At 32.9% G+C, this 576716-nt stretch overlaps 1 protein-coding gene across 1 annotated transcript; it reads left to right on the top strand.

Annotated features, from left to right (window-relative positions):
• The first annotated feature begins 141084 nt into the window (after window positions 1-141084).
• On the top strand, window positions 141085-432684 carry ZNF804A (zinc finger protein 804A). Its single transcript, XM_069469928.1, has 4 exons — window positions 141085-141620; window positions 375876-376019; window positions 426750-426880; window positions 428978-432684. The coding sequence occupies exons 1-4, from the start codon at window positions 141510-141512 to the stop codon at window positions 432216-432218; spliced, it is 3627 nt and encodes a 1208-aa protein (XP_069326029.1). The 5' UTR covers window positions 141085-141509; the 3' UTR covers window positions 432219-432684.
• Window positions 432685-576716: the final 144032 nt, after the last annotated feature.

Raw genomic sequence — 576716 nt, 5'->3', positions numbered from 1 at the left:
GTAAATTCAGCTTTAAGTCCATTTGTCTATCTCTTACAAAAGAGTGTACACCAAACCCCTACCATGTAGAAATTCTGGCAAAAGTTGGATTTTTGTGCAATGACTTTTTGACATCAATTGAGATGATCATGTGACATTCTTCTTCATTCTATTAACGTGGTGTATTACATTTATTTTTTTATGGTTAGCCACTCTTGCATTCCTGAGATAAATCTCATTTGGTCATGGTGCACAATCCTTCTAATATGCTGTTGGATTTGATTTGTTAACATTTCTTTGTGCCAAGGTTTTTGATTACAATTCAACCCCTAAAACAGCTTTATTTGTCTATAATTAGATATCTGTTGGGAATAGTAAGGGAATATTTAGTGTGACCTACTATTACCAGGTACTGTGATACAGTGTAAAATTGTGTGTGTGTGTTGGGAGGAAGATATGCTTCTCGTCATCTGTAGCTTACAGTATAGCAAATTGAGAGTCTACATGCATTTCTTCTTTGTTTCTTTTCTTTACTTTTTTGGGTTTTTTTTTTTTGTTTTTTTGGGGGTGGTTTTTTAGGGACTACGTATCATAGTGTGAAGCAAAACAGAATTAACAAGAAAAACAAAAAGATGCATCACTCAGTTGTGCAGTACGAATCATTTGTATGTTTTGAGTCTATTTTTTGAGTAACACATTCAAAGATGACATATATTTACATTACATGAAACTTGGTTCAATTTAAATTAAATTAAAAGTAACATAAGCTCACCAACTTTAATTTTGGTGTCTTCCTTCATTAACCAGGGACTATCAAGAATTAAGTGCAAATAAAAGCCAAGTAAAATTCCTACCCATTTGTTCAACATATTTCCTTGAAAGTAGATATTGTTTTTGTAATTTGTTCAGTTATTTGAGTGAATATTTTACTTTATATTTCAGTATTTATTTGTACCTTTTGCACATATTAGTAATTTCTATATGAAGTAGATTTTTAAATACAACATATTATTTAAGTTAAGCTATAGTAAATTTACATGTTTTATCAATATGAAAACTTCAGGTTCAAGAAATGAATATTTTTTTATCTCTAATATTAGATTATCCACTGCCTATGTGACTTTGCTGACACACACACACACACATTAATGCTAGACATATATATGCACTTTCTATAATTAGTAATTACACAATGCATATATCAATATTCTACATATGTTATATAAATATATTTACACATACATGTATACAGATGTACACATTTATTTTCCTGAATTATATTTAGGGCTTTTTGTTTTCACATTTGAGATATGGTAGAAATAATGTTACATTGATTTTACAGAATGGACTTGAGGTGAAATTACAGAAACTTATTGATACATTATTCCATATCACAGTACCTTTCATTTAAGAGTAATAAACCTTCATTGCTTTAATAATTTTAAGGCCAGTAAATTAACCAAACAAATAAATTAATTGATTACTAAAATATTAAAAAAACTACTTGGCAAAAAGGAGAGATTGTGGTAAACTCAGTGCATATTTAATTCATATCCTTTTCTATATGCTAGGGAAAGAAGAAAAGGCAAAACAGTAGCATAAGCCCACTGAAAATAAAAGACTAATAGTGAGATCACTTTAAAAAAAGAAAATGATCATTCTTCAAATTTCTGAATGAAGCAGTTATGATTTGCAGGAATACTAAAAGCATGGAAAATTCACTTGGATACTTTTCTTCCCCGATGGAATAAAATATAATGCATTAATGTGATAAAATGCACAGATGAGCTTAACAGGATGAAATTAAATCTTCACATGCAAAAAGTAAAACATTCAAAATCAAATCATATAAAACCAAAACAAGTTAAACCCAGGACAGTGCCATGGGTGTGATGTGGTAGAAGAATCAGACATATAGGTTCTCTGGTTTGAGATGTAGAATTTTAGTCTCTATATAGACATGTCAAATGCAGGACTTTGGCCTGCATGAAATATACAGCTGAAACAAGGCTCTGCATAAAACTGGTTTCTTGGAATATTTGGGTTCTCTGTTATAGGAATGAAGGAAGGAAGAAAAAAGGAAGGAAGAGAGTGAGGAAGGAAGAAAGGAAGGAAGGAAAGGAAAAAACCTATCTATTTGCCCAGGGAAACAGGATATTTTAGTAGTTTAAAACAGAATAGAAAATAATCTTTAAAATATAATACCTAATTGAGGAAAAAAATGAATTAAAATGAAAAATTTTCAATTATTTAATACATATAACTGTCTACATACGTGTAAAAACATATTTACACATTTTTTGATGTAATATAAATTACTGTGGAGAGGGACATGACCAAGATGGTGGAGTAAGATATACCAGCCTTGATAGCAAAATAAAAGGGCAAACAGTTTACATGTAAAAAATCATTGCCTATGTGTATCTAACGGAACATGAATCATGAAACATTGTCACTTGTCTTATTGGTTCCCATATCAGCCTCAAATTGAGGTTGAAATAACAATGTATAACATTGAAAGGTGTCAAAGTGATCATAACATGAGAATATGGAAGGTAGAAACAAGCTTAAAGGTCAGCTACATATATCTTCCTTCTAAAAGGGAACACATTCTATGATATCCATGACCAGAGTTCATCCAAGTTCAGCTGACCACTTCTCATGACAGGAGCTCACCACTGAGAGACCAACTTGTTGGAGCTCTAATACTTATGGCGACATACCACTTTGCATTGAACTGAGACCTGTCTCTGAATAATTGTCATCCATGGAAATTGCTTTTGTCATCTACAGCAACATAATTGAACTAGTCCCTATTTCCCATCACAATACATCAAATATCTGCAAGTATTTTTCCTGTATTCCTTAAGTCTGGCCTTACATAATTGAAATATCTCCATCTTTCCCAATGTTTCCTCATATGATACAGCTTCAAGACCTCAAGGCCAATCTTATTTTTATAGACTATAGCTTATAAATATCATTTTACAATATGATGGCGAGGAAGACTAAATAAGATATTTCACATTTAATTGTGTCATGATAGAGTGTTGTGGGGATAATAGCTATTTGGTTTTTTTTTTTTTTTTATTTTGGTGAACCTAAGGTTCCTGTCATCTGGCTTTGACATATATTCATTCTAGAAGGCTCATCTCTTTACCCTTTGCACAAGCCTTCTTGATTGTTATCTACAGTTCATCTTTCCCAGGGAGACGGTTCAATTAAGACACCTCAAAATGAGTCCATGATTCGAAAGTACAGCTGACTGCACTCTGATTAACTTCCTATTCATCAGTCATGGAGATATATAATGGTAATTACCAGGGCAGGCAGAAGGCAGGGCAGGCGGTCTAGTGAGGAAGAGAGAGAGCAGCTGGGAGATCAGGTTTTGGGGGTAAAGTAGGTGGGACAAGTGCCAGGAGAGGGATGTGGTCTCCCAAGGGGTGTTGGGGCCCCAGCAGGTGGCACGGGACAGCAGGCATTCTTCTCGGAACTGTATTTGTGATGCCTTAGCCCTGGAGCGTCTGTCTCCAAAGTTAAATTGAATTTCTTATGATACGAAAAGGGAAATAGCTATCAGGTGGGGGAGAAGGCTGGTGACTTGGAGGCTTAACTGAAGGAATTTTCGAGGCTCAGCCTCCTTTGGACATCCTGATCCCAGCATCAGCTCAAAGAGGCTGCTGTTCGTTCCTTGCATGGGTGTTCAGATGGTTGGAGAGACCTCATACCCTCTCATGCCTTCATTATTGTACTCGTTTCTGTTGCTCTTTTAGCTTTTAGTGGTTTTCTGGTCATCTCTGGTGCTCCTTGGCTTGTAAGTGGCGATGAGATTGGAGAGATATTAAGAGGGAAAAATTGTGGGATCTTGTGGACAACTGTGAGGAATGAGAGAGAGGAGGGGGCCACAGAGGCTGCCCACGTTTCTGGGTGTGGACCACGTGGGTAGTGGTGGCATTCCCTGGCCCAAGGGCCACGGGGGAGGAGCAGATGGGAGGTGAAGAGAGGAGAGCTCAGCTCTTCCACGTGCTGCCAGAGCTGCTCAGGAGCCATCGGACGGGGTGCTTGCTAACGTCGGGATGCAGGGCTCCAGCATCAGGTGAGGATCCCAGTCTCAGATGTGGAGCTGAGTATTGTCAGCAGACCCTTGGTGATTGTGAATGGGTTGAATTGTGTCCCCTCAAAAGATGTTAGAGTCCTAAGCCCAAGTACCTGTGAATGTGACTTTCAATGTGACCTGGAAATACAGTCTTTGCAGATGATCAAGATGTGGTCATTAGGGTGAGCCCTGATCCAAAATGACCGTGTCCTTTAAAAAAGGTAAATTTGGGCACAAAAACAGACACGGGAGAAAGCCATGTGGAGATTGGGATGAGGCATCCACAAGCTATTTGGATTTTAACATTATTTTTTTGCTACTCCTGTTTTTATTAAACTAGATTTGTTTTTCTACAAGTATATTGCATTTTCAAATTCATGATGAAATTAGTCATTTGATTTTTTTTTAGTGCTGTTTCCTATTAACAGTTTTTAAGCTTTCCACAACCTTTACCTGTGCATTTGTTTCTTTGAATATAACTAAAGGAACTTCACATTTATCATCATTAATCTCAAACAGATTTGGTACACGGATCTAGTTTATTAACAAGATTAACAGAGATGCATTCTTTAGAATCCTGCGTTTGCTATCTTACGCTTTCTAGCCACCTTATAATTGTGTATGATTCATCATTTAAGTAAAAATACCTTCTAAAAATTTGTTCCTGAGTTCATATGTAGCTCCTGTGATCTAGGACAGTCATCCCTGGTCTTTAAATTTTTTGTTTGCTCTAATTGATCAATGTTTGTGTCATGCTTATTATAAAATATTTTGCAGTATCACTTCTGTTCCATTTAAGCAATTGATTCAAAATTTTAATTTTTATTGGATGAAGCCAAGGAAAAAGTTTAGTAACACACTTCTAATGTCATTGTATAGAACTGACATTTTTTGACAGTCATCTTAACATTTTCCTAATTATACAGCATCTATGTAAAGTTTCTTATGCACACTGTCCATAATGAAATGTTCTTCAAACCCTCAGTGAAAGAAAGAACATCATTAACTCATTCTTCAGACTTTACGTTAAATTGATATTTATGTTAAATATTAAAAAGACAGAAATTTTTGGTTTAATAATTTCCATATCATCATTCTTTCTTAAATTCATACTTAATTCACTATGCAAATTCCATATAATCACGCCATTCTTTCTTAAGTTTCTAGAAAACACCTGTTTAATGTAATCTGGAATTTTGCCAAAATGTATACTTGTACATCTAAATACATACACAGAAGAAGAAAAAAATCAATAATAATAAATAGGAATTACTGCAGTATGGGGTTAGCATTAACAACTGATCTTTAATTACAAAGATGGTGGTGAAGTTCCAGCCAGAGAAATATACTAGGTGGCTATGCCAGAGTATTTAACTTCATCCTTGCTTTCTTTTTGTAATCTTGGTTGTTAAGTCCTTAAACAACAAAGGACATATTTATTCCTTTGTTTTCTTGCTGTGGATAAACAAGTGCCATGCCACATAACTCAAAAAAGTCCTTCATGAAACATTTTATGACAATTTAATACCCGTGATATTTACCTGCACAGCAGTTAACCACAGCAAACACTTTCTGTTAAGTACAATGCCTTACTAAACAGAAAAGAAAAAAAAGTAAATTCTCTCTAGAATACAATCTTATAGAAATGCTGTCCTCATTAAGAAATACAGATATTTATCTGGACTCCATAGGGTTTATGGGACGAGTTGAAACTAGGTTTGTACTATAGTTTCAGTTATGAGTGCTACAATCACAATTCAGTTCCTGGGCTATAAAATCTGTAAAATAATGAATCAATTTCATGTCCTCCAGAGATTCCAAATTGCTTAGGAAAAGATTCTTTCTGTTTTCATTTATGACAGAGACCTAGAATGCTCTTTCTTCCATGCTAAAATACAAAACAATTCTCTTGTTTTTTTCTGCATACATATGGCATTATGATATATGATATTTTCACACAAATATATGAATATCTTTTATATAAAAGATCTCTTTTTAAAATAGTTTTTAAACCCTGAGGTATAAAAATCAAGAAGCAGAGGCTGAGTATATTCAGTGGAGTTCAATTTTTCTCTTTAGACCTTCAGATTCTATTTACTGTTTGCTTACAGATTACATCACATGAAAAAAATAACTCAAATCTATTAGAGATCTAACTACAAAATCCTTAAAAAATTTTTTCTAGAAATTACAAAATTCTTAGAAAACACAGATGTATCTTTTTATGACTATGTATTTGGCAATGGATTTTTAGATATGACACCAAAGGCACAAGTGATAAGAGAAAAATTTAAAACTTTCAGGCTTCAAAGATGATTATCAAAAAAAGTAAAAAGACAATCCACAAAAAGGTAGAGAATATATATTATGTATATGATAGAGAGTTTGTATCCAGAATATATCAATAACAATAAAAATACAAACCAATTCAAAATCAGCGAAAGCTTTGGATAGACATTTCTCCAAAGAAGACATAGAAGTGGCTTATAAGCACATGGAAAGACACTCAGCATTATTAGTTATCAGGGAAGTTCAAATTAAAACCACAATGAGATACTAATTCAAATCTACCAGAATGTCTGTAATCAAAAAGATACGCAATAATAAGGATTATGCTGAGGAACTGGAAGCTTCACACATTTCTGAGAAACTGGTAAAATAGCGCCACCACTTTACATACAATTTGGCAACTTCTTAATGAGTTTATGTATAAATGTACAATATGATGCAAGAATTCTAATTCTTGGTCTCTACCCAAGAAAACGTTAAACATATCTCTGCACAAAGATTTGTACAACAAATGCCTATAGCAGCATTTATTCAAAATAGCCAAAAAGTGGGAGCAATTCAAAGGTCCATCCCCTTGTACATGGACAAACACAAACATACTCAAGATTACATATTGCATGATTTCACTTACGAGAAGGTCCTGAAAAGGCAAATATTTAGAGATAGAAAATAGGTTAAAGATGGTGATTGAGCAGGACTGGGAATGGAAATAGGGAATGGCTTTAAATAAGCATTAGAGATTTTTTTGAAATGATGGCAAAACTGGATTTTGGTGATTGTTGCATAACTATAAATTTACTAAAAATTTTGAATTGTACACTTAAAACAAGTGAATTTTATGGTATGTAAATTACACCCTAAGAAAGTTGTTTAAAGATTCGCATCTGCAACATACTGAGAGTTTTCTCCAACCCACAAGAAAGAATGAGTGCCTTACTGGAAAATATGGCAATCAGAGGGAAGACATATACAGCCAATATGCATATATAAACATATTCAATCTCAGTTGTTAAAAATTACAACTGTTGTAATTTATTCTATTTTACTTTTTATTTGTTGTTCTATTAATAAATATAGAATCAGATACTTATAAGACTATAGGGGAAAGCAGTAGCAAGGAGGCTGGCAAACTTTTTCTGTAAAGGAAAATACTAAGTTATACTATCTTAAACATAATACACATAACATACAGTCCTTGTCAGAACTACTGTGAACATGGTCAGAGACAGTATGTGAACATATGGGTGTTCCAGAAAGTCTTTGTTTACAAAAAATGGTAGGAGGCCAGAGAGGACCCATGGGCTGTAGTTTTTCCACTGTTACTCTTACAGAAGAGACTTACGGGGATTTAACTTGGTTTGTCCTTTCTGGAGACAAATTAGTCAAATATCAAAAGTTTTACTTACTTCTTTTTCGTACTTAAATTCTACATTTAGTTTTTGTTCCAAGGTAAAAATCAGAGCAATCATGTATATGATATGAAATATTATGTATATATCATATATATGATGTGTGTATACATATACAAACACACACATATGTACATAATCAAATGCCATTTTTAGTATCTAAAATTTAGAAGTGATAAAATAAATTTTGGTCTCACCATACAATGAGACTCCATACAGCCAAAACTATGTTTATGAAAATAGATATTTATTGGCCTGGGAATATATTAAAAATATATTAACAGGAAAAAAATATAGTTGTATGGATTGCAATGAATCTGTTTTGCAAAATAACATGTATACATATTTGTATATGATTTATATAGCTGTAGTTTTATAGGGGCAAGTCTAAAATACATGCTTCCAATTTTTAACAGTATTCTTACCTGTAGATATAATTTCTGTTAAATATTTAAAAAAAAATTTTTTTGGTGTTCTTATTTTTCTATAGTGAATATTTAGAGCAATACTTGACATGGTAAAGTAAAAATCAGTATTGGGACAGTTTCTTTAATAATTAAAAACATAAAAATCTGTTCTTAATATACTGATTTGAAGTTCCTAGTTAATTCAACTTTTATGAATACTCACTATATCACTACAACAGCCAACAACATAAAAACGAAGTGCATAACATGTTACTTCAAAAATAAGTTAATTAAATATTCAAATCCATATCTGAACTTGAGTGATTAAAAGCAATCAATTTTTAAAGACATTTCAAAAACACTACTGGTTGATTCTTTGTAAAAATTGACCTGAGTCACTTAGTTACACACTTTTAATTATAGCAACAAACGTATTTCTCTTACATATTATTTTGTACTATCACTTATTAATTTTCCCCACTATCTTTAAAATGTCAGCATAGTCTAAATCATTTAATTGCTAAATTTCTTGCTCAGGACTACTTAAAAATAAAAAGACAATTCAGGTAATTAGTCTGTCAGTGAGGGAAAAAAACATGGATAAAAGCCTGATTAGCTAGAAGTCCCTTATCAGAGACTTAACTGTAGTTTTGGGAACACAAATAGCTACTGGAAGAAAAAAAGAGCAAATTTTAGCTTTAGCAACAAAGCAAACAAAATCCGCCCCCCCCCCCTTGAAAAAAAAAAAAAAACTTTGGAAACTTTTTTTTTTTACTTAAAATCAAAGCTTAACATTTCAACCCTTTCTTACTTCCTTTTCCCACCACTCGGAGAATGACTTAACCTTAAACTCTTCCCCTGTTACTAGTCATGTTTAATGCCTCCACTTCTTAGCTTTGAACCTTTGTCATCCCATGACTGAGCTGCTCAACTCTACTAGGTATAGGACAGTATCATTTCTTTCGTTATTTTCTCCTTCTTCACTTAAGTCCTGTAGCCATATAAATATGCTCTCATCTCCTTCATCTTAAGAAAATATTCACTTCACAACCAAACTTTTCAAACTATTAAACGACATGTTTTCCCCACTTTATTAACCTATATTCTTACTATCCTTCTCCCTGAATTTGTCTTTTCTCAATCATTCTCCTAAAATCTTTCTCAGGTCCTAACTGACTCCTCAACAGTGATGTTCAATGCAGTAAGCACGTTTTAATAATAAGAAAATCCTGATTGCTCCAGTGATACTTAAATAAGCTCAGACAAGCTGTTTAAACTCTCTCTGTCTTAGTTTCACCGTCTTTAAGCTATTTTGTAGACAAGTTTTGAAATATTAAATGAGAAAATGAATGTGAAGTAACTACTCAAAAATTTGACATTTTTTAGAGAAGGTATGAATAAATAGTAAATATAATTTTAAATGTGCTAAATTGATTAACATCTGTGGATAACTTTATCACCTACTAAACACTTTAGTTGTTCAAAACTTGTCTACAAAGAGATACGAATGGCTAATAAGCACACGAAAATATACTCAATATCAGTCATCAAGGAAATGAAAATCAAAACCATTTCATGCTCATTAGGATGGCTATAATAAAAAATTAAAATAATAACAAGTGTTGATGAAGCTGTAGAGAAATCAGAATCCTCATATATTTCTGGAGAGAACATAAAATGTTGCATCTACCTTGAAAAATAGCCTAAGTAGTTTCTCAAAAGATTAAACATAGAGCTACCGTATGATGTATTCATGAAGTTACATCAATACTAGGTAAGGGAGAATTTTTCTGATATCCTTTGTCTCTCATTGTTCAACTTTCTTCTCTTCCAGTTCCCCATAGACCTGGAGAAGTCGTAAAGAATATGTTATTAGATGTGTGAAATTTTCATTTCATTCTCCTCTTTCTAGCTGTAGAAAGCCTTAGCTGGGAGGATGAGGGAGTCATGTAAAAATTTAAATCAAATTTATAGTTTTGATTATTACATAGGACTAAATATTATAATTTCTCAATTGAGACTGTTTTAGTGAAATTAAGTGACCATGAGAATTTTACTACCTAAGCATGATGAAAAAAAGTCTTCCAGGAGGAGGGAAAGAATTTCTTCCAATGGAAATATTTTAAAGTCTCAGTGGGACACAAAAATAAAGTTCTTTTAATGGTAAAAAATAACAGTGGGTATGAAATATGTCTGCAGAAAAATCATAGTCCATCATAAATTATAAAACACAAAAAAATTAATTTTTTAATAAAATTTAAATTTAATGTGGGATATGTCCATATTTATTTTGTTTATGCTGTGGAGTACTATCTTTAAAAGCCAGAGTGCCAATGGAGATTTTAAAGAAGCCTTGTTTCTCTGAGCTTAAGCTTGCTTGGACACATTCAGGAGACTTTTAGAAAAAAGAATTCAAAGAAAACATTTAGGAATAAAGGTTACAAGCTCTGGGTATTAGCACAGCTTTTAACTGATGTCTTAAGGAAAACTCGACTTTTACATTATTCCTGATGTAAAATCCTACACTGAATTCTAGTTGCTCTAACTGGAAATTTACTGTTCCTTTACTTATCAATGGTCTGGATAATATTCCAATTTCATAAAAATTGTGCCCCGTTTTTTCTTTTTGCTTATTTTTCCCTACTCAGGGCTAAGTATTGTTTCTAAAACCCTCTCCACACCAAATGATTTATGAGGCATTGAATAGTCACATACAAACTCTGCTTTTTTATTCAAAGACACATATCAGGCATTCAACCAGTAGTTACCTATGAATAAAGAATATATGTTGATATTAAATCCAGTCAACATTAATTTATATGATCTATTATTTTATACTGTTGTTGGAAAACGATGACATGCCTGCAATTACTACCTATCATCTGTGGTGTACTCTGAATATTATGTTCTGCCTGCCAATGCAGAATTCCCCCAAGAAAACATCTGTCGATGGGTCAGCCACCTTGGTGGTTGCCTTACACCACTAAATAGATTAGGTTCCAGATCTTTTCCACCTATGCTGAAATGGGTCATGCTTCACTGTGTCTCAAGATATGTCATATTCCATGGAACTACTTTCCTGAAGACATTTTAAAATTATCTTTTCAGATTCAACATAAGATAGCAGATGGATAATCTGCTTGAAGGCAGCTGAGGTCATATATCATTAGACATCTGAGAAATTCTATATGTAACAAACATCTGCATTTGAAAAATAGAGCTGAAAGCTTTCCAAAAAAGTTCTCAAACCCTAATTTCTTGCCAATTTAACATCTGAAAAAAAATGTAGAAAAGGTAACCATGAAAAGAGAGTCTGTGAATTTTTGAACTGAAAAGGCTCTTAGAGATCATGTTTTCCAACTCAGTAATTTCACAAATGGAAAACGGAGCCAAGAGAAGTTAAACATTTTACCTAAGTTCATATAACTAGTTACCGACAAATGTGAGACTGAAGTGCAAGTTTTTTCTCAGTGCTTTATTACCATAATGCCACCCTCAGCCTACTCAATTTATTAAATACTCTGTACATAAGGTAGACATTGAGACTGTACTCTAAATGTAATACCAAAGTCTCCAGTCATTTTTTAATGAGGTTTCTGTAATCATATTGGAAAAATGACAGTCAAAATTATCTTTCATATATGCCCAGAGAATGCTTTCTCCTGAAGGAAATACTCAATATTGGATTAGGATAATAAGATCTTTTTTAAACGAATGCTTCCATTTGCAAATTAAATATTTAGAGCATCCCAGAAATGTGTTGGCATGAGTTCACATTTGAATATTTCCTTTCCAGTTTATAAGAAATAGACTAAGAAATAAAGAAATATGAAAAGGGGGTTAAGTTGTATCATCCCTGGAAGCTAAGGTAGATCATTTTCTAAATGCCAGAAACTGTGAAGAACGTCTGACAGATAAAGGTTAGATGAGGCTCTGTACAGATTGATAAATAGTCTTCCTGTAACTGTATAGCTTAATGGGAAAGCAATGGAGATGATGGACCACTGGGGATTAGGTAAAATGGGGCAAGGACTGACAAGTGGATTGGTAATTTGATTAAAGTTCTTTGGTCCAGTGTTTTTTATCATGGATGTTCCAGTGTGGGGGCGTTATTGATTGAAAGGTGCTATAGATAATTATTGGATTTATGCCAGAGATGCTAAAAATCTGGCAATGCTCTCAATAGTCCTGCATAACAGAGATCTACCCCATGTCTTGCAGCCTCATAATTTGAATGTTTAATTGATTACTCATGTAGGTAAAAACTAGTTTATTAATAACTGAGGCTAGAACCTTAACTCCATTTTTCACATAAATACAAATTATTTCTGAACAATTTTAACATTCAATGAATTTTACAGGAATGAGATTACTGTGTATATCAAGAAAATACCATGCTTTTTCCAAGGACTGGAATAAGTCATTCCTTATTTTGGAAAATTGTTTCTTGTGTTATGTGAATGGGCTATCTCCTGTAGTGGCTTCACTCTGCACTTGTAGCCATTGCATTCACTGTGATTTTCTATATTGAGGTATAAGCATCTGGCTCCTTCAGTATTTCTACTGACATAGTCATTGCCAAGTTTTTGTGTATAAAAATGTATTATTTTTGGTCTAAATTATCTTACTTTTATTTCACCTTTATATTACATTAGGGAATTGTAGTGTGTGTGTGTGTGTGTGAGAGAGAGATGTATCTAGTCACAATTCTGAATTTCATTGCAGGATAGTTCAGGTGATTAATAAAATATTTGCTTAAAAATGAGGCATGGGTCTGACTGGGTCTCAAGCCACTGTTCTGATGAATGTAAAGGCATCTGTATTGGCAAAGCTCCTCGGAGTCCACAGGAGGCAGTGTCAGCAGCCGATAAAGCTGTAAATCAGCAGTCACTGGCTCAAATGCACACAGAAGACAAGAGAGAAGTAGGGAAGTGTGAATTGGGCAAGTAGAAAACATTCGAAATTCTGCCCTGTAACTTGGGGGAAGTTCCTCCTCATCTCTAGTTGATTGTTGCTTTGCAGTATCATAATTCATTGTATTGAATGTTGATGTGCCACCAAGATGACACCATTTCAAAGAATTAGTGCCTAGCTCTGTGGATACCCTTCAACAATCAGCTTCTTCAGGGATTACTTCCATTTTAAACAGCAGCTCCTCCTGTGTGATTTCATTCCAGACATCGCATAACCAATGTCCATTTGAGGTGGAGTATAAATGTGGTGTTTTGTGGCATTTTAACTTTAGAGTGCCTCCTGGGTCAGCTCAGTCTGCCACTGGTGTTGCCTCCCTCTGACCAACTTGCCTTCATTCTCCTTTCCACAGGTTTTGATCCTAAAGGCACTCCCTAATTAAAATTCTGCCCATTAAACTTAATCTCAGAGTCTGCTTCCCTGAGAACCAAAAATGCAACACTCAGTGGTATTAGGTTAAGAAGTATGAAATGTCCGATTTCCTTAAGTCCTAAGTTTGACATTTGATATTTCTGACATTGCACTTTAACAATTCTTGTTTTACTTTTATTGTGAAATTACATCCTCAGTCTTTCAAATGCATGTTTTAGTTTGTGATTATCTTTCAAAGTTTTTTTAGAGCAATTTTTGTGAAACCATAGATAAGTCAAAAATTCGTGTTGTTGTACGTGAGTTCTGTCGTGGAACAAATGTAACACAGCTTGAAATATCAATGAACTGTTTGGGAAGGATGTGGCTAATGAACTCACAGTACATGGATGGTTTGAGAAGTTCAGTTCTAGTGATTTTAATCTTGAAAATGAGCCACGTGGGTGACCTGAAACCAAGGTGGATAATGCTGAGCTGAAAGCTGTGGTGGAAGTGAATCCATCTCAACATACCCATGAATTAGCAGCAAGGTTTGATGTTGCTATTCCAACGTCGGACCATTTGAAACAAATGAGCAAGGTAAGGAAACTGGATAGATGAGTTCTATATGAATTAAATGAGCTTCAGATGAGAAATAGTCTCAACGGTTGCCTTTCTTTGCTGTCATAACATAAAGGCGAACTATTTCTACACTGTATTGTTACATATGATGAAAAATGGACTCTTGACAATTGCAAGCATTCGGCATAATGGTTGGATAAAGATGATGTGCAGAAACACAGTCCAAACTGACTATTCATCAAAAAAAGATAATGGTGTGTGTTTGGTGGTCCAGTGCTGGTATTATCCACTCCAGCACCATGAGACCTGGTCAATCAATTACAACTGATGTCTACTGCAACCAACTGGACAAAACAATGAGGATGCTTATGGTTAAGCAGCCAAGATTGGTCAATAGAGACAGCCCAATCCTCTAGGAAGAGAATGCTCAACCACAGATCACACAAAAAGTGCTGCTCAAACTACAGAAGCTGGACTTGGAAACTCTGTCATCCACCATATTCAACAGATCTTGCACTGAGTGACTACCACTTCTTCCAGGCTTTGGACAGCTTCTTGCAAGAAAAAATATTCAATTCTCAACAAGCTGTGGAAAACACCTTTTGCAATTTCATTGCCACTTGCTCTCCAGGCTTCTTTGCTGCTGGCACAAATAAGTTACCATTAAGATGGCAAAACTGTGTCAATAGTTTAGGTGCATACTTTGATTAATTATACTGCTCCTTGTTTGAGATATAATAAACTATACTTTTGATTTGAAATCAGACATTTCACATTTAATGTCCTAATACTAGTATTTCATGACATCTTTCAGGCAAAATGAAAATGTGAATTCTTATATAAACTCTTCTGACTTTTAACTGTTGCCAGCTAATTTAAATACTTTTGTCTGTAGGCTACATTTAGATCACAGTTAAGAAGACCATAATTCATGATTTCCCAAGACAGTTGTCCCAAAGTAAAGATCACTAGAACCCCTTTCACTATTGAATGTGTCCAGTTTAGACAACAAATGCATTTTATATTACCTTTTCTTGGACCATCAGTTTACCACTTCTGCCCAAGAAAGCAGAGTTCCTGAGGTGGCAGGTTTCTGCCAGCCTCAATTAGGCCAATTCGGTTAAATAAAGGAATGGGCCACTGATTGCCACAAGATATCTAGAGTATATTTGTTCCTACACTGTGTGTGGTTGGCAGTCTGGTGAAGTTGGATGAAAAGAAAAAGCCATTTTAGTGTCAGAAATGGCAGCCAATAAAACCAAGTTTGGCACAATGTTTTGACAAAACCACTTTCCCAACAAGAGAAAAATTCACATTTCCCTGCTGTGTTTATTCATGTTCTTGGCTTCTTTGCAAGTCTATTTAGTCAAGTAAATTCTTTAACCAAGCTGGTACAAAAAAATCTTCCACTTTAACATCTTAGATGAAGTGTTTAATGTCTTTATGTCTCCAGGAAACATACACAGAACTGATTATATAGGAGACCTCAAAATAAATATAAATAAATGCAAAATGTAAAGATCAAGATAACCATATCACTGAATGAAATTTAAATATTACAGAGATTTTCATAAACTATAAACAAATAAAAGCAAGTTAGTTGGTAATTGGTCAACTAATTAGTTGACTAATACAATTTGAAAAAACTGATTAATTTCTAAGCCAGAGAATAAGTAAAACTGTAGTGACATAATGCCTAGAAAATAATATTGAAAATATTCCATATCACAAAATATGGGATGCAGCCAAGTAGAAATCAAACCCAAATCCACATTAGGTGCCTTCATTTAATTTTTTTAAAAATAAAAATAATAGCGAAGATATGGAAACAGCCTAAGTGTCCTTCAATGGATTAATGGGTAAAGAAAATATGGTATATATACATAATTATAATACAATTCAGCCATAAAGAAAAAAAAATGAAATCTTGTTATTTGCAAAAACATAGATGGAATTGGAGGACATTATGTTAAGTGAAATAAGCCAGGCACAGAAAGACAAATACTGTGTGTTCTCACTCACATACGGGAGCTAAAAAGAAAAAATTGATCTTATGGAAATAGAGAGTAGAATGACGGTTATTACAGGCTGAGAAGGGTAGCAAGGAGGTGGGGATACGGAGGGGATGGTTAATGGGTATAAAAATACAGTTAGATAGAAGGAATAAGATCTAGTATTTGGTAGCACAATAGGGCTATTATAGTTAATAATAATTATATATTTTAAAATAACTAAAAGTGGAATCAGAATGTTCCCAACATAAAGAAATGATAAATGCTTGAGGTGATGTATACCCCAATTACTCTGATTTGGTCGTTACACATTGTACCTCTGTATAAAAACATATGTTTCACATAAATGTATAAACTATGTATCCATAATAGTTAAAAATTTAAAAAGTTTAAGAAATGAAAGATTTTAGAATAACTAAAAAGACAATAATAAGGCATTAATTTAAAAATATATAATTTATTTGTAAGCCCAAGTTGTTTTTTTGCATAAATCAAAATCTAAATGCTTCTTCAATACCCTGTATAGGAACTATATATATTATGTGTGCTTATATATGTATGTATGTGCATATATGATTGTATTTGTACACATATATACAGTGGGAAACCAAACTTAATCTAACTTTACTGAGAGACATGTTGAAGAATGTGACTAATCATATGTGCTAATTATGCTGTTAGGGACAACTGAGGTGCTTATGAAGATTTATGAAGAACATAATGTGAAAGTAAATCTGACATAAAATTATGAAAAACAGGATATCCTGTTTTTGATATCCTGTTTTTAAAGTATATAAGCTCAATATAACTGCTTGACCCAAATTATCTGCTATTTACTAAAACTAAGGTGATGCATCAGAGCTGTAGCTTTAGTATAAATAGAGCTGTAAACCCCCTACATTTTTTTAACCTCCTTTTCCTCCCAAACTCTCTACGTTTTTATAGCTACTTGCTGGCTACCTGCATACGTTCAGGCTACTATATGTATATTAGCTAAATCCTATATTAGCTAAAAATATACTATAATATATATATTTATGACAATCTTTTTTTTTTTATTTCATCTTATTATGGGGGATACAGAATTTCAGGTTATATACATTGCCCAAATACCGCCTGTCCCCCCAAGTCAAAGCTCCAGGCGAGTGTAAATGTTGTGGTTCAATATATATCTCAGAAATTATCATTTAAAAATTTTTTTTTCAGTTTAACATATTTTAGTAATTTGGTCTAAATAAAATCTATTTCAAAACAAGTTTATTAGAAAATTATACATATATGCCTCAATTTTCAATAATAACACTATTAATGATATTCTTTTTCTCTCTTTTTCTCTGTCATTAGAGAAAACATGAATTGAGACCAAAAGAAAAAAGCCCATTCATAAATATAGAATTATCTAGTTAGAACTTACTATTAGCTAACAAGCTAAGTTAGTAAGTACACAATAAGTGTTTGCATTACTAGGGAAAGAATTAACATGATTCATATTCATTAGTAATGGCTAACGCATACTGCATAAGAATGTCTGCCAGGCACCATTCATTTAGTCTGTAGGCTTTAAATATATTGTCCCACTTAATTCTCAAAACTCTATTTGGTTGATACTAAAGTTCTTTTTATAGAAAAGAAGACTAAGATCTAGAGACACAAATCAATTTGTCCATGGTCACATAATAAGTGATTTATTTTATGTGATAATAGTAAGTAGGAATAGAGCAGGAAGCACTGATTACGTTTTTATTATACACCTTTTTATCATTAGATATTTTAAATCAAGTTTATGAATTACATATGTGTGTATATTTATATATATGTTGAATATGCCTTATCTACAATGCTTGGTACCAGAAGTGTTTTGGATTTCAGATTTTTTTGGATTTTGGAATATTTACATATACATGATGAGATATCTTCAGGATAAAACCCAAATATAAAGACAAATTTTATTTATGGTTCATATACACCTTATAAACATAGCCATAAAGTGATTTTTATTATTTATTTATTTACTTTGAGGTGGAGTCTCTGTCACCCAGGCTAGAGTGCCGTGGCATCAGCCTAGCTCACAGCAACCTCAAACTCCTGGGCTCAAGCGATCCTTCTGCCTCAGCCTCCCGAGTAGCTGGGACTCCAGGTGTGACCCAACACGCCCTGCTAATATTTTTTGTTTCTATTTTTAGTTGCCCAGCTAATGTTTTTCTATTTTTAGTAGAGATGGGGTCTCGGTCTTGGTCAGGCTGGTCTTGAACTCCTGAGCTCAAGCAATCCACCTGCTTCAGCCTCCCAGAGTACATTTTTATAATATTTTTAATGTTTTTGTGAGTGAAACCAAGTGTGTGTATATTGAACCATCAGAAAGCAAAGGTGTCACTATGTCAGCCATCCATATGAACAATCTGTGATTATTTGACGTTATCATGATTCCTAAATATGAATTTATATACTTATAAGCAATCCTTTTCTTACACAAATCCACAAATAAGTGCTTAATGCTAAAAAATATTATTTACCATTTGTACATGGAAAACATAATACATCCAGGGTAACTAAGCAGCACAGTAGCATCAATAGAATACCTGTATCTCCTTTTAACAGCAACAACAAATGATGGCTGGCTTCCAGTCTCCTCTGACAATGCTTTATTTTGATTAAAAACTTACTCTACACTGTATTTTTTTAGGTAAGAAAGAACATCAGAAGCAGTTGAAGGACCAGGAGGTGGTCCTCTAGGGATGAAGAGACTTTCTGCTGGATGACTTTTTAAAATGTTTTCTCCAGTCGTCTGCCTCATTAACAATACTTCTTGTCTTAGACGTCTCTCTTTGATTTTAGAAGCTGGCATGATTTCTTTTTCCATTAATAATGTGTGCTGCTCTTGTCCTTCAATAATCCCATCACACCTTTACACCATGTGGTCTACAGGCACTTTATCTGCAGCATTGACAGTGTCATCTTCATCATCACTTTCATCAAGATCACCTTGATTCAGAACCATTTCTGCTATTTTACTAGCAATCAAGGAATGAACAATTGGAGCCTTATTATCGATGTTAAAAACTTTGATAATCATTTCTTCCAGCTTACTGACAGACTCTGAAGATATATTATTTGCATACATGAGAAAGTGAGACTTTTTTTTCTCACATGACATACAAAATACTTCAAAGTCACTACATTGTTCATCATCATGGAACATAGCTTCAAGCTAGAGGTTGTGCCAGGGATGAACAACTGTGTTTTTATTCATGTGTTCCAAGTGTTGGCAACAGCATATATGGTATCCTTCATGCTAAACTCCTCTTGAAAACCTTCCACACCCACAATTTTGTTCACTACTGATAGCTTACTGTTCATGTTTTTATATTTACTATTCATTGATTTCAGAATATCCTTATCACATGGCTGAATTAATGAAGTTACATTTGGGGAAAGTACATGTCATAAACTTTATTTTTGATGAGAATTTCAGCTGGAGAATAAGCAGAACAGTTGTCAAGAAACAAAAAAATCTTGCAGCTGTTTCTCAGTCCAGCTTTCCAGCAGTAAGCGTGAGCTGCTGGTACAAAATATTTGTGAAACCAATCAGAAAACATGTTTCTGGTAATCCATGTGGTTTCGTTAACATAACAATGGACTAATAAGAAATTCACTGTTTTAAAACAGCAAGAATCAAACTTTTGTCTATGTCAGCAAGTTTACCCTTATGCATGCCTGCTGTATTAGCACATACCAGCACAAGTTATTCTGTTCTTATCCTTAATTCCTGTAGAGGTTGTCTCATTAGCTGTAGTCAGTGTCTTTCTGGGGCAATAATGCCAAAAAAGTTATGTTTTATCAGCATTGCAGACTTTTTCTGGTGTCAGATTTTCATTGGTGATGCCTTTGGCAAACTCCTCAATGAATTTCTCTGCTGTTTCATTATCAGCAGATGCTTTATCTCCACAAATCTTCTAAAAAAAAGCTCATTTGTTTTCTTAAATTTCTGCAAACAGGCTGTTGAGTGTTCATAGTTACCTTTAATATTTAGTTCACCATGATAGATCTTTGCTTGTTTCATGATCAGCACGTTATGAAGTGGCATGTGCTCACTGTGATGCTGACAGATCTATTCTTTCAATACACACTCAAGATCTTCATTTTTAGCATTATGTAGTGTTTTCTTATTTTTCATTAACTTCTGTTCATCACTTTCAGTATAAAACTTCAACAATTTATCCTTCTGTTTCTTAAGGTCATACGTGGTGGTCATTCTAACAGCATACTTTTCTCCAGGATATTTCACACTTACACTGCTGTCCGGTTTCTCTCACAGCTTGACATTTTGTGCCATAGACAAACATAAATGTTTCATCTTTTTCTTATTACTGTTATGGATAGGGGTAACTGCAGGCCTTTTTAATATTTTCAATAATAATCTCACATCCCAGCCCAGAGCAGAGAATAAGCAAAAAAATAAATAAATAAATAAAAGAAACCAAACAAAAACCACAACGAGTAATGCAAAGAGGTCTTGGCATCATGGGGAATCTGTCATTGATGTATCCAGCCTGGCCACGTGTCATTTTTATTATCTTTTGGGGGTGTACTTGCATGGGAAAATCTGAGTTTGCACAGAAAAGATATATCACGGCTGAAGGGAGCTAGGAAGGTGTTTTCTCTCTTGGTTACACTGAATAAACTCTGTTGTGTACCTGTGTCCTGTGTTTTGACTGTGACTAGTTATAGGAGATCAAGTGTGGAATTTTCCACTATAGTGTCATTTTGGCACTCAAAAAGTTTTGCATTTTGGAGCATTTTGGATTTCAGATTTTTTGGATTAGGGATGCTCAAAGTATATACAACAGTAGGAGATACATATACTGATATAAAAACCTTTTTATGATCTAGTATTAAGTCAAAGAGAAAGGATATGTAAATTATAATACTACTTATGTAAAGAAAATACATTTAGAAAGAAGATTGTTACATATATCTCATTTAATATTATTTTCATAATGTTATATAACTCAATCATGTAGTGATAATCATGCTTAAGTAGTAAAATTTTATATAGCTGCTTTTATTTTCTGCCATGTTTTAATTGCATTTTATATTTTTCTTCCATAACTGTTAGCTCTATTAATGCAATAAAAATATTTAAATAAAATTATCTAGCTTACCTATCATTTTTATTGTAAGATATTTGAAATTTACTCTCAGTTATTTTGAAACATCAATATATCTCATTGTACCCCATAAATGTATGCAGTTATGATTTGTAAAAGATAATATTAGTGATAGATTTTTTAAAAATCTAATGTCCAAAACTAATGATTTTATGTAAACCTTAACATTTATCAGTGTTTCTTTTGATAATGTTATTGCAACTGCACATACAGATTTGGAACTGGATTTACAGTACAGAGTTCAGTGGAATAGTAATTTATATAACTAGATGTCAGCTCTGCCTGTTCTTTTTTTTTTTTTGGTATTGAAAGATAATTGGTTCAAACCCTGTTTCATGTATGGTTGGCAATCTTGTATCCATTCATATGCCTTCCAGGGGGTTTTAGGGGGCTTTTATTTCACCTGGTGACTTCTGAGGTAGATTTGTGGCTTCTCCTGCCTTCTAAAACTTTCTCATTTCTTGCTTCCTACAGTAACTTCCAGAGTTGCCACCAAAATGTGAGAGAAATATGGCCCTATTTTATACAATGACCCTGGTTTTAAAGAAGAGATAATAACAACTCTCCTTCATCATAGTCCAGCATAGAAAGCAAAATTAAATTTAGACATATTCTATATTTTTTTCTTAAAAGTATATCACTTTTCTTTTCTTCCCTGTCAGAGAATTTCCAGTTGTCATATCTTCTACTCTGGCTCAGGCCTCCTGTTATGTGGTTGAGCTCCCTATGTACCTCACCCCTAAATTATTATTTTTTTCCAAGAAGGTTATTCTTGGATTTGTTCAAACTCTAACCTAAGAACAGTCTTTCCACAATCAAAATAATTCCTAAAAGTATTTTGTCAATTGCTTTTTTTCCCTCCCATAGGGAATTATGAGGTCAACTCTTATAGTTTTCTTCTCACAGCATTTGTATTATAACAGCCTAATAAATAAATTACTATTTCTAACAACTTAATCACATTCTTGTCTCATAACATTAATATTATGCGGTCATTCCAAATTTTCAGTGCTATGTGTTTAAAGTTATCTGTTTATCTTTTCATTTAACTCATATTCTACACTTGAGAAGAGCATGAACAGAACAGAACAAGTCTGTTCCTACCAGACTTGTTATAATTTGCAAGTCATGGTCTCTAAAAGAATTTCACTCTACAGATTTATTAAATGAAACTGTTGAGCTATAGGCTTTCTAAAAATATTTTCAGCTTAAGTAACATAGATGTGTTTTACATCCATGTATTAAGGAAAGGAAAAAGAAATGATTTACCTAACTAGTACATTCATTTCATTTCATAGTACAAATTTATAATTTGAAATATGAATCCCTAAGCCCATAAAAGAGAAGTGCTAATTATATTTTAAGAAGTATCCATTACCTTATTTCCTCCTTGGGCTTTAATAAAAACAAGCTTTTAATTTTTGGTAACATCTTTATAAGACATTTTTATTTGTAGAAGTAACAATACTTCAAAAACAATTATTTTCTTGTACCAAGTCTTGTAAATATAAATCTAATCTACAGCTCTAAATTGAGATTTCTCCAGAGATATTTTCAATGGTGGTGTCATTTTACTAAATTCTGTGTCTCAGAGAACTCTTAGAGAAGAGCTACAGTTTTTTTGAACAAAAATGAGGTAGCAAGATTAAATAAAAAGTAAAGATAATTATTTGATATTATTAAAAGAAAGACTATTTATGGAACCTTTTATAAAAATGAATTAGGACTTTAAAAAATCACAGAGAGTAAACTGTGTGCTTCCAATATGTTGCCTTTGTTCAAGTATCAACATATGTGTAAAAGAAAATGAAAAAAAAAACATCGAAAGGAGAATTAAAACAAACAAGCCAATATATTAAGAAAATTGCACTGAGATAATAAAAGTTGGAAGGAGAGAAATGGAAAAATAACAAAAGAAAAGCAAAACATACAATATTTTATAATATTTTCTCTCCCACTTAACTTTTTTATATACCTATTTAATTAAAGAAGTCTAAAATCCTCTTCTCTGCAATATCACATTTTAGGAATTTAAATTTAATCTCACTCTATCTTTTTAAAAGAGAATCTCCTTTCTATCTTTCAAAATTATATTGCCTAAATAGGCTATGCATTTCACTGCCAATCTTAGACACATAGTGTTCTTGCCGTGGCATAGTCTTACCATTTGTCTTTTTCTAAGGAAATTCTTCTCCAAAGAATTTACTTCCAACTTATAATAAAGACTCTGATTTCTTTTCTTTTCTTTTCTTTTTTTTTTTTTTTTTTTTACAGACATATTTCACTCTGTCTGTACCCTTGAACTTCTGGGCTCAAGAGATCCTCCTGCCTCAGCCTCCTGACTAGCCAGGATTACAGGTACGTGCCACTATGCCCAGCTAATCTTTTAAAATTTTTTTTGTAGAGACAGGGGTCTCGCTCTGTTACCCAGGCTGGGCTCTAACTCCTGGACTCAAGTAATCCTCCATCTTCGGCATGCTGGGATTATAAGCATGAGCCGCTACATCTGTCCCTGATTTCATTTTTTGTGTTTAACTGATGACAGCTTTCAATTCCCACTACTTCCTGTTCCTCTTCTGTCCCATGTTTGGGCAAGCTGATAAGAAAACATAGGTACTCCCTGTTCTGGAATCCAGAAGTTCAAACCAACCAAACCCTAGCCTGCGTGTGGGAGCCCCCGCTCTAACTTACACATAATCACAATAAAATCCAAGCCAGGCGACTTTCCATGCTCTCTCCAGGCATCTTAGACCTGCTTGCTGCTTGTCCTGCTTTGCCAAGAAAGTCTCATGGTGTGAGACCATGAAATAAACTGTTTCATAACCTCTTGGTGTGTGTATGGTACCATCAGTCTTGACACCTAAGCCAAACATTGGGTGACGAATCTATCCTCATTCTGTGTGGTGATTACAATACACCTCCACTATTTAGAAATGTTCTCACTTTTCCCGTGGGGTGAAACAAGTAAAGGAACATCTTACCTAGCGATTTTTTCCAGATGTGTACCTATATTAGAAAAGGACCTAATTTTATAGTCGGGAACATAGGGAACAAGGAAGAATTCTTCGCTCCATGCAGTCCCCTCTATTTTGTTTTCTTAATCACTGGGCATAACAAAAAGCCAGTGGCTCCCCAGCATGTGGTCATAGTCTTTAGGAATGGTGCATATCAGCTTAGCATAGTTATGTTATTCTAATTTTCTGATTCAACATGTACATTTCTAGTGGCAGTGTTTAGTTGTTAAATTTTTGCCCCCAGAAATAACTGTAATGGGTTAGACAGATATACTAGTGACAGAAATCCAAAGCCATATTACTTCCTATACCCAAATCATACATTTCTCTGTTCTCATCTTAATTAACTTTCCCAGGAACAGGGTTAATTATGACTCACTGGAGGTTATATAATGATTCAAATGACCTTATAAAATTAATCTTAATAATGCAATGTCAAAAATATTATGCCCCATATTTGATGACTATAAAAAGTCTCACCTTTTTAAATCCCTAGTGAGAAATTAAAGTAAAAATAAGCAAAATTCCTTTAAAAATTAAAAATCTATGAAATTGTAGTGGTTTTATGTTAGAGACATCATCTTAACAAGATCACACCAAAACCAAAATTGAAGCCTTCTTTTCCTCTTCTGTTCATTTCAGATTACAAAACAGAAGTGCAGGAGCAGAAAAACAGTCAAGATAAAACTAGAGGTTAGAATTATAACAAGGCAACATGTCATGTGGATAAAGTGATTCTACAAAACTGAGAGCCCAGTGCTCATCCCCTAGGGTCACATTATGTCAGTGTGTCATGCGTTACTTTGACAGGGTAACCCAAGGGAGGTTGAGCAATGTCTGTGTCTTAGGTAATGTCTTGGTTCAGAGAGCTCAGAGGACCTATGCCCTACATGTTCATCTGAACACTAAATCCTTAGAAATTACAGATTTGCTTTTATTATAAATGCAGTTTTTGCTAAAACATTAGTTAGATTAAAATAAGACCCCACCCAGTGCTTCCAGTTTCCCTAGAATCATATTGATGCAGCTTTACAGATACTGGTACCATCTTAACCTTAATCAGATAATGAATCTAAAATACTAAAGCCTTGAAAACAGTTAACATGGCACCAGTTTAAATGATTGACATATTATTAGGAAATTCTTCAAGAAACTATCAGCTTTCTCCAAAATAAAATACTCCATTTTTCACTATGGAGGCAAATGAACAGTTTGGTCAATCTGAATTTCTTTTCAGAACCCTTTCATAGGTTACTCATAGATTTTATTTTCTCATAATTTCCAGAAGTCAGCAAACTATGTAGAGTTAGTTAACATAATTAAATAGCCCATTTTGGTCTACTGCTTAGATCACCAATACTACAAATTTAAAGAAGTGAGTGTTTTCTTCTAATCTTCCTTCTCTGAATTAGGCATATGATTCCAATGTTTCTTTAAATCCTTTGGGTTGGTACATGAACCATAGAAAGCTTGGGTTATGCAAATGCCAGTTTTAACCATGCAAATCTTTCTTATAGCATCCTTATTTTATTTCTAATCAGGATGTTCATGCTACAGTTCTTTCCCTTGTCATATTTCCCCTCGGTGCTTCAACAGCAGTATTTCAAGTGTTTCAAATTTTGCAGAAGACTCTCTTCCTCCATTATTGCATGACAACTGTGGCCATGGAGAGACACTAACTGTATCTATGAGAAGAGAATGTGATGTTGGAAGTCAGCATGCATTGTGCTGTGCAGTTATAATAAAAAACAACCTACATTTTGCTGAGAAAAATATGGTTTACTTCTATGACCTGCAAAAAAATAGCTTTTTAAAAAACTATCAGTTATAAGGAGTATTAGACTTTGTGTTGAATTTTTCCTTCTATTTTGATAGAATTGATTTGATTGCACTGATTTGACTAGTACAGTTTATATCTTGCAAGAAGTCTTTCACAATTGGACTAGAGCAAAATTGGTTAGGAAAAAAAATAACTGTGCCTTCATTACAGACTAATTTGACTTGTTGGATATTTATAACAGACATATTGAAGATTTTGTAAAGATTAAGACCTTGGAAAAACCAATGGTTTCAAAGGTATTCTGATTTCCTCAGGACTTTGAGATACCTCACTGTTACTTATACTTCATTTGAAGAATGGCCATGAAAATGGGCTATTTATAGGTAACACAAGTTACAGATACTTAGTTCTAGGTAGTTTTCTTATAGTTTCTCAGGCTCCTGGACTTTAGCTATCTGCTTAAAAGTTTCAGATAATTCAAAGATTCTATTTCTAAAGTCTAGCATAGACCATATTTAAAAGTTAAATATCACACACCTATAGTCCTAGCTACTGGGAAGACTGAGGCAGGAATATCCTTTGAGCCTAGGAGTTCAAATCTAGGCTACATAGCAAGACCCTGTCTCTAAACAAAAAAAGTTAAATATAAAAATATCCAATTAAAAATAGATTTTAATAATTTAATTTATTTTAAATGATACCCAATTGATGTAATAGTAAAATAAAGTAAAATCATTTTATCATTGTACAAGTACTTTTAATGTTTTAGAAAGAAGATGGTTAGGAAACATATGTCAAACATTTTAATCTTTGGATTCCATATTTTAATTTGCATAGGAATATCTGACCTCCATCAATAAATCTATCAATTTCCACTAATTCAACACTTACCAAGTTCAGGGTATTGTTTTTGTTGTGGAATCATGTAGGCATGGCCACAAGCAATTAATTTGCCACAGATAATAAGCACTCTTAGTAGCATGACTAAATTTATTTCTATGTGTATAGTTCTAACGCATATATAGGTGACTGTTAGTGTTTTTCTAGAGTAATGTGTCTTAAAATTAGCATCATCTATAACAAATAATAGCTTCAGGAAATCATTTTGGAAGGGCTGTTATAGATTTTAGTAATAAGTATTCTTTGTTTCTTTATGTGTGTGAGGTTTATATAACTTTACAGTTTCCCAGACTCAGACTTAGTAGATTGAGTTTACACTATGAAAATATTTCCAGGGATATAGAAAATTTGTACTTTGGGAAGAAATAAAATGATATATTTTTACAAGTTTGGCATATCAGCAGGTAGCTAAGAAACTCAAGGCTTCAAGAGGAATTATTTAAAATTAAATTAATTGGAGGTTTTATTTTAATTAGTATTCTGAGAAGATTGTTATAGGAAATTAAAATTCATTGTGTTTTTTTAATGGGAAAAGTCTTAAGGCGAAGAGCTTTCATTTTCACCCATTAAACCATAAGCAAATCATGGAAAAGTGGAACACATTTTTTCTATTAGTGACCTACCACCAAATACAGAACTTTCTTCAGGATGCTTTCAAAATTGATGTCTTTTTTTTCTTGCACATTTATTATTGTACAAATGGTGATTAAGATGTGTAGTTTTTCTGAGCCTAAACTCATTGTTGAAAAATCAGAAACATTTCTTTGAAAAGCTAATAAAGTATACAGATATTGATATACAGTTCTACAAAAATACTAATGATAGATATGTGTCTAACAAAAATTTAGAAAAGTGTACACACAATAGTTCATAAAACAATAATTATGAATTATAAACTAAAATGGTAATAAAACAATCATTAATCATATATTATTGAAAAGTTATGGAATATTTTTAGTAACTTTAATATATAAATATTAAAAATAGTGTTATAATTTCAATCAGAATTCCATAATAATTTATTTAAAATAATATACATATAAATAAATGATTAAAATTATTAAACTTAAGCATATATGAATAGTATTACTGTCATGATTCCAATATTAAGTCTGTAGTTTTGGCTCTCAGCTCCTTTTAGACAAATGTAATGAAAAATAAGAGTAAACAGACACTTGGTTCTTATTTCTAGTAGGAAGAAACATGAAATCATGAAGGAAAATAAGCCTTTATCTTAGTGTTTAAAAAAACTTTCAGGGACTTGATTCTGGGGTTCTGACACAGAGAAAATATCTTCAAATACCTATTTAATGGCATATTTTGGTAGTAATCATAACTTGAAACATTAGCACCAAAACAGTACTGTATATACAATTTTGTAAAGGGAGTCATGAATAACATCTAGAATAAAGCTGTATTGCATGTACTTCAAACTGCTCTGCAAAAATATTATTCTCGATGATAATTTTTAAAAAGATAGTAAAATATTTAAGATGACATTTTAAAAGCTTAATATTAAGTCATTAAAATTATCTCTATATATTATAAATACACATATGAAATGGTTGTTAACTTTTTTGAAATTAAGAACTTTATTGAAATATTTGGAGATATACACACACACACACACACACATATGTGTGTGTGTGTATATATATTTTATATATGTATAATCTCACCCAGAAAGTTATGAGGAACTTTATCATCAAAACTCAAGTAAGTCCATAAGTATTACATAGAACATTTACTATTGGGCTACTAAAATATCATCATTTGCCTTTTACATTTTAGTCTAAACAAAATTTAAGACATTTAATTTAATTAACACAGCATTAATTTAAATTGGATTCTTAAGTATTAGACCAGACTAACCTTTTCTGAGAGGACTAGGTAAACAATTTTACCCTCGAAAAATTAATATGGTATGGTAGCCAACAACTTTGATTCTAGCAAGCATGATATATATCGTTTACATTATCCTGTGAAAAGCATGACTCTCACTTTATGGCAATGTGTTAGGATTTGAAGATTTCATGGAGTACAAGTGAGGAAGATGCAAAGTCTAGGTGACCACTAAAGTTTGGGCTCTGAATATATACATGCACATACACATAAGCATATATGCTCACACATTTTTATGTATATATGTATGTTAATTAATTCTGCTGCCATTTTTTACCTTTATCAACTCATATTGAATACCAAGAATGCATTTCTTCTTTTATCATAAGAGCTCTCACGCACTGTATTTCTCAGTATTATCTTTATCATTTACTCTTTCCCTCACATATAGTAAATGTTTGACAAAATACTGCTAAAAAGAAGTGATATTAACCTTTGTGGAAACTTTTATACCGTGAGTACTGAGGCAGCATGTGTTAATTATTAGCATACTCTCTGATCCTAGACTAGATTTAGCAGATTTTTAAACAAATACTTAATGTTTTGTACTTCAGGGTTGCAGATATTTTCTTTTTTCATTCATTTTGAATATTTTATTAAAATGTTAATATCTTGTGAGGTTGAGAGAAGTGAAATAAAAAGGCATTTATCCTGACACTTTTTACTTGCATCTTATAATTATTTTGTAATTGGGCAATTTTATCTACATTAAAAATCAAATGCTTGTGTATGACAAATGACACCATAAACTAAATTAAAAGACAAATTTTAAACCAGGATAAAATATTTGTCATGTAAAGGGCAAAATGTTAAAATCCCCTATAGACAAAGAGAACATAGAATATAATTTTAGGAAAACACACAGGTGATTCATAGAATAGAAAATGCAAATGAACATTCATTCATTCATTCATTCAATTAACCAAAAATTCTCAAACGCTTATTCTGTAGCAGATATTATTGTAGGTGCTGTGAGAGCAGTGACTTAAAAAAAAAAAAAAAAAGAAAGCTCTTGGATTTATGGAATATTGATAGTCTAGTGGGGAAGGGGTGTGATCAGAGCAGACAATAAATTAATAATTGAATGCATAGTGTTTGAGATGTTGATAAGTGTCTTGAAATAAAATTAAATAGGATGGTAGAGATAGAGGGTTCAACGTTGGGAAATGGTGCTGTTTTATAGAGTAACCAGTTAAAGCCCTGTTTATAGGTTATGTTAATCAGAGAACTGAAACAAATAAGGGACTGAACTATGTGTATATCCTGCAGGAAGCAGAAGAAACAAGATGTACAAAGGCCCCTAGCTGTGACCGTGATTATTTGCCCAATGTGGCAGGAGTAGAATGAGCAAATCCTGGGTGATGTCAGAGAGCTAGCTGGGCTCAGGTCCTGTAGTGCTTTGTACACCACTGCAAGGCTTTGGTCTTGACTTCGAGTGAGATGAAAAGCCATTGGAAGGTTTTGAAGAAAGTCAGCATACAGTGGCATTAAAAGACATGAAATTACTTGAATAACCTGAAACGGTTCATATAGCAAAGAGATCTGAGCTCTGCCACACTCCAACTTTTAGAAGTCAGTGAATGAAGGTACTAGCAAGGGAGACTGTGAGACAGTAGGGGTAATGTGGGAGAAGCCGCAAAAGACAGACATACCAAAATGAGAAGCAAGCAATGTGCTTCAGAAATGGTTAAACTGTTTCCAATTATTTTGATGGTTTAACCAAGAAGTCTGCAAACGGAGTATGGGATCTGGCAGTGTGCAAGTTGTTGATGGGTTTCCCAAGAGTTGTTTGAATGGAGTGTGAAAAGAAGAGCCTTAAACTGGGGTGGGGTGTGTGTGTAGGGATTGGACAGCATATACAAGAGCACAATGAGTGAACAGTAATGACTGTTGTGGGGATTTTGCTGTAAAGGAAGCAGAGCAATGAGGTGATAGATAAAGGGAATGTGGATCTGGGGAAGGATTTTCTTAAGAAAGGAGTGATCATGGCTGTTCATAGATAAATGTTCCCATAGGTCCAATAAACATTAAATAGAAAGACAAACAATCATGATACAAGAGATAGAGGGGGCAATTGTTAGGTCAATATTCTTAAGAGAACAAAAGGGATGGGAGCTAATGTACAAACTATAAGGTTGGCCTTGTATAGGAGCAAAGGCAATTCATAGATTCTTTAGGGTACCTACAGAAAACAAGCACACTCAAAATACAATCATTCAAGAAGGGTTTATTCAGTTAGGTAGGAATATGGGGATATGATAACAAATAACTAAGCTGTTGCCAACTCTGAACCCAAAGTGACAAAAAGAGTTAGGAGAAGACAGGGAATGCTGTCAAGTGAGCTGCCTAATGGAGAGGTTATCTATTCATCAATGGATAAATCATAGTGAACACACATATGGCTCCTTTTGCTACTTTTAAAACTAGTGCATTTGCTCTATGTCAAGTTTTCTCAACTTTGTCTATGCATTAGAATCACCTGAAGAAAAATAAACATTAAAATCATTGATGCCTTAAATACTACCACAAAGATTCTGGTTTAATTGATAGTGATACAGCCAGGACATAGGAAATTTTTAAAGCTGCGATACATTTCTAACATGTGGTCAAGTTTGTAAACATCTGAAAAAAAGTTTTGACCTGAAAAAATACCTGTAATATTTTAGTCAAAAAGGCAAGTTGTGTATTAACTGGTGAGTATGGTTTAATTTAACATTTGCAAATTATAGAAAAATAGAAACCGTCTCTGTGTATCCATATCACATTTATATGTGATATATAGGTTTATATGGGTGGAATCATGATGAAATAGTGAAAGTGGAGAGTTTTGGATTTCACTTTTTTTTTAGTCATTAAAATTAATGTAATATTTTTATAATTTAGAAGACAATATTTAATAATATATAAATTTGCCATACCAGATAAAATTTAAAAGGAAATGAAATAATTGGCCTATAAAACCATCATTGTTTGCTGTCTTTTATTGGCTTTTTTTGTTTAAAACATGAAATAGTTTACTCAATAGCTATTGATCTGTTCAGCAGAGTAACATATCATTTTATAATCTTTGATCCTTCTTAATTCATTGTAAGTACAATCATTTCATTTTTTCTTTGCATTACTGTTTATACTTTTAACAGTATCCATTTTGCCTTTTGCCTACTTTAAAGCAAAATTACTTTAGCCCACAGCCTTTATTTCTTTTGACTTTCCATTTTATTTCTACTTGGTATTTCAATCTTATTTTTATCTTTTTTTCAAAGTGCATTCTATCAGGTTTTATTGAATTTTAATAAAACAGAAAATAGATTTATTCCATAATCACATTCTGTTTTTAGTATCACACATTTTCCTGTGCATGAGCATTATTTGCCCTGTTTTTTATATTATAATTTTGTACAGCTACATATTATATATGGGGATGTGCTTATATGTGTATATGTATTTGATTACTCTTATGTGATTGAGTCCTAGCTAATTGCTTCCTCAAAATTGTATAAATTCTCCTTGCTTCTCTTCACTATCCAACTTGTTTTTATGTCTCTCTTCTGAGAACCTAAGCCAAAGATCAGCTTGTGACACATTTCTACCTCCAGTTTAGCAGTTCCTAACCTGTGAAGAATTCCACACCTATAGCAATCCCAGCATACAAACTTCCTTTCCGTGCCATTTCTCATAGATGCCTGGCCTGTCACGGGACAATTTTTCAATATGACTTTCTATTTGGTCCAATTTCCATGTCACTGTCATAGCAGGTACTAATATCTCTTGCTTTTGCTGACCTTGATTTTTTCTTATTTTAGCATTGTCTTTATCCTGGAGTATTATAAATGCTAACACATTCAAGTGCTGCAAACCAGCTGTGGCAAAATTAAGTGGAAGTCATGTGGGTACAGGGTATCATCCAGGGTTTTTTTTTTTTTACTATATTTTCTATTATTTTTACGGCTTTTCTCTACTTTGTTGCTGCTAGCCTTAATTTGTCTCTTTGGGTCTTCTACTGACACTGATGATAGCCAGCATCCCACACTTGTTCCTTAAAAATAAAGGTCAAGTTCTGCAAGATATTGTACTTCCTTCCTATCAAGGACAAGCCCTTATCACCTAACAATTATATGCTTATTTAGCTATTGTAAAACTCCTCTCATATACAAATGCCACTTCATTAAAATTCTACTCATCAGTGGTGTAAAACAAAATCCAAGTGGTGTCCTTAATGCTTACTGCCACCTCCAGTATTCACTCCTGAGAGGTCAACTTTGGGATTCCCTAAAGTTCCTTACTGGTCACATGTTTCATAGAGCAATAGAAGTTATAATTTAGACTCCATTATCTTCTTTAGTGTGGTTCAATGACAAGATACATTCCACAATTTTCTCGAGGGTTCTGTAATTTCTAGTACAACTTCCTATTTTCCAAGAAACCCAAATTTTTTCAGAATTCTCTTCTATATCCCTGTGGCTACTCTGAAGGAAGAGACTGAGACAAGCACTATCCATATTTCATCATATAACTTGGAAGTCTGGAGTCATCTTCCCAAAATTAGGTTGTTATTTAAAAATTCCAAATACAGGTTATATTTTGAGACATTATTGAGGCTTAAATCCTTGCTATATTCTTAGTTGAACATCTGCATTAAGTTTTTATAACCGCTTGCTCTTTTCATAATTTGATTGCATAGGAATTAACAACTCTATTCAGGTCACAACCAGAAGTAAATAGTTTTATTTTGATTTAATCACACATACTTAAGTTGTGAAAGTGATTTGGATTTCCTTTTAACATTTAACAAAAATTCCTCCTAATGCTGATATCAACCAAGAGATATTGTCTATTTTAATACAGTACATGTATATATTGGCTGACTCATAATATAGTTATTAATAGGATAATTCCGCCACCGCTATTTGAGGAACTTGGTACATTAGAAGCATTTTCTCATTCAAGTAATGGACCAGCATAGTTTTTATGGTTGGTGGGTGACTTCCATTCATGTGATGTATTCCACCTGGTGTTTTTAATCATCCCTGAGTCCTCTTTATCATGTGTTTCCAACAGCAGAAGAGTAAAGAGAATGTGGTATGGGAAAGCTTACTTCTTAAAAGGCTTTGCCTGAAAATTGAATATTTCAATAGTTCTGCTCAGATTCCACTGGTGATAACAATTTCTTGAGACTATGAATTGTCTTCCTTGGCTACAAAGCAAAGTAAAAATCAAAGCAAACTGATAATGTGTCTGTATGTAAGTTATTAGATAACAGTTGGCAATAATGGACTGAATTGTTTCCTTCTGGGAGGGTGAAATTTAACCACATCAAATTTAACCCACAACTCTGCTACTGTCAGTGCAAATATAACTCACCACAAAGAGTGTAGGAAAAGTTGTCCTGACAATGAAGGGTCTTAATGGGACAATGTATACTTCATCAGACCTTTTCATCTTGCCCTTCTTAAATACTACTAAGGTTTACAAAGAGAGATTATTCATGTCAGTAAAGTAGTATCCATAATGATAACACACATGTACTTCAAAGGGCCACTTATGTTTCTCAAGAAGAAAGTGGCTTGGTTCCATTTACTTCTCTCTTCCACTTCACATTCTAAATGACTGAGGAAATGTCTTCTCATGTTCAATGTAACCCATGGAAAATAAGACTCAAATAATAATTGAATGAACTATTTTAGAAAAGTGGTCCTCAATTTGTTTCTGTAATATCAGCTATCAAAACATTTCCTTGATATTTCATACAATTATTCAGAGTATACAAAGCTAAGGCCTCTAAAAATTGGTACTAGAATGTACCACATGCTCAATATAGACTTGACAAAAAGGACCAAATAGGAAGCTCAGTATCTTTTGTTTTCACACAGTTTTTATGTACTCCCTTGTTTTCAAAGTGCAAATGTTTGTTGAGTAACTTAAAATATTTGCCATATATAATTTCCTTTTATGTTTTTTACTTATTATATTTTGTTACAGCTAGTAGACTGTAAGGATTAATGAGTTGTTAAGAAAACTAAGTTAAGCTACAGAAATTGTGAAATAAAGTACACTTTAACTATGTGCAATAAATAATGATCGTTACTTTCATTTGCAAGTATTTTCAAGATAACAAGCAATTTAATGATGTACTTCGTACAATATTCCTAGTGTGTCTATGTTTAAGAATTCCAAGTTTTAAAAGTGATTTTAAGCTATTTCATTTAACTTAAGATATAAACTAACTAAAGATAAATTGAGACATACAAATTCCTCTCACCCATTTTCTTTACCTAGAGATAACTGTTTTCTTATTCTGGAGATAATTTATACATATATAATAAACGTGTGTATTTTAAATGTGCCATTTAAAAAAACTGGCTTAATTTTTCAAATGATGCCATAATATTCCACTCTATGTAGATACCATTAAACATTGAATAAGTTCTTTAATGATGGGGTTCTGTGTTGCTATTTTCAGATTTTGTGATTACAAGGCAGATTAAATACTTATTTTTAAAAATGTGATTTTAAAAATATGCATGGATATCTGTAGGATAAATTTGCCATAGTACAGTTTTTGAAACAAAGGGTTTATGCATTTGGAAATTTTATAAATATTGTCATAATATTTTCTATCAATGTTGTCTCACAGATACGATGATAATAAGCTAGGCACAAAGGAACACATTTATGTAGTATTCAAAAGCAGAGAAACTTACTACACTGTCAGAGGACAGCAAAATAAATACCTTTGCCAAGGTTTGAGGCAGTTAGTTTGGGCAGGGCACAACCCGGATTGCCAGGAGACTGGCAATGTTCTGTCTCTTGGTTTGGGTGGAGTTAAATGGGGTGTTTTCTTGATGATAAATCAAAGGCACACTTAAAATTCATTTACTTTTTAAAGTATGCTATACTTCTTAACATTTATTATTATAACATGCACATCATATAATGTAATGAATTCCCATTAATTCAGTGAGAAAAATTATTTTTCTATGTTTCAGAGCCATTTTGTTTATTTGGTTTACTGAGAATAGTATGTCAATCTACTTGGCTAACATTAATATACCTGCTGTTTCCAACTTATCTAATAGTTTGTGATATTTATATTTTTAAAGTTTGTTGAAGTGTAATTTATATACAATACTGTACATGTTTAAAGTGTGAAATGTGGTAAGTGCTAACATGTGTATACACTCATTAACACTTAACCATAATGTAGGTGCTGAATATAGTCACCACTCACAAATGTTGTTTTGTGAGCCTTTGTCATCCTGTCCTCCCTTACCTCTCACAGTCCTCATCTCTGGCAATAGCCCATCTACATTCTGTCATTATAGATCAGTGTTCATTTTCTAGAATTTCATATAAATGAAATCATATGGTATGTACGTTTTTAGTCATTTTCAGCAAAATTATTTTGAGATTGATACATGTTGTTGCATGTATCAATTGTTTGTTACTTTGTATTGGTGAGTAGTCTTCCATGTTATGAATATGCTACAATCTTTTTACACCTTAAAAAAATCATCAATGTAGTTTCCAGTTATTGGTTATTAAATATAAAGCTTCTATGAAAATTAGTGTACAAGTATTGACATACAATGGGATTTCTTTTTTCTTGAGGGTAAAGTCCCAGAAGTGAAATGCTTCTATCAAGTGGTGTAACACAGCCAAACTGCCTTCCAAAGTGTCCATAATACCTCACATTCCCCACAGAAGTGATGTGAAATCCAATTGTTCCACATGCTTGCCAACCTGTTATATGTTTAAAGGTGTCAATAATTTTGAGTTCATGTTTGTAATAAGCATGAATTATAATTAAAGTTTCCTTTTTTGTATATTTATACACAATTGTTTCAACAATACTTGTTGAAAGCATCACATTGTCTTCATTTAATTGCCTTTGTATCTTGTTCAAATCACTCTCCATATATGTGAGGTTCTATTTCTGAACTCTTCTCTGTTACACTGATTTATGTGACCATCTTTTCATTTTTAAACCACACTGTTTTGATTACTGTAGTCTCAAACTACAGAATTGGGAGTCCTCCAATAATTTCTTAAAAGATACACTTATTATCAAAATTTACTCAAGAAGATATCAATAAGACTAGTCCTACACCTGTTAAAGAAATTGGATTTCTAATCAAAAGCATTCCAAAAAAGCATTTTTTAAAAAAGAATTGCTTATTTTGGTCCCTTTATCATTCTATATAAATTTTAAAATCTCCTGTTGATAGCTACAAAAAACTTGTCATTTTGACTGGGGTTAAATTATATTAACAGATAAAATTAGAGAGAATAGACATTCTAGACATATTGAGTCTTTCAATTCATAATCATAGCATATAGTTGCATTTATTTAGGGCTTCTTTGATGTATTTTATCATTGCTTTGTATTTTTCTACACACATTAAGTTAGATTTATACTTAAGAATCTCATATTTTTTGTACTATGGTGAATGCTATTTTTTTTTTAATTTTCAACTCTCAATATTTCATTTTTAGTATATAGGATTGTGATTGACTTGCATTTTAAGCTTAAATACTAAACTCACTTATCAGTTCTGCTAGCCTTTATGTAGATTCCTTAGAGTTTTTTTAAGTAGGTGATTATGTCATCTACAAAGACAGTTACCTTTCTTCTGTTCTAATATGTATGCTTTTTTATTTCTTTTTCTTATATTATTAAACTGGTTAGATTTCCAGTATGATGTAGAATAGGGTTGGTAAGGTTGGATATCATATCTTTTTATTGTTCCCAATCTTAAGGAAAAACAGTATTTAGTCAACAGTAGATATGATGTTAGTTATAGCTGTTGTTCATTTTGTTTTGCTTTATTTAGATGTACTTTGTCAAGTTAAGGTACTTCTATCTCTAGTTTCCTATCAGATTCTTTTCTTTTCTTTTTTTAATAATGAATAGATGTTGAATTTTGTCAAAGGTTTTTAATCAACTATTGAGATATTCAAAAAATTTTTATTCTCTAGTCTGTTAATATGATCACTTATATTGATCAATTTTTGAATATTGGGGGACAATTTTTCCATTCCTGAAATGAACTGCACTTGATCATGATGTGCTATCATTTATATACATATACATATATATTAGATGTTATTTAATAATAGTTTCCTAAGGATTCTTGTGTGATATATTGATATATGACAGAATTATCCTGTGAAATATATGGGCCTGGAAGTTATTTTTCTTTTTTTTTTGGAAGACCTTTGATTAAAAATCCAATTTCTTTAACAGGTATAGGACTAGTCTGATTATTTATGTCTTCTTGAGTTAAATTTTAGTAATAAGTATCTTTCAAGAAATTACTAGTCTATTGATTATAAGTTGTATATTTTATGGCCAGAGCTCTTTGCTGTAGTCTCTTATTGTCCTTTTAATGTTCTTGGCATCAGCATTGATATTTCCTCTTTCATCCCTAATAATGGTAATTTTCATCTTAATTTTTAAATATTTTTCAATGAATTAAATTTTGATTAACTTTCTCAGTTTTTTTGTTTTCAATATCATGGATTTCTGCTGTAATTAGTATGTCTTTCTCTGCATGCTTTGTGTCTCCCTTGCTTTCTCATTTTTTTCTGATAACATAGAAATTGTTACAATGTTGATATATTTCTTATTTGTTAATATAAACATTTTACAGCCGCAAATGTCCCTCTAATTTGTGCCTTAATTGCATCTGGTGAATTTTGGTATAATTTAAATTTTATTAATTTTGAAATATTATTTTTAATTTTCTTTAAAAGTTTAACTATGGTTGCTTAGATGTGCATTGTGCTATATCCAAATATTTTAGGATTTTCCATATTTCTCTACTTACTGATTTCTAATTTAACTTTGCTATGTTTCAAGAACATAGTCTGTATAATTTCTATTCTTTTAGATTCTTAAGATTTGCTGTATGGACTGGATCATGGTCTATCTTCATGTTCCTTGAAAGGAATGTGTATCTTGCTATTCTTTTGTGGAGAGTTCTACAAACGTCAATTAGTTTAATTAAATTCATACTCTTTGATTCCACTTATATACAGATCAGATGAGACAAATTGAATAGATTATGAAAGATACCAGTTCAATAACTACCTATTGGAGATGAGAATTTCCTGGAAGGCCCTATTAGGAAACTTTTGTGGGTGATGAAATTTTCTGTACTATAAATTGAATATTGTTTACATGAGTCTATACATTTTCAAAACTGAAATTGTACACTTAAGATCTTACATTTCACTATCTTGAAAATTTTGACAGAATTTAAAAAAAAGTAAAAGATGCATGTTCAGGAATTTTCTCATACTTCCTAAAGAGAATGTATAGTTTGCATAATTTGGGAAGGAATAACGAGGATTTTTAACCTCTGCATATTTATTAATAATTTAAATCTGTAGTAATGTAAATCTGCTAATAAATAAATTTCAATGTAACACATTCCAGTTATGAAACCAAAGGTACACTTATTTTTCAATTTCAACTTCAAAGTCCTGTCTATTAAATTCAATTACCTGAAAGAATATTGTAGCATTGCCAAACTCTGTTATGTGTCTGTTATCAACATCCCCATTGCCACTCTCAGTTTATCAAAATCTAATAACTTAACCATTTTAAATTAAAAGGAGAATATTCTGATAGTTATTTTTACCCTCAGAGATTTATTGATTTGTTTTCTCTCTGATTGTACATTGTACCTTCTTATGGTATGACAAAATGGCCAGACAAATATATGAAAATTATGTGGTACTATCCATTCTTATTTGTAGCTTTTAATCTATTATAAAAATTTGTCTAGTTTACTCTTAATAAGGGCCATTAAAAACCAAAATGTCCTCTAATGTTAAATGGTTTAGAGACTCGTATTTATTAGGCATCTATTTTGCTAACACTGGGCCTAAATTTTTTTAATTTCATTTAATTTTATCTTCACAACTTTATGGAAAGGTGCTGTTATTCCATATTATAAATCACAAAAGTTCCAGTTTTAACTTCTCTAAGCTTATACTGTAGGTAATTTGAAGAATTGCTGTTGAAAACTAATTATGTAAGACAACTTAGCGTGTCCATGTTTCCGTTACACTACAGTGCTACAAAATTTTTCCCTTTTTGTATTTTCACCAGTATTTATTAATGGTAATTTTAGTATATATTTACCTAATTAACAGAAATTATTTCTTAATAATTATCAGTCTCTTTTCTCAGCAACCTTGTTCACTTTTATATATTCTTTAATCCACATTTACATATATTCTATTTTAAATAGTTCATTAGTACATAAAATACTGTTGCTTACTTGCCTAGCTTTTATACTGCAGAAAGTCATGGTTTTATTGATTGAATAATGACTTTGCAGTTATAACTAAGGAATACTGTAGGCTCAGTGTTCCAGTTTAAAATTGCTTTTCTTCAAAGTAAATAGTCTCAGATCTTCAAATAATTCTATTAAGAGGTTATCACAAGGCTAATTTTAAAAACATCACAATTCTTATTAATGTTCCAAATATTATTAATGTGAATCCACAAAAATATATGATTATTCACATTTATCAAAGTCAAAAACCCACATGTCCTGGATAAATTTATCTGTTGCATCTTCACTCTTATCATAATTTAGATTAAATTAATTCCAACTTATTTTTTTGAGATGAGATTTAATTTTTTAGTATATGGTCACCTAAAATATATTAGTATATAATGAAAATTCTTATACCAATTAAATACCAGAATCAATAAGCTTCTCTTTTCATATTTTTATTTGATTTTTTAGAACTGGTGAATAGATTTAATCTATCAAGTTATGGAATTTACTCAAAACTAAACTAATTAATTTTCCAATGTCTGCCATTAAGTTTGCTATGATACTGGGAAGTTGTTTTAACCACTCACTTCCAAAATGACCTTGAATCACATACAACTGTAACTTTTAAGGACAGCTGCCAGTTTCAATTTTTTATTGGGTCTACTTGGCCAAGCACATAGTAGATGCTTATCATTTATGACATTTGTTGTATTCGAAATGTCTAAAAAGCCATGCTCACCTGTTTAGAAGCTTTAAATGTGTTTTTTAAGAGTACTATTCATTTTAAAATTGTTTTAAAAGAATTTTACTCACTGAAATTATAGTTTATTTCAAAATATCAAAAAGTTTGCTTATATTTACCTTTGCCAATGTTTCTCCAGTCATTAAGATTAAAAAATAATTTATAATTTGAAGAGACCTTTATTAATGGAGTAGTGTGGCTGGTAACATATTTCTATAGCAAGTTCAAAGAGCTGGTATGATTTCTAGGTATGATTTAAATAGAAAATATCTTATATATTTGATAGAATTATGATATTTAAGGACTTCTGGAGATTTTGACAGTACTCAATATATAGATAAAACACCTGACAAAAAGATAGGTTAAGAGTCCCAACTGCTAGTAGAATGAATTCATACTTCTTTGGATAAACAATTATATGCCAACATGTGGTGGCTCAAGACTAAGTCTCATGTGACCCACCTTGTTTATAAGTACTTAAAATATTAAGCAAAGACCATTACTTGATAAGGCAAAATTACTGAAAGTGCCATAGAAAGAAATAAAAAATCTTTTCCAGTGTCTTTGTCTACCTAGCTTCTATAGTAAAATAGCCTCTAATACATTTTCTACTCTTCAGTCATTAATTAAACATATTCATAATAAATAGAAAATATATTCTATGATTTCCTAACTAGTGATAACAGAACATTAGGTAAGTATAATTTTTGGTAGCTATATAAAAATGTATATTACCTCAATAAAGTAAATTTTATGAAATACAAGGGCCATGTAACAGTTCTTGTTATATTAATGGCTGGATACTTTCCAGATAGCCCCTGAATGGCCTTAAATCTATCTTTTTTGATGTTTAATATAGGATTCTTTGCACTATTTAGAGGAACAATTCATCTTTAATAATACTTTTAAGCAGTAGTTTCTATTTTTATGCATATATTGTTAATACTGATCTAATTTGAGTTTTTCAAACCATATGTTAAGATTGAAATAATTTTGATATTTTAGAGAATTTATATGAAGGGGCTAGAAGATTCATTCTTGAGTAAAATAAATGTAATTAAAATTTTATAAATATTCACTTAAATTAATTATGTATGTCAGTAAATATGGTAAGCATAGGTCAACCATACAACAAATAGCCTCTAAAAATATTTGAAGTATTGAGAAATCATATCCATTTCACAGAATGCATTAACCTGGAATTGTGACGTTAAGTAAGATGTGACAATAAGAGAGGAGTTAAGGCCTACAAGTGGTGGTGGTTGTGTTGGGTATGTATGCTAGGATACTTATGAAAGGACTGGGCAATAATTGTGTTTATTGTACATAAGATATGAATTAAGATAAAGTAATGTTTTGCCTGACACACTTGCAGAGCTAGTTTTTCCTTGAATTCAATCCAATTTTTATTGCAAATTTATTTTTCATTTAGTTGGAAAGTTTTCTTCCTTCCAATGTGGGGATATAATTTTTTTCTGTAACTTCCTGCACTCTACCCACACAGCTTCAGGATATAGATTATACTTAGGCCATTTATAAATAGATTTAATCAACAAGGTAAACATTCATATAGCAATTATTGCAAATTAACCACTTTGATGTTAATCATTTCTATTTGTGTTTTTTTAGACTTGATTTCTTATGTCTTTAAAAGAAGTAACTTCACTATCCTCATAAGATGCCAACTTTTTGAGTCATCATCAGTTAAAAATAAAGGGGGATCACCTTGAGCTTCAAAAATGCAAATCAACTGGAAAAACACCAGCTGGCCTTAATCTTTCAACATTGCAGTTTAGTCTGCCTCATGTCAGCAGGCTAGCAGGTATTCTTTTTATAGAAACAGAAACTTAGCAGATGTAGCTGCTGTTTCTTTCTTGTCAAAAGTGAATTTCTCCCTTCCCCAGCTGTATCCAAACACACAAACACACACACACACACACACACACACACGCGCACACAAACAAGTCTCCAATTGCATACAAATACACCTTTGAAAAATAGAATCATGTTGGTGAAAGTTGCTAACTGGTATCAGGGCAATTAGATTGAACTGAGGCTTTTCAAAACTTGTCAGTAAAAAAAAATAAAATAAAATATAAACACATGAATAGCAATCATTAATTATATACTCTTTAAGAGATATGAACCCCAGCAATGGTCATGAAAGTTAACCTGAGATTATGTTCCAGTTTTAAATACCCAACTACAATTCACTCTGTTAAGACCTCAGACTGTTCTGATTCAGTCTGTCTATCTATTCTTTTTTGTCCTTATTTTTACAGCAGATAATAAGTCACTGTCTCCTTTTCTATGTTACTGTGTCCCAAAAAAGATGAAGAGGTAATATATGCAACCCAAAATAACCATTTCTTTTAATAAGTAAAGGTTAAAACCATTTATATGATGACTCATAGCCATCAAGTGCTGCAAATGTATCAGGCATATGATGGCGTCCACGTACAGTCAAGGCAGATCACATGGAAGGGAGGTACCAGCATTTATACTTGGGAAATAACTCATTCAAATTTTTTTCCCAGGAAAATGGGATACCATATGAAACTCAATACTGCAAAAACATGAAACATAGCCTGTTATACCTGAGTAACTACCTCAATATTCTATTTATCCGTTATTTCTCTTTTCTTGATTTGATTTATCCTATTTTATATCATCAGAAGTTGTAAACCAGACAATAAATCAGATTACTACACAGTTCCTTCCTCTCTACCACTAAACTACACTTGACCCTTTTTACTTTGTGATAACTCACATGAACAATTTTTACTGTTGATCTCTGAAATTTTCTTTATAAAAGAGCAGTGATTCTTTTTGGCAATGAAGATCTGTCACTAACTATATGATTTTTATCAGTTCTGGGAAGATGTGAAAATATTAATTTATATAATTAAACCCCATTATATGCCAGGCACTGTTCTGAATACAGTAGAAACTACTAGGAATGCAGGCCAGCTGCCACAGGGTTTATTAATTTTACCACACTAAATTCCCATCGATTTATCTACTCAATATAAAAGAGTAAAATGTGTTTCCAAGCATTTAAATACAAATATAAAAAGAACCTGTGAAATCTGAGTTATTGTCCGTGTATATCCTATATTTGTTAATATTTCTTGTATAGTTTTATATCAAAAAAGGAAAATAAGAAATAAAAGATACCCTTATACCCACAGTAAATGTCATGTGATTATAATACACCATCTCGAAATAGACCACAAAGAAACATGACAAAGTATGAAATTTTGACATCATATAATTTCTTAATGTATTTTTAAATATACTGCAATGTCATTGCATTACTTTATTTATAAAGTTTAAATTTGAAATATACAAACAGGAAAATTAATTTAAAACAGAGAAATTCATAATACTTATTTGATCAATATAGATTAGCATTTTACTATGTTTCAGAAATCATTTTTTATGAACTAAAATATACAGAGTAACTATAACTCCTCAATTTTTTTCTCCAAACGTTTACTCCCAGATTAAGTTCTCACTTGAAGTAATTGTTAATTATTCCATTATTTTTTTAAACTTTTCTAAATGCTTATGTACTCATAGGTGTGTGTAAATATCATTGCATAATTACAGTTTCACAAATATTATAACAATAATAATGTCCTTTTTCAACAGCTCAATTTTCACTCAAATATTTTTATTTATGTCTTTGCATTTAGCCTTATTTTAGTAATTTTAAGTGCTTTGCATTAGTATTCCAGTATATAGATAAACCACAGTTTAGTCATTTATTTCTTACTAAGCAATAGTTTGTTTATTTCCTTTTAAATTACAAACAATACTGTAAGGAATATTTTATATATATGTATTTTATATATGTCTTCTTGCTTACATGTACAAGAATTCCAGGAAGTATGTTTAATGATAAACTCTGTGTCAAAAGTATAAACATCTTCAAATTGGCTGAATATGGCCAAATTTTCTCCAATTGTCCTTACCAGATTACATTCACAACAGAAATGTTTCAGTAAATTTTTCCCAGACCTTCAACCCTGTTGCTATATAATTTTATAAACATTAATTTTACTAATATGATTGGTGAGAGGCCATGTCTCATTTTGTTTTAATTGTATTTCTCTGATTTCTAGTGATCTTGAGTACATTTTCATGTTTACTGGCCTTCTATTATATCTTCTCCCATAATTTGTCTATTCATATAATTTGTCTGATTTTCTATTGAATACCTATTTTTCCTTTTTGCTTCATAGAAGTTATTTAATACTCCAAATACTTAGTTCTTCTTTTTAGGGGTCGCATGTAATATGCCTCCTACTGTGGCTTTTCCTTTTACTTTGTGTATCTTTTGACATAAAGAAGTTTTTCTTTAAATTTTCATATCATAAATCTTTCAATCTCAGATGGTATGACATGTAAGACTTGAGCAAGTAATTTTTCCTACCTTGATATCATAGATAAATTGCCTATGCATTTTTCTCAATTTTTTTCTCCTTTAGATCTTCAATTTATATTGTTTATATACATAACATGAAGTAAAGAACTAAATTTTATGTTTCAATAGCAATAGCAATTACTTTAGTAGCACGTTTTGAATGGGCCATTTTCTCATACATACCCACAATGCCACTGTATTAAATAAATGTATCTGTTCCTAGATTCTCTATTTTGTTCTGTTGATTATATATATACACACATATGTTCCAGTCTAACTCTTTGAATAGTTGGATTTTTCTTGGTCCTATATTTATCTTTGAGCATTTGTCTTTGCTTATCATTTCCATAGAACATATACATTTTGATGAAATGATAAATTTTACATTACTTTATAAATATGTACTTTTACCTAATATTAATATTTACTGTGATTGCTTTCCAAATTGATGAGATTTTATAAAAAATATTTTAGTTATTTGTATGCTATTCAATAGGTGTGCAAAAATTTATTTTACTATTTTATTATTTGGAATCTATGGCTTATTTGTAACTTTCTTGAATTTTTGTGTGTATATACAAATATGTACATAATGTATACATAATATATAAATTTGTATGTATATTATATAAAAAATCAAGAAAGCTAATATAATTATATATTCATATATAATTACTTATCCAATATAGAATCTCCAAGTTGGAATATTAAAGTGAATGATACAGATATTTTGATATATTATAAAATATTTCCTAAAGGCTCTTTATAATGCTAGTCCCAATGTATGGCAGTGCTAAATAAAATGTCTGCCTTAACACTGAATATTAACATATTAAAATATTTCAAATTTGATATATAATAGGTAAAATATTGGGTGCACATTAGCTCGCCCTGAAGGGGGACAATTAAAAGTCTCATTCATTAAGTGTATCTGGCTGAAAGCCAAGATTACCTGTGTGAAGTTGGGAAGAGTTGTGATGTGTCTTCTCAAGGTTGAAAGACCTAAAAAGAAAAACAGAACTATTTTGCTCGTGGGCTGTCCTCTTGCCTACACTCATATAAAACTGATAGAAATATAACAACACAAAAGTCCTATCTGTCCAGAAATTTTATAAGCATTCACTTTTACTTTTCCCTATTTTTTCTGTAAGTAGTTTAAAAATATTATTTAAATCACTGCATATACATTTTGGCATGTGATAAGAAAATAGAAATTTATGAATATAATATTTTTTTCAAAACTGACCAATTTATGGCAATATAATTGAATAATTTATTTTTCTTTCTATTTTGATTCTCCCTTTGTCTCCTTTGGCCTATCAGCCCTCTCTCCATTTCCGGGTACACCTTCAACTTCTCCACATTCTTCATAGTGATTTCCAAGTTTGCTGAAAATTCCCCTTTTAATATATTGTAATGGTTTCCATACTCCACTGACAATACTCTAATAGGTGTAATAATGTCTTCAATAATTATGGTGCATGCATATACAGATGTGCATATGTGTATATCAGCACTGAAAATAGCTGTGTCTCTGTTGTAACAGTCCCATCAACTTACAATTATGTACAAGGAAGTGTCTTCATGGTATTTCTATAAAACTGAAAAAGAAAAACTCTTTTTTATTTGTGAACTTAATTGACAGTTTTTGTCTCATCAGACTATAGGGTATTTTGATTCTCTTGACTCCTTTTTGAGGCTTTCTCATTTTTCAGAATTGGTAAAACTATTCCATCCTGATCCTCCTATTTCTCTGAGAGTCTACAGTTTATCATCATGGTATGTTCTTCTTTAAATATTAACCAATGGGTTTTCCATGATTTTGTTCTCATTTTTTCTTTTCTTCATACTTAAAGATTTTTCTGGCTGAACCTACAATCTATATGCTAATCATTCTTAAATCTGTAGCTTCAGGTCTCCTATATACAAGGTGTTATTGGACATAACTACTCGAAAATAGCAGTAGCAGCTCAAAATCAAGATTGAAATTTTAAAAATGCATCAGTGTCTTTGATCCTGCTGCTTACCCTGTTATTTCCTACAGCCAGCCCCAGCCCCAGTTACCATCCACTCTGCCTCTTTATACATCTATAGTCTCTATCTTGCAGTGACTTAACAGTTCACCTTGTCTCTCAAGTCAGAAACTTGGAAATCAATCTCAATGATAATTGTGTTGCTCCATCCAATCTGATATCCCCTCTGTTATTTCTATATCCCAAATATCTCTTGTTCTCCTCTGACCAGCACCAATAGCTAAAATTATGGTCTTAGATTTTCTCTTGCTTTATTTCTAAATTGTCTTTTTGTCTACAATTTTATGCTCTTTCCCATCCATCCTAATTCTATTATGCAAAGGCAATTCTCAAAAATCTCAACTTGTTCATGTTACTTTTTCTGTACCCAGAGTCTTTTAATAAGTTCAAGCACACAGCTCCTTTATTAATTACTTCACTCTGACTCTTTTACCCTATTCTCTAAATACACATTTATTCCACATTCATTGTTTAAAATGTCCAATTCCTTGGCCATTCAAAATCTTCATTCTGGATGTTTACACGTGGTTTACTCTGCTTAAAATGTCTAATCTGAGCCCACCCATACTAACAACCAGGAGCTTAGGTAACCATCATCGGCTATGTAATAGTCTACTGCTATTCTTAGGAAACGGGAACTTAGGAAATAGTAAACAGTGGATGGATAAAAGCCAATTAAAGAGAAGAAAATAAGAATAGCAGTGAAAATACTAGGGTCAAGTATATGGATATAAGTATAGGTAAGGGAGTTTAATTACCCTAAATCTTAATATTCTTTTCTTTTTTGCCTTCATACAATATCTAAAAGCACCATATAATTACATACTTAGATATATCGCAGGCACTATGTTTTATTTTGCTAATAAACTCTACTAATTAATCTGTATAGAAGTAATATTTCAATCCTTATTAAAACGTGATATGCATATGTGTCATTTTATTTTTTAAGATTTATAAACTTTAATATTAGAGGAATTTTAGGTATACAGAAACGTTTAGCATAAAGTACTGAGAATTCTCCTACAGGCAGAAAGTAGACTAGTAGTTTACAGGCATTCTGGGTATAGGGAAATCAGTAGTAAGTGCCAATGTGCATGGGATTTCTTTTTGAGGTGATGAAAATACTTAAAAATTAGATAGTTCCACAACTCTATGAATATAGTAAAAACCACTGACTACACTTCAAATGGATAAATATTATGGTATGTGAATTATATATAAATAAGGATATAAGTAAACAAAGTAAAAAGTATAGAATAAAAATAGCCTATAACTCACCAGCAATGAATAAATGTTATCAGTGTCTGATTCACTGCAAACTAAGTATCTGTGTGAGTATACATGTGTTAATTTACACATATTATCTCATATGACCTGTAACTTTTGGAAATTGTTTTCATGCAATACAACAGTATTGATAGATATATTTCTAATAAATGGATGTAATTTTAGATCATCTTTTTCAATGATTGAGGAATATTTTGTGAAAATATACTTAATTGTGCTCTGCACATTTTTAAACAAGTTGGTTTTAATTTTTAATTGTTATAAATTTTACTCCAACAAACAATTTTAGTCCATATCATTTTAGAACATATAGGCTTAAGTCTTCAAGGTAAATTTAGGAAAGCAAAATCACTAAATTCAAAATGTATAAATATTAATATTTAATAGAAAACTCATAATTGGTAACCTGAAAGATTATATTAATGTTCACTTCAACCAATAATGTCATTATTCCACACTCTGCAAAAATTATTGTGCCTTATCAATCTTCTGTTTTGTCCATCTGAATATGTACAAATCTATATAGCATTATACTTTTGATGATGAATACATACTAACATATACATAAGAAAAATAACGTATTTTATTAGCTTGCTTATATTTTGTATATATATTATTTGGATATTGTGACATTTATCTTAATGCAAAAATGACACAGATGTCTGTAGTGTACATACCTATTTTCAGGGCTTTTGTTTTAAATCTTTCAAAGTACCAGAATATTGTACTTAATAATGTTTAAGATATTCAAATGTATGTTAACATGACATACATACAGTTAGTTTTATAGTCACACAAAATAGCTATACTTGACTTCTTAACAGACATTAGTCTTAATTTTTATCCAAGTAAAACTGTTTTGTGCAAATAAATAACCTGTTTAATTGCTCCATATCTTTAGAGAAGCATAACAAACTCCTTTCTGTAGCTTTCAAATATTTAATACATACCACATGACATAGTTAAGTAGTAATTTGTGGATAGTGTAACTATGCTGACTCATCATTCACACATTTATATGCAAATATTCAAAGTATGTTTCTACAGTTTATATTAGAATTACATATGTCTAACTCCCTGGCAGTACATCTGTATTCAAAATTTATGCTTCAAATATATGTTTTCATCTCAACACTGAGATAAGCTCTTTGGAATATAATTAAATGTGTGAAGGCATACAATGCTTATCTTTCAGTGTCAAGGAAAACATTTTGTACTGCTAAATTAAAACTTTCTATTTATAGAAATAAGTATGATTTAAATTTTCTAAAGTAAAAAAAAGTACAAAGTAATTAATCAATGCTGTGTTCTCTTTCAGCATCCTGATTCACCTTTTTAATTCTCTGATTAGTCTCCTGTTCTTTGACCACCACTGTACTGTGGTTTTTATATATTTAATTTTTGACTACCTTCCACCAATTTTCTTTCTACAGTCATCCATTGAATACAGAATATTACTGCTCCTTTACCTAGTCATCCTTAAAAGAATCAAGTCTTCATAACTTGAGACTTTTGTACATCAAAACTTTGTGTCAAATGCATACATGCGTGTGTGTATGCATTTTCCCCCGTGAACAAAGAATCTTTCACTTTATTAAATTATCAAAAGGGTTAAAGTTCCCCAAAAAGAGGTCTACATTTTCATCTTTGAAATGTAAAGAGTTTGGGATTTATCACTTCCATATTAACAACAGGAAAAAAGCCATGAAAATCAATGTCTTTCCTAGGACTCATCAGAAAAATGAGATTGTAGGGCAAATTGGCTACAACCTAAAATCTGGAAAGGCAAGAAAATCCAGTCACAGCTAAAATCTGTTTACCTGAAGCAGAAGTCACTAGGGCTACAAACTGGTAGGAACACCGAAATGGTGACTTTGATGAATTGCTAGAGACTGAGTGTGGATCAGTGTGTACGAGAAAAGCTCCCCGAAGCTACAATCTTAGCAGGATCCTCAGACATTTTCATGGACTTTCCTCCCATCACTCGCACCAGGTTATTGTAGTGAGGATCTGAGAAAAATTCCCATGTGACTATAGAATAGGGAGGGTGAGATAAATTATAGTGATTTATGCCCAGAAACTTCTCATAAAAAAGGCGTACAGTCCATGAAAAGGGATTTTTACCAGAGCTAAACTTTGGTCCCTTGTCCCAACTGGGGAAAGGAAATTCATCCCAGTCCCCCTTTCTTTCTATCTTACATAAGGCGATTTGGCACAGTCGACAGGACCTGACATTAAAGGAAATATACATATTAGAATCTCTGTAACCAGGAAAAGAAGAAGGGGTCAGGAGAAAATAAACTGTACAACCAGAGAAACATTTGGGAAGGTCAGATCCCTGAGACACAGGCCCATTGAAAGACAAATTTAACCAAAGGTTTAGAATGCTGAATACCCCCCACCCTTTCCCACCATACATATAATAGCAGCAGAATATATTTGGCAGAGCTGCAAGACAGAATCTCTCTGAGGGGGAGTCCACAAGGGAATTCAAAGTCAAGAGTGGGGAGAAAAATAAGGATACTAATGAAAAAACTCTGTAACCTACAGCTACAATAAACATAGCCTGATTCCTAGCAGGATTAACATAATTCTTCACACTAAAGTCCTATTTAACTCAGTGTCTATTACTAAGTACAGCTGGCTTTCAACAACCACAAGAAAAATACAAGGCATGTCAAAAGGCAAGAAATAATACACTCAGAAAAGACAAAGCAATCGCTCAAACCAGACTCAGATATGACGTAAATTCTAGAATTATCAAACAGGTAATTGAAAATAAATATGATTAGTATGTTGAGAGGTCTAATGGAAAAAGCAAACAACAAATAACAACAGATGGGTATTGTAAGGAGTGAGATGAAAACTCTAAGAATAAAAATCAAAATGAGATTCTACAAATAAAAAACACAGTAACAGAGAAGAAGAATATCTTTGATGGCCTCATCAGTGGATTCAACACTGCTGAAAAATGAATGAGTGAACTAGAGGATAGGTCAATAAAAGCTTCCCAAACTGAAATGCAAAGAATAAAAAGAATGAAAAATGACAGAACAGAATAGTCTGTAAATGTGTGACAATATTCAAAGGGCTAACTGTGTAATTGGAATACCAGCAGGAGAAGAAAGTTTGAATGGTTCTATTATATCCTTTCTTATGTTCCTAGCTCTCCAGTGACTTTTTCATCTTTTTCATTGATTTCCTGGAATATGCTTTTGGCTTCTTTATTTTTGTTGGTTTTCAACTTTCTCTCCAAGTCCATTCACCTTATTTGCCATCCATATTATGAATTATATTTCTGTCATTTCAGCAATTGCCTTGTGGGTGGGATCCACTACAGTAGCTCTGCTGTGTTCCCTTAGAGGTGCCAAATTATTTTATTTTTTTCATGTTGTCAGGGTTCTTTTGCTGGTTTCTTCTTGTCTGGCTCCCCTTCTTTCAGCTCTGGATTAATGGAATTGCAGGGCACCTGTTCTTCTTTGCTGTGGACTCTCTTGAACCAAGTCCAGGAGTGATAGCTTCTCAGGGCTGGGGGGTCCTGAATGATGTGTTGGATCTCAGAGAAATTCTGCTGGCCCCATGGTAGAGGTGGAGGCTCAGTAGTAGGGACTTGAGGTTCAGGCACAATTCTGGAGTATCACGGGTGGGGCTGCAGGCCCGACAGGGGCCCTGGAGCTACAGGGGCAGAGCCTCAGCCTCAGGCACAGTGTGAGCTTCAGAGCTGGCTCTGGAGATTTCAGAGGCAGAGCCACCCTTATGGGGGGCTTTTCCACCAGTGTGGGGACTGCTGATTTCCTGTCATGCAGTCTCAACAGCCTAGAGTCTGCATAGGCAGGTCGGTGCTGCTGGTTGGCACAGATACTCCCCCGACACCTAGAACCCACTGATGCAGTTGCCTCAGGCTTCCCGAGTTGTGCCTGTAGTGTCTGGGGCTCCTGCTCTGCTTGCCTCCCATGCTGGGGTGGAGGCGTGCTCAGCCCCCAGTCACAGGGCACTACACAGGGGAGTGTCTGTTCCCTCTCTGGCTTGGCAGAGGTGATGCAAACGCAATTGCTAGGAGGTTGTGTCCCGTGCACAATGATCAGGATGGCATCAGTTGCAGAAACCGGGGATTGGCAGGCACCAGCTCTCTGCTGCACCTGTTCTCTAGTGGAATGTCTCTACACAGACTCCGAGCAACTCCCTGATGAACCTAGAGGTCTGCAGAGGAGGAGGGAGACCCCTCACAGATGGAGCTTCCTGTAACTTTTGTTTCTCTCCTAAAAAGCAGTGTCTCCTCGTGTTACTTCTATCCTGCAGTCTTCCCCTCTTCAAAGCAGTGTGAATTGTATTAGGACCTCCTAGCTTACTCTCTGAGATGGTGGTTGATGCTTTTAAGAATCAGCCATGCCCTATTGGATTGAGTTGGTAGATGCTATAGTGAGCCATAGAGTTGTTCTCCCTGTCAGTGGTTGATGCTTGCAGGAGACAGAGCCAAGGGCAGAGATGTTCTTTTGTGCCTATGATAAGCTCTAGTCCCTCGGATGGAGCACTTGAATGCCCCAGGCTTTGGGAGGGGCACTGTAGCTCCTAGGGGGTTGTTTGATCTCCCCCACAGTGGAGGGTCAAGGCTGGGTGTGGGTGGCTTGTGCCAGTGTGGAAGGCTGGGCAAAGGTTCAGCAAGGCTCAGAGGTTATCTTCCTGGCCACGAGGGGGAGCTGCTGGGAAGAGGGTCCAGGTCAGCTTTCCAAGCTGGAAAGGCTGCTTGTGAGGGAGGGGCCACACTTCCCAAACTGGTGTAGGAAGTATGCTCCAGCTCTCTTGCATTGCCCCTACGCTTAAGCCCTGAACGTGCTGCACGTGGTTGTTATGGTGACACCAGCTAGGATCCTTCCTACCTGAGATTATAACTGAATACGAGCTGAAAAATTATGTGACTACATTTATTCACCACAGCATTGAATATAATACTGCTAAAACTGCAAACTCTCTTAATATGGGAATATTTATTCAATCATGACAAGTACATACAACAGAGTACTGTGTAAACATTAGAAAATTACATATACCTCTTAACAGTTATAGAAAGAGAGCCATGATTTACAATTTACTGAATGAAAAGAAAAAAACTTTAACATGTACATCATGAGTTCATTTATCAAAATAGAAATATACTATAAATATATGCAATATTCATGCAATTTTTTGTGTAGGTATATATATAGATGTTTGCCAAATTGAGAGCAATTTTTGACTCAGGATCATGAAGTAGGGCATTTTTTAAACCTTTATTCTAATGCACTAAATGGTTAATATTATGTAAAAGTAGGTATTACCTATATATTCACAAAATAAATAACACCAATGAACATGTATTATTTGCATATTAAACATTATTAATATGGTTCTTTTTAATAAACAGTTTCTGCTCAAGTTTAGATTAATATTTTAGGCAGAATTATACTAAAATCAGTTTAAAAAGAAATCAAGGTAAGGTAGCTAGAAAATCTTTCTAGCCTGTAATGCCCTTTTATTCTTTGAATTTCCCCAAAATGGAATTTTAGCTACCTGTGAAATGCACTTAATTTATTTCATCATTTTTTATCTATTCTTCTATTGATTAATTCATCCTGAGGAGCACTAGAAATTAGTTTTCACTGACGATTTTTGTATAAAACAATTTAAAAATATAGGAACTATTGTCAAACTATACAACCATGTAAGTGATCAGCAAAGCAGCAAAAGCAAAGAGTAGTCATCAGTTATCTTTAAATTTTTCATAAACTTCAGTAGGGCCATTCGTTACGTTTTAATAGGTATCTCAGATAGTCATAGCATTAATAGAAAGGACTTATCCCCATTTTTTTCTATTTTTCTAAGAAAAATACATCAAAAAGAGCCTATTTATTTCATTGGTTATCTGAGAGGAAGAGTAGGAAACATGAAAAGCACCTGAGGATAAATTTCACTAAGTACATCAAGTAATACATAGGCAAACCAATCAGATGCATTTATAAGCATTGTGATTAAGAATCAAAAACTCTTTCAAAATTATTTCTCTGAATAGTTCAACGATTATATAGAATTGTTTTCAGTTTAGTTTTAAGGGTATACTTTAAAGATTTTTTTTTTTTTGGTCTGTTAAGAAATTGCCAGGCTACCAATGATGAAAACATCACAATCTAACTATATTTAATAAATTATATTTCAAATTAATATAATGTATAAGACATTTCCACCAAGAGGATATGAAAACAGAAACATAATTCTTGTTTATTTATTTCAGAACATTAATATATTTCCATAGTTCTTTATATTTTCAAAATATCATCGATGTTGAAATAATTTACCTGTTATTAAGGATGGAATACACATTCATCTTGGTATAGTGAATGAACTTCCATATTCTGTCTTTCTCTTAAACAGCCAAAAATGTGCATGAGTAACCGACAAGGCTTTCTGTACTCCGGCAAGCTACGAAAGGTAAATATCTTTTCAATATCCACTTTGCCCCTGACACTAAAAGAGTTCTTACCATTTAGCCTTTATATCCTTTGCATTCTTTGTAGCATTTGCCTACTAATTTATTTCAATTTATTTATTGTTAACTTTACATGGATTATGCTAACATGAGTGAAAAAACATAACTTATGAAATATAAATATATAAATATACTTGAAGGTAAATGAAAATAAGTTTCATATGGTATTTGATAACATGCCATAAAAATGGAGAAGCAAAGATACTTAAAATTTTCATTCTTTAAGATATTAGCAGTATAGGAATGAAAAGGTATGGCAAAACTCTCACATTAAAAAAAGAAAAATGAAAAGAAGGCAAATGTGATGAATATAACATTGGCCAAACAAGCCGTTATGTGGAAATGAAAAAATGCATATAAAAATGTAAGCATAAAAGAGGATAGTGGGAATAAAATCAAGTTTATTAATTGAAATGTGAATGGACTAAATTTTCTTATTAGGAAAATAGAGATTATTAAAGAAGATAAACAAAAACAAAACCAAGCTCTGACGTTGAATCTCAGAAGTCCCTGTTGCTTTTGATGAGTCCAAGTGATTATTATGAGAATGACTGTGAATGAATACTGGTAAATATTTTAAATCTTCTGAGAAAATGAAGCAGGAGTTTACAGAATGAAAAGAAGAGGAAAACCACAGATTCGTTAGAGTATGCTAAGAAATGTTTTTCTATTCCCAAACAGGGTATCTGGAAATATATTTGTGTAGAAGGTTAATTTTAAGGTCCCTTTTTTCTAACTATGATTTAAAAAATTACATTATTTCCTGGAGTGGGAAGGATAGTGATCTGAGGAGCTTTAGACACATGATGGATGGATCTGAATCATTCATAGCCGACTTTGGCGAGCTCTGCTTCAAGCTTAATCTAAATGAGTACAACACATGCAAACTTTTCCCAGTGACTAAGTAAAGGAAGGAACAGAATTGGGTTTATTTCCTAGCCCATTAACAAGAGGATCCAGGCATTAGATGGAGGTGTTTCAGCAGCACAGTCTGAGGCAGGCAGAGATTTGTTTCAGGAATTAAAGGTTCTGATCAATTCTTTGTAGATTGGGAAAACCACATGGCATCTTCTTTTTTGAGTACTTCAAGAATCAGCTATTAAGGTAAAGGAACTTTGTCAATATGACAAAATGAACATTCACTCCCCTGATGTATCTTCAGCATGTCCTCCTTGGGTCATATACAGAAATTGTCTCTTGGAAAATAGACAAACTTTATAGCAGCACTGCCGCCCAGCATCAGAGTGAAACATTGTTTTCCCACTAGGAATTTTGAAAATCACATGTTCTCTTCTTGTTGTGTTTCTATGAATAAAGAAAGTGTCATGATTAACTTCCTCCATGGGGAAATAATCTATAGTTTGTGATGCACAGATTAGAGCAGGTGTGAAGAGTCTTCTGGAATAGAAGAGCAATGTGGACTGACGTTCTTCTGGATCTACAGAGATCCATAGGTATCCGTTTCTTCTCACATGCCTGCTGCAGTCACAGCATTGAGTGTGAGGGCTGGTCACAGTCTAGTGACTACTAATCTATCATCTAAACTGGCACATTTGCTCAGGGGCCACTAACCCCTGAGCAATATAGGAACTGCAGGTATCAATATTGTGTATATTGGGGCTGGGACAATGAGGAGATAATCAAACCATGTTTTCTACAATAGTTAACTACATCTAGCTGCATTTAAATCAGACATCTGTTTCTTCCCAATTTAGGAGCAATTTGCTTTAGGCTTAATGTGCCTCAGTGACATTTCTGTCATACCCATGGCTAAGGTTCTGGGTATTAGAGGGTCAGTGCTGCAAGAGAGTCTCCAGGGGGTAGAAATTACTCACAAAGTGTAAGACACAAGGGTCACAAAAATAATTATGGATACCAAGTTGATTTTATTTCTTCCTTTTTGATGGCAGGTATAAGAAGGCTGATAATGTGTGTAAGACTTTTAGAGGTTAATAGTATCATGTCAGTTTTCTTTGCAGAAATACAAATATGGGCAATATGGTAATATGACATAACATGCTGAGGTGTTAATCTATGTATTTTATTCCTTGTTTGTTCTTATGCACCTCCATCCCCTGCTCAAGCAGATAGTCTACTTCTTCACCTGACAATCTCTACAATAATAATTGGGGCTACAAATCAAATTTTATGCATATATATGGACACTTGGATACGAATCCTGAAATACACAAATGCTACAGCCATTTTATTATATCCTAAATAATATAATCTATTGCTTCATTAGTGTATAAATTTGGAATTATTTCAGCTTTGTGAACGGAAACCAAAATGGTTAAACAAATCAGAGTTCATTTTCTCATGTAACAGGAAGTCCTGAGTTTGCTGGTCTAATCCTGGTATTCTCTTATTAAAAATTGCCATCATAGACCCAAATTCTTTCTCCTCCATCTTCCTTGGAATTTCAACTTCTGTCTCCATGCTTTTCACCCTGTGATTACAAAATGACTGCTGCCAAATTTAGACATCATATACGTATTCCAAGTAGGAGGAAGGAAGATGATGAAGGGAAGAATGGCTTTTTCATTATGACATGGTCCCACTTTGATTTGGAGCAAGGGACAATGCAAGAGCTGAGTAATCCATATAGGCAGTTGGGGTCCTGTGGACAGAATGTGGAGCTACACCGCCAGGGCTAAGTCCAACCAGCACACAGCAGGCACCAGTAGAGAAAGTTACAGCTGATGACTTGAGACTTGACAGAATACAGCGGAAGGGCATAGGAGCAGAAAAACAGTAGAGAACTCTTTGGGGGTGGGGGGTGGGGCAAATAGTCTCTCTTAGCTTATTTTTTATTTAAAATAGGAGTTTTCCAGGGACCTAAAGTAATGTTATGTGGACAAATTTTCATCTTCAGTTCTAAGTTTTTAACTTGAGTAAATTTGAAAATAACAACAAAATTAATTTAAGGGAATTTGAAGAAACATTGATTTTTAAAAAGCAAAACATATTGTAACAAATAAACACCAATATTTTAGGGTCATAAAAATGTGCCTCAGTGATCTGACAGCTTTGCCAGGAGTGTACTTGCCAATGGCCCCAGCAGCTGCATTTTGAAATCCATAACTGTTTTCCTGCTGAAGCCACATTTTGCAGGGACTTCTAACCAATGGGCGAATGTGGCTGGGACACTAAGGCAGGCCTAGTCCTGTGGGAGCTGGCACGCCCCTGAGAGGTGACTTTGGTTCAAGAACTCTCTGCTAGCCTTGCTGAAACGTCCTTAGAATTGCACTGAACTCTAAGACACCTCCACCCAACCTTCCTATTTCCTCTTTCTCCTTCACTTGGAATTAAAACTACATGGTAGTCTGATGGCTCTCCCAGACTCCTCACTTTCTCCCATCTCCCCTAACAGGCTTGGCTCTTAATAAATCTTTCGCACTGCTAACCCTGTTTTGGAGCCTGCTTTTCTGAGGATCCAAAACTAACATAAATCTCAACAAGTTTCCAGTTATATAAGGCAATAACAATAAAAAGTTTGAAAAGACCAATAAATATATAAACACATATTGGACAATTCTAGCCTAGAAGAAAAAGAGAAAAATAATAGTATTGACAAGATATGTAACACAAAAGACTCGCTGTAGATACCAAGGGAATTAAAAATAAGACTAGGAACAATTTCATAACAATGAGTTTGAAAATTCAAGTATTTGTTCAATTGTTAATGCATTCTTCATTCATTCATTTGTGCATTTATTAATCTAAGATATATATGTTCATGTGTGTGTGTGTGTGTGTGTGTGTGTATGCTACTAAGTGCAAAGACTACCCTAAGCTCAGGGTTGGCAGCAGGAAACAAAATAAACAAAATAGACAAAAAAAAAAAAAAAAATCCTGGCTTCCCGGGTTTTATATTCTAGTGGGGGAAACAATCAATAAACATGATGAATATGTATAATATTTTGCATAGTAGAAAGTGATAAGTACAAAGATATAAAATAAGGCAGAGAAAAGATAGAATGTGTTCATGAGTGGGGTAGAAGGCTGTGAAAATTTCAAATAAAGTGTCCTGGAAGGACTCATTGAAAACATGACAACTGAGTAAAGGACTCAAGGGAAGAAGAAATGGGCACTGTAAAAAATATTAATTTATCAGGGAAAGTGCACTGAAGGCAGAGAAAACTGTAAAATGTCAAAGTCTTGAGCAGAAGCATGTCATGTATTTGAGAAAAAGCAAGGAAGTCAGTGTCTTCACCAGAGAAAATTGGAAAAAGAGTGAGTGTTGCAGGAGCTCAGGCCAGAGAGTCAGATCATTTAGGTTTTCTAGGTCCTAGAAAACTTTTGGAAAAATATGTAATATGCAATGATCTATACTTAACAGGATTGCTCTGGCTTCTGTGTTGAAACTAAAATCCATAAGACCAGAGCTAAAGCAAGAAAACCAGTTAGGAAGATATTCCAATATTCTAGAAGAGATTAGTGTGGATCGTGGCAAGATGATAGCAGTGCAGATTTTGATAAATAGTTCTATCTTAATATATTTCGATTTAAATTTGACACAGTCTACCAAAACTTTAGCTGTGAGGTATACGGAAAAAAAGAAGAATCAAATTTGACTCTTTTTTTTTCCCCTAAGCAATTAGATGCTCAGAATTTTTTTGTGTGCGTGTGAATAACAGGTTTTTTGTTTGTTTGTCTGTTTGTTTGTTTTTATTTCAGCATACTGTGGGGGTACAAATGCTTAGGTTAAGTATATTTCCCTTGCCCCCCACTCTTCTCCAAGTCAGAGCTTCAAGCGTGTCCATCCCCCAGACGGTATTCATCGCACTCATTATGTATATTTACACCCATCCCTTCCACCCCCCTCCCATCTGCCCAATGCCCAATGAATGTTATTCCTATATGTGCACTTAGGTGTTGGTCAGTTAAAACCAATTTGATGGTGAGTACATGTGGTGCTTATTTTTCCATTCTTGGGATACTTCACTTAGTAGAATGGGTTCCAGCTCTATCCAGGAAAATACAAGAGGTGCTATATCACCATTATTTCTTATAGCTGAATGGTACTTCATGGTATACGTATACCACATTTTATTAATCCACTCATGTATTCATGGGCACTTGGGTTGTTTCCACATCTTTGCAATTGTGAATTGTGCTGCTATAAACATTCAAGTGGAGATGTCTTTTTTATAGAATGTCTTTTGTTCTTTTGGGTAGATGCCCAGTAATGGGATTACTGAATCAAATGATAGATCTACTTGTATCTCTTTGAGGTATCTCCATATTGCTTTCCATAATAGCCAGAGACTTCAACACCCCACTGACAGCACAGGACAGATCCTCCAAACAGAAAATTAACAAAGAAATAATGGACTTAAACAGAACTCTAGAAAAAATGAGCCTGACTGACATTTATAGGACATTCTGCCCCAAAACCACTGAATATACCTTTTTCTCATCAGCTCACGGGACATTCTCTAAGATTGACCATATCCTAGGACATAAAGCATGTCTCAAAAAATTTAAAAAAGTAAAAATTATACCATGCATCTTCTCAGATCACAGTGGAATACAATTAGAAATCAATCCTAACAGAAACTCTCATTTCTACACAAAGTCATTCTGCTGAACAATTATTTCATAAACGAGGAAATCAAGATGGAAATCAAAAGATTCTTTGAACTAAATGACAAAGGAGACACAAGTTATCACAATCTGTGGGACACAGCTAAAGCAGTCCTGAGAGGAAAGTTTATTTCCATAAGTGCCTATATCCAAAAGACAGAAAGATCACAAATAGACAACCTAATAAATGAACTCAAAGAACTGGAAAAAGATGAACAGACTGATCCCAAACCCAGCAGAAGGAGTGAAATTAATAAGATCAAATCAGAACTAAATGAAATTTACAACAATAAAACTATATGGAAGATTAATAAAACAAAAAGTTGATTCTTAGAAAAAATAAACAAAATTGACACGCCTTTGGCTAGATTAATGAAAAGCAGAAAAGAAAAAACTTTAATAAGCTCCATGAAGAACAAAAAAGGAGAAATTACAACTGATGCCACGGAGATACAAGATATCATCTATGAATACTACAAAAACCTTTGTGCACAAAAACTGGAGAATGTGGAGGAAATGGACAAATTTTTTCATAATTTTTATTTATTGATTTGAAGAGTAAGAGAGAGAGGATGTTTGGGAAGGGGGAGTTCTTCAGAAGTTTAATTTTGGCTAGGTGTAGTTTGAGAACCTTTTTAGATATCCAAGTTAAGTGGTCAAATAAGTATTTAAATAACCGTGTCTAGAGTGTAGAAGAGAGGCCAGGCTGAATATTTATCTTTGGGAGTCATTTGCATTTTGATGTCATGATAGTAAAAGTGAGGTAACTAAGAAAAGTGTGTATATTTAAAGAGGGAGAGAATGTGTCCAAGGACTGAGACCTTGTATGCAGAAAAAGTGATCTAAGGAAAGTAAGAAGGAGGACCAGGTAAGTGTGGTGTCTCCAGGTAAATAAAGAAAATGTTCTTTGAATGTGAGTAATCATGTGTGTTAAGCACTGCTGGTGAGTCAAGTAAGGTGAGCATAGAGAACTGATACTGGACGTGACTGATGATTTAGAACATTTTTAGTGAAACAGTAGGAGCAAAATCCTAGTTAGAAAAATTAGGAAGAAAGAAATTGGACACAGTAAATATATAAAACTGCTTCAGGGTGTTTTCCTTAAGATTGGGGAAAGGAATGGCCCAGTAGCTCAAGAGGGAAGTGAGGACAAGAAAAAAAAAATTAAGGGAGATTTAATAGCTTATTTTAAATTGATAAAAAAAATTATTCAATGGAGAAGGGGAAATTGATGGAGAAAGGGAATTTATAGAGCACCATATTTGAGTAGACAAGCAGGAATGTAGATGAAAAGTGGATGCTGGGTCAGAGACATTGACTGCCTGTCCTATATCCTTTCAACCACTGGGTTCATCCACAGCTGCAGTAGACCCTGCATGTGAGAGTTTCCTTCCTCAAACTCCTCTGGTGCTACAGAAGACACTCTGCTAAAACTAGTACACAACCTGGAGGTGTGGGAGTAGTGGGGGTGGGAGAAGGTACAGAGATACCACCCTGGGAAAACCTTGGGTAAGTGGAGTCCTAGATCAATGCACCAGCTTCCAATGCTCCAGTGAAACAATTCCAAGGCATCTCCACAAACTCTTCGAAGGATCCCCAGTGGATTGACCTCACATGCCCAGCATGGTAACCAGCTCCTTAAAACCTATTTTTTTTTTAATGTACTTTTTTCCCTGCCCCACTTTTCTCATTCCTCATTGGTTTCATTTCCTCATTCCTAGGATCACTTCCCAATTAAACTGCCTGGAGATGAGGCATTGTTTCAGAGTCCATTTTTTGGGAAAAAATACCTAACTAAGACAACTACTTTGACTCTCACTAAGGATATGGACAATTTGTACATAAAACTGGAGATGATGTGGAATGTGGACACAGATACAGGTAGGAGGTGGATGTGGAAGTGAAAGGCTGAGGTAGTTCTCATTTCTATTTTCCTACTGAAATAGGAAGCAAGTGACGTGCTGAATATGAGGATATGTTGGAGTTTAGAAGAAAGAGAATAATATATAAAATGGCCAACTGGAATAATGGTAGAAAAAAATAGATTGGTACAATGTGGTTTAATTTCTAGGCAGCATGAAATGCCATAAATATAATCTGAATTATATTTCCTTTATGTCTCCTAGCTGCTTACTCTGCCTGGAACACTATATCATTCAGTCCTTTCAAATATCTGCCTTTACATATCTTTTTAAAAAAATTATGTCAATTATGATGTTTATAACTGATATGATGTGATCTTTCACATCCACAAATCTCTGATTGAAATAAGAGACAGCATGAAACTGCTTAAAGACTTGTTTTGATCAACCTTCCTACTTCTTGTCATTGTATTATAACTGAATCAGAAGAAATAATAGTGATATGTGGAATTTTTAAAACAAATGGAAAAGCATAAATAATTACTATAGATATAATAAATGTTCATTCTTAGATTCAAAATTTGATAAAAATATCTTTTCATGTAGCAACACTTGTATGATGATCTGCTACATTTTCACATGTGTTTTAAACAAAAAGGGAATTGATTAGACTTTTTTTATAAAATATGCATAAAAAAGATTCTCTAGTGGTGTAAAATGATAAGCATTTGTTATCATGCTTATGAGTCTGTAGTTCTCTTGGAATGATTCAATTTTAGGTTCCCATAATGAAGTCAGATAAGAAATGTCTGCCAATTAAATCTCATTCCTCTTGACCAAGAGGCTAACAAGCCAAGTCCTTCTTGTGGCAGAAGCTGGGAAAAGGAATGAAGAGAATCATATCTTGCTTCTTAAAACATTAACTTGAAACTGACTCGCTTTCAGATTCCATTGGCTAAAGCAAGTCACATGACAAAAGCTATGGGTACAGCAAAAGGAGATAAATTGGTAATGGTAATTAATCCAGTCTACTCTACTTTACATAAATGCTCCTTCTATTACATAATTTAATTTAATTTAGTAACAATAGTGATGAATCCAGTATGCAATTTTTGGGTAATGATGTTTCTCTTGAGAGGCTGTCCAATCATACTTGGTGAAGAGACTAACATGTAGTTCAAATTCAGTAAATATTTGATTTACCACTAATAGGTAACAAGGTACAATACTGACTCTTAATCAAAAGATTACATACTAAGAAAATGGAAATGAGCTCTTGGAAGAGTAAAGAAGAAATAAGGACCCTAATCATCAGCAGATATAAAATTACAGATAAATAGTATTGATGCAAAAGAAGACAGATGGAAGAAGTTAGTTGTTATAGTATGAATAAATTTAAGAACATAAGCTAAGAAAACGTACAATATTTTGTAATACAGAAAGTTCTTAATAAGAAATTTGAGGATTTACTTCAAAGTATAAATTTAAAAAAATTAGAAAGAAATGAAGGAAAAGAGGAAGGAAGAAAAAGAAGAAGGAAGGGAAGGAAGGAAGGGGGAGATGGGAGGGAGGAGGGGAAAAGAGAATGTGATAAGTGTGTAATATTAATAATTGTGTTCTAAGGAATAAAGTTAATTTTGTTAAATGAACATTTCCAAGTTTCCTTGTTCTTTTAGTCCAACAAAAAAATATAATACTATACTTTAATACACTTAGGGAAATGTTAGATCTTCAGAGTTTTTCTACTCACATATTGTTGACTTAATTTAAAACAACTAGTAAAGATCTAAAACATTTTGTTAAAAGAATTAGGCAAAAGAAAATAAATGCTTCCAAAAAGTCTGTAAATAATAATGGAAAACAAGAAAAAGTGACCCTACTGTTTGTGGCTCAGTAGCATGTCCTCACATACGAAACCTCCGCACATTGTGTGTGTACTACATAAAAGACAGGGTGGACTTGTACAAAGCTTTCATTACTACAACCGACTAGCTCTTTACCCTTCCTTATCTTCTTTGCTACTGGCCTGTCGGAGGATGTAACATGAGTTGCTCTCTTCTTCAAATTTCTGTAACATACTCTGCACTCTGAAGATTTTCTCTTCCAAATTGTTTATGGTGTTAAAGGGTATCTGTTATGTTATTCCTTTGCTACTTCTATAAACAACATAGCTTGATCTCTCCTTCCTTTGATGTCTTTCTGGTAATTAACGTGGAAATGGCTTTATATAAAAAAAAATCTTAACAAGAAGCCAACAAAGTATATCTTTTATGGAAGTATAGCTCAACTTCAGCGCTAAAGCAAAGCCATCCGGTTTAGAAAAGGCCATCAGCACATGTTATGGTAGTATATGGCAACTGTAAGACTATAATATGTCAAAACAGTTAGAAATCAGTGGGTCTTTTGGCTTTCTATGCTAAGAAACAAAGCACATAACACATCAAACTAAATCAGTGGTCTTCAGGCAGGGATGTATTTTCCACCTGTCACAGGTGACATTTGGCAACATTTGCAGACAGTTTTGGTTGTCACAACTGATAGGAGGGTGGGTGCTACTCATGTTTGGTAAAATCAAATCTTGGGAGGCTACTACACATCCTAAAATGCACAGAGCAGAGCCTCATGACAAAGAATTATCCAGTCCCACATGTCAGTAGTGGTGAGTTTGATATACGTGGGCACTTAATATATGACAATTCAACATAAAGAGTTACAATGATGTGAAGGTTTTTAAGATTAAACTTTAACCAGATTGAATGCTTATCAAAAGAGAAACTATGTCCTTCAGAAAGAAGGGTGGTGACTCTCAGCCCCGTAAAAACGATAGATCTTCAAAAGGCAACTTGGGCAAAAACAAGGTCCACAAGGGGAGCAGACCTTAACTGGTAGATTTACCTGCTACTGCTAAGGCCAAACCTTTAGAAGTAGAAGTCTATGACTTCTACTTAGAAGTAGAAGTCCAGACTATGTTGTGCTGGAAACATTCAGTTTATCCAACAGACTTCCATTGTTCTGATTTCCTAGTCTGCAACTTGTTTTCAGAGTTCCGATTAGCTTCCCACAGGATATTGCTTACCATAGGAAAAAAATACATTCATCATGCATACACAGGTATCTTGGTTCTGGTAACAGTTAAATTTATTAATTTATTCTCATAAACTATTATTGTTATTATCTATTTTCCCACACAGGTTCATTGAGTTAAGCAGAAAATATTTTGGCCACGCTGCTAAAAGTATTGTTGTCCATATTTTTTGATTGTTTTGAAAATGTTATTCCAGTAATCCACATCTAGTATCTTGCAGTGATTAAGCAGAGTCCATCTTTGAAAATTGCAGCAACTCTTAAAAAGCTGAAACAATCATGCTTCTGAACCTTTAATGCTAACAGCCAAACTCTGGGCCACACAAAATTCACCTGGAAATTAGATGTCACTATATTGTGAGATAGTCTATTATTCTTTGATTTTGCTGTGTCTTAATTGATCATTTTCCTTAAATTCCCACAAGTAGTTCTTTAAAAAATCTATGCTTTATTCATGTTCCCTGCCTCTCTGTATGCTCTATCATGTGTATTCTATCATGAGTTCAGGAGAAAAATCAATAAGTTAGTACTTTTAAAATGCAAAAATATTAATGTGCACAGATTTTCTTTTCTGGACTTTTCCTCTCCTTATAAAAGGCATATAAGATCCCCTGACATTAATTAAGTTGTTAAATTTCTCAGAGGCATTTCTGTCAAAGCTGGTAATAATTTCACAGGTACATAATTATATTAAGCTCTCTCTCAATCTAGTGTCTACCAAGGAGTTGTTTTGGGAAAATAAAAATAAAAAGGTGATAGCTCAAATAAGTTTCATTTCCTGTTATTGCACAATTGTACCTTAATTTTATCCTCTGCTAGCAGAAAAATCCATCTACTTAATTTTATTATTAAATGATGTTGTGGTATCTGACCACATCTAAGACATCTAATAAAAAGAAGGTAGCATACACATTTCCAGGGAATTTCTAGTGTGAATAGCAAGTATTAATTCAAGATAATGTGAGAAGGAATTTATAATGATCCAGAAGCAGCTGAATCAACAAGCAATGTTTTTACCTATTATGTCAGCACCACGATAAGCAACATCTTTAAATATTCAGTAGCTAACATAAGTGCTTTCTCTAGCATTCATTTTTAAAACAAAATTCCAAAACTGTTAAAAGCTGAACCAACTATAAAATAGCAAAGAGTTTCCCTTATGACATTTTGATGAATATTGGAAATACACATACAAAGGTCATTTTAAGTGTGTGATGGCCAAGGCTTTCTTACTTTCTTTTAGAAATTAAAATAGTTTGAAAGCTCCATTATGTAAAATCATTATTGTAAAAAGCATATTGTAATATGGGCTGCTTGTTTTTGTGTTTGTTTCCAACATCAGCTGGAAAGCAAAGAAGAAAGAATTAAATTCAAATAAAAAATGTGAGCAGAATATGTTGCTAGGAATCCACTATTAGCAGGCTGTTGATTTCCAGGTAAGAAGGCTATCTCTTAGTAGGTAGACGTTAGCCTATATAACAGACATAGGTTAGAGCAAGGAGGACTCCTGCAAAAAAACTGAGGTGGCAACTGCCTCTACCCACCTCAGAGCCCCAGCCTCAGGGAGCATCTTCTCTCATCTTGTTCATGCCACCTCAGCACATTGGAGGGAGCTCTCTCAGTACTACTGAGAAACCACCTTGTGTGGCCCAAAGGGTAGCGGCCCAGAAGTCAACATACCATCAAATAAAGCATTCCAGACTATAATTTTATGACTCTGTTTTTCTAAAGAAACATAATAATTGATTCCATTGTTTCTCCCTGTTTACTTCAGTCATCAACAAAGTCATCATTTATCATTTTGTTTGTTATATATTACCTGAACTTAAACCCCATAGTTTTCCATAAATCTATTACTTCTCTCTTCTAGTGCTCCATCCTTTTCTTTCTCCCCCAACCCTTGCATTATGGACTCATCAACTTCTGCTCTTTCATCATGTTTGCGTTTATCCTCAACAGTGTCACAAAGCATCCCTAGGTAGCCGTCCCTTAACTAACCCTCTCGTGCTCTGCAAAAACTATTCCACCAGCCTTCTCAATACAGGTTTGGATTTTTTTCCTCCCAAGTTAAACATATAAGGAAAGAGTTTTCCTTTTTACTTTCATTGCCACTTCTTGACAATCAGACCTTCTCTTTTCTACAAAATTTTTGCTTCTTATGGAATTGCTAATTTCTTCACTGCTAATCTCATACCTCATTCACCTAAGGTGACCAACTGTTCTGTATGTGCACAGAGAGAAGTAAAACTCAGTGAAAATCAAGTGTGCAGGGAGGGCAGAGGAAGGGATGGATATAAATCTACCTAACAGGTGTGCAATGAACACTATTTGGGTGATGGGCACACATATTGCCACCACTCAAGCATTATAAAAGTGATCCATATAACCAAAAAGATTTATACCCCCTTAATATTTTGAAATAAAAAAAAATTAACTCTGTTATTCACAATAACTCTGTTATTGTTTACATATATATATAAACACACATATAAATTGAACTTTAATAATACATGTATTATTATAATTACTCTTATAGTAATTATAATTACTTTTCATACCATGTTGGCTGATTTTCTTTTAATTTCTTAAGTTTCCTAAGATTCCTTCAAAAATAAACATTCTATCCTATATTTTGCTTGACCTAATGGTAGATGCAAAAATCCTCCAATTGTTTACCAAATTACAAACTACTTGTGCATGACTTGTTATCCTTACTTCATGATTGGCAATCCTTAGAGAAATTATTCAAAACTCTAAAGGAAAAATAAATAAATAAGATATATTCCACCACATATATAAAAAAACTAATTTATTTAAATTCAGCAATAGTTTTTGATCAGATTACTCTGGAGAGAACTACCAATGTCCATAAGGGTCCAACAAGTGTCGAGGTAGACAGTCAGTAGGAAAAAAACATATGCCCCATCATTAGTGGAAGAAACAAGTCAAATGAGTAATATGGCCTCATTTAAGTTGATCCTAAGGTTTTTGTTAAAAGTCTTGCAATCTTGGACTGTAAGTAATTAATAGCAAAAGTCCTTCTGAGTTCCCTCCTACTGCTAATGTTAACAAGATGCTGGAGTCAGTTAGTAGGCAGCTCCAATTATTTTATTTTCTGAGTTCCTGAAACTTTATTTTAATCCTTCAGAAATTCCTCTATTGTTCCAATTAAAGCTATATAAATTTAAACTAATTTCTCGTTATCAATAGGATTATAAAAATACTAAATAAATTAATATGACTAGCCATCTTTGGGGGTTTCTCCTTGCTTAAAGTAATTAAAAAAACAACACTTCTGAAGTTCAACTTCATAGTACATGTCATTCTCAGTAATGATCACACTTTTTCAAAGTATATACTTTAAATATTTTCCTTTGCACTTTATCATTAATTACAGTTGTGCAATATTCAATTTCAGATTTATAAAAAAATATGATTACTACAAAGAATTTCTGTGTGCTCTTTGCCTAGATTTTCCAAATTTTATTATTTTTGTCATACTTACTCTCAATATAATTTTTTTAATCATTTGAAAGGAAACTATAAATAAGGTGCCTGTTTACTCCTAAATATTTTATTATTTGTTTTCTAAAATCAAGATGCTCTTTAACATAATTTAAGGTGAGTTATGATAATCAGAAATTTAACAATGATAAAATAATACATAGTCTTCAGCATTTAATCAGATTTGACAGTTGTGCCAATAATGTTCTTGACAATAAAAGAATATTCCAGGCTGGGCACGGTGGCTCACACCTGTGGATCACTCGAGGTCAGGAGTTCGAGACCAGCCTGAGCAAGAGCGAGACCCCATCTCTACTAAAAATACAAAGAAATTATCTGGCCAACTAAAAATATATATAGAAAAAATTAGCCGGGCATGGTGGCGCATGCCTATAGTCCCAGCTACTTGGGAGACTGAGGCAGTAGGATAGCTTAAGCCCAGGTTTGAGGTTGCTGTGAGCTAGGCTGACGCCATGGCACTCACTCTAGCTAGGGCAACAGAGTGAGACTCTGTCTCAAAAAAAAAATATTCCAGACTATGAATTAGTTAAATTGTCATGTCTCTTTAGTCTCCTTAATCTACAACAGTTTGTCTTTTTTGGTGTGCCATGAGATTCATATTTTTAAAGAGTAAGCCAGTTGTTTTGTAGAATTTTCCTAAAGTATGATTTAGTTGATGTTTCCTAATGATTAGATGGTGCTTCTATATGTTTCTGGAAAGTACCACATTCATGATGAATCATATCAGGATGTAAATTGTTTTGATTTGTCCATCCTGGTAACGGCCCAACTCTGATCACGAGGTTGTATCTGCCAGTCTTCTTCATTGTAATGCTACTGTTTATTCCCATTGCAATTAATAAGTATCTTGGGGTAAGATGCTTTTGGGGAGAGCTTTGAGACTATGTCAATATCTTGTAACTCCTCTAATTTTCACCACTGATTTCTGCATTCATTGATGACTTTTGCCTAAATCAATTATTATGAGAAACAGGTGACTCCCGAGCTGGACAGGAAAAATAAAAAAACCATGCCTGGAATATATTTGTAGTGTCAGAAAATAAGACAGCTCTGAGATTAATGAGGATATATCAAAAGATACAGAAGCCACTTAAAAAGGCTCTAAGGACAAATCTGGAATAATTTGAGCATCAAAATAAGTAAAACTAGTAAAAAATTATAATTTATTGAGTAAAATAAGCATCAATGATCCTCCCTGTGAAATTAATTAATTAAGAGAATGTTTTTCCTTACAGAATATATTCAAAAAATATACATAAAAGAATGATTGGATTCAAAAATTACCATATGAAATGAGTTTTATTAAGGAGCAGCATCAGTGATGGGGCTTCAGAGAAAGGGAAAGAATACCATCAAAGGATTTAACTTTTGCAAACCTTGGTTTATAGGGTCACTAAAGAAGAATTTTGCATACTTTAAAACTTTTTCTAAAATTAATTTTGTACTGAGTATGGATCTAACTTACAATGCTACTCCTGGTATGGTTTGAAATCACGTAAGATGTAAACTTAAAAGCATGCAGAGTCACAACCAGGAAAGCGGAGAATGGTCTTCAGCTGCAGGTCATCAAAGATGACGCAGTCACCTGTTTTCTAATTAGCAAGCTCTCATAAACTTACTAGAACTCAGAATTTGCCATATTACTCCAGCTGGTGAAGCTAATTATACAAGTGTAACACTATCCATCTCCCAATCTATCTCTATAATGAGGAAAAAAACAGTGCCTCTACAGATAGCAGGGATCTACAGGCCTTTGCTTAGAATTAGCTTATTTCAAGGACCTAATCAAATTTAATAAAAATGGCAATGTGTAGAACATAGGAGGGTTTCTCACGTTTGTGTAGACTGTGCCTACATGAAAGCAAAGCATACTCTTTGAACACCTGACGAAAGTATAGGCAAAAGTGTGCATTCTTTTCTTGGAGTGACAAGTTTGCCATCTTTCCCATTGGAAAGGCAGAAAGAGAAATCTTAATTGCATTTAAGAGATGAGTTTTATCTATCAAAAATTTACTCTTACTTGTATGATGTAGAACCAAGATATCCTAAACAGAGTATGTACACTAGGACTCCTAAATGGAGTATGTTCACTGGCATTGGATTTGGGGAGGAGAGGAGAGATTGTGAATAGACATTTGTTTTCCTTCTTGATCCAAAAGTTATGTAAGGCACCCATAATATTGGGTTGTAACTGGAATACAACATATATGGAACATGATTTAACCATTGTTCCAAGAAATGAAGTTAAGTGGCTGATGAAAAGTGAACTGGCAAAAACTGATGGTTTGGAATTAGAGGTATTGCTGAGTTGGAATAGTGTAAAGGACTCTAATAGAATAAAACATTTTCTTTTTGTACTGTTCTTCCTTTTGTTTGCCACACTCCAGTTACAATGATCTTCTTCAGGCCATCAAATGCAGTACAGCTTTCCCTGGCTCAGGAAGCTGCACATGCTGTTCTTTCTATTTGGAACACTCTCCTTCCTTTTTCCACCTACTTTTTTTCACCTATGTAATTGCTCTATAACCTTTAACTCTCAGCTCTAATATTCTAGCCTTAGGAATCCTTTCCTAACCTCACTAACCAGGTCAAATTGCATTAGAAATAAGATTTCATTTAATAGTTATTTCCATATATTTATTATGGTTGGAATTTAACATTTATTTGGGTGATTCTTTACTTAATGTTGTATCCTCACTGCTTTATGAGTTCCAGGAGATCAAGCATTATGTTTTTTGTTGAGCTTTTTTTCTGTTTGTTTCCCCCCCTCCCCTGCCCAACTTCCTTAATGTTCTCTGGGACCTAGGATATTTCCTGGCACACAATATATTCTAATTAATGATTAATTGAACAAAACTTCATGTGGGAATGCTGAATACGGACATAGAAATAAAAGTTGATGTTGCAGAACCAGAAAAAAAGCAGTTAAGAAATAGCTGCTAAAGCAATTCCATCCATTTTTCCAGATGATTCTTTTCGTGGCCAGAATATATTTTACGGTTCCAACTATGGCTCCACTCTCTGTAAACCATCACCCAGAAAGAGACACAAAATCTTTCTACCTGATAATAAAGCCATCTTTCATTACTAAAACACTTTCAAAGGTAATTTGTGTGTGAGTGATTTGTTTGAATGTAACCCTTTGGGGTATGTGTTTTATTTCCCTCTTAGAAGAGGAATTTCTGTTTCAGAAATATCAAGGCTTTCACCCAAAATCAAAATTAATATTGATTCCATGGAAACTCAAGCCCAAGTTTCTACCATAACAAATATCACAAGTACTAATTCACATATTATCATTAAAATCAAATTATTTGTTTGGATAATCAAGTTATGTTCTCTGACTTCAAAATAAAAAAATTATTAAAAATCAGATTCTAGAGACTAAACAATAAATTAAAATAAATTAAAGTTCTGATGTCTGCTACCTAAGATTTGGTGTCATGCTCACTTACAATACATGCATATCCTATTATAGTTCTGATTCCTTTGTATCTTTTATACAAAGATACACTCATATTGACCTAAATTACTTCAAATCTATTGTAATGAAAGTGCTTATTGAATGTTTATATATAATGTATAATGATTAAGTGTTAAAAGTAAATATTTACAGAAGCTTGATTGGTTTTTGGCAAGACGATTTTCTTTTTTCCTAGTTTTTTTTAAAGTTTTATCTTATTTCTAATTAACACAGTAATTGTACATATTTATGGGGTATAGTGTGATGTTTCAATGCATGTATACATTGTATAATAAATCAGGATAGTTAGCATATGCCTCACTTTAAACATTTATCATTTCTTTGTGGTGATAACATTAAAATCCTTTCTTCTAGCTATCTTTAAATATGTAATACTATTTTCTACTGAGGCAACTTGATATTTCAAAGAATCCAAGTGACTTTTAACAAATGAGCATTATACTTACGTTAGAGATCTATGTTTCCCACCAGCTGATGAGTGCCAAACATTGGAAGAGGTCTTTATAGTATTTTGAATAGCTTTTCTATCCAGAAATGCTTTTCTAATATTTATGCCAAGTAAGAATTCCACAAAACAACTTAAAAAACATTCATTTTACCTCCAATGTAATGCTTAGGAAAATTCCATTTTATCACTATGGAGTTAAAATGCATCTATTCTTTCTTATTTCATATATGGATTTATATTTTCCAGATGTTTTAAGGAGTCTGAGACACTAGGCCATTTTTTTTGTATGATACATTCTGGGTATACTAAATTTATATCTTTATAATTTATCAATATTCTATGTTTGTATAATTCTCTGCAGATTGCTCCATGACCCCAGCACATTCATCTCTTTTTATCACAATAATCCTAATGTAAGTAGGGAAGAAATCTTTTCCTTTCTACCATTTAGGAAATTAATACTCAGAGAGATTAAAAGATTGCCTAAGGTTAGGCAGGGAGTATTGTGGGAATCTTAACCTTGAATCCAATTTTTCTTCTTTTGAATGCAGGGATTTTGTCTGTTATCACAGGCTGGTTTTTTATTAAATTTTATAAGGTCAAATCTGCCTCCTATCATAATCTTGCAGAAATCCCCTTTATCCAAATAAGCATTCAATTTTAATTTCATGATTCATTTAGAATCCAATACAAGTTATTTTATTAGAAAGTTAGGGCTTTACACAGTCGAATAATTTCTTCTGTTTATTTTTAAATGTACATGAGATACTAGAGGGTACAAGGGGTAAAATATCCAATCGAGTGAGCTTCATGCACCAGTATTTAGATTTACCCTACAAGCAATAGAGATGTGTTCAGTGTGCAATAGGAGAGTGTGCAGGAAGACAGGAGGTCAAAAGAACAACAAGGGCAAAAGAGGCTAAACCATCAGAGACTGGAACCAGAGGATTTGAGATATATTTGAGATTTATAATATATGATTAAGTGGACATCAGTCTATATTTAAAGGTTGTTTAGTTGCAAGTTCAAGAAACCCCAAACCAGCTTATGAAATAAAGGGCATTTACTGGCTCTTCTAACAGGGAATTTCGAAGGCTGGATTTGGCTTTGGGCCTGAGTGGAATAGAATCCATGTCAGCATGACTTTCTTTCTGGATTCATCAGCTCTGTTTTCAAAGTCTAGGTTTTATTCTCAGGTATCATTCCAACTTTACTGTTGATGATTCCAGTGTAAAAATAATGATCCTGTACCCTATGGCATCTCTATTAAGTAGGGACATTTTCCTGCTCCTGGACTAACCACTGGGTCCATATGAGCCATGTTAGCTATTCTGGATCACATACTCTTCTCGTGATGGCAAGATGGGGTCTATTCATTCACAGGCCTTCCACAGTCACTTTTGAGCGTAGACATATGATTCCTTAAAAGAGGAGGTGCATGATAGACTAAAAAAAGGAAATAAAGCAAAAATCTAAAAGAATTCTAAAGTCCTGGATTAGGCAACTAAGTAGATGATAGTGCTCTGCACAAAGACAGGGATGCAAGAAGATGACATTTGGTGTGCCTATGGAGCACTGAGGTGAAATAGTCTATTTAGAAGCTTATTGTTGGATTTTGAATACAGAATAGAAACCTATGATCTGTGTAAGGCCTATACGTTATCATTGAAGTCATGGATACAGATGAGATTGCCAGGGATTTTATGTACAGTGAAAAGACTGTGTCATAAACAGTATCAATATTGTAATATCTTTACTTTTACCAAAATTTCTATTTTCTAAAATCTCCTCAGAAAGTCAAAGCTGAAGCTTTTCACCATATACGTATTTTAAACCACCAATCTTCACACCACGTTAAACTTGAATATTAGTACATATTAGAAAGCATTTGATGGCAAAATCAAGACTCCTTATACTTGGAAAATGAAGCACAGTATTTAAAAGCCTGTGTTCTTATTGATATGCTACCTGATATATTTGAGCAGTATTTAATTTGGGACAGACAAATTGAAAGACAAAATTAACCAAAATATTTAGGGGGAGTTAAATCATAAATTGGCTTCTACTTTGGGATTATTCTAATAAAAAAAAGAATGGTTGTGATAAAAGTATGCACTTGTCTCAGAAAATAAGTCTTGCTTATTAGGCACTGACATCAATGTTACAGTCATAGAGATGCAGCAGAGGAGAAAAGAAGGAAAGATGAGGCAGAAAGGGTGATCAGAGATTTGGAGTATGAAAGGGACTCCACCCGCCATTGCTGGCTTTGAAGTGGAGGGAGAGGAGCATGAGCCAAGGAATGTGAAAAGCCTCTAGACACTGAGAGCAACCCCCAACCAACAGGCATCAGGGAGCAGAGACCTCAGTCCCACAACCTCATGGAACTGAATTCTACCAACAACCAGAATGAGCCTGGAAATGGGTTCTCCTCCAGATTCTTCAATGAGGAATGCAGCCTTGCTGACATTATGATTTTAAGCCACTGAGACCCATATCGAAATTCCAACTTACAGAACTCCAAGTATCCATCAAAAGATTAATGACAAACAAGATGATATATACATGCAATGGAATGTTACTGAGGAATAAAGAAGAATGAAGTTCTGGTACATGCCACAACATGTATGAACCTTGAAAACTTTATGTTAAGTGAAATTAAGCACAAAAGGACAAATATTGTGTGATTCAATTGATATAAAATATCTAGATTAGGTAAATTCATAGAGACGAGAAAGTAGATTAGAAGGCTGAGGCTGGGGATTAGAGGAATAGGAGTCATTTTTTAGTGGGTACAGAGTTTCAGTTTGGAATAATTTAAAGATGGGAAATATGTAATGTTGATAGTTGTATAATATAGTAAATATAATTAATGTACACTTAAACATGATTAAAATGCAAATTTTATATCCTGTATATAGCCAAAATAAAAATAAATAGAAAAAAACAACAACAACACACTAAGGTCCTTACATGTCAACCTATATGTCTAGTTTAGATCCAAATAGGCAAAACAGTTACTCAGGTAAATAATGGACATGCCTTAGAAACCTTATCCAATACTCTTCTCAGTCAAGTACTTAGGATACATGTAAAAATGTTACACTGAATAGGGAGATAAGAATTTCTCAAAATTTAATAATAAGAGGAAGCTTTGGACATAAAACTATATGTATATATTAATGCTAATATGATCCATAGGCATAGAAGATCAAAGACCTCAATAAACAACAATGAAATGTTAATGTGATTGTTTTCTGATGGTGAAATTATGAGTAATAATATTCATTTGCATTTTTCATATTTTTCAAATCTGCTCAAATTTATTTACCAAAATATATTCACAATTATTTATTTTAAACAAATGGTACTATGATAGTTATAATTTAATGTATGTAAATAATGAGTGATCTATTTTACTTGACTCTGTAGTTTCAACATTTTTATACAGCCTGAGTTCCACTCAACTGAAACCAGACAACCACTGGTCTCTGTACCACATTAGATTTATTACTTTAAACAATTTTGATATAGTTCATTCTGCTTATTTTAAATAATACATATTTACTTATTTTAATTTTCTTTCTTTTTTCAAATTAGAAAGTACATTAAGGCTTAGGGCCATATATTATCAATCTCTGTAATTTTCATAACATCCGATGCATTAAATGCTTAATGAGTAAATGTTAACAGAAGCAGGTATTTAGGTTCTTATCAATACAGTAATGGTTTCCATTTTCTGAGCGTCTCTCCTCCAACCCTTCACTTATTTGAATTAACAAGTAAATGATGATTTTCATTTTCATGTTTGTTTTAGTGTACTATTCAAACTGACGTAAACTTATATAAAGTATCTATAACATGGTAAGTGTGTTGATAATTTTATTCCTTTCAATTTAAAGTAATCTAATAAATCTTTATTGAGTACCTAACAGAAGCAAGTGAATAAGGTTAGCTCCCAGTGACATACAAAGATGAGTAAATATATGGCAGCATTCTTGAAGAACTGTTTAATCTAAAAATCCTCAGAACTTCACATTAATTTTAATTAAGCATGTTTGAAAACTCAGTCAATACAAAATCATATACATGGATTTATCAATTTACTAACTCTTTCATATCAATATATTAAAAGATTTTTGAAAATTGTGGTAGAGACTAGGAAATTAGCACTGCATATTTAAGTATACTTTTACAGTAGGAAAAAAGAGAGAAACATTTCATTGTGGCCTTGCATTTTTATCAGTGGTTATGTATGATAGACATGGGAGCCCACAGGAAATCTTACTTTATTAGAATTTTTATATATATTTGTTTTTTCCAAGCACTTGATATCCTCTATATTTTACACACTTACAAAGTAAAATTGTACATTTAAAAAAAGGCTGTGGGTGTAATTGGTTTCATGAACTTACTTTCAATTTTAAATGCCAAACTATCCATTCAAGGTTACAATTAACCAATTGTAAAAGAGAAGAAAAATTCTATTAGGAGAACTCCTTTAAAATGTCACTTTAAAATTTTATTTTGCAAGATAATTGCTTACTTGAATTGCCCAAAGCAGTGTTTTGCCTTTCTCTGTATTGTTAAAATGTTTATTTCCATCATAGATATATTCAAAAATTACATCTTTAAGTTTGCTTGTTTTTAAGGTTTTTTTCATCTATAAGATTTGAGCCGAACTTTTCAAGACTGAGAACATGATAGTCAATATGGAGAGAATGATCAGGCCCTAGAAAAAGTGGATTGATTCAGGGACTGCTGTGACTATTATCCATCCCACCCTTTCACCTGGTATGACCAGTCAGATTTCTAACCTGTCCCACTGTGGAACAGACATAGTCCCACAACTTTACCCACCTTTTTTTGATGCAAATGATACAGATATAGAGATCGAGAAACATATAGTGTTAGAGATATTAGATATATACTCTCCATACATATATACATATATATATGTAGAGAGAGAGAGAGTTTTAAGAATCCTATGCATAACCTGTGTATTGCTCTCAGATACAGATATCAGTATCAGCACAGTTTTACAGCTTTTCTACTATGTTGTCTACTGAAAATTCATGGACCATATTTTTTTAGTATATTATCTAATAAAAAGTAAACCCTTAAAAGAAAGAAGAACTGTATTTGAAACAAAATAATGCTCATAACCATTTTTTAAAAGAAGATAAGTATGAGGTTTGCCCTAATCCTATAGTCATATGAGTTTATAACCATCTCATTGTAATTCATAAATCATACTTTCACATGCCTTTAGGTCTTGCTCTTTCATCTTTGCATGCTTAGTATCTGGCCCTTGGTGAGCATGTGTCAAAGCTTTCTGAATGAATGAGAAAAAAATATATCAAGTGAATCTTCTTTCATGAAATATTTTGCAATAGTACTTGACCTGAGTCACTGTCCTGGGACCTGGTAAAGAGGGTAATGAAGAAACAGTACAATTTCCAACTGTCTGCATTTCTTGATGAGTTATGCATTTCATGAGACTATTTGGAAAAATAGGTATAAAGCTTCAAAAAATAAATTTTATGCTCAATTTTGTAAAATTACATCCAAATTGTAGAGTAACTCAAGTTATTGAATTGGGATTGTTTACATGTAGCAGTATTTGATTTTACAAATATTCATCTCAGATGTGCAGCTTCATAGGTTAATAGGAATATAACTAGAATATTTCTGCATTATTAACATGGCTTTTTTTGCTTTTGATGTCACAGTAACCCTCATCCTTCACAGTCATTTTATTTTTGACTCATAAATTGTTTTCAATTAAGTTAGAGTCAAGCCTGGAAATTCATATAGCCCTTATATTCATTAGCTTTAATATTCACGACAGATGTTGCTACGAATAAAAATATTTTACCAAGTATATATAATATATATGTAAAGGTTTTTTTCACCTGAATAAGGAAAATGGGAAGTCATTTATTTATCAAAACACTAACATGCTACCACAGTATTTAAGCATGTTAGAGTTTAATGCAGTTACTTTTACATTTTTTAATGTTTATTTTTAATTGGTTTTCTTCAAGAAATTTCTACTGTGTATCAGTTCTTGGTTTCCTTCCTAAATTTTAAATAAAACTAAGACTCATCTAGAGGAAACATTATTAAAGTGGAAATATTTAGCTTTCCCCAGATAACCTAAACCTTTAAAAAATTAGCCATTAGACTTGGATTTTTTAACCACATTTCAAATGTCTTTTTTGATCACTTGTCTTATAAAACACTTTCTTAGACTGAAGTCTTATACCATTCTCTTGCAGTTAATATTGTTTTGCAATTGAGATGAACTCTCAAGCTAGAGATGGAGAATGATAAAAAAGCATTTCATCACACTATTCCTTCCTGGGTTTCTGCTTCTCCACCTGCCTCTAAATCTTGAGTCTTCAGTACTTCACTCTAAATGTCCTAACCACTAGAGTAGTTTTATTTATCCTTTCAACAAATATTTACTAAATATCATATGCTAGAGAACTTCTGTATGCAACATGTGAAGGATACAACTGAGAACAAAGCAAACATTGTACCTCTTACCAGAATATGTACGTTTGAATTGGAGACACGTATTATCCCAGGAATGCATGCATGTTGCAAATTTCATGATGTGAAGGTACATATAACCCTATAATAGATGACACTATCTAGTTTGGAGGACAAACAAAAATAAGCAATTAAATAGGAAGAGGATAGACAGTGGAAAGAGCAATCCAGAAAGTGGGAACTACATCGACTGAAAGTGAGTGACTGAGTGTCCTGCAATTTAAAGGACTAGAAGAGCAAGAAGTAATAGAACTGAAGATATGAGGTTGAAATAAAAAAACCTTTAATCTCATCATTACCCATTTTAACTAGACATCGTCACAGAAACTTAGACACTGTATGTTCTTTCTCAAAGTCCAGTCTTTTTATTTCTTTTGTTTTTACTAATGTTACCTCTTTTCAATTTCTTTCAATTAAATTTTAACTTAGTTATCACAGAACCTATTGATTTGAAGAATATACTTTACAAATGGTTACAACTTTTATATTCTTTCGGATCTATTGCCCTACTACTATTTTGTTTTCTTTTCTTTTACTTTTATTTTTTTAACATGCTCATCATCTCTTCAGAATGTTTTATAAAATGATTTACCCTACTTATCAGGGATAGTATAGAATACAATTATGTCTGTGGAGATCATGTTTGTGCTTATATATACATACACACACACATATACACACATGCATACATACACATATGATTTCTACATTCTATAGTGTAAGCTTAAATTTGCTCTCATACGAGGAACCATATTATGCATTTATGAACCATTTTAGCTTTGTAAATATAAAGCGAAACTCTACTCATTAACCTTTGGAAAGTCCTGAACCTGGAAAATAGTCCAAATATACATACATAGACCGTTTACAGTCTTAAATGTTAATTAAGATGTTTAATAATGTAAGAAGCTATCACCATTGAGGGAAGAACCCTGAACTCAAGGGAAGAAGAAAAAAAACATAGACTTGCAACTATGGAAAAAAATATTCTCTCAAACTGTGGTGGGAGATTGATTTCTAAGGAGACACACACAGGAAATTCCTGTGAATGGCAGTGGTGATGTTCATTGACAGACACAAAACTTTGTATCTGTAAATTATGCTAAACTTGAGAGGGGAGCTTTGATTATAGTGAGTGCCAGTGCTCGGTGGTACAACAGTCAACACTGACAGATTCTCAGGTGATTTTTCTGGGGATATTTTAAAAAAGATGACCAAAGAATTTGGAGACACTCATAGAAAAATTGTACCATTTTATTATTTTGTGCTCATTTTCTTTCCTCTCTCTATGCTAGCACTTATTTTTATCTTGATTCACCCTCTACTATCCTCACCTTCCAATCTCCTGCCTGGATCTCTTACAAAAAATTACTACTTTTGTAAAATTTCCCTATTTTATTAAAATATAAATCAAGTTTATTATTAAAAAATGCAAACAACACCATAATTCTATAGGTATCTTTTTCATAAAATCACGGCTAAATTTCAATTATATTCAATTATAATATTTCAGCTGTTTCTTAATAAGGCTACACTGCTTTTAATAAGTATTAACTTGTTAAAGGTCATGTTTAATACTAAAAAATGTTCCCATTCTCTTTGTCTTCTTAAGAGTAGCCCCAGTACAACTTCAGTGGCTCCACCTGAATCTGGCATTAATTCCCTTTTGTGATATATGCAAGTTTCTCAGGAGCAAAAGCATTTTCTACTTGGTTTCATATTTCTACATTGTCCTTTTTCTTCTGTTAATGAGAAAGGAAGAAAAAAGAGAAGAGGAAAGGAAAGAAGGAAGCAAGGAAGGAAGGAGAAAAAGAAGGAACAATCCCCATTGAGAGAAAATGCCTTAATAAGATATATAATGTTCCATTGAGAAATGTATTTTAAAAGGGCTTTGAAATTTAAGGCAAGAAGAAATGTCAGTACTAGTCTTTACAAGTAATCTCCATTCAATACATTTCCTGTTTCCTGGAGTCCATGATGCTTCCAGTTTATGATTTGATGAGCTAAGTGTTCAGAAAAGGATATCAGCTAGGTAGATCATAAGGTAGATTGCCTATATAAATAATAGTATTTAATCCTCAAATTATGTATATGTATATATATCTATTAGAAATAAGTTATAAAATCCTCAGATTTCTTTTATTTAATCTCTAATCATCCTGGGGTTAAGAACTTGTTGTTGTTAAAAACCACAGCTGTTGCAAACCTAAACCCAACTAAGTCCTGTAGGACTCAGCATTCTTACTTTTCTTGTTTTATTGTGATACCCTTTTTTAATAAGGGGGAATTTTGCCCCTTTTCTTTTCCCTGCAGTGCAAATTTAAAATTGCTAGTATTGAATTATCTCCACTGCAGTTAGGAAGGAAGGGAAATGAACTTCAGTATGTAAACACCTGACATGATGAAGCTCACTTACTTATGAATTATGCCAAAGGAATAGAAATAATTGACTGAGAACCAACATATCCAAAAAAGCCATGATTTCTTTTGCAAAATTACTACAGCAAAAATAATTGCTTTTCACCATTGAAAGAATAGAAAAATGGGTAAAGATATTTTACAAATATTTTTCATGTAAGAAAGATAAAAACTAAACAAAATAAATTGTATTTAATATCCTAAAATAACTATTTAAAATAGAAAGCTACATAGTTCCTATTTGGTTTAAATATTAAAAAGTACTGAAAAGAAGGAAATGTCATCTTAATCCGGTATGGAGAGCTCTATACCACATCAAGAGATCTGATTTTGAACCTACTAGATACCTACGTGTTCTTCTGCAAAACATATTACCTCCTCTGTGTTAGTTTTGCTATGTGTAATAATGATAAATATAGTATTGAATGATACTTGAGGTTCTATTCAACTGTTACATTTTATACTGAAGTTCATTTCCCTTACTCTCTAACTGCAGCAGAGATAATTCAATTTGTGGATTTTTTTGATGGTCTGTACATTTATATGCACCTTATATTTTTTAAAATTTTTAATTGTGGTAAAAATTACATAACAAAATTTACTATCAACCATTTTTAAGCCTACAGTTCAATAATATTAAGTATATTCACATTGTTGTATAACAGATTATTAGAACTTTTTCATCTAGCAAAACTAAAACTTTATAGGAATTAAACAATAATTCTTCCAGCGCCTGGTAACCACTACTCTACTTTCTGTTTCTGCAAATGTGACTAATTAGGTACTTCATATTAGTAGGATAATATCATATTTGGGATTTTTTTTTTGTGATTGGCTTATTTAACTTAGCATAATGTGCTCAAACTCCATTCAAGTTATAGCAACTGACAAGTTGCTGGGTTTTTTTGTTTGTTTGTTTTGTTTTTTAAGGCTGAATAGTATCACATTGTATGTGTATGCCACATTTAATTTATTTATTCATCTAGCAGTGGGCATTTGGTTCACTACCACCTTGTGGGTATTATGAGTAATGTTTCTATGAATGTGGGTATGCAAATATCTCTTCAAGACCCTGCTTTCATTTTTTTTTTTTGAAATATACCCAGAAGTAGGATTGCTGAAACATAATTTTTAATTTTTTTTTAGAAACCATTGTACTATTTTTCACAGAAGTCGTACCATTATATATATATATATTATATGTTTTATTTTTTGTTGGATATTTGCATTTATTTTAATGAATGCTATGGATCTTTAAGTTCCTTCTTTTTTTATTTCAGAATATTATAGGGTACAAATGCTTTGGTCACATAAATAGCCTTTGCACCACTGCAGTCAAAGCTACAAGCATGTCCACTCCCCAGACAGCGTGCACCATACCTATTAGGTGTGAATTTACTGATTCCCTTCTCCCTACTCCTACTTGCCCAATCTCTGATGAATGTTACTTCTGTATGTGCACACAAGTGTTTATCAATTAGTACCAATTTAATTGTGAGTGCATGTGGTGCTTGTTTTTCCATTCTTGTGATACTTCACTTAGAAGAATGGGCTCCAGCTCCATCCAGGATAATACAAGAAGTATTAGTTCACCATTTTCTATGGCAGGATAGTGCTCCATGATATACATTTACCACATTTTATAAATCCACTCATGTATTGATGGGCATTTGGGTTGCTTCCACATCTTGTGATTGTGAACTGTGCTGCTGTAAACATTCCAGTGCAGGTGTCTTTTTTACAGAATGTCTTTTTTTTCCTTTGGGTAACTACCCAGTAGTAGGATTGTTGGATGAAATGGTAGTTCTACTTTTAGTACTTTGAGGTATCTTCATACTGCTTTCCACAGAGGTTGTACTACTTTGCAGTCCCACCAGCAGTGTATGAGTGTTCCCATCTCTCCGTACCCACACCAATGCTTACTGTTTTGGGGACTTTTTGATCAAAGCCATTCTCATGGGAGTTAAGTAATAACTCATGGTGGTTTTTTGTTTGCATTTCCCTGATGATTAGAGATGTTGAGCATTTTTCCATATGCTTCTTGGCCATTAGTTTATCTTCTTTTGAAAAGTTTGTGTTCATGTCCTTTTCCCACTTTTTAATGGGGTTGTTTGATTTTTTCTTGCTGATTTGCCTGAGTTCTATATAGATTCTAGTTATCAGCCCTTTGTCGGATGTGTAGCATGTGAATATTTTCTCCCATTCTGTAGGTTGTCCATTTGCTCTCACGATAGTTTCCTTGGCTGTGCCAAAGCTTTTTAATTTGATCAGGTCCCATTTATTTATTTTTGTTGTTGCTGTGATTGCTTTTGGGGTCTTCTCCATAAATTCTTTGCCTAGGCTGATGTCTATAATAGTTTTTCCACATTTTCTTATAGAATACGTATGGTTTTATGCCTTAGGTTTAAGTCTGTTATCCATCTTGTGTTGATATTTGTGAGAGGTAAGAGCTGTGGGTCCTGTTTCAATCTTCTACATGTGGCTATCCAATTTTCCCTGCAGATCTTTGACAAAGCAAACAAAAACATACACTGGGGAAAAGAATTCCTATTCAATAAATGGTGCAATATATGTTTTAAATTAATATTTAATTTATTTCAATTATCTGTATTGTGATTTTACCCCTTAACACTTAAAAAAATTAAATGAAATTTGATAAGCATTCTAGATGATCATATCCAGAAACCACTAACACTCCCAGTAATGTAGCAAACCCTGTCATGAGACATTTGTCTTGTAAGTTATCTGGGAAAGTTATGAAAACTGTTAAAGTTGCTTATCTAAGATTTGCAGCAACTGACATAATTAGTGGAAATTGTTTATATATTTTTTTTAAATTTACTTATATCAAGCTAAATAACTAGGGATGTAACTAAGCAAAGGAGATTTAGGTATTCTTTATGTGATGGGGAGGTAGGAGATGTATATGGATCTGAGTGTGAACTTTTGCCTTTCAAACACTCAGCTTAAAATACTCAAGAACACTGATCTTAGAGGATGAAGACAGACCTATGCATACTACATTCTAAGCAAAACAGTTCACAAATGCTTTATTCCTTAATTATTTGGAAGTTGTAGTGTTATGAAAAGATCATGGGAAATGACTTTTTCTTATTTGGAGTTTCTACTGCAGTTCTGAAATTTTCTCCAGGGACAGAGTTGTAGTCCTTTTGGGATCCTTCAGCTAAGTTAATCCACTTACTAGAATCTGGGTAAAAGTCTTTAAAGACCATGTCCTGGGGCAGTATGGTTTAAAAGAAATGTTGCCACCATTTTTTTCCCCTGGTGCAAAGATTATGTATAGAATTAATAAGGCATATGTGTATAATTTAAAATTGTATGGAGGGAAATAGGCTATGAATAATTATTTGCAAAAGTAAATTTATAAAGTATTTGACCTTTTCATCTTCATTCAATTAATTTTATCATTTCATGAAAATGATTTTAAATAAATCATTTATTTTATTTTGCCATGTAGGCAATAATAAATATTCCTGCAGGCTTTTATGTATTCATCCAGCCAAGCCACCAGCAATCATGCATTGTTACCTGCCAGGCATTGCTTTGAACCATAAGCAGACAGAACTAAAGGCAGCCAACTAAAGAAGGTAGAAAAGACAAAAATGTACAGAAATTAAAAGAATTCAACAATGTTATAGCGGTAAGCTGCTTAGATTTCCATGATTCCATAAAGCAAGATGGGAATAAAGGGCATTTGTGTATTATTTTCTTGCCTTTTCGACTGTCAGTAGCAAAGAATTAAGCATTGTAGTTTTATATGTTCTAATGTAAGATTTCTTCTTTTTTCTTATTTTATTTTAAATAACTATATAAATATTAATAAATGTTCAGTGTCACAACTCAGGGATATAGAAGCACATAGTATGAAAAATTAAGGACTGTTGTATTTTGTTTTCTACAAGACTTTTCCTCATAGAATGCTTTCTGTCTCATATTCTATTTTAGCCAATAATCATATTGGTATACCAGTATGTATTACTTTTACTAGCTTTTTCATGATATATTTTTTATGATCTCCTTTATCTATCCTTTTGCACTATATTGAGTGGATTATTTACAAAGAGGATGAACTTTCATTTATTTTACTAATGAGAAGCTTTGTCTTTTAAAGAAATGGCATTTTCTAAATGATAAAAAAATCACATTTTAATAATTAATGCTTTAGTACTTTACCTTAACCTACATCACATTCTATAATTTAGGAAAAATCACCAAGTTTCCTTTATAAAGAATCATATCATCCCATCTCCCAGCCCTTCTCCTTCTCTTCCTAATATTTCCAAGAAAATTGACAGCTAATCAGAGATTTCATCTTTGATTTCTTTCTCAGCATTCTTGAATGGATGTCATCCAGGCCAAGAGATTTACATTTTTATAGAGCAATTAAATGCTCTCTAAATATATCCTTTCTTAAAATCTTCTCTCCTATCTTAGATGTCATATCACTTTTGCAAGTGTTGAGTCAAGCTTTTATTGTCTGGGTGGCCATCCATCTTGCCAGGAAAAGCTGAAAACTTGAATAATTATTTGCTGATTTGTTAGCAATAAATCATAAAGTAAACTGGGCATTATTTTCAATATTTTTGTCTTATAATAATAAATATAACTTAATAGACAATTTTATGGTTATTTAATACTTTTTCTACAAGAATCATATGTTAATTTTGCTTTATAAATCTATATTTATAGCTTTGTGCAATTTGTTATAATTACCTTTGATTAGCATGTTCTCTATTTCATCTTTTATATATTTTATTTTAATAACTATTTTTACTTACTATTTTCTTCTCTCTTAGGATGATTTAGGGCTGCATCTTCAGAATTTTATTTCTGAAAGCAATTAATTATCATTAATACCTTTCCTGCTAATGAATCTTATATTACTCTGTAAGTAATCTTCAATATGTGTTTTGTTATTATTTATCTTTTATAATTGAAATATAAAACTTTCCTTTTGAAGAGTGTATATTTGACTAGGCCCAAGGAGGCGATGTTGACAATAATAAATTTTAAGAGTTCAGATTGAATTTCTTTCAAACTTTTTGTCATTTCAACTTCCCTGCCAGTCAGTTACTTGTTGGTTGGAAATAAGTACAGAATGACAGTCCCTCTCATCTTTCTCTCTAGCTTCTAAGAGACTAAATTGATTCCAGGACAAGCTAAATATTTACCAGACTCAGCTTTTAATAGAATGAGTTTTGTGGAAAGTCTGGAAAGATTAAATCTTCCTTTTTTATTATATTGTCAGTTCCTTAAACTCTGTGAGTTTCTGTTTCCTTATCTACAATATAGAGGTAGTAATAATTTCACTTGCTTATCCATTTTACAATTTTTTCAAAGAATAAATGAACCAAAGATTGTTTAAATATTTTGAAAATCTTAAAAAATGCTTCACAATATGCTAAGGATTTTATTTTATATAAGCATTCTGAAATGGTTTTCTTATTTTAGCCGAAATTCACACAGGATCAGCACTCTCTTAATTTCTTTCACTATGTGGAACACACCTAAATTGGCAGGTTATCAAAAAAAATAATTTGTTCTAACATCTATCATATAACTATTTGTACATAAATAGACTGACAAGAAATAGTTAACTCATGTATACACTAAATTAATCTTAGTGACTCATTCAGAATTTAAGGGTTACTCTATGTGGTAGGAACAATAAAAGTCCCCAAAGATGGCCATTTCCTAATACCTAGAACCTTTGAATATGTTAGGTTACACAGCAGAGGAGAATTAAGGTTACAGATGAAATTAAGGTGGCTGAGCAGCTGATATTTATATAGGGAGATGGCCCTGAATTATCCAAGTGGACCCAATGTAATCACAAGTATTCTAGAAAAGGGAGGTAGATGTTGGAGTCAGAGTGAGGGGTGTGATGTGAAAACAACTTGACCTGCTGTTGCTGGCAAGAGTAAGCCAGTTAGCCGCTGGATGCAGTAAGAGGGCCATGAGTCAGGGAATCTGGGCAGCCTCAAGAAGCTGAAAGAAGCCAGGAGTTGAAGATTTCCCTAGAACTTCCAGTAGGAATGCAGGCCTGACACCATCTTTGTTTTGGCCCAATGAGAACCATTCAGATCTCCAATGACCAAGCTGTATGATAAGATGAAGCACTCCCTTGTTTACAGAAATTACTAAACATTCAACAGTTGAACATGGTGGCTGGGGTCAGTGGCTCACGCCTATAATCCCAGCGTTCTGGGAGGCCGAGGTGAGAGGCTCTCTAGAGTTTGGGAATTTGAGACCAGCTGAACAACATGGAGACCCTGTCCTTTACCAAAAACAAAAATAAAAAATAGCTGGGCAAGGTGGCCTGCAGCTATAGTCCGAGCTACTCCCATCTGCTCAGAAGGCTGAGGCAGGAGGAACACTTGAGCACGGGAGTTGGAGGCTGCAGTGAGTTATGATCACGCCGCTACACGCGAACCTGGCCCACAGAGTGAGGTGCTGTCTCAAAAAAAAAAAAAAAAGAAAAGAAAAGAAAGAAAGAGTTAGTATTAAATCTTGAAGGTAAGAAAATTCAAAGCAACCCTATGTTTTCATTAGGCGAATCTCTAAAGCATGTATGTCATAAATATACTAGCAAATTGGAAAAGATCAATTAGATGAAATAATAAAATGAAAATAACATACAAATATTGATATTACAAAATTACATGCCTAAGTACATCCACAAGCATACACACACCCCACATACACCTCAAAGATAACTTGAGTGGTTTCATGAAAAAGAATTTCCAAGAAGTATGAACTTGGGAAAATCAGATAGGCTTTCTCGGAAAAACAGAAAATACATATTTTTAGAAGAAATATTTTCATCATTTGATATGTCCTTAAGATAATCTCTTCAGCTATAGTGATGTTTTTAAAGTTACTCAATCTTTATAGGTCATTTATTTGACGCATTTTTGTCAATTGATTAATATTAATTTCCCTCAGTAAACCATAAGCTCAATGGGAACAGAGTTTATTAGTGTTCATCCTCCTTATTTTATCTCTAGAGCTCAGGATTGTGGTAGGGGAAGCATCAATGAATATTTGCTAAATGGAGATTTTAGTTATAGAATGAGTTTTTAATATTATTGAGGTCCTTCATTTTCTGAATGTTCTGGATAGACAAATTTCTTTCTTCCAAAAAACACCAGACTAAGCTTGCTCTATGCCAAATGACAAAGAAGCTGAAGACTAATATTCTGTAGCTTCTCCTGGCTGATGTCCAGGAAATACATGTCAATCATCAGAAGAAAAAAGATCCATATTTAAACTCCAAATTAGGACTTCAGAATAAATTACTGGATGTCCCAGGTTGTCATCTAAGGTGCAGACATCTAAGATTCCTGACACTCTTACAGCATTTGGAAAAAGCTCCACTTCTGGTGTCTTCTGTTAAAAATAAAGAAAGAAAGTAGGAAAGAAATTACTATTTTAGAGTTTGCACTAGGATTTGAAAAGGTCTACTACCTCTAGAATAAAATTATCATTTAAATTGATAAAAAATGTTTGAGGATATTAGATTATTAAGATATTCTCAAGGGTGTTATAAATAAATTAGAATTAAAAAATTATTATTTTTCAACTGGATTGTATATATGCTTATGTATTTACCCTAGAGACATGAAATAAATCCTTCAAAATGCCTATAGTCAAAAGATATTAGCCTATACATAGGAAATAAAAATGGTAAAAGGGCATGCCTACAGAGTGCAATTATATTGTTAACAATAGTTTTTCATTTTGAAGCATTACAAAAAACACTCTTCTCAGTTCAAGGCAATCTATTGAGAAGCAGAAGAAATCAGAAGAAAAAAATAGCCTAGGTATTTAAAAATGAAAGAAATTATAAATACCAACTTAATTCCTAAAGTATGTTCTCCTTTGATACAATATTTAAATATTAATATGTCACATCTTTCTAGGATCTAGGTAGTGTTTAATAATGTCAAAGTAACCAGGGGGAATAGTTCAAGAGAAATAAAAATCATAATTCTGCTTAGTAATACAACCACTTGGTTGTATTTTATACACCTCATCTCTTTGCCTAATGTCTTATAAATAAATATGCAATTTCTTTTTACTAAATTTAAATCCAATTATAATTGATGAACATACATAAAAATATATAGATATATACTAAAATAATAGCATAGGATACATATGAAAATCAAAAGAAGTACTGCACCAGTGTGTGTTTGTCAGATGAGAATAAAAAAAGTACAATTCAAAATGGAACAAAAATTCAAAATATGCATAGAAAATATGAGTACTTTATGATATATATGTGCTTATTTTTAAATTAAATGTAGCTTTTAATTTTGAAGAAATTTTGGAAGGTCTTACTATTCCAGACATGACCTGGAATCTTCAACTGAATCTTTAACTGAAATGTCAGGTAATGTGATGTTAATGTTTACTATCTTGTCACAATCACTCAGGACATGTTATAATACTTAGGTCTAATCTAAGTTTTACTGCTAAATAGTTTTGGATTGAGCATATTACCCCAGTGGCCTCATGGGTGAAATGAGGATAATTCTTACCCTATACATTTTTGGTGCAGCTTTGAGATATTTGTAAACTGCCTCAAACAGTATATGGTACATAACATAATTACAACATATGTAAAATAGAAAGACCCTTTATTGGTTAGATGTGACTCATTCAAAATTGAATAACATCAATTCCATAGCCAATAAAGATTTTATCATTAAATAATGAAGACATCTCTTTATTAAATAGAAGGAATGTTAAAACAAAACAAAAACACTCTGAACATGATTTCAAGCAGCAGAAGGCTTAGTAGCACTAGAGTAAAATTTATTCATATAAAATATTTTTATATCCACGAGCCATAAAGGTTGAAAGTTGATTTTTGGTAATTTTCTTGATAAAAACAAAATGAGCTATTCCTTTTGCTGATGTATAAAGTACTTTTAGGGGAAAAATAAAAATACTAAGGTTGTCCAATTCTAAAAGCCATACCAAATATTTCAATAGGAAACAGCCTTTCTATAAAAGTGAAATAAAATAATATTATATTTTTTATATCCCTAAAGCAATAGACATTACTCAAGTGCCGTTGGCCTAAACTCATTCTGAAAATTACTTCATTGTTCAAAACCAACATTTTGCTCTTTAACTGTCATGATTTTGAAGGTTTTTGTTATTCAAATATAAAACACTTTTTTTTAATATAAGGACTTTGGCAGTTGATTCATAATTTCACATTGTTTCATGCCAATTCCATTTTATTATGTGAAAATCATTACTCTTATCTCTAGTTCTCTTGGGATTTTAGAGTAAACTTGCTATGTCATACTATAGTCCATTTTTAGACAATATTATTCCCTTTTAGTTTATGGTTTATTGCAGTTTAGAAGGAAATAAAATAAAACTAGAGGTTACAAACAACACAAAATAAAAAGACTTTTGTTTTTGTTTTCCTTTATAGTCTGGGTCATTCTCTCAAGCATAGACTTCAAATAGCCATGGCACTTAGTAATTATTAGTGATTAGGAATATTTTGAGAACAGTTTAATGAGTATTCAATGTACTTTATATGGTACTTTTATTTGTATTAATTTTATATTAACATATGCAAGTTGTCTGTAAATTCTGGAGAGAGGTAAACATACCTAATAATTACATAGGTGAAATTTGTGTGTATATATATTTGTATATTTTTTTCTTGGTATCCTTAACCTTGTACATTAAGAATGATACAGTTTCTAAGAGGAAAAAATATATGTAAACAGTTGATGATGGCTGTATTGTCTACTAAGGCTGTCATAAAAGTACCACAATCTGGGTGGTATCAATAATCAACAACAGGACTTTATTTTCTCACAGTCCTGGAGGCTAAAAAATATAAGCTCAAGATCAGGACTGGTCTCTGGTGAGGTTTCTTCTTGACTTGTTGACGGCCACCATTTCACTCTGTCCTCACGAGACCTCTTTGTGTGCTCACCGAGAGAGAGAGAGAGAGAGAGAGAGAGAGAGAGAAATATCTCTGATGTCTCTTCTTCTTAGAAGGATACCAGCTCTATTGGATTAAGGCCCATCAGTATAACTTCATTTAACCATGATTTCCTTAGTAAAAGGCCTTATCTCCAAACACAGTAACATTGGGGATTAGGGCTGCAAAATACAAATTTTGGGGTAGGACACAATTCAGTCTGTAACAGTGGCATTTGTTTTCTTTTGTACATTTGTCCAACACATATTGACTAAAGATCTACTTTGAGCCAGGCACTTAGTTGAGTTCTGGGCTACTATGTTAACAGCACTGACATAGGTTCTCTCACAAGGAACTTATGATATATACAGGAAGACACATATTGAATGTCATGAGTGTTGTTAAAGGAGGCAAATGGTAAAAGATAAAAATGTAAATAAGGAGATCTAACTTAAAGTGAGTTAATGCTAATGACATCCCTGCTTTCATATCAATCTAGAAGAGCTAAAAATGCTTCTTGTGCATTATATCAAAATTTTCTAGCTTGCATATTATATTATGTTTTTCTCCTTGGTTATAATGATCACTTTAATGGAATGATGAAAGATGCAAATATGTACCAGGTTTTTAGTATATATGGGAATTAATATTTGCTTAAGTGTGCAAGGCATTTTAAATCACATTACACTATTTGATTGGCATAAAATATTATGAGGTAATTAATATAGATATTGTTCAAAAGAGGTAGGTTCACATAAATAAATGTTGGCTTAGCATAATTAAGTGATTTGCCAAAAATAAGTGGTAGTGATTTAAATCTTGATTGATTCATTCATTAAAAATTTAGTTATATGTTTGTTACATCATGCTGATTCTTTTAGTTCAATTTGTTTTCTCAGGGTGATGACAGAAAAATTGTTAATTTTTATAAATATTTTATCTTTTATATTTTCTGTAAAATTTTGGCATAATTTCTCATTTTGATTGAATTTCCTAGAGAAAACATATGTGTAAATAAGTAAATGTATAAATAAGGAAATTTGGACTTAACACTAATACTTCTTAATAGGAAAATAATTTCATCACAATCTCATTTGTTATTTCCAGGAGAATTGATCATCAAATTGCATTCTCATAAGATACATAAAATATACTAAAAATGACTTACAGGCACAAGTAATTAGTGCTTTATTTCTGAGGGATATTTATAACTGGTGGAGATTTCAAACAATTAAGCTAATTAAATAAACTGTGATAAATGAAATATATGAGCCTAAAGTGCTACCTAACAGAATTACCGCATATGTTCTTATCTTAGAAGATTTACCATGAAAAATTAAAGTTTACCTAGGGAAAGAGGAAGTTAAGAATAGAATCACATTTGCAAAGACCCAGGGGCAAGGAAAAGTATAAATACTAAAGGGACTGGATTAAGTGTGATATGGATTGAATATAAAAGGTGAGGTGGGACTCGCCAGAAATGACATAAAGGAGATGATAATAGCTAACATTTCTTGAGCACTAGGTGCCAAATCTTTCTGCTAAGTCTTTTATGTGGATTATCTCAGATATTCCTCAGAACCACCCTGGAGGTTATTACAACATATTGTAGTTAGTAAGACCATGGAAATTGAACCACCTTGCCATCATTTATTACCAAGTTTACTGTAGGGAAGTTATTTAATCTCTCCATGCCTTAGTTTCCTCATTTGTAAAAGGAGGTAAATACTAGCACATCTCTTATAGTTTGATTGTGACCATTACATGAATTAACAGATGGGAAGCACTTAGAATAGTGCCTAGAAAATGGTAGGTATGTTATATAGTAAGCCTATGTTTTAGTTATTTGTAATATTATTTTCCCCACTTTATATCTGCAGAAACTGTCAGATAGATTATTTTAAAATACAAGGCAAAAAATGTCAGTATTCTACTCAAAAGCCCAGATTGAGTTCCCAGGTCACACAGAGTGAGAACCAAATTCTGGGTTCTCAAAACATACCTTACCTTTTACTACCTTCCCGTTTCTTCTTCCACAAGAGCTTCATTGGCCACCTATTAATAGCTGTTTGTTAACATTCCACTTCAGAACACTTACTCTCACTATTACCTCTAACTAAAAACTCTTCCTACAGGTATGCTCATAACTTGCACCTTCATTTCTTTCAGGTTTCCTATGAAAGAAAGAAGTTCTTACTGACTACTTTAAATAAAACAACAAGGCCTCCCCAGGTGGGGAGATTTCAACTAGACATCAATAAAACTTTATGACTTACACCAGTGATTTTCAGTGTAAACCCTAAATCTCTAAGGGGCTTAGTCCTTCTACCTTTATCAACTGAGCATAACACAACATATATGAAATAGCTGTTTTCAGAACTAGAACAACAGGCAGCATGGAACTATGATTCCTAATGAAGGACAATAAGTAAATTCAGAAGTAAGATTATCATCACTGCCTGCCCAGAGAGGGAGAACTCAAACAGAATTGAGCAGACTTACTAAGTTGAGAAGTCAGAAGTCAGAGTTTGGGGGATGCTGGGGTGGCTGGAAATTGAGAGGAAAAGTAACAAAGAGGAGGGAACCATGTGGAGAGAGAAAAATTCAGCAATTTGCACAGGGGCACGCTTAAGTGTTTGCAGTGTGTGTCTAGGGGACAAACTCTACTTATTTGTGTAAAAGCAGACCACAGAATTATAAGCTTAATAGCTCCTGAAACAGAATAGGAGATATTTGAGTTCCAATCTGCCAGTGATCATGAAGGATAGCCAGTAGAATCCCTAGAAAGCATACACCTTAGTAATAAGACTGAACTCTCCATTAAGTGCAGGATGCCTTAGACCACATTTAATAGCTCTAGCAGGGCTATAAAGGATCAAGCTAATTTAAATACAACTTAACTGCCTGCCTTAATAGAAAACAGCATTCATTAAATGAAAACAAGATCCAAACCACCACCAACATTTATAGTATCTGTATTAGTCTTCTCAGACTGCCATAACAAAATATCACAAACTGGATGCTTTAAATAACATTTATATTCTTACAGTTATTGAGGCTAGAAGGTCACAATGGAGATACTCGCAAATTAGGTTTCTGAGAAGGGCTTTCTTCCTGGCTTGTAGATGGCTATCTTTATTACTATGTCCTCAAATGATCTGTCCTTGGTGATGCACAGGGAGCAAAAGGAATCATGTGTGTCTTTTCTTTTTCCTGTGATAATAATATTCCTATTAGATTAGGGCCTCACCCTCAATATCACTTTATTTAATCTTAATTACCTTCCTAAAGGCCTTATCTGCAAATAACATCATATTGGGGGTTAAGGCTTTGACATATAAATTTGGGGAAGACAAAATTCAGTACAGTCCAAACAATATTTAATATGCAATCAACTATGTCAAGATATGCCAAGATAGAGGGATATATAACCTATTAAGGCAAACATCAGTAAATGCAACTCATAGAGACAATATAAATGGCAATAAAAGTCTACTTACATGTATTTAAAGAAAAATACAAACAAAATGTAGAGTTAGAAGATAATAGAAAATTAAATGGGACTTCTAGAAATGAATAGTATACTATCTGAAATAATAATTTTATAAGGTGAGAGTATTAGACTAAACACTGCTGAAGAAATTTTAAATATAGCAGTATAAATTATCTAAAGGGAAGTATAGAGGGAAAACAACAGAAAGAAAAGAAGTAAGGAAGGAAAGAAGGGAGAGAGGGAGGAAGGAAGGAAAGAAGGAAGGCAGGAGGAAGGACAGTGAACTGTGGACAATAAAATTTTGTCTAATTTACATGTAATTAGAGCCCCAGTAAAAAAAAAAATAGAGGGTGGAGCAGAAAACATATTAAAAAAAGGATGATATTTTCTAAACTTGATTAAAATTATGAACTAATACATCCAAGAAGTTAAATCACTGAAAAGGAGTAAAACCAAAGAAATATAGACAAAAAACTAATCATTTTAAATGGCTAAAATTATATTGGTAAAGAAAAATATTAAAAGCAAGAAAAAAAAGACATTATATACAATGGAACAAAGATAGGCATCACTATAAACCTTTGTTTAGATGCTATGCAAGCAAGAAAAGAATGGAATTATATAAATAAAGCACTCAAAAGAGAAAAATGTCAAGAATTTTATATGCAATTAAATACTCTTCAAAAATTAAGGCAAAAAGAAATATTTTCAGACAAAAATTGTAGAAATTGTTAGTAGTAGGGCTGTACTATAAAAATAGCTGAAGGATATTCCTCAAGTATATAGAACATACTAATACTAGATGGAAATTTGCACTTATGCAAATTTTATAAAAATGTAAAAATGATATGGATTAATATAAACTTTATTATATTTAAACTCAATGATTTTCTTCTCTAAGAAGCTATAAAAACAAGAGAAAATTAAACTCAGAATAAGTATAAGAAAGAGAAAAATTGAAAAGTGGAAATCAATGAAAGAGAAAATGGACAAACAATAGAGAAAAAATAATAAAAACAAAAACTAATCCTCTGCTGAAAAATCAATAAAAATTATAACCTGTAGCTATACTGATTAGAACAAAATAAAAACGATAAGGAAACTCGCAAATAATATAAGGATTGAAAGAGGAAGCATAACTATAAATCCCACAATCACTCTAAATGAATAATAAGTAATTGTTATGAACAACTTTATGCCAATAAATTTGACAGCATAGATGAAATAGAAATAGCTCTTGAAAGACACGTGTCACCAAAATCAATTCTACAAGAAAGAGAAAATCTTATTCACCTTCTTTTTAAAGCAATTTCACTTTGTAATTAAAAATCTTCTCATATAGAAAACTCAGGTTAATTCCATCAAATAATTAAAGAACAAATAAATCAAAGTAGTTCAAACTATTTCACAAAATAAAGGGGAGATAACATGTCTCAACACAATTTATGAGGCGGATTTACACTGGCATCCAAATTAAACAGAGATAGGAAAACTAAAAGTAAAAACAGACAATAAACAGAGAAGCAAAATTCCTTTTAAAAATTAGCAAATTATATCTAGTAATATTTAAAAGGGATAATGCACCACAAAGAAGCTACCTTATCTCAGGATGGTAAAGTTCGTTTCATATTTTAAATTAATTAAATTAAATTAATTAAAATATTTTAAAAACTTGAAAGGTTAAATATTTATTCATTAAAAAAACTTTTATCAAACAAAGAAAAGAAGGGACCTATCTCAGTTGGATAGAGGACATCTCTAATGCTATAACTAATATTATATTTTATCTTGAAAAATCAAATATTTTCTGTGATTGGGAAAAGGCAAGAATATCACTTTTCATCACTTCTATTCAACACTTTATTGGAAATCCTAGTCAGAAATAAAAGACATATATTTTGGCATTGGAGAATTAAAACTGCCCTTATTCTTAGATAACGTGACCACAAACATAGAAAAAATCCTAAGAAATATGCAAAGTTGACTCTAGAACTAATAAGTGAATTAATTAAGGTAACAGAATATGGGTCATTTAGTACTTTTATATATTAACAATGAATAATTGGATAATGAAATGTAAAAAATGCCATTTACAATAGCATCAGGAAGCATGATATATTTGAAAAAATCTTTAAAAATGTATGTCCAAGGTCTGGACACAAAAAAACTATGAACCATGCATGAATAAAATTAGACCAAGCTCATGGATTGGAAGACTTTACTAAGTAGTCAATTCTCCCCATATTGATTTATATATTCAACATCCCAAATTCTCAGCATGTGCTTTTATAGAAAATAACAATGTAATTCTAAACATACAGGGAAATGCAAAAGACTTAGAAATGCCCAAAAGAGAGGCCAGTATTGGATGACTTCTATTACCCAATTGCAAAGCTTAATATAACATGATAATCCAAACATCATGTCATAAGAACAAATATATAGATCAATGTAACAAAATAGCTATATTTGTACATGCGTGGAATGTGTGTTTTCTTCTGCCTTTTTATAATTTCCTTCTAACTAATAAAAACTGGCAATGTTATGTACATGATTATATTACAAAATTATGACTATGATTATGACTTCTTTTGCTGGCTTTGATTCAGCATCCTTCTGTGTTGGAAAGGCCACATTACAAGAAACTGAGGTGAGCTTCTGACCAAGAGCCAAGGGCAGAATCTGGGTTCTCAGTCCAATAACACTCAAAAAACTGAATCCTGCCAAAAATGACATGTGTGAGCTTAGAACTGAATGTTTCACAGTTGAACCTGGAGGTGACAATTTCCCTAGACAACACCTTGATTTTAGTCTTGTAAAAAACGCTGAATCAGCAGACCCAACTAAGTTACACCTAGTTCCTGACCTACAGAAACTGCAAGAAAATAAATGGTTCTGATAAATTGCATTTTGGGAAAATATGAGAAAGAATTTCAAGAAATTACAAGGAAATCCACCTTCTCTTGTGATCACTTCTAGTCACTTCCATGCAAGGATAACTACTCTTATGATTTCAACCTGTACTGGTTAGCTGAGCAGTCTGTTTTTGGTTCTTGGTGTGCTCTGGCCAAAGAATGACCAGACACACTGAAACCAAGGTAAGTGCGAGGAGAAGTTTATTGAGCAAAGTAAGATACGTTCACCACAGATGGCAAACGGGCCCCCATCTTAACAGGAGGGCCCCAATTATGGTCTGGGGTCCTGTTTTATACTGCCTAGGCTATGCCCTCCTTGTGGTTCAAATGTCACCATTGAACAACTTTGGTGGACAGTTGGGAGTTATGTAACCTGAGTCTTATTGTGCATGCGGATCTCCCATGAGCCTCTCTGAAAGCCCATGGAGAGGAGAAACGGCAATGCAGATTTAAGCTAATGACATGATAATTAATTAGCCTGAGGTTGTACTATGTCACCTTCTAGACCCTATTATGTCTGCGCTGCTTGGCCTGCAGGCTGAGGAATCCTCTGCGTTCATTTGCAGTTGGAGTGCTAAGTTCTGATTGGGTGATTGACAGGGTGTGGCAGTTGCTTGGGCCACCTGCCTTTGTCCCTAGGAGAACCAGAAGTCCCTCACTATCTACCTAATATCTGCATAAAGAAATTTCACATACTTTTGCATTTTATATAAATGAATTATACAGTGTGTATATTTATTTTTTGCCTGACTTATTACATTCAAAATTATGTTTTGTAAATATGTCCTTAATGATTTATAATGAAGGCCATTCATCCTCATTGTTGTGTATTTCTCTCTTGTGCACATAGGGCATATTAATTATTGATTTTAATCTTAATGGGACTTTGATTAGTTTCAGTTTTTTCAGATCTAGAAAACAGTGCTGCTGTGAACATACTATTATAGAACATGTCACTTGATAAACAGATAAACTTATTTATTTTAGTTATATACTATGGATTCTTTAGGTATATTGTTTAGATGACAAGTCCATTGACCCCTCCTGGAGGTTAGCTGAAGATCACTGACATGAGGCACATTGATTAATAGGAGAAAGGGCATGCTAATTTATTTAACATGTATATGTTAGGTAGATAGTGAGGGATTCTGGGTCTCCTAGAAACGAAAGTGGGTGCTGTTGCCCCATCTTGGTCCTGTTCAACCCTGATTCTCCATACCTGGGGGAGGAGGGAATACCCTACGAATCTGCCAATCAGAACTTGGCACACCAGCTACAAAAGAATGCAGAGGACTCTCTAGCCCACAGACCAAGCTGCATGGATACCATAAAGTCTGGAAAGTAACCTAGAACCCACATGTATGGTTAAGGCTCAGGTCATGTGGCTCCCAACTGTCTAATCAAAGTGGTTCCATGGTATCTTCTGAACCATAAGGGAGGTCCCTATCTGGACACTATAAAATAGGACCCAGACCATAGCCATGCTCTCTCTCTTGGCCCTTCTTCTTGCTTGTCCTGCTGCGACCACGGGTCCAGTCATGTGTGGCATATGTCCCCAGTCTCTGTAAACCTTCATTTTGCTCTTGCCCTATAATCCTATCTTTCTCTCATGTATAAACCTCATTTTCCTGCTTGCCTAATTTTGGCATGTCTGGTCATTCTTCGGCCATGGGCCCACCAAGAGCAGACGATTTCAGACTAAAACCTGACATAGGGACCAAGGGCCTTGGCTCCGTAAATGCTTACTAAAAAATCACTGACATGACAAAGATTGATTAATAAGAGAAAAAGGAATACAAATTATATTTAATGTGTATAAAGGGGAAACTTCATAATGAAGGCTCAATTCCCCAATTAAAGAATGGGGACTTGCATTGTGGTAAAATAGTTTTCAGTGGCAAGACAGGCTATGGGAGGGAGAAAGAAACAGACTTGTCTAGCAAAGGGGTCTTGTTATGTAAGATAAACTTATAATCAGCATTATTAGTATGAAATCAAACAGACTTTAGTTTTAGGAGCCAGACTTGTCCCGCAGACCCAAAGTTACAATTTGCCTGCCCTTGTTTATGGGAGGGTGGTAAAGAATTTTCTTATGAGTGATCTAAGTGGTAAGTCCTTCATAGATGCCTGAGGCCTTTTACTTTTCCATAAGAATTAGGCTAATGAATAATATTAATAACAGCTATTCATTTGGATAGGAATGCAAACTCTTTTTTGCATAAGGAGTTGGGGGGTTGGTCCTGAGATTTTTTATTTTCCTTTATAAAAAGAATTCTTCAAACCAATTTTAGGTCTAAGAAAAGAACTGAAAGAACTCAGAAGCAAAATTATATTTAAAAGCAACAGATATTAGCAGTCCTCCAAGAACAAGAAAATCATCTGTCTTTGGAAAAATACAGTAAAATTTATTTTGTTTCAGGAGCCAACTCTCTCAAAAGACTTATTTTTATTAATTTCCATTCAATTCTTCCTCTTCACTATCCTCCCACCCCTAACACTTGGAAGAAGATCTATCTAACATCTCCATGATAATAAAATTGCTAAAAGTAAATTATGTAGTTTAGAATTTCAGAACACTCTAAATTTGCTTAAAAACATTAAAGAACTTTGGTATGTATTTGAGAAGTTATTTTACATTTACTATTTGTTAGAATATCAGCAATTTTTAAGAAATTTTTTTAGAGTACTTTTCAGTTTACAGCACAGTTGATAGAAAGGTACAGAGAGTTCCCATGTACCCCCCGTATATGTATAATCTCCCTCATTATCAGCAACTCCCACCAGAGTAGTACGTTTGTTATAATCAAAGTACCTGTATTGACACATCAGCATCACCCCAAGTCCATAGTTTATGTGAGTATTCACTCTTGTTGCTGTACATTTTATGGATTTAGAAAATATATAGTGACTTCTGTCCACTATTATAGTATAATACACATATCAGAAACAGCAAACTACAGATTGATTAAATGATGAAAATATTTCTTCTAAAAATATGTATTATCTGTTTTTTCCAAGAAAGCCTATCTGATTTTCCCGTGCTTCCCTTCCTTGTGGCTCTGCTTTAATCTACTTTATGTATAATGAGTGGTGGGTAACGTTGTTAGGAAAAAGGGACTCTAGTGCTTAAAATAATTAGAAAAAAATTTGTTTATTTGACCAAATGGCTTAGGCAAACAAGAAATATATTTGTTATTGTAACTGAGAAGAAACAATGTGGACAAAATGATCCAAAGACTTAGATATAATAACCAAGTCTCTATCTATCCATGTATCTATATCTGTCACTCTTTATCTCCTCACATGCTTTCTTCTGTGTGTGCCTTATTATCTCATACTGCAGGCAGACTTTCTCTGTATTAGAATACTATTAGTAAAAACATTTCCAATGTTTCATAATACCAGAAAATTATAAGCTATCTTTATCCCATATGTACCGAAGAACTTCTGTATCCTTGATTTTATGTATATATTCAAATAGGCTAAGGCACAGTTATGGGACTGTTAACCAGACTTGATTGATAAAACTACTCCTGAAAAAGCAAAGGGGGAAGGTGACCATATAATTTGATTATCATCCCCCAAAAGGCAGGAATAGTTTTATATAAGGAAAGTGTGAGATTAGATTGCTGTTTATAGAGGAGAGAAAGAGATACTGGATGACTAAAACAAGACACGTACACTACAACTAGACTAGATAATGTATAAGATATGCTTCATTTTTAAAATTACATGAGCATAAAGTTTTCTGTTCCTGAATGTCCCTATTGATTTAATGACAGCATGGAACCTATTTTAATACATTTATGTTATGTTTTACTGAATTCTATCTTTAGACTTTTTGAATCTCAAAATTCCTTGGAAATTTTTATACAACAGACACAATTCCATATAATTTAGTTTCACAGTTATTTGGTGAGAAAGTCAGATAGCAATCATTGCTCTTTAAATTATTAGCTTAATAGAATGAGGTAAAAATGCCTCAAATATGTTTCCTCCCTTGGAGGAAAAATAACAGGAAATTGTAATTAAATACATACAAACTTGTAGTTTAGTTGATTTTTACTTTTGTTCCTAAGCATAATGCCTAAGCTCTGTTCATTTATTTTTCTACATTGTGATATTTCTATGGGAGGTGTTAAATGAAGCTTACCCTTACCCTAAAGTAGAGTCACTGAGGGTAACAGAAGATATCACCATTAGGAGCAAAAAGTGAATTCAGAGATTATTTTAGCTATTTTTTTTAACCATTAGCAGATCCCTAAGCCTCAACTATGTTTTTCCTATTCATGTTGATTTTGTCACAGTTTTTTGAACTACCAAAATTGATATCCTACATGCACAGTAATGATAATTTCGTAAGTTTCATTTCATTCTAACACCAATCCAGGTTTTCTCATACTTGAAATGTGAGAATAAATGCAAAATTTTACAAATTTACAAAAAAATTCTGGAAAGATTTTCTCAGCACTTGCTAAAAATCACATAGGCAATAAGAAAATTTAAAATGTATTTAAAAGATTAAAAATATAAGTAAATAAGAGTACATAATTAATCCAAATATGTTTGGTTTGAAATTAAACTCCATGCTCCTGATAGCTATTGAAAAAAGTGATGCAATTTAGAAAGCTTACTTGAAAATAAAGAGTAAAATTCACAAATAAAGAAAAAAAATTCCTGAAACTACAATAGCGCCCCCATTCCTGGTTTTGCTTCCTGTGGTTTCAGTTACCCTTGGTCAACTAATCCAAAAATATTAAATAGAAAATTCCAGAAATAATTGGTAAATTTTAAGTTTCACTTAATTTTGAAATCTCACATCATCCTGCCCCATCTTGTCCAGACAGAAATCATCCCTTTTTCTGATGTATGCACGTTATATATCCTACCCACCCATCCGTCACTTCATAGCCTTCTTGGTTACCAGATCAAGACAAAACCCATAGTGCACATAAGATTCAGTGCTATCCGTGGTTTCAAGCATCCTCTGAGAGTCTTGGAACACATCCTCTGAAGGTAAGGGGGGGACTGTTGCACATTGTACAAATAATCACTGATTGGCTAATATATGAGAGATGTCAGGCAAAGTAAAAGACAGCCAGTCTTATAAAGAGACTAACATTCTCCTAGGACAATTTATTTAATTTACCTCCACTCCAAAAATAAAACAGAGAGAATAATATTGTTAAAATCCAGAAAAGTTATATCTTGTGGGAATTGAGGATATATAGTTATAAAGCAAGCTAAATTGATTTATTAGAGAAGTATAAATATGTCTAGTAGGATGGATATTTGGCTTCTCTCTGGGAAAGTCTCTCATTACTCTGTGTTGTTTGCATAGGCTTGTGAAGGCAGTTATTCTGTAGCCATTGATTTGAGGCTTAGCTTCAGGAATGTTAGTATTTTTTTGTCGTTTCACAATAAAGAGGACCTGACACAGTTATATTCTATATCCTTGAGTGTAGCTTTTATATTATTGTTTAGAAACCCACCTGGCACACAGTGATATTCGGTAATATTTTGAATTAAGAAATATTAAATAATAAGAGAATAATTAACATTTATAACAAGGTATAAGATAGACCCCAAATTACCAATAAGCAGAACTTAATTTATCTAAAGCAAAATTTTGAAGCACCTTAAATGTACAAACAAAAATGTATCTAGCTTATTCAAATTCAACAATATAAAATACTTTTTAAAAAGCAAAATACTTTTTAAAATTTTAAGAGGATCAACCCAATTAGAAGTTAAGAAAAACAGATATTTGAATAATGAGAACATTTTGCCACATATATAGCTGTTGCCAGTTTTGTGTGTGTGTGTGTCTGTGTATATGTATAAATATATAAAGTGTGTGTGTATATACATTCCCTTATAATCCTTTTCATTTCAGTAAGGTGACCAGTAGTATCCTCTATTACATTTTTTTATTTTAGTAATGTGAAGGTTCTTTATGTTTTTCTTAATCAGTCTGGCTAAATGTTTGTCAGTTTTACTGATTTTTGAAGAACCAACATATGTTATTGTTGATTTTCTCTATTGTATTTCTGTACTCTATTTCATTAATTTTCACACTAATTCTTATTATTTCCTTTCTTCTGCTTGCTTTGGGTTCAGTTTTCTCCTCTTTTTCAAGTGTCATAATTTGGCAATTTAAGTCATTGACTTGAGAGTGTGTTTGTTTTTCTTTTTTTTTCCCCTATGAATGTGAGTGTTAATAGCCATGAATTTCCCTCTAAACACTTTTAGTTGCATCTTATTTTTGGTGTGTTGTGTCTTCATAAACATTCATCTCCAAGTATTTTATAATTCCTCCTGTGATTTCTTCTTTGAGACTTTGATTACTTACAAATTTATTTTTTTGTTTCCACATATTTGTGAATTTCCCAAATTTCCTTCTATTCTAATATCTATCTAATTTCACTTCAGGTGATCAGAGTATTTACCTTGTATATAAAAAATGTTTAAATGTTTAAAATTCAATAAGTCTTGTTTTATAGTCTTACATATGGATTATCCAAAAGAATGTTTATGTATACTGGAAAAGTATATGCGTTCTGCTGTTGTTGGATGGAGTGTTCTGTAGATCTCTATTAAGTCCTACATTAGTTTCTTAGGACTACCATCACGAAGTACCACAAACTTGGTATCTTAAAACATCTGCAATTTATTTTTTCACAGTTCTGAAGGCTAAAAGTCCAAAATCAAGGTGTCAGAAGGGCCTTGCTCTCTTGAACTGTCTAGGGATGATCTATTTCAAGTCTCTCCCTCACCTTCTGGTGTTGGTGGTAATCCTTGATGTTTCTTGCCTTGCAGCTGTGTAACTACAACCCCTTCCTCCACTGTGACATTGCAGTCTCTTTGTGTGTACCTGTCTGTGTACAAATTTCCCTCTTCTTATATGAACACCAATCACATTGGATTAGGGCCCACCCTAATGACCTCACCTCAATTACCTCTGCGAAGACCCTATTCCCAAAATGATCACATTCACAGGCATTGGGGATTAGGTCATAAACGTTATTTTCTGGGGGAACACCATTCAGCCAATAACTCCAACTATTATATTTTACTTGTTTATCTTGTGTATTTTGTGTTCCCTATTAGAAATAAGCCCTTTAAATGTGAGAGATTGGTCTGTTTGATTAATTACTTTAATCTGTGTGTTTTATTGTGACCCATGTATCAATACCTAGGACAAAACTGGCATTCAGGTAATATATTTGAGTGGATGAATAAGTGGCTGCCTTCTCTTTTTATGCCAATGCCCATCTCAACCTAAGTATCTATAGTCAAAAACGTATACAACTGTGCTTTGCCAATGCTACAGCTGTGCCTTAATCAGTATTTGTTTCTTCATTGCTACTGAAATTATCTTATCTTTTTATATGTAAATACTGATTATTTAGTAACAATGTGAGTTATATAGTTTTAAGGACATTTTCAAACTCAGTAAATCTGACAGTCTGCATTTGAATAACTGAATTCACCTTCTATCTTCATTAATTATACTGTTATGTTAGCTCATTTTTAAAATTTTATATGTTGACTGAAATTCAGATAGCCTGAGTTCTGCATATGCAGCAGTTTAACAACTGGGACTGTCATCACAATTGAATATATATGATAGGGTGCCAAAAATTATTGAAATAAATTTTAGCTGCAAATTCTGGCAAATGTATTTAAGACTATATGTAGCTTTCTACTTGAAATATAGATAAATCTAAGCCAGAATTGCTACTATCTGATAACATTTTTGAAATAATTTTATAATTAATGATCATGAAAAAACAATCTTGCCTATCCTAATGTCCTCCAAAAATATATCTTGCTTTGACTTCAGTTTAGTATTGTATAACTTCTCATTCTCATAGGCTATCCAAGTTGATGTGACTGAAAAACCATTAATAATAATGAATGAAAACATTATTAAACTTCTAAATGCTAAAAACATTATGCTGAAAGTGATTATTTAAGTTTTAAAAATAATATTAAACTTTATATTATAATAGTAATGACACAAGGAATATAGCTGTTTGTATGTAAATTTCTAGATCTAAAAGAGGTTATTATTTTATCTTCATTTTTAGTTTATAATTAATTATACATTTATAATTATTTTATGTGGTCAATTTAAAATTTTATTTTTCTAAAAGAAACTTTTTATGTACATTATCAACTTTATTATGAAACCTGACTGCAGGAAAAAGAATAGATTGCTGAATATCTTTTTTCTATATATAATTATATAACTTTAGCTACCATAACTAAAAATTTTTTTGAGTATTTGTATATACAGAAATTGTATTTGTATATATGATAGTAAAGATATATTTCTTGCTATTCATTGCTATTATAATCATATGTATATTTGCTTTAGATTTTTTCAAAGATATGGAAACTAAAACAATCATATCAACAGTTCCATAACTTTGTCTGTTACAGTAAGATACTTTGCCTTTTTATAGTCCAAATATAAATATCAAACATTATATTTAGTTATATAAAAATTTAATATTTTGGTAAATTCAGGAAATATTTTAAAGTAAAATTCAATTAATTCCTATAATTAATTTATTAAACTTTTATTAAAATATAATTTTTGTATTTTTAAATATCTTTGCTGATATGTAATCATGAATCATAGATTAATATATTAAAAATGAGCCAAACAAATAGAATTTTTTAAAAATCTCTATTATTTTGGTAAACCTTTTAGGTAAACCTATATTAATATAGTATCTGTTATTTATAAATTATAAATATGAGTGTGTATACGTGAGTGTATGTGTGTAGTAATATATTTTATTCTATTTTTGGAATATTGTCTACAATTTTGGTGAGTATTTAAAGAAACTTAATGCCTTTTTTAGTAAATGATCAGGAGCAAATTAGCAGTAATGGTTTCAAAATGTTTAATATACTTGATTGCTAGCATGCATGTATTTTTTTCTTATCCAAATTTAATACAGATCATTAAAATTTTGATTATACTTATATAAGATTGCTTCATCTATATGTTTTGTTTGTTGGCAGTTTTGCTTTCTTGTATGAGTTACATTATATATTATATATGATTATGTAAGTTAAATTGGGTGATGTTTGCTTTGTTGATGCTTTTAAATCATACTATTGAGACTGATAAACAAGATTAATACTATAGTAAAATATCTGTCAAAAAACATAATGAGAAGAAATGATATGTGCAATGGATAAAACATTTTTCATAAATGATCCTTAAACAAAAATGTGATACATCAGTTTTTGTGTGTTTCTTCTTCAACATATTACAATGTTTCACAGCTCATTTGTTGTTCAATACACATAGGAGTGACGATGATGAATAATTTAAGAATTATCGTGTCTTGACAAGTTATTTTTGAGATTGTTTACAGATATGTCTCAGTTATGGCACCATTAGAAACATTTTTTCTAAGCCATTTCTGAATTTCTCAGTGGAAGCAATACCACTGCCCTGTACATGCATCTTATTTATATATTCACATTTACTTATGCTCTTAAACCTTGGGCCATGGGAGCTTCCTTCTCAATATGGGGGTTGTGGTAGAAAAATATCAATATCTAAATTGTCTCTATTCTAAAAATGTTCAATATAGCCATCATAGTAGGCTTTATTTTTTGTTATTCTTTGCACAAGATTATTTATTTTTTTATTACAATAGATTTGGGGAGTACAAGTGGTATTTTCATTATATGAATTAATTTTGTAGTGGTAAAATCAGGGCTTTTAATGTACCTGTCACCTGAATAGTGTACATTGTACCTGATAAATAATTTTTGATCCCTCATCCGTCTTCCAGATTCTCTGCTTCTGAGTCTCTTAAGTCCATTATACCGCTCTGTATGATCATGTGTACCCATTGTTGTATACAATAAATATATTACTTTTATTTGTCAATTTAAAAAAATAATTAAAAATATAATAATAGAAGCAGACAGAACATTTTCTATATCAGTCAATAACACCAGCATTAGCTCAATATTAAAACTAGAAAAATACATTACAATAAAGGATAGCAAGAGACCAATATCTCTTATTACCATCACTAAAATATCCTCAGCAAAATATTAGTAAATTGAATGCAACAATGTATAGTTATACACCACAACCAAAGAAGATTAATGCCAGGTGTGCAAAGCTAGTTCAAAATTCAGAAATTAATCAATGTAAATGATTAATAATATCAATTGGATAAATAGGAAAAACATTATTATGCCACATGATACAGGAAAAGCATTTGAAAAAATCAAACACAGATTTATTGTGGAAACTATCAGCAAACTAGGATTACAGGGGACTTCCTTAACTTAATAAAGAATATCTACAAAAAGCTACGGCTAGCATCATAAATGATGAAGAACTCAATGCTTTTTCCCTAAGATTAGGAAAAAAATCAAGAATGTCCTCTTTCACCACTTCTCTTTGTCATCACACTGGAAGTCCCACCTAGTGTAATAATGCAAGAAACAGCAATAAAAGTTATACCTCTTTAAAGAAAGAATTAAAACTGTCTTATTTCTAGATGACATCATTTGCAATGTAGAAAATTCCAAAAGAACCCCCTGAAACTAATAAGCAAGTCTTGTAGCAAGGTATAAGCTTAACATACAAAAGTTAATTGCTTTCTAATATTCCAACAGAAAACAAACTGAATTTGTAATTTAAATATTTCTATTTATAATATGATATACGTTAATATGCTGTATCAATGCACCATGATGTTTTGAAGAATGTACCTCTGTTTCTATTTTCTGGAAGATTTTGTGAATAATTCTATCATTTCTTCCTTAAATGTTTGATAGAATGCACAAGTGAAACCATTGGACTGTGTGTTTTGTTTTTGAAAGGTTATTAATTATTGATACAAATGCTCTAATAGGTATTAGCTAGTCAGATTATCTATTACTCTTTGTGTGAATTTTGGTAGTTTGCAATTTTCATTTTAACCTAAGTTATAAAATATATATATATATATTTATCTATCTGTGTATATACACACACATATATAACTTATAATAATATAAAAAATAGAATACATATGTGTGAATCTAGCATTATGTGTGCAGGATCTAAATGCATAAAATTATAAAGCTCTAATGAATAAAATTATTTTTAAAATGGAGAAATATTCCATATTCATGAATTGGAAGATTCAATATTGTTCAGATGTCAACTCCTGCCAACTTAGTAAGTAGATTCAACACAATTCCAGTCAAAATATCAGCAAATTATTTTGTATATAACACAAAACTAATTCTAAAGATTATATGGAAAGTCCAAAGACCCAGAATAGCCACAAAATATTCACAATCAACATTGAAGAACTGATATTACTGACATTAAAGCATTACTATAAAGCTATACTAGTAAAGTCAACATGATATTGAAAAGAATAGACACATAGACCAAAGGAACAGGATAGAGAGCCTGAAACAGATTCCCACAAATAGAGTCACCCGGTCTTGACATAGGAGCAAGGGCGATTCAACACTCAATCTCAGCTCAGGGTCAATGAATCTGAAATATCCATTACTATTTATTGCGATGGATTTCTATTTTCCAGCTATCAATAGTCCGATTTTGACTCCCCCCCTTCCAAATGTAGGCACAAATTAAAGAAGTTTAAGTCTACTGCATCTGGGAAGATACTGCTCAGCAAAAACATAGAAGGCAGTTTCCTCTCCTAGATTTTGAGTTTCACAAGATTATCCTTTTAGAGTGCTAAGAGAAACCAATGGATTAAAAATCTGGGAGAATACACATTGGTTATAAACAGGCTTCCTACCATATTCCATCACCTTTCATCATACATACTTTAGTAGAAAAAGATGTATGGGCTGAAGGAGATGGGGAAATTCCAAAAGAAGTCATTGTTAAATGCTGGTAAGTCCCTGTTATACCTTTTGGGCCCAGAGGTATTCAGAATGCAGCACACATTCAAGATAGGATTATGAGATATCTAACAGAATCCCTTTCCCAATTCCTCAGGTGAAATTCAATCAAAATTGCAACACACTAAAAGGAAATTGAGCACATTTGGAGGATGAGCAGCTGAGGTGCTTGTAGTCTTTTCTGTGCTCCAACATGGCGGGGAAACCAAGAAGGTCACAGTTTCCAAAGAGTGGGGGAAAGTATGAGATAGCATCATGAGACCTGAGGAAATTTTGTGGCTAGTAATAAAGGTAACTAAGCAGAAATTTGTAGAGCCCATCAGTAAAATGACGGAAATCTCTGTAGCTGTCTTCATAGTCATACGAAATTGAGAAAAATTAGCAATTTATCACTTTCATCACATATATCTTGTTACTAGAGAAGTTGCCCAGGTATCAATTTAATGAAGTTAGCATTCAAACCGAACAGACTTCAAAGTAAATCAAGTTGTAAAATATAAAGACAATTGTACTTCTTCAATGCTGAGCTTTTGGACTAAGATACACGCCCACTGTATAAGTAAAAGTTCAGGTTTCTTTCAATCTCAGTCCTGCTGATTAGTAACAGGAAACTAGTCTTTGATGAGAACAGTCCAAAAAATGGGAATATTTGCCTCCATTCCACCTATCATCCTGAGTCCTCTACAAGTAAATTGAGGTAATGTATGTGTGACTACCTGATAAATAGAAAAGTGGTTTTAATGTTTTTTTTTTAAGTTCATAAATTGTACTCTATTTTTCAATCACTTGCAATGTATCTGGGACTATTTAGAGGATGATATAAAAATAAATTATATGACTTCTGCCCTTAAGAAGCTTTAATCCACATGGAGGTATGACATATTCTTGATAACATTTAGTTGACACAGCAAGTTATTATAGGGGGCTGATTTCCAAAGTATGTTTTATCTGAGAGTGATAAATGAATTTCAGTGGATAAAGTAGGATAGGAGCTGGCTATGCAGCATTAGAATAATTTGAATATTTAAATTCTCTAGCATGGAAGAGGAAGAAAGCATAGGTAACTGAATCTGCATGAACAAAGACAGTAAAGTTGGAGGTATGGTTTATTTCTAGAGTAGTGGGGAACCTGGTGGATCTAGGTGAAATAAAGCCATTTTAAGGGAACATTTATGTATTATTCACATATAAACCAAAAGGTGAGTTTAAAGAATAAAGAAGCATTCAACCATAAAAAAGGCATAAAGTATGGATATATACTACAATGTGGATGAACCCCGAAAATATTATGCTAGGTGGAAAGATACAAAGGGTCACATATTATATTATTCCATTTATATGAAATATGCAGACGAGATAAATACATAAAGACAGAAGCAGAGGTTAGGAGAGGGTGAAATGGGGAGTAATTGCTTAATGTCTATGGGATTTTATTCTGGGTTGATGAAAAAGCTATGGAACTAGACAGAGGTGGTGGTTGCACAACATTGTGAATATACTAAATGCCACTGAATTGTTCACTTTAAATGGTTAATTTTATGTTATGTAAATTTCACCTTAACAAAAGGAAAATGAAAAAAAAATGAAGAAATAATTTCCGAAGTCAGTTAATGGGCACTCTTATAGCAAGGGACTAGATTCCCCCCAAATCCCTTTTCAAAAATGTTTGAGAAATGTTTTCATAAACTTATGTGTCATAGTAAGTTAGAGTATTCCTGTTGCACACATTCAATAGCTTTAACTTGCCATACCACCAATGCTGTAATTTCAATGTCTTTAAAAAGCTTCATATTTGCATAAAAAAGTGCACATCCTCAGAAGTCCCTATCACTGTAATCATTCTAGAAAAAAAGCAATATAAAAAAATGTGTCCCCATTTTGCAAAATTTAGTACATCACACTGTATTGTTGATCATTTCTTCATAATGCCCTTAGGGTTAGCACATCCTTCATTACTCTTATCTAGAACATCATTAGTTTACTACTTGCCAATTTAAATAATCCCTGACTTGTCACTTCTTCATGCTTCCCCTGTTACAGAATAGCTATTCACTGAAACCAGATTAATTTCACTAATAGGGATAAAAGTTTGTTTCTCGGGTAAAAGAATTATGAAAGTAGACTGACAGATTCTGGTAAAATGGCTCCAGGGTCATCAGGGACCCAGTGAATCTTTCTGATGCCCATTTTGACACATGGCTCCCATCCTTAAGGTCACTTCATAATTCAAGATATTCTGGGATGTCATGTCCAGATTTTAAGTAGCTCTAAAGAAAATGCACGTGGAAGACAACAGAAAAATAAGAACACTACCCAGTTGAGTCAATTCTTTTAAAGACACTTTTCAAGAAATCTAAGACAACACTTCTGCTGATACCTCATTGGTCACAATGAACTGCCATGGAGTCAAAGGAATAAAATCTTTTAATCAGTTAATTACTGCCTGAAACAAAATTATGGGTTTTGTTATGACATTGAATTACAAAATTTGTATCAGACAAGTAGTCAGCAAAGTCATCCTTCTGCACATTAAATAATATATACATATTAAATAATCAAACAAAAATATATATTTTACATTATGTGTCAATGATCTATATTATGCATTATGTGTGTGAACTATATCAGATACTACATTAAAAAGTATAAATTTATTCATTAAACAAATATTTGTTGACTACCTCCTGTGTTTTGGGCACTGAAGAGCAAATTCAAACTGGCTCCTGTTCTCAGGGGACTCATAGCTTAGTGAAGGAAGCATTCTTTAATCCAATAAATATACAAATCAATATTTAAATATAAATTAAGGAGCACCCTTCTCTGAGATCCTGTAAAAAATATGACTTACACTGGGCAAAGAATCATATTGAGTATTCACTGTGAAATTGGCACTTGAGCTGAGATCTGAAGGATCATAAGTGTTACATAAGTTGTGTGGATATTTCTAGATAAAAGGACACAATGGGCAAAAACTCGGTGGAGGGAAGACGGAACTGAATATACCTGATGAGACTGGAGTTAAAGGGCTAAGGGCTCAAGGTAAAGGAGGCTGGACAACTAAAGGCCTTTTCAGCATGTTAAGGAATTAGAGAATTACCCAGTAAATGCTGAGTGCCACCATGCCCTGCTTCACACTTTATCTTAATCGAGTGGTGCTTTTTTATAATTCCACACACAGAATACTTTTCTTGCGTCTGTGTCCATTGTACTCCTTGCCCCTGCTTCCTGGCCAGCTCAGGCACAGCCCACAATCTCTCTGCAAGCCCCAACTGTTTAAACTGTACACATCCTGGATGCGTCACAGGCAGCACCTTCTTCATGAGGCCAGCCTCAACCACCTACCCTCAGGCATATTAGGAAAATACTGTATCATAAACGGTACATACTTGTACTTTGGTTCTTTCCTTATCTTACATTTTCTCTTTTTACAGATGCCTCCTTCATTAGACTCTGTACCTCATAAAGCCAGGGGTATGATTGACCCATATTTATTTTCCTAGCTCCCAGAAAAAGGCTTGGCAGAGATAATGACTCAGTAAGTAGTTTCTGGGTGAATAAATGAATGAATGCTAGTCATTCATAAGGATTTATTTTAATCTATAAATCTGGGTCCAAGATTCACATTATATTACGGTACAAGTCTGTCCCAGACTAAAAAATATTAAAGGAGAAAAATACTATAAAATTTTATTTTTAAATGTAGTATCCTGGCCTAAGATCACCTTTGGGATAGTTTGACGAAATTTTTCTGACACTAATACAGAATCTCTTTAGCACTAATGAAAGCAAATTATTTTTACTTTGGAAATAGAATCGTTAGGAATTTCCACTGAAGATGCTTCAATTGCTTAATAATCACTTTTTTTATTACTCCTCTTATTTACTAATAGCTATCATGTCCTCAGACTATCTCAAGTGGAAGAATTATTCCTATCTGCACTTGCGTGTGTGTGTGTGTGTGTGTGTGTGAGTGTGTGTGCCTGCATAATATAAAACCATATTTATTGAGAATTGAGATGATGGCAACCAAAACACAATTATTATGGGTTATGGTCAATATGTTCACTTGGAATAAATTCAAATGTACACATTTTGCTATAATTTCCATCTGTTCACAATAGTATTGAAGTCTCACCCTAAAGAGGCTTCACCTAAAGAAGGAAAGATGAGTGTCTCTGAGAAAGATGGCAGTGATATGTGTCTTTGCTCCCTTCACTTTTGCAACTTAGAAAAGCTCCCTATCCTGAAATAAAAACAAACAAACAAAAAAGATAAAATAGGAAAGAACACAAAGGAAGTTTTTGGAATGATGGCTTAATATTTTGCTGTGATAGTCACACAATTGCAAGTTTGTCAAAATTCATCAAAATGTACATTAGAATGGGTGCATCTTTTTCTTTGTAAATTATACCTTATTAAAGATAATCAAAAAATAAAAAAAGAAAAGCTCCCTATCTTCCCTCTTCTCCTCTAGTGTTCAAGCTATTCTTTCCTCCATTTATTTCACTTTTTCTCAAGTTCCTAGAATGCTTTGTAAATTTTTGCTGCTGAGAGGCCTTGATCCTGCATTTTTTCTTTGAAAGATGAAGTTGTTTTGAAGGTTAAGCAGATAAATGTGTATGTCAATAAATTCATGAACATGACAGGTGTTCTAGAGCTGAGAACAAGGAAGGGCAGGAGGAGAAAGAACAATAACAACTTTTATTGTGTGATATGTCTTGGTCCTGAAAAGAAATTTTATTTGCATTAACTAAAATTACTTTCTCTGCAACCCTAAAGAATAACAGAGACAGGTATGATTAACTCCAGTTTGTTCATCTAGTAAACGGGGATTTAATCATGCCCATCTCATATAGTTATTGTGAGTTTAAATGATACAATACATGTAAATTTTTTAGAACATTTTCTAAAAGATAGCAAATAGCTAAAATATGTTAGATATTATTATTATATTCCCCATTTCAAATAAAAATCTTAAGGCTAGGAGATATTTATTTATTTGTCCAAAATAATAAAGGATAGAGCCTGGATTCAAATTAAATAATGCCTTCTGGCTTCAAATATATTGTCATTCCTGTTATGTGTCATGGGAGAGATTGTCTTTTCTTAAACAGGCTTCTGGAGGCACCTGCCTTTATAATCAAATTTACTAATGATTTTAATGGCAGAATTGCCAGTGATTTGGGGGGGATGGCTGGCAACATCTGAATATGATCAGGGCAATGCAGAAGAAATTGAATCTAAGAGGAATAGATTTCAGCAATCAAGGTTAATTAGAACAGAAATAATTTAGTTTGGACTGCATTTCCATGTGTAAATCTTGAAATTTGACTTTAATTAAAGCATCAATTCAACTATAAACTATAATATTATGTTTCACAAAACGAGACAGCCTCTTTGACAAAATATAGATCATGTGATTCATTAAATTCCAGTGATCAAGAGTTAGGATAAAATACAGTTATCTATGTTAGAGAGACAGTAGTAAAGCATGATGTTAACAGGATGTAATAAAAAGCAGATAAAGGCTTATAAAGCTCTGTCTTCAAGAGAACTTATTTTAGCTCATCAACCGTGACTGCATTGTTATACAAAAAATTGTGTGCTTATATAGATTTTAAAGTTTTTTTAAATGATCCCAATATGCTCATATTTTGTAATGTCCCTGGTGAGAAGCACTCATTTAAAAGCAAATTGACAATCCTATTATTTCTACAGCAAATATAAAAATGAGAGAAGTGAGTTTTGGCAATAGCTAAATGGGGAATTTTTCAGTTAGTTCTTATTATGATGTCTTAAATACTGAATATCAAAAAAGATGCAATTCTTAGACAAGGGATGACAGAGGATACAATGGGACCAATGAATCAGTACCTCCAATTCAGGTAAGGAATATATTAACCAGAAGTATTGCAGGGTTTGAAGTATCTCTCAGTGCAACATGTAAAAATGTGCTTTAGAAAAAATTCCTACCCTGATATTAGTATTATGATAATCAATTGCTATGCCAATTAGCTGCTAATAATATGAAAATATAGAGAACTTATAAAGAGATTTAAAAGAATAGTTTTACTCATCTGTTTAATGGATAAACCTTCAAGAAGTCACATACTTAAAGGAAATCACATACAACTCTATGTGTAATGCAGTCTAATGTATAATTTATTAAATATACATAAAATATAAATCAAACTTTAAGTTTCTTTACAAAAATAAACTTTGATTAAACATTTAATTAACTTGTCTTATACCATTTACAATGCAATCAATTGTTATATATGACTGATTATTTTGAATAAATAATACCTTAAATAGCAGATAAGACTTGCTGAAAGGCAATTCTTAGTATATTGCTACACTTCACTTACACTTCAATTTATTTTAAAATATTAGTACCACCTATTTAAGTCATTTTCAGTATTTCCACAGTCTCATTTATTCCCTTTAAGTTTATAAAAATATTTATTTTGATATCTTCCTTAGTTTGCTATAATATTCTAGGAAAAATAAGAAAAAAATAACCACCTCAGAACAGCCAGCTCTACAGGACACGAATTATCCAGTCATTGATTCTTGGTCCAGGCCTGCGATTTCATTGCTTCCCTCAAGGGAATTACAGGTATTTTTTTTTTTTTTTTTTAAAAAAAAAAGACATTTGTAATTAGATTAAGGCTTTGCTTAATCTAATTAAGCAAAATTATGCTTAGGTTATTAGGTATGAAATGTCCGATGTCCTTAAGTCAAAGTTTGACAGTTGATTATTCCTTGTGGTCAGATCTCTGTTTTAGAATATTTGGATAAATTACTGTTTAAAATGTACCCTGGAGTGCCCCTTCTATCTGTAGTTTTACAACACTACGAATGAGCCCTTTGACTAAAGTTCGGCTACTGGTGATAATTAGTTCTTTCTATTCTTGGTAGTGATCTTTACTTTTTTGTTTGTTTGTTTCATGAGGCCATTTGGTTAACTCAGGTTCCCTGTGTTTATTATTTTTCCTGCCTCAAAACATGGTTCATCTGAGTGAAGAACATAATGAAATTCAAAATACACGTGTTACCAGCGTATTTAAGATTGGTGATGGGCATCTATGCAACAGATTTCTTTTCCGTCAAGATTTCCAGGAAATGGATTTTTTTGAGATAGAGATTTAAGTTCAGGAATTCACTGTGAAGTCATCTAAATATCAATACAGGTGAGGAGTGATTACAAATAGGGTTGGGCAAAGAGAGAAGTTAGAGAGAAAAGTAGTCACAACAAAATCGTCAGCCAATCTCAAGGGGCGTTTTAAAGCTTTGATAGCCGTTGATACACTAGCCGTTGAAAGCACAGTGACCTTTGAGAAGTGGACCTGAGTGTAGGTAATGTGGCTTTCTTCAGCAAAAGTTAATTAACAGAAAAAATTACTGAGCACTACTGGCAGTCAGCAGTCCCAGGGAATGGGGGAATTCATGCTTCAATCCTGAAATTTTATTGTATTTTTAATAATCTAACAAAAAATATGCTCAGTAGTTGTGGAATGAACAAATTTAATTTTTCATCCTGTTTTGTGAAGCAACAATTTAAATTTATTTTAAAAATCATCAATATTGTTGAGGATTTCAGTAAATTTGATGACTTGGATATATTTTACTGAGACCTTTCAACTTTCAGCTGCAGCAGTTTAGCCACTAAAGATGACTGATGGTCTTGTAAAAGACTGTGGAGATTGGAAATGTAAATGATACTTTATTTTCTTTCAATTACATGATACAGATATCAGTTTTTTGGTGGAGAGGGGATGAGGAGGTAATACATACTAGAGAATTTAAAGAAGGAATTTCATGTCTTCAGTGACACTTGGAGATAGGCCCTCTGGTGGCACTGCTGCCTGGGAATCATCTTGGAGTGAGTGTGGTATTGTTTTCTTGACTTGTAAGTGTCCTTCATGCACAGGGAGGTAGATTGCTCCATCCTCCCTACTGTCTATAGCCATGATAGACTGGGAGAAAATTTAAAAAAAACTGGATAATGTTGATGGACAAGGAGTTAAAATCAATAATATATCAAGAACTCCAAGATAGCAATGAAGATAAAACAATTTAATGGAAAATTGCATTAAAAATATAAAAATGACATTCACAGAGAGCACAAACAAATAACCTTTCATAAAGAAATCTCAAAATACTAGAAATTAAGGAATCCATTCCCTTACCTAAAATCTAGAAAAAAATGCAAAATAAAGCACTAATGATATGTTATATATTCCCATAACAGATTATAAAAACATCAAAAACCTCTAATGTGGAGAAGCACAGCCATCAGGAATATGTAGCTTCCGTTTCTGCCTATGATAGTGTAAACATGGTCCCCTAATAGTGTCAAAATGTTACTTTATAAACACCATTACTTTATAAATTCCCTAATATTCAAAGTCCTGTATATGTACATACACATACATATATGATAACCTGACAAAATATCTGACATAATATTAAATCTATTGAATGTTTTAAATACTAGTTATTGAATTTATTCTATAGCATTGTTATTGATAAGCCTAGTGTGAAGCCCTTGTTTGACAAAAGAGGCTCAATTTCTTAGTATTTGAGATACTCAGTGACTGAAACATAAGAGTAAATCTTTTGTGAATTGTTATATTTATGTGTATCATAAAATAGATCATACGTTTGACCTAAAAATGCTCACCAAAATTAAGTTAATCTTATGTTTTATAACACATTTTAGTGAATAGGAATCAGTAAATTGATAAGCATATAGATTCTTTAACAATTTTTCTCACATTTATACATTGAGCCAATTAACAGAAGAATTTTATCATATATTTTGAAAAAGTTCTATTTTTATTTTTTATTAATACTGATGCTGTCAAGGTTATTCATTTTCCAAAAATAGATGCTTCAGCAATAGTTAGAGATTAGAAACATAAGTCAATAGCACTGGGTTTTTAAAATTACATTTAGAATATTTAATTTCCCCTCCATCTGATAATAATTTTGCATGTAAAAAATAACACAAAACTATGTCAATTTGGAATAACCACCCACATACCTTATGGAATTAAAATATTGTGTGGGCTTGAAATCATGAGCATGTTCTGTAAGCATGATCTCCAAAGGCATATTTTTCTAAAAAAAAATATAATAATGACAGTTGTTGAACCAAATGATTTGATATTTTAACGTCAGGAACTTGCTCAATAGTCTCTAGATCTTGGTTTATAGTATTAACCAGAACATTTGGATTTCAAGGACATAAAGTCTCATGATAGTAAAATATAGTAACACAAAATTTTAGAATCAAGAGGGAACAGAAAGTCCGTTAAAAGTTATCATTTTTTTTATCATTGCATTGAGTATTTTTTTAAGTGTATATTTTTGTGTAGATGGAAAGGTTATGTTCTCTACCAATTTAAACAGTACTTTGCTAGCATATAGACACAATCTAAGATGTAGGGTACACATTTTCAGGGAGCCTCTGAGAGCTATGTTTAATTCATAAACAGACTTGGCACTGTAAAAAATGGAATGCAAAGTGTGCTTTACAATTTCACACAACTCATTGATACTTAAAACAAAAGATAAATATGGGAATTTTCCCCCTTGCCAACCGCTAAATGAGTAAAATTGTTTACTGCATGTATATGGGCCAAATGGAGCAATTTTCAGGATAATCGTTCTATTCAAAAACCCTAGAGTACTGACTGTTCCTTTTATATCTGGTTTCAAATTAAAGTCCAGGGAGTAGTATTCTTATAAACATATCCCCTACTTTTCTCATTAGGGAAATTTTCATACATAAAACAATATTATAAGAAATAGGCAAAAAAAGATTTCATTAACATGAAATGTGTGAAATTTAAAAAATTGTGTAAGATAGTCTTGTAAACTTATTCAGCTGTATTGCTCTTCTAGTGTCCTCATTAAAATTTAACTCACCAGGTTTAGGCTCTAACACCTAAATAGGGATTTGTAGTCTTTTTTAATTTATTTACTTTTTAAATTTCGGAATATTACAGGCATACAAATATTTTGGTTACATGGATTGCTTTTGTATTCCTTGAGTGAAAGCTATAAGTGTGCCCATCACCCAGATAGTGTACACTGTACCCCTTAGGTATGATTTCACTGATCCCTTTCTCCCATTTACATGATTTCCATTGAGTTTTACTTCCATCTTTGCACACAAGTGCTGATTGGTTAGTTCCAATTTAATAGTACATGTGGAGTTAGTTTTTCCATTTTTGTGATACTTCACTTAGGAGGATGGTCTCCATTTCCATTCAGATAGTTGCAAAAGGTATTAACTATATTTTTTTAATGACTGAGTAGTACTTCAAGGTGTACATATACCAAATTTTATTAATCCACTGATGGGTACTTGGTTTAATTCCACATCTGTGTGATTGTGAATTGGGCTACAATAAACATTCTAGTGCAAAAGTCTTTTTGATAAAATGACTTTTTTTTCTTTGGGTAAAAATCCAGTAGTAGGCTTGCTGGATCAAATGGTAGGTTTACTTTCAGTTCTTTGAGGAATTATCATACTAATTCCCATTGAGGCTGTACTAGTTTTCTGTCCCACCAATAGTGTATAAGTGTTCCTTTCTCTCTATATCCAAGCGACCATCTATTGTTTTGGGACTTTTTGATAAAAAGCCTACTCACTGGGGTTAGGTGATATCTCATGGTGGTTTTGATTTGTATTTCTCTGATGATTAGTGACGCTGAATATTATCTTCTTTTGAAAAGCTTCTGTCCATGTATTTTATCCACTTGTTAATAGGGTTGTTTGAGTTTTTCCTTGCTAATTTGTTTGAGTTCTTTGTGGATTCTGGTTAGTAGCCCGTTATTAGATGTATAGCATGTGATTATTTCCTCCCATTCTGAAGCTTGTTTATTTGCTCTGTTGATTGTTTCCTTGGCTATGCAGAAGCTTTTTAGTTTAATCAAGTCCCATTTAATTATTTTTGTTGTTGCTGCGATTGCCCCCGGGTCTTCTTCATAAATTCTTTGCCTAGGCTGATATCTAGAAGAGATTTCACAACATTGTCTTCTAAAATTCTTATGGCTTCATGTCTTAGATTTAAGCATGTTATACATCTTAAATTAATTTTTGTGAGTGATGAGTGATGAGACATATGGATCCTGTTTCAGTCTTCTGCATGTGGCTATCTAATTTTCCTGCACATTTTATTGAATAGGGATTCTTTTCACCAGTGTATATTGATGTCCACTTTGTGAAAGATCAGATGATAATATGTGAGTGGTTTTATATCTGGTTCTCTGTTCTGTTCCATCAGTCTATGTCTCTATTCTTGTGCCAGTACCATACTGTTTAGGTTACTATGGCCTGTGGTATAGCTTAAAGTCTGGTAAAGTGATGCCTTCAGATTTGTTTCTTTTGTTTAAGGTTGCTATGGCTCTTTTGAGTCTTCTCTGGTTTCAAACAAAGCACAGAATTATTTTTCCTAGATTTGTGAAAAATGACATTGATATGTTGATGAGTATTGCATTGAATCTGTAAACCACTCTGGGGAATATGGATATTTTAACAGTGTTGATTCTGATGATCCATGAGCATGATATGTTTTTCCACTTTTCTAATCATCTGCTATTTCCTTTCTCAGTGATTTGTAGTCCTCTCTGTAGTGATCTTTCACCTCCTTGGTTAAATATGTTCCTGGGTTTTTTATTTTCTTTGTAACTATTGTGAAAGGTATTGAGTCTTTGATTTGATTCTCAGCTTGATTACTCTTGGTGTATAGGAATGCTACTGATTTTGTACCCTGAGCCTTTGCTGAATTTATTTATCAATTCCAGGAGTCAATTGGAAGAATCTTTTGAGTTTTCTAGATATAAGATCATATCACCAGCAAAGAGCAATAGTTTGACCTTCTCTTTCCCCATTTGGATCCCCTTAATTTCCTCCTCTTGCCAGATTGCTCTAGCTAGGTCTTCCAGAACTATATTGAATAGTAGTGGTGACAGTTGGCATCCTTGTCTTGTTCCAGTTCTCACTTGGAATGATTTTAACTTTTCCCCATTCAGTATAATGTTGGTTATGAGTTTGCCATATATGGCTTTTATAATTTTTAGGCATGTTCCATCTATGCCTATTTTGTTTCACAATCCCAAAGATCTGGAATCAACCCAAGTGCCCATCAATTCATGACTGAATTAATAAAATGTGATATATATATACATACACACACACACACACACACACACACAAAATGGAGTACTTTTCAGCCATAAAAAGTAAATTAATACCTTTTGCAACAATCTGAATGGAACTGGAGACCACTCTCCTATGTGAAGTATAGCAAGAATGGAAATACAAACACCACATGTACTCACTATTAAATTAGAACTAACTCATTAGCACTCATGTGCACAGATGGAAGCAAAACTCAGTGGAAATCAAGAATGTGGGAGCGGGGAGGAGGGGATGGGTGAAATCATACATAAGGCTTACAATGTACACTATCTGGGTAATGGGAACAATTATAATTTTGACTAAAGCAGTACAAAAACAATCCATATAACCCAAACATATCTACCTCTGTAATATTCTGAAAGAAAAAAAGAGAGAATAAAGACCTTGAATGCTTAGATTAAAAGGAATTCAAAAATTCCTTGATGAAACAATATATATTTCCTCTCTGTAAAATGCATTTTGTTTTTACATACTTGAGTTATTTTTAAAATAGAAATTATAACATACATTTTAAACATATAATAATTTTTAATTTCAAATTTATTATATCCAGAAACTGCAATCTATATCATTAATTTTAAAATTTTACACAGGCAATATATTTTTTTTTTTATTTTTATTTTTTGTTTGTTTTTCAGCTCATTAAGGGGGTACAAAAGATCAGGCTATATACATTGCCCATGCCTCCCCATCCCCCTGAGTCTGAGCTTCAATTGTGTCCATTCTCTAGACAGTGCACATCACACTCATCATGTAGGTGTGCACTCCTACCCTCCCCCCATCCCATCCCCCCCAGTCAGAACTTCAAGCGTGTCCATTCCCCAGGCAGTGCGCATCGCACTCATCAAGTAGGTGTACACCCATCCCTTCCACCCAGCCCCGACCTCTGTCCAATACCCAGTTGGTGTTATTCCCAAATGTGCACTCAGAGAAACCAGTTTGCTGGTGAGTACATGTGGTGTTTATTTTTCCATTCTTGGGATACTTCACTTAATAGAATGGGTTCCAGCTCTCTCCAGGAGAACCACAGAGATGCCATATCGCCATTATTTCTAATAGCTGAGTAATATTCCATTGTATACATATACCACATTTTGCTAATCCATTCATGAATCAATGGGCATTTGGGTTGTTTCCACATCTTTGTGATTGTGAATTGTGCTGCTATAAACATTCGGGTGCAGGCAATATTTTTAGTGGAATTGTGATAGATTAGGTCTATTAGGTAGGTCATTTGCATCTACCCTTCTAGGTACATTATGATGTACGTGTAGCTGGGAGCTTCTTTTGCCCTATCTAAAATTCTCCCCTTGAGGCCTGGCTTGAAAAGATTGTATCTGAATTTTTTGGCAAACTATTTTTGTCAGAGAGAGATGTCAGAAATAAAATTCATTTAGAAAGATGAAAATCACTAGACAAGAATTAATTGCTCCTGTAAATGTTTTATTTTCATCAGCTCCTATGTAATTTGAAGGCCATTCTAGAATTGCGTACATTAGCTTCTAGAGAATGCTCATTATACATTAACTTACAGCAAAGATGATATTTGAAAATATGATTCTCCTCTAACCATACCTCTGTACTTAATTTTTCTACTTCAAAATCTGGTTCAGAATGCATTTTAAGGTTTCTACTAAATTTTTTATTCCCTGGAAAGAAAATCCTAAAAGAAATCCCTAAATAGTTGTATACATGCACCTGTGGATCAAGTAGTATGTGAACTAACTCAGGTATCAGGGATTTAAATGTTGGTCTAAGTTCAAAGTTCTATAACAACATCCTAAAACTTGATTTTCTAATGTTTCTAGAATGTTAATAGCATTATTTTAAGGTTCTACAAAATTTACACTCTATTGTTCCTTGTTGACAGAAGTATTTTGGATTCAGAGTTTTTTAGTTTATTACCTATAAAGTAGATTATAAAATAGTATAAAAATTTAGTGCTATTAAAAAACTATAGAATTGATCTAATCCAAAGTTCTTTTACAGATGAGAAAACTGAGATCCAGTAAGTTCTTAAGACTTGGTAAAATGTTATCTGGCAGGGCCAAGGGTGAAATTATGGTTTCCTGATTTTAGGAAACTTGTTTGGATTTTTCAGGCACAAATTTAAAGCTTACATAATTTAGAAATAATTCCCAAATTGTTCTAAGTGCTACAGTTGTGTGAGCTGCATGTTCCTTGTGCATCCACCATTCTCAAGTCATTGCTTACTTGTCCATCTTTACTTCAAGTTTATTATCTTGTAGAGCAATGACTACCTTACACATCATTGCATCCCTAGTGCTATGAACCTACTCACAAAATAGGAACTCAGTAAATATTTTGTAAATGAATGAGCATATTCATCAGGAAATGTAAAAAAAGCCTATTTACAAGGGCTGATTTGTAATTACCAAAAAATAAAGCAACTCTAATTTCTTTCCACTGGGAATGTCTAAACATTCATGCAATGGAACACTATTCAGCACTAAAATGGGAAGAACTAATGTATGCAAAATATGAATGAACCACAAATACTGTATTCTAAATAAAATAATCCATTAACTATAAATTTTAAATTAAATTGATATCTAACAAAACTTTTCATATGTAAAATAAAGTTAAGGCAAGATTGACAGACAAGTAGAGAGTATTTTCATGTGTAACCATCAAAGAACTAAAATCTATAATATAATTACAAAATAAAACTAATTCCTAAAAATCAATAAGAAAAAGACAAATAGTCCAATAAAATAAAAGATGAAAAATATAAATGTGGCTTTCACAGAAGAAAAAATGCAAATAGCCTTAAACACAGGGAAAAATGCTCAATCTCAGTAGTAATAACAAAAATGTTAACTAAAGAGAATTTTTTTCTCACATAAAATTAGCAAAAATTTAACAGACTGACAGCGCTATTGTTGACAATATGAGACAATATACTCATACACTGTTATGGCTATGTAAATTGCTATGAAACTTTGAGATCTTAATTTGGCAAGTCTACTTTAAAAATAAAGATCCAGATACTATTAAAAAAAAAAAAAAGAAAACAAAGAACAAACGCAACAAAGGTAAAATACAAGTATGTTAGATACTAACACAAGTATATAAAAATAATTTTAAATATTAATGATCCCAAAAAAGATTGTGTCAAAGTGTGTATAAAAACAAGAACACACTATATATTGTTGTCTACAAGAAATATACTTTAAACATATAGAATCCAATAGATTAAAAGTAAAGGTATGGAGAATGACATGATACAAATCAAAAGAAAACTGCTATAGCTATATTAATTTCAGACAAAGCGGACTTCAGAGAAATGAAAAGTGTGAAGGGTAAAAATATACTTGCATACTAAAGGAATGTATTATTAAAGAGTACAAAACAACCCTAAACATATATGCAACAATATCAGTATGTCAAAATGCGTGAGGCTAAGTGATTGAAGTGAAAGTGGAAAAAAATCCACTTTTGTAGTTTTTGACTTCAAAACCCATGTTCTAGTAATTGATAGATCAAGAAGACAGAAAATCAGTAAAAATATAGCAAACTGGAATGGCACTATCAATCAACTTGAATTAATTGACATTTATAGAATAATCCTAGGTATTTACCCAGTGGAGTTGAAATCTTATATCCACACATACACTTGTATAACAATTTTATAAGAGCTTTATTCATAATTACCCCCCAAACTGGAAATAACCAAGATGTCCTTTGATGAGTAAATGGATAAATGTGATACATCCATACAATAGAACACACTATTCAGCGATAATAGAGAATGAACTATGAAGCCATACAAAGACATGGGTGAATCTTAGATGCATATTGCTAAATGAAAGAATCCAGTCTAAAAAGGCTATGTACTCTAGTCTTCCATTTATCTGACATTCTGGAAAAGGGAAAACCACTGCGAAAATGAACAAATCAGTGGTTTTCAGGTGTTTGGGTGGGAGGAGCGTTGAACAAGTGAAGCACAGGAGCTTCTTTATGATGATGAAATCATTCTGTATGTTACTGTGATGTCAGATATGTGGCAGTATTTGTCTTACAGAAACTTACAGCACAAAAAGTTAATGTATGAAATTTTAAAAATCATTTAGATTTGAGCTCCCAGGGTAGAATGCAGAATGTGACAAAGGAATATGTTTTTATTATAAATATATGAAGAAGCCTCACTAAATCATGTGGGGAAATAGGTGCTTACCTAAGTAACTTTGAAAATGAATTGATTCTGTCAGACTGAAGACAAAATTAACTGTATGTGTATGCTGTATTTTAGTTAATAAAGTTATTAACTAAAATTTCCCATTTGTGTAAAGATTAACAACTCCGAAATAACTATTCTCTTAGTCCGTTTTATGTTCCTATTAAGGAATACCTGAGGCTGGGTAATTTATAAAGAAAAGGAGTTTATTTAGCTCATGGTTCTTTAGGCTGTGCCAGAAGCATAGTATGACTTCTAGGCTTCCGGTGAGGGCCTTAGGTTGCTTCCACTCATGGTGGAAGGTGAAGAGGAGCCTGTATGTGCAAAGATCACATGGTGAGAAAGGAGGCAAAAGAGAGAGGTGGGAGGTGCCAGGCTCTTTTTAACAACTAGCTCTCATGGGAACTAATAAAGTGAGAACTCATCCCCCAGGAAGGTTATTAATCTATTCACGAGCTGCCCCCATGACATAAACACCTCTCATTAGCTCCCGTCTCTAACACTGGGGTCAAATATCAACATGAGGTTTTCAGGACAAACATCCAAACAATAGCAACCATATATGTATAATGGAATTGAAAAGTGAGTAAATGGATGGCAAATGTTGAAGGCTTTGTTTCTTACTGTTGGAGTGGGAGAGTACATATAAGCAAGGGGGTCCATGTGTCAGTGAATTAGAATTGGAGTCGTCAGTATGAACTCAAGTTTAGTTTAAAGATAGACAGTTAAATATAGATACTGAAGGCTACATCTAGGAGTATTCACATATGTGTATATATACATACATGGGTTAATATACACATGTACATTTTCTTGCTTTGTCAGCTGAGAGGACCTAGAAGCAATGACATCCCAGTAGCAAAGAGCATGACTGGTGTCCAGATCTTGCCTTCTAACATCATCATGCAATAAAAGTAAATAGTGTTTTTGGAGTTGTAAACTAAAGATAAAATCCTAAACCCCTTCCCTGACTCAAGAGACACCCTCTTGGCCAACGGGACCCCAGATAAACCTTAAAACTGAGTTTCAGGCCATAATGAGAAGGGAGGTCAGACAAGCCTCATCACATCCCCTGCCTTTTGGAGTTTAGACACAACAGACTGGCATTAATGTTAACATAGTGATCGTCAGTCTGACAAAACAGACTCACTGTGGCAATAAAATACCAAAGTACAAACGAGACCTAAGGCCATGCAAGGTGAGGGGGTGAGGGTTAAGTCATGCCTTACAATCCATAAAATCTAGTTAAATGAATCTTTTTTTTTTTTTTTTTTTTGCTGGCATGGTATCACTTGACAAATATTAATAACAGACCTTCTTATCCTAAGCATTCCTTCCTACTGACTTCAAATTTTTAGATAAAGCTTAACACTCTCAACCAATTTCCAATGAAAGAATCCCTAACTTCACCTATGACTTGTAAGCCATTGCTTTGAGATATTCCTCCTATTCAGGCCAAACCAATGTATACCTTCCATGTACTGATTTATGATTTTACCTGCAATTCATGTCTGTCTAAAATGTATGAAACCAAACTGTAATACAACCCCCTTTGGTACACTTTCTCAGGACCTCTGAGACTATGATTCCCTGGGCCATGGTCTCTCATGTTTGGTTCAGAGTAAACCTCTTTAAATTATTGTACAGTTTGTTTTTTTCCATTGACAGAGCAATGGCTGATTCTGGGGTTGCTGAGCCTGAAATTGTTTGAAGTGCTATAAAGAAAGGATGTGTTCCCAAAACAAATAAATAAATAAATAAAACCAAACCCAATATTTTGGATATATGTCAACGAGATAGAAAAGCCAACTAAAAGACCTCCCAAGGGCCAATGCTGAAACAATTTGCATTATATATATATATATATATATATACACACACACATATATATGTACATATATATAAATGTAGTATTGAATTAATAGCCAAAGTATAAAATAAATATCCGTGCTTACATAAATAAATGATTGAAAAAACAAGTAAATGGAAGGGAATACATAAATCTTCTATGCCAAAGAATTCTAAATATTATAATTTATGTAGATAATTCCTACTCAAGGAGATAGAGCATATTTCCTATTCCTTAAGTGTGAGCTGCTCATAGGACATCCTTCCTCAGACTACAGTATGGAAAGGGACAAGAAAAATGTAGTTTACAAATGGGAAATATGAGAAACATTACCTTGACCAGATGATCAAGGCTAATGTTAGTAGTCATAATTCATGTTGATAGCATGTACTATTAATAAAATGTTATGAGAATGGCACTTACCTCTGTGCTTTTCCTCCCCAAAATCCATATTCCCAGTCTGATCATCATGAACATATCAAACAAATTCTGACCAAAAATATTCTACCCAAACCTGACCAAAATGAGAAACTGGCACAGCCAAGAGGAGTGTAAGGAGACATGATAACTAAATGTAATATGGTATCCTGGATGGGATTTTGGAATAGTAAAAGGACATTAAAGTGTGGACATTATTTAATAATAAAATATCAATATTTGTTCATTAATTGAGTACCACATGATCTAAAATGTCAACATAAGATAAGCTGGATGTGTGATATATGGGAACCCTGAATATCTTCACAATTTTTTTATAAATTAATATCTACTCTAAAATTAGAAAGTTGGCTTAAAATTTATAAACAGTTTCCTATTTGCCTATGAAAGTTATTAGCTTTGTTCTCTTAGAATTACAGGTCAGCAGGCTTAAAGAAAACAGAAGCTGCAATATGAACATACTCATTTTGAATTGACAGTGTATATTTCTTATTCTTCAGCCAAATGTTTTATATATTACAGAGTAGCTCACAATTAGGTCCTGAACAAACAGCCATAAGTTGTCATTGTAATAGAGCATAGTAATTGATATTCATAGTGACAATTTTAAACTTATTAGCATACCAGATTTTATTAAAAGACTCTGTTTACTAAGTCAATGAAGTATGTAATATATTTAAAATTAATGAGTTTTTAAAATTTTAAGAGTATTGAAAATTCACTAACTAGAACACTTAAATCCCTAATGATGGCAGGTAAATTATTTCTTAACTGTATGGTAAATTGTATGTCCTGAATTTCATAACAGCAATTAGACTATATATAATTGATGTTTCCATTAGCAAATCTCCTACAGATGAAGTTGCATTATAGGAAAAATATATTCTCATTTGACCTTTTGATGCAATATATTGTTTGACTCCTAATATTAAAGTGTCTTGTATTTCTGGATTAATAAATGGCCTATTTTGCACTTGCATAAATTAAAATAGTTTTCTGTTGCCATTCTGTATGAATGGTACTTTGTGTTGATATGAAAATATTACATAAAAATGTTTTCTCCTTTAACAAAACAATAACTTTTGAAGAGTTTATGCAGCACTGCAAAAGAAAACTTGAGGACATTCCACCCCCACTTTCTCTGGAGAGTGATATTAGTTGTAAGATATTTGTAGATATTTTCTTTCTTTATCCTGGAAATTTCAAAATGGTAATTTGCCATTGTTTAATTGTAGGTTATTTTATTCATTTAGACTGTATCATAGGCAACATAACTATACATTTTTAACCCAAATCAAAGATATAAAATGGAAATAAATTGATTTTATATTCTTCTGGCCAGCATTGTGATTCAATATTTGGTTCATTTGCTAGTTTGATTCAATTTGTTCTTTAATGTTCTTTATTGTGTGTGTTTTAATGAGAAGTTGGAGGGGAATATTTAAGGACTTCTAGCATTCTTATGGCATTAATTTTGTACTGTCTTGAATATCCACATTCATCTACTACTTTCTTTGTTACTTTTGAATAGAATGTTGTAGGATATTGGCTGACTTTTGAAAGCACTATCTCTAGAGCCCGTGTTCTAGAATTTTAGCTGATTTAGAAACCATAATGCCTGGCGTGGATCTTCTGGCTAACATATGATTATTTTGCACAGCTTGTATATCTATTACATGTGCATTCCAAATGCAGGTTGGACTTCAGTGACCTCCCATGTCCTACCTTGAACCTTCCTCCTGCTCTTTATTCTGCTTACTCCTACTTTTTATTCTCTGTGTGTGTGTTATCTGACACATGCAAGATAATTTTAATTAGTTGTAAATTTTTACTTACATTCTGTTAGTTGACATCCTAGACTACTTATTTGTGCTTCTTTATCTTTTCAATAAATAGTTATGCCAACTCAGATATATGGTGTTACAACATTCTTCCTTATTAATAACAGCATCTCCCTACTACTTTATAATGGTATCAATCTAAGTAACTGTCACTTTATCATTGCAAGTGATTATTTTAGTACTTATTTATGTTGAACAACTGAACTTATTTTTATCAATGTATCTTAATACTCAATACTATACCTGATCATTTGGACCCTTTTCTTAGTCCTCTGGCAATATTTTTCTTCTAATTTTGAAAATGTTCAAAGGTCAAACATTTCTTTTTTAAAAACCTGGTTACCATGTCAGTATATTGCTGCTTTAGTTTAGAAAAAGTCTGGCTATCAATTTAAAAAATAAGTAAAGACAAACAAAACCACACAAAAACATAATTAGGCACTATGATAAATACTTTTTTGATTGAACATTTTATTTTGAATGTATGTGGGAATGTCCATATCTCTTAAGACATCGTATTTTTTGAGATGTTTCAATTAACAACAATTTCTTGATGATCCTTTTTGTTTCTTAGACCATTGGACATTAAAATGGACTTTTTAGAATGCTGAGCCTCTTCTTTGAGGAGTTCTGGGTCCTAATTCCAAACTTCAGCTGGATCATCTCATATAGTATAAGGCCTCAATTGAACAAAGTGTTTTGCAGCTAAAAGTGATGCCTAGCCTATCATCCTTAAATTGTCAAATAGCATAAACCAGATGCTTGAGAAATAACTCAAGTGTTTATTGGAAGTATAACAGATAAGCTGATTTAACCTATGATAATCCTAACAGTTTATTTGTAAATAGTATCTCTCTATACCTCACTATAACACAATCATACATGGGCAGATAATACCCATTACACCCCACTCTATAGGTATTATTCCATTAGAATGAACACACTAGTTATTTCTATACCAAATGAGCAAATCATGTTGTGTAGTTAATCACATTTTAATTGATAGCTTTGAAAATTTATACAAGCTGTCAAGGATCTAGCACTTTTATCTACTCATTGGTTATAAAGCTTTAAGGACTTTATTTCCTTTCCATTTGTATAACCAAGAAAAAATCTCAGCTTTACTCAAAAGAGCCAAATTCACGTTGTAGTATTCCCTGATATTGATCCACTTTTCCTTCTCTGTCCCTTCCATTCTTCCCTCATTTCCTTTTCACCTTTTGCCTCTCCACTTCCCTCACCATTATCATTATAAATGTCTATCTGCACTTGCCTAACTGGATACCTCAGGACCTATCTATTCTTTCATACTGATGAATTTTTAGTGCTTGGATCAAACCCCAAGCTATTACACCTTCCTAATTTGGGGGCTAATCAAATTTCCTAGATCTAGAACTTTGAACCTCAAATCCACTGACTACTTGTATTTGTGATACCTTATCAAATTCCTCTTGGCTAAATACCGTCCCAGCCATTATATGCTTCACCTGTATAATCTTGTTACTTATGTCTTGCCGTGAATAAACAATTTTATTTTTGTATTCCAACAGCACAACTAAGCATCTTATTTCCAATAATGCAATTACTAAGATATTCTCTATTAGAAGCAGCTGAAGAGAATTGATAACAGAGAAATTTGAACCTGAGACAATGCAGTAAACTTACTTTTCCATTTTTAATCATAGAAACCTTACCATACTGAAGATATCCAAATTTATGCTTACAATATAAAGTTTTTTGGCTTCAATTGAATCGGTTGATCTCTGTAGCCAGTATAATTTGCTTTTCATTGTCATTCTGTATTTTAATGGTATTTAAACTCACCAAAGAATAAAATACACTATTATAGTATAATTAATCTTTCTACAGGATGTCAAAGGACATAAAATTTATTGGATATTGACTATGATATTTTTAGTTGTTTAGTACTTAACTTGATCCTTCCTTTTAATTCAATCTTTTTCTACTTTAACATAAAAATTGTACATACATATTGTTGTCAATTAGTAGAGTAACTGTAAAACCATGTGAATTTTCTCATTTTTATGTGATTAAAAAAAATTGAAAGGCTCAATTGGAGTGAACTAACCGTTTGATTAAATATTAATTAAATGTTTTGTATTCATGTAAGTTTGTCTTAAATGTGATTTAATGTTCCTAGTATCAACTACTCCAAAATATACATGTTAGTTTCAAATAATATATTATTTTGTGTATGTGTATATGTGCTCTTCTATCATGTTAATTCATTGTAGTCAAGCACAGCTACATGTATTGGAGAAAGTACGCTATTAACCTAACAAGTCTACAGAGAGGAAAGTTGCCATTTGATAAAAATGCCTGTGTCTCTGTGAAATATAATTAATATATATCCCCTTATGCCTAACTGGTTCATTAGCACAAGGAAGTCACATTTACATTTCTGTCCAAACAGTGATACAAGCCACTTCCTACTTGTTAACAAGCATTCCAATATATTGCAGGTTTCATAATTCTACCTATTTCTAAGAATCCCCAAGTATGTTTACATATTTTTATGAATGACAATTTCATTTTAGTTCAACTACTGCTGCTTAAAGCAGCATGAGTAACTCCAATTCACCCCTTCAGACAACTCTACAACTACTGATCAATGGACAGCACTTCCCTTTTATCTCAATTGCCTCTCTACAGCCTGCTTATCTCAATAGACACTGATACCTCTGCTGCTGCCTGATAGAGCTGAAGGAGCTGGGTGCTTGAACAAATTACCATACTGAAAGTTGAGGAAAGAAGCAGTCTCAAGGAACCCCCTATTCTCACTGGCCCATTCCCTAGCTAGCCACCACTCCTATCTCTGTCAGCTGCCTGCTGGTATGAATGTATCTTCTTCTGGTTTCCTGTTATTCCTCTCAGTGTCATATGTCATGAACAGTGAATTACACTCCTAAATATTTCCATTTGAGTTTTATGAGGTATCCATTTCACATTACTTAAGCCCATAAAATATTTATTTATGCCATTGATTCTGACTTGGTTAACAAAAATTATTTATAAACTGCTATGGATGATTGAATATTAGTATCCCCCCAAAATTCATATGTTGAAACCCTAATCTCCAATGTGATGGTATTTGGAAGTGGGATCTTTGGAGGTAATTAGGTCATGAGAGCGGAGCCCTTATGAATGGGGATTAGAATCTTATTAGAAGAGAGGGGAGAGAGAAATCTCTTTGCCTTGTGAAGATACAGCAAGAAGGCATCTGTCTTCAAACCAGGGGGAGGACCCTCACCAGAATCTGAGTCATCTGGCACCATGATCTTGAACTTTCCAGCTTCAGAACTGTAGGGATAAATTTCTGTAGCTTCAGCCACCCCGTTTATGATATTATTACTATAGCAGTCTGAAATGACGAAGACATAAATCAATTTGATAAGTTAAAATCTATGTAACTTTCATTACATTTATTTGGTTCTAAATCAATATGATCATACATAAATTTGAAACCTCAGTGAAAGTATTCATATATTCTTCTTCTTATCAGAAAGGGATGAGATAGAGAAGAGGGAGTTTGAATATATACATAGGCTGTACTAGGGGATGGTACAGAGTCTTGAACTTCTTTGCTTTTCTTAAATCTGGCATGTCTATACCAAATATAGAAATATTTCTACAAAATTTCTCTCACATGAATAGCACAGATGCCCGGTTTCTTAGCTGTGCTGCAGAACTTAATTTTTGTAAATTGTATACAGTCCTTTTTCTTTATGCTAGAGTCTTTTTTTAATCAAAGTCACCAATGACCTTTATGATGATCAACTTGAGATCATTTCTCTGATCTTATTCTACATAGAAGCTACCAGCAGCATTCCTCACAGTTGAATTTCTGAAGCATCCCATTCTCTTGGCTTTATAACTTTCTTTGGCAGCTCATTTTCTGTCTTCTATTTTAGATGTCGTTCCTGAGGTAAATCTTGATCTGTCCTGGGGCTCTGTATCCACCTATCTGAGCTCTCATGTGTTCACATCCAGCCCCATGCCTATAAAAGGCATTGATATGCCCATGGCTCCCAAATGGGTATCCTCATCCTGACTCCAGACTATATCTGGCCATCTCAACTATCTCTACTTGTATGTATAAAAGTAATCCAAATCTTTTTAAAAAGTAATACAAATTTTAGCATTTTCCCCTGCTTACTTCTCTCCAGACTTCCCAACCCCAATAAACTACATCAGTAACCCCTCATTTACTAAGGTCAGAATTCTGTTATTCTTGATTGGTTTTTCTATCACACTACACTTAATCTATCAGTAAATCCCATAAATTCTAGCACAAAAGTGCTTCCCCAATCTGTTCCCTCCTCCCCATCTCAGTTTATAATCTTAGACCAATTGCTTTCATGTCAGTATCTTAACATTCTTCCTGCTTTTACATATCTCCTGTAATCAGTTCTTCACATATTGACTAGAGTGATATTTGCATTTTCCTCCCTCTTTCCCACTCACCCTTCCTTTCTTCCTTTTTTCCTTCCTTTGTTTTTACTCAGCTATGATACCTGTCTGTATGGGCCTGGACATCAGTCTTATCTTTCTTCTCTCCTGCCAGCTTTCTCCTTTTCTAGTTTTTTTTCCTGCTCCCCCATACTAGACACTAAGAAACCCAAGATAACAAACTACACGTATTCTTACCTATATGTATGTCTGTTTATTCTTTTACAAAATATACATTTGTCTTGTTTTTATACAAAATCAAATCCTGTTTTATGCTCCTCTAGTTTATATATTTCTTACACAATAATTAGATATTCCTACCAAATCAATGTGATATACTTTATTGTTTTAATTGATATGTGAAAGTCCATGATATATATCATAAGTTAAACAATTATCCTATTACTGGTGATCATTTCCTTTGTTTCCAGTTTTTTATAACTATAAACAATTGAACAATGCTTCATTAAATGTTCTTTTAAATATCCTTTTTGTACTGGTACTTGTATATTCTACGTGGCAATCCCAAAAATGCAATGGCTAGGTCAAAAGTTATATGCAATTTTAATTTTAATAGAATTACAAGATTTCTTTCAAAAAAGGCTATAAAACATAGAAGGATAATAACTGTTCATCCATTTTCTTTACTTTTTATAATATAGCTTTATGTTATTCCTTTTGGTAAATTAGTTATATGGCATCCAATTACATTAATTTCTTTGGCAACATATTAGAAATGTAACTTTGGCTCTTCAATTAGCATTGTTCTGGCATTTATCCTGAAGCTACTTACTAGAATTGGAAAGTAAGGGGTAAAAAAGATTGAAAATATCAATATCAGCTAAATATTTTATATAGGTTAACGGGTGATCTATCATTCTTTTATGATATATAAAAATATTGCATACCATAAATTATTTCATTTACTTCTTAAGGTTAAATCCAAGAAAATTGTAAAATTTCTCTCCAATCCATTTTACGCTTGCATTCGTTTCCACATTTGCACAGTTCCTACATTTCTACCAGCTCTTGAAGACACATATCCTCAAGTAGGGAGCTAAGTCGGTGTCCTGTTCTGCCAGGCCTGACCAATAACAGCTCTAGGCAAGTTGCCAGAGATCAGATAATTAAAGCCTGCAAACACATAAGATAGTATCTCGCTTATTCCTTTTCTTTTAAAGGTTAAATAACTGAAGTTAAGAGAGTTTGAGTCATTATTTATACATTATTCCAAGGTTGCTTTAGTTGGAGATGCCTTAAAGTGGTTTGTAGTAAGGTGTTAATTGCAATAGAGTCTAGACCCCAATATAGGTCCCAATACTTCATTGAGTCAAAGATGCCATTCTGTATGTAACATCTCTACATTTTATATGTGTATTATCATCAATATTTTTTTACATTAATTGGCAGTGTGTTTTCATTTATAGTGGATATAAAAAATACATCTTAAAATTGATGGGTTATCAGATTTATTAAAAAACAGATTTTGTTTTTAACATGCCCCACATTTCAACCCAGCAGACTTGAAATACAGAAACAAGTGTATGGTCTTGGAGCTACTTTTAGGTAATACTTACCTGATAATTACCTTAAAAAATTACCATCACCCATAAAGTCATACAATTACATTATCAGCTGCAGGTAATGTCAGTATTGGTTATTCAATATATATTCTATGACTAGGATAGATCAATGTTTCTCATACTTAAATATCATGTAGATTTTTTAAAAAATATTCCCCAGCATAGATTAAATTCACATGTGGCATAATTTTACTTAACTATGTTAACATCAAACTAATTATACAATCCCATATGCTTATAGCTCTTATGTAAACACAAAACAAAAAAACAGAAATCAAATGAAAATACAACACACAGAATATCCAAATTTACAATCTTAATTTAATACAACAGATGATGTTGTTTGATTGAAATCAAATCCTATCTCAAACATGAATTGGTTTATGAGTATTTGTGTGTCAATATTGATCTCAGTGTGCCTGAAGTTTGTGATGACTATTCAAGCTGTATGGTGATACCATTCCCCTACCACTTTTCCCTAATTTAGCCATGTAACACCTTCATGATATCTTTTGGGCTCATTTTAGAGCAAAAAAATCACATGTGTTAAATTTTGAGATTCTTCCTTCTTAGCCCAAAGTAATAAAAGCAGTAGTATATGTCACCAAAATGATCATCAACACCAGTGTAAACCAAAGAGATAAATAATGCATCACTTCATTACAAATTATCTAGTTGTATGGTTATACAGATGATCAAAAGAGCATAAGATTATTAGAGTAATGAAAAGAAAAATTTTGAATCCTAATAATATACTCAATGATGAGTAAGAATATGTCATAGACCCAATTAAAAAGCAGTGGCATATGCATTTTGTTTGTTTGTTTGTTTTTCCAGGATGGCATAAGACTAAAAGCTTGGTTCACAAAAGTTCAGGTGAATTTGACTTGCTGAAACCCAGAAGTCAATCTAATTTATGAATTATTCAATTGAGTGATGGGAAGTTATTCAAACAAAGGATCTAGAGATGATCATGATAGGAAGTAGGAAGTCCAGGCATGTGGAGGTGGTAAGATATGGCCTCAAATAACGGTAGGCAAACTCAGGAAAGATTTGTCTCCCTCTCGAAGAACTGGACGTAGAGAATGAGGGCAGGGAGTCAGAACCCAGGGGTCCAGCCACTGATATGGGAAAGGGAGCAAGACCTTGGTTTTACATAGCAAGGTAACAACATTGTCCTGAAATCTTGTGTGAGCCAGGAGCAAATCAGGAATCGTGCTCAGCTGCTGAGCAGAAACATAGTATCCATATTTGGGATAAGCAAAGACAGACAAGGAGTGGGGTAAATCAGTGTTAGAAAAAAGCATAGGGAATCTTGATTTGAATTGCATTTCTAGTAAAGGAAAAATAGAAGTTGTAGCAAAAATGAACTGCAAATTTTATAGACAATGACACTTTTATATTTATGTTTTTAATTTATATTGTTTTCAGCTGGAAAGTTGACAATTGAATACAAAGGATCTATAATTATTCCATAAAATATTTAAAATATTTTTTGATTAAGAAATTATGATTCTACCTATTTATATTAAACAGTATATATTTAATCTAATGCAGTTAGCTCAATGTCCAAATTGCTGAGAGAAAAACCTTTTATTTTATAAAATTAGAATGACGTTGTTCCACAGAAACTATTCATTTCAAAATGTTTACCAATAGTTTTGAGAAATCAGAATTGGTTTAAATAATAGGAAAAGACCAAGGATATCACATGAGCTTATAATACAATAGGAAATTAAAGATATACTGATACATATATATGTAAATATATTTACACAAACTTTATCACTAGAAGAACAGTATGACATTCTATATAGATGATAAATTTTCCACGGGAAAATTCATGTACCTTTGTTTCCTGTTTCCTAATCTGGAAATCAAGCCCTTTGTGCCGTCGATAAAGACCTGAAAATTTCATCAGTAGTATTTTGAGAAAAAAATATTGCCAAAAAAGCCTAATTTAGATTATTATGACTTACATATTTCCAAATACTACATCATTTGGTCCTTTCACATATGGTGCTTCTTCCATTTCCTTAGTACCTTCCTCTGTATGACTCATTAATACTGAAGATGTTATCTTCTTTCTAATAACTGCAAGTTTACAAACCTTCAAAAGACATAATATCATACAGGTCATTAGTTCTTTCCAAAGTGATATGTCTGGAGAATGCCTGCATCTTCAAAATATAAATAAAAAACAACTTTGTAATGATAGGAGCCAGAAATGAATTTAATTTCCATGCAATGTTTAATGTAGACCAATTAAATATTTTTTCTCTGAAAGAATTGTGTTCATATTGAATTCTAACAAATCACTGGGTGATCTGTTCTACAGAGTATTATAGAAGTTTTTAAATTCTCACTCTCTTTTTCTCCCAAGACTTCCAGACTCCCCCAAGTGGATATCTGAGAAATTTAGCCAAGTGCCTCTAAATAACTCTGACACTTCATAATGAGCTCTGATCAAGCCAAACCAACTTTTTTTTCTTTGTTTGAATTAAAGCATGATACATGGAGAATTTTTCTTTAGATGAATCTAGCACTCCTCCCTTCTACTACCTATAATTTATTCACACTACTATTGCCTCTCTTATGAAGACTCTTTTTTTTTTTCCTCATTCAGAAAGTGAAATCAAACTGTCAGATTTATTTAAGGACCTTATTATGGTTTGCAGGGTCACTGCTACATAAAATCCTATATATGGGACACAGAATGGATTGTATTGCAATCTGGATTCCCAAACAAACAAGATAAACATAGTTTATATCGAAGTGCAGCTTGCAGTGACATAGGGGCATCAGTATGTCTGGAACATGCTTTAACCAATTAAGACTTTCAAGGCGAAAGGAAAATAAAGCCTTCAGTAAATCTGCTGAAGACACCACCTCCCAGCCTCCCACTGCCTGTTATCGATCTTTTTAAGTGCCGACTAATGAGTCGTATATATACCTGATGGGATGCTCTCACTCCACCACCTCAGAGGAGCTAAACTTACACAAAGAGAGAATCAACCGCGGGTGGGGGAGGTGGGCAAGCAGGCTGATGGCTGCCTTGGCCCGGTAAAAACCAACCAGAAAGTCTGTCTCCAGGGAAGGCAGCAGACCCCATTCCCTACTTTCCGTGACAAACACATGAGTTCCTGTGCAGATTTTCCATTCAGGTCGTTTCTAGGGCGAATGCTTTTGTTCGCTTCCACACTCTGTAGTGAGAGAAGAACTAGAGAGAAATGCAAAGCAAGCTCGTGGCAGCGGCTTCTCTGCCGCAAAGCATCGCTTTCCTCTCAGCTTTGGCAATTTAGGAAGAACTGAGGCTCTCATGGGAGGTGGGTGAAGGGAATGCCAGGATGAGGAACACATAAATCAGGAGTCTCAGTTTTTACCTTCTATTCACTTGAACTCACACGGCCACAACTACCCTCCCCTAACACTATCACCAACACAAGCACTTACAATATCCACAAATGAGCTGGGGGAGGAGGCCGGGGGGGGTGGTCTTTTCTCGCCATTCTCTAAGATTCTGAATAGGATACGAGCCTTCACACCAAAAACATATTAGAAACAAATAAAATCAAACAAACCAAACCCGGTGGGTGGTAATTATCTTGAGAGAGAAACCGCTGATGGCCCCTGTCCGGATTCGCCGCAGTTGGAAACGGGCGGCTTTCGGTATTGAATTATTAATTTATTTATCTCCCCTCTCCCCAACCCCCACACAGACTGCCAGGCAAGAAATCACGGTCTCTTCATTTTCCCCTTCGCCTCCACCTTATAGGAGTCTCCCACTTCTTGGTGGCGGGCCGCGCTTCCGCCCGCCCGCGTGGCCCTGGGGTCTCCGGCCCTCTGCGGCCGCCGCGCCGCGCTGGGCGCCCCCACTCGCGGCCGGGCTGGCGCGGCCGTGGGTCCCGGCGGCGGGGTGGGCGGGGGGAGGCAGCGGGTGACAGATGTACTCTTCTGACAGCTCTCAGTATCAGCCCAGTGGCTCCCTGCCATTGGCTCAGTGCAATGGACCGGCAACGCCGCTCACTATAATAACACTCATGCCTGCCAGCAGCAGCAACTCCGGGTGCGGGCGCCGAGCGCGGGGGATGCTGCCGTCGCCGCCGCCGCCGCTACTGCTGCCGCGCAGGCGGCTCCCGCTGCCCCGCTCCACTCGGCCGCCGCGCTGGCACTGACTCCCGCTAGCCTCTTTCTTGCCTGCCCGGCCCCCTCCCACGGGGCTCATCGTCCCGACGCGAATTAGAAGAGAAGCAGAAAGAGGGAGAGACAGAGAGAGAGCGCTGCGAGCATGCGGAGGCGGGGGAGCCGCGGCGCGCACCACAGAGGGGTGTAGTGAGCCTGTCTCCGAGGGCGTGCGAGAGAGGCGGCAGCTCGCCCTCCTGGCGGGTCCCTAGCCCACCCTCGCGGGGCTCCGGCGCGCTGCGGCTGCCGGCGCGGGGTGCATGGAAGCAGCGGCTGTGGTGGAGGAGGCGGCGGCTGCCCCATGGAGTGTTACTACATTGTCATCAGCTCCACGCATCTCAGCAACGGACACTTTCGCAACATCAAGGGAGTTTTCCGGGGCCCTCTCAGCAAGAACGGGAACAAAACTCTGGTAAGCGCTTCTGTGTTTTCTCTCTCTGCCACCCCCTCCTCCCGCCGCCTTCCCACATGCACCCCAAGAGGGCATTTGGAGGATTGAGGTTACTGTGAGGTTTTGAGGGTTTTGCGATGCAATTTGGTTTATAATGTATCCATTTATTTATCTGGTGGGCGTAGGGTGAGAATTAGGTGTAGAAAAGGGAGGAATCTTCGGAAAGCTGTGATCCACGGCTTTGGCTGACACTTCCACAATGCTCTGAACTCTCTCTAGCTCACTCCATAATGCTGAAGATTACCACAGTCTCTCCTTATTTGAAGCAATTTGTGTCAACAAGACCTGTTTAAAAAGAAAAGAAAGGAAAAGAAAAGAACCCTAACCCCAAGTAACCCGGTAACATCTTTAGGTTTAGGGAGCTGAAGGTGAATGAGGATGTGGGTGTCTCTGATGGAGGCGGGGAGCCATGTGGCTGATGGCGAGGAGGAAGTGGCGGGATTAAGTGATGGCCTCAGAAATAGTTTGTATTCCGTCTTTTTCCTGAAAGACTGACTGGCAGCAAACTTCTCTAGTGAGAAGTTGTCGGTACTAAGCTTGAAAGAGGGACTCCAGAACCCTTGCTGTCAACTTTCAGCTATTCACTGTGAAGACTTTGTGGATAAGTGTGAAGGGCGATCACTATGTCACAATTAGAGCCACTAAGAAATATGTTAGACTAACAGAACCCATGCAGTTGCTGGAAGGTCCTCACTGGACCACAGAGCTTCATCTTTCAGCATCCTAGTAGGAAGAGCACTCCTGATTGGTGGGAAAAGATGTGCTGAGCATTGAGATAGTGCAGGGTGATAGCTCCCACTTTTCATCCAAATCCCATTTTAGCTATAAAACCTCCCTGCAGAACTGGCTCTCATATATTGATATTTCCGGAGAAGTGTACACCTCCATAATGGAAAAAAAGAAATAGAATGAAGGCTTATTAGGCTGAGTACTGCACAGAGTAGAGCCAAAATAAGGTAGTAATATACAAATGTGTGACTCACTAAAGTCTGGGTCCATTAGCAAACAGCCTCTCCTCCCCTTTTTACATAGTGGTTACTTAGCTCCAATAGGTAAAGTAGAAGTTTAAGGACAGACTCAAATAGTCCAAAAGTAAATACAATAGTCTTAAGCTAATTTTCTTTGTATATCTTAAGATATGTTTCAGCATGAATAAAAAAAAATTATGCTGTGATATAGTGAAAGTTCTTATCTGAAGTTTTAATTGCATTCTGACATTGATTAGAGGCATTTAATTTCTTTCTTTTTCCCTTGACTCTCTTGGCTACCTCCTTTCAGCTCATTTAGGACTCAGAAAAGCAGGGCTAGTTTGCTGCTTTTACTGTTGTTCTGCATGTGGTTGTTGCTTGTTTTGAACAAAAGAAAGTGAAAATACTCTCCTGCAGTCTCTTTAGTGGAGGGTCTTATAGAGTAGTAGCCAAGGACTAAAGGAATTTTTGAAATTGTTCTGGCTCTACTTAGAGAACTCAACTAGCTAAGAAGGTAAAATTTGTGGGAGCAGGGGAACATTCATTTTGAAGAGAGTAAACATTAGTTTATTTTTAAAATCTGGTTTTACTTACAGAAAAAGGCAAACTTATTGAAGAAGATTTCATTTTCATAGATACAATAATGGTTTAGGTGATAAACTACACAGTGAAATACATAGGAAAAAAGTTATTTGCCAAATCTCAACTTGTTAAAATTCTATTGATCTTGATTCTTAAGTCAATCTTGGATTTGTGACAATGGTTGAATATGCTTATGCTGACTTGTTTTTCAAGTTAATTAGTTCTTTAGCACTTATATGGGTTAAATCTAGATTTGCCTGTGTAACTTTGTGATTAAAATGGGTGATAAAAAGCAGCTATCTAAATGAGATGAATAAATCTAAATATAAGCAAATATCAGAAACAACAAACAGGAATAAAAAGCTTTGAAATAACTCCTGTCATAATTCTATTAGTTATCATGAAAAAGACTTATAAGGACTTCTGAGCTAGTACTTCCAGATTATTTATAAACTGCCTATGTTTGTATTTTCTGCGTATGAGACTTGTACTGACTGAAATTATGTAGATTTTCATATATGAGCCAACTATATTTGAAGTATTTCTTCATAAGATAATATATGATATATGTGTATTCTAGATGCCTTTTGATGAGTTTTGCTATTGAAGAGAATGATAATTATGCCTTTATAACAGAAAAGGTTCTAGATATTTTTAAAAATTAATGATTCTAATTTAAAAAAGAGCTATCTATACTTACCTAAAAATGATTCTTTATAGCACATAATATGCTATGAGGGCTTACTGTGTGCTAAAACTTACCTATCACCTAAAAATAGAAAACTGGACCTGAAACTTTTAAGAATTAGTAATTTTAGTAAGAAGCATAAATATTGTCTTAAAACATATATATGCCAAATTTTGAAAATTTTCAAGTAAGAGTTTATTCACATATTTCTTTACAGTTTTATTTTTATTTTTAAGTTGACAGATAAAATTGTATGTATTTGTCTTGTTCAATGATTTTAATACCAGTTTCATGGAGTAATAATTATGAGATCTTTCCTACCTTATTTTCTATTTTATTTTGACATATTTAAATTTTGCTTTTAAAAACATCATCACATTACTACATTTTGAAATGTGTACCAAGTTCAAAGGACTTTAATAATCTCTCAATTGCGTTTTTTCTCATTTTGGAAAAGCGCAACTTAAAACACAAAACTATTCCGGGAAAAGGTACTCTGATTTTTCCAAAGAAATTCTAATTATTTTCTATCACTAGATAATTGGGTATTTCAGAAACATTTTTTAAATTCAAATTTTAAGAGAATAAATGTATAATCTTCAAAAATCATAAGAGTAATTTAAGATAGCTTACAACTGCTTTTACAGTATTCTTTCATGAATTAGAAGTTACTTATAGACTACCCAGGATAACTCAGGTTTCAATGACAATGATACTTGCAGTATATTCTAAATCCAGAATGAAATTCTGCCACTCATATAGAGGAGGTCATCAAAATAGACATTTCTTTCCATAGGTCATATGATGTCACAAAAACATAAAATTTTGGGGAAAAAAAACCCCATACTTAAAGACTAAGTCTGTTAATCTTGACTCTATTTATGAGCTTTTAAATGTATTCCTCTTGACAATTTTAAATAAAAATATGAGTTTCCATTTCATAATGTCTTAAAAACCAAGATCAAGCTGATTGTCATGATTTTTGATATAAATTGCATCATATCTGTGATATAGCTTTAATTTCATGGAACAAGAAATAAACTTATATTTAATAGTGTTCCAAAATATTTCTGGATAAGTTATAGGGTGTAATGGCAATGAATAAAGTTTATCTTCTAGGTACTCTTATTTTGTATTTTAGCTTTCCCAATCCATTCTTGTGTAACCAATTGCTTATTGGATAAAGACAGTTACATTTTTTATTTTTGCAATTAATTCACAAAATTTCTTTGCCCTAATTATGTATTTTAAAACTTTAAATAGAGAATATTTAAAACTTTAAATATAGAAAATTTAAATATACATTTAATCACTTTTAATATGTAATTTGGGGTTTGCATTTGGAACCTTGGAAATTATTACTAATTTGGTCATTACATTCTGTTGGTTGGCCAGCATTTTAGCATATCCTAATAGCATTATGTCTATTCCCACTGGCTATGGAATTCAAAAAGATGAGTGTTGGTTTTAAGGTCATACAGTGAGTCAATACTATAATGCAGATTTCCTGACTTCAGACATATTTCCTTTACAGTTTACATGCTAAATTATGGAATCCATAGGGTCCTTATGCTAATATGATTAAGAAATAGTATTGTGTCATCTATTTGGTTGAAAACACTCTATTTTTCCGGTTGCCTCCAGATATGAAGGAATAGTAACAGTATTACATAAACATTTGACTTTAAATTTATTTTACTTCGTATCCTCCAATATGCAAACATCACTCATTTCTTCCTGGCCTAGGCCCTGTTTGTGTAGGCTTCCCTTCATTTCCAATATATGAAATACCAGGTTTGGCAAGACAAGAAATGTTAATTTGTTAATCAGTTCTCAACATATTTGTTATTTAGTCCATTCAGATTTACTGAGATGCCTCAATTACAAGACACTATTTTAGGCACCACAGTCTCTGTGTATTATGTACTAAATATTATGTGCTAAGATGTATTCTAGGTAGCTCCTGTTCATTTTGAATCTGTTGAAAAAATATTCAAAACTTTTGACAGGTTTGTAGGTTTCTTGTCACTCAGGATGTTTGCGCATATGTTAATTTTGAAAAGTATTAAAGACTTTTTTTTCCTTTGTGTACATACAAATTCACTAAAATTAGGTCTTTAAAATGTACTATATGATCTTTTGTTTTAATTATCATTATCAGATATAACCTCTTATTTATGTCATTCCCTTGCACATTTTCTATATCTCTCAGAGAATGTATCATAATTTAAAACGTTTCTCCACTTACTGAAACCCATTTAGGTGGCACTTTAAGATTGTGGCTAAGACTAGAGAGACCTATAGCTGAATTGGTGCTGTTGGAAAAGTTTTCATTGTTAGATTGCAAGGAGAATTCAGGGGTGAGGATGGATTAGGGTGATACCTTAATATACCACTAAACTTTCCCACTTATGACTTTGTGAATTCTTTTATATAATAAGTCCAGTTATTATTCTTCCAAGTTCTATTTTTGTTTTGTTGTATTTTTTTATGTTACCCAAGCTGGACTTGAAACCCTGAGCTCAAGTAATTCTCTAGTCTCAGCCTCCCGAGTAGCTGGGAGTATAGGAATATACCAAGTTTCTTAATAACTCTCGTATATTCACTATTAAAATGTATCTTGTGTTTCACTTTTCTGAACTTTAGTTGTCATGTATATTCTTTTCTCTATTGGTCTTTTATTCTAGTGAAACTACAATGTGTGCATTTTCAGAACACATTAACCCCTAATATTTGAATTATTGTTATGATTAAAAAATGTGAGCAGTATTTTAAAGCAAATGCTGTAAAGTAATACCTATGATTCCACACATCTTTGTTAGTTCATCAAATATCAATTGAGTTATTTTAGATAGCTATAATGCAAATAGTGACATAGTATCTTGTCTTTACTTCTCAGTTCTGCACTAATATTTTCTGTTCTTGAGGACTGCAATTACACTTTTACTGAAAATCTAGGTCAATAAGAACTTCAGGGACCCCCTAGTTGAGAGGTTTCAGAGGGCTGTATTCAGGGCCAAATTCAGGCTGCAGAAGTAGCTTGTTATATGTGCCCAGTGTTTTACAATATTTGGGTTTAAATGCAATTCAAAGAATAATGCACTTCCCCATTTGTCACTGTCTACACAGCTTTTTAATGCTATGTAGGTTTTTCACTTTTTTACATTACCTTTCTGACCAGTGAAGGCACTTGACTTTTTCACCTCTTGTTTAGTCTGGGAACCAAGTTTACCTATGGTGAGATAGAAATATTTCTATCATTCTGTGTGCCCTTCATTGTATCAATTTTTAGAAAGATAATGGCCTTCAAAATTTTTTCAGCATATTCATATTATTCTATAGTATCTGTTTATTATATATTGGTTAAACTTATTAGCAGTATTCTCCAGATCAAATATCTAGGAGCACTATCATAATAAGTAACATGTAGTGATTTGAGGATGATGCATTTTTCCATTTTAAAATTGTATACTTTCATTTAGGCAACTGAAATTTTACTATTTTCTTGTTGCTTTTGACCTTTTAAAAAATCAATTTAGAATGTAATTTTGTTCTTTAATGTATACTTAAGTAAACATGTTTAGTTTATTTAACATATTTTGAAAAATTATTTACTAAAAGCATTATGGATAGTGTAAATCATATTTTTATTAATCGTGCTAATGATACAATGTTGAAATAATTTCCTCCAGTGATCCTATTTAACTGAGATAGTACTATTGAAGGGAATTGCTATATATTAGGAATTTGAGTAATATTTCAAAAACAAAAAACCAGTTATAGTCTGTAGTATACTGCAGCAAAAATTTGTGAAGAATTTATATATATTTATTTATTTATTATATATATTTTTATATATTTATTTTTATATTACTAGCCACAAAAAATGAAAAATTTAATTTTGTTAGTTTTCTTTTCTAAAAATTTTAACCTAAAACCATTTGTTTTATCCATTTTATCACATTCTAAATTATCCATTGCAACCAAAAAAACTTTACAATATACGGTTCTGCTTCCATGGACTCAACCAACCATGGGTCAGGACTATTCAACAAAGAAAAATAAGGATAGGTGCGTCTGTACTGACCACCTACAGGCATTTTTTCTTTTTCATTATTCCCTAAACAATACAGTATTTAGCATTTACATTTTATCAGTTATTATAAGCAATATATCTAGACATAATTTCAAGTATATCAAAGCATTTACATTTTATCATGTATTATAAGCAATATAATCTAGACATAATTTCAAGTATATCAAAAATGTGCATAGGTTATATGCAAATATCACACCATTTTATATAAGAGACTTGAGCATATTCCATGGATTTTGGTATACTAGGGAGATCCTGGAACCAAAGCTCCATGGATACAGAGAGATAACTATATACTATATTGTGATGGCATTTTCAACTAGCAAGGTTTCATTAATTTTATAAATGTATTACACTGTACTTCTAGCACAGTATAAGTGGAATAATAAATAATTAAAACTCAGCGTTGTCAAAGTAAACAAAGTCCTTTACCTGATGTATTACTCTGAACTCTTTCATAATGGTTTGGCACCACTGGAAGAAATTTATACACTTTTCTAAATGTAAGTGCATATATATTAAATGTTTATGATGGCAGTACTGTGTTCAAATTATAAGAAAACATTTTTTTCTTAAATAGCTTTAGAAAAATAAGCTATACTGAGTGTGATGGCTAGTTTTATGTATCAACTAGAATAGTAGCCAGTTATTCAATCAAATATTAAACCACATATTGCTTTGAAGGTATTTTGTAGAGGCACTTAATGTCTAGAATCAGTTGACTTTAAGTAAAGGAGATTACCCTTGATAATGTGGGTTGGCTTCACACAACTGGTTGAAAGGACTTAGAAGCAAACAATGGAGGTGTCTTGGAGAAGAAAAAATTCTGCCTGAAAACTGCCTCACCAAATTTTACCTGGATTTCTATCCTGCCAGCTTTCCCTTCATATTTCAGATTTACCAGCCTCTACATTCACTGAGTCAGTTCCTCAAAATAAATCATATATGTGACTACACACACGTATACCCACACAAACACACACATATCCTATAGGTTCTGTATATCTGGAGAACCCTGACTTATACACTGAGGATCAGTTTATAACATCTTTTTTATAATAAGATAAATAAATGTTTGAAATATAAATCTTATTTGGATTTAATAGGAAATAGATGAGTTGATGCTGATAACTGTATAATTTAAAATTTATACAGTTTATTGTAGACTTTTTCTGCTGTTTTATACATAAGTTTATAATAACTTTATTTGAAATCTTTGCCTGGATTACAATCTAAATCTCAATGAACCAACCTCAAACCCCTAAAAATCCCCTGCTATAACTATGTAAAATAAAGTTATTCTTATCTGTTAACTTCCAATAGCTAATCACACATGTGTTTGTTGTACTTGAGGACAGTCAGAGTATCTCAAAATAAAATATTTTTAAACTTAATTTAAAAAGTATACACTTTGGTGGGTAGCCTACGTTGAAGAAAATAAGCTTTAAATAAAGTTATCTAAAATTAAGGACTTTCATTTTACAAAATAAAAATGTCTTCATGAAAAATATACAGAATTATTTCACCATCCACTAGCCCAAGCCACCAGGAATACAACTCTACTTGAACCAAGTTGGGCATATTGGTATTTGTTGGAACTAGGTAAACTGCACACCATAGGCAACCTTGATGCATCTCATTAGGAGGGTATAAGGAGTACTTTTATAAGATTTTGGATTGTGTGAGTTGATTTTGTGGAGTGTCTATTAAAGCATTGTTTTATTCTTGATTGGGTGCTATGATAAAGAAAGGTCAATTCTATGATTGAGTATCTTAGTACTTTTCACCTAGTAGGCAAGAGGAACAGAGTGGGGGTAGAACTGTAATTGGTGGAGAAGCAGCTTTGCTCATGTTGCTTGAAGATAGAGATTTAGGGTAACAAAACAGCATTTTTGATTTTGTCTGTTCTCAGATGTGATTGCAAATGGTCTTGTTTTTGTTTAGCTCCATCACAATATTAGAACGACCTTGTGTGGTGTTAGTGTACTGTGAAACTGTTCATATTTGATGGGAGAACCCCATGCCTGACTCTTGGACCCAGACAAGCTCCCAGCTGACTGTTTTCAAAAGTTGCTTTTTGCTTTCTCAGATATGACCATGAGAGTGGATGGCTGCAAAAGGGAAGGAAGGAGGGCAAGCTGATCAGAGAAAACTTCAGGGAAATGAGATCCAAAGCTGGGAACTTTTAGACTTAAGGGAGAGTAGGAGAATGGTTGAGAAGTATGAAAGTGGAACAAGAAGGAGGATTTGTGCCCTGTATCGTCACAATAATATGAGGACTTTGGGCTTTGGGAGATAAACATCCACCTGTTCCTTTTTTTTTTTTTTTGGAGACAGAGTCTCATTCTGGTGCCCGGGCTAGAGTGCCATGGCGTCAGCCTAGTTCACAGCAACCTCAAACTCCTGAGTTTAAGCAATCCTTCTGCTTTGGCGTCCTGAGTAGCTGGGACTACAGAAATGCACCACCATGCCTGGCTAATATTTTTCTATATATTTTTAGTTGTCCAGCTCATTTCTTTCTATTTTTAGTAGAGATGGGGTCTTGCTCTTGCTTACACTTGTCTTGAACTCCTGACCTCAAGCGATCCTCCTGCCTCAGTCTCCCAGAGTGCTAGCATTACAGGTGTGAGCTACCGTGTCGGACCACACCTCTTCTTGAGAGAGAGTGTGAACAATGTTTTCAAGAGAAACAAACTTGAGTTGGAGCAAAGAAATGAAGTTTAACTTCCGTGAAAAGTTTAAAGCTTCAGAGATTTTTTTGATAACAGACACTTAATAAATTTCAGAGGACACAGTCCATGGGTTTTAGAACTTAGGGTAAGGAAAGCAGGAGATTTTTGGACAAGTTACTAGAAGGGAAGTGAAACTAGTCACACAGAGGAAGGGGTTTAATGATGAGAGGTATGCCCTGAATTATTTTCCTTTCAACTGGTCAAGGACAGAAAGCTGGGATTGAATATAGCTTCTGTCTTTGTTTAATGAAAATGCCTCAAATAGCATAACCTAGTGTTCCCCAATCAGGGAAATATTATAAGTTACTTTTGTGGTATCACCTTCAAAACCTGATATTTATCAAACACTACTTCTTGATGAAGACACTCAATGTCTGGATAACAGACTTCTTGGCAGGGAAGAGAATGGCTGCTTTCCTCCAGAATTGTGTTCTTGAATCCAGTTTAGCATGTCTTCTTGAAAATACTTATTCTTAAACTTACATAATGGCTGAAAGCACAAACACTTTATAGCAAGGTGGATCTGAGTTCAAATCCTATATCTATCTCTGTGTCAGTAAATAGTGAATATAGCTAGCTGCCTGTAACTAAAACCCCAAAATCAACTATGTCCTAAGTGGTGTTTTATAGAAATTGTATTTTTCTCATATTAAAAGAAATCTGCAAGTAGGTATTTTCTAACATTAAGCGGCTTAAATGTCTATGCTAAGGACTTTCTGATTTTATTTGCATTGTTCTACAGTTGAAAGGTGGTTATTGCTGCAGCCATCACATACATTCTAAGCTTGTGAAAAGAGTAAGCAGGAAGGACAAAAAACTGAACATTCTTTGTTTAAGAAGTTCTTCCTAACAGTGTTGGTTTACGTTTCTTTGGCCAAAACTGTGTCACAGAACCACTCACAAGTCCAGGGAAGGGTGGAAAACATGGTACATTCTGCTGGGCATATTGTTAATCCCAATAAAATCAGTGTTAGGAAAAGAAAGCATTCATCAGACAAGAGAAGTCTACCAAGGTAACTTGGTAAAGTTCACCTCTCTCAATATCAGTTATATTATCTTTAAAAGGAGATGATAATACCTACCTATTAGACGATTGGTTTGTAGATCAAATGAAATAATGAATATATAGTAATTTGTACAAAGTTTGGCACATAATCCCTCAATAAGTGATGGTTGCTGCTGACAGCGTTTCATGCTGGAATGTTCATATCTGATTACAGTCTCATTCACTCCATTCAATATGTATGGCTTTACATAATTTGGATACTTTTGCTATTGAACCACATTGGTAGTATTTCCTTTTTTTCTCAGTGTCTTACTTAGTCTGTTTGGGCTACCATAACAAAATACCATTGACTGGTGGCTTTTATACAATAGAAATTTACTTCTCACAGTTCTGGAGGCTGGGAAGTCCAAGAATACAGTGCCAGTAGATTTGTTGTCTGGTGAGGGGCTTGCTTCCTCATAGACAGACTTCTTCCCACATGGAATAAGGGAGCAAAGGAACTCTCTGAAACCTCTTTTATAAGGGAACTATTCATCAGTGAGGAGGGGGTTCTTATGAACTAATTATTCCCAAAGGCCTCACACTTGATGTCATCACATTAGGGGTTAGAATCTCAACCTATGCATTTTGAATTGGACACAAATATTCAGACCATTGCACTCAGTTTATGTATGGCACCCCTAACATACTTATCCCTACCCTAAGAATGCATAAAATCTTCTCTTTTTACTATGTGCTGGCCCTGTCTTAGTCATTTGCGTTGCTATAAAGGAATACCTGAGGTTAGGTAATTTATTTTAAAAAGAGATATATTTGGCTCATAGTTTTGTAGACTGTACAAGAAGCATGGTGCTAGCATCTGCTTCTGGTGAGGGCCTCAGGAATTTTTGACTCGTGGTGGAATTGGAAGGGGAACGGGCATCACATGGCAAGAGGAAGGAAGAGAGGGGAAGAGGGCCAGGCTCTTTTCAACTATCAGTTTTTATGGCAACTAATAGAGGGAAAACTCATTCATTACCATGAAGAGAGCACCAGGCCATTTGTGAGTCTCCCAAGACTCAAAGACCTCCTACCAGGCCCACTTCCAACACTGGTGATCAAATTTCAACATTAGATTTGGATGGGACAAATATCCAAACCATAGCAGGACCCTAAATATTTTGGTAGATAAAAAAAGATGAAAATCCGAAGGAAACCTTCAGATATCAGTCTTTTCTTTGACTCATAAAGTTAATGGAACTATAGAAAGCTGGTTCTTTAGGAGAGCTTAGAATTTTTTTTAACCCTCTTCAATAATAACTTCCATGACTATGGAAATTCTTGATTCCTTTGCTCTGTCTTCTTGGATCATTGACATTCTGATGTTACAAAATTAATATTTACACTAGGGGGCGGCATAACATTTCCTCTTGTTCTCAAATATGCTGCATAATAATTAACCATAGATGAATAAATTTGTGAAATATAGTTATCACAGTTTTATTAGCTAAAAGTAACTCAAAAATTTCATTAGCTAGAAGTCAGTATGGAAACGTGACATAGATGTGGTATGTTTGCTCTATGTGTTATATATTTGTATACAACTTAATAATTATTTTTGGCCATTTTCTATTTCAAACATGTGATATGTGGAGTAAGATAGCGTGGACATAGTGCTGGTGATCAACCATACCTTCCTAAACTGTTACTCTTGGCCATAAAAATGTCAGTTTTCACTACTGAAGCTGATGTTTCTAGATTCTTCATGGTACCTTTAACTTTTTATGATTTTTAATGCCCAATTTACTTTAATGTCATAACTAATTAATCATTAAATTTGATTGAAATTTTCATGAACTACATTATTAAGCAAAATAAAGGTGGACTCTGATCATTACTATTTGTGGAAAGAAGAATATGTGAAATTTTGAAACCCATCCTTTATTTTCTTGACCACCGCAGTGATATTATAGAAAAGTAGCTGAAAAAAATATTGAGACCTAAATTTTTAAGTTTTATTAAAATTTAATAACATTTTCTTCATAACAACCAGGATTATATTTCTCAGAGAAAAGGTGCAGATAGTATAAAATAACATAAACTATTCTATTTGTATTACTAATCACTGTGAAATTATTGATTCAACATGAAAGATGTAATTTTTATGGATCAGGACTTAGAGGAGTTGATATTATGATAAATGCTGCTTCTCAAAAGTTTGCGAAGCTATTTTGCAGGTAGACTGATCTTAGCACAAGTTCAGATGTAGCCTATTACATATTGCTGTCCTGGAGAGTCACAATTAAGACTATCTATTGCCATGTTATTCCACAGTAAAGGCTTAGTGAAGTAAATAATAATAATAAATGAAAACAAATTGATCCTCTTTGTATAGTACCTAGCATAATTTGAGCATAATTTGATTATGTAAGAAAAAATTAGAGACTGAGGATGTTGTTTGCTTATAATGTTAAATTGCTTTAATTAAAATACTATGCCAATAATTTAATTCACATATGCTATTGTATGAATAATTATGTGGCTTTTAGGCATTAAAAATGCCAACTATTCTGACTCATTAATAAAGTGCCAATACAGTTCTATCAAGTGTAGAAACTATAGGTCATGTGAGAGACTTTCCTCTTTTCTTTCAGTGCTCTACATAAAATAAGGGCAATATCTATTCACAGGCGCAAGGCAAAATAGATATGCACACGCAGAGCAAAATCATTCATGTTCTCTCTCTCTCCCTTTCTGCCTATACCCCGTAGTTGTAGAGGATATTGTTACTTCCCTTCCAGCCTTTCTGAATGTTTGTTTCTCATGAAGTCCAGAGAATTCTACTAGCAGCTTTAGCTAGGGACAGAGATTGAAACAATTATTTATTTGAAGAGTAATTGGGAACTTAATCCTCTTCTGGCCACTTGATATAATATTAGAGGTCTAAAAATGATACTTGTAAGATTTTGGGAAATCTGAAGTAACTCAGTGGCCACAATTCCACTGGATGGCCATAATCCTAGGAATTAAAAGTAAATAAAAGGAGAGAGAGAGAGAGAGAGAGAAAATCATTAATTCCTCTTAGGCTATAAGAAGAATATAAGCCAATATAAATAAGAAGGAGTATCAACTTAAGTAATTGGGTAATAGTACATCCATGTTTGCCTGAGACAGTCACTATTTATGCTATTGTCTTGGCATGATTAATAATGATACTGCCATTAACTCTCAGAATTATTCTATTAAATAATTTGAATGGTGATTTATATAATCAACCTGCTAAATACCAAAATTACCACAGTGACAGAAACCTGCTTGAAATGCTTCCCCATTCTCTATCCGGGCTTGAATTATGCATTGTTTTAGGATTTGTAGACTCAGGCCAGAATGCTATCTACAGATGATGTCTTTAATTTGATACTTGGCTATTTTTCAACAACCCCAAGTCCCATAGTAGGCAGTGATATATATTCTTTTTCCCCAGCTTCTGACAGGTTCAGCTTAGCCACATGATGGAAGAAGGGACATTTAAAGGCAGGATGACACAGAGGCGTAGAGTCAATTTGAGATGATTTGGGGCAGGTGTGGCAGAATTGAGAGGAGAAGGGAGCCCAGCGAGCGTCCAGTTGCCACCATTAACACTGTCAGGGAAAAGTTGCTGGGGCTGAAGAGCCAGCTGTGTTCCTCCAAGCTGATGATTTCAGTGGCAGAATTTTGCCCAGGCATTACCAGTTTTGATTCCTCAACAAGCCTGTGGCAACAGGGTTTCCTTTGAATCTGTCAGCTACCTAATACATTTCCAAGTAAATGTATTTTATGCTTCATTTAATGAGTTAATTTTGGTTATTTTTAACTGAGAAACCTGAGAAAAATTAGGACAACTGTAGAATTTTTTTTTTGAACATTTTCTGGGTTTTGCATATATAGAGTTTTCACCATGTTTCACTACTTTATTTGCTTCCCATCATTGCCCTTTCTATTCCTCTGTAATAAAAGGTGTTACAGAAACCTATAGAACTAGAGAGACCTGAGTTTGAATTCTGGCTATGTAACCTGGGCCAGTTATTTAACCTCTGTTAGTTTCTGTTTATCTGTAAATAGCCAAAATTAAAATTGATTTTAGTCCTTGATTTTAAACATATAAATAATGTGCAGTTATAACTGAAATGCTCTAACATGAGTATGTGTGAACAGGACTTCTGTTAAAGATTAAATATTAATGATGTAAGGGAAGTGTCTACTTCAGTGTCTAGCACATAATCAAAGCTATTTTTATTTTTATAATTACTGACATCCTAAAGAAGAATTGCCCTTCTTCCTTTCCAAAGCTAATACATGAATGTGTGCTTTTCAGATAGAATATAAACAATATCAAATGAATAGAAAACAAGTCCCTTATGGAGTCCAATGAAATAAAGAGCAACAAATTGATCATAAAATTTGGTACTCATATACAGTTTATAAGTAGATTCCCTAGTTTATTCTGTGCAAGAAAACTAAAGTTTTATGAGCACAGATTCTAAAACTAGATGATCATAATTATCACCGGGAGGTTTAAAAAATGCAACATCTTGAACCTCACCTCATAGGTACTAAATCTTAATATCTGTTGGTAGGATCCAGGAATCTAGCTTTCCTAACAGCCTCCAGGTAACTCTTGCTGTTCTAGGATAAAATGCATCTAGTTTGGTTTCAATGGACATGTTCCAGGAGAATGTTTGGATGTCACACATTTATACTTAGTATGGGAGATGAGATTCTGTTCTCGTCGTTTATGAGGTTCTCTACCCACTGTTGCTTACCCCCCCATCACCCACAATAGATCTTTTAGAAATCTAGCAGCAATACATTGTTTCATTGTAAAAAGAAAAAAAAAAAAAAAGAAATGAAACTAGAAAATAGTTTAGTTAGAATATTTTTAAAGTACATAATTTTTATTTTATTTTATTTTATTTATTTCAGGATATTACGGGGGTACAAACATTTTGGTTACATGTTATGACTTTGCCTCACCCACGCCAGGATTTGAGGCGTGCCATTTCCCCTCTACAATGCTCACCGAGTCTGTTAGTTGTGAATTAACCCACTCCCATCCCCCCAACCCCCAGTGAATATTACTACCGTGTGAGCACCTTAGTGTTGATCAGTTATTATAGAGTTTAACATCTACAAAAGGGATGAAAATATGCGGCTGCACTTTGTAAGCAGAAAAATATCTAGCCTAGTTCTAGGTTCAGCTTTATGAGAAAATTTAGTTAACTTCACCAATTTCCTTTCAGCCATGCTTTAATATATTAGTTTATGTAGAAATTAGAGTTAATAATGCATTCATAGTATTTAATGTTTTTAAATGTATGCTTTTTTAATAAAAAAACTATTGTGTTGAATAACAAAGCAAATGATTGAGCCAATAAATTGAGTTAAACATTAGGCAACTTAAAAATATAAAGACATAAAAGTGAATAGCTTTATGAAATATAGAGTGATACTAGGTGTTTTTATAAAATGTATATCAAAGTTTTAACAAATTATAGCCTAGATTTAGAATATACATAACATATATAAATTATACTTTCATTAAATCAAATGATTTCTTATTTCAACTAAATTATTAAGATTCAAATTGAATTATTGTACTTTTAAATTTTGTATAAGTACTCTTAATTGTTTGAATATATGGGATTGTCTTTCATCATTGTTTAGAATTTTTACTTATATTGTAATTACAATGCTATTAGAAGCAATTCTACATTAATAATTGTGTGGTCGAATCAATTGTTTAATATAGTTTTGTAACTCTTCTAAATGCTTTTGATTAAGCTTCTCTGAAGTATATTTTCAAACTACACTTTCAAATCCTAGGAATAAATCAATTAATTTATTTAAAGTTTTCATATTTGAGCACTTATTCTTTCTCAGGATCAGCACCGAAAAATTACATAAAATATGTCATTTAAACATTGCAACAATTACTTAATTTGGTATTATAATTGCCGTAAGAAAACTTAGTTTTTAGAGGTTGTATCTTATCCAAGGTCTTCTATCTCATCTTTGGTTTGTAGTTGTCTTGTGAATGCTGTAAAGAATGGATAAGAATACTAAGACTTTAACATATCTATGTTCTTGTCTGTTTCATTTTGTTTAGCTTAGCTCATACGTAATGAATAATATGCATTCTTATATCCTAGAAAATATGGCTCTACCCAGTTACAGAGATTTAGAATTAGGAGTCATATGTGCAAATTATTAAATATTGCCCCCAAATATCATACTTTTATTTGCCATATATATATATATATATATATATATATATATATCTTTTGAGACAGAGTCTCACTCTGTTGCTCAGGCTTTAGAATGCCGTGGTGTCAGCCTAGCTCACAGAAACCTTAAACTTCTGGGTTCAAGCAATCCTCCTGCCTCAGCCTCCTGAGTAGCTGGGACTACAGGTGCTGGCCACCTTTTTTCTATTTTTGGTAAAGAAAAGGTCTCACTCTTGCTCAGGCTGGTCTTGAACTCCGGACCTCAAATGATCCTCCCCACTTGGCCTCCCAGAGTGGTAGGGTTACAGATGTGAGCCACTGCACCCAGGCTAATTTTTTTCTTTTGTTTTTCTATTTGTTTTCTTATTTTTGCTACCAAAGTCTGGGTACCTAATTAAAATAGGCATTTTTAACCTATTGGTTACCTTAACAAAAAAATATTTAACAGAGACATTTTCAGGTTTCTTTTTCTTCTGATTACATGTAATTGAACAGAAGCTAGTCAATTAAATTAAATAAGTTAACTATCAAGTGGCATGCTTCATGTACATTATATATTACACAGAGATAGGGAAAAAGATTATTTAATAAAAGATGATATGATTTTAGTAAAATTTAGGTGTTACAATATTTTTCTACTACAGTCAGCTATCCCTTGGATGTTGAGAGGCCATTGTGTTTTCAATTCACTTTGCAATTTTACTCCCAGTTTTTTTTATTCTTAGTGTTTGCAACCTTCTATTTACTGACTATTAAGAATAATAAAAGTTCTCACATTGAAGTAAATAAGGAATTATTTGCATGTGTTTTATAGCTGAAAGTACACCATAGTTTTCTTGAATTTATTATTTGTTCTTCCATTTATAGGAATAAGGCAAGCGAAGCTGCCCATTTTCTAATCCCTGGGCTTTGCAGTACATGTTTGTGGAGAGGTGGCATTCAACTTTAGAAAGTTTATAATGTGTTGGTTATCATTCCATTTTTTGCAGAAGATTATTTTCAGGGAGAGTACAGGAAGGTAAAAAAAAATCTGAAGCCTTTTAATACATATTTTTGGTAAGATGCTGGTGCATCTAAACTTATTTTTTACTGATTACTGGCTGTGCTACAGAGGAGAGGGACAGAGAATGGGAGCTGGGAGGAGAAAAGCACCTTGGAATGTGTGACCAGTGGGTAATCAGGTAGGAGCCTTTGAACAGACATTTGGTGTGATTTGTAGAGGTTTCTTATTCTCTCCATCCTCATTAATCTGGTGCAACACTAAATATATAAAAAATATGTGTGTGTGCATATATATATATGTATATATATGATCTGATCAAGATAAAAACTGTAAATGTAGTTATAAACTTTTAGTTTTTTTTTTTTAAATAAAACATGAATACTTTTATGGTTTTATTTAAGGTTATCACATGGTCTAAAATGTTCTGTTATTTGGGTGGAATAGGATCATCTTCAAGGGTTAAGGGTGTCTTTATGTTGAGAAAATATTGTAGAAACTTTTCAAGTGCAGAATAAAGGAAGTCAACATAGTTCATGCTAATACAAAAGCTAGAAACAATTACTGTATGGTTAACAATAAAATTAATGATAAATATCCTTAAAATGGAAGTTTACAAGGCAATATGTTCCACATCACATTTTTTCTGTCAATTTTTATATATAAATATGTGTTCATAATACAAAAATCATATGATCATGGTACAAAAATCATATGATTTTTAATCTGTTATGTGGAAAATAGAGCTAATGATAACCTAAGGAACTGAAGAGAATGTAAGTATCATGCCAGAGGTTACAAATGCTTATGAGCTTATGAGCCTAATTTTGTCTTAGGTTGTATTCTCATCATAAACACAGTAAGTGGTAGTTAGATATATTAATTCTTATAATAATAAGCCATGAGCATTTCTCTTTTATGAAGAATAATTATAGCAGAGAGGCCAGTTAATCACACAATGAAAATTTTTTATATTATTTTAAAAAATATATTCTACATCGTACCCTTAAAAACAAATTTATGATTAAATCTATGCATAATAACAAAAATATATCAAATTGTAAATTGAATATATATTTCTCAAAATAAGTGTACAAGAATTCCCAGGGAAGTATAGAGTGTAGCTTTTTTAAAGTCTTAACTTTTTATCACAAAATTATATAGGTTTGACAGAAAATGAATAATAAATACTTATTCCACTAAATTAAAAATTCAAGCCATTGAAAAGACAGTTTGTATGGAAACATTTGAAAAATGGAAAGTAATCACACTTAATGATAACTTGTTTAGTTTTTGCCTATAAATCTTTCCCATTTGTTTGGTGTGCCAAATTATAATTCATTGACTTTCCTTAATACAAGTTAAGTATTTTAATACTATTTTGAAACAAATAAAATGAAAATATGAATAAAATATATTGCTAATTTTCTGCTAAAAATTGCTAGTTCTGCAAATTGATTCACAAAAGGGAAAAAAGGTGTAAGCAATGATATTCAACAGTGGGAAGACTATCGGTGAAAATAAAGTTATGTTTTTGATGGTACATTGGAATCTATGTGATTTGATCTTTATTTTAGCAACTGTCATTAAAAATTGGCAAAATGGACTCATCTACTTATTCATTGGAATGAATTAAGCGGGGTAATAATATAACTGATGATTTTCTGTTTCTCAAAGCTCTGGATGTTGCTTAGTCATCAAGGTGTGGAATCACATATTCTCTTTGCTTGAGCCTGTTGAAAGTCATCCTCAAGGAGAGTATGCTATTACAGTAAGTGGAAAGACACAGGAAGAGAGAATTTCAAATGGAAGACAAAAAATAGTAAATGAAATAAGATATGTAATAAACATTCTGTAGAGAAGTGTTACAATTATTGGTAGGATAGTAAGAAATATAGTATTATTAATTACTTATATGATTTCATCAGTTTATAAACATGAGCATCCTACCAATATTTTTATGATTTTAATATCCAAAGAGAAGGGTAGACTAGTTTCTTCAATTGTAGTAAATGTTTAATAAGACAATACTGGCCATTTATTTACAAATGTTTGGATTTTTTTTTATTTCATCATATTATGGGGGTAAAAAGTTTAGGTTACATATATTGCCCTTGCCCTGCCCCCCAATTCAGAGCTTCAAGCGTGTCCATCCCCTAGACAGTGCGCATCGCACTCATTATGTATGTATACACCCATCCCCCCACATCTGCCTGACACCCGATTAATGTTATTCTTAAATGTGCTCTTAGGTGATGATTAGTGAAAGCAATTTGATGGTGAGTACATGTGGTGCCTATTTTTCTATTCTTGAGATACTTCACTTAGTAGAATGGGTTCCGGCTCTATCCAGGAAAATACAAGTGGTGCTATATCACCATTGTTTCTAATAGCTGAGTAGTACTCCATGGTATACATATGCCACGTTTTATCAATCCACTCATGTATTGATGGGCACTTGGGTTGTTTTCACATCTTTGCAATTGTGAGTTGTGCTGCTATAAACATTCGAGTGTAGATTTTTTTTTTTTATAGAATGTCTTTTGTTCTTTTGGGTAGATGCCCAATAATGGGATTGCTGGATCAAATGGTAGGTCTACTTGTATGTGTTTAAGGTATCTCCATATTGCTTTCCACAAAGGTTGCACTAGTTTGCAGTCCCACCAGCAGTGTATGAGTGTACCTATCTCTCCGCATCCATGCCAACATTTATTGTTGTGTGACTTTTTGATAAAGGCCATTCTCACTGTAGTTAAGTGATATCTCATTGTGGTTTTGATTTGCATTTCCCTGATGATTAGAGGTGTTGAGTATTTTTTCATATGTTTCTTGGCCATTTTTCTGTCTTCTTTTGAAAAATTTCTATTCATGTTCTTTGCCCACTTTTTGATAGGTTACCTCCACTCCACCATCTTTTGTTTCCTGTTTGGATTTTTAATGTACTTTATTTTTCTATATCTGTAATTTCCTATTATGAGGAACAATTAGTAGATGGGTAGGTAGATGAATAATGATAGAGGTAGACAAAAATAACAGACAAATATAAACAGATATTCATTTCTGTCAATTTTGTAACTTCAGAAAACTAGAAAGAAAAAATATATACTTACATAAAATACTTTTAAAATTTTGTCTTATTTCCCCATTTTTCCATGTCTATTTGTTTTATGAAATCATTTAGAAAAGTAACTTTCCAGATGAAATATATTTTCTTCCTACTTTTAGCAATACTGGGAGGTAATTTTTTAAATAATATTTAAGTACTTAGGATAAAAATTTAGAAACCATAACAATTTTCTAGTAAAATACCTTGTATGTTTATCATCAGCAAAGAGTCAGAGTTTGATCTCTTCTGCCCTCATTTGGATGCCCTTAATTCCACTCTCTTGTCTGATTGCTCTAGCAAGGACTTCCAGCACTATGTTGAATAGAAGTGGGGACAGTGGACAACCTTGTCTGGTTCCAGTTCGAAGTGGGAATGCTTTCAGTTTTTCCCCATTCAGTATAATGCTGGCTGTGGGTTTGTCATATATGGCTTGTATCATTTTTAGGTAAACTTCATCTATGCCTATTTTGTTAAGCTATTTATTCCAGTAACAAATTATTTCCCATTATTGGCATATATATTAACAATTATTTATGTACATATATTTATACATAATTATATATTTTTTATTTATATTTCTAGATAGACAAGTTGACATAATTGAAAGAATGGTCTTAGAATTTAAAGATTTAGTTTCTGTCTAATTATTCCTGGATAACTAAAAGGATGGTGCTACAGAAAGTTGATATCTGTATTGGGGTGTATATATATATATATATATATATTCATTTATTTTTGTATTTCTGTAACAAATATTTATTGATTACTTCTATATAGCAGATACTGCACTAGCTACTATTAATACAATGTAAGCAATAAAAGCTTGGTTCTTTCCTTAAAGACTGTAATGTCTAGTACAGTGGTCTCCAAAGTAGTATGCATGTACCCAAAAGTGTACAATGTAATTTACTGGGAGCTAGTAGAAATAAAAATAATCTTGAAATGTGTGATTCTCTTATTTAATATTTTTTTTCCAGACAGGTTCTCACTCTGTTGCCCAGGCTGGAGTGTAGTGGTGTTATCATAGCTCATTGCAATCTTAAACTCCTGGGCCCAAGTGTCCTCCTGGGACTACAGGAAAACACCATAACACCTGGCTAATTTTTGTATTTTTTGTAGAGATGGGGGTCTCACTATATTGCTCAGGCTGGTCTCAAACTCCTGCCTCAAGTAATCCTCCTGCATTGGCCTACCAAAGTGCTGGGATTACAGGCTTGAGCCACCATGCCTGGATCATTTGAAAATATTTCTATAACATTTTTATAACATATAGAAATGCATCTGTCTGTTGTATTAACTTGAAAGTCTTTTGTAAATAGGGTTGTGATATCAAGCACATTCAGAGATTAGACTTGCATATGAAAATACAGTTAAATGCAATAAAAAATTTTATCATGGCCAAAGATAACAATTTTTAAATACGGACTGAATTTTGTTTTTGGCATGAACATTTTGTTTTTTGTTTTTATTTTTGTTTTTTTTTTTTTTTTTGAGACAGAGTCTCTCTTTGTTGCCCAGGCTAGAGTGAGTGCCATGGCGTCAGCCTAGCTCACAGCAACCTCAAACTCCTGAGCTTAAGCAATCCTACCGCCTCAGCCTCCCAGAGTAGCTAGGACTACAGGCATGCGCCACCATGCCCGGCTATTTTTTCTATATATATTTTAGTTGGCCGGCATGAACATTTTGAAACATCACCATTAGATGTCAATTTTTATATAGTATGTTATAGACACATTCACAGGCATTTATTTGTACTAGTGTCTTTTATCATAACAGAAATCTATTTGGAAGGTACTCTGATTATATCATACCTGTGTTATTTAAATTCAGGTAATCTGTCTCTAGAACCAGAGCTCATATCCACTATGCTAGTCTGTCTCTCTCATGTCAAGTTCATTGAAAGAGTGCAATGAAAACCGCACATCAGGAAATAAGTATGGCATTAATAGCTTTAATCTATTTTTCATTATTTGCATCTTTATATTATGTCATGAAATAGGAAGTCTTTCTACTCCTGTAAAGTACACCTTTCCCAACAGTATTAATTTATAGTTTTCTAATTAAATTCTTTTAAAATGCTGCTTGAATTGTAATCAAAGATTGAGTAAAATTTGAACCTTACCATGTGCTGAGCACTGGACAAAGACCTGGAAAAATGGAGTCTGTTGAGATAAATTTTCTACACCAATAGGAATCTCAATTTGCATTGGATACTAATAAAAAATTTTATATTACACATAACACTGAATGAAAAACTTGACTACCACCTTCAATGGAATTTTACTCTCTTGAAACCGATTTATGTCATATATACTTTGTAATATATCAAACTAATATTTCAACTTTTTTATCAATTTCAATACTACATAAATTTTATTAGCCAGTTTTTAAGTTGCTCTCAGAAAACACTGTGATACTGTGTGTAATAACAATACAAAAACTGAAAAAAGAAGACTTAATTGATTTGTACAAGGTATGTATGTGTATGTGCATGTGCATGTAGATGTGTACTAAGATTTACTAGGAATGACTCCTACAGACGAATTTAAATAAATAAACATAAAAGCAAACTAAGGTAGGGAAAAAACTTTGAACTGGGAGACAGATTCTAAAGAAAATCTTCAGTGAGCAGAATGCCATTTGATTATTTCCTTTAAAGTAAACGGGAAAGTGGTATGTGAAGAAGAGGTGCCCACATGACAAAAATGTGATATAGTGCTGAGAAACCAAGACTTAGCACAATTTGTTCCTCCTATCAACAGTGGTACTGCACACAGAAGAAGCCATCTGCTATTAGGCAGACAAGAAAGTCATTCTCTTTATTTGCTGGAAAAGAGCAATGCGTATTTGAGGAGCAATTACTTTGTAGTGTAGTATTCTTTATTCTAGTCATGAAAGAGGTAACTAAAAATGTCTGAATATTATCAGCTGTTCCTTAATTGAAATCTACAGTAACAGTGAGTACATAGAGTTTCATCCTCAAAATTCAAAAGCAACTGAATAGTTAATATCTATAAGATATTACAGATGAAATTTTGGGAATGATGAGATATTAGAAATAAATATTCTAAGAATAAAAATTTGACATGAAATAAAAATAATCTTCATTTTAATGCTTGCATGAAATAAAAAACAAATTCTCAAATATAAAATAAACTGAGAAATAGTATCTATATATCTTTTGCTTTTAGGGAAAACTGTCATATTCAAAAGGATGGTTAGTAGGATTTGGAAAAAATCCAGAAATTATTGAAGACTTCTCAAGTATTTTGTACCAGTCTACTAAATTTATGTAAATTCTAAATAGGGGAAGATCACATTTATCATATCTCTTATTATGTTAATTGTTCCAAGAAACTTTTGTTTTGTTAACTTTTTTGTATTTCTTAGGATCAGATTAATTGTCATCAAAATCATGCCAAGTTTTTATAAATGACACATGATGAATATCACGAAAATATGCATTTGTTGAAGATGACATCCAAACCCAGCATTTAATACCGATGGAAGTTCACTACACTTAAAGCATGATTGTCATTACAATGTCCACAATCTTAAAAAAAAGAACTACATTCACAAACACACACTCATGGGCACACACACACGTACACACATATACCCTGACATGCAGTATATGGTAAATATAAATAGCAAGATTGTGAAGGAAGTTGTCATATAGATGGGTTAAACGCAAATCATCTTTACTCAGATTACAACATTCCACTAGGCCTCAGAATTTAAGTTAATAATCTCATTTTAAGGGGAAAGCATAATCAAAAGACACTAATCAAATAGTATCAAGAAATCAGTAAGTTTATTTAAACAATCAATCAAATGGACTAAGAATTCTCAGATTATGTCTAGGTGTTCCAAGAGTCTCACAAGCATGTTAGGATTTCCCATAATTCATTGACAAAGGTAGCTAAAATAATGTTGGCCCATTGATCCATTTGCAATGACCAGTAGATTAAAGCAGCATTGACCTCTTTTTATTCAGATGTTCTTTCATAGAATCTTGATTAAATATACTATAAGAATGATTGCACACTATGTGTATGTGCCAATGATTTGTGCACATAAAATGGTTAAAATGGTAAATTTTATGTTATGTATATTTAACCACAATAAAAAAGGCTTAAAAATACTATAAAAAATCTACAAACTAGCTATAAATATAATGCTTCTAGACTTCTGTGAAAGTCTTTCATCTTTTTTGGTGCAAATATAATTTTAAGCATCTAAATTTCAGTATTCCCATGATTATGCACGTGCATCTCTGCACGTGAGAAATGCAACTGTATCATATTTTTTTCAGAGCACCAGCAATGATTATATAAAAGACTGAGTTTATGTGCCAAGTTGGATTGCATTTACAATTGCATTTACAATTTTGAGAAGAAATATTTTCATAATTTTTCGAGTTATTCATAACATAGGTTCCATGTTGAAACAAAAAAAATGGGGCTCAATCCGTAGTGTTCTAACTTCTATGATGCTGTAGTAGATTTGCTTCCATCTGTGAGGGGCCACAATTCCTTTTTCTGCCTAAACTTCTAAGCACTTATTTTCCATTTGTTTTAATTTTGTAATGTTCTTTGTGACAAGCTGATTTTCATTTGGAATTGATCTCTCTATAGTTTTGACATTTATAAACAGGAAGCACAACAGCTGATTAATAATTAATACTGCATTACAGAGTAAATTTTGAAAATATACCAATTGGTGAATGAGGGTGGGTGAGTGGCTCACAAACTGCTTCTGCATGTTGAATTCCAGTATTATATTACTTAACAGCAGTAAATGATTTTTCCATTTGTGATGGGAACATTCTATTCTTCCTAATCATTAAAACAAGCAGATATTTTGATTATACCTAAAAGGCACTCATGGTATTACCAAAATGATTTAATATTTCAGAACTCTGTCTGAATTTTGTAATTCAAGAGCTCCTAAATGAAAGTATCAAGGATCTCGTTGGTAGGGTGGGAGGAGAAATAATAATAAACACATTTCCCTTCTAGTAAACATCAATTTTAGTAAAATAATGTGTGAAGGATGTAATTTTAAAAAGTACCTCAAAATGGAAGAAAATCATTAGTCATCAGGTTATACAGTATCATTAAGCACTGTATTTTTGCTTTCCTACCTATTTTTTCCTATAAAAAATCATGTGTTAAATTTATTGGAAAATTAGTCAACCTGAAACTTTAAAATTATTATATAATGTAACATTTTACTTTCAGATTGATAAAGAACAGGTATGATCTAGATCTGTGTTTTCTACGTAATCTAGAAAAAATGAATTAGTATTTATTTCATTACATAGAGATGCATATAGTACAAGTAATTATTCACAGTGAACAATAGAATATATGTAGATGGATGGAGAGGTAGATAAATTACTACATAAAATGCACAATTTTAAGTGGACCAAATTTTCATAAATCTTGTTTCAAACTCTTTTAGCTTTTATATTAATACTATAGAATTGAGTGGAATGAATTATTTTATATTATATTATTTCTATTACCAGTATATCAGTTAATAGTATTCTTTCATAAACTTATTTTGAGCAATATTGTTAGTATGTCCCCATTCAAATTCTTCCTATAGATGAATTTAAATAAAAGTTTTAAATATAATTTATTGTATTTGAGATTTTATACAGCTAAATATTAACCAATAGCCTAACATTGAGGATTTCTTAATATATGATACTTGGAGAACAAGGTAATTTTCCACTTTCTTCCTTATAATCTCTAGTGTCAATTTTTTTGATTAATGTGTATTTTGAATGCAGCTCGAGCTGTGTATTTTCAGCATTGTGGATGGAGTAAAAATGTTCATTTAATAAATTTCTACATGCCATCTTTCTGTTTAAAAATATATTAAAGATTGTGTAAAATTATTGAGAGAATTTATGTTTCTGGAATTTTTAAAACTATTATTAGATACTTACATCCTCATAGAAGTTAAAAATCCACATTATATCCTGAAGTCAATGAGGTTAGAAAATAAATTTTCTTTAACCATATAGATATATTAGATATATACATTTTACCATAAATAACTATTGCTGCATCTGAATTACATAGAAATAAAATTCCTCCAGTGTTCAGAATATGAGCTCAATAAGTAAGTGATTATGTTTATCTGTTCATGCTGCCCTCTTGGTAGATTTTGTAATGGTCACAAATTTAGAAATGATGTATCTTTATGACTGAAGAGAAGGGCATAGCCCCTAGCCTCTGTGTCTAATCATTAGAATGTTGCGGTTTTAAACAAGTTCATGACTGTATAATTAAACTAGTACACCTGAGAAATATTTTGATATAATCAAATTATAATGACAAGTTATTTTTCATTCCTTCAAAATAGTCATTTATAGGAATTAAGTGTTCATTATTGTAAAAATTAAGATAAATATTGCATAAAAGACATTCAAACGATGTTGACTGTCATATATGTGTATTATATAACATCAGAAATTGAGAATTAATACTCATTAATAATAATTGCATACTTCTTTATTCACAGATAACATTATAGTATCTCAGATGCATCTCTAAATGAAATTTCTCCCAATGTCTAATTTAGGTCCAAGTATAATTGATAAATGTACAGTTCTATTCTGAAACAAAACACATGTTTTAAGATGGTGCTTAATGCTAGCAACCTAGTCTGGAATAATGCCAATACCAGAGAAGGCTAAATAGGAAATTCATTAATTATGCTCTGTTTACCATTTTATTGTCACCTCCAATCATTAAGATGATCTATCTTGACTACTCTCATTAGTACATAAAGTGAATCATAATACAATTGAATTTAACCAGTATATCAAAATTTCTTATTTGTGTCAGAAAAAAATGTTGACTTATTGCTATCTAGAACAAAGATGAATTTATATTTAATTTTAATTATTTAGCTTTCTAATTTATATGCTTCTGAGATGCTCTATTGTTATACAGAAACATTTTGTTACTTAGACACTTTGCATTTTTACTGAAAAATTTCACATCTGTGTTCCATTTTTTTCCTAACTGGATTGTATTCTGAGAGATCTTGTCTTGAAATTAATCAAATCTATAATGTGTCTACATTGAACCAGTCTAATAATTAGTTTGAGATTGGCATTTGGTGTATATTGAGTGTACATGCAAATATATCGTGTAAATTATGCATATATAAGGTAAGCAGAAAATATGTATATAATTTTATCTTTAGCATTGTGATTTCAAAATTTTCCTTGATTAAATATCCTTTAAATTGCATAGGTAGCTAAGAAAGATTAAGAATGGATTTGTTCTAGGAAGCTCTTCAAATTAAAGTCTCAACTAGGTCAAGAACCTAACCTCAGTCTTGAGAACTACCAGTCTTAGGATTCTTAATTTATTGAACCAATGTGGTAGTGAGCTGAACTTCAACTTCCTAGGAGAGTTTAGAGGGAATTAAAACAGAAGGAGAACTAGTTCATTCAATTTTATTCAAAGGGCAGTTTCTTATGTCACAGGCTCTGGGATCAAAATAATGAACACAAATAGCCCCTATCCTACCCTGTGGAGCCTGGATCTGTTGAGTTGATAGGCATTAATGGAAACAGTTACAAAGAAAATCTAGCATTGCTGTGTTACAAGAGTTCCATAAGAGAAATATTTTGTGCTATGACAGCCTATAATAAGATGTACTATATAGACGGGAGATCATCAGATTCTGTTGAAGATGAACTTTAGATATTAATAATAACAGCAGGATAAGTAGGAGTTAAGTTAAGGAGGAGTGAAGGACTGTGGGTTGAGATATCAATGAAAGTCCCACATCAGGGGGAAGCAAAATTTATTGGAGAAACTGAAAGAAGTCTTATGTGGCTGAAGCAAATAAAGACACAGGCTTGTTCAATATGAATCTCTCCAGAATAGGTTAAGAGCCAGATATGCAACACCATTTTCATATAACTATATAGAATTTTGATTTTCCCCCAAAATAATGTGTTCAGTGAAGCCATTAAGTAATTGTGGGCATGTATATGGAACATTTTGTGTGTGTGTGTGTGTGTGTGTGTGTGTGTGTGTTTAAAGAGCATTCTGACTATAGAATGAAGAATAGAAAGTAGTCAAGGAGTATGTGGGTTTTCCATATTGAAGGTTATTACCGTAGTTCAGATGAACAATGAAGGCATTTGAACTTGGAGTAGAAATGTTCTAGATGGTTAAAATATCATGAATTCAAGGGGATTCTGAGAGTTACCACACCTTGTGGATAACTTGGACTGGAGAGTAAAGTTGGGAAAGGTGTCAAGGACAATTTTCAATAGTACTAACTTGGGGTAATTGATTACAAAATCTTTGACTTGTCACAAAGTGAAAGATTTTTTTTAAGCATAGAGTTTTAAAGTGGGAAAAGTAGTGGATTGTATGGCAGGATCCAGAAAAATTTGATGAATCCTTGATTTTATCCTATGTTTCCATGTACATCATTCTTTTAGGTTTCAATAAAGAATTTTTAATTCTAATAGAACGTGGAGAAAAAAGGACTCTAGATTGAAGGAGCAGAATGCAATAAAAGCTTTGATATTAATAAATAGAATAAGTGATTCATAACTTGATAAGTTTAATTAAATTTAACCTTCAAAATTATATTTCTTAAAAAAGAGGAAACAAACAGAACAACTATAATCAATGATAAGTTAGGGTATACTTTAAAATAACTAAAAGAGTGGAATTGGAATGTTCCTAACACAAGGAAATGATAAATGCTTGAGGTAATGAATACTCCAATTATCCTGATTTGATTAATATACATTGTATGCCTGTACCAAAGCATCACATGTACCCTATAAATATTAATATATGCAACAATTATGTACCCATAATAATTAAAAAAATCAATATCTCAAATAAACAACCTAATATTCAGGCCCATTGATAAAATCAAATTTCCCAAATTGAAGGTCTAGGGAGAGTTTCCTATATTTTTCCAAGTTATATGTCACAACTTTGTAATAAACTGGATAGATGACAAAAAGGAATGGATTCAGGATAATGAGAGTTGTTAGATGAGCAAAAAATAGAAAATAGTTGCATGCAAATATACAATAAATAAATTTCAATTTTATGTACCATTGAAATGGAAAGCCTAGGCAGGGCGCTGTGGCTCACACCTGTAATCCTAGCACTTTGAGAGGCCAAAGTGGGAAGATTGCTTGAGCTCAGGATTTCAAAACCAGCCTGAGCAAGAGGGAAACACCCCTGCCCCCACCCCTTGCCCATCCCCTCCTCATCTCTACTTAAAGTAGAAAAAATTAACTGGGCTTGATGGCTCGCACCTGTAGTTTCAGCTTCTGGAGAGGCTGAGGCAGGAGGATAGCTGGAGCCCAGGAGTTTGAGGTTGCTGTGAGCTAGGCTGACGCCACGGGCACTCTAGTCTGGGCGACAGAGCTAGACTCTGCCTCAATAAAAGCAAAAACAAAATAAAACAACAACAAAACAAGCCTATTGGTGTTAATCATAAATGCTAAATTCTAAAAATATTAGTCAAAACTGCAATATTAAAATTAAAAAGTTTAGGGCAATAATCTCTATTTATTGATAACATCTGCATTGAATGTTCTGAAGTTGCTTGTTGCAAGTGCCTTTATTGGACATGCATGTTCTCGTGGGCAAAGAAGGGAAGAATATAATAGAAGATGCAGTGTAACTTTTTTGTTCTGGTTTACTTATGCTATCCCTGGCATTAGGCTGGGTGCTGGGGTTATATGTATTAATTAGCCTTAGAGGGCTAGAGGTTTACTAGTTGAAAGCAGAGTCACAAAATAGGTATAAACCATACATTTGATCTGAAACCAACATATTAAAAATAGGTTTTCAAGCCATTCTTTGTTAAAATAATGTCTTAAAAGCAATATTGTTCTTCCAGGACTCCTTTTAGTCTTTTTTCCATCACTTCTTTACTAGCTAGTGGTTCTTTCTTTTAATTACCAGGTCTTCTGCATTATAGCAGTTTCTGGTAGACTCGTGATAAAATTAAGTGACTGAAAAAACTGGTATGTTACATTCCTACGTGGCATTTTTACTTCTCCTAGATTTACAGTCTTAGATAAGGCTTAGGTAAGATCCAAGAGATAATTTATTCAACCACTATTCAGAAATTTGAATACTGAGATCAAGTGAGAGGCTATGACCTGTTCAAGGTCATTAGCTATTAAGTACTAGAGTCAGGACACCTCCTGCTTCCCTTCAGGTCCGTTTACTCGTGGGTATGAAATCTAAGCTAAATGCCTCCTCTGATTTTTTACAAGAACCTCTTAGTGCCCCTTTCTTCTAACTTCCTACTTCCTCATAGGAATATTGTATATAAATTTAAGAAAATATAATGTGCTTTATGTGTTTTGTGCTTCCAGATTGAAAAAAAAAAAGATTTATGCCAAAATTAATTCATTTGCAAAAGGATTGCTTTTATATATAATCACACACAAAAGTAATATTTGGAAGAAAATTCTAAGGCTAAAAATTTAAGGTTTAGTCTACTCATCTATCGCTTATAACAGAAGCTATACAACTAATGACCCATTCATCATTTTGAAATTCTACTTCCAATCTATCGGGCTGCTAAATGCCTGGAGATGCAGAGGACTGGAGTGAGGCAATCATATTAAAATAAGTACTTTAAAGTTGAAAGTTACAAAAATAAACTCTTTATGCCAAGAGCTGTTGGGCAGCTTTGAAATTAATTTCTAAATATACAGAAATTAATTAATTTCATATAAATGAAATCATTCATTTTAAAAATACATTTTAAAAGTATTTCACCATTAATATTTATTAAAACTTGACAGATATGTATTTTATGGTATTCTGTAGAGAATAAATTTAATAAATATGTGGACAAAGTAAAGAAAATATATTTTTCATAGGGAAAACATTCTAATAATTATATCACTGTGGAACTAAAGCATATTGAAATTTCATACAACTGTGAATAATTTTAAAAATAGTTCTAGATTACATGGCATATACTGTTTATATATTATATGAAATATTAGCAGCCATTCAAGCATCTTCAAAAACCTATAAGCCTTGTACATTTCTAGGCTTTGAATTAAGCATGTCTCCAGACTGAAAACAGATTTTACCATTTACCTAAACAAAACATGGATAGGAAATCTGCACCTCCTTTCACTCCTAGCAAAAATAAAAGCAATAATGGAAAACAAGTGTCAGGAAGTCCATTCTAAAGCATAATTATAGGGGTTTTGGAGCTACCTGTTATTTCACTAAAATTTCCACATTGTAAAAGTTTTAGAGTGTAAATGTTATACCTGTTTCATTAATATATTAGTCTAGGTAATACTACTAAAATTCATTGGCACAGCATCTTTTTAATTGATTCTGCATTTTAATTAGGATATTTAATGCTGAATTTGGAAGCTTTTTGAATATGTTGGAAAAGAGCAATCAGGACAACACTGGCACTGATGAAATAAAATGAATATAGGTAGCTTCCAACCTGCATTTGGTATATAATTAATATCATGGTTGAAGGTAGAATTGTATCCACTTTTTCCAGATGAATAAAATGCAATTTGGAAAACAATTTCATTGTTAAGTTGGTGTTTAATTTTAACCTATAGATTTCTCTCTTTCCCTTCCAAAAGAATTATTTGATTTATGAAACAAAAAGCACCCAGGAAAGGTTATTGTCTACAATGAAATAAAGGAGGACCGTATATTAAACTAGAAAAATTTTAACTTTTATGAGCCTCTGACAAAGGACACTTGGATATGGCGAATGTGGATATAAAGTGATTTGGATCAAACAGAAGATTCCCATGAAAGAGAGAAAAGCATATGAAAAACTAACATATAGAAGTAGGCATATAAAGTAAAATAAAATATGAAGAAAACTCACTAGTCTCCTTTGAAACAATACTAAATAATAATGGGATATCAGACTTGACAAAAAATCTAATTTCCATACTGGCGTTGGGACCTGAATACTTTTACAAGTGGTTAGTAGAAGTATATAATGATACAAATAAATAAGAAGTGTCTATCAAAAATCTTAAATATTCATACAGGTTACCTCAGTAATTCTATTTGTAACAAAGTTTACATAGTGTTCTCCATCTTAAGTATAAATACTATGTAGTTTTACATTTTCAATCAGTGAGTTCAACTATATGATGTTAAATTATCTTTCATTCACCTTTAATGACTACTGTGGCATATTCCACTATATTTGGTAAATTTTAGCTATTACACTAGTACCATTTAAATTATAAATCTCATATTCAGATAAAATCATAAAACTATCTTATATCTTCTTTCTAAACTTCACCAGTTCTAGTTTTGGCAGAGTAGAAAAAAGAAAAGCTAAAGAAAAAGAGATAAGTATCCCTTTCCTTATCTAGCTAGCGATGTGGTATTTTAGTCACATATAGAAGGTCATCAGTTTAACATTGACTACCTATGGATGCCTTCCTGTAACAAATATATTAGTAATGGGACTGGCATTTTAGAAAGGTAATGCTTGGTAGTCTTAATATATGGTTCTCTGATATCCAGGCAAAATTTAATCTTTTCTACCCAACCTCAGCTTTGCTTACCGAATCATCTTGCATCTGGTAGCCCTTTTCTTTATTGACAGCTCTGTTGGGTGAGGTGTCAGAAAGGTATCCCAAGTCTCACTTCCACGGTGTTTCCTTGGCCAACAGGAAGCTTATTCAGCAGTGCCATTCCCAACAATGAGCTTATAAATTACATCAGTTCTGTTCCCTCTCTACCCTGCTATATCTCTTAATTATACTTTCTGTAGTCAGGGATAGATAAATGTGTCTATTGCATAAGCAGAATTCACAGCTGGAAATAAAATGTCAATTATTTTATCTAGCAAACATCCCCAATCTCTGTAAGTGATCCTTTTGGAATTTTTCCTCAAAAGAAGATAGCTGTAGCAGTGCTAATTAAAATCATGGTATTTCCTACCAGGCAAAAGAAACCACAAGACTTCTTCCCCAGTTTTCTGCTTAAATAAACTGGATGAAGGGAAAGAAGTAGAGGTCAGTATGGATAATGAAAGTAGTTTATGAAAATAGTGGCCTTGAATGGAGGTAAGTAGCCCCAATCATTGGTTATTCTTTAGATTATGAGGTTTTTATGTTACTTGCTTTGAGGACAAAAAGTCCCACTTAACATCCTGATGAAATTCTTGCAATCTAACATAAATATATAATCACAAATGCACACTAAGAAATTGGTACAAATCAATACATTTTAGTACTTTGTAAAAACAAAATGGTTGTATAAAGTAAAAGCAACCTAAATTTTTAATATAAAAGAAAGATTTGGAATTATTCTAAAGCTAAACTCAAGAATTGTCCCCAGTCCCCATTTAAATGAGCCCCTTCTAAGCTCTAAGATGGACCCTAGCAATGTGCTCATACGGCTGTAAGTTTTTTTAAAAAAACTTACAAAACTAAGATATCTAGCTGCAATTGGTTGGAATTTTTCCAACTTCTGTAAAATATGGGTAATGTTAGTGTATATGACACTTCTTGTGCTGTATGAAGTCTGATGGTTTCAGACAAAACAACATGGACAGTTATCACTGATAGTTAAATGGAGTGAAGAAGAAAGTATTGAAGTTATAAAACTCATATTCCCAGATATCCAAAGTCTTCAATAAGTCAGTTGTTAGATCCTAAGAATAAATTGCTTATAGAATTATGTAGCTTGATATAATGTAGCAATATGTCACAGATTCATTTAAATTACTCTTTGTATACTTTGTTTTTATTAATTTGTATATTTTATAGAATTATTGACCAACCACAATTCAGTTATGATAGAAAAGTTTTATCCTAGTGGAAAAAAAAGCAAATTGTGTAGTAGGGAGAATAATTGCCTCCCACAGATGTCCATGTATCAGTCTTTGAAACCTGTGAATATATTACTTTACATGGGAAAGGCAAATTTGGTTAAATTGAGGATATTTAGATAGGTGAGGTTAACCTGGAATATCTGAGTGGGTCAAATGTAATCATAATGATCCTTGTGGGAAAAAAGTGAGGCAGGAGAATCAGACGCAGACAAGGTGATATGATGGCCTAAGCAGAGGGGTGGAGTGGGGAAGGAGGGAAGGAGGTGTAAATGTGGAGGAGTGGGGAAATTTGAAGATGCTATACTGTTGGTTTTGACCAGGATAGGGACAAAGAATACAGGTTGCCTCTGGAATTAGAAAAAGACAAAGAAATGGATTCTACTTTAAAGCCTTTAGAAGGACCACCGCCCTATCAACTCATTGATTTAAGCTAAATAACACCTGTTTGGGAATTCTGGCCTCCAGAATTGTGAGGCCAGAAATAGATTTGTGGGGGTTTTTAAAATTATTATTTCAAAATATTACAAGAGCACAGATGTTTTTTGGTTACATGAATCACTTTCGTTATGCTTGAGTCAGGGTTATGTGTGCCCATCACCCAGATAGTGTTTATTGTATCTGCTACATAGGTTTTCTCCCATCTGCTCCTCCCCTGCACCCCCTGCTTGATATCCACTGAGTTTTACTTCCCTCTGTGCACATGTATGCTCATTGGTTAGTTCCAATTTAATAGCGAGTACAGGTGGTGTTTGTTTTTACATTCTTCAGATACTTCACTTAGGATAATGGTCTCTGGTTTCATCCAAATTGTTGCAAAAGGCCTTAATTCACCTTTCTTCATGGCTAAGTAGTTGTTTTAAGCAACTTTAAGTTAGTGGTCATTGTTACAACATTAGAAAACTAATACAAAGTGAAAAACTGAAAGAAAATGTGCTATTTGTCAGCCTTAAATTTTCATTTGCTGTTTATGTTCTTTATTGAAAATTAATATCCATTTGTTTAAAATTTTGTATTGGCAATTTTGTATTCTTTTTCTTAAAAAAGAAAAGCTACATAAAGCATGAGACTCACAGATTGTATCTTTCCTTGCATAGACAAGTGGTTAAATTTTGCAGCATTTTTTCTTCTTTTGAAATAATTATAGTATTCAGCTTATCAAAGAGACATTATTCTTTTGGTAAGTATTATTGCGAAGGCCTAAGCTATTGTGTAATTCATTCTCTTCTTTAATTGTACGTACCTGTTGGGCAAATGATATATATACATTGAACAAGACAGTTCTTCTTTCATGGTACAAGCACTTTCTCATCTAAAACGACTACATATTGTTTGTCTAACACCGTAAAGAATTTTCTATGGAAGTTTAGCAATAATTCAAACCAGATGCTCCGCTTCAAGAATAAACAGTAGCTTGGCAGTAACATTATAAACCTGTCTACTTGCTTTTATTTAGAAGTCATTAAGCACTACAGCAAAGTAACTAATTACTGCTGTTCAAGGTACTGAGGTACTATAATCACCTTGCATAGAGAGTTAGTACAGGAGATAACACAATAATAATGAATCATATATATATATGTGTATATGGAAAAAGTATTATTAAAGAAAGCAAATAAAATATATTCTCCACAATCTTAACCTTTGCATTTTAGTATATCTGAATTAGTTAATAATAAATTGAACTCAATGGGGATTGATTAACTTAACAATTCAATATCTCATCTTAGTTGCTGAAATATTATAAATGAGTTTAATATTTTATATGTCTAATTTTCTCCATTAAAATACCTTGTGTAAAAGCACACAAGGGTTTTCCTATTGGGAATTATGCCATTTCATTCTCCTACCCTGAATGTTTCATTTGTTTGTTTACTTGCTTGCTTGCTATTTTTTCTAAGACACCAAGCTTTATAATAAGTTACTTAAGATCACAGACAGTATACACTTATTGCATAGTTGACAAATAATGATATGTTAAGGAAATACCAAGAAAGATTAATAATTTTCAGTTATTATACCTGATCAGAAATGAAAGGAAAAAGAGAACATTTTTTTTTCTTAAATTCCACTGCATTAAAAAACATCAGAACTCTCAGGTTTGGATTTTGAGCTATTTTCTCTTCCTTGTCTATTTTTATAATTCTATTACAAATTTTGAAATATAGTTGAAGTGAAAATTATTCTTATAATTTTGAAATAGCTCTTAATCTTCGTATATGCATGGACACATACACCACTGCATAAATTATATAGAAAGTAAAAATTTATTTTCCTGATAGTTAAGACCAAACAGTTATAAATGTCTTTAATCAAATGTTCATTGACTCAATGGCTAAAATGAAAATATTTTAGTGTTTCTCCCACTAAAATAAAGCCAATATTATGCCAGTGAAATATTCAGTAATTTCAACTTTCTTGTTTTTTTCTTCTTCTGTGTGTGTATGTGTGTGTGTGTGTGTGAGAGAGAGAGAGAGAGAGAGAGAAAGATTTGAGTGTTCTCTATCCCTGAACTAGATGCTTGGGCTAAGACGGAGTATGCCAGATGGACTCTAAGGGTGTGTGTGTGTGTGTGTGTTTTTCCCCAATCATAATGAAAATTGTTCCAAAACAGTCTTTACACTTCACTTATTCTTTTTCTAAATTGTTTTTTCCAGGTCCCTTTCAATTCATTTAATGCCTCTAATTATGAAGGCAATTGATGAACCCACATTGACACATCATTATCACCCAGAGTCCATAGTTTACATTAGGATTCACTATTTATGTTGTACATTCTATGGATTTGGACCAATATATACTGATATGTATCCGTCATTATAATATCATGATATTATATTATCATAGAGTCTTTGCACTACCCTAAAAATCCTCTAGGTATTCATTCTGGGTATTACTTTTTATTTGTAATAAATTATAATACTTCAGATCACAATAACTTTCTACCTAGTATACATTATTGGCATTTGTGTATCGCCTGTTCATTCTGGGTATTACTTTCTTTTTAATAAATTATGATACTTCAGATCAGAATAACTTTTTCCCTGATGCACACTATTGCTATTTGAATTCAATGGCATCTTTAAATGATGTGTAGAATATTTTTTAAATTGCTTGATAATGATGTAACTATGTGATTTCCATAGTTTCTGAAATAATATCAGTTTCTTAACCTGTAAGTTATTCAAGTATGTCTCATTTTATTTTTAATTGCAATGGATGGAGTTTAAAATTAAACTCTACTTTTAGAACTAGGGACACTTTCATTTAAGAGACCAATTTTCATCTGCTGTAGATGGTTCTTTTAGAACTCATAATAATTACATAGTAAATGAGGAGCAGATGAGATTTGAATTATTACATGAAGTATTTTCCCCAAGCTTGGAAAAATTGTTTAGGCAGAAGGAAACTGACTACTATACTAAAAATGCATGTTTACATCGACAACTTGATATTCTCTGGGGAAAGACTCTTAGGAGAATATTTCCAATAAATTCTGAATGATTATATAAACATAATATTCCATATTTCTTAAAAAAGATGGTTTCTGCTTTAAAATGATTTAACATTTTATTAGTTTATTCCAAGTATAAAAAATGGAATAATATAGTGTTATCATCTGAAATGAATTATGGCCAGGTTCCTAATGTGTTAGAATTCTGTTCAAAACAGGAAAGAGAACAGTGCAGTAACTTAAAAGAGATTTATGTTGTCTGCATTTCTACACAAAATTAATATGTTATCAAATACTCTGCAGGCGTAATACCGTTTTCTCTCTATTTTTAGAAAATAACATTTTAAGGTATTTTAGAATTATTGTACTTAGTAATTAAGCTATTTAGTTTGAACTAACAATTTTAATACAACCTTATAAAAGTTGTAACCAATGTTTCCCTGGGCCACAGCAGCCTGAGGATGCAACTAAATCATGAAAGTGGGAATCAAACAAATAAATTAAGAAATCGCTACTCCTTCATACTATTCCACACCACTTCATTCTAGACCCCTGGGAAACTGCAAAACGGTGTCCTTTTTCTCTACAGATTCCAGCAATGATCATGTGTGTTCCCAGTGAATTAAGCTTGGGAGTATTGTAAAGAACCTTTTCCTTGTGTGGAATTGACTATATAGATGTCTTGTATCACACAAGACTTGCTGTTACCCCCTGTGGTTGTGTGCTAATTTTCATTCCCCCTGCTATAAGAGGTTCTGTGATCCTGCTTCTTGTGTAAATATGTAGGCATGTTATGTTTTCTCAGGTTTCACTGAGGTTTTGACAATCAACTCTTCCATTTCACTTATTATTTTATTACATTCTATCTAACCATGGATATAATCCCATTGATGTATGATTAGAGAACAATCTGAATGACTGTCTTGGAGATTCAAAAGGCACTTCTATTTGATGACAAGCAGATTTTGTGGATCAAGCTTGCATGAAGGTTCATTGGTCTACCCATGATCCAGCAGTCACAGACAAATATTCAATACTTGCAAAGTTAAGCCTCCTTTTCTGGGATCCCAGTTCACAGAGAAATCATAATGAGTGGTCTGCAAAATATGTTATATCTGTGGATGTGTTTTTCACTATTTTGTGGGTATCTGTAAAAGTCAATACAAACTTCAGAATTTGAAGTTAAAAATAATTTTCATCATATTTTAGTTACATTTCATAAATGCTGAGTATATAAATTAGGTTACAATGTATAACTTATTAGGTTTGTGGTGTGTGTGTGTGTGTGTGTGTGTGCGTGTGTGTGTGTGTATATATATGTATGAAACCTAAAGTAGCTGTCTATTATAAATTTCCACTGAATGTAGATTATGAAATTCACCATTTCCAATGTCTTGGCTCCATTTTGCTCATTGTTCATATTTTTGTGAAAAAAGTAGAACGAATGTTTTAATGGTAAAAACAGTGATATATTTACCTTCATCTCATCATTGATGCTCACCATCTACCATTCATATTCCCAAAGGGTACATGCTGACATTTACCTTCCTTTACTCTTCCTCATGAGTCCTTAATTCCAGCAAAGCTGATATAGGACAAGAAGATATAATCATAAACACTTAATTCTACTTTAAAGTTACAGTTTATACTGTTTGAATAAGGACCTTTTTAGAACAGAAATTTTAGTAATGATTTGAGTCATCTGCTACTAGAATTATTAGTTTTTTATGTTTCAAAATATATGTCTCTATAATAAATGCTCTTTATTGACAGGATATTTCTTCATTATAATCAAATGTTTAAATTTTACAAGTACTAATGAGCTGAAAAAAATCTCTCATGATGATGATTGAAAATATTATATTATATTAAGTGGACTTTAAGAAAAATCTTGTAGATGATGAATAATCATGTCACCTGCATTACTTAGATGATTGCACTTTAATATGCACATTTTTATGGTCAAGATCCTTAGAAGAGAAACTGCTTGAAGAGAAATAAATTGCATAAAATGGCAACTTATCTTCCATGTTTTTCAAACAGTAAGACATGGATATGTTCATAGATTTGAGTTTATATGTGAAAATTGAGCTGTTTGTCACTTTCTAGAGAAATGATGATCTTAAATGGCATCCCTAATCCTAGCCATCCCCAACTGAAAAAAAAAAAATCATTCAACTTAAAACTCAAATATAAAAGTCTTCAATTTTTCACTATCAGTATGAGAACAAAATATCTAATCATCAAAATCCAAGTTCTATAATGCAGCTTACAAAGTCTTTGATGATTTATAAACTGCTTATCTCATTGGCTCACTTCTTTCTTTCCCTTGCTTCATACCTCATCTTAGCAGGAAAGATTTCCTTTAGCCCATTTTTTCTTGTAAAATTTAAATGTATACCTTTTGTATAAATTTATAAAAGGTAATATTTAAATGTATACTTGGGAAAACAGCTGCTTACTACAATAAATGACTATCCAAGGGGCCTCAGCCATGCCAGATCCCCAAAGAACCCCCAAGGAGATTAAGTCATCTATTCTTTCAGTGTAACCTAACACCCAAATATTATGATGCTTCTCCAGGGGCTTCTTTAATGCTGTGTTGTGAAACACCTTTTGTCAAGGTATGAATTACAAGTGTATCAGTGCTTTTGGTAGTTTCTCATGTACTTCATGGAGATTTCTTTCTTCATGCACTTGTTTATGCTATTTTTTTCCTTCATTATAACTTACAAGCTTTATTTCACCTCTTTGTTAAGTATCTTCTGTGACTCACCATAAGCATCACCTTCTCAAGGAAGCCCTCTTTATAAAGATTCAGGAGATGAACCTGCTCAGTGTCACGCAAATATGCTTTGCAAAACTCTATGGCTGTTCTTAATGTATAGTTTTGATTCTTTAGTTTTCTTGCTCCATTGGATATTGATGTTTTTGAATACCGAGAATTTGTTTAATTTATTTTCAGATTTCTAGCAACTATTGCAGTTATCAATGAATTCCTTTTAATGAATGAGTGAAAAACAATAGGAGAGCAGATATTTTAAAATAACAAAAAGTTGTCAGGATTAAGACATTTTAAAATTCATCTGTATTTTGAGCACTGAAATTTCTAGAGTTTTATCTTGGGAGAAATAGAAAAGTATAGATCAAGATAACTGAGTACACATATAAATTTAGCCTTGGCAATTTTGTACATATGATCTCAAATATGTGTCAAAAGACAAATGAATTAACATGATTCTATGAAACGAACATTGTTAACACTTTTACCAAAAAGAAGAGATGGTAACCTTTACTTTACATGACATTCTAAAATGTTACACTTTTACATAAGGTGATTCAGTGTTTTCTTTTTTTTTAAGTTTTAAAAAGTCATTTATCAGATGACTTGATTGGTAATTGTATAAACATTTAACAGAGAAGTAGTACCAATCAATACCACACAATTGCTTTCAGAAAGTAAAAGAGGAGGAAACATTTCTCTACTTATTAATATATTGTGAAACCAATACTTTCTTGGTACCCAACTCCAGACAAAAACATTACAAGAAAAGTATAGAGCAATATCCACCATGAATATAGATACAAACATTATTAATAAATATAAGCAATTAAATAGATAAATAAATAAATAAATAAAGATAATGCGCAATGACCGATTGATGACTGAGGTTTATCCCATAAATGCAAGATTTGGGTAATATCCCCAAACCCTTTAATTCAACCTATTATAGTAAAAGAAAAAAGATAGATGATCATTGCAGTAGCTGTATAAATAGGTTTGCACAAAGTTCATTTATGATAATGGCTTTAAACAAACTAGAAATAGATGGGAAATTGTCTATCCTGAAAATGGACATCTATGGAAAATTCACAGTTTACATCATACGTACAGATGAAATATGACTTATTGTTCCCTAAGTTTGAGAATAAGACAAGAATGTTCACTCTTGCCACTTTTATTCAATATTGTGCTACTTGGTAAGTAAAATGTTAAAAAAACAAAAACTAATACACACAACAGCAGGCATGGATCTGAAAACATTATACTGAACCAAAGCATTTAGTAACAGAAGTATAATCTATAGTGACAGAAAGCAGATCGTGGTTGCTTAGGGCCAAGGATGGAATTGACTAGGAAGAGAAATGAACTTTGTAGGGTGAAGGAAATGTTTTATATCTTGACTGTGGTGGTGGTTGAGCAGGTGTACAAATTTGTCAAAACTCATAAAAGTGTATGCTTAAAATAAGTTCATTTAATCATATTTAAATTGTACCTCAAAATTTTTATTTAAAAAAAGTAAGTGCATTACTTTGTTCTAGTACAGAAATTATGTACACATGAATATCATTACATGAAATAGTAAACTATTTCTGAAAGAGTATATACAATTGTTTCTTAAATATTAAGAGTTTGTAAATCTGGCATGTGACTAATGATTTTACAGTGTTTTGAGTGAGGTTTTCTAGAATTTAATTGAAACCTATGCAGTGAGAATGTTTTCTTTATCACAGAGGTAAGCTATTTACAATAGGTTTCCTGCCTTTGTTGATTGCTTAGGATTAGAAATCAAATATTCCCATATTAATATAGAGCAGATCTTTTGTCCCAACAGCTTTGTCAAAACATTGACAGAAGAAATGGCAGTCACAATTTTCTCTGAATGATCTTAAAATCTGAGACATTATCTTCTTTAACTCCTATTAATATCTGCCTGTCTTCTCATCATGCACATGTGCACACACATGCATATGCACACACACATGCACTCTTCATTTCACATGGAAAAAGATTTTCTTCTAGTGTGAGTTTTCTAACTTTATTACTTACTAAGAGGAACATTGTTTCCTTTTATTTGTTCTTTGTCTGTTCTCACGTAGCCATCATCCAACATCCATGCCCTTCATTCCTGTCCTTTCCACTCCATTCTCTTTGCTTTCCATGGATACCATCTTCTTTATAGAATCTTTTTTTGTCATTTTATAGTCATTTTATTTTTTTTAATTTTAGAATATCATGGGATACAAATGTTTAGGTTACATATATTGGCTTTGCCCTGCCTGAGTCAGAGCTACAAGCTTGCCCATCCCCCAGACAGTAGGCACCACACCCAATAGGTGGGAATATACCCATGCTCTCCTCCCCACTCCCACCTGCCCAACACCTGATGAATGTTACTACCATATGTGCACAGAGTATTGATCAATTAGTACCAATTTGGTGATGAGTACATGTAGTGCTTGGTTTTCCATTCTTGTGATACTTCATTTAGTAGAATGGGCTCCTTACCATACTAGCTGAAGATATATTATTATTCTCTATAGCAAAAGGCTAGTGCTTTATATTTGCTTTCAAACATTGTTTCAACTTTAGAGTTTGCATGTCTGTTTGGGTCAATGTCTTCTTACAACAAGCTATAATATTGGGAGTTTTTAAAATTCATTACTTAACGATAAAAGAGGAAAAATATCTGTAGAAGTAAGACGGTATATTCACTTCTTTCTTCTTCCATTCTGTTTTGTTTTTTTCCTCTTTTGACGTTATCTTTTGTGGGTGTATGGCAACCAGTTGTTGGCCAAGCCAAGTTTTATTAGTGACTCTGGCAACATGCCCAACTCATTCCTCCTACTACCCCTGTTTTATACCCACATTTAAGCATAACAATTATAGAAATTCTTGTGTGCCAAGGATGGAAGGAGTCTGAAGAGCACAGACTTAAGACCATATTCTCTATTTGTATTCCTATATTCTAATAAAACTAGATTCATTACATGTTAAAACCAAGATCTTTTAGAATGATGACTGATAAATTTTCTTGATGTGGTGATGGATGATGGAGTGATATGTGTTTAAGAAAATAGACATACATATGAAATTAACATAAACCTAAAAACAAAAATAGTTCTATTTTATTGATCTACAACTTCCATAATAAATACCGTATTTATCTAGAATGGTGAAAACCTAGCTGAAAAATTGTAGACGCAAAACCTAACATTCAAAATACACATATGCTCCTTTTTTGACATGGCATAAAGGATGAGATCCTGATTGAAAGTGTTACATCAGGCCCTGTTGTTTATTTTTCTTTAAGTATTGAATACTTACTTATTACTTTTATTTCTGTGATAAAGGGTAGAAATTTATAATGCAAAGTAGAGTGCAGTAGAAGAAATAAAACTTTGGTTTTAGTTGTGTTTCATACATTATTAGTAATGTGATCTTGGTCAAGTCATTTAAACATTTTGAACCTCACATTTTCTTTCCCATAATTGAGAATAAAAATACTTTCTAGTAGCCTTTTTCTCATATTAATGTTATGAAGAATATAAAATATACTCTTGATAAATCCGCTTTGAAAAATTGAAGGGAGATATACACATTTTAGATGCTATTAATTTTCTGATTTTATTTTATAATATACTTATGATGAACTCAGGTGTAATAAACGTACTTTAGTATACATTTCCAATAAATAAATCAATATATTTTCTAGCTTTTCCTGTAATGAAGGATGTAGAATCAAGCAGAATAATTTTATTGCTGATTCTTCTAATCTTAATATTATATATTGAGAAAATTACTAATCTTGTAGAAAGTAAATACTCCCATAATTGTTGTACATTCAGGTTATACATGCATATAAACATATATAATATGCATATATATGTTTGTATATAAGTACATATAACATACACAGATTATATATGTATATAAACAAATGCAATATGCAAACATATGCATATATGTAGATATATGTGTATTTATGTTTATATGTTTTATATAACATAAGATCTAAATTTAAAAGAAAAAAAAAGCATTGAAAAACCAAGCACAACCCAACTGACAATATGGGTTCCCGGAGGTCAAAGAATAGCCCATGCAAATAATTTCTATTACTAGCATGATTCTAAAAATATTTTCCCATAAAATTCTCACACCACCTTAAAATGCCTTTAAAGTGAATAATGCTAATTCAATTATTTGCTTTTATTGGAGAGTATAGGGTATGGGATTGGGAATCCCTTGCTTGACCTTCTAAAAACAAATAGTTAAGTGAATATGCAGAAATTGAACTCTCAGTATCAGATGTATTAACATAATCATTGGCAGAAAGACAAGACTCAATGAGGGATACAAAGGTTGCAATAAAACTAAAAATAAATATAATGAACACCTGATCAATTGCCTGGTTTGAAGTACAGTTGAAAGTGAATAGCTCAATAGATTATGAATAATATCTATAATCTATACTAATGCACAGACAAAAATCTTTGTGTATATATTATTTTACCTTTTCATATTTTTGTGGTTTTGCAATTTTTTTCAAACCCTTTTTTGTTTCCTAAGTGTAGCTGAACTAATTATAAAATAACATATTAAAAGGCATAAAAATTCATCCTGGTGATTTATAAACTTATAAAATCTACACGTACATGTTTCACAAATAACTTCAAATCTTACGTCTTTCAAAAAAATCTGTATAGATGTTTTATGTCCTGTAATTAAGTCCTCATTAGATCTTTTGCTAATATTTGCATCTGAGGTAGGTAAAGCTATTTGTTCCTTTTTAACCTGTTTTGTTAAAACAGGTAAGACACTCTCACATTATATGAAAGCATTTTAATGGTGTGAAAAGATAAACAAGATGCAGATTGCTCAAAGAATTTTAAGACTCAATGTCTCAGCTTACTTTTGCATTTCTTAAACTATCAGAAGAGACCACGCCAAGGAAAGGTGTTAGATATTTTTCTTTTAATATTCAAGTCTCTGATGTTTAATATTGCACCACACTGGGGCAGCAGTCAGCAAGATTAGTTTTCTTAAATAAAAGTCTATTACAATTGCCCAGTGTTTGGCTTTTATTGAAAAGGCGAACAGTGAGTTTACATTTTCTTCTTTCATACATTTAGCTTCAAAACTATCACCTGTTTGTAGTTTATCTTAGAGAAGCTAATACATAGACACTTCTGATTCATCAAAGAAATATGTATATTAAATCAGCCTCTAAAATCATGTAAATGATGTAAGCACATTAATGTAAAATATTTCTTATATATTTATTTTAAAATTAATAATTAAAGACAACAAAATGGTTTCTATAGTTTTATATTTACTACTTTGTGCATTCTCTTTTCTGGTAAAACAATTCGTATTTCCCTATGATGTAATAGATATTCTTTCCCTTTAAATAAAATGTTAATTCTATTTTCAGTGTGTTCTATCAATAATTTGACAGTCCAAAGAAAAGAGACCCTAAGGCCATAATTATTATATTAACATAATTGTATTAACCATAGTTTTTATTCTGTCTTATATAAACATTTTGGCCTTTTATGTATTAAAGGAATATTATCCATATGGAAAAAAATAGATTCAAATATTTTTTTCTTTGACACCAATGAGACTTGTTGGCATAATTTTCTATTTTATATTGAAGACACATTGAATATATCTGCAGTACCGATATTAAAAGGGCAATAGGTTCTCTCTGGCATACTGCTAAGGATATGTTGACCAAAAGAGGCCAGTTTATTAGCAAAATAATTAAAGTGCATTTTTAATTTTCATAGGGTAAGAAAATTGTTTTTAAATATCATTTCTTAGATGTAGCTGTTTGTAATTTTTAAAAATAAAGTTCTAGTGAAAAAGTAGTTTAAAAAGTATTACACTGAATTAAAAATTTATTTGAGACATTAGAGGGGTACAAAGGTAGAGGATATTATAAGCCATGACAGCAAGACACTAACATAATTAAATATTTTAAAATTTTTAATTATTTAATTCATTGGAGTTTGAGAATGTGAGTTTTTGATGCAATCATGTGATTGGTTAATTTCTAGGGCAGTTAATACAAAGGATCTATGAAAGAGGGCTCTTTGTGTTCCTTTGTTAAATTGCATGCTTCTCCAGTATCTTTCCAAGCACTTTCTCCCCTGCCTTTGTTTAGCATGGATCTATCTTTTGATCTCCTTCTCTATCTACTTTATTCTTTCATGTTTCCTCATTATGTTGTGAATCGATACAATGGTGTTAAAATCATTTTGCTTGATTGGAGATTCAAACAGCAGCCAGGTGTTCTCATTTAATGGTCCTTAAAATAAATTAGAAATTAAATATTTATATAAACACATTTCCTGAACGCTTAAATTTCTACATTTTACATCCATAATACTAAACCATTTTTGATACCAATGAAGACTACCCAAATATCAACACATAAAAGCTGTTTCCTCAGCTTTTGTTATAGCTTTTGGTTCAGATTCCTTCATTTGTGTTTGACAGAGACAAAAAGGCAGGCAAAGAAAGGAGTGGGAAAACTTTATAGTGAAAAAAAGGCAAGAGTTCAGGTATGTTCTGGTTGGAGATAGTTGGCATGGGAAATTTGGAGGCAGATTAACTAGAAGCAGTGCATCATATGTGGTTTGTTTGGGGAAAATGTTTGCTTTTTCTGATTAGTCCTGAGTTGGAAATATGAGCAAAAAATAGGGAAACTGGCTGTCATTGACCATGTGCTGACCATTTTAGGTTGATTGCAGCAGAGGTTATGACTTGTTTACCTGGACTTTTTGCTGCAGAGGTTATGATCAGATTCTGTTGTCCACACATGGTTGGCTATTGTTTGTATATTCAATGTCTCAGTCCCCCCACTACCTTTTAGCCATTCTCTCACTTGTGATAGGTTGACCAATTTAAGGAAGTCTAGAGATCCAGATTATTCCTCCTAGGTGTTTAGTTGTCTCTATAGTCAAATGTATCATGACAACTTCTTGACCAACTTTTTGCATCCCCATCACAATGAGTTTACAAGACGGCAACTGCAAAGAAGCATATAAGATTCTGGATAGAATGCACTGGAGCAACAGCATGATCACTTTGTCAAAAACAAGAACAATTAATCATCCCTGTAATATGCTTTGGAATCAGGAACCCCAATTACCCAATGTAGGCTGAGAGAGCTAATCCAATAGGCTGTGAATTTCAACCCTAAAGTGCCAAGTAATTTTTTCGTTAAGATGATGTATCTTGTCTGTTTCATTTACCCACATGCAGCAAGCCTCAATAGCAATGGCACAAATGCCACCACAACTAGCCAACAAGAAATCTAGAGCAATGTGATTGTACATCTCTACTCATTCCAATGAGTTAAGAGTGAATTATTTTCCATATTGGGCAAAGATGGTATTGTTAATAACCTCTGCAAAAGTTAGTGATACATTTCTTACAGGTTTTTCTATTTGCCTGATTCTCACCATTGGGAGTAATACTCTGGATTGTTTGCATAAATGAGTCAATTCTTCTTCCAAGTAGAGCATAATTAAGAGTGGCCTTGTTTTGGGCACATTTCTGTGACACCAATTGCAGCCTTGCTGATTTGTAGAATTGGGGCTTCTGTGTGTAGTCGGGACTCAGAAAACTATTGCTAAAATGCAAGAGGTGTTATTCTCAGGCAAACACTATCTTGTTACAAACCACAGAGTATAGGGTAGGCAAACACAGAGACCCGGAAAAAAAGAAGTTGTTCACAGCATAAGGTTGCAACCAAATTGCTTATATTAGCTGGGTTACATGTTTAAATCTCTGTTAGTGTCTACCAGTTGGCAAGTATTTGTCCTAAGCCCTAGAAAGTTTGTCAGATTCAAATTTAAAATTAACTAGGATCTGATTAATAGATTATGAAATTAGTTCTTTTTTTACTGGGAGAAAGTGTCCTAACAAAGTCACATTTTGATTTTTTTCAATCTAATTTGTAGAGGTAGGTTCAGGGGGATATAGTTTCCTATGGTTTCATTTGATGAGAATGGGATTTTTCAGAGAGGTGTTTTGTTTGTTTGTTTTGTTTTGTTTTACCTGGAGGTCAAGTGATGGGTGACATATCAAGCAGTCAGCATGATTGAGGGTGGTTTCAACTATTTGTGGTAGTCTAAGAATAGCATTAGAATGAATATGTTCTGTCCTAACAATTGCTATAAAGAAGAAACAAAAAAGAAAAAGGGCCATTAGGGTGGATGGCAACCCTTGGTCTATGAAAAATAGGAAGATAAAATTTTTGCAGATGAAAATCAAAATAGGAATTAGATAATTCAATATTATACTATCTAATATATAAATAATTATTACTTAATTATTTATATATTTGAATTTTAGTGGGTTCTTCTACAATTATTTTCCCTATGTCAGTAGAATGTTTAACCCATAGAAAGTGGCAGTTATGTGTCAAAATCTGTATCTGGAGTACGCATCAAATATAATGGAAAAAGTAAAGATACATGCACAGCACACACAATTCAATTGTTCCTAGATATTTCCTCTGGAACCTCAAGAAATAGTCCTTACAGTATGCATTTAATATTACAATTGAATTTGCAAAGTAATGCTTTCCCTTTCAATCTATAAGAGTGATAACACATAGTAGGGAAGAATGTTTTTCTGTTATGGGTCTAAGGATTAAAGTTAAGGTAGAAATAAGGAAAACCTGTAAGTTATTTGTAATACTTATCCTCTGTATGGCAGCTTTATTTCTAGTTGAGCAAAGACAGCTGGTTTTAATATGGCTTTTAAAGAGTAGTGCCCATGTCTACCAGGAATCAAGGAGGTTGACCATATTAAGGTTAAGGTAGAATATTGCATATGCTTTCCTTCCTGAAAACATACTCATTGCCCTGAATTGAGTTTTTTTTTTAATCTTGGTTTTTCTTTTGTAATCTAGGAGAATTATTTTCTAGTGTTCATTCTGTTTACATTATCTACAGGTGTCCAAATTAATAGGTGGTATTTTGGAAGCAGGACCATAAATTTATTTTTGGTGTTGCCCTGGTTTTGTTCTAGAGTCCTTTTAAAGTATTTTACCAGGTGATGTAGCTGAGGTGAAGGGGCAATTTCCCATTTTAATTTCTGTTTTCCATTTAGGTCTCTGTTTTCAGGTTTAAATCCATTAATAAAGTGAGATAAAGAGCCGCTGTGATAATGGTGCCTTCTTAATCCTATATGCCCTTGGAAAACATTTTTAATTCTATCCTTTAAATCTCCAGTAATTTCCTATTTCTCTCTTTGTGAGATCAAATTTTAATCCACTTGCCTTTTGTTATAAAATTTTCAGGAATGGCTTTTAGTGGACTTTGCCTTACTTGTGGAGTCTTTTAAATGTTTTGACTCACAGGCTTATTAAGGAGAGCAGAATTCTGTAGGTCACTTTCCAGGTAAGTTCAATACAGGATCTACCATTTGGGATTTTTTAAAATGTGTACAATTTGGTGTAGGTCAGGAAACCCTGGGTCATATGTACCCAAACAAGTATTAATAATATTTTCTTTTATGAATAGCCACTGTTCTTGTCTGGGCTTAGGGAAATGCTTAATTATAGTACTTCCACTTTGGGTCCACAGTTTAAATTCTGAAGTTGCCTGAATACCTGGCTCATGGAAGGGTTGGATCTTTAGAAACAACTGGTTTCTTGGGGTCTTAGGAAAGCTGCTAGGAAAGGGTAGGAGATCTAGAAGAGAGAAAAGAAAAAAGGAGTTGACAGTTGTGGAAAGAAAGAGATTAGAAGCATAATGTGAGTGTGGAGAGCTATATATAGGAAAGCAATGGGAGAAGAGAGAGGGGGAGGATTTAAGAGAAATTATTATAGTTTGTTGTTGCTTAGGGTTGTCAAATTGTTCATTACCATTGGCCAAAGAACATCTTAGTGAGGAAAAATTTTTAATCAGCATTTCATGAAAGTTTTTGCATAACACTAAAAATATTTCTCATTTGACTTGATTTTTATTACCTTTCCTTTCTAAGGTGACTGTAAAATGAACATATTTGTTTAAGTCAAATATTTCCTCACAGTGGCCATTGAAGTCTTGAACTTATGATGTTTAGCCAGGTGTCACACAGATATGGATTATGATGACAGTACATATAAGACTGAGAAGTTTATTCTGGAGGAGAAGGATATTTAGACTTTTGTCAATGGAGTAGAAGAGGATTTAGATTTAGACTATGAAACTGGTGATGGTTGGTTGAAATTGATGCTTGTGCCCTTTGTGTTGTGGTCCACTAACCTTGACATTTGGCTGCTTTCAAGTGCAGACCCAACAATCTGTGCTCCCTAGCAGTTGGAAAATGAAAGTTATACTCTCCAAGTCTCAAAGCCTAGCTTTCAGGACAAAAAAAAATTTGAGACAGAGGAGAATTTCATTGGGTTATGGGTAACCCACAGCAAAGTTTACCTGAATGGACACTGGTCCAGTAAGAACCTCAGACTTACCAGTCAGCAAACCCAGTCAAAAAGCATGTATATGGGACTTCTGCTTGTATTCTACTTTGGAATTTCCCTGTGACAAACAACATTTTTAGCTTGCACAACAAAAAACCCAGAAAGAACACTGAAAGTAAGAAGGTAATGGCCTGATTTCACCAACAATGCCAAAAAATAGGAACCAATAAGAAAAACCTAGTGTAAAACTATGAGTAAATAGCCAAGAAACTGTGAATTCTTTGGGAAGAATATTTATTTTTTTTCTGATTAGTTCTGAGTTGGAAACGGGTGGGGGAGAATAGGGAAATTTGCAGCTATTGACCAAGTCCTGACCATTCTCAGCTGATTTCTACAGAGGTCGAGGTGTAGCTTTCTGGACTGATTGTTGCAGAGATTGTGGTCAGAATTCTGTTGTCATTTATGGTATGGCCATTGTTCATTTGTATTTTTAGTTTCCCAATACTAAAATATAGTAATAATTACAGTAATAATAATATTTGACATTTATCGAACTGCCACATTAGGCACTTGGCTGGATACTTTACATGCATACTTTTAAAATTATTTTTAAATTTTAGTTGATACCGTTATACAAAAACACATTGGGATAGAGATATATTATTATTCGCCGTTTAACAAGATGCAAAAACATCCACCAAGGATCATATAGATAAAAATTGCCCAAAGCAAAACTTTATTACTAGTCATGGGACTGGGAGCAAAACCCAAGAATGGCTGACTCCAAAATCCATGTACTTAAGTACATCACCCTATGAATAAATATTTCCCATAATACATAACTACAACTTAATATATTATCTCCTTTTGATGTTTAATTATTAGATAATTTAATATGAAATGCCTGAATTCAAATCAAAAGTGTAGTTTATTATATCTCAAACAAGAAGCAGTACAATTAATCAAAATATATGCCTAAATTATTGACACAGTTTTGTCATCTTATGGTAGCTTGTTTATGCCAGCAGCAAAGAAACCTGGAGAGCAAGTGGCCATGAAATCATGAAAGGCATTTTCCACAGCTTGTTGAGAAAAAAATATTTTTCCTTGCAAGAAGTGGTCCAAAGCCTGGAAGAAGTGGTAGTCAGTTGATGCAAGGTCTGGTGAATATGGTGGAGACAGAGTTTCCAAGTCCAGCTGCTGTAGTTTGAGAGCATTGTTTGTCCAACATGTGGTCAAGCATTGTCTTGCAAGAGGATCGGCCTGTTTCTATTGACCAATCACTGCTGCTTAATTGCAAGCATCCTCATCATTCCATCCAATTGGTTGCAGTAGACATCTGCTGTAATTGATTGATGAAGTTTCATGAAGCTGTAGTGGATAATACCAGAGCTGGACCACCAAACAGACACCAGTAGCTTTTTTTGATGAATATTTGGTTTTGGACTGTGTTTAGATACTTCATCTTTGTCCAACCATTGTGTCGAATGCTTGTGATTGCTTCACCTTTATGTCATAACAGAAAAGAAAGGCAAACTTCAAGATGATTTCTCTTCTGACGCTTGTTTAATTCATGTGGAACCCATCTATCCAGCTTCTTTACCTTGCTCATTTGTTTCAAATGGCCCTATATTGTTGGAATGGTAACGTCAAACCTTGCTGCTACCTGCTAATTCACGTGTAGGTTGAGATGGATTTGCTTCCACTACAGCTTTCAGGTCATCATTATCCACCTTGGTCTCAGGTGGCCCACGTGGCTTATTTTCAAGATTAAAATCACCAGAATGGAACTTCTCAAACCATTGACTTACTGTGTGTTCAACTGCCGCATCCTTCCCAGATACTTCATTGATATTTCAAGCTGTCTGCACTGCATTGGTTCATGATGGAACTCATATTCGAAAATAACACAAATTTTAGACTTATCCATGGTTTCACAAAAACTGCTGTAAAAAATTTGAAAGATAATCACAAGCCAAATCATGCATTTGAAAGACTGAGGATGTACCTTCACAATAAACATTAACAAGAAGTGTCAAGTCAAATGTCAGAGATATTAACCGTCAAACTTAACACTTAAGGATATTGGACATTTCATACTTAATAACCTAGTATTATTTTCTTTGCAAATATGATTAGAAATAACAATGAATAAGTAAAAAAGTGGAAGCTGAAAATGCATAAGTAGGAAACACAAGTTAATTAGGTATATGATATTAATAGATGATCTGCAGTTCTAAAATCAGTCCAGGCACAGACATGAAAAGGCGAAAATGTGTCCATTTCAGGAGCTTTAAAAATGAGTAGATCGATTTCTTTTCTAACTAGTAATTTTAATGTGCTTAGAAGTTCCTGGTTCAGTCCACGTGTGGCAAAATCTCATAACATTTACAAATTTGCATGAAAGCAGATTCTAAATTCCTCCGGATTATACTAGGATAGGACTTTTTTTTTTTTTTTTTTTTTTTTTGCCTAATCTGTTCTATGTTCTTCCTGACAACTACTTTTAAGATATTAAGTAATACTTTATAAGAAAAAGAGCTCTCTACCTATTAATCTGTTCCTAACCAAAGATTTTTCTTATTAAGACTCCCTAGAAATAAAATAGAAAAAAATATTCATAAATTCTTCCACAAAACAACTCTTTCAAATATTTGAAGAAAACTTTACATGCACCCCAACACTACATATTTTCTTCCTTCTGGTCTTCTGTCTCCATATCAATTAAGCTTAGTGAAAGGACTAGGTTCTAAGCACAATTCTTCTATTTAAAAATATTCATTTCTTCATCTTTGTAGCATGCCAAATATCTTTCTAGATACTATGAAAAATTAAAGAGAGATACATGTGTGCTTGCCTTATAGAAACATGAAGTCCACTGTGAACAAATAAGCACCAAAATTTCATAATACAGATTAATAATTGCTACATCTGGGATATCTAATGAAAGCCTCCTGAGACAACCTGAACTCCTGCCAGAAAGAGTTCTTAAATAAAGTCACCAAGCATGGTGCATTGCACCTAGCAAGTTCTCAATAAACATTAATTTATTTTACAGCTACTGTCTCACTTGACATGATTTTCAGAACTGTTGCTTTGATTATTCTCATTGTGTGGCTACCCAATAATATTGAGTATGTTAATACCCCTTCCAGATGAAGTCTGAACAGCATCTTGTTCAATGTGCCCTGTACATTTTTTAAAGAAGCAAAGCTTTCATTCAAATGTGTCATGAATAAGTAGACAACAAAACACTTAATGCTTTTATTTTTAAATCAAGGATAAGGTAGAATATCATTATTCTTTATTTATGAAATTGATTTATTACATGATATAATGTAAATTTCAACATATCATTTGAAACCGTTGTTCCACCATTATCTTTTAAGTCCAGTTTCTTCTGTTCAGCATATAATTTGGAATTAAATTAAGCATTTTACATATCTGAAAAATAAGTCTGCTGGATCTTTGTTTAAAACAAATGCTATTTTTTAAATGTAAAATAGTGAAATTTTTGAACAAAACAAATTCAATAATTGACTTTTAGGGCATGATCTTGGAGAACTTTCAGTTTGATGGTGACACTATAATTAGCACTTTTTAGGTTCATGAATTTTAATGACTATATTTGCCTAACTGCTTTAATAAGATACTTTTTTTAAACAACTCTATGAAAATCCAGGGACTCTATTTACATGGGTTGAGTGTTTTGTTCTGTTGCTATTTCGATGTTGTAATAGCCACATTGTCTGTTGTGTGCTCGATATGGACTTTATGGCTCCCTTCATTTTATATTTGACCCAGAGGCTGAGATTTTGAGATACCTTGCTTAGAAACCAGAGTTATTAATGATGCCACAATGGACTATACACTTAATTACTTGGAATTTCCAAGAAGTGTCAGAATTTTTATTTTCATTTGAAGACATAGTAAAGTTCCTTCATTGTGTGGCTACCCAAATTATCCAAAGATAACATTTTAAGTATCCATTGAGATTATTCAGTCTTCAAAGAGGTATTAATATACTTTTCTTTGCATCTAGATTTTATTGGGGAAAACATTAAAAATTCATTTTAAAAGACATACATTAAATATTATTATTTTGAGAACTAAAACATGACAATGAAATTATTCTTTGCTCATCCTTTTTTGATTTTTAGAATTTGCTTTACGCTGTATTGTTATGAAGTTCCAGTTGAGTGTTGCCAGTTTTCTGTACACCATGATTCCTTTTAATGCCCTATAAGATAAATTTGAGAAATACTGTTAAAGCTTACAATAGTAGATTCAATTATCCTATTGGTCTGTATTTTTATAGTAACATAAATATTTTCAAGCTCAAATATCCATGAGTTAGTAGTAGTGTGTAGTATTTTTGCAAAAAACTTGTTCCAAATCTGGAACAAATGTATCGTGACTTGGCATTTGAAATTAGGCACTATACTGACTACAAAATGTCAGAATTATTTTTTCTTTAAAAATAAATGTAGTGCCAATATTTCTCAAACTTAGCAAAGTTGACAGAGGGTGGTTGGACTGTGAATCACTGGTGCCTATGTTTTTTCTGGTTGTGTCTTAAACTTTTTTTTTTAATGACAGAATTTGTGTTTAAGAAGAGGGTCATGATCATACTAATTAGTTTTTAATTAAAGGTTAACTTAAATTATGAAATAAGTCATTGTGATAGTAGGGAAATGCTTCATTGAGCAAGGGAGAAATCATGAGTCACATTTCCATAGGGTGGAATGTTGCAATGGTTAATTCAAATATTAGGGTCTAAAAGTGGAGAGAGAGAGAAGGGATTGGAAAGAACAGATATACCAAACAGAAGAAATGTCAGTAAGAAAATAATCCAAAATTTGACTGTTAAAGTGAGAAAGATTGGAAGAGCTCATGGCCAACTGGATATATTATTTCTGTATCTCCTATGGCTGTTTAATTTTATTAATAAAACACAGTTTTTAAATTCAAAAGTAATAGTTTAGTTTGGAATTTCTTAAAAATACAAATTCTATTTTTAAAATGTATTAATAATCTCACCACACAAACACTAATGTTAATATGATAAAATATTACTTTTATTCTTTTTCTACACAACATATCTTTCTAAAGTTGAAATCATGTTGTACACAAAAATTGCATCTTCAATTAATATCACATTGTGAACATCTCCAATGACAGACAATACTTTTTGGAAATATGTTGTCAATGGCTTCATAATATCTCTTAGTAATTGTATCATGTTAGCCATCCTACACATTGTAAATTTAAGTCATTTTCCATTTTCTTTAAATAATACTGTAATAATTGTTTCAAAAAATTTTAGGAAGGTAGGCAGAGGTAGTGGTTATTATTGCTACCTTTGGGTTACTGAAATGTAGTTTCATGAATATTGTAATCTGTAAATTTTTTGTTTGGGAAAATATTTGTGTATATTTTAGAGGATAAAAAATTAATTAATTGCATTCTATAGATATTGAAAAGAAGGTGCATTTCTTATAGGGATTAGAGGTACACACACACACACACACACACACACAAAACACACAAAAACACACACGCATCATTCCATTATTCAAATTGTCCTTACTTATAGTTTTTTAATCAATTTATTAAATGCCTAATGGAAATGTTTTAAACATGTATTTGTTATTGACATTTTCTTATACAGTTGATGATGTTATTCAGTACATTAAAGTTTATTACCTACATGATTTTATAAGATTTTTTGCATTTTATCTATTATATAATTATAATTTTTCCATTTTAATTTATGTACTGAATTCAAATTGTCAAACATTTTTTAAACTGTGTTTTTTTCACTTATATTTGACTAATGAATTAAAATCTAAAGTTCTCTTTATTTTCAGTTGTAAGTTTTATGCAAATAAAACTCTTAAATTTATAAAACTGCTATTTTTGATCTTATTTTGCTGATCTTAATATTATCTTAATAGTTTCTTTTTGTTGACTGCTTTTATGCTATTTCACTTTCTATGCAATGTTTTCTTATTTATTTTACTTTATTCAGTATTTTTGAAAGTTAAAGCCTTTTAGATATTCCTGCTAATAATTGTCTTGCAACTTTGCAAAATATGTTATTTAACCCATATTTCCCAATTACTTAAATCATACAAAAATATCTTCAACTGCCTACCTAGGCAAAACGGTGAATTTAGTGTGGTTTTATCCTTTCCCCAAGGTTTTCCCCTCTTCCATCCAATATAATCTGGGATTAGGGAATCCAGTCACGTTTTCTAAATTACCTAATGGCAGAATTATTGATGACACTCCCAATTTGATGTATAGCTTTAAAAAATGTGTTTTTATACTTTTCTCTCTTTTTAATTGTTCAAATGCTTGCAGGAAGTTTTTTTTGTTTGTTTGTTTTTTTAGCTATTTTACTGGGAACACAGTATACTTTTACCATCTTCCCATATACATTTATTTTTTGATCTAGAACTTTCTTCAGTTATGTTTTTCAACTTTATTTCTGTTCCAGCTGGTGTGGTTTCTATAATTTTCTGTCATTATTTTCAATTCTTCTCAATTTTCTTCTACATTTCTGTAGTCCCTCTATTGCATCTAACTCCTTTTAATCCAAGTTTTGTTTTAAATGTCATCTGAGTTCTCATTTCTTTTGTCTTTTGATTCTTTCATCTAAGCATGTAGTCTTCTATGTCACTGAGGCCATGTCTTTTCCTTTCTATTAGAGTTTCAAAAAGTTTCCTAAAATGGTCTCTTTCTGTATTGGACACTGTCTCAAGACCTTGATTTCCTCTAAGCTAAACCTGTTTTTGACTTTTGATGCACACAAAATATGAAGCTTATTGGAGCCTCACATTTGACCTTCCTTTCAAGAGAAACATCAGCTGTTGGTTTTCAATAAAACAAGACCTACATGTTATAAGCTGGCTTTTTAAAATTTGTTCAAATCTTTATGCTTTATTACATTTACCATTATATACAAATAATTTAAGGACATAGAAAAACATTTTCACCCCAGTTAGAAAATATATTTACAAATAAATAAGATTTTACAAACTGTATTAAACTTGTAAGTGAATATTTTGGGGGAGAAAATTGATTATGGCTAGTAATGTTAAAATAAATAATACATTAATTTTTAAGATAATAAGATACTCCCACTCTAGTTATTAAAAATATATAAAAATAAATATTAAATTTTACAATAATTAACTTCACAGCACATAAAATTTCATACAATATTTATACAAACAATACAGATTTCTTAAAATGATGCATTTTTTTCATGCAAAAAAACCTTAGATATCTTGTCTTAAATAAGCAAAATTCCTTTTTTCTACAGAACTGGCCATTTTTTCTGTTTGCACTGAATTGAAAGCCAGCTTAATCAAATGAGGTTGATTTTTTAATTAGATTTTTCCTGGTGGGTTAACATCTGTGAGATGCAATTAAAGATGAAAGTATTGTTGTTTTGTAATTTTTAAATTAGTTTAACATATTTCAATCATAAAAAGGAATATATATCCAAATTACTGTACACTTTCCTAAAGGAGAAGTTCGGAAGACTTACTAAAATATTTTATGGCAATCATAAATTGTAATTTCAAACTATTTCTATTGTGAAATTTCTTTGAGCTTGTTATTTGATTTTAATAATTAAATACCTGTGTTAGATTTTCTTTAGTTGCCATTTGAATACAGAGTTTAAATGGTATTTTCATGCAGAGTTTTTTATGTGTTGCCTTCTCTTAAATTTATTTTCATGCTAAAATCCACAACTGGGTAAACAAAAGAAAACTAAAAAGGAAATAACAGAAAGAGTCCTATGAAAATTTCTTAGTGTGTTTCTCATCCTATCAAGAGTAGCATATGGTTATGATAAAAATGGAACTTTTGCTTATTAGTCACATTTTAGTGATCCAATTATAGTAAACCAAATCTAAAACAAGCTACATCTTGGATTATTTACATGTGTTTCACTCTAAATAGTCTTCATTTATTATACTTCAATATATTGTGTTATGCCTTTCTTTGTATCCCTTTCTACAGTGTTTATTTCTGGTGAACACATAAAAATCTAGGGAGTCTCTGGCTATCACCAGTCAAATGTCATAGAAATAATACTCTGTCAGTGCTCTCTAGCCCCAAAACATCAGGAACACATCTGCGCTTGAATAAGTATTGTTTATTGCTCATTGCAGTTCACTGAAGCATCCCACCGATGAGAACCATGGGGCATCTTGATAAGAGTGTGGTAGAAGGACTTCTTACAGGGTTTGGGCTTATGTTAGGAGATTTGGGGGAATGTTTAAGGAAGTGGGCTTTTTTTTTTTGAACTAAGAAGCAGGGGTACTTTTATGATTGGATCTCTTTAATCTTGTCAAGAATGGAGGAAAATTATAGCGAGGTTAAATCTGTAATTGTTAAAGAACAGTAGACACTCATATTAGACAGGATGGAGGATGTTGGTCATTTTTGTCTTTTGGATAATGTTTATGGTTGGAAGGGTAGAAAATATACTGATTATGTGGGTGCTCGTGTGTGTGTGTGTATGTGTGTGTGTGTATGCGTGTGTGCATGTGCAGGCATGTATATTTCCCAGAATTAAATTTCTTGATGCAAATTTGGATTGGGAGAGATAAAGAATAATTCAGAAAAGTAGTATTGAGATTTAAAGCTTAAAAGAGAAAGAAATGAGAAAATAAAATTAGTAAATGAAACCAATTCATAGCCTAAACTCAAGGAAATATGAAAAGGAGAAGAAATGAAAATCTAAATATTTCTATATATATGTATTCACACATGCACATCTAATATATATATATATAAAAATAATTGAACCCACCAACTTAGAAATTTATATATAATTTATTGAATAATTTTATTTGCCTAATCAGATAAATTTATTGAAATAAATCTTATTGATTCCCTTTAATATTTTGGTTATTTGAGAAATGCATCATCAACTGAACAGTATTGTTCAATATTTGCATGATATCTGGGTAAGAATTCATTAGAGTTAAGGACACTTACTGTTTATTTTACTGTTTTTGTTTTGTTTTGTTTTGTTTGAGACAGAGGTTTGCTCTGTTACCCGGGCTAGAGTGCCATGGCATCAGCCTAGCTCATAGCAACCTCAAACTCCTGGGCTCTAGCGATCCTCTCGCCTTGGCCTCCCAGAGTGTTAGAATTTCAGACATGAGCCACCATGCCTGGCCTACTGTATTTTTAATTAAAGAAAATACTCACTAGAAGTTTCTATCACTATTTTCTGTGTCGAGAATTGTTTCCTCTTACCTGATACTGATACCAAAACAATTTTAGTAGTTATGTAAACATATAGAATAGTAAAATAATAACTGTACCTATGAAAAATTATTTTAAAATTTCATCATAATTTGGGATTGCAATACACACAACCTTGGGAAAATTAAATAAGGGCTTTATGGTAGAAAGTCATGTTATATATGTTATGACTTCTGACCTTGAGACCACACTTAATTTAATCCAACAAGTCTTTTTGAACAATGCATTATCTTTTTCCTTTCAATCTATTTTCAATCTTATAGTATTTGAAAAGTTCAGAATTATTTACCATGCTATTGGTAGGGAATTTACCTAATATGCATTTGTTACTTTTCCCAACTTTTCATTTTGAAAAATTTTGAAATTAAAAAAAAGTGACATGAGTAATACAATGGGCACTCACATACCTTAACCTAGGTTCTCCAATCGGTAAAATTTTACCACATTTGCTCTATCTCTATATTTATGTATAATCTGTATGTGTGTCTAGGCAGGATCATTTGACAAGTACTTGAGACATTATGATATTTCACCCCTAAATTCTTCAACATCAAAGAACAAGGACATCTACCTAGGTAACCATAAATTATAATAACACTCAAGATATTTATGATTGTTATAGTTATTTCTAAAATACACTCCATATACATTTTTTTCCAATGGTCCCAAATTGTGTTTGGAATAAACGTTTTTATTTTGTTTTGCTGTGCTTTGTTTCCCTTTGTTTTGATTCAGATTCCAATTTCAGATTACACATTACATTTAGTTTTCAAGTATAATAGTATATATTTTTAAAATATTTTTCAGATGCTTAATAACATTGTGGATCTTTTTTGATTTAATGTATTTCCTTTCTTCTTTTGATGCCAACACTTGACAGTTTGTCCATCCCAAGAGTCCAAAATTCACCTGTAAGTAGCTTCTCGTAAAATGGTGAAGTATTACTGTAACATTTAAATACTAAAATATCTTATTAGATATGTGTTTATTAAAATAAACATTGAGGGATAATAGCCTGACAAAATGAGTTTTAAAACAGATGTATTTGGAAGGAAACAGAGCATTAATTAAATTATTGCCAGGAAGAAATACATGGACACTGGGTCTTTAGGGAAATACCCTGTCTTCATATGGGTGCCTCTACTTAATACCCACTTGTTTTTCCATATTAACCTATATTTTCCTTCTACATCTCTGTAGTATAACCTCCCAGCTATTTTCTCCTAAAACTGTAAGATAATGATTTCATAACTATAGACTACTTGTGACATGCTTTCAATTAAATATCAATTTGTTATTATTATACTCTAGTCATTGACTATAACATACTTTTTGCAATTGTGGGGAGGAAGGATAAACAAATAGCTGTCCAAATTCAATGTGTTTTGTGATGCTACAGTCTAGTTGGGATCACTTTTTTTCTTCCTTGAAAATATGTATTTAATATAGACCAGTGTTTAAAATTCGTTCATGGGATCACTTTTAATGTCAGGTAAAATCAGCATTTCTTATCTATATTGTATCCTATATTCTATTATGATGACTTCTATCATATGACAGTTAAACATCATGCAGTAATGGCATCCTGGTTCTTTTTATATCATAATTAAAATAGTAGAAAACAAAGCATTAGAATAGTGTTCTTGAAAAAAACTATGACTGAAACTCAGAGTCACTAAATACAGGAATATTACTATTTATCTTTCTTCTTGATTCTGTTTTTTAAAAGAATTTCAAAAGCCTAAAATCTTTCCTTGAAAGATTTCTATGAATCTTTTCCAAATTTTAGTAGAAAAAAATAAAGAGTATCTACCTAAACTTATCCTTACTGCCACATAAGCAATAGCCGGTATACATTTTATTTGGAAACAAGAAAATATGATGAATTTGAGTGAAGACCAATAATTAAAAAAAATCAACTCTAAGGGTAATTTGATGCATGTATTGCTTAGGATTGGGATGACAAATGCATGCATGTTGCCACTCCCTTGTTGTCTGCCCTAGGCAAACATCACATATAGATTATAGCACTAAAATGAAAGAATGCTTTTTCTCGGAGCCTAGTATTAATCTCAGTATCCTTCATAGCACACAGTTTAATTCAACATTTTTCAAAAAACAGAGAAAATGATTATGGAACTAAAAAGAACGATATAGAGGATGCTGACAAGGAAACATTTTCCAGGAGAATTAGAAGAATATGAAAGCCAATAGAAAATAGCTACAGAAGTCACAAAGTTGTAGGTCTATGAATTTGGCTTGAAGATATATTTTGTCTTTTTTTGCATAAACAAAAAAAATTAAAATCTTGTACAGAGCATGTTTCTCTTATGTTTTATCTCTGTTGCCTACCTGGTTTGTGAAGACGTCTGTTTAGTTTTTAAAGAATGAAAGTAAAACAAACCAGAAGTAAATCACACTATTTGTCTCAATACCAGTACTTTACTTTTAGAAGTGCTTGTATTTTATAAAGCTTAAATAAATGAATAGAAATAAGCATTGGAACAAAACTATGCATTTCAAAGAAATTTCTGTAGAAATATAAAGTACTGAATTAGATATTCATTCACTATATATATAAAATAAAGAGTATAAATTATAAATTATACAACATTAAGATAACAGTTTTTTAATAATCCACACAAATAAAATGGGTATATTTAAATAAAAAATAAATGTTATATTTCTACATATAACCTTAAATGTGAAGTACAAATATTTCCTTTTATAATTCTGATTGTAAACTATTTGTAAGATTGATAAACTTATTCCCAATCCTTTGCTCAAACTTTTCATCTTCTAATAATCTCCTATCATGGTTGATTAAAGAGAACTTTTAAAATAATATTTTCCTTTTTATTGTTTGTAGCTGTAACATCTATTTCTCAATTTATCTTCATGTTCTTTAGTTGTATCATGTAGAGAAGAATAATTTGATACAGTCACTTGTGTCATTTTTAATACTATCATCTTAACATTCTTCTTGTTCAGACAGTGTTTGAACCAGAGGAAGTATTGTTATGGCAATGGTTGCTTTATAATACAACAGTATTGCCTTTGCTGCACTCTTGTAGACATGATCTTTTGATTTATCTTATACTTTATTTATTTTATTTTTTTGAGACTCAATCTCTCTTTGTTGCTTGGGACAAAGTTCAGTAATGTCGTCATAGCTCACTGCAAGCTCAAACTTTTGTGCTCAAGCCATCCTCCTGCCTCAGCCTCTGGAGTAGCTGGGACTACAGGTGGGCACCACCACACTTCTTTAACTTTTTTATATTTTTTGTAGAGATGGGGTCTTGCTATATTGCCCAGACTGGTCTTGAACTTCTAGCCTCAAGCAATCCTCCTGCCTTGGCCTCCCAAAGTGTTAGGATTATAGGCATTACAGGATTACATGCCAGGCCTGGTCTTTATATTTTATAAACTGTTATTATGTGTGCTTTTGCATTAATTAAATAACCAAATAATTGATGTAGATATTTTTAATTGTAAGTACTTTAGAACCAAAACCAGCATGGTATATACCAGAATCCTGGAATATCTCTAAACCCTTTTATAACAGGTAATATTTTTTTAAAAGTATAGCCTAGTCTTCAATTAGTTTAACTTACTTTAAATCACAAATATAGAGAATTTCAAGCTGTATCATATATATTCAGAAAGTTACATAAATACACACACAGACACACGAACACAAATGCCTACTATTATAAAAATTATTTAACATACTAATGGAAAACATCTTCAGAGTTCTTAAAGATAATAATTCAAAAGTTTTCGAAAACTAATTAGTGAATAATAGATTTTAAGCAGTTACAAATGACAATTAAATAGTATTCAGTTATGGAGATTTAAATTTGCTACTTTGACGTGATATTTTATGATCATAAAGCCATAATCCACAGAAAGTTATCCTTTATGGCATATGATACTTCTGTGCACCTATCTCAAGATTCTTATGAGTTAAAAAAAAAATCCATTCTCTTCACTCAAGCAGACCTATAAAAAGAGCTCATAAAGATGGGGATTCTAATTTGGAGATAGTAAATGTGTTACTTTATTAGTCTTCTCTTGATGTGTAACAAGATGCTACATATTTAGCAGCTTAAAAAAAAACACACATTTATTATCTCACAGTTTTGTAGATCAGAAGTCTGGCACCACATGCCTGTGGCACCACACCACATTCTTTCTGCTCAGGGTCTCACAAAAACAGAGGCAAAGTATCAAAATGACTTAACTCTTATCCTCAGGATCTCAGGATTAATGCACTTTCAGTCTCATTCAGATTGTTGGCTGAACGCATTTCTTTGAGGTTGTAGGACTGAGGTCTCCATTTCCTTGTTGAATATCTTCTTGGGGCTACTCTGTGACCAGGAGTCTGCCAGATTTTTTTTTTTTTTTTTTTCTTGTGGTCATTCTCTGTTTTCAAACCAGAAAAGGCACCTAGCATAAGTATCACTTTTGCTTTGAATTTCATTGACTCCCTCTCACTATATCTCTCTGGCTTCCTTTCCTGCCTCCCTCTTCCAGATTTAAAGACCCATGTAGTTACATTGGCCTAACCAGATAATCCAGGATAATTTCCCTATTTTAAAATAAACTGGTTAGTAAATTTAGTTACATCTGCAAAATACTTTTGCCATGCACCATAACCATGTACCACACCAAGAATTGGAAATCATGAAGACCAAAATTCTGCCTACCACAGTTACTTTCCAAAGGAAATTTGGACATTTATTGCAATGTGCTTATGTTAAAATGTTTTCTTTACCCAATAACAAGCACATATCAAGCAATTTCAGTGCATAAGGAAACATAATTGAATTGAACACAAGTGCACATTATATTATAGGTTTTAATATTGTTTATTATAATTGATTTTCTCAAAATAGACTCTTTTAAATTAGTACCATATCATTCTTTGTTCAGAAACTAGGAAAATAGATTTATCTCAAAACTACCCAGAAATTCTAAGTATATTATATGTACAAGTACAGTATACATGTACTCTAAATTGTTAGCTAATCAAATTCAGGGAAACAACATGTACAAATAGAGAAATGAACAATTAATTACTATCTATGATATCTTTACATTCCCTATTTTAAATATGTATATGCTGTAATACTATTAAACATTGTGCAAAAATGATTTTGTGGTAATTTTATACTGCATCAGTTGTATGGTTATGTTTTCTCATGATCAGCAGAAATTTGAAATTTCCAAATTATATGCTATCACTTCAGGCAGATTAGCATAAAATTTAATTTTTGCTAATTAGCCAGAGGTGAGGGAGGAAATTAACTTGACACATTAATATTGCATTTATGATATTCTTATAATGTGCATGTGCATGGGGAATTTATTAGCTATTCTCTTTGCATCAATCTATCAGAATTTACTACTTAGGGTATCTTAACTGAAGTAAGTATTTATTTACAAAATACATTGCCGCAAAAATTGAATTGCTAAAGCTGGTCATCTAGAAATTAGTTCCACTAGATAATTTCATGGAACATAATTTTTGTTAACTACATATAAATTGTGGTTTTGGTTATAATGAAGGTGTATTTAACTTTCAAATGTTTATAACATTGAGAGTTATAGGAAGACCAATAATCCAAAGTAGCAGAGAATCTAAATTCTTTTATGAACTGTGTTTACCTTAAAATGCATGATATTGAGGTAGGAAGTGTAAAAGAGTTTGACTGTAATTTGAATTTTAGTGCTGTATACTTTATTTCAATAAGTCTTTCCTTTAAGACTATCTTACTTTTTTATTATTCATTGATTAAGATTGTTGTCAGTTGTTAAGACATATTCTAATATTTTCTTGACCTTTTAAGATTCAGATTTATTGTACAGACTTTCAGTAACTTTCAGTAACATTTTACTTTTTTTATTCGGATATTATGGGGGTAAAAACATTTTGGTTACATGAAATGCATTTGCCTTGCTCAAGCCAGGGCCACAAGGGTGTCCTTCCCCCATATAGTGCGCCCTATCTCCATTAGCTGTGGATTTACTCACCCCACCTGCTCTTGCCCCCATCCGCCCAGCCCCCCTACCTGACCAGCACCCAGTGAGTATTATGACCAAGTGAGCACCTTAGTGTTGACCATTTAGTACTAGTTTGATGGTGAGTACATGTCGTGCATGTTTTTCTTTAATTTCATAACTATTTCAGAAATATCAGTAATTAATGGTTTTTAAAAGTCTATTTTTCCTTTGGCCTAGTTAGTCAGAATATTGAATTTAGATTAGGTAAAGATTATCACACAAATATTGACATATATTGATACATTTCATCTGAAATTATGGATTTAGGATCTATTATGTCAAAGGACTTATCCTAGGAGCAATATGGATATAATAATGAGAAGAACAGGAACATTGCTCTCTAGGAGGATTACATAATAAAAAGAGCCTTCAACCATTCATATTAAGAAACACAGGAAAAACCACTAAACAATTAATATCAACAATTTATATGTGTTACTTATTTTTTTCTTAGGTTTTATCTCTAACTTGATCCAGTTAGGATATATATTTAAATCTCTGTTTATTTATCTTTAGTATGGGAGATACATATGTGAATTCACATATCAGAGAATTCTTGTGAGGATTAAATGAAATATTTATTGTGTGAAAATTCCTTAAAATTTCTAAATAGCTATTGTATAACTTATCCATCAGAAATAAAAACATATATATTTTTGAAAATATCTTCAAATTATTTTTGGAAATATTTTAAAATATGAAAAGATCAAATATTTAATAACAATACTCATTGCTTTCGGGCAATGTGATCATCTGGAATGAGAACTCATTTTTATTATCTCATTCAAATTTTTTTAAAACACTGACAAAATCAACTCTCTCCCCACAAAAAAGAAGGGGGAGCTCTAGTTATCCAGATATAAATTTTAAAAGGTTAATTAGAACCTCTATACCATCCTATAACAACTCAAAAAACTATTATTTTCTACTTGTTTATATTTATTTACTTATTTATACATTTTTGATGAACAAATCATAATTGTATACATTTATGGCATACAATGTGATGTTTTGGCATATGTATACAATGTGGCATGATTAAATGAAACTAACATACCTATCACTTCACTTACCTATTATTTTTTATAGTGAGACATTTGAAATTTACTTAGGGGGACATTATGCTAAGTGAAATAAACCAGGCACAGAAAGACAAATACCATTTGAGTTTATATTTATAATAAATTATAAATAAAAGAAAAAGGCCTGCTTATTATTTTTCACAATTGCATTTAAACAGAACAACAATTTACTTGATTGTGTAATTGAAATAATGTTATTTCTTTTCTCTACGCACCAATTATCAGAAGAAAACCTATGATTTTCTTTTTCTTCAAGTAAGACTTAGCAAGAAATTTAGTTGCTTGAAGCAACTGGAGTCACTTAGAAGGTTTGAAAACTTATGCCATGTGCTACCATGGGACACTGTAGAAAAAAAAAAAAGATAATTATTTCAAGAGCTGTTTGGAAAGTTATACTGCTTGACTGAAATGATCAAGACTACAGATTAACCAAAGGTCAGAGGATCTTCCTGAGTGAAGTGGTTTATTATAAACAGCTAGAGTGAGCAATGTGTTTACAAACTCAAAGTGGATATATTATATCAAGAGAAATAATAGATATAATTTGTGAATTTTAAGTAACTTCATAAATAATATTGCCATAGAATTTGTGGGCCTAGGGACTAGATTATGGGATTTGCCATTTAGAGTTCTTTCTTGGTCAGTGGAACATCTAACTGGTACCATTTTCCCATTTGGTACCAGTTCTGCTGAAGAAATACTGAGCTCCACACTGGGTCTTTGGCATATACTGTACTTCCCTGAGTGTTTTGAGGAAGCTTTGACTTTGGTTGCTGAGGGCAAAAAATACCACTATGCTACTCCCCTCTTCATTGTATGAAAAAGGGGATTATGAGACAAAACAAAGAACTATAGAATACATATCATGTAGTAACAATCATAGCAGTCTTCAAAGGATAAAAAAAAGTCCTATGCACTGGAAATAGTTTGTCTTGTTTTTCCTTTCTGGAAATGCAGCCACATGAGGTTTTGAGTATCAATGAAGTATCATATAAAATATTTCATGCAAATGAAATTCTACGTGATGTATAGTTATTTTTCATTCATGGATTTGTCTTTCTTTTCTTCATTGTGGGTTCTAAGAGAGCATAGTTTCAAATCACACTCTATCTCTTATTAGCTGTAGTTCCTTAGGCAAATTATTGAATTTTTTTCTGAGCTTCAGTTTTCTCTTTTATGGAATGCCATTAAATATTAATACATATTTCTGAAGTTAAAACTTGTAGAACAAGACTGGCAACAATAATTCTAATAATTATTATTTTCCTTCTTTGCCATATTTCTCCTTTATATATCTACTGTCCACACTAAAACATTGAAATGACTCATGAGTAGTCAAAAAATAACTGAATATATCCACAAACACATGAATAAGGAAATTATTTTCATATCTTTTATAACTGAAGATGTTAACATCACATTAACTGTCTTTAAATCATGTGACAGTGATCCTCCTAGATGATTTGGTTACTTGGAAACCAAATCTGGTTCCATATATCAGGAGATTTGAGAATGGAACTGGACATGATTTTTAAAGAACAGAGAGAAAATACAGTAAAGTAACTTTGAGTTAGGTAGGTTACGTGGTAATTCCATGCCATATTTCCAATAAAAATGAATGCTTCTGGAACAAGTAGAATATAAGGAATAGTTTTAAAAGTTATCATCGTGTGCTTATTTGATATCAGGAACTATTTTATTTTTTTCTTTTTTATCTCAGCGTATTATAGGGGTACAAATGTTTAGATTACGTATATTGCCCCTGCCCCACCCAAGTCCGAGCTTCAAGCGTGTCCATCCCCTAGACGGTGCACATTGCACTCATTATGTGTGTATACATCCATCACCTCCTCCCCCTCCCATCTGCCCGACACCCGAGGAATGATATTCCTGTATGTGCACTTAACTGTTGATCAGTTAAAATCAATTTGATGGTGAATACATGTGGTGCTTATTTTTCCATTCTTGGGATACTTCATATTATCCTGGATAGAGCAGGAACTATTTTAAATGCATACCTTATATTGTCCCATTTAATACTCACAACAATTATATAAAGAATGTTCTGTTAGTAACTGATAGAAAAAGTAATCTTCATATGTATACACACAAATTCAGAGACACACACTCAGAATATTTTTATTGTTTATCTAAATTCGTTTCAACTTAGGAAATATCAATTTGTTATTTTTAAACTTGAGTTAATTACATTTCTCTGACAAATATGACTGTTTAAGCCCAAAATTTCTTTGCTACCTTCTCCTATCTTCTTGCTAAATTGTATTCTTTGTTAATTATTTCAGTGATGGTGTGTGGATTTTAATTGACTTTTAAGCCATCTTTGAAGAACCACACTAATCTTCCTTGCTTGATTCTGAACCAGTAGTCCTACTTGTCTATATCTTCAGATCCATTTATCTCTTTATTGTTCTCCTTCATGTAAGTCCAATGAAATACTTAATTCAGATTGTGAGATTAAATATAGTGTACCATTGTTCTTTTTCTAAAGAAATGCATCTCTCATTGCAATGTGCTTTGAGCAAGAGTAGAGCGATTTAAGTTGCTCATAAGATGAACTTAAAATGCTATATTGACTGATGTCTTGGATCTCTTTATTTTTGCAATATTAAAGTTTCCAGAACAGGGAAGTATTAAGATAATGCACCTAGATAGATAGAGTACAATATCTTCAAGTTATCCAAGAAGCTTTTTATATAAATGAAAGTTAAACTAATGTCCCCAAATGCAGACTTAGTGATAGAATTAGAGCTCCTGAAAAAGCATGGAAAGAGCAGAGGAGGTATGAAGATAAATGTAGGCAACCTTTGTAATATCTTTGCTTGTTACATGTAATTCATGTTCTATGGGCTTAACAGATACAGAATTTTTAAAAATGAGAAACTGAGGATGAATTGGACCTTGAGTCCAGAATCAGGCAGAAGAAATTAGAAATGTCCTGCAGAGAGATGGCTCATTAGTTGACAATTGTTAGGCTATTTCTATAATATCCTTGCTTGCTGTGAGTCCCCTATGCCCTAAGTTCCTAACAGTTGCTCATTTAAAGTTAGGGTCACATGTATAAATATGCACTCATATGCACTCTAAAAACATCAATGACCTTTTATTTGAATAATTTGTTTTATGATAAAATCATAAAATACATTAGCATTCATAAAATCTTTGGATTCTGTATGATGACTAGAAATTTAGGCGTTAAAATTTATTAAATTTCTTTCTTAAATTTTAGTTGCTTGGTAGTTTTGTAAGGATAAGGATAACTTTATTTTTAATGACACAGAGGCACCTATGGCAACTTGCCAGATGGGCAAAGGATAAACTCACTTTCTGTAGATGTTTATAAATCTCATCATAGGAGAACGAGAAAAATACAGATAAAAAGAAAAAAGAAAGTAAAACAGAAAAAAAGATTAAAAAAGAAAAGAATTAGACTGACCAAAATATCCACTAAAGAGGCCCTTCTTCGAGCTGTAAGAAGAAAGAATCAAGTAACATACAAAGGAAAGACCATCCGAATCACGCCAGATTTCTCAACTGAAACCTTACAAGCAAGAAGAGATTGGGGCCCCATTCTCACTCTTCTGAAACAGAATAATGCCCAGCCTAGAATCCTGTATCCAGCTAAGCTCAGTTTTATATATGAAGGTGAAATTAAGACATTCTCAGATAAACAAAAACTTAGGGAATTCACCAAGACAAGACCAGCTCTCCAAGAAGTACTCAAAACAGAGTTACACATGGTCCAGCACAAGAAGGACCCTCGAATGTAACACTAATCAAGAGATAAATATAAAAACCCAATTATCATAATGGCTCAAGAGAGAAAACAGATCAATGAAATTCAACCCAACTTGAGGAAAAGCAATCTGTCTCACCTATCAGTTCTCTCATTAAATGTGAATGGATTGAATTCCCCACTCAAGAGACATAGACTGGCCCAATGGATAAAAAAATATAAGCCAAGTATCTGCTGTCTTCAGGAAACTCATCTAACCTGCAAGGATGCATTTAGGCTGAAGATAAAAGGATGGAAATCAATATTCCAAGCAAATGGAACCCAAAAGAAAGCTGGCGTGGCGGTTCTAATCTCCGATAACATAGTTTTTAAATCAACAAAAGTAAAGAAAGACAAAGATGGTTACTATATACTGGTGAAGGGTACAATTCAACAAGAAGACATAACTATACTTAATATATATGCACCCAACCTAGGTGCACCCAGATTCATAAAGCAAACCCTACTTGATCTCAACCAAATGATAGATAACAACACGTTAGTAGCCGGAGATTTTAACACGCCACTGACAGTTCAAGACAGATCTTCCAAACAAAAAATAAACAAAGAAATAGTGGACTTAAATACAACTCTCGATCAAATGGGCCTGACTGATATCTACAGGACATTCTACCCAAAAACCACTGAATATACTTTCTTCTCATCAGCTCATGGGACATTCTCCAAGATTGACCATATCTTAGGTCATAAAGCATGCCTTAAAAAATTTAAAAATATAGAAATTATACCATGCATCTTCTCAGATCACAGTGGAATAAAAGTAACAATGAACCCTAACAGAAATCCTCACTTCTACTCAAAGTCATGGAAGCTAAATAACCTTCTCCTGAACAATCATTTTATAAATGAAGAAATCAAGTCGGAAATCAAAAGATTTTTTGAATTAAATGACAAAGGAGATACAACCTATCAAAATCTGTGGGACACAGCTAAAGCAGTCCTGAGAGGAAAATTTATTTCCATAAATGCTTATACCAAAAAGACAGAAAACTTACAATTAGACAATCTAATGAATAGACTCAAAGTGCTGGAGAAGGAAGAACAGACCGATCCCAAACCCAGCAGAAGGAGAGAAATTATTAAGATTAAATCAGAACTAAATGAAAAGGACAACAATCAAACCATAAGGGAGATTAATAAAACCAAAAGTTGGTTCTTTGAAAAAATAAACAAAATTGACACACCTCTGGCTAGACTAACCAAGAACAGAAAAGAAAAATCTCTTATAACCTCCATCAGGAACACAAAAGGAGTAATCACGACTGATGCCACAGAGATACAGGATACCATATATGAATTCTACAAAAATCTTTATGCACACAAATTAGAAAATCTGGAGGAAATGGACAAATTCCTAGAAACACACAGCCTTCCCAGGCTCAACCAGGAAGAAGTAGAATTCCTAAATAGACCGATATCTAGATCTGAAATCGAAACAGCAATAAAAAACCTTCCCAAAAAGAAAAGCCCTGGACCAGATGGGTTCACACCTGAATTCTACCATACCTACAAAGAAGAACTGGTGCCCATCCTACATAAACTATTCTCCAATATAGAGAAGGATGGGATTCTCCCCAACACTTTTTACCAAGCCAACATAACCCTAATACCAAAACCAGGAAAAGATGCAACTAAAACAGAGAACTATAGACCAATTTCTCTTATGAATATAGATGCAAAAATTCTCAATAAAATTCTAGCAAATCGAATCCAAGTGCTTATCAAAAAAATAATCCATCACGACCAAGTGGGCTTCATCCCAGAGATGCAGGGATGGTTTAACATACGCAAATCTATAAATGTAATTCATCACATAAATAGAAGCAAAAATAAAGACCATATGATACTATCAATAGATGCAGAAAAAGCATTCGACAAAATTCAACACCCTTTTATGATAAGAACACTCAAAAAAATAGGCATAGACGGGGCCTATCTAAAAATGATACAAGCCATATATGACAAACCCACAGCCAACATCATACTGAATGGGGAAAAACTGAAAGCATTCCCACTTCGAACTGGAACCAGACAAGGCTGCCCACTGTCCCCATTACTTTTCAACATAGTATTGGAAGTCCTTGCAAGAGCTATCAGGCAAGAAAGCAGAATCAAGGGAGTCCAAATAGGGACAGAAGAGATCAAACTCTCACTCTTTGCTGATGATATGATGTTATATCTAGAAAACCCCAAGATTTCAACCAAGAGACTCCTGGAATTGATTAATGAATTCAGCAAAGTCTCAGGATACAAAATCAATACACACAAATCAGAGGCATTCATATACGCCAATAACAGTCAAACGGAGAACCAAATTAAGGACTCAATACCCTTCAAAATAGCAACAAAGAAAATAAAATATCTAGGAATATATCTAACTAAGGAAGTAAAGGACCTCTATAGGGAGAACTATGAAACTCTGAGGAAGGAAATCGCAGAACATGTAAATAGGTGGAAAACCATACCATGCTCATGGATCGGTAGAATCAACATTGTTAAAATGTCTATACTGCCCAAAGTTATCTACAGATTCAATGCAATCCCTATTAAACTACCAACATCTTTTTTCACAGACATAGAAAAAATAATTTTACGCTTTGTATGGAATCAGAGAAGACCCCGTTTAGCAAAAGCAATATTAAACAACAAAAACAAAATGGGAGGTATTAATTTGCCAGACTTCAAACTTTACTACAAGGCTGTGGTTCTAAAAACAGCCTGGTACTGGCACAAGTGCCGAGACACAGACCAGTGGAACAGAACAGAAAATCCAAATATAAAACCATCCTCATATAGCCATCTAATCTTTGACAAAGCAGAAAAAAACATACTCTGGGGAAAAGATTCCTTATTTAATAAATGGTGCTGGGAAAACTGGATATCCATATGTAGAAGACTAAAACAGGACACACAGCTCTCACCCCTCACAAAAATCAAATCACGGTGGTTAACAGACTTAAACCTTAGGTCAGAAACTATTAGAATTCTAGAAGAAAATGTAGGTAAGACTCTTACAGACATTGGCCTAGGCAAAGAATTTATGAGGAAGACCCCTAAGGCAATCACAGCAGCAACAAAAATAAATAAATGGGACCTGATCAAATTAAAAAGCTTCTGCACAGCCAAAGAAACAGTCACAAGAGTAAATAGACAACCTACAGAATGGGAAAAAATTTTCGCATACTACACATCAGATAAAGGACTGATAACAAGAATCTATTTAGAACTCAGGAAAATTAGTAAGAAAAAATCGAACAACCCTATCAAAAAGTGGGCAAAGGACATGAATAGAAATTTTTCAAAAGAAGATATAAAAATGGCTAACAAACATATGAAAAAGTGTTCAACATCTCTAATCATCAGGGAAATGCAAATCAAAACCACAATGAGATATCACTTAACTCCAGTGAGAACGGCCTTTATCAAAAAGTCCCAAAACTATACATGTTGGCGTGGGTGTGGAGAGACAGGTACTCTCATACACTGCTGGTGGGACTGTAAACTAGTGCAGCCCCTGTGGAAAGCAATGTGGAGATACCTTAAACAGATTCAAGTAGACCTACCATTCGATCCAGCAATCCCATTACTGGGCATCTACCCAGAAGAACAAAAGTCATTCTATAAAAAAGACACCTGCACCCGAATGTTTATAGCAGCACAATTCACAATCGCAAAAATGTGGAAACAACCCAAATGCCCATCGATTCATGAATGGATTAGCAAAATGTGGTATATGTATACCATGGAATATTACTCAGCTATTAGAAATGATGGCGATATGGCATCTCTTTGGTTCTCCTGGAGTGAGCTGGAACCCATTCTATTAAGTGAAGTATCCCAAGAATGGAAAAACAAGCACCACATGTACTCACCAGCAAACTGGTTTCCCTGAGAGCACATTTGGGATTCACACCAATAGGGTATTGGACAGAGGTCAGGGCTGGGTGGAAGGGATGGGTGTATACCTACTTGATGAGTGCGATGCGCACTGCCTGGGGAATGGACACGTTTGAAGTTCTCTCGGGGGGGGGGGGGGGGGGGGGATGGGGTGGGGGGAGGGGAGGAGTGCACACCTACATGATGAGAGTGATGTGCACTGTCTAGGAAATGGACACAACTAAAGCTCAGACTCGGGGGGATGGGGAGGCATGGGCAATGTATATAGCCTGATCTTTTGTACCCCCTTGATGAGCTGAAAAACAAACAAAATAAAAAGAAAAAAAAGAAAAAAAAAAAAAAAAAAAAAAAAAGAAAAAAAAAAAAAAAAAAAAAAAAATTAATTTGGAACCAATATTGTAGAGGTGCAAAAACCAATTAAAACCCTTTTTAGTTTTCTATTGCAAAAAAAAAAAAAAAAAAAAAAAAAAAAAAAAAAAAAAAAAAAAAAAAGAAAAGAAATGAGGGAATTAAAGGATGAGAAAGGAAGGAAGAGAGGAGGTAAGGAAGGAAAAGGAAAAGTCAGAGCCAACTTAATTCTCAAAAAAAGGGAAAGACATTGCTTGTGTGTAATACTAAATACATTTGATAGCCCATCTATTTGTATGCTTTGCAACTAATCTGTAGCTGTCCCTTCTCAATGTTTAGAATCTCCATAGTATCCATCTGGCTATTGTCTTTAACTCAGGTACCTTTGTCACAAATCTACTTACACATTTACCATGTCCTGATTCTTCAATCACCAAGAAAGCTTTATTTTGCTTAAATCAGATTCAGCTGTGATGAAATTTATGCAGAATATATATTGCTTGCTAAAGCAACTAGTTTTCTAAGACCTATGAGATGTGACACTATCCTTTTTACTGATAAATTGCAGTGTAACAGGAAAGATGCTACAATAAGTATTGATTTCTTTTGTGCATAGAACTCATTTTGCCACCGCTTGTGAATTGCCTTCATGAGCTGACAATCCATTAAGTATCACTTTGTGTGTCTCTTCCTTCATTATTGCTTCTTTTATTGCTTTATGCTTTACTACCTTTAAAATAGATTGCCAAAGAAAAATGGGAAACTAGTGGTAGCCCCACAATTTGGAGGGAAATAAATGACTTTATTAGGTAAAACTGTATTTCTGCCACTACTTCCAAGGACAGACTTTTAAAAAAGCAACTTAAAAGGATCGTGTTGAAATATCTTCTAGCAAAATGGATAATGGAATGAGGAATTCTATTCTCAAATCAATGTTTTCCTTTGACACTCTGTTACTCACAACTAACACAAAATATCTTTCCTACTCATGACATTATTGTAGTTTTATTCATTTTTTTTGTTGGATCTGATTTTTTGTGTGCAAATGCAAAGAAGACACTTTTACAGTTTAACTACCACCATTTTCAAGTGTCAGGTGATATTTTATTTTTTATAAACTGGAATATTTAATATAATTTGATATGTTTGTTAGGTGTCTGCTCCCTATTTATCTGTATTGTTTAATCTCAGAGTAACAGTTTAATGTTAAGAAATGTAATAAAATATGATATTGTCAAAATTTTAAATATTTATGTCACTATCACCCCTTTCATTTAATCGGTTAGCTTAGGTTTCATCTTGCCATAAAGTGGTAGAAACAATAATCTTGAAGCATAAGAGAAAGAACATAATTTTAAAATTGGTTAAAAGAATTAGAAGAAAATGTATCACTATGGTGTATGAAGGCTTGAAAATGAAGAAACAGAAGCAGAAAACCATAAATAAAAAAGGGAATGTGATTCTTTACAAAGTAACATAATGGCATGAGGAAGAGAGAGACTAAATTTGAAAGAGAAAATTAAAACTACATTTTCAATAATAATGAAAGTTGGGATTGTGTGAAATTAATTTTGGAATGCTGAGGGATATGAAAGGATTTTCCTATATAGCAGTGTAAGAGGATAAGGAAACGGAGGAAAGAGAGGAAGAGTAGAAGTTGGATTGTAGGATGGAAATAACTGGAGATAATAGAATAAATGTGAAGGAAAGAGAATGTTGACTCAACTTAAAAATTACATGCTTTTCTGAGTTAGAAACCAGAACATAGAAATGCAAACAATGATTTAAAGAAAAATTATAAAAACTTTTCCAAATCTGAAAACCTAGGAAAAAGAAAAGTACCTACTACACAGTTATAAAAAAGTAAAATTACCTGTCAGCAATTTTTTAATAAAATGAATTTTAAAAAGTCTTGTAAATGTCTACATAAAATTTATTGAGTCATCACGAACATAATAAATCAGTGGCCCATACCCACTCACCAGCTAAAGTCACACATTAATCTGTTAAATCTTATATATACCTTAATTATATGTGTGTATATATGTGTGTACATTGCTGTACGTGCATATATGTATGTGGTTATATATGTACATATTTATGTAAGTAGATATACATGCATGTATACACATACATATGTGTATACACATGAGAGGCTATGTGTTCATATACACATATGCATGATGAACATACACACATAATGAAAACCATATATTTAAATGGTACATTCATTTAAAATATATTTATAGCTATTTTATGATAAATTGTCATTGCTATTTTAATTAAATTTAATGAACTATAAATTTTATCACAACTCAAAAAATTAAACTGTAAGTCTAATTGCAATTCAAAAATAAAAATTTTAAGCTAAAATTTTAGCTAAGTTTAGCATATTAATATCTGAAAGATAATAGAGAATAGTGGTCTAGACTAGATGATTGACCCTGAAATTATAACAACTGAATTAAAATCTTGACTACTCTTCTAACTAGTTGTGTGGTAACTGACTTTGGCAAGCTACTCAGTTGCCATTACTTCAGTCTCCTCATCTCTAAATTAGGAATAATAATTATGCTTGTCTCATATAATTATCAGGAGAAAAATATAATAAAATATGCAAGATATATTTCATATTGAAAGCATGGAATATATATTTGTTGATATTATTACTATTATTATCACTGTTTTAAACTACTACTGTTTCTACTACTGTCTCCATTATCTTATAGAGACAGTATAAGACATATAAGGCAATAAATTTGACTTATTTTTTACAAACACATGCACATAGATATACAGCTTTTTTTGTACAAAATCACATACATCAAACCCTACTATTAAATATTTTCTTTACATAATGGTGCTTTTATTTTTAGAAAATATTTCTTTGCTAACAATTACAAATTTAACTAACAAATACAAATGGGTTCTTTCCAATATTCTCCATGAGAGCATGCTCCATATTTGTCTGGTACATTGCTCTTTTGCCCAAACAGAATACCGAATGCGGTATGTAGAAAGTTTGAGTCAAATATTTTTCACTTGTGCTAAACATACAACATTTTTTGTGGGATCCCTGAAATTAATGGTGGTCAATGTGTAAACTATGCCTGTGATAGATGTTTAGGGAAGACACCAGAGTCAGGGCTTACCTAGAAAATTTACAAATCCACCATTTACATCCAAGTTGGCCACTAATGGGCAGTTTAACTTCAATCTCCTTCCACTTCAGTTTTTTGTTTATTTATAAATTGATTAAGTGGCATGGTCCTCATGTTGCATAGACATGTCCCATTTTAATACACATTTTATTCCTATGAGGTATCTGACAGTAATGTAAGTCACTTTTAGCATTAAAGTGATATTATATTAAAGTTATATGCTATAAAAAGATGCCAATACTTTCATATTATTAAATATTAAAATAATGTATTTTTTCAATTTTCTTATGTTTGATAATCCTTTTTAAAATAAGTTAAATTACTGTTTATAGATCAAAATTAAGATTCTTATATTGTTTTTGTTATTATTTATAACATTTAAAAATGTTTGAAACTTTCAATGTGCCAGATAATATTGAGATTTATTCATATTGAGTCACTGAATTCAAACAATAGCTCTATTAGATAAGGTACTTTTTAAATCACCATTTTATGGAAGAATAAAGTAAGGCACAGGGATATATCACAATATTCTGATGGTCTCACATCTAGTAAGTAAAAAAATCCAGATTTCCAACCTAGTATTGTGTTTTCAGCATCTGTGTTCTGACTCTATTATTCACATCATTTATCTTCTCATTGGATGAGATTTGTTCCTCACTAAACAAGGTGAACAAAAAATAAAAATATAATTATTGAACTGCATAGGCCAGTTTTTACACATTTTAATGTATATGCTAACACTAATTGTTTATTATTTTATATTTTAATCATTAAAACATAAAGAGCATTTATAAAAAATATTCAATGACTTTTCAATAATGAAAAAATTATAGAGATAATATGTATATTTATGACTTAAGCTCATACTATATATACAATTATTTTCATATTTACATGAAAGGAAGTAAGTCCTATCTGCCATGGCCATTATAAAGATTCCTTACAAATAATTTAGTTTATTAGATTAAATCTGATATAATTATATTTCCTGGGATTGTTTGGGACTTTCTTTTTAATGAAAATATGGTGAGGAAAATATGTCAAGTAAAGTTTACTATTACATTAAAAATTCTGAAGTGACTATATGAATTATTTAGTAAGAATATGGATATATTGCTTCAATTTTTAAAGCTTAAAGGTCAAACATTAGAAATATTTTTGAGCATTTAAAAAACATTAATCTCTGTCTCACACACATATTCTATTCTAGATTCTTGTAAGAGTACTTAAAAAGAAAAGTTGAACATATTATCAAGTCTGAAAACTTTTGTTTTAATTTAGCATATCATATTCACTTTTACTGAATCTAAAAGTTAATACTTAACAAATTAGTGAAGAGACCATTAATAGAAAATAATTTTACTCTATGTTAACAATTTTAAAATATGCAATATCATATACAGTGAGTATTTTTGTGAGATTCCATATACAACGGTATAAATAGGATACTTTCTCTGAAAGCATTTTGTGACTTTTTATATACTTTAGTAAAGGAGATGATTCTGTAATCTACCAAATAAAAATGCCAGATATATTTTAATATGTCCATGTTACCAGTAAACCTGAAACCAAAAAGCTCTAGGAGATCAATGGTATCATGAAACTTCATTGGACCACACTTGATTAAATGTTTTACATACTTTTACAGTCCTGAAGTGGAGAGGTGACCCCTTTATGTTCAGTATATTAATATCTTATATAAAAAACAACCACTGTTAAGTAACTATCAACTTCTACTAAAAATATAACCTTAAATAGGCTCAGCAATATCCTAATTCATTAACAAACATATTCATTATCTTACTTTACTCTTCAATTGGTTTGAAGGTGTTATTCAGGATGGCATATATCTATATTTGCTATTAAAAAGCATTGAATTTTTCATGGTTTAAAACTGATCTTGCATGTTTACGGGCACAATTTACTAGGTGCAGAAATATGAGGTGATAAAAATTATTGGAATTTTCTAAAACATTGATTCTACTAAAGCAGTAGACATAAAAGGAAAAAAAAACCTAATTTTTTCTGTTATCACCGGATATAGCTGTTCTGATGAAACACAGAATCTATCTGCCCAAATTGTACAGGGTTTATCATTTCACATAACAGGAAGCTCAGAATTTAGAAGGTTTTCAGAAATGGTTGATTCAAGAGATATAATCAATGACAAATTTTTTCTCTAGATTTCTAGTTTTATCCTTCTTGATGTTCATTGTGGTAATCACATTCAGACCATATAAATAAGTCTAGAGAGTGAAGAAAAATTGTTTCTTTCTGTTCACAGCAGACTCACCTTCTCACTCTATTTCATTGGCCAGAATTGGGTCAAAGGACCATCTCTGGCAAAGGAAATGGGATTACCATGAGTGGTGTAGACAGTACAAAATCATCTAGAATAGAACAGATGTTATAAATTATATACAATGTCAGTAACATTGAGTCTACTCAAAACTAGACAGACAATAAAAAAATCCCAACTGGTTTTATTGAGACCTAATGGATCTTATATAATTTACAAAATCAAGGTATTAAAATTAAAAATATTACTCAAAATGTTTGTTTATAAATTTTTAGCAATATCTATTATAGTCTAAGGCAAATATTCACTATTATAATATTAAAGTTATATTACTAAAATAATGTTTAAAATGAGTTAGAACAAAGTAGTACATTGTGGTTGGAGAAAGGCCTTCCTCAATTTCATAGCTCTCTTTAAAATCTTCACTTATTGCTATTATACTGATATACTCAACTTAAAGATTTGTGATTTTTATCCTCTCTCTATCGGAATTCTATCCCACCACAGACTTACATGAATTTATGATCTGGTAAATTGATCCTGGTCTGTAATGTTGAAGAATTTACATTATATACCATAGCCTCTGGTTTTAAACATACTTTTGGAGTTCTGAAGTGGTGAGGTGACCCCTTTATGTTCGATACATCTTATATAAAAACGTATATTGCAATTTAACATCTCAGAAGGTCTCAAGATCTGGATATTTATTTTTTTAAAAAGTCAAGAGCCCAATAAGAATTAATTAATTAATTAAAACACAAAATTTTCCCCTTTTCATTGTTGTCATAATATAAATCCATGGACTGCGTACATATATATTTTATAACATTCTAGAATACTGTTTTCTTAAAACAATTTAAATTAAGTGGTTATATATTAAAATACTCAAAAAATGATTTTTATGTGGTTTAATATTATTTTAAGGTAATCAATTAAATTACGTGAGTGAATTTGATTGTAGGCATTCTGAAGCAGACAATGTACTACACTGTTATTTCCAGCATTAGTATTCAAAACAAAATTAAATTTAATATAAAAATAGTTTGCTGTATTATAGTGCACATTTGTATCTCAAATCCATTTCCTACTATACACTTTTTCTAATTAACTCAGAAATGCTTTCTACTGAAAAGTCACTGTAGCAACTTTGCAATATTTGAAAAGTACCTGAAAGATGAGAGAGAACAAGGAACACAGGCATGATTCCTTCAAGCTAAAGGTCCTGATACGAGAACAGATTAAAGGGACTTATTAGTCAACAAAGAGATACGTGGATGATACTGTAGTAAAACATTTGCATTGCTTTTCTTGACTGGAGCGTACAACTGCCAAATAATCATCTCCCACCAAGATATAAACACACCTTGCAAAGCCAGAGATCGATGTGTTGTCAGAAGACAAAATGAACAGTACAATATTAACTTGATCTAATGGGTAGGTAAATGCTACAGACCACCCAAAACATATGTATAATACTATATACTGAAAAGGGGTGGGATAGAAACAGCTGGGGAGGGTCTCAGTGATATTCAGAAGAAAGCACAGAGGAAGAATGTCATAATGTATTTCTATAGATTCAAATATCAATGTGCAGAGATGTAATAAGAAGACAATAAGCTTAAAATATGAAAATCAAACCATACACACAATTATAAATATATTGAACCTTGGTTACAAAGATTCTAACTGTAATATAATATAAAATTACACTTAATTAAAAGAGAAATGTCTAGTGGCAGTAGAATTCCGTGGTAGAAATTTGTACTGCCAATTGCCATAAGATGAATCTCATAATAGAATGTAGATTAAGATGTAGATGTGGATTAAGACCAAAAATAAATCAAATGAAATGTGTTTACTTGGAAGACTATGCTACAGATCACCTGGAATGTGTGTGTGATGTTTTCTTAACACAAAAGACAAAAATAATTCACAGTCAAGGTACATGGATCATGAGGAACTTCAAATACCTACTGTATGCCACAAAGAAAATGCAACTAAAAGCAGACTGTGGAAAAAATAATAAAATGTTCTCATGTTACTATACAGAAAAGAGAGCTCAAATGATGCTAGGACTCTGAACTGAATTTTGTCCAACAAGAAATAGCTCATATCGCAGTGGCATTATCCTTTTGCAGCAGTAGCATACTTTGGGTGGGTTTATGGGAATGCAGGGGTAAGAAAGTGCATGGTCTACAGTGAATTTAAAAATAATAATAAAAGCAATTAAAAACAGGTCTGAGTTTTAGCATCATCAAATGCTGGAAGTTCTGAACAATGTCAATGGTAAACTCCTCCCCTCCAGGGGTGGGGAACCTGTGGCTTTCTGATTTCAAGACCATTCTTTTTTAAGCACCAAAGGAGGCCAGAAAGCTTCATCTTTCTCTGCTACACTGCATTAAATAAAAGAATTTGTTCTATAAAATTTGGATTCAATCAAAATACCTCCCTTAAGGACCTAGAAGGCCACATATCGCCTTAAGGCCACAGGTTCCCCATTGTTATTTGAGTGGTAATAATATACATTTAAGCTTTAAAAAATTAATTACTTATCATTTAATAAACATTGTATTATATGTGTATGTGAATTTGGAGAACTCCCAGTTGTATAGTCAGCCTCTGACATGTGTAGAATTAACTATATTTTGTTTTTTTATTGTTACTTTGAGAATTAGTTCATGTGGATGGAAGTCATTCCAGACTCAAATGATGTCTCCGACCCCTGTGACATTGCATACTTCTTCATTAAAACAGTAGACTCTAAATAGACAATACTACTAAAATGATTTTAAAGATGGGGAAAAAAGCATAACATGAATTACTCAACTGTGTCATTCTATATGCAAATCAATCTTTAAACTTTGTGGAGTTCACTCTTTTAGGAACATTTTTTTCCGTGTTTCCCCCATAATTTAGACTACTGTAATTAAAAATATGAACTATTTTTTTCTTATTTGAACTGCAATGTGTACTTTAGTATCTATTTATTTTATTTCATTTTTCTTGGCATGATATTTTGTCTGTGTGTCACATGCATTGTCAGCCTGTGCATGTGTAATTCAATAAAATTAACAATTTAATATCTGTATTTTTATCCACATTATTTCTTTCATGATTACTACTAATTATTTATTAAAATAAATAATAATTTAGTTTTATGAGAGATGTTAAATTATTTTCTCTAGGTTTCAAATATGTCATATAAACTACTGTTGCCCTATATAACTTTAAAGGTGTTCACCAAAATTTCATATTTGGGATTTCTACACAATTCTTTTCCACCTAGACAATGTATATTTAATGTTGGAGGCCAAATGAATAATAAGCTCAAATTCAGGTATTTTGAACTTAACTTCCATGGTAATATCTTTCCACCATTTGTTGTACTTATTTCCCTGCATCACTGCCCCAGAGACTTTGATTTTTCAGAATGTCGCACTGCATCATTTTCCTCCCTTCAGCTTCGATGGCAAGAGTAGTTCCAAAAGCAGAGATGCTAAGTGGAAAATTGTATACAAGTAGAGGCAAGGTAGAGGTGAAAATAAAACGTAAAATTGTAGAATGCTAGATTCAAGAGCATTGTAAGTATAGGTATATCCAAGGATATGAGAATGTAGATAAGAATTGACATAATTATGATAGGTAAAATATACTATATTTTTCCTCCTTAATATAGCAAAAGTTTTAATTCATTTTGTTTGTGAGAACGTCAGTACTCTTATCAGTTGTTGTATGTAATGCCTCAACAATATCCACTTGGGGCTTCATCATTGTCCCTTGCTGTAGATAACATCCTGTACTCATCAGTTTCATTTGGGATATGTGTGATTCTTTTTCCTTGGTGACCTTTTATTGACTGCCAGAAATGACTACTAGCTTAAACTTCTCTTCCTTTTAGGGTTAGCTATTTCTTTAAAACATAAGTCTGGCCAGATGTAACTATAAGCAGGCAGATGGCTCTACAGTGAAGTGGCTTTCTCTGAAGCTGTGGCTCTACAACTATCCTGGCCTAAGGCATAATGAATGACTTGTGAGCTTTTACTGGATACTTTTTAGTTCCATGAAGATAGAAATAACTGAACATAAATACTTACATTTAAGAACAAAGTGCCTGAGTTTCTATGTGAATATTGTATTTGCTGGCATTGAGGATACACAAATAAACATACATAGGTAGAAAGTTGTATTTATGTGAAGGAGTAAGATATCTTTGCTAATAACTACCCAATTAGTATAGATATAAGAAAATTGAAATTATAAAGCAATTAATTTTGTTACAAAGTGAATGAAGCTCTATCTAATTTTATCAGGGACCTATAGTCATTGCATATAAACTCTACAGTCCATTGTATATATGAATTCTGGGTTTTTTTTAAAAGAGAATATTGTATATTTTGTGTATTTACAAGCTGAAGAATGTTAATGCATAAGTTACTGGACGTTTTCAAAGGTCAATACTGACTGATTTTTTATTTATCATTTGTGATCATTTTAAAAGTTTTATTGAGTCAAGTCAGTACAACATGTAAGGCAATAGTAAATACTAAAAGATGTCAATATGTTATGCTCTTTGAGGAAATGAAAATATAAACTGTGACTCATACTTATTTAAAGGATGTAATACAAGGACTAAAATTCATGCTTTGTTTAAAAGTAAAATTGTAAAATTCAGTAGATTAGAAGTTGCTGAGGGCTAGCAGGAGGGAGAAATGAAAAGTTATTGCTTAACAGTTGTAGAATTTCTGTTTGGGGTAGTGAAGAAGTTTTGGAAAAAGATTATTAGTGATGGTTGTAGAACATATTGAATGTAATCAATGACACTGAATTGGATAGTTAAAATGGTAAATTTTATATTCTGCATATTTTACTGCAATGAAAATATTAAAATAGGCATACCAAATGTGAATGTAAGTCATGGCATAAATCATACATATATGTGTTTATATATGATATATATATGTATTCAATATAATGGTAGAATGAATCATGCACCTCTTCCTCCTTCTTATTCTTCTCCACTGAGGGTGCTAGGCAGGATTTATAGGCAAAAATGTACTTACTAATGGAGAAAGCGTCTCTCTCTTTCTCTCTCCAAAGTGCAACAATATGCTTTAATACCTGGAATACATAATCCATTATATTTTAAAGAATAAACTCAGAAATTCTACAAAACAATGATTTAATATTGCTAAATCCCCTTTTTTTCAGTAATCCTAACTTTCAGCAATCCTTAAACTTTGTCATTCTTATTTATTTTAGCATTTTAACTATTTCCCACAATTTTATGCTTTAAATTTCTCTAAATGTATAATACTTCAAAATCATGTTAACATTTACTTGCCTAGGGATATAAAATTATATTTGCTGTTTGGGAAAACTTCTTTTAATGAATAAAGCATTATGAACAATTAAATGAAATAATGATGTCTCTTTGTGCAAAAGGAATATTTAAAAAAAAATTAAAATGTAAAATACAAGTAATGATACTGTGACACCTATTTTTAAAAATCTCAGCTTGAAACATGGTAAATATCTGACTGTTCTAAAAAAGTTAAAATATAAATGAATTATAAACTGCAACATATGTCTGATACCATTGAAATATTTCTGATTTGTTTGTAGCGAAGTACTAGACGTTTTATCTGTAGTAACAAATACATTTATAGAATTATACAGATGCAGATCTTAATCTACATTGTATGGAGTATAAACAAATAATAAGCTTTAAAAACATGTGCACTCACTGGTAGATTAGAAGGAATGTGACATCCATCAGGTTCTGTGTCATTCTATCCAGCTTTGAAATCATGACTTGTTTTCTATTGTTCATTCTTAAAGTCCAAACATCTTTTTTCTTCATCTCTGCCCCATCTGTCTCAAATATGAATATCTCAACTAAAAATATTCATATATTTAACAATGTCCAAATACAAGATTTCTGATACAATTGACTCCTAGATTATTTGCTTTCAAGTGACATTGACCTAAAATTTCTCACAATACAGGAAAAAAAAAACAAACTTAACCTTAACAATCTGATATTCAAGTTTTAAACTTATAGTTTAATAATTAGGTAACCATTGGAAAGGCATTACATCTTTAAACTATAGTTCAGTTTAAATATGTTCACTGATAACTATCTAGATTTGCATAAGGAATTTTATAATAAAATGCTTTTTGGAAGCTATTAATGAAAATAATACACTTTAAGAAGATAGAATAATTTAAGAAGTCTGTTCATAATGTTAGAACCATGCTTTAGGACAACAGGATAGCACTTAGGTGGGTGATTTAATCTTTACTATATCTGAATATGTGATATAATTAGATATGTTTAATGAGATTTTTATAAACATAAAATCATTAGCTCTTCATATAGCCTGTTTACACCTGAAATTATGCCCTTCAGCATGTCTGCCAGAATAGAAACTGGATATGTGGAAGAGGTTTCTTAGAATTTTGTTGATTCTGTTTCTTCTCCCATCTTCCACATAGCCTTGGAATGTAACTACTGTCAATGCCTTAGCTGTAAGTAAAACAGCATGTAATGTATTAATAGAATAATCAGGCAGTTAGCCATTAGATGGCATGATTTTCCCTTTTCTTGGAATTATATATAGAAATAAAATATCTTAGATTTTTATAGAACAATTTTAATAAAAATAATGCATATCAATCCATTTCTAAAACATCTTTCAAAAACTATTAAATATTGGGAAATGTATAGATATCCCCAATTAATAACACAAATTCTATGAGGTATAAAATTTCACAAGCAATATCCTGTGAGAGGACCTTGATTAAAAATTAGTGTCCCAATTGATGATATTGCAGCATTGGATCAAGAAAGCTTCAATGTAAAAAACGTTAAAGCTACCATGAATATGTGAGGGACAAATGGTGGGAAGACTATTGTATAGTTGACTATCATAGCACCATGCATTTTTACAAAGACATTAAGGAAAGCTTGACTAGGTGGTGTAATTACTATTACTCTTCTATTCATCTATCAGATTCGAGATGCCTTGTATTCTACGCATTCAATTATAAGTTCTGTATGGTATTATATGAATAATTTTATGAATAATTCTTTAATGAGTACAACTGAGTTGGCAACAACCTGTTGAGTTCAGATAAAGATTTAGAACTACTTTTTTGCTAAAATATTTTAACTGAGAAGAGAAATTTTAACGATGGAAATTTCTTATGACATTACAGGTCACTATATGAAATGTTATTCAAATTGTGCTAGGCAAACAGCTTTTAGCATGACTTTATTAAGCCATTCATTAAATCAACAAATATTTACTGAATGTCACCTTTGTAAAACAACAGGAATCCTCCCTCACCTAATCTTCAGCAAGGACATGCTGGTCAGGAATGTTTTCCCTGCAAGTGGCCATATCCTAAAAGAGAAAGAACATCTCTTTGGAAACATGACTAATTTTACTGTGGGTGGTTTATATTAATAAAAGTATCATTCCTGTATTTACTTATATAACCATACATGTTAAACCACATTTTGTAACCAATAATATAAACAGATTCTACCAAATCTTCCTTTGAAAAAATAATTTCTGGTAAAAATATACCGCCTATTTTGTATACCAAGAAAAAAACAGCCACAATAGTTTATTAAAGTAAGATATATAGTGAATAAAATCTTATAATTAAGGCATATATAGTGAGAATAATTTTTAAAATGAGATATATTTATTGAGGTCCACTCCATTTGTATGACACTTTAGTGCAAGCCACTTTTGTGTTGGCACTTTGAAGTCATGATCATGATTTTCCTTAGTGCAGTTTTAACAAGGTTAGTATCTACACATCTATGTCTAGTATTCTAGTATTGGTAGTTGTTTTTTTAATATATCATAAATAAAGGGATACTTCTGGAAATAGAGGCAAAGTTTTTGAAGGTTTTGTGCTGCTGAGCAAGTTGAACAATCAAGTTGGAGACTGTAATTCTGTTTGACTTCTGAAGACTCTAATCTTTCAACATACTCAGCATAAAACCTTCAAATAGTTTGCCTATACCTTTTTCCACAAGTACTCCTTTGATTATAATAAACAAGGAAAAACTACCAATACTAGAAGTTAGTCCTCTATAGGATTTATGTTCCTTTGGTTCTGAGTTAATGGTATGAAACATAAAATAACATATATTATATATATGTGTATTTTAAATGTTGATATTTAAGATACAGGATTAGATTATATTTACTTTTACATTTTTATTTGTGAAACATCTGCATTAAGACAAACTAGCTTACAAAAGAGAATCTACATACTAATACTTACATAAACACACATAACCATAAACTGACGTAAAATATGTAAAATATCTAATGTTTCTAAAAACCAATTCTAGTACTCTTATTTTGATAGAATATTAATATAAACTTTCATTTTTTAATATGATTAGAAATGATATTTATTTGCATTTCTTAATACAGGTAAGGGAAAGATGGAGTAATTAAAGTCTGCATATTTCTAATATGAATTAGTAGTTTTATTTTGTATTATATTTATTTATATTTTAGGTACACACTTTTTTTCTGTATATCTCTGCAAAGACTGTAAGTGAAAAGCACAGTGATCTCCGTAATCTTGGAAATAACAGTTGGAAGAATGAGAACAGAACACAGAGAAACAATTTGTACTTTCTGATAAGAGAAGTGATTAGAGGTATTTTACAATGTCCTTATTAGATAAGCTACAGGTAAACTGATTTAAAAGTGAGAGTTCCTAAGGGTGTATATTTGATGTTACCTTCTTGTAAAAGAGAATTGAACTATGTGGCATATTTAAAGCTTTATATTTAATTATGTCTTTGTCTAGAAAGAAAGGCATAGAATTTTATTTTAGGCGACAAAAGCAGACAAGTAACAGTACAACAGTGTGTGTTTTTGTAAACATTAATGTGTATGTGTGTGTGGTGTATATGCGCTGCACATGCATGTGCTTGTGCATCTGGGTGTTTTTTTAAATCCAGGGCGTAGCAGTTAATAGCAGGAACACTCATACACACTGATTCAGCACTTAATTTTTATTAGAAAAACCTAACTGTCTTATGTCATGGTGTGAATGTGTCTGCCCCTAGGACTAGCACCATGTGTTGAATTCATTACAGTCTTTCATAAGATCCCAGGGGAGTTTATTCACAGATGTAGATTTCCTGCCAACCACCCATAACTGTCTATTTGGCCTTCATTGTGAACACAAAGACATGAAATTATCCAGTGGAAATAATTCATAGCAGTGCATTAAAAATAATAAGCATTACTCCCAGTCAGTGATGCAGGAGGTTTATAGTTTTTGACACTTGACTCTGGTTTTGTGGCGGCCCTCAGGATTTATGTGTAATATCCTACCTATGTCCTTTCAGTGTCTCACAGCAGACCCTGAGGTTTTACAGCTTCAAAGAAAGCTGGAGGATGCTGGCACCAGAAATCTGTCTATTTTATTGATTTTCCCATAAGTGTATTTAATTATTCATTGAAGGATCCATTTAACAATCACATCTATTTTTAACCAATTAAATTCACATTAAAGATTTACCAATATCAGTGTAATAGTAAGTGCTGTTTCATGGCATTTTGCCAGTAAGTACCTAATACCAGGATTCTCTAGACTATCATGGATATAAAGATCCAAAGTAAGTATGCCTTCAGACAAATGAAAAATTATACATAGCTATCACTTTATATAGAATGAATGGTTTAATTATTGAGATAGTACCACTTAAAAAACTGTATGCCTTTTGACAGCCATATAATATTAATAAATGAAAATATTTTAGTCAGTGTTTTTTAGTAGGAGTAGAAACCTCAGCTGTAATACAAGTCTTAAAAGAAGAGTGATCATTTAAAATTAAAGGAGGAGGTGCAAATATAATCCACTGTGAAGTTAGAACACATGTATTATTTCTGATAATCTGCCAAACATGTTTACTAAAATGTAGAGTTTTTATTTCTTCATATTATTATATTCCTTTAATTGCTAAAGGAAAATCTGGGATTAAAATAATTTATTCAAATAAAGCATTCTCAATTATCTTTTTAAAAGGGTCATAGAATTTATGAGTTTGAGAGTCTTTAAAACCATATATTGCGTAACCTTATTTTATAAATTGATAAGTAAATGTTCATAATGGCTTGTCCAAAGCAAAGTCACCAAATGTTAATGAGCCAGATTTCACACCATTTGCTTTGGAGTCCCGAATTATTTCTACTTATATTGTATTTTATAACCCCCATCTCATAATTTATCTGTTTGTTAATATTGCACTTCATGTGCTAGTATCTCTGTTGCCCCATTTTAGACTAAATATTCATACACGCAGGATAGGTTACCCTTGGCTCCTGTTATTTATATTCCTAGGAGAAAAATTCAATGTTAATTACTTAATGTTGACTTCCAGTTATCTTAGATCTGTCATATATTTATATTTAAATCTACTTTAAAAAATAATAGTTCTCATCTATAGCTATGCATTATTTTTTGCTTTTTTTCTTTCTTTATAAAACATGCATGTAGCTAGTGTTTCTCTATTGATAAATTATTTTTCTGTATCTTTTTTTTTTTTTTTTTTTTTTTTTTGAGACAGAGTCTCACTCTGTTGCCCAGGCTAGAGTGAGTGCCGTGGCGTCAGCCTAGCTCACAGCAACCTCAAACTCCTGAGCTCAAGCGATCCTCCTGTCTCAGCCTCCCGAGTAGCTAGGACTACAGGCATGCGCCACCATGCCCGGCTAATTTTTTCTATATATATTTTTAGCTGTCCATATAATTTCTTTCCATTTTTTTTAGTAGAGGTGGGGTCTCGCTCTTGCTCAGGCTGGTCTCGAACTCCTGAGCTCAAACGATCCGCCCACCTCGGCCTCCCAGAGTGCTAGGATTACAGGCGTGAGCCACCGCGCCCGGCCTATTTTTCTGTATCTTTATCTTCTTGTACTCCTCATATAAGCTACACAAAATGTCAGCTTGTAGTCAATGGATATCAGCATAAAAAATAACGAAACAAAATAAGGAAAAGATAATGTCACTAATGCTCAACAACTATAAGGACAAAAATCAATGGTGCAACTAACTTGATCTTTATTGCAGTTCCAAAAGTAACACATTATGTTGTAAACTACAAATCCTATGAAAATTTCAATGTAAAATGGAGACCACCGCAAACATTTTTTTTCACAAATCCTATTCTCTTTGTCTATGGGTAACTTACTTTAGCAGCTTGGTTTTTACCATTCCAGAACTTATTTTTTTCATTATGCATGTATGCTTTCATATCCCTATACTTTTGGTGTGTAACCACAGATAGATATGTATTTTTAAAATAAATTGATCAGAATATGTGTGTGTTTATACAGTTATATAGTTTTGAAACATTTTAAATAACCCAATAATGACTTGCACTATCTAAGTTTGGGCTTCCTAGAAGCAAAACCTGAAACACAATTCAAGTATATATCATCTAAAGAACTGCTCTCAGAAATAGGGCCACTAGATTTAGCAAATAAAAATATGGTACACCTATTGAAATTTAAACTTCAGATAAACAGTGAAAACTTATTTGAAATATTTTGGGCATGCTTATCTTAAAATATGTATTCCTTTTCTGAAATTCAGATTAATCTTAGAGTCCTTTATTTTATTTGGCAACCTTATTCAAGAGAGAGAGAGCAAGTGAAGAAAAGACAAAGCAATAGGAGCTAAGCAAAAGTGTGGTATCAGTGGGAAGCTAACTTTGCTCTGCTTCTGTGGGGAGCTCTGTTTCTATGGGAATTAGGAATTGCACTATACGGTTGCTCCCACCTTGAAGCTGGTCTTTTGTACCACCATCACTCAATCATTGGCTGGAAGCTGTGAAGGGCAGTGTATGGTTGGCGGAAAAATAACCTTCTGGATGGGCAACTCCTATTCAGCAAAGGGCAATTCTCTAGAAAAGGTGGTAGCTTTGAAAGGTTCGTTGGCAATAGTCACATTAAACACAGACGTGTTATGTGTTCATTTATACAAACCTACTTTGTCTTCCTTGAAATAGAAATATCTTGGTTTGTATTTCCAAGTGTATAGAGATATAGATTATCAAGAAAACATAAGGAATGACTTCTTATAGCAGGCATCTAGGGCATCTCATGCTCAAAAGGCGGATTTAGACTTGTTCCTGATTTCTATATCATCTCTTTCTCTTTTGGGATTTTGTATTTATTTTTTACTAATAATTGTATCCTCTGCTTATTATTCTTGCAAAAATTAGACTGCATCATTTGTTCCAAAGCGTGAGATGACTATTTAATTATGTGTTCCCAATGTTTATATTTTCTATAAATCAGTTGTAGTTTTCATAAACATGGTATGAGTTCTAACCCAGATAACCAATTACATTATTATATCTATTGGGTTGTTATATTAACACTGACAGAGAAGTTTCATTTCCATACTTCTATAATAGTAGTAATTTCAGAGATAGTGCTACTCTTACCAGAATATGATACACATATGGGTATCTAATGCCAGATGACACCTTACTGGTCAGAGAACAAAATAATTGAGTTCTAAGGAGCTAAAAAACAGGTTGAAGAATATTTTCCAACAAAGGCAGGAGTGGATTAAGAGAACCAAAAAAGGAATACCAATTGAATTATGTGTAAGAAAAAGAATTTCAAATGCTGGGAAAAGTAGGTAACAACATCAAATCCTTGTTAGGATTGAAGTCTCATGTATGTAGAATAAATGTCTGAAACATGGTGAAGACAAGGTACTGGGGTTAGGGCAAGTTAGAAATAAATGAAAAAAGATTCTGGCTGATTATTGAGAAGTTCAAAATTGTCTGGGACTTGCTTATGGATTTATGGTGTCTGTAAGGTTGTTCTGAAGGGCCAGAGGTTCTGGGGATGCCACCATAGCCACATATAAATTGTTATAAAATGCTTACTATTTCAGGAAATGCAATATCACTCAGTGCACTTCTCAATGAAATATTTTTATATAATTAAAACAAATCAATTAATCAATCTTTTAAATAGTTTCACAATACAGTTTTATTATAAACTAACATATGATTCTTCATGGACATTTGAAATATGAAGATATGCAAGAAAAAAATTGACCCTTAGTTAATCACTACAAAACAAAAATTGTTAACCCTTTTCATTCCCTCTTCCTGTATTCTTGCTTTGCATATCATTTTTTACATAATTGTAATCAACTGGCTCATATAAAATAAAATATGCTGATTAAACTAATCTTTTCTTCCTGATTATAGATAAATATTTGCTTGTTGTAAGTAATTTTAAAAATGTAGAAACAAGTGTAACGAAAAAAAATCACCCAGAACCCCTCAACCTAAAAATCACAACTATTGCTATTTTGGTGTTTTAAATGGTTTCATTATTATTCACCATTTAAAAAATCAGTAATTCAATATAAACACTGTTGATACAAAATATTATTAATATTTACTATAAAAAAAAGCATGATAATCTTTGAATGTGTGAAGGAGGGACCATATTTTAAATGAAGTCTATCAAAAGAAGCCCCAACAGTTTTAAAATTCTAGCTAATGTTATTGCAAGATATATAATTAATAGCATTTAATATTGATTTAAGAGGTCATCAATAAATCAAGAGAGCCCATGAGATTTGTGAATGGAATAATGAATCTCAAGAAACCATTTTCTGTTACATGAAGAGATGAGTTAGAAAAGAAGCAGTTGAGTCAGGCTCTGCATTTCTAGCTTTTGTTTCTGGGTCATTAGAATCTGTATGAGACAATTACAAAATCCAAATGAATAGCTGAGTTTGATATCCCAGTTGATTAAGGAACAACCACCACTTATATTAAATGCTATAAAATCAGAATATATTGCTAATCCCAAAATTTTATTTAACCTGCTAATGTATAAATCTAATTATAGAGAATAATATATTAAATCATCCACAGGGATTACTCTCATGAATAGGCTAATGAGGGATGTTAGAAAGATTGAAAAAGCACTGAACTAAATACAGTAATTCACAGAACTAAAAGTTATCAAAACTGAATGTTTAGCTGTTCTTCCAAAATTAAATCATGTGAGAAATTACCATCATAAAAATGACTCAAACACACATAAAAAAATCAAGTATGCATTGCACTTTATAATATCTGAAAAGTTACTTTTCCATTTGATTTATAGAACTTTACCATTTAAAAGCTAGAAGAAGGCTTCAAGATCATTTAGTTCAGTGGCTTTAAACTATCCTTAGTGAAGCACAAAGGTTTCATCAAGGAGGCATCAGAATGTGATATTGATATTCACTGATGGTTGTGAATCTTCTGTTCCCACTTGAACCCAGCATATTTACTTTATATCTCATATATATTGGACTTTTCCATGGAATTTTATTTGAAAAAAATTGAAAACTTTCAGCTGTCTTAAAAAGAAGGTAAAAAATTCAAATATCAGTTGGCAATATATGGATAGTTTTATATCTGGGTTCTCTGTTCTGTTCCATTGGTATGTGTCTCTATTTTTGTGTCAATAATGTGCTGTTTTGGTTACTATGGCCTGTAGTATAGCCTAAATCTGATGAAGTGATGTTTCCACGTTTGTTCCTTTTGCTTAAGGTTGCTTTGGCTATTTGGGCTCTTTTCCAGTTCCAAACAAAGTGTAGATTTTTTTTTTTTTAATTTGTGCCTATTCAGTGTCATATCTGAGGAATTAGTGGCTTTTCTAGTTAACACAGTGTTTAGTTCAAAACCAAGACTAGAACCTAAGTCTTCTATAAGTGGTAGGACAACATTCTTCCCACTACACCATAATAATGTGTCTGATGTTTACAGTCTAGTTTGGTGTACAGAGAACATAAACATTTCAACCATTAAAAAGGTTGATATTTTTAAAGATTTTTAAGTTGAATGTTAATCCAAAAATTCATAGTTTTAGGTGGGAAAATTATAAAATTCTATAACTTCCATATAGCTAAAAAAAAGTTAATTATATTACTGAAAACCAAGTGTACCACTACTACCATTTAAAGCATATAATCTCAGCATTCTCAGAATTCTACAAGTAAAGATTCTTGTTGGCTGAGTTAATCTGCTTGAACCTTTGTACCTTCATCTTTTTCATAAAGGAATGCCTAAATGATCTTTAATATCCTTTTCATCCTTTGTCATTTCTGATGCTTTGAACTGAAAATAGCAGAGGACCTTCATTTAAACTGGCTAAATCAATGAGAAAATTTGTTACCATACAATAGAAACTGTAAAGATATGGTAGACTCTGGTTTGTTGACTTAACAGTTCAAATATGATCCAAATTCTCTGCATCATTCAATCTGGTACTTTCAGGGTTAACTATATTCTTGGCTAGTAATAAGGTGTCTGAAGAAATTCTATGTATTGAATCCAGATACAATAGTGTCCATAGATAAAGGGAAAAATACATTTCTTTATGATTTTTTTATAGAAGACAAAAAAAAATTTAAAGCAATCCAGATGACTTGCTGTCATCTTAGATGAGTTAGAGTTAGCTCACTTGTATATTCTTGTACTAACCAATGGTAAGGAGGATTAATTAACTGGACCAACCATTTCCACTCTTGAGACCTGGTATGGGCTCACTTTACCCTAAGACACATAGTACTAACTGGAATTCTGTAACTAAAGAGAAAGCAGTGATGGATGATGATTAGGCAAACACCCATGTTCACTACACAAAGGTAACAACATATGGCTATATTTTTAATCAGCAATTATGAATGATAATCCAATCAAAGTAATTAATCTGAATGTAAATGGAGTTCCCGAATATCATTGTAGGCATTTTTACTCAAGCCTTCTTCAACGATTTAAACTTTGTAAGAATCAGCTTCAAAGTAACAGAACAGATTTGCACAGATAGTACTAATCTGATAGCTTTCAAGGAGTTAAATATTTAGACATCATCATGCTTAATGATGCATTGATTAGAGAGGAAATTAAACACTGACTGAATCCAGGTAACCAGATGACCTCAGGAAATTTGGTACAGAAGATGACCAAAGCTTTTACCAAAATGCACACCTTCTTTGTCAATGTGGGCTTAAAGCCTTGAGCCAGCTCTGATATTCCCAGTATGTAAGTAGTTTCAGCAAGGAAAACATGTTACACTGAGTCACATGTAAAAATAACCAAAATTGTACTCCTGAAAATCAGGTTAATGTTGCCATGATTATCATATAAAATAATTGCAATGCAGAGATCATGTGAGCAACTAAAATATAAAATAGACAATTCTAAATAATGGTAGACAACATTTATTGACTCCTTATTGTGTGCTGCCGAGCAGTATTCTAAGTGAACTAAAGGTTTGCAAAAAACATAGAAGGTAGATGCTGTTATTATTATCATGAATTATAGATGAGAAAACTAGAGCATAGAATAGAAAACACCTAAAATCATGCAGTCAGCATGCAGTAAAGCTGGTAATCCCACCCAAGTAATATGGTAATCCCACCCAGAGTTCACATACTCTCAAAAACTAAGCTACCCTGGCTCTAAGAGCAGTACAAGAAAGAAGAAATACATAGTTTTAATGTTAAGAAATGGCTTCACTTCTTCTAACACAAAAAGACTTAAGCATCCACTTAAAAAATATCTTTCAAATTTTGAATCATTTTATTATTCAAGAAGATATAAAATGAGTTTATATGAATTATTTTTTATTTAAATGGTGATTTTTTTTTATCTATTTGTAGAAAAGTCTGTGTTTATTTCTACCATTATGTGAAATATCTTAAAATCATCCATTTCCAGACTACATAGTTCTTAGAGAATATGTTAAGGTATTTGGTGTAATTTCATAAGAATAACACCAATATTCCAAAATCAAATTGGTAAACTTAATTTAAATCTGGGCCATTTTTTTTCTCCTAAAAATATTGTCAATGATTTTTGTTGTATGTCCAACTGGCCTAATGAAAACACTCATATTTTTAGTGAATGTATGAATGACTGAATGAGTAAGTAAATTTAACTTAATAGATTGGTAGGACATACTTCTATTAGTCCTACAACTTTCTATGGTGTCTATTGAGAAATATTTTCTGTATAAAAATGGTTTTCAGGATACTTGAAGCTCACATAAGGCCTCTGTATTCCAAGACTTCAGTATTCCTGTTGTCAAAGTCAAATACTGAGAATCATATAATGCTCATTTGAAAGTGATGAAAGTTAAAAATAAATGATTGACAGTAGAATAATAAATACCATATATTTGATATAGGCTTAAATCATAAAAGAAAGATTTATGAATTGACATTGGGCCAACAATAAGTTTCATTCTGTAAATCCATTAGAATGCAACCTTCAGTGACAAAGAAAACTTGAAGACAACAATTTCTGGAAAACAAAATCAATAGAAGAAGGCAGCTTTCACTTGATATGGGGAATTGTAATCTAAATCAAAACTGCATTAGCAAGAACCTTTAAAAATTCTAAACAGTAGGTGGATTATCTATATATAATTTGGAAAGGACCCTCCTTCCCTGTTAAGATGAAAGAGTGAAAAAGAAATGGCATTTTTTGATGCATCCATACATTGTGTAATGATCAAATTGTCACAGGAAAGTGACTCCCAATGCTTGGAGCCACTTGAAGTATAAGTGGGTCCTTGGCTTCGGGAGTGAAAGAATTCAGGAGTGAGCCGACAGTATAAAGTGAAAGCAAGATTTATTGAGAAACTACAGAAATTCTATTCTACAGACAGAGCAGAGGCTAGTTCTCCCTGCAGAAGAGAACTGCCCCCTAGTTCCTATTGCCTTTCTGTGTAAGCAATGGAGTAATTATAGGCTAAACAAGGGAAGGAATATTCATTGAAGGGGTAGTGTTTTCCTGGAATCAGGGCGACATCCTCTATTACTCCATCATCTTGGTTCTAATCTGTTGGAATTTGCCTTGCCTTCATCTTGTTTTGATCAGGGTAATTTGAAACTTTGTTTTGAGACTTCCTGACTTAGGCAATGCTGCAGTAATGCCCAATGCATTGCCCAAGGCAGTGCCTGCAGCAATGTTTAAAGCAATGTCCAGAGCAGTACCTGCCAGTTCCCTGTCTCAAAATCAGGATAATAAGCATATTAATACTTCAGACGTTTGTTATTTCTTTGTGGTGAGAACATTCAAAATCATCTTTAATAGCTATTTTAAATATATAACACATCATTAACTATAGTCACCCTACTGTGCAAAAGGACACCACATTACATTGCACCCCATAAATATGTACAATTATTTTGTGTCAATTCAAATTTAAAATTTTTTAGTTAAAAGGGAAGTTTTTACAGTATTTGCCTTTTTGTAATTGCATATGTTTAATATAAAACACTGATTAAGAGTGAATTGAATACCAAAATCCACAAAAATAACATTATAACAGGATATAGCTGAAGACATCAAGTATTTCTAGGATATAATTTTAGCGACTAACTAGAAAGATATTGTATATAAGAAAACACAGAAAAGCAATGAAGCTTTTTCCATTCTGCTAAAATAAATTTTCTGTTTCTCTCACTAGCAAAACTTTTCCAAAATAGTTTGAATATATGTCTTTTTTCTTCAAATTATGTTTTAGTCATTTTATATTGTTGCCTGAAATCATTGCTAAGAGGGCAGATTTACATATAGTTTGATGCAAATGAGGTGTCTGCTTTGCCTGCCAGTTCTGTCAGTAATTTTATTATGCTTTAGGAACATTTTATATAAAGGGAAAAACAAAGACTTAGTGCCACTGGATTTCTAGAATAATCAAATGGCCATTAACAATTTTATTTGCTTAGAAATCAGGTTCATTTGTTTCTCCAACTTAATATCATAAAAATATAAAGGCAAATGAAATGTTATAAATTCATAGGACAGTCTCCCTGGGAAAATGCTATTAGTACAGAATTGCTAACAACGAACAAATTACTGCAATTAGAGTTACCTGAGTGGCATTGTAAGGCCACTCTACCTCACTAAAGTTATATGATCCCAGAATTTGTGTTCTTTGCATTAATATTAAGACTCTCTGAGTGCATAAGGGGAAATACTTAGTGATTATTCATCTGACAAAGCACTTCAGAGTTTAGATTCTTGTAAATGTGAAGTAATTATAGGTCCTTTGGGAGATTTAGCTGCATTTCTATCTTAAAATAAGAGCTGCAAGGAAAATTACTCTTTATAAGATAGTTGTAGAATAAAAATAAAAAACCTGTACTTATTTTTTTTTAAAGAACAGTGTCTGCTTCACTGCTATGTCTGTCTAAGATTAAAAGTCCACATGCACTAATTGTATACATTAATTGTATTAATAATTACATAGATATAACCTTTAATTCACAACAGTCCCCCTCAGGGGTCTTTGTCAAGATTTGATTTAATGAGATAATTGAAATGAAAGGTTTTAAAAACTATTACACACCATAGAATGGTATGCAAATTAATATTAATTTATATACAAGAAATTGACATTCTTTCAAAAGAACAAATCAAAATACTACAACTCAAGATAACTCAGGATCCAATGAGAATAAAAGGAGAGGCGGAGTCTTTAGGATTCATATAATATTCTCTCTCGCACACATGCACTCTCTCTCTCTTTCTGTCTCTTTCTTCATGTATACTTTATAAATATATATAAGAACTCATTTTAGCTAAACCCCCAAAAACAAAACTTGTCCTGAACTGAAGATTTAGAAATATCTGAGAGAAAAATGCTACTGTATTTTAAATTATAGTATTATTTTATAATTTTTTTTTTCTCTAATGTTACTTATTGATTTGGAACTGTCCTTTCAAATTTGAATTAACAACTTGGACAGAGGCCTAGAAATAACTTTCATCAAATTTTTCAGGAAGAATTTTAAAACAGGTGGTGTATTAGAATCACAGATTATCTTTAGAGGAAAAAAGTAGTTGAATACAATATGATAAATTTTAACAAGAATAAATATGATGTCCAGTGTTTTGCTTCAATTAATCAGTTTTATGACTATAGTTGTATCAATATAAAAAAGACCATAATGTATTGGATTTTTTTTCCACTGAGGAAACATTACCAAAATTTATAGGAGGTAAATTAAATAATTAATTCCATTAAACTTAATATTTTCTATATATGAAGTAGGCACATATATAATAAGGTACAGCCCTTGCCCTTAATTAGTTTATAGCCTGTTTGAGCATATAAACAGGTAATGATGACACAGTGTAGTACACCCATGACTGTGATATAAAGAGGGTTTCAAGTAGAGAAGGCACACTGAACCCCAACTGGCAGAAAATGCTTGCTGGGAGTGATGACACTTAAATCATATTTTAATGTTGCTTTAATAAAGTATATGGAAGAGACAAACAGGAGTTCAAATTGGGGAAGTAGACAGGCCGTTAATCATCAGAGTCCCAGGATGAAGTGCTAAAGATTTCAACCTTTGTCTTCTGAGTGATAAGAACAGCCATGGGGGGTATTTATGCTGAGGAGTACCAAGCAAACATTTTAGAAAGATGCTTTTGGAAATTGGGTGGAGTATAAAACAGAGTGTGGAGAGGCCCTGGGATTACTAAGGAAACCTGTGAATTAAGGGATTGAAAACAAACTTTTCAACTCTAAGGTATTCAAATATTGAATTCTATCATATATCCACGTCCTAAGATCACTTCTATTTATAGAAGAAAATGAAGGCTTTCATTTCCTCTTCAAATCTTAAGAACTAGACCAGTGCTTTTCAGACTACTTTTTTAGTGGTTCTAAGTGCTGCAGAGCCAACTTCAAGGACCAGGGAAGAGGCTGAGATATCAGCCCTTTGGAGTTCTACAAGTCTTACAAATTATTTTTAACCAGATTAAATATATTTGGGAGTCCATGTAGTACCACACTGTGTTTCAGTTCCAACACTGAAGGGAGTTTGAACAACACTGCACTGTGTTTATATACTTAAAAAATCTGTGTTGGTTCTAAAGTGTGCAGGCTCTCATTCTGGTATAAATTCGCAATCTGATAGTATTAATATAAAAATAAGAAAATTCAATAAAAATTTCCAATAGGTTTGTGTTTACCATTATTAGCATCATTATGATATATATGTATTACATATATGTACACATATAAATATGTTTATTTATATTATCTGTATATTTGTATGTATATGTATATTGATATATCCATATACATATTTATATGTGTGTGAAAGACAGAGAGATTTTTTTTTTAAATACCAAATCACTGGGCAACAGTAGGAGTTACACACCTCTGTATTACTCCCCTGCTCCAACAAAGGGATACTGCTATAAAAGGGGAAATACTGGATTAGCTAAACAACTTTTTATAAGAAGTGTCTTTTATTGGCAGTGGTTCTCAACTAGATTCTGTGCAGTCCCTTAGATAGTATCTGGAAATGTAATGTTTGGGATTTTTAATGATTGGGGGCTGCCACAAACATTTAGTGGAGAGAGCTGAATACCACAAAGAATTGTCCCACCCAAATTGTCAATAACATTAAGAAACACTGGTAGTTAGGCTCAGGCTGAAGAGGATATAACAATTGCAGATAGTATTTATGATGGAAGTATGTGCATTTCATATTTTAGCTCTTCAAGCACCCATATCTTGGCACTTGATTTCTCAAACTTAATTGTTCAGCTTCTTATTTTGAATATGAATATCCTTGTAGTTTCTCCAGTTCTGCGACTTTAAATCTCTAATTCTCACTACTGACTTCTCTATTCCCAACTCGCTTCTTTCCTTCTGTGTTTATGAAATCAGCCTGATAAAGCATAAACTGACCAAAACAGTAACTACTTCCTTGAAACTTTGATTTCAGAATTGATCCTGTTCATAATAAAGATATTATACTGATTAGCAATAAATTTAATGTTACTTTGCCTCCCAGTCATGTACATATGTCAAAAAATATCCAGTGTATCACACTGAATAGAGAAATTAAGAGAAGCAGGAATTTACAGGTAATATTTGAGTCAAAGTTATTTGGCAATTTTAATGGACTAATATTTACATATATTAATTAGTGTATGTATATGTATATCTATGTAGATGTATACTTTAAAAGTAATTTTATTAAGTCATGACAAGTTTGTCACTTCTCATTTTGGCAGCCAATTTTATAAGTAGATTATTACCAAATAGCTCAATAAATATTGTTTGAATATTTGGTGTTTTTTTATTTCTATGCATATCTCATAATATGCATATAAGAATATTCTGTCTGGTTTCTTTTCTTTTCATAGCTGGTCCCATTTCATTATAAGCAATTAGATTGCCACGTAACCATTACAACCTACCATGAGGGCTTCTTTTTCTTACAACTTCATGAAGACTTAGCTACATAAATACTTTTAATGGGAAAATTCTACTATTTACAGTTAAAACTCTGTTATACATACTTTCTCAGGATCATAAGTATATGTAAAAAGTAGTTTTATTGTTGGCTTCTTTATTGTGCAGAACCCACCTGATACCTGCTAAAGTCTGATTTAAAATAAACATACCACAAAAAAATATTATGAAACCCTGTTCATGCACACTCTAGTTATGGTTAAAAATCATTGGAATTATAACCTCATTACATGACACATTTGTTTGCAAAGAGGAGCTGTATATTTTAAACGAATGGTGCATTGCAGAGAAATATGGGGGTACATTTAGCTTATGGAAGAAAATTCTAAATTTAAAATAATGTATATATAAAATCCAGAATAATATAATTTGAAGATAAATCTGTTGAGTCTAAAATAAAGCTAGATGCTCAATAGTGTGTGTTTCTTTCAAAGCCACAAAATTTTCAGTATAAACTACTTTGTTTTATTTCAAAGATGTGAAAAGTATGAAGCATGATTGTCTCATTTTAAGGACCTTAAAGAGAGTTGTAGGTGTGACATCTGCCAAAATTTTAATATATTCAAGATAAGATTATAGATAATAAATGCCTCTATAATAATTATTGGGATTTAGAGGAGAGAGTTAACACTTCCAGACTGAGTTGCAGAAAAACTTCTTAAGAGAGATAAAAACGGGAATAGGTAAGGTTTCCCAAAGAGAAATAGAAAGTAAGGGCATTGAGAGAATGAATCAATATAAAGTGTGTTAAAAAGATACTCAAAATAATATTTTAGGTTAAGTTTGTGTAGAGGAGTAGTGAAAAGTAAATTAGAAAGGTAGAATCTTTAGTTTATGAAATCCCTTGAATTAAAGAGTTAAAGAGTTTAGACTTCCATAAATAAAAATTTTTGAAGAGAGAATGCAAAGCCCAAAGCAAATATCTTAGCCAGGGTTTCTAAGAACACAGAGCCTGAGGATAAGCTTATATGCTATTATTTTCCTAGGGAGTGAATCTCAAAGAACAGAAGTGAGGGACAAGGCATTGAAGCTGGGAAGGAGAGCAAGCTCCAATTAAGCTGTTTACTCCTAAATTCAATTGATTGCTCATACCTTGAGAGGGTGCTCTGAGAATCCATATAAACTCCATCAGGACTGTTTCACGGAAAGAAAGGAGAAAGTAAGAAAATTTAACCAATTCTCAAATCACATTGGTTAAACATTCACTCCATGAATTGTTAATACTCCCACTCTTCTGGACTGTAAATTGGGCAAGAACTGAGTCGGTGTCAGGTTGTAACTGCTTGAGGTAGATCAGAGCCTAAACAGAGCTAGAATTGGAAGAAGTGATGCCTAGATGGTAGGAAATGTATAGGAGAATTCTGATATGGTGACATTTTAGAAAAACGATTTTCATAGCGTGAGAAAAGTATATTAAAGACAGGAAACTGACAAAATTTTTGAAATAGCCCAGGTGAACAAGGCAAAGAATTTTATTGGCATAGTGGTATTTGGAATGGGAAGGAAAGAATGACTATGAAAGGTATAGGGGAAATAAATTGTCAGGGCCTAGCAAGAGACTGGATATGGGAAGATAAAATGGAATCAAATATGATATCACTTTATTTAAGCCTCGTTTGAATAGTGATGAATAGTGATACTGTTCCCATTGGAAATTATTTTTGTTGTTAATGATAATGTTTTTTTCTGAGTAAATGTTAAATGTTAAATATCTTTTAGATATTTTGAATTCACAATGCATTAATCTCAATAGTAATGACATTCTAACCATGCATATGGAAAGCATAGAATAGTATAGAATGTATTGTCATTTTCACAGTTAGTAAATATATTTTCTGCTTTTTTTCACAGAGTACAACTACAGTTATAACCATAGTCCTTTGTGCAAGGGTCAGGGGATAACTTTTCTCTGAAAGCATGGCATCTATTATTTCTCTTTCCTGGAAGGTTGAGATTGTGGTACATAATCAAAAGTTTTTTTCAGAGAGTTTATATAGAATATTTTATACAAAAACAACTCCTCCCCCCACACACAAATACACATATACACCCAGTTACTGTGCATTTTGGCACATCACTATTTCACGTGTTGAAGGGGTAGAAAATGTGGTTCAAGGCTTTAAAACCAAGAAAATAGTGGCTATCGTTACATGAAAGTTAACTGAGCAACAAACTGATAACTGATATAACCTCCACCTCTGCCACCCTGACCCCTTTTTTATGAGCTCATGGAGCAATGACAGTGGTGGCTTGGAAAAAGAGGCTGACCAGTATCCACAGAATAAATCATCCTTTCCAATTTGTTATTAAAGTCTTCCTATGCAGAGGTCATCCTTTGTTGAGTATTCACATGGGACACAAACATCTTCATGGTTTTTGCCCATGCAGAGAGGTCTATCCACATACTTCTTTCCAGACTTCCTTATCACCGATTTTTCAGCCATGTTACTTCCAAACCCCTGACCATACAACCAAACTATTGGATACAGCCAGATTAGGATATAATCACACATCTGGCCATTTGTCCTTCCAAGCAAAGTGAACAAGCACTGTTGTTCAGGGATGTCTCAGAGAGGGGCCGTAGTGCTGCAGTTGTACACTCTCAGGTGGTGCCTACATACTGTGCAGGGCCATCTCTAAACCAGCTCTACGTCTCATCTTCTTCTGTCAGCTTATTTTTGGTAACTCCCATGAAGCCATAGAGAATGTAGTATAGCAGAAGCACAGACTATGGATATTTGAGCCATTTCTTCATGAAACTTACTTGTTTGTTCAAGGCCTGCTTGAGACAATCATGTATATACCACTTTTATTCTATTACGGAGTAATGCTGTTCACTCTCAACTTTATATCCTAGTGGGTCAAATAATTGAGCAACTGGCTTTAATGACATGAAGGTGACTGTGAGTTGTCTGGCCTGACATTTGAGAGTCCACTTAATGTCCTATTGTCCAGTGGACAACTAGTATTCATAATATCCCATTCTCTGTGTGTCAATATATCACGTATCTAAACATTTGGAATTTCTGTAAGAAATGTGCCCCATACTGCTATACATTTACTACTTTCCTCCACAAAACAGAACTAAAACTACATGTATATATTGGCAGCAAACCTGGCAGATTTTATGTGTGTATTTCAATAGTTTTAGTAAACCATTTTAGTTTACCAAAAGCCATTGTATGTCAGCTCTTATATGAAAATTATTTACCTGAAGTGCCATGGTTGTTAACTTCATAGCAATAAACAGAGTCAGGGTTACTAATTATTTATTGCTTTAAAATCTGTATTGGCTCATTAGAGTTGACCTTAAAAATCCAAATATATTAATACTATGGAAACATTAAGTTGAAAATATTTTATCATTTCCTAGGAGAGAGGCTTTCTTGACTTGCCCCAAAGCCATCCATCTAAGTCTTTTAATATGTGTACATGGGAAATTTTTATACAATATCATGTCAATAAATAATCTCATGAACTATGGAAAGGAATGTATAGCTCCACAAATACATGGACCACATATAAATAACCTCTGTCCATTGACTAAAAAGCCTCATGGGATCTCAACATGTAACCACCTCAGGCTTACTTCCTGCTTTTTTTCTTATTTTTTTATTTTGGCTTATTGTGGGGGTACAAAAATTTAGGTTATGTATATTGCCCATGCCCCCCATCCCCTCGAGTCAGAGACTCAAGCATGTCCATTCCCCAGACAGTGCACATCGCACTCATTATGTAGATATACACCCATCCCCTCCCCCACCCCCCACATCTGTCTGACCCCCAATTGGTGTTATTTCCAAATGTACACTTAGGTGAATATCAGGGAAACCAATTTGCTGGTGAGTACATGTGGTGCTTATTTTTCCATTCTTGGGATACTTCACTTAATAGAATGGGTTCCAACTCTCTCCAGGAGAACAAAAGAGATTCTATATCACCATTATTTCTTATAGCTGAGTAATACTCCATGGTATACATATACCACATTTTACTAATCCACTCATGTATTGATGGGCATTTGGGTTGTTTCCACATCTTTGCAATTGTGAATTGTGCTGCTATAAACATTCGGATGCAGGTGTTTTTTTTATAGAATGACTTTTGTTATTTTGGGTAAATGCCCAATAATGGGATTGCTGGATCGAATGGTAGGTCTACTTGAATCTGTTTAAGGTATCTCCATATTGCTTTCCACAGGGGTTGCACTAGTTTGCAGTCCCACCAGCAGTGTATGAGTGTTCCTGTCTCTCTGCATCCATGCCAACATGTATTGTTTTGGGACTTTTTGATAAAGGCCATTCTCACTGAAGTTAAGTGATATCTCATTGTGGTTTTGATTTGCATTTCCCTGATGATTAGAGATGTTGAGCATATTTTCACATATGTGTTAGCCATTTTTATATCTTCTTTTGAAAAATTTCTATTCATGTCCTTTGCCCACTTTTTGATAGGGTTGTTTGATTTTTTTCTTTTTTTTTTTTTGGAGACAGAGTCTCACTCTGTTGCCCAGGCTAGAGTGAGTGCCGTGGCGTCAGTCTAGCTCACAGCAACCTCAAACTCCTGAGCTCAAGCGATCCTCCTGTCTCAGCCTCCCGAGTAGCTGGGACTACAGGCATGCGCCACCATGCCCGGCTAATTTTTTCTATATATATTTTTAGCTGTCCATATAATTTCTTTCTATTTTTAGTAGAGATGGGGTCTCGCTCTTGCTCAGGCTAGTCTCGAACTCCTGAGCTCAAACGATCCGCCCACCTCGGCCTCCCAGAGTGCTAGGATTACAGGCGTGAGCCACCGCGCCCGGCCTTGATTTTTTTCTTGCTGATCTTCCTGAGTTCTAAATAGATTCTTGTTATCAGTCCTTTATCAGATGCGTAGCATGCGAAAATTTTTCCCATTCTGTACGTTGTCTGTTTACTCTCGTGACTTCTTCTTTGGCTGTGCAGAAGGCTTTTAATTTAATCAGGTCCCATTTATTTATTTTTGTTGTTGCTGTGATTGCCTTACGGGTCTTATTCATAAATTCTTTGCCTAGGCCAATGTCTGTAAGAGTCTTTCCTACATTTTCTTCTAGAATTCTAATAGTTTCACATACTTCCTGCTTTAAACATCTCAAAGATCTCCCAAACTCCTTAAGTACTCACATGCTTACTACTCCCATCTGCTTACTACTCCAATTCTGCCCCACGACCTCACATCCTCTGATCACCAGGCTTACTACCTGTAAGCCTTCATATGGCAGCTCTCTTCCCATTACTCGGTTCTCCTCTCATATAGCATATGTCATCGTCCCCAGTTGGAACTTTCCTAGCCATCAAATCTAATTCCTTTGCACCCAGTTACTGTTACTTCATTCATTCTACTTTCTTGAGGAATGTATCACCACATGAAATTACCTTGTTAGTATTTTTTTCTGTGACGTGGAAGGGCTTTAAGAGGCTTTGTGCTGCCCTTTGGGGTACAGCCCAATCTTCCACTTGGACTGGAATTTGGCCTTAGAGTGTCAGTACCTGTTTTTACTCCCTGAAACTCAAGAATTTCACCTTAAGAGGCAAGTTCTCTTAGAATCTTCTTCTACCTTCACAAGTGAAACTAAGACATGTAAATATGAATTACATAGGAGATTATATTGCAAATGTATTTGAATTGCATTCATATTTTTTATTCAATATAGAAAAGTAGGTGAATTGAAAATATATGTGTTTGATAAGTCTAATTTCTCTGAATTTTTTTTATGTGTTTCTATTGTTATTCCGAAGACAGTCCTGAAAATGAAGGAAATTTTAGAAGGTTGATATCTTCTGAATATAAGAAATACTTTTGTATTTGAAATAACAAAGAATAGTACAGGTTGCACATGAGTGTAGAGTTCATTTTAACCTAAGGATTTTTAAAAAAAACAAGTAAGACTTTCTTTCAGAAAGTCTAAAAATAATTATTTTAATAGATGAGAAGTTAAAATAAATGTTTCTTAAAGGTGACTTCCAAAAAAGGAAAAGCTTATGTGATGTTGAAGTAAAATTTAAGAAAAAATTGGCTCTAAACATAAACTTCATTGTGTATAACTTTCTTTAGGCTTTCCTTTTGTTGTGATATTACATATTTTAATACCAGGAAGATATATTTTTACTATAAAAGCATACACAAAGACACCAAAATGTATATAAAAGCATAAATTACAGGAATTATTCTTCATCTCTTTTATATTAATATACTTAATTTCTTTAATGTCATTGCTTTGTGGGTGTCACACCAGGAGTTCAAATAGTATTTATTACAGGAAAAGACACATCTTTGTTTACTTTATATTTGCCATTCCATCGTCTTTTTCTTAATACAATGGAAGAATCCCTATATTATTACCTTCATAGTGTCTTTTTTTAAATTAATATTTTTGAGGTATAATTAACATACAGTAAACTGTACATATGTACTTATACAATTGCATAAGTTTTGCGATACATGCACATGAATGAAACCATCATCATAATCACAATAATGAACATATCCTTCACCCTCAAAGTTGCCTCATGATCGTTTAGAATCACTTTTTCCACTAATGTTTTCAGCCCCAAATTCTTAAGATACTACCGATTTACTTTCTTTCGTATTGAATTGTTTGCCTCTTCTAGAATTGTATTATTCTTTATAATTACAATCTTTGTAAATTTTACTCTTTCTTGTTTTTATTGTAGTTAAAACACTTAATATGATATCTAGCCCCTCAAATTTTTAAGTGCACATTATAGTATTGTGACCATAAGTACAATGTTGTATAGCAGATCTCTAAAATTTACTCATCTGGTAAAACTGAAACATTATATTCTTTGAAAAGGAGCTCCCCATTTCCCCCTCCTCACAGCCCTGACAACCACTATTCTATTCTCTGTTTCTATGAATTTGACTATTTTAGATTTATCATATAAATGAAATCAAGTAATATTTGTTTTTCTGTGACTTGCTAATTTCTCTTCGCATAATCTCCTACAGGTTCTCCATGTTGTTGCATATAAAAGGATTTCCTTTTTTGTTAAAGCTGAATAATATTCAATTTTATATATATATATATATATATACACACACACACAGTGTTTTCTTTATTTATCTATTGATGGACATTAAGGTTGCTTCTATATCTTGGCTATTATGAATAATGCTGCAATGAAAATAGGAGTGCAGATATTTCTTTGAGATCTTGATTTCAATATTTTTGGATATGTACCCAGAAATAGGATTATTGCATTGTATAGTTCTATATTTTATTAATATTTTGTAGAATCTCCATAATGTTTTTCATTCCTACCAACAGTGTACAAGAGTTCCAATTTATCTACATTATCACCAACATGTTTGTCTTCTATATAGGTTTTTTTTTATAATAGGCATCTTAAGAGGTGTGTTGTGATATCTCTTGTGGTTTTGATTTTCTTTTTCCTTATGATTTGTGATGTTGAGAATCTTTTCATATACCTATTGACCATTTGTATGTCTACTTTGGAGAATTGTTTATTCAAGTCCTATGTCCATTTTTGAACTGGGAATTTGTTTTTTGTTTTCAAGTTATAGGAGTTCCTTATATATTTTGTATATAAACCCTTTTTTCAGATACATAGTATGCAAATATTATCTGTCATTCTGTGCCTTTTCACTCTGTTGATTGTTTTCTTTGCTGTGCAGAAGTTTTTTAGTTTGGTGTGATGTCACTTGTCTATTTTTGCTTTTGTAGCTTGTGCTTTTTGTGCATATTTCAGAAGATCATTGCATAGACTAAGGCCATGAGCATTTTTCCCTATGTTTTATTTTAGGAGTTTTATGTATTTGAGTCATGTGTTTCAATCTTTAATTCATTTTGAGTTGATTTTGTGTGTGGTATAAGATAAGCATCCAGTTTCATCCTTTTTCATGTGAATATCCAGTTTTTCCAATACTATTTGTTGAATACATTGTTCTTTCCCCATTGTGTATTCTTGGCACCCTTGTCAAGAATCAGTTGACTGTCTATATGTGGGTCTATTTCTGGGCTTTCTATTATATTCCATTGGTCTGTATGTCTGTTTTTATGCCATTAACATACTGGTTGGGTTACTGTAGCTTTGTAAATTTTAAAATCAGGAATTATGTTGTCTCCAGATGTGTTCTTTTTCAGGATTGATTTGGCTTTTTGGGACTTTTGTGAATACATATGAATTTTAGGATTTTTAAAATCTGTTTTTGCAAAAAATGCATTGGGATTCTGATAGAGATTGCATTGAATTTGTAGGTCTCCTTGGGTAGGTAGTAAGGACATTTTAACATATTAAGTCATCCAGTCCATGAACATGGAATGTCTTTCCATTAGTTTCCTCTTAATTTCTTTTATCAGGGTTATGTAATTTTCAGTGTACAAGTCTTTCACTTCTTCGGTTAAGTTTATTCTTAAGTAATTACTTTTGATGCAGTTTTAAATGGAATTGCTTTCTTATTTTTTTTAGATATTGCATTATTAATATATGGCAATGCAACTAATTTTGCACGTTGATTTTTGTCCTACAACTTTACTGAATTTATTAGTTCTAATAGCATTTTTGTGGAGTCTTTAGAGTTATCTACAAATAATATTATGTCATCTGCAACAAGGTTAATTTTACTTCTTCCTTTCCAATGTGTATATCTTTTATTTTTCTTGCCTAAATTGTCTGGCTAGGACTTTCAGTAATATGTTGAATAGAAGTGGCTAGAGTGGGCATCCTTGTCATTTTACTGATTTAGAAACAGAGCTGGATTTTTATCATTTAGTTTGGTGTTAGCTATTGGTTTTCATATATAATGTTTATTTTATTCAGGTACATTCTGTCTATACCTAGTTTGTTGAGAGTATTTATGATGGAAGGATGTTGAATTTTGTCAGATGCTTTTTATGTATCTATTGAAGTGATCATGTGACTTTCATGCTTCATCCTTCTAATGCAGTAGATTACATTAATTGATTTGCATATGTTGAACCATCCTTGCATCCCAGAGATAACTCCTGCTTGTCCATGGTGTGTGATGTTGTGATGTGATGATGTTGAATTCCATTTGCCAGTGTTTCATGAAGATTTTTGCATCTATATTTATTAGGGGCATTGGCCTATGTTTTATTTCTTCTAGTGTATTTATTAGGCTTTGGAATCACAGTAATGCTGGCTTCATAAATTGAGTTTGGAACTATTCCGTCTTTATCAATTTTTTAGAAGAGTTTGAGAAGGATGATTTTAATTCTTCCTCCAATGTTTGGTAGAATTTACCAGCGAATCCATTTGGTCCTGTACTTTCCTTTGTTGAGAGATTTTTGGTTACAAAATCAATCTCCTTATTCATTATTGATCTGTTCAAATTTTCTATTTCTTCATGATTCAGTCTTGGTAGGTAGCATATTCCTGGAAATTTATGTATTTGTTGGCATATAATTGTTCATAGTGTTCTCTTATGATCTTCTTGATTTATGTGACATCATTTGTAATGTCTCCTCTTTCAATTCTGATTTTATTTGAATCTTCTCTCTTCTCTTTGTTATTCTTAGGCTAACGAAGGGTTTTTCAATTTTCATTAGTGGATGATGCTCTGCTCTCCCTTTTCCCCTGAGGGAGAAGTCATGGGACAAGACAATCTGTTTTGGTGCTGAACTATGCTGGCTTGGGGGAGGTCTGACATGAGTAAAGTGAAATAACTTTTTTGATATTTTAATGTGTCTGTTCACTCAGTTTTGTCCTCATCAATAACCAAGGGCTGACACCTCCCAATCCATCATTTTGATGATGTCACTCTGTTGAAAATGATCTTTTTAGGCTCTGATGTGGTATGGTTCTTTTCCTGAAGTTGGAGTACTGCTTCTTGATTTCCTGGTTTTTTTGATTGTGACAAATATGGCTGTTTTCTCCATGAGCCAGCTATGTTGTTTTCAAAGTCAATCCTGGGCAAGCCAGTTCTCCATACTTTCCATTGACTTTATGTGCACCTAGTTCTCTCTATTAAAAATCTTATTTCCTTAATATAGCTAGATTGAATTATTTTATGCAACTGAAGCTTAATAAAAGTATTCAATTCATCCTTCAAGTCCCATAATTATGTAGGAATTTAAATGAAACATCTGAACATGTCTCTCTTTCATGAGTGATAGTAGGTTGTGTATGGAATCTTGATGATACTTATCTACATAGTCATAATTATATTTCATTTTCCCCTCTAGATCATAAGCTCCTAGAAATAGTGACTATGTGCCATATACCAGTGGATACTCAACAATATTGAATTCTCATTTTTCAAAATATTTTGAGATGAAATAAGAGTACATGCTATGTTACAGGACTATTACTAAAAATCTTGGACAAAATAAAATGTTAATGATTCATTTGTTGCTAACCTATTTCATTATTAACTGTATAATTTAAGAATAAATTATTAAATACACTATTTTATAGTGTTATTCTTTTTCCATTTATGTAAAATACATACACAGTATAAGACAATAAAAATTGCCCTTACTGCACGAAAGGAAATGGTGTTTCTTTTCAGATGGAAATAAAATTATTATTTGAGTTATTGCATATTCAAGATAATACACATGTGGAATTAAATGAGGTCGTTTTGAGAAATTTTTAGTAATATGCATATGATTACTACACAATAGGCTAAGCAATAAGATTTTATTTAGAAACACTGGTGTAGAGATTAAATGGGTTAAATATTTAACAGTTATAGTAAATCACTCCACTATACTTTAATGTATTAACTTTAAATGCCTTTTTTATAATTATTTGTACACTATAGGGTGGTTAATTGTTAAATCATGTTGGAAAGTGGTTTATCTATTCTGAATGGTTGCTTAATCTGAATTAAAATATAAATTCATTCAGTAAAATTCAGATGCCTTCCTCCTACATCATTTACTTTTCATTTTACTCCCTCTGACAATCCCAAATCAGAGGAAACAAATTACGTGCATGTGCGTACACTATTCCCTTGATGCCTGCATTTAAATGTCTCCATTTTATTTTAATGTTTGTAAATTATTAAATAGGCATTACTATTTATATATCTAGAAGCCACAATACTAAGTTTTATAAGTGTTACCATATTTTGTTTTATTCTGTATGTTAGAATACATTTAAATTTGTTTAGTAAAAAATCTGACATTGCCTATATTTTTACAGATGACCTGTACAATTTATGAACTATTCCAAGTGACTGATATGGTACATTCAATTAACAACACCCTCCAAAATGATAAATCATTCATAGAAAAGTGAATGTGAAGATCAGGTTGATGGCTGTAGTGTTGAGAATGAGCACTAAAAGAAATCATAAGGCCCTTTCAAATTTTATAGTAAAAATCCCAGGTAAATATTTCTTTATTGAGAGGATAAACCAATGGATAAATGATATAGAGAAAGGAAATCTGGCATTACTTGCTTTCCTTTGTGCCTTTTTTGTTATTAAAAGTAGTAAATATTGAAGGATGAGTCTTGGAAAGGTTTAGAGTTAGTAAATGCTTTTTTCTGGCTATATAAGGCTGGCAGCCAGGCTAAGAACCTATTAAATACCCAATGTCCCCTGGGAGTAGGCCAAAGAAAATCTTGGACACCTTTCGGCAAAATTGCAAATGTCTTCAGAGTGCATTTTTCTAGTCTCCAAGATTCAAAATAGCTTGAGGCCTCTAATTCTAATTCTGCATGATTGACTGTTCTGGACCTATAGAATGAGTATAAACTGAAGAACATCTTATTATGGGATAATGGAGAGTAGGTGACACAGAATAAAGTGATGAATACCCATGATGTTTAAGTATAATTAAAGTGTTCACTTTTAAAAATATGCCCAAATTTGCAACTAAGTTTTGTAGTTCTTTACACTTACTATAAGATGAATAAATGATGTAAGCACAATGCATTTTAAAAGACAATGGTTCTGTCATGTCCTGAAATATTTCTATAACTTTATCAATATTTTATAGGTATTTTGATAAATTCTTAATTTTATTTATAAAAGAAACATTGGCTATATATTGGATTTGGGCTGACAAGTAATCAGAATATTTTTACATTCATAGTTCCTCACTAAATTTCCTTTACCTCACGCAGGTTTTGGCACATAATAGACAGTGAAAGGATACATGTTTAATGAATGACTAAATTCAAACAGATACTCAAACATTGTTTCATGCCAACAGAACTAATGCATATAAGAGTTAATATTTTGGTGAATGAGTCCATCAAAATTCCATGAATAGTATAAGTTTTGTAACTTGTAAATAGGTAGCTATGTTTAATTTAAATTAATGTACTTGGCAGAAATATCAGCAAGTATTATTTAACTTTTAATTTTAGTAAGCATAAATAGAACTGTTTAGAAAACCAAAGAAATATTATGACTCTGGAATCACTAAACGTTTAACTGAGGAATATAAACATAATCATATAGATTACCATTGTTCATGATTATTAATATTTGATAATACTTCTTTCATGTATTTCCCTGAGGCAGTACTTTTACACTTTTGTAATGCTTTTGCAAATATTATTTTATATTACGTTTTAACCAGCTAATATTTTAATATATGCATTTAAACTGTTTTATATTTTCTTTTAATAATGCAATAATATCTGTATAATCAATGTAATAGTTGCACAATTCTTCATGATTTATGGATCACTAAGATCATTAAAAATTAAAATGAGCAAAAAAAGGCTCATAAAAATTCTGCAATGTAGTATGGGTTAGAATAATTTATCTTCTAGTAACTCATGATGGCAGTGCTTTACTCATGACTTCTAGCTTGTGGGGTTGAATAAAACAGGCAGAATGAAGTAAGAATCTTAGTTGTGTGTAAGGATATAATACAATTTTAAAACAAATATGTTACTAAATATTTACATGGTGTGGAGACTGGAACCCTTACCTTTCAGTTATCTATATTTTAAGATTAGATGAGATAAATGGTAGTTTAGACAAGTTGTAGCTGGTCTTCTCTTGCAGGTATGTGTGTGTGTGAACATGGATGTAGAAATACTCAGGAATGTAACTTGTGTGAATAGAGAGAGGGAAATCATAATTCTGAGCTATTATTAAATATGAGATGTGGTCCTTTGTACTTTATATTTTTTATAAATTTTATACTCCGCCAACTGTCTGCTTCTGCCCCCAGTATGGATGCCCTATGTGGACACCTTTCAAAACTCCTCTAAAATCATAACATAATAAACCCCAAACACTGCAGGCATCCAGTCCCAGCAAGGTGCCAGTTGTAAAGACAAACCAATTATTCATCAAAAAATAATTTAAATAACTGTTTACTGAAATTTATTGAAAAACGGTAAAAGGGAATCTCATTCATATACTACTATAAATCTTAAAATGAGTTTTTTGCATGTTTCCCTCTCAAGATCTTTCTTGTTCAGCAGCTACTCTGAAATATTTTCATTTGTATCCAAACTTCCCAAATTTCTTTAAATTATTTGTAACATTCTTACCTTTTTCCATATCCTCTTTCTTTTAGAACTTTGCTGTTCTTATAGTTGTTTTACCAGTAACCCTGCCCTGCCTTTTCAAAATAAGTTAGTTAAGGTCTTTTCAGGGCACGTCAGTGCTTTACCTCACCCAGTTTTCAAATTCTTCACAGTAAGTGCTCAGGCCCCAATTTTGCAAAACTAGAATTCTTCTTAGTGAATATGAGATGGGGGAGAAGGGAGATGCTACCAATTTACACAATTCTCCTTTGCTGCCATACATCACAGGAACTGGTGAAAAGAAGCTTTCACATTACATGTAAGGTGACAAATGAACTCATGATCCCTTTCATTAGTATGCTCCTAATTATATAGCTTTTTATTATTTATTTTATCTTTTCTTTTCTTTTTTATTGATACACAATATTTATGTATATTTATGGGGTACACGTGATATTTAATCACATGCACAGAATGTGTAGTGACCAAGTCATTTTATTTAAGGTATCTATCACCTCAAGTATTTATCATTTCTCTATTAGGAACAAACATTTCAAGTCATCTCTTCTAGCTACTTTAAAGTATATATATATATATTTACATATATATAAATAAATCCACAGCTAATACCATACTGAATGGGAAGAGCTGAAAGCCTTTCCTCTTAGAACTATAACAAGACAAGTTTGCCTACTTTCACCACTCCTGTTCAACATAGTACTAGAATTCCTAGTGAAAGCAATCAAGCAAGACAAAGAAATAAAAGGCATCCAAATTGGCCAACAGGAAATCAAATTTTCCCTCTTTCCAGATGATATAGTCTTATATCTAGAAAAACTTAAACACTCTGCAAAAAAATAAAAAAAACCTCTTAGATATGCTAAATAAATTCAGTAAAGATGTAGGATAAAAAATTAACATACAGAAATTACTAGCATTTCTATACACCAGTAATGAACTAGCTGAGAAATAAATTAAGAAAGCAATCAATCCCATTTACAATAGCTACCAAAAATAAAATAAAATAAAATAAAATAAAATACGTGGGATTAAATTTAAGCAAGGATGTGAAAGATCTATTTAAAAAAAACCTATGAAACTCTGATAAAAGAAATTGAAGAGGACATGGACAAATGTAAGAACAATAAAAAAAATCCTAAAATTCATATGGAACCAAAAGAGAGCCAGAATAGCCAAAGCAATCACAAGCAAAATGGATAAAGCTGGAGGCTTCATACTACTTGACTTCAAAATATATTACAAGGCTATAGTAATCAAAACAGCACAATATTAGTATAAAAACAGACACATAGACCAATAAAACAGAATACAGAGCCCTAAAGTATTAACAGCCGACTGATTTTTTTTTTTTTTTTTTTTTGAGAGAAGGTCTTGCTCTGTTGCCTAGCACAATCACAGGTTATTGTAGCCTTGAATCCCTGGGCTTAAGCCATTCTCCTGCCTCAGCCCTACAAGTAGCTGGGACTACAAGTGTGCACCACCACACCTGGCTATTTTTTTGTTTGTTTTTTTGTTTGTTTTGAGGAGACAGGGTCTCACTATGTTGCTCAGGCTAGTCTCAAACTCCCGGCCTCAAGCAATACCCCTGCCTCAGCCTTCCAAGTGCTGGGATTACAGACATGAGCCACCATGCCCAACCCTAACTAATTATTGACAAAGGTGCCAAGAACATACATTGAGAAAACATACACCCTCTTCAATAAATGGTGCTAGGAAATTTGAATATCCATTATGCAGAAGAATTAAACTAGATCTCTCTTTCTCATCATATATAAAAATCAACTCAAGATGGATTAAAGACTTAAACATAAGTTTTTAAAATATAAAGCTCCTAGAAGAAAACATAGGGGAAATACTTCAGGACATGGATCTGGGCAGATTCTATGGCAAAGACCTCAAAAGCACAGGCAAAAAAACTCTAAAAATAGACAAATGGGACTATATTAAACTAAAAATCTTCTGCATAGCAAACAATCAACAGAGTGAAGAGACAACTTATTGAATGGGAGAAACTATTTTCAAATTATTCATCTGATTAGGGACCGATATCCAGAATACACAAGGAACTTAACTCAGCAGTAAAACAACAAATAATCCCATTAAAAAGTGAATAAAGGACATGAATAGACATGTCTAACAAGAGGACATATAAATGGCCATGGCCAATGGGTATATAAAAAAATGCTCAACATCACTGATCATCAGAGAAATGCAAATCAAAACCACAATAAGATATCATCTTACCTTAGTTAGAATGACTATTATTAAAAAAAGAAAAAAATAATAGATGATGACAAGGATGCAGAGAAAAGGGAACTGTTATATACTGTTGGTCAAAATGTAAATTTGTACAATCACTATGGAAAAGAGCATGAAAATGTCTCAAAAAAAACTAAAAATATTATAGAACTACCATACAATCCAGTAATCCCACTGCTGGGTATTTATCCAAAAGAAAAGATATCAGTGTATCTAAAAGATACCTGTACCCCCATATTTATTGCAGCACTATTCACAGTAGCCAAGATATGGAAGCAACCTAGGTGTCTATCAGTGGATGAAGAGAATGTGATAAATATACACAATGCAGTATTATTCAGCCATAAAAAGGAATGAAGCATGTCATTTGCAGCAACATGGATGGAAGTGGAAATCATTATGTCAAGTGAATAAGCCAGGAATAGAAAGACAAATATCACATATTCTTACTCTTATGTGGGAGCTAAAATTGTTGATCTCACGGAGGTGGAGAATAGAATGATAGACACTAGACGATGGAAAGGGTGTGTGTGTGTGTGTGTGTGTGTGTGTGTGTGTGTGTTGGGGGGGTATGAAGAGAGATTGATTAATGGGTACAAACATACAGTTAGATAGAATGAATAAGTTCTAATGTTCAATACAGAGTAGGGTAATTATAGTTAACAACAATGTATTAATATATATATTTTCTATATGTTTTGAGAAATCAGTGGGATTTTCACAGCAAAAGTGAAGATTTTTCTAGATATTAAAACATGTCTACTTTGGTCCATGACACTTAACTTGATGTTTCTGAGAAAAAAGTCAAATATTCAAAAATCAGTTTGAGTCCCAGCGCAGTGGCTCACGCCTGTAATCCTAGCACTCTGAGAGGCCGAGGCAGGTGGATGGTTTGAGCTCAGGAGTTCGAGACCACCCTGAGCAAGAGCGAGACCCCATCTATATTAAAAAAAATGGAAAGAAATTAGCTGGACATCTATAAATATATAGAAAAAATTAGCCGGGCATGGTGGCGCAGGCCTGTAGTCCCAGCTACTCGGGCGGCTGAGGCAGAAGGATTGCTTGAGCCCAGGAGTTTGAGGTTGCTGTGAGCTAGGCTGACACCACGGCACTGTAGCCCAGGCAACAGAGTGAGACTCTGTCTCAAAAAAAAAAAAAAAAAATCATATAAAATGATATAAAAAATACTTATGTAAAATAAATCCAGGTTCTCTACTGGTGCCCCAATCATTTTATGCTTAAGCAATCTGTTTTGTGCCTACATTTGCAGCAAATAATTTAAACAAGGGATAGTAACTAATACTTAGAACAATGTAAATGAAGCATTAAAGAATTTTAAATGTTGTTATGCTGTGCCTAAAATGGCTGAAAAAATAAATGATGCACATAGAAATTTTTCATCTGAAAATTTATGTTTTTAGAATTTTGAGTTAAATTTGTTTATTTAGAAAATATGAATGCATAATAAAATCTGCTGTGAATATTCCTGAAAAACTGAAATTTTATTCTGAAGTTTAACGTCTGTAATTAAACACAATGAATCTAATTTACAATTATATTTATAATTATTTCAGAAATGTTCTGGGTAACCTTTAGAGGACTTAAAGAGTGAAAATGCTGTGTTCAATATTGATGTATGAATTTTTTAAATGTATTATATGTTCTGAAAGTCAACACCACTGAAATATGTTCAACAATGAAAATGATCAGTTTTGGTTTGTATACTTATTAACTTTGATGTTATAAATAACTGTACACCAGAACTAAGGTGAAATTATCCTTTATGTTCTCTGGATGTGATCATTGATTTAACACTGAAATGATATTCTACAAAAAGCATTCTCTCTAAAATAATTCCATCGGAGTGTGAAACTTTGGCATTGATGAAGATCATAGAATAGTTTTTAAATTGCTTCATGTTAATAGTATTTACCCTACAGAAAAGTTTAGGCTTCATTTACAGTGTGCAACCATTCAAAACAATGTTACTTTGCCTAGACTATTAAAGTAATCATCCAATTTAAGAACATATTACTGTGAAGACACCATCTGGCATAATACAGTATATGGAGGGCAGGCTTAGTTTTATTACAGATTTCTAGAGAAAGTACAAAATAACTTGGATAATCTGTTAAATAACCCTGCACAATATTAAAAATTATCAAAAACTCAGGAGGTAAAGTGGGTACATAAGCACATTATAGAATATTTCTTCTTTATTTAATGAAAACTCATTTTAAAATCTATGTTTAAAGCAGTGATACATTTAAGTAGAAAAAGGTTTGCATCACAGGGATTTTAGAATACTGAAATCACTGGCACATACCACATGCTTAGCAACAGACTCATATTTCACTGTGATTGGCATATGAGGGTTTTTCTCTAAATGAAAGAAATAGTCATTTTATGGTTCAATATTAGCATAAGATGATTTGCAAGATGTTTAAATTTTAAAAATGAGAGAGGAAATTAAAACAGATACATTTGGGTTAAAAGCTTATTTCATTTTGCATATATCATAGAAATAATTATTTTAGGGCATAATATAGCTACAGATTTTGAGACTAATTATCTTTCATGGTATCAGTCTCATTATTTTATAGGCATATCTTTCAACCATTACATATTTGTATTTTTATCTCAAATCGTAAGGACACAGACCTACTATAATGAAAACATTTCTTTAAATAAGCTGTTTATTTCAAATATGTCTTGGCTTATTGCTTTCAGTCTACATATTGCTCTCTTAAATGCACATGTTAATCACTATGAAAACAGCAACTGCTTTCCATACGGTTAAGTAGAAATATTTTATAATGCCTAGCAAAACTGCAATGTTTCCAAGAATATTTTGGTCACTAGGTTGGTCTGCAATAATCTATATATTTTGGGATTTCTATGTTCAAGAAAGTGTTTATTTTGCTTCTGTTTAAATGCTTGTTAATGATGAATATGTTAGAAAGATAGATGATAGATAGATTTTAAAAATCGTGTTTATTCTTAGTTGACATACTGACTTTAAAATGAACATAAATCACTGTGTATTATTAGAAATTAATAAAGATCCTTACACAGTATGGGACCTTGAGGTTCAATATACTTTTGGCAGTTGCTATATATCTTTTATAGATTTTTATTTCTTTTTTTTTTTACTTTTACTTCTCCTCATTAAAATTTTTTAACACTTACATGATTTAAATTTTTGCTAAACTATATACCAGGAAAAGGCCATTATAATCTTGCCTCAAGTAGCTTGTAGTATTATAAAAGAAACACATTAATAAAATGATATGCATAATTTCCTAAAAGATGGAAGGAGAAATAGCTTTGAATTACATGTATTACCTTATGTAACTAAATGAAGTACTGTATATAGAATATATGTTTTTAATGCTCTATATGCATTTATTTGCATCTTAAGTGGAGAGGAAATGACAGTTGCTCCAATATTTAAAAAAATATGACTTTGAAATAATATTTCCCTTAGAAAGAAGAAAGGACATCATAAATGTGGTGAGACTACATGATAATGAAATCAGGCAAATAATCAAGAGTCTCTCAGTACAGGAATTCATGGAAGCATGAGAAAGCTTGGGAAGACGTGCATTATAGTAATATAAAATTGCCTGAGAAACAAGTCAGAAAAGATACTACCAATATTAATATATTTAATGAATAATAGTCACTCAGCAAACTCTTGCTAAACACATACCTTGTGCAGATTTCTGATTCTACAAATACAAATAGGAAGTAATCCACCCCTAAGAAAGTCTACCATCCAACTATAAAGAACATGTTATAATGTAATTTGTGCAACATTGGAAATGTGTGCCTAGTACAGGGACAACACAGATAAAGAAGGATAGATAGAGGTTTGTCAGACAAGAACTAGTTTTATGAGCAAGAATAAAAATATCTGAAAAGGCTCAAAGATAGGAAATAATGTGGTGGGTTTAGGGCACTAGGCTGAAGCCTAGATTATAAGATAAAAGTAATGTAAAACCGTCACATTTCTCTTTTATTCAGGGTATTTTTAAAAATTTTGAACACATAGAGTTATTCCCAGGGACATTTAGAATTTTTTTTTTAAGAATTAAAACCTTCACTCCTAAACAGAAATAGCACACAGTGATTATCTACTAGGACTAGTTCTGCATTTTGATTCTAGCTTTGCCTTTTAAAAATAGGATGACCTTTGGAAATTTCTTAGCTTGTCTAAGTTCATTTTTCTCTGTTATAAAATGAGAATGTGAATATTTACATGTAAGATTACTGTAAGTATACATAGAGAGTGCTATTGAAGTGTGTAAGAGTTGACAATTGTTACAATATAACTGTTATGGTTGTGAAGAACGTAATGAAATCATAATTCTATGTCTGCAAGCATCATTATCTTTTCTATTTAATAAAATTTAAAAATGGTGTGCGTATCATTATATGCATAACATTTTATTATATGAGTATAAATATAATGACTCATATTAATTTGAATAAACCTATATTTCAAAATAATCTTCCACTGCCCAACTTTTCAATTATATTTTTTAAACTTTTTATTTTGAAATATTTATAGATTCAAAGAAAACTTTCAAATATAGTACAGAGATGTCCTGTATACCTTTCTCACAGTTTTCCCTATTGATTTTATCTTCCACAACCATAATATAATATTAAAATTAGAAAATGACCAAGATATAGTGTATATGTGTACAGTTCTATGTCATTTTACCACATATGTAGATTTGTGTAACCACCACTGCAATCATGATACAGTATTATTCCATCACAAAAAAAGAGCTCCCTAATGCTACCCCTTTATAATCATGCCCACCCCTTTCCTAACTATCATTGCTAATCCCCAGTAACTACTAATTTGTTTTTGATGTCTATAATTTGTTATTTCAATAATATGTATAAATGAAATCATATAGTATGTGACCTTTTGAGTTAGGATTTTTCATTCAGCATAATGTTCTGAAATCTATCCAAGTTGTTTGCATTCATTAATAGATGATACCTTTCTATTGCTGAGTAATATCCCATGATATGGATGTATCACAGTTTGCTTAGCCATTCACCTATTTTGTTTGTTTCCAGTTTGGGGCTATTACAAATGAAACTTATATGAACAATAATGTGCATACTTTCATGTGGATGTAAGTTTTCTTTTCTTTTCTTTTTTGGATAAATGCCCAGAAGTGCAATTGCTGGGTTGTATGGTATGTGCATTTTTACAGTTTTAAGAATCTTCCTAATTTCCAGTGTCCACACAATTTTACAATCCCACCAGCAATATATGAGGGTATCTCCACATCCTTGTCAGTATTTGATATTGTCAACATTCTTTGTTTTATTTTAGCTGTTTGAATAGGTACCTAGTGATATATCTTATTGTGGTCTTAAGATGTTTCATGTCAAATTTATATGTTCATTTTCATAGAAATAGATTCCTGAATAGGTAAGAAAAAAACATTTTTATTTTTTAAATAGAGTATTGAGTTGAAATTTAGAAAAAGAGATAATTCTGCTATATTATCAGAGAACTAAAGAAATAAGGAGAAAAAAATATATTTCAAGTTATGTAGGGCTAAAACCAGACTTTTGGATTAGAATTAAGAAACATTCCACATTCCCATGAGAAAATAAATTAATTTCATCAACACATTTCTAGTATGTCAATGACAATTTTTTTTAAAAAGTTGAACTAGCCAGTAATGTTATCTATATTAAAATCATATCTTTTATCTATCATCCTGTCATACCACTCCCAGAATTTACACTCATTATTTAAATTTAGCTTTTAAAAATACTTTTGTAAAAATATGTATTTGTATCCCTCGGGTGAATCCATTAATTCTTAGGAAAGTATACAACTGGTAACAGTTTTGAATACTACAGATCCTAGCTCTACATATCCTAAACTTAAAAAAAAAAAAAAAAAGGTCTATGTGCAAAGCATTAAAAGAACAATTGTTTTTAGTATAAAATATGTTAATGTAACATAATAGCAGTAAAATTTAGAAGTTGAGTTCTCTAGCATTACTAACATTGAGGCAGTATGTGAAACTGGAAAATAGTTTCTTTGGTAATTTAACAAAGTAAATCTTATCTGTAACTGAAATAACACAAAAACATAACATTTCCTTTGCATTTTCTTAAAAGGAACTTTTCTTTCAGAACATATGTTAGCATTTCATTTAGGGTCTTATTAAAAATGCCCTGGCATTTCTGTTTGTCTGAATAGAATTTCACTCCTTCACACATCTTGAGCATTATAAAATATCGCATTAACCTTTCTAACAGAGTTTAGGACACAGATGTACTTTTCCAGGAGAATGTATTATTCATTAAGTAAATAGTAGAAGCAATATGAAAGAATTGTCTGAGTACTAAAATTTAATCAAAGCAATTAAAGTCAAAGGTGTTAATATATTGCTAGACATAGCAGAGTCATTAAATATTGTTGTTCTCCTTTTTTCAGGAATAAAATAGACTTCTACTTCAAGTATTCATCTGAACTTCTATTATGCCTCATTATTTTTGTACTAACTCATTATGCCTAATTTATTCCAAGTACTTATGTAGAAGATCCTTCTAATTTTATAGTTTTTCTATTTGTGCATATTTGATAAATAATTTAACTAGTTATTTTATTACTACTTTACAGATGTACAGGTGATAATATACCAGAGAAAGTACGTTAAACATAAATAGGGATAATTTTATATTCCATGAAATTATTAATTTTCAGAACAAAAGTATTGCATGAAATGCTTTGTGATTTAATAGTAGATATTTGAACATCAACTGCTATTTATATAATTATACTAAAGACTTTTACTTATAGTCAAATATAATGACAGAAGTTATCAGTTTATGAGCATCTACAATGAGTCAGCTCCCATTTTAAAGACCTTATATTCGGAATCTCATTTTGTATTATTATTGGTATTTTGCAAATGAAATTCAGAGAATAACTCCCCCATGAACATTCAACAGGTAAATGGCAAACACAATCTGTGAATTGAGAATATATTAAAAAGAACATTGAGTGGTCATCAACAGTTGACAATCTGATGCAGGGAAAGGAGGTAACCAATACATAGCAGTCAGAATATCCGTACCTAAAAATATGCTGGTTGAGTAAAGCTTATGAAGAGTTTGCAAATGAAATACTCAATGGTTTAAAAAAACGGAGAAAATTAAGAAAATACTTAAATATACCGCTTTTTATGGAAAGGAAAGGCATAAAATATATAAAATCACCAGAAATATAAGTAACTAACTCAAGAAACTTTGTTAATGCCTAGTATGAACAGGCATCTTAGAATACAAACATTAATAACATTTACAAAAATTAAAGCTGATTCCTCACTTTTAGCTATGCCATATTTCAATGCTTAATTTAACCACAATGAGTGGGAACACTGAGATCATGAAATAATAGAGTTTGGTCAGTGTTATTACTACTATGCTTTATCAAACTGGTTCTCAGTAACAGTTAGGAAATAAATATCCATATTGTTTCCAGCTTTATGTCTGTGATTTCAAAGTGAGTAACAAAGAAGGTGGTAGGACTTTGCACCTATAGATTCCTTCTGGTCTGAAAAATGGTTTAGTGAGGACGGGTGGTATTCAAATTCCTCAGTACAGAAATCTGAGCCATGCGGATACTGTTAGAATTTTCTTATTTCACTTGTGACACTGAGAGAGAAGTTTCTTTCTATTCTGAAATAGAAACATGAAAAATAAACCAGCATAGTTTCCAAAAAGATATCTTGATTTATTAATAGCTTGCTCAAGAAAAAAAGAATACCCAGGCATTGCGTGCCGTGCCTGTAGTCCCAGCTACTTGGGAGGTTGAGTCAGAAGGATCCCTGAGTCCAGCAGTTGGAGGTTGCAGTGAGCTATTATGACGCCACTGTACTCTACCCAGGTGAGAAAGTAAGACTCTGTCTTAAAAAAAAAAAAAAGAAAGAAAGAAAGAAAAAAAAAGAAAGAAAACAACAACGTGTAATTCTTTTGCCTCCCTTAAAATTAAAATGTTCTATATACCACATTTTCTTTATACACGATAGAATACATTCTGCCTTAAAAAAGAAGGGAATTCTGTCAATTACAACAACACGGATGAACCTGGAGGACAATATGTTAAGTGAAATAACCTAGGCAAAGAAAGGCATTTTCATGATTTCATTTATAGGTAGAATCTAAAAAAGTCCGATTCATAGAACCGGAAAATAGAATGGTGGTTACCAGAGGCTAGGGGAGGGGGGATTGGGGAGATGTTGCTAAAAGGTCACAAAATTTCAGTTAGACAGAAGGGATAAGTTCAAGATCCACTGTACATCATGGTGACTATAGTTAGTAACAATATATTGTATACATGAAAATTGCTAAGAGAGATTTTAAATGTTCTCAACACAAAAAAATGATAAGTATATAAGGTAACACACATTTTAAATAGCCTGATCTAGCTATTCCACAATGGATACATATATTGAAACATCAAGTTGTACACTATACATATATATAATTTTTACTTATCTGTTAAAATAATTTTTTTAAAAAAGTAAAATGCTTCTTCATGGAATTAGAAGGTCTTAGCCTAAGAAGGAATATCTCATGATCTCCCATAAAAACATGAGTATATGTCAACAATGCAACTATCTTTAAAAATAGTCCATTTGAAAAGGAATGCATGATTCCAAATCAGTTGGCTCAGTTCAGGCAACTTCTTATTTTCAAAATTAAGTATTTTAATATCCTCAGTATTATTTTTTGTAAGCCGATTTTTTTCATCCCAAGTAATCTGAAAATCATGTTGCTGTGGAAATCATTGAATGCAAAACCAAAAAATATAGACTCAATTTATTGAAATGAGATGTTTAATCAAATGTTGAATATAGACTGCAGAAATCATTTTGTTACTGACACATTTTTTCCTTCAACTCTATGTATTTATATAGCACTTATTACTATAGTGTCTAGATATCTTGACAAATATGTCATGCCAACACAAAACACTATATTCTCTGGCCAAGCCTATGGAAAACCATATGGCACACTGAGCTATTCAAAAGAAAATACAAAAATAAATCACCCTGTGTAAACAGACATTGGATATTATTATTAGATTGTAATGGTGTGACTTACTTTTTACATGTCTGCCCTCAGTCCTCATGTAGTTAAGATATGTCATGGTAATTACTAGCATTGGCCCCAACTCATAAGAAGTGATCAGTAAGTAGTAACTACTACTATTAATGTAACTGCCAATATGGTTACCATTACTAGGCAAACTCCTAAAGAGTTTAGTTTGATAACATCAAGATTCATCTAAATTTAAGGAATTTTTTCCTTATTCTTCAGTTTTAATAAGTTTGTAATTTCAGAATTCCCAAGGTATTTGACTATTAAGAAAATTTTATTTAACTTGGTTACTATTTTTTTAATAGATTTTAATTTGGGGGCAGTTTTAGGTTCACTGAAATATTGAACAAAAGGTACAAAAAATTTCCCATATACTCCCTGTCCCCGTACAAGTATAGTTCTACCCATTATTAACAATTCCCACGAGAGTGGTACATTTGTTATGATTGATGACTATACCTAGACATATCATTATCACTTGGAATCCATAGTTTGCATTGGGTTCACTCTATACATTCTAAGGGTTTCTAAGCAAATTTATGACGACAGGCATCCACCATTTTAGTATCATACAGAATAGTTTCACTACCATAAAAATCCTCTGGGCTGTGCCTATTCAGACTTCCCTTTCCATGAACCCCTGGCAGCTACTTATCTCTTTACTGTCTCCATAGTATTTATTGGCTTTTCCAGAATGTCATATTGCTGGAATTATACAGTATGTAGCCTTTTCCGATTGGTTTCTTTCACTTAGTGATATGCATTTAAGTTTCTTCCATGTCTTTTTGTGATTTGATATCTTACTTTTATAGAATTTAATAATATTCCATTATCTGGATGTGCTGATGTACCACAGTTTATTTATCCATTCATCTACTGAAGGACATCTTGGTTGCTTCCAAGTTTTGTCAAGCATGAATAAAGCTGCTGTAAACATCAATGTGTAGTTTTTATGTCGACGTAAGTTTTGAACTCTTTTGTTAAATACCAAGGAGCATGACTACTGGATGGTATGGTAAGATGATGTTTAGTTTGGCAAGAAGCTGCTAAACTGTCTTCCAAAGTGATTGCACCGTTTTGTATCCCCATGGGCAATAAATGAGAGTTCCTATTGATCAGCATTCTTGCCAACATTTGATATCAGGTTTCTGGATTTTGGCCATTCTATTAGATGTGTAGTGGTGTTACAGAGTTGTTATAATTTATATTTCCCTGATGACATATAATGTGGTATATTTTTTCATATCCTCATTTGCCATTTGTGTATCTTCTTCCATGAGGTATCTACTAAGGTTTTTAACCCATTTTTTCCCTACATTCTGTCCATGTGAATATTAAGTTCAAGTATAAACAAAAGAAAAACCCCTCTACCACCTCAATTAAAGAGACTCCGTGTTTTCAATCATGCCTACTGAGTGTTTTTGGCCTTGCAAACCACAAGAACAAAACTTACACTGTTAATATGCTGCATGTCTGTTATGCTTCCGGGAGAGAAGACAAGACTTAGGAGATCTAGAGTATATAACATTTCTCTCTAAAAATTAAATTTTTAACTCATGTTTTAATTAAGTTGTTTGCTTCCTTATTGATAAGTTTTAAAAATTCCTTATATATTTTTATGAGTCCTGTATCAGAGATATCATTTTTAAATATTTTCTTCTAGTCTATGAATTGAATTTTTATTTTCTTGACAGTTTCTTTTGTGGATTAGAAATTTTTAATTTTGAAGAAGTCTAGTTTATCAATCCTTTCTTTCATATATGGTGTCATTGGTGTTTATATCTAAAAATGTTTTGCTAAACTCAACATTATTTAGATTTCCTCCTATGTTATCTTCTAGAATTTTTATAGTTTTGTGTTTTACATTTAGGTCTGGAAATTATTAGAGTTATTTTTTGTGAAGAGTGTAAAGTCAGTGTTTAGGATTTTTTTTCACATGTAGATGCCTAGTTGTACTAGCACAATTTGTTGGAATGCGTGCTTTTTGCCATTGTACTGTTTTGTTCCTTTGTCAAAGGTCAGATGACTATATTTGTGTGAGTTTACTTGTGGACTCTCTATTTTGTTTCATTGATATATTTGTTTTTTCACCAATACCACACTGTCTTGATTACTGTAGTTTTTTAGTACCTCTTGAAATTTGCTAGTGTTGGCCTTCCAACTTTGTTCTCCATGATTGCGTTGGCTATGCTGAGTCTTTTGCCTCATGGTATGAAGTTTGGTTTGTCAATATCCTCAAATAACTTATAGGGATTTTTATTGGGTTTGCATTAAATCTATAGATAATGTTGGGAAGAAATGACATCTTGACAATATTGAGCCTTCCCATTCATAAACATGGAATATATCTTTGTTTATTTAGGTCTTTAAATTCTTTCATCAGAGTTTTGTAGTTTTCTTTATATAGATCTTATACATATTTTTTTAGTTGTTTACCTAAATATTTTATTTTTGAGGGTGCTAATGTAAATGATATTGTGTTTGTAATTTCAATCTCCACTTGTTCATTGCTGATGTATAGGAAAGCAATTGACTTTTTCATCTTAATCCAGTTTCCTGAAACCTTGCTGTACTTGCTTATTAGTTCTAGATTTTGTTGTTGTTGTTGTTGTTTTTGATTCTTGGTATTTTGTACATAGATGATTCTGTCATCTGTGAACAAAGATAGTTTTATTTCTTCCTTCCTAATCAATATACCTTTTATTTAGTTTTCTTGTTTCATTAGCTAGGACTTCCAGTATTATGTGAAAAATTAGGAGTGAGAGGGGACATCTTTGTGTTATTCCTGATGTTAGTAGGAAAACTTTGAGTTTCTCACCCTGAAGTATAATGCTGTAGGTTTATTGTAGATATTCTTTATCAAGTTGAGAAATGTCCTCTCTATTAGTTTATTGAGATGTTTTTTCATGAATGGGTGTTGAATTTTGTAAAATTCTTTTTTACGAATTTATTTATATGTGCATGTGATTTTTCTTTTTTAACCTTTGATGTGATGTATTACATTAATTGAGTTTTTGGTATTAAACCAGCCTTCCATACCTGGAATATGTCCCACTTAGTTGTAGTGTATAAATATTTTTATGCATTTTTAGATTTGATTCGGTATAACTTTGTTAAGAATTTTCACATCTATGTTCATGAGTGTTATTGGTCTGTGATTTCCTTGTCTTATAATATTTTTGACTGGTTTTGGTATTAGGGTAATGCTGTGTCAGTGGAATGAGATAAGGAGTATTCCTTCTGCTTCTATCATCTGAAGGAGATTAAAGAGAATTACTATAATCTCTTCCTTAAATGCTTGGTAGAATTCACCAGTAAACCCACTTGGGCCTGGTGCTTTCTGTTTTGGAATATTATGAATTATTGATTCAATTTCTTTAATATATGTATTTATATTGTCTATTTCTTCCTGTATGGTGTTTGGCAGGTATTTTAAGGAATTTATTGGTTTCATCTAGGTTATCAAATTTGTAGGCATAGAGTTGTTTATGGTATTCCTTTATTATCCTTCTAATGTCTATGGGATCTATAGTAATGTCTCTTTTATTTATAATTTTAGCAATTTGTGTGTTCTATCTTTTTTTTCCCTCAGCCTGAGTAGAGGCTTATCAATTTTATGGATATTTTTTAAAAAACAGATTTTGATTTCTCTATTTTAATTGTCTATTGATTTTCTATTTTCAATATGAATTTCAGCTTCATTTTATATTATTTCTTTACTTTTGCTTACTTTGGATTTAATTACTCTTATTTTTTTCTAAGATGGAAGCTTAATTTATTTTAGATTTTTCTATTAAAAGAAAATTTTCCTCTAATATGAATTTCATTGTATGAATTTCCCTCTATAGACTATTTCTGTTGCATTTGAAAGATCAGTTGGCTATATATGGATGGTATCATATCTGGGTTTTCTGTTGTTTCTGTTTTTTTTTTTCCCCCCATTGGTCTATATCTTTATTTTTGTGCCAATACCATGCCGTGTTAGTTACTATAGCCTTGTAATATAATTTGAAATCTGGTAATGTGATAACTGCAGATTTGTTCTTACATTTGATTAAGATTGCTTTGGCAATTCAGGCTCTTTTCTGGTTTCAAATGGAATAGAATTATTGTTTCTAGCCATGTGAAATATGTTGAGATGTGTTTTTTGGCCTAAGATATGATCAATATTCGAGAATGTTCCATATGCTGATGAAAAGAATGTAAATTTAGTAGTTTGGGGGTAAAATGTTCTGTAAATATCTGTCAGAATCACTTATTTGTTCTAGAGTTGCATTTAAGCCCAGTGTTTCTTTATTTATTTTCTGCTTAGATGATTCGTCCAGTTCTGTCAGTGGGATATTGAAGTCCCTGGCAATTAAAATGCTGCTGTTTTATGTTTTTGCTTATGTCTAGTAGGATTTACTTTATAAATCTAGGCACTCCAGTGTTAGGTGCATGTGTATTTAGGATTGTTATGTCTTCTTGTTGAATTGCTCCCATTACCATTATATAATGACCCCCTTTCTCATTCTTTACTATTGTTGATTTAAAGTCAATTTTTATCTGCTATGAGGATGGCTACACCTGCTGTCTTTTGGATTCCATTTGCATGGAATATATTTTTTTCCATCCCTTCCCCTTGAGTCAGTATGAGTCCCTGTAGGTTCAAAGTGTTCCCTGGAGGCAGCAGATTTTTGGGTTGTATTTTTTTATCCATTAATTGGGCCTATGTGCCTTGAGTGGAGCATTCCAAACATTCATGTTGATTGGTAGAATTGATATGTGGGATCCTGTTCTGTTCATCCTGTTGGGTTGTAACTTACTGCTTTGTTTTTACCCCTTGTGCTATTGTTTTAAGTGAGCTTTAGCTTTTCTGTTTTACACAAGTGGGTGTCTATCATGTTGATATATGTATAATATAGTTTTGAGTATTTCTTGTAGAGAAGATCTGGTCTTGACAAATTCCATCAGTATTTGCTTGTCTGGAAAAGTCTTTATCCTCACTTATATGTGAAAGTTTTGGAGGATTCAAAATTCTAGTTTGGAAGTTTTTCTGTTTAAGAAGACTGAAGATGGGGCCCCAATCCCTTCTGGCTTGTAAGGTTTTAGGTGAGAAGTCTGCAGTTAGCCTGATGAGTTTTCCTTTGTAAGTTACTTGATGTTTTCACTTCATGGCTTACAGCAGTTCCTCCTTCATGTTGACTTTGGCCAGCATGATGACTATGTGTCTTAGTAACTGCTTCTTTTTGATGAATCTCCTAGGTGCTTGTTGAGCTTCTTGCACCTTGCATCCTTGCAAGGATATCTAAATCCCTTGCAAGACCAGATAAGTTTTTCTCAATTATTCCCTCAAATAGGTTTTTCCAGTCCTTGTGCATTTTCTTCTTCACCCTCAAGGATGCCTATGATTCTTATGTTTGTCTGTTTTTCCCAATTGTGTATTTCCTATAGGCTTTGCTTTTCCTAATTCTATATTTCTCATAGTCTTTGATCATTCTTCCTAATTCTCTGTTCTTTATTTTTGTATGACTGCTTTAATTTGAAAAAGTTATTAAGCTGTAAGATTCTTTCTTCTACCTAGTCTATTCTTAAAACTTTACACTGTTTTGTATTTCCTTAAATACATTTTAATATCCTTAAGTTCTATTATTTTTTAATATGTGGAACTATTTAGTGAACTTTTCATTCATTTCCTGATTTGTTTTTCTGGTTTCTTTGAATTGATTTTCCATTTTCTCTTGGATTTCATTGAGCTTCCTTACAATACATACCTGGAATTCTTTATCTGTCATTTAAATATTTTCATTTTCATTGATATCCATTGCTACTAAAGTGCTGATGTTCCCTTTTTTTTAGGGGGGGGGATGTCCTTTCACTCTGATTCTTAATACTGCCAGAGTTTTTTCTCTGATTCCCTCTCATCTGTGGCAGCTGTTACTTCTTCTTTTTGGATTTCCTTTTTTTTTTTTTTTTTTTTTTTTTTTGCGTGGAGCTGTTTTTCTCCTTCTCACTTGCAAAGGAGTATCTGTAGCATATGTTGGGTAAGAACCTTTGGCTCTGCTTGTTGGTGCTTTGATGGTGATTTAGGTTCTGGATGGATGCCTTGGTTATTGATATCTATAGTGTGTTGGTTTTCTCAGTTGCCAGTTGTTTGTAGGCTATAGCAGTGGTGAACTATGTGTGTGGGCAGATTTCCTTTCTCTCTTTGATGAGGGAGGTTGGAGATGTTTGAATTCCTTTCTCTTTCCCCAGCCTTGTGGTCTTTTTAACAATGTGAATTGTATTGGCAGTGCTTAGGGGGAATAGTCAACCACACCCTGTATTATTGAGCCAGTAAATGCTGGAAAGGGCTGTGCAAATTAACCTCCCTGTCAGTAGGTGGTGCTTGCCAGAAGGAACATTGTGTAGTATTGTTTTGGGGATCTGTGAATGGCTCTAGCCGCTTAAGAGAAGCACTCAAATTTGCCAGGTAGTGGGTGGGCTCTGGAACTTCCAAATGAGTCCTTATTCTCCACCACAGCAGAGGCAGGTGGGGGTATGATGGTTGGCAGAGCTGGGTTTTGTGAGCTTGCCTTCAGACTCCACAAAAGTTGGTAAGGTAGCTGTTTTGGCAGGGTTCAAAGATCTGCTCCCAGCTTCTGGGGACAGCCATCAGGGAGGGGCTAAAATAGCCCCACCCAGTCAGAAAGTCTACTTGGGGAGGTGGGGCCATCTGAGATTCACCATCTGGAAGTCAGGAGTGGGTTTTGCTCTTTTTCCCCCTCCCCTGGTTCGCAGTCTCCCTCCAGTGTCTGCCAGTAGGCAGGAGCTCAAACTGGTTGAGCTTCCCCATGATGGTGCTGTGGGCTGGGAAATTTTCTATCCAGGATGCCCCCTAGGCTGAGAGCACAGCCTTCCTGTGAGGGGAGGGGTGTTCCACGAATGTGTTGCAGCTGGGACCCACACTATGCTCTCTTTTCAGTGCTGCCCATGTGGGCTCCCTTGCCTCCCAAGATTAGTTTATAAATCTCCCCTCCATTCTCTTGAGCAACATGATCGAGTCTTGGGGGCATGGGGTCTGGCCTGTGGGCCTGTCTCCAGGTCCCCAAAGATTAATCCCTGACTGTGCCAGGGAGAAGCATGCTGGTCCTAAGTTGCCTATGGGGTGCTCAAGTAGGTTTGATGTCCCTCCACTTCAGGGTGTGCTATTCTCTTATGGAGCAGCTGGGCAATCAGCACTGGGGATAGCTGGTGAGCAGGGAGTTCACAGTTTGAGCACCCTTTAGTCCTCTGCAGGTTTTTAAGAGGAAAGATTTGAGCTCCTCTTTGTGTGTAAGCCCCAGTGTGGTGTATACACGAACAGTGGGGAAGCAGCAGCTCCTGAGAGTCCTGGCTCAGTCCTCTCTCTCAGCAGCCATGGGTAAGGGAGGGAAAGAGTAGGAAAAGAGTCTGGATGGAGGAGAGCTAGCACTCTGGTTGTCTCTATCCCTCTCCCTGGAAGAAAGACCGCCTGGAATGTTCAGTCTCTGGGCTCATGCAGATCCCTGGGGACCCTCCAATCCCCTGTGGCTCCCTTGCTCCTTCCTGTTCTGCTCTGCAACTTCTTCTCATGGAATCTCTTAAAGGTTCTGGCACTTTTCCCTTGGAATTACACCCTATCTGTGATTGTTTTTTCTTTTTTTTTAATCTAAAGCTTTTCCTTCTTTCTGAGGTGATCTGGCAGCTGGTGTCTCTGGTCAGCCATCTTGTCTCTCTCCTCTTTTTCCTTGTATAGGTTCAGAGTTTAGCTATAAACATAACAAAAAGCTGATAAATAAAAGGAATATTTAAATTACCCACAAAAATAAACATTATGACTTACGTATTATAATTAATGAATTAATTTCTAGTACTTAATGTTGAAGGTAGGAAATAATGATAATTGAAGATTAGTGCTGGAGAAATTTCTCTTTACTATTACATTGTGGAGTAAACCAGTGATTCTCCAAAAACTGTCTTCAGATCAGCACTGATACATATTTTTTTTTCTGCAAGTCAAAATGAGGAAAGTAATAGAAATATGCATACAGTTTACTAGTGATAGAATCTAGCATATACAAGAAGTTTGTGGGAAATGATGAAGGAAAAGACTTAAAACTTTCTATAATACTTTCAGCCACCTTTACTACCCAGACCCAGAGACAAAATGTAGTGTGGATTATTTTATTCTTTTTTTAGTTTCATTGCAGTTAATCATAATCTGATATGAAATATAAATATCCTGAAAGATGGTGTATGTAACCAGATCCTGGTGAAAGCTTGGCTGACTGATTACATAGGACTTTCATAGTATGTCAATTTTTAATACTCAGTCTCCCCTCAGATTGATTTTAGCACATGTATATGACTCTAATGTCTAGGCAACAACTTCAGTTTTTTATTTAACTGCTTATCAAATTAGGAAAATTCCCTTTACCCCTAGTTAGCGTTTTTAAAAAAATCATGAAATAGTGTTTTTATATGAATTTTTCATAATTGATAAACTGTATACATTTTATTTTTTAATCTATAGTCTAATGAATTACAATGATAGTCTTTAGTGTAAGACCTTATACTTGTGATTTTAACAATATATTTATGTGATTATCATTAGTGACTCTCCAAACTAAAATAAATAAATGTATGATTTGATGATCTGGCTATTTACTTGATTTTAATTAATAAATTTGTTTACTCTTATCATATTTACTTGAAAATTTATTAGTCCATGCCATACATAGGGTGTAGGAAATATTCCCTCATTCAACTTAGGGTTTCCGAGTGGTAATATCCACTTGTCCAGCTTAGGTGAATGAACTATTAGACCTGAATATGTATTAACTGGGTCCAGAACAAGCTTTGCATTTGCAAAGAGAAAATACCAGATCCAAGGAGAAATGGAAGATAATTAAGTAAAAGTTATAATAGCAAAATAAGTAATAGAGATTAGTGACAAAAAAATTGAAAGAATGATAAAATCAGTTTCGAGAAGTTGATGGATGGGTATTGCTTAAAAAAAAAAAAAAAAAAAAAAAAAGACTTTAGATGTGTAAGCTTAGATTTATATTCTGAGAGTTCCCAGATTGGGAAGTAGTTATAGCAGCTTATAGAAACTTTAGAGAACTAAAAAATTATGGACTATGTTGACTAAATTATCTCTGATGTTCTTTTATATATAAATTACATTACCTAAGGATAATGAAATAGTTTCTGTACAAATGCGTTGTAGTAAATCAGACATACTTCATTTTGCATCTGTGATCAACTTAGCATTAATATATTCTTTTTAGTCTTATTATGCTTTATTTGCTGCATTCACGTTCCTTTGTGAATCTAAATGACCAGTTTCCAGTGATCGTACCTTTGGCAAGTGCCCCAAAAGATGATCAAAGTAACAAGTGTATTCCATGAAAAGATTCATTCTAAGACTCTGATGTGATGCAAAATGATTTGTCACGTGAAATTTGATAAACAACATGTGTAGAACTATGGGCTAAAAAAAAGAAAAATTGAAGCAACACTTTTTAAAGGCACTATAGGTAAAAGAGGGAGCTAAGCCTGTTATAATTCTATGTATGTTTTGCAGGTATAACATAAAAAGACTAATTTCCACAGAGAAAGAACAAAGAAAATAAGTATGAATTAAAATTCAATTAACACTTATCAAAGAATTTCATTTATTTGTAATATTTGGTTTGGAGGATCATTAATGATAGTTAGAAAATAAACATGAAGTTGAAATTTCACACATGACTCTGAAATTTGGTTGTAGTATAAACAATAAAAACTTTGACCCAATAAACCTTTTATTGTGCTGACTAAATTCAAAGCCTGAGATTATTATTTTAGCTAACATGATTATTTTGGAATATTGTTGAATAAACAGAAACTGAAAGTTTTATATTGATTTTATTAGGTTGCATTTGAGTCTTGATTGCATCCACTATATATAATTAATTATATCCTCAGAGAAAAAACATAGTCATTTACTCATTCTCCAAATGAAAGTCACATTAGGCAATAAAAATATTTGCCATTAATTCCTGCCATATGTTGTGTTATTACCAAAAAAGACAGACTATTTTATGACTATTCTTTTTAGAAGTATTGCCAAGTACAGAGATATAATAGTTTCCTACACACACACAACCACTCAATGTTCCAATACTTTAACCTCCCTTACTCTTCATACTTTGTATTTATAAGTTTTAGCCTTTTGTCTCTGCCTGTATGCTTTAGCTCTTTCTAAGTCCAACATAATCAAATAATTGAAATCTGACTATGATTAGTGTCAGTGAAGGCATTCTCTAACATCCTTTGCTAAATCATGCGTAGATTTTCTTTTAAAATTTAACTCAGTTGTTGAATTAATTGAAAAAGGATGAAACAATTCTCTTGTAAGATATGTAACTTGTTATTTTTCTGTATTTTAGTCAATGATCTGTAACAACTTTGTACATGACTTGGTAGATGAATCCTGTCACTCATTCAACACTTGTGTAAGTAAATATTTCAAGGGACTCATAGTCTCAAACTGCATTGCATTAGTGCTTCAGTCAAGTCATAAGTGGAATTTATATGTGTTATGTATTCTTAGGACTCCTCAGGTCACCTTCTTCTACAATAAGGCTCATGTACACTCTGTTAGAGATATCAAATGTGATTACCACCCGTTGAATGTTTTCTAGAAGTGCTCAAATTGATTTATGAGGTCACCATAAGCATGGCAAATGGGCGAGTTGTTTTAAGGGTCTTAACAAGCACCAGGGTCTGCATCTTGATGGTGCTTACATAACATGCTTATTGAACACTATCCTAGGACTGTACTCTGATTTTCTGATTACTGGAGAACATGTTTCAAAGCTCAGAATATTTCAGAAGCCAAATCTTTTATTTACCAAGAACAACCAAAGATCTAATTTTTTTCTCAAAATTCTCTTTCCCTCTGATTAAGGAAATTCTCGAGAAATTTTTTTTTCTTTTTTTTTCTTTTCTTTTATTTATTTATTTTTGTTTGTTTTTCAGCTCATTAAGAGGGTACAAAAGATCAGGCTATATACATTGCCCATGCCTCCCCATCCCCCCGAGTCTGAGCTTCAATTGTGTCCATTCCCTAGACAGTGCACATCACACTCATCATGTAGGTGTGCACTCCTCCCCTCCCCCACCCCATCCCCCCCAGTCAGAACTTCAAGCGTGTCCATTCCCCAGGCAGTGCGCATCGCACTCATCAAGTAGGTGTACACCCATCCCTTCCACCCAGCCCCAACCTCTGTCCAATACCCAATTGGTGTTAATCCCAAATGTGCACTCAGGGAAACCAGTTTGCTGGTGAGTACATGTGGTGCTTATTTTTCCATTCTTGGGATACTTCACTTAATAGAATGGGTTCCAGGTCTCTCCAGGAGAACCAAAGAGATGCCATATCGTCATTATTTCTAATAGCTGAGTAATATTCCATGGTATACATATACCACATTTTGCTAATCCATTCATGAATCGATGGGCATTTGGGTTGTTTCCACATCTTTGCAATTGTGAATTGTGCTGCTATAAACATTCGGGTGCAGGTGTCTTTTTTATAGAATGACTTTTGTTCTTCTGGGTAGATGCCCAGTAACGGTATTGCTGGATCGAATGGTAGGTCTACTTGAATCTGTTTAAGGTATCTCCACATTGCTTTAAAGATTATATTCTTCAGAAATAGAATTGGATGGCATCTTCATTTGTTTATTAGGCCAAGAGAAAGGAGTTCTCTATTCAAATATTTGCAATTTATCTTGTAAATTTAAAAATTCAGTAATATTCTACTTATTAATAATTTTAATATGTGCAAGATTAAATAACATCATTAAATTGGTATAAGGCATTTCAACTATTAAGTTAGAATATAAAAATTAATTAAGATTGCTAAACATTCACTTCTCTTCCCCAATGTGAGAGATAGCTTAAGGACCTAGAGGAAAGTACTCAACTATTTCAATGGCTTTATTTGTAAAATAGACTTAATAATACTTAATTTAGGAATGTGCTACAAGGATTAAATGATCAACAGGTATAGTTAATAGATTTAAGTTAAAAGATAATAAAAATTAGAATTAAAATAATTTTGCAAAGTTAGGGAATAATCTACAATACTACTCTCTCTTCTAGTGGGAAGTTCAGGAGTCCCCAAGACCACCACTTCTGACACAAAATGCACCTTTAGGTGTTCCTAAGACCACCCTCCGTTTCGATAATTTACCAGAAGAACTCACTGAAAGATTTGTACTCACAGCTATAGTTTATTTTATTGAAAGGATACAGATTAAAATCAGCCAAAAGAAGAGTTGTATAGGGCAGAGTCTAAGAAAGTAACACACACTTGAAGCTTCCAGTTGTCCTCTCCCAGTAGAGTCACAGACAGTACTGATTTTGCTAGCAATGATGTGTGACAATAATCACAGAATATTGCCAACCAGGGTAGCTCACTTGAGCCCTAGTGTCCATCTTCTTTATTGGGGCTCTGTCCCATAAGCATGGTTAGCTGCCCATATAGCCATCCTCAGTCTCTAGCCCCTCAGGAGGTGGAGCTGATGCTGTGTGACCAAAGCCCCCACCATAAATCACATTATTAGACTATCTGGTATAGCCTCTACTAAACAAAGATACTTTTTCATCAGGTGGAACATTTTAAAAGCTTAGAGATTACTTCCCAGGAGCTAAGGGAAAATGTCATATCTCTCTTTGGGCAAGGCTAATTTTGTACTCATATATGCATGGTTGAAGTCCTAAATGCTAACACTGGTATTTCAAAAAGGAAATTCAAATATATAGACATATATAAAGGTAACATTTGCTGCTGCCGTTTCCGTTAGTTAATAGTACGCAAGTTACCATAGATTTTGCATTCTGGTAAATAGGTCATTTTTTTAGAAGAAAAACATTAATTGTGCCTTAATAGTTTCTGTTTTGGTGTGCAACTAATAAAAGTTTTAATTTGCCCACTTGATAGCAAGTAACATTTTTTAAATTATACAGAAGCAATATAGTTGCCATTTTTACTTGTTTATAATAAATGTTTTTGCATTTTAATTACATGTTCAATCTAATCTTAATTTTTTTAAATTTTGTCTATGCTTACTTTTACATATCGATTTTTATAAATAAGATGTAAAGTATGCTCTTAAAAAGTAGCACTCTTGAAGTAAACACAGAGAACTAATTTACATATCATTTAGTCTCAGATATGGTGTGGAACTATATAGACGAGTATTTTTGCACATTCATTTCAATCATTATGGTAATAAGCTTAAAGAGATAAAAAAAAAACCGTTCTATTTCTTATTCTGCATTGTTAAACCTGTGCAAGTGTTCCAATTACCATAATTCTGAAAAAAAAATTTATGGCTTAAAATTCTAAGGTAATATATTCCCTTTCTTGTATTCAATTTCATTTTTTGTATTCAGACCAAAGTACCTGACAGCTGCCTTTGAATATGTTTTGTAGGTATTTGAAAAGAATAAAGTATAGGGGAGGAATGAAAAGAGGATAGAACAAAGTTGATTCTGACAACCTATCATATGATAGAAAGAATAAGATATTTTTGCATATTATATGGTACCTAGATAAAAATAGAATAAACCTGCAGTAACTACTTTATTTTTTAAGATTTTTTAAAAAAATTCAAAGTGAATTGAACTGCCTCTGAACATGCATGGTAGCTAATTGGTCGATAACCATTTATAATATTTATTGGTCACATACTAGGTTCTAGGATTCTAGTGGAAAACATATATATATATATATATATAGTTCCCAACTTCTAAGATATAAGAATCTAATAGAAGCAGATCTCAAATAACCTAGTGAAAGTGAGCCATGTTGTATACAAATAAAAAATATCCTGTAGTTTCCAATTCATGAGATTTTACTCTCTGCTGATCCGTCTAATATTGAGTCTATTTTTGAAGGCTTTTTTTTTTTTTTTTTTTTTTTGAGACAGAGTCTCACTGTGTTGCCCAGGCTAGAGTGAGTGCCGTGGCGTCAGCCTAGCTCACAGCAACCTCAAACTCCTGAGCTCAAGCGATTCTCCTGTCTCAGCCTCCCGAGTAGCTGGGACTACAGGCATGCACCACCATGCCCAGCTAATTTTTTCTATATATATTTTTAGCTGTCCATATAATTTCTTTCTATTTTTAGTAGAGATGGGGTCTCGCTCTTGCTCAGGCTGGTCTCGAACTCCTGAGCTCAAACGATCCGCCCACCTCGGCCTCCCAGAGTGCTAGGATTACAGGCGTGAGCCACCGCGCCTGGCCTGAAGGCTTTTTCTGTTTCAGTCACTGACAATTTCTAGTACATACCTTTGCCATCTTGTTTGCAGCTATGATTATGTATGTTTGACAAAAGATGTTTTTGGTCTCATTTGCTAATAATCACTTGACCTTAATATGGCCTAGGCAGAAGAACTCTGCCTGTCTTTGCCCTTGCATTATTTCCCAGTCTTCCCTAGCTCAGTAAGCAGCATCATAATCCATCTAATTTTTCAAACCTAACGTCTCTGAATGATTCTTGATACTTCTCATTCAACATATTCAATGAATCAGCAAGTTATATCAACTTTATTTATAGAACTTATCTGGAATCCATCTATTTGTCTCTAATAAAAATGGTGTTCTTGACTCTCTTCTTCGTATTGTTCATAAATGATGCCTTATTGAACTATGGTTGCATAAGCATTAATTTTGATCTCTGAATATAAATTACAACCTAGATTATTTCCATTCTTGAGGTTTTCAAAGTGACAAGTTTAATCATGAATAAATACTATTATTTTAATTTTTCTTGAAGTGAAATAATAGCCGAAATAGAGAAAATATAAAGAATGCTAAGAGAAAATCATAGAAACAAACTAAAATTCAAAATGAAATTTTATAACCCAATATTTAGTAGGCTCAATAAATATTAAATTTTAAAAAAGAATAAGGTTCACTATTTCTAATTTACACACATAATACTACAATATTAAGAATGGGAGAAATCAGGGACTTTCAAACCTTAACATGTTTAATGATGGCATAGTGTGTGTATATCTCTACTTAGTTTATTCTTATTTAGATTTCTTTAAATTTATAGCTGCAAATTGGATAAAAGTGTTTTGAGGAGCAATATAAATAACAGTCAATATAGGTATGAGTTATAAAAGCCTAGGGTGAAGGGAATTTAGTAGCATAAAAGGAAATTAGCTGTCTGGGGAATCCTGTAAGTAATGAATGGTCATCATCATATTGACATCTATATACCATTTATGGATTAACATGGTAATATATTATAAATTACCATTAAAATGAATCTATTTAATGTTACTCAAAATATTCACTTGTTAATGGGCATAAATAAGACAGGAAATGAAGAACTATTCTATTTCAGCTCTACCACCACCTAGCCATGTGAGCCTCTAAAGAAATGCCTTTACCTTTCTGGTCTTCATTTTCTTTATTCACTAATTAGGGCCATACATTTATACCCTTTGTAACTAAGAGATTATTATAAGTACTAAAACCAACACATTATAATTACTTTGTATTGAGAACAGTGTAATTGCAAATGCAAAAATATTATCATAGAATATACTGTGATCTGAATGTGTGTGTCCTTCCAAAATTCATATGTTGCAAGTCTACCCACTAAAGTGATGATGTTAGGGGTAAGACCTTTGAAAGGCAATTAGGCCATGAGGGTGGGACCCTGATAAATAAGATTAGTGCCCTTACAGAAGAGGTGCCATAGAGACCCTTGCCCTTTCCATTATGTGATGACACAGCAAGAAGAAACCACTATGAACTACAAAACAAGGCTCTGAATCTGTTGTTACCTTAATCTTGGACCTCCAAGTCTTTAGAACTGTAGGAAATAAATTTCTGTGTTTTATAAGCTACACAGTTTATGGTATTTTGTTATAGCAACCCAAATGGACTGAGACAGAATGTTTTCAGAAACAATAATATAGTTACCTCAGAAAAATATTAATAAGTCCAGTAATTGTTAGTTTACAAATGTGTAGAAAATGGAATTAAGTAACTCCCGAACAAAACTGTCACTTTATTATCTATCCACCAAGCAAATGTCCATATAAATATGCAGTTTATTTTTTTATAATTTACTCCCAATTATTATTTTTTAAGTAGATTTTCTTTCTATGATCCCAAGTCCAAATAATTATGTGGGAGGAAAAAAAAATTGTTAATATCAGGAAATATAGTGAGAATGACCTGGATTACAATATTGTGTCTGCTATTGAATTGGTTTTTGACTGTAGGCCAGTTCACAAATCTGTTTAATGAAAACCTGTTTTAAAAACATTGTTATTTTAGGGATTGAGTTTTACATAACACTTTATATTGCTTATCATTGTCCCTACTACATAGAAACATGGGTAGTGCATTATAGCTATTTTTACAGTGGTATACTACAAAATAAATAACATATATGATGTCCAGTATTGCTCAAAAATAACAGGTATGATATTATATTATTGTTGAATGTGAAATTATTGAATCTGAGATTATGCCTTAGATGTAAAGAAAAAGTAACCTTGATCCGAATCATAAGACTAAAACAATCATATGAATGGATTCTCAATAAACAGGAGCTTTGCTGTACTGTTTGCCATGTATACTAGCTAATGTATTCAGTATTAAAGATCAATTAGAAGATTCATAACTTTTTCAGAAACAATTATTTACTTGTTTTAGTATTCCTATTTAAGTCAATGTTCTACTAACATGTTTTATTCAAGAATGTAATTATCTCTGTCCCTTGGGGATCATATGTAAGCCAAGTTTATTTGTGTGAGATATCAACAACAAAAGCCTAAAGTCCTATTTATATGGAAAAAATGTCCTTCAACCAAGTGTACAAACAGAACATAAACTCATCCATATTTAATTTTTCTTCTCTTCTCTAGGCATTAACAAATATCCCATTTTTAGAAATTTTATTTACTTAGCACAGATGCAAATCCAATGTCAGAAACAGAAACAGATTACTTGGATTATAATTTCTCATGGGCAAAAATCATGTTTTAACAATGTTTTGCCCTTATGTCCTAGCATAATGCATGTGACAGAGTGAATAATGGAAAATGTTTATCAAATGAATAAATTATAACAAAGAATATAATCAACATATACCATATAAAATATCAAATGCATGAATTATTCAAATTATGTGTTGGTATTTTTTATGTCACAAACACAAGAAACTTTGACATTAATAAATAAAAGTTGTGTTCCCATACTTTCTTAATCAGGCTTTTCCCCAGTAAGGATCATGAATCATAAAGGATATATATTTTTAACTCTCTTTATGTTTAATTTTTATGGATGTATAATAGCTGTATATATTTATGGCATGCATGTGATATTTTGATACAAGCATATAAATTGTAATGGTCAAAGATGGATAATTATGATATCTGTCACCTCAAACATTCATCTTTTCTTTGTGTTGAGAACATTCCAAATCTACTTTTCTAGTTATTTTGAAATATACAATAAATTATTAACTGTAGTCAATTTATTGGTCCACTGAGCACTAGGTCTTCTTCCTTTTAACTAACCATTTTTTTGTACCCTTTAACCAACCCCTCTTTAACTTCTCTTTCCTCTACCCTTGCTAGCCTCTGGTAACTACCACCATGAGATCCTTATTTTTAGCTCTCACCTATGAATGAGAACATGTGACATTTCTCTTTATGTGCCTGGCTTATTTTACTTAATATAATGTTCTCCATTTCCATTCATGTTGTTACAAATGATAGAATTTCATTCTTTTTATGACAGAATAATAAAAAGATTTATTTATTTATTTATTATTTTAGAATATTACAGGGGTACAAATGTTTTGGTTACATGGATTGCTTTTGTACTGCTTGATTCAAAATTATAAGTGTGCCCACCACCCAGATGGTGTACACTGTACCCATTAGATAGGATTTTACCCATCCTCCCTCCACCCCGCCACTTGCATGATTTCCATTGAGTTTTACTTCCATCTACGCACATGAGTGCTGATCAGTTAGTTCTAATTTAATAATGAGTACATGTGGTGTTTGTTTTTCCATTCTTGAGATACTGCACTTAGTAGAGTGGTCTCCAGTTCCATCCAGATTATTGCAAAAAGTATTAATTCATTGCAGCACAATTCACAATCACAAAGATGTGGAATCAATCCATGTGCTCCTCAATTCATGAGTGGATTAATAAAATGTGGTATATGTATACCATAGAGTACTACTCAGCCATAAAAGATATATTTTTGATGAATCAACCTGTAAAGGTTTTCAGACAATCACCCAAAGGATTGCATGCTTTACTCAAAGCTTATCTGAAAAAGATCCGCCTCTTCCAGCATCACACAGAAATATATTTTCTTATAGCCTTCAAGATATTTTCAGTACCTTCCCTTTGTTAGTAAGCAACGATTTGATCCAGTTCAGCAATAATATTAGTAAAAACCTTTAGTTAGACTTTTCAAGGAGTAGAAAAGTTCCACTGTCCTGTCTTTTCTACTTGAGTCTGTGGAGAATTAAATGCATAGGAAAAAAAAAACATAAATGCATTTTAGGAAAGGTTCAAAATAGAAAAGCAAATTTTAAATACATTAATGTTTTCAAAATAGAATAAAGGTTTTTCTCACTTTTTGAAACATATGTTTAAACATGTATGTTTAGTTTTGCAATTTGATGTTTAGAGAAAGTTTTTACATATGAAATATATTGATTATACCTGTATATACTTAGTAAATAATTTAATGTTCTTTAATTTAATATAACTGAAAATTAAAAAGGGTATATATTTTTAAATAGATTTAAATTTATTATTATAATTTATCATTTATTTTAAGAACAAAATAATTCTACATCACACAATGTATGATACTAGGATTTTTTTCTTGTTATTAGTATCTATTAATACATTTACAATATTTGTATCTCTGTTATATTTTAACAGGATGATAAATAAGTATAGCTCACAATTTTAATGATTTATTATTAACTTTTGGAATAGATCAGCCACTTTTTGGAGGGAAGAAGTAAATTCTCTAATTTATGGTTTAATGACATTTCTTGTAATTCATTGGCTTCAGAGATTCTATTGAAATTAAATAGCATTGTTGTATGTAGCTTTCACTTGAGATTCTTACTCATTGATTAGCTTAATATTAAGTAACTCTTGCAAAAGATTTAAGATCCCATAAAACTATAAAATTGATAATTCTTATTATATTCAGAACTTTTTATTAAGATTTTGACAAAGATGATGAATACTTATATACTTATTTTTTTCTGAAATTATTTCTAATCCATGATGGTTTCTCAGAAAGTTCAAGTTTGGGGATTACTGAAATTAGGTCATCTCTATATAATGTGCTGTTCTTTACTGAGTGTATTCAGTTTTTATGTTGTTATACTTATTTGTGTTGGCTTTTTAAATTTTGTATTTCATATTTCTTGAGGACTGATAGCTTTATTATTGTCTTTGAATGATTGTGTTAACCAATGTGGATACATGGTAATGAAAATGAAAATGATCTTCACAACTCAGCATGGCAGAGCTGAGTAGTCAGACTCACATTAGCCTTGGCAATGATTTCTTGGATATGACACCAAGAAAATAGACAACAAAAGCAAAAATAAACAAGTGAGACTACATCAAACTAACACAATTCTGCACTCAAAGGAAGCAACATGAAAAGGCAATGCACAGAATTAGAGAAAATATTTGCAAACCATATCTAATAAAGGTTTAATATTCAAAATCTATCAGGGACTCCTCAACTCAACAGTAAAAAATTAAATTAAAAAACAGGCAAAAGAACAGAATAGACATTTCTCCAAAGCAGACATACAAATGGTCAATAGGCTTGTGAAAAGAGGTACCTTATTACTAATCACTAGGGAAATGCAGATCAAAACCACAATGAGATACCACCTCACACCTGTTAGGATGGCCAGTATCATCAACAACAACAACAAAGGTAAATACTGGTGAGGGTGTTGGGAGAAAGAAGCTCTTTTACATATTACGTGATGATTTTTCCTGTGGTAAAAACATGGATGGAAAGGAACATTACAGAAACATTCTGTGTTATGCTGATTAGGTAGAAATGATGACTCCATGATTCTGAATTCCTGGCACAGGAAATTAACTGATTGCTAACCTGATGATTTGGTTGAGGTTCTTGTAATTCCCTTTATAGTTTCACACTCGTTTGATATCAAATTTCCTATTTCTAAGAAAAATATTTTATAAATTTGATAATATTAATAATTATAAACTTGGGGAATGAGATGGAGAGAATTTGCTTCTCAAGGCAATAGACTGGAGGGTTCCTAATTCCATGGCTTCCTGGAATGACAGGAGGACTTCGACATAGCCATACATGTAATCTGGAAAGCAGTGCTACACAACATATCATGAATACACATATCATACCGCTCTCTTAGCTATATGCAAAACCAAGCCACTCATCAACTTACAAAAATGCAGCTCTAACATTTTTTTTTAAATGTGGTTAAAGCAGCTAAATAATATGACCTGGGTTTAGGATTGCCTGTTTTGCGTGGCATATGATACTCTGCTGCTGCTGTGTATTGTTTGGTTGGAATCTAACGTATGGCAAATAGGTGGTCTAACATTAATCGTAGGAGTAAAAACATGTTATGGTTTGTTCATGTGATAACTCAGCAATGATAACAACTTTTCTTTGAACACTCTCCTAAATCCAATTTAGTAATCTCCAACCTTATTAGACATACATTCAAAAAACTGAAAGATGCTTAGAGATGATGTTATCACAGAAACCTTTATGAAGCAAATAGGTTTTATCCTAACATATGAAGGAAGAATAAAATTGCTGAGACTAGAGTTGCCAGATTACTAATTTAAAGTATAAGATACCAAAATAATGAAAATAAAACAAAGTATAAGATATCCAGTTAAATTTGAATTGTAGATAAATGATGATTTTTAGGATTTCTCAAATATTGTATGGGCATATACTTTATATCTATATCGATCTACAAATCTATTTTTCTATTTCTGTCTCTAAAGCTACATTTATAATCTGAAAATTAAATTTAATTTAGCATCCTATATTTTATCTGGAAACTTCATTTAGGACATAAACTTGCTCAATTTAATAATATCCCCAGGACTTCTTATCTTATGTCCTGTCCTCAGAATGTGTCCATGGCTTACCTCAGCAAAGTTAGGGGCTCCTTCTACCCTAAACACTGGAAAAAAAACAACTTTGATGAATGTTGAACAGTTCAGTTGTAATGTTCCGACTTAGAACACTTATGCTCAGCAGTAAATTGTATTTACTTATAGACCGATACCAATCTGTGTAAACATGTGGGATCAATAAAAACCAATCTGTAAAAAGGTTAGAAAATAAATATAATTTCTGAGCTCATAGAGTCCTTTCATCATTGTTTTTTCTCCTTTATGTATCTAGTGCCTACCTCATGCTCATTGTTCCTGTTCATATATATGTTATTTATGGTCATTTATTTATTGGTTCAAGGCATTCCTTATTTCAGTTATTTATTTGTCTTTTTTTTAGTGTTGCTTGAATGAAATGCAGAAATAAATATTTTGCTTATTCTATACATGAAGGCAGATATCTTAGATTCAAACACACTAACGTGAATATTTTGGTGCTTTGATTTCACTTTGAATTATATATTTATTATTGTACTTGGCATGCAATATTATGTGTATTTATTTAAATGTTTGTCTCCCCTACTACAATATATGCTTCACTCCTTGGAATGTTTATTCCTCTATATTAACTTTTCAGTATTTTTAAGTCCTATTTCCCTTGGGGTAGTATCATATTCTTGGAAATGCCAATAGCAGCAATTCAGCAGAACAATTTCAGTGTTAAAAAGGACCTTAAATTTACATTAGGATAATTTTGGAAGATATATCAAACTTAGTCTTTGAGGTTGCCTTTAAACACACAAAATAGTCCATTACTTCCTGGAAAATATGAACTATGATATATGATGGATGAGCATGTTTGACAGTAATCTTATACTGGAAAATACTGTTGACATACTAAAAAATATCAAGGCTTCTCCTTCAGACTTAGAGTCAATTTTGGCCAACTTTCTATAATGTGATTCCTTCCTATGAACAGGAAGCTTGTCTCTGTCTGTTCCTCTCAATAACTCACATGAAACCCTCCCAACCCCGACAGGCACTTAACTCTGCCCTTAAGGCAATTATGTTCATATTTTATATTTCTCAGCACATTTTTTGCATATGTTGTGTTCTCCACATATTTATGAGTCTGTGGGATGAATGCTTATGCTTCGTATACTGGGACTTTTTTTTTTTTAATTGTGAGTTTTGGAAGGCAATAAAAATGGGTTCGTTACTCTCATTGTGTTCCTAAATTATACTGAGAGATATAGTGCAGAGGTAAGTGGATTTATTGATAGAGAGCAACAGATGTGTAAATAAAGTGAATCTTAATACACTGATTTTTAGCTATGGATATTTTATTAATAAAAGCCCATATTAATGTAAACTAACTAATTCTTAATGCATTTGCAAAAGATTTGTACTGCCTCTGACTTTATTCTTCTCAAATATATTCCTGATTAGTTGCTTTGTTCTAGAATAACCTAAAATGGTGTTAACAACCAGAATTTTTTCTGATTCTACCCCTATAAAAAGAGAATATATTTGAAATATCATGTTATAAGTCTCAAAATATTTACACTTTCTTCACACCATGCAAATAATTTACTTAGTGTTTGAACAAATATTGGTTTCACTGTATTTAACCCCTACAAAAATAGTATAAATATAAGCGTATATAAGCCCAGGAAATACCTTGGGCCTATAATAGCAATGAGCTTTTCTTTATAGAGTGTGTTGTTTATTTTTCTCAGTATTTATGAGTATTCATTTCTTACTCCTGCCCTCTAATTCAACGGGTTTCTTGCCATCTAATTCAACGGGTTTTCATGTTATAATTTTTTCTTCTTGGTTGAAGCTGTGTATGCATCATTTAATGAAAGACATTATTAAATTTGCTTAAATTTTATATAATGAGTATGTTTCTCTAACTACAATATTTTGAGCTTTCACTTATATCAGATTTATATACTTTAGAATACTTTAACATATGTTCTTATCTCTTAATATTTTATTTTTATTTTATATATCAATTTCCTAAATTTTTAGAGCAATGTTACTTTTATCAAATTATTTTTGGGAAATTCAATATGATTTTTTATGTCTAAAAATCTATCAAAGAATACATAAAGTATATAGCAAGACTAAAATCTCCATGGATTATTTCATGTATAATTTTAAGTAATACCCCAGAAAATAAATGATTTTATTGTATATACATGTACATTTAAATATATATGTGTGTTTATATGTATGTGCATGTATATACGTGTGTGTGTCTTTCTCTATATTTTTTTACTTGATATTTGTGCTAAACAAAATACTCTGAATTTTTTCTCTGCTTTTACAACTGATATATTGAACACTCTAGAGAAAACTAGGATATTGAACAGTTTAGTGCCATACAATTTATTATTTTAGAATTTAGCTTGATCTTCTGTCTTTCTAAACAGTCCCTTTTATGTAAGCTTAATCAACACCTTCTCCACTCTTCCTCAAAGTCTAGTATAAGTATTTCACAACCGTTAGGGTGTCTACTAAGTTCTTGTTCCCTTGTCCAGAGCTCTCATCTTAATTCCTCTTGCATTATAAACTTTTTCAATTTCCAAAGCTATAGAACACCACCATTTGAACACGTGACAACATCCTTAATATTATAAACACAACTTCCTACACTTATAATTAGGTGGAGAATCAAGAAAATGATCTTCAGAGGATAACTGAAATTCATGTCAATGTCAACTTCAGGTCTTGTTTCCTGGATCAAAAGTGAAACCAGATCCAAATCCTTGCATAAATTCTGTATTTTCCTTTTCTTATACTCTACAAATTCTAGTTACTAAGTATTACCTCTTAAATACATCCAGATTCTATGTTCTTCATCAACCCCAGTGTGAATAATTGCAACTACCTTCGTGTTGGTCTTTCTGGTTCCTTAAGAGATCTGTTTCTCTTAAATTGATATTCCATTTTACTGGTAATTTTTTACTGTGGCCTTTTATTTAAAGACCAGATAATCTTTACATTTTAGGTTTATTATTATTTCTCTCTCAGTTTTTCAAATAACATATGTATCTACACAAAATGATAACATTATGCAATCAAATGATTTGAAAGTTATTAATGGATTTTTTTGTTTTTTCTTTTTTTGGTTTTTGCTTTGTTTTGTTTTGAGACAAGATCTAGCTCTATTTCCCAGGCCGGAGTGCAGTGGTGTGATCATAGCTCACTGCAGCCTTGAACTCCTGGGCTCAAGTAATCCTCCTGCCTCAGTCTCCTGTACAGCTGGGATGGCAGGCCTGCATTACTGTGCCTGGCTGAAAATTGTTATCAAATAAGATGTTTGTCATCACAGTTGAGGAGTGGTACTTTAAACTTAAAAAAAAAAAAATTAGCCTGTTCTGAAATTATTATCTTTAATATGTATCTGAAAATATTCCCTAGAAGATACCATCCTTATTCTTTCATCCTTGCCATGAGCTTCAAAGTGATTATGTATGGGAGTGGGAAACAAAACAAAACAAAACAAAACATACAAAAAATCTAATGTCAGCAGAATGAATTTTCAGATCTCTCTTGAGCATAACTAAATACACATGCAAGTCTCTGTTTGTAGTTTCCCTGATTTTCTTGAAAAGAGTTAGAAAAACTTGGGAAATCTTTTGAAGATTTCCGCTACTGTGTAGCTTTCTTTTATTTTATTGATGTGTTCTTTCTATAATATTTCAAATATTGCAAAGCCTGACATGTATCATTGTTTATCATTGTACAGGAAAAGCTATTATAATTGAGAATTTTAAAAGAAGACATTGTCAGGAGTCCTTTTAGACACTACTATAGGGAAATTTGATATTTCTTTTGCATATTGCTCCATATGTCTTGGGATGCTTAAAGAATTTCATGGAGGTAAACATTAAGCTTCAGTTAAATATGTCAATCTTTTTTGCCATTAATTTTGTGACATAAGGAATGAAAAGTGGCATATGATTTGAGATAGAAAATGAGGTAATAGGAAAATATTCTGATGATACACTCATTACTGATAGCACTTATATATAAAATTAATATATAAAAATGATTACTAGTAGCACTTATTTACAAGTCACTATTTTAAGTGTTTCACACAAATTTACTAGTTTAATTCTTTCAACAATCCTATATAATAGAAATTATTATTAATTCAATTTAACAGGCAAGGAGACTAAGGCGTAATGTTCACACAGTTGCTCAATTTGATCAGGTCCCATTTATTTATTTTTGTTGTTGTTGCGATTGCCTTTGGGATCTTCTTCACAAATTCTTTACCTAGGCTGATGTCTATAAGAGTTTTTCCAACATTTTCTGCTAGAATTCTTATGGTTTCATGGCTTAGGTTTAAGTCTGTAATCCATTGTGAATTGATTTTTGTGAGAGGTGAGAGGTGAGATTTGCGGATCCTGTTTCGGTCTACTTTTACATGTAGCTATCCAATTTTCCCAGCACCATTTATTGAATAGGGATTCTTTTCCCCAGTGTATGTTTCTGTCTGCTTTGTCAAATATCACATGACAATATGAGGATGGTTTAATATCTGGGTTTTCACTCCTATTCCAAAGGTCTATATCTCCGTTCTTGTGCCAGTACGATGCTGTTTTGGTTACTATAGTCTTGTAGTATAGCTTGAAGTCTGGTAGATTGATGCCTCCCAATTTGATCTTTCTGCTTAAGATTGCTTTTGCTATACAGGGTCTTCTCTCTTTCCATACAAAGCATAGAATTATTTTTTCTAGATCTGCAAAAAATGATGTTGGTATTTTAATAGGGATTGCATTGAATCTGTAGATCACCTTGGGTATTAGAGACATTTTAAAAATATTGATTCTGCAGATCCTTGAGCGTGGTATGGTTTTCCATCTGTTTACATCCCCTGCATTCTTAGTGTTTTGTAGTTCTCCCTATATAGGTCTCTGACTTCCTTAATTAAGTACATTCCTAGGTATTTTATTTTCTTTTATGCTATTGTGAAAGGTATTACATCTTTGATTTGATTCTCAGTTGAACTGTTATTAGCATATATGAAAGCTACTGATTTATGCACATTGGTTTTACAGCCTGAGACTTTGCTGAATTCATTTATCAATTACAGAATTCTCCTGGTTAAATCTTTGAGGTTTTCTAGATATAAGATCATATCATCAGCAAAGAGTGATAGTTTGACCTCTTCTTTCCCCATTTGGATACCCTTGATTTCCTTCTATTGTCTGATTGCTCTGGCAAGGACTTCCAGCACTATGTTGAAAAGAAGTGGTGATAGTGGGCAACCTTCTCTGGTTCCAGTTCTAAGTAGGAATGCTTTCAATTTTTCCCCATTCAGTATGATGTTGGCTGTGGGTTTGTCGTATATGGCTTTATAATTTTTAGATATGTGCCATCTATGCCTATTTTGTTAAGCTTTCTTATTATAAAATGGTACTGAATTTTGTCAAATGCTTTTCTGCATCTATTGAGGTAATCGTATGTTCCTTGTTTTTGCTTTTATTTATATGGTGAATTACATTTATAAATTTGCATGATAGAATGCTGGGATTTTAAACAGACTGCCTTCCCTTGTATCCATATGCTCAACCATAAAGTTAAAAAGTTATAAATAATTATTTTAATTTATCAAGTCTTAATATTTTATAGAAGACATTATCAAATACTGCTCTCATTCACTTAAACTGATTTTGAACTTTTAAACAGTGGATTTTACACTCATTAATATGCCTCTATATTATGACATGAATAATGATATACTACAATATATTATTAAAATATTATATTGCCTCCCCATTGTGTTTGTGAACCACAGATCAATGGATATTTAGATTTATAATTCAAATAATATAATTTAAGCAAAATTAGGAATTATAAATTTCACAGAGTTAAAAATCCTTATATACTGTTCCAGTTTTCATCATTTATCTTTATGCATATTTACATTACATTTCTGTAAGCAGATACTATAGTATGCAATTTTCTCAAACTTATTTAACAGAGAATATATACCAAGACACATATATATGTGTTATTATATATTATAATATTATATATGTATATGGAAGTGCTATTGTTCTTGCAGCATATAATATTATATATAATATCTAATCTATATATTGCTAATATATATGAAGGTATTGTTTTCATACCAACCATTAGGAACTACTTAGTAAGAAAAATATTTGTTATTGAAAATAAAAAATATGGACACCTAACTTATGAAATAGTACATTATTAAAAAGCAAAGCATGCTAAATGCAATGTGTCCTGGATTGAATCCTTACACAAAGAAAGGACATGAGTGGAAAAACTGATAAAATTCAGATAAAGTCTGTAGTTGAATTAATCGCAATATACTAATATTAATTCCTTACTTTTCTCAATTGCATCATGATTATGAAAGTTGTTAACATTAGGGAAAACTTGTGACGGGTACCCAGGTACTCTACATACCACTTTTTCATCTTTTCTGTGAATCAAAAATTATTCCAAATTTTTAAAAAATGTTTTTAAAAGGAAATAGAATGGCAATACTAAATAGTGACTCTTTCCATGTTTAGGGCCAATAAAAGATACAAATTACCTGGTGCATTAGGGATATTAAGTGATTTTTTTTTTTTTACTAATACTTTATGAATGAAACTTTTTGTCTTATGCAAAATTGAAATTTAATAAATCAATACGAGTGATAACTTTACATACTACCAAAATGAGTCATATACATCATATATAAAAACACATGCATATATACATATATACAATTATTTTTCATTAAATTATGTAGAACTTTCTATTGGGATAATAGAACCAAGTTAAATCTCAGATAAATTCACTTAAAAATAATTTAATTTCTGAACTCTGTCTCTACTGTATTGGCAAGAGTTTTAGAAAAGCATAGTGTATGCTTAAAGCAGAGCATAAATGGGCATAATGTGTGACTTTTTAGGTGCTATATTATGTACTAGTCAAACGTATGGTAACATTTATTTAATAGTTCATTATACAAAGGTATCACAAAGCGCTGTCCTCTTTTCCTTCTTCAGTAAACAGAGGAACTCTGTCAAGTGTTGGCTGTATTCGGCTACAGGCTGTAAAGGGTTGAACCCACTGCCTGGCACATGGCATGTTTGACAAGTGTTAGCTACAATTTAACTTGCATTTAATTTACTTTTCTCTTTGTCATATAACTAAAACCAAATTTGTGTGTGTGTGTGTGTGTGTGTATGTGTGTGTGTGTGTATGTGTTAATATCATATGAATCAGTAGGCTTCAGAGAGCCAAATAATATTTTGCTTTTTGAGTTCTGATTGGAAATACTTTTCACAGAACTTAAATTAGGTTTACTACCTCAGCATATTTTACTTGAGGTATGTTTGAAAGTCAGGAGATAAAGTTATTTTGTGATTTCTGTAGAAATTTTGACAAACATAAAAGTGGCATAAAGCCATTATGCATACAAGCAAACATAGTTGGGATATTTTCGGTCTGTCAAGTTTGCATTCTTAAAAATGTAGTAAGGCTTTATGAAAAGAAAAATTGCTTTTCCCCCAGTTTTGTTATATCTTTCTTTGAATTTCAGGATAAATTTGTAAATCAAATTGTGTTCAGCCAGTTTTGCTCAAACTAGAAGCCTAAAGCTCTGAGCACTATTTTTAGGCACATGTGTAGTCTGATGTACAAAAAGTAATTAAAATAGCATTGTGAGTTTTTAATGCAATACTGAGAATACAGTATGGTACTAATAGTCTATTCCAATACATATTTCTAAATATAATGGGAAAATCAATCTAGCAATTATTAATTGAGTCTTTTATGTCTAGTTACTATGCAACAGACTTGGAAGGCTAGTAGGAAATAATCAAACATAACTAAAAAAAAACACCCCACAAAAACAAGTTCTCAACTCTGCAGATATCACCAGAAATGTGCAAATAAATTTGGGGCAATATTTTTAAATGCCACAATGAAAGTATGTGTTGCACACAGAAAGAATATGATAGAAGTATCTCAGATTGTTCAAGGGTGTTAAGGTTGTATCTATTAACTAGAACTTAGATGGACTTTTGGGATGTTGTAGGGATCTGACAGTATACTCGGCTGCCAGTTATTTCAGGTCCTTGATGAGATTTTGAGACTTAAATTATGAGACTAAGCTTTTGATATAACCTTCTCAAGGAGGCTGTATCCTCAATCTTTCCAACCCAGTGGAAGCATATTGTATAGTTTATTACTTCCCTCAAACTGCTGATATACAGCTTATTTGCTGAAAGGAGGATGAAGGAAGATACTTCTGTCACATTCCACAATGTCTCTTTTCCTTTTTTTTCACATTGTCTGCATTCTCTCTATCTTCTTACTACATGCCAACCCACGGCCTTTCTTGGTGCTGGTCTCTCTGCTTTGGATAGCAATGCCTAAATGACATTTTTGTCCATGATTATATTCATTCAGCAAATTTTTATTGAGCGCCTACTAGTTACTAAGCGTTGTTCTCAGTGCTAATAATACAGTGATATGCAAAAGAAACTCCTGGATCTAAACGAATACATCTTATAAGGTAATGCATGTTACAAAGAAAAATAAATGAAGGAATTGGTTTTGACTTTTTAAAAAACTGGATGATATTTTATTTCACAAGATGCCATCTACTCCTAGCATATCTAAAGAATAATATCTCCTAGAGAAATAATTTATTCAGTCACTTATTTCTTTATCTGTTTATGTATTTGTTATTGAACTGGATGTGAATATTTTAAGACATAGCTACTTAAAGACAGGACTAGTCTTTTGTGTTGGATGCCAAAGCTTCTTTGTATGAACTGTTTTGACAGTCCTGTCTAGACTACCTAAAACGTTAATACTCCATCTGGAGGACAATAGTTTATTGGAAGAGCCATATCTTTAAAACTACAAGAATATTAGCTGGAGCACAATTATTCCTCAATAGGAAATTACATAATTATAGGGGAGAAAGACTTAAGAATAACTGGAAGATGGATCCCTTAGCCCAGTGTCTCTGAGTGCTCCCTCAAAGTAAGAAATGCCGAAAGGTATATATAGCTATATCAAAGACAATGTATCTACTCAAGTGAAAGATCCCATTTATTTGACCAATGAATTGCTTTATAGCATAGGATCTTAAGTTAATTAAACACCACTGTGAATAACAGTTCTCAGACTACATATGAAACATTGTGTTTATCAAATGTCTGCAAAAGAGTATCCCTTTGTAAAATACTAGCACTAGGTGACAAGCGGAAAATTGAGATACAATTCTTCCCAAATTTTATCATCTGCTGGAAGAGGTAAATTTATGAAGAAACTATTCATATAATACATCTAAATGAAATGTGAATTAAAAGGAGCATAAAAGCAAATGAAGGAAAAGTTAATTTGATCTGAGGTGCAAAAAAAAAAAAAAGAAAGAAAGAAAGAAAGAAAAACCTTCTAAGGAATAAATATTTCAAGTTAGCCATAAAGAATGAATAGGATATCTATGGGCAGGAAAAAAAAATTGAGATTTTCATGATATTTCATTATAAGAATGCCAACAAATCATTGACATTTCAAATTGTGACGAGATAGTAAAAGTCTTAGAAAACATGTTCTGTGAGGACTAATTGGGGAGTCTGCGAATGTTAAGCAACAAAAGAAAACAATATTTAAAAGATTTCTATGCAGGGGAAGAAAGAGGCTGGTCTTTTAGAAAGTAGGAATTGAGTGGAGATTTAAAGGAAATAGATTAAAGTTCTAATATTGAACATTCTATCTGCACCAATCAGAGTTCTTATTTATAAGCAATAGAAACTCTAACATAAGAAGAAAAGGAAATTAAATACAGCTATTTTTTCTCAAATAGATATTACCATAATGACATAGCTCACTTTAGAGACAGATGATTGAAATATACATTAGAAACTTTATAACATGATTAAATAGCATTAAAACACAGTAATTAGATATACATATTTTAAATTATATTGCAGTTAAAATTTATATGTAAACATTTCACTAAGGGATGATATTTTTAAGACAGATTATACAATGCATGTTTTATAGTCATTTAGTTACTAATTTAGAAATTTATCTTTAATCATGAATTTATAATTATAAGCTATAAGTGAGACACAATCTGCTATATTAACATACTTACTTTCCTTAGCTGAAACTCAAAATTTCTGAAATTCTAGGGAATTCAATGTCTACACAAGATGAGAAGGAGAATAGAGGGTCAGTTTGTAGTAACTTAACAGTTATGCTTCCATGATAATCCAGAGTAGGGGGGAAAAGTCCAGGGATTAGCAAAGCTTTTTGTTAATCAAACTAAAAGAAACAAATATTAATGGCATGAATGCAATGGAGGTTATAAACTGAAGTTTGCTGAAGGTATTCTTCTAGCTATGTGTCAGACTTAGTGCACAGTTGATATTGAATTCACCGCTTGCACTGACCAGTAGAATCCATCCATAGTGAACTGCATATACAATTCTAATTCAGAACACACTCTAAACAACAGTGATATAAAATCATTATTTTTCACTTAATACTAAATAAAACATTTTTAAAAACATTCACTTATTTAGGGAAATGCAATTCAAAACTGCAATGAAATATCACTTCACATCCATTAGGATGGATACTATCAAAAAAAAAAAAAAAGAAAAGAAAGAAAAGGAAAAAAGAAAAAAAAACAAATGTTAGTGAAGATGTGGAGAAATTGGAGCCCTTATGGATTATTGGTACAAATGTAAAATGGTGCTACCTCTGTGCAAAACAGTATAGTGGTTCCTCAAAAAGTTAGAAAGACGACCCAGCAATTTCACTCCTGGGTATATATTCAAAAGAATTGAAAGCAGTATCTCAGAGATATTTGTATACCTTTATTACTCGCAGCATTATTCATAATAGCCAAAAGGTGGCAGCAACCTGCTATGAACTATATTGTATCCCCCCAAAATTTAGAGGTTGGAATCCTAACCCCCCACTGGGACTGTATTCAGAGATAGGGCCTTTAAGGTGGTAATTAAGGTTAAATGAGATCATAAGGATGGGGCCCTAATCCAATAAGACTGATATCATAGAAAGAGGAAGAGGCGCTAGAAGCATGCTCCCACAGAGAAAAAGCCATTGTGAGAAGGCAGCTGTCTGTAAAGCAAAGAGGGACGTCTAAGGAGAAAGAAACCCTGACAGCTCCTTGATCTTAGACTTTCAGCCTCCAAAACTGAGGAATAACTTTCTGTTGTTTAATCTATCCAGTTGGTAGTATTTTGTTACAGCCTCTCTAACTGACTAACACACAATCCAAATTTCCATGGATGGATGAATGGATAAACAAAATGAAGTATATGCACAGAATGAAATACTATTTATCCTTAAAAGGAAGGAAATTCTAACACATACTACAACATAATTCAATCTTATGGACATTGTGATAAGTGGTATAAGCCAGTAACAAAAACCAAGTACTATATGATTCCACTTAAATGAGACATCTCAAGTAGTCAAACTTCTAAAAACAGAAAGTAGAATGGTAATTGGCAGGGGTTGAGGGGAGAGGAAAATGGCGAGTTGTTGTTAATGGGTATAGAGTTTTAGTTTTGCACGATGAAAAAGTTCTAGAGAACACACAACAATATAAATGTACTGGATAATACTGAACACCTATTGATGGATAAGATGGAAAATTTTATTTATGTATATTTGCCATAAAACTCAAACAAAAAAACACCATTCATTTTATAAAAATGATCATGCTACTTAAAGATAAGTCTTTAAAATATTTTTCACTTTTGCTTTTGAAATTTAAAAGTAAAATGATAATTTAAGTGTTAGGAGTCAAAAACACCTTGAGTAAAATGTAAGGAACTCTAGGGAGTCCACCTTGTTTAAAAGTTCAAATCTTAAAGAAAATCAAAGGGGAAAAAATGCATGATAATTGTAAGGTAATATAAGATTGTGACAAATAAATAAAGCACTTGTCAGTGGTTCCAAATCTATTCATTACTAAAGCATCTTTTTTAACTCCTTATGCCATATTATGTAAAAATAAGCTGCTATATATCAAAAACAAAACTTTTAAAAAATTATTTCTAGTTATCATTGCCCCATAACTGGTAACCAAATATATAACTAGCACAATATCATTAATGTTACAGTTGGTCCTCCATATCCATAGAGTCCACATCAGCAGATTAAATTATCTGAGGATCAAAAATATTCTAAAAATAAATTAAAAAATAAAAAATAGGCCGGGCCTGGTCGCTCACGCCTGTAATCCTAGCACTCTGGGAGGCCGAGGCGGGAGGATCACTCGAGGTCAGGAGTTCGAGTTTGAAAAAATAAAAAATAACAATGCAACAATAAAATAATAGATAATATAATGTCTGACAACTATTTATGAAATATTTGTATTGTATTATATATTATAAGTAATCTAGAGCTGATTTAAAGCATACAGAAGAATTTGCATAAGTAGGTCATAGGCAAGTATTATGGCATTTTGTATAATGAACTTGAGTATATGTGGATTTTGGTATCTTCAGGGGTCTTGGAACCCATCTCCCATGATATCAAGGGATGACTGTACTACAATATGTTTTAATGACAGCTAATGTAAAACTCCTAGTAGACTTTATGAAACATCGAAAATTCATATTTTAAAGATATGTAGTTGAGAATTTGGGGCACATATAAAGGAAAGATTAATTTCAAACAATAGTGGTTCGTAAACATAAGGGTGCATTGGAATCACCTGGAAAACTTGTAAAAGTGCAGATTACTGGGCCAACCTCCTCCATTTCTATTTGAGTCGGTCTGAAGTGGAATCTGAAAGACCAGACATTTTCCAGTCATGTTTTGCTGCTGGTCTAGGGATCACATTTTGACAGCCATTGTATTAGAAAATAGGAAGGAATATTAAGGGGTAAGTTTTCAGTTAGGGAAATTAGAACATGTCTTATATAACTAAAATACTATAATTCTTGGGTCTTTGTTAATTCATCAAAATAATTACATTTATATTTATGCATAAATTTAGTAATTTAATAGTATTAAATTACTTTAATTTTAATGACATTTTATACAAATTAAATGATTCCCAAATGATGATAATAAAGCAGGGTTTTTAACATTATTTAAAAATGTATCATTTGGTCTGTATGATTTTAATCACCCTATTTTAACTGCATACATATAAATTCAAGAATCAAATCACCAGCATGATTTACAGAAAGAAGAATATCCTGTATCTAGATTTGATATATAAGCCCTCAACTATCATATTCTTAGTCAGATTATGCTATTACTCAAGTATTTTATAGTACTTCCTTATCTTCAAATTTCTCCATATTTTTGCTAACACTTGTTATTAGCTATCTTTTTTGTTATAGCCATGCTAATGAATGTGAAATGTTATCTCACTGTAGTTTTCATTTGCATTACTCTGATAGTTACTTTAAAAATAAAAATATAAGTGTGTTTAGTTGGTGAAAATGTATTGAGTTATACCCTTGTGATTTGACTACTTTTCTGTATATTATAATTCATTGGCTTATTTTAAAAACAGTGTCACTGATGACATACTATGTTGTTCAGGGAAATAGAAAAATATTACTACTCAGATCCATATCATATGCACTTTAAGCAGTTTTTCAAGTATTGTTTTTAACTACTTTGCCATCATTTATTTTTCCAGCTAAAAGCCCTACCTGTGTCACCTTTGCTGTGTCAATACACTATACAAATGGAAGTCTTGGAGAATCATTGTCCTGGTCTATATTGCAGTTGGTGCACCACTAGAACCATGAGAGAAAGAGAGAGAGAGAGAGAGAGAGAGAGAGAGAACAATAAACCTGCTAGTAATAATCAGGAAGGGAAACCAAGTAACCGAGTAAGACTAATAGCTCCAACAAACTAGCATCATATAGGAAAAGGGAAGAGTAAGCAGAAAACACTATATTAGAGTTTAATATTAAGCATTACCATTAATTCAGGAGAAAAGTGGCAGAATTTAGGGCACGATTGATCATGCAGTTCATCTACACACAGAAATCTGGATTGAGAGCTATTGATAAATGTTAAAAAATACTTAGTCTACTGTCCTCCAGAGATATTTAGTTAAAGCCCTCTGTTCTATCAACTATGCTGAAATTCTGCCTCTTTCAGGTATTTTGGGTATTAGGTAAATGTTAGGAAAGGAATCCTACTATTTTATAAAATACTATGGAGAATATATAAAATTTCATTCTGTGGTTTTGTTGGTGACAAGCAAACTGGTTTTTGGCTGTTGAATCTTAAATATAATAAAAATATACAAAATTAACATCTATCCACAAGCTCATTGGTAAACATATATAATAAAGTGATAACTTATGTCAAAGTTGGCAAATAAAATCCATGTATATAGCATATGCGTCTTGTTCCTGTCAACATAAAGGAAGAAGATAAAATGTTACAATATATTTCTTTATTACAGGAGAATATAGGATTGTATTTTGAAAAAAATTATTTCTTTGTGGATTATTCTCAGGGGTAAAATAAAAATCTGTCTGGGAAGAAGTGGAGAAAGTGGAACCTCTTACGTTTTTGTTTATTTTATTGGTTTGGTCACAGATTGTGAAAGAGGACCCTTCTCTCCTGAACACATGCTTTGAGTTCAGCTCTTCTCTTCTCCATTTGTAGCAGAACTGATTTTTCACGGCTTTAATACCTCTCTTAAGGTCCATGTCTGCAGTTTATTAAGGTAGATTTTTTGCATGTTAAGATGCAAAAAAAAAAAAAACAGCACATGTTCTTCCATCACTAACAAAGTTTTTGAAGAAAAATCAGTTCTATTTTTAACTTTCATTCAAAATAGTCGGTCTAAGTACATCTGGTCTCAGCAATACTTTTTTGCCTTAATCGAGATGGTGTTGATGGAAGACAAAGAGATGGGTGAATATGAAGATGTGTGGAGAAAATCAAAGTGTGCGTGTGCTTTCTGGATGCCAATAATATCATAGTGGTCAAAAACAAAGGAACTACACATTATGAAGGAAGAGATTGATTGCTCTCTTTTTCTCCTTAATGCTGGATTTTGTTTATTTGCATTTTATGTGAAAATGAAATTTGAAAAAGCAAAATAAAAATAGCTATATTTGTTCCATGACAAGATTACAGTAGTACCTGCATAAGAATAATTTTGTGATAGTTATATGATATGCATATCCTAATATTTCTTTCTCATCTATTGTAAATAATCATGCAAATATGCAATTATGAGCATGTTTAATATGTTCAATAGTGTCTAAAATTATTTTGAACTCTTATGAACTTTCAATATGTGCTTGGGCAAAGTTTTTAAAATGTCACCAAAATATATAAACAGCTCACTGAGAACGCATAGGTTCTTTTGAATATTCAATTGTTTATGACTATTTTAAAGAAGGCAGGTTATTTACCCAGTTTAGAAAGCCGTGACATGAAACCACAATATCAACTAAGAAAGCAGAGACTCCTCGTTTTCATAAAATAGGGTTAAGTATAGCTATAGTCGTTTCGAAGTAAAGTCTAAGCTTAGCAAGTGAGTACATGTTGTTCTCTACATGAATCTTAGCTGCCTGCTGTGAAGCTGTAGAATGGAAGCTGTCATTTCTGGATCCTAAATTCCTACTTTAGAGAACACAGTGATATCCTATATGAACGTCATATTATCACGAATTCATGAGCTGATTTTGGTAAATGCTTTTAGAAGACACTTTTCTTCTTCGGAGTTAGGAATATTGTTAGAAAAAAATTGTTTTTCTTTTCATATTCTCAGACAACTTCCCTCAAGCTATTTCCTGCAATTTAGTTCTCCATAGAAGCTTGAATACTTGGTATCTATAATGCCACGGTGAAGGATTTGTACTGCTAAAGCATTTCCTGGCCAGAAAGCAAGATAAAATCACGCTAATTCTCATTACCAGAAATGAAGATGGCTAAATGGGGTAAAGCAATAGATGTTTGGATATGAGGGTAAATCTGTGCTCAGTTAGATACTATCATTTCATGGATGTGTTACCATTTGCAAAAGTTGTAAACTCTAATAATCCTGCAAAAGAATTTTGCTTAGAAATATGATTACATTTCATCATAGTTATTAATGTTGTTTACAAAACTGATAGGACTAGGATCCTTTTTTTCTACAAGTATTTATTAAGCACCTTCTCTGTACCAGGCACCATTTTAAATGACACTGAATATACAGAGGGTGAATAAGATAGAGACAATGTTTATACTGTAATGTAGTTTACTTTTTCTTAGAAAAGGGAACAATTCAACAATAAGCAAATAAATATGCACATGAATGAGGAAATACACAGTAATATCTGTAAAAAATAAAGGGAAACAGGGTTTTCAATAGTAGATTTATAAAAGTTTAGGGAAGGCTTCTTTGAGGAAGAAACCAGCAATATGGCATTGAAACAAACAATAGAATGAAAAGAAGAACAAATATAAAAAGACATTATAGTGACTTGGACTAGAATGACAACAGTAAAGATAGAGAACAGGCTAAAAATTTTGTTCTTAATTTTGTTTTATTAAAAAGCTCTTGATGAGTGATTAGATAATGCTTTTGAGGTCCAGGTTTTGTTGGCTGTTTTATATAAGCCTCGTTATCTTTTGTGTAAACCTCTATGTAAAAGTTAGTACCTTAAAATGAGTAACTATTGCCTCTATTTGCCAGTATAATTATTCACAATTTTTGAAATAAGGCAAATTTGGATGAAACATCTTCCAATGTCATAAAAGGGGCAAAAACCACCTTAGAGTTATCTTGGGAAAGCTATTATAATTAGTTCACTTGTTATGTTGTATTTATTAAAAATCCAGGTGTTAGTAATGTTGTATGATAACCTGTATATTTCTCCAAATGGAACTAGTAACCTCAGGGATTAGAGTTGTTTGTCCTGTTGGACATTACTCAGTTATCCTAATATTGTCTAGCACTCTTTAGACTGGTTTGAACATCTGTTTCCCTCATTAATTAATGAGTAGGAACAATTCTTTCACATATGTTTATTTCATATTAATATGGTAATCATGATTTTATTTATTTATTCATTCATTCATTCATTTAGAGACAAGGTCTCACTCTGTGGCCCAAGCTAGAATGTAGTGGCGCAATCATAGTTCATTGTAACTTCAAATTCCTGTGCTCAAGCGATCTTCCCACCTCAGCCTCCCGGGTAGCTGGGACTATAGCCACTCCTGGCTAATTTTAATTTTTTAATTTTTTAGAGATGGTGTCTTGCTATTTTGCCCAGGCTGGTCTTGACCTCCTGGCCTTAAGTCATCCTCCTGCCTCAGCCTCCCAAAGTGCTGGGATTGCAGGCATAAGCCACTGTACCTGCCCCTATTTTTTTAAATTATATTTTAATATGCAAGAGACCTATCTGACATTTGTTGCTATGGTCAGCAGTGTCCATAGCTCTCTCCTTTTTGCTGATCTATATGTAAGCAACAACAGAGAGCTTCTCCAATGAAATGATTATTCTAGCATATTGACATAAAATTGTGATGCTTGGCTCTTAATTTTCATCCCAGTTTTTGACTGGTTTCATGGGTCATCTGCATTAACCTAAAAGACACTTTACAGATCTTTCACACCCAAAACTATTAAAAATTTCTTCTATTTTTTTCAGTCACTCACTTACATAATAACCAGCTGGACTCAAAGACATGCCATCTCAGAAATCTTAAAGTCATTTATCCTAATTTCTGGTAACAGATTCTTATCCTTCAGTATCTCAGTTTATACTGAAATTCTACCACCTTCTGACCCTCAGAAAGACATTCAGACCTTAAACTTTTTTTTTTTTTTCAGATCATTGACTCTTTTTTAGCTCTTTCTGCAGTTTTCCTTCTCTGTGTGGTTTAAATGACATAAAGTAACTGAACTACTCTCCCAGCAGCACCTGATTCCCTTCACTTCTGTTTTCACTCCATCCTAACCCTGCAGAAGTGCTATATTCATTATTTTACTGCTATCTTAAAAGAGGCTAAGCGCTATTTAACAACCAAAACACTCATGTAGCCATTCAAAATCTAAATAAGTTCATGTATCTGTTGACATGTTTTTAAAATATCTTTTAATCGATACTCTCACCTTCTATTTCTTTTAATTACTCTCTTTTTGTTGTTGAATGATTTTATAAAGTTTTTTTTTTTGTGTGTGTGTGGGTTAATTCTCCTATACAGTTTTCCATAGTCTTTTTGTCTTTTTTTTTTCCTCCTCACTGCATTCTTATGGTTTGATGAACCACAGTGTTGATCAACACCATAAGAGTGATTTTGATGAGTTGATTAAAATATTAGCTAAATTCAGTGTGTATTAAAATATAATAGACTAAACAGCATACTATAGTGTAAGAAATTAATAATTCACTTACCAAATTATAATTGAAATAATGTTTCTAAAAGGATAATATTAGCTTCTCTGGTATGACTTTTCCTCTATAGTTTAGAGGAATCTACATTATAATAAAAAGATACACCCTTTGCTTCAGCCTGATTCTAGCATTATGCTGCAAAGTAGCTATGTTAAAGCTCCTATGACTCCTGAATATTTTCTTCCTTTAGAAAGCTTCCTTCCAAAAGAAGCTTTTGACCTGCACAATTTAGTGGTAGATGATTTTTATAATGATTAATTCTCTCATATTCTATAATTTTATCATTCAATAAATATTCATTGAGAACATATCTCTCAGGAGGCACATAGATCCTGGGCAAAAAAGTAGTATGGAAACTAACAATATCCCATCTGTTATTGGACTTACATAGTAGTGATGAGTCTTAACAAAATGACACACACATGTCAAGCAGTTATGGGAAAATAAAGCAAGATGAGAGGACTGAGGGGGCAGTGGTATAGGTGTTGTAGATGGGATTGTCAGGGAATGCCTGCCATTTGTACCAACTTCATAATTCTGACACAATTAAAAATCTCAACATTGGCAGAATATTGTGCCAATTGCTAGAATCCCTGCATAGTTAATGAAAAACAGCATAATCAGAAATTATCTTTTAAGGTATAACGATTTTCCAATGCCACATTGGCACAGTCTGTAATAATGTGGTCATTACACTAACATTTACTGAGTACCTATAGTATGCCAGCACTGTGATTGATATTGGAAGCACAGAGAAAAATGATATAGACCTTGAACTTGAGAAGCTCGGGGACTAAATTGACAGAGCTTCACAAACTTGGCATTGTATATCTCAGCATCCCAGGCCCACTGGGTCATCTTCTTTGAGAAAGGAATTCAATATTCTATGTTTTTAAAATTCATAAAGATTATTTTGTTGTGGAATCAGAGTTAAGAATAAATGACCAGGGGAGGTATACAATAGCAAATTTCCATCTCAGCATCCACTAACACAATTTCACCAGTGTTTCTTATTTAGAATCTCTCTGGCTACCACATGACATCATTCTCCTTTCTCTTACTCTTCCAAAAATGCCTTGGTAGTTCTCAGGTCACTAGGATGTCATATTCTGAGGCTGCAAATGGAGGTTGTATAAGCAGGCTTTCCAGGTGTGGGCATGACAACTAGTGTGGCTTTGAAGTTGGGTTGACCTCTCATCCGTCATTGCTGAGCCACAAACCACCTCTACTTTCACTCTATTTTTTTTTTTGTTATATTTTGTTTTCTCTTTCTTCCAGGCAAAATGTTTAGTATTATAGCTATTGTATTTATTTTGTGTTGCTGTAGAGCTGTTTCTGCTAAGAATTCTTCCACAAGTATGAGGGAAAATGGTCCCCCGTGATGCCCACATCCTAATTCCCAGAAGCTGTGAATATGTTATGTTACATGGTAAAGGGAAAATAAGGGTGCAGATGGCATTAAGAATGCTAATCAGCTGACTTTACGATAGGGAAATTATACTGGATTATACAGGGGGGCCCAATGTAATCACAGGGGTCTTTAACTGCAAAAAAAGTTAGGAGGAGTCAGTGTCAGAGTGATGTGAAGTGTGAAATACTTGAATGGTGATTGCTGGATTAGAAGGTGGAAGGGAGCCACGGCCAAGGAATAGGGGAGCTTCTAAAAGCTGGAAAAGGCAGGAAAGCAGATTTTCCCCTAGAACCTTCAGAAAGTAACACAGCCCTGCAGGCACTGATTTTAGCTAAGTGAGACCCACTTTGGACTTCTGAACTCTAGAGATGTAAGATAATAAATTTAGGATGTCTTAAGCTGCTAAATTTATGATAATTTGTTATAGCAGCAAATAAGAAACCAATATACTCCCTAAGGCAGTCTTCAGTACAAATAAATTTTGTGATCATTTTTGCCATTAAATACAGCAGCTCCCCAGGCTCGTGAGCTTCACAGGCTCATGTCCATCTTAGAAATTTTCAAATGTGGATATGTTCACAGTGTGTACAGCTTAGACTGTGCCATCTTCATTATAAAGTCTCTTTTAATACTGATTAAGAACATGGCCAGTAAAGCATTCCCAGCACAGTATGCCAGGTTTTACATCTGGCCATGTTAGGTAGTATCTGAGCAGAATTTCATGCCAAAAGGCATGTGGATGCCATTAAAAATAAGAACTAAGTAAAGATGCTGACAAGACTAAGTCTAAATCACCACTGAAAGGACTTAATTTTTAGTGGAATTAGTAAGTAATAGTTTACATGCTGCATTTTTATTTAAGCTAAAATAGACTTGGAAGATGATGGGGTTGAAAATTATTCTCTCTCTTTTACAGGTAAGAAACCTAGGACATGAAGAATGATTCACAGGAGTGGTTTCTCGTGTTTTTTTATTGAGGGGGGCAGATTTTTTTGGGGGGGGTGCTTACTGCCTTTCAGAACAAACTTAAGTTTAATCGTATATAAGGGTAAATGGAATGAAAGGAAATGTGATAGATGACTCAAAATTCAGAGGTTCAAATTTGTACAAGTCAAGGCAAACTCTGGGGCAAGGGTTTTAACTCCAGAGCTTCTTGTACTGACTACAGTGGAATGAAGAAAAAGCCTTTTTATCTTGAAGAAAATATGCCTTCTTAGATATCCTGAGACCAGGAATGCTAAGTCTTAAAAGTCCTGGCTATGCTTTAAAAATTCTCTTCAACAGTGGATTAGGTGCGAAGCAAATGTAATGAGAAAATAAATGAAAGGCTAGGGACTTGCATTTCAATCACAGCTGTGTCTTTAACTTCAACATGAACTGTCAATTAATATTTTGCTCTCCTTGAATCTTGAAATTCTCTCTAGGAGAGGGCTGGTCTTCTGAAATTACAGTATCCTGTGTCCTTTTCAGATAATAGTCGCAGCTCAGAGACAAATTTCATAAAGTTTGGCTGGGGAGGTATTTTCTACGTCCTTGTCCTTCTCTTCAGGAAAATCTTGGAAATGTGCAATCATTCATTCTTGGAGATTAGCTGATGCCCTGCTCACTTATATTAGGTCTTGCCAATCAAAATATGCATTTTGTTCCTTCCAGAACCCTAGGTCTCTTGAGGAAACAGAGGCATCATTGCATGAAATGGCCCACACATATGATTGTGTACAAATTTATCTTAATAATATAATTGACATTTTCTGTTATATTTTGCCTTTGCAATGGGCCAAGTAAATGCTGCTTTATTTTCTCCTAGATACAATGCCTACATCATACGATGCCTTGTTTGGACAATAAGGGAAACCAAGCTACACTTTTCCCCGGGATAGAATAATTGTTAAGTAATGTTTAACAGATATTGAATTTATTTGTATCTTTCTACAAAATCACAACCTTTTAGAAAAACAAGATAAAGTACTATTTCATTAAATTTAAATTTTTAATGATTTCTTGGTAATACCACAATGATTTAAAAACTCATCCTGCCTTATGAAAATACTTTAAAATATTATTCTTTGGAGATCTGCATTTTCTAAATTCCTGTGGGTACCACAATATACCTTAGCTGCTTAGAGTCAGAAGTGCTGTGTGCACATGTTTTCTGTTATTGACGCTACTTGCCCTATTAAATTAAGCTCGTCTGTGAATAGATTTTGATAATTATACAAAGGGCTTTAGTTTACATAACTTATACTTACTTGCATCATCTTTGTGAAAGAGAGAACATCTTTCACAATTTTTCCCTTTTCATAATCACAGCAGAGAGACAAGAATGAGAAATAGTTTGTGTTAGTTTTCTAGACCTGCATAACAAGATACCACAGCCTGGTTGGCTTAAGCAACAGAAATTTATTTTGTCATAGTTCTGGAGGCTAGAAGTTTGAGATCAAGGTGTCATCAAGCTGGATTCCTCTGAGGCTTCTTTCCTTGGCATGTAAATGTCCATCTTCTTCCCGTGTCTTCTCATCATTTTCCTCTGTATACGTCTGTGTTCTAATTTCCTCTTCTTATAAGGACACCATTCACTGAATTAGAGCCTACCTCAATGACCTCATTTAATCTTAATTACTTCTTTAAAGACTATCTACAAATATGGTCACATTCCAAGGTACTGGGCATTTGGACTTCAATATAGGGATATTTTTTGTGAGGAGGCCACAATTGAGCTCAGAGCACAAGTCTTTTATGATAAGCATTTGATGGTTTTTCAATAAGAAGATTTTTTTCCCTAAACTCTTCTCATTCTCTAGATTCTTCATCCCTGAAGTTTAGAATAAGCATAGAAGTCTAACTTGTATTGACTGCCTTATAAACAACCTGGCATGCTCCCGAAACTACACCACTCTATTTTTTTGTTCATATTTGTTTTAGTAGTGCTTCTTTTTTTCCCCTGGAATGTGATTTTAAATTTGTTTTCAAAATCTTTAGAAAAAAATATATACATGTGATTTATTCAATGTTTTTTCAAAACATGAGTTGCACAACAAGAGTGATTTTTTTTCTTTTTTCTTTTAGGTAATACATTCTTTACACTTTAAGAGGAGATTAGAACACAGACAACCACATGAGCGATAGGATGTGGGAGGTGGACCACAGAATGTGGCAGAAAAATATCATTGCCCAAAATTTAGAGCGATCTGTATTTAAAAAAACAAATGAGATTAGTGATTGCCAAAAGCTTCCAAGTTTTTAATATAAAACAGGCAGATCTCTTTATTCTATGTGTTAAATTTGAAGTATCTTTTAAAATATAATAACCATGGAAATTAAAACTAATATATTTCTAGGGAATATTTTTGGAAAAGCAATAGAAACTTTATGTTATACTGAGTAATCATTATGAAATAAATTGTAAGTTTTTTAGTATTTATTTTTGTCCCTTTTAAAACAGACAGTAGTTCTACAGAACTACAGGCTCATGTTAGATAATGGATGGACATAAATATGGAAGCCAGTTTTGTCTCCATCTCCTTTGTCTTTCCCTTCTCATGAATTTTTTTTTTTTTATATATGGCTTTCTGGTTTATCCTTCAATGGGAACCTTTAAAGAATCAGCTTCTCTGGTTTCTCTTGTAAGCCTAAAATTTTAGCATCTTTTTAACTCTGGCAGAACCCCCTCTTCCATTTCCCTCACCACAGCAAGTTTAAGCTCAGGGAGACATTGTGTCTCATTGGTTGCTCCCTTTGTAGCTCATTAAGTGATGACATCCCTATTTCTCACCCCCCCACCCCCCGTTTACGCATGAAGATGTCATTGTTTGAATTACAGAAAGTGGTTTGTCAGTTTCTAAATAAATAGGCTGCTTCTCCAGCAGTATTGTATTGCCATAAGAATAATTTTAAGGTGATCAACACATTTAGATTGAATAAAATGTTAGATGTTTTATATTATGTCCAGAATTAGGACATCATTTTGTCTGGTTTTCTTTCTAAATATTGTTTACTAGTTAATCTCTTATCATGAAAACATCCAATTTGGTTATCAGAACATTACTGCTACACAGGTTCACAGAGAGAGACAAATGAAAAAGTTCTCATAGAAGTCACAGTGCTTCATGTTTTAGGTGTGGCTCAATGCAATTTTGTTAAGGTGAGCTACAATATCTTTTAAGCATTGAAAGTAGTTTTCTTTATTTTTGATTTCAAAATATTAAGGGGATACAAATGTTTTTGTTACATGGATAGCTTTTGTAATGCTTGAGTCAGGGCTATAAGTGTACGCATCACGCAGATAGTGTTCATTGTACCCTTTGAGTAGGTTTTTGCTCCTCCCCTCCTCCCCCCTTCCCTCTGCTTGATTTCCAATGCCTTTTTTAAATATTAATATATATTTCATTTTATTTTATTCAGTTTATTAATTTTTTTATTTCAGGAAATTATGGGGGTACAAATATTTTGGTTACATGTTATGACTTTGCCACATCCCAACCATGATTTGAGACATGCCCTTCCCCCCCTACAATGCTCACCACATCCATTAGTTGTGATTTCCAATGACTTTTACTTCCCTCTGTGCACATGTGTCCTGCTTGGTTAGTTCCAATTTATTAGAGAGTACATGTAGTGTTTGTTTTTTGATTCTTGAGATACTTCACTTAAGGTAATGGTCTCCAGTGCCATCCAAATTTCTTCAAAAGGCATTAATTCATCCTTTTTTATGGCTGAGTAGTACTCCATGGTATACATATACTGCATGTTGTTAATCCACTCATGAATTGATGGGCACTTGGGTTAACTCCACATCTTTGCAATTGTGAATTTTGCTACAATAAACATTCAAGTGCAGATGTCCTAAGAACTGGAACAAGACAAGAGTGCCCACTGTCACTATTTCTATTCAGCACAGTGCTGGAAGTCTTAGCCAGAGCAATCAGGAAAGAGAAAGAAGTAAATGGTATCCAAATCAGGAAAGAGGAGGTCAAACTATTGCTTTTCATGACGATATGATCTTGGATCTACAAAACCCCAAAGTCTCCACCAAGAGACTTCTGGAATTGATAAATAAATTCATCAAAGTCTCAGGTTACAAAATCTACATACCAAAATAAGTAGTGTTCCCATAAAAAAATAACAGTCAAGCTGAGAATCAAATCAAAGACACAATAACATTCACAATGGATACAAAGAACATAAAATACTCAGGAATATACTTAACCAAGGAGAGGAAAGATCTCTATAAAGAGAACTATGAAACACTGAGATAAGAATTCATAGATGACACAAACAAATGGAAAAACATATCACACTCATGGATCAGCAGAATCAACATTGTTAAAATGTCCATACTACTCAAAGTGATTTACAGATTCATTGCAATCCCCATCAAAATATCAATGTAATATACTTCACAGATCTAGAAAAAAATGCTTTGTTTGGAACTAGAAAAGAGCCAGAATAGCCAAAGCAATCTGAAGCAAAAAGAACAAATCTGGAGGCATCACATTACCAGACATCAAACTATACTACAAGGCTACAGTAACCAAAACAATATGGTATTGGCACAAAAATAGAAACATAGACCAATGGAACAGAACAGAGCACTCAGATGTAGATATAAAACCATCTACATACAACCAACTGATCTTTGATAAAGCAGACAACAACATACACTGAGGAAAAGAATCCCTATTCAATAAATGGTGCTGGGAAAATTGGATAGTCACATGCAGAAGAATGAAATAGGACCCCTATCTCTCACCACTCACAAAAATCAATTAATGATTTTTACATTAAAAGACTTAAATGTAAGGCATGAAACCATAAGAATTCTAAAAGAAAATGTAGGTAAAGGCAGTCTTAACTAAGTTCCCTAAGACAACAATTCCTGGCTACGGGGTTTCAATCTTTTTTAGCAGCAAGATATTTTTGCCACATAAAATCTTATATAGATGTATATCTGTTTACGTATATATCCATCCCACATTTATCGGGATATGTATTAATTAATATGTGTTATTATGCTAATAATATAAATAATATAGTAATAGTAAATATTGATGATATAAATATGTGCTTATTCTTGTTGGAGGTCTGATCGGCATACAATTTATTCTTCCTTACTTCATTCTCCTTTGACATATTAATTTTTTTTCTTAATACCTAAGGCTGTGAGAAAAGAGCTTCACTTTCAGCAACTGAAACTCTGCTGGAACTGCTTTCAAAAGTATCCAGTGTCACAAGATAGTAGCAGGCAGGTTGCTACTTTAAGTTTGCAACTAGACAAAACTGTAGAGTAGGAGAAAGTTACTCAGTACTTCAATTTTCCCTTTTTTGTGAACCTATTGTGTTTTGCTATACATTTTGCCCTCCTGAGCAAGTATTATCACTGATTTTTGTCTGAAATGATTGAATGTATTTTCAGTTTCTTAACTCACTACGTGTAACAAATATCTGCTTAAATATGACCCATTCCAGGAATGTAGGCATTATAAAAACAACAATGCCATAAGTTTTAAGAAAGTAGAATTTGAGACTTCCATCCATGGTGGATACACTTGGACTTGGATGTTAGTTGGGAGATTTCCCAGTGCCTCCAAAATCAGGTCACCCATTACTTATCTAAGTTCATCAGGAATATAAATTCCTGCTCAGTAATATACTATAAAATATTTGATACATAAATCTGCACAAATTAATAATAATTTATTTAAAAAATTAAAGAAGCATTCCAAGTCTGAGTACTCTGTGATTATTTTAAGTGCTCTTAAGAGCAATTAGTGTAATGAAGTACTAATGAAATCCAACCATACACTTGGACAGTGAAATGTGCCCAGAATAACTAAAATTTTTTATCTGTTAAAACTATTTTTATCATCACACCATTGGTTATCATGATATTATTGTGGAGGTGCAATCATTATTAATATTTTTTTAATTTTAAAATGGAGACACTCTACTCTTTTTTTTTTTTTTTTTTTTTGAGACAGAGTCTCACTCTGTTGCCCAGGCTAGAGTGAGTGCCGTGGCGTCAGCCTAGCTCACAGCAACCTCAAACTCCTGAGCTCAAGCAATCCTTCTGTCTCAGCCTCCCGAGTAGCTGGGACTACAGGCATGCACCACCATGCCCGGCTAATTTTTTTTTTCTATATATATTTTTAGCTGTCCATATAATTTCTTTCTATTTTTAGTAGAGATGGGGTCTTGCTCTTGCTCCGGCTGGTCTCGAACTCCTGAGCTCAAACGATCCGCCCACCTCGGCCTCCCAGAGTGCTAGGATTACAGGCGTGAGCCACCGCGCCCGGCCGAGACACTCTACTCTTATACTTTAAATTCTATATTAACTTTTGAATGGCCAAGCTACATAGAAGCCATTCATCATAATCTATGAAAATCTAATTCTAGGATGAATTTATTAAGAACAAGAAGGTTGCAAAAGACATACATAAATATATAGTTAGATATATGCATATAGATGTACATGTGCATATGATTATACACACATATTTGTATATATTCATATGTATTAAACACATGTACCATATATAGATATGCACATATATGTACATATGAATGTATATATATACATATGTACATACGTTAGACTGGAATTTTGAAAATAGAAATCAGTAAAATGAACTGAAGCAACTCAACTTTTCTCAAATTAAGATCATATCTTCATCTCAGTGAGATGGGATACATTATATTTGATACAGCCAGTGGCATTGGGGGCACAAATAATCAATACATGTTATATTAGGATCTCGCTGAAGTCAGAGGTCAATCACATTTTGTAATTCCAAAGAAAATCCTAACTCTAAAGATATTAAAAGGGCTAACTTTTAAAAAAGTTTACATGAGGCAGTGATTTAGCTTTTTGTATTGCCTATTTTTCCTGCATGTCATATCCAGTCAGTAAGAACTGGGAAATTGACAAACTTGCTTTTCTTTAGAATTCTCAAGCCAATCAGTAAGTTGTTTCTTTCAGGTTCTCATGTTCTTCAGTTTTCCAACTATTAAAAAAACACTGAAACATTTCATAAGCAATTCCCTATGACTTTTTTGTCTTGCATAAGACAACAGATGTGAACCAAAATGAATACTGGAAACCAACATTCGACTGGGCATTTTGAATATATGCTAAGTGTTTTAAACATTTATGTGACTAAATCTTCATAATAGTATCATGAAGAAAAGGAATTATCTCCCCCTTTGTGTGCATAAAAAACCCAAATTTCAAAAATTTGTTTAGTTTAGTTCATAGCCTGCAATTGAATTAAAGGCTTTGGAATGCAGGTTAGTAGAAGTCCAATGCCATTGGTCTTTCTCCTGATCCATTTTGACTCTGCTATTTTGACTAATTCACTAGAGCATAATAAATCAGGAATGTTCTGAGGAGCAATTATTTCCTCTTTTATTATCCTTTAAAAAGGAATAAACATTTATTACTCTCCTGTATAATTTTTATTGATCAACTTTTAACAAGGATTTTGATTTGTCTTCCAAATCTGGTCATAATTTATAATGTATTTTTTATTTTAAGTAACTTTATTTTTAGAACAGTTTTATTAATAGATTTATAGAAAAATTGGAATGATAGTACAGGGAGTTATTTATCCCATAATAAATTTCTGCTATTATTGAACATTAATATGGTCCTTCTGAGCACAAATATAGAACCAATATTGATACACTATTATTGACCAAAGTCCATACTTTATTCAAATTTCCTTAGCTTTTACTTAAATCTACTTTTATTCCAGGATCTCATGCAGAATAATACATCACATTTATTTGTCATATTTCCCTAGGCTCTTATTGGCTATGGTAGTTTCTCAGATTTTCCTTCTATTTTACAATCTTGCCAGTTTTAAGGAGTACTGATCAAATATTTTGTAGAATGACCCCCAATTGGGATTTGTCTGATATTCTTTTGGTAATTAGACTGGGGTTATATTAATAAGTTTTGGTTAGAAATGCTAGAGAGCTAAATGCCATTTTCAGCACAAAGCTGCATACCATCACCATGACTTATCTTTGTTGATTTTGACCTCAACAGGCTGAGGTAGGGCTTGCCAGGTTTCTTCATTGTATAGTAACTTTCCATTCTCCATTTCCCCATTCTATATTGTTGTCTTTGGAAAAAGAGTCACTACTCAAGAGTAGGAGTTATGGTCTACTGGAGGGTGGAGTATCTATGTAAAATATCTGGAATTTTTTTGCATGGGATCTTTGTCTCTAAGCCAATAGGAAACTATTTTATCAAATAGAGTACAGTGCATAAATAGAATTTCTTTTCCTGTTGAACTTAAAAACTGCACTTAGTTCAAAAGTTGCAGGGTATCCGTTCTCCACTTCCTTCAACGAGGTTGTTGGACACACTAGTATCACAGTTAGGTTGGCTTGTTTTGTTTTTACATTCTACACTCCATACTGTGATTCTTCTACCTTCCAATTAATTTTTTTTAATTACACACATTAAGTTTCACTCTTTGTGCCATAAAGTTCAATAAGTATTTAGGTATTTAGGCAAATATCTACTGCCATATATCCTCAATTACACTGTCATACAAAATAGTTTTACTGTTCTAAAAATCCTCCTAAGTTTCGCCTATTCAAACCTTTCACCTTTTCCCCTAACCAGTGGCAACCCCCAATCTTTTTACTGCCCTTATACTCTTGCCATTTCCAGAATATTACAGAATAGAAATCAAATGGTAAGAACTTTTTAAATACTCATTTTTTGACTTAATTATATATATATAACTGTGTGTGTGTGTGTGTGTGTGTGTGTGTGTGAAAATTTGACATTTATTCACTTGTGGAACAGGGGCTTAAAAAAAATACCGAGTTAGTGAGTTCCCAAGGCAAAGAATTTGTCTTCTCTAAAACATCCAGGAAATAAGTCTGTTCTAAGAAATTATGATTCTAATAAGAGAGAGAAGCTTATTATATAAATAATTAGGATTTTTAGCATTTGCACATATCATCTACAATTCTGTAGAGGATCAAGAAACTGAACTAAGACTTTGAAAATGTTTAATCATCTCTGAATGAAACAACATAGAAGATAAATTCATATCAAAGGGAGTTAGAAAGCATTCACTTTGGTTCCCTGGGATATTTATAGCCATACTAATAATTATTTTTTGTATCCATCACTACTGACTTTAGAAGGCAGTTAACAAATGGCATTGAATAAGTAAGTAGGCAATCCCTGACCAACTTAGAATAAAACAACAGCGAGTTCTCCAGAGCAGTGCAGAAAAGAAAACACTTGTAACTGCTGCTGGCAGAGGAGCAACACTCTCTTATCCATTCATGAGCCCCCTTTTCCTCATGTCTTTATTTCTCCTTACTAGGGGATTATTAGAAATATCAAAATTTAATATTATTATATTTTAGAATGTATACAATTTTAATCATATAAACAAATGTGTGTGTTTAATTTGGACAAAAACATTTCACCAACATTTTTTAAGCAGCAGATTTCTTTTATCATATTCCTCTTGGGAGTACATTTACTTATGATTTAATAAGTGCTACTAATTGATCATCACAATCAGGAATGATGAACAAGAATTTTTTTTCAAGCAAGATGAAACAATAGGGGAAATTATCATGATGTAAATGGAATTACAGTAGATGTATTGTTTAATATACAATTATGCACCATATAAAAACATTTTGATCTATGATGGATCACATATGTGTGTTGGTCACATAAGATTATAATGATATATTTTTACTGTATCTTTTCCATGTTTAGATGTCTTTAAATACACTAATTATTATAATTGTGCTACAGTTGCCTATGGGATTCAATATAGTAAGATGATGTACCTAAGAGCAATAGGCTATACTATATGGCCTAGGTGTCGATTATAGAGTAGGCTATACCATCTAGATTTGTGTATGTACACTCTATAATGTTCATACAACAATGAAATTGCCTAACAATGCATTTCTCAGAACATTTCCCTGTTGTTAAATGATGCATTGACTATATATTAATATGTGACATACACCATCTGTACAATTTGTGTACACTTGGGCCATTATGTTATTTACATTTTTACAAAAGCATTAAAAAACTATAGTATAATCTAACTTGCTGCACTGAACCTGAGTTCTAATAAGACTGATAAAGATTTTTTTGTAAAAGAAAAAATTAATATGCCACAGGATTATTACTGACTAAAAAGGAAAATGAGTGTTAAACATATTAAAGTCTTCATTTAAATTGAATAGAAGTTGCATTGTTATATTTTTGTGAAATTCTACTGAATTATCAAAAGTCATGAAAGAAGTGATATGTTCATATATTTTATTTTCAATGATGTGAAAGCAGTAGGATTAGTAGTCTTATAACAAATATTGTCTGTGCTCTTTCCACATAGTCCCTGTCTAATTTAGCACATGCTGTACTTTGAATATTTTGAAGTAAAAATACACTAAACATGTATATCAGAGCTAAATCAGAAGCAAAGAAAACATTGTAACATTCACTCTAATCATATCACTATTCCTGTCGTGTAACAATAGAATGCTAGAAAATAAAATTGCAGGACACAAACCTCAGTGTCAACTTGTCACCACGTTACATGCAAAGTAGTTATTAAAATCATTATGCTATCAACTTGTGAAGTTTGGATGCACCAAATATAGCAACCTGGTTTAATTGTTCTCCATTTTATTTTGAGTGAAAGAAAGAAAGGAAGGGGGATGAAGAAGTGGATGAAGCTGCATGTTTGAAAGATACTCTTAAAGGCCTTCTATCAAAATGCAATGAAAAAATAATTCTTAGCATGAATAGTGAATAAACAAAGACTTGTTTGTTGAACTTAGATTTCTTATTGTCCTCAAAATAGAGGGGAAAAAGCACCTGTCTAATTTCCTGCCAAGGTTGAAGAAAAGCTGAGAAAAATGGTATCATAAAAAGTGCAAAAAAGCCAACTTGACATTACATAGTATTTCTACTCTTTGAAATTAAACAGAACAAGTTCCACAGAGTCTTTCTTTTTCCAATTGGTTTGAATGATGGACTGACAAGGATTGTCACTGTGGAATCTAACGTATGTTGTTTATAATTAAGTTTCCAATATAGCAATGTAGCCTAGCAAAAATACTTATTAAATCATTCAGTTTTCTAGCTGTTCCTTTTGGCCTTGCCTATTTGTGCAAAAATCAATATGGCTTAGAGAAAGAGCAAGTAGACTTGAATTCAATATTAGATTTTGAATGCAGGATTGTTTGGTGTTGAAGCATATAGCGTGCTATGTTTTTTGTTTCCATTATTTAATTTATTTATTTTTCTAAAATTCATTTCTTTAAATCACAGACATAGCAACAGAAAGATAATATTCCTCAACTTTATGGGACTAGTCTAATTCAATATTAATGCTTTCTAATAATATAAGACCATTAGATAATTCAGTATAGACTTCTATACATTTTGTTCATTTAAATATCATATAAAGATTAATAATATGAGCAAATATAGGTTATAAGCATATATCATATACAATATTATATTTTAATTTTACATCTACCTCATTTCACCTTATAATATTTAACTTTTATAGCATATTTTAGAATCATAAATATATATTTTTCCTCTGTTCACTGAAATCTATAATTGTTTTTTGAAAAAATACAATTTTTTTGTCTAATTTTCATTGGTTGGGAGATTGGATTGATTTGTGCTCAAATCCATGATTTTTTGGCAGAAGTAATATTAAATAATTAAATTTTGAAAATCTAAATTATTGTCAGACAGAAATGTGACTCCCATATATTCAAAGCAAGATACAGACTTTAATTCAATATTCAAATTAAGAATAATGTATATATGAAATTGTGGATTACATTTTAGTGCTAAAACATATCATTTGATTTTCAAATTATTTAAAGAGATTCTATTTTTACTCTTAATTTGTGCACTAATACGCTTTTATAGCTAAAGAGGTGCTACATACTTAACATTTGAAGAGCTAGAGAGTAGTCAAATGGAAATGTGAAGCCTATATATTTGGTAAAAACTGGCTTTAGAAGCCAGAAATAAACATTAAAATTTAATAAAATGTTTTACAAATTACAACAAAACAATAACTTCTAATGTTTAAACTATTTGTAATATTTATTTTTTCTTTCACACCCTTAGACATATATATCCACAAGCATATTTCTTAAAACAATCCATTGTAGACATATGTCTTTGTCTAAAAAAAAAAGAAAAAGAAAAACCAGTACTTTGATTTCCTAAACTTTTTAGGCTTTTAAAAAATATTGTCTTGGTTACTTTTTATGAATCCAATATTAAACATAATCAGAGACCTAACTTTAAAATATTTTGTGTGTATACCCAAATTAGGAATTGAGATAGTTTTATTAAAGAAAATCTGACAATATTTGGGGAAAACAGTCTGGAAAAGTCATAGATTGTGCTATGTGTGACATAATGGATATAAGTTTATAAAGACAAAATATGGAGTATTAATTTGATTATAAAGTATTTAACATTTTTTCCTCCTAGATAGTTAAAAATATATATTGTTTTACTTTTTATTTGTACAATTGCACCTCCTTAACAATTAAATTTTTACAAAATTTAAATGTAAATGAAAAGGACCCAAAATAAGAAAGAGTTAGTTTTATCAAAGCACAGCCATACCCATTTCTCTAGGTACTGCCTATGACCACTTTTTTCAGACAGCAGCAGAGTTGAGGAGTTTCAAGAAATACCATATAATCTGCAAAGTCAAAACTATTTACTATTTTTATAGAGAGCTTACCAACCCCTGCTATAGGTGATTATCATATTCAGTTATCAAAATTCATCTGGCTCTTAGATTATTATTAATAACAAGTCAATTATCTGTGTTCACAGTTGCATACAGAGGCACACATTCACTTTTTTTAGATTTAACACTCAATCTGAAAGTCATAGTTGATTTTTGTTTATTCAAATAAGTTTTGTCTAATATTGGAAGCATTCTTATTCTCACAATATTGATCAATTACACTGTAAACCATTCTACTATGTGAATTTCCACCAGAATAAGAAACATAGAAATAATGTTAATGTGCAAAATATCTCAGAAAATGTCTTCATATATAAAGGAAATTTTCATTAGGTGCCAAATGTTATAGTGCTTTCTCTACAATATAATTATTTTCCTATTCAGCATTATTTTTTACAGACACTTTCAAAGTATAGAACAATAATAAGACATTGGATGTACAGATGAATTTCTCAATGACAGCCACTGAGGTGTTACAAATTTGCAGTAAAAATCTGCCTGCACATTTGTCAGATGTTCCACTTTGGGATGGAACACTATGGAGGTGGCAAATTATATTTACAATTAAATGCCAGGATTCAGCCAAGCCTATCAGGTATGTAACATCAAAATCATTGACAAGGAAATGACATACAAGTACCAGCTATGCTGAATACCAGTAGTATGCTCTTCATTCCTGTAGTGTCAGTATCCTAGAATAGTAACTTGCTTTCTAAGTTGTTCACAAATAAAATCAGCTGTTTAATTCAATTTATTAGTAAATTGTATCAAGAACAAATGATAACCACCTATTTTCAGTTTTATCCTCAACTGGTCAAATAGATATTACCAAGATTATTAGTATCGTGGTTTTCTAGGTACCTGATAAACAACCACTATCTCTTTCATTCTTGTTTTTTCTTTTATTACAATTTATACAACATAATAATAAATGCATTATAGTACCAAGGTTGGGTTAGAAATTAAGTACTAAAGCTGGGTGCACCTGTAATTCCAGCTACTCAGGAGGCTAAGGTAGAGGGGAGAATTATTTGAGGCCAGGAGTTTGAGGCTGCAGTGGGCTATGATTGAGCCTGTGAATAACCAGTACACTCTGGCCTGGGCAATATAGCAAGACCCCCATCTTTTAAAAAAAATGTTAATAAAAAAGAAATTAAGTATTGAAATTTAGTAGAAATGAATCTATACAGAATTCTAGCCTCCACTTCAATTAATATTTTAACATTTCAAAATTTATAGTATAGCAGTCAAAAACTTTATTTCAGGAATTTGCTTCTCAGATCTGCAGATTAATTCAGCAATAAATTAGCATTACAATAAAGTTGTTATTCTTTAAGAAAAGATGAGACTCCAATCACCCATCACCAGGGAATCATTCAAACTTGGACCCGGTTACCAATCACTTGTGTAATTTGAGTCATCCATGGCCTGTACAAATATCTAAAAAAATAAATCCAAGATTTCTGAATTTGAACAGTGCTAGTGACAAACTATAAAGATAATCAATTTATTTAAATGTGTATTTAGGAATCCAGTTCTATATTCACTTTCATGCAGATTCCAATATCAGTAACCTGGCCCCATAGCTTCATAGTATTTCTGAAAACAAGTAATATCCAACCAGAATGAAAAATGGCAGTGTCAGTAAACCATAATAATATTCTAGACCTGATGACTCTAGTTCCCCAGCCACACACTGTAAGAGATTTGGGATTTTTTTGTGAAATATGGTCAGACTCCCAGAGGGAAAAAAGTAAAGAGGAAAATTTGGGTTTTGAGGAAGACATCGAGAAGAGCCAAAACCAATCTTTACATTTTCTTTCTCTACTCTTTTAATAGTTTCAGCTGAGATAAAGATAAAAAACACAAGGGAATAAAGAATCTTTTATTTTCCTCCTCTTCTCTGACAGTTCTCTGTATCAGATTTGACCTTGAAGGATCACAGAGGGAAAGTGAAGAGGAGGAAGGATACGCTTTAAAAAGCACATAGGCAGTGGCCAGCCAAGTTTTCAGATAAAGAGAACAAAAAGGACAGAATTTCTAACAATATCATCCAAAAGAGAGGAAGCAGACTCTACCTGCTGGGAAGTGGGTAGCCTTTGGCATGGTAAAGTGTTTTTCTTTCTAAGAAAAAAGAACTAAAACATTGTTAAGGGAAAGTAGAAAAATTATTGTTGATTGTGAGGCTGTTGTCCTGATTGTATTTGGAGCTGTTTTGTTGAAGTATAATTTCTCCCATTCTCCAGAAAATGTAAGCAGTATCAATTTATTATGGTTGTCATCTTTGGTGGTAGTAATAAATACATAAAAAATAAATAATAAAATAACATGTAAAATGAGGCGCAAGTATTTATGTAAAGCAACTCCACCTCACCAATAATGTATACCACCAAACAAATGCCAAAATAAATATCCAGTCATGTAAGCTGCATATTTGTGTTATTGTAAGGTAAATATCCTCAGTGAAACAAGACTCTCAGACTCCCAGATATCTGAGAGTCAACTTCAAGTGGAATAATGTTGGAAGTCACATTATTGCTCAATTTTACTAAATTTAATTGTTCTTTTTAAGTAGCAAATGATTTATTCATAGAGAACAGTTACAATTTTTATTTTACAGATGATAGGGTACTCTAATAGGCACTATGAGGATAAAACAATGTGTAAGATTGGTCTCTAACATCAAGGTATTTATATTCTATTTAGGGAAGTAGTATGTTATTCATATAAAGATAACTAATATGAGAAAACATGTAATAAAACTGTCAAATGCTTATTTCTGAATGATGAGAGCAGACAAATTTGGGGAGAATTAGGATTTTAGCTGGATATTGAAAATTTGGCAGGGTTTAATCTAACAGAAAATAGGAAATTTCTGGAAAGAGAAACATTATGACAAATATTAGTTGAGAATATGGTTACCTTGTGGAAAATTTTGCCTAATTTGAGAGTTTTTTAAATAATATAATACCAGGGGTAGAATTAAAGGGCTGGTCAAAGATCTTTTCTATCCTGATTGAAGCAGAAATTTAAGAAGTGAATGAAAAGATGTAGTTTTACTTTGTCATTTATTCATCATTTTATTTAACTATTTGCCAGGGTTTTTTAAACAAGATTTACTGTTATGGGATACCTTCTGACTCTGCAGGTCGATCTCCCAGAATCCTCCACTCATCCCTATGATAACCACCCAAAATACACTATGGTTCTCCAGACATGCCTTGTTTTTCCTCCCATTTGCTTTTTTTAGCCTGTACTATTTGTTCCATCAAGATGAATCTCTTCTTTGACCTTCTCCATTCTCAGATGTCTTCAGTATATGCATTAGGTTTTTCACCTCTATAAGCTTAAAACACTCAGTATATGCTTTGAATATAGCATGTTCCCAACCCTGTAATTAAAAGGTAGCCTTTTTTTCATCTTGTCTGCTGCTCTATTCCCAGCACCTAAAACAGTACCAGACACATAGAAACTTTTCAAAAACTAAAGACTGACCTTTTTGAGGGTAGGGAGCTTGTTTTATTAATCTCTTGAAAGCTGGAAACTGCCATGCAGTTCTTCATATTTTCATGTTTGACATAGTCTCATATGCATCAATAAATTTTTATTAAGGGAATGGTTGATTGGAAAGACAAATGGCTAACTGGAATTATTTAAAAGTACAAACTAACATGTTGGTAGAAAGATCACTAGCTTGAGAATTTAATTATGAGTTCCAGTACTATTCTGATTCAAAATTGCTGTGTTGCACTCATCAAGTTAGTGAAGTTATTTAGATGTCAGTTTTCTCATTTGTTAAATTAAGGAGCTGGACATTGTACAACTATTTTACTTGTTAGAAGCTATTTTTACACATTCACCCAAGACATTCTTCAGTAAAACCTTTGCTTCAAAGGTTGCTGCTTTGCTCCACAAACACGTAATTTAACACCTAATTGTCTCCACATTATAGGAAATGAGAAAGTTGTCATGGAAAGGTCATTGAGGAGAATTTATTCAGCACAGCTTGGCAGTTTCTGGTTTTCAAGAGCTGCCTGGGATATAATCACTTGTCTGGTAGCTGAGAGGCCTTTCTAGACTCGAGTAGATTTTCCTGACCTATTTAAAACTCACTTATATTTCTGGCATCTTTTTAAAACATGGGGACTTAATTTGACATATGTAAATGAGATCACTCTCATCTGGGTAGTTGCTCTTGCATAACTGTTGAGTTAATAGACGTGGTTTAGAACATTTCTTCTGTTTAGGTAGAATTTTAAGTATCAGAGATAATCTGGTCTATTAAAGCCCTGACATTTTCAAAGTCCTGTAGCCCCTGTCTACACCACATTGTTACCATTATTTATTAGTCTCAAGTCTGAGCTCTGCTTTGGGATTTATAAGAATATCTGATTTTTAGATAATTAAAATTATGCTTGAGGAAGAAATTATCAAACCTAAACAATGTAAAATTTATAGGTGTTTTAGGAAAAATGTTAGTGCTCTGATAAGTGGTTACCAATTTCTAGAATTTGAAAGTCAGTGAGTGACACAATGCAATTAGTGTAAGAAATTCAAAAATCCACATTATTTATGGACTAAATATTCTATATGATCCACTTTTACAGGTGTAAAGATGCTGTTAAAAAAGTAAACATAAAATAATTGTCAAATCTATATTAGGTTTTGTTACTCAATATTTGCTCAAATAACGTATACTAAAAATAAAAACCCTCACATGGAGTCCACAAAATATTTGATATTCTTAAGCACTCTTATTTTAAATGTAGGACATTATGAAGAAATATGAATTATGAGGATATGGTTCTATGCTCATAATTTATGCAGTTTCTTATCTATTAAATATAAATATATGCTTTGATACAATAGTAGTAACATGCCATTATATATAAGAATAAAATATTGCTGCTTGACTTTATTTTCATGACTCCTATTTTAAAGTATTTTTAAAATAGAGATCATTTAATTATATCTTTTACATGTGCTGGTGTCCAGATTCATGGGATATGATAAATTTATTTATGGACAGGAACCATAAGGAGGACTGTCATATAAAACAAATACACTAATCTTTAAAATATTTATACCATATAATACAGATAGCATCTTCTAATGAATGAAATGCTATCACATTGACTTTACCAAGATGAGGAAACAAGTGCATATAAAAGCCATGAACTTTTTGATTTGTTTTTAGTATTTGTGTTGCTGTGGCTTTTTAGTTTATGGCCTCTTGTCAATTTGTCTTGTTTTGATAGATATGTACACCAAGTGCCTAAAATCTCTAAAATGTCATTTAAAAATATACAGTACAGCACATAAGCTGTCATTTGACAAATGCATTTGTGAACACAGAGGCAGGAACATAATATCTTTCACTATCCCATTTTCCTCACTGCTGATTTTAAGTTCCCTCAGGCAATGAAAGACTCTAGAGATTCCTTAATGGAATACAACTTTAGGCTACAACTTTATTAGCTAAAACAAAGAACATGGCAATTGTTCCCAGATGTATTCAGCAAGCCACTAGGCAGCAATGATACCTAATTCCCCCAGTGACTGTTTGATATCTCTTTTAACATCGAATTGACTTTTACGATGGGAATCAGGCTCTCCCTCCCTCCTAATATTTATATTTGGAATGTAGTTTTACCCTCAGAGAGGCAGCAACTATCATTTGGCACCTTCTCCATTAGAGAATTTCAAGACTTGAAAGAAATGGTTTCTGTTTCCTGTTAAGTAATTGTAAGATTGTGAAAGATTGTTCTATCTCTTAAATTAAGCTCAAGGATTTCTCCTTTCCTGGGTATATATTTTTACAATTATTGAATGTCCAATGTTCTGTTTTATATTCTTCATGACTTCTTTAATATTTAATCTTTAGAACTAATTTATGCCAACTTTAAGCATGCTGAAACCTGTCTCATTTATTAATATCAACTGGTCAATCAATCAAGCCCTCTTTAGACTTCTACAATGTCACCCTTTTTTTTTTTTTTTTTTTTTTCTTTTTTTTTTTTTTGAGACAGAGTCTCTCTCTGTTGCCCAGGCTAGAGTGAGTGCCGTGGCGTCAGCCTAGCTCACAGCAACCTCAAACTCCTGAGCTCAAGCGATCCTCCTGTCTCAGCCTCCCGAGTAGCTGGGACTACAGGCATGCACCACCATGCCCGGCTAATTTTTTCTATATATATTTTTAGCTGTCCATATATAATTTCTTTCTATTTTTAGTAGAGATGGGGTCTCGCTCTTGCTCAGGCTGGTCTCGAACTCCTGAGCTCAAACGATCCGCCCACCTCGGCCTCCCAGAGTGCTAGGATTACAGGCGTGAGCCACCGCGCCCGGCCCTAATGTCACCCTTTATTTCCCTCTTACTGCTTAACTTTTGAAAGTGTTGTCTACCATACTATTTCTTGGTTTTTTTGTTTTGTTTTGTTTTGTTTTGTTTTTATTTCTCCTTCACTCCTTTACCCAGATGAAGGACAGCATGAATGCTTGATAGATGTTTGAAACAACTTGCATAGCTTTAAGTACTTTTCTATCATTACATAGTAAGTTATTAGTGGGGAGGCTGAGAACAGGAAGGGTGAAATTATAAATGATGTTTATATTTAATTAAGGATTTTGAGATTTTTCTGAAATATTTGAGTAATTCAAAAAGTTAGCAGATGAGTAAATAATTAAGATTTGTACTTAGAGGAGGATCAACGTTGGGAATATTGTATTTAAAGAAAAAGAGAAGATTAGAAGACCAGTTAAACCAAGAGAGATTGGAGACCTGACCTTGGCAGTGAGGACGTGAAATAGGAAGTTGAGTGCAGAAATAGTAAATAAGATGAATACATGTTGGATTTAAGAGGTCAGTGAAAGAGTAGTGTCTAGGACAATCTCTTGAATCCTGCTTAAATTCTTGGGTAGATTTTGTTGATCTTTATTTAAAAAACTATTTTAGAAGGTAGGATAGATCACTGGGTAAGGGAAAGTGATGAATTCTAGTTTGTAGAATTTGTATTTGATAATCCTGTAGAACATAAGTCTAAATATTTAGTAAGCAATTAGATACATTAGTACATTTAATGGTAAATACCATTTATTGATGCTTCAATAAATCATTTTATTTCAGATCTCCAAAAGCCACAGTATTCATAAAGTTTGTTTGGGATGATTCAACTTTATCCAAAGAAAGTGTTAGTTTTGTCTTTGTGTGTGTGCCTGTGTACATATTTTAGTGCATATCAGAAATGTGCCTGTGTTTCAAAAGAGCAAACTAATACAAATAGTCTTCATAAATTCTTTGCCTAGGCCAATGTCTGTAAGAGTCTTTCCTACGTTTTCTTCTAGAATTCTGATTGTATCACGCCTAAGGTTTAAGTCTGTTATCCACCGTGATTTGATTTTTGTGAGAGGTGAAAGCTGTGGGTCCTGTTTCAGTCTTCTACAAGTGGCTAACCAATTCTCCCAGCACCATTTGTTGAATAGGGATTCTTGTCCCCAGAGTATATTCTTTCCCGCTTTGTCGAAAATTAGGTGACTATATGAGGATGGTTCTATATTTGGATTTTCTGTTGTGTTCCACTGGTCTGTGTCCCTGCACTTGTGCCAATACCAGGCTGTTTTAAGAACCACGGCCTTGTAGTATAGTTTGAGGTCTGGCAAATTAATACCTCCCATTTTGTTTTTGTTGCTTAAAATTGCTTTTGCTATACGGGGTCTTCTTTGATTCCATACAAAGTGTATAATTATTTTCTCTATGTCTGTAAAGAATGATGTTGGTAATTTAATAGGGATTGCATTGAATCTGTAGATCACTTTGGGTAGTATAGACATTTTAACAATGTTGATTCTTCCGATCCACGAGCATGGTATATTTTTCCATCTATTTGCAAGTTCTGCTATTTCTTTTCTCAGTGTTTCATAGTTTTCCTTATAGAGGTCCTTTACCTCTTTAGTTAGATATATACCTAGATATTTTATTTTCTTTGTTGCTATTTTGAAGGGTATTGAGTCTTTAATTTGGTTTTCCGATTGACTGTTATTGGCGTATATAAATGCCTCTGATTTGTGTATATTAATTTTGTAGCCTGAGACTTTGCTGTATTCGTTAATCAATTCCAGGAGTCTCTTGGTTGAATCCTGGGGGTTTTCCAGATATAACATCATATCATCAGCAAAAAGTGAGAGTTTGATCTCTTCCTTCCCTATTTGGACTCCCTTGATTCTGCTCTCTTGCCTGATAGCTCTCGCAAGGACTTCCAATACTATGTTGAAAAGTAATGGAGACAATGGGCAGCCCTGTCTGGTTCCAGTTCTAAGTGGGAGTGCTTTCAGTTTTTCCCCATTCAGTATGATGTTGGCTGTGGGTTTGTCATATATGGCTTGTATCATTTTTAGGTAGGTTCCATCAATGCCTATTTTGTTAAGCGTTTTTATCATAAAAGGGTGTTGAATTTTGTCAAATGCTTTTTCTGCATCTAATGAGAGTATCATATGGTTTTTGTTTTTGCTTCTATTTATGTGGTGAATTACATTTATAGCATTATGGAGGTATCTTAAACAGATTCAAGTAGACCTGCCATTTGACCCAGCAATCCCATTACTGGGCATATACCCAAAGGAAAAAAGGTCATTCTGTAACAAAGGCACGTGTACCCAAATGTTTATAGCAGCACAATTCACAATAGCAAAGATGTGGAAACAACCCAAATGCCCATCAACACATGATTGGATTAGTAAACTGTGGTATATGTATACCATGGAATACTACTCAGCTATAAGGAATGATGAAGATACAACATCTCTATGGTTCTCCTGGAGAGAGTTGGAACCCATTATATTAAGTGAAGTATCCCAAGAATGGAAAAACAAGCATCACATGTACTCACCAGAAAATTGGTTTCCTTGATCATCACCTAAATACAAATCTGGAAACGACACCAATTGGACATCAGACTGAGGTGGGGGGTGGGGGAGGGGATGGGGGTATGCCTACACAATGAGTGCATTGCGCACCCTTTGGGGAGTGGTAACACTTGAAGGTGCAGACTCGGGAAAGGGGGGGTGGAGAAAAAAATATGAAACTATTGTTTTTAACTTGTACTGTTCACTTAATAATTTATCATGAATATTTCCCATATTATTTCATATCATTGTACAAGAAATAATGTATACATTATGAGGACATACTGTATCTAACAAGATATACTGTTAGACTCTTTGATTCTGTAAAATTAAATAAAAAAAAAAGTAAAAAAAAAATTAAAAAAAAAATAAATAAATAAAAAAAAAAAATGCAAGCCAAAAAAAAAACAAATAGTCATTGTCTTAGCCCATTTGTGCTACCATAACGAAATGCCACAGATTGGGTAATTTATAAATAATAGAAATGTATTTCTCACAGTATTGGAGGCTGGAAAACCCAACATCAAGGTCCTAGAAGGTTTAGAGTCTGGTGGTGGCCTGGTCTCTGTTTCCAAGGTGGCATCTTGGATGCTGTATCCTTTGGAAGAGAGGAACACTATGTCTTCACATGGGGAAGGGAGGGAAAGTCAAAAAGGGCCTAGCTAATTCCCTTAGCCATTTTATGAAGTCTTCAATCCACTCATGAGAGCTCTGTCCTCATGACTTAATCACCTGCTAAAGACTCCATCTCTTAATACTGGTGCATTCAGGATTAAGTTTCAACATGAATTTTGAAGGGAACACAAACATTCAAACTATACCAATCACAGAAGTTCTCTGATCAGAAAGCAGTGATTCTCAAAGTTCAGGAATTTCTGATCATGTGATGCTGATGCTAGTGGTCCCACGACTTCACCCAGAACCGTTGGTAAATAGGATAAGGACAAAGAGATAACACTAGTCCATAGCCTATGATTTATTACTGATGCTTATCAAGTCCTTTTGACAAAATATGACTATCATATACTAATGGTATATTTGTTGGAGATGAATATACCATTTTTTGGTTATAGGATAAACATCTTTAGAATAGGAGAGAAAAAGTAAACATGTTGTGTTTTCTTTCCAGTGCACTAACTTCTTGGTCTTCTGAATATATTTCTGAATTCATCATTGGTGGCATATTTGAAAAGAAATGGTCCCTTCCATAAGCAGTCCTCTTGTAAGATGAAACATGTTTAAAGTAAATTTGTAAGTGTTTCTTTTGGTTTGCTGTTATTTTTATTAATTTCTAAAATTTATAATTACAAAGTTAAGCAGGCTGTTTAGTAAAAATTGGATTGCCATGTGCTTAACTTGAAACATGTAAATCAGCACTGAAATTGTTGATATTAAAATCATACTAAACAGTATGACATTAACAAACATTTCTTTTCCCATTAAGCAATTAATTATATACTTAATAAAACATACTTAGATCAAAATGAATTTAGATGTTTTCTTATCCTTTTAATCCAGATTTTCTCTATTTTATCAAATCTATACAAAGAGTCTAAGTCAATGGAGAAGATATATGCATAAATTTATTCATTATGTCATTAATTTTTAAAAATGAAAACTTGGTGAAATTTAAGTGCCTATCATAAAAGAATGAATAGGTTAATTATGACACACTCTCTGGAATATTATGTGCCCAATAAATGTGTTTTGATATCATTATAATTAATGCTTTAATAAACACTTGCTTTTGTAATAAAGTTTCTCTATATTTTTATTCTTCACAATAAAAATAGTTAGAAAAAGCAATGCAAAAATGTATTAATTACTTGGAAGATTACATTCTTAAATATATGATCTTTATGCCTCCAGCTGCTGAGAAAAAATTCATATAAATTGCCTTTCAAATATTATATTAAAAATATTAAAGTACATAACAAATATCCATCTACATACATAGTTGACAAGTGAAATATTAAGATAGCTTTACTTTTAATGGGAAAGGTTTCTTTTCTTCCTCCATTTCAAGATTTCATTTTTATTGAACTCTTGAAAAAAATCAACAGACATGCCTGAAATGTTCTCCCAGTGCAAAAGCAGAATTTCCCCCTCTTTGTGACTGTCCTCTTTAAAACTTTTGGCAGCCTATAACTCAAAAAAAAAAAAAAAAAAAACAGGCAGAGGTGAGACATAGCTGGTTACATCCAATGCCACACTGCAAATGAAATTTAAATTAAAATCTCATCAAATGAGGATAAATTCACATTTTGGTTCCATTTCTGAATGCCTCTGTAGCAATAGATTTTTTTTTCATATTTCAATTAAATTCACATCACATTTATGTTGCAACTTTGACTTTAAATATTTAAAGTGCATATCTTTGGATGGTCACTAGAATGAGAAATGCATTAGTCAAGCTGAATTTAAAGGTATAACTTGATAACATTTATTAAATCCTTATATATGGGGAATCATGGTAATATATAAATATTTCTTGGTAAAAATACCAGAATAGACATAATGATGTGCTATTATTTCTATTACCTCTACTGCCCTTTTTTACCTTTAATAAATTTCTTCTCATCCTTCTAAATGCATCTCAAATATTACCTGCTAATCTTATTACTTTTTCTGCCTAAGAACAAACTACCTCAGATTTAGTGGCATAAAACAATCACCATTTTTTATGATTCTATTATTTATGATTCTAGAGTTAGAAACAAAAAGGACAAAATGTGAATGGTTTGTCTCTGCTCTATAATATTCTGGGGTTGAATCAAAGGTTAAAGGCTGGGATTCTCTGACATCATTCCCATGTTCGGCAGCTGCTGCTGGCTGGCAGCCAGGATTTAGCCAGGATTATCAACTGGAACACCTGCACGAGGCTTTCCCTCACAGCGCTGTGACCAGCTCCCAAGAGAAGACTACTTATGACCAAGTCTTAGAAATCCTATAGATTCACTCTGAGAGTAGTCGTAAGCCCACCCAGATTCCAGGGAACAAACATTGACCCCACTTCTCAATGGGAGGATTGTCAAAGTCATACTTATGAAAAGCATATGGAATGTGAAATATTTTGATGGCTGTTTTTAAAAAATGTAATCTGACACTCCTTCTTTAGGAACTGATTTTATAAAGCCTCTCTTTCCAATAGAGCAGGGGAGTGGGCATTAGTCATCTTTCACTCCTAGTGCCTAAGGTAGTATAGATATACAAATAGGTAGTCAAGGAATATCTGATGGATAAAGAATTAATGAATTAATTAACATGAGTTAATTCAGTTATGGAGAAGAGTAGGATTTGATTTAAGAAATTGAACATAATATACTCTATTAAAATTGTTACAGGAATATTATGGTAATAGAAGTTTATATTACAACGTATTATTATATCTCATAATGATCAAAGGTGTCATAAAAGGGCTTCTTTGAGAAAGGGACTTTTGTCCTCTAAGTCAGGCAAAGAGGAGGTGGTTCAGTGGCCTTTCAAACCTAGGAATTGTTACATACAAAGGCCATGGTACTGGGGGGGGTGGGGGGAGGTGTGGAATCAGTACTTAGATCAGGCACAATCAGATTAGTATTTTCAAAATAAATTAATGAATGGATATATATACGTATACAGGCGTGTATAAGTGAATTGTGTGTATGAATATGTGTGTGTATGTATCCTTGCCTTCTTTAATTTTTAAATAACTGAGACTGACCGTTTAATACATTTAAAAACCATTTATTTGAACGCATTTAATATTTTTTCTTGAAATCCTGTCTAATTTAGAAGTCAAACATTATAAAATGAAATAAATACATTTAATGTGTCCTATTATCTTATGAGAAAATGACTTTCTATAACTAGACTTTAAGATATCTCTACTATTATTGTTTATAAACAAGAAGTTTTTTCCTTAGGAATGAATTATTTTCAACTTAAGTTGTATAGAAATTAGTGAATCATAATTAACATCTTCATATTTTTGGAATTGTTTAAAAATTATTGAAATTGTTGTATTGTCATGGCTTCTTTCCCATATACTCCTCAAAAGCACAAAGAGAAACAATTGTGACTTTGCTTTTCATTAATTAACCTCATCCAAAGTGGGAGGTTTATTTCTAGAATCTACTATGAGGTACATGATACTTTATTAATAGGCACTTGGAACCCTAGTTGATTATTTATTTGAAGCCTGTGCTATGAACTGAAGAAGTTCAGAGAAACCTATAAAAAACATTACATTATCAAAAGCTGCTAAATTGTTCATTCTTTTATTTTTTCACAACAAATCCATGTTTTTATTTGATAATAGTATTAAAAACAAATTTGTTGAAAAATGACAAATAGCACTTCATAGGAAACAATTAAGTCCCCAATGTCAACTCTTAAGGAGACTATTTAACTTTATATACTTTTACTTAATTTTATCAAGTGTATATTCAATCTTCTTGGTCATGCATTAATATTTTTGCCCTACCACTAAGGATTGAATCAATTCACTTAAAAAAATATACCAGTCAAGATGTCTAAATATCTATAAGCCATTATATGTGATTTCTACTACAAAAAGCCTAATCAAGTTAGCAGTATTCAACCTGAAAATGGTTAACATATTTAACTAAGGAGTAAAGGATTAATTTTATTAAACTATAAAAAATTAATTGGTCTGGTTTTATTATAGATGAGATATATATGACTATAAAATGTCTCTTCATTTTAATATATAATATAGATATTATATAATGTTAAATATTGAAATCTAGTTATATTTTTATATAGAAAACACACACACCCTGAAACACACTAATAGTCCCTTTTAAAATCAACATTATGGAGTTTATGTATAATAATACTCATACATTTGTTTAGATTCATAATCTTTGATGGATACATGTATACCCATCCAACTCTCACTCCAATTGTAATGTAGAATATTAAAACGGCTGCCCAGAAAGTTTATTCATGCTCCTTTGCAATCAGTCTTCCCACTGATTCCAACCATCTACTTCAGGCAAACAATAAGTGGATTAACTTTGTATATTCTAGATGTTCATATAATGGAAACAGTATTTACTAATTTACATCCAATAAGTTTTCACTCAGTAAAATATATACGAGGATCATCCAGGTTGTTGACTGAATTAGGAATTTGTTCCTTTTCATAGTTGAATGGTGTTCCATTCTATGAAAAATACCACAATAAGTCTATCAATTAAACTCATAATGAATATGTGGTATACATCTGCCTTTGTAAGCTTTGTAAGTCAGGCTGTTTTCATGATGATATTCCCAATATCTCATACAATTTTTGTTTCCATCCTTCAGAGTGTATACTTATAATAAAATAATTTGTTACTCAACTAATTCAGCATTGTCATCTCCTCCTATCATCTGTTCTGTTTAATGGTTTACTAAGAATAATATAAAATTATATAAAACATGATTGATGGTGAAATTAAGTTTCATTAAACATGGTCATGAGAATGACCATGTAATAATAAGTAATTTTATGCGAGATATAGTACACAATGAATAAATACTTTTATGCAATATTTTATTTAATCTTCACAGTAAAAATCAAGGTAGGTTCTATATTCTCTTTTTAAAGAAGGAAACTTACAGTGGTTTAGGAATTTGCCCAAGATCACATGGCAAATAAATAACTGAAAGGTTTTTCATCCAATATACTCAGAGTTCACAAATGTTTTTATTTTGTTAATATAATTCAACATGATAACAAAACAACAAAAATATGAAACAACCAAAGCAACAGAAGCTGATGCTCTAAAGTAAAAACTAAATCTTCTATTTCATATTGCCTCCATATTTCCAGAGAGAATAATTTTCTATCCTTTGAATTTTTCATTATTTTGATTGTAACAATTGTAAATAATACTTTATACAAGTAGGTCTTGATTTATCAATCATCCAAATTTTCTTCCATTAAAAAAATTAGAGATAGAGTATCTTCTTCCCCAATTCTACACTCTTTAGTATTTTCTGTTGTTTATAGTTTGTCTGTTGGTTACCTTTATAAATTTAAATACTCTATTTCATTGCTTATTTCCCAGTACATCAATTTTTAGTAGTTCTCTTGACTTCATGCTGTGTAAAATGAGAAAATTAGATCCATCCCTTGTCTCCTCCCCTCTACTTCACAGATTTTGTCAGCTCTACTTCTACCTGGTTATAGTTTAATAGGTTTATCTTCTGCCCTGATACAGACTCAGTGAAGTCTTGCCATCATCATTCACAATTTGAGTCTAAAAATGATTATAAATAGTGTTTATTATTATAAAATGTTCAATATAGAACCAAGTTGTGGACCTGTAAAGAAGAAAATACAATCTTAGGTCACTAAAACTGTTCTTCTTAAAGGAGAATCATGGAAAAATTAGACTCAAATGAATTTGCTTTTCTTGAATTTGATCAGTGTACATCCTATGCACTGAACTATGACATTATACTTTGCACGCTTTCTGTAAATCAAAATTGGTGATAGTATTGTTTTCATAAAGAGATAATTGAATTCAAAAATAAGAGGAAGAATGAAACTTTATCTCATTAAATCTAAATGCACTATATTTGATACAATATCTAAATGCACTCTATAGAAAATCTTTATTTTATATAAAATCTAAATGTACTCTACATAGTATATATCATGCATTTATATTTAGATTATGTGTGTGTATGTATGACTTAAGATAGAATTAAGTAGGTACCATAAGAAATAATGTAATCTTTTATGTAGTATTTTATATAATGTGAAAAATATTTTAAAATAAAGCAATTTTTAAGGATTTAAGTTCATAACATCTCCTTAATACATGTAGAAGACATTAAATTAGCTTTTAAATTTTCTACTAACCTGGCTACTATCATTGTAAAGATAAGAGAATAAGAATTGCTATTTTGGATTCTTCAAGCATCATATTCTATATATCAGAGGACATTTTATGAGATGATCAGGATGGTGCCTTACAAAATGTATACTCTCCCGTCAAAGATAATACTCATTTCAGGTTTGCTTCAAAAAAGATTTTAGTGAGCTACCTAGTCAACTTGAAAGTAAAAGAAAGTTTGGCATCACATTATCTTTTACTTTCAAGTTGAAAGTATTTACAGAAAAGTAAAAGTATTTACTTTCAAGTTGAAAGTATTTACATTATTTTACAGAAATTATTAATTTTATTAGGCAAATCTTAGTTTTTCTTTTAGTCTTTTTAGAGCCAATTAATTAGAATTTTTCCCATTTTTAAACTTATAAAATAAGAAAAGAATCTCTATATTTAATCTACCTGACAAAAGTTTTCTATGTTGTAAATATTAATTATGTAAAGTCCAATTAGAGTGTAAAACATGTATATACATATTTTCGGATTCCACTTACTGATAAAATGACATTTAATGAATTTGTGTTTATTTAATAGATAAGTTTTAAAATCTACTTGATTAATTTTTGTGAGAAATCTAGCTTGAAACAACTTTTAAAACACTATAAAACAATTGCTTACCTTTAGTCATTTTTTTTTCCCTTTTTTTTTTTTTTTATTTCATCTTGTTATGGGGGATACAGAATTGCAGGTTACATACATTGCTCCTGTACCGTCTTTCCCCCCAAGTCAGAGCTCCAGGCGTGTCTGTTCCCCAGGTCGTGCGCATTGCACCTATCATGAGGTATATAGTCATTATATAATATGTGATCTGCTGGGTAACTCACAAATGCCACATTTAATAATAGAGAGATTTTCTTCAGTAGTAAAGTCTGGGGATTTCTCTTGAGATATTGGTTAAAAGTTTTAATTGTTACTAGGATTAAACATGGAAGTAATTGCTTGGATGTTTACCTGAATATCTTGTCATTTGAGACAGATATTTTTCAGATGATTTAAGGAAGGAATTTATGTGCAATAATGATGTGGAATGCTAAGATAGGACTCTCAATTTTAGTAAGCAAATAACTGATTCATCTAGCAATTCAGGAATAGCCAACTGGAGTTAAAAAGAAAACTATCAGTACACCATTGAGAGTACCTTGCAATATCTAGTCACCAAAACTTTCATATCAATATTTATGGTGAGTCACCTTCCATCCTCTCCCAGAGAACTGAATTGACTCTCTGAACTACTGAGAAGATTTCCATAAGAATGAAATAGTTTACTAGATGATGGAATACAGTTTGGGTGGACAAATGGTTGTAATTTTTCCAGATACTTCTGAGAAACTAACATGACACAATAAAATATACATATTTTTAAACTGTAGTCTCCATTTGAAGGAGTAAGGTAGGGGGCAAATAAGCAAAAATGTAATTTTTCTGCTAGAATAAAGCTCCACAACAAAGTGTGTTTTATAATCTCCAGAATATACTAACAAAAAACACTGATATAATTCATAAATTTTTGAAAGCTACATTCAGAATAAAAAATGTTTGTTTTTAAAAGTCAAGAGGAGAAAAGCAAGATTCTCCTTTAAGGATACAGCAGCACCCATTTATACAACTGCCTGTTAGTGCATGCGTAGTGTTGATACGTAAATTTGTATTCAACTTAATGTTAGTGCTCATAATCCCACCATTTTTGCATTTTCAGAATTAATATTAAAATATTTTTTATTTTTTGCTTTTACTGTTTATATATAATGTAGTTCTTTCTTTTTTTGATAAATATCACTTGCTCGTGTAATTTAATGGCCCCTTCTCTGAATGTTGTTGATAATTGGTCATTCTTTCCAGAGGTTTCAACCAAAGAAGATATTGTTGTTTTCTATTATTTTCAAATGTTTTTGATAAATATTTCTTAAATATTTCAAACATTAAGTGTCTGAGTGATTTCAGTTTTCCACCCCTATTGCATTTTAGTAGCATCAGTGTCATTTGAGAACATCTTAGAAATTCAGAATCTCGGGCCCCAGCCTATGTCTAATGAATCAGAAACTGTATGTTGATAGGCGATTCCTATGCATATTAAGATGTGAAGCACACTGATTTAAACAGTCTCCACTTGGTTTAATAAGTCACATCTGAAGAAATGTCCTAATATGTGAAGTTGGCCACACTGAAAACTAAACAAAACAACCACTACAATAGCAAAAATCCACTTAGAAGAATAGAAAGAATACGATATTGGAAACAGTTTTACTTTCCACTGAAAATATTCCATGAATTTCAGATTCCTGAATAATGCCATGAACATAAATGGAACACTGAATTTCCTATTATAGAAATTAAAAATTCTTCCTAAATTTTTAACACTGAAAACTACACTTGAGTGGAGAAAAACTTCAGTTTTTTTTTAATCTTACCATATATAGAAAAATAAGGAGTTTCAAGAATACAAAGTCAGTCAAGGATTCATTAGACTCTGTAGGATTTTTATGTAGTCTCTCTCATTCCAGTGATCTATAAATTCATCAAAGTATACGGGGATTTGCCAATTAATTATGCAATTTGTTCCTCTCTTTTTTCCACATCATAATCAAGCATCCATTCCTCCAGTCCATAAGAAGCTATTGAGGGGCTATTACAACTTGGTGCTTTGGCCAATGGGTGGTCCTGGATATCTAAAGATCTCCTGTTTTGGCAATTATGGACCCCGCAGGACTTTGCTGTGTGCCTGAAGAATGCTGACTTTTATGACTCCTTTCAGATTCAACCCTTATTTTAAGTCTGTACAGTACAAAAGATCAGTGAGAAAGTTATAATTAGAACTTAGTTTGGAGAAATGTTATTTCCAGAAGTTATACCAGGTTACATTTTAAGTGCTTATTCTTAATTCGTATTTCTGTCAGCAAAGCTTTTTTTTGTACTTAATGTGTCTAAAATTATTCACAATACAATCAGTAGTGTGGACAAAAATGTAAATTGTTTAATCTTTAAAACTGCTCTGACCTAAATATTGATTCCAGTTATTTTCCTTTTTCATTTTGAGACTTAGATGTCAGTAGATGAGCTAATCATATTCCCAGTTCAAGAACATGGCTATTGTTCATTTATGTAAGATATCTCTCTTGTTTTGTTTTATATTTTTCACCCACAAACTCCGCTATCATTTTTCACTCCCAAAATAGACATCTATTGTAAACTGCCTAATGAATGCTCTTAAATATACATGAATGTTGTGCAATCTGTAGTTTTGATACATATTTTTAATGTTTTAAACGTATATAAATGGTATTGTGCCAAAATTGTATTCTTTCATCCTTTTTCTGTATATCTAGTTGATGCTTCTTCCTGCTGCACATTGCTAATAGAATTCATCCATATTTGGACATTTACATTGTCTTCTAATTTATGCTACTGCAAACAATCCAAAATTTTATTGAATTTACACAAGAATTTATCTAAATATTATCCCAGAAATGGGATTCCTGAGTTGTAGGGCATATGTATACTTAATTCCACTAAACACTCTTGTAGAATTGCTTTCCAGTATAAATGTCCTAGATTATATTCACGTCAGCAGGACCCAAGAGTTTTGCCTTCCCACATTTGTCTCAGCACTGGCATTATCTATTATTTTGTTTCCCATGCCATGTTATATTATTTCTGTCTTACTTTGTACTTGCTGTATTACATGTTAGTCATTGAGACTTCCCCCTTTTTTTGTGTGGATTATACACAAACATATTAAATTCTAGTCCAATGTCCAACAAAAGAGAGTTCTGTCTAATATTCCTCATTTTCTTGATTGTTTTTTAAAATGAGCTGCTTTGGAAAGTAATCAGTAGAATTTATGTGAGGTCTGAACTAAAGGTATCTATCATCAAATAAGATTATGGTTGCTTTTGTGCATCTCACATTCCCATCAGCAATATACATGCTTGAATTTCTCTACATCATTTCCAACAGGTGTTATTATCTCTTTTGGTGGTGTTTTTTTTTTCTTGTCTGTTTTTTGATATAATCATTAGACTGAGTGGGAAGTAGTATATAATTTTAGTTATGATTTTCATTATGTTAATGGCTATAATTTGGGGCATCTTTCTATGTGTTTATTAGTCATTTGAATATATTCTTTGGAGAAATGTTATGTAGATCTTTTGCCTATTTTATTTGGATTATTTAAGTTTTTCATGTTGAATTATAATTCTCTATATTTTCTGGCTACAAGTTCCTTATCAGATATACAACTGGCAAATATTTTCTCTCATTCTGCATGTTGTCTTTTCATATTTTTATTTATGGTATCATTTGTGTAACAAAAGTTTGTCATGCGTGGTTTTTAAAAATTATTTGATGTTCATTTTGTTTATTTTTTTTTCTCTTGTCTCTTGTGCTTTCTGTGTTCCTTCTAAGAAGTCTTCATCTAACCAAGATCACAGAGATTTACTCCTATATTTTCTTCTAAAACTTGTATAGGTTTAGCTCTTACATTGTGTATGATTCATTTTGAGTTAATTGTTGTGTATGATGTAGTAAAAGAGTCCTACTTTACTTATTTGCATGATGATACCTGGTAGATCTATTTCTTAAAAAGACTATTTTTTTCTCCATTGAATTGTCTTGGCACTCTTGTAGAAAATCAAGTAACCATAAATGTAAGGGCTTATTTTTGAACTCTCATTTCTATTCCATAGTTCTTTATTTCTATTCTTATGACAATATCATGATGTCTTGATTCTCATAGCTTTGTAGGAAGTTTTGAAATGGAGATGTGTGATTCCTCTAATTTCACTCTTCTTTTTCAATATTGTTTTGGCTTTTTGGTATCTTTCCTTTCCATATAGATTAGCTCATCAATTTTTGCAAAATAGGATTATTCCTATTTTAACAATGTTAAGTGTTCCAATCCATAAACAGACATGGAACTTTTGCCTTATAGGCAAGCTGGTGGGAGGGTGATCAAGGCCCAGTATTCTTGACCTGTTCTGCCAGTAGCAGGAGCTGGCACCTATGAGTAGGAGCTAGCTGGGTAGAGGAAAAGAGTCTCATACTTCTCGAGTGCACTTGTTTAGAATAGAGATTGTAGGACACAGTACTGGGGGGATGGAAATGCTGACGGTCTGCCTGCTCCTAGGGACAAACTGTCAGCCTCGACTGGCTGCTGCTGGTAAGGGAGAGACCTGTCTTCTCAGCCACACCTCCTGAAATAGAGCTTCTGTCACACTAAGCTGAGGTTGGAATTCATGGCTGAAATGTCACAGACTCTTACTGTTCTTACCAATTTGAATAGATTTTTCTTGGATAAGTCTTTTTTCCTCTCATGTATACCTTTTGGACAATTTTCAGACTTTAAATGGTTGCTTTATTTAAAAATCCTTTTTACCTGTTTTGATTATTTTTTTAGGTAGAGAAGCTTCAGAGCTCTTTATACCACTGTTTAGTGCTTCTTCCTCCCCTGTATAAATTTTAATTTGAGTTATATTTTTAAGTTCATTAAAAGACCACCTAAAATTTTGATTGAGTTTGTACTCAATGTATACATCAAATTGGATACATCAACAACTTTATTATGTTGTTAATGAGGTTTGTCACATCTATAAAATATTTATTTTTCCATTTATTCAAATTTTTTGTGTACGCTAACAAAGTATAATTTTTTCTCAGTAAACACTTTTTTGTGTTGATTCTGAAATATTCTATTGTTTCAATTAATATTACAAAAGAGTCTCATTACATTTTTCAAGTTGCTTTGCTGATGCTGTAAATTTTTGAAAGTTCATATGGTATCTGTCACACTGAACTTTCTTATTAATTCTAAGAGTTAACCTATTTATTCTGCTGGATTTTCAATGTAGATACTTGTTCCAGTGTAAAATATCATCTGATCAAATCCATTAAACAGGTCCTTTATAAACAGCTGTGTATTTTAGATATAAATGGTGTTTTTATTTTCAAATTCTCCAATTCCTAATCTGATGGCCTTTTTACTTGTGGAGGAAGAGGTTCTTTTGTGGTCTTTGAGATACAGGTTAAGGTCATTAGATTCATCTTTTTCTCCTGTTCCTGAAATCCTAAAGACAATGCAGTTTTGGTATGCACAGCTAACATGATATTCTAGAAATAATATTTTGTCATATAGATTAAGGGCTGATTAACTTCATGGGCTGAATCTCACCCCAGGACCCAGTGGTATTGTAGACCTCTCTTAGTCTCTGCAATGTCACCATCTGCCCCAACTGATATAGGCTGCCCATTCCACAGCCTCTGTGACTTGTCCTCTCACCTTTACCACTGTAGTCCCAAGACTGCCATCTTCATTGTTCTTTCCAACATCAGCCTATTTCTAGATCTAGTTGATAGCAGTATGACAGGAAGGAGAAACCTGCCATACTTCTGCCTACTAATTTTGTACCATCTATTTGTTTACCATATACTTACTGAATATCTGATACATGCATTGAGCTGCTGTGGTCCTGGAAATACAGTAGTGATTTAAAAAAAAAAAACAGCACTTATTAAGTGTACATTCTGAATTACTTTGAATTTACCTACGTTTAGTTTAGTATTTCAAGAGCCTGGTAAGCAATTTTCACTTAGATTCCATGTAGAACACCCTTTACCTTTGTATTCTTCCATGTCAATCTTGATGTCTCAGCTTTGAAGCCCTGACCATTAACTTAGATCCCTGAAGTTATGCAATTAAACTTAACACCAAAAATCAACTGACTGCATACTATGTGGCAGGCACAGAACTAGGTGCTGAAAATGCAAATGTGAAAAACAAATTGTTCCTTCCTCAACAAATTAACAGGATAGAAGACGACCCAGGGAGATGGCTAAAATGCCATACTGTTAAAGCCTATCAGAACAAAAATGAGAGAGAAATAATTCATTTAACTCAGGAAGGCATAGAAAAATCAGGGAAGGATGAAAAGAGATGACACTAAGTGGAACCCCAAAGAATTAACGGACTCTAACTCCGAATATTTGGTTAAAGGAACAGTATCAATGAAGACACAGGGTGTAAGTTTCATGGAGTGTTCTGGGCACAAGTGATTTGGTGTTGCTGGCAAATTTGTAAAAATGTACTCAAAAAATGAAATTGGAAATAGACCCTGGTTTGAGGCTGGGACAAGATAGTATGTCAAGATAGTATACAAGATCTTTGTTCTATAAACAACTGGGAGCCATCAGTCTTTATAAAGTGGAAAAGGAAATTGAATAGACTCATACGGTCAGATTTAAATCCTGACTCTGCCACTCATTACCTCTGAAATTTGGAAGAGCTACTTAACCTCTCTAAGCCTCCTTTCTCTAATCTATACATTAGAATTAATAATGCTTATCTTTTAAGGTTGTTTTAAAAGTTAAATCAGAAATACCTAGAGTGGTGTTTGCACATTGTAGTTGCTCTTTAAAATTAAGTTGTTTAATAACAATGAAATGTCTCTTGGGGAAAGAGACCAAGGACAGAAAGTGAATAACACTGTGGCAGAGGCTATTCTTCATCAAATGTCTGTCACTGAAAACAAGGAGCTTCCTAACCAGGGGTGGCCACCCCCCAGCCTGAAATCTGTCCATAGTCACAAACCTGGGGGAGTTGCTTGTGCACAAATCCAGTTTCAGACACTGGAAATAACCCGTGACAAATAACTCACGACAGCTAGGATGCAGAATCAATGCCTTAGAGGGAAAAGTAATAAGTGGAGTTGAATTACAGTGGGGCAATATGAGTAAAATAAGTAATTATAACATTAACTCTATGGAAATTCTAGAACAGAGCCCTCAAAGTAAGATTTCATAAACTCATTTTTATAAGTTATTTAAACATAAATATACCATAGAGTTGTGTTCTTAAAATTAAGATGCCTGCTGATCTTGGAAATGAACAAATATTATTAGATTTTTTTTTACCTGTAGGTTTTATGATACAATCAGATTCCCATCATCTCTTGCTTAAGCGATTTTAGCAGTCTTTTAACAAACCTCCCTATTCCTGATCTCTCTCCTTAATTATATCAATGTAAATAACCTAAATAACTGCAAACTCCCCAGCGGGCCATGTACTTTGTGATTGTACCTTTACCTCTCTCCATCCTGACCTCTTACATACCCTGCCTAATATTTTACACACTAATAATGTCAAACTGCTATTTTCCCTGGCCTCATCAAGTTTTTTCAGGCTTTGGTGGCTATGTGCGTGGTGTGTCTTCTTGCTGGAAACCTGTTCACACATTGCTTTTTATGGATAATTACTCCTGCTTCTTCACAGCTCTGTTCAATTGTCACCCTCTCCAGAAGTCTCCCTTGACCCCCATGTGCTGCAGTCAATCCTGTGAAATCTTTGCCATAGAACATATGTTACTGGGTTGACAATGTCTATTTATGGAGGTATCTCACTAGCTCTTATATTTCTATAAGCCAGGAGCCCTCCTTACTCCTCTTCGTAAACCCAGAATCTAGTATAGTTCTGAATAAACAGTAGGTTAAACACTGAATAGAGTGTTCACCTCTCTTCTGGATTATTTAACCCATAAATTGTGGCATATTCCCTAGTCTTAATTTTACTTATTTTAATGTTTGTTACGGTTATGTTAGATATGGTAGCTTATTTTCTTAGTAAGAATATTCACCTTACATTTCATATTGAATAAAATTCTCATGTATATTTTTCAGACTTTTTTGATTATTCAAGTCTTTTTGCATGCTTATGGTATCTTGATATTTTCAAAGAGAAAATTAAAATCACCTGTGGCACATATTGATCTTAATACAATAAAAGGTATAATCCTAACAGTGATTTGTTCCTAAAGACAAGGAGAGAGAGAGAATAAAGGTAACTGTATACAGAACGATTTAATGATCTAAAAATTGTAAATTTGAAAAACAAAAATGATATGAAGAAAATATTATGTCCTGTACTTTTCACTTAGTATTTACTTACTTTTATTTGAATGTGATTTCTCCACTGGAATAAGCCTGCGTATGAAGGCTCACTGAGCATATTCTATAGGATGTGCAAGCGTTTCTCCATTTATATGGATGCCTGGCCCCTCTGCCTCTGCTCTCGTCCACAGCCAGTGGAAGCCTCCACATTGGCTTTGGTTATGACAGGAGTTATAAGGCTTAGTATGATCATTGGGGCCATTAGAAGCCCGCCTTGGGAGAAACAGCAAGAGAAAGCTGGTCACACGGCTCAGTGCACAGAGGAGCCTGGCAGCAGACATTTCTGAATGCAGGACCTGGTAGACCAGAAAAAGAGAAAGCATGCATGAGCACTTGCAAGATCCTCCATGGGAAGTATTTGCAGGAAGTTGGGGCTAGTAAACTGGCAGGCAGTAGTTTAAAACAGAGAAAAAAATTTTTTTTATTGTTCTTACGATCCCATATTTAACTCTAGAGTACAGTGCTTTGGGAAATCACAGATTGTGTTGATTTTTGTTATTATAACACACTATCATCAGCTTCATCACTATAGCACAATATTAGGGCCAGAATTGTTATGTTCAAATCCATATTTTGACACAAACAAACTGACCTTGAGCAGGTTAGTTAAACCCTCTGTGTCCCCGTGCTCTCATATGTAAAATGGCAATAATAATAGAACCAACATTATAAAGCTGTTGTGGTAATTACATGATGCAATATATGTAAAGTACTTAGAAGCAATCCTGACAAGTATTAAGTACTATATAAGTATTCATTATTAGTAGTATTTTTGTCATTTATTTTGTAGAGATCCCTAGGAAGTTTCTCTATTTTGCTAATTAATTTTTTCCAGAAAGCCATATAAATGTTCAGAACATCCCAGAATAAGTAAGACACTAAATGTTCATATTTTCATTTAACAAAATCTATAATATTTTGGTAATTATTCTGTGTTGCCTTATTTAAATGGTTTATACTAATGTGAATATGAACCCTATAGACACCTTTATTAAAGTATAGCCATAACCAATGCCATAACAGAAACAGTCCAGAACATTTTTATATTAAAAAAAACAGAAGCATTATCTATGTTATAGAAGAAAATTAATATTGATTATGCAACACACTATTCATTCTTAAAATGCATGCATATTATATCACTTAGAAATTGATTATATAGAAAACATTGCCTTTACAGTTTTTTCTTTCCCATAATAGAAAACTGGAGTAGAATACTTTATCCAGTGATATGATGAAATCCTCCTAGGCTAAAGATTTTGTGTTGGTTACATGTTCATTGACTTCCCCAATGTTCAGAGCATTGATCATTGAAATTCTCATATTATTAAAACAAGCGGTATCATATTTATTAGTATGTATGTTCACTGAATACTTTAGTATTTTAAAAGACAAAATGTAAAGCTAATCTCAATTGCCGCAACTCTAAAGCATAAATGTAGCACAATAAATAAATTGCTGTTAGCATCTATGTACATATGTATGTAATTTAGATAAATGAAGTCATGTTACATGTATACATGCTAATAAATAAATGTATACCATCAAGCTGCACAGCACTTTATTACATTGGAGTATCAAGTCATTACTTTAAAATGAAGTTTCTAGTAACTCATACAGGATTTAAAAAGCTAGACCCCTGTGTTAAGATACACAGTCTCAGATTTTTAAATATAATTATTCATTTATAATGTACTTCCTAAAGTAAAATACTAATCCATAGCTGAAAAATTATAGTTCTTTATCCCTAGGATGATCATTGTTAACTTACAGCTCTTTCATAGAACAGAGAAACTAAAAATATGTTGACCTATCTTTCAAAAAAGACCATAGCATAGAATAAATTTGGCACTACTAAAAGGAAGAAAAAAACCCATAGTGTCCAGAATTGAATGAATATACACCTAAAAAACTGTTTAGTAGAATATAATGTCCTGGATAGAGAATTCATTATATCATTCAATAATACCTACTCTAACCTAAGATGTTTAATACATATCAATAATTTTATAGAAAAAAATACCATGAAATAAAAGTTTATTCTGTTAAAGTTGGAGAAATTTTGATTTTTCCCATTTTTACATAGTTATTGACCAGTTCTCAATGAAAGCTCTTTTTTAAAATATGGCCTGGTGCAGTGGCTCACGTCTATAATCCTAGCACTTTGAGAGGCTAAGGCGGGAGAATTGCTTGAGGCCAGGAGTTAGAGACCAGCATGGGCAACATAGCAGGATCTTATCTCTGAAAAATAAAAAAAATTAAAAAAAAAAAAACAATTAGCCAGTTGCAGTTGCACATTCCTGTAGTCCCAGCTACTCAGGAAGCTGAGGCAGGAGGATAACTTGAGCCCAGGAATTTGAGGTTACAGTGAGCTATGATCACGATCTAGCCACTGCACTCCAGCCTGGATGACAGAGCAAGAAAAGCAAAAAAAAGAAAAAGAAAACAAAAAGGCCTTACCTGAGTTAAATTTGTTTAAAAAACAATCAGGAACTATAACTAACCCCTTCAACTGGCATTTAGGGGTCTGATGAACTCATATTTAGTCTGCCTACACAGTTGCTAATCCATCCTAATAAGAATCTTTATAATATTAAGATGAACTATCTAGATAAACCTATTAAAACCTATTTGTCCGCTGGTGGGACTGCAAACTAGTGCAACCCCTGTGGAAAACATTATGGAGGTATCTTAAACAGATTCAAGTAGACCTGCCATTTGACCCAGCAATCCCATTACTGGGCATATACCCAAAGGAAAAAAGGTCATTCTTTAACAAAGACACATGTACCCGAATGTTTATAGCAGCACAATTCACAATAGCAAAGATGTGGAAACAACCCAAATGCCCATCAATACATGATTGGATTAGTAAACTGTGGTATATGTATACCATGGAATATTACTCAGCTATAAGGAATGATGAAGATACGACATCTCTATGGTTCTCCTGGAGAGAGTTGGAACCCATTATATTAAGTGAAGTATCCCAAGAATGGAAAAACAAGCATCACATGTACTCACCAGAAAATTGGTTTCCCTGATCATCACCTAAATACACATCTGGGAACGACACCAATTGGACATCAGACTGAGGTGGGGGGTGGGGGAGGGGATGGGGGTATGCCTACACAATGAGTGCATTGCGCACCGTTTGGGGAGTGGTAACACTTGAAGGTGCTGACTCGGGAAAGGGGGGCTGGGGAAAAAAAATATGAAACTGTCGTTTTTAACTTGCACTGTTCACTTAATAATTTATCATGAATATTTCCCATATTATTTCATATCATTGTACAAGAAATAATGTATACATTATGAGGACATACTGTATCTAACAAGATATACTGTTAGACTCTTTGATTCTGTAAAATTAAATTGAAAAAAAAAAGTAACTTTAATATTTTTATGACTTTTTGAAAACCAACATCATATAGTAAAAGCTAGGCCCAATATTGGCTATTACTGACTGTATGTGGCACCTCAGGCAAACATTAAACCTCTCAAGACCAAAAAAAAAAAAAAAAAAAAAAAAAAAAAAAACTATTTGTCTAACCTATGAATGGAGCTAGGTTATACAACTGGTAAGTGTTAATGAGATTCAAGTTTTACCTATATTTACGTTATTCTTTGAATAAATTAGTTTAAAATCATACTTTTTGTTTCTAGTGCTCAGGAAATAAGATATTTAAGGTTAAATTAAAATTGATATTCTAAATTAGAAATGTTATTTGTAATTCAAATATCAAATTCTGGGTGTCCTTTAAATCCTCCAATATCATGTAATGATTCTTTTGGTAAAAACAAAACAAAACAAAACAAAAATCTTTACTGACCTCCATATGGCAGGAAATCCAGCAACCAACCACACCCTCTCCTAACACATACACACACACACACACACACACAACCTCACAAATGTAAAGGAGAAATTGATATTTCTCAGTTATCACTTATTCAGCTTCCTATCTTCTGAATTGTTTTTCCTAAATTTTTGTCTTCTATCTAATTGCTGCCCTTGTCTTTGACCTGGTGTGTACGCATACACTGTAGTTACCTAATCTTTCCCATTACCATTGAAATACCACCATTTTGTGACCATGTCACTAGCTGAATTTTACTAAATGTTGGGAGAAATTGAGAAAAATTTCACCATAATGCTGTAAGTGAAAACTGAAAATTCAACATGAGTTTTTCCATTTCATGAGAGTTTTTCAGTCATTTTTGCCTCATGATTTTCTCTCTGCACACGTTTTCCCTTTGAACTCTGTCATCCAGTCATCTCTGTGGAATTCTTGTCTTATCTTTCAAGTTTTTTCCATTTATTCCTACATGTTTTCTTTGCACAGCCATAAATGTGAAACCTCTCAACTTCTTCACATAAGTCAATTAACTCCTGACTTTTTCTCATCCTAGGCACTCCACAAATGACAGAGGAGGGGATGGTGGTGGAATATCCTACTTTTACCACAGAGAGGCTATCAAAGTATCTTCTGAGTAAATACTCTTGTTACTAAACAGAATTCCAATACCATATTTTAAAATATTTTCTTACTACCTTTTGATAGAAGTTAATTACAGCCACATTTTATAAATGTTTTAAATCCCCATAGTGTTATCTAATTAATGCCACTATGGTTTATGATACGTTATATTCTTGAATGAATTTTTCACAACGTATGAGGGCTAGGTGAAGTTGCATCATTGATCTACGCTTTAAGCTTGGCATAGTTTTATTGTAGCATTTGTGTGGCTTTATATAAATGTTACTATTTAAAATATCACTTTCCTAAAATACACTGGCTGACCAGAAATAATACATATAAATTAAAAAACAGGATTAAGTGTTTTTCATTATAATATACTTAAATTTTAATGAACTGTACATTTTAACAAAAGATATTTCATTCTTAAATTTTTGATTTCTTTAAAAATCTGTTTCAGGTATCACTTTTAGCTGAGTCAAGTCTTTTAGGCCACTGTTGACTCCGCTTAATTGAAAACAATGTCAGGCATAGAGAGTTGGCAGGTAGCTCAGCAAGAGCCAACTAAAAGTCAGACTCCACCATTACATGGTATGAGATCTTGGACAAATTATCCTTCCCCTTCTTGTCTTGTTTCCGTGATATGTCTAATGTGGCTAATAATATTCACCTGAGGGTTAATATTGTCAAGGCTGACATAATTGGAGTGTAGTGCTCATTTGCAGCATCAATGAATGTTAATGTCCTTCCCTTTCTCATTGTGTCTTCTCCACCCAAATTTTAGTTCTAAGTTTTTCAAGTTAAAATGCTTCTCTTTTCAAAATATCCCTTTTCTTTTAGATATCTGAAACATATGATTATTTCTAAATGTACTTTCCCTGCTGTGCTAACAATGTATCAAATGCACAGACTATCACTCCCATTTGTAGTTCAAGACAAAGCAGAATTAACCACAGGGGCAGAGCCTGCTGGCACTAATGGGAGGGACAGCATGTCTCCACATATTGTTCCTCTTAGCATGGAAGCGATGGCTGCATGATGATCTTTACAAGGCATCTGGGGAACCCCTGTGATGTGACACCTACAGTGTCATGCTTGCTTTTTGAGAAAATATTTTCTAAAAATGCATAAAGCTAGAAGTTTTGAGAACTATTATTTTACCTTATTTTGTTCTCAGCAAGACAGTTTCATTTTGTAGCCAGGAAATGGAGAAGAAAAGGAAATTTATGATTTTAGGAAGTAGTAGAACTAGTGTAAAATTAGTTTAGAATACATCTTTTTCTTCTTTAAAACCTACATTTGTTATATATAATTTAGGTGCTTTTATCTCCTCTTTTTATGTAACCATCTTTTTGAGTAATCTATTTATTAGCACATATGCAAAGCTATCTGGATTTTACCTCCCAAAATGCAATATTAGAGAATATATGAATTTCACACCCAATCCCAAAGAATACATAATACCATCCTAGTTTCATAGTAGTCCATGTTGGATTGAGTTATGGACCATTCCAGTTAAAGTTATGAGAGGGAGACTGGCTAACTCCTTCTTGAGGGAGAACATATCTTTGTTTAATGGTTATAACAAACTTCAGGGTATTTTAATTTAAAACATATTTATTATGATCTCTCAATTCTATCTTTATATAATAATACAATAATGGTTTTGAACATTTTACTCTATCTTATCCTATGTTTAAAATATGTAACAATGAAAAAAGTGGAAGAACTGACTCCTAGGAAGGCATTATAATTGAATGAAATTAGATCTTAGTAAGGGTCAAAAAATATTAAATAACTCATACCTAAGCTCTAGGAAATTTAAGTCTTGATAAAAAACTCAAGATCAATTCCGTAGATTTAACAGAGCAATCATCCCAGAGTGGTTACTATCTCATATTTTTCTTTCCTTTTTAAAGGAAGACACTTGGAATAGTATACCCACTTTCTTACCTCCCGATAACTCATCATTGTGAAAGAAGTGGTTTGCATTACTCAACTGGAGCCATTCTTTGTGTCCTTAACATATTAATCATAGTTATAGTATATTTCCTCTCTGATAATTCAATATTTTTGTAATATCTGAGCCTTGTTACAATGCTTGATTTTTCCCTTCAGACTTTTTTTTCTTTCATAGCTTTTAGCATTGCTTTTGTTAAAAGCTAGCCATGTATCAATTGATAGGAACTGAAGTCAATAGACTTTTAGTGTGAGTGTAAAAAATAAATAATATGGACAACCTCAAAAACATGATTATAGTTTATGTATTCATTTAATGAAGAAATATTTTAAATGCTTATTTGTTCTAGGCACCTTTTTAAGCATTGGGAACATGGCAATGGTCAAAGCAGACAAAGATCTTGCCTTCATGCAACTCATAGTGATGAGAGATTGAAACAGATGTATAATGTAATATTAAAGATCAAATATATATATTAATATACACAGATATATAAAATACATATAACATACATACACTATGCACACACACAAACATGCATATACATGCAGTTTCTAGATGTGGAAGATGGTCCAGAGAGTGAGCACCCTAATGGTAAAGGTAAGGAAGCTTTAGGAAAATTTTCTGTTTCTGCTAAGGGATTCTCCCAGAATCTACAGATCTTGGTGAGATCATGCTCTGCCCTTCATTCAAAGTCCCTACCTTGATGTTAGTCTTAGGGTAGCAGATGCTCATAGTGCCCCATCCATGCTCATCATCAGTTAGCATTTTTATGCACACAGTCCTGGCTACTAGCTGCCGTCACCTCATCTCTTTTCTGCAGGCACCAGAGACCACTCCACCTTGAGCATGAAAAACCCAAAATGCCAGGTGCAAATGCCCTCTGGAAACTGACATCAACCTTTAAAGGGATTTGTTGGATAAATAGCATAGCTTCCCTGCCCCATAGATACAAAAGCACTGAGGTTTGTATTCTCCACTAGGTTCTAGCGTTCCTAGCTTATACAAGCTTTATTTGCTGTCTGTAGTAACTTCTTTGATAACACAATCTTTATTGGCTTCCATTGTGTTACTTTTAACCTGTCTGATTTTTTTATATTTAAAGTGGTTTGTCATAGACAACAACTAGTCTGGCTTTCTTATCCACTCTGACAATCTTTGCCTTTTAGTCTATTCACTTTTAAAGTCACTCCTGGTATAGTTGTACAAACATCTATGTTTTGTAATGTTTTCTATTTGTTGCATGTTATTTATTTCTGTTCCCCCCCCCATCTTTTTCTGACTTCTCTGGTTTTAATGGAGCAATTAAATTATTTCATTTTTATCTCCTATCTTAGGGTATCAATTATACTTCTTTTCAATATATTTTGTGGTTGATCTAGGGTTTACAATGTATATTTTCACTGAGTCCACCATTGTACAACACAATAATAGTTCACATGTAGTGCAGGTACCTTACAAGAGAACACTCCTAATTCTTCCCTTGGTCCATTCTAACTTTGCTGTGATTCATTTCACTTAACCATATGCTATAATCACCCACATCATTTTTAGTAATATTGCTTTAAACCAAATTAACTTTTGGATCAATTAAGATTTTTTAAAAATCCAACACTTTCCCTATGTAATTTTCTTCCTGAAGAATTTCTTTTAACATTTCTTACAGGGCAGGTTTTTTGATGATGAATTCTGGCATTTCTTATTGTCTGAAAAATCTATTTCTCCTTCACTTTTGAGGAATAATGTCACTGGATATAGAATTCGAGGTTATTGTTGCTTTTTTTCAATATTTTAAATATGTCATTTCACTTTCTTCGTGCTACATGATTTCTCATGTGAACTCTGTTATAATTCTTATCCTTGTTTCTCCATAAGTAGGGATTTTATTTTTTTCTTTTTTTTCCTGTGTTAAAATATAAATTCAAGATTTTCTCTTTGGTTCTCTGCTGTTTGAATATGATATGCCTATGTGCTTATTATTGTTGTTGTTTTGTTATTTATTCTTTTTTTGTTTTCTCGGAGCTTCCTGGATCTGTGGTTTGATGTCTATTACTAATTTTGGAAAGTCCTCAGCCATTATTACTTCATACATTTCTTCCACTTCATGCTGTCTCTCTTCTCCTATTGGTATTCCAAATACACATACGTTACACCCTTTGAAATGATCCCGTAGTTCTTGGAAGTTCTCTTCTACTAATTTGCTTGCTTTCTTCCCTTCCTCTTTGCATTTCGGTTTGGTAAGATTCTATTGACACATCTTCAAGTTTGTAGATTCTTTTATCAACCATATCTTTTTTACTGATGAGTCCATTAAAGGCATTCTCCATTTTAGTTAAAGTGTGTTTAATTTATAGCATTTTCTTTTGATTCTTTCTTGGGCTTTCTGTCTGTCTGCTTATGTAACCCATCTATTTTGGCATATTGTCTACTTTTTCCTTTAGAGACCTTAACATTTTAATTATGATTATTTTTAAATTTTCTTTCTGATAATTCAAACATTTTTATAATATCTGAGCCTTATTATGGTGCTTGGTTTTCGCCTTCAGACTGTTTTTTTTTTTTCCTTTAACTTTTAGCATGCTTTTTATTAAAAGCTGGGCATGTATCAGGTAATAGTAACTGAGGTAAATAAACCTTTAGTGTCAGTATTTTTATTAAGTGCAAGAGGCTTTAAATTCCTCTATTCTCCTTAATTTTGAGTATCCTTTTAATGTTGTGCTTCTCTATGCACATCTCCTCATGAAACTTTTTAGCTTCAATTCTCTAATATACTGGAGCTCTGTTGCTGGGTTGTTAGGTCTAAGGAGAGGTCTGTTCTGTAACCTTTGGGTTAAGATTAAATATTAGTCTTTTAATGTGTCTGTGTCTCAGAGCTATGGCTGTCATAATTGCTTCTTTGGTAGTATAGCTTTTTATTTTTCTTTCTTTCCCAGGCTCTGACTGTATTTTTTGGCTGTAAAGTTCCCATCTGTTTTCTTGAATCCCTGAGCCCTGTTGCCAGTGTTGCCTTCCCCCAACTCAGATGAGACAGGAGGGCTATGTGGTCTGTATTGGGAATAAATTCCTTCCTCTGGCTGGAACAAGGTATATTAATTGAGCTGTGGAAAGCCCCTGTCACTCTGAAGTAGGCTATTGGCTTACTTCATAGTAATTACTCTTCCCATCCACCTGCCAGGAACACAAGAGACTCTTTCTCAGATCATCATGATGGGAATGTGATGGGAAAGTGAAAGGAAAGCCCTCACGAACTGTTTTGGGGTCCCCCTAAAATTGCAGCCACCAAGAGTTTCTGTTTCACATACTAGAACATAGTCAACCTACACAATTCATCAAATTAACATTTAAGAGTCCCTACTGGGTCATGGCTCCAGCAGCTTCTGATCCAACTGAAGTTTCAGTATCTCTCTGAATGTGTTTGTCTCTCCAGATTTTGAGATGGCATTTTACCCTGTGACCTCTATTCTCTGATAATTCTAAGAAAAATAATTGATTTTTGGTTTTCATCAATTTTTCTTTTTGTTAGGACAGGAGCAATGGCTCTCATGTTCCTATTCTCTCTCACTTAGCACTCTTCCACTAGTGTTTACTGAAGTCTCAAATCACTAAATTCACGTAGTTAATAAAATAAACCACTTAAGCTTCTTGTCTCAGTCTCTATTTCTGAGAAGACCCAAGCTAGGATAACCAATGAGGCAATTTATTGGAGAAACTCTGCTGTTTTTCCTTAGACTACTATTACAACTGAGACGGTAACAAATATCTGTCAGATCATTACATGCCTGCCTTCTTGCTATCAGAGAAAATGACCAATGCCTTTAAATTTAAGAGACTTTCAAGGTGACGAACATACCCTCAATCACTATCACTCACACCCTATAGTGGAACTCTTCGCAGATCTATTTATATAGAATTCTCATGTTTCATATTTTATACATGTGAACTAGAATACAATATACCACAGCTAAAGTTCAGCTTTGGAAAACCTGATGTACATTTTCTTGTTTGCCTTGAAAGGTGAGATCCCCCACAGCCCTGTTTATGCACAGAGAAATTGCAGGATGATGCTAAATTTCAGTCAACTATTAAAATATACTGTTTTTCAGATTTTTCCAGACCTGAAGGGAAAAGTCTAACTCAGTCTTCTGGTGCTTTCTCAAGTTCTACTACTTACTGGTTTAAATTAACCAGATGGTCTAACAAGTACTGGTCACAGGCTAGGGCTTCCTGTAGAATCCTGGGATGAAAAATGAAACAGATGCCTCCAGAGAGGCACTGTCTTGATGACGATTATAGCCAAGTGAGATGGACAAGGTTGTACTATGACAGCTGAGGCTTGGGGATCCATCCTTCTTTTACATGAACAGATTCTAACATTAGAAACCACGCCGTTTATCCAACAGTTGTTATCAGCCAAATAATCACAGAAGAAAAGTAGTTAAAACCTATGACTGTACCTCTTGCTTTGAAACTAAATCTGGAAGAAGGTATCACTTTTGAAAAACAATTTTTCTTGCTCCAATTCTCAGAAATGTAGATATTATGGTATCCTTTTTCCTTACTGCTGAGTTGTACTTAATTTAGCTCACCAGAGTTGTCCACAGAGATATGATGTTTAATGCACAGCCTTTTTAGTATTCAGTCTCTGCCATTACCATTCATGATGGTGTAGATGAGTTTGCATTTCTGTGGAATCTTTTGAAAAGAGACCCTTACATTTAAATACATGCTTTTTAGTATAATTCTATTCAATACATCTGTGACTTTTGATAAAATTGTGGCTTTCTGAGTCAAACCTTATTGTCCCTTCTATATTTCTAAAAATTATCTTGTGATCCATTCTTCAGCTTTTGAAATAATAGAACCTGGCCTTTCAGAGCAGAATGACATTTATTTTGAGATAATAGCATAGCTTTTTATCACCCAGACATGGTGGCCCTCTTGCCAAATAGAGAAAAGATTTAAACCAGATAAAAACTAACATCAGTACTACTAGAATATATTATACACACACCACTTCAAGTACTCGCTATGAGGGCTTTTTCTCCTCATATTAACAAACCCTCAAAATCTCTGACACTCATTGGGTATCCTGAGATTCAGTTTAATTCTGACACTACCCAGAATTAGTATCAGAACCCACAGGTTAAGATCTCAGTCCCCTAAGGTTGCTCCGACTTTTGATGCCAATCCTGAGTCAGGCCACCTGTACTTAAGACCATCGGCTCTAAATTAGGATTTCCCAAGACGCCCTCCTCAGGTTTGACAATTTGCTAGAATGGCTCAGAGAACTCAGGAAAATGAATTGCTTACTATTACCAGTTAGTTTTAAAGGTTATAATTCAGAAGTAACCAGATGGGAGAGATGCATCTGCCAAAGTATGGGGAAGCATTGTGGCATCTATCTTCCTGGCATCTCAATGTGTTCACCAACTCAGAAGCTCTCTTATCTCCATAATTTAGAGGTTTTGATGGAGCTTTCAGTATGGAGACATGAATGATTAAGTCATTGGCCATTGTTTATTGACTCTATCTTTAGCCCTTCTCCTCTCCCCAGATGTTGGGGGGGGCTGAAAATTCCAACCCTCTAATCGTCATTTGGTGTTTCCAGTGACCAACCACCATCGTGAAGCTATCTAGGGGCCCCCAGCCACCAGTCATTTCATTAGCATAAAAAAGACACTCTTATCACACTGGAGCTTTCAAGGATTTTAGAAGCTTTCAGCCAAGAACCAGGGACAAAGACAAAATATACAAGGTGTCCCAAAAGTCACCATACATAGAGAAAATGGGAAATTGTAGCTAAATGTACCTTTATTTATAAAATATTCATTACAAAATTTTATAAAATTTTCCTGGACACTCTTAGGACAGTCTGTATATATTTTTATTATATCACAATATGACAATCACTTTCCTCACATCATTATTTTTTACTTTGTCTCTTTCTTATTGCTAACATAGCTCTGCAACTCCAATACCCAAAGGTATTCTATCACTGTTTTTTCCTGAAAAAACCTTCTCTTCGTTACATTATAAGGGAATATAAAAGGGGGAATCAGACAATTAATAAAAAGTGTTTCTTTTCTAGAAGAATGATAAGGGAAGTAGAACAAATAGTATTTTAGTAGAGATCTGCACTAAAGGAGCGAGTGTTTCACATAAATATCTAGTATAATAACATTCTAGGAAGAATAAATAACAAGTCTAAATGTCAAAGTGGCTGTATAGTTAAGAAACTTTCAGGAATATTAAGGAAGTCAGAATGATTAAAGCTGAGGGATGTAGAGAGAATGATAGAAGATGACAGCAAAGCTGTAGGTAGAAACCAGGTAGCATAGGACATGAAAGTCATTGTGAGGATTTTTATTCTAATAATGGTGAGGGGCTACTGGAGAGTTTTGACCTGAGGAATGATATCATCTTAAATTATTCTAGAAAATGTAGCTTGTAAGCAAGATATTCATATAAAACACCAAAAATTTTATAATCTTAGCCTAGTTCTCCTTGAAAGTCAAGCCCAGGACAAAGGCTTCTATGTAAGTAATTTCTTATTATTTGAGACATGATCCCAGGAAGCAGAAGTTTCAGAAAAAGTAGAGGAGGTAAGGAAGGAAATCTAATATACTGCTAGCCACTATTACAACTACCTAGTGCTCCATCTCATTGGGACTCTCTGTAAAATCTTAGAAATGCATCTTAGAAATGTTTGCCTGGAAAATGAAAGAGGAAATAATTTATACTTGAGTTCTCACCCTTCACAGTGGTCAAAGGTGCACCTATGTGATATTAACGCCTCAGAACTTCTGGGTTGTGCATTTATTAGTGTACAGTAGGGATTTTACAAGCTCCCACATGATGAATTTGAAAAGCCTCTGGACAGGAAGTGAAAGATGCCTCAATATAAGCTGGGGCAAAATGCAGTCAGGTGGTACTGCATGAAGCTGCTGGAAATTGTCTCACTCAGTTAAGCGATGAGTGGAATATGAGATATGGCCCAAAAGATGTGCGCTGTTGCATGGAAAGTGTAGATTATGGATTTTCAAATGAATTTGTTCTGTCTGGATATTCTTCCAGGGCAGAACAGTTCTGTCAACACTTCCTTGATTAATCTTTTCCTTATAATCAGAATTTAGCAAAGACTGTTTTTTTGCTTCCTTTCTTTGTAGAACATATAATGGAATTCATCCTGCCTATAAATCACAAGGATGATTTTATTCTTGAAGCAACAGTAGAGAGAGAAATTGATTTTCCAAAGTATTGTAAATGTTAATTATGTACAAATGTTCTTTTTCAACATTTAAAATAATTATATACTAACAGTCCCCAATCTATTTATATCTTTGCAATTTCAACTACTTTAAATAGAATATTCCTAGCAAAAATACAGGATGTAATATGTGATTACAACTACTATTTAGCAATGGTAATTTATATATGACATAGCTTGGTATTAGCTCTACAGGTGTTCCCTAAATGACTGGGTGCCACAAATTCAAGCATGAGCAGTTATTTTAAAAATATTATGTATCTAATGCTGCTAGTTTATGTTTGTTTTTATACATATTTTCTTTTTTAATTTATTTTTAATTGACAAATAAAAATTATATATATTTATTATTACAACATGTTTTTTTGAAATATGTATATATTGTGGGGTGGCTAAATCAAGCTAATTAACATGCATATTACATCACATACTTTCTTTGTGTGTGGTGAGAACACTTAAAATCTACTCTCAGCAATTTTTGAGAATATAATACATTGTTATTAACTATAGTCACCATATTGTACAATAGATATCTTGAATTTATTCCTCCTGTCTAATGAAATTTTGAATTCTTTGATCAACATTTCCTCAACTCCCAACCACAGCCCCTGGGAACACCATTGCTCTCTCTGCTTCTGAGTTCAACTTTTTTAGAATCCACATATCCGTGAGCTAATGTGGTATTTGTCTTTTTATACCTGACTTATTTCACTTAACATAATGTCTTCCAGCTTCATTTATGTTGTCACAAATGACAGGATTTCTTTATTTTTTAAGACTGAATAGTATTCCACTGTGTGTGTGTGTGTGTGTGTGTGTATATACACACGCCACATTTTCATTCATCCATCAGTGGACACTTAGGTTGATTTCATATCTTGGCTGTTGTGAATGATACTGCAATGAACATTGAAGTGCAAATATCTTTTCAATATACTGATTTCATTTCCTTTAGATATATAGCCAGTAGTTGGATTGCTGGATCATATGGTAGTTCTACTTTTAATTTTATGAGGAACTTCCATATTATTTTCCAAAATGGCTGTACTAATTTACATTCCCACCAAACATATACAAGGGTTCCCTTTTCTCCACATCTTTGTCAACACGTTATCTTTTATATTTTTGATATAGCCATTCTAACAAGTATGAGGTGATATCTCATTGTGGTCTTAATTTGCATTTCCCTGATGATTAGCTATGTTGAGTATTTTTTCATATACCTGTTCGTATAGTTTTCATAATTCTATGTCTTTTTTTAAAAAACCGTCTATTCAGATCCTTTGCCCATTTTTATATCAAGTTGTTTCTTATATTGAGTTATTTGAGTTCCTTATATATTTTAGATATTAATCCCTTATCAGATTTATGGTTTGCAAATATAGCAATCTTCCCTTACCCATGGGGGTTATGTTCCATGACCCCAGGTGGATGCCTCAAACTATGGATTGTAGTGGTAATATACTGTAAAAAATGTTATATGAGTGTATGTGTACTCTTTTGCTCTCTCTCTCATATTTTACTGTACTGTACTCACTTGTATTCAGACATCATATCACCATGAATAACTGAAACCACAGAAAGGAAAACCATGAATAAAGTGATACTACCCTATTTTCCCCCAATCTGTAGGTTGTCTTTTCCCTTTTTTTATTGTTTCTTTGGATGTGCAGAAGCTTTATAACTTTGATGTAATCCTATTTGTTTATTTTAGCTTTTGTTGCCTGTTCTTTTGGGGTCATGGTAAAAAAATCATTACCCAGACTAATGTCACCGAGATTTTCCCCTACATTTTCTGCTAGCAGTTTTATAGTTTCAAGTCTTATATTTAAGTCTTTAATCCAATTTGAGTTGATTTTTGTTGATGGTATGAGAAAACAGTCTAATTTTATTATTCTGCATATGGATATCCAGTTGTCTCAACACCATTTTTTGAAGAGACTATCCATTCTCCATTGTGTGTTCTCGGCACCTTTGCCAAAAATGAGTGGCCAAAAAAGAGTAGATTTATTTCTGCCCTCTCCATTCTTTTCCATTGGTCTATATGTTTGTTTTTACGCCAGTACCATAATGTTTTGGTTAAGATAGTTTTGTCATATATTATGATGTTAAGTAGTGTGATGCCTTTAGCTTTTTTCTTTTTATTCAAGATTGCTTGGCTATTTGGGGTCTTTTGTGATTTCATATAAACTTAGGATTGTTTTCTATTTCTGTGAAAAATTCTATTGGAATTTTCATAAAGATAGCATTGACTGTGTAGATGACATTAGGTAATATGGATATTTTAACAATATTAATTCTTCCAATCCATGAACAGGATATCATTTCATTTATTTGTGTCTTCTTCAATTACTTTTATCAGTGTTTTATAGTTTTCAGTGTACAGGTCTTTTATATCTTTGGTTAAATTTATTCATCAGTATTTTTTTGTACCTGTTGTAAATGGGACTGCTTTCTTGATTTCTTTTTGGATAGTTTATTATTACTTTATTGTTATAGTGTATGGAAACAGTAGGGATTTCTTTTTTTATTTCATCTTATTGTTATGGGGGATACAGAATTGCAGGTTACATACGTTGCCCATCCATGTACCGCCTTTCCCCCCAAGTCAGAGCTCCAGGCGTGTCCATTCCCCAGGTAGTGTGCGTTGCACCCATCATGTAGGTATATGTCCCTCCCCCCCCACCCCCCCTTCCCGAGTCAGCACCTTCAAGTGTTACCATTCCCCAAACGGTGTGCAATGCATTCATTGTGTAGGCATACCCCCATCCCCTCCCCCACTCCCCACCTCAGTCTGACATCCAATTGGTGTCGTTCCCAGATGTGTATTTAGGTGATGATCAGGGAAACCAATTTTCTGGTGAGTACATGTGATGCTTGTTTTTCCATTCTTGGGATACTTCACTTAATATAATGGGTTCCAACTCTCTCCAGGAGAACCATAGAGATGTCGTATCTTCATTATTCCTTATAGCTGAGTAATATTCCATGGTATACATATACCACAGCTTACTAATCCAATCATGTATTGATGGGCATTCGGGTTGTTTCCACATCTTTGCGATTGTGAATTGTGCTACTATAAACATTCGGGTACATGTGTCTTTGTTAAAGAATGACCTTTTTTCCTTTGGGTATATGCCCAGTAATGGGATTGCTGGGTCAAATGGCAGGTCTACTTGAATCTGTTTAAGATATCTCCATAATGCTTTCCACAGGTGTTGCACTAGTTTGCAGTCCCACCAGCAGTGTATTAGTGTTCCTGTCTCTCCACACCCACGCCAACATATGTTGTTTTGGGTTTTTTTGATAAAGGCCATTCTCATTGGGGTTAAGTGACTAGGGATTTTTATATGTCGATTTTATATCCTGCAAATTTACTGAATTTTGTTATTAGTTCTAATGGATTTTTCTTAGAGTATTTGGGGTTTCCATATATAAGATCATGTCATCTGCAAACAGGGGCAGTTTAAGTTCATCGTTTTCTATTTGGATGCTTTTTATTTCTTTCTCTTGCCTACCTGATCTGGCTGGGACTTCTAATACATTGAGTAGAAGTGGCAGGAGTGAGTATTCTTGTCTTGTTCCTGATATTAGAGGAAAAGCTTTGAACTTTTCACCATTGACTATGATGTTAGCTGTGGGCTTGCCATACATGGCCTTTAGTGTGTCATTATATTCCTTCTATACCTAATTTGTTGAAAGCTTTTATCATGAAAAGACATTGAGTTTTACAAAATGTGTTTTCTGCACCTATTGAGAAGATCATATGGTGTTTGTTCTTCATTCTGTTAATATGGGGTATCACATTTATAGATTTATGTATTTTAACCATCCTTGCATCCCTGGGAAAAGTCCCAATTGGTCATGATAAATGATCGTTTAATCTGCTATGGAATTTTGTTTGTTAATATTTCTATTGAAGATTTTTAAACAAAAAACAGATATTGTAGTGATATTGACCTGTAATTTTCTTTTCTTACAATGTCCTTGTCTGGCTTTAGTATCAGGGTGATGCTGGTCTCATAAAAGGAGATCGGAAGTGTTTCCTCTTCTTCAATTTTTTGGGAGAGTTTGAGAAGAATTGATATTAGTTCTTCCTGGAATGTTTGGTAGAATTTAGCAATGAACCCATCAGCTCCTAGGCTTTTCTTTGTGGGAAGACTTTTTATTTAATCCTTATTAATAAGGATTCAATCACCTTACTCATTATTGGTCTTTTCAGATGTGCTATTACAAATGGAGTATCCCTAATTAAAAAAAAAATCTAAAATTTGAAATTTTCTAAAATCTGAAAATTGTTGAGAACTGACATGATGCCACAAGTGGAAATTTCCATACTAGACCTCAGGTGATGAGTCACAATGGAAACACAAAGGCACTACACCACAGTGTATTCAATTTCTCCAATGGAAAACAGACCCTTTTAGCCCCTCTCAGCTGCAATATTACTTATCTACACATGCCTAGATTCCCCAGGCAAGTATTTCCACAAAGGATAATAAAATGGCACATGGGCAGGCTAGATATGCCAACAGAAGTTCCTACAATATCCTACATAGGGTCAAGATTGACATACACTATTTACTGTGTTTTTTCGTTCATTCACTGTTCTGTGGTATAAAGATATTGTTGAAAATGCCAAAAAGTTCTAAAGATTCCCTTATGGTTAACAGTGACAAGAAAAAGAAGAAGCAAAATATCTATAGCACAGAAAGGTAGCAAGCCATTGGAGAAACTAAACAATGGTGTTTAGTTTTCAAAGATTTCAATTGTATATTGAAAGAGTGACTCTGTCAGCATCATAGTGAACACACGCTATTTAATGGTATGCTGATCATGAAACAAGAAAAAAAATCTATCACAATGAACTAAAAATTGAAGAGAAATGTGAATATTCAACAGGCTGGTTGCAGAAATTAAAATTTTCAAAAGTTTGTGAAGATATTGCATCTGCTGAACACAAAGCAGCAGAAAATTCATTAATGAGTTTACCATGGTCATCTCTAATGAAAATATGATGCCAGACAAAGTCTATAATGCTGATGAAACAACATTGTTTGGATGTGATATCCCCAGAAAGACACTGACTACAGCTGAAAAGATAGCCTCTACAGGAATTAAGTATGGCAAGGACAGAATAACTTTTCTGGGATATGCTAAGGCAGCAGGCATGCATAAGAGTAAACTTGCTACCCTAGCCAAAAGCTTGTGTCTTCCCTGTTCCTAAGGAGTGAATTTCTTACCAGTCCATTAGTATGCTAATAAAAAGGCATGGATCACCATGAACATCTTTTCTGATTCAGTTCACAAACATTTTGTGCCAGGAGCTCATGCTTTCTGTGGTAAAGCTGGACTAAGTGACAACTGCAAGATTTTGTTATTCCTTGACAACTATTTTGCTTATCCTCCAGCTAAAATCCTCATCAAAAATAATGTTTATGCCATGTACTGCTCCCCAAAGGTGACTTCATTAATTCAGCCATGTGATCAGAATACACTTAGATCAATGAAGGGTGAATATAAAAGCACTTTCTTGAACAACATACTAGTTGCAGTGAACAAAAATGTGGATGTGGAAGCTTTTCAAAAGGAGTTTAGCATGAAGGATACTGCATATGCTGTTGCTAATACTTGGAACACAGTTGTGCATGTCTGGCCCAACCTGTGGCCTGGAGCTATGTTCAATGATAATGATAAACAACGTGGTGACTTTGAAGGATTTAATATATTGAATAAGAAAAAAATGATGTCTGACTTCCTGAAACATACAAAAATAACTCCCTCAGAGCCTGTCAGTAAGCGAGAAGAAGTGGTTATTAAAGATGCTTTAACATCAATAATGAGACTCCAGTTGATCATGATAATAGTGATGATGAAGGCGATGTTAGCACTGCAAAGCAAGTGCCTATCAACGACATGGTGAAAATGTGTGATGGGCTTATTGAAGGTCATGAGCAGCTTGCGCTTATAACAGAACAAGAAATTATATCAGTTTATAAAGTGAAAGAGAGAGACTTCTAAGACAAAACCATTGTTAATGAGGCAGATAACTCTATAGGAAACATTTAAAAAAACAATCCAGCAGTATCCCTTCTTATCTCTAGAGGAAACACTTCTTGGTCTCTCAACTGCTTCTTATGTTTCTTCTCACCTAAAAGAAATAAAGTACAGTGTATAGTAACCCTTTAATCAGAACACATTGTAGGTGGAAATAACAATAGGAAAATCTGTTGTTTATTGTTGCTGTTATTTAACAGCTAATATAAGTATTCTGCTCATGCCACTGTGCTGCTTAGTTACCTTGAACACATTATTTTCTTTACTGTATCAATTGTATGGCATATTTACTTATGTGGGAATAAGTGTAAGAAATGATTGCTTATTAGCAGAATATAAATTCAAACTCAGGAATGACAATGAGGCCAAATAACCACAGACAGTTTGTCCACATGGGTGTCTGAGATAGTGACACCTTTGCTTTTTGATAAAGTATACAAACTTTGTTTCAAGCACTAAATGATTAAAAATATTGTATAAAATTGCCTTCATGCTATGTATATAGAATATATATGAAACATAATTAAATTTTATGTTTAGACTTTGGGTCCCATCCCCAAGATACCTAATTATATATACACACAAATATTATAATATTTGAAAAAATTCAAATTCTGAAACACTTCTGGTCCTAAGCATATTAGATAAGGAACATTCAGCCTGTGTTTCATGATTTAGTTTTGCTAGGTTATGTGTTTTTAGGAATTTATCCATTTCCTCTAGATTAATCAATTTGAAGGTATATAATTATTTATAGTACTCTCTTATTATCCTTTGTATTTCTATGGTATCAGTTGTAATGTTTCTTCTTTCACTTCTGACTCATCTATTTGAGACTTCTCTCTTTTTTCTTTGTAAGTCTAGCTAAAGGTTTATTAATTTTGTTTATCTATTCAGAACACAAGTTCTAGTTTCATTGATTTTTCATATTGCTTCTCTAATCACCATTTATTTCTGCACTAATCTTTATTATTTCCTTCCTTCTGCTAACACTGGACTCAGTTTACTCTTCTTGTTCTATTTCTTTGAGAATATAACATTAGGTTGATTATTTGAGATCTTCCTCCATTTTTACCATATGCATTTATTGCTAGGAAGTTCCTTCTTAGAACTGTTTTCACTTCCCTCCTTAAGTATTGTTATGCTGTGTTTCCATTTTTATTTCTTTAAAGATATTTTAAATTTTCCTTTTAATTGCTTCATTGACCTATTGTTTGTTCAGGAATATGTTTAATTTCCATTTAATTGTGAATTTCCCCAAATTCCTTCTATTATTGATTTCAAGTTTTATACATTCATGAACATAAAACTACTTGATATAATTTTCTTAAATTTTTTAAAACTTGCTTTGTGGCTTCACATATGATCTATTCAAAATAACATTCTGTGATATTTGAGAATATTTTGTTTTTCTTTTTTCTGCTATTGGATACAATCTTCTATATATGACTATTACAGAGATCCATTTGGTCTGAAGAATAGTTTAAATCCAATACCTCCTTATTGATTTTCTATCTTCATGACCTGGCCATTGCTAAGAGTGAAGTATTGAAGTCCTCTTCTATTATTGTATTAAAGTCTATCACTCCCTTCAGATCTATTAATATTAGCTTTATATATTTAGGTGCTCCAAGGTTGGGTTCATATACATTTATAATTGTTATACCTTCTTTTATCATTATATAACAACTTTATTTTTCCCTTTTTATAGTTTTGACTTAAAGTCTATTTTATCTAATATAATATTGGCTTTATATATCTGGGTATTCCAGTGTTGGGTTTATATATATTTAGAATTATTATACCCTCTTGTTGAATTGGCACCTTTATCATTATGTATTGACTTTCTTTGTCTCTTTTTACAGTTTTTGTCTGAAATCTATTTTATTTGATAGAAGTCAGCTACTCCTGCTCTTTTGGTTTCCATGTGTGTGGACTATATTTTTTCATTATTTTATTTTTAGTCTATGTGTGTCTTTACAAGTGAAGTGAGTCTCTTGTAGGCAGCATATAAGTCGGTCTTTTTTTATCCATTTAGCCACTTGATATGTTTGACAGGAGAATTTAATACATTTGCATTCAGATAATTATTGTTAGATAAGGACTTACTTCTGCCATCTTGTTAATTGTTTTCTAGTTATTTTGTAAATCCTTTTCTTTCTCCTCTTCTTTTGCTGCCTTCCTTTGTGATTAATTGTGATTCCCTCTAGTAGTATGCTTTGATTTTTAACTTTTTACATTTTATATATCTATAGACTTTTGCCTTGTGGTTATTATGAGGCTTACAAAATCATCTTATAGTTATAACAGTCTATTTTAAGATAATAACAACTGAAATTTTATTGCATAAAAAATGCTATGCTCCACACTCTTCCACATTTAAAAATTTTTATTTCTCAATTTACATCTTTTTATATTGTGTATTCCTCAACCAATTTTTGTTATTTTTAACATTTTCATCTTTTAATCTTCATATTAAAGATATGTGATTTATATATCAACATTACAGTATTAGATCATTCTAAATTTGTATTGACTTTCACAATACTTCCTTTTATTAGGGAGTTTTACACTTTTGCATGTTTCATGTTACTAATTAACATCCTTTTCTTTCAGCTTGAGGAACTCCCTTTATCATTTCTTGTAAGACAGGTCTATTAGTGAGATATTCTGTCAGATTTTGTTCATATGGAAAATTCTTTATCTTTCCTTCCTTTCTAAAGGAATGTTGCTGGGTACAATATTCTTGGTTGGCAGGGATTTGTTTCTTTCCCCCCCTCCCACCCTTAACGCTGAGTAATTCATCCGACTCTCTCCTGGCCTATAAGCTTTTTGCTGAAAAATCTACTGCTAGTCTCATTTGAACACCCCAATATGTTATTTGTTTCTTTTTTATTGCTGTTTTCTGTATCTTCTCTTTGCCTTTGATTTTTGATAATTTGATTATAATATATCTTGAAGAAGTCTTTTTTGGATTGAAACTGATAGAAGATCTTTGGCCTTCCTCCTTGTTTTTTTTTATTTTTCTTGTTGCCTTACATTGCTGTCTGTGCATTTGAGGAATTAGGGGCTTATTCCAGTTTTGCAGGCTGGTTTTGTCTGGGAAATCCCTTCACAATTAGCCTGTCCAGATAGTCTGAGAAGGCCACCTGGTGTGGTCCAAGAGTTGGCTTGCTGATGGAGTCTTCAGGAAAGTTGGCCTGGTGCCTAGGTCAGCAGGTGAGCAGGCCTGGTACCTATATCCACAGGGGCTAACCTGAAGCCTAAGTCCACAGGGGCTGACCCAACACTGGAGTATGCCTTGAGCGTGCATCTTCAGGGGATAGCTTATTGCTGGGATAGGTTTTGTACCTGGTTCCATTGGGATAAGCCTAGAGCCTGAGTTTGCAGGGTCCTGGATTTATAGGAGTCAGCTAGAGCCTGAATCTATGGGGGGGGGGGTCTTGGAGCCTAAGGCTACAGTGTCTGGCCTGGCACTGGTGCCTACTGGAGTGGGCCTGGACCCTGGGTCTGATGAAGCAGGCCTGAACCCTGGGTCCTTTGGAGCCTGGGATTATGGGGACCAGCCTGTAGAATCTGTCTGCTAATGATTGCCCAGAGGCTAGGTAATGGACTGGAGGCTAGGTCTATGATAATGGGTCTGGTTCTTGGGTCCTTGGAGAATAACACGGAACATGGCTATGCAAAGGCAGACTGATGGAAATATCTGCAATACGGATGGGAGCTTATAGAATAAAAGAGACTAAGAAAGTTACCAGATGGTGGTCTGGGCCATAACTGTATCCTGTTTTGAACAACCTATTTTAAAATACTAGAAAACTGGAACATACTGACTGGATATTTAGAGACAGTAAACAATGATTGTGATTTCTCTATTGTTTTTGTTTGTTTAGGTCTGATAATGGTTTTGTGATTATATTTACTAAAGTCCTTCTAATTTAGAGATAGATATTGAAAGACTTATAGATAAAATGATATGACAATACATATGGAAAGATTTATGAAGTTAGGAAAGTCCTTAAAAATTATCTGGGTCACAAGAAAAGGTATAAGATGAAATAGGATAAGATGAAAAAAGATTGGCCCTGAGTTGGAATTTGTTGAAGCTGAGTGGTGGGTAAATGGGGATTATTATATTCTTTTCCTTCTTTCATTTACTTAAAAGTTTTAAAATAATTAAATACTATGGAACAGATTATTTGGATTCAAATATGGGTTGCACATTTGTTCTTTATATCCTGGAGCTAGTTACTTAACTTTCCTATGCTTTGGTATTCTCAACTGTAAAGTGAGGAAATGCAGACAATACACATCTCTACCATTTAAATCAAGATTAAATAAGTTTATACATCCAAATTCTTAATCAGTGCCTGACCCTCAATAGAAACCAAATTAATATTAGCTATTATTATTTTTAAGTTACTGTTTTTCTTTTCAAATCTAGGCTGAAGCTGATATTTTTGAAGAATGTAATTCACCTAAGAATCTCAGTTTATTTCACTGAAAATTTTCCCATTTTTGTAGACAGAATAAACAGGAAACAATTATTGCTTCTCTGGAGAAATCTAAATCTTAGGAAAATAAAATCTTATACCATAATAAGAAATAATCAAAAGTCTGGAGACAGGAAACAGCCTTACTGTAATTATAATTGATGGAGAGAATCAACTAGTTTACCAAGAAATGTCTGTTAGTTTAAGATCATTCTAGAGCTAATTTAGCTTTGAACTAAAAATGATTGCCATTATATTATAACTCCTATATTGATTGGAATGTTATCTCTGCTTCACACATTTTAACCATGGAATCACATTACTTAATTTATGTTTCATTTAAGTTGGCTAATCCACAGAGTATTGTTTTGAAGATTTTAGTAAAAATTCAGTTTAGATCTATATTACTCATTTTCATCATTTTAAACTAAACTTTTTTAACATATTGAAAGCAATCAAATAGAATAATTGGGAATAGTTCACAAATCTGCTAAGAAATACTACATTAACTATTGAAATTGATGGAAATATACATAAACAATTTAAATTACTTGGCAATTTATCACCTTTTGCTGTGCAGTTGACAAAACTAATAAAACATAACAAAGGATCACTGTCATTCAAGTGAGAAACTTGGCTATGTATTTATAGACTATAAGAAATGTGACCAGGCAGGGTGGTTCATGCCTATAATCCTAGCACTTTGGGAGATCAAAGCAGAAGGATTGCTTGAGGCCAGGAGTCCAAGACCGGTCTGAGCAAGGGCAAGACCCTGTCTTTACAAAAAATAGAAAAATTAATCGGGTATGGTGGCTTGCACCTGTAGTTCCAGCCACTTGAGAGGCTGAGATAGGAGAGTTGCTTGAGCCCAGGAGTTTGAGGCTGCAGTGATCTATGATGCACTCTAGCCGGGGTTACAGAGTGAGATCCTATCTCAAAAAAATTAAAAAAATATATTTATTGATTACCACAAGTTACACATCCCATATCATGGTGAACTTTATTATATGTGATATGGGTAGAAATACACAGTACAATAAAATAAATTAATAGTCAGTCATTAATTTGCCAGTAAACCACGCTTAAATTTAAGCAATTTAAACATTCAAACTATGAGTCCTTACTGGTCTGTGTATTTAGGGAGGACAAATGCCATTGCCATAGAGAGGATTACATTATTTTATCCCGAAATCCCAGTGCCTAAGGTGAGTGCCTTATAGTAGCATGTAACAGTCCTGAATATGTAGTTATTTTGAATTTTAAAGGAGATGAGTATAAGAGAATCTGGATTTTTAAAATATAATATATTCTAGTGAGAGGATTGGAGTTTAGGTCTTCAAATCAGCACTTCAGTGAAAGAATCAATGGATTGAAGTTTAGGTCTTCATATCAGCACTTAAGTGAAGGAATCAATGTTTCTACATGTAAATTTTATTCCTGTCTGGCAACGTTAACATTTGAGAAAGCATGAAATAGAAAGTACATTTGGATTTAAGAAAACCTAAAAGCCATAGTCAAACATTTTGCTATTTCATGCTTCGTAAACAAAAGCTAATGATGAATGACTATATTTTTTATCTTTCAGGGGTTTGGTCCTATGGCCATCTTTATTGTGCACTTGATGAAAGCAACCTGCTTATACAGTTTATTTCTTTTCAGTTTAGGTAAATAACTTAATTAACTGGCAAAAATACGTCTTGTTTTCCAAGCACTAGAGGATATTTTAAAGTTCAACCTAAACTGATGTGGGTCAAGATGAAAACATTAGTCAAATGAAATATAGTTGGGCTGAATAAGTTACTATATAAATGTTTAAGGAAACAATAAAAGGCCAAACTTGAATATTTATGAAACAACATAGACCTCCTCAAACAGAACATATTTTTGATGTTTAAAATAGGAAAGTTTTATGTTCACTAAGCCGTTGCCAGAAATCTACAGTTAAATCAACACGGCTATATGATTTTCATTATTTTAATGCTAACAATGCATAGAAACTTGTTTAATCAAGGACTTCTATTTCTTTTTATAGTTTGCTTTTCTCTTCTATATTGCTGCTGTTCTTTCTATTATTTATTTTGGTTTAGTTTGTTAATCTTTTATTTTTTTAATTCATAAGTTCTTCTAATTTAGTTTGCTAGTGTTTGCTTTATTTTCTTTGTTCTATTCTGTTTCTAACTTTAATTATTATGCTAAAGTTAACAATTGTCAGAACAATCAGGAGAGCTAATTGCATCCTTCCTTGAAATTTTATTTTTTAGGACTATGCTGAGAAGGAAAATACCATAGCAAAAGCTCTGGAAGACCTGAAGGCCAATTTCTACTGTGAGCTCTGTGACAAGCAGTACTATAAGCATCAGGAGTTTGACAATCATATTAATTCTTATGATCATGCTCACAAGCAGGTAAGAAAAGATGTGAAAAAAATCTGGCTACTTGTATAATAATTTGAATATTGTGGAATGTACAAATATATTTTTATTTAATTTTTTATATACAATTTTTAAGGGTGTTCTTCTAGTGTGATAATTTAATGACATAGCAAAATCAAATTTTTTTAAAAAAGCACTAAAGCAAAGTCTGACAGAAATAACCAACATAAAGAAACACCATTCGTTTGCCTTTCAGTGAGTGGCAATGTTTTGAAAACAATATTCTATAAGGGATGATCCTCTCTAAATGTCCTCAAATGTATTGTTTTAAATATTTTAATCAACAGTATATTTATCAAATATAAATAAATTTTATACATAGTTTTTTTTAAGTAGAAAGCATTTTAGATTTAGGCTACCATGAAAAAAAAAAGATGTGATGTGTTAAAAATAGTCCAAGATTATTGATTAAATACTTAATATAAGTATGATTTAGTTTATTTTAATATTATATTCATTTTACAATCAATTGTAAATACAAGATTGATTTTTTTAACACTCTTTGTAAAGTTGAGTTTAGAATAGTGATGATGTTAGGAGAAGTTAATACAGAGTCCATTTTCTCATATGCCTTATATTTACCAATGCGACTTCATTTATTGTTTAGCTAACCTCATGTAATATAGCAGTTTTAGCATTAATTTATAAATATTTTCTATTTTAGGCCGGGCGTGGTGGCTCACGCCTGTAATCCTAGCACTCTGGGAGGCCGAGGCGGGTGGATCGCTCAAGGTCAGGAGTTCGAGACCAGCCTGAGCAAGAGCGAGACCCCATCTCTACTAAAATAGAAAGAAATTATATGGACAACTAAAATATATATAGAAAAAATTAGCCGGGCATGGTGGCGCATGCCTGTAGTCCCAGCTACTCGGGAGGCTGAGGCAGTAGGATCGCTTGAGCCCAGGAGTTTGAGGTTGCTGTGAGCTAGGCTGACGCCATGGCACTCACTCTAGCCCGGGCAACAAAGTGAGACTCTGTCTCAAAAAAAAAATAAAATAAAATAAAAAAAAATAAATATTTTCTATTTTAGTCATCACAAATACCATCCATAGCACTCATTTTGGTATCAGTAAAGGTACAGTTTTAAACAGTTGAACCTGTACTAACTTTCTGTTAATATCAGAGTTATTTAGCATAAATAAGAAACAGTAGGGGAAATGATGATGTTAAATGCTTATGAATCATTCGTGTATTTTCTTTTGCTCTCAATCTCTCCAATCTTTCATACCAACTAAAATGTTCTTGAGGAGGCAGATGTAGGGAAGGAATTAGCCTTCAATTACATATGTCACTAATTAATGCATACTTAACTGAATCTAACCTTGCTCTTTTCTTTTTCCTGGCACTGGATCCACTGGCATAGTGGTTAAAAGAAAGGCTTTTATGGAAATATTCGCTTATTACAAAAAAACACATGCACATAAATTATATCATTGCTTGATTTGAACATTAAAACCCATTAGTAAATAGTATTGATTTTGCTATATAGTTACTGGCATTCATTTTATGAAATAATTCTGGGATGCTCTTTCAGAAGTGGTAAATCTAAAAAAGTTTTTTCTCTGGTTTTTCCTGGATATCTAAAAGCACAACATGTTTCATGGTGTAAAATAGATATTTAGAAGTGTGTGTGAGTGTGTGTGTGTGTGTTTTAAGAATATCTTACTAGTTATTATTATCTTTTGTCTAAAAATACTTCATTCAATCCTAAGATTATCCTGAAGATCAAACTCACATAGGTTACCCCAATACCCTTTTCAGTTCTTTTTTCTCGGTGAACTTAGGATACTATATATTCTACACAGAGAAGCCAAAGGGAATTCAGGCTGGATCTGGCTTATAATTTTGAAGGTCCAGAGGCTCACCTTTGACAATGCTCAGGGACATCAAACCCTCTAAAGATGGATCAAAATGCCCATGAACTTGAGTAGATAGTACAGTTCTAAATGATTAATTCAACATGAGATGATGTTACAGTAGCTGAAAATATTTAAAGCCTATATAATCATTATATACCCTTCCCACAGGATAGTAGCACATTCTTGAAGGTGTCTTCCTAGAGAATGGTTTCCCTTTTCTGAGCAAAGACTTCACTCCAATGATAACAATATATGCCTCTACCACATGACTCCAACACATTAAGCACTTTGAGTGAAATAAAAGTGGGACACAGATTGGAGGTAGACAATTTAGATTTTTCTCTCCTGAGAATGTGAATTAAGGGCACCATAAAAAAACAAAAACTGCCTACTGCCTGATAATGCCTGGACCTAGCACTTGAAAATGTATATCTTGTTCAGTGGTGAAGTCTATTGAAAATCTGAGAAAATTGGTTTGCATAAAGAAAGAACAAAACAAGTGCACAAGAGAATGAGATACATGTTAGCAATGCATCAATTGAAGGAAAGTATGGAAACAGCAATTTTGATTCATAATGGATTTCAGATTCCTAAAAGCAGTCCTTCCTACAACTTATCTGTAGATCCTGTCCTTGAGTTCTGAGAGATATTTCAGCTTGCTACTGATAAATGTTCTAAAAACAAAACAAACAAATAAAACCCAAACCCTAGCTTAGTGTTTAATTGCAACCAAAATAATCTCTTCATAAAATATTAATCTATCCAAGGATCAAAGCAATCTTTTTTGTTTCCCACAGAAAAAAACTTTCACAAGAAACAAGTACAGGTTGAATATCCTGGATATGGAAACCTGAAATCCAAAATGCTCCAAAATCTTAAACGTTTTGAATGCTGACATAATGCCTAAAGAAAATGCTCACTGGAACATTTCATATTTCAGATATTTGGGTTTGGAATGCTCAATGGGGTATGTATAATGCAAATATTCCAAAATTCTACCCCAAAAATCTAAAATCTGAAATACTTCTGGCTCCAGCATTTCAAATGAGGGATATTCAACCTGTAAACGATAAGTCCATATTATTAGCACTTAACTTTAATGTAGGTAAACCTACATGCTATTAGGACACTTCTTGAATGGTATTAGAAAAAGGCAAGGAGGCCACACATCTGATGCATTCCTTCCCTACAGAGATATGATTTTAAAGCAGCAGTCCCCAAACTTTTTGGCACCAGGGACTGGTGGAAGGCAATTTTTCCACACAGGGGTCAGGGGCGGTGGGGGTGGGGGCAGTGGGGGCTGTGAGGAGGGTGTGGCAGAGCTCTGACCCAGTCCCTAACAGGCCGGGCTTGGGCGTTGGGGACTGCAGTTCTAAAGGACAATGGATGAAAAAGAAAGGAGGAAGGATTTACTAGTAGAATTAGGCTCAGCCCTGCCACTTACTAGCTGTGTGGCCTTGGGTTAAATAGTCAAAGGCTCAGTAAACTCAACTGCTTATTATTAGGGAGATTAAATGAGAAAATGTACATGAATATGTTTTGCAGAGTAGTTGGAAAATAGTAAAAGCTCCATATTTAATAAGTTATTATTATTATTACTTACTAAAATATCTTTTAGAATGTTTAGGACACTAACAATTTGCCTTTGAGATCATCCTTTATTTAGGCTTCCTACTGAAGATCTGTTTTTGCTTCATGTAGGCTAATAGAGTCTAAAACAAATGCAGGTAATCTTGACCTACAAGCTGTTTCACTTGCCTCATGCATCTTTGCAACCCCGTTATGACAGAACACGTGTTGTTTTGAAATCTAAACTTCAAAGGAAAATCTATTTTCTCTCATCCACATTCTCTTTGCATAACTTCAAAATCTCTCCCAAGCATTTCTCACTAAAACTTGCTAACAGAGGATTAAAATCAGGAAGAAGCACAGGTGTACAATGGTGATTACAATAGTTCACAATTTAGGGTTTGTTTTTTTAAAACTTGCAACTCAAAAGCCATTGGATTGTCATTCTTTAAGGGCAGGGACTGTTTCTTGTGTGTCTTCATGCCTCACAACATGTAGTGCAATGTCTTGCACAATTTAGACACCCAGTCAATGCTTCTCACATAAATGAATTTTAAAAGGCTAGAGTCAAAATTCATTTTGTGATATCACATTTTGAGGTAGATAAGACTTTCAAAAGAATAAAATTATTTATTTATAGATTTATACATAGATGAAATTATTCATAAGGACAATATTATTTATGAGGATAAGGTAACTGTTACGAGATGAATAAGTTATTTGAACTCTTTCTGCATTCACAAATATTTGTCCTTTATGACAATAGTGCTACTAATGATAATAGCAATAACTTATACATAATATGTTCATTCTACAAAGTTCTCCATATACATAAAACCATTTAATCTTGATATATTGTGGATTTACATTCTGCGTCATTGTTTTCCCATGTGAGAACATGATTAATAGCAAATAATGCTTTCAGAAATGCCTTAGAGTTTTTACTTTCATCAGGGTAGCACACAAGATATTCCAAAGGATCCTTCTACTACAAAACAAATAGATCTTCCACAATAAAATTTTTTTATTAAATTGCTGAGTTCTTAGAAAGGATGGTATCTCCAAAGAGCCACCTCACTGCCATGGGAGGCTAAGGAGACTAAAACCTGGGTCTGCAGTAATAATCTCCTACAAAATGTGAAATTGAATGGAGAGTAAATACCACTGTGAGCTTTGTTGTCTGGAAAATGAACCGTGGACAACAGTTGGCAAACTCAGACTAAGACTCCTGGATTAAAATTAAAGTTGCCTCTAGGTCTTGACTGAAACATACAACTTACTCCAGGAAAACTGCAACCTCAATATATATTTTCCACTGAATATTATAATATCAACAAAACAGGAATTTACAATCAAGGTTTTAAAACCCAAACACATATACACCAAGGGGAAACTAATCAAGAGTGAGAATCAACAGGAAAAACCAATTACTTGAGTATTGGAGTTATTAAATATAGAATACATTATATAAGCATGTATGAAATGTTTAAATAAATAAAAGATGGAATGACAGTAAAAGTAAAGAACTATCAACAATGACTGTTATGAACTTTATAATGAACATACAGAACATTTATAAAAGCAAACTGGCATTGTTTAAATCAAAAGATTAGTTAATTTAATCTTTTAGTTAACTAAGAGAATAGACATAGATGAAGAATAATAAAGTAGAAAAATGGAAGAAATTTCTTAAGAAATTACTCATACTGCATCACAAGGAAAGCTAGAGCTAGAATTTTATATGTATCCAAGTGAAGTAATAGATGGTTTTCAAAACAGAAAATAGCAGATAACTTAGAATTTGAATATAGAAAATTATCATTCAAGAACAAAGGACTAATCAAGACTTGCTTATAATTTCTTTTTTAAAAGACTGAGGAAGCACACTACTTAATTAAAGGAAAACTAAGATACAAAAAAATTAAAAAATAAATGTTTTCATTAAAATTTGTATAAATATTTTTCATGATATTGATATTTATTTCATAAAATTGTATAGCTATTTACTAAAAAAATCTTTAAAATCAGGAATAAAACTTTCTTAACATGACAAAAACTAACTCATATATCTAGAAACACCATTCTTTGTGATGAAATATTATACAAGGATTCCTTTTTAATATTAGAGAAAGACAATTATGTCCACTATCCTTTGAACAATATACTGAGATCCTATAGCAAAAACAGATGAACAAAAACAAAATAGGGATTGGAATGCAGAAACATAGCTATCATTATGTTATTCACAGATACTGTGATGGTCTGATAAATGTTTGGAAAGTTGTCTGGTTATTATATTACATTTCTAGACTTTCAGCAAATTTTGAGAAAACAAAAATAAAAATAATTAACAATAAGAAGAAGAAACACACCTTAGATACTAAATGATTAACCTAAAAATGTCATACAAGCCTGAATTAGAAAAGTTAGAAAATTGTTCTTAAAATGCATAAAATGGAAGGACAAAACATGTTTATGTATATATAAATATATATATGATACACATAAAAAAATTTATACAATCATAGAAATACAAATCTGCCCCCAAACTGATCTCAGATTCAACAAGCCTTTAATCAGAACCTGAACACATTTTTGTGATGAACTGCACAAGCTGATTCCAAAATTTATATGTAAGAATGGATACAGTCTTGGATAAATAAATAAAAGTGGAGAGATCTGTCCTACCAGATACCAATATTATCATACAAAATTCTAAATTGTTAAGATGTGTTCTATTGGTGCAGGTATACACAAATTGATGAATGGAACAGATGATAGAGCTATGACACAAAGAGCCACAGACGAAGTTAAGAGTTTAAAATTAAAGAATTTAAAATGCAAGTTAAACTTTAAAAATTATAGAACCATATCTAGGAAAATATTTTTATGATTTCAGGGTTTGTAGGTGTATCTTAAAGAAGCGCAAAGAATTGTGGGAAAGGTGGACAAATTCAATTTGTCATATATGATATTTTATTCCAAGAAAGTTTCAATAAAGAGAGTAAAAAAGCAAGGTGGAAATTGAGAAAAAATATTTTCAACCTACATAAGCAAGAAAAATTAAAAATGTGAATACGTAAGAAAAATACAAATAGCCTGGTAGAAAACTGGAGGGAATTTATAAAAAAGGAAACACTAAACATTCATAAATGTATTAAAAATTGGTCAAAAGTAAGCAATAGTTTTATACCAACTAGATTGAAAAAAAAATGAGTTTCATAATATCAAATGGTGATATGGATCAATAGAAAATCTTACACATCATTTCTAAAAGTATGAATTGATTTAGCAACTAAGAAAAACAATCTTATAAATTATAAATTAATATGCCAAAACACAACAAATCCCTAATATTTATACTAATATCTATAAACAATAAAATTTGTAAATAATTTGTGATATAATCAAAAATGCAAAATTATTCTGTATTCCAATAAACTGCAAGTAAACATCACATAAGAGACTCTTAGAAATATGAACAGTGAAGAAAAAGCTGCAAAGACTATACACTTTTTACAGTCGTCAGAATAAAGCAAAATTTAATGCTGTCATTTTTAAGGTTATAAACATATGTGATTGATCTCTCTTTGGAAAATGGAAAATGATGAATACAAGATTCATGATAGCGGTTACTTCAAGGCATGAAGGAGCATAACGGGATACCAAAGGAGACATGAGTATGTTAAATATGTTCTAATCCTTAAACTGATTAGTGGAATCAGAGTTTTCCAACTTAGCATACAATGCTTTCCATTACTGCAAACATCAAATATTACCTAGTAAATTGTTAAACCAGAAAATATCATGTTAAGACAAATAATATGATGTCAAAGTCTCTAAAACTATGCTATCATAGATGTAAAAAGTGTCTTAATTTCAGTAAAGTAGTAACTCTACAGTAAATAGAGAATTATAATTGAGGTTATTGTTAACTCTTCTCTGTGCCATTAAAATTTTTCACCATTTAAAAAAATACATATGTATCTCCTATTTAATAATTATCAGGATAATTTTGTTTCAAATTTTATTTTGTTAAACTTTGATCAATATCAAAATAAAATTTTCCATGAAAAAATACAAAAGGTGGCCACACCTTTCTATTGCTCTTTCTCCACACCAGCCTCATAGTATTAATGCAAAATGTGTACAAGTTACTAGCACACTAATATTTTATAGTATGTTTTATTCAAAATCTCAGAGAAGCACAGGATGTTATTAATGCACATAAAATTTAATTTTATTCAGATAAATGCCAGTTTAAATGTAAATCATTATATTAAGTGCACATACACAAATCTATTATTTTAAAAACATAAGAAATATTTTTTTAAAAAACAAGAAATAAAGTATCTTATGAATAATCATACATTCCAATATTCTGGGACAGTCTCACTTTATTCCACTGTCCTGGTTTAATTATTGTGTCTTTATTGGAATAATAAATAATATGTTCACAATATGAACGTTTATTGAAAAGCAGCAACATTTTTGGACACTTTTAAAAAAGATAGAAATGTAAAAGTCATGGCCTATTAAGCCTGATTTTTCATGCTAGTTATATATTTACCCAAACTAATGGAATGTCAAAGGAGAATTTTAAAAGTCAAAAAATATTTAGCATATTTATATGAATTTTTTGAGAAAACTGTATAAACATACATTTACATGTGTAGCAAATGCATTTGCACTTGAGTATCTCACACTGGCTCCATCACTAACTGCTGGTATGGATGTAGCTTTTTATCTCACCCTTTTCAAGATTCCATTTCTGCATTTGTAGATAGAGAGTTTGAACTAAATTTTGAACTAAATGACTTTTATTGACCTTTCTGGATCTAAATTTGGAGAATTTGAAATCATCAAGTATAATGCATAGTTAAAGCCTGTGTGTCCATCATAAATAATCAATATATACTTAATTCTCAATTCCCCATTTTCTAAGGTATTCTTTCATATAACAAGATGATTAAAATAGTTCCCAATAAAGTTATGTCATTCTGAATTTTAGTCATTTAGATAAGAAAATAAAAGATAGGAATCTCAGCATCAGATAAAAAGAAAAAGTTTTCCTCTGAACCATTGCACCTGTTCCTCTGCCCTTAAAGTAAAACCACAGTGTGTCTGTCCTCTCACCTGGCCGCCTATGGGCAATTCAGAGTTATTTTCACTGTAAGAGATTTGTCATACTGATGCTATGAAGAGATAGAAAAGGGAATGATTGCCTTATTGCTGCTGCCCCTAAAACATCTTGATTTTTGCTTTAGTGGCTTCAATGTGGCTGAAATACCTCCCAAAGGCACTGAAGGACCTTCACTTCAGCAAGTCAACATTCAGTGCTTTGCAGCATGCTGTTTTGTTCTGCCCCAGAGGAAGTCAAGGTCAGGCCAGGTTATTGGAATGTGTTGTTTCTGCAAAGACTTCTATTGCTATAGAAATGGAACAGCTTTATTCCCAAATCTGAGCATTTCCTAATAATTTAAACTGCCATTAAGTGATCTGACACTTGAGAAAGGAATTACTTCTTGATATTTGGGTGTAAATATTCACATGTGGGAAAAAAGTACTTAAAAGTTATTTTTAAAACAGGAAATACCAATAAGGCAATACATGATACGATCACTTTAAATACCTTCCCTGGGAATTTTTCTGTGCTGTGTACTTCAACCTAATTGTACTCTTTGTTGTTATTTTAACCTTTTTGAGGATTGGTCTCTTAAAACAAGGAAAGAACATACAATTTTCTACTACAGAGTCTCAAATCCCAAAAGTGACTGCCCCAAGAAAAACACATAAATATGTCTAGCTAATTATAAAACTGTCTGGTTTTGACATTTCCCATTCAAAGCCATGATTTGCATAGAATTAAATTGTGAGTTTTATCTTGAGTATGTGCCAGATTCTGGATAAAAGAATTAAATCTATTGTCTAAACTGATGTGGGTTTTGTAAACCTTCCTCCAGTCAACTCCACATGTCCTTCTTTCCCTTCCTTCTTCCATGGCCGGTCAGGCTGATGGCTGTCTATTGAGCCAGCCAGTGTTAAGGGTCAGGAGAAAAAACTAAAATTGAAAGCAAAATTTATGCCATGCTACCTAAATGTAATTATGCCCCCAAAAGTAAAGAAAACCAAAAATATTACAAGAGAAATACACCTAATTTTAGAGATTTTATTTTATGAGTGTCCATTAAGCACTGTAATCCAACAGAAAAAGTTTCACTCCTGTGTTTGTTACTGCTAAAACTTTCACTTATGTTAAAAAGAAAAATCTATTAATATAAGGAAACCATTTAGAGTCAAAGTGATGTATATTTATTTTTAATAACTATATATTATCTCTTGGAAGTATATTCTTCTGTAGTTTACATGATAACTTGGTTGGTAGTATCAATTAAATTGTATGCCTTTATTTTACTACTTTGTTTTGATTATACTTTGTTAATGATCATCATTTAACAAATACACTTTCTGAGAATATATCATTTTTTGGAAATAGTTTCTAGATTTATTATATACTTTATTCTATATAGATTTATTTATCTTTATTGTATTTCTAAAAATTGAAGACCTTCTGGGAATTATTTTTGGTAAAATCTAATTTTTAAGAAGAAAATTCATCCAGGATAAAAATATGTAAAATCTAAGATTAACATAATGTGGGGATTTGGGAGCAGTACATCCTGAAAATAAAAATTTTTATCTTCTAATCTCATCAATAACCAAACTTTAAATTATCTACTCAAAGGATTATCTCATAATATATTTCAAGATTCTCCTGGCATCTATGAAACTATCATGTCAGGATTTCTGCTCTTTGTGGTAGGAGGTGGACATGGTATAGAACAAGGAAACATTCATTCTAGTTGAATGTTAGAAACACCAGAGAAGGTTTAAAAAACAGTAATCCCAGAGTCTGGTATATCTCCATGATACATGTTCTGTGTTTGAAGCTTTCTGGTTGATTATAACATAAGACCAATGTTGGAGAGAAGAGTGGAGATGCCAAGGGTCATGAGGTCACTGTTTAAGTTGCCATCTGATAACACATTTGCATCCTTCTATGATACAGAGAAATAGCAAAAGTACTTGTCTTCTTGGTTAAGAACAATTGTTAAAAAAAATTTAAAGAAGATGGAGAGAGAAGCAAAGAGAACGGAGAGAAGCAGTTAGGCAAGTGTATTATTATTTCTCCTCTCCAGGCAATTACTTAGGGATAGGGAGATATATTATAAAGTCATGGAGGAAGTACAGACTCTGGAAAGAGAATGCCTTTGGGGCTGCATGCTCCATACCAATTTGAAACTCAGCTAGTATCAAACTAAATTTGGCAGCAGAATGTGTTTAAACAAGCTTTGCTGGTTGACCTACTCAGTATGCTGTGTTAAAATTTGCCATCAACATTGCCAAGAATTTCCCCTTTGACCTCCTGAATGGACTCAGAAAGCAATTCACTGGAGAAATGGGGACTCTGCCATGGATAGAGAAGAGATACAGGCACATTACCTGGGCCAATGAGCAGGATGGAGGATATGACTAGACTCAGAGATGTCTATCTTGCCAGCGAGAACTGACATGGAGCTGAATTTAAGTCACTAGAGGAGGGCTTCTGAGTCTTCCATCAAAACTAAAAAGAAAAAAAAGAAAATACAATGGGTTACCCCAGATGCTAATCTCAGAAATGAAGGCAGCAATCTGACACCTAACTAGGAAAATCAGATACCCTATATGGAGAATGTAGGGATCTTGGCTGCCAAAAGGGCTTGCAAACCCTCTCCTGGCCTCCCATACTCCTAAAAACTAACAATGTTTGGCAGGAGTAAGGAGAATAAATAGGAAATTAAAGGTACTTAGCAGTTATTTCAAAATATTTGTCATTAGTAAATTATCTATTTATATATGGTATATATAATATATAAAATTATATATATAAATATATATATACGCACTATATTTAAAAATATATACCATATATAATGTGTGTGTATATATACTACAATTCATCTGTAGTCTTCCTTTATCCAGGAATGCAAATATTTATATATTTGCAATATATTTCCAATTTGCAATTTGGTAATTTGAGGTTGGAAGTGCTATAAATGATTAGTATATCTATGAGCAGCTTTTACAAGGGAAAACTATGACAATGTTTAACTCACTGAAGTTATATAAAATTGACTTCTTTATTATGGCCACACCCTCTAATAGCAGAACATAGTGAAGGTGTTAACCTCGTTTCTAATAAACATTTCCTTTCTTGAAATAAATGTCTTTTGTTATTACTGCATGTTTGGCTCATCTATGCTTTTTCAAGCTACTATAGTCAAGACATCATTTCCTTAAAAAATCTGGACTTTAGAGAATCTATAAAATTGGCAAACACAAGCTATTATGTAACCTGGTATCATCAGTTCTTCAGGTGCTGAAATACTGTTGTGTCACAGTAATCATTATTCTATGGACAGATAATTTTTCTATGCCATGTGTGTTAGTATGTTTTCTGCTGTTGTAACAGAATACTTGAGACAGTATAATGAATAGAAACTTACTGACTCACAATACTAGAAGCTGGGAAGTCCAGGATCGAGGGGTCAGTATCTGGTGAGGGTCTTCTTGCAACAATATCCCATGGTGGAAGGCAGAAGGGCAAGACAGAACAAAAGGGGGCTGAAATCACCCTTTTATGATGGCACCAATCCCACCCCTGAGCACAGAGCCCTCATGGCCTTGTCATCTCTTAAAGGTTCCATCTCTTAATACTGTTACGATGGTAATTCAATTTCAACATCAGTTTTAGAGGGAAGAAACAGCCAAACCATAGCACCATGTACAACTATTATAATGTTGTTATATAGACATCAAGGTGACTGTAATAGAAATGTTTATTCTAAGAAAGGCAAAAAATGGGCTAAAAATAATATGGATTATTCATAGTTGTGTAAAATAATCTTAATAACTTTCAAATGACCTTGCATTGCACATAGTAGTCACTCTTTTGTATTCCATAAGGTAAGGTTCTAGTAATTTTGCTTATCATTTTATTCTAACACTTAATTCCATATCTAGCTCATGATGGTGTTTAATAAGCATTTATCAAGGAAATACATTACTTCCTTTTTTTGTGTGTGTGTGTGTGAGACAGAGTCTCACTCTGTTGCCCTGAGTAGAGTGCCTTGGCATCAGTCTAGCTCACAGCAACCTCAAACTCCTGACCTCAAGCAATCCACCCACCTCGGCCTCCCAGAGTACTAGGATTCCAGGCTTGAGCCACTGCACCCAGCTGGAAATACATTAAAGAATGAGTGAAAGAATTATGGCTTCTTTGTAAAATGAAATGTACGGCAGCTGATGGATAAAGTTGAGAGTAGAAGACACACAAAAGTGGCTTGGGTCACTGTGGTAGCAGTGGAGATGAAGATATGTGAATAGCCATGAGAAATACTTTCTGGATGGAAGCAACAGACTTTAAATGGATTGAGGATTAAAGACAAGGAAATAAAATGACAATTTAATGCCCAGATTTCTAGCGTAGAATAGCTAAGTAGATGGTAGTGCCACGTAATGAAATGAGTAGGTCTATTATAAGGGGTGGAAGGGATTGATAGTAACTGGGTAAATTGAGTTCTCTTTTTCTCTTAGTGCTTTCTGTAGTTTTTTCAGAACAGTAGCAGTTCATACTGCCCAACTGGACAAAAAGTCCTAGAAGTTATATTTCAAGTTTTTATATATCCTTTAAATTAATTCTGATTCACTGGATTATCTTACTTTCATTTCTTCTCATAGTCCCTAACATAATTTGATGACAAAACATGTCAAAATTTTCTTTTAACTGTTTTTGTGTAGACTTTTAAACAGTGGTTCTCAATTTATGGTCTCAAAGCCAGTGATACTGAATTCACTATACCTGTAAATTTGTCAGAAAGGCAAATATGCAGGCCCTACTGTAGACTTCCTCAATCAGAAATGCTGAGAATTTCTGGGGGCCAACAATCTGTGTTTTAATACACTCTCCAGGTAATTCTGATGCATGCTAAGGTTTGAGAACCATTGCCTTAAAATATTGTATCATTTGCTGCTTATTATTTAAGGATTACAATTTATGTATTGTTTCCTTTGTTACTGGGGGGCATGCAGCTGCTATCAGAAAAACCACCAGGGAATTAAAAAATTCTCCTGCATCATTTTATACACACTAGGAGAAAGGTTTGGACCACTACTGTTTATACCCAGAGAAAACAAGACAACGCCTTGGTGAGACAGGTAGCACAGAAAAAGGTGTTGGGAAAACAATCATTCTCAAGCACTAAGAATAGAATGTTATCTTTATGGAAAAGTGCTAGTTTCAAGCAGATTAGATAGTATTGAAATTCAAAAGAAGAAGATTGGAAAATAGAAAGTGTTAAAATACTCAATGATTAGCCCTGTGTGTTTTTAAGAGAAAAAGAACATATCTATCCCTGTATATACACTCACACATATATATATTAGTCTAAGAAAAATTTTGAATTTTGCTATGTATAGATCAGTCTGCATAGAATGTACCTTGGAATATATTCAAATGCCATTACTTAGCATTAAATTATGATAATTAGTACATAAAAGTAATTGCTCTAAGGAGTAAAACAGGATTTCAAATGAAGTTATTTATGAATTTTCCCTAATCCCCACCCCATGTCTAACCTCTCTCTCATTTTCATCCTCTGCCTAGTTGTTGAAAATCAAATATATAAGAAATCTATTAAATGGCTTATTGAAAAGCATATACAGAACCCCTTTTCAGGGTATGATCTGCTGCGCTCCTGTCTCCACGAAAGCAACCTGTCCTTTCAGACCCCTTGCTTAGCCCGGTTCTCTGATTTCTCTGTTACTGTGTATTCTGAGCATAAGCGCCTCATCATAAAATGATGTATACAAAATTTGAAGAATTCAACTTGAATCTGTACTGCAGTGATTTAAAGTTTAAAAATCACTGTGTTAGAATCATGGAGTCCAGAACTTCTTCTAATACTTCTAATAGCTGCTTACAAAAAGGGACAAAAGTTTCAGGCACTGGAAACTCAGGGATTTTGTTATTATTGTTTATTTGTTTTCTTTATTGGAGGAATATAAAAATGTTTTAAATGGCAAAAAGGATAGGATATAAAAAGAACACTTATTTCCAGCTCTTCTTGGTTAATCTAATTGCTCTTATATACTTCTTTTTTTAATTTTTATTATAAAATTATAAATAAATTTTATTTATTTTTTTATTTCAGCATATTACAGGGGTACAAATGTTTAGGTTACATATACCGCCTTTGCCCCGCCCAAGTCAGAGCTTCAAGTGTGTCCATCCCCCAGACGGTGCGCACTGCACCCATTAGGCGTGAATATACCCATCCTCTCCTCCCCGCTCCCACCTTCTTATAAACATTTTTTTGTTCAAAGACTAAATTTTTAAAGCTGCTTACATTTCACGACTTGCTATTTCTTTTCACTTTTTATTTTAAAACAAAATAAAATAAAAATGTGTAATGTGTGTGTATGTGTAAAAACTACTCGTTTCTTTTACCCTAATAACAAAACTTTTTTTCTCATTCTTCATACCTGTGTGTAATTTTAGATAGATATAATTTTATACTCTACATAATTCACCAACATTGCCAACAGCATTTCTTTTCACTTTTATAAAATTTGCATAATAATAATTTTAATGGATTCATAATATCCCATCAAGTACTTTTTTTTTGCAAAATAATTTTCTATTGTTAGATTTGACAATTTGGAATTTCTTTCAATATTTTAAATTCTAGTGTTCTGACACTTACTTTAGACTCTCAATTTTCAACCTTGCTTTAAGAACCTGAAAATGAACATGAAATGCAGAAATTATATGAACTATGGGGCAATCTAATTGAGATCTGACATACTAATTTCATAGAAAGTCATTTTCAAATGGTCATACATTTCAAAACTTCTTTAGCAATTTTATTTATATTATAGTTAAAAGAAATCTTTTTTTCAATATGGCATGAATAATTTCCTGTGAAATCTAATTACTGAAATAGAAATATAATTTGAAAAAATTTCTTATTTTTATGTTAAAGATATGGTGTATTGATACTATGTTGATTAACAGGCATATATTTTTGCCATTATAGATGTATATGTATATCACTGTATACTCAGGATGTGTGTGTGTGTTGGTGGGAAAACCATTTGTCACGGTTATTTAATGTTGCTTCTTGCTCAATTGCATGCCTAACTAAATATATTGTACCTAATAGGCATCAGTAATACATATAAATAGATTACATTTAACAATCTGTCAAAATAAATATTTTAATCCAAAGATAATATTCTTCATAGGAAAACTATGTAGTAAACTTTGGTATGATATGATGAAATACTCCCCCCATTTTCACGTTTGTTCAAATTTTACTTCAATGTTTTTGTGCCAATTTGGAAAATACTGCCTATGTACTCAGTCCAGGACAACTGCTTGTATTTTTCTAAGATAGGCAGACACATTAATGTGGAGATGGCAGATACCTCTTTACTGATATTCCTCAGGACAACCAAAGGTAAAGTTCAAATCATTAGCATAATGTGTTCCAACCAAGAAAGTATGATTTATGTCACAAAATCTGCTAACAAAATTCTCCACACAATATTAATAACTTATTTTCTTTAGCAGATCAGTAGTTTTTTTAAAATATAAAAATGTCACAGTGTTGTCTTACATCAACCAAGATATGTGCTTAAAAGCTTAAGTGGCATGTCTGATAAAAAGAAGATATACTAGATGTTAACCCCAACTTTATTTCTACCGCAAACGTTGCTGTGGGATGCAGAAGCTCTTTTGCACTAGTCAGTAAGAAATGCTATTATCAATGTGGCAATCAAATGTAACTCACATAGCGGGTTCAAGTAAGAATACAAAAGTTAAGTGGGTTTGGTTTCTGCTACTTAGAAGCAAATGCTTCTTAGAACTAAATTGCGCTAGAGAATGTAGTAGCTACAAAGGGAGAGAATGACGGCTGCTCATTGTAGAGGTTTTAGATTTCATTTGCCTTGGATTGGAAGAAGCCATCTTCTGCTCTACCATAAATATTTCAAATATTTATTTTCTATTTTGTATTTGTAACTATCACTATCCAAGACACTTTACTCTGGTTTATTTACTAAATAATGATTAATAGCAAGCATATAAAAATATAGTTAATCACTCTTGAGAAATTTATTTTATTGATTTCTTTCCAAAATTAATTGTTCCTTAATATTCTCTTTAGTTTAAAAAAATCAGTTGGTATTTTATATAATTCTTAATATTTTCTATTAAATCTGGCTTACATTCTGTTCATGTATAACATATATATTGTTACATTACTGAATATGTGTAATTTATGTATATTACATGTAATAGATATGTTATTCATATATTATATACTGTATGTTTACATGCACACAGACACATACATATAATCAAGGAGAATTTGCACTATGGATACTACCATTTTGAGAACAATAAAAGGTAATATAGTGAATACTATAACCATAATCTTGGTTTAGACCCTACATTTTCCATAATTAGATCTTGCATTAAAAGTTCAAGTTAATATAACCCAGAAACCTAGTTTCTGCAGCCTTTGGGAATTGCCCTTCTTTAATTCCTTGTTGACATTTTTCATGGGTGCCACCATGCCTGACAACAGAAGTTTAGTTTTTCTGTCCCCTGACCAGAGTACTTTAATGAGTTCTAAAGAATAATTAAATGTTTACAAAACTGCCCTGATTGTCCCTTGTCACTTCATCTCTAAACTGAACATTTACTTTTACCATCTGAACTCAGAGTATCTTGTTCGGACTGTCATGCCTTCCTCTCCATTATGTTATACAAAGAGTGGCAGGCCGGGCGCGGTGGCTCACGCCTGTAATCCTAGCACTCTGGGAGGCCGAGGTGGGCGGATCATTTGAGCTCAGGAGTTCGAGACCAGCCTGAGCAAGAGCGAGACCCCACCTCTACTAAAAATAGAAAGAAATTATATGGACAGCTAAAAATATATATAGAAAAAATTAGCCGGGCATGGTGGCGCATGCCTGTAGTCCCAGCTACTCGGGAGGCTGAGACAGGAGGATCGCTTGAGCTCAGGAGTTTGAGGTTGCTGTGAGCTAGGCTGACGCCACGGCACTCACTCTAGCCTGGGCAACAGAGTGAGACTCTGTCTCAAAAAAAAAAAAAAAAAAACAAAGAGTGGCAGAGGGCTCTGCAGAAGTCCCCTAAACTTAGCTAAAATCAAAATAGAATGTTTAATAAAATTTTACTGAGTTCTGTTATTTGGGAATAACAACGAAATTGTAGAGTAAAAACAAACAAACAAACAAATTGTCTACATAGTGTGTCATTCCTGATTTCTACAGCTCTGTAGTGAAACTCCTATAAGCTATTCTTTTTTTCTTGAGTCTCACTCTACTTGTACAAAAGGATCCACTTTCTTTATCTAATTTCAAGGCATATTCCTATGTTCTTTCTACCCAGAATCTAGGGCACTAAAACTAAATTAATGGAAAAAAAATATTTTCTCATTTATTAGTCCTGTCCAGAATCTTTATATTATACCTTATAATCTGTAAAGAAATAACTATATCCAGGATTAGCAGTATTTACATTATTATGAAGACTAATGTTCTTCCAAGTTATCTAGAAGCTCACTAATTCAAAATTATAAATTGACATGACCTTGACCAAACTATTAGTCACATTGCAGTGTTTTTCCTAAAACAAGAAATGACTTGATATCAACATCTCTAGAAAAACCAAAACTGCCTATAGTTGAAAAAATCTGCTCAAGTTGTGGAAACAACAGAAAGGAGTTACAGTGTGAGAAAAAAACTATTTGACAGATTATTGCCAAACTATCTATAGGTTAGTGGTATAGATTTTCAGCAGGAAACCTTCCTTCTCTTCATCAAAGTTTACTTTGTAATTTGTTAGTTTTGAAGATCAAAACAACATTTTCACACTAATTTTGTTCTTTCAATGAGATTCTATGACAAAGAATATTAATATTTCACATATAAAGTAATTTTCTCTCAAATTTCCATCACATAATAGCTATAAGTGGAAAAAGTGTTCCTAAAGTACCAATCCTTTTTCAGAATTTTAGTGGAGCCAAGCAACATGATATGCCAGTAGGCAGAGTTGGAGAAAGACAAGGTTAATGTGCAGTTCTTAGGTGATTGAAAGGCGGTGTGGGCTGAATGAGAAAAAGCGAGAAATGTCAGACCAGGAAAGATGCCATAAGCCTCTTGTTCCTCCACTTTCTGTTTCTCATATTGTCAAGTGCTGTTTATTTGAAAACACACACACACCCCAACCTGAAGTTCTTGTCTCATTTCTCTGCCTGCAATCATATGAGGGTTTTAATTCTTCCTGGTTGTATCTCTGGTTATATTTAGTTCAATATTGCCTTTGTTATAATGAATATTGACAGTTTCATTGTTTCTTTATAAAGTAAATAGGATCTGATGGAAGGCTATGGGCAAACTTATTGAGTTAAAAAATCATATTTTTTCACAGTAACTGGACAAGTGTAATTTTTCATACTAATTTAAAGTTCAGAAGCACTCTTTAAAATATGCTCCAAAAGTTGAAGATATATTTTCATTTTTTATTTTAATTTAATATATAAAAGACATTATTGACAATTATATAATAAAATAATCCACATTCTAAAAAAATAAAAACAACATAGTATTAAGTAAAAAGTAAACATATTTATCTGTTGATAATATTTTTTAAATGTATTTGCTCCAGGATATATGAAAAATTTGATAATGGAGCATGCGTTATTTATTATGAGTCCTAACATACTTAGGACTCAAAGTAACTTGCTAGTTATTGTTTAAAGGTTTAGATCATTTAGAAGCATTTCTTAATCTACATTCTAAATTTTCAAACACCAAGTTTATATGCTTGTAAGATCCACTTGTCTTGGTATAGAAGTATATCACATAATCATTTTTATTAGGTCTGTAAATTGCTGAGATAATTTAAAACTTAGGACTCTTTCAAGAGCTAAATATATGTTAGATGTTGAATTTTTAAATGCAAGTTTTCAAGATTTTAATTTGTAAGTGAAATTCATAATTCCCCAAATCTTTGCCCAGACATGGCCTATAATGGCCCTGAGAAACCAAATTTTACCAATGGAAAATAAGAAAATATATTCTTAACTATCTAATTATTTTATTACATTTTTATTTTAAAACAACAATGTAATAATGGAGAACATGTTTTACAATTTCCTATGAATTATACAACATTAAAAAGTGTTGACTTGTTGCTAATATATTGTATGAGCCTTAATATACATTATGTAGAGCATGTTTTAAAATATTGTTGGATCAGAATACACCAATTCTTTAATATACACTGATACTTCTTTGTCATTTACAAATGTTGTAGACATAGTTTCATTTTATTCCCTGAAGTAGTATCTAATTGATATATGGTAACTTATTCGATTACTTTTTGTTTTTCCAACAGACTAATCTTTGGATATAAGAAAACAATAGATTCAGAATGACGAGCAAGAGTCTGTAATGACGTATTCATAGGATTATTCCATAAATGAAAAAGTCTATTCATAAATTCTTCTAACTTCTTGTCATGTTTATGATGCTCTATTTGAGGAGAAAATGCAGTATTAATTTCACAAAGATCATATTTCCACATTAACAAAGTGTTTATGGATCCAGGATATGTTATATATTGAAAATAAAGTTTATCCCTTGTTCCAGTTACAGATACTATAAATAATGAAATCAAAGGTAGTAAAATACCCATGGATATGCCTCATTAAGCTTTACTTGGTGAGAGGGTATGACAACCCACACACTAGTAAGAAAAATGAGTACATGTGTTTAATATATGTTCACATTACTACATGTACACTAAATTTATTAAATTTAATTGCTACATAAAAGATTTCATGTGAATATTTTCTCCTTTTAAGTGAGTTTAATACATATATTTTAATCATTACTGATATATTTATAGTCATTTCTACTATTTAAATTTTTTCTTTATATATTTTTTCTTAGTGTACTTTTCACCCCTTTTTATTCTATTGAATTGTTAAATTTTCTTTATCCCTCTTCTACCCTCCGTTTTATTTTCTACTAGTTTCAAATCTAGATTACATTTTTATTTTACTCATTGCCCTTGATTTTTAATATATATGAATATATTATATAAGTATATTGATAAAATTATTACACATTATGTTAATATGCTTATCTTTAAGTATATAATTAAGATTTACTTAAAGATAAATGTTTAGAATTAAGTTCAAGATTTTTTACTAGATCTGTTTCCTTTGCATTCAAATCAAGGTCTTTATACCAGGTGCTTCAGTAGCATACTGTACAAACTCACACCTATTCTCTTTCTCTCCGTTGCCTGGAATTTGAGTTTTGCCTAGTTATAAAACATGAAACTACACACCTGGTGTGCTAGTCCAACGAGCTGAAGCTTCAGGCTTTTTATTTGTGTGCATGTGTGTGTGTGTCTCATGTATTATCTTTTCTTTTAACTTTCTCCTACTGTTTTTTATTTCTATAAAATTGGAACAGAGCAAAGGAACCTCAAAGCATGATTAAATAATAACTGAATAACTTAACTATGAATCTCTAAGAAGCATTTTAAAATGGAATGAACTGGTATTAATAAGACCATTTGACCATCTATGGTATTCAAATGTTCAAATGAATAATAAATCATTAACATCAGCAGAGAGACCAGGCAACTAGGTGCTCATTAAAACAGAAACAGAAATAAATAGCAAGATACATTCATTCAAAGTGAATTGTGTTATTTTCTCACCCAATACTAGTCTAAAAACACAATTTTCACTCTGTGGCTAGTCTTTCCAGAAGGCTCTCAGGTCATTTAATTAAAATGATTCTGTGCTAGGAGAAGGAAATGTACTTGCAATTCTCAGCTCTAGCACAGAACACCATGGGACTTTACTTACACCTTCATTGTCTTGTGTTCCCAATTTTCAAGTGTTTAGTAATCTCATTGTACAAAAAGCAAGTAAATTTAAAATGTCTTTAGTTCAGCACCTTAATAAACTTTCTCTTTACAAAATATATTGCTTTTGTTATACCCTTTAGCCATGTGGACATTGACTTCCTTTTTAAAAATGTACATAGTTCTCTATTTCTTTAGCATCTAATATAGATAAATTGGAAACATATATATGCTAAAATAAAAACACATTGAGTTATGGGTAAGATATTGAAAAACTGTAGTTTATTAAAAACATGGGGACATCGTACAATACTATTTGCCATATCTGATTATATTCTGCAATTTTTCAGAAGATTTTTGAGTGATAACAAAAGTGTCTGGATTGTCAAGTCAGACTCACACACAAAACAAGTCTTACCCCATATAAATCACTACTAATAATTTTAGTAATAGAAGTGGTCATGGATAATAGGTGAAGCAGGGAGAATTCTGGAACCACCAACACAACTCTAAGGTTCTGTAATTCCCTATCAGGATAAATTCCTGTCCCAAATTCATATATGAGGTCTAAATAATATGTGTGATTTATATCATTCACACATAAAGGGCTATTCATGTCATGAAACATCTCCATGTTATACTCAGATAGTGATAGAGTTTACCTGAAATTTTTGAAGAAGTCATGCCCCCTAAATCAATAGGTTCCTGCTTTGTTTGCCACAGCCAATACTAGATAATCAGGTGTATCCTACTAAAAGCATTATGTAAATAAAAGCTCTACTACTGTACTAGCAAATACCATGAGCTTGTATGCTGGTAAGCTCGTCATTACCATGTTTATAATGAGATTTGACAGGATTGGCCTGTATTTTTGTTTATTCTGAAAATCTTCCCCTTAGCCTTTTTTTTTTTTTTGCATTAATGGCAATTTTAATTCTTCCCTGACAAGCTGTATATTTTTCTTTCTTGATACACTAGCTAGTCAATACAGTACAATATCACACAGAATAGTTTCACTGCACTAAAAATCTCCTTTGCCTCACCTGTTCATCCCTTTCCTCTTCCCCTCAAGTACCTGGTAACCACTGACCTTTTTATTCTCTCTATAGCTTTGTCCTTTACATATGATTATATAATTGGAAGCAAACAATATGTAACCTTTTTAGACTGACTTCTTTCATTTACCAATAACCATTTAAGTTTCTTCCACATCTTTTAATGGCTTGATGACACATTTCTTTTTATTGTGAACTAGTGCATCCATACAAGAGAATATTATTGTTGCTTCAAGTTTTTGGTAATTATGAATAAAGTTCCTTATAGACATCTGTATAGTGATATATTTTCAGCAGAATTTGGTAAGTGCCCCCAGGGGAATGATTGCTGGACTGTATAGTGAGACTATATTTAGCTCTTTAAGAAACTGCAAATTTTCTTCCCAAATGGCTGTGCCATTTTGCATTCCCACTAACAATGAAGAGAAGGTTTTGTTGTTCCACATTCTCATCAGCATTCGGTATTATCAATTTTTGTTGGATTGTAGCCTTTCTAAAAGTGTGTGTGTAATGATATCTCATTGTTGTTTTATTTTGCAATTCCCTAATTACAAATGATGCTGAGCATACTCTCATATGCTTATTGGCCATCTGTATTATCTTCTTTGTTGCGATCTCTTTTCAAATCTTTGGCCCATTTTTAAATTTGGTTGTTTGTTTTCTTATTGTAGAGGTTTCAGAGTTCATTATATATTTTGGTTACAAATCATAAACCATTTAAATGTTTTGTTATTTTAATTTAACATCTAAAAATGTCTATGTTTATACTTGAAAACACACTATACTTAACACTGTGTTATGCCATGGTTAATGAAGATTAGTAATGTACAGATAATAAAGAATGGTAGAGCATTAGGAGATTTTTGTGCTTTTGCAATGATATCTGAATATACTACTAAGTGTGTTATATTCTCACACTTTGTAAAAACTGTAAAAGAAATTTGAAGCTACTCTAATAGTAAATCTTCCAGTGATGAACAGTAAAGAAAATTGTGTTTTTATTCCCTTTTCCAGTTCAATAGTGCTTTACTTTGAAGTCTGTGTTGAAAATTACTTCATCACCTCTTCATGGAACATAGCATATGAACTCCAAAGTAACAATTTTTCTTATCTAAATTCACTGTCTTTTCAGTTCATACCCATACTGGGCCTGGAGTGGTGATAAAGGATTCCTGTTCAATTATAAATTTGTCACAAAATACAAGAAATCTTTATAGATAGTAAATGACAGCATAAAGGGGCTAAAGACGTTGGAAAAAATCTTTCAGTTTGTTTATATTTCACCTTCCTCCAAATTTAGTTTAAGTGGCTTATAAAGATTGAATTTGAAAATAATTGATAGTTTATTTTTATATAGGACATAAGCTTCTTAAGTACAGGAGAACATGTTAATTTTATTGTTTTCTCTTCACCTAATTCTCCCTATTTCTTCCAAAGAAGAAATACTTATGAAAAGTACTCCCACTTTTGAGTGATTTCTAATTTTACAAATGTGAAATTTTTGTTGTCTCCAACATGAATTTTTTATATATACAAAAAGTGGTAAAGTTCTGATTATTTACCTATTTTACAATAATGTCATAAAGAGCATCTATTGTTTCTAAAACTTCTTTTTCATAGTATAGATGAAAAAAATATATAGCATCTCTGTGTTACTTGCTTAATAATGCAGGAAGTTTCCAAATAGATTAGCCCACTTATTTTCTAAAAGTATGGTGTTTTTCATGGGTCCCCTAATGCAGATGTATGGATTCTAGTGTATTTGTTTTGTTTTTAAGTAGAGAGTATTAGTAGGAACACTTTAGAAGTAGCCATGTTCTAAAATAATTAAGTAAAAAGAAAAATATATTTGCATATTTAATCTTGGTATATCAGTCTAGTATGCTCTGAAGTACATTGAAAAATAATAACTATGAAGGTAAGAATAACATTTGAAAAATAAACCTGCTCTTATGCCTACTTTTCTTTTAAAATTTGAATATTATTTATTTTTGTTTAAAGTGAATATAAAGAAAGCACATAATAAATTTTTGATGTAAATCAAGTGTAGATAATGCCTCATATTCTTACAAATGGATATAGCTATGCATTTAAATTGTGATATTTTTACACTATTGTACAAATTATGTTTTTCTTTAAATAAAAGAAAACGAGATTCATTTGTATGAGATAAATATTATTTTTATTTATAATTTCTATTTCAACCTTGTCTTCAAATAAAAGTAGCAAATGAAAAATATTGCTTGGGTCATTTAAGAAACTTTTGGGAAGAATTAAGAGGAAATTATATTTAAATAAGCTTAAAAATGAACAGAACATTGTTGTTGTGATTGCCTTTGGGCTCTTCTTCATGAATTCTTTTCCTAGACCAATGTCTGTAAGAGTTTTTCCAACATTTTCTTCTAGAATTCTTATAGTTTCATGCCTTAGGTTTAAGTCTGTTATTCACCATGAGTTGATTTTTGTGAGAGGTGAGAGGTGTGGATCCTGTTTCAGTCTTTTACATGTGGCTATCCAATTTTCCCAGCACTCTTTATTGAATAAGAATTCTTTTCCCCAGTGCCTGTTTTTGTGTGTTTTGTCAAAGATGAGATGGCTGTATGAGGATGGTTTTATATCTGGGTTCTCAGTTCTGTCACATTGGTCTATGTCTCTGTTCTTGTGCCAGTACCATGCTGTTTTAGTTGCTGTAGCCTTGTAGTATAGCTTGCAGTATGGTAAATTGATGCCTCCTAATTTGTTCATTTTGCTTAAGATTGCTTTTGCTAAATCTGGTCTTTTCTGGTTCCATACAAAGTGTAGAATTATTAAAGAAAAAATTTTACATGAGGTAAAATTCCAAATGGGGTGGGTGAACTTCAAGCCCAGTTTAATTAAGACATCAGCTTTGATTCTTTGAAAATCTCTCAGTCTTTTAAAATCTACTTGTTTGTCCTACTAGCTTTCTTCCTGTCTGTAGGGTGTTTTCTTATTAAAATCTGGTGGAAAGTATTAGTTCCCTCTTCTTTGAAGAGAAGTTTCACATTATTGGACATATTTAGATCCAGTGCCCACCTTAATCATTATGCGTGGAATTCCATATACCAATGTCTGCTATATATTAATCCCTAAATTGAAAACTATATGAAGAGGGGTGGGAGGCTAATTGGCTTAAGCCAATCAGGTATGCTCCAAGTGTACAGGCTGGAGCGGATCCCTGAAAAACTACATACCTGTCATACAAATTGGCAGGGAAAGAAATATTTCAGAAATGTTCACCCTAATATCACTTTTTTTATTTTCTTAAAATAGTTCAGACATTTTCTTGCTATTTTCTCAAATCTTGGGATGTGAGCAAATAATATTAAATATTCAAGAGATTTACTGGGGTAAATGCCATGAAGAATATAATTCAGGGAACCAGAAAAGGCTGGGAATATCTTCCTAAACTGTAATACAGGATAGAAGTCTGACCCTTGTGAAAGAGAGAGGAATGAAATGGGAAAAGATTGGATTAGAAGAGTCCATTGGATTCTGTTCAGCTGTTAGCTCTTTCACCGCAGGAAATACATGTCTCTCTCTATATTACCAAAGATGTATGTCTCTGACACTTAGCCTTTAACTGTTTCTTAATGACCCTCATTTTTTTCATTATCCCTTTGCAGGACTTCAATACAACTTAGTTGTAACTGGTCAAATGATTCTGTTCTTGTAGGGATTGTTCATTTCTTATCTCTAAATGTTCGAACCATTGTGGTGACAAGGGCTTTGTCCTATACCAAGATAGAAACTTTAGCACTTAAGCTCCCACCTTGTGCCAAGAAATATTCATATCCCCTGCACTACTTAATGTTTTTTACCCATCAAGCAGCAATTGAATCGCTTACAAAACTCTCTTTTACCACCTGTTTCTCAGACTGCTCCTGGCATAACTTGTATTTGGGTTTTCCATGAAGCTCACTCTAAGACTGGATTAGAGCTGAATTATATTTATTGGAGTAAATTACTATAAAGGATAAAGAAGAGGGAACAAGAGAAGCAGGGGGGAAACTTCAGATCATAATGCAGGTCTGAAACATAGTTAGAGGAAAGTGGAGGGGAAGAAAGAGGATTGCAAGAAAGTTTTGGCCAGGCTTATATGGAAGCTTTACATCAAAGTCATTCACTATAGAGGTTCCATGTCTTGTAGGAATGTTCTTATGTTAGTGCTGATGTCATGCTCAGTCGTTGGCTCAGAGAAGTTGTTAGGAAGCAGGGCCAGCATGGCAATAGTTCTTCTGGGCAAGCACCTTAGTTGTAGGTAAATTATGCTTTCCTCAGCTGGAGACCTGAATGGTGAATTTTCATGGCCGTCATTCTGGGTAATAATTCCTAAGAGCGTCAAAAGGTTGCTATGATATGAAAGGCTTTTGTGACTTAATAAACTGTCAATGAATATTTTTGCTTTGAATATTACCATAAGCTCTAGGAAACCATTCATATGTATTAACAATCTAGAAGGTAAAGAGTTTTCTTCCTCTTCCTTTTCTTTCTGTTCTTAATGTTTTGCTGATTATAAACCTTGGTCTTGGAAATTGTTAAATAATGCATTTTCAAAATAAAAATGAGTTTTGAAATAATTTATCCACGTGTATTTTTATGTGTGTGTGTGTGTGTGTGTATATACACATAAAATATCACATGGCACTTTTTATTATTTTCCATTTGTATACATATTAACTTTTTCAAATCTCCAAATTGTACACACACTTAGCTATCTTTTTCTTCAAAATGTACTTAAAACAAGTGCCAGAATGCAAATTATACAAATTTTGTCACCAGGTGTCTGAAAGTATATTAATACTTTTTTTATGGTGAAAAAAACATGTGTTTAGAATTAGTCAGCTAGACTCATTTTAGATGACCCTAATTTTGTAGACAATATCCAAAGCATCATACTCAGGAGCAAGTTGAACATATGTCTTCTTCTCTCTATCAGGCCTGATCAGAGTGTGGGCCTTGCCATGTCAATGTCATAGAGCTTCTTCACAGCCTGTTGGATCATGTGCTTCTTGGCCTTGACATCCTCAATGAGCACAAGTGTGTTGTCTTCAATCTTCTTCATGTCAGACAGAGTGGTCAGGGTGAACTTGATGATGGCAGAGTGGTCAAGTTTGTTTCTCCTTGGGATACTCTTCTGAGGATATTTGGGCTGCCTTAGGAGTTGTAGTGTCTTGGTCTGCTGGTGGCATGTGGATCTCCTTTTATCTTGTGCCTGTGTATGCCTTTCAGCACTGTCTTCTTGGCCTTCAAAGTCTTTGCTTTGACTTTGGCTTTGGGAGGGGCAGGAACTTCTTTCTTCATTTCCATTGCCTTCTTAAGAAAAGGGTCCTCTTAATAATACTATTTTGTTGTTGTGTGTAAGATGTATTTGATCATGTTATTAATACTTAGTGTCTTCTTCATGACAAGAAAAATGAAAAAAAAAAAAAAACCCTCTGGTCTTGGGTTCAGGTTGAGCTATACTTCTGAGTGTTTTTATTTTACCTTCTAGAAACCATACATCTTATAATTGATATAGTTTCTGTTTTTCACTGGTTATATCATAAGCTTAAAGCCAAGTTTTATGAGTTCAATGAAGTTCATTTGACTTAATTTTTGTTATTGTTTTCAAAATATTTTTGTGTTAATGCTCTGCCTTGAACCCTGGCTACTAACCTCAGCTAAGGAACACACAGTTACCTAATTTAAAATCACTGTACTAAATCAGATCAAATCAAAAATACTATGTCTTAGATGGCCCCCATTCAGTAAGCAGTAGTCTCTAGAAAAACTCTGAGGTACTTCAGTAGGAACTGTTTTCTTGAGAGACTTTGTAGATCCTCAACAACTGCAGCTTGGTCATGTCTCAAGGACATAGTCCAAGCATGGTTTCCTTATAAAACAGGTCCACACTCTGCTAGTCTTATTGCCCCTTCTATTTTTCTTATTCTGTACTATATCCTAAGAATGTATGTGTCTGATTCAATGCTCAGCAATTGAGAGTCACTAGAAACCCCCACAAATAGAATAAAAGTTATTATACTTTTAAAATATAGTCATAATTTTTGGTCAGTGATGTACCACATATATAATGCAACAATGGTCCCATAAGATTATAATACCATATTTAACTGTACCTTTTCTATGTTTAGTAATGTTTAAATACCCAAATATTTACTATTGTGTTTACAATTGCCTATAATATTCAGTACAGTAATATGCTGTACAGTTTTGTAGCCTAGGATCAATAAGCTAAACCATATAGTCAAGGTGTGTAGGAGGCTATACCACCTGGGTTTGTCAATACATTCTAAAATGTTCACACAAGGTTGAAATCACCTATTGACACATGTGTCAGAATGTATCCCCATCATTAAGTAGCACCTGACTATAGTATAATAAGAATCTGTAACATTTCTGTGCTCTTACTCTAAACCAGACACTGGGCTAAATGTTTTGAATGCATTAGTTTATTTCAATTAAAACTTTTTATGGATTTTCTTGTTCTTTTTTTAACTACTTTACTGAAGTATATTTGCAATACAAAAAGCTGTACATATTTTATGCATACAACTTGATGAGTTTGGAGATAGGTATACACCATGTAACCATCACCACAACCTATGCCCTAAACACATCCAGTACTCTTTATTATTTTATTGTGTGTGATAAGGACACAACATAGGATCCACTCTCTTAGTAAATTTTAAAATATACGCTATTTCTAACTATAGGTACTATGCTGTACAGTAGATCTCTAGGGTTTATTCATCTTGCATAACTGAAACTCTGTATCCTTGGACTAACACCTCCCCTTTTCCCTCTACTGCCCCCAGCCCTGGCAACAACCATTCTACTATGATTCTGTGAGTTTGACCATTTGAGATTCCTCATAAAAGAGGTATCATGTAGTACTTGTCCTTCTGAATCTGGCTTATGTCACATAAAATAAGGCCTTCCAGATCTATCCATGTTGTTGCAAATAGCAGAATTTTCTTCTTTTTTAATTTAATTTTAAAAAATGTTTAAATTGAGAGACAATTATACATATTTATGGGGTAAACTGTGATGCTTGATACATGCACACACTGTGTAAAGATCAAATCATGGTATTACCATATTCATCACTTCATAACATTTATCATTTGTTTGTGGTGGGAACTTTCAAAATCACCTATTCCTAGCTATTTTGAAATATAGCATACCTATAGTATATGGTTAACCATAGTCACTCTACTGAGAAGTAGAACCCCAAAACTTATTCCTCCTGTCCAACTATAATTTTGTACCCATTCACCAATCTCTCCCTATCCCCTCCTCCTCTCTACCCCCTGGTAACCAATACTCTGTTCTCTACATCTATGAGATCAACTTTTTTAGATTCCATATATAGGTGAGATCATGTGATATTTCTCCTTTTGTACTTGGCATATTTCATTTAACATAATTTCCCCTAGGTTCATCCATGTTCCCATAAATGACAGGATTTCATTCCTTTTTATGGTGAAATAGAATTCCATTATATGTATATACCATGTTATCTTTATTCATTCATCCATTGTTGAACACATAGGTTGATTTTATATCTTGGCTATTGTAAATAGTATGCCATAAACATGGCAAATGGCATAATTTAGAACTGTGAACATGAGCTAAATAGTTGATTAAATTTCTTGACCATGGCATGATATTAGAAGGTAAAAATGCATTTACCTTTATAATCATGACTACAGTACTTGGCATGGCACAATATCCTGGATGTAAACTCTGCTTCTTTGTGTCAATAAGGAAAGACTTTATCAGCTTAAGGGGAGTTCAAATATTCTAATCATGTATAACTATCTGTGAAAGGATGGCAAAATTAAGTCCTGGGTTTCTTATTAATCTATCACTAATTAAATTTGAGTTACGACTTGGTCTTGGCACTATTCCTATGATAGTACTAATGGAGGACTTACTTATATTAGTTATTAGTTTTCTTTTAAACTGAGAAATGAAACTCGATCTTTATCAGGTTTTAAAGTAGAGCCATTATATGTTTAAAGGTAATAAAGACAGTTGGCATTTTACATGAATAAGTTTTACCCTGTAACATTTTTAAATTTATTTTTATTACATTCTAAAAATTTGCTCCTGACCATATTTAAATTTATAGGATTTTATAGGTAAAACAAGTTTTAAGGTTGTTAATGGAATATCTATAAATATTTACAAACATATAAAATAATCCAGAATGACATTTAAATTTCTTACCCGTACCTCTCGACTCCATTCTCAGATCCCAGAGGTAACACAATTAACCATTTTAAAACATCATTCTTATCATTAAAATTATGTATATGTATTTACATATATCTTTTATTGATTTATTAATTTCAGATTACTTTCTGATATCCCATTGTGAAAGATGAAGGAATTCAGTATTTTTATCTCCCATTTTTTTAACACACCACTTATGATTTTTATTAAATATGCTATTATTCATGTAATATCTAGTTGTTGCCTTTATAACTTTAAGTAAATGTTTCTTTTTTATTTATGGACTCATCGACATTAAACATTATATATTGACCTAGTGATATAAAAGATAAAAATCTTAGTATGCCTTTATTTTAAATTTACTCTTACTGTATAGTTTTTATGTGAGACCATTTGAAAATGTTGAAAGAATACTATTAAATTGTTCTGTTCTACAACTATAATTAAGTCGTCAGCACACTGTTTCTATGTTGAATCATTTTACACCCAACACTAGTATATAGGCCATTTTGATTAAGTCAGTGTTTTTTAAAGAACCAACTTGGCAACTGAATACATAAAGAATATAATGTTTTGTCACTAAATCCTGCTATCTGAAAGAGACTATCCCTTCCTTCAAGATTCAAAGAACTTCCTTTTAACTTCTCATAAGCTTTCTTTGATTCTTTTTGATAATTCTCAACTGCCCTTGATTCTTTTTTTTTTGAGACAGAGTCTCACTCTGTTGCCCAGGCTAGAGTGAGTGCCGTGGCGTCAGCCTAGCTCACAGCAACCTCAAACTCCTGAGCTCAAGCAATCCTCCTGTCTCAGCCTCCTGAGTAGCTGGGACTACAGGCATGCGCCACCATGCCCGGCTAATTTTTTTTTTCTATATATATTTTTAGCTGTCCATATAATTTCTTTCTATTTTTAGTAGAGGTGGGGTCTCGCTCTTGCTCAGGCTGGTCTCGAACTCCTGAGCTCAAACGATCCGCCCACCTCGGCCTCCCAGAGTGCTAGGATTACAGGCGTGAGCCACCGCGCCCGGCCTGCCCTTGATTCTTATATTTCAGGCTGCCCTTTCTTATTTACTATGGTCTTTCCTGACCAAAAAAAAAAAAAAGTTATATTTAAGATAATCATATAACAACATTTTTAAAGTTCTGGTATGTTTAAAAGTATTTTCGTAGCTTTCAACATTTGTCTGAGTATAGTAGTTTGGATTCAAATTATTTTCCCTCAGAAATTTGAATGTGGTGCCCGTTTTTTGATTTCTATTATTCAGTGTTACTGTCAGGTCAGTGATCTGTCCTCAGTTCTTGGTGCACTCTTGACAAAGAATAAGACACCAATAGCAAAGCAAGCAAGAGGGAAAGTTTATTGAGTAAAAAGCAAGTTCACTACAAACAGCTAATGGGCCTCTGTTGCTACAGGAGGCCCTAATAACTAAAGTTTCATTTTCTATTATGTGCATTGGACCCTCCCCGGCAGGCATGGCTCATGCATCATCTTGATGGACAGCTAGGTGTCCTTATATAACCTGAGTCTTACTACACATGCGGGTTTCCTGTGAGCCTCTCTGGAAGCCCACTGTGGGGGCTGGGGAAGACCGCAATGCAGATTTATGCTAATGTCATGATAATTGGCCCAAGGTTACTTTTGGTCATCTTCCAGGCCCTACTGAGCCTGCACTGCTTTCTGGGAATTCCATCTTCCGGGAATCCCAGCCATTTTTGCAGTTAGCATGCTGAGTTCTTATTGGCAGTGTCCTTCTCCACTCTTTGTAGTGGTTGGAAGCAAATATTTCTTCAGAACCTCCAGATGAAAATTCAGCCTGACTGGCATTTTTATTTCAGCCTTATATAACCTGAGGTGAACACAGCCACTGTGCCTGACTTTTGATCTATGGAAGTGTGATTAAAAATATGTATCATTTTAAGCCATTCAGTTTGTGATGATTATTAACACAGCAATAGAAAATTAATACATTCTCTCATACTACATTTGTTATGTTAAACTCTAAACATTCCTTCTACATTCTCCTGTCTTTATTTCTTACTTGAAAACTACCTGTGATGTCCTTTCTTCTATCTCTTAAAGGTTGTTTTCTTTCATGTTGTTTGGTTTTGTTTTTGATAATTACCCAAAGCTTATTTACAATTCTTCATAAATCCTTTCTTGGAAATGTGCCTCTCTCTTCTGAAAAAAAATCACCTTCTATCCCATATATGACATATTTTATTCTGTCAAATTTTATGTTGCTGAGAGCATTCTTTTTTCCGGTTCTTTGTTTCCATAGCACCTCTAATAGTATTGTATATCTAGGAAAGAAATAAATCATATGGCTGAATTAAATTGTGAGCTACAGTGACAAAAACTATAACAAGTTAAACAAGTTCCTTGAAGTGGAGGAGAGATTTGAACAGAAACTATCATACTGTTGCCTTTAAAATAAAGGACTGCTAATAGAGATTTGGACTTACAGATTCTAATAATCAAAGCTTGCACCATTTAAACAATTATAATAGCAATAGTTATGTCATAATTGCACAACATTTTCTAGTTGGAGAAACATTATCATGTTTATTAGTTTTTTGATTTTCCAAAAAAATTCTAAAATATAGGAAGTTCACATTTAATAGTTGAGCACACAGACCTTCTTATAATGTAAAGTCATACAGATAATTGTTCATGGAGCCCAGACTCTAAATAAGCATTGAGACTTAAACATATTCTTTTTCTAAAACATCATATACCTCTGTCAGGTTTTAGTCTGAAATGTTGGTTCTTAATGTGCTCATGGCCAAAGAATGACCAGACACACCAAAATAAGGCAAGCACAAAAATGAAGCTTATTGAGGAGAGAAATATAGAATTACAGGACAAGAGCAAGATATAAGTTTACAGAGCGTAATACAAACGCCACAGATGATGATGGACCCATTGTCACAGCAAAGGAAGAGCAAAAGGAACGACGAAAAAAATGGCTTGATTATGGTCTGTGTTTTGTTTTATAGTGCCGGATTGGAACCTCCCTAGTAGTTCAGACATCACCATGGAACTACTTTGATTGGACAGTTGGGAGTCATATGACCTGAGCCTTAACTGTGCACATGGTTGTTCTAGTTCAATTTCCGGACTCTACAGTACTTATGCAACTTGGCCCATGGGCTAGAGAGTCCTCTGCATTCTTTTGCAGCTGGCGCACTAAGTTATTTATGATTGGCAGATCCTTAGGTTATTTCCTCCTCCCCAGGTATGGCAGTCACTCAGGAGATTAAGGGGAGGCAGGACCAAGATGAGGGACACAGCACCCACTTTCATCCCTAGGAGACCCAGAATCCCTCATTATCTTCCTAACAAATCCTTTTATGGCAAGTTTCTGCTAGAAAATAATTATATGTTAGGTACTCTACTAGCTTTCTATTGCTTCTGTAACAATTTACTACACATTTAGTGGCTTAAAACAACAAATTTATCTTACAATTCTGATGCAGTCCTAAAAGTAAGGTGTCAGCCATGCTGTGCTCCTTGTGGAGGCACTAGAGGACAATCTATTTCCTTGCTTTTTCCAGCTTTAAGGGACCATCTTCATTCTTTGGGTCATGACCTCTTCCTCCATCTTCAAAGCCAGCAGCAGCCTAGCACTTTTGAATCAATCTCTCCCCGCCCCCCCACCTCTGCTTCTGTCATCACATCTCCTTCTCTGACTCTGACTCTCCTGCCTCCCTCTTTCATTTATAAGGTCCTTTGTGATTACATCCAGCTTAGTACGTAATCCAAGCAAATGTCCCTTTTTTGTGCTTCTTAAACTAATAACATCTTCCAAGTCCCTTTTCCATGTAAGGTAACATGTTTGCATGTTCTAGGGATTAGTACATGAATATTTTAGGGGAGCCATTATTCTGTCTACCATAGGTATCCATGGTTAGAACTATAAAATAGCTAGTATCAATAGGTTTTATCTAGTATTAAGATTAGCAGACTTCTAAAAAGACAACACATTAGTAAAACCAAGAAATTTAAACAGTACTGTGCATTATAATTAAAAGAGGAAATATCCTAGAAAATTTTCTTTAATGAATGTACTTCATTCACTGGTATAATATAATACATATTTCTAATAACAAATAACTTTTTAAAATTTTTCCATGATTATAAGAATCTGGGTTACACGCGGTATGCAAATGACAACTCTGTTATTGGGTTTAATGCAAATTGTTTTTAAGCAGATATTCAATAAAAAATAGGAGGACAGATTAGCACCAAAGTAAAAAATAAAGGTGAAAACCATCATTCTCCCTTGCTTTATAACTTTGATTAAGTTTACAGCTAATTTAAGTTTTTGATGGTGAAATGTCAATACTACTTTTTTTCTTTATACTTACAATCCTATAATTTGAAATTTTTATACAATAGTTCCCTTGGAAACCATTCAAACTCACAGCCTGATTAAGTTATAAACTGCTTTTTATTTCAGGAGGCCCTTTTAGAATTCATCTTTGGACTATTGTACTATTCTATTAGGAACAAGTCTGTTTTCAATAGACAGAAACAATGAAACAAGACTGGCTCCATCCCGGTTGGTTTTATTAAGAAAAGTATAGCAAAATTAACAGATATTTTAAAAAGACAAATTAATTGCTTTATTGGCTGCTGAGAACATTTATTTATAATAAAAATAGGCAAAAACATCATATACATTTTTAATAATTCTGAATTTCTTACAGCATACATCTATGAACCATTACTGCAAAACAAACATATGAATCAAATTGCTAAATTAACATAAACAAAATTAACATGAACAAAATATGATGCTGATTTTCTAAAACATAGACATTCTTTAAATGTCCTCTACCTTCAGAAATTCACTTGATATCTATGTTATACATGAAAGATATTTATTGATAAAGAAATATTTATTCACACTTTCAACTGGTTCAATTTAAAACGTTTCTTGTATTTATTTTTTAAAGCAATAATACCACTTGGTTAAACAGTATTTTTGAAAAAAAGTGTTTGTCTTGATTTACAAGTTAAAGTCGCCTTTGGGTCAGTTAACTCAATCTCAAATGAGAACGGTACACAATATATAGGATTCTACCTTTTAATTTTAGGATCTGAATAAGGAAAGAAAAGAAACTTATATTTGTTGAGTCGTAAAGAGTATATGTGCTTTACAGAGGTGCTTTCTTTCCCCATTTTATAAATAGAGCAAGTATTACTGGGTCATACAAACAGAAAATTATGGGGTCAGGTTCTGTCTTGAAACATTCCTAGGCCGGGCGCAGAGGCTCACGCCCGTAATCCTAGCACTCTGGGAGGCCGAGGCAGGAGGATCGCTTGAGCTCAGGAGTTCGAGACCAGCCTGAGCAAGAGCGAGACCCTGCCTCTACTAAAAATAGAAAAAAATTATATAGACAGCTAAAATACATATAGAAAATTAGCTGAGCTTGGTGGCGCATACCTGTAGTCCCAGCTACTCGGGAGGCTGAAGCAGGAGGATCGCTTGAGTCCAGGAGTTTGAGGTCACTGTGAGCTGGGCTGACGCCACGGCACTCTAGCCTGGGTGACAGAGTGAGATAGACTCTGTCTCAAAAAAAAAGAAAGAAAGAAAGGAAGGAAGAAAGAAAGAAAGATTGATTCCTAAACCCATAATTTCTCCATTATGCCTTTATGAATACTGCTTTCCTATAGACTTGACACTAGTGATATAAGTTTATAGGAGAAACTAATGTTAACAACATATCACCATAGAAATAGAATGTAGACTTCAAGCAATTTTCTGGCTACATCTCCAATTTTAATTGGAACAATAATGTACTCAACTAGATACTAAAAATCCCAGCCTTCTAGAGATACCCCATGTTTTTTTGAGGACACAGTGGCAGTAAACAAAATCCCTTAAATATGTCTGGAGTTCCCAGGAGTCCCATATGAAAGCTGTTCAGTTACTAGATTAGATATTTTTAACCTCAGGCATTGTAAAATGAAATGGCCATGAGCCCATATTTCTCAAAGAGTTGGAATAATTATATGTTTTAGCCTAAACTTATTTCTAGACTGGACTTGCCAAGAGTCTATGTGATCCCTGCAATTATTCAGGTCAAAAGCAAACCTCTGGAATGTAAAATGTCTATTTATCAAAATAAAAAAAAACAATATAGTAGTTTTTGCCAATGATTTTAAATAGACCATATTCCACTAAATCAGTGAATATGTCTTTTTTCCCCTGTATTTTATTGCTTTCTCACCTTCTTTTCCCCTTTTATTTCTGCATTCTCCCTACTGAAAATTTTGTTAGAGCATCTTGAAACTATGCTTACTCATTTTGTTTTAGTTGAATACAAAATTATTTGGATAAAATGGTGATCATATTAGAAAATATGGGAAAATCAATGCATTTTTAATTTTTTAGGTGAAAGTCACATAGCATAAAATTTGCCATCATAAAGTGAACAATTCAGTGGCATTTAGTACATTCACAACATTGTGTAACCACTGTCTCTATCTAGTTCTAAGATATTTCCATCATCCCAAAAAGAAACCCCATACCCTTTAAACAGTCACTCCCCATTTTCTCCTAGCACCAACCCAGGCCACTGCTAATCTGTTTTCTGTCTCTATGGATTTAGCTATCCTGTATATTTCATATAAATTGAGCCATAAAATATGTGACCTTTGGTGCCTGGCTTCTTTCCCTTAATATGCTATTTTTGAGGTGCATTCTCATGATAGATTCCTTTTTATGTCTGGATAATAGTCCATTGTATGGATATACCACAGTTTTGTCCATTTATCATTGATGGGCATTTGGATAGCTTACACATTTTGGCTATTTCAAATAATGCTGCTGTGATTATTCATGTAAAACTTTTGGTTTGAATACCTGTTTTCAACAATTTGGGCATATACCTAAAAATAGAATTGCTGGTTCATATGGTAGTTCTGTGTTTAATTTTTGAGGATCTGCCAAACTATTTTCAACACTGGCTTCACGATTTTACATTGCCAACAGCAATTAATAAAGGTAGTTTCTCTATGCTCTTGCCAGCATTTATTATTTTCCTTTTTTAAAAAAAAAGTTAGACATCCTAGTGACTGTGAAATGATATCTAATTATAGTTTTTATTTGCATTTTTCTAATTACTAATGATATTGAGCATCTTTTCACATGCTTATTTACTGTTTGTATATCTTCTTAGGAGAAATGTTTATTCAAGTCTTCCCATTTTTAAGATTGGATTTTTTGTCTTTATGTTCATGTATTCTGCTTACTTGACCCTTACAAGATATATTATTTGCAAACAATCCTCCAATTCCTTAGGTTGACTTTTCCCTTGATTTTGTCCTTTGATGCACAAAGTTGTTCAATTTTGATCAAGTTCCATTTTGTCTATGTTTTTCTTTTGTTGATCATGCTTTTGGTGTTGTATACAAGAAACCATTGTCAAATCTGAGGTCATGAAGGTTTAGCTCTGTAATTTCCTCTCAGAGTTTTATAGATTTGGCTTTTATATTTAGCCTTTGGATCTATTTTGAGCTAAGTCTTTTAAATGGTGTTAAGTATGTGTCCAATATCATTCTTTTGCAAACTTAGGTTTAATTGTCTTCCAAAATGTGCTCTGATATGGCTTTTTATACCTCCTTCTTTATGTAGTCATTGTTATAAATTACATTTTTTACATTGTGTGTGCAGTGACATAGATTTATAATTACTAGACTATACATTTGTCTTTTAAATCACTTAGAAATAAAAGAAGAGTTATAAAAAATAAAATTGTAGTGGCTGTTATATTTACCTATGTAGTTAACTTTACTAGTGTACTTTATTTCTTTGTATAGCTTCAAGTTATTCTCTAGTGTCCTTTAATATCAGCCTGGAGAGCTTCCTTTGGTATTTCTTGTAGGGCAAGTCTACTAGCAACAACTCCCTCAGCTTTTGTGTATCTGGGAATGTCATAATTATCCATTCATTTAGGGAGGATAATTTTGTCAGATATAGTATTCTTGGTTGGCAATTTGTTTTTCTTTGTCCAGGGAGGAGGTTGGGGCGAGGGTAAATTAAAGTCTCACAAAACTCTCCTACCATATTTGTCATCTTTTTCTTGTTTCAGTAATCACTTGGTTGCTGTAAACTTTTAACTACTTTTCAGATTTCTGACAAAGTTAATTCTGACAATTTTGGTTGTTTTTACAATGTTTTTGTGGAGAAACATGCCCTTGAAATTCCCTACTCTGCCATTTCCACTGAGGTCACTCTGTAATAGTCTCCACACATTTCAAAAGATGCTTACCTTTGCACCTAAGATGGCTGTGTGGGTCTAGATTCCCAGCATCACATTCCTGGACAGCTTTCTCTGACCATCTTTTAAATGTGGCCAAGGCTCATTTCTGGGCTCATGGACTCCTCCCTATCAGATTCCCCAGGCTGATTTGATCCCAGCTGCTCAAGTATCACCTTCACATGTACTCTTCTGGCTCTTTGGTTGCCTGTGTTAGAATGTCTACATTCTCCCAAGTTGTGAAACAGAACTTCAAACAGCTTCTGGCATGCAAGTTGGCATGGTCATCACGCCCAGCTGTGGTCTCGGTGCCTAGAGGCTCATTCTACCACACATGCATTTTTCAATGATTTCTCAACATTAGATTCACTTAGAAGGATACAGGCCAGTATCTCACATCCTTTTCAGTAGGAGTCCTTGTGTTCCCACAGCAATTCTGGGTCTCTCTTTTTCTTTTTTTGACATTCCAAATTACAATTTAGTTGCAAAGAGATGACATCTCCTGAGTAAATGTAGAAGTCTCTATGGCTTAGCAGCCACATAAATAGGAACTAATATCTCTTGTAAGAGGCTCTCTGGGTTTAACTTTCATGGTACTGGCAAGAGACAAATCTAGTTTGCACTTAGGGAGTCCTAGTCTTCCCTACTTCACATACTTCTTAGTCCAAATGCAATATGCAGTTATTTGCAATCAAAAGAAAAGTTCCCTAATAGCACTATTCATATTCCACCTTTATTTGCAATCATATGCAAAGTTTCCCAAAAGCACAATTAATATTCCACCTTTATTAGATATTTAAGAAACAGAGATTTAAAGTTATACCAAGTTTAAATTCCTCCACAAAGAAGGAGAAAACATTTACTATCCTCTTAGTCACAATTTATTATATGTTAAGTGATAAATAATTTGTAACTATATTTAGATAGACATTTTTGAAAGAGAAAAACATAAAGAGATTGAAAAGATATATTTATATTTGCATAGTACAATAATGTATTTCCCACAGACCACTACTACTACTGGGTCTATATATTATTTTCCTATTATACCAAAGAAAAGATTAAAATGTTAACCAATCCACATAGATTTCATGCTCTTAAAAAATCACATATATAAAAATTTACCAGACAGATTTTGTACATTTTATTGGATATATTGATTTACTTGTGAATGTTCATAGAGTTGGAAATATTTGGAACAATCTAGTTATTTTTAGGCCATATATATGAACATATGATTGGAAGAACCATGCATTAGTAATTTTTTTTTTTTTTTTTTTTTTGAGACAGAGTTCAATGGCATCATCATAGCTCCCTGCAACCTCAAACTCCTGGGCTCAAGAAATTCTCCTGCATGCACTTCCCAAGTAGCTGGGAATACAGGCACGTGCCACCACATCCAGCTAATTTTTCTATTTTTTGTAGAGACAGGGGTCTTGCTCTTGCCCACACTGGTCTCAAACTCCTGGCCTCAAGTGATCATTCTGGCTTGGCTTCCCAGAGTAATGGCATTACAAGAATGTGACACTGTGCCCAGCCAGTAATTTTTGTTTCAATTTTAAAATATATCTCATTTTTGTATTTCAAATTTAAATTTAAGAAACTCTTATCTAAGTAAAGCATGCTAGTAAGAAAAATAATGGAAGAATACCATATAGTGATAAATAAAAGTAAAATTATTCTGATTTTACCTTACAAAGAGAAATATGATTAAGATCTTGTATATTTTCTGGCATTTTTGCTCTATTTCTATACATACAGATACTTTTGACTACATTTGAAACTATTGGCATTTTTTAAAAATAACATTGTAATCTAAGAATATCCCAAATATTTTACAACTCTTAACATTATAAATAATAGCTGCATAGTATATCCTTATAAAGGTGAGCCATAACTCTTAATCATTCTTCAATTACTTGCCATTCAAGTTGTTCATGTATTTTTTTTAAATAATACTGTCAATATCGCTTACACTCAAGTTTCCATTACTCTCACTGTGCTACCAAAGATTTTTGTTAGCAAATTTTCAAAGCCTCCTATTGTGTGAAGAAGTTAATCACTGCCATCCTGTGCAAATTCAATTTGACAAGCATTCATGAGCACTTACAATGCATGAGACACTTCTGATCCAGCACTTAAGAAAATGAACTGAATGGTCAGAAAATCAGTTTTAGACATAACACACACCAATTGCAAAGACTTTTATATTAGAACTAGAATGAGATTTTGTCCACAAAGAGAAACTTGAGTTAATGAAATCTAAAGAATGAGAGGCCTTGGGGAAAGATATTGTTCAGATCTGATATGCCATTAAGAGATTAGATGCTTTTAAAGCTGCCATGAGAAGAGTCCAAATGATACACATTCATGATAGTAATGGGAAAAGAAATTTTAAAAGGAATCTTCCACAGCTTCACTCAGCATAATGCCATTGATTAAATAATGACTAGAAGGAAATTACACATTAAAGTGTGATACCATCCGCTAGAATATCTTAACCTTCTCTGAAGAAATATATTTGCTAACACTCTAATAGAATTCACTACATAGTGTTGTTCGAGAGAGCTCAATTGATTCAGGAAATAGAGATGGTGATTGAGTTGTAATTCTTTGATGATATTACTTCTCTATAAGGTAAAAAACATACTTACATTTTTCAAAAGCCATTAAAAACAGTTCTTGATGGAAACAACTCTCTGGAATTCAAATGAAGTTTTAAGCCTGTGGAAATAGTAATAGTGGTTAATATATAACTTAATAAGAAATACGAACCCAGGAACAGAAATATTGGAACAAAAGTGTAATGAATTTACTTGTAGTAGGAAAAACATTTAACAAGGTCATTACTATAATTATTCTAAATATATACTTTATATATATTACTAACAAATTTCATCTTAAAAGATGACATTGAAAAAATAGCCCTTAGAATATAAAAACTGGAAGGAACTTTACACATCTTCAGAGAAGATGGAGGTATAAGAATATAAAGAGAATTATCCAGGTACATGTCTAGTAAGTGAATATATAAGTTAAGATTACATTCAATTGTAAATAAGAAAAAACTCAACAAAGTTGGCTTTTTCTTTTTCAAACAACATAATCTTTTCAATGCTGATGATGTAATTCAAAGATGCTATTAGGGACTTGATAAAATGAGGCTCACCTATTCTATGGAGGGTTATCTACTTTATTCAGTGTACAGATTTAAACATAAATCCTATCTAAAAATATCTTCACAGTGATATTAATCTGATATTTGACCAAATATCTGTGTACCATGGCCTAGTGAAGTTGATACATACAATTAAGAATCACAAGTTCACCTGTTATAAATTTAGCACCCATATACATCTCCTTAAGCCATATATAATCTCCAAATAAACACAATAACAAGGTCACACTCTGTCTAACATGATACAACTATCCTGTATATAATCAAAAACACACTGGCTCTTCCCCAGAAGAGGATGCAGTCACTGGGTGATGTTCACTCTTCTCCTTAATAACTTTAAAAAACTCAAATACTATGATGTAAAATTAACAATACTTAAGTACAATGATGTAATTAAATGTATCTTATGTCATATGATAAAAGGATAAAAAGAAAAAAATATATATATATACATATATATACAGTAGTCTCCCCTTATCTGCAGTTTTAATTGCCTAAGGTCAATGTTGGTCCAAGAATAGGTGAGTACAGTTTAATAAAATATTTGGGGAGAGAGAAAAAGAGAGACCACATTCTCATAACTTTTATTACAGTATATTAGTATAATTTTTCTATTTTATTATTAGTTATTCCTGTTAATCTCTTACTATGCCCAATTTATAAATTAAACTTTATCATGAGTAGTATGTATAGGAAAAAACATACTTAATATAGTGTTTGGTTCTATACATGATTTCAGACATCCACTGGGGGTCTTGGATTGTATCCCTGCAGATAAAGGGGAATTACTGTATAAATATACACACACATATATACAAACATTCATGCAAAATGAGGAAAAAATACTCATGACAATTGAAGTCTTCATTTCTGTAAATGGTTGCATGGTTATAGCTGGTATTTCTAACTGCCTTCTTCTGCTACCCATTCCCTTTGCTCTCAGCAAACACCTCAGCTGCTGATGTTTCCTTACCTAGTTGGATGACCCAAACCTTTATTCCTGAAGGGTCTGGGAAGTTATTAGTTTTGCCTGAATAAGGTTGTAGTTTTCCATTGGCTTCAATGACTGGGCATGGTAATAGCAAGATATGCCCTAAGGGATCTCCTATATTCCAAATATAATCGTCCTGACCTCCATTGTGGAGTAGCAGTTCAATGTGCCCTTTGTAATCAGGATCAATCACCCCATCCAGCACAGTAACTCTCTTCTTTGCCTGTTGATTCAGAGGCATGAGTTTCCCAAACTGACCCGGTAGCAGACCTATCATCTGGTTCAGCGGAATCATTGATATATCTCCTGATGGTGGCATTCCTCCCTTGGGAACTAAGACTTCTAGGCCAATAGAGCATAAGATTGCAGGAAAATGAAGCAAAAATTTTGCTAGTAGATCAATAGGGGTAAGCAGGAGTGGTGCCACTCCCATGTTCACCCTTGATTCCTGGAACCATCAATCCTGGATAGGGGAGAAATAGCACCATATATTGGATGCTGATTCAGAGCATATACAGCCTTCTGGAGGATCTTGCCCCAGCCCTGAAAGGTATTGCCACATAGCTGGCACTGTAACTGAGTCTTCAAAAGACAATTCTACCATTCAATCAAACCAGCTTCTTCAGGCCGGTGGAAAACATGATAAGACTAGTGAATCCCATGAGCACGCGCCCATTGCTACACTTCATTTGCTCTTAAGTGAGTTCCTGGATTAGAGTAATGCTGTGTGGAATATGATGATGGTGGATAAGGCATTCTGTGAGTCCATGGATTGCAGGTTTGTGAGAAGCATTGTGTGCAGGGAGAGCAAGTTTCCACTCCAGGAAGAACAAAGTTCTGCCCCTTTCATAATGGAAGCTGTCCAATGTAATCAACCTGTCATCATTCCCAGGGAATAGTACTGAATCGGGGATTAGTGTTGCTCTCTGCTGCTGACAGATTAGGCACTTAGCGGTGGTAGTAGCCAGGTTGGCCTTGGTGACTAGAAGTCCATGTTGCCAACCTCATATATAACCTCCACGCTTGCCATTGTGGCCATTTTGTTCATGAGCTCAGTGGGCGATGACAAGGGTGGCTGGAGAAAGAGGCTGACCTATATACACAGGACAGGTCATTCTATCTACCTGATCATTAAAATCCTCCTTGCTGAGGTCATCTTTTGGTGACCATTCACATGGAACACAAATATCTCCATGGTTTTGGCTCATTCAGAGAATTCTATCCACATACCCAGACACCCTTGTCACCAATTTTCCAATTATGTTCCTTCCAAGTTCCTAGCCATCAGTCAACTCATTTACCACAGTTCATGGACTGGTATACAATTTCACAGCTGGCTATTTCTCTTTCCAAGAAAAAGGAACAACAGGGTTCACTACTTGAAGTTATTCCCATTACGAGGCTTACCCTTCATCACTGTCCTTCAGGGATGTCCCAGAAAGAGGCTGCAGGGCTGTAGCTCTCTAGTGTCAGATGGTACCTGCCTAATGCAGAACCATCTGTAAACCAGACTTGTTTTTTCTCTTCCTCTGGCAAATGTCACTTGCCTAATATTGTGGTTCAGATGACTCCTTCTTTTCTCCACCCCGTTAAAACTTGCAGCTAAGGAGCATCAGCATTACCATGCAATTAGGAGCAGTGGTCAAAAGAAAAATGACCACAACTCATTGCTACTTTTGCTTTGGCTGTTTGTTCTCTCTGCCTGGAGACTTTTTCCTGAAATATCTTTATGGCTAATTCCACCTCTCTTAGGACTCTTTGTTCAAATTTCATCTTCTCAGGGTCTACTGCAATGGTGGACATAATCCCAATGAGTAATGCCTTTATATAACCCCCTTCCCTTGAATGTGGAGAAAACACGTGACTTCTTTCTCACTGATAAAATATGAAGAAGTGATGGGATGCTACTCATTGACTAGGTTGCTTTATATAAATTATGTTATATAAACTCCATCTTAGCAGAATGGAGAGAGAGACTCTTCTTTGCTGACTTTGAAGAAGCTAGCGTGTTAAAAGGGGCGTATGAAAAATCCCTGGGGAAGAAACTGCTGGCAGCCTGTAGTTGCTGAGAGTGTGTCACTGATTGGCAGCTATAGAACACCCGGGCTCTTAGTCCTACAACCACAAGGAAATGAATTCTGCCAACAACCTTAGGGAGTTTGAAAGAGGACATTTTCCCCAAACAGACCTTCAGATGAGAATACAGATTAGCCAACACCTTAACAGAAAAATACACACATACTGACCCACGGAAACTAACAGATGATAAATGTGTGTTGTTTAAGCTGTTAAATTTGTGGTAATTTTTTACACAGTAATTTAAAAAATTAACACAACTTCCTTAAGCACTCTATTTGAAATTGCTGTCCCTTCCCTCACCACATGCCCTGTGGTCCGCTCTGCCTTGTTTCATCCAGAGTACTTTTCAATATCTATTATGCCGTACAACTAATATATTCATATGTTTTAGTATCTGTTTCTCTCAACTGTGATGAAAATTCATTTAGAAAAGCAGATTTTTTTTTCCTCATTTGTCACAGATATACTAACTGTGCTCAGAATAGCAACTGACAAATAGAGGGCACTCAGGGAAAGAGAAATGAATATATGCATCACAACGAAATCAGCCAGACCTGAAGAGTTAGACAGCTTGAATAACGCATAAGAGAATAAATGTAGAACACAAATCACAGGACATGTTCCAGGAAATCCTGATTCCAGTCCTGGTTCTATCACTTGCATTTAACTCTGGGACAAGTCTGTAAAATTTGCTTAGCTTCAGTTTTATCATTTTTAAATATGGAAAATAATGTAAGCCTTGTCTACTTGTATATTTATTTATAGAATAAAAAAATGTAAAGTATACAATATTGCTTAATACATTTTAAGGAACAGTATCAATTCTAAATGAAGAATACAGATGGCTAATATGAATGTAAGAATATTTCAGCCTTCCTAGTAAACAAATGAATTATAGGCAAACATTAATGATGTATCACATATTGACTATCACAACTTGGAGATGGTATATACTGTCATATAATGTTGGAAGGAGTGTACAGATGGTGTAAAGTAGTGGATATCTGTTTGGAAAAGATCAAAAGGCTCAAAAAGAACACATGCATATCTTTTTTTTTTCAGCAGTTCTGCTTGAAGGAATCTATTTTTTAGATGTAGTTGGATAGGTGTACAAAATACAGGTATAAGAATATTTATGAAAGTTTGCTTTGCAATTGTAAAACAATATAGTTGACCTGAGCGTTAAAGCACAGATGAATAATCTGACACACAGGTTTTTTTTATTTTAGTTTTCTCTTGTTGGCCTCATTCTCTCTCTTCCTCCCTCCCTCCCTCTTCTTCTCCCTCCCCCTTTCACCATCTCTCCCTCTATCCTCTCTTTTCTTTCTCTCCTGATTTTCACACTGATTAAAGCTTTGCCAATCTCTCAATTTCATCCACTAATCCACTAACCTGAGGCCAGGATCATCATAACACTCCCAATTTCATGGGTTTTCCCGAGAAGATATCTGAGAATTAATGCTGGTTTGACCTACGTTGCCCTGTTGACATTTTGGTTCTTTATAGAACTAATAGAAGTAAATCATCTAGAAAGTATACTAGACCCTTTGAGAAGATATCATAACCAAAGAATATTGATCTTTATGCTTTACCATTTGCTATTTGCACATTTTCAAAGCGTCTATTGAATTATACACCATTGTACTTTATAATGTTTTAATAGAATAGCTATACCACATCTTCCCACAAGTTACTTTTAATAGTTTTCTAATTTTCTAATCCTTGCTGACTGCCATTGCTGTTTTGGCATTTATTGCTAAGCATTTCTTTTGAGTGATTCTCAGCAAATTGTTGAGGAAGTTTTTGAAATACCATTGATAGTTCTGTAAGCCTTACAGATAGGTCTTGTATATTTATTTGTGTGAAACTTAAGTTTTATTATTTTCATTTGGCATTCTCAGAAGATTACAGTTATGTGTCACTTAATAACTGGGGTACATTGTGAGAAATGTGTCATTAGGCAATTTTGTCATTGTGCAAACATAATTATACAAACTTATTGACGGCGTAGCTTGCTACACACCTAGACTGTAAGGTAGAGCCTATTGCTCCTCAGCTACAAACCTGTACAACATGTTACTGTACTGAATCCTGCAGGCAATTGTAACACAATGGTCAGTGTTTGTGTGTCTAAACATAGCAAAGGCAATGCATTGCACTACAATATTATGCTGACTACCATACTACTAGGCAATAGGAATTTTTCAGCTCCATTATAATTTTATGAGACCACAGTCATATATGTGGTGTGTTGTTGACTGAAATGTTATCTACTGAGCATGAAAATACTTGGTTTCTATTATTTACTTTTCAAAATGACCCTACAAGATTTAAAATATGATGTGGAACTTCATTTTTGCTGCAGAAAAATGGAAGAAAAGATAGTAAAACTGGTAAATTCTAGCCACAAAAATCTACAAAATACTTGGCGAAGTCTCTAAGTTCTGTAGCTGAATGTTATCAAAATATTAGATGAGCTGGTTTACCTGGATATCAGGAAGTCCATCACTAAGATAAGAGAAGTATCTGTACATAGATAATCAAGATTAGTAGGAACACTTGGATGTAGCTTGGTGCTTCTGGACAACCTCTACAATATTGAGACATTTATATATTAAATATGCACAGTTTTCTAAATCAGTATTTTGGGGTTGATTACAGTCATGTCAATCAGTCACTTATATCACAAATTACATAACAGTATTGGCATTTAATAATTGACTGACTCCTTTATATTCAACTATTATGTCAATGATACTGGATTAATTCATATCATAATGGTTAATTTGAAACAGTAAATGGTGAAAGTCCTGGCTTTTCACATACTTTAATTTAGAAAAGAAGCTTTGCTTTTCATTAGAAGCACTGTACTTTTTATCTTACTAATGAAATCTAAACCCTATTATTACATATATCTTATTTATTATAATGTATATATGTGTATATATAATATATAGTAGAAATGAACTTTTATGCTAAATATTTTATTAAAAATAATAAAGTTTATCTTTCTTGTTTTCTGCCTACAGCTTCCCAAAAGAACTAATAAGAAATAACTTATCTGTACTTGTTAAAATGAAACTATTTATAAATAATAAGCAAAAATACTTTGATGATTAGCTCTTTCTTTAGTGTTAAAACTTTTTTTTTTGCTTTATTTCACTTGGTACCTTAATTCTTTTACATATTTACTCCAGAAAACTTAGATTCTATTTCCTTTCAAATTCTCGTTTAGCATCCTCCTCCTAGCATCCAAACCAGTTACCTCTCTTGATTGAATGTCTCTCCCAAGAGCAGGCAATATTTCTCAGTGAAGGAGATATGACAGAAACCTATGATAGACAGGGTCCCCCATGATTTGGCTATATCCTATAATTTATCGATTCTCATCATTTCCACACTCACACCATGCTCTAGCCATAATTCTCTACATGCATATTTTAGAATACACAAGCTTCTATTTCTGTTTGTACGAAATGGAACATGTTCCCTGATATGTCCTCTCATCCCCAATATCCAATCATTCTTCTTCTGGGTAACTCTTTGTATCCTTCAAGAGATGTAGAACAGATGTCACTTTCCCCAAGTAACCATCCTTGGGATTCTCTGGGCATCCCGTCTGTCCTTATATGGCACTGTAAGAATACCTCAACCAGTGACTGCTGTTATCTCCTCCTGTATATGTTCTCACCTTATTGCTGCAAAATGCACATTAACACTCACACACATTTGCCCACACATACATTCACAGACTCACACACACATACACAGTATGAAAATAAAAACATTTTCTTTAATTTAAAAAAATCCCAGGCATTTAACAGTGATTATTACTAGTGCTTAATAATTGTCTGTTGAATGAATATTAATGTTACTTTAAGTTTTTAAGAAATAGAAATGACTAAGACTTTGTGTACCTAAAATTTAGGAGTAAACTTTCTTATCTATTATACTTTAATTCTATACCTATTTTTAAGATAATTAAATAATTTAATACATATTATAAAATTATAGCTACTTTTAATAGTCATATCAAAGTAGTGATATTAAAGTCTTACTTTCTATGAGATATTGATACTCTTTAGACATTTCTGACATGGTCTATCTTTTGTCTAAATTCTACTTTGAAAAAACTCTGCACAAATATGTCAATGCAAATGAGAACTCTCAAAATATCTGTGTATAATTTTTAAAAATAACCTAGAATAATCACACAGCTATAGATAGAGATATATAGGTATATATACATACAAATATATCTTCTGTAAATTCCATAAATTAAAATATTAGAGATCATTTGAAGCTTAACTACTGTAAATGTTATATGCAGTTTAAGCTACATGGTGCTATGTAGATGAATTAAGATATACACTCTTGGGTCACCAGGAGTCTAATATTACTTAATCAGAATAACTAACTTTTTTTTATATAGATGGAAAATTTCTAATGTGGAGGATCTAAGTGATTCATGTAATAATTAAACAAACACTTATTGAGTGAGCATCTTATATACCAATCATTACTCTAGTCTCCTGGTGTAAATCAGCATATTTGTATAAGGCACTTATTAAAACTTTATTTAATGATTTTGTTAAATCTGACTAGTACATGTCTTAGTCTCTTATAATCATCTTCTAAAATTCTGACATATTGCAATTATATACCAACATGAACCATCAGAAAAAAATACTACTTTAATCATTTTTAATAACTATACACTGCCTTCATGAAAGACCATAGTGAAAATATTTGGGGCACGGGTCCACTTTGGTGTCTCTTAAATCATACCACATATATGGCTACTTATCATTTCTATTCAAGTTGATAAGCTCTTTTTCTGGCTATCAACCCAGAAAATAAGCCCCTTTAACAGATTAAAAATAATGACCAATGTAGTAAAATTTACAAAAAAATAATACTAATTTCTTCCAAGATCTTGAATTGTTTGGGAAATGTGTCTGATACTTAAGAGAAGGCATTGTTTTAAATCACATCAGTAGAGATCATTTGCCTTATGGATTAATATAAGACATTTAATGTTAGAAAATACGAAAAGGACCAGATAACTTTCTAATATAGAATACATCAAAATATAAGGGGATTTATCATAAATGAATGAAATACATAGTAAGTTGAATTTGTTTGAAAATTAGAGGTTTATAAGACTCTAACACTATAGCCATGATGAGAAACTTAGCAGGGCCAACAATCAATAAGAAAAGAAGAAAGTTTCAATTTCAATTTACCTAGGGCATAGATATAAGTTTTACTATAATGTAATAATATGGCATTTTCAGAAGCCAACATGCAAAAAAATGCTTTTGTTGAAAGTGGATTGTCATGAATGTTGTATTATCCTCCTGATGACGTATTGGAAAATTTCAACAACGATAAAATTTTAATATTGGTCATTTTTTTATATTTTTTCAATAGAGGCTCAAAGAACTGAAACAAAGGGAATTTGCTCGAAATGTAGCATCTAAATCCAGGAAAGATGAAAGAAAACAGGAAAAGGCACTCCAGCGCCTGCACAAGCTGGCTGAGCTAAGAAAGGAAACTGTATGGTGAGTGTGCAATGAAATGTTAAGTGTTCTTAAAACATGACCAAAAAAAGAGGGAGGGGGGATTAGAAATAAAGGGCACCAATCTATTTATTTCTGTACCCCGAATAAAGCACACATGTTTTCATGGCCTTCTGTAGCTGTAAACAGTAATTTGAATTTGAATTTTATGCAAACACCTGTTTAATGCACATTTCAATAAAAAGCCAAAATTACTATAATTTTAGTTAGTAAAAAAAATAAATTTTACATTATGTTGCTATTTAAGCTATCTTAGTTGAAAGCTATCTCATCTCTTGGTGAAATTCAAAACATTTGACTGAAGAAAAGAGCAAGGCACTGTATCATGATCCTTCTTACAAAAGGAGTTTTAAGAGACTTATTTTTCTAAATGAAAATTTGGGTAACTTTCATTTAAAATTCTCTTTAAGATAAAAAAGATTAAGAAGATCCTATGCATTTGAGAAGCACATCAAAATTAGTTTCACTGTGAATAAACTATAATTCGACTGTTAAAAGTCCACACTTCTTAAACTTTGACCTGCTTCTAACAGTGAGCAGATGTTGATGTGAACAGTGTTGTAGTTCAGACTTTACAATTCAAAGCAGGGCAATGTGATTAAAAGAATATCGTCTTTAAAGTGTCCTTTGTTTCCCCAATAAATAAGACCTCTCCTATTATTATTTATAACAAATCTATCTTATAGTAAATCTGTTTTATACTCTGTAGTATTATAGGATATGTTGTTATATCAAAAGATTGCTAGGGATGCCAAATTTGGAAAATCCAAAGTAAAATTTTTATGCATTCATATGGAACTGTTAGAAAGAAACATAACTACTATTCAGTCATACTGACCAAATATGTTTACTTTGTGTGGTTATAAATGAAAAATTATACAAGTGCAAGTGTACACTATAGAAATATGGGATCTATGTAATTTAATGCACTCTAAGTAGCATTTACAAATGTAAATTATAACTAAAGTGTATAATGAGATATGTATAATGAGATATGTATAATGAGATATGTACAAAAAAGTGATACTGCTTATCTAAATTATTGTCCTCAGTATAGAGCACATATTTCACATAATATATTTAGGCACACACACACACAATTTTCCCATTAGTTCCAGGTTTCTAAAGCTATGCAAATAGGAAGTCATACTGTTATGTGGTCGTAGATAAAGGAAATAGAACAGTAAATTGTGTTAGTTGTTAGATAAATAAAAAATTCAACTAAAATTTTTTGTCCATTTATAACTTCAAAAATCTGAATTTTTAGAATAGCATGTAAATTTCTGCATATATGATACTGTTAGCAGAGGGATAAGATTTAGGGATTTCTTATATTTATGTGATTTTCAGTACAGTTCTTTTAATTAGAACTGACTATTCATGGTGTGCTATAATACCAGATAAATCACATCTTAAGTAAATAGTCTTTTATCCTGCATGTACTGTATATTATAATATAATTTATAACTTCAGGATAATTTTAAATGTTGAGACTAGCAATTGCCAAAGACTCAACACTCTCCTCAAACTGTTCCTTTCTGTTAGTTACCCTTGCACTTCAGCATACCACTTGGGCTGTGGCAGACTCCTAGGGAATGTGGGTTGAATTGAATTGTTAAACCAAATTCCCAGCTTTTCTGAAGTAATGAGTAAGGGTTGTTTTTTTTTTTTTTCTTTTTCCAACTTCCATCATAGTTATCATATAGCATCAATGATGTTAAGTATTTCTGAATTAAAATAGTTTTACCTTAGAGAATTTTACAGAACTCCAAATTTCATTGAAGAGGCCACAGGGGTAGAAAATCTTGGTTAGGAATCACTGGTTGAGAGCATAGGAATATCTTAGAGATTGCTGTTAATAGCTATAAAAGTAACTCCAAGACAACACCTCCAAGTTATCCCAAAAATAACCAATAAGTAAATAATATTGTAGAAGGCAATTGCACCGTATGAAAGTAATTCTCTTACAGAGATTTCAAAATTTGGAAAAAAAATATTTTAATGACTTTTCTAAAATGAGTTTTTCTACTTTTCTTGAAAAGTGCCCTATTTAACCCATACTTTTATTTCTTTTCGTAGTGCTCCTGGAAGTGGCCCCATGTTCAAGTCAACAACTGTTACTGTGAGAGAAAATTGTAATGAAATTTCCCAAAAAGTTGTTGTGGATTCAGTTAATAACCAGCAAGATTTCAAATATACTTTGATTCATAGTGAAGAGAATACTAAAGATGTTACTACTGTTGCTGTAGACCCAGAAAGCGCAAATAATTACACAGAAAAAAATAACCCACTTGGGGATCAAGCCCAGGGAATTCACAGACACAAAATCGGCTTTTCTTTTGCATTTCCAAAGAAAGCATCCGTGAAGCTAGAGTCCTCAGCTGCAGCCTTCTCTGAATACAATGACGATGCCTCTGTGGAAAAAGGATTTAGCAGAAAAAGTAGATTTGTCCCCAGTGCTTGTCATCTTCAACTATCTTCACCAACAGATGTGCTTTTGAGTTCTGAGGAGAAAACTAACTCTTTTCATCCACCAGAGGCAATGTACTCTGGCAAAGAAACTGCTCAAACTCAAGAGATAAAAGAAGTCTCTAGTGAAAAGGATACATTGCTATTATCTTCATTTTGCCAGCTTCAACTCCCTTTATCTTCTGATGCAGACAGTTGCCAAAATCCAGTCCCAGTAGCAGATCAAATACCACTGGAAGTTATTGTTAATGAAGGCACACCCATGAATGGTAACAGTTCTGAGTTGTTAGGAAATAAATCCATAGTTCTTGATATGTCTACTGATTGTATAGCTGTGCAAGCTACCACAGAGGAAAATGTTAAGAATAATGAAACACCTACCACTAAAGTTGAAAATAAAAACAGTCCAGAGACATTGGCCCTTTCAAATACTGAAGAGGATAATATAACATTACATAAAAAACCAGATTTATATAAAAGGCAATGCAAGCCATTTGTACCTGTACTTAACAAACATGGATCAACAGTTCTTCAGTGGCCATCAGAAATGCTGGTTTACACAGCTACTGAACCATCAATTTCCTATAGCTGTAATCCTCTATGTTTTGACTTCAAGTCCACTAAAGTAAACAATAATCTAAATAAAAATAAGCTGCCCTTAAAAGATCTTTACTCTCAGCAGAAGGAAGAAGACATTTGCAAGAGACCAGTTTCAGATTGCAAGGATGTGCCTATTACAAGACTCCCTGACTATGAAATTGGAGGTAGCAGAAATGAGTACACCCAAGTCACTCCTCTTTTGGCTGATGATATTCTCTCCAATAGTTGTGATTCTGGAAAAAGTGAAAATATGGGTCAGAGGTATAAAAATAGTTCCTGTAGGATCAGAAAAACAGAAAAATATAATTTTACTAAAACTCAAATAAAACAGCACACTCTAGATGAGAAATACAACAAAATAAAGTTAAAAGATACTCATGAATACTGGTTCCATAAAAGTAGAAGAAAGAAAAAGAGAAGAAAGTTATGTCAACATCATCGTGGGCAGAAAACCAAAGAATCAGAGACTCACTGCAAAATGGAAACAGAGAATAGTTACACTGATATGACTGGGAAAAATCTACTGGTACCAATTTCAGGAAAGCAGAGTTTAGCTGCAGAGCAATTATTAGACTCACATCAGTTACCTGATAAAAGGCCCAAAGCAGCATCCATCTCCACAAGTGAAAATGAAGAAATATATAAAACCTGGAATACCGAATACAATAATAACAATGCTATCAGTTCTAAAAACCACTGTAAAAAGAACACACTACTTTTAAATGGACAATCAAATTCGACAATGATACATTCTGGGAAACATAATTTAACATACTCCAGAACTTACTGTTGTTGGAAAGCCAAAATGTCGAGCTGTAGCCAGCATCACAGATGCTTAGTTTTTCAAAATGACATGAAATGCCTGAGTCAGAATCAGGCTGTTAAAAGAGGTTACAATTCTCTCATAAACGAATCAGAAAGATTCCGTCGAAAACGTAGACAGCATTCATATTCTTATTCTTCGGATGAAAGTTTGAATCAACAGAATTATTTACCAGAAGAATCTTTGAGGCCACCAAGTACTTCAGTTACTCCTTGTAAGCCTAAAAAGAAACGAAGGAGAAAAAGAAGCAGATTTCACACTGAATTTGAAAATTTAGAACACAAAGAAAACACAAATTATCCCATGAAAGGAAATTCTCCCTTAAATCACTTCGATAGGTTAACAAGTGAAGACAAAAAAGAAGAAACGAAACCTCAAGAAGTTGCAAATATCGAAAGCAACTCAGAACAAACCGACCAAGTGAAAAACAAACTGACTTTGCACCCTACAGATCCTCTTCCTTCTGAAACCAATGGTGAAACTGAGCATTTAGTAATGGAGACTGCGTCTGGTGGATTGTCAGAGGTTTCCAATGATCCCACCACATCTGTCTATGTAGCTAGTGCCCCAGCAAAAGAAGTAATTGACAATACCTTGCTTGAACACAAAGAAAGAAGTGAGAATATAAATCTTAATGAAAAGCATATTCCTTTCAAGGTGCCTAATATCGAGAGGAACTTTAGACAGTCACCGCCTAAGTCATACCTTTGCCATTATGAACTGGCTGAGGCCCTTCCGCAAGGAAAGATGAATGAGGTATCAACTGAGTGGCTGCGTTATAATTCAGGAATCCTTAACGCACAGCCACCATTACCATTCAAGGAAGCACATGTCAGTGGTCATACCTTTGTAACAACTGAGCAGATCCTGGCTCCATTAGCTTTACCAGAACAAACATTATTGATCCCACTAGAAAACCATGACAAGTTCAAAAATCTACCATGTGAGGTCTACCACCACATTATACAGCCGAACATGCTGGCCAACAAGGTCAAATTGACCTTTCCTCCAGCTGCCCTTCCACCCCCCAGCACGCCTCTGCAGCCTTTGCCTTTGCAGCAGCCCTTATGTTCTACCTCTGTCACCACCATCCATCACACTGTTTTGCAGCAGCATGCTGCAGCTGCTGCAGCTGCCGCCGCAGCCACAGCTGCAGGAACCTTTAAAGTGCTTCAGCCACACCAACAGTTCCTTTCCCAAGTCCCAGCTCTCACCAGAACATCTTTACCTCAGATCTCAGTTGGACCAGTAGGACCGAGGCTATGTCCTGGGAACCAGCCGCCTTTTGTTGCTCCTCCTCAGATGCCAATCATTCCAGCTTCTGTTCTTCATCCTAGCCATCTGGCTTTCCCACCTTTACCCCATGCACTCTTTCCTTCGCTGCTCTCCCCACACCCTGCTGTCATCCCTCTGCAACCCCTCTTCTAGTCTTCACCATAACAGGGAAAGAAAATACCCATGTGAAAACTATTGCTATATACATAAGTGTTCATCTAAGTGGGTAATTGGCTATTTAACTGGTGGAAGTAAACTGGCCAAAATATGGCCTCATTGATTTGAAATCATTTACTGTAAGTGTAACGATGCAAATAAACTCTTAAGTTTCTTATATATAATATTATTAAAGCACTGAATAGTTTGAAAATCAATACAATATATGCTGTATATTAAAATGATGTCTTAAGAGTATGTATAATGTACATAAAATATATTTATAGTACTATAATTTATGTTGTAAAGTATGCTCTTTGATTTTTTTTAATTTTTGTGTATTCGCACCTATTTAATGTTTAGACAAAGCTGATGGCACTATGTTTTGTACCATGTTCCTTGAAACTGTAAATTCAGTGAAATATATCTCTTGCAATAAATTTTTGTTAACTATTTAAGTAAATCAACCTTTTGTTTTTAGTTGGTTTTCAGTGTTTAAGAAATACATGGTAACAGTAGGCATTGGATTTATATCGTTTGTTCCATCCACTGGCATCTCCAAACCTCCACGGCCCATGAAAAATATCTTTGGACTTCTATCATTACTTAAACTATGATATCATCTTTCAGAACTAGTATAACAAAGGGTCCATTTTTTTGTTTTGTTTTTTCCTATTTGTTCTAATGTTGCTTATACTCAGAGTTCACTACATTTCCTGAAAAATCGACCCTCTCTTTAGACAATAAACCACGGAAATTCATGTTAAAATAATAGTATTTGTGTGGGTGATAACTCAGAGGTATGCGAAGAATGTAGTATTCCCTCAGGAACTCTAAAACAGGACTTGTAGACAAGAAATGGAAAATAACCAATAGAAGTGCTTATTACATTTTTGTATGGCAAAATTTTCAAATTTATTGTGCTTATTTTTAATTGCTTCAGGAAATATAAATATATGAGGATATTGGCATGAATTAAAGAATAGATTTAACTTTAATAAATCACGGTCTGTTATATAACATCTTGGGATGAATGGCAAAAACACAGTCTGTATCTGGATATATTCCTCATTCAAGAATCTGGAAGTTGGATGGAGAGTAAATAAAGAGCCCTTCCTCTATTAGTAGTCATGCTTGTACCATATTTTAAAATCACTGAGGAACAATTAATAAATCTTCGCATCACCCTTCCAGATTCTGCTTTATTTTTAATGACCTCTGCATTATTGTTCACTCAAGTGCTTCTCTATGTACTGAATAATTTAATTATTCAATAGAAAACTAGGGAACAGCAACACTTTTCCCAATAAAGTTTTCTAATATGTACCTTTCCCAGGCCATGCCATTTGGCAAAGGAAAAGTACACATTCCTGTTAGAGTGGGTTGACCTCATCATGTGCAAATGACAAGTATTATGGCAGCCTGGCAATGCATCCAGGCATCAGAGAGCACAGCTGAGTCCCTCTAAATGGAGAGCAGCTTCTAAATGATGCTGTGCTGAGGAAATGGTATTAGGTTGTTAAATATGAAATGTCTGATTTTAAATCAAAAGTTTCATTTGTTATATCTTAAACAAGAAGTGGCTCAATTAATCAAAGTTGTGCCTAAACTATCAATGCAGTTGTGTCATCTTAACGGTAGCTTGTTTGTGTCAACAGTGAAGAAGTATGGGGAGTGAGTGGCTATGAAATCACAAAAGGCGTTATTTACAGCTTGTTGAGAATTGAATATTTTTCCTGTAAGAAGTGGTCCAAAGTCTGGAAGAAGTGATAGTCAGTTGGTGCAAGGTTTGGTGAACATGGCGGATGACAGGGAGTTTCTAAGTCTACCCTCTGTAGTTTGAGCAGTGCTGTTTGTGTGACATGTAGTCGAGCATTGCGTTGTAAGAGGATTGGCCTGTCTCTATTGATCAATCTCAGTGGTTTAATCACAAGCATCCTCATCATTTCATTCAACTGGTGGTAGTAGATATATGCTGTAATCAACTGACGAGGTTTCATGAAGCTGTAGTGAATAATATCAGTGCTGGACCACTGAACAGACACCATTACCTTTTTTTTGATGAATATTTGGTTTTGGACTGTGTTTTATTTTTATTTTATTTTTATCCAACCATTGTGTTGAATGCTTGTGATTATCAAAAAGAATTTATTTTTTATTACACATGACAATAAGGTGTAGAAATGGTTTGTATTTATGTGGTGACAAAAGAAACACAGATTTTTGAGACAATTTTTTTTGACACTCATTTAATTTATGTGCTATCCATCTATCCAGGTTTTTAACCATGTCGATTTGTTTTAAATATTCTAATATTGTTGGAATAGTAACGTAAAACCTTGTTTTTAATTTACATATAGGTTGAGATGGATTTGCTTCGACTATGGATTTTAGCTCATTATTATTCACCTTGGTCTCAGGTCACCCATGTGGCTCATTTTTAAGATTAAAATTGCCAGAATGGAACTTTTCAAACCATCGATGAACTGTGTGTTCATGAGTCACATCTTTTTCAAACACTTTGTTGATATTTTGAGCTATCTGCACAGTGCTGGTTTTACAATGGAACTCATATTTGAGAATAACACAAATTATTGACATATATGGTTTTATAAAAATTGTTTCAAAAAAACTTTGGAAGTTAATCACAAGTCAAACTGTGTGTTTGAAAGAATGAAAACGTACTTTCATAATAAAAATAAAACAAGAAGTGTCAAAGTGAAATGTCAGAGATATCAACTGTCAAACTTAATACTTAAGGAAATCGGACATTTCATTTTTAATGACCTAATATTTCACATGGCTACCAAAGGGACTGGATTACCCCAAATAATTTAGATCCTAAAAGTATGTTCCTATATCAAAGTAATCAATATTGGATTTTATTTTATGTAAGAGATATAAGGATGAAAATATAGGTCACTTACTTTTATGATTATTTGCCACAATGATCATTGGTTTATTTGAATGTTCACCTGAAAAATGCTTGTAAAAGACTGAATACACCATGTTATCATTGACAAACAAGAAGATAAAAATAGTAAAGAGGCAATTCCATTTCAAATGCTCTAAGATAATATGTTCCAAAAATGGGAACTAAAATTGCAATGAATTTTCCCCCAAGCAAAATATTTGAAACTATCTTTGAAGATAAAATAAATGGGATCTCTACTGGGGAATGCTGACCCAGTTTGTTTTTAATTTTTCAGAGCAGAATTATTGCTTTTGCTGTTAAAAAATTAAACTTTTTGACTTTAAAATATGCAGATTTTCCCTCTTCTTTTCATCTTCTAACTATCTACTTGCTTGTTCACTTCTTACCCCTTGTTTTTATCCTGTAAATCCTTTTTGGCCTGATCTTTTTCTTTCTTAATTTTATTACAGACATCATTTGTGTATGTGTGTGTCCTCTCCTCTTTTTTCTCCATGTTATCCTTCCTTTTTTCTTTCAAATTCTCTTTCTTTCTTAATTTTTTTATTGTTAAATGATATGGTTAGATATATTTAACTTGTTAGCTACAATAGAATATACCTGATTCTAGGTATATGATAGTAATTTATGAGAAGTTTGAAGAGAAAAGTTCTCAGCTTAAAACTCAGCTTGACACATAAAGTGATTGGTTCTCATGGATACCAGTGGCTGGGCAAGAAATATGAACCTTAGTTTTAGTTGTTACTATCAAAGCCAGTCTGATTATAAACAATTCATCTAGTTATTTGATACTTTGCTAAGATACTGCTTACCTGGCCTGGGCATCTGTTATGTGTTAGGGACTCAAAATGAATGGATGGTGAGACACACATTCCTCTATTCTGATAACTCCAACCCCAGAATCAAGGGAATCAGCTCAATGGGCTGATTATCAACAACAAGTGGAGCAATCAGACAGGTAAGCCAGGGAGGTATCCCAGGCAATGGGGCTGTCAGAGGAGCACAGGTCCAGCCCATATCAATGACAGCAGGAGTCAAATCAGTGGGGCAGTCATACTCTGGAAGTAGTTTTGGGGACTGGCTGGTGGTGTACCCGTAAGTTATATTCTAAAGCTGAAATCCCAATCTTTTCCAGGGATGAATCATTGTACATCCTATATGTTTTGGAAATTTAAATGACACTGTCTCTTACCCATCATCTCTCATCCGCTAGTTACAGGCATTACTGTAGTATGTTATCATACAGATGAACAATTTGGAATATAGGATGAAACCTGAAAATGGAAAGCAACTGTAGCCGATTAAAAAAGGTTTTTACATTGGATGATAGGGAGGAAACTCATCCCCAACTTCAACTATCATGCACACGTTGATGACATATTTTCTCCAAGTCATTTTGAGTTGAAGACCTATATCAGAGTCCATAGGGCATATCAATATGGATATCTGCCAAGTATTTTGAACTCAAAATTCAAACTCATAATCTTACTTTATCAATACCACTAAAACCTGTCCTTTTTCATGTTTCTATGCTCTGTGAATGTAATTATAGTAAACCCTGGTATTCAAGTCAGAAACTATGGTGTTATGCCCACATCAAAGCAACCAATAGACCATTTTGCCCCTATTTCCTTAACTTTTTCTCGAATATATTCTACTTTTCCTACCTTTGCTATCTATAAAGTTCTATTAATAGCTCTAGTAGTCCATAAGCAGAACAGCTGTTGTAAATTAATGTCCCCATGCCCCCAATCTCCCATTCCTATCATCCATCCTCCACACTTCTGCCAGGGCTACATTATAAAAATGTAATCTTATTATAACATGCCCCTACCTTAAAACTAATTAGGAGTTCTCAATTAGTCTCAGGATAAACACTAGAGTTCTTAGTGTGTCATGGAAAATCTATGGTGAAGTAGGTGCCAGCTCTCTACTCAGGATCATCCATTCCATCACTCTTCTGGGACAGTCATTCTGATCTACCGAGTTACAATCTTTTCAAGCTTGTGCGAGCCTGTTTTGTTATCTGGCAATGCCCTCCTTCCTACATTTGTCTTTACTTGGATAACCACTAATGAGCCAAAATTCACCTAGAGTGTTAGTTTCTTTTAGGAATTCTTTTCCAGGTTTCCTCTCTTCTTTGATAAGATAGCTTCCCGTCCTCCTCACATGACATGGTGTGCACAAATTTTGTTATTAAGTATTCTCAGTGGTGAATATATTTTTCAAATTCACTAGATTTAAGAACTTCTTGAGACAAATTCACTAGATGCAGGCCTCCTTCAGTCAATGTGGTATGTGACACATAGTAAACATTCAGAAAAGTTCGTTGAGTGAGGAATAAAATGAGTTGATAAAAATATAATTAAAATCTATAAAAAATACATTGAAATTCCAGAAATGGTATCTAGTTTTACTCCAAACTGTTTCTAAATCAGCCTAAATAAAAACATAATTTTCCAAAGATATAGTGCTTCAAAACATTTTTAAACATGTAGAACTTTTTTAAATAGAATTATGGATCACTTAATCTCTTGTTACCCAAAATCAAAGCATAGCATGAACCATTTCTCCTGCCCCAGATGGAAGACACAGACTTCACTGTATTGATCTCACTCTATCTATCTATCTAATCTACCTACCTACCTATCCATCATTTATTTGTTTATTATCTATCTAATCTATCATCCATCTGTCATCTTTCTATCTATTAATACTTGTCACCAAATATAACTTATATGTCAGACACTAAACTAGCTTTTAGGGCTAGAGACATGAATAGAACATACTTGCTATTCAGATGTTCGAGGCTAGTAAGGAAAGCAGACACACAAATTCTTATATTTAACCATCTAATGTTTGATATTTCATTATTAGTAAATTAAAATAGATTGAATTTACTGTATTCACCAATGCATTTTCCCACTATCTTGTGTTCTCCATTCCTCATTCTTTTGTCTACTGTTTTTTCCCCTACCTATTTGCCAAGCTAAGCCACTGTTACTTGTTTGTCCTTGGGAGAGAAAGTCGCCCCTGGAAGCTTTCCAATAAACTGTTTACGTTCTCTGACAAATAAAACTGGATAAAGCCTTAAGGCTTAGTTACATCATGAGTTGAGACCCAAAGTCCTGTTTTAGCGGCAGTAGTAAAAAACTGTGCAGTTTGTTCCGAAGTGTTGATTACAACTGAAATCCAGGCCCCCATCTTCCAGCCTTGTGTACTGTGTCCTACTCCCCTTACCCAGGATGGGCTGCCTTGGTACAGAGGGAGAGACCACTCTTTCGTCATACAAAGGCACAATCTCACTATGCCAAATGCCCTAAGCAAGATCCTTTTACTTATTTGTATAGGAATTTCGTGGACTAGCACCTGCCTTGAGCTTTCAACCCTTGAGAATGTGAGCTATGGAATCTACTTAAGCCTGGAAGTTTCCTGGGAGAAAACTCAAAATGTAATGCACTTTTCTTTTCTTTTTTTTAATCTCATAAATTCTTATTTTTAAATAACTGCATTATTTTTATTGATTATATCTTTTCTTGCTAATAATTATTCTGAATATATGTGTTTACATATTTATGTGATATTTTCTTTTTTTAGAATTCTGGTTTTCACTGCTGTATTTTAATTTTTTATAAAGTGCTTCTTAACATTTTTCATGGGGTATTATTTTCTATGTCTTTATTACCTTCACAGTTTTTATAATAGTATATATCTTACATTTTTAAAAAACAGAACTCATTACATTTCAATTGAGCTAAACATACTTTGTTTACTATTATTACCTTCCATATCTAGTTAGTATTGATTATCTTTAAGACTATTTAATTACTTCACTGAATATTAATTTTATTTCATTCATCAATATTTTTGTCAATGATATAGGCAGAAAACATAACTTCTTAAGGAACTGCCACAGATTAAGTAAAGGAGTTTTAATTACAGGCCTCATGTTAACCCTTTAGGCTTCTCCAAATATGTTCTCCCATTCTCTTCAATATTTAATTCCATAGCCAACTCTATTCAGAATTGAATTTTTATCTGATGTTGTAAAAAACTAAGATTCAGTTAACTAGAGGCAAGACTTGAGTGATCATGTACAAAATAATCATTTTTCCCTTGCTTAATTGGCTTAGTTCAATGACTAGACTCCTATCTGGAAAACCCTCTCATTACCCAGGCTCCCTGGTTACTCAGTCCACATTCCCCTCTAGAACGAGACTAGACTTTATGTTCCTTCGTGGCTCCTGTTGGCATTATATTGTGTTCTCCAGAATGTGCCTGCTGCCTGGGATTTGCTTTTATTGTGTTGCTCCAGTTGATCCACCTGCTGGCTGTTGCCTAACCTGTTACCTAGACACTGTGCCTTGATCCTCCTACTTCTGCTTGCTGAAGCCGACCCCTGTATCTGAGTAAATTACGCCAATCCTAACTGCTTATTGACTTACATTCTACATTACCCCACTTTTTAACAAATTCCCATCATCTCTCTGGTCTGACCCTACTCTAGTTGTATCATTTTAAACTCAAGGAAAGTAAGCTTTAAAAAATCTAACATTTAAGCTGCCTTAATTTTGAGCTTCAACTGATCTGTTTACCATATTCAACTTATTTTTTAATCTGATAATCTTGCAAAGTGGCTATTACTTCAACATAGGTGAGTTGGCAGAAAAACAATCTTCACATTAAAATGATAAGCCTCAAACAGATTATAGGTTTTATTAAATGGCATCCTACCCCCAGAACAGTTGTCCTAAAACCAAAAGAGTGATAGAAATATTAATATATTCCACTAAGATGAGAAATCTTTTATTTTCTATCCTGCAACTTAACTTTCTAGACCATGAGCTTTGTGAGCCCTTACCATTTCTTAGGTAGTGTGAAACATAATGTAATATTTTAGATACACTTTAAATATTAGCAATTATAATCACATTTATAGTAATATGTACTTTGCAATCTGCTGTGCTGATACATAACTCTTTTGACAGTATCTTTTTCAATTGCTAAATAAAGATTTATTTATAAAATATTAAGAATCAGTGTTTCTCCAGTATTTATATGATATAATATTATTCTTCTTCATAGATAATCTTCATTTAAACATATAAGTTTAGAAAGGACTGTACAGAAATGCATCTGTATATGCATAAATATAGGTACAGTGAGAGGTAGCTATAAAGCTCATTGCAGTTATAAAGTCAAAACAATAGAGCCCTGTCTATGTTAAGAAGTGGTTTTCAATTTTGACTTGACTGAGAGTTTACTAACAGTTGAGATGTTAAAAATTTGGCTATGAATATAGAGTTTTAGATGGAGATTAAAAATAAAACCCTGTATATGAAAAATAATACATTACAGTGTTCCAATTCACAAATTTAAAATTGAATCCATCTATGAACTCTGAGTTCTGAACTTAGAGACAGAAAGTGGATTTAAAATATACATATTTTATCTGATGTGGTGTTATGTTTAAGCTGCTTTGCAGTCCTGAATGCTTTCTGTCTTCCGGCCCAGGACCCAGCGCTCATTGTGTTGCATGCCAGTAACTGCCAGCAACTCCTGGACTTTGTCTCCTTGACAATGCGACTCCCTCTCTCTACAGTCACAGTCAAGAGGTTGAGTAAAACAGGCCACACTGCTCCTGCACCACACTGTCCCATAATGTCTTCTGAGAAGACATGGATGTGACTTTCTTAATTGAATGATTGGGACATTTTTGAGGGAGGCAGAGGGATTAGAAAGTGAAAGTGTAAATGTTAAAATCAGGCACTGAGTATGACCTTCCCTGGTAATAAACTCAGCCATTCACAAGGTTTTAGTTCCTAACCTGGCTCCCTTACCCTCAGGTATGCTGCACCTCTCTTCAGGTACCTTCAAATCTTCACCCTACTTTGAGAGACACTGACAGCTACTCCTGCTTCATTCAGCAAATACTAGATTTTCTGAAGTCCAAATCATTCAGTGAGGACTAGCACACGGGGAGGGCCCTGGCAGTCTGCTCTCTGCTGGTCATTATCACTCCTATTGCCACAAAAGTCCAGAGCTAGAGGCATTGTGCTCCTGGTCTTCAGGAAGACCTGGATGAGTTTCCTCTCTAGACATACATTGTGGAACACGCACACACACACGCACGCACACGCTCACACATGCATGCACACCTCCCAAGGACTGCCTGATGGTTGCTGCATAGAATTCCTGGACATTGTCACCCTAATTGGATGCTACTCTCTGTCTCTCCACAGTCACAGTCAAGAAATTGTCAGGCACATTATAGTATAAGATGGAAAAAAAAATTCCTAACTTCTTAAAAATTGTAAGATGCCTTTCTTTTCTGTATTATCAATAATTCTTATGTTTCCCTAGATCTTCCAGAATAAAAGAGGCAAACATATTTATTCAAGGAAAATGCCATAATAAGTATTGTAGTAAATAATTGAATACTTTTTTAGCCAAGGTCACTTGTCCTCAGTTTTGATCAGTGATAAGGAGAAGAAGATAAACTATTTATGCCTAATAATATAACTTCTGGCCATAAATATGCTATTCTCATCTTTGAGGCACCTCTTCAGCTAAATGTCTTATTAAGACAAACATCTTCTACAATAATTTATGTTTAATATGTGCTAGGCATTCTACTAGGCTCTGGAGAGACAACAGTCTATTGACAAGGATTTTTGAGTCTAAAGGAGGAAATAGAAAAGTAAATAGGCAATTTTTATAAATTGGACTGAGTAATGTATTGAATTCAATAAACATAATGTGCTATGAAAGAAGATATGACACAGGAGTAAAGGAGAAATTCTGAGCGATGAGGCTGAAATATAAATAATACAAAGGCAGAACGCTCATTAAGGACTTTATACTTAAGAGGATAATCATTAACAGTTTTTAAATAGTGAAATCAATAGCCATATCACAGTAGCAGATTAGAAATATCAGTAGGATTACACAAGAAAGAGTGGATTAGTAGGGATGCATTTGTTAGTGGATGTTGAGGAGGCTAGAAAAATAAAAGAAGTTTCAAGCTGTAGCTAGCAAATTGAAATAGTGAGTTTTGGAAGAGGGCAAGAGGGAATTTAAAAATGAAACTTGGGGTTTTTGTTGGGCAATTAAGTTGATGTGGTCATTTGCAAATAATGGAAGGACAGAAGATAGGCGTGTAAGACAGTCTGCAAAAGTTGGAACACTTTTAGGGGAATGGAAGATAATATGTTCAAGTACTATAGCTTTGCAAGATTTGACCATTGCAGGGAACTGGGAAAAGGGTATGTAAGACATCTCTGTATTATTTCTTACAACTGCATGTGAATCTATAATAATTTCAAAACAAAAATGATAATTAAAATTGTGAAGTACTTAGAATATATCTAAATAAAGCAGTCTAACAAATAATTCAGAATGTAGTAGAAACTGTCTCATCTGAAACAATAAAAACGGGTTTATTGTCAGTTATTTGATCAAAGTGGGGAAGCGCACATTAAGGTACAAATACACACAGGTGCAGTCTAAGCATCATATTCTAATTTCCATTATCTTATTGTACATTAAATTCACCAATATTGTGCTATAGTTCCAAGGCCCTTGCTTTGAATTTGTGTTTGCCCTTTGAAGTTACTGGTCATCTTTTCTTATATAATCTATGCTCAAAATAAATCATCTATGATTTCCAAGTTTATGTATTTAAATTATACTGGAGGACTTAAATACTCTTCTAAACAAATCAAAATAATGTTTTTAAATTATTTATTTGTCTCCAGTCTTATTATGTAGCCATGCTCATGCTATAGTTGACATAATTTATTTAGTAACCAACTTAATTTAGAATTTCTAAATCATGTTATAGAAATAAACTCTCTTTACATTGATCATTTCACTTAACAAACACCGAATGAAGCTACGTAATTATAGTAACAAATGCAACATGAACAACGTGATTTGAGAACAAACAAATCTGAATCTTGGTAAGCAAATTATCAACAGTAGTGAAGGTAAGTGTAATGGCATCCTACTGAATATCCTAACACCTACACAATATGCTTGAGAATTGATTCTATAGAAAATTAAGAGTTCCATCACTCTGAAAAGATACGAATGCAGATTGCTTAAAAAATAATCTATTACATTGTCCTAAATTTCAAGGGATATATACTAAAAAAATTAATTTTGAAATTGTTACCCTATTCATTTTAATTAAAATCTCAGAGGTTTGGAATAACTCCCTGGAAGCACATATAGATTAAAGAGAGAAATGGATCCTGGAAATGCCAACTAACATTTAAGCTTGGGAAGAGGAAGAAACTACAGAGGACACAGAAAAGAAGTTTTAATAGAGCTAGAGCTTAAACTACGAAATTACAGTACCATGGAAATAATGGCAAGAGATGATTGTAAGTAAAAGAGTATATGTTTAGAGTTGTCAGTAGCATTAGATGGTTAACTGAATAGGAGTCACTCATTTTTCATTTCATGACTTAAGCCTTTGCTGATGAGCTTGATACAGTAGTTTTAATAGAATGGTAGACCCAGAAGCCATATTGCACAGACTTTAAAAGATAATCGTGGGAAAGTATATGTAAAGCTTTTTTTTAGAATATCTACTAAAAGGTAGAAAGAAATGGAATTATGGTTGTAAAGACTATAAAAATAGTTTTACATTTTATAATGATATCCAAGTCTACAGTGTGTATATGAATATTTTACTAGGTATAAAACTATGTCAATTAATTTATGCAACTTAGATTCCTTATATATTGATTTAGAGATTTGTGTGTATGTTTAAAGTATCTTCTGGGCTCAAATTCTTTTTTTTAATTTTTTTAATTGAGGTAATATGTACATATATAATTTATTATCTTTACCATTTTTAAGTGTACAGATCAGTGGTAAGACATACATTTTTATTACTTTTTTCCCTTCTTTTACTCCTCCCCTCTTCCCTTCTCCAGCCTCTAGTAACCACCAATCTAGTCTATTTTCAAACTAGACTCAAATTCTGTAGAGCAGTTTTATGCTGTTTGTTGACATTATTCAGTTAAAGTTATTTTTTGGGAAATTTTCTTTTTTTTTTTTTTTTGAGACAGAGTGTCACTTTGTTGCCCTGGCTAGAGTGAGTGCCGTGGCATCAGCCTAGCTCACAGCAACCTCAAACTCCTGGGCTTAAGCGATCCTACTGCCTCAGCCTCCCGAGTAGCTGGGACTACAGGCATGCGTCACCATGCCTGGCTAATTTTTTCTATATATATTTTAGTTGGCCAGATAATTTCTTTCTATTTTTAGTAGAGACGGGGTCTCGCTCTTGCTCAGGCTGGTCTTGAACTCCTGACCTCGAGCGATCCACCCGACCTCGGCCTCCCAGAGTGCTAGGATTACAGGCGTGAGCCACCGCCCCTGGCCGGGAAATTTTCTAGTAAAACAAATATAACTTATTGAATATTTTTCTGTAGTATCATTATTCATTTTTCCTTTTAGGTTATAGTTAAATGTGAGGAAACATCATTATATGAGAAAACTTGGATAAGACTAATATTATAAACTGTGAGAAATGACTGCAAATATTTACATGTCCAAAAGGCATTAGTTGAACAACACTAGAAATAGGCATAAGGAAATGTAAAGAGTTTTTTAAAGACCTGTATTTTAACTATATATAAGATATATGCTCTTTTACAATTCACAGTGTACACAAATTACAATGTATTGAGTATGTTTTACTTGATGTCATATGATGGGAATGAGAATCAAGTACTTCATTTCCCTATCGTTTAACATGCTTCAATTGAGAAACCTATTAGATTAAAATCAGTCACACTTTTATCAATGATCCATAAAGTTAAAACTGTTTTCCATTTTCAATTTTATATTATGTAGCCCACATTTAATAATTTAATTTCATTTTCCTTTTACTATTTTATTGACTAATCAAAATAATAAGACAAATTTCTATGGCAGTATTAATTTTATGTATTATTTCTAAGAAAGCAGAAAAGATTTCTTTGTTCTCCTGTGTCCTTATTGATGTTTTGAGTTTTTTAAATTAGTGAATTATGACTTAAGACATTTTATAATTTATAGAGTCTTTTGTAATTATATACAATTAAAAAGGATATCAATTTTAAATAAATTGGGTTAGATGTGGCATGCACCCAAGCATTTTGAACTTTTTCATTCTTTATGGAATATTTGCATTCATACTAGACTGGAGGTTTCCTATTCCTTTTTTCATTCACAAAGATACTATAACAAAACAGTCAAGCTCTTGTTCAGAGTAGAAGGGAAGCTATAAAATTCATTTATTCAAGCATTAATAAAGTCATTTCAGTTAGTTGCTGATAATACAGTTATTATATCAAGAAATTTGCTTCTGTGTCAATCAACCCAATAAATCAAAATTTAGCAAATTATCATTCTAGATGATTTGTGTCTCAGAGTCCATAGGTGGACTGAGTCTCTCTGCCTTGCTTCTGGAAACAGGTTTTCCCTTGCAAAGACTGTGTTCATGGACACTTCAGCGTGGCTCTGCTCAGTGGCCTTTACGTACTGGAGGTACATCTATTGCAGCAGACGCAGGAAAACTAGGACCCTTAGTAGAGGCTTTCAAATATCACAGCGTAGGTGATCTAACATTTTAGGATCTGTTTGTGTACCACCAATTAAAACATACCTATGCTGGAAATAAAATGAAAATATTTTTTTCAGAGCTGTTCTTTTAGTACAAAAGTGCAGTTCAGAAGCCTAGAAGTTGAACTAGATTTCCTAAACATGGTAGGGGCAAATAAAGAGAAATTCATCTCTAGGAGCATAGTCTTTGGAAGAAGATAGCTCCAGAACTGAGCTCTACCACTACTATGTACTGAATGTTTGTGCCCCACTAAAATCATATGTTGAAACCCTAAACATCAGTATGATGGTATTTGGAGCTTAAGCATTTGGGAGGTAATTTAGATTGGGTCAAGAAAATAGAGTCTTCGTGATGGAATTAATGGTCTGATGCGGGAGAGAGAGAGAGAGAGAGAGAGAGAGAATCTCCTTTTCCATGCCATTTGAAGGCAGAGTTCAGGTGACTATATGTAAGCCAGAAAGAGAGCCCTCGCCAGAACCTGACTTCTGGGCTCCAGAACTGTGATAAAATAAATTTCTGTTCTTAAGCTTATAGTTTGTTATGGCAGCCTGAAAAGATTAAGACAGTCACTTACCAGCTATGGGGCTTAGACAAGTTAATTAAACCTCTCTGAACCTCCTCTTCTCATAAATAAAATTGAATGACAATAATACTTATAGTATTGTTGTAAGAATGAAATAAAATTCTTACACACTGCTGGCATATAGTAAGCACTCCTAGGGGTTAGTGATCTTTTTCATACAACTTTCCAGCCTCTCTTTGGAAGCAGAATCAGAGACAGAAATTTATATGAAAATGATTTATTAAAAAACAGCTTCCAGAACAAATTAGGAAGAGAATAGGAAAACAGGCAAGGGAATGGAAGAGGTCAAAAGGATGTTATTTCCAGAAAATTCCCAGGAGGGAAAATGTCACCTGATCCCTCAGGAAAACTTGGCAATGTAAGCACCACTTGAATGTTGTCTTGATTAGGAGCATGGTGAGTTTTCATTTCAAGCACCAATCAATCATTGGCTAAGAACAGCCTTCAGGAAACAAACTCCCAGCTTCTTTCAACACTGTGCAAGTATAGAGGCAAAGTGTCACCAGTATCACAAGGGAAGTTGTCTAACAAGAGTTGCTGGCACAGGCCCTTAGATATAAAATCACAGAGAAGCTGGGGGAGGGGTACTCATAAAGAGTGAAAGAAATTCCAGTATCTGCTACATTGGTTTTATTTTCTACTATTCTTTTATGGTTTATCTTTCCTAATTCATTAGAATCATGTAACAATCTTCTGTTTTCAAATGAGATTTACTTTATTTTCCTTCTCTCCACCTTCAAAAGTTTCCAATAATTACTCTACTTTAGAAGGACACCCCAGGAAAATATTTTTATTAGGTAAAAGATATTGAGAGGCAATTGTCCATGTGGCTTTCCCATTTCTGCATTCCTTCTAAGTGAGGGACTGTAGTTTTTGTTCTAAATTACTTTACAAGGATATTTGAAGAGTGAACAGCTTTGGGAGAGAGTGATAGCCTCTCCTTCTGGAGCAAAGGGTGGGCATACTTACTATCCATTATTAAAAATATCAGATGCCCTAAGATCAGCATTCCACTTCTCTAATGCAACTGACTATGTGCACATGTTACTTGGGCCTTTTTCACATTACTGTGTCAGAATTGAGTCTCAAAGAACCTGGACAGAAATGTTGATATTGCTGTAAGAAATAAAAGTATTGCCTTTCGTCATTAATCTAAGTCTACCAGAATCCATGAAACTGTGCATGTTTACTTGCTAACTTTTGAGTAAGGTAAAATCTCAGACCTTTCATAGAATTTGATTTGAAATGATTTCATGTATAATTATTTCACTTCTTGTTGGTTTACATTATCCTTATCTTTTACTTTAGTTACTTTCTCTAATAGTCTTCAGTCTCTTTTCCATGAATAAAGTCCAATCAAATAAAATACTAACCTTAAAATAATTGAAGAAAAATTATTTATATGTCTTAGAATACATTGTTTAATCACAACAGTAAAAAATTACAAAAATAATTTTGTCTAATTAATATATCTTTCTCTTTAATTATAGGTTTATGCTTATAGATGACAGGCACAATAATTCCAAAGGGGGCCACAGCAAAGGCACTGACTTATATGGATAAATAAGACCCTTGTGTCCCTTGCAATATAGAAGACTACAGATATGTACCAGAACAAGCTGTGATCCTCTTACCTAATCTGTGCTGTTGAAACTTATTGGGAAGCCTTTATTTTCAAAATTACAACAAAGATAACTACAACAGAGAGAGAGACACACAGAGAAAACAGCATGTGAGAAATGGTGAAAGAAAGGACCAAAGCCTTGTAAATTAGAATTTTCCCAATTAATTAACAAAGTTTAGGTATTTGGAAAATTCCTTTACAGGCCACTTACCACAAACTAACATATTTTCTTTATTCATTTAGTGGGACAGTAGACTATTCTCTTGTAGAGATAAAGAATAAAAACTAAGCTGGGAGTGGGTCAGGAATATAATTTTTATATTCCACATATAACAATAACTGAGAACATGATCTTTAACAAAGCAGCCTCTCTGTGATTTAGGGATTTCTCCTATTATGAGCAGGAAGCTAATTAAATGATCCCAAATTAAATGAATGACTGTATTTTGCAAGGGAATTACATCATTTGTTCTAAAGTAGATCTCCACCCATCACTGTGTGTCCTGGTTCTGAAACAATTAATAAGAAGTTATAATTTTTTAAATAGTACTTCTGTTAAAATAATTGGCCCAAGTCTCCTTAAAAGAGAACGTATATCTGGAATGGTAAATGGTATATAATAGTACATTCTGGTACCCTCCTGATTCAAAAGATAGGAGATGTTAGATGCTTTATACACACTGATTACTTGTACATAGTATTAGGTGATTCACTGTTGAAAAGAAGTTTATAATTAACAAATTGGAAGTATAGAATTTAACAGTGGTTCAGTTCATCTAAAATATAAGTTTTACAGAATCTTAATGTATTAACTTTAACCTGAAGCAATTTCTTACCCTGTCAGTTAGTCTGGGCATAAAAATATACTGTGAATGAGGAGATTAACAGCATTGGTCATTATCATTTAGAAAAAGAAATGTTTATAAGAAAGCAATATAGCTTTTACTCTTTTTAGCTTTAGTCTCAGGATGCTCTTAGGAAACTATAATGGATTTAATAATAGTTTTCTGACTTTGCTATAAATCTTGGGCACCCCTAGATGAGATACTGAAAGAAATGATATGATTGAAAATCAGGTATAATTATGTGTCAACAAAAACACTGATCTTTCTCCGGAGGCAAAAATAGATGAAGAAATTAAAATAAAAAGCATTATAGACATTGTGACTCTACAAAGTTGTCAAGGAAGGGACAAATGTATATTCATTATTGAGCTGTTTTTGAAACATTATAACAATAAGACTATATTTCACATAGTGCCAAAATATTGGATAAAACAAAAATTATTATAGGACATTTCTTTGATGTCTACTCAAGTAATTTTTTTTTCAGGGGACCATTCCTTAAACCATGCAACTCCTGTTGTATGAGATAATAATCTTTATTGTTTATATCTTCTGAAATTGAGTTTTTTTTATTTTTGGCAAATTTCAGTTGAAATAAATCCTTCTTGATAGAGTTAAGCCTGTAAAATAAGGATATGGACATGTTGTATGGAGTAAGCTGACATTAACTAAGGTTCAGCAATTTTATAAAACATTAATATGTTGAACATTTTTACTTCTTAATACTCATAATAAAGAAATGTAAGATATATTTCAATGTACCATTCTATGAATGAGTAAACTGAGGTTAAGAAGCTAGGAAATTTGTCTAAGACCACAGGCTGAATAAACAGTAAAGAGAGAGAGAGAGAGAATATCTAACTGTGGTACATGCTTATAATGGAGAGCTATTCAGTATTTAAAAAAAAAAAAAAAAAAGAGCTATCAAGCCATAAAATTACAACAAGGAATTAAAATGCACATTGCTATGTGGAAAAGCTAGTATGAAAAGGATACATGCCATATATGACTTTATGGAAAAGGCAAGACTATAGAGAAAGTAAACAGATCAGTGGCTGTCAGTGGTTCAGAGGAAGGAGGGAAAGGATGAATAACTGAATTATTAGGGAATTTTTTAGAGCATTGAAGCTATTTTGTAAATATTTTAATGGTGGGTATGTGATGTTATGCATTTGTCAAAATTTATATAATTATAAAAGATAAAGGATGAACCTTAATATAAGCTATGGACTTTAGTTAATGATAATGCATCAGTGTTGGTTCATTTACTGTAACAAATGCACCACACGAATGCAAGATGTTAATAATAAGAGAAATTGTGTGCTAGGAAAGGATGTACATAGGAACTCTCTGTATTATATTCCTGTGCTCAATTTATGTGTAAATAAAAGTTCTGTCCTAGATTATTATTTTTTTTGCATGTGCATGTCCAGTTGTTCCAGCACCATTTGTTATAAAGATAATTATTTAAATTTCCTGATCTTTGCCAAAAATCAGTTAATTATATTTGCATGGGTCTATTTCTGGGTTCTCTATTCTGTTTGATTAATTTATTTATCTGTTTTTTTTCACCAGTACTACACTGTCTTGATTACTGTAGGTTTATAGTAGTTCTCAAAGTCAGGTATTGTTCTCCAGTGTTGTGCTGGCTATTTGGAGTCTTTTACTTTCCATATAGAGTTTAAAATTGATTTATCAATATCCACAAAATAGCTTGCTGGGATTTTGATTGGGATTGGATTGAATCTATAGATCTAGTTGACATCTTAACAATATTGGATCTTCCTGTCCATAAACCTTTCTGCATTTATTGATATCATCTTTTATTTCTTTCAGTGGGTTTTGTAATTTCCTCCTGTAGATCTTTCATGTATTTTAGGTATAGACATAAATATTTCATTTTTATTGTGCTATTGTGATTATTGTAAGCTGAAATGTATCTTCCTAAAATCATAGCTTGAAATCCTAACCCTCAATGTGATTATATTGAATATAGGACCTTTAAGGAGGTAATTAAGGTTAAGTGGGGTTGTAAGGATGGAGCCCTACCTAATCCAGTAGAACCCATGTCCTTATAAAAAGAGGAAGAGATATAGGAATATGTTCACACAGAAAAAGGGTATTTGAAAACAGTGAGAAGGCATCCATCTGTAAGCCAAAGAAGAGAGGCTATAGGAAAAATCAAACACACAGCACCTTGATTTTGAAATTCTAGCCTCTAGTACTATGAGAAAATAAGTTTCTTTTGTTTAAACCACCCAGTTTGTGTATTTTGTTATGGCATCCTAAGAAGACTAACACAGTGGTGTTATGTTTGTAATTTCAAATTCTAATTATTCATTGCTGGTATATATGAAAGCAATTGACTTTTGTATATTAAATTTTTACTCTGCCAACTTATTATAATCGTTTATTAGGTCCAAGATTTTTTTTTGTTGTCATTGTTGTTGATTCTTTGGGATTTTATAGATAGACAATTATGGCATGTACAAAAAGAGTTTATTTCTTCTTTTCTGATCTTCATACCCTAATTTCCTTTGCTTGTCTTATTGCTCTAGCTAGGACTTCTAGTACAATGTTAGTTAAGACTATTTATTAAGAGGGGACATTCTTGCTTTGTTCCTGATCTTAGAGGAAAGCATCTAGTTTCTCATCTTAAATACAATGTTAGTTGAAGGATTTTTTTAGATGTTCTATTTCAAGATAAGAATATTCCCTTTGTTCCTAGTTTGCTGAGACTTTTTGTCATAAGTATGTGTTAGACTTCATCAAATGGTTTTTCTGCATCTATCAATGTGATTATATGATTTTCTTCATTAGCCTGTTATCAACAGGGTTACATTAATTGATGCTGAATGTTGAACCACTATTTTGAAAACATTCAGCCACCACTATTTCAAAAATTTATTCTACTTATTTTTACTTTCTTTTCAGCATTTTCATTATGTGTCTGTTATGCCTTTATAATTGTTTCACAGTTCTTGGATATTGTCTTCCTTTTTTTAAAAACAATATATCTTTTGCTTTTCAGGTTGGAAATTTTCTATTAACATGTCCTTAGGCTCACTGATAGTTTCCTTGGCCATATTCAGCCTGGATCAAAGTCATCCTTAATTTATGTCAAAGGATTTTTTATTTCTAGCATTTATTTTTGATCCCTGCTTAAAGTTTTCATTTCTCACATTATTGGTTAAGGCCTACTTTTCCCGTTAGCACTTACTAATCATAGTAATTTAAAATTTGTTATCTGATTATTCTAAAATTCATTTCATATTTGAGTCTGGTTCTGATGCTAGCTTTGTCTTTTCAGACTATGTTTTTTCTTGTCTTTTAGCATGCTTTGTGTTTTATTGTAGTTGTTGAAAGCTGGACATCCTGACATAGGGAACCGGCAGGCACTGCTTAACACAGAGTCAAAAAGTCCCTGCCCACCTTGATCAAAAACAGGATGTGGTGACAGAACAAGACCAGTTGAAACCAAGATAGCAAAGGAATTGCCTGATTCTTGATCATTCATCTCATTATGCCTTAATTATAATATATTAACACGTTAATATATTAAACATAATATATTAACACGTTAATATATTAAACATAATATATTAACACGTTAATATATTAAACATAATATATTAACTCCTACTGACACCATGACAATTCTGGGAGGGACCTTCTGAAGTAAAGAAAAGGAAAAGTTTCCAGTTCTAGGAAGTTGCCATCCCTCTCCCAGAAAATCCATGACCAAGCCAGTGCTTAAATTAAAAAATTGAGGAAACCAAAGGGGCTATTTTCCTCAGCAGGAAGCGCTAGTCTCTACTCTGTCTGTGGGGTGGCTCTCTTGCACTCTCTGAATAAAATTTGCTTTCATTTTACACAGTCAGCTTGCTCTTGAATTCTTTCTTGTGCAAAGCCAAGGACCCACTTGGACTCTGAGTGGACCGCAGCATTGGGAACCACTTTCCTGTATCAATACTGTATCAGACAATAGAAACTCAGGTAATAAGGCTTTTCATGTGAGGTTTTGTATTAATCTGGTTAGTTGCTGGACTGTGTTGAATATTGGCTGTAGATGTAGTTGTCAGAAGGGATGTTTTTCCAATTTTCACAGTGAACACCTGGTGGAGTTGCTAGAACCTATGAAAATTTGGGGATCCCACTAAGACTGGGCCCCTAGAAAGTTTTACCTGTCAAGCTAGTGCACATTCAGCCCACAAAAATTATCAGAAGTACCAATTAATTGTTCCTACCAGTTACTGGCTCCAGTTACTGACTTCAGCTAACTTCTGCTCCAGGTAAACTGATCATGGCTATGATTTTCTTTATTTGCCTCTCTCTCCAGATTTCTGGGACACAGTTTGTCGCATGACCTCAATTATCTGGAGAATCTTTTAAAAGTCCATGATTTTGATTTGCTCAGCTTTTTACCTTGGTGTGTGGGTACGAGTAAAGAATTTCCCCTCTTTATATGACTGAGCTCAAACCAAATGTCTGTAAAAGAGTGCTTCAAGCTTCGTTCTATTTGATTGTGAATCATGAAACTATACCAAATAGCTCATGAAGAAATTCCTATAAAGAGAATGAAAATCTCTGAATAGTTACAGTATAAAAAAATCTTAGACCTAAGATTTACTTAGGAACTTTAACACAATCTTTCTTTCTCCTCCGTAGCAAAAATGTTCTTATTTAATTATAAAAGCTCTCTTTAATAGTAAAAATATAACTTTCACTATATCTAAATTTGAGACACTTTTATTTCAAACTTTCATTTTGTATTTTTAATTTGATTTACCAATTTATCTAGTAATTGTTTTAGCATATTGATGTTTGATTTTTTTCACATATCCTTAATTTGAACTTTACTTCTGCTCTTATTACATTTTGATAAGAATGTGCTCTGCAACATGTCTATTTGGAACTTACTAAATATGTCTTTGTGACAGTGTATCATCTTTGTATTATAAATTGAATATCAATTTCAAGACCCTATATACAGATGATCAGTTTCTTTTTCTTTTTTTCTTTTTTTCTAAGACAGGGCCTTGTTCTTTTTTTCACCTGGGCTAGAGTGAAAAGCTCACTGCAACCTCAAACTCCCGGGCTCCAGCGATTCTGTTGACTTAGTCTCCCAGCACAGGCACATGCCACTGTGCGTGGCTAAGTTTTCAAAAATTTTTTGTAGAGATGGGGTCTCATTCTTGCTCAGGCAGGCCTCAAACTTTGGGCCTCAAGCAATCCTCCAGCCTCTTCCTCCCAAAGTGTTAGGATTACAGGCTTGAGCCACCACACCAGCCACAGACAATTAATTTCTAAAGCTGTGACACTCTTACTTCTAGACCAAGTCAGGCAAAACAACATTGTGAAGGAACAGTACACTAAATGTGGAACTCAAACTTGCCTTCTACGGTCCTTTACATTGGCCAAATAGAAATTTTCATGTAAAAAGGAAAGATAAGACATGATGTTTTATAAACACTTGATCGTTTTTGTGAGTATATTGTTTTCAGAAATCAGTTTGCTCATCTAAAGAAGTAACTTTTCTCTGATTATGGCTGAAATGTTAATGTTTTCCCTTGCTTCTGTTTATGAAATGTTTCATCAATGAGAGGCTCACTACTAATACTATAGGTCTCACTTGCCTTTCTTTTCTTTTCTTTTCTTTTTTGATGGATAAAAGCGGTGATAATTGAGTTTAAGTTGTTCATCACCTCCCTGCATGTGTGTAACTTCTCCCAAGCCCGATTGCTGGTTAACCACTTAATGCTGGAGGATGGGAATGCCTGACACCGGTAACATCTCATTAGCATGAACAGCTGGAGCCTGAAGTGGAAAGCACCATAGGGACTAATTACCTGAAAAGATTTAAATAGCAAATACCTACCAGAATCTTTTTTACAAAAAGCAAAGCCCTGTTAACCCATGTATAAAGCCACTGTATGCCTAAGACTAATATTTATTTGAAATTTAAATGTTTTAAAGTCTCTTCACTGTAATGCTACTCTGTGACAAAATTTATCCAGGGCAGTCGCCTCACTCACTGTGTCTTATCCTGTGGTATTATGGGCTTAACCCAGCTGGCATGTTTGATGGGGCAGATCTCAGGGATAAGTGTCAGCGGAGACCTCAGAGAACACATGCGTTTTTCATCCCGACTGTTGTGAGGCCCAGGGAAACCATTTCGATGTATTTGACTAGAAGATAATCAAACATTTATCAGCTATGTTTGAACAGGAGTGTTGATCCCAGGGTCCCTGGGCTCCAGCAGATTTGTGAAGTCCCTAAAATTATGGGCAATAGTTTGTATGTATGTACATATGTGTATTTCTTTCAGGGAGAGTAAAGTCTCGGGGATTATCATACTCATTCCAAAGTTTGAAGAAGCCTCAAAGTACTACTGCCACATGTCCTCGCCTCCCCTAAGTATTAAGGATCACTAACCTAGATGTTTCTTATTTTCTGGAATTGTAGAAAAGTTACCTGCTCTATCCAAAAAGTGGCATATATCCCTGAGGGGAAGAGGCTGACTCATCTGATGGAAAGGAGAATGGATAGAGCTCATTGCATAAAACAGGATTCACCAACAGAGGTCAATATGCCACTGGGGGAACTTTTTAGCCACCTGCAATACAATGAGAAAATACAGTGTTTATAATTTTAAGAATTATATTTTAATCATATTTTGCTATATTTAAATCTTAAACTGATTTCTTAGCTGATGGTGATAACATTAGTGCAGGAGTTTATTTTTATAATTTTACATGGTAAAATGCTAAGGAAAGGCTGTGTCAAATCTTTCCTTTATTTAAACGTTATGAAACCTAAAGCTTGGGTCCTATAGCTCCATGTTCTCCCCACCCCTTCCTCATAAATCCCTCCTCCCCCCGCCCCCCGCCAACATTGAGAGTCATTGTCTAATCAGTCCATTGTTTCTAGAGTGATCAACCAGTGGGGTTGCCCAGGATTAAATAGTTTCCTGGAACATAAAGTTTACAGTGTGACATAAATCAGTTTGAAAACCACTGAAATGCACTGATATCAACATTAAAACTTGGTGATTAAAAAAAAATCATCTGGGAAGTTGTCATGCATAGTGACATATAAGAAATACATGTTGAAACAGCAGTGTTAATAATTTCTTTTAACTTCTTAAACACAATTTTATACTAGATCATTCCTGTCAATTATCATGGTGATGGCTCAAATCACATTAATCATTGTACCTTCACCTAGGCTGAATCCTGGCAGTTATTGAATAAATATAAAGTAGCAACAATTTCTAAAATGCCATCATAATGTAGCTTCTATGGTGTACATTTCCTACTGCAATAACTTTCACTGAAACTTCTACTACAATCACTTTCAAACAGTAGACATTTATGTTTAGGGCACTTGCATGAAAAAAGAAAGGAAAGGGAGAAGTGTAATTCTCTATAATCGTTCACCTATTGCAAGGCAACTTCATACTCCCTGCAACATGGGACTTTGTCATTTTAAGGTTGTAAAAATGAACTAATTGGTTATGTCTTATATTTCCCATTATTTGAACAATAAAAGCCATGTAGATACATATGATTGTAATATTTACAAAATCTATATAGTTCATATTTAAAGTGTAAAGAATTTCAGAGGAGCATACTCATGATAGTTAATTTTATCTGTCAACTTGACTGGGCCACGGTGCCCAGATATTTCGCCAAACATTATTCTGAAGGTTGTTGTAAAGGTGTTTTTTGGTTGGCATTAGAATTTAAATAGGTAGACTTTGAGTAAAACAGATTACCTTCCATAATATAGGTTGGCCTCCTGCAGTCAGTCGAAGGCCTGAATAGAGCAAAGAGGGACCTCCCTCCCAGCAAGAGGAAATTCTACCGGCAGAGTTGGACAGCAGCTCATCCCTGAATCTTCAGCCTCATGGCCTACCCTGCAGATTTTGGACTTGCATCTCTACAATTGTTTGAGCCAATTCCTTAAAATCTCTCTCTCTCTCTCTCTCTCTCTCTCCACACACACACACACACACACACACACACACGTATATGTATATATACATCCTGTTGATTTTATTTCTCTGGAAAACCCTAATGCTGCTAATATGTAAGTCATCCCGGTCCAGGAACTGTTTATCTTATCAGCATTTTTATTTACCCAGTTTACAACATGTTGAAAGGTATTAGAATCTGTATATCAAAATGTTCATAGTGATAATTAAGAAATATTTTAAATTTGCTGTACATTAACTAATGAAAAATCTTGATTTTCTCTTAAGAAGGATGCCTCACTACATTTAGAAAATGATTCAAATCAAATATGAAAAGGTTGGAATCTTGGGATAAACAAGATGCTATTTGTTGGCGTGTTTAATAGCAGACAGGATTTATGTGGACTTAGCAGAGGCATGATTATTGAACTGCAGTAAAGAAAGATTAAAGTTGGTGTTAATCCATAGGAGACATCAGTAATATGAAAGAAGCTGAGAATAAGAAAAAAAGTCTAAAAAAATAAGAAAAATATTTGAGTTGTAAAAAAAGTTTTAAAAACAATATATTCATTAATTATAAAAATGAAGAATGGGTATATTTGAAATATAGAAATTCTTGATTATTCTTGAGGGAAAAAACTGAGAACTAGTAAGACAGAAATTGCTGCTACATATAATTTAAAATCAAGAAGGAGCAATAAAGAATTCTAGGTAATTTGAATAATTTCAATATCTGCTTGACTATAACCATACCATTTTATTGAACAATGAATAGTGTATTCTGAAAAATTTGAGCCTTGTATTTTTCACTCACCTTTACCATGAATTTCATTCCCCTTTACCCTATCATTTGGAATGGGGCTTTGCGCCACCAAAAAAATTGGATAGAGCCTAGTAGGCTATCTTGCTAAAGAGTAGTGTTATCTTTGGATATCAAGGGGAAGAAGTAGATACTTTGAAGTGGAGGAGAGGAAACAATTAAAAATCAATTCCCTCTTTTCTCTTATAGCCTTTTTATCCTGGCATTGAACCTAAAGGATGTGACTTTTAGGGAGGAAAAAAATGAAAAGAGAGCAAGAAAAGCAAAACCAGGAAGGATTTTGTCCCAGGTTTAATATGGGGCACTGGGATTTAATTATGTTCAGACTATAAAAAGTCCTCTGATGCATCAAGAATTGCAGCAGGAGAGTCTAATTAACTTGAGGAGATGACCAAGATCCCTGGAAGCATCATGGAGAGACTATGTCTTGAATTGTACCAGGGACAAAATTGAGCAATGAAGGTTGTTGAGGACTCGGGAAATAAAAAAAAAAAAAAAATACACACATACCCACACACACATTTGAGGTACATCCCTTTCCTATTTATCATGAGGAAATTTAAGACATGTGTTCTACTCAGACAGAATGTGAGATAGGGGCAGTGGAGAAGGAAAATGATTGTTCTACATTAGAAGAGATTGTCATAGATTGTTGGCAAGTTTTACCTGTCTTTTATATAGTAGAAATCAAATTGTACAAAATAGTGTATACCATCCTTTATGTTATTTGTAACGTATTTTTTCTTTTTTTTTTTTTTGATTATGTACGCCTTTATTTTTCAGCCGACGAATGTTATTACTATATAGGCACTTAAGTGTTGACCAGTTAATACAAATTTGATGGTGAGTACATGTGGTGATTGTTTATTTTTTTGAAGTTCCACTGAAAACCTAGGGGCTGGAGAGAGTGGGCAAGAGGAGTAGATTGATAAGAACGTACACAAAATGGAAAAGCCATTTGATTCTGGTAGGGTAGGAATGATACTCTTTCCAGCTAGCTACAAACTAGGCAAACGCAAAACCATTCTCTTGTATTTTCTTTAAACACAATTACTCATGCAACAGTTCATTCAAATATTCAATAAATACATTCCAACAAACCAAATTGTATACTCATAATTGACAGATTAACAATATTTTCAAGAGTCACATATTTAGATAAGAATTTTTTAATCTGTCCTATCTATAATTCATCCTATGCTCCATAGCCATATTAAAAAACTTAAAATTAGACTTTCATAATACAAGCCACTGAAATAAATATATATTTTCTGATAGCTGAATATCATATTAATATAGTATGCAAGTTTAAAATTTCTAAAATGAGGAAAATGACTTTATGTAAAGATGAATGCTTTTCGTTGGAGCTACATGAATTACTTAAGAGCTTGCTGGAGTGATCATGGTCACAAATGTCAGGACATAATTTCAACCTATACTAAGACTTTGCTATAAGTAAACATTCTCATTTTGATAATTTCAATCAATGATCTATTCATATGTTGTTTGTATCCATGTTATTTAAATGTTTGGATAATATAATTATGCTCATTTTCATTATCAGTGTAAAAAAGGAAAAAAAAATATAATTTGTTCTGTTTTTTTTCTAGAGTGCTATTTCTAAGGAGAAGACTTTGAATATTTGTATGATGGTACTGATTCTTTACACATCCAAGTCCAGTCAGGGACAAAGTTTCTAGAAAAATGTGTAAGTTGTTCTTTTCTGGAAATGGTTCTATCAGGAGATAACTAGAAAGTTTAAAAACCCAGACATCTTAACTAACAATTTTAAATCTGAACATAACGACACATAGTAGAAATACATATGTATGATTTTTCTACCTTGATGGAAATAATGTAGTGTGAAACCATTTCTACAGCATCTATATTGGAGAATTTACAGATAGAACCAACTCTTAATATTATATCTGTTGCCAAATGAGATATTCATTGGATGATTAATCAGTCTCTCTACTTTTTACTTTATTACTTTATTACTTATAACAAAGTTGCAACGAACGAGAGTGAAACAATTCATCATATAGAATATTCATCTAGGTTCCTATTCTAGGCAAAGTGAAAGTAGCCTGACACAGAGGTAAGAAAATCTAAGCTCTGTCTAACCAGGTACATTGGGTATATTGTTTGCTCATAGACCCAGTACATCACATTTCGCTAAGGCAGGTTTGATTTATTGGTGCATTAAGTCACGTTTTTGCAGTTTTCCCCCATCTAAAGTCCCTTAAACATTTATCTTCTGAGCAAGTTACAGCTTTCCATAAAGCCAAAGATGTCTGGCCTTAAGTAAATTATAGTGTTAGTCCCAGAAAATTCTTTCTCATTTTTGTTCAAACAAATGTTCAAATCCTCAAATTTCAGAATCTCATTCTCTTTTGTTAATAGCTAAACTACAGTATTTGGTGGCTTTTAGCACATCAGTGTGATGTTTAATCTTATGTATGCGTTAGGAAAGCTTTCATTCTCAGGATAGGAATGGATGCTTGGGGTGGTGGGGATGGTGATCAGTGTGAGAATGAAGCTGTGTGGGAAAAAAATTGATCTTTAGACCCTGTAGCAACAAGCAAGTTTTATTTATCCAAATAAACCACTTTATTTAATTCCTCAAATATGCACACCAAGGAAGCAATGGTCAGACATCTCTAAATCCTTAAAAATACCTAAAGAGCATATCACACATATTAACAAATACATTTTCTGGTTGAGTATTTTATATTTTGTTTTTTATTTTATCTAAATCCATTAATCTTTCCTAACAGTAATAAGTATTAGGTAGCATTTAATAGTGACTCCTGGTGAACTAAAATTTTTGCAGCAGGAATAATTTTGAGATGAATTCTTACTGATTAACCCAATATTTCCTTTACTTTAAAAGATTCCATATTTCAACTCTCTTTCTCTCTCTTAACTTCAGCATTTCAGTATTCAAACTATGACATGCACATCACCAAATAAATCAATGAAGAAAATTAATAGTGCAAGCTATATTTCTTGTTTCTCTGAAGAAGAATATCTTTTTCTGGGTCTCAGCATCTTTTGGACTCATTATATAATTTTCTAAATGTCATAAAATTGCCACTTTCACACCATCTTTTTATTTTACTCTTATATACCATCAATTTAAATTTTTTATTGCTTTTAATTGTATCAACTAGTCCTCTTAAAGTAGTAGCCATGAGAAGAAACATAATATACTAAATCCAAGAATTAAAAAAAATCTTAATTTAGATTAAACTCTGAGCCCAAACATAAATGTAAAAATATTATTTATATCTCTAGATCAAATAACTTTTCTCTCTTTGAAATATATATATGATATATATGTGATATATATGTGAGTGTGTCTATGTATATATAGTCACATTGATTAGAAAATATTACTATTTTAACTCTTGGAGTTTAAAAATTGGCATGTTCTGTTTCCCTCAATTTCTAAGATGAATAACAATTATAATCTTTTAAAAAAATCCCATTATGAGCAGTTTATAGTTAGGGAACATGTGATATCATCATTCTTTGCATACTACAGAATTATTTAATTGCAGAATTATATTATATTGATAATTATTAAAGTATAGCTGAGAATTTTATGATAGCATTTCATTTGCCTTTGTAAATTTCTTTTAGAGGTCTTTTTAAATTAACTTTATCTCATGTAGAGAAAATTAGATTTCTTTTTTATCTTTATCTTTATTACTTTTCTTGACTGTCTGTAAGTAGTCTAGCAAATATGATGCAGAAAATGCAAAAACTAAAATAGGGATGTATGTGTCCATTTGTTTTCTGCTGTTCAGAAGCTTGGCAGCCTTGAGTTCAGATATAGATTCCTTTGGCTTAACATGAAACCAATGATTACTTCTGGGTTTCAATTATAAATCCACTCATTATAATTAAAAATTTGCAATTTATCAATTCAAACATATGCTCCCAAATTATATAATTTCATCCTTGTATCTGTCAGTTGGAAGAAAATTAGAGAAGTAGATTTTTGTCGTAAAGATTGTACAGATTTGGGAAAGAATATATTTATTAAATGTGTTTAGAAGGTTAACATCTACAAGCTTTTAAAGAAATTAGAAACATACACCTACAAGGTTAACATTGTTAAGTGATACAGGTACACAAGAACACCTTAGGATTCTTCTCTAACCTCATTTAACACTAGATATTTAATGATGTACACAAGGCATAATGATTTATTAAAATAGATAAATGAATATTGTACAGATAATCATTTTGTGTTTTTTCTCTCCTATTCATGTACTTGTTTTTGAGATATCTCTGCTAATTCCATATATCCTCCAGTATGATATCTTTTAATGTCCTGATAGGAACCTAAATTCCCATCTAAGTCAGTCAATTTAATACAATAATAGAGAAATGTCTGAAGTAATGTTGGCCATGGATAACATCAATATATGGAGAATAGAAACTTGTAACACCATCCTTAGTTTTCCATTGAGGAGAGGGTTTTATGATCATCATGATTAAGGGTCAAGAAATATTCTTTTCTTATATAAACTTAAGTGGTTATATTGTACTTACCTGTTGCACACACTCCATGAAGTACCTTGACTCCTAAAGATTAATAAAATTTCTCTTAGTTACAATGCATAACTGCCTGAACATTCTTTCTTGAGATACCCTGAGAATTTTAGGGGGCTTTGCATGCTGAGGAAAGGATTATCAACTCTTGCTTAGCGAATGAATCAAGTGTGACTGAGGTTGACTCTATGTCAACATGAGCAGAATTTTATCAAAGCACGTGCGAAGAACCTACTTTAGTATGCCAGTAGTAGTGTAATGCATTCGTACTCCAATTACTACTAAGAAGTATCTCTTTTATTTTAGAAGTGGTTGTTTATTATCTTTGTACTGCGGATAGTGAATCTACGTTTTGCTCAGTGTCATACTATCAATTGCAGTACCAATTTGAACTAAAGGTACCTAGATCCAGAGCTCATATCTTTAGCTGTTATGCTGTTTTCTCTTAATATTTCATGAGATTGCAAATACCTCAAAACACAGGAACATGCCATATTTTCTTTGTAGCCCCAATACTTTTTATAAAATACAATAAGTGCTAATCAAATATATATTACAGGAATGGTTGAAATGAAAGCAATTTAATTCAGGATTGTATTTGTCTGCTTGGGCTGCCATAATAAAATAAAAGATTGGGTGGCTTAGGGAACAAAAATTTATTTTTTCACCCTTCTGGAGGCTAGAAGTTCAAGATCAAGGTTCTGGCCTATTTTGTGTCCTAAGAGAGCTCTCTTCATGGCTTGCCGAGAGCCTCCTTTTCTCTTGGAAATCCAGGGAAGAGAGAGATAAAGAAGCTCTGTGGTATTTCCTGTTAAAAAATACTAGTTCTATTGGATCAGGGCCCCACCCTTACGACATCAATTAATTTTTTTAATCATAAACTGAAATCAATTTTTTAAAAAATACATAAAATTTAAAGTTATGTACAAGTCATTTTTTCTATTGTCAATGGTGAGTCAATAATGTGGGCAGTTTTTCCAAACCTACGAAGTTAACTAAGCCTGTACCAACAGAGAAGCTGAGGTCTGCATTAATTAGAACATATCACCACACAGGGCTGTGATGACTGGAGGTGAGTTAATGCAAAATGCCTAGAAATTATTCTGGTATATAGTAAACACTCAATGAATATTAGCATCCATATAAAAATAAAATAGTAATAAAAATCTAGGAACATATTAATGAAAAACACTGAAACAAATGAAAATGTTCAGAAGAAAAATTTCAAACTGGTAAATGATTTGAAAGGTTTTTCATATGGCAAATTAATAGTAAGGACACAGTAATATTTAGGCTGAAGCAGAAAAGCCTTAAGGGAACTCTGATACAAAATGTCAAATATATATTCAATCAATTAATATTTTCATGATCATTTTTGTGGGAGATGCCATAATTGATATTAACAAGAAAATAGAGAATAAATAATGCATAATTTCTAGCTGCAAGGAACTAAATTTTACTGAGGTAAAAGATGATATATACAAATAAACATATCATGGAGTTCTACTCAGCTACAAAAAACAATGGTGACCTAGCATCTCTTGTATTATCCTGGATAGAGCTGGAACCCATTCTACTATGTGAAGTATCAGAAGAATGGAAAAACAAGCACCACATGTACTCACCATCAAATTGGTATTAACTGACTTAACTGACCAACACTTAAATGCACAGGTAGTAGTAACATTCATCTGGTGTCAGGCAGGTGGGAGGGGGTGGAGGGGATGCGTATATTCACACCTAATGGGTGCGGTGAGCACCTTTGGGAGGATAGACATGCTTGAAGCTCTGATTCGGGTGGGGCAAAGGCAATATATGTAACCTAAACATCTGTACCACCGTAATATGCTGAAATAAAAAAAAAAGAAAAAAAAAGAAAATAAGACTTATTTAGTCTTTAGTTAAAAATAAAAATAAAATGAAGTAAGCTTTACTAGCATTTAACCTACGTACTGATAGGTCCACAGATCAAACATTTACATGTTATGTTAAATCCAGAAATATTGTCTTTTGTTAGAAGAGCTGTTGAACTAGGGATAAATAGGGGATATACCATGATAGTTTATATTCTATCTTGTTTGGTGGTATGGATAGTGGAGATATATGTTGAGAAAAGAAAGGGAATTTCACAGCATGGAGGGGCTAATTCACTTTTACCATGTTGTAATGTAATACAGTTAACATGTTTTCATTTAAGGAATCTATCAATTACATTGTTTTAAACAGTAGAATCTCTTAAATGTTTTTGTAATACAATAGCGTGCTATGATTTGAATGTGTCTCCTTCAAAGTTCAGGTGTTGAAACTTAATGGCCAGTGTGATTATAATTATCAGGTGGGGCCTTTAAGAGGTATTTAGGCCATGAGGGCTCCTTCCTTGTGAATTCAATTAAAGACCTTATAAAGGAGGCTTCATGCAGTGCTAGGCTCTTTTGCCCTTCTACGTTCCACCGGGTGAAGAGGCGCGATGCCTCCACTCTGGAGGATGCAGCAACAAGGCACCATCTTGGAAGCGGAGAGCAGCCCTTAGCAGACAGCTGAGCCCGCCAGCACCTTGATCTTGGCTTCCCAGCCTCCAGAATGATCTCGGGGCCAGAGGGATTTAAATGGGCTTGATGGCCTCTAGATCCTTGTTGAGAAGATGGATTTAGCTGAATAGGAATCTGGCTCCTTTTCCCTGAGGAGGTTCCATGCTGAAGTGAAGATGATGCTCATGGAGATGGATTCACCTGTCGTCTGTTTTTCAGCCTGTTTTCTCTCTCTTGGGTTCTTCTGGCCTACAGAAGGAGAAAGGAAAGCATTTAGCATGAATAAAAGTCTTGAGAAAGCCTACTTTACTCACTGGTAAGACATCATTTGATTTCATTAATTTTCGCCTTATTGCCCTTATTTCCACATTCATTTACATTGAAGTTAGGGCTGCAACATATAATTTTGAGGTAGGAATACAATTCAATTCCTAGAAAATCCGTGGACTTCAGAAAAACACACATAAAAATTTTCAGAAAATTTGTGCTTTTCTTACCTCTTAAGACTATTCAATGAAGCACTTCTCCAATAGCCTTCATGTCAAAAAGGCTTCATGAATTTTTCCCTAAAAATTCAAACTGGGTACAGCAAATATGAGTTTAATTTCCACATATTTTCATTAAGTGGGTATGACCTTGAAAAGGGAAAGCTGCCTATGGAATCAACATTGCAAATAAACTCAAATAAAATTATTCATATGCTAAGAAAAAAATGTTATTAAAAACCTGGTTCAAATAGAGTTAGCACCTGAAAAAAGCACCAAAAATTGCTTACAGTTAATTTACAAATATTCAATGTCAAGAAAATTTAGATAAGTTTGTATTAGTTTATTAAAGAGTGTGTCAGTATCAATTTATAGTCTCTCAGTTTGAAATCCACTCTTCCTTGCATGTTTTTTGGTAATGGTGATGAGCCCTGTACATACTTCTCCCTTGCTAGTTGGCCCAACATTCAGCATTATCAGTAGAGAGAAAGCAAGAGATACCAGAGAAGAAAGGAGCTTCTGTTCCTGGTCTGATGTGTTTGGTTGGGCTCCTGCAGAGTGTGGTTGTTTTCAGCAGCACCCCAGTAGGTAGCAAGTAATCAAAAAGTGACAGCTTTCTGCTGAGTTCATGAACATACCACATCTCCTGTAGCTTTCCAGCAAGTTTGACAGCAAGGCAGACTCCCCCTCATCAGCCTCCTGGTCCCCAGCCTTAGCCCCACTAGCTTCTAGTCAATTTCTTTGGCCACACTGAAGGCCATTCTTTATGCACCAGTCTTGGCCTTCTAACTGTAGAGAACTTCTGGCTGGAGGCAACCTAACAAACTTCTCTGACATCCAGTGGGGTGCAGCTATACTTTCTACTTTTCAAAACTAAGGAGCTCAGAGTGAGAAAGGAATTAGAGTTCAGGAGCACTATCAATAAAGGTTTTCAATCCAGTCCTTTCAGTTTTGATCTTGGTGGAAATCACTCTTAGTCGAAACCCTTAATAGTTGGATTCCCATTTTATTTTTTTCTTTTGTGCTTTCTCTTATTTTGCACTTGTGTATGTGTTTTTAAAATTATGGAAATCAGAACTTTGTTATATTCACTATAAGGCACACACCAACAATTAGAGAACAGAGGTCGGGGCTGGGTGAAAGGGATGGGTGTATACCTACTTGTTGAGTGCGATGCGCACTGCCTGGGGAATGGACATGCTTGAAGTTCTGACTGGGGGCGATGGGGTGGGGGGAGGGGAGAGGTGCACACCTACATGATGAGTGTGATGTGCACTGTCTAGGGAATGGACACAACTGAAGCTCAGACTTGGGGGGATGGGGAGGCATGGGCAATGTATATAGCCTGATCTTTTGTATCCCCATAATGAGCTGATAAACAAACAAAAAATAAAAAAAAAATAAAAATAAAAAATAAAAATAAGCTATACAAAAAAAAAATTAGAGGATCCACATGGAAAGATATCTCAATTTCCTTCAAATTTTGATTACAAAACAGACTAAGAAAAAAATAAAACATATTGATTTATGGTATATGTCAAATGGATTTAATGAGTAATAAATTGTACGGAGACATAAAATGTAAGGCATAGAAAAATGTAAAACTAAAATTATAGTGCAGACAGATTTATAAATTTATGGACATAGTCACAAAGAGATAAAATGTGCCAAGCACTTATTAAGTGCTTATTGTGTACTAGTCTATATTTTGATGTTTTATGTACATAATTTCTTTAATCATCCTAGCAAACTTATGGCATGGGAATGATTTTTCACATTTTAGACATGATAAAAATCAAGATATAAATAGATTAAATAATTATTCTCAGATTACACAAAGCCCAATAATGAAAATAATTACAATTATGTTTTAAATTATAATTAAAAAGCAGAGATTATCAAAATCAATCAAAAAAGATTTTAAAATCTGTGTGTCTTATTTAAAAAAATGTGAGCCTAACTACTATACTACACCAGGAGTAATATTACCTAGTTGAGGTTACAATGTTTTATCCAATTTCTTAGAACACTATTTAAAGTAGTTTTTCTAAAGAAACGTATTTAAGTATCCCAATATTTATTTTTAAGAAAAGAAACATTTTATATGGAAATAATTCAAAATTTACAAAAAAGTTGCAAAATGTTACACAGAGCTTCCATATAGCCTTCATTGAGGTTCTCTATTTATTATTCTTTCTAAATTATTAGAGAATACATTGTAGACATAATACCTCATTACCCTTGAATACTTCAATTTGTATTTCTTGAGTGCAAGGATAGAGAACAATAATCAAAATAGACCATTAGGTGTGAATATACCCATGCCCTCCTCCCCCCTCTCATCTGCCCAACACCCCATCAATGTTATTATTATATGTGCACTTAAGTGTTGATGAGTTAATACCAAATTGATGGTGAGTACATGTGGTGCTTGTTTTTCCATTCTTGGGATACTTCACTTAGTAGAATGAGTTCCAGCTCTATCCAGGATAATACAAGAGGTGCTATATCACCATTGTTTTTTGTGGCTGAGTAGAACTCCATGGTATATTTATTTGTATGTATCATCTTTTACCCCAGTAAAATTTAGTTCCTTGCAGCTAGAAATTATGCATTATTTATTTTTTATTTCCTTGTTAACTTCAATTATGGTATCTCCCACAAACAATGACCACAAAAATATTAATTGATTGAATATATATTTGACATTTTGTATCAGAGTTCCCTTAAGGCTTTTCTGCTTCAGCCTAAATATCACTGTTTCCTTACTAGCTTTTTCCAACAAAAATATAGAATGTTTAGCAAAATCTCCTAAGAATCCATGTGATAATGCTTAATAGTTTTCTAACTAGTGTGGATTATTTTGAAAAAACAAATAGATAATTATTAATTACTGAAGTACATTCACATTGATACTAGGAACCCATTAATTTTTTATATATTTTAAAAAATAATGTTGATATCACACTATAATAGTGAGATTAATAAAAGCATGTTTGTGAGGTCCTTCAAGTCTGTTAATAACAATTATTGCTACAACTGACAGAATCAAATGGCTTTTCCATTTTTTGTACATTCTATTACATATATTCCTCACCTCATCTAGCATTTGTGCTTTTTTTATTTGCACTTTATTATTCTTTCCTGATTTCTTTTTTTAACTTTCCTTTCTTTGCAAACAGACTTTAAAAGAAATCACTGCACTATAAAATATTGTTATAGCTTGATGCTTTAAATGGTGTCTACTCAAATTTTTTAAGTGATTTTAAAACTTTTTCCCTCAGTACTTTCTTGTTTAACAATGAATGGTAGTAGACTGCTTTTGAAATTCAAATACTATTCAATAAGAACTGGATTTAATGAAAAATCCAGTTTACATAAAAAGTTTCAGGAGCATTTGAATAGATGAATAGTGTGTATTTAAGTTATAAAGTGGGACATGAATTTGTGAATACAACATTTTTTTAAAAATACAGAATATTTAATGGCTGAAAAAGTTCCTCAGGTAGACATGTTGCTAATATATAAAAAAGTTGATTTATATTTAGAAAAAATAAAACTGGAATATTGTCTTTATATTGAGTATTTGTTGTTCATCTATCATGATTTGTTTTTACTTTTAATAAATAATGCTATTTTATAGTTTCTATTTATAAACTAAAAATCACTTTTATTATTAAATTTATAGCTGACAATTTTGATCAAAGAGCCTGGTCACAACGATGATTTCATTGAACCCCCAAATGTAAGTATGAAAAATTGTTGAAATGAATTTGAGAGTTTGTTCTCTACTATGAGAGTTTGTTCTCTACTATGAGAGTTTTTTCTATAAATTACTATTGTCTTTACCTACATTCACTTTTTACTGAAATCTCTTATTATTCTGGCAATCATATTCTTGATGATCTTATTTATTTTCTGGTTTTCCTAATGTAGTAGTGAACAACAAATATGAGAAATATACTTTTAATAAGAACTACTCTTTTGGACAATTGTTTATTCTTGGATTCTAAGACTGTCTGAAAACTTTCTATCCACACTCCATTCCCCACCAGCACCACTTTATGAGAATAGTCAGGAATCAAGGAAGGTATTTTATTTCACAATGTATATTATGCCTTTAGTATTCTTAAGGAACAAATGCAGTCAACTCCTATGGGAATTGTTATGTTACTAAGATTTTTTTACTCAACAGGTTCTATTTTTATTACCTAAAGGTTAAAGTAAAATTTGCTTGGTCTTGATTCAGCGCACTGCCATATTTTAAAGTTTCAAGCTTATCTTCCCACAGGAAGTGGCAGGGAACTATAGCTCAGATAATCTGAATTCCAGGAATATTACTGAATGATATCGAAGCATTTAAAAAGTACTTTCTAAATTTCCAAAACTATCTCAGTTTAAATATTAATTAGTATTGGTCCCTAATCTCAATGAATAGAGGAGAATGCATTTGTTTTTCTTTTAATTTATAACATTTTATGCATATTACAAAAAATAATACTCTGGTCAAGAATCAAAATCGTTCACTTTTTGTCCAATGAAATCAAATTATATTCTATATGTGAAAGTGTGGGCTTCAGTATGTCAATCCTGAAGTATCTGCATGTCTTGGGTACATTCACACAATTGGGAAGCTCCACCCTGAAGCACACTCTGAAATCCAGGTTCGTGCTCAGTTGTTCACACTGTTTCTATTAAGGCAGCGCTTGGACCATTTGTGTGAGAATCACTGAAGTGCTTTTTCCATTGCAAATTTTTGTGACCTGCTCTGAACTTACTAATACAGAGTCTGGGTTAAATGCTTGGGAACATACATTTTTAAAACGTATACCTAGAGACTGTGATGCATATCAACAGTTGGGATTCACTAATCTGTTTCAAACAGATATGATTACAAAAGGTGTGAAACAAAAATTACAGCCTTCCTACCTTGCAGTGAGAAAAAAAAATGTACTAATGCACATTTATAATCATGCTATTTCATTTCTAAACTTCTTTATCTTAGATATAGTGAGAGTGGGGCCAAGAAAGTATTAGTCTTTCCAGGATTCGCTTTATCCTACATCCGTTAGCCTAGTCTTATTAATTGTTTTAAATAGTTACTCTATTGACTGAGACTCACAGACCATGCAGGCCCTCTGGATTCTGTCTATCTTTCTTGGGGTTGTAAGTACTGTATGCCATGCCTTGAAAGAATTAAAAAAAAAATACAAGAGGTAGGATCTTTTGTCCCTGCTGTAGTTCCCATGAAAGAGGGAAAGAAAAGGATATGAAAAGGATGTATTTATTTCAAATGAAAAGTACTAAGATGTATTTAATTTTGTTAAATATATTGGTGGTCTTATTTTAGATAATATAACATTAAGAGCTATAATAAAATGACCTTAGTTTTGAATTAAAAACCTTACATATCATCTGATCTTTGTGATTGTGATCTGCAAGAACATTACTTGGCTTAGCATAATACCTATTAATACAATGTAGTACATGCTCAATAAGTATCTGAAAGTTAATGGTTAACTGAGAAGTAAAGTAGTAATACTAGAAACTTGTTTTAAGAACTCGTGTTATAAACATCACATTCCGTAAGAATATTATTTATGTTGTCATAGAGAAATATTTATATAATTAACCCCAAACATTTGAAATAATTCCAGATATCCCCCAAATATGATCTCTGTCATCCACACCTACTCTCTACAATGCCTTCAAGGAACATATATGTGCACGGGACAATGGCAAAACAAGCCAAAGAGCACTTTAGTATTGGCTTGTTCATGGCCTCATAATCTAATTCCAGAACTCTATAAACTACTCTGGGATGTTTAAAGTAAACATTACTTAAAGTGGTGAATGTCCTCAAATGAAAGTACAAATGCCCAATTTATAGATGGAAAATCTATAGGAAATGAGTCCAAACATAAGACTTGAAACTTATCATTCAATAAATTGAAATACACACTTAGTCCCTTAGAATTGCTATAACAAAAATGTCATAAATTGGGTACTTTATAAACAACAGAAATTTATTTTTCACAAAGCCCAAGACCAAGATACTGGCAGATTCTTTATTTCTGTCTGAGACCTCACCAATATGGCCTTTTCAGTCCATATTTCTACCAATATTTTTAGAGAATTACTTAGGTAATCTCTGAGAAGATTGAGACTCTCCCGACAGCTCTCTGCTTCTTCTGAGTCCTCACCAAAAACACCCTTAACAGTTCACAGCAATATAGGTCTTTTCTAGCATGTACTTTACACTTTTCTAGCCTCTGTCCATTACCCTGTTCCAAAGCCACTTCTATATTTCGAGATATTTGTTACTGTACCCTCACTTCTTGGTACCAGTTTTCTGTCTAAGTCAGTTTGGACAGCTATCTTAGGATGGATAGCTTATAAACAACAGAATTTTTTAATTTTTTTTATTTCAGCATATTATGTGGGTACAAATGTTTAGGTTACATATATTGCCTTTGCCTCACCCGAGTCAGAGCTTCAAGCATGTCCATCCCCCAGACAGTGCTCACCACACCCATTAGGTGTGAATATACCCATCCCTTCCTGTCCCTCCCATCTGCCCGACACCCAATGAATGTTACTACTATCTGTGCACTTAAGTGTTGCTCAGTTAAAACCACTTTGCCAGTGAGTACATGTGGTGCTTGTTTTTCCATTCTTGGGATACTTCACTTAGTAGAATGGACTCCAGCTCTATCCAGGATAATACAAGAGGTGCTATATCACCATTGTTTTTTGTGGCTGAGAACTCCATGGTATACATATACCACATTTTATGAATCCACTCATGTATTGATGGCCACTTGGGTTGTTTCCACATCTTTGTAATTGTGAATTGTGCTGCTATAAACATTCTAGTGCAGATGCCTTTTTTATAGAATGCCTGTTGTTCTTTTGGGTAGATGCCCAGTAATGGGATTGCTGGATCAAATGGTAGATTAATTTATATCTCTTTGAGGTATCTCCATATTGCTTTCCACAGAGGTTGCACTAGTTTGCAGTCCCACCAGCAGTGTATGAGTATTCCTATCTCTCCACATCCATGACAACATTTACTGTTTTGGGGCTTTTTGATAAAGGCCATTCTCACTGGAGATAAGTGATATCTCATTGTGGTTTTGATTTGCATTTTCATGATGATTAGAGATATTGAGAATTTTTTCATATGTTTCTTGGCCATTAGTCTATCTTCTTTTGAAAAGTTTCTGTTCATGTCCTTTGCCCACTTTTTGATAGCATTGTTTGATATTTTTCTTGCTGATTTTCCTGTGTTCTATATAGATTCTAGTTATCAGCCCTTTATCGGATGTGTAACATGCAAATATTTTCTCCCATTCTGTAGGTTGTCTGTTTGCTCTCATGGTAGTTTCCTTGACTGTGTAGAAGCTTTTTAATTTGATCAGAATTTTTTTTTTTTCTCCTCACAATTCTGGATGCTGGAAAGTCCAAGATCAAGGGTCTAGCAGATTCAATGTCTGGTGAGGACCTGTGTTCTGGTTCTTGATGGTGCCTTCTAGCTGTGTCCTCACATAATAAAAGGGACAAGGCAGCTCTCTGGGCCTCTTTAAAAGGGCACAACCTGATTCATGAAATCCTGGTCCTCATGACCTGATGACCTCTCAAAATCCTCACATTGGTGATTACATCTTAACATACGAATTTGTGGGAGACACTAACATTCATTACTACTGATTAGTAAAAAAGCAATGGAGTAAGAGAGAGCTAGAGGAAGAAAGAGTGAACAAGGTTGTTTTAATGCCTCCAAATAAATAACTTAGATGTCAGCCCCAATCTTCAACCAAGTAGAGGCAGCAGACATACCCCAGTAGCCTCATGGATGACAGAGAAGCCAAATAGGGGAAGAGAAACATCTGGGCTTAAGCCAAGGTCCTGTTACTTTGTATACCTAGAGGAAGAAAGGCTAAAGTAGTCGTCTTATTAATACATGCTGATTTTATGAGAAATTCAAGATATGTACCTTTTTAAAAGTTGGCGCAGTCCTTGCACTAAAATCATATTAATCGAGGGTAGGACTTTTCCATTTCTCCTGCTTTAGAAGAGGTCTTGCTTTTGATCTTCATTTGAGATGAATGAGAGCATGGACAATTTATGAAGAGTGGAGGCAGGTGAAAGAAGAGAAGCTTGAGTGTCTCTTAAAAGCTATTTATTTATTGATCCCACTCTCCCTAGCTGCCTTTATATACTGTTATTTATACTACAAGATAAACTAGAGTTGAGTTTTAAAAAATTGTCATAAAAAAACCCATAAAGATTATTTAATTATAAACTTTTCTTATTGCATTTTTGAAATCATATATGAAAATACTACTGAGTTTTAAATAACAGTTATTATTATATATGGATAATTGATTTTTAATCATATGGATTTTTTAATCAAAAGAAAAACCTATTTTTTTACAACATAATATTAATATTTTATTTGCAAATATTAAGACAATTAGTACTTTTAGTAAGAATCTTAACATTTAGTTATGTTTGTTTTCAGGTAGGATGAGTCACAACAGTTCAGAGTTCTTTCATGCTTGCAAGTAATTTACAATATCGTGCAGTTAAACTGGCAAGACATTTCCAGATCTTGATTTAATAGCTTGAGTTTCAGTTTTATTTAAATTCACATGAGATAATTTTGTATATTTGCTAGTCATGCTTTAAACGTCTCATTACAACCAGCTCTGTAAGAACGTTCTGCTCAAAATGTACATTTAGTTCTATCAGTTCATTATTTTATAATAACTAAGCTTTTTTACTTTTTAGAACACTTTAAATATTTTTTCTGAGTATATTGCAAAACACTTGATATTTTGACTCTAGGTGATTTTTAAAAAAAAATCTTTACATTCTCTGCATAATGTAAGATTTTTTAAAAATCAGGTATTTATAAATAATCAAACATACTCATAATCAATATGGCATATAAAACTCATTTTCATATATATTTAACTAACTTGATCATTCCACTTAGATTACTACTTAATGATATTTACTTTAAACTAATTAAGAACAATGATATTGCGTTATCTGTTGGTTGGGCATTAATTTTTAAATCCACAATTATACAGATTTGCTGTTTGGAAGAGATTTGATTGAAATTTATTTCAGTACATTTTTCTGTACTATTTTTCTACGTTTTGGAACTGTCATTTTAATGGATTTATGCAGCTGTTCCTGAGTATTACTGCTTCAGAAGATTTAGCTTTATGACAATCGTTTACATATAGCTGTATTAAGTAATAGCATAGAATTGGATAATCTAAATCATTCTATTTTATGCTATAATACTTTTCAAGAAACTCTTCATTCCCTAAGCATCTCAGTTATTTGACATCTTGAGAGGATTAAGAACTTTGCTGACTTATTCAAAGTGTTTCATGAGTTAGCTGGAATAAGAAATGATTTGTAAGGGGAAAGCTTTTCAAAATTTCCACAAATGCAGCAAAACAAAAATTATTTTATAGAAATAAAACATTTATAGAGTGTGGTTAAAAGACATTTTATCTAATTTATTAATGAATCTCTAAGCACTAGATTTGTGGCACAGTTGATACATACTATTTCTTGTTTTGTTTCCAGACTCAGACCTCCCCCTATGCTAATCAGAGTAATCCACATTGAGTAAAACTCTATGTGACATTTGGTCTTGTTTCTCTTTAATTTAAAAGGTCTTTAGCTGCTGTTATAAATTTTTGAAAAATTGCAGTAAAATCTATCTTACTTAGCAGGTCAGTAATGGTCTATCCAGAGGCTTTTTATTTTAATGGAGTTACTACAAACATAAACACTGACCACTAATTTTCTGAGAACTAGATTATAATAAAATCCATTAAACAAATATTTCACAAAATATTGCTTTTGTTGCCAAATATTTATACTGCTTTAAAATTATTATTATGACTTAAAATATTATTGTTCATACCATACACAAGTGTGATAAACATATGTGGTTTTCATAGGTTGAATGTAATCAAAGCATAATTAATTTGTATTGCAGATGTGCAGAAACTCAGCTGTCAATATTAGAATACTAGGAACCCCAAACACACAGATAGATATTACTATAAAGACTTTATACCAGTACCTCATAATTTATAGATTGTTAATACTATTTTTGCCTTTCAACCTACTGACTATATATAACATGTTATAAATATATATACACACATTTTATATATGTATATATATAAGCACCAATTCAATCTATTATTTATATACCAAATGATTTCCATACTTTAAAAAATGGGCCAATTGGAAAAATTTATCATTTAATTATAATTTGGTCTTGCATGTTAGAAATAGCACCTCTGAGGTTGAAAATGCTAATCACAACTTATGGTTTTTTTAAATATAAAAATATACATTTAATCTGATAGCATATATCAAAATATAATATGCAACACATAAAGCACTTGACTAATACGCAATTATTCAAGATAACTTTTCAGGCATACCTGTCAACTTAAGAAAGAAAATAAAACAATGATACCTATAAATAATAGAGGTTAAATTTAAACTGGCTAAAACTTAAGTGGTGAGCCAGTAATAGAAAAAAGAAAAATAAAATTATTTTATTATCTCAGGGAAATAAAAGTGAATGTAGTTGTATTGCAACGGGGATAATTTAATCACGTATTCACTGGTATATCTTTACTGGTTTTTGATGGCCAGCATCTCTTCTGATTGCTTAGTGCCCATGTTACTATCAAAGAAGGCGACATTATTACACATGCAGCAGACCTCAAAATTAAAAATACCAAGAACTATATGCCATTAAATGTTTGAGCTTATGTTATGTAAAGCATAAAATCTTTTAGGGAACAATAGGAAACAGAACTAAAAGAATCAAATCATTAGTACAAATCTTGCCATAAAGAAATCTAATGAAACAGTTGACTGTTTTATTGTTAGTGCTAACAAGTATTCAGAGGCAGATAATTGTAATATTTCATCATATTTTTTTCAGAGAATAGAAAATAGTAGGCACTCTAAGTCATTTTAAAAGCTAATGTAATCATACTATTGAATAAATTATAGAAAATCATAATTATGAACATAGAACCAGCCAAATAAACTTTAAAATGCATAGAACTAAATATTACTATGTTTGATATTCTTCAAAGAATTTAAAGTTAGTTCAATATAAAATAAATACTTCATACAATTAACAGACCAAAGTTTTTGCAAAGTTTTATTTAATAACAGTTTATTATATGTACTGGATATATAATCAAAATGTAAAAGCCAACTTAATTTTGATATATCTACAACTAACAGTTATACAATACTTTCTTAAGGTTCCTGTAGGGGATGTTGTGATGCACTGCCCATATACCTTTCAGAACTAAAGTGCTTATTAAATACCTCACATGATGGGAGTTCTGCTCCCAAATAACCCCTTCTATCATCCCGTTTTAGAGATTGCCACAGTCAAACAACGCCACTTCCACCAGTGTGAGTATAAAGGCCTCACCGCTTGGGCCCTAGTTGTCCCTTGGGGCACATTATGGAGGCCCTTTTCATACCCTTAGACATAGAGTCTATTACATATCCTTGGGAGCTCAGGGACTGATAGGCCTAAAGACCATTCTTGTGCTCCATGGACATATGCCAGATCTAGTAGGAGGGCTTGGTAAATGGATTGTTCCTGCTGGCTGTGGTAGTATTTCTTTTGTGGGATTATGTAAGATTGAGCAACCAGAAAGGTGCTGACACACTGTTTGTCTTGTGTCACTCAATGTTATTTATATACAGGATTTGGGGCTAGTATTGGCCCACTGCTTTCTCTTAGGTTAGAACTATGTGTATGAGGTGTTTGGTTGGCTTTTGCACACCCATGGCTCCACCACAATGTCACCTGTGGTTTATAAAACCTGAATGGCAGCAAATGTCATTAATCCTCTAAACACCTTAACCCTGGTGCCCACAACCCACTCGCTGAGAAAACTGCATGTTATGTGTCAGGCAGTCTGTCAGGCCTGCTGCCACTCATTTATTCTAAGAGTCTTCAAGGCTCTTGTTCCACAGAGGCAACAGACTAAATTGGTATCATCTCTTGACTTTAATACTAAATATATATGAGGACATTATGGTTTCCGTAGTCAGTCTTAAGCCATGCCAGAGAAGGGAGGAACATAACTTTCTAAATGGGACAGCTCTTTTTGTTCTGGCCACAGCCACCTGCCTGACCTCCCTGCTGATGTGTGGAAGGCTAGAGTGTAGTCAGCACTGAAAGAGATCACATTCTATAACAGAAATGAAGTGATTATGTCCTAAAGAATTCCAGAGAAAACATGGTTGGAAGATGGGTTGTTCTATGTCAACATTACAAAATTCTGAATGGTAAATTTAACATGATAAAAGCAATTCCCATTCACATTTTCCTACATATTCTTGGTAAGACGTCCGTTTGTGGCCACTAGGAAGAAAGCACAGTAACAACGTTTGATAGAATCACTGGAAACTGGTATTTATGGAAATGATACAGCATCATGACTAATGATGTAATCAGCATGGGCATTAAATAAATGCTGAAAGATACTGAAGAGACAAGAAGATCTATATTATAATTTCGACACAAACAGTTTCCTCAAAGCCATGACATTATGAGTAATAACTGCATTGATATTCTTTTTTCATGGTGGGAGATACACATTTAACAAAAAAGAACATTAAGACATGGTTCCTGGATTTGAACAGTAAAAAATAATTCCTATATATTACAAATAATCTTCACATGCACTGGTTGGACAATAAGCAAATTCTTAAACATCTCTCCCCACTCCAAATATATATCAATAAACTACTCCAATGGATACATGAATCTTATACTATTAATACATTTTTGTAATAATTGTTTATATAGGCAGGAGCTCTGCAATTTATGGACTTCATAAATTAGGAGTGACCCTATATGGTTCAAGGAAAGATATTTATAGTAAAAATAAGGAAGAATGCATTTTCCACTTCATATCCTACAAAAAAATGTATTCAAAATAGATTATATACTTTACACTTTTGAAAACAAAATCTTTTTGAAACTGGACAGGAAAAAAATTAAAATAAAATTAATTGGAAGGGGAGGGATGGAGGGGGAAGCAAAAAATATAAATATATTTATTACTAATGAACTGTACACTTAACTATGGTAAAAATGGTAAATTACATATATATATTTTACTTCAATAAAAATAAATAAAAATGATATTAATATGAGCTTGAACCACTTGTATAAGCACCTACATGTTTATATTATTAAATATATTAATATTATACATATGTATTATTTTAAAAATGCTGGCTATGAATGTATCTGGGCATTTTGAGGATTCTGTCAGTGCTCCACCCATCTTCACTTTACACATCATTTTCATGTACATAAGCTCAATTTCAATTGCCAGCAACTGCATCTTTGCATCTTTTCCAGAGGGAATACCAGTCAGGGTTCAACCAGAGAAACATATATATGCATTTGTATGTATATATACATACAAGGAATTAGCATTGGCTTGGCTCACCTAATCGCAGGGGTTGGCTAAGCAAGTCTGAAATCCACAGGGCAGGCAGTTTCAGAAAGAGAAGAGCATGGCAGCCTGAAACACACCAGCAAGGGTCAAAGCTCTTCTCCACAGACAGAATTTCTTCTCTTTCAGAGAAGCCTCAGGCCCACAAGTGAAGCCTTCCAACAGAGTTAGTCAGGATCAGCCAGATTATCCAGGATAATCTTTACTTAAAGTCAACTAATGGTTAAATTATATCCACGAAATCCCTTAACAGCGGTACCTATATTAATGCTTAACTGAATAGCTGGGAACTGTACTCGACTATAGTCAAGTCAATGCATCACAGAGTCATACATAGAACAGGGCTTTCTCTGGAGGAACGAGGTCTCTGCCTAGGCCATGCTGTCAGAGCCATGCGAATAACTGGCCACTCCCAAACATCCCTCAACTAATAATAATCAGTATTGGTTGAAAGTACCTCAGCTTTCCAGCCTCAAGGGCAGAATAACTCTAAAGTCAATATTCCACACTGGTTCTCAGAGTTCCTTCATGGGATTAAGTTCCAGCTGCCTACAAGAGTACTTGTGTGATAATCTACTCTTATTCTTCCTCACAATGCCTACTCTTCAAAGGCTTCTCCTATGATCAGCTTCCAAATAACCCACTTTCCCTAGAAATCCTGTAGCCAGCTCTCCTCTGAAGGAAGGCAAACTAAGATAATAAGTAATATTATAATATTGTTTAAGCACTATTAAGAAAATATTAACATGTTTTTTTTTTAATTTTCTTATATAATATTTAATTATTGGCACATTTCTTAAATGAAAACATCATTCAATATAGAAGTAGCAAATAGAGATTTTAAAAAATGCACCCATTTTATGTTTTAAATCTGATATAAATTTCGAATGCAGATATAAGCATTCTTTATTGTCTTTTCATGATTAAATTAGTGATGTGGGTGTACATAGGTTGAGCACCATTGATTTACTGAGCTGCTATGCTCTTAATGTTTTCTGGGGTTGAGAATGTATATATCAGGAAACAGAGGGTCTTGAAGACAAAGTAGAATTTTTTTTTTTTTTTACTACAAATACCATATTTACATGAGCAATTCAATTATAAACTGCTGTCATTTGTTTACACATTTTTGCTGTCTGAAATATTGAATTATGGATAAGAGTAGAATGAGAAGGAGTGCACAGAAATGGGTAATTTGATTTTGCTAGCTTGTAGAAATTGGTTTAATTTTCTATTAGTAAGTGAGAAAAACTTCTCTAAAAAATTTGCAAATGACTAATATTGTGCTGTTTCAACACCTAATTATAATATGTAATGTGGATTTAATGTCAATAGCTTAAATGTGCTTTTAATAAAAGCATTTTAAAATTGCTAAAGATTTCATTGTGTTATAAAGACATTTTTGTTTCCTCAAACTTGAAATCTAGTCTACATTCTTTGAAAATTGTCTTCACTTCCAATCTACTGCTTTTGGTAAAATGTAATTTACTGCTTTGTATAAACTGAGGATTATAGAAAAATTCAAACATCTTCTTTACTCTCATTATTATGTCTGCTAAAATAAAGCTAAACAGTGTGACTACAGATTAGGATATTAAAATGGTACATGTTCAAGATTATTAAAGTATTTGCAGTAAAATGTAGCAATTTTCCTGCATTTGCCATAGTAAATTATGGGTTGTTTAATGGATTGTTTAAAAGTAGCAAATGAAACTTATTTCTTGGAGCAATTTAGTTTGTTCAGTAGATTAGTATTCCTCATGATGTTGTGTTTAGAAAAAAAAAGTATATAACAAAGTTAGAGAGAAGATACCATAAACCACTATTATAGATTTTTAAAGACTATTTAAAAGTAACTATACAGCCTTTGGAACCCTATGCAACTGTTCATATGTCTATGGATTTTTATTACAACATCTGCTTCGTGAGAATAATAACTTACATTTGAAAATAATTCAATAGAACACTGTGTCTGAGAAACTTAAGGACAAGTGTGAAATTGTTTTATCTTCATTTTCTGGGAGCTCTGGACAACTGATGAGAGTGTAGAGAGCATCTGCTGCAGGGTAACTCATGGGATACTTGTCAAATTGATTGTGCTCAGAAACAACCAAGACACAACAGAAAGAGAGCTCCTAATCACATTGCATTTACAATGTTGTTCAAACCTAGGAACTGAATAGCTTTGCTGGACAGTTTAAGATTTTTAATTAACAAATTATCCTATTAATTCATATATTTCTCTCTAGGTGACTGAAATGGATTTCCATCTAGGCTTTGTTTCCATATGTCAAGAAATTTCTAACTAAATAAGCAACACATTGATGTATTAATTTTGTAATTAATTTTATAAGCAGACTGTCATACCAAGGACAGGAAAATGAAAGTCATTCTACTATGTCACATTCTCCTTTTAAAAGTGCATTGGCACTGGTTTTGTTTGGTCTGTATGATTACACTGTTTCCAGTGACTAAAAACCATGAGTGCCTTAGAAGGTATGTTGATGTTTTCGGTGAACAATACAAGTGATTTAGGCATTATAGAATTACTGATAAATGCAAGCATATTCCATTTCTATGAGTATAGGTATATTCTGTCAGTTTATACCATTGTCATTACTTTCTTCTGTTGGCTAGAACTCTTTCTTCACATAAATGTTTGAAAATAGAGGCAGGCCTATAAGCTATTAGAAGAAACCTAAAGAATGCAAGATTGTAGCAGATTCTTGTTTTCGTTATTGCTGGTTTTATTGCTGACTAAATGTCTGAAAAGGAAAAAAAGTCAATGTAGAAAAGATTGTAATAAAAGTAAAGGTGATTAATTAGCATGTATAATTAGAAATCCCATCAGGAATACAATAAGTGTGAATGCCAGGTAACCCAGATTGATGACAGCAAGAAGAATGATTAGATCTTTATTCCCCCTAATTTTTTTTCACCTGGTTCAAATTGGCACCATTGACAAGAAAATGAAATGATAAATAGATCCAGAGTATATCACTGTGGCATAAAAATTATTTTGAGCTGAAGACATTTCAGAATCAACAGATGCAATAAGAGGCTTTGTCTGAAACCCTCCATCCCCCAAGCATATTTGCCTAAAAGCAAAGAGACCCTTCAAAAGAAATTCAACTGCCCGAAATGAGGAGCTTTGTAGGAGTGTGTTTCCACATATTGCTGAAGCTGCAACATCCATTGGCTGAGTGTGCAAGTAATGAGAATGGAGGGCAAAGTCAATGAAGTTCATGTGTATTTTCCTTCAGGCTTCATTCTCATCTTGCCCCAACTGTGAATGACTTGAAAGTATTTTATGGACACTTGAATTTGCATTATTAGTTTGTGTGTACACACCCAGTGAATAATATATTCACTATTAGGATTAGAGCTGGAGTAAATGGTTTCTAAAATATTATAGATATTTCTGAATAGACTCAATATTTAAAATAGTATTCTATGCTTCATTACTTTAGTAATGAGCATTTGTCCTCTGTTAATATACCTAAGCATTAACACAAGTAACATGAGAAATATATCTCCATATTTGGCTTAATCAATCTTCAGATTTGCTGTCAAAATAATGTTTTCACCTATGGCTAGCTGATCTATACTTGCAATGCATCTACAGTGATAATTGCCACATAATTGGTGCTACAATCCAAGACACTATAGCATACAAATAGCTCAAATATTCCTTGCAAATTTGTACCCCACTTCTTCTGACTAAAGAAAATAGCATTCATTGCCAGTGTGCTTATACTTGTACTTATTGCTTAAAGACATCTTCTCTATTACTTCTGTGTGGCCAGGTGTGAAATGAACTAGCCAGGATACTTTCGGGGGAAAAAAAGCAACAACAACAACATTTTTTTTTTTTTTTTTTTTTTTGCAGTCATAACAAACCACACTTTATTTTGCTAGCTTTTCTTTTCAAAGTGGAATAGATAAGCATTTGTGAATGGCAGCCAGATTGATTTGTCTTAGCAGTCATGAAAGTTGATCAGCAATGAGTAAGGCAAGCCTTAAAAGAAAATTAGTCAGAAAATAATGGCATCATTGAACCATTTTTAGTTAGAGGAGTCAAAATATCATATAACGTGAGTCTTAAATTGAGCATTTAGAATGATACTCTTTTTTAAAGCTTTATTTCATTTTTAACTGATGCATAATAATTGTACTTATTTATGGGGTACATGGTGAGGTTTTGATACATGTATACATTGTGTGATGATCAAATCAGGGTAACTAGCATATCCATCACCTCAAACACTTGTCATTTCTTTGTGGTGAAAACATTCCAAATCCTCTTTTCTACCTACTTTGAAATATATAATACATTATTGCTAACTGTAGTCATCCTGCTCTGTAATAGAACACCAGAAATTATTCCTCCTATCTAACTATAACTTAGACCACTGACCAACCTCTCCCCAAAACCTCTTCCCCCTACTCTTCTCAGCCTCTGGTAACCACTGTTTTGCTTTCTACTTCTTGTGCATAAGAAACATATACAGAGCTTGTTAAAATATACGTTGCTGAATTCATTGCCAGACATTCTGATTCAGCAGATCTGTGTTGAGACCCATGAATTTGCATTTCTAACTAGGTCCTGGGAGATGTTGAGATTACTGGTCTGGAGGCAACAATTTGAGGACAGCTGGTATACGGAGAAATAAGTTTCACACATGTTTCTGATTCTATCAATTCCACAGCTGAAGTTAACTGAGATTTATAGAAAGCGATGAGGAATGAGACAAAGTTATATCTATCTACCCACCTACCTACACATATAGGTATATATGTGTGTGTGTGTACATATATATATAATTTTTATATATCCAGTTTTAAATAATACAACCCAGAAATCTTTGGCTATTCTTAATATATCATAAAGCATTTGAAGAGGTCTGAATATAATTAGCATTTTGATATAATTTCTCCTATACACATATACATATATTAAGACTTCACAGTGGTTATAAAAATGGAGTGGCTTCATAATAATCATGTCGACATTGAAATTAAATTTATTAAGTGATATATTTGAGAACAGTCTAAAAATAAGGCTATCTGGAAAAGAAAGGTGGTGGTATCTACTTAATTATGACTCTAACATTGCAATATTCATACTTAACCTCTCTTTAGTAAAGACAATTAGCAATATGGTTATATAGCAAAATACAGAAACATATTTAATTGAGTATATGAAACGAAAAGAAAACTAATTTACAGCTGTTAAAATTTTCGAAATATTTGAGTCACGAGAAACATTGAGTTTTCTATAACCTGTTAGTAATTAGTTAACCAAATTCACTATGACTTTCCTTAGCTGAATATTTGTAAATAAAACTAAAAAACCAACCAATGGGGATTTTAGAAGCCATTGCTTCATAAAGTTATAGAAGCATTAAATGATTATAGGCATTAGAAGCCTATACAGCAGTACCTGGAACAAATGAACATTCAATACACGTTACCCTTTATTATCATTTATCAATGGGCTAAACTTGAAACCATTATTCTCATTTCATAAATAAGGAAAATTAAGGTGTAAGGTTAAATGATTTACCCAAAGTCACACAACTAATTTCTGAAGCCATAATTTGAACTATAAAACATCTGATTGCAAAGATAATCTATACTATCTGCCCCCTCAACTACAAGATTGGACTTCCCTCCAATCCACGTCAGGCTAGTTGTATTAAGCCACGAAACCTAGTTCTAGCTCACAAGTTATTCAAAATAGATTTGCCTGGCTTTTGTCCCAGAATGTGCTAGTATGCGGGGAGGTTCAAAGCCAGAAGCCACGCAAAAATGGGGATAAATATTTTTCAAATCATACTGCTTTTGTTTCCTGTTATATTAAATCCATTTAGTTGTCTGCTCAAGGCCTAGATTAACATTGATATAAAATGAAGTTGATAATCTAGTATGTGTAAAATATAGAAGACTATGAAAAAGGCATGTGAGAATTCATAACCTACTACAGTTTCATAACCATAAAATCAGGATAATTAGGTATTCAAAGATTCATTTTTCCAAAGTAGAAATCTCCATGTTGGTATAGAATATTGGAGAAAAGTATTAAATTATAATAATTTCTGTCAAATATATTACTGTATCTTACATAATGCATATTACCTAACTTATATAAAAAATACAAGAAATGTTTTAGTAAAGAGATTTCTATAAATTTATCGACTAATGTAACTACATAATCTAGAAAAATTTTATCATAACCATATCTGCAGTGGCAATAATTTGGACCTATTTATCTACCAAGAAGAAAATGGATTAAAGAATTCATTATAATTTTCTGTAATAATGGAAATAAATGAATTAGAGCAAAATGTATCAATATGCATGTCAGAAAAACAGAATATTAAATTTAAAAACTAGTAAATTGATACTAGCTTAAACTAGTAATTTGATACTAGTTGAAATTATTTGAAATTTAAAATATCAAAAATAGTATGTATTTTTATATATGCATAAATAAATAAATAACAAATATAAAGATATGCTTGGGAATAATATGTTAATGTAAGAAACTTCAAAATAGGTTACTTTTTGGGGAACGAAGTGAAATAGCATGAGAGTAGAATACCTTGGGACATAAACTTTATTTGTAATATTGTGCTCTTTAATATATACTAATATGAAACAACTATGGCAAAATGTTAATATTAATTACATCTAAATATTTCATACATGTGTATTATCTCGTTTTCTGTACTTTTTCTGTAGGTTTGTGGCACTGCAAATAAAATATTAAAAATGTTGCTTATAACCTAGGTAATACTTATCTATCCTCAGACACTTCAATAAATATATTGGATGTTATTTTCTTTCAGTGATTTTTTAAAACTTGCCCCGATAAACTTTATTCATAAACTTTCCCTGATTTTCTGTCTCTGAAAATAGTAAAAGGAATTTTGTGTTAATCCCCTGAAGAACTGTATTTTCTTCAGTAGCCAGAATTTCTTTTAGTTTGAATTCCCCAGATAATTTCCTTGCACTTGATTTTGTGTTTCCTGTGTGTACTAGCCATTTTTGTAGCACCAGTATTCATTACGTTGATCCCTGACCATGTTACAGCACAGTTTTTTAAAGCAGTTTGTGTTGGCATGCAGGCAAACAACAGCAAAGAATTGCCTTGGGCTCTTCTCTCCATTCTCTTACAGCACGAGAAAATAAAAATTTCCCACTTTTTAATAAATACTTTTATTAGAACCATGCGGAAGAGGGATTAGATTGTTTTCTTAACTCCAAAGGGCAGAATTAGGGCCAATGGTTATAACTTCCAGCAAAACATTTTTTGGTACATTATGAGAAAGAACTTTTTGTAATTATATGACTGAAGATTGTAATTGGTTTTCAGCTGAAACATTGAAGTTTCTGTTATTAAGAAAGAGGTGGAATGACAGCTCCTTCCTTCCCTCTACCTCTCGCCTCCACACACACACTCACAGAGACATACTTCTTGGATGTTGTAGAAGTCACTCTTGCATTGTGTTAGAGACTGGGCACAGTGATTTCCAAGGTATTTCTAAACATATAATCTATTTTTCAAATACAAATATTAGATACCAATGCAATAGTTCATTTCTAGAAATGTAAGAAAAAAACACTAATAGGGACTTTGCTGTATACCACTTTAATTATAGAAAAATTTATTATCATTTTATTTTCCTAGACATGACTTATTTTTCAATTCTATAGCTTTGACAGTATATATCATTATCACCTCTATTTGTAAAAAGAAATGAATGATCTGTTTTAAATAAATGGGTACTGTATTATTTAAATTAATTAATAATCTGAATACAAGCATACCTCAGCGATATATCAGGTTCAGTTCCAGACCACCTCAATAATGTGAACATGGCAATATAGTGAGTTACATGCATATTTGGTTTCCTGATGTGTGTAAAAGTTATATGTACACTATACCCATAGTTTATTAAGTGTGCCATAGCATTATATCTTTAAAAAGTACATATCTTAATTTAGAAATACTTTTTTGCTAAAAAAATGAAGTGCTAACAATAATCCAAGCCTTCTGCAATTCGCCATCTTTTTGCTGGTGAAGACTCTTTCCTCAGTGTTGATGGCCACTGACTGGTGGTGGTTGGTGAAGGTTGGGGTGACTGTGGCAATATGTTAAAATAAAATAAGAATGTAACTTGCCACGTGATTGACTCTTCCTTTCACAAAAATATTTCTTTGTAGTGTGTGATGGTATTTGATAGCATTTTACTCATGGTAGAAATTCTTTCAAAATTCAAGTAAAAAAAAATCAATATATTAAAAAATATAATATTTTAATTCACAATAGTCAAAAGAGTTAGCTTTTTTTCTCCCTCTCACTCTCTCTCTCTCTCTCTTTTTGAGGCAGGATCTTGCTCTTGTTGCCTGGGCAAGAATGCAGTGGTGTAGTAGTATCTCATTGAAACCTCAAACTACTGGTCTCCCGTGATCCTCTTGCCTCAGCCTCCCAAGTAGCTGGGACTATAGGCACACATTATGACACCCAGATAATTTGTTCTATTTTTTTGTAGAGAAGATGTCTCACTCTTGCTCAGGCTGGTCTTGAACTCCTGACCTCCCATAGTGCTATGATTACAGGTGTGATCCACCATGCCAGGTCTCTTTTTCTTTTATAATTGATGTAAGTATTGAAGGCCTTACTATTTTTTTTGTTTCATTTGCTCCTTGTCTTTCTGCATTTATACATAAAGAAGATAAAATAGGGTATTGAAATATTTCAAAGATCAAATTATGTATAAGGTCTACTTACATATTTTCAATTTAGAAGGCAGAAACACTTTGGCACTGCTTATATATTGTATGGATTCATGCAAATATTTGCATAGTGCAAGCATTAGAAAATACTTTGCTGTTTGTAAATGATTGGTGAGGCATATTACAAATCACTATATTCATTTTTAGAACATTATCACAAGAGTAATTAAACTAAAAAAAAATTTCTAGTGGCCTGAAGGAGTGAAAGGTTAATGGTTTAATGAAGTCTCACAAAATAAACAGTAAGAATTTAACTTTCTTTCAACCAGTAGGTGGTAAATTAACAGGTAATAATATTTGTATTTAATATGCATTCACATATCAGTACAGTATACTAAGAGATTTTTTTGGCTGACAGCATGCATTACTTGAACTATATATCTCTCTGCAAACATCCAAGTAAATGAATATTGAACAGGCAAAAATTGATATTTTTATACCATGATTCTACATAGTTATTTCTTGACACAAGCGCATATTTCACACCACATGAGGTCAAGTTGAGAATCTGGGGCAAAGGCATAGAAGAAGAGATAACCTGAGGTTGAGAGGAAGGAGAGATCCAAAGACCAGTAAGGTCTTAATTTAAGAACCTGTGCTTATGGGACTGAAGGATCAAACACCAGTGAGTTTGAACTTGGACTTAATTTCACAAAAACTCTACAGGATATAGCAAAGACTAGGACTTAAGATGTCAAGGGTTAGGCAGAGAAGTAAGGTATTGAGACATACAGTAATTTTCAGCCCTTAAAGATATAGAGATAAATCAAGTTTTGGGAGATGCTTGGGAAAAGTCATACTAGTAAAGGCTCTTAGGTAGGTAGCTTTTCTTTATTATTTTTTTTTAAAGGAAGCCCTAGGAAGAGTATTTATATAAATGTATGAATAGCAAGTTTTAAAGCTGAAGGATACTAATCGACAAAGGATTAATAGTTAATAATTCTTTGTCGATTAGTATTCAGGAACCTATGTGGCCACTGTTAAATTCTGTGTTAAATGAGGAACATACAGACAAGACTTGGATAAGCTGGAGAAGTTCATGAGATTGGGATGGGGTAGGATAAGATCATTTGGTTAATTCCAAAGGCATTAGAGAACTGTGGTATCATACTTTGTATCTAACTAAAAGATTTGCTTATGGGATCTCAATGTATGGGGGACTCTGGGTCCCCATGAATCAAACCCAAAGGTAAATCTTACTATTGATGTACATAGTGCACTTTATTTCTATTAGTATAATTATGTTGTAATATATAATGAAATAATTATACAAATCACCATAATGCAGAATCAGTAGGAGCCCTGAGCTTGTTTTCTTGCAACTAGACGGTCCCATTTGAGGATGATGGGAGACGGTGACACCCGAATGTGTTGCTTATGTTCAATTTACTCCATAATCTCGTTTTGGTTGCTGTCACTGCAGAAAACCCTGCTTCACAAAGACAGGATGTTGGAAATGGAAGCAGGTTTTTCAGTGCTTTTGTGGCAACCTCAGGATATTCCGCTTTGGCTTTAATCCAGAATGTATGGAGATTTGAAGTTGTCTCAGACATACTTTTAAGGTCACTGTCATTTGCGATCTCAAGCAGTTGATCCTCCTCTAGAATAGACAAAGTCGATTCACCCGGCTTATTAACAAATGAGTCTCGGATCCATTCCTTCTCAGTGTGGGGTCTTTTGTGGGTGGGAAATAATGGTCAAACTCTCTTGAAAGCTGAGATAGGTGATCGTGCACCAGCTGGGAGAAAGAAGGCCCTGGCTCAGTCTCTTTCAAAATCTCTGCTAATGTTTGAAACATGTCAAAATCCCAATGTTCACTCATTGCCCCCATAATTCCAGTTTGGCTTTAAATGCAGCCAATTTATCTGCTGACTTGAACACAGTTGTCATTCTCCCCTGAAATGACAGATTGAGTTGTTTGAGCAAGTTGAATATGTCACACAAGTAAGCAAGTTTTGTGCCACATTCTATGTCACTGAAATGTGCTGCCAGTGGTGACTGTTCTTCTAAGAGAAATCTCTGGAGTGGCTCTCATAACTCAAAAACTCTGTCCAGTGGTCCACCTTTAGAAAGCCATCTCACCTCTGTGTGTAAGAGAAGACATGTGTGCTCTATGTCCACCTCCTCACAGAGCTTCAGGAACAGAAGTGAGTTAAGGGCATGGACTTTAATATGGTTGAATCTGGGCACACCTCTGTTATGTGCATAAATTTGTAGGATTGTTATGTCTTCTTGATGAATTGCTCCCTTTACCATCATATAATAATTGTCTTTGTCTTTCTTTAGTATTGTTGATTTGAAATCTATGTTATATGATATGAGAATGGCCACACCTGCTTTCTCTTGATTTCCATTTGCGTGAAATATCTTTTCTATTCCTTCACTCTGAGCCTGAATGAGTCCTTATGGGTTACATGTGTTTCCTAGAGACATCAGATACTTGGCTTGCATTTTGTTTACCCATTCATCTAGCCTATGTCTCTTGAGTGGGGAATTCAAGCTGTCTGTGTTTATTGAAAGAATTGATAATTGGGATATATTTCTGTTCGTCCTGTTGTGTAGAACCTTATTGCTTTGTTTTACCTCTTGAGCCAATATTCTATATGGGCTCTGAACTTTAGCTTTGGGGTAATTTTACATTGGTGGGTTTCTATCATGCTGACTGAAGTATAATGAAGATCTGAGTACTTCCTGCAGGGAGGTCTGGTCTTGACAAATTCTCTCAGTGTTTGCTTGTCTGAAAAAGTCTTTATTTCTCTTCTCATATAAGAAACTTAGTTTTGCCTGATACAAAATTCTAGGTTGACCATTACTCTGTTTAAGAAGACTGAAGATGGGGCCTCAATCCCTTCTGTCTTGTAAGGTCTCAGTTGAGAGGTCTGCAGTTAGCTTGATGGCTTTTCTTTTGTAAGTTACCTGATGTTTTCACCTTATAGCTTGCAGGTCTTCCTCCTTCATGTTAACTGTGGCTAGTCTGATGACTATGTGTCATGGTGATTGCCTCTTTGCAATATATCTCCCAGATGTTCCTTGAGCTTCTTGTACCTGGATATCTAAATTTCTAGCAAGACCCGGGAAAATTTCCTCAATTACAGGAACAATTCCCTCAAATACGTTTTCCAACCCTTGTGTGTTTTCTTCTTTGCCCTCAGGGATGCTTATAATTCTTATGTTTGACCTCTTTACATAATCTCATATTTCTTGTAGGCTTTATTCCTTCCTCTTAATTCTCTATTCTTTATCTTTGACTGACTTGTTTAATTCTCAGGTGTTGTCTTCAAGCTCTGAGATTCTTTCTTAATCACACACGATGTGGTTGATTCTCACTCACAAACACGACCTACTGTCTCAGAGATTAAACTGGGTGTGCCATTACAACTCACACTGTTAAGAAGACCAAAGGGCTGGGGAAAGAAAAATGATTTCAAAGACCTCCACCCTCCCTCATCAGAGACAGTCAGGGAATCTGCCCGCTCACATAGTTCGTCACTCCTATAGCATACAAACAACTAGCAACTGAGAACATCATCACACCAAGGCATAACCAAGGCATCTATAACCAAGATATCCATCCAGAACCTAGATCACTATCAAAGCACCCACAAGCAAAGCTAAACGTTCCCACCCAACATATGCTACAAACACACCTGTATGAGTGAAGTGAGCAAAAAAGCCCTATGTAAACAAAAGAAAATCCAAAAATAAGAAGCAACAGCTGCTCCAGATGAGAAGGAATAAGCAAAAGCACTCCAGAAGTCTGAAGAATCATAGTGAAATATCACCCCCAAAAGGGAACACCAGCTCTCTCACAGTGGAATCCAACAAAAATCAGAATATTGAAATGACAGATAAAGAATTCCAAATATGGATTATAAGTAAGGTCAATGAAATACAAGAGAAAATGAAAAAAAAAAAAAAAAAAAACACAAAGAAACCACACCCAAAAAGATCAGGAAATGAATGAAAAATTCACTAAAGAAATTGAATTATTAAAAAAAATCAAACAGAACTTCTGGAAATGAAAAATTCACTCAAGGAAATGCAAAACACAGTGGAATCATTCTTGATTTCTCTCTTTCTCTCACACATTGCATCAAACACTCCCATTTATTCCATCAAACACTCCCAGTGGCCCAAACTTCAGATGATATCCAGAATCTGACTTATTTGGGCTACTTCCACTGTGATGAGCCTGGTCAATGCTCCTAAACTCATTGTAGCTCTCAGAGTACTTTTCACCCTATAGTCACATCACAATGGTGCACAAAGCTCTGATGCCAATAGTGGTTATCAAAACAAAGGGTTTCAATTTAGAACACATATACGAGAAAATACTGACATAATGCTTCAGTTTTTATTCAATGTAATTTATTATATGCATGTACATCTTAAAACTGTATGACTATATGTCTACACATACACTTACATGCATGCACAAACCCACATTTTGCATGTGTGTGTGTGTATCTGTGTGTGTTAGGGTTTATTTGGCCTTTTTTTTCCTGTTTTTCATTCTGTCTCACCTTTAGCTTTGTCAGGATCTATCACAAACTTATTCCAGTGATTACAAGAACAAATAAGTGGATGTGGAGTATTCTGGATAAGTTCAATCTCTCCATTCAAAAATAATTATTTAATATGTTCTTTATCAAGAATAGGTCAGTAACATCAAATTTAATACTATATGAAAAACTATCATATTAAAACTAATTATCTTAGTAAGCATCTTTTCCAGCTTCTTCATGCACTAAAGAGAATATTTTTGCTAAAGATTTATGATGTTAGGAAGATTTTAACAGAGGTTACGGTGTTCCTTATTAATTCTCAGCTTCATTTAGAGCTGTTTTTCCTACTTGATCCCTCTGTTCTTCCTATGCACATATGTTTTTCTGATATTTTAGTTATTTCATAAGTAAAAATGTTCCAATGCATGTCATTCTTTCTCTGATGTTAAAATTAGTGTAATCATCAATCTTTATAAAAAAGTTTCTTTTTCCTGGCACTCTACTCAATAATTTCCTATGACTTTAATGTTTGACTGACAGTAGCTGTGTGGAGCCATTTATTTATGAGTCATAAGGAAATTTCAGAAATCAGTATGATTCTACTGGGAATAAAGTTACCTTATGGTGAATTTTTAAAATAAATATTTTGAATATTTCAGACTCAGAAAACTTATATGCTATTGTTTATTATTTTTCTGTTAGCTCATGTCATTTATTAAAATATATGCCAGTGAAGCTTAAATTTTTGTGTTACCAATTAACAATTTTTAACCATACTCTTAAAGCCAGGCAATGGTAAGCAATAATACATACCACATGGTTCCCTTCATGGGTGGTAAGGTAGGAAAGTGAAAAACAGCAGTAGAATATTTTCTAAGAAATATTTAATTTGTATAATAACCTTACATTCAAGAGCCTTGAAACTCATCCAGGACTTTGGAAATTATTCAATTAAATCCGTCACCTAGTGCAAAACTATCTTTTATATATTCCTTACAGGCACTGACATACTATCTATTTAAATGCCTTGATTATTGAAAATCTCACTGCTTCACAAGAAAGTCCAGTCCATGTGTGGGCACATTCTGCTTTTATGAAGATATTTCTTTTTTTATAATGAGTTGGACATAGTTTTCTTCTCTTCTTTTTCCTTCCCACTCCCAGCACTAATATTTTTATTTCTCTCTCTCCCTTCCTCCCTTCACATGCCATGTAAACACATTGGAAAGGCATATAACTCAGTAATGAAAAGGGGAACAAGAAGATTAGAAATTATGCCTATAGTAAGGCTTGATGCTTACTCTGGAAATAAGGGCAAAATATGGAAAGCTATTTTAGGAAGAAGGCACATTACATGCAAAGCCATCAAGGAGGGGGCTCAGTATTATTCCTAGACTTTATTTTAGCAATGGATTGCTGGTGGCGTATTTCGGTTTCCAATAGTCCTATATGGCTAATGGCTAATGTGTTGGACAGAACAAAGAGCGAGCATTCCCATCATTATAGAACATCCTCTTGAATGGTTTTGCCCTAAAAATTATAATTGCAATCACTCTGTAATCTCAATTACCATCAACTTTCTCAATGCATTCATGTTCTATTATCCAATAATTTTTTCATTTGGTTTGGACCTACAATACACTAATCTCCTTATCTTTATACAATCCCTTCTCTCATGCCATCTCTTTTTTTCTTCCTCAGTTTAAACATTATGGTCAATTATACTCACATCTCAAGTATGACTTCAACTTGTGCCTGTGTATTGTTTTCTTGCTTCCCATGTTTGCTTAACAAAATCACAATTGTGATTATCCAGCTCTCTGCCTATATATACGTGTGTGTGTGTGTGTGTGTGTGTGTGTGTACATATAACCATGTTGTTGACCAAACTGGAGAAACTGTGCATTTGTGATAACTGCTCACACACATTAATTCTATGATCGCTAATTTCAGGTGAGTCTTTCATGATGGCTCATAACCATACTCTATTCCTATAGTCCATTCATTTTCTCAGCCCCTTAGATAACTATTTCATTTGTTCTCCAAATTTCCTCAGATCTCTAGTATCTCTGCTCACATCTTGACTTATTTCACTTTGAAAATTAAAAAAAAAATCAGAAAAAAACTTTGAAATCTTCCTCTACCATCTATCAATCCACCTGCCTCTAACTTGTTCTTTCTCTTCTATTACTGTGATGGCCTCTCTGTTCTCATTGCTATTGCCAAAGCTTCCACTAGGTTACTAGATCCAATTCTTTATCATTTACTAAAAGACTTGGACAAAACTATTCTCACCTCTCTGGTTTGAACCATCAACTTTTCCCTCAGCCACCAAAGCTAAATACTATGTGAACTCTAGGACTTAAAAAAAAATAAAAATCCACTTAACCTCACCTTTCTCTTATACCACTTTATTCTCAATTCTGTTTATAGAAAAAAAACCCTCAATTTTTTTTCTACGTTCACACTTTCAATTACTCTTTCATTTTTGCCTAAATAACCATTCATGCTCACAGAGCTGCTGAAACTGTTCTTAACATCTTCAAAAACCTCTTTGTTCAATCCTATAGTCAATTCTCAGTACTCTCACAAGTATACTTCATAACAGTATCTCACACAGTTGATCAGTTTCTCCCTCCTTCTCTCTCTCTTTCTTTCTTTTTCTGAATTTTTTTTTCTTTGCCTAGAATAAAGTCTTTTTTAAAAAAACGTTTTTCTTCTTTTTAACTGGTCCTTGATCTTCTTTGCTTGTTCTTCTTCATCTCTCAGACCATTAAACTCTGCACTACGATAGGAATAAATTACTATTCCACTCTTCTTTTCTTTCTCCCCAGTCCACTTTCCTGGTGATCTCATTCAATTTTGGGGATTTAAATAGCATTTATGCACTAACTGCTTCCAAATTTACATCTCCAGCCAAGCACAATCCAATGTCCTTCTTGACGTCTTCACTTGGATGTCTAATAGACATCTCCAACTTAATATCTAAAGCCAAGCACCTGCTTTCCTGCCTAAAATCTGCTCTATTACCTCTTGGATATCATATTCTAAGGTTTATTTCCTCATTTATTGCTTTTCTGTCAGGCTGTCCTCCTTGCTATTCTTTACACATAGCCATCATGATTTTGCCTTCTGGCTGGAATATCCTTTATGTAGATTTACCATTGTCACGCTTTCTCACCTCTTCCCAGATCTCTACTCAAATGCTATTCTTCTCTACGGGAACCCCTCCCTGTCATTTTTATATTTATCTTGTTTTTTTTTTTTTTTTCTCCACAGCATTTATCAACATACTATACATATTTACTTTTTATTTTTTTAAGTTATCCATAGAGAAGATAATATAAACACTATGAGGGCACATACAAGTTTTCTCTATTTTGTCATCTGTGTGTAAGGAGAAGTGTGCATATAGATATTTGTTTTTATGAGAATTGTCCTACAGTGGGTACTGCCTATTGGTCTACCAAAACACTTTTTCTTTGTTTCCGTGCTCATGTTGTTGAGATAGCCTACAATTTCTGCTTCCTTCACGTTTGTTGCCTGGACCATGGGTATGATAATAACCATTTAACTATACAAATAATAAAGTCTTAACCTAGGTGGAAAAAATATTAAGATTGAAAAGAGAAGTGGCCAGAAAATAGTAGGAAACTGAAATAAATAATTCATCAAGGATCTCAGGAAAAAATATTGCTTAAAGTAGAAGGAGGTAACCAGTTTCTTAAACAAATTGTGAGATAAAAGACAGGAAGAGAGAATGTAAAGATTAATAAAGATGTAAATGATGAATCAACACATTGAAAATTATACCCTTTCTTGAATTCTGATTCCAAAAAAAAATCTTAAAAATTTTTGAGATAATCAGAAAATTTTCTAGTTATGTTTATAAAAGATATCTTTTCTTATTGTGGAAATAGTCACTGATAAAATTACATAATATTTGCAATTTGTTGTAAAATAACACCATGGAAGGAGATAACAATACAAGGTTATAAATGAAACAAGATTGGCCATGAACTAATAATTGTTGAGGCTGGGTAGTAGAGGTGTGAGAATTTATTGTACTGTTATATTTTTGTATCCATTGGAAATTTTCCATAATAAAAGTTGAAAAATATGAAGGGGATGGTAATGAAAGTTCAACTGAAATATTTTCAGGGACACTGAAATGTATCTACTCTGTTTCAAGTCATTTTATTGCAGTTAAGGGACAGAGTCATGACTGCATTAAAGTTTATTATAAGATGTGAGTGGTAAATGAAAAAAAACATTGGAAGAGTCAATAAATGAGGCAAAATGGCACTTCAAAATGTGCCTTAAAATATTTTTATTCCTGCAATCAATATCCATGCAGAACATAAGACATATGTTCACCATATACATGAAATGTTGTGTATGGTTGCTAAAGACCAGAAAACAAAATTGTTAATGAGTTGACTTTAGAAATGTAGAGTTAATTGTTAATAAGCTAGGTGATAGACAGGAGGGACTGGTTATCTTAGATGAGCCAGAAGAATGGATTTCATTTTCACTCCTATTGCCTACTCTCTGGCTAGTGAGAGCAGAACACAATTTTTAAAAAAAGATAAACAGAGGAGCAGGTTGATTTTTTTCACACAACTGCTTTCCAAAGTATATGATTTCTGGAATGAAAATAACACCACCACCACCATCACCATTTTCAGGCTGCAGTTGGAGAATGGTAACTATTAATATTAAATGCATATGGGAGAAGGGTACACCACTAATCCTGGCTTGGATGAGGCAAAATCATAACATGTAACCAAAATGTTTGAACCCCCATAATATCCTGAAATAAATAAATAAATAAATAAATGGAGTAAAACCATCAAAAATAAATAAATAAATGCATAACATATCAATAGATGTAGAGACAACAAGAGAGATGCTAGCATGGTGCACTTAGACATAAGAGGCCCCTGGTGCCAGGGGGGCAATTGAGAAGGTACTTAGATGGTTATGGGCCCCAAGAGGTCTTATAGATCAAAAGGTCATGTAACAGAGTTTTCTGGCAGGGACAGAATGTGTTATGTATATCAATAAAATAACCTCAACCAGAAAACTACATGAGACTCATGCCTGACAGACTCCAGACTGCCTCAGAGCCTTTCCTATTTTTGGAATAGAATGACATCCATAGTAGAATGCAGCATATGAAATGAGCCAAACACTGTGCTGCTGTCAGCAGTGGGTACATGACTTCCCTTCCCACCCACTTCCCTCATTCCTGAATATAAAGCCTGGAACCTGAGGAAGAGAACAAAGATGAAAGTTTTCACTAGACTGTGACTAATTTATACAGCTCAAGTTGATTCATTAATCACTGGATTGGACTAAATTTAACTCAAAGCAGTTAAGTTATCTCTCATTAAGCAGACTGGGGACTCAGATTTAGAAATTAGAAGCCAGTTCTAAATATAAAGAATAGCCCATTTTCTAAATCTGAATTAGTGACTGAACAAGTTATACCTCTCTGAGACAACTGCAGGAAATGTTTTTGAATAGAAAGTAAGAAATAAGATGATCTATCTACAAGATAGATTTGGGCTGGGGGTTGGACCAAGCAAGATATTTTATTTAATTCAGGAGAGAATTTATTATGTTTAAGGTTGCTGGAAAAGATTCAACTGAGAAGAAGATCTTGAATATTCAGGAATAAGAGATATTAGTTGATGTAAGTTTTCTGAAAAGCCATGAGAAAAAAATTGTAGTAATTGGACATGAAGTTATCGTCCTTAGGGGAGATGGCAGGGTGGGTTTAAATATAGACAAGTTTGTAGGGTTGGTAGCTAAATTTGAGATATTTCACATCTAGGTAGAATATTTGATTTTGTGGTAGTCAGGAAACACAAAAGTCACTCAAGTCCACCTTAGGATTCTAAGGCTATTGTACTAATACATCTCTGAAACAATTTGCTGTTAATTCTTATTAGAATATTTTCTAGTCTAAAGCAAGGGTTGAGGGAGTGAAAAATAGAAATACTGCACTTGATCTTATAGAAAATATTGTGCCAAGTATTCAGGTGCCACCTACATTCTTTTCAGTAATCAATAATATTATAATAAAAAATACTATTCTTAAACATGATATGATTTTTCAAATAATTTAAAAGTAATCTAACACCAAACATCCTAAAAATAAAATGTTTATGTTACTTGTAATCTCTATTTTCCATAAATTGGATAACCATGTATTATTTACCAATATTTTAATTTTAGTTCAGGCACTTACTGGGTCTATGATTATAGTTTTATCTTCCGAAAAAATACTCAAAATATATTATCTACAATTTCCAGTTATTATTTCTTCCCAGTGGCCTTAAAACTTTATTATACATTTGAAGCAATCTCAGTTTTAGAATAATTAAAATTGTTTACAGTTTTATTGTCTAATTTCCACAATTCTGTTGACCAAACCTTATTTGACATCTTTAAATGATTAGAAGTTTTCTTGAGTCTTTCCAAAGTATTGAACTCAGTTTTCATACAAAGCTCTTTTTGAGTTGTATATCATGTTTTTATAATATTTAATCAACTTGTACAATCACAGGTCTATTTGAGTCAAATCTACTAACTCCTGATAAGCATAACACTTAATGGAACATTCTAGTGCTTAATGTATTACCATGATTATTCTGCAGTCAGCGGGAACCAATTACCATGTTTTACAATTGAAGTAGGAAGCAGTACATTGATAACTCTTATGCAGCTAAGTCATTTTGCCAAGTTTTTAATAACAAAACAAAAAAAATCTCATCTATGCTAAGCTTCAATTTAATTCTATTGCTCTTATTACCAAAGATTATATACTTTTAGATACTTATTAGTTATTTATATGTATATATTTATCCACTTTACCCATTTTTAGGGTCCCCAATTTTTAGCATCAGTTTTATAACTTCCTTTATTCAAGCTCTTATATTTACCAAAATGTAATATCTATGTTTTGCTCTTTGAAAGTTTTCTGTCTTGAATTCTATTCTTTCTGATATTAGACTTATGACTAATCTATCTGATATTAAAATAGTAGAATAAATATAATTAAATAATATCCTATCTAATATTAGCATTACTTCAATACCATATTGGAGTTAGAACTGATTTTTTTCCTTATTGCATTTTATTATCTTTTTTGCTTTAATCTTCTGTTGGTTTTAGAATTTCTCTTGAAAGTACTCTGTTGATTTTGTAATTTTATATTACCTAAAATCTTCTACCATTAATAGACAAATTTAACTCATCCACATTCATTATGGTTACTGATACATTATGTTTTTATCTTGCTTGACTCCTTTTTTTTTTTTTAAGATACTTTTTACTGGATTTATCTTGCTTTGCTTGTCCATGTATTATTTTCCTCAATGGTTAAAGTAATGTATATTATTAATATTTCTACTCCTTTGTTAGTCATTTTAGCACTTTAAGACATGCATTTAACTTATGCTTGTTTAGCAATCTCTAGAATTAGCGTATGTGTATCCTCACACATACAATGTAGTCAGGAACATTAGCAAACTTTTTAGAAAAACATTGTTTCCTTTTTCCTACTCATTGCCATCTTAAGATCATCATTTTATTTTCAAATTATTGCTTTTAAAAAAATAATTAACAATTAGATTCAGATTTTAGTTTAGTTGTCTCAATAGTATTTCTTGTATCTTAGGTTATTTTTTAGATTATCTGGAATGTGTTCTTTAATCATAATATGATATGGTCAAAAATATTATCACACAAATTTTTTTTTAAAAAATAAAAATTGATGAATGATTGTTTTTAGTCAAATAAAGTTAAGGATATATTGGGGTTGAGTATATGAGGAGTAAGATAAACTATGCCTATATGTGTGTTTACACATTTATCTACATTTTTAAATAACATGTACAATTACATATACTTAAGATTAATAGTAAACACTTTCTCTTTACAATATTTGTCAAATATGTTGCACTAAAGTCCTTAACTAAAGACCTAGAGAAATGCAATAAGTGGGTGTTTCAATACTGTTCAAAACTCTTACACCTCTTCTAGACAAATTTAAAGGGTTTTTACTTCACTTAATGCATTTAGGTACTAGTATGCATATTGTAAATTTATTTTACAATTATGAATTTTATTCCAGTTTACATGAGATTATGTCATTTCTTGGAATCCTGAAAACACAATCAATATTGTCAGAGAGTTAATTTGAATATATATCCACATTAACTATTACCTTTAACATGAAATCACATTAGGTTAAGCATAGTACTCTTGAAATTATTCAAGAAACATGATAAAATGCCTATTTCTTAAAAAATATTGGCAATGTGTTATTTTAATTTCCATTTTTCATAGAAAAGATAAAACCACATTAAAAAGCAATTTAAATACTGTTTACTTTAAATTCACTATAGTTTCATTGAAATTTAAGATGTGAAACTTTCAATGTCAGACGCTCTTTCTCTTTCCACGATTGTAAAACTTCGTAGCTCAAACAAGATACAATTTCTAAACATTTTTATCTTTGTGAAAAAGGAAAAGAGTGAGGGAATTTCAATTAAGGAAATATCCTAAATAAGAGAAAGAAATGACATAGACAAGAGGATATCCACAGTACTGTTTTGGAAGTAGGATCATTAGAATTCTTCATTATTCATACATATATCATATTCTATAATAATATTAGAAATCATCATTAAATATGACTACATTCGAACATTAAAAATAATCTACATACATACTGTGATAGGAGCAGGGGACATTTATTTGATATGTGTAACTTTTGCTAAAGCACGTCTTAGAATGAAAGAGAAATTTCAATTGGTATTAGTTCTATACTACTGAAAATATGAGTGAGATCTATCTCCTTTACATGTTGATATCCACAGAAGCAGAGGAAATGGGCTCATAAGTACTAGAAATTGATAAAAATTTCAACCAATGCATAATGTGAAACAATAAACTAATTGATGAGCACCCAAGAGTACATATAAATAGCTCAGGGATTCTTTTTACTCGGAGAAGAGGAGATTCTGTCCTATTCTTGAGAATATATTTATGTTCAGAGCTACTGGAAATTTAGTTAATTGACCTCTTTACCAACCAATGGCATTTTTGCCAAAGGTGTTTGCAAAGTTATTAGACCAATGATGCAGACACACAGAATTACTCTTAATGATAGTGGCACTTGTGAGTATGAATATGATAAAAGATCTTTTGACACTGTATTTAGTACCTAAAACAGACAAGCTCAGAGCTTTTGATATTTAACAGCTATTGAGAATTTAATTATCCAAACAATGTGAAATTGGTCTAGAGATTTCAGATAAATTTTAAATCATGTTCTCAGAATTCACATTCAAACAGGAAGACACTAATTATCCACTAGAGGTAATCAATCTTTTTTGTATTTCTGACATCATTTTGAATATAGGAATTTGAATAGCATAAGTGAAGAAATTAAAAGATTCAAAGGCAACACGCAAAAAGTCAGTATAAATTACAGTGAAATTAGCCACTAAAGTATAAAAATATCTTTTACTGTCTATCAAAATGTGTAAGTTAATGTACTATTATGTGCTTGGTTGTCCTTTAACATTTTTATGTGACTCTTTGAATTGAACCATCAACTTACCTGACTTCCTTAATGCAAAACTGCACTTCAAATTGAGAAAGTTTGCCCTTTCTGATTAAGTAGAATTTTCAAATGATTGTGAACAAAGAGAAAAATAATCAGAACCCAGTCACTTTATTTCTTCCTCACATTTGTTTGAGCATTCTTTGGGGAGTTAATATAAATGTCAGTGCAGACAGCAGTGCCTATCTAAATAGAATGATTTAAAGAGAAGTAATATATCTGCCCAGAAACATATCCTGACCTTGGTTTTCTGATGATTTTGTTGCTTTTTAATGCTTTTTAGTTGTGAGAAAACTGTTATGAACTTAATTTCAAAAGTTAGATATGCCAGATTAAAAAAAAAAAAAAAAAACCAACCCTGAGAGAAGAAGGCAAGATTTGACTCTTTCAATTGCAGTGATATGAAAAGAAAAACTTCTCTAACCTGAAATAATATAAGAAAGCACAGAGGTATTATCATATGGGAATGTGGGGAGTGATGAGGGTAGCAATCTACCCATGGAGAGAGATCGCATCCACTTCCCAGTGTAGGATTATGTATCATAAGAATGCATAGTATATTCAAAGAAGAGCTCTCAGTCTAAATCTAGGATTCCAAATTTGAAAGTCCTTTAAGACTTAGACTGACTAATCTTGACTTTATTTCTTTTAAGATTAAATATACCAAAGTATTTCATATTATAAAAACACAGAACAGAAAAAATCTCAAAACTAAAATTCTAAAGTCCCTTCATCAGGAGATGATTAATGGTAATATTAGAGCTTATTTCATTTTTAAAATATTTATTTGGTTTTGGTTCAATAATATATTTTTATGGGTTAAGATTATAATGAAACCAGTATATAACGAAAAAAAAATTTCTCACCCCATGCTTCTCATTATTCCTGCTATTACTTTGTTCTGTGTCCTTTTTGGAGCATTTATCCATATATATAATTTTTCAGTGGCATCATATACACACGACACACTGTTCTTCAACTTGCTTTTTTTTTCTTTTTTTGAGGTGGAGTTTTGCTCTATTGTCTGGGCTGGCGTCAGCCTAGCTCACAGCAACCTCAAACTCCTGGACTCAAGCGATCTTCAACTTGCTTTTATAAGTTATAAATATAGCTGAAGTATGTTCAATTCTATATGTGCATAAGTATTTTTTGTTTTGCTTATGTTTGTTTGTTTTGTACCAGTTTCATAGTGTTCCTTTGGAGGTACTAAAATTTATTTAGCCAGTCTCATGTGTGTGATTATTTTGGAAAAAAAGTGGATAACATAAATATTGTACATACATAATTTCACACATTTAAAATTAGAAGTATTTTTGTTATGATGTACTATACCTCTTATAACCTTTGTGTACTACAACATTGCACACGGATACTAACAAGACAAAATAAATAGCATTAAAAATAAACTCAAAAATTATTCAACTTCTTAACTAGATTGCTAATATAAAAAGTAACAATACAAAAATATTAGTCCAATTTAAAGTATTTCTTAAATTCAAATTAATAAATAGTAAATTAAGAACTTTACCAATTGCTTAAGTGCACATATAGTAGTAACATTCATTGGGTGTTGGGAAGGTCAGGGGGAGGAGGGGCTGGGTATATACACAGCTAATGGGTACAGTGCGCACTGTATGAGGGGATGGACATGCTTGAAGCTCTGACTCAGGGGGGGCAAAGGCAATATATGTAACCTAAACGTTTGTACCCCCATAATATGCTGAAATAAAAAATAAATAAATAAAATTTAAAAAAAGAACTTTACCTATTAAAGTCCAGGTAAAGTTAGAAACATAGAAGGGAGAATAAGAAAGAATTAAGGTTGTTCCATTACTAAGACAAGGATAAATGAACAAAACCAGCAAGAATTGCAAATTACACATTTACAAAACAAAATTAACCAAGGTGAAAGATCTAGGGTGTATGGGTGTTGCATTTAATAACATATTTCTCTGGGGTTTGATGTGTCCAGCCATACTAGGGTATTTTGCCCACAGTTGCTGGTTCCTGATTGCACAAAACTTCAACATGCTAGTGTGTGAACTACCATGACTTTCATTATTCTGATTGTTTTTAATATAAATTGAGTATGAGCAATTTAACATTGGCCTAAGGTAGGATTTAGGAATTAGTCAAAGTCAAGGGGCATAAGTGCTTGTAATTCTGATTAATAACGCAAAGTTCCTTTCTACTGTATTTGGACCAAATTTCACTCTCTCCTGCAGTATACAAGAATGTCATTTTTTTTTAACCTTGACAGGAATGTATGATCAAGTTGTCGATATCTTAATGCTTTATGAGCACTTTTGCTGGATATAAAATACAAAACCCTTGAGTTATGCTTTCTTCCCTTTATGATCAAGTAGATGTTACTATAATACACTAATTTCTGGAAATAAATGATTCCTAGGAGATAGCCTAGACAAAACTGTTTCCTTTTGTATGTGATTTTATATCTGCATAGCAATCCAAAACTTGTTTGCTATTGCTTTTCTGTTTATCTTGAAAATTCATTGATGAGATAGTGTGCTTATTATTTCTCAATTTTGAGTGTTCTGGATGTCTTATCACAAGAAAAATGTCATTTCAATATGTAAATTCAATCCTTTAATTTCAGAAAATAGTTCATAAATTATGTCTTTGAAAATTTATTTTCTTTTACCAGAAAGTACAATTAATACATATTTAGGATTTCCTTTAAGGTCTTTTTAAAAAATTTATTATTGTATTGTTTTCTAATTGATTTAAAAAATTTATTTATCTATTTTATGGCAATTTGCACCCACTTGCAGATATTTCATCACAAATTCACTAGGCCCTCAAAGGAAATGTTAGAGGAAGGGTAAGAGACTGGAGGAGGCCTCAATTCCGATGCAGGTTTGGAAAAGTGTAGCAGCCTCCGCTTTGGGAAATTCATTAAGACTTGCCTGGATCTCTCTTCCTACTTGCCTAATTTTCTTGTGGAAGAAAATTCTTAAGCTACTGGGGAAAGCATAAGAAAATTCGTTCCTTTAGGTAACAGGTGAAGGCTCACTGTAGCTAAGACAAAAAACAAACAAAAATACCGTCTACCTCTATTTGAGGGACAGAAAAAAGTCCTGGCCCAAGTAGTTGGGGATTGTCTACTATTTCAGAACTTGTTTGCTTCTTTGTTCATCTTCATTTTAATATGTGCCCTGTTGTACAAACTATATATTGAACTTCTAAAGAATAAGATCTATGTTTTATCATTTTCGTTTCACACAGGAATCTGCACACAGGGATTATATAGTACTGTTTGTAAATCATTAACCTACTTGCCTTATATTTTTACATTAGCAATTCTTGCTATAGAACTCCAAGCTTACTCATATTGGCAGTTTGGCTTCTTAGAGGAGATTGAGCACTGTGATTACTTATATGTAGTCTCTATTTATAACTGCTGCCTGTTGGTATAATTGTTCTAAAGTTGAAAGTCTATAAATACTGATAACCTTGCTATGTAGCTTCAAAATTTATTATTTTAGTATTCATTATTTTGTTTAGCTAGTAGTGAAATTGTAAATAAGTATTTTAACTTATATGTTAAATAAATTCTCTTACTTTTTAAAACCTTTTTGTGTTTAATCATCTTTTTAAAAAAGCATCTTTTCTAGTCCAAAAGGAAGTAACTGCTTCAATAGTCCCAAATGATTTTCAAAGTTTTTGGAATTTAGATGAAGTGATATTTAGATGGAGTAGCTTACCCTCTACACCATAAACTATCTTTTCTTCTATTACTAAATTCACTAGAATATCAAATGACAATTTTTTAAATAAACTCCCCATGACAATAAATGTCTTGCATCCAATGCCGATAGCCATGCCAATCATCACAACACAGATTTTTTTTTAATCAAAAAATTATATAATTTTTAAATTTATTTTTATTTTCAGACTTCATGAATGCCACAGCTGCTGTGGTCAACTTTCTTTTTGCCATTACCATTTATTCAACTAGACAATATGTATGAAAAAAGTTTATTTTGCATTTTGAGATGATTTTTTATTTATGCTTCTTAGCCCACAACAAAACAAACATTTCATACAATGTTGGCATTTAATAAAAAATGAAGTTTGTTTTTCAATTTTAAGGGCATTGTTTTTGTTCTATATTATTTCTTTTTTCCTTTTTAAAAAAAATTGAATATTATTTAGGGGGTAAAAATTGAATTCCATTACAAACATATATATATGGTGGTGAATTCTGGGCTTTTGTTGTATCCATCACCAGAGCAGTGTACATTGTATCCCATAGGTAATTAACAACATGATAAATAAGGCCAGTGTTCATATTTACCAGTAACATGGACATTTAAATAAATATGACTTACTAGGAATGCTATTTGATAATAATGTCAACGTGTGATAGATCTGCTTTAGCTTCAGTTGAAGATTGAAATTAGAAGATATAGTTAGTAATTCTTTTGATGTTTACTTTCTCTAGTCTATGTTTCAAATAAGGAAAAAGAAACTGATTTCAGAGTATATTATAATTAAGATTTATTATATATCGAAAGTAATATTACTAAAAAAATCTAATATAGGACTCTGTTTTCATGATGTATAGATAAATATCAGAAATAATGATTATTGAGGCTATGATATTTTTCTTTAAGGGAATAAGTCTAATCATTTTGGTGGCATTATCAGCTTTGGCCTAGTTGTGTAAGAATCATGGAGTAGAATTATACTTTATGTTTAAAATCATTACCTTTGAAGATAAAATGTTGCCTTTTTCTTTAGAACAGGAAACCCAACTCTTATTTTTGCATTAAAATGCTTCTTTTTACAATCACTCCTTATGGGGATGGAAAAAATTGTATTAGAACATTGTCCAATAAATAGTGGATTAGTGATGACACATCTTAAGAGACTGACATTTGATTTTTTATGTCTGAAAATCCCGTCAACACCAGCATTTTTGGCCTATACATGGTCTCTGGGCTGCAGTCAGAGCCATCTGTCTGCATGGCAAACTGCCTATTCATAAATTAGTTGGACCATTTCATCAGGGCAGAAATGCCAGGGAATAATAACTACAAAAGAGCAAATTATATATTTTACCAACTGCTGCTGCATCTATAGGAATCTCACATTCACTGCTATATTCTTGTCATAAATGATGATGACACCTAATCTACCTGAAGTGGGGCCCTAAAGAAAGGCATGATGAAGGCATTTTCAATTACCTAAGATATTGAAGCAATTTATTTATCAATTTTGGACTGAAAGGAATAAGCAGGGATGATTTGTGGAGCATACATTGAGATAAACAAGTGCAGGACACATTAAAAATAAGTTTATACATATAAAATAGCTCTAAAGTGATGGTAGTAGTCTTTGTACAAAAGTAATCACTTTCCGCATGAGACAACTCTGAGAATTATAGGACATATTAATATTTTAAAATGAGAAAGGGAAAAGGAAATGTGTGTATGTGCATTTACTTTCCATCAGGAAAACAGTGTGTTTGGCTTTTCATATCAACAACCTATTGGAAGTAAATCACTCTATCTAGCTTCAGTTACATAATAGGTTATATGATTGGTGTAATTTGTCTATAATTTATAGTGTTTTTTATTCTTCTAATGATTGACTTGATTAATTCACTCAAAGGATTGTTTTGCTTTCATGTCTTCATAGTAAACAGAAATTACTTAATCTTTTATCTTAAATAGTATGCATGTCAATATTCTAACAGGTTCATTCATTTCTTTTTGCAAAAATACATTTAATTTGCCCATAAACAAACAAAAATGTATTTTGAAGTATTCCATAAATTAGTTAATTTAAATTAACTGCTTTAAATATTTTGGTTCTTATTTTATAATAGATTTCATGTTTTTATGCTGAAAATATTCTAAGTATGGCAACTTTTCTGTCAATTTCCACAGATAGCAATATTTTGTATATTTCAAATAACCATGGCATCTCAAAACTTAGAGAATGTACACAATATAATAATGTAAGCTTCAAATTTTTATTATAAAAGAAATATAAACAATTTTTGTGTGTTCTAAAAATTGCTTCACTGCCAATTAAAATTAAGTTTTCTATATCTGAACAATGAAATAACATATGAATGCTAATGGAATAAAAACAAAGAGAGTAGACATCATTTGTAATATACTGCGTACAACCCTGGCATTAGTCCATAATGAAAGTGCTCAACTCTTACTATTATGGGAGTTCCCATGCCCCTCCAATATCAATCCAATATCTGCACTATATCATCTTTCCTTTTCATTGAAAAAGATATCCTGTAAAGAAATAAAATATATTAGCATTGCAGAATCAGCAAAACTTTGTGAGCCATTGCCTTTTAAAAAATTAGATTCTCACTCTACCTTGAGTGATCCATAAGTTTTAATTTAATGAAATAATTAGCCTGAAACATGAAGCCAATAACTTATGAAGGAAATTTATGATTCAATCTTCAGACCACTTTCTATATAATATTTTTATTATTATACATGGACGTGCTCATTTTTAAATGATTATTATAAACTATAAACTATTGATATTAGCTCTACCTGCAAATTCCCAAATATGCATCACAGATTATATTAAAAGATGGTTTGATTCCTTGGGTATTATAACTCACTGTATGCACTTAGGAATTTTGAGATGTGTAAGACAATATTGCAAGGTCTTAAAGTCCCAACCTCTCATAGGGGAGATAAAACATAAGCAAATTCATCACAAAAATTGTGGAACTAATCAGTAAGAAAATAAATCAACTTATATGAGAGTCACAAGTGGAAAAATAGACATCGATCTGAGGGGGGGAAATGGATCTTCATGGGGGAGAATTTTGTATTTGATTTTTGAACTTGAATAATTGTTTGGACAGGGAACCAGCTCTTGCTTAAAAAGAAGAATGAAAATGGATAACAAAGAAATACCAGCTATATTCCACCACTGGTTTATCAAGAACACAGTCATATGCAATAGTGTTCTAGCCCTGGGGAAAGATCACAAGCATAGATATTGACAAACTCTGGGACACAGGTGCAAATGGAAGACTGAACATTGAAGATAGAGCAAGAACATTAATTTTAAAAAATATTTTAGCATTCATAGATACACATTGTAACTCTAGACGAATTCTATGCCAGAGATGCATTGAAAGTAACCATAGCACCAAAACCCACAAATCCAATTCAACTCTGGACTAGATTGTCCAAATCCTCACAATATCCATCAAGCAGAAAAAAAGTACACCTTTTCCCTCAGCATGATTGCTATTTATCTCAGAATATTCTCTACTGTTCTATGTCCAGAATTCAATGTTAATCATTCAATAAAAAATTACAAGAAACATAAAAACGCAAAAAAATCAACCCACTTTAAAGATATAAAGAAAACAATAAAACCAGACTCATAGATGGATCCAGATGTTGGAAGTATAATACAGGGAAATTTAAATACTATTAATTTGTTAAAGGCTCTAGCAGAAAAGATGAAAAATATTCATAATTGAATGGGGAAATTTCAGAGAGATTGAAATATAAAAGTCAAGTAGAAATGCTAGAATTAACATCTGTTAGTAATACAGATGAATTATTTTGAAAGGCTCATCAGAGTACTCATCAAATTTGAAGAAAGAATCAAAATGCTTGAAGATAGGTCATTATAAATTATTCACACTGAAATAAATAGAGAAGGAGGAATGAAGAAAAATAGAAGAGACATTCAAAAGCTGTGGGACAAAAAAAAATGCCCACATTTTAACTTGTACGTGATTGGAATCTCATCCAGATCTTCTGGAATCTTCTCCAGAAAGAAGAAAGAAAATTGATGAAAAATCTAAAGATATATAATGGCTGAGAATTTTCCAAAAATAATTTAAAATGACATTAAACTTTAGATCCTAGAATTAGAGCGAACCCTGAACAAAATGAACAACACATACACATACCCTCATACACAGAATAACCCCATGTTTTTCAAAGACTTTGTTCACTTTTTAAATTCTTTTATTTCTTTATTTTTGACTGACTGGTTTAATTCAACATCCTTATCTTCAAGCTCTGAAATTCTTTCTTCTGCTTGGTCTGCTCTGTCTAAGAATTGACACTTCTGACCCGCTGACATGTGTACCTGTGTATACCACCTGGAAACCCAAGGGCAAACATACTCAGCTTGCTGGTGCCACCACTGTGGCCCAAGGACTGGCTCACCTGGCATCTCCATCAACAAAGACTCACCATAGCCTCCATTCACAACTGTAATCTAAGCCACTGAGGAAATCACAGACAACAGTGATGCTGATTATGGGGACTACACTTCTGAACACACCAAGAATCAAAGCTAAAGTGCCCTACCCAACCAACACTATAGGTACATCTACCAGAAAAAGTCTTCCCTCATACAAGACAATCCAAAAAATTACAAGAAGTAACTATTATACCAGATGTGTAAATATCAACATAAAGACACAAGAAACATAAAAAAGCAAGAAAACATTACACCTCCAAAGGAATACAATAATTCTTTATCAACAGATTTCAACAAAAAAGAAACCTATAAAATAACTAGAATTCAAAATAGTGTCCTTAAAGAATCTCAGTGATATGTAAGAGAACACAGAAAAAAAATACAAAGAAATAAAAAAAAATTCAAGATCTGAATGAGTAATTCAGACCACAGTGAAATAAAACTAGAAACCAATAAGAAGAAGAACTTGAATCATTTTGGAGGAGTCTGTAGGGTTTTATAGATACAAGATCCTATCATCAGTAAACATGGTAGTTTGACCTCCCCTTTCTGAACTGGATGCCCTTTATTTCTTTCTCTTGTCTGATTGCTCTGTCTAGGCCTTCCAGGACTATGTTGAATAGAAGTGGCCAAAGTGGGCATCCTTGTCTTGGTCCAGTTCTTTGGAGAAATGCTTTCAACTTTTTCCTATTCATTATGATGTTGGCTATTGGTTTGTCATATATGGATTTTATTATTTTGTAATATATAAGTGGACATTTTAGATAATGTATTATGGCATTTGAGATAATTATAGCAACTCTGGAAAGTGATTCAAGTAACTTACCTTTCTGGGGCTTGTTATATTGTTTGCTTACTTATTTAGCAACTTGACTGAACTATATTTGTGAAATTTATATGCCCCCACAGAATGCATCCCCTGATGTTCCCTAGAGAGTGCAGTCTTGGCTTGCACACGGTCTCTCTGACAACTGGGAGGGACTATAATTTTTGCCTGGCTCTCATCAATTGTGCCTTTCCCTGGTCTCCGTGTTAAACTTTTTGCTGGTCTGTCTCTATTATTTGATATTCAGTTGTTAATCTCCAGTAATAGCTCTCAGATGCGCTATTGTTTTTGACATCTTGATGGAGTATAAATTGCTCCACAGTCCAGCCCAGTAAAATTTGTGTCCTTTTGCAGGGATATGGTGCTGCCACACTCTGACAGTGATCCCACGAATTTTCTTTTTAGATTTTTCTTTCCTTAGTTATTTTCTGTTTATACCTGGCCTATTGTTTTCTGGGTCTTTGTATTATAGAGCTACCATCCCTTATTGGGTGCCATTAGTGATGAACTTCCATTCTCTGTTACAAATAAAGGTAGTCTCAGGCAGCCTGGAAAGAGCCTCTGTACCACTGTTCTGGAGCTGAGGTAGAGGACAGCAGCCTGCATCTGCTCAGTGATATTCTTGCTCTCTGAGTAGGGGCACTGGCCAGTGATTGTAGTTCCTAGTCTTCTTGGCTTGCCCCTCTCTAAGGGGAACCTCTACCTCATGAGAAACCTGTGGTAGAGGCAATTGGGGCTCAGTATTCTTTGCCTGTTGTGCTTGAGGTAGAACTTCTGCCCTATAATTTGTTAGAGATGGGTTAAAGGATCCAGAGTCCTCTTGGTAACACCTAATTAAAAAAGTTTCTGCAACTCAGAGACCAGAATAAGAGGTGTCAGCAAGCTGCCTCTCCTAGCGTGAAACTGAAGCGCAGACTGAACACATAGCCCTAAACTAGGAGTTGGTTGGGAGAAGGAACCTGGTCTTTTGGTTACACCTGACCAAAGAAGAGCTGTAGTAACAATGAGCTGGGAGAGAAAATAGGAAATTGAAGTAGACTTTGGCTGAAATGCCACAGACTTTCACTCTTTTTACTGAGATTAAATATACACTTTAAGCACATATTTAAGCACAATTTTCTCTTTGCCCTTAAAAAATGTCTGCAAACTATATATAGCTTTCATAATTTTTCACTAGTCAAAAATTGTTTCACTGAGACAATGTCTACTGAGCTCCTCTTACCACCATTCTAGAGGTCCCCTCTACCAACTACTGAGATTTCAAAAATATGGTGTCCATTCTCAGTTACAGCATTGTTATGTTATGGAAATGATTACAAAGACCTTTGTAGTAGAAAATGTTTCCTCATTTATAAATCTGAAACATGAAATGACCATGTAAAGGCTGAATGTGGATAAATCAGGAAGGTGTAATGCATAATCAAACATTAGCAATGCTGAATTTCAAAGTTAATTTCAAAGAAGATGGTTTATAGGTAACAGTAAAAAGTAAAGATAAGAGCACTGTTGTGTGTAAAATTGAGATGTATATATCTGGCTCTGTAAATATATCTATACCTATAACCATATCTGAGTGGAAGCAGAACAGAACAATTGGTAAGAACAAAGTAATTATTAGTGAAGTTGTAGACAAGGGTATGAAGGACTGACAAGTAGGAGATGAAGAAGAAATATAGCTATATAAATATACATAAATATATATAACACATATCTATTAATTATATATTTTGTGTATATTTTGAATATATCTGTAGGATGATATATTTGTAAAAGTCAAAAATTGTTCTGTTAAATACATGAATATTTAAATTCTGTAAACTATGAAAAATTTCCTTAAAAAGAAGTGAGCTGCTCATTCTTAGGAATAGGAAAAAAAAAGAGATGTTGGATTTAAGGAAATTAGTCATTTTCACCTAAGCATATAACTTACTATATTAGCTTTCTCACAATTTAGAATGTTTATGATGCACCCATTTTGTCCATATCTACATTACAACCACAAAGACAACTATGCTGTTTCTTTTCAATACACATTCAGGAATAAAGAATAATCTATTGTTTTCTGGATGTTACATTTATGTTATTAAAAAGTATGGGTTTTATTTATTTTAAAAATCACTAAACATAGACATTGACTTACCCTTTTAAGAACAGTGCTTGCTTCAGCAATGTTTGGAAAGATAAATTCATTCAGAGTAAGTCAAAATAAAATGTGAGATGACTGTGAAAAATAAGTAAATTTATGGAAAATTAGATAAATTAGCATCAAATGAACAGCATTTTCTCTGCTATAGTTTCCTGCACAACATTTTAAGGTTGATATTTTGGGAAATAATCTCAATCCGTTGATTTTATTATCTTCTGCCACTGCTAAGAGAACAGATGAAACGTTTCTATGCCAGAATAAAATTCTATAAATAAATTATAGATGAACACACAAAAAGTCATTGAGTGGGAGAAAACTGATATCTGTACCACTGTGTGATATGTTTTACTCCCCAACAAAACAGAAAAAGCTAAAAGTGAAATTTAGATTGAGGAATATTTAAATTCTTGGGATTCTTTTAATATGGAGACATTTCATGGTTTTTATGACATTTTATAAAAGCCAGAAAATCAGTAAAATGGAAGTAAAGAGCTTAGCTACACAATGGTATGCTGGAAAAAAATTTAATGTAAAATGGGTACAAAAAATATTGAAAAAATAAAGTAAGTCCTTTTGAAAAGACCAATTTGTGGGAGTATGTACACAAATGAATAAAACATACCATTTACAAGTTTTATAAAGAGCTTTAGCTCATGCTTTTCCATTTTCTGTTAGTGATTTGTGTTAGTAATTTTATTCTAGCAAGAAAATTTGACTTAATGTTTTAAAAATTATTTATTTCTTTACAGTTCTGGCTGTATATGAAGGCAAATTTTTTTGGCTATGTACATACTCAATGGTTTTCAAAATGGAAAACATGCCCCCTTCTGTCAATGCTCTCCCCTCCTCACTATCTGCCACAGCACAATGTTGAAAAGACCCATAAAAAGATTCACAATAATTATTTGATAAACTCTTTTTCATTTTAGAATATTATGGGGGTGCCAACATTTTGGTTATATAATTTGTTTTTGTACAGTTTGAGTCGAAGCTGTAAGTCTGTCCATCACCCAGATAGTGTGCACTGTACCCATTAGGTATGAATTTACCATCCCCTCTTCTCCTTCCCACCTGCTTGATTTTTGCTGTTTTACTTCCATATGTGCACATAAGTGTTGATCCATTAGTTCCAATCTAGTAGTGAGTACATGTGGTGTTTGTTTTTCCACTCTTGTGTTACTTTGCTTAGAAGAATGGTCTCTAGTTCCATCTAGGTTGTTACAAAAGGTATAGGTTCACCATTTTTTTTAATGGCTGAATACTACTCCATGGTATATGTATACCACATTTTATTAATCCACTCATGTATTGATGGGCACTTGGGTTGTTTCCACATCTATGCAATTGTGAAGTGTGCTGCTATAAACATTCAAGTGCAAGTATCTTTTTTTATAAAACGTCTTTTTTTTTCTTTGGGTAAATACCCAGTAGTGGGATTTTTGGATCAAATGATAGGTCTACTTTTAGTTCTTTGAAGTATCTCCATACTGCTTTCCAGAGAGGCTGTACTAGTCTGCAGTCCTACCAACAGGGAGTAAGTGTTCCTTTCTCTCCCATCCACACCAGCATCTGTTATTTTAGGACTTTTTGATAAAAAACAATTCTCACTATTGATAAAGTCTTATTTGATAAAGCCATACATTATCAGCATATACAAATACATGACTAAATTAAGTATGGATTATCTAAAACTTTCCTATGCAATCCTTTTTAGTCTTTCTGACTGCATTGCTTCCTTTTGACCTTTATTAAAATATCTCTAAATTTTGTAAAATGTTTCTGTTACCTTGATTTAACATCCCTTTAAGAATGTCTTAGAAAAGACTCATGTAGCTGATTTTCTCATCATATTTTATTTCTAATCCAGTAAATGCTTCTGTAACCAGTTCTCTTTTCCAATCCTCTCCTTAATATTCCCACTTAGATATTTCATTCTCATAAGCAGCCCAAGTCCTAGTTTGTGATATGCAGGTGGCTTCCCTGGAAGGAGGAAGTTTCCTGCAGACTAGAAGTAATGAGGAACAAGAGGACACACAATGGTCTTGTAGTTTTGATCCAATTTTACCTCTATTAGATTTCTATGTTTTTTGAAATGTTTGCTTCCTTTTTAGAATGCAAAACTCTAGAAAATAAGCTTTTCCTCTGCTGATGCTTTGCTCTATGTCTTGCACAAAAAAAAAGAGCCAATAAATGTTTACTCATTATGTGTGTACTCTGTTTTCAAACCGTTACGTTTTGTTTGCATAGATTTATTTATTTACTTTATTTATTGCCTTCCAGAAGATCATTGTTTAAGAGGAAAACAGACAGCTTTATTGAAAAACACAACAGAGAGTAGTCCATACAATTGTATCATGTGCCCTCTACATTCTATAGTTTCTGGAAAACCCCTAGTTTTCTTCTCTCACTTCTCCTAGAATGAAAGCTATTGCATAGTTCACAGATGTGGGAACTGCGTTGTACCATCAAATTAGAAACCAGAATATCAGAATATTTATCAGGAGACGCCCCTCTTTTTTTTTTTTTTTTTTTGCAGGTTTTCACTTTGGATCCACACTTTCTTCTGTAACTTGTTCCACGTATCTGGTACAGATAGAGGAATTGGGATCTTCTTTCACTTCAAAAAGAATATATTAGTTAGCTCAGACTTCCATAAAAATATATCACAGACAAGTTGGCTTTATTAAGCACCAGACATTGATTTTCTCATAGTTATGGTTGGTTTTTACGTGAGATTTTTTCCTGGCTTGCAGAAGGCCACCTTCTGGATATGACCCCAAAATCACAGGCAAAAAAAGCAAAAATAGACAAATGGGAATTTATGAAACTAAAAAGCTTCTGCTCTTCAAAGGAAACATTTAGTGTAATAAAAAGACGACCACTGATTAGGAGAAAATATTTGCAAATCATATATAGGATAAGGGCAAATATCAAATACATACAAGGAACTTACGCTACTTAACAAGAAAACAAATAACTCTACTAAAAAATGGGGGAAGGACTTGAATAGATATTTCTCAGAAGATTTATTTTATTTATTTATTTTAGACATTCTTATAGATATATGGAATGGCATCTACTTTGAATTGGCATTTGGTTTTAATTTGTATTTCTTTAATAGCTAATGATATTGAACCTCTTTTCAAGTTCTTATTTGCCTTCTATATATTTTCTTCAGTGAAATATCTGTTTCTGTCACCCATTTTAATTGGATTTTTAAATGTTTAGTTGCTGACAATCCTTTTTAAACTAAAAATAGTCTTACCCTGAGACCTAGCAATTGCACTCTTGCATCTATGCAAGAGAAATGAAAATCTATTTTTATATAAAAATTTGTACATGAATGTTTATAGCAGCTATATTTTTAATAGCCCAGAATTGAAAACTCTCAATGGGTAAATGGTTAAATAAACTGTAATGCATATATACCATGAAATACTATTAATAAAAAGGAATAAGCTATTTATACATACTACTTTAATGTATCTTAAGCAAATTACCTTGAATAAATAAAGCTAATCTCAAAAATACATATTGCACAATTCCACTTATCTAACATTTGTGTAATAGCATAATTATAAAGATGGAGAACAAATTAGTGGCACTAAGGTTTAGGGGTGGGAGGATAGTATATGACTGTAAAGGGGTAGTACGAGGGAGTCTTATGATGATGGTTTAGGTAAGAATATTGATTGTGGTGGGTTTAGATGGAACTACAGTTGATAAAATAGTAATTGTATAGAGCTATATACACACACAGGGAAATGGTACAAAAAGAGTGCATGTAAATGTTACGAAATTTGAATAACCTCTAGGGTTTATATCAATGTTAATTTCCTAGCTTTGATATGATATAGCAGATCAAATATATAGATATGTAAGATGATAACATGAAGTGTGTGGGACCTCCCTGTAGATTTCTTTGCAACTTCTTGTGATTTTATAATTATTTTAAACTAAAAAGTTAAAAAAAAGTGCCTAATTACTGGATAAATTTAAAAAATAAATGACAATAGGCTTCAAAAGACCTGTTCTTTGTAGGCTTTATGTTATTAGTCAGCCTTGAATATCAAAAACAGGGTATTTTGTCATCATAGTTGTGATTTTAGTGCATACTCTGAATAATAAATGCAGTCTGAATGCAGCAGTTTTCTGCTTGTAACAAAGACTCTTCTAATACATTTCTTCACTTTTGCTGCTTTTCACCCCCAAACCTACTTTAGCCTGTCAGAGCAATTAAGCTTTTCCTTGATCTGTCTTTTCCAAGTCTATTATATGAGTTCATAATGTATATAATTATTATATTCTAAAAATTCACACATAAAAATGGAACAATTATTATTAACTGTTTTACTTTGATGATGCAAATTGAAACTGGCATAAGTGTGTATAGCCAAATCCTATACACCAGCTTAAAGATTTATATGTATATGTAATTTATTATATGTTTGAATCAAAATCATCTTCAAATGCTAAACATACATGTTAATTATGACTTTTAATTTACTTCTCCTAAAAGTGAAATAAACATAGTAGTATACAGAAACTTTTCACATGAAAGCAAAACCTCATATTCCAGATGAGATGATCATCCCCCCTGAAATTAGTGAAATTTCTGTACACAGTAATGTGCCACATAATGATGTTTTGGTGAATAACGAACCACATATCCAACAGGGGTCCCATAACATTATAATGAAACTTAAAAAAAATCCTATAATTTAGTGACATCAGAGCCACAGTAATGTCATAGTACAATGCATTACTCACATGTTTGTGGTCATGCTGATGTAAACACACCTCCTGCACTTCCAATCATATGAAAGTACATAGTAGTTGATGATAATAAATGATTATGTTACTGCCTTGTATATTCACTATGCCTTTCATGGCTATTTTAGAGTGTACTCCTTCTAATTATTAAAAATGTTAACTGTAAAACAGCTTTAGGTAGATCCTTCAGGAGGAATTCCAGAAGAATACATCGTGATCACAGATCACTGTTCCAAGCATGTCATTGCCCTCAAAGACCTTCCAGTGGCACAAGATGTGGAGGTGGGAACCAGTGATATGGATGATTCTGACTCTGTCTAGGCCTAGGTTAATGTGTGTGTTTGCATCATAATTCTCAACAAAAACGTTTAAAAAGTAAAAAATAAATAAAAAATTTTAAGAATAGAATGAAAAATTATAAAATAAGGATATTAAAAAGAAAATATTTTTGTATAGCTGTGCAATGTGTTTATGTTTTAAGCTAAGTGTTATAAAATAGTAAAAAAAATTTAAATTAAAAAATTTATAAAGTAAAAAAAGTAACTGCTGTATGCTAAGGTTATTCCATTAGGAAGCAAGAATATTTTTCTAAATTTAGTGTAGTGTACAGTGTTTATAAAATTTACAGTAGTGTACAGTAATGTCCTAGGCCTGCACATTCACTCACCACTCACTCATTGACAAACCTAGAACAACTTCCAGTCCTGTAAGCTCCATTCATAAGTGCCTTTTACAGGTGTACCATTTTTTATCTCTTGTACTGTATTACTGTATCTTTTCTATGTGTAGATACGTTTATGCATACAAATACTTACCATTGTGTTACAATTGCCTGCAGTATTCAGTACAGTAATATACTCTATAGGTTTATAGCCTAGGAGCAATAGGCTATACCATATAGCCTGAGTATGAGGTAGGCTATACCACATAGGTTTGTGTATGTACACTCTGTGATGCTCACACAAGACAAAATCGCCTAAGGATGCCTTCCTAAGAAGATATCCTCATCATTAAGTGGTTAAGTGATGCATGACTGTATAGTGTGCTAAAGACAAGGGCTGTAAAATTCAAAACAAATAGAAATTGAATAACAAGAAGGGTCATTGGGTAGGAAGTGTATAGTGTGGGTCGGTGACTGATTACAGTGTTAAGTAGAGAGGTCAGAGTAGGCTTCATGACGAAGGCAAGAATTGAGTAAAAAGATGAAGAAGTTAGTTAAGATGACATGAAAGAGAAGGGTAGAGAAACAGCCTTTCAGGAAAATAAAAAGTTTAGCTCAAATGCTCTAAGGCAAGAGTGTACCTAAAATATTTCAGGAAGAGCAAGCCCAGTGTGGCTAGGGGAGAGTTGCTAGAGCAGTGAGGTAGGGAGAGACTAGTAAGAAAGGAGATCAGAAGCTAAGATTTAAAAAAAAAAAAAAAGAAAAAGAAAAAGAAAAAAATGACTGATAATTTTTAAGAGAAAGAATAGTGTAATTTTTAAAAATTTAGTGTGACATGTCTATTAATCTAAGTTGCCAAGTTGAGTAGTCATTTGGTTATAAGGGTCTACTGTTAGGGAAGGAGATAATGAATTTGGGCATCATCAACATATAGTCAGCCCTCCACATCCATGGGTTTTGAATCGGCAGATTCAAGCAACTGTATATTAAAAATATTCAGAGAAAAAATAATGATACAATAATAAAAATAATACAAATAAAATATAGTCTATTTATACAGCATTTACATTGTATCAGGTATTATAAGTAATCTAGAAATGATCTAAAGTATATGAGAGGATATGCATAGGTTACACGCAAGTACTATGCCATTTTATATAAGGAATTTGAGCATCCACAGATTTTAGTATCCTGGAGGGGTCCTGAAACCAATCCTGTGCAGATACTGAGAAATGACTGTAGATGCTATTTAAAGCCATGTGGCTGCATGATATTTCCAAAAAAGTGAGAATAGACAGAAAAGTAAAGAGATCAAGAACTAAACTTGAGAACTCCAAAATTAAATTGTTCTCACAAAAGAGAATGAACTATGGATGGATAAAAAGAAGGAGAGGTAAATAACATAGGAACATCACCAAAAGAATATATAGCCCTGGAGGCTACACTTAAACTGACAATACCTATGATCATGTCTTTAAGAGAAACAAACTCAGCCATCTTATCTATAATTTATTGGATTAAGGTCAAGTGTATGTAGTTGAATTATTCATGTGGTCTACTCTAGTTGGGTAAAATAATGGCACTATTTTCCATTATCTGGGTCCAAGTGATGACTTGGCTTCCTTAAGGCATCTTAATATTTGTTAATAACTAACTTTGGTCAATGCCTCCCATATATAATCAGTTTATAGAATCCCTCACTAGATCCCTGAGGCATGGTTTGTACTACAACTCTGTGATCCTGACATAAACTTAAATTGATAAGCAATTTAAACCCAATTCAATAACCAGGAGGAGGGGCTTACTTTGATGTGGATTTTCCAGAGATCACTGATAATCACAGAGTTCCAAGATCAAAGATTTTGTTTTCTTCGTGTTCTGTTAGACTTGGGACTAATTGTTCAGGTTAGATTCTTAATAACAAAACAGATAGAAGTAAATTAATTCAATACACACAAAAATAGTCTATATGTACTATCCTCTAAGACGGAGCCCCATAAAACTTTTTTTTTTTTTTAAACAGAGGGTTCCTAAAAAAGTGAGAAAAGGTGAAATAGAAGTGCTCCTTGGAAATAAAATCCATGATGTATATTTGGAAATTAGTCTTAAGGCTGATGACTAAACTTAAGGACAATAATTTTGTACCTCTTCATCTGGCCACAGGGAAAAGGCTTCTAATTTTAGGTGTTTCATCTCAAACTGGCAGAGAATTCAGGGTGGTACAATTTTTTCCTGTATTATTTTAATTGGTTGTTAAATATTTCAGTTAATAGTTTTCTTTTATACTTTGGTTTGAAAAAATAATTTGACAGTAAAAAAGAAACACAAGACCAGGCATATTTATCTTAGCAAAAGAAGATAAATTACTGGCAGTTTCTTTCTTCACTCAAATTATCAACTATTAAATTAAAACACATACACACACACACACACACATTCTAATGAGAGGTTAAATAATTAATGCCTCTTAAAAGAAATGAATGTAAACCAAAATCTCTTAAGGAGCCCTTTTAATCATTAGTAAATAACATAAACAGCTGTCATCACAGAAAGAGTCTAAATATGAACTCCCTTCAATAATGCCTTTCAAGGGCAAAGAGGAAAGAGGAAGGGGGGTATGGTCACAAGAACTCTTTAAGCTTGTAACAGTTTTACATATAGATATGGAGGAGGACAAAGGGCTTGGAAAATCTATTTTAGTACCATACTATACCAAAACACAATTCAAAGCCTTACTTCAGGAAGGATACATTAGTTAGGTGAGCAGAAGGAAGTTGTGTTGTCTGGGATCCTTGATTTTTGAGCTATGCCAAAAAGTGATAGATTTTATGACATATTCTCAGATTTATTGATTATAAAATCCTGGGAGTGTATATGATTTAAATGTTGACCTTCCTTGACATCTTAAACTCCTGAATATTCTTACAATTATCATCCATCTCTGAAGATGCTTTGGAACTGAACCAGAATGTAGCCTACACAGCAAACTAGAGGAAAAACACTCTTGAACACTGTTTATATAAAATAGGATAGTAATAGGGATTAAGGAAGTTAATTTGTAGCCTTTGGTTTAAAGTTTGGATTATGAAGTATTGGGGTAACTAAGTAATATTTACCTCTACTATTGCTACTACTGCCATTGCTACTACTATTACTACTACTGACAATATCAGAATCCTTTCTTCAAATTAAAATAGTAGAAAAATCAATCTATAAAACTGACAAAAACGATTTGTTCTGTTTAAATTAGGGGATAAGGGTATCGTAGCTGTGCTTCCTAAGGCACTATCCCTCACCGCACTCCAGAAAAACCATTAGGCTTATGGCCTTACACAGTATAATTTGGAAACTCTGTATGATTATATTTAATGCCAAAAAAGCTGTGTTATAAAACAAAAATAAAAATATTTTAGGGGAGTAAAACTAGTGCTTTTGTATGGCTGTATTATCAGAGAGAAAAACAATGAAAAAAAAAGCAGATACTGGATGATTGAGATAAAGTAGCTGTTGGATAAATGGACATAGAAAAAAATGTGATGGAAACAAATTGCCAGAACAAACAAATAAAAATAAAAATGAGGCTTGGTAACTGATTAGACAGGCATGACAAAGAAAAGTATCTGCATGTGCTAATGTGATGGTTAAGAGCAAGGGCTTTCAAGTGAGACTTACCTGGGTTGTATAGATACATATACATAGGTCTTAAACTTCCAGCTCTGCTACTTATCAGATTGTGAAGGTGGGCAAGGTACTTAGATTTGTTAGCCTCAGATTCTACATTAGTAATAGAAATAATATCTTCCTCTTCCAATCATTAACTTGGTAACACACAACAAGGTTGTTGAGAGGATTAATATGAGAGATAGCACCAGTAAAGGTTACAGTACAATGCCTTTCAAAAGCACAATTGTTTGTGCTTTGAGGATAAATAGGAGAGTGTCAAGTTTGGAAATGTTTGAGGGATTCCAAATTGGATGAAACCACAGGTTACCAATTCAACTGATTCACAAGGGAAAACATTTCAAAGAATAAAACAAGTTCTGGGCCGGGCGCGGTGGCTCACGCCTGTAATCCTAGCACTCTGGGAGGCCGAGGTGGGCGGATCGTTTGAGCTCAGGAGTTTGAGACCAGCCTGAGCAAGAGCGAGACCCCATCTCTACTAAAAATAGAAAGAAATTATATGGACAGCTAAAAATATATATAGAAAAAATTAGCCGGGCATGGTGGTGCATGCCTGTAGTCCCAGCTACTTGGGAGGCTGAGACAGGAGGATCGCTTGAGCTCAGGAGTTTGAGGTTGCTGTGAGCTAGGCTGACACCACGGCACTCACTCTAGCCTGGGCAACAGAGTGAGACTCTGTCTCAAAAAAAAATAAAATAAAATAAAATAAAAAAAATAAATAAAACAAGTTCTGATTATTCATAACGGGTTTGAGAATACAATAAAACAAACTCTACTTTATAAAGTGATATAAACCTGGAGAGGTAGAAAATTGTGATTTTTCAAGAGGAATATTAATCATAATCATATATGCATGGTGGAAAAAATTTTAAAAGCCATAAAAATATCCATAAGAGCAAAGTGGCATAACAGGAAAAAAAATAAGTACAGAGGAATATACCCAGTCAGAAATTCTAGGATTTATTAAAGTGATTTAACAATTTACATTTCAGAAAGATGTTGTACCTTTTTGTTGCAAAGGATGGATTAAAAAGGACACAGATTTGATAAGTTTGGTTTGGTTATATAATGAAGAATGAAGTAGCTTTCTATAGCTCACTTAGTTGAATTATCAAAATAGGCCATTTTTAATAGAAGTTTTGTCCAATAAAAGGGTATATCTGAATTTGAGAATGAGATAATTCATATTAAGTGAGTTTTTAAACTTAATATTATATTTTATTACCTTTTCTATTCATGTGAAGATATAGCAATTTTTGTTTGCTCTATTGGGTGATTTGGTCTAGTTATAAAATTATTCCAGTTGTTTCTTTTCTTATAAATGCATCTAGTGAGGAAATAAAAGTATGTATGTAAACAGAAAATATTCAAATAATTTTTACTGCATTCTATATTTCTGATTATTACTATTATTTATTTTGCCTACACACAGTCATTTTTACCAAAGAATACTGAGGAAATGGAAACCATTTTCAGATATTTATAATTAGATAATAGAGGAAGCACAAGTTATTTAAACCAATATAGATATTATTTAAATTTTAATTCAAAATGAGATAGAATTCTCAAAGTCATGTACATTCATGCTTCAATTACTTCACACTTTCAGTTCTCCATACCCCTAGGACACTAACTATTAATATATTCCACTATGGAGAGTCAATAGCATAGACAGTTAGGATGTCTTGTATTCTATAAAGCTAAAATGACTGCAAATCATTTGAACTGGATATTTATTCCTTGATTGCTTGCTTTCACTCTTGGAAAAATGATTTACATAGGATCTAGATTCCCTACAGGCAAGAAGGCATAACAGAGTGAAAAGTCAATATGCAAAGTGTCTCAGAATTATTTGGCACATCTCTCAAGCCTTCTGCATTTTGTCCTTACACAGTTTCTCTTTAAACATCTGATCTGTTCCTTTGTGGAGTAAGGAAATCTTCTGATTAACATGCACTGGGGCACCACATGGTTGCCCATCTGTGTGGGTCAGTTTTGAATCACTGATCAGGGCTGAAATTGAGTTGAAATTTGGCCAAATAGCCAGCAACAATGACCTTCAAACCTGTCGTGGCTGGCTGATGGGCAGCTCTAGAGAATTTAATTTGCTTTAGAGCTTGTATCTTGCATTCATGTCTGATTTTTGAAATGAATTTATTTCTCTTATTGATCTTTGCTTTTCTGATACTTCAGTTTTAGAGAGACCTCTTTCAGGTTTTGAATAACACACTCATCTAAATAACATTCTCTGAAAATAGAAACTTCAGGAAATCAATAAGTCAATCAAATAATTTATACATTTATGTAATTTTTAGTAAGAGAAATACTGTTCTTTTTTTTTTTCTTTCTCAGTTAAAGGAAATTAATCTATGTCTTTCTCTTTCTATTAGCATCTGGCATACCACAGTTAATAGTTGGGTACTTTTTATTATCTAGATAGATATAAACAAATAAAGAAAATCAATCTATTTAAGAACTGGGATGGATGACCTTTTATAAATGAATGAAATTTGGCAAAACATGTACATTTTGAAAGTAATCTAAGAGCTAACATTTTCATATGTTTATTTGCTTTCTAATCTTCCACATTTGAGAAATAGATCTACAAAATGCCCTGAGACATAACAAAGCTGATTGTTCTTTCATGCCTCTGTAAAGGACATTTTTATATATTTTTTTAATTGAGGGAAATATGTCCATGTCCTTAAAGTTTCTATATATGCAACCAGGGTACGTTTTACGTTGTCAAGTTAAGTATCAGATTATCTGTAATAAGAGGGGAGACAACTCTAATACTTTCTTATACAGAAAAGTCATCAGAGTTATCAATAATCTCTGAATTCCTTGCCCCACTTTCCTTTCCTCAACTTAATGATATCTAGGCTGTATTACTGACTCCTTGCCAAGGGGTGCAAGAATAATAGCAAAAACTTAATAGATTCTCTTCTAGTCCAGGGCTTTGCTCCACATTGTGGGGACATTCAGTGATGATGCTGCTCCTTTAGTGATTATACTTACATTACGGTTATATTCTAATGTAAAATACATGTAAGTTATAGGTCTCTTTATTTTAAGGAAATACGCATTCCGTTAAATTTTTTAATAAATCACTTTATAATCAAACCAATTTGTTATATTTTACACGTTATCTTATTCTCATTATTTTTCTTCCACCTTTCACTTCACAATATCCAGTTTTGAACAAAAAGTATGCTGTCACCCCACTCTTAATAATCTACGAAGCTCTAGACAGTAATGCTGTGGGTATCCTCACCATCTGTTCTCATTCCATAACTCAGACTGAAAGAGAAGCCCCCTTTTCATGGGTAGGCAAACTGCAGCCTTCTGATTTCAAGTTTGTTCTCTCTTTTTATTTCAAAGTATTATGGGGGTACAAATGTTTTTGGTTGCATGGATTGCTTTTGTAATGCTCAAGTCAGGGTTAAAAGTGTGCCTGTCACCCAGATAGCGTTCATTGTACCCATTAGTTAGCTTTTTGCCTATTCTCTCCTACCCTCTCCTTTCTGCTTGATTTCCTTTGAGATTTACTTCCCTCTATGCACATGTGTGCTTATTGGTTAGTTCCAATTTAATAGCAAGTACATGGGGTGTTTGTTTTCCCATTCGTTAGATACTTTACTTAGGATAACGGTCTCCAGTTCCATCCAAACTATGGCAGAGGCATTAAATCATCCTAGAACTCAAGAAAAACAGCAAGAAAAAAATCAAACAACCCCATTAAAAAGTGGCCAAAAGACAGGAACAGAAGCTTCTCAAAAGAATATAGACAAATAGCCAATAAACATATAAAAAAATGCTCAATGTCACTAATCATCACGGAAATACAAATCAAAACCACAATGAGATATCACCTTACCCCAGTCAGAATGGCTTTTATTAAAAGGTCCAAAACAATAGATGCTGGCATGGATGCAGAGAGCTAGGAACACTTATACTCTGTTGGTGGGATTGCAAATTAGTACAACCTCTATAGAAAACAGTATGAGATTCCTCAAAGAACTAAAAGTTGACCTACCATTTGAAACTGCAATCCCACTACTGGGGGAACAAAGATTGTTCTATTTTAAGCACCAAAGGAGGCAAGAAAACTTAACTTTTCTCTGCTTCACCCCTTTTAATAAAAGGATTTGTTCTATACAATTTGGATTCAGTCAAAAGGCAGCACTTAAGGACCTAAAAGTCCACATGTGGCTTTAAGGTGGCAGGTAACCCACCCCTGGCAGGTATTAAAGAAAAAAATATTCAATGGTACTGGTTTAAGCATGGTAAGGAAGACTTTATTCTGGACCATTGCGATAGGTGTAGGAACTGCTGCAATGGGGTCTTGTGGGGGGTGGGGGGAGATATTGGGCTCAACTCCAGATGTAGCATGAGCAAGAGGAAATTTATAACCAAGGAGCAGGTTGAGGGGTAAGTGGGTAGAAAATTCTAAGAGGAAAATATCAGGGGTTAGGAGAATTCTGGCTAAACTGATTTAACAGAATTCTTGCTGAAGAAAGGCCAGGGTGATTAGACATCATCTGGAGGATGGTGGAAGATGAGGAACCTGATCAGATATTGAGGATAATCAAATATCAAGAATGGGGGTTCTGGCTAAACTGATTTAGTAGGGTTCTTATAATAAAACTGGATTTTATAAGAAAGTGCAGAGATGAGCCTAGGAGAACATTCAGAAGCCTGAATAAACTTTGGCCAAGCAAAGAATATTTGTCATAGACAACATGGAAAACAAAAAGAGGAACCAATTCTGCAATCACTTTTAAAACTTGTGCTTGGATGTAGTATATATTATGTTCACTCACATTCCATTAGTCAAACGGTCAAGCTCAAAATTCAACAGGGTGGGAAGTATATTCCTCATTCAAAGGGCTTGGCAATGAGTGGGGAAGTAACTATTTGGGGTCAAATATAATATACCATAGACATCTATCTCAATTACATGTATTCACTTCACTTTCATAAAACTAAACAAAATCCACCTGAAAACTCTTAAATTCTAAGAATTAGATGCCATTAATTATGAATATTTATATGTTATATTTCAAACATATATACATACATTTATATAACAATTATTTTTTCCACTTTTTCTTTTCATTTATGGTCTTATGTATCAAAATTTTGAAAGCTATTATAAAACATTTCAATATTTCTTCTTTTGATTTCATCATTAGATAGATATAGACATATATATACTTTTACAAATATTTATTCTTCATTATTTAAAATAACTTCATTAAATATTAAGTTATGGGTATTTTTTGTGATACTATATTATTATTCTTTCTATTCTGCCATTAATGTCATTCTGGTGACTTACTATAGCTCCACTGTAAGATTTAGGGAGAGCTGAAATCTTTAAAATATTGAGTCTTTCCATTAATTAACATGGAATTTCTATGAATATTTTTGGACCTTATTATTTTTATTCTTCAATAGACTGTCATCATTCACTTCATAGAGATTTTTCACGTATCTTGGTAACTTTATTCTTAAGTTTTGCTGTGAACAAAATATTCATCCATGACATATTCTCTCTCATTATTTTTGATTAATTGGAGAATTTTTTATTTCTATATCGATTGTATATCATGCCACTTTGCTGGGCTCCAATATTAATTGCAATAGTGTTTTAGCTGACTTTTCTCTCCCTTACGTGTTCTCTTAGTCTGAACATCCTGCTTGTTAAGATAACATGTCACATGCTGACTAAGCACTTTGGCTTCTCCTCTTTGAAGAAGCAAAATGAAGAGAACTGCCAAGTAATGATCAGTTTATAATCTAAGTGAACTTGCTGATATTACTAGCCATCAGTGGGAATATTCTACATTATGTTGAACATCCAGACCCTGAGAATGAGCAGCCCTAGGACAACACATGGGAGTTAAAGGAAAATGACAATTTGGCATTATAATGTGTGTCTTTGCCTATTGCAATAATAAACTAAGCCTTTAAAAACACAAGTGTAAACAATATTTGATAGCACAACAAAGTGACTATAATCAATAAGAAGTTAGGGTATACTTTAAACTAACTAAAAGAGTGGAAATGGAATGTACCTAACGCAAAGAAATAATAAATGCCTGAGGTAATAGATACTCCAATTACCCTGATTTGATTAATTCACATTATATGCATGTATTAAAACATCACATGCACCCTATAAATACATACAACTATTGTGTACCCATAATAATTGAAAATAAAAACTTTAAAAAATGAAAACAAAAACAAGTGTCAAGAATCTAGTGTTTAGAGAGATCAAGTTTTATCATCTAATATAGACAAGGAAGAGGAGTCTGAAAAAAACCTTTTCACCTTGCACTAAAACCTTCTAACTCTAGTGCCAGCTGAAATTCATGTTCTTAGAAATATCCACACCATTTCTTGCACTCTAATATAAAATACTTTAGATTTATTTATTCATTGAACAAATATATTTTAAAACAAATATATCCAATTGAAAATGTTTGTTGCATGTGGAACCTAAAATTACCTATGTATCGCTAAGTTTCCTATTACTCTCATTTTTTTATCCTATTTACTGAGACTGTTTACTAACAATTCTGTGTCAAATTTCCCTTTATTTTCCCAAATGTCTAGCTTTTCAGTTGGTAAGCTGTCAGTTCCTGAAACATATAAATGTAATGTGTTCTATCTGGTGTGCTTTTCTCATTCACTTTCCCAGATCTGCCCTTTACTAACAAAATCTTCTATGTTATTGAAGAAAATAAGGCAAAATAAGTTACATTTACTCAAGTGGAAATATCTCTTTTCTCTGAAGTTGCCTACCCTTTGTCTTTATTCCTCATCTTCTCTATCCAACACCACTGTATGAGCAAATCCATTTTATTTTCTTTGGAGTTTCAATTTGCGTTTTTTGTTTCAGCATTATATTCTCACAGGGCATGTCTGTCAGATCCTAAGTGTCACCATGGGCTACATGTGTTTAAGGGAACATGTATAAGATATTGTGCAAAAAAGAAAATTATCATAATGACTGGCAAGATTACATTTTGTTAAAATAATTTGTGGCATTCAAAATATATTTTTAGTAAAAAGAGAAGAAAAAACCTAGCCATTCTCATAATTACCTATTCTTATTCCAAAATCAATTAAATGTACTATCATGTACTCTGGAATAAAGGGAGCATAATAACATAATCAGGAAGTAACAACCAATGTCAAGGCCATCTAAAAAACATGTAGCCCTAAATATTGTGAAAGATTCTTTGAGAACATAAAAAACACTCCTAGAGCTCTTTGTTCAATAGCATGAAGTACTGCCTTTTTATGTTTGATCTCCTCTCGTACAAAAAGTCTCACCTTCCATGGTGCTTTCTTCAGCCACTCTATTTGATCTAGGTGCCACATCTTATACTCTGTTAGAATTGTCTATAATGCATTACTATAACAATTAAAAATATTTATATATTTTATTTGTTTACTTCCTTACTTTCCCACCCCCATAAAAAAAGAGAAAAAAAGTCTTAAGCACAGAGAAATTAATGTTGTTTCCATGGCTCTTAACACAATGATAGGTACATATTAACAACAAAAGTTTGGTGGATTGAAAAGAGAATGAATTCATTTTGCTTTTTAAAATTATCTATCTTGATAAGTTATTAAACTCAATGCTATATATTAGACCCCATTTGTTTCAACTGTTCCTTATTACTATGCTTGGATAATTCTAAAACATGAAATCCATGATGAAAATTATTTTTATCTTTTTAAATCTTGACCAAGTACAAAGAGTTTTCAAATTCAAAATAAATGAATATGTCAAGTTTTATACTCTTGCATAGACATAAAACATTTTTTCCAACAGCAGGTCAATTTCTAAAATCATCAGTTCTTTAAATGAACAATTTTATGAGCACTTAAAAAAGAAAAAAAAAGAAATATGCTCAACAAGATATCTTTTTAAAACTATTTTATGACACTATAAACTTTTAGCCTTTACTTCCAACTCACATTCTTTAGAGTCAAATAAAACACAAATAGAGATGACAATCAACAATATGAGAAAGTTGTTGAAGCATTGCATTGTCTGTGTGTGGGTAGGGTACCATAACCATGGACTCTGCTCTAACAGATGGACAGATGAACATCAGAGAGAAGCATATCATGGGACTGTAAGCTAAAGATCTAGTGAAAATTAGAAACATGTACATTTATAAGATTTTTAAAAAATATTGTTTCCATCTAAGGGGCTTAGGCTAACAAATCAGAACTTCTAGTTAAAAATAATCATTACAATGTAAAAACATCCTGTGTCAATTCATGCTACAGTTTAAAAACTGTTGATAATGGGTCATCAGTTTTCAAATACACATTGAAACACACTAAGAGTAGAAAAATGTTCATATCTACTTAACAAGTAGGATTTTTTTTCATAAGTATATTTCCTTAAATCTTTCAGAGTGGATGACCTGATACATAATGATTATTTATTCTCCCAACACACTATGGAAGAATTGTTTTGTCCTATTCAAAATACATCATCTCCTACATGTACATTCATTTGTACTTAGTATTAGTATAGATAGTAATAGATAGTAGTATATTACATGTATCTATGTGTTTGTGTGTGTGTCATGGCTATTATAATACATATTATATATTATATATATTATATGTGGTTTTATATTATTAAACCATTCTGTTTCAACATACTTGAATATTTTCACAGGCATTGTATAAATTGCTGGGCATGATTCACAAAGTTAAATCATAAGGAGGAATAAATGTCTTACCAGTTTTCATTATGGCATCATAAACGAGAGTGACTTGAATGGCCCACTGTATTTATGAATCTTGAAAATATAGAGAGGCCACTTCTTTTATTTTTTGTTACTATATTGTGTATTCACACGTTCTAGTTATTCAGTACAGGTCTTATAATCTATTGCTAAATAAATAAGTCCATTGTTTGATATAAATACATATGCAAAACATCCAGAATTCCAACAGTCTATATATCTCCAGAGAGACCTTCAGGAGTTTAACTATCTATATTAATAAATTTGGATGAAATAAGCTTATTTTTATTAGAGAATTTAAATAACTTTTGAAACAAATTTTAATGAAAAGAGAAAACAACAAAACATTGAGCTTGCCATCTAAGGTGGTGATCTAAGAGAAAAAGAAAAGATCAAAGGGCTTTACTTATTTAACTCATCCATCTTACAAACATATATTTAAAACCTACTATGTGAAAAACACTGTTACTTTACAAAGGAAAAAAATAATAACAAAACATAGAGAATTTCAGGTTACCGTAAGACAATAGTGACCACCAAGATCTGAATCACTCAGTATATCCCCGAGATTATTGAGACCAAGAATAAACAAATAAATAATACTATTCATAATCCACAGTCACAGCTTAATTATATTATGGAACATAAATACTACAAATGTGTAGTTACTTAAAATTAGGATAAAGGGTCCTGGAAGAAAAATAAAAGGAAATCACAAATTTAGAAAACGAATCAGTCTGTTCTTCTTCCTCACCTGATACATACACAGGCAAGAAATATATCTGTAGAGAAGATACCAAGAGCTAGAATTGCTTGGTGATAGTTTTGTCTGTCTGTCCTTTCTTCTTACTTTCCTTCCCTCTTTTCTCTTTTCTTTGTTCCTTCTTTGTACTGTAAAAGAGAGTGGCATTCTGTTTTATATATACAGTAACATTTCTTGGTACACATACATAAATATTAAATATATTTTTAAATTATTAATAATAAGATTGACAGAAAAGTTAAGAAATGTAAATAAATAAAAGTAAACAGATGCCTGTAAGTAAATATGAGAAAGCCTAAAACAAAAATAGGCAAAAAACATGAATAGGCATTTCACTCCAGAGAAAACATAAATGGCTACTAATCATAAGAAAAAAAGCTAATTTTATTGGTAAACAGGAAATTAAAATTGAATCCAAAATAAGACATTTTACATCCTCCTGAATGAACCTATTAAAAAGGCTCATGATGTGCTCATCCTGGGATTATAATTTACATGATTAATTTGGAAAATAATTTGGTATTACCCACTAAATTTTAATAAGTATACTCATACAATCTAGCAATTCTACTCATAGGTACAATGATAATGATTAAATTGATAGCTAAATAATGTACTATTTAGGGCATTGTACATTTGTGGCCAAGCTATGCAGGAAATCAATAATATGTTTAACCCAATATTCAGTAGAATTATCTCTTCCAATTTTTTTATTAATTTTTGTTAACTTTTTTCATTGAATTTTTCATAGTACATGGTATAATGAAGGGTATTAATCAATATCCAATAGTAAACTTTAAATTTTTTTCCATCTATTTCATTTTGCTGGTGGATATAAGGTCATTACTTTTAATATATGGAACCTGTATTAGGTCAATTTGCTGAACATGTTTAAATTAGATGAGTTTGTTGATTGATGATTAATTCTATTGACCTTCTGTGTGGACAAACATATTATTTAAAATATTGACAGTTTTAGCTCTTGTTTTCCCCTGATATTTATATTTTTCTTATCTAACTGCATTATCTAGAATATCTAATCAAATCTTAAAAGATTTACTGTTAATGTGTATTCTTCATTGTGTTTATAATGAGTATGTTTATGCATTATTCATTTGGATTTATTTTTCTCTGGTTAGAACACAAATTAATGAAGATTATTTATTTTTAAACAAATCATTATGTTTTCAGTGCTTAGCTCTTTGTATTTTTTAAATACTGAAACATGTACCTACATTAAATGAGTAAATAAGGAACAAATGGACTAAGAAATTACTAAAAAACGTTATTTAGGAGCCATGTTCTCTGTGTGGACTTTGTCCAATTTCCATTGCTTGAATACTTTCATTAGTTGAGGATTTTATCCACCCTGTCATGATTTATCTATTTTTTTTTATTTCAGAATATTAGGGAGTTACAAACACTTTGGTTGCATATATTGCCTTTGTGCCACCCAAGTCAGAGCCACAGCAAGCCCACCCCCCAAATTCACTGCTTCCAATAGGTGTGAATTTGCCCATCCCCTACTCCCCACTTCCACCTGCCTGACACCCGATGGATGTTACTTCCATATGTGCACATAAGTGTTGATCAGTTAGTGCTGATTTAATGGTAGGTACGTGTGGTGTTTTTCCATTTTTGTGATACTTTACCTCAAAGAATGGGCTCCAGTTTCTGATATAGAACTGACTTTAAATGTATCTTGCAGTGGGGCTATATTTTTTCTTTTATTATTAATAAAAATGATTCAAAAATGTGAAATTATATCACTAATAAAATTGACATTGTTTTCCCAAATCTTTTTAATTTTAATTGTTAATATAATAAAACATATGAAGAAAATAAAATGAAGTACTATTTTTATGCATTCTAAATATCTCTCTTGAAACCTAGGGTCTGTTTTTGTAAGAATGCCATCAATCATTTTCAAAATGACCATCATAAAAATCCTCAAAAGGAACATAGGTCAGGTTGCTGTGTGTACAGTAGGCACCATCTGTGCATAGTTTTAGTGCCCTCAGGCAATGAATTTGGGGGGAAATTGTAAAAGCCAGAAGCACAAGTGTACAGTGACATGGTGACACAGTAACATAGTGCAGTTTTGATCTTGCCTATGATGAAATTAGCAATAATGTCTAACCCAGTGCAAAGAATAGTGCAACAGCCAGGGCCCTTTTGACAGCTTGTTTTCTTCTCAACGGCAAAAGATAATTAGGCTTATGGAATTGTACATCTGCCCATCCTTGACTTTTTACAAATGAAGTTCATAGTCATTGGGCTTATGTTCAAAAAATTGCTGTTAAAAAAATTGGATTGATGTAAATGAATATATGTAAATTTACATACAGGAGAACAAATTATAATTTTTATTTCTGTATGCCATATCAGTTAGTTGGATTTTGTTCACAGATATTAATAAAATTCATTTTTTTGCTAGGTACTGTGATAAGTACTGAGAATAAGAAAGATTATGTGCCTTTGAGGAACAAACATATAAGTGACTAAGATAGTATCAAAAATAATCTTAACAAAATGTTTCAAAACTATGGTAAAATATTACAGGTGTGCAGAAAGATCTATGAGAGGTAGAAGAGCTAACCAACACAGCCTCAAATGTGGATGTTCTGAGATTATATATAAACACACACACACATATATATATATGCACATACCTGTTGACTCTTAAAAAGGATGACTGAATAATGATGAAATAAACATTAGGTAAAAGCAATTGCCACATTGTAGTCTAAACATTCCAAGTTGCAGAGACGTGAAAGAGCATGGCGTGTAGCAAGGAAGTACTTGCAGTTCCATGTTGCTGAAAGGTAAGCTACAAGATAGGCAGTCAGTAAATGATGAGGCAGACAGGTGCCATGGGTCTAGATATGGCAGAAGACTGTAAATTTGGGGAGGTGCTAGAGTTATCTATTGTTTAAGCAGTTATGTGTTGTGGTTACATTTACAGTTGAGTCAGATTCTATGATGTTCATAGTGGAACATTTGCTTTAACAGAGCCAAACAGAGAGGTCATTTGGGAGAGATTATACTTTTCTAAAATAAGGCAGTACGAAATAGACTGTGTTAATTAAATATATTTATAAATAAGATGGTGATGATGTGATTAATAAAAGTGGTATAAAAAAAGAAACTAAAATATCATTTATTTAAGCACTGCCACAAATAGCCTTGCTAATCTCAGGGATAGGAAACATCTTGAGGTAAGAAAATTCTGGAAAAAAATGTAGAATGGGAAAGAGGAGGCCTTCTAGAATAGCTGAGTGAGAAGTGTGGTTAACCTTAATGATATGTTACAATGGGTCTTAAACAACCAGCTAAAGACTCAACAAATTGAGAATCATTTATTCAAGAAAATCTGCTAGATCTTAGTAAGATTGAGAGTCCTTGGCATTGCAGCAAGGATTGTTCCTATGTCCCCAACATATAGGACAGGCCTTAAGGACCAGCATCCCTGCTGTGTTTTCAGATGGGTTAATTTTATTTGGAGTACATTGTAGAAAACTTCATGCCCAGCACTGTCAAAAATAATAGAGAGCTCAGTGGCGAATAATTAGGGCAGGCTGACATGGGATAGCTGGAGGTCACAGTCCTGATGGGAGTATACAACACAGTAGTGGACCAGACATTTAACACGGATATCCAGTGAAAGAGACAGCCAGAATGCCTTGCTAAAATCCCACTAATTCCTGGTGCTCTGAAAGGTTGTGTGTAAGTTTGAACCTGATTATATAGATTAGCAGGGTTCTCAGTGAGTTACTTACACCTGGCTGAACATAGAGACTACTGAATGCAGAACACAAAAAATGTGGAAGAATTGTAAATTCTTTGAACTTAAATAAAAGTATCCATTGAAGAAATAGAGACCATTGAGCAAGACAACTTTAACCCTTCCCTCAGTTTGATTCAACTTTAGAAAGGCTTTAGGCCCCTGACATCCCTCTGTCCTTGGCCCTTACGGAATCCAGGTGGCCTATAACAGAAGTATGGCCCTACTTTCTTCTAATTATTTCCATAAAGCTAATATAGCACTCTGCCAAATATCTTCTAACTCATTCTTCTCTGCCTCAGTGAAGGGACTGTATGGACTTCTTACATCTGGCTCCTTGTCTGTGCTTATGCTTGAGTTCAGCCAATGCTGAGCCCCAGAATGAGATTGAAGGGAGGGATCAGAGTTGATTGGGACATTTCATTCCCTAGATTCCTCTCCCTGCAAGTCTCTTTGTTTGGCTAAGTCACTTTTAAAGGAGTTATCTTCTTTGGTTTCTGGTATTCTCTATACCACCTCTATCCTCTCATCTCTTCAGCTCTAAATATGCTAGCAACTTGTGGTTCCCACACACCATCCCCAAACCTTTATGAATTTATCATTTATTAAAGTTTCCTTGGATTATTGTAACTTGAGAGTGCCATCTGTTTTCTATGGTGAAAATGACAAATGAAAGTACCAGAAGTAAAATCTGGGAAAAGAGAGGCTGCACTGAGTTAAGAGATACAGAGTAATGAGGTGGTAGGATAAATTGAGGAATATTCTTACTGAAGGGTTTCAAAATTATTTAATAAAACATAAGAATATTAAATCAAGAAATATTTTAAGTATACCCTGATATCATGAATGTATTATTTGCTTGGTTCTGTAGGACAAATTCTGTTAATGTAACTGCATATTATAATAAATGAAGAGGAAAAATGTGTTCATTTTAATAAATAAAAATATCATTTAATTAAGAACCTTGAATATAAACCCTTTGATAAAATGAAAATAGTATTAAGGGGTAGTTTCAGTTTTGTGACAATGACAGGTTAGCCATTATTTATTTTATACTCAATTAAATGTGGTGGGATACTTTTTCTGCTTTCTTGATTTTTCAATATTTTTTCAAATTTGATAATTTAAAAATTAAATATTACCCCAAAGTCAGAATTGAATCAAAATTATAATCACGACAACTAAATGATACAAACACAAAAAAGTTCTAGTGCAACCTAAAATGAAAAGCAGCATATATTTTCATATAAAGTTTTACTTAATATCCATTTTAAATCCACAATTTAAAATTCTCTTTGGAATTTTTAATGAAATACCCATTATTTAAGCATTGTGTATACATGGTAAATTCTCATTTGGGGTAAAGGTTGCATATTTTTTATATTTGGCTGATGTTTATGATCAAAATAACAAGTAAAAAATTCATTAATTTGTTTTTATATTCTTGCTTATAAGATTGATTTTAGGTTTGACTGAGCATGAAAATCTACACTTGAAAAATGCAAAGATATAAAATTCAATATTAATTTATTCATTGAATACCTTAATTGAGTTATAAGATTTTCACTTCCAAAATACATCTCTCTCCCTGCAAATGTGGAGTATGCATATGCATAAATATTTATTTGCATGTGTACAAAAGTATACGTACTTAGAAATAATATAGACTGTTATTAACATACATTTCAAAATTTTAAGCAATAACCTAAATATATTTGGTAAGTTCTTTGTATTTTTATTCTTCAAAGTATCATTTTTTGAAAGTTTCAAAAGGCAATTTATTACTTGTTAACATGCCTTAGAAAGACTATTGCTCATGATAAAGCTACATGTATACGCTGTGAAAATGAAACACTTGCTGGCTTTTAAAGACAAAAATCCATTCACTAATGCAACTTACTAAAACAGGATATACGTTGGTACATGCAAGTACTGTAACACAAACTTATTTTAACACTGAAAACAATGCCATTTATGATAGCATTAAAGGGAATAAAACACTGATAAATAAATCTAGCCAAGGAAATGAAAGATCTATGCACTTAAAGCTATAAAACATTGTTGAAGGGAATTGAACAAGAATAAATGGAAAGATATCCTGAGTCCATGGATTGGAAGAATTAATATTATTAAAATGTCCTTATATCTAAAGTAATCTACAGACTGTATGCAAACTCTATCAAAATTAAAATGGAAATTTTTAAATAAATAGAAAAAAATTCTAAAATTCATTTGTAAACTTAAAAGATCACAAATAGTCAAAACAATCTTGAGATAGAAAAACAAAGTTGGAAACATCACAGTTCATGTTTTTAAAATTATGTTACAAAGCTATAATAATCAAAATAGTACAGTGCTGTCATAAAAATAGTCACACAGGTAAATGGAATAGAATAGAGAGTCTAGAAATCAACTCAAACATATATGGTCAACTAACTTTTAACAAACCCACCAAGAAGACACAATGGGTAAATGATAGGCTCCAATGAATAGTATTGGGGAAACTTAATTTTCACATAAAAAAGAATGAAACTGGATGCTTATCTTACACCAAACACAAAAATCAAGTAAAAATGGATTAAATCCCTAAATGTAAGAACTGAAATTGTAAAATTCCTAGAAGAAGACAGATGTAAAGTTTTTTGATATTGGTTTTGTAAATGATTTTTTTGGATATCACACCAAAAGTTTGGGCAACAAAAAGAAAAATAAGCAAGTAGGACTACATCAAACTAAAAAGCTTCAGCATAGCAAATGAATGAATTGACAAAGTGAAAAAGTAACCTGTGGATTGGGAGAAAATATTTGCAAATCATACATCTGATGAGGGAATTCACCCCAAAACTCAAATAACTCAATTAACAAATGAGCAAAAGATCTGAACTGACATTTTTCTGAAGAATACATAAAAATGACCGACAAGTATATGAAAAGATGGTCAATATATCACTAATTATCTCAAAATACAAATCAAAACCACAATGAAATATCACCGCATAGGATGGCTACTAGGAAAAATACAAGAGATAACACTTGTTGGCCAAGGTGTGGAGATAAGGGAAACTTTATGCACTGTTGGTGAGAATATAGTTGGTACAGCCATTATGGAAAACAGAATAGAAGTTCCCAAAGAAATAAAATAAAACTACCATATGATCCAGCAATCCCTCCATTGGTTATATAACCAAAAGAAATGAAATCAGCACCTCATAGAGATATCTGGGCTCCCATGTTCATTATACCATAATTCATAATAGCCAAGATATGGCAACAACCTAAGTGACCATCCATGGATGAATGGATAAAGAAATAATAATGTATTTACAATTGTTCCAGCCCCTGTGTGTTCCAATATCTGGGCATACTCAAATCAGCCCTGCGGAAGCTGCATATATGAAAAGTTGGCCCTCAGTATATGCAGGTTTTACATTTTGTGAATATTGTATTTCAATTCACGTTTGGTTGAAAAAATTCCTGGTATGAGTGGACCTATGAAGGCCAAATCCGTGTTAAGGGTCAACTGTACACAAAAGCATATACAATGGGATGTAATATATATATGTGTGTGTGTATGTGCATATATATATAAAAATAGAATGTATATATCTGCTTATAAAAGAAGGAGATACTGCCATTTACAATTGGAGTAATCTTGAGGATACTATGCTAAATGAAATAAGCCAGTCACAGAGAGAAAAATACTGTATGGTCTCACTTATATGTAGAATCTAACAACAACAACAAAAAAAAAAACAAATAAATAATAACAGAGAATAGAACTGTGGTTACCATGTGCAAGGAATTGGAGGAAATGGGGAGAAGTAGGTCAAAGGGTATAAATTTGCAGTTACGTAGGATGAATAAGTCTAGAGATGCAATGTACAGCATGAGGACTGCAGTTAATAATATTGCATATTGAAAATTTGCTAAGAGAATAAATTTTATGTGCTCTCACCACAAAAAAATAGTAACTATAGACGGTGATGGATATTTTATTGTGTGTGGCTATAGTAAAGGTATCATTATGTATAGATCATTGCATATTTGAAAACATGTTATTTGCCTTAAATACACACAATAAAAATAAATTAAAGAAACATTGTAAACAAATATTTCAATTAAGTTATTATCCCCTAGATATTTCAACTAATTAATTCATATTTTAGAGAACTGACTGTTCAGTTCCTGAACTAATTAACTCATTATTCTTTTGAACTTGAGCAAGGTGAAACAAAACATAATTCAAATCTAATGTGAATTTCCTGATTTTTCTCATGTTCTGATTTTCTCGTCATGGTATTTATATTTTCCTGTCCGTAGCCAGCATCATCTAGTATGAGGAAAAATGGTCTCTGACAGGCTCTACAGAGCAGCAACCTCTAGCAATATGCATTTTGCAATGTTAGATATGAAACTGATTTTATGGGGAAAGACAATGATGATTACTCTCCTTTTGAAATGTTTCTAAGACCCAATTTCTTCATTAAGTCGGAGAGCATCAAATTTACTTTTAAATGTCACAGTTTTTTTAATCAGTGAAGAGAATGCTTCAAATTGACTCAGTTTGTCTCCATATTATTTTCTAAATGCATTTCTAATTCATGAAATATCATGTATAAAGCTACATTAAGAGATCTAGCTTGCAATAAAAAGCTGAAAGTGGTTCAGCCAGGAAGAAAATCCACAGCCTGGGATCTGATTAAAAATGTTCATAAATTAGGATAGATAATAAGCTGCAACATCTCTCATGTAAAAATAGGTTATTGTGTAAGATAAAAGACATACCAACAAACATAATATCTAAAATAACAGAAAGGAAGCACATCAAAACCGCTAAGTAAAGTTACCTAACAGGAATGGCTTTTAAATTTTTTATTAGAAACTGTTCATCTGTGTCAACAAAAAATCGTTTCCTGAATCTATGAATGTAATTAATGAGTTGATTGGAAATGTAGTCTATGTTTTAAACAATTTGCATTTACTTACCAATTATTTCCTAGATAGTTATTCCCAAAGGCAAAATTAAGTAGGTAGGTAGGTTTTACATATCTTTAGTTCTTGGAGTAAAAACATTGACAAGTCTATAGGAAAATATTTGAGGACTCTTAGTTATATTTTCTTATGACAAATTTTAGGAAAATTTATTTTGTATGCCTACATGATTTAGCCCTTTGGTTTAAAGTACCAAAAAATAAGAGCACTTTAATTTGCCTACAGTGTTAAAATTAATAAATCATAGCTCCCATCTCTATTAGACCTATATTCTTCCTAAGGAGAAAGGAAATACTTATTGTCCTGCTTGCCTTTTACTTAAATTTTATTGAAATAAAGATATTTTAATGAGGATTTGAATTTAAAAAGCAAGGCTAAGCCTGACTCATTTGTAAATCTCTCTAGCATACAATTTGTTTTACATGGTTTGATTAGTGTTTTTGCTAGTCATGATTAATTTGGTTATAATCAAGTAATGATATTGAAAAATTGGTTTATTATTTTTTAGTTTGGCTGTTTCAACGTGCCTATCTATGTTCTGTGAAACACTCAGCTTAACATCCTAGGCGGTCCCTGGACTTCAATGTCTTCTAATGAAAATATGTAGATCATGACTACTTCTTTTACCCTTTTTTTTTTTTTTTTTGTCTTTTTTGAGCAAGGCAAGTAAAAGTGGGCATAATGGCACCTTTAATATGAATTATGCATCTATTGTTTCATTAATATGTTTATGTGGAATGACATAATTTCATAAATGTATCTACTATGTATTCCTACTATGTTAAGGAATTCAAAAGAATTTACAATTAATTCTAGCATATGGTTTTGATACAGTAGATCAGTGATCCCCAACCTTTTTGGCACCAGACACCAGTTTCATGGAAGACAATTTTTCCACGGATTGGGGGAGTAGCTGGGGAGGAGAGAGGAGGGGAGGGAGGGGAGAGGAGGGGATCAAGGGGAGGAAGGGGGGGTTAGGCAGAGCTCAGGCGGTATTGCAAGGCCCTGTTCTCCTAACAGGCCACGGACTGGACCAGTACCCGGCCGGGGCTGGGGGTGAGGACTGCAGTGCTAGACCACATTTCCTCAGCTCACATAATTTAAGCACCGTATGTATCATAAATAGACTTCTAAGATGGTCGATAATAATACAACTTCCTAGTAATCACACTCTTGTATAATTTCCTCCACTTGAGTGTGAGTTGGACCTAGTGACTCACTTTTAAAGAATAGAAAACACCAAAATGATAGATTGTCACTGCTGTACTTAGGTTACAAAAGAGATTGACTTCTATCTCCTTTGTGGACTCTCTCTCTCTCTCTATTGCTTTCTTGGTTTATATACTTTGATGAAGAAAACTGCAATATTGAAGAGGCTGTCCTGGCAAGACACCAAGGAAAGCCTGTAGCTGTCAGTCAGATATGCACTAAGGGCTGTAGTTTAATTAGACCTTTAGTTTAATCAGTTCACAAAGAACTGAATTCTACCAACAACCATGTAAGTCAGTTTAGAAGCAAATTCTTCTCCATTTAAGCTTTAAGGTGACTGAGGCCTTGCCTGACATCTTGATCACAAACGTTTGAGAGACTTTGAAGTGAATGCCCTACGTATGCTGTGTCTAAATTCCTATCCCACAGAAACTATGAAATAATAAATGTGTGTTGTTTTAAGTCACTAAGTTTTGGGATATTTTGTTATATGGTAATTAAAAAAAACTTAACTTTTTTCTTATTTATTAAAATATAACAGGATAATGTGGTTAATAAATCATTAGTTATTAAACATGAAATATTATACATTCATATTTGTAGAGGCAGGGGAAGTTCAAATATTTTACTATAGTGTGTTTTTCCTACAATTTTTAAATTTCAAAATATGAAGGGTGTACAAATGTTTTTGTTACATAGATTTTTGTAATGCTTGAGTCAGGGCTATAAGTGTATAACCCAACTACCTTCTGTCTCTAGGAAACACATCTAACCCACAAGGACTCATACCAACTCAAAGTCAAGGAATGGAAAAATATATTCCATACAAACAGAAACCAAAAGAAAGCAGGTGTAGCTATACTAATATCAGATAAAATTGACTTTAAATCAATGGTGGTAAAGAAAGACAAAGATGGTCATTATATAATGGTAAAGAGAGCAATTCATTAAGAAGACATAACAATCCTAAATATATATGCACCTAACACAGGAGCTTCCAGATTCAAAAAGCAATTTCTACTAGATCTAAGCAAAAAAGATAAATGACAGCATCAAAATTTCCAGGGACTTCTACACTCCACTGACAGAGCTGGACAGATTGTCTAAGCCGAAATTAAACAAACACTGGACTTAAACGAGACTCTAGAAAACATGGGCCTAACAGATATTTACAGAACATTCTACCCCGAAACTACTAAATGTACATTACAGTAGTTGTTAATTCTTACAGTATAGGGTCGGCAGTTCCACACACTGCTGACTTCTCTAAGCTATGGAGAATTTCCAAACTGCATGCAAGTATATCCCAAAAGTACTTCCTTCAACCAAATGGGAAAAGGAGTCAATGGATACATTCCTCAGTCTTCTCATCCTCCAGTGGGACATTTTTGAAGTATGCTCTGTGTGGTTTATCAGAAGATCTATGGTGTGAGTGAGTGCTCCTTTCTTATATATCACAGATAAGACAACAGAGACTCCAAGAAATAGGGGACATTAAAATATGTTACATGGAATAAAAAGAGCAGCAAACAGCAGAAATATAATTAATATTCTTGGATGGGATCTTAACACTCTCTGGTATCCTACTGCAAAAAAAAAAGAAAGAAAAAGAAGAAAGATAAATAAATTGTCATCTGTGGTCACTTAAAACCAAAGGTTTACTGCGGGTTATGCTCTGTGTAGCCATGTAGATTCTGCTATTGAATATGATAGGAGGTTAGAGAGGTTGTGACTGATGACAATGAATATAAAGCAAGCGAATAATAAGCTTCATTTTTACATTTTATAGTAAGATATAGGATATAATTCTGAACCTCTAAGGAGAACTTGTTTAAGTAATCTCTTGCTTTATGTAGACAGAGTCTCAAAATTCCTGAAAAACAAACTTAGGGCTTGATTCTGAGGGTTACTACATTGCAATTACAGTAAAAGTCATAAGTTCCTAGGTGTCATGTGAAAATGAGGAAACTGATAAAAAAAGGTTTTATTGTGGACTCATTGAAAAAATTCCCTAATAATTTTCTTCAGCACCCATTTTTTATATCTCTAAGCGTAAGTATGTCATCATATGTCAAGAAATCTAGCTAGCAGCTTGGTAGTTTGTAGGAATCTGGGTTCACTTTTATCAGACATCCTGCCTTTGCAAGTGCTGCCATTCATGTATTTATTGACTGTCTTACATAACTTCATGATATTTCACTGAACAAAACATGGGGACATGAACCTCATTCATAGTGAAGGATGTAAAGCAATAGATTAATGTTTGGGATCCAATAGTTTTAACATCTGCCTCATCAATCAGAAGCAGAAGGCTTTCTAAAACAGTGGATGACCCAGTGTTTTAGTAATGGTGTTGAGATGCTGTCCTAAAGAATGATGCTATAAACTACTGAGCAATATAGAGGCCAGGGTCTCCTAAATCTTTCAAATACAATTGCTTTCTTCTTTCTTACTATCCTACTATTCTAGTCACTCTGGTACAACTATAGGATTTAGTGCTTAGGGAAGAAATGTTTCCACTAGGGATAACAATTATGATATATTTCTATAGATTACAGGACAAGGTTGTCATTTGAGTTATTTGAAATCCACATGTAGCAAGGTAATTAGGCAAAAAAAAAATAGTTATGCTTTTTAATTGAAGTGATTGACCCTAACTGTCAGAGTTGTGCCTGTGAAGTTGGAGAAGGAAAGGATATGGGTGAAAATTGAAGCATCCTTTCTGTTTCACCTTACACTAACACACTTAATGAAAATAGTCATCAGAGGCTTCTTCCAACTTCCCCAGGTAATACAAACTTAGGCTCAGATTCATTAAGAATGAATATTTGGGTCACCCTCATTGAACAAAAATGTTTAAGTCTTCTGAGGTTATGGACAAAGAGAATATGTAGGACATGAAGGATATAACAAATATTTGTTACATCTGGATGGTCAATTATAGACATGAGAACCATAGTCTTAACCATAGTCACTGTCTTGCAATATTTTTCTAGTCATGAAATTTTATTAACTTATTTTCTCTTTTCTTCTGTGACCGCCCCCATACTCAAACATACACCCCATTTCCATTGTGTATGTATGCTGTATTGTCATAGTTAAATCTACCTTTTATTTTCCCTGCCACTTACTAGTTATATGACTTTGTGAAAGTTACTTTGAGAAGAAACTTTCTGTAGCTCAAAATTTATGTCTATAAAATAGGATCCAGAATTATTATAAGAAAAATAAGTGATATAAAAATTTCTTAGTAAATATTACTCTTACTCCTTTATTGTAATTAGATGAGAAGACCTCCAGAAGGGTAACATGTTACCCTTAAGATGATGGTACTAGAGCAAGGATACGAATGTTATGTCCTTTTGGGGTTCTTTCTGCAGAAAGGATGTGTTTTCTGTTTTGTGTGGCATAATTGTATTATAATGAGTAGGGATATTGTGGAAGCATATGTATAAGAAAAGATGGTTAATTTTTGTTTAGCAGCAATAAGAATAGATTACAGTGAGATCTTGAGTTTTATTTATTTGTTTTGTTTTTGCCTTCCCATAGTCATTCTTTCTCCATAAAAACACCCTAATTTTCTTTTGAAAATCAATCCCTTTTGCATTATATACAATCTGGTGCCACTATTTTTAGCTCTATTCCTCCTTACCTAGGTGGTGTGTTTATAAACATCCTTCACTTTCACCTGACACTTATATTGGTAACCCAGCTAGAGAGACAAAAAGACGGATAAACATTAGACTTCTTTAATTCTATAAGGGATTCAGTACTGTGAGTGTATCTGCTCTGAGATGTTTCTGATAGTGTTTTTTATTTACGCTTCTGTGGCTGCCTTAGTTCTTGCCTATATTCAGATCTGGTTTTCCAAATAGCCACTGCAGTTTTTTGTGTGCTGATTCCCATATTCTTCCAATAATGCCTTTAGCACAAGCTATCTAAGCAGCAGTTTCAGAGTGCAGCATCTTGTAGAATTCTGTGACAATTCAATCATGATATAGCGTCATAGATTTATTTTGATATCAAAATAAATACGACATGTTTGTAAGAATCGGTAGTTTTATCAATTTTTAAAGATCAAACAAAACTTCAAATACTTTTGTAATTGTGTTATATTAATATGGAACAAAATGACCCCATATAAGCCAGGGATCATTGTTTATTAAACTCAGCAATTAATATCATTTGAAGGAGTCATAATAGGCCTCTGTTTGAGAGAGGGAAATTATCATTTTATAAGAGTTAGATTACAACATAGAGAGAGGAAACCAAGTGGACTAAGATAAAAGTCTCTAAGAAGATTAAAACAAGCAGAACCTGGAAGAAACTGCATCCTATATAGCACTTGTGAAAGTGTGGTCCCCAAACAAGAGGGATCAGTGTCAAATGGGAACTTGTTAGCAAAGCAAATTTTCAGGCCCCCGATCCGGACATACAGAATCAAAAGCCATGGGAGTGATATCCAACAGTATGTCTACTATTAATATTAAGCCTTCTGAGTCAGAGCTTCACTCGGATGGGGCAAAGGCAACACATGTAACCTCAACATTTGTACCCCCATAATATGCTGAAATAAAAAATAATAATAATAAACCTTCCAAATGATTTTAATCTGTGGTAAAGCCTGAGAAGCACTGCCATGCCGAAAAGTGGAAGAAGTTTGCTTTAAGGCACAGAGAGAGTAAAATTCAGTCTGCTTTGTCAATGTCTCACAGTGTAGTATTGTTGGAGCATAGTGCATGAGGTGGAGATTTCAGGAGATGAAGTTGGTGAAAGAGGGAAGAAGTTTGTTGTTCAGATTTTGAAGGACATTATAAGCCAAACAAGGGAGATAGGATGGCAATAAATGAAAAGAAGTAGATTGTGAAGCCAGGCAATTCTCAGTTCAAATTTCATAATTATAATATGTCTTTTTTTTTTTTATTTCAGCTCATTATTGGGGTACAAAAGTTCAGGTTATATATATTGCCCATCCCCCTGAGTCTGAGCTTCAAGCGTGTCCATTCCCTAGACAGTGCGCCTCGCACTCATCATGTAGTTATACACCCATCCTTTCCCCCCAGCCCCCACCTCTGTCCGATACTCAATTGGTGTTATTCCCAAATGTGCACTTAGGTGATGATCAGGGAAACCAGTTTGCTGGTGAGTACATGTGGTGCTTATTTTTCCATTCTTGGGATACTTCACTTAATAGAATGGGTTCCAACTCTCTCCAGGAGAACCAAAGAGATGCCATATCACCGTTATTTCTTATAGCTGAATAATATTCCATGGTATACATATACCACATTTTGCTAATCCATTCATGAATTGATGGGCAATTTCTGAATCTATGAAAGTTAAGATCCTAGCAGATGAACATGTATAAATTAACAATTTGAGTTTTATTCTTTACTATATGAGGATATGTACAATACAACTTATTTAATGGTATAATTATTAATCAATACAAACTATTTTGTTCAACTACATTTTATTTGAAAAACTTTTCATTATTTTATTTGAAAAACTTTTTCATGATTTTATTTCTTTGGGGGGATTTCTTGTTCATTTCATTGGCACCTGTTTCTTTCATAACTGTTAGATATAATAGATTTTAAAAAGCTTTATATCATATAGCTTTAAAATATTTTCTCAATTTGTTTGAATGTTAAGAAGATTAATATATTTTAATTCCTTCTTACTGACCTTATTCTCCAAAACATTCATCTTAATTCCCCACTCATTTTATCTCTATTTTTCTCTGATATAATCCTGAAATTAAAGGAAATAAAATGTTAGGCTAGTCATTTTATGTATTTTTTCTAGTTTTCTCTTCTTTTCTTTTTTGTCAAGTAACTGGATTCAGCCTAGATTATTAGGAATTTCATGTGGAAAAGGGGAAATTACAATCTGCTTTTCAGTGCTTCTAATATCATTCATACCCTCCAATAGTACAGAGTCTTACTTCAAAGTATACTCAGTTAAGTTGAGCTATAATTTCTTTATGTCTTAACTTAAATTTTCGTGTTACTGTATTTTAATTTTAAGGAAATCTATCTTTTAAAACTGAAAGGTAAGCAAGAGAAAAGAAATTGAAGAGTTTTCTTTCCCTCTGTCATTGTGGGCTTACTTACATTGCAATATTTAACCAACTGTCTTCCTTAGTGATCATGATGTTTAGTCATCTGTGTCAACTTGGCAAAGCCATAGTACCCAGTTATTTAATCAAACACTAATCTAGGTATTGCAGTGAAGGTGTTCTGTAGTTGTGGTTAATATCTACATTCAGTTGAATCAAAGATTACACTCAATGATGTGAGCCAGCCTCATTTAGTCAGTTGAAGGCCTTAAGAGCAAAAACTGAGGTTTCCCTGAGGAGAAAAAATTCTGCCCTAAGACTGTAGCATCAAATCCTGCCTGAGTTTCCAGGCTGCCTAATGATTTCAGACTTGCCAGCCCCATAATGGCATGAATCAGTTCCTTAAAATAAATATCCCTCCTTCTCCGTAGGTATGTATATATGTGTGTTTATAATCTATCTATCCCATTTCTCTAGAGAACTCCAATATAAGTAATCTAACCATATTAATGGTTCTGTAAAAATAGTTCTGTATCAGGTAGCTATGAATTCAATAATGTACATCAAAACCATTTCAAAATTCAGTAACATAAAAGAAAAGGCATTTAATGCCATGGTCACATGTCTGTCATTTAGCTGCTGTTGGTTTGCTTATCTTGGCAGAGATTAGCTGGGCTTGGATCCAAGCTTTGCATTGGGTCCATGTATCATCCAAATGTGTCTCCTTGGAGCAGAGAGCTATGTTGGCTTCTTTTCCCTCATTTTAATGGCAGAAATGTAAGACATAGCTGAGCAGAAAATAAGATGGCTCTTATCTTCTTAGCTTGGAAATGGCATACTATAACTTCAACCACATTCTTGTGGCCAAATTAAATCGCATAGCCAAGCAAGATACCTAGAGAGGGGGGAAGTGTACTTTCCCTGTAATGGGAGGATCTTCAGTCCTAGGGAAAAGAGCATAGATATATAGAGAAATAAAAACTTGGAACAATATTGCAATTTATCACAAATTTTGTAGCCAAATGTGTTTGGAAAATGTTATGTTCTGTACCTCCCTGTTTAGAAGCAGTTACAATTTATTTGGCATAGTAAGAAACTAATAAATCTTATAAGAAACATAAATACTGTTAACTATTTAAAATACAATTTCACAGACTTTGTTCTAATAAAATATTTGTTAATATCCCATAGTACTTGTTGTTCTACAGAAATCATGTAGAAAAGAATTGTTCTACAATCCACAGTCATAGTAAATTTGTTGTTCCTAATGAGTTTCCCAATATTTGAACTCGTGAAAAAATACCCATAGGTACAAAATTCACACATAAAACTTTATTCATAAAATCTGCACTGCAATAAGGGAAATAGGAAAATTTTAGCATGTGATCAAGTTCTGGCCAAAGGCTTATGACCAGATTGCCAAATTTCTTCACAATCTCTAAAAGAAAACTCTAAGAATCCTTTTTCTTTTTCCTTTTCTACTTTCTATGAAGGGTACTAAAAATTATGCTTAAGATATAGAGGTGGATACCACATGCTCAGGACAGTAGAATCAACTCTGAACATGTCTGCTCTAACTTGTTATGTACAAAAAAATAAATCACTGTCTTATTTGAGTCATACTTGAGGTCTCTTTGTTACATTAGCATTGCCTTTATGTAGCAACAAATCTAATATTGGAGGTTCTGAGGTAGTGCTACGGCAAAATCTTTAAATATGTATCTCACAAGTTGAAATTCTTGCACTGGGAAATAGATATTGAAGTTGGAAACCTGGTACCCCTCATTACATGATGGCAAAACTTCTGACCAGTTTCTCATCTTTAATAACTTGGAAGGTGGATCACATTCACAAAAACTTGAAGATTTATCAATAAAAATTGCAAGAAGTCTAAACATATTTTTACTTGTTATTACAAAAGAGCAAAAAAAAAAAAAAGGAAGAAAGAAAGAAAGAAAAAAAAAAAAGAAATCCTCAGGAAAGAATTAACCAACTTGAGAACTTGAGAACGGAGATAATCGGAGTATAGCTGTGTTAACACACGTGTTCTTTGCGTGTAGCCTACCGTCAAGTTTGACTAGTGGTCCAGTAATTTGGGTATTTGCAGAGTTGGGAAAGTTGACTATTTCTGAACCCCAAGCATCAAGAATATGAGTTTTATCCCAAATCTTTTTTATAACCTTCTCACTAAATACACTCTGCGTGAAAATCTTCAGTCTATGTCAAAGAGTTTAATTTGTGATTCAATGACTTTCTTAAAGTTAGGATGAGGCAAATAAATGTTTATGAATCAGAGTTGATAACCACATAGCTCCCATTTTCCCAACCTAATTTCTGAGAATGAGAAAGGAATCTAATTGATAGTAAACAAGATATCAGTTCTCTTTCTTATAATAAGTAAATTTGAGGGGAACAAATCTTAATTTAGTGGATGCATTTAATAATATTCTCACCTGAATCAGATAGCCTTGATCATCAATTGTAGGCGGAAAAAATGAAAGCCGTTCACTTTTCTGTGGCTCCTTTTGGGATTGCTGATGGCAAAATAAATTTTGCTTTCAAATAATTTTAGTGCCAGTCAGTAAAAAACATGAATAAAATAACTCCAAGTTTATTCTCTATTCAAAGCTATTCCATTTCGCATCTCAAGTTTGGTTCAAGCTCATATGTATAATACAGTTCATCATAGGGATTGCAAAGAGACTAAATGACATTAGGAAAACAGAGTTTTAACATTATGGTCTCCCATTATGAAATTTCTAGGGTGATGGTATAAGTGAAATTAAAATTTCTGTGAAAGTTAAATTTCAAAGTAAAGACCAAGGGAATTGATGTCAAAATTAATTATCTTGTGCGTTAATTGTCCTCAGCATTTGTAGTTCAAAATTTCTTCTCCCAAATCTCTTACTCCACTGAGTTTCAGCCAGAGAGAAGTTGACATAGGCAAGTTTCCTAAATTAAGTGCCTGTATGTAATTTCCTTGGTTGTGGTTCCTTTAGAACCTAAAAGTTGAAGTTAGTCTTACATGTATGAGGACATTTTAAAAGCTATGCAAATAGGCTGGGCTCAATGGCTCACACCTATAATCCTATCACTCTGGGAAGCTGAGGTGGGAGGATTGCTTCAGGTCAGGAGTTTGAGACAGCCTGAGCAAGAGTGAGACCCCATCTCTACCAATAATAGAAAAAATTAGCTGGGCATGGTGCCACATGCCTGTAGCCCCAGCTACTTGGGAGGCTGAGCCAGGAAGATCGCTTGAGCCCAGGAGTTTGAGGTTGCAGTGAGCTATGATGATGCCACTGTACTCTACCAAGGCAACAGAGTGAGACTCTGTCTAAAAACAAAATAAAACTATGGAAATTATATTAATACAATATGACTGCATACACATTAAATTTTTGAAAACAATTCTCAGGCTCTGTTTTGCACACTTGAATGAAAAAGACAGTAAAAACAGAAAATCTCTGTTATTGAAATATATGTCATCTGCCTGAGCTGAAAATTGAAAACTAATTTTTGCTTATAACCCAATCCTTTCCACATCTGTGTATGCTTAGGTAAGGACTGCACCTATATAATTTAGTAGCAACTGCAGCACTCAACGTGCTAACAAACCACGAAGCTAGTACCTTTGTACCAAAATATTCACTCAACTTTGTACAAACCTTCTTTAATTTACAGTGACCTGAAAAGTGTCAGAATTCTATGTAACATATGCTTATTAAGCCTGAGCCTAAATCCATCCTCATTTTATTACTATAATTTTACTTGCTATTTTTTAATATTCATGGTCAATGCATTAGATGCTGTGGTTGAATAGGACTAATAAATAATAATCCCTTTTTCTTCCTTGAGTCCAGACAGATGAGATCAAAATATCAGTTTTTCTACCAATAACGAATGACTGGAGAATGTGGCTTTCATATATAGGCACATGAGTTTGCAAATATTTTTGCCTTAACATAAGAAGACTTACACACCCAGGCATAGGAATAGCTTGTCAAGGCCAGGCTTCTCTAAAATAGACTATCCCCAAAACTTTCTTAGCGTAGCTGTGCTTATATTTTTCTCATTGTTATTAAAAAACACCAAATACTTATCAATTTTCATTTGATAAGTTTTGAGTAAATACTATGAATAAAATAATGTCCCAGTTTCTTTGAGAAAACCTCATAAAAATATGCATTAATATCAAAGTTCAAGTTGCTCTGGAATCGCACGAGCATGATATAGTTAAAATCTCTTACTACAAAACTTTTCAGAAAAAAATTCTAACTTACAAAATCATGTCCTGCCAAGACCAAGAACATAAATGTTTTGTCCTAATGTCATGCAATAGTTTGGGACATTTGATTTATTGTGAATTACCAGACTGATAGGATCATTTGCCTACTTAAAATAGGTAGTCCTGGGACCCAGGAACTCACAAATTTTTGAATGATAAGTATATAAATATCCAATATAAGAGGTAGATTTCAAAAGGCTAAGAATAAGGAGGAGAACAATGGAGAAGAATATTAATTAAGAAGGGGAGGGGTAGGAATATTTATTTTACATATACAATATAATAATATGCAGCCTACAGAAACTTAAATGATAAAACATGTCTATGATATGTTAAAATAATAATTACAGTGGATATGTACAAAAACATTCAAATATACACAATATATACATATGTATAACATATGTATGTTAAATATCCTCATTTTCACATTCCTCTTTTTATTTCAAAATATTAAGGGGGTATAAATGTTTTTGTTACATGGATACATTTTGTAATGTTTTAGTCATAGCTTTTAGTGTTTCCATCACCCAAATGGTATTCAATGTACCTGATAGGTAGGTTTTTACTCCTCCCTTTCTCTTTCCCTTCCCTCTTCTTGATTTCCAATCATCTTTTTTTTTGCTTGTGTGTGACCATCGATTAGCTCCTAATTATTAGAGAGTAAATATGGTGTTTGCTTTTCCATTCCTGAGATTATTAGGATAATGGTCTCCAAGTTGCTGCAAAAGACATTATTTCATTTCTTTTTAAGGTCGTACTCCATGGTGTGTGTGTGTGTGTGTGTGTGTGTATATATATATATATATATATATATAAAATCACATTTTCTTAATCCACTCATGAATTGATAGACGCTCAGGTTGATGCCACAACTTTGAGATTGTGAATTTTGTTACAATAAACATTTGAGTGCCGGTGCCTTTTTGATAAAATTATTTCCTTTCCTTTGAGTAGATACCCAGCAGTGGAATTGCTGGGTTGAATGGTAAGTCTACATTTATTTCTTTGAGGAATCTTTATACTGTATTCCATAGAGGTTGTACTAATTTCATTTGCACCAACAGTGTATAAGCATTCCTTTTTCTCTGCATCCATATCAGCATCTATTGTTTTTTGTTTTTTTTTTTACTTTTTGATAATGGGCATTCTGACAGGAGTAGGGTGATATCTCACTGTGGTTTCAATTTGCATTTCCCTGATGATTAGTGATGTTGAGCATATGTTTCTTGGTCATATGTTAATCTTCTTTTGAAAAACTTCTGTTAATGTCTTTTGACACTTTATAATGGGTTGTTTGATTTTTCTTGCTGATTTGTTTGAGTTCTTTGTAGATTCTGGACAGTAGCTCTTTATTGGATGTATAGTTTGTGAATATTTTCTCCCATTCTGTATGTTGTCAATTTACTCTGTTGATTATTTCCTTTGCTGTGCAGAAAGTTTTTTATTATAAATTCTTCCTAAATCATCTCTCTTTCTTTCTCTCTCTCTATCTTTTTTTTTTTTTTTCAATTTGAGACAGGGCCTCAATCTGTTGCCTTGGCTAGAGTGCAGTGGAGTCATGGCTCACAGCAACCTCAGACTCCTGGGCTCAAGCAATCCTCCTGCTTCAGCCTCCTGTGCAGCTGGGACCACAGGTCCATGCTTGGCTAAATTTTTCATGTTTTGTAGAGACAGAGTCTAGCTATGTTGCTCAGGCTGTTCTCAAATTCCTGGCGAACATCCTCTGCCTCCCAAAGTGCTAGAATTACAGGTGTGAACCACCATGCCCAGCCTCTCCTTGTTTTTGTCTGTTTTTTTCCTCTTCTCTTTTTGATTTTACTTTCATTTCACCAAGAAGATTTAAAAATCACACTTTTGTACATAATAACAAAAATTCAAAATTATAAAACCAAAATCGGCAGAGCTACAAGAACAAATGCAACCTTTATGGCAGATTGTAACACATATCTCAGTAGCTATGATTACTTGTGAAAATTACATAAAAATATCACTGCACAATATCCCTTTAAGAATGGAAGCTAAATATTTATAATTAAACTAATTTGAGATTAAGGAGGTGTCTATCAAAGAATGGATTTAGTAAACACATTCTAATATTGCTACATTAATCATTTTTGTGTGCTACTTTAACCTCTCCTAAGACTGTTTAAATAGGGTCATTCTAATGCACATATATTCTAGTTATTTATACTGTTGTATAATTTCTTCATTTTGGCTTGGTTGTATGGCAAATGACGTGAGAATATTTCAGAATATTTTTGTAATTAGCATTATCATTTTATAAACCATTACAATATAGCCAGAGAAAATTTCAGGAGAATATAATCTAGACAGTAAATAAAAGGACTTTTTAAAATGAAAGGTAATATACACATGAATATATATTTTTAAATATTCAAGAGATTATATAAAATATAAATCTTAATTGTGTCAACATAATTGTGAATAGAGAATTAGAAATTTTATTCCTGCCAAACTAAATTTACAGCAGCTTTTTAATTGGAAATAAAACAAGTTTGGAAGGAAGAGAAGAGCATAAAATGTCCTTGATACTAACTATGGATCATGCAAAATATAAAAAATCTCCAGTGTAAATAATACACTGTAATTAGAACAATAAATTTTATTCTGTATCCCAGGTATTTAGCTAAGGATGAAATAATTCCCAGATTGACACTTCACATTTCTACCTCTTTTATATTCTTCTTGTTAATATTTGTACTAACCTCTTTGATATTCTACTTATTGTTACTGCTTGATATTTCCCCTTAAAAAATGTTGCTGTGGCTGTGAAGGTTATCTCTAATTCTTCACTTTGTTGTATTATTGGTGAAAAAAAATCATACTTGTCAAACTTTTGTTAAATAAGTTATAACCAATTTTTGACAAGGAAAGTGGGTTCAAAGTATCCAAAAAATTTACAAAAAAAACCATCTTTTGGAAAACTTGCCAGCAGCAATGTAACCCATGGGATACCCTTGTTATAACATGATACAAGTCAGATAATAATAGTTTAGAATTTAATTAAGTCTGAAGGGTTAAATAATGTAAAAATTTATTTAAAACTATTTTTATGGTGAAAAGAATAAGACAAAAAAAAGACACTAGTCAGCATCCAATTTCTAATATACCCTAATTAAGAGAAATTTAGAGTAATACTGATAGTGGGGGCAAGGTTTGATAATGTTTAATACAAATTTTATTTGTAGCTCAAGTTAGATTTCTAACCTTATTAGGAACTTTTGTTTCTCTGATTTTGAAAGCCCTTTAGTTTTTCATAAAGCTGTGCTTATATAGTACTACTTAATAATTGTATTAGATGTTAAAATTCAATCTAGATATTATTCTACATATAAATCAACATTTTCACTAGCTTATAAAAAGCCTGAATCATAACTTTCAGCATCTGAATTGCAAGATAATTGTTAATATGTGAATTCTGCTAAAATACAAAGAATAAATTCAGGTAAGAAAGAAAATTATAAATTTTTATACCTCAAACAGGATCTGATTTAAATCAAGGTATAATTATTTTTGCCTATTTAACTATATATAATGATATTTTCCTTTTTGAATTTATTTTTGTCTTTTTTAAATTAGTTTGAAAATATCCACAAAATACATACACACCTTTTGAATATATCTTTTATATTTAGTAGGTGCTGGAATCTAAATTTTCATGCCTAATAGGCATCAATATTTATTAGTGTAGTGTTATATCTGGTTAAAAGAGAATCAGACACAAGTAATATAGAATATTTTATTTTCCAGTGTGATATAAGATATTTCAAAATAATTATTAACATATTATGATTCCTTAATCATCACTTGTAATTATAATCTTGCTTTAGACTGTCAGTTATCATACAGTTATATATATATTATGGGTAGAGAAAATCAACTTCAAGTTGACTTTTAAAATTGTTAGAAGAATTAGGAGAAGATTAAATTTACATTTTATACCTTTTTGTTTTTAAATATATCAGTTCCTTGATAATTTTGTTGAATTGAATAGCTCTTTTACTATCCTAAATAATAAAAAGAAAATTCATAATACAGGGGGATTTTGTTCACTATTATCCTCTGAGTAAAATTTGGCATCCTTCCTCTTCTTTCATAGAAACATATGAAGAAATATATTTGATATTTTTGAATGCATACACCATCAGTTTTACCTAGGTAACAAATAAAATCCTTTTATTGGAGTGGGGGAGAGACACAGACAGAAAATAGATGTGAAGGTATGAAGAGTACTATCCGACAGGGTCTGTGTGATACAACTGGTGAATAAAATCATACGTATTTAAGGTGAACAATATTATCAATTAATATACACATACACTGTAAAATGATTAGCACAAATTAACTAATTTACTAATATTAACACAAAATAATAAAAAACCTAAAAATTTAAAATAACATTAATTTGTTATAATTGACATTGTTATTCCACTATAATACACTCATTTGTACAATAAAAACGACACTGATATAAACAATTTAGTTTCTTTTGAGTTTTATATATCTCTACTACTTGATACTGTACGATGATTTGATTTTTCCATTACTGTTTTCTACTTAAAGCATTTCAAAATCAAAATGTTTGTTTAGCAAAGCATGACATCTTTGACCTTACTCATTTAGAATACATTATTTACTTTAATATATCACCTCTATCCTTTTTTTATCTATACTGCCACATATATTTTGCCATGTACACTAAGATGGTACTAATAAAGCCAATGTAACTGTAAATGAAAAACAACTTAGCAACAAAAATTTGCTTTGTAGCTCTTGATTTAAGTTGATCATCCAAACAACTGAGAAAAATGTTCATATGACTCTTTTATATGATTATCAAAAGTAAAACTACATATTTTACACACACACACACATACACACGCGTGTGCGTAGGTGTTTGTATACTTTATTTTCCAATAGATAATGTAAAATTTGGGAAAACTTTCCGATCTCTTTTCTAAGTCATTGGAGGATTGGAGAATTGTTAATCAAGAGCATCTTCCCATGACCCTGTCCTGTGTAATGGGCAATATGTAGCATTTTTCTATAAAGTATTCTTTATTAGCAGTTGAGTCTATGGTTATGAAATGAAAAGGATAATAAAATAACAATCTGCAAAAATACTTTACCAATTATAAAGAAGTCACTATGCATAATTTTATATGTTGGTAATTTCTGAGGTATGGTTCACATTAAAAGGAACTACCAGAGTTACTTCTTTTGCTTGAAGGATGTGGAGTTATTACATTGAAAATGTCAAAGATCATTCATTCTATCTTTAGCTGAATATTGTCAATTAAATGTACCTCACCAGCACAAAAGCTTGATTGGTTTGCGTTTCAGATGTGTTCTGGGACAGCATTAATTTTATGTCATCCAGAGCTATCTATAGTGATAGAATTAGGGGCAATTATATTTTCTTAATGAGATTCCTCCTAAGAGATTTAGGCAGAATACTTGTGACAAGAGACAAACGAGGAGGTTTAATATGAATTATATTAAAAAAATAGCCCTGGGGAAAATGTCATTTCTTTAAAAGTGTAAAATTAAAATAAACAAAAAAGAACAGCAAAATTTTGCTTGGAAGTATCTCTTCTCTGAAATTGATTCTTAAACATTAAGACAATTTTAATACAATGAATCAATAAAAATGAAGGGGCTGATTTTTTATTTTATCAATTGGCCACTACACATGCATTGAGATGACAGGTATTTATTTCCATTTCATGTTACCCAAAATGATTGTGATTGGTTTAAAATTATTTGTACTAATTAGTATATTACATGTATTATTTAAATTAATTTTTTATTACTTTATATTTTATTCTTAGAGGTCTAGCTTTGAATTCTTTGTATCATTTGAAAATTACAATAAAATGCATTGATAAAAATCAATAATAGAATAATCAAAATCCCAACTGAAGTCTCAGGCTTACATTATAAAACAATTCTTATATATTTGTGGTCAAAGGGACTAATGAGATTTTCAAACTAGCTTCTTAAAATAATGTAATTTAGTATATTCAATTTAAATATATGATATTTATGTTAGAGATGGAACAATGATGGGTGATAGGTAGATAGTTGGATAGTCATATGATTCTGTATATGACAATATCTAAAAGTAGAAAAAGAAAGATAGACTTTAAGAGTGATAGCAGAATAAAAGGTGCAATGGGTACTTGCAGTTATAGTAGAAAAAGAAAAAAATTGCCCATCAGAATCTAAGCTCAAGTAAATGTAAAGACATCTGAGAAAACTTGGCAATTGGCAGATCATAATAATTCTGTGAGCCAACACTCAATCTTCAAAACATTGCAATCTGTCTTCCTTTCCATCTTTTTTCTTCCTTCAAAATGTTTATCAACAAGGCCATCGATGGACTCCTCACTGCAAAATTCAAAAAATATTGTCAAAAATATGCCTTTTCAACAGCATGTGAAGAATTACCCACTTTCCTCTTGCAAAAGGTCATGCTGAAGTTTTAAGTCAAACTGGAGTGATTTTTTTTGCTAACCCTCCTGAATATTTTCATAATATCTCTGCAGTGTGTTAACTTAAAGTCTCCTTTTTACTTTAAACGTGCTGTTTACCTAATGCAGGTATATTAAAAGCAAGATCCATTGAGAGGGCTAAATTATGGCTTGCATTTAATGGAGTTTTTCAAAACTCTCAAGTTAAATTCATTGGCAGTAGTTAAGAAAATATAAATGGCCATCCAAGACTGATTAAATATTTTTAATGAAAAAGTTAAGTTGACATGTGTAACAATTTATTCCAAACACAAATATATTTAGCATCAGCCTGGCCATATATCTATGTGTCTATTTGTCTATCTATCTATTAATATCTATCATCTTTCAATATATCTCTCAATAATTATCCTGCAAAACAAATGGCAGAATTCAACTGACTATGTCAAGGATTCCCTAAACCTCTAGATTTAGTCATCTCTACTATGGTAACACATAACTCCAAAATGTCAGCAAACTACATTGGCAAATATTACATGACAACTAAAGATTATCCTGAATCAGTTCCTTGATTCTAGATAATCTTTTTCTTTGTGTCTGAAGAAAAAGAGCAAGAGAACTGGTGAAATTAGATAATGACTCTTATTTGTTCAGATATGGTGTACAATAGATCTGTTCCCAGACATGGCTAAGGCCAATGTCATTAGGGTGGAACCAGAAATCCCATATTAGTGGTATGGGATATATTATCCTCTTACTGACAAAGAAAATGAAAACTTGGGAAAATATAATCTCTGATAGCTAAGCCTGTGCCTAAAATTATTTACTTTTTAATTTCTGCCCTCCTCCTAAATTTCTATCTAATCCAACCTATTTTTGTATTTATAATTAGCTATGTAGAGGAAATATTAATAAAAATTCTATAGGATATGCAACAGCTAGCTGCATGTTACATGGAACTTCCAACTTGAAAAGTTACTCTCTAGAATTCTGTGTAAAGAATATGCAAAATTTTATTTTATTTTACATATTCTTACACTACTGTTATTCCTCAACTTTAAACTTTCATAAATTTGTTAGTGAGAATTATCTTTTGCAACCAAGTTTCCCTACTTCATTTCATCCTGGATTCCTTGATGATTTATCTTTAGACTCCTCAAGTACCTCTCCTCTCCACTGCTATTTATTAATATTTCCCATATCATGGAAGGAAAGGAGCTGAAATTTTCATACAATCTTATTTTTATTCCTCTTTCCTAAGGAAAGACTGTTTTTTTTCCCTTCAGAGGACTCATTGCTTCTGACTGGATTTGAATTCATCACTAATCATTTTGGCCTAGAGGATAGAATGTACCCATGGAATAAGCCAATTGAGTCAACTCTAAAGTAATCTCCACCTAAAAGTACTTGGATTCATGCAGGTAGTGGTTGGCCAAAGGAAACTGGGAACTTATACAGAAAGTGGAGCAAAATAAAAATTGAGCATTATAGCCAATCATAAATTACTAGTTTTTTTTCCCTCGGCCACATCACTTGTGTTGATATAGCATTACATTACATTGAAAATCCAGGCATAAGATTGAGAAATTATAATTAGGTAGGTAGATAAATAGATAGAGACATGTTTATTTGTCACAGAAATTTATATAAATAAAGCTAATAATTTAGTCAGTGTTTCTTTAATTTTGTAAGAAATTAAAGTGAAAAGAAGTAATAGAAAAGATCAAAGTTTAAGTTTTATTCCTAAATGTTAGTTTTTGTTGGAAGATATTTTCAATCATTGTCTGTAGGAATTTTCAGCACTAGAGACACCTACAAGTTGTAGGTGTAAGCACGGCATTCTGTCCATCTTTGTGTTATGTTGAATAACTTAGAAAATCTTCTCAGAATGCTCAGAGCACACATCCAGTAAGTAAGTGGCTTATGCTTCTGTGTTTTAATCATTTCATTCAAGTACGTAATTATCTTTATAATCTTGTTTGAGTTTTTCATTCTTTTCATGCATTCTTTTACTTGACCCCCATCTTAGTGTAAATACTCTTTTCAAAAACTAATATTGCAAACATATGTATTATCTGCCTTCCAAATGTATATGACTACAGTGGTAAAAACTTTAAAAACTTGAATACTTCTAAAAGATAAATAATTCTTCTAAAAACTTCTAAAAGATAAATAATTCTTTTCCCATGACCCTAGCAAAAGTGAAGCTATTTTTGCATGTGCTCTTCCAATTACTGTACTATACGTATTCATTTATTTGTCCATTAAAAATCATGCAGTATCTACCATATGCCAAATTCTGTTTTAGCCACTGGAGATATGGTAATGTATCAAGCAGATAATGTTCTTGCCATTTGAGATGGTATATTCTAGTGCTCTTAGGGAACTTAATGGTATAATAGAGTGACTTGATGAATAGAATACCATAGAGTGAGTGACTAGGGAAGGCCTCTCTGAACATATATGTGAGCCAAAGAACAAAAGGTCATGTGAAAATCCAAATTTACTCAGCAGTATTATGTAGATTATAAAAAGATGCTTACATTTTTCTTTAGTTAGCAGACTTTTCATCAGAGAAATAAGAAAATATATTTTTAAATTGTCATTCTTCATTTGATCTTAGGCAAGAGGCAGAGAATTGATTAAATGGTCATTCTTAATGCTATGTGAAGAACTGGCTACAAAAGTACAGAAGGGACAGCAGAGAATCCAGTTAGGTGGCCATTACATTAGTAAGTGTGAATTAGACTAAGAAAGTGGCAGTAGAGATGAAAGGAAGATCGGTTTGAATTACCTTTTGATAGAACTGAAAGGATTTGTTGTTGTACTGGACATAAAAGTTGAGTGAAAAGAAATGGAAGAATCAAGAAGACCTCTTGAGATTTTGCTTCACCATCTGCGGTTATGGTGGAGCCATTTATTAAGATAAAAGGAATGTGGGAATAAGCATGTCATCTGGGGATGAGCAATGAAGCGTCTACTATGATGTATGCTAATATCAAAACACAATTGAAGATATTGAGGAATTAGCTAGAAAAAACTATTTTGAAACATAGAAGGCCTTATGAGATACATATTTTGGAGACACATGCATATTGATTATTCGAAAAATATTGGAGGGAGGTGGGCTTAGAAGTGTGTTCTGGGTCATCCCAACATTTAGCTTTAGTTAGGAGATAAAGAATCCAACAGAGAGGATTTATAAATGTTTGTTTTCATTGAGTGACAAACAAAAAAGAAAGAAGAGAAAATGTGTGATGTCAACATATTATATGGAGAAAGAAATGTGTTTCAATAGAGAGAGACGAAATGTGAATAAGGCAGGTGATAGTAAAATTAAGGAATATACCAAAAGAAAAATACAGAATTTGACATAATGAAAACTGCTGGCCCTGATAAGATTAGTTTAATTGGAGACCTTGACAGGGAAGTAAACTGAAGCCAAATCAATAATCACAAGAGAGTTGAAAGAATGGCAACAGGATTTTATCAGCCCTTCAAAATACATAATTTGAAAGGAAATCCTATTATTTGTGACAACATGGATGAACTCAGAGGACATCAGGCTAAGTGAAATAAGCCAGGCACAGAAAAGAAAATACTGTATGATCTCACTTACATGTGGAACCTAAAAAAGTTCAACCCATGGAAGAGAGTAGTATTGGTGGTTACCAGGAAATAGGGGTACGGTGATGTTGGGAAAATGTTGGTCAAAGGATACAAAAATTCAGTTAGGTAGAAGCAATACATTCAAAAGCTCTATTACCCAATAGCAATGTATTATATTCTTGGAAATTGCTAAGAGAGTAGATTTTATGGTCTTACCGGAAAAAAAAGTATGTGAGATAATTCACATGTTAATTAGCTTGATATAGCCATACACAATATACATATATTTAAAACAATATCTACAAAACAAATATATACAATTTTTATTGTCAATTAAAAATAAATAAATAATTAATTAAAATATATAATTTGATGTAAATTATATTTGTAAATGGAAATGTTTTGGTTATAATTGAGTAGCAAGGAAATTAATAATTCAGTAGTAAAATAATTGCAGAAACAAAGTTCTTCAGAAAGAGAAGACAGATGTGAACAGGTTTTACCCATTTTAGGAGAAAAGTTTATCCACTATAATATTAAAGAAAGAAGATTACACAAGTAAGAAAGAAGTTTTGTAGACGTGGCATTATGTAATACAGGGAATTTCCACCTGATTGCTTCCATTTCATTAAAAGACTCAGTATATGTAAACCTCTTAGAATGGTGTCTGGCACTAAGTATAAGTGTTAGTTATTAATATTTCTCAATGAAATATGAAGTAAAGTCATCAGCTGAAAATAACAGGGAGGGCAGAAAAAATGTGAGGGAAAAAGTGAAATGGTCATTGTTTGGAAGCAACATTTCTTCACAACTATTTTTTTTTTTCTTGTGAATGATCATATTTTGTGTCACTCCATTGGTCTTTTTCTGATCCTATACTAATTCTGCTCCTAGAGAGGCAGAGAATCATATCTTAGGGGCAAATTTCAAAATAAATCACTGGACATGCATAATTTGGTCACACCCAAGTTTCTTCTTGGCAGTAATCTCTTTGAAGTTAGCAGGAAATCTCCTTTGTCTCTACATGCTATGACATTAATTTAACTGGGCTAAGTTAATGCAATTGGCCTAAGCTCCTGCAAAGTTGAGATCTTTCTTGGTCCATCACTACCACGCCAGCATGTGTATATCTGTCTCACACTGGAGTTTATTATGAGTAGGTTTATTTGCTTATAAAAAACCATGTCCTCTAACTTAAGACTTTATCATTTACAAAGGGGATGCTTCTGTCTACTATCCCTTTGTCTTATTGGTCACTTGCATTAGAACAGAAGCAAGGAACAAAGGAAATATTTAATTGTTCTCCTTAGAGACTACTGCTATCTTCCAAGAGATGACTGGTTGTGTAGTGTTGGGCAAATTAATTAATATATCTTTAAATCAATTTACGTATCAATTAAATATGGATAATAAGAGAATTGATCCCATGGGGTGGTTTAGGGGACTTATAATAATGATTAAAAGTAAGCTTTCAAGTTAGTAAGTGCTTTATAAATGTGAGCTCTCTTTTTTTGAATGTAGATCCATAACAAGAATAGTGAAACCAAGGGCCAAGGGCAGAAAAATAATAGCACAGGAAACAGATAGAGAAATAGGAAGAGAGCGTATATTTAGAGAAGCTCAATTAGTCCACGGACATTTTTAGACTCAATTAGGAGATAATTCCTCAAGTGGCACATCAAAAATCAAAAGCTGTTCTCTACTTCATTTTCCAAGTTGTTTATAGGAAAGATGACAAGTTAAATGTGGGAGGACTACAAATAGATTTTTTAATCCAAATTGGCAACTTAACATCATGAAAATAACAAGATTTTCTGCTAGGGTCCAAGTTTCATTCTATTGTGTTATTTGTTAAGCTTAGTACTAAATGTTCATTGATGCAAACGTTCATTCAAATTGGTAGAGGTCATTGACTTGCTTGCTGAAAGAGAAAGATATAATTATGCCAATGCCTGACACAGTGTTCACATGGAACAAGGTGCTCATCAAAAGTGCATTAAGGGAATTTGGTTTTGGTTTTGTAGTTTGTTTTCTCATCCCCTCCTTTCCCATTGAAAAGAAACAAAAGGAATAGACTCAAGAGAAGATGGTATTTCAGGCAGAGGGAAAAATATATGCAAAGGCATGGAGATAAAGGAAATGCAAAATATATGCAAAGGCATGGAGATAAAAGAAATGCAAAATATTTAGGAAATAAAATAAAATATAGGTCAGCAGATGGAAATAAGTAATCTGGAAGTTTAGTCCATAAAAGAGTTTGAATTTTATTCTTAAGGTGATGGAGAAACAGAGTAAGAGGTTAAATAGAGAGTGGTGTGAAAAGGCTTGTGTTTTAGAAAGTTTTCTTTTTTTGGCAAGATAGAATGAGAGCCTGTAAGACTAAAGGCAGGGAGGCCTGTAAATAAGTCATTACCATAAGTCAGTAGAGGCTTGAATGGAGTGTGGCAAATTGTCTTATTTTGCACTTTAGGAAAATAACACATCCCTACTCATTACCATGTGACTTGCAGTGATTCCCTGTAAAATATATATATATATATATATATATATATATATATATATATATACACACTTCCCCGTGCTGATGATTGGCTTGCCTATATAACTTACTTGGGCCACTGAAATGTGAATGGAGTAACAGTGTGTTACTCCTGTGGAACACTTTAAGAGTCATTGGGTATTTTCTTTTGCTCACTCATTTCCTTCTGCCACAAGAACAGCATGTCCCAAAGAAGGGCTGCTTTTTTGGACTAAGTACCAAATGTGAATACATATATAGCAAAAGATGCTCACATCAAACATGAGAGAAAAAGAAATGTTTGTTGTTGGAGGCCATTGAAACGTTGACATTTCTTGTTACCTGCATAGTATATTGACAAAATACACTTACTTAAAGCTGCATCAACAGGAGTGAAAAAAGGATGGATTAAAAGAGATATATAAGCAAATGATCAAAACAAATGAATGACTAGGAAAAATCAAAGGTGATTCTCAATCACCTGGGTGAATGACTAACCATTATTGAAGTGCAGGCACTGCAAAACAATGCTATAATATAAATATTATATTTCTCCTTTTACAGATAAAGTATCTTACACTCAACAAGAGTCTGTCCTACATCAAACAAGTAATTAGCAGGAAAACAAGGATGGCAATATGACACCCCATTATAAGTGAAGAAGGGGGAATAAGTTTGTGACTAATAATGAGTAATAAATAATATTAAATGGTATTTTTCTAGTGGCGAGAGATCCCCACGTTAAGCATAATCAATTGATCCATGTCTCTGATGTATCCAAAGACTTATTTAAGCTGCAGACACTGCTACAACCAATAGCCCGATATCTTCAAGTTGCTGTTTTTCCTTCTGCAGATCTTGAATCTAATTTCTTTTTTATGGCTTAATTCTCAGTTTCCACTAATGGGTTAGAATACAGTTGCTGGCAATTTAGAGATAATGATCACAGAGGAAGACATCCAAACTAAAATGAATTTATTGAAGAGATTCTTATTGAGACTATTTAGGCCAGATGTCCATCTCCTGAACTAATTATTGTGGAATTAGGAATAACTGACTAGGCCTGGAGCTATGTGATGGGCAAGATAATGAAATAGAGCATCCCTTGAGAACCAGTTAAAGTTGTGAAAGGTTACTATAAAAAGTAAGCAGGGGGTAGGTAAAATAAAGTACGGAAGGTGCCACTATATGCAATAGTGGCTAGCAAATTTATTTTGAGTATTAAGTAGTGTATCCAGTGACAGGTATATTATTGGGGTACAGAAGAAAGTCCTGGACTGAAGCTATAGATTTTGTAGTTACTGGCAGACAGATGGCAATTAGGGACTTAAGTTGTTCTCTACTATTTCTATCATTTTTTTTCAGTGAATTTTATACTCATTTGCTTTTCCAATTTATACTTAAGTGGTCTTCATAATTTAAAAATTAATTTGAAAAAATAAGTAAATTAATAAATTATACTGAATTTGATTCCTTTGGGTATATACCCATAGTGGGAGTTCTGGATCATACAGTAATTCTCTTTTTAGTTTTTTCTGGAACCTCCATACTGTTTTCCGAAATGGCTGTAATAATTTAGTTTCCCTCCAGCAGTGTAAAGCATTCCATTCTCTCTCTCTCTTTTTCTCTGGAATTGATGGAAATATATCATTTAAATTACTTCTCTTTTTTATTATTTTATCACATTATTTTTATCACATTGTGGTTATTAAAGTACTAATCCATATCTTGACAATGAAATAGCAAGATTACTACCATCATTTACTGTGTGATATGAAGAAAAAATGAAATAATTTCAAGCAATTATGTTTAAATTGGTTGTAGCTCAATCTTTGCTCAAATGCTCTTTTAAGCTATTGTGGAAAAAAAAACTAAGAACAACTATCCACTTTTTATGGAAATCAGAGGTTTAGTATGCATTATTTTTTTTATAATTGAAAAAACTGAAGTTTTACAACCAAACAACTTGACAGGTATTCCTACTGTAAGGTCTACTAGAATAAATATTTGTTTCTTTTGAACCTAAATGACAAGGAGTGCCTTATTATAATAGGGGTATGCTATTTCAAAGGAAAATGATATTGTCTTGAAACATTCACATATAATTAGAATTAACACAAGTGAAGTTTATTACACCAGCTTGTCAAATGGTACAAAAGAAAGGATTTAATACTGTAAATATACTAAACAACATAAGTGTTCTAGAAAAGGCACATTTTAATAGACAGAACATAGTTCTGTCAAGTTAGCAATTATTCTAAACCGTCTGGATTAATGCTAATGAAAAATTCATTTTCCAAGTACCCTGTGAAAAAGAATTAATATAAATATTAATCCAAAGTTGATAGAAGAATTTGTGCCAAAAGCTCTTTCAACATGAAACTTCCTGTACGGTTTAGCAGAGCATAAATGTGCAATGCCATGACTTCTCTACTGACAATAAATGTTCTCTTTATTCTTGTCAAGTCTCATTCATGCACTTATATAACTAGGTTTCTTTCTTTACATCCATATTTTTATTTCTATTTACATCTGTTTTTAATTATTGCCTTTAACCATTCTATATAGGATCATCAATTTAAAACAAATAAAATGAGAGAAATGATAAAAAACATTGACATGAGCAATTTAATATTTATATTATTTTAAGGTACATGCCCATTATGCATATGTAAACAAAACTTCCAAGAATTAGAAAAGCAAAATAGAAATATAAACCCTTAGCCACAAAATACTTTATGTTGGTACTGCCTAAGAAAAACAAAACAAAGACACATTCCCACTCATGTCACTGAGAACCAGCTTTCCACCTGGACACTACAATGCAATTGCTGTCAATGGACAGTAAAATAGCAGCAGAGAGTTTCAATTCCTGCTGGAAGAATGTACTGTCAAGGGAGCACAAGAGAGAGGGGAGAAGAAAATAAGAAAGGGAGAGAGGAAGGTGGTGGTGGGGAGACAGAGAATAGTCTAGGTAAGAATAGCAGTGATGTTGTGTGAAAGAATGTTGCAACTGCCAAGAGGAACTGTACCTGTAGCAAGAGCTGCAAGAATAGATTAAGTAGAGGAACAGAAGCTCTGAGCAATAGATTGAAGTTGTACAGGAGAGTAGCAAAAATACCCAATAGAAAAGAGATTTATTTTTCTTTTATTTATTTACTTATTTATTCTAAGAGATAGGGTATTGTTCTGTTTCCCAGACTGGAGTACAATTGTGGGATCATAGCTCACTGCAGCCTGGAACTCAAGAGATCCTCCCACCTCAGCCTCCCAAGTAGCTGGGGTTACAGGCACAAACCACAGCCCCCAGCTATTTTTCTTTTTCATTAGCTCAAGTTCACCTGGGAATTCCTAGGTTTTTTTTTTTTTTTTCCCTTATGGCTGGGGTAGAGTTGTGGTGAACTTTGTAGAGACTATAGATGTTACACGTTTTGCATGTTTGGGGCTACAGACAGTGAACCTGAGTGATAAGAATTTAGACTAATACTCAAATTGTATGTATGAAGCAGGTTCACTGTGTACTGGTTACCAACTTGTTTGAGTCCACTGAGACAGAACACCCACGTTTCAACAAGTTATACAAAACAGATGTGTTACTTACAGATAGGCAGCCAGGGACAACAGAAGCCTGGGATGAATGACTAGCTGGTCCTGAAGGCCGAGAAAAGTTGCCCAGGGCAAATGGAGTCTCATTTGCATATGCCCCCTGGCACTGTAGCTGAGAGACCCCATAAAGCAGCCCTGGGTTTATACCCTGGGGAAACATGACTGCTAGGCTGTCTTATTAAGGGCATCCTGTTTCTAGGAGGGACGGGAACAGATCTGGGACTATCCTGGCCAGTCCCTCTTTATCGCAGGGTGTTGCATTCCCAGCACAATCTACCGTTACCCTTGAGAACTACAAGGGAGAAAGAGGGAAGAACTGGGTCAGTCCAAGGCCACATAGACAATAGTCCTACAATAAGAATTGAGTCCTGAGAAGCATGAATTATATCTAATCCCTAAAGAAAACTAATACTTATTCTCTATCATTGAATATGGAACTGGCGCCCCGTGGAATAGGAGAATCCCTATATAATAGATTAGCATAACTCAGAGTATTTATAAAAGCTACAGAATGATTGTCTTAAAAAGGAGTGATGATTGATGTTTTGGCTTGATTGTTGTAACAGTTTGTCTATAGGCAGTTGTCAGCAAAGACCCTAAATAGCATTTTCTCTAAGAGTGTACTGAACAAAATACATTTACAAAAGTTTTGGTCATACTAGTTTCTTGAACTATTCTGTTTCCATGTTTATATGTGGCTCGGAAAGTCTTGTTTACAAAGGCAGTCATATTTTCAGCACAGAAAGCATGTATAAGATTTTCATAAGGTACTTGGAAATGCCTCTAGGTTGTTTCTTGCAAAAAAGCGTCCCAAATTATAAATTATTCTCCCATGCATTTTAAGTTAAAATTACACAAAATACATGTACAAATAACATATGGTGAGTAAAATGACTTACATTCATGACTAAGAGAAAATGCTTTGGTTCATACTAAATCCTTTTGTAAAATTCTAAGATATATGCAAGCAATAAGCATATATTTTTTTATGTTTGGTTGCTCACAATGCCTAGTATGTGGTAACTTACTTAAATTAGAGGTTCCCTAAATGTGCATAAATTGGTTTTTTGCTGTCATTAATTTATATGTCTCTCTCTTTCCATGTATATACACATATACATATACACACATATAAAACTTTTGTACATTTCTTGAAACTATAATAATTTCATGAGTTTAAGCTTCACTGGGGAGTTTGGTCATCAATTTTTGTGGCTGAGTACATTTCAAAACATTCTGTAGAAGACTTATGCTGTAAGTAAGAATCATAGAATATTATTAAGTATAATTCAAGAATAATATTGTAAAAAGCAAAAAGAAAAAAGCTAATTAAATAAGACAGAGGCCAGAAAGATGTGGCTTACGTATTATATATGACAAGATCAAATTGTATTAAAAGCTGAATGAAAAAGAAAATTCTAAACTGCCAAAGACATTAGCATTCAGACTTCATTGCAAAGCTACAAGTGTATAGTATGTGTTTTAACTTCTCTTCACATTCATCTATAATTTGTTTGATAAAGCAAATGCTACACTGCTAGGAAAAAAATGATAAAAGACTCTGATGGTGTCTTATATTCAAATCAATAATTCCCAAGGAGCTTGCCATTGAAAACTGAAACATCTAGAGCTATTTTTATACATAGAGTAAAGAAAGGAAATGCGTGGAGACAAATGTAGAACCCAAGGGAATGGGGATCACTTATTTCCGGTGTTCTAGTAAAACTATATGGGCCAAGCCACTCCCCACAGAGTGTGTTTTAATTGGAATCATGTTGAAAGTGTACTTTGGGGAGATTTAATATCTTAAAGATATGTAGTCTTCCAATTCATGAACAAAAATGTGTGCCTGTTTTTAGTGAATAGCCTTTATCACCATTCAATAAGATTTTATATATTGTAATATGTTTTTGGACTTAATTAGTATATTAGTGTAATTTTAAACATGCTGCCTATTTCAGTAGCATACCTAGCATACTTGACATTTACATATAACCATTTTGAGCACTCCCCTCTCTGTCAGAGAAATAATAAATTTTGGTAATTTACTATGTTATGATTATTTTATAAGTTTTTCAGATTTAAAGAGTTTTTTTTTTCAAATAAGGTTATATTTACAATGTTAAGTCTATATGCTAAAAAATTTCATGGTATGGGGAAAATACAGCTGAGAAATCATTTAAAAATTCTCTTCCAAAAATCTAGTGAAGACACTGAATATTTGAGTTACCCATTTAATTGAAAATGCACGCCTATTTCCATGGGTATTTCCTGCTTCACACCTCTTTATACAAGTATAAAGTAACTTTTTGTACAAACCTTGCCTTTATGTGTGTGAATCTTGTTTGGAATTAATAATCGTTTTCACCACTCAGTTCCACCACCTAAGAACTATGGTGCAGATACTAAAGTAGAAGTCAAGCTGTCATGGGTTTATTTACTTGATCAGAAATATCTGAGCTGATAGTCTTACATCGTGAAACCAGAGAATCTTTTTAAATAGATCTATTTTGAAAAATCCCCAGAGAAGAAAACCCATCAGCCCAGATTTTGTGAAATGGATACAAATAGTCCCAATTTAACTGATGGGTTTATCGCTGGATGAGGCAATTGACGAATGCAAAGAAACAGGGTAGTGTGATTGTACTCCAGCTGGGAAGAGGGTACAACAATGTTGGAATAAATTAGTTTGAAAAAACACAACAGAAAGAAAATATTTGAACAGAAATATTTCAAATATATGTTTTGATAAATCTCTGGAGGTTTTAATAAGAACTGTAAGAGGGCATAACAATGTTAGATTGTCATCTGAGAAGCAGAATGAAATTACATATGTAGGCTGGGTATTCATTGTCTTATTCTTTTTAGTTTGTATTTTTCTTTTGAAAATTTCTATAACTGAATAAAAATAAATGCCTATCTTACTCCATTTGAAAGAAAAATAATTATATTAATGAATTTTAAAAAACCCTTAGATTTACCCTTAAATGTAAACATGTAAAAGAACTTTTTCACATGTTGAAGAGTCGTCTAACTGAAATTTTCCAGCATAGGAAAGTCTGTGTTTTCATGTGTAGTTGATAAACCATTAACACACATTATAAAAGGAAACTCACATTCTCTAAAACATCTTCTAAAATATAAAGTTAATCTATTGACATCACTAGACAAATAGTCTTATAGATTATGAAATGATATATGAAAAGAAGGCTTTTATTAGAATAGATATATTTAAAATATTTTTGTTCAAGTGTTTTTTCCTGCTGCTTTTTCAAAAATTTAATTCATACAATGTTTTATGATAGGTATTTTGAAAGGTTCGACATGTACTCTTATGTTGCTATTGTGACAAACTTGAAATTTCTGACTCAACATCATTTCTTGTGCCTTAGAATTACTTCCCATCAATTATTTATTGCATTGTCAGGTATTCTTCATTAATGTCATCATGGTTGTGTTTCACTGGCTTAATTTGTCTATGATGAAAGTGTCCCACCCTACCAATTATCTTTAATTTCAGTATAGAAATAATTTTATTTTACTCTTATTATAGTGTTACCAATAATTTTTTGAGAATAAAAAGGAAAAATATTTCTTTATAAGTAATTTGTAAACATAAAAAGTGGGTCTGAAGATAGGATGAGATTCCATTATCTTCCATTATCTCTCTCGTCTCTTTACTTCTGAGGTTCAAAAATGAAATGTTAAGTACAGGGAACAAAAGACAAATGAGAAGTTCCACTTTATTGATAGCTGGGTAGCACTCTAATACATTTTGAAGAAATTCAGAGCTCAGCCCCAAATGCATAAGGAGGACCTCCAGTAGCCTTTCTCTTGCGATTAAGATTGTCAACTCTGTAGAACAGATTGTAATTTGAAGTAACCAATCAGCCCCACACGGAGATGCTAGAAGAGAGCCATAGAATGTCTGAACTTTCCTCAGAGTGGCAAGTCTTTGCAACATTTATCTCAGAAAGAGAAACAACAGAGTGTATTACATACACATAGGAAGCAGCATGGCAAAGGCCACAGCGGGGGTTTCTACCTCTAAGGCACGGCACAGTTAACACAGCTGGTTAGTAAAATGTGCTGCAAATAACATGTCTTAGTTCCCCAAATTCTGTGATTCTCTTAGGTGATTTTAACTTTTTGTTCTTTATGCAATACTTTTGATTTGCATGTACATGCCTATGGAGTTCATTATCACCTGTCTACTATTACCTATTCCCCCCACTCCTGCCTAAAACGTAGCTGTATTCCACATGGCTCTGTTGAACCCTAGAGAGTATCCTGAATTAATGACTCAACCCACATCACAGTATCCTTTCTAAAATACTTACCCTTCACATGGGCCCATATCAACCACAGCAAATCAACAATTTATTGAAAACCTATGAGACCCAGGCACTGTTCTAGGAATAAAACACACAAAACAATAGCAATAACCACCACGGAAAACGAACAAAACAGCAATCATTTTTCCCTCATGTAATTTATGTCCTTGTAGAGGGAGATAGGGAAAATTGTCACTTGAGCGAAGAATTGAAGGACATGGTAGAGGTAGCCATTGGAATAGCCCGTGAAGGGCATTCCAGGCAATTGTTCAAGAGTGCAGTGTGGCCACAGAAGCAGGGCCAGCCAGTATGGCTGGAACACAGTGAAGAAGACAGAATAGTTGGAGATTAGTTCAGAGAGATATTAGTAATTTCTAATCACTTGTTGTATCCTCTTGATTTACATTTCTACATATTTGGTATACATGTTCCTACTTCCACATCTGTACTGCAACTGTTTTACATACATCCTCATCATCTTTTGGTTGCATTATAACAATCGTCCTCATCCTTACACAAGCCTTAGTGCAATACATCTTTCATTGGAGGTTTGCCAGAGCCCTTCAAATTTGGAAATTTGAATTCTTTCTAACATCCTTACTGGTTTCCATGGTTCTCCCCTAATTGATCTACTGAAATGCAGGTAGAAAAACATCTTCAAACAAGTATATCTGACTAATAGAAATGCCAGCTCTGAGAAAGTCTTCAAAACCACATGTATGGCCTTGCCTTCCCTCTGCCGCCCTCTTCTGCTGTTGCTCAAGCTGATCCTCCTTCTTCCCACCATGCTTCAGCCACTCTTGTCTTTCTTTCAGGGTCTTAGACCCTCTCATCTTTTCCAGCCTCAGACATGGGACATTCTTTTGCATCATTTCCTCTGTTAAAATGCTTCTTTGTGCTGCATTCTATTTATTCTTCAGAGTACTGCTTAAACAGCCACCTACTGAAGATATTTCCTCTGATTCCTCTTCCTCTGCAATCTAAATTAGGTATATCCTTGTTATTTCTTTTCGGAACACACTGTATCTTCTTTGCACTGCTCATATACCAGAATTTGTAATTTTGCATTTATATGTAACTCCTCACTAAAACATGTCTTCAAGACACAGATCTCATATATTTTGTTTACCCCTTTGTTTCCAGAGCCTAAGATAGCATGTATAGTGTAAATGCTCAGTAAATCTTATTCAAGACTTATTGAGTAATATATTACTAATAACATTCATTTCCTGATTACCTAATAGGAGTAAGCCAATTTGTACAATTGTAAATTCTCAAATTCTGATTTAAAATCTTAATAATTACCCAAATCACAAAATTAACAAGATTTAAATACATGCTGAAACTAAAGAACTCCAAATTCTATGCCCTTTCCTCACATTTCTTTGTCATTATGCATTTGCATTTATATCACAATGGGAAACTTCAAAAACATACCCACAATGTTTTTAATATTGTTGGTGCTTGATTGATTTCTGCTAGTGTATTGGCTTTTCAGTTTTGTTCAAAATTTAAAATACATGCAGTCTCTAGGCTTCTGCCAAGAAATGGATGTCACAGAAACCACCAAGAATCTCATGTAAATAATTAAGCTACAATTAAGCTTTATTGTTTTTCATGGTAGCATACCTATTACTGACACTGACAACCTAGACATAGACTGCTTCTCCTAAAAATGGTGATGGATTTCATTTCTTTCAAAATCTTTTTGGCTTAATTGATGGCAAAACTTTCCAAGACTTACTGTATATTGACAATTCATACTATTGTATCTTTCAAAATATATGCTTTACTCCATGTACCTTGTTCTAAGATATTACTGTGCTTCTTTTTAAAAATAAATTATTATATTTCCATTTATTAAAATTGAAAGTTTCTTTTTAAATGATTTTTCTTTAAACAATCTATTTATCTTTTCTGAAAAGCCAATAATGGGGTATTTGTGCCCTACAGATTGATATGTCATTATCATTAATAGTATGACATCTTTTTTCTATAAAAAAGACATTTTAAATCTATGTTGCAGCCTTCTTTTATCAAATGTGTAGCTATACCACTACCTTCACCTTCTTTTACTCTTCATTGCATGAAGCTGGTGGGATCATTTTAACTTTTATCTCATTATTGCTTTTACTATAAAATTACTAGCATTATAAGTGAAACATGGTTTGTTATTTTTTTATGTTGACCTTATTAAATCCCACAAATTAAAGTGTTTTAATATATATGCAGTCTTGTAAGTCATATATAGTTCTGACTTGTATATTTAGGCATCTTGACTACATTGAGAACACTCAGTCTTTGTTCTCGTGATGTGCTTAAGAGGTTGCTTTTTGATGGAAATATCCTTGTTCTGGGAAAAGATGTGTTCCAAAGAAGTTTCCTGAGAGCATGATGATAGAAGAGCCATAAAACGTGATGGCATTCCATATTATATGCTACTTTTAGCTTGAAATGATTTGCAAATCTAAAGATACAGATGAATACTGACTTAGCCTCCCAAACTCCTTGTGTATTCAAACCCATCTTCTCCATGTGTAGATGTCTTGCCATGGTGGCAAAGTACCTGGCCTGGATTCTTCCATTTATGTTTAGCACTGGCCAAAAGGAGACTAAGACAAAGAATGGCCAGAAATCAGAAAATAGTTTTGCATTGTGAATTACTTATAGGAAATGTAAAGTTTCATCTATAACAGTCATAGTTACCACTATTTATCCTAGTACGTTCCTTAGACTGACTCCAACGAAAGGAGTGAGACATGAGCCATATCAAAAAACAATTTTTAATGATAGGTACTTCTTACCTGGTTGCCCATCTTGACCACTGCAATCTGTAATGCAGTGGTTAGGCAGAATCCAACCAGTTCAAATAGCTATTTGTAACAAGGCCAAGAATTTAAAGCCAAATCCAGCAATTCTTAAGGGATGCTTAATTACTCAGAGGTGATGTTGCTAGGCAACCACTTCACCTTCTGATTCTGCTGCTTCGCCTAAGTGTGGTACTCAGTTTGCTCCATTGTTACTGAATGTTAAAAGAGATGGAGAAGTGCAGTATAAAAAATTTATTTTAAACCAGGTGAAAATAGAGATTTAGAAAACGAGTCTTTAAAATTCAGTTCTGAATAGGAAGGTATGTAAGCACACTTTTAAACATTTTTCCTCCTGGTTTGAGAGATTATTTTTAGTGAACAGAAATTTAGTATGGAATTTCAATAAGAATGAAAGGATTATTTGAATAAAAACTATTATATTTGAAATCACAATGATTTAGAGCAGATGCACCAGATAGCAGGATCAACGGGCTGTGCCACTGGACAGACACAGGAGTTCCCACAGTTGCAGGTCCCTGCTATTTCAATAGAATTGTCACAGACAGTATCTCCTAAAAATATTACCTCAAACTTTCTGAAATTGAATTACGATTCCCACATTGTCTTTAATTTGAAATCCTCATTTCTTGACCCTAGATTCAGAATCTTGAATTTTTTTCTGCTAAGAACTTGCTATCTCTTGCTCAAACTATGAATTATTTACCCATGGTCATGCCCTGACTTTATTATGATAGATAAAGTTTCAATATCATTTCTAGGCCTTTTCAACATGCCGTTTCACAAAACAGTTGTCTGTTTTTCCATGGCTTCAAGGGAATTAAAATACATATTCATATTTTTTTGTTTTTTGAAGTGGCCTGGATGGCATGGGCTTCCCCACATATTTGATACTAAGGGGTAGTCCATCCTCTAACTTTGCTAGTTTGATAACTGAACTTGATCTGCCTCTAAATTCCTTCCCTTAGGATAGCTAGGTCAGTGAATATTAAGGGGAGTATTGCACATGATGAGCATCTGTCCTTAGTGTTAATAATATTCATAAATTGGCAATATTAATTCAATCATTCACTCATTAAGCCACTCAGCAAATACTAATTGTCTACTAAGTGCCAAGCACTATCAGTATTCCATGTAGAGTTTATTACCAGATGAGTACATCTGCCTTTATGCATATATCCTGGAAGAGAACGTCTCATTTCATGTTGATCTTCAGATCCTGTGTTCTTTAACAGAGAGCCAACATTATTTTTCCTTGCTAAGTATGCAAAATAGTGAACTAATATACAGGAGACTCTCTCCAAACTTCCGATTAACTGAATTGCCAGATTATTCAATGTTTCTGTTTTATTATAAGATATTCCATGCTATGTGCATCGCACACTAAAGTCTATGGCTAGTTGTTTACTAGGTGTGCACTTA

The sequence above is a fragment of the Eulemur rufifrons genome, chromosome 1, assembly GCF_041146395.1.
Source record: "Eulemur rufifrons isolate Redbay chromosome 1, OSU_ERuf_1, whole genome shotgun sequence".
In the NCBI taxonomy this organism is placed as follows: domain Eukaryota; kingdom Metazoa; phylum Chordata; class Mammalia; order Primates; family Lemuridae; genus Eulemur; species Eulemur rufifrons.
This window is presented reverse-complemented; position numbering and strand designations above follow the sequence as displayed.

Excerpts from the sequence above, each read along its gene's own strand:
- ZNF804A (XM_069469928.1), top strand. The coding sequence starts at position 141,510 with ATGGAGTGTTACTACATTGTCATCAGCTCCACGCATCTCAGCAACGGA. Across the intron at positions 141,621-375,875 it reads AGAACGGGAACAAAACTCTG|GACTATGCTGAGAAGGAAAA; the intron begins GTAAGCGCTTCT and ends TTTATTTTTTAG. Across the intron at positions 426,881-428,977 it reads CTAAGAAAGGAAACTGTATG|TGCTCCTGGAAGTGGCCCCA; the intron begins GTGAGTGTGCAA and ends TTCTTTTCGTAG.